At 45.0% G+C, this 576,716-nt stretch overlaps 5 protein-coding genes and 1 pseudogene across 10 annotated transcripts; 4 read left to right on the plus strand and 2 right to left on the minus strand.

The window, feature by feature from the left end:
* The first annotated feature begins 1,248 nt into the window (after window positions 1-1,248).
* Window positions 1,249-162,321, plus strand: SHROOM2 (shroom family member 2). Of its 6 annotated transcripts, none has more exons than XM_031005994.3 (10): window positions 1,249-1,561; window positions 87,691-87,842; window positions 104,994-105,125; window positions 108,363-110,703; window positions 112,187-112,287; window positions 146,147-146,842; window positions 151,126-151,677; window positions 153,178-153,349; window positions 158,618-158,890; window positions 160,643-162,321. In XM_031005994.3, the coding sequence occupies exons 1-10, from the start codon at window positions 1,397-1,399 to the stop codon at window positions 160,907-160,909; spliced, it is 4,851 nt and encodes a 1,616-aa protein (XP_030861854.2). In that variant the 5' UTR covers window positions 1,249-1,396; the 3' UTR covers window positions 160,910-162,321. The 6 variants fall into 6 exon arrangements, with proteins under 6 accessions (XP_030861854.2, XP_055232990.1, XP_055232991.1 ...); XM_055377015.2 differs by having other exon boundaries at window positions 158,621-158,890; XM_055377016.2 differs by lacking the exon at window positions 104,994-105,125.
* LOC101141536 (eukaryotic translation initiation factor 5-like) lies at window positions 32,993-34,223 on the minus strand (annotated as a pseudogene).
* An 18,725-nt stretch (window positions 162,322-181,046) lies between the features above and the next one.
* Window positions 181,047-182,795, plus strand: CLDN34 (claudin 34). Its single transcript, XM_019019129.3, is given in 2 exon segments — window positions 181,047-182,055; window positions 182,058-182,795. Coding segments are annotated over 2 exon segments (642 nt in total). The 5' UTR covers window positions 181,047-181,925; the 3' UTR covers window positions 182,570-182,795.
* A 47,133-nt stretch (window positions 182,796-229,928) lies between these two features.
* Window positions 229,929-359,618, plus strand: WWC3 (WWC family member 3). The gene is made up of 23 exons (XM_004063770.5): window positions 229,929-230,659; window positions 278,349-278,458; window positions 282,220-282,423; window positions 293,712-293,788; window positions 294,638-294,717; window positions 305,697-305,826; window positions 309,131-309,280; window positions 313,487-313,560; window positions 324,793-325,035; window positions 331,424-331,513; window positions 332,197-332,762; window positions 337,733-337,853; window positions 339,395-339,469; window positions 340,154-340,240; window positions 341,244-341,436; window positions 343,118-343,291; window positions 343,687-343,838; window positions 345,086-345,251; window positions 349,580-349,744; window positions 351,770-351,862; window positions 353,827-354,054; window positions 354,526-354,653; window positions 356,552-359,618. The coding sequence occupies exons 1-23, from the start codon at window positions 230,379-230,381 to the stop codon at window positions 356,616-356,618; spliced, it is 3,654 nt and encodes a 1,217-aa protein (XP_004063818.3). The 5' UTR covers window positions 229,929-230,378; the 3' UTR covers window positions 356,619-359,618.
* Window positions 359,619-371,806: 12,188 nt separating this feature from the next.
* On the plus strand, window positions 371,807-454,056 carry CLCN4 (chloride voltage-gated channel 4). Its single transcript, XM_004063771.4, has 13 exons — window positions 371,807-372,260; window positions 373,449-373,711; window positions 401,526-401,680; window positions 404,018-404,117; window positions 411,438-411,625; window positions 414,478-414,600; window positions 422,933-423,139; window positions 423,271-423,351; window positions 424,601-425,146; window positions 428,971-429,157; window positions 430,179-430,577; window positions 437,155-437,371; window positions 449,941-454,056. The coding sequence occupies exons 3-13, from the start codon at window positions 401,537-401,539 to the stop codon at window positions 450,029-450,031; spliced, it is 2,283 nt and encodes a 760-aa protein (XP_004063819.1). The 5' UTR covers window positions 371,807-372,260; window positions 373,449-373,711; window positions 401,526-401,536; the 3' UTR covers window positions 450,032-454,056.
* On the minus strand, window positions 395,581-396,932 carry LOC109024753 (serine/threonine-protein phosphatase 2A 56 kDa regulatory subunit gamma isoform-like). The gene has a single exon (XM_055377018.2). The coding sequence runs from the start codon at window positions 396,843-396,845 to the stop codon at window positions 395,721-395,723; it is 1,125 nt and encodes a 374-aa protein (XP_055232993.1). The 5' UTR covers window positions 396,846-396,932; the 3' UTR covers window positions 395,581-395,720.
* Window positions 454,057-576,716: the final 122,660 nt, after the last annotated feature.

Raw genomic sequence — 576,716 nt, forward strand, 5'->3', positions numbered from 1 at the left:
TGGAAGAACCCAGACCCAGGGACCCTTGACTCTCTGTCCAGTGCTCTCCCGGCCTGTCCTGGATGCGTACTCCAGCATCGTCACCTCTGAAAAGGGCCTGGATGGAGCTGCTTAGAGAAAAGAGGTGTTCACCAGCGTTCAGCTACGTATAGAAACAGCAACGAAAACAGCTTTTTTGCAAAGCATGTAAATACTTATCCATGCAGGTACTTTAGACCAGAGTTTCATGGAAACTGAAACCGAGCAGGAAGAGGTGGCACACATGTTGTCCGCAAACTTTCACCAATCCCAGACCTCCACCTCCCCTTTTCGGGGATGTAAACCTGGGAAACTTGAAGGCCTTGTGGTCCAATCCTAGGCAAGTGGGGACAGCATCTAGACGGAACGGCTTTCTGCGCGGTGGCTGTGGGAGGCCTCTGCGGGAAGGTGGGAAGGCCCTCGCGGAAACGTGGCACGGTCCTTCTGCGCCCGTCTTCCAAGACCCTCCAGAGGCCGGACCCGCGCCCGGCTCAGGCTGCTGGGGGGCGCCCTTCCCGGCTCTCCAAGTCCAGAGTGTGAGTGCGCGCAGGGCAGCGCGGGACGGGCGGTCCCTCTGCCCCGGGGCAGCAGCCACAGCGCGGGCACCAGGGCCTCCCGCGGCGCTTCCGCTCTCACCTGCGTGGCAGCCCGCGGTGCGCGAGAACAAAGTGTGGGCGCCGGCGGGCCGCGCGCCCCGAGACGGAGGAGGCCGGAGACTCCCGCCACGCCACCCCGCGCCCGCCATCTCACCTGCCGCCTCACCTGCCCGGTCCTGGCCTCCAACCGGCGGGCGGGGGCGCCCAGAGCTTCGAAGCACTGCAGAGCTCTGGCGCGGGAGGAAAGGCCCGACCTGGCGCCGGGGCCTCCGCCCCCGTCCTCGCCCGCGCTGGCTCTGCCGGCCCCGGGGCGCGCGCTCCTCGACCCCGACCCCGAACCCGCTGAACGGCGCGCGCGCCTGAGCGCCCCTCCCGGCCCGCTCCCCTCCACCGGGCGAGAGCACCGGGGCGCGCCCCTCCCCAGCTCTCCCCGGTACGAGCGGCCGCGTGGGCCCCTGAGCGCGCACCTGACCCCGCCCCTCACCCTTCGGGCCGCGGGCTGGACCTCTGGACGCGCTCCCCGTGACCGGCCCCGCGGTACTAGCTCCCGAACGCGCCCGCCCCGCCCCCCGTCGGCCCCGCCCCCTCCCCGCCAGCCCCGGCCCCGGCCCCGGCCCCGCCCCCTCCCCGCCAGGCCTCCGGGCTCCCTCCGCCGCCGGGCCGGCACTTTCTTTCCAAGTTACGGCGCAAGTTCTGCGGTGCTCGCAGCCTCCCTTGCGATCCCACGGCCGGGACTGCCCGGCGTGCATGGGCGCGGGCCAGGGACGCTGAGCGGTCGCGCCATGGAGGGCGCCGAGCCCCGCGCGCGGCCCGAGCGCCTGGCCGAGGCCGAGACGCGGGCGGCCGACGGCGGGCGCCTGGTGGAGGTGCAGCTGAGCGGCGGCGCCCCGTGGGGCTTCACCCTGAAGGGCGGCCGCGAGCACGGCGAGCCGCTGGTCATCACCAAGGTAAGGCGGCCGCGGGGCGCGGGCGCTGACAGCCCGGAGCTGGCCGCGCTGCGGGGCGCGTCGGGGTAGGGGCGCGGGAGGGGCGGTAGGCTCGCGCCCCGGGGTCTGGCGCGCGCGTCTGCTGGGGTCACCTGCCGGGCCTGGGCGCCGGGACCGGCGTGGGCGTGTGATCCTGGCGGTTCCCCGCGCCTCGCAGAGTTTAAATGGCTCCTGCCCGGAGTCCCTTTCCCCTCCCCCTCCCTCCTCCGGGCAGGGGCCTGGCCGGGTCCTCTGGCACTCCCGGGCCCGCCAGCGGCGGCCTGCACCTGCGGGGCTGCCTGGAGGCCAGGGAAGGAACGTGTCCCCGAGCCGTCCCCACCTATGTTTGCCTCTCTGGGGTCCCTGGTTCGGCACCCCTTGGACCGGTGCCTGTGATCACTACGAAATCCAGAGTAGCAGCTGTCGCCAGCGCAACTTCTCGATTCCCTTCAGCCCATCGATGTTTACTGACTTTCGGCTTCCAGTCCCAGATCCACTGCGCACTGGATACCTGCGTAAACTTAGAGAAACCTGAAAGCCTGCTTCCTAAGAGCAGAACCCGAGTTCTAATAATAAGAAAGAAATTCCAGATGTATCTCATCAGGAATGTTGTGTGTGTGTGTGTGGTTTGCTTTAGAACATTGAATTTTATTGTCTCAAAACAAAATCCATCTGGAAACTTACCAGTTGAACCTGTATGAACTTGTAAAAGCAAACACATAAACAACAGTCCAGTCACCCTGTGTTCTAGTTAAAAGTGTGTAGTGGTCATTTTCTCTGGGAAGGGTTGAGTCGGACCTTTCGTGTCGACGAAGTTCCTTTTAAAATGTAAAGATTCTTGGCGACTAGAAGCATTTGAAGATAATTTACTGGTTTTCTCGGCTTTCCTGCCTCTCCACAGCAGGAAGAAATTAAGTGATTCCTAACCCGCCGCACTGGTAATCAGTTTGGGAAGTGGGATGGCTTTGTTGTTCAAATAGCAAATGAGACACCAGCGTCTTCCATTCTATATTTTCTGTCGCTTTTATGATTACAAAACTTTGTGGAGGGATTTGGAGAAGCCTTGTTTAGCTTTGCACTAAATTTTTGTTGAACTCAGGAAAGAGGTTGCCATTGTTATAAACCTTTTATCACACTGGCTTCTTTGGAAACATGGTGGACAGTCATAAAGTGTGTATACTCTGCCCAGCCAGAACACTCCTCTTTTTTTTTTCTTTTATTTCTTTTCTTTCTTTCTTTCTTCTTTTTTTTTTTTTTTTTTTTTGAGACAGGGTCTTGTTCTGTCAGCCTCCTGAGTAGCTGGGACCACAGATGTGCGCCACCATGCCTGGTTAATTTTTTAAAATTTTTTGTAGAAACGGGGAGTTTCACCATTTTGCCCAGGCTGGTCTCGAACTCCTCTGCCTCCCAAAGTCCTGGCATTACAGGCATGAGCCACTGCACTTGGCTCAGAATGTGGATTAATCCAAGCTTTGAATCTTCCTCTCCCAAAAGCTGCTGAAAAGTCACTGGGGCTCATTAAAAAATAGCTCTTCTAATCGTTTTTTTTTTCCACTTGTAATTAAATAGTTAAATATTAGAGCCCTGGAATACTGTACAACTCACTTGCTATTTAGCAGACTCTGATTTGGGGATAGCTTGCATTAAGGTAAGAGCGCACCTTCTCTTTATGATAATGAGGGTATCATTTGAAAGCCTCATGGGAGTGCGTGTAGTAGAACTGGGAGGGGTGTCAAGAACAAGGCTGGTTCGGTCCTGGTCTTCAGATGGAATTTTATCAGCCCATTTTATAGATGAAACAGCTGTGGCCCAGGCAGGGCAAATGGTGTATCCTGAGGTCACAAACTGTTGAGTCCTGGGAAAGGCCCTAAGAATCAGACTCTGGCCCCGGTGTTCAAGCCTGCTGCTCCCCTTCAGTCAGTGCCATCTGCTTGGGTCTGGGATCTCCTGCAATGCCATATTGAATACCTTCGTCACATTGGTTAGGTGAGGGTTTGCCAGCCTTGGCATTGGGGACTTTGTGAGCTGAATCTCTTTGCTGTGGGGCTGCCCTGTGCTTTGGACGATGCTCAGCAGCTTCCCCAGCCTCTACCTGCTTGATGCTACTGTCACCTCTCTCCAGGTGTGATGACAAAAATGTCTCCAGACATTGCCAGATGTCCTCTGGGGGCAAAATTAGCCTGGTTTTGAATCTCTTTTGTTAGATTAACCATATATCACCTTTGCTCTTAAAGGATTCTTGCTCTTAAAACTTGTTTCTTTTTGAAGATACCGGCCTTTAGGGTGGTGTGTTTAGAGGCCCCTGGCATTGCCAGTGTTTGCATGGAGAGCTGTTTTCCTCCCACGCATTGGCCCTGAGAATAGGCTTTATTTACATAGTCAAACTCAAACAAATACTTGCTTCATCTGCATTTTTTTAGCTGGAGAAAGGAAATTGAAGCAGGAACTCCCAAGTGCTGTGTTTTATGGGCATCCAGAGTGGCTGTTCAGAATCAGGACTGACTACTCTCTGGGTCTAGTTTGAAGCTAAAGGGATACCAACTTCAGAGGAGTAGCATTCTTGGAATTTGGGGTGCATGCATGAAGCCCAGCAGAACCTCCGCTGACAGATGGCGACAGGATTCATCACTCCTCAGTACGTTTCTGCTGATATCTGCCTTGAAATTTTGCTACAGTTGGTGGAAAAAAATGCACTCAAACCCATATTTCCATGCTGTTGTTAGAGAGGGGGCAGGAATAACGTCCATGCTGTAGGAATCTACGTAACGGAAGTAGAGATGGTGGATATATGTGATCCTGGTGGGTTTTTTGCATGTTTCTGTTCCCATCCATTCAACCAGTGGAAGTCTTCAGTGGGGGGAGGGGAGGGGACTGATTTCTAAAATGTCACTAGAGTGGCTTGAATTCCACAAAGCTGTTTGGGGGATTCATGAGGAAGCGTTAAATACACCAGCTGGGTGTCAGCAGCCCCCTGTGGCCTCAGGAATGTTTGTTAAGGGAGGGAAGGAATGAAGCCCCAGCCTCTCCTGTTCACTATTTCTTAGAGTCCGCTCCCTCCCCCAAAAAGAATGCCAGAAGCCTTAGCCCGAAGCTCCAAAGAAGACAGTAACTTGGGCCTGGCCTAGCCCCAAGGGCAGCTCCTTTGGGAACCCATTGATTTTCGGGTTGCCATTGGGCACCAGAGCTGTTGTGTGCGACAAGACTGCTGTGGTCTGGGACGCTTGGAGGTCCCCCCACCTGACTCACCCACCCCAGGGCTTCAGACTCTGAGAACATTTCTCTGGATTGGAGACAGAGCTTTGAAATGTCCTTTCCAGTGTGAATGCCAAAGACGGAATCAGGGCATATTTTGGGGGGCGTGCAGCCAGGTGGCAAGTGTCTTATGTAAAGTGTTAGCTGAGTCCTTGATTGCAGAGGGCACAGGGCTGAGACTGGTGGTTGGTGATGGGCAGGAGTGGAGGCCCCGCGCCTCTGATGTACCTTACTTATTGGTTTGGAAAGGGGTCTCCGCTTTATGGGCCATGCCAAGTCACCTCGTGACCCGAGGACCGGGGATATCAGAGTGACCACCCTGGTTGGGATCAGTTCTTGTCTCATATGCCTTTATATTGGCTCCCAAGAGCCAACCAAGCTCTTTGTGAAATATCAGTAAACGTTTTGAAAAAGAGGGACCTGATGAATTCAGCAGTGGGTCAGGAGCGGGTGACTCTCAACTTTGTGGCTGCTGGTGGATTTTTGTGCCCAGATGCAGTGTGCGGTCAACATCTGCACGAGGGAGTGCTGCTGCTTCTCCAGGTGTCTGAGAAACAGTGGGTGAGGGCTTGGATCTCCCTTGCCTCTGCCATCTCTAAGTGATGTCCGAGTTGTAAAGCTTTACTCACTTTTTGATGCCAGCTACCGTGTTTTCTTCAGCTATTAGGATAAGTGTCATTATAAAGATCCATCTGTGTTTAAGAATTAATAGTAAGGTTAAAAACCAAGATGTGAGCTTTCTTTCCTGTGCTGAAAGACCCTTTCAGTTGGTAGGCCCACCTTGCCAACTGGCTTTCAAATCTATCTTTATTACCTTTTCCCAGCCTGTGAATTAATGTGACCCTGCTGAATTCTCATCCTTGTTCTCCAGCGATGTTTTGGGCGAGAGTGTGGAGTCAGGCAGTGAGCCTCAAGTCCTATTCCAGGGTCTGGGAGCTGGAGGCTTTGAGGGTCAGCTCTGGGAGGATTCTTCCTCTCTTAGACATTAACTCAGCTTGACTCACGCCTATGAATCCAGAGCCTTCTGCGATTATGAGAAGCTGTAAACATAAGCTATGCATCTCACTTCTGTACCAGGGTGCGTTCGGTCTTCATGGCTCAGTTATGAGTATTTCTTAACATGTCGTAACATTTATCTTTTGAAAAAAAAAAAAAGAAAACTAGTTTGCCCAAGAGCTAAAGGTAGAATAGTATGATAATGAAAGGCTCAGAACAAGTAGCAGTTTTCACCTTGTCGTAATGAGCTGGGGGTTTCTTAATCTACCTTTGTAATTCATGGTCAAAAAAACTGGCTTGCCACTTGGGAAGGGCTGGTTTTTCTCTTTGGAAAGCATTTTGGAGTTGTCTGTCCCCTTGCCAGAGTTGTTTTGTATCAGCATGCAAATAAACCTGGATTTGTGGCCAAGTTCTTAAGAGCAGAGGAGAAAAGCTGGGGCTCTGTGGAACTTTTCTTCTTGCACACCGGGTGCAGCGGGAACATTCTACACGATAATGTTAGAATGTAAAAGCTGAATGGACTTTTTATTCAGGTCTTCTTTTACTTTCAAGCACTGTAGTCAGGAGTGGGGCAATTCATGAAGGATAAATTCTGCAGGTTTCTGCAAGCCCTCTTCCTACACATGCAAGCCGAAAACTTTAACCCACATGAAGGATTTTGAAAGAGTTCTGGGTTGCCTGTTGCTCTTTTAGGCCTTTTAAAAAATATCACCAGTGCCGGGCACGGTGGCTCACGCCTGTAATCCCAGCACTTTGGGAGGCCGAGGCGGGCGAATCACCTGAGGTCGGGAGTTCAGGACCAGCCTGACCAACATGGAGAAACCCTGTCTCTACTAAAAATACAAAAAATTAGCCGGGTGTGGTGGTGCATGCCTGTAATTCCAGCTACTCGGTAGGCTCCCGGGAGGCAGAGGTTGTGGTGAGCCGGAGATGGTGCCACTGCCCTGGGCAACAGGAGCAAAACTCCATCTCAAATAGAATAGAATAGAATAGAAAAGAAAGAAAAAAAGAAAAGAAAATCTCACCAGTATCTGATACAGAGAGGGTGTATTCTGGAGGAATTGTTGTCCTTTACCTTGTGTGATGCAGTATTTGGGCTGTCCTGTAGTAGAGCCAGCCTGTTCCCATTATGGGTGTGAATGTTCCAGCTTCTCTTTAGGGGAACATGTCTTAGAAGGATAATACTATATCATTAAAAAGAAAAAATTGGACAAACCTCATTTGGTTGAACCTCAGAACTAGGATGTTCTGAATTGCAAAGCAAAGGTAACATTTTTTTCCCCAGATAAGGAGCCCCTGGGCTGTTTTTTTGTGTTTTTTGTTGTTGTTGTTTTTTTAAATCCTCAGCGTATTAAGTTGCAGGCAATGAGGGCTGCTTCTCTTGGATGGAAAGGGAAGAAAAACAGCATCTTGGCTTGGCTAGGAAGGGCTGGGATTATCTTTCTTTTGGCAAAAGGTGACTTTCAGATCAAAGGCAAATTGTCGAGGTCAACAAGAACCCAGGCAGGGTAGACTCTGTGTCCTTGAAAGGTAACACTTCTTACTCATAGAAGGGAAGGGGCAAGCATGATAGCGTATTTTTTTTTTTTTAAGACAGATTCTTGCTCTGTCTCCCACACTGGAGTGCAGTGGCATGATCTTGGCTCACTGCAACCTCCGCCTCTGGGGTTCAAGCAATCCTCCCACCTCAGCATGGGGTTACAGGCACACACCACCACGCCCCGCTAATTTTTGTATTTTTAGTAGAGACAGGGTTTCACCATGGTAGCCAGGCTGGTCTCTAACTCCTGACCTCAAGTGAACCGCCCGCCTTGGCCTCCCAAAGTGCTGGGATTATAGGCATGAGCCACCGTGACAGGCTAGGAGTGTCAGTGTATCTTTTATGAGGTTTTATTTTATCAAAGTGGCTCTTGCACAGTATGAATTATCAAGTAGTTCTTCAAGGGTGCTTATATGCTACTGGTCATTTGGCCTGACTACTGATCACTTCCCCCTCCCTAGAGACAACTCTCAAAACGTCTTAGCCGATTTCTTTTGGTATTTCTGTCCATATCCCTAAATGATGGCTTATATTGTATATTGCTGCAACTTTTGTTTATTAGCTTGTTCTTCCCAATGTAGGATATTAGGATGTAGCCTTTTTTCCACTCTTTTTTTTTTTTGAAAGTCTCGTCCTGCCACTCAGGCCAGAGTGCAATGGCATGATCTCGGCTCACTGCAACCTCCACCTCTGGGGTTCAAGCGATCCTCCCACCTCACCCTCCCAAGTAGCTGGGATTACAGGCTCGAGCCACCATGCCCAGCTAATTTTTATATTTTTAGTAGAGATGGGGTTTCGCCATGATGGCCAGGCTGGTCTCAAACTCTTGGCCTCAAGTGATCTGTCCGCCTCAGCCTCCCAAAGTGCTGAGATTACAGGCATGAGCCACTGTGCCTGGCCCTTATTTCCACTCTTTTCCAATGCTCACCTACCCTCCCCCAACTACTCAGGCACAATTCTTGGCCCTTCATACCCCTAATGTAATTACATCATAATTTTTTGGTGTGGGGCCATCCTGTGAATTGTAGGATCTTGAGCAGCATACCTAGCCTCTTCCTTTCTTTTTTTTTTTTAGACAGGGTCTTGCTCAAGCTGGAGTGCAGTGTCATGATCACAGCTCACTGCAGCCTCCATCTCCTGGACTCAAGTGATCCTTCCCCCTCAGCCTCCTGAGTAGCTGTGACTACAGGTGCATGCCACTATGCCCAGCTAATTTTTGTATTTTTTGTAGAGATGGGGTTTCACCGTATTGCTTGGGTTGATCCTGAACTCATGGCCTCAAGTGATCCTCCCACCTTGGCCTCCCAAAATGTTGAGATTACAGGCGTGAGCAACTAAGGCTGTCCTCTTCCCCGCTCTGAGGAGCATGGGGTTAACAATATTCAGTGTTTATTTTGGTTGCTATTGCTATCACTGCTGAGTCTGGGGGTACATACTGTGGAGTCCTGATAAGTTAGCATCAATGAAGAAGGGACCCCAGGGTGGGGGAGAACAATTGTTCTGAGAAACTGCTAACCACAAACAACTCTATTTGCGTGTAGCTTCTCCAGCATGATCCTATAAAACTTCCCTCCAGCCCCTGCCTGTTTGCAGACAACCCCTTCTCTGCTGTGTTGCCCGTTGCTCCCTTGCAACATACTTTTTCTCTAATAAACTAGTCTTCTCTTCTCTTCTCTTTTCTTTTTTCTGAGATGTAGTTTCCCTCTTCTTGCCCAGGCTGGAGTGCAATGGCGAGATCTCGGCTCACTGCAACCTCCGCCTCCCAGGCTCAAGTGATTCTTCTGCCTCAGCCTCCTGAGTAGCTGGGATTACAGGCGCCTGCCACTACGCCTGGTTAATTTTGTATTTTTAGTAGAGATGGGGTTTCTCCATGTTGGTCAGGCTGGTCTCAAACTCCCGACCTTGGGTGATCCGCCCGCTTCAGCCTCCCAAAGTGCTGGGGATTACAGACATGAGCCACCGCGCCCAGCCATAAACTAGTTTTTCTTTAACTGACTACTGTCTCAGTAAATTCTTTTACTGCCCGTGACTCTGGCCCCGGCCAGTGTACCCACAACACAAGTTTCTGCAGTCACTAGGGTTCAGGATAGTTTTCTTTGCTTAATTTTCAGTGCACTTATCCTTGATTCATCCCTCAAACCCTCCCCAGTGATGAAATATCTCTTAATATATTCAGACACACCGGGGGTCATCTTTTGAGATCTTCTCTGTCTGAAAACAGCATGATTTTTATCTTGACAGTAAATTGTTTGGGCGTAGTCCTGAATGGAGACAGTTCTCCTACAGCACTCTGAAGGTGGTGTCCACTCTGCTGTTGTGCAGTATTGCTGGAGGGAGATCAGACGTTTTTGTTTCTTGATCTTTTGTACTAGGTCTACTTTTTCCCTCTCATTTTTCTTTTTCTTTCTTTCTTTTTTTTTTTTTTTGAAGAGACAGGGTCTTGCTGTGTTGCTCTGGCTGGAGAGCAGTGGCTATTCACAGGCATGGTTATAGCCACACTACAGCCTTGAACTCCTGTGCTTAACTGACCCTCCCATCTCAGCCTCCCAAGTAGTTGGGTTTACAGGTGTGTACCACTATGCCCAGCTCTCTTATTTTGCATTTCTTTGTATTTTTGTTCTTCCTGGAAGATTTTATTCAACATCATCTTCTAATCTTTCCATTAAGTTTTAAAAGTATGTCCTCATTTTTCCCCAAGATTCTAAACTTTTAAAATTTGTTTCTCAAATGTTCCTTTTTCATACCATACTGATCTTGTTTCATGATTCTTCCATATCTGTGACAGTATTAAACTGGTCTCTAAAAATGTCCTCTTTTTGCATAGATTGTTTCTGAGCTCTGCTTTTGTTGTTTGTTTTGGCTGCTTTCTTCCCTGTTAGAGGTTTTCTTCAAATGTCTAGTGCTCCTTGGCCGTCTGCTGGTATTGAAGGTTGGGTTCCCCAAAATGCTGTTTGGACACTCCGTGCATGGGGGTGAGTGATCAGGTGAAGCTGTTTCCCGGGTATTCCTCTAAGGCTGTATCTTTCTCTCTTTTTTTTTTTTTTGGAGGGGCAGGGAGGCGGCCATGTTTTTGTCAGATACTTTTTTTCTACTTAATAAACTTCTGGTGTAGTGCAGGTTGAAAAGTAATGGGAAGTCTGCCAGTTGAGGGGATCTCTGCTTTGCTCAGCTGGGCGAGGGTGATCATCTCTGCCCCCCAACTCTGGCTGTAGTGGTTCCAGTTTGGAGGGAAGGTTACCACTAGGCAGAGGAGGCAGTGCTTGCTTGCTTGCATCCGGAGCTGGATCTTGCTCTCAGTTCCTAACCGTTTCTAATCGGTAATCCTCTGTCTGCCCAACTAGAATCATGCCTATTTTATTGTGGTATCATGGGGATTAAATGAGGCAACACATAAAGCTATCTCTAGTAAATTCAAATTCCCCCTCACTTCTCTTCCTCACTTTCCCTACTCAATCCTGATTCATTAAGAATTTGGAACTTTGGGAGGCCAAGGTGGGAGGATTGCTTGAGCCCAGGAAGTCAAGACAAGCATGGGCAACAAAATGAGACCCCATCTCTACAACAAATACAAAAATTAGCCAGGCAAGGTGGTATGTACCTCCAGTCCCAGCTACTTGGGAGGCTGAGGTGGGAGGATCGCTTTGAGCCAAGGAGGTTGAGGGTGCAGTGAGCCAAGATCACACCACTGCACTCCAGCCTGGGCGACAGTGAGACTCTGTCTCAAAATCAAAAAATAAATAAAAAATAAAAATAAAATAAAAGATACATCTAATGCCCAGCATCAGTACATTTCCTATGTTATTTGTAGCCCACCAGAAGTGATTCTTTCCTCTCCTCTACCAAAAAACTTTTTTCCAAAATAATAGTGTTTCTTATTTTTATAATATTAATAAAGGGAGTAGCTCTTTCAGATCAATGTGGTATTCAGAGTAGGGTTTTTATTTGTTTTTTTGTTTGTTTTGATATGGGGTCTCGTTCTGTCATTCAGGCTGGAGTGCGGTGGTGTGATCACGGTTCACTGCAACCTCAGTCACCTGGGCTCAAGCAGTCTTCCCACCTCAGCCCCCCAGGTATTAGGACTACAGGCACATGCCGCCTCACCTGGCTAATTTTTTGTATTTTCTGTAGAGGTAGGGTTTCGCCATATTGCCCAGGGTGGTCTCGAACTCTTGGGCTCAAGTGATCTACCCACCATGGCTACCCAAAGTGCTGAGATTACTGACGTGAGCCACTGTTCCTGGGCCAGAGTAGGGTGTTAAAAAAGTAGTTTTGGGAAGTGGCAATAGTGGGAAAGATGAAGATTCAGTATCCCTGTGACAAGACTATTTCTTCACTCTTTCAATCTTTGGAGTAGAAAATCTGTTAGGGTTTAGAGTGGGACCCACAGGTGTGGCAGAAATGCTGCCTGCCCGAGTCCTTGTTGCCTCCTCCTCTCTGACACTGTTGGGCCACATTTCCCAGCCTCCCTAGCAGTTAGCTGTGGCCTCGTGACACTTCTACCCTGGGGAGTGCAGCTGCAGCCATCCCTGCCATTTTACTTTTCCCCTTCTGGCTGCCTGGAATGAAGATGGCCGCAGGGCAGAGTTCATCAGCTTGGATCCCTGAATGACTGCAGAGGTGGCTGCCCATGCTATGGTCACCATCCATGGTGAGCAAGAAGTAAGCCTCTGCTGTGTTTGGGCCATTCATTGTATGTTTTTTGGATTACTTGCTGTAACAGACTATTCTCACAAATGAAATGCTGGGAGAAATCAGAAGTTTTCCTTCTAGCAAATATACCCAGCTTTAAGAGGCGGAATATACGGTGCTTCTTTTACACCCATGCTGGAAGGAGTGAGGAAAGCATCACTGTGGGTGTCCAATTAGCATGAAGCCTATTCCCTGCACACTTATTATATAAAATGAGACCTCCACGCCCATTGGCTTCTTTCCACCTCCTTACCCTTTTCTCTCAGCTGGTAATTTATTCACCCCCACCCCCCACTTGCTCTTCCTTCTCCTCCCCGGGGATGATTTCCTGGGAGCCCTGGAGCATTAGGGCAGGAGGCCGGGAGAATGCCCAGTCTAGATAATTAGCCCTAGGTGGGGCTGGCCCGAGGCACAGTGGGTGGGGTGGGTGGCCAGCTGCTGTTGGGATGATTTCAGGGATTGGACCTTCCTCCTGGTGATGGTGTCCTTTCTTTAACTGCCTTGGTTAAAATGCAAATGTTGCCTGGGAGGGCTACACATTGTCATCATTAACAGAACTGCCTTCATCAGATTAATTAATTATAGTCCTGTATGGCAGACTTTTTTCCCCCTGGTAGTAGCACCCCAGACACATGAATTAGACCAGCAAAGAGAGGAGAGATAAAGTTGAAAGCCAGATGAAAGCCAAGTAAAACTGGCCTCGGGAGGAAGGTGGAGCTGGCGGAGTGGGAGTGCTGAGGAAAGACCTTGTCTGTTCAGGTTCTGGCCGCCTACAAAGAGGAGTTAGGACAGCCTGTGGAGGAAGGTGGTAGGGAGAGCAGGGGCCCAAGTCCAGCTGAAAACCCTCCCTGGACTTGCAAAACAGGTGAAAGAGATTCTTTACCTATGGCTTGAAGATTCTGAAGCTGACGAAATTCCACATCTATTGGTGTTAATTGTGCATCTGTTTGCAAATTTGTAAACATGGTGATATTTATCTCTGCTAATTGTATAATGCTTTGTACAGTGTCTTTTTTCTTGTTGCACAATTAAAATGAAAAAAATTGAAAATAAAGGAAAAGATTGATCCATAGCCCAAAACATGTAATAATCTTATTTCTGAAAGTACAGCTGTATTGATTTTTCCCCATCTCTGTGGAATTCTTTGCTTTGAACCTCGTAGATCTAATTTTTAATTGCTTGAAAACCCTTAAGAATTACATTGTCAACAATCTTTGGAATCAGATGAAAGGAGTTTAATTTTGTGTATGCCACTTGACGTTTTAAGAAATGGTATGTTTTGTTGTGGAATATATTGAGTTTTATAATTTAGTTTTTCTAGACAGGCATGTTTTTAAAAACCCTAATTTCTGGAAAACGGAGTGTACTTTATATTGGTCAAATATGTCAGTCTTTCAAACAACTATGCTTTTTTGTATGTGCAGCTTTTCTTAACATTTTCATTATGTTTAGATGCCCTGAATCTTGAATTAAAGTTTGGAAAGAAAACATCTGGACTTGAAAAGATAGGCCTGCTGCTGCTTCAATCATATTTATTTTGTGTTGATTTAACGACAGAGCTCTCACATGCTGATGCCATTAGGGTTTGGGACGGAGCCATTTCCACTCCCCCTCCTCATTTTTAGTGGCTGGTGTTTTGGGGACAAGTAATTAAAACTTGTACCACTATTCATGGTTGTGAAATCTCAACACAAAGGTAAAGTTCACATTCTCGGCTGGTTCCTGAGGATGCACCTCCTTGTACCCTGAGGCAGGAACTTGTTTGCTTTTACCGAGAGTTTAATTCTTTTTTTTTTTTGAGATGGAGTCTGGCTCTGTCACTCAGGCTGGAGTGCTGTGGCATGATCTTGGCTCACTGCAACCTTTGCCTCTCCGGTTCAAGCAATTTTCGTGTCTTAACCTCCTGAGTAGCTGGGATTACAGGTGCGCCACCGCACCCGGCTAATTTTTGTATTTTTGGTGGAGATGGGGTTTCGCCGTGTTGGCCAGGCTGGTCTCGAACTCCTGACCTCAGGTGATCTGCCTGCCTCAGCCTCCCAAAGTGCTGGGATTACAGGTGTGAGCCACCACGCCTGGCCTGAGTTTAATTTTTAATTCTTAAATTACCCATTAATTACGATTAAGAATTTTTAATTTTTAAATTACCCATGTTGTAATTGCTTCACTGAAAAAAATGTTCAATTCCTATGAAAACTCTTTATTTCCCCTTCTTTCTATTTTTACAGTGGCTTACACTGGTTCTTTTCCTTTGCCATCTACTAGAAGGTTGGATTTCTTGAAGGTCCTTTTATCTGTCCTCTCTCTCTCATCTAGGTGGTCTCATGTGCTTCCTCGAGATAACGTGCATCTGTTTGCAAATTTGTAAACATGGTGATATATGGTGCCTATAGACAACGCTCATATCTATATGTGCAGCCTCAACTTCTCTTCTTTTTTTAACTTTCAATAACCATTTTACCAAATCAACTTTTCGTCTGAACTCTGAGATGGCCCTTGTGTGTTGCTGAGGCCCTTTAAACTCAGCACAATCCAAATGGGAATCATTCATCTTCCTTTACCTTCTCTAATTCTGAATTTCTGATCTTGATCATCAGTTTATCCCCAAATCTAGAAGTCATCCCTGATGCCTTCCTCCCCTTAACCTCCCACAGCCAGTTGATCACCAATCCTTTGGAGCCTAAATATGGGGTGTGCATTGCTTTCTTCTCATGCCCAGCGTCACTGCCTCCAGTGGTTTGCTCCAGTGACTGCCTGGGCAATCACAGTAGTCTGTAACATGCATACTGCTGCTCACCTCTTCGCATGACAGACTCTTGAGACCTCCAGTAGTGGGTGTGCCAAAACAGTGGTCTACTTCTCATGCTCTTGCTGGAAAAGCCTCAGTAATTCCTCATGGGACACCTTAGCTAGGTATAGAAGGCTTATTTATTTTATGTATTATTATTATTATTATTATTATTATTATTATTATTATTATTTGAGATGGAGTCATTCTCTGTCACCCAGGCTGGGGTGCAGTGGCGTGATCTTGGCTGACTGCAACCTCCGCTTCCCAGGTTCAAGTGATTCTCTTGCCTCAGCCTCCCAAGTAGCTGGGATTACAGGCACCTGCCACCACGCCTGGCAAATTTTTGTATTTTTAGTAGAGATGGGGTTTCACCATGTTGGCCAGGCTGGTCTTGAACTCCTGACCTCAAGTGATCCACCCGCCTCAGCCTCCCAAAGCGCTGAGATTACAGGTGTGAGCCACCATGTCTGGCCACTTTATTTTTATTTTATAGAGATGGGGTTCTCATCTCTGTCACCCACTGGAGTGGGTGGTATGCAGTGGTGTAATGATAAATCACTGTAACCTCAAGCTCCTGAGCACAAGTGATTCTACCCCCAACCCTTGCCTCAGCCTCCCAGATAGCTGGGACTACAGGCATGCGGCACCATGCTCAGTTAATTATTTTTATTTTTTGTAGATACAGAGTCTCACTGTGTTGCCCAGGCTGGTCTTGAACTCTGGCCTCAAGCAATCCTCCCACCTTAGAAGGCTTTTTATGTTTTATCTCCTGCCTATTTTCCACCCTCATTTGCCAGTAGCTCTTCATGTAACACTGTATTAGTCTGTTCTCACGCTGCCAGACATACCTGAGACTGGGTCATTTATAAAGGAAAGACGTTTAATGGACTCACAGTTGCATGTGGCTGGGGAGGCCTCACCACCATGGCAGAAGAACAAGGAAGAGCAGAAGGATGTCTTACATGGCGGCAGGCAAGAGAGAATGAGAGCCATGTGAAAAGGAAAACTCCTTATAAAACCATCAGATCTCATGAGACTTATTCACTACCATGAGAACAGTATGGGGGAAACTGCCCCCATGATTCAATTATCTCCCACCAGGTCCCTCCCATAACATGGGAATTATGGGAGCTATAATTGAAGATGAGATTTGGGTGGGGACACAACCAAACCGTATCCAACACTTTAGCTGAGGATGAAAAGTTCTTCATGCTTTAGCATCTGTCTTTTCCCTGGCCTCATCTTCTGCTGTTACCCACCTTGATCCTTCAGTCCTGCATTGTCTAATATGGTGGCCATTTGTCATATGTGACTGTTGAACAGTTGAAATGTAGCTGGTTCAAATTGAGATATACTGTAAATTAAAATATACACTGGATTTTAGACTTAGTCTGAAACACAAAAGATGTAAAATATTTTAATAATAATTTATTATGTTGGAATTATAATATTTTGACTACATTGGGTTAAGTAACTCAAATATATTATTAAAATTAACCTGGCCAGGCATGGTGGCTCGTGCATGTAATCCTAGCACTTGGGAGGCCAAGGTGGGCCAATCGCTTGAGCCCAGGAATTCGAGACCAGGCTGGACAACATGGTGAAACCCCGTCTCTACAAAAAAAATACAAAAAATTAGCCAGGCGTGGTGACTGGCACCTGTAGTCCAAGCTGCTTGAGAGGCTGAGGTGGGAGGATCACCTGAGCCCAGGAGGTTGAGGCTGCGGTGAGCTGTGATTGTGCCACTACACGCCAGCCTGGGTGACAGAGTAAGAAAGACCCTGTCTCAAAAAATAAAAATTAAAAATTAAAATAAAATTAATTTGACATATTCCTTTTTACTCTTTGAAATGTAGCTCCTAACCAATTTGAAGGTAGATGTGTGGTGCTCTTATTCTGTTGGACAGCTCCGCTTTAGCCTTTTTTTTTTTTCTTTTTTTAAAAGAGATGGGGTCTTAAGCTATGTTGCCCAGGCTGGACTTGAGCTCCTGGGCTCAAGTGATCTTCCCACCTTGGCCTCCTGATGCCGTTGGCACTACAGTCATGCCTCACCATGCCTAGCTCGCTGCAGACTCTTGTTAGGCAAAGTGTGGTTTTTACGTCAGCATATCCGCATCACCTGGGAGCTCGTTAGAACTGCAGAATCTCAGCCCCTGCCCCATACCTGCTGAATCAGAACCCATATTTTAACAACGTGATTCAGTCACATGGTAAAAAGTTTGCTGAGTGCTGCTTTAGAGAATGATTTGCTGGTCTCCCAGCATCCTCTGTTATTTGAGGCTTTGCAGAGGTTCTGAGACATTCACAGTTTTGTGGAAGGCTTTGCTCAGAATACATCACCCAGGCGAAGTGGTCCTAACTGTCCGTCCCCAGTCATGTGGAATGCCCTCGGTGGCCCTCTGTAATCATTGGTCTTGCAGCATCCTCAAGCCTACTTGACCCGGGAGGTCCCTGAGAGTGGGGACTGGCTCTGTTTCATTGCTGGTATCGCAGGCATATTGCCTGGCATGTAATAGATCCTCAAATATTGAAGTCCTTTAAACACAGCTTACACGTAGCCTTGAGATGGGACGAACGACTGCACATTGTTACACTGTTCTGAGCACCGTTAGGTCCTTTGTCCCCTTCCTTTTTATGAGGACCATCTAAGACAAGGTAACTTGGGCTGAGAGTGATCTGTCTGGGTCATGCCGGTCGTACATGGAGTCAGGATCTGAAGTCTCCATCTGGGTGACATCACAGCTGCAGATTTCTTTCTTTCTTTTTTTTTTTTTTTAATGAAACAGCATCTTGCTGTATCACCCAGGCTGGAGTACAGTGGCGTGATCACAGTTCCCTGCAGCCTTGACCTCCTGGGCTCAAGCAATCCTCCCGCCTTAGCCCCCTGAGTAGCTGGGACCACAGGCACACACCACCCCAACTTCTGACTTGTTGTTTTTTTTTGTTTGTTTGTTTGTTTTGTGGAGATGGGGTCTTACTATGTTGCCCAGGTTGGTCTTGAACTCCTGAGCTCAAGCAGTCCTCCTGCCTCAGCCTCCCAAAGTGCTGGGATTGCAGTTCGGAGCCACCACCCCTGGTAGCATCCTAGCTCTTTCTTCCTCTTTACCTCCTTGCTAAACAAGACACTCAAGCCTATCTTACTGTGTAAGCCACATGAGCCATACAAAGACTTAAAAATAATTTTTAAAAAATTTGTAGGCTGAAAAGATTTTAGATTTTTTTTTTCTGAAACAGAAATGCACACAGCAGCCTTGCTTTGCGGTAACCCTTGGTTCCATGGGTATGGGACTGGCTCAGGTGCCAGAGGCTGGGTGGAGAGGCAGGCCTCCATGCTGTCTCTTTGGTGCCTGCCCCCAGGACTCCAGAGAAGGGTGCCCGGCGCTTTTCCCACCCGATGGTGCTCCGTGCCTCCTGTCAGGAAGAAAGCAGAACTGACTGCCACCCATTACCAGATTCAGGAGCCTCCCCTGTCTTCCTGGGAAGGTGGTTTTGATGAGGTACTGATGAACTTGGGCCTGGTTTTTACAAAATGAGCATAGCCATCAGTTGTGACATTGCACACAGCCAACTCTTAGGAGGGGCCGCCATCACAGACCACCTCCGGACACAGAAGTCAGGATTTTAGGCTTTTCTCCTGTGCATGCAGTATACTCCATGGGCATACAAGGGAAAAGCAGTGCTGGTGAGAATCTGCCAGCACTTTTGGGCAGCACGGGTTCTCGACAGGTGTTGTTTTATGTGCGTGTGGTGGATATAAGGACCACCAACCAATCTCAATAACAAATCTAGCTGTTTAAACATCCACAGACATTTTAACGGTCCTAACCTATGGTCACTCACAGTGTCTGGCCTTGGGAAGATGGACTGGGTGGGTTGAGGAAGGCCCACTGGGTTAACTAGATCGTGCCCGGGTTGGGAGGATGGCACGTTAAATTCTGTGGTGTCTGATGTCTCTTTCTGTTAGCTCCCCGTCTTCCTTTGACAACTCCCCAGTGGACGAGGTCTTTGGAGAGGTGGAGGCTGAAGGAGCATGGCTCATGGTGCAGCAGGAGGTGGTGTGTGACTTAACACTCCTTCCCAGGACTCTGAGTCTCAAGCAGGGCAAGGGCTGGGTACAGTCAGCTCTGTGGCCTGCTGTGGCTGATGGGCTGGGGCCCAGAGACAACAGCTTGGATGCAACGGTCTACAAGCCCAGCCTCCCCAGGCTCCTTGTCTCTGGCTCATTTCTGACCCTTTACCTAAGACTTTCAACAATCCTTACATTCCTGGTAGCATCTTAGTAAATCACCCTTTCGCTTAGATATAGGAATTCATTTCCATTGCTTGCAACCAAGAAAACCATAGCCTGAAACAGCCTAGTAGGAAGCCTGCAGACCTGAGATCAGTGGGACCTTAACACTTTGTTGTTTGTGGCCCTCTGGAAACGTGCCATCTGACCCACTGCAAGGAAGAGTCTCTGCTTCAGAAGGTCAGAGGAGAGGCATCCTGAGACTGGCTGTGGTGAGCTGGTGGGTGCAGCTGTCTCCTGCACACTGACCTGGGTGGCTGTCCCCAGACCTCTGAAAATTGGGAGGAACCAGGGTTTCCTTTTACTTTACCCTCACCAGCACTGCCCAGTCTGGAGCCCTGGAGGGTGGAACGTTGTAGGAATGACTCCTGGGCTCTGTAGAACCCCGACTGTATGCCAGCAGCTTTGCATTATGCCGTGAGTTCCTGGGCTCTGGGAACTGCTGTTGTCCCGTGTCACCAAGTCACATGGCATTGGAGTGGTGCAGTCAGAATCCACATAGCGGCCAGGCACAGTGGCTCATATCTGTAATCCCAGCACTTTGGGAGGCTGAGGTGGGTGGATGATTTGAGGTCAGGAGTTCGAGACGAGCTTGCTTGGCCAACATGGTGAGACCCTCATGTCTACTAAAAAAAAAAAAAAATACAAAAGTTAGCCAGGAGTGGTGGTGTGTGCCTGTAATCTCACTCGGGAGGCTGAAGTAGAAGAATTGCTTGAACCTGGGAGACGGAGGTTGCAGTGAGCCGAGATCGCACCACTGCGCTCCAGCCTGGGCAACAGAGCGAGACTCTGTCTCAAAAAATAAAAAATAAAAAAATTAAAGAATCCAAGTAGCATCTGCCAAATCTCCACTGTGCTCCAGGCACTGTTCAACTTTATGTGAACTTCACAGTGGTTCTGTGGGGTAGGTTTATACAGTTGTTATTGGTGCTATGATCTGAATGTTTGTGTCCCCCCAAAATTCCGGTGTTGAAATCCTAACCCACAAGGTGATGGTATTAGGAGGTGGGGGCCGGGTGTGGTGGCTCACACCTGTAATCCCACTTTGTGGGGCTGAGGTGGGCAGATCACTTGAGGTCAGGAGTTTGAGACCAGCCTGGCCAACATGGTGAAACCCTATCTCTACTAAAGATTAAAAAATTAGCTGGGCATGGTGGCAAGCGCCTGTAATCCCAGCTGCTCGGGAGGCTGAGGCAGAATGTAGGGCTGAGACTGGAGTTGGACCTTCTATAGCAGAGGGAAGTCAGGGATGGAGGCCAAGATGGGCTGATTTTCCTGCTGCTGCTAAAAGGAAACCAATTAATGGGAGAAGACTTGAGTTGGGACTTAAGGAGAGTATCTGTTGTGGTTCTCAGGAGTTGGAGTGGAATTGCTTGAACCTGGGAGGCGGAGGTTGCACTGAGCTGAGATCGCGCCGTTACACTCCAGCCTGGGTGACAGAGTGAAACTGTGTCTCAAAAAAAAAAAAAACAAAAACAAGAGGTGGGGTCTTTGGGAGGTGATTAGGAATGGGGTCAGTGCCCTTATAAAAGAGACTCAGGTAGTTCTTCCTCCCTTCCATCCTGTGAGGACACAGAAGGCGCCTCCTGCAAACCAGGAAGTAGGTCCACAGCAGACACTGAATCCGCCATGTCTTGACCTTGGACTCCCAGCCTCCAGAGCTATGAGCAATACATTTCTGCTGTTTTTGAGCCTCCCAGCCTGCGGTGTTTTGTTACAGCATCTTGAACTAAGACAGTTAGTGAGGAGCGTTAGGCTTAGAGAGGTTGAGAAACCTGCCCGTGGTTATGGCAGGGCCAGTCTCTTCACTCGCACAGCAGGCACATCGCTGGGGCCCATGAACATCTTCTAGTTTTCACAAGAAGAAAATGAACTTTTAGGTCCCCAAAAATGTTTCGAGATAACATTTCAATATTTAATGATTTACTATATAATATTAATATATATAAAATAATCAAATACATCAAGTTAAACAGATTAATTGAAATACATTAATGATCTAGATTAAGTGTGTGTGTATATATATATCCTTGTGCCAGCACTGTCATCACATGCAACTTTAATCCTTTTTTTTTTTTTGAGACAGAGTCTCACTCTGTCGCCCAGGCTGGAGTGCAGTGGCACTATCCCGGCTCACTGCAACCTCCACCTCCCGGGTTCAAGCAATTCTCATGCTTCAGACTCCCAAGTAGCTGGGATTACAAGCCTGCGCCACCATACCTGGCTAGTTTTTGTATTTTTAGTCGAGCTGGGCTTTCACCATGTTAGCCAGGCTATTCTCCAACTCCTGGGCTCAAGGTATCCTCCTGCATTGGCCTCCCAAAGTGCTGGGATTACAGGCGTGAGCCACCACGTCTGGCCCAACTTTAATCCTTTTTTATGGAGATGGGGTCTAGGGAAGGCCTGCCGGGCCCTGGGTCGCAGCTGGCAAGTGAAGGGGTTGGGTTCCCACCCATTCTGTCTGGATTCAGGAACCTCATGAAGGTCCCTGCCTCGAGTATGTCTGAGCCTGGATGATCCCTGAGCAGGGTCACAGCCAGCCCCGTCGCCATGCCTAGCGCATAACAGATGCTCAGTAGATGTTTGGTAGGTGCAGGAAAGCCAGCCTGTGAAAGGGCGCTCATCCTTCCTGCATTCAAGCATCAAGCCTGGTATCAGAGCTGGGGTCATTCTGCTGCTTTGTTTCAGGCGTGCGAGTTTGGGGACAAATGTCAGAGTGTCCCCAGGAGCAAGCAGGTTGCACAGGGGGCTGTTTCCATGAGCCTGGGCTGAGGGGACCTGTTGGGAGGCCGGCAGCCCTGGGAGACAGGAACAGGCTTCAGGTGTTTCTAAGGATCAAGGCCTTGGCGTATTGTAAAGACATTACAAAATCAGGCTTCCAGAGGCCTCATAGCAACAGGCGTGTCACATAGCCTGTGCTGTGCCACGGAAATAAAACCCGAGTTCAGGACTGCATGCTGCCTGCTGGTCTAGGCCGTAAAAAAAGCTGTCCATGCCCCAACAAAAAAGTAAAGCAGAGAAATTAGACTCCTGAGATTAAAGTAATTTGCTTTTCTTTCCTGTTTTCCACATTGCTTGTAGCAAGGTGATGCTTTTCTGTGAAAAGGCATTTCTCACTGTCTAAAGGGAGCCCTTCTGTGATCCTCCCTGAGAGCAGCCCTTCTGAGTGTCCTTTCCTGCCCCCCTGGGCTGCCAGGCTCCTGCTGCTAACTTGACTGCTTCTGAAGTCTCTTTTTAAGGTTCAATGTCAAGGGGAGGTCAGAGAGGGGCGTGGTTCAGCAGGAAAAGAGGAAGAGAGCCTGACTCGTGACCGTCCTGGGTGCCAGGCACACCTGAGCACATGCAGCCCCGAGCTTTTGGCCTGGACAAGCCCAGGCCTGGCACCGCAGGGAGAACTGGTCTGTGGATTCAGTCTCCACAGCCTGATTTCCTCCCAGACTTTGCCCCGCTTGGAGCATTCCGATCTCCGGTGTTTGAGGGTTTCATCCAGTAAATACGGTAGTACTTCACCCTCTCAGATTAAAGGTGTGCTGTGCAGCCTGGGAGTTCCTTTACTTGGGGGTGGTAGGGGAGGCTGAAGGAAGCCTTCCTGCACTTCTTTTTTCTTGAGTTTTTTAATTATTAAAAATGGAGACTGTGCGCTGTGGCTCACACCTGTAATCCCAGTGCTTTGGGAGGATCACTGGAGCCCAGGAGTTCGAGACCAGACTGGGCAATATAGTGATACCCTGTCTCTACAAAAAAAAAAAAAAAAAATTAGCCAGGTGTGGTGGTGCATACCTATAGTCCCACCTACTTGGGAGCCTGAGGCTGGAGGATTTTGCTTGAGTCAGAGAGTTGGAGGCTGCAGTGAGCTATCATTACGCCACTGTACTCCAGCCTAGGTGACAGAGTGAGACCCTGTCTCAAAAAAATTTTTTTAAATAAGTGGATATAATGGCTGGGCGCAGTGGTTCACGCCTGTAATCCCAGCACTTTGGGAGGCCAAGGTGGGCGGATCACCTGAGGTCAGGAGTTCGAGACCAGCCTGGCCAACGTGGTGAAACCCGTCTCCACTAAAAATGCAAAAATTAGCCAGGCGTGGTATCAGGCGCCTATAATCCCAGCTACTCGGGAGGCTGAGGCAAGAGAATCGCTTGAACCTGGGAAGCGGAGGTTGCAGTGAGCCAAGTTCACGCCATTGCACTCCAGCCTGGGGGACAAGAGTGAACTTCGTCTCAAAAAATAAAAAATAAAAATAAATGGATGTAATTCACATGTCACAAAATTCGCCATGTTAAATAAAGGGTACAGTTTAGTGGTATTTTTTCTGTATATTCACTGACTTGTGCAATCATCACTTTAATTCCAGAACATTTTTATCACCCCAAAAAAGAATCCCTACATCCATTAGTACTCCCTCCCCATTCCCTCCCTTCCCCCAAATCCCACCCCCACACTGATCTGCTTTCTCTTATTAGTCAGGGTTCTCTAGAGAGACAGAACTAATAGGAAATATATATGAAGAGGAGTTTATTAGGTATTAACTCACATGATCACAACGTCCCACAGTAGGCCATCTGCAAGCTGAGGAGCAAGGAGAGCCAGTCCGAGTCCCAAAACTGAAGAACCTGGAGTCTGATGTTTGAGGCCAGGAAGCATCCAGCACGGGAGAAAGATGTAGGCTGGGAGGCTAGACCAGTCTCTCCTTTTCACGCCTTTTTGTCTGCTTTAGATTAGATGGTGCCCACCAGATTGAGGGCAGATCTGCCTTCCCCAGCCCACTGACTCACATGTTAATCTCTTTTGGCAACACCCTCACAGACACACCCAGGATCAATACTTTGTATTCTTCGATCCAATCAAGTTGACACTCAGTATTAACCATCACAAGTCCACCCCTTGTCAATGTGAGATCATACATAATCTTCAAGTAAAGACAATAGTAAGGTCATAATTATGCCTAACATACAACAACCCTTTGTATAACTAGAAATGCACCAATCCCCAACCCAAATACTATTACATAAAGCTGATAATACTTAAATGCTGATATGAAGTCAGTAAATCTCTTTTTGAGACAGAGTCTCGCTCTGTTGCCCAGGCTGGAGTGCAGTGGCACGATCTCAGCTCACTGCAACCTCTGCCTCCTGGGTTCAAGCGATTCTCCTGCCTCAGCCTCCCGAGTAGCTGGGACTACAGGCATGCGCCACGATGCCAGCCAATTTTTTTTTTTTTTGTATTTTTAGTAGAGACGGGGTTTCACCATGTTTTCCAGGCTGGTCTCGAACTCCTGACCTCAAGTGATCCACCTGCCTTGGCCTCCCAAAGTGCTGGGATTACAGGCATGAGTCACTGCGCCCAGCCTGAAGTCAATAAATCTTATGTCACATGATAAGGGAAAAGAAAAGAAAATAAAGATATTTTCCTAGTACTAGTACAAGTGTATACATGCACAAACATGGTTTTAGCAAAAGGAGGAGGAAATACTCATGACAATTGCAGTCCCCATGTCTGCAGCTGGTCACATGGTCGTAGCTGGTACTGATGACTACCCTCTTCTACTACCCATTCTGTATTCCCTTTGCCTTCAGCAAGCACCTTAGCTGGTGGTGGTTTTTTTTGCCTGGTGGAGTGACCCAAACCTTCATTCCTGAAGGGTCTGGGTCATTTGTAGTCCGGCCTGGATTGAGCTGTTGTAGTGTCCCCTTGACCTTAATCACAGGGCATGGTAATACTAAGAGACGCCCTAATGGGTCTCCTGTATTCCATGCATACTCTTCCCTAGTTCCATTGTGGAGTAGTAGACTGATTTTATCTGATAGTCTGGGTCAGTCACCCCAGCCAACACTGTAACTCCCTTCTTAGCCTGTTGACTTAAAGGTAGGAGGAGCCCAAAGCACCCAGGTGGCAATCTGAACTTCCAGTTTAATGGAATCATTGTTGTGTCTCCTGGTGGCAGCGTTCCTCCCTCTGGAACTAAGACCCCCTAGGCCAGCAGAACGTAATGTTGCAGGAACAGGAAGCAAAAATTTTGCTAGTGGATCACTAGGGGTGATGGTGAGTTATGCCACTTCTACTTCCACCCCTTGATTTCTGGACTCGTGAATCCTGGCTATGGGAGAAACAGTACCATATATTGGGCGCTGATTCAGAGCATACATGGCCTTCTGAAGAACTTTGCCCCAGCCCTGCAAAGTATTGTCACCTAGTTGGCGTTATAATTGTGACTTCAAAAGGCCATTCCACCGTTCTATTAATCCAGCTGCTTCAGCATGAAGGGAAACATGGTAAGACCAGTGAATTCCATGAGCATGAACCCACTGCCACACTTCTTTAGCTATAAAATGAGTGCCTTAGTCAGAGGCAATGCTGTGTGGAATACCATGATGGTGGATAAGGCATTCCGTGAGTCCACGGATGGTAGTCTTGGCAGAAGCATCGTGTGCAGGATAGGCAAACCCATATCTGGAGTAAGTGTCTATTCCAGTGAGGACAACCCTCTGCCCTTGCCATGATGGAAGAGGTCCAGTATAATCAACCTGCCACCAGGTAGCTGGCTGATCACCCCGAGGAATGGTGCCATATCAAGGGCTCAGTGTTGGTCTCTGCTGCTGGCAAATTGGGTACCCAGCAGTGGCCATAGCCAGGTTAGCCTTGGTGAGTGGAAGTCCATGTTGCTGAGTCCATGCGTAACCTCTGTCCCTGCCACCATGGCCACTTTGTTCATGGGCCCATTGGGCGATGACGGGTGGCTGGGAAAAGAGGCTGAGTGGTGTCCACAGAAAGGGTCATCCTATCCAGTTGATTATTAAAATCCTACTCTACTGAGGTCACCTGTTGGTGAGCACTCACATGGGATACAAATATCTTCACAGTTTTTGACCACTCAGAGAGGTCCATCCACATACCTCATCCCCGAATTTCTTTGTCACCAATTTTCCAATCATGCTTCTTCCCATGAATTCAGCCCATGAATCAGTATATAATCACACATCTGGCCATTTCTCTGTCCATGCAAAGTGCACAACCAGGTGCACTGCTCCAAGTTCTGCCCACTGGAAAGATTTCCCTTCACCGCTGTCCTTCAGGGGTGTTGTAGAAAGGGGCTGTAGTGGTGCCACTCTCTATTTTGGGGTGGTGTCTGCATATCATGCAGAACTGTCTGTGAACCAGACCCTAGTCTTCTCTTCCTCTGTCAGCTGATCATAGGGAACTCCCCATGAGGCTATTGGTGCAGGCTGGGGGAGAGAAGACAGGGTGGCAGGAGTGGAGACTATGGGCATTTGAGCCACTTCTTCATGTAACTTACTTGTGCCTTCAGGACCTCCTTGAGCCTGATCCCGTATATACCACTTCCATTTGATGATAGAATGCTGCTGTGCACACCCAGCTTTATGGATAGCTGGGCCAGAAAGCATCCAGTTCATGATAGGTAGTTCAGGTCGCATGGTGACTTGATGACCCATAGTCAAATGTTCAGTTTCTACCAAAGCCCAGTAACAGGCCAAGAGCTTTATCTCAAAAGGAGAGTAGTTGTCTGCAGAAGATGGCAGGGCCTTGCTCCAAAATCCTAGAGGCCTCCACTGTGATTCACTTATGGGGGCCTGCCAAAGGCTCCAAACAGCATCCCTATCTGCCACTCTCACCTCAGGCACCATTGGATCATACGGCCCACGTGGCAGAGCAGCTTGCACAGCAGCCTGGACCTGCAAAGCCTTCTCCAGTTCTGGACCCCATTCAAAACTGGCAGCCTTTCGGGTCACTCGATAAATGGGTTGGAGTAACACACCCAAATGAGGTGTTGCCTCCAAAATCCAAATAGGCCCACTAGGCGTTGTGCTTCTTTCTTGCTTGTAGGAGGGGCCAAATGCAGCAACTTATTCTTCACCTTGGAATATCTTGACAGGCCCCATACCATTGGACCCCGAGAAATTTTACTGAGGTAGAAGGTCCGTGAATTTTAGTCAGATTTATTTCCCATCCTCTGGCACGCAAATGTCTCACCAATAACTCCAGTGTGTTTGCTACTTCTTGTTCACTGGATCCAATTGGTATAATATCATCAATGCAGTGGACCAGTGTGATGTCTTAGGGAAGCGAAAAGCAATCAAGGTCTCTCCGAACAAGATTATGACACAAAGCTGGAGAGGTGATATACCACTGAGGTAGGACAGTAAAGGTATATTGCTGCTGAAGACAAATTGCTTCTGGTGGGCCTTGTGGACAGGAATGGAGAAAAAGGCATTTGCCAAGTCAATGGCTGCATACCAGGTACCAGGAGATGTGTTAGTTTGCTCAAGCAGTGAAACCACATCTGGTACAGCAGCTGCAATTGGAGTCACCACTTGGTTAAGCTTATGATAATCCACTGTCATTCTCCAAGATCCATCTGTCTTCTGCACAGGCCAAATGGAAGAGTTGAACGGGGATGTGGTGGGAATCACCACCCGTGTGTCTTTCAAGTCCTTGATGGTGACACTAATCTCTGCAATCCTTCCGGGGATGTGACATTGTTTTTGATTTACTCTTTTTCTAGGTAGAGGCAGCTCTAATGGCTTCCACTGGGCCTTTCCCACCATAGTAGCCCTCACCCTACCAGTCAGGGAGCCAATGTGGGGGTTCTGCCAGCTGCTGAGTATGTCTATGCCAATTATGCATTCTGGCACTGGGGAAATGACCACAGGATGAGTCTGGGGACCTGAGCTAAGTTGGACCTGAGCTAAAACTCCATTAATTACCGTACCTCCATAAGCCCCTACTTCAACTGGAGGACCACATTGACGTTTTGGCTCCCTTGGAATCAACGTCAGCTCAGAGCCAGTGTCCAGTAGTCCCCAAAATGTCTGATCATTTCCCTTTCCCCAATGCACAGTTACCCTGGTTAAAGTCCAGAGGTCTCATTGGGGAAGGATGGGAGAAAGATTCATCACATAAATTGTTCGTAATGTAGTGGGGTCCTTCCTCAAGGGGACCTGGCCTCCTCTTCATTCAAGGGATTCTGGGTCTGTAAACTGGCTCAAGTCTGGAAATTGATTGAGGGGCTGTGATTCTCTGTTTTTATAATTCAAATTAGTCTTTCGTCCATTCGACCCAGAAGTTTTCTGCTTATATAAATTCAGTAGGAAGGCAATAGGCTTCCTATCGATTTCACTTCTAGGAACACCATGATTAATTAGCCAGTGCCAGAGCTGTACACGAGTCAGACTATTCTGATTGCCGCTTTGCCTCTGCTGTCCATTATGGTAGCTACACACACCTTGCCTTTGACGGTTGAGTGTCATCACTTGGCTCCTGCCACCTCGGGATCCAATTATTCCCATCATATTTAAACTTTGTAGTTGTGTGACTGCAGTTCCCACCATTAGATCTGACATACAGGGAAGAACAATTACAGGGCTCTTCAAAGATGCAGGTGCTGCCCTCACAAATCTATTTCGCAAGGCATTGGTCAAGGGTATGTCTTCTGGACCCTCCCAGCTGGGATGAGTAGGTCTAAAGTGACTAATCCACTCCACCATCCCAGTCTCCCTCAGCCTTTGGATCCCTTCCTCTACATTAAACCAAGGGAGATCAGGCATTTCCAGCTCACTCCCAGTGGGCCATCTTTTAATCCATATTTCAGCTAACCAAGCAAATAAACTCTTAGAACGTTTTTTTAACTCCCCAGCTGCAACATTAAAAGCAGAGTCCCTACTTAGTGGGCCCAAATCAATAAATTCAGCCTGATCCAACTCTATGTTCTTTCCACCATTATCCCATACCCTTAATATCTATTCCCATTCCTGTTCTCCAAGATTTCTGTTTATATCAATTAGAGAACTCAAATGGTTCTTTTCGAGTGTAGCGCACCTCCTCATGGGTCACATTCTCAACCTCACCTCTAGGGGCCTGCTGGGACTTTAGTGATAGGTCTAGAAGCAAACAGGGGTGTTGGGGGTGGCTCCTGAGAAGAATCAACATATTTTGCCTGGCAGTTGCCTCAGGGGAGGCCATCACTGTTGCCTCAGGCAGCACAGGGTTTTATCTCCTCAGACAAAGGTGGAAAGGCTGATGGCAACATGGGTCAGGGAAGGGATGTTGCCATTACAGGGGATGGGAAAGCTCTTCCTTCTGGCAAAAAAGGTTGGTCGGAGTTTACAAACTCAGTGTCCCCAGCTTCATCAGGGTTCTCCCTCACCGTCCCCATTCCAAGTTGCAGGGTCCTATTCTTTTCCAATCAATGCCCTCACTTTAACAGTACACACCTGGCGAGGCTGTGCATGCATCTTTCATTGCAGGTCAGCCCCTCACATGATAAGAGCTTGTGTCTGTTTTTCCACAATTTCAGCTCTTTCTCTACAGGAGATAAGACTCTCACTCAGGGCAATCTTAGCAGATTTGAGGCTCAGTATCTGCTTCTGAAGCTGAGAGACAGAATCCCTGAGTTCATCATTTTCTTTTGTCACTTTGTCCACTGAACTTAGGAGCAACCAACCAGCTTCATTATATTCCTTGGTTCTCCACATATGGTCAAAGGTATTATGTATAGAGTCACTAAACTCCTTGCCTCTCATGAGCAGTGAATCAGGAGTGTCAAATGCATTTATTTTGCATAACTCTCTAAATGGTTTATGCCAAGGACTATCAGTGTTCTCCATACTATGAGAAGTAGAGTCCTTAGCATTTTGGAGTCTAATCATATTAAGCAGGCAACTCCAGAAACCCCAAAACCAACAAAAGAACTCCATCCTTAATATTCTGTTCCTCTAGAACCACTCTTTGTACCAAAATCTGTATTAGGGTTCTCTAGAGTGGCAGAACTAATAGGATAGATATACATATTATATGTGTGTGTGTATATATATAATATCTCCTATATATATCTCATATGTATATATCATATATAGAGAGATCCATTCTATATATATATATATCCTATATCTATATCTATATCTATAAAGGGGAGTTTATTAAGTATTAATTCCCGCAATCACAACGTCCCACAGTAGGCCATCTGCAAGCTGAGGAGCAAGGAGAGCCAGTCCGAGTCCCAAAACTGAAGAACTTGGAGTCTGATGTTCGAGGGCAGAAGCATCCAGCACGGGAGAAAGATGTAGGCTGGGAGGCTAGACCAGTCTCTCCTTTTTACGTCTTTCTGTCTGCTTAATATTTGCTGACAGCTGATTAGATTGTGCCCACCAGATTAAGGGTGGATCTGCCTTCCCCAGCCCACTGACTCAAATGTAATCTCTTTTGGCAACACCCTCACAGACACACCCAGGATCAGTAGTTTGTATCCTTCGATCCAGTCAAGTTGACACTCAGTATTAACCATCACAGTTACTATGTACGGATTTGCCTATTCTGGACATTTCATGTCAGTGGGATCGTAGAATATGTGGTCATTTGTGTCCGGTTTATCTCAGTATAATGTTTGGAGATTCATCCATGTTGTAGTGTGTATCAGTCATTCCTTTTCATGTCTGAATGCTATTGTCCTATGGGAATGGACTGCGTTTTGTTCATATCCTTTGATGGACATGTGGGTGGTTCTCCTTTGTGATTCTTGTAAATAATGCTGCTGTGTGGACAAGTTTTCAATTCTCCTGAGTATTTTCCTTGTGTTTTGAGCTTTTTAACCTCAGCGCCCCAGGCATAGCGCTTGTGATTTCCTGAGCACAGGGGTGGCGCATCTCTGATGAATCAAAAGAATAGGATTGGTCATTTTGGCTTCACGGCTGTTGAAGCAAAATTAAAACTCACAATTTTCAAAGGTCATAGGATTTTTGTCCTGACCCCGGTGGGTGTGGGCCCCTGCAGGGCTCCGACAGAGGTGGTCAGCATGTCTGCTGAGCCTTCAGGAAGACATGCCTGGTCACCGGCATCCTGGTGGTCCTTGTGGTGGCAGTTCGTGGTTAGCTCAGCCTTACCCCCTGCTGCTGCTGCTGCTGCTGCTGCTGCTGCTTTCTGAGCAGGAGCATGGGAGTCTTTCACCCTCCCTGCGAAGTGGACATGGGGTTGATTCTGGGGTTCAGACAGTAAGCAGGGTCCCTGTAGCCCAAGGGTGATAGTGCTCGGGACAGTGTCCCCCCCTTAGACATGAGCTGCTCTCTTGTCATTTCCCACTCCTTCACTTCCCAGCAACAACACAGCTTCGGACCAAAATCAAAACCTTCACCTCTTCATCATTTCTGGTTATATTTCAGAAACCCCTGCTATAGGGGGATCCCTCAATAAACTTAAATTTTCCAGATTTAGGGGACATTGGCAGTATCTTCATCATAACATTGTAGGGTTTGTAAGGTTTTCTGTTGAATATTTTTCTTTTTCTTTTTTTTAAGAGACGTTGTCCTGCTCTGTTGCCCAAGCTGGAGTGCAGTGGTGTGACCTTGCCTCGCTGCAGCCTTCAATTCCTGGGCTCAAGTGATCCTCCCGCCTCAGCTTCCTGAGTAGGTGGGACTACAGGCACCCGTCACCCATGCCCAGCTAATTTCTGTATTTTTTGTAGAGACAGGATTTCACGATGTTGGCCAGGCTGGTCTCAAACCCCTGACCTCAAGTGATCCACCCACCTTGGCCTCCCAAAGTGCTGAGATTATAGGTGTGAGCCACCACACCCAACCTCCCTCTAACTTTTTTGTTTTTTTTTTCAGTATGTCTAAACATTTTGGAATTGTAATTTAAATCATAAGGGCAAAAGCTGAAAATTAATGCTTAGGTTTACTAGTAAGTGCACCCTTCCCTGTTTCCCCCAAATAAAATCAGTTTATTTTTTAATTGTACCCCAAAGCAAGTTCTCTCAGTACGAAGCAACTACTGCGTACACACAAAATGGTTGTTAATGTAATAACTTCCCTGGCTCACCCAACGTGCAGTGCACACGACTTCAAAGACTACAATTTAGGGCAAGTATACATGAAATGAGAAAGCAACTCTCCAAGTTTCAAAACCTGCTGTTAAATTATTTCTAGGACACTCAGGTCATATTTACTTCTCAGTAGGATGTTGCACTGTCATTTGGTTATCAGTCTACCTCGCAGTGTACATTACCAGATGCCAACTGGAGGGACTAGAGATAAAACTTACGTAGTACTATTTCTTAATGGGCTGAATAAGGTAATTACAAATAAGTTTGCCTTACATCCTGTCGAAGACCTCTTTACAGCCTCAGCACCTAACAATATCTAGCAGGCTCCAAGAATGCTCATCAGGTGAAACGATGATGTAGCATTTGAAAATGGAGCCAGATATGTAATCCCAGCACTTTGGGAGGCCGAGGCGGGCGGATCACGAGGTCAGGAGATCGAGACCATCCTGGCTAACACGGTGAAACCCCGTCTCTACTAAAAATACAAAAAAAAAATTAGCCGGGCGTGGTAGTGGGCGCCTGTAGTCCCAGCTACTCGGGAGGCTGAGGCAGGAGAATGGCGTGAACCCGGGAGGTGGAACTTGCAGTGAGCCGAGATCGCGCCACTGCACTCCAGCCTGGGCGACAAAGCAAGACTCCGTCTCAAAAAAAAAAAAAAAAAAAAAAAAAAAAAAAAGAAAATGGAGCCAGATACTTCAGCTTAAGTCATTCAGAGCCAAATATCTGAAGAATGGCCAAAATCAAATCTTTATTTTTATAACTGTATAAATGTGATCCAAATGTGTCCACCACCAGTTTTTCAAAAAGAAACATGCTATAAATAAGAAAACTACATCTGCTCACTGATGTGTGTATGGACTCCCTGGATGTCTCATTGAGCTTAACTACAGACCACTCACAGTAATGGATTTTTAGTGTATAGTGTAGCTTGATGTTAAGCCGTTTTAGCTTTTGCGCATACATGTTGTGCTGGCTGATAACGGAGAAGAATTTGCAGCATTACACTGTTAAGCTAGGTTGTATCCATCCCATTAAATGGCATCAATATCAATGTCATCATCCTTGTTGTTGGACTTTACAGTTTCAACTTTAGGTACACTGGCAGTCTTCTAATACACCACCTCAATGTTCTCATCTTCTTCACCACCAGAAGATTCTTCCTCTGCCTCCTTCATTTTATAAATGGTTCTGCTTTGACACGAATCTCTTTGGCAAGTTCTTTTGAGACATGTTTCTTAAAGGCCTTTTTCCGACCAGCTGATGACGACCTCTTCTTCTAAAAAATCTACGTCATACATCTCCTTCAAGATATTTGGAATCTTAGAGATAAGCTGAGCTTGGTGCATTGCTACCCCACACGTAAAGCCATGAAGAAGGTACCATTGAGCTTTTTTGTTGTTGTGACAAAATCATAAGAAATGGTGCCTGTATTTCTTATGTGTTCTCTAATCTCCTCTTTAAAAAGAACTTCAGTCAGAACAAGAGGGCCCATGGCTTTAACATCCAGTCCTTCTGCTTCAGTAACAATTTCTTTGTCACGTAAATCAATGATACCCTCTTCTTTCTTTTTCTTCACAAAATCAAACAGGATGTTGGCCCGCTCCTCAACTGTTTTTTCCAAATCATCATGGAGTGTCAGAACTTTTGCATGATCACTGATTTCACCCATTCTGCACCTTTGAGCTTCCTCAGTTGTATCTTCCCCCCAGTCATCCTCCTCTTCTTCCACTGTATGTGGAGGAGGGCTAATTTCTTTGGTGGTGGTGTCTCACTGCTGGATACGGAGCCATTTTCCTTGTCTTTGCCCTTTATATTTTTCTTTTCCTTTTCTTTCTTTCCTATACCACTGTCACTATTCTCAGGTAGGTTTTTGAGAATGAATATGCAGAGTTTATGATGTGTGTCAAGCATGCCTCGATAGCCACAGGCTTTATAAGAATTACCTATTGTTTGCTGCTTTGGCTTGACATGCATATCTGTTTCAGGATTCTCACATTCAGGACAGAGAACAAATTTTTTAATGAATCCATCCAATATGTCTTGCAGCTTATTGGCCTCCTGAGATCCATTCACAATGTAACAATGTATCCCACCAAAATATTTGGTGGGATACCTTGGAGGCCAATTAAGCGCCTTTGCAGTGTCAGTCATGTTGACTATAACTGTCTTGATTCCATTTCCTTTGCGCTCAACCTTGGCAATCAGACAGGGCATCTTGTAGTAGAACTGGTCTGACACGCTGGGGTTGACGTTGACAGACATTTTGGCTTACTGGTGGCTTCATCAATAAGATGAAGAGATCTTTGATTGCAGCTTTTTTATATCTTCTGTCTGGAGAAGAAGGGATGACATAAACAACTGCAAAAGTTCTCCGTCTCTAACGTAAAAACATTTTCGCCACTGAGGCTGTAAGCGTCTTGCTTGTATGCTATGTTTCCCCAATACAGGTACTAATGGCTCCACAACAGCTCTTCTGGTGAAGGCCTCCCTGCTCTCCCAGGCTTGAAAAGCACTGTCCTTCATCTTGCTGTCACCTTGCTCCTAGCAGGCATCACGTCGAGTCGAGTCCACCCTGCCAGTTTATCTTTTTTTTTTTGAAAGGGAGTCTCGCTCTGTTGCCCAGGCTGGAGTGCAGTGGCGTGATCTTGGCTCACTGCAACTTCCGCCTCCTGGGTTCAAGCGATTCTCCTGCCTCAGCCTCCTGAGTAGCTGGGACTACAGGCACCTGCCACCACACCCAGCTAATTTTTTTAATTTTTATTTTTAGTAGAGACGGGGTTTCACTATGTTGTCCAGGCTGGTCTTGAACTCCTGACCTCAAGTGATCTAACTGCCTAGGCCTCCCAAAGTGTTGGGATTACAGGCGTGAGCCACCGTGCCTGGCTCCCTCCAGCTTTAAAATTTTTTTTTTTTTCAGATTATGTTTTTCGAGCTTCAAGATTTATTTTATTGCAGTATTTTTTTTTTTTTTTTTGTAAATATGAAGAGTTGTCCAGTAGAGTCTCATCATACATCGACTGAAGCTGGCACCATCCTATGGCCCACAGAGGCTTCTGTAACTGGGTCTTCAACATGTGGCCCTCCCTCCATCCTTTCCCACCCTCTTTGCTCCAGCCACACCCAGCTTCCAGCTTCTAGAAGCAGCCTGCATTCCTCCCCCACCCTTTTTTAAATAGACAGAGTCTTGCTCTGTCACCCAGGCTGGAGTGCAGTGGTACAATCATAGCTCACTGCAGTCTTGAATTCCCGGGCTTAAGCAATCGTCCCACCTCAGCCCTCCCAAGTAGCTGGGACTACAGGTGCACCACCGTGCCCTGCTAATTAAAAAGTTTTTTTTTAGAGATGAGTTCTCACCATGTTGCCCAGGCTGGTCTCAAACTCCTGGGCTCAAGTGATCCTCCTGCCTTGGTCTCCCAAATTGCTAGGATTACTGGTGTGTGCCACTGTACCTGGCCTTCCTTTTTCTTTTGAAAAAATCCTTAGGTTTTAATAAAATTCCACGTCCTCCATTCTCTGAAATCTGTATGAAGTACCAGAAGTCTCAATTTGACAATAGACATGGTCAGGATATTTCTAATGTTTGGATGATCCTCTGCAAACTAGAGGCCAGCAGACTTCTGTAAAGGGCCAGAGAGTAAATATTTTTGGCTCTGTGGGCCAAATTACTCCTCTGTGCTGTATAGCATGAACGCTGCTGTAGACAGTATGTAAATGAAAGGATTGTGTGCCAATAAATCTTTATTTACAAAAGCAGGCATTGAGCAGTAATTGGCATCCTGGCTGGGGCTTGCTGCCCTTGGTAAGCAGTGGTTTTCAAAGTGTGGTTCCCAGACCAGCAGCATCAGTATCCCCTGGGAACTTGGTAGGGATGAAAATTCTTGGACCCCACTCTAGACCTACTGAACCCCATACCAGAAGTTAGGAATCATCTGGGTGATGCTAATGCTGGCTCCACACAGCAGAGCAGTTCTCTGTACAACTGCTCTACAGAGATGTGGCCTGTCTGCCATTTGCATTCTAATTAGCATGTGCAAAACCTCGGAATCACAGTTGCTGGGACCCAGGGACCTGAATTTTAACAACTGGCTCAGATGGTTTTATACACACTGAAATCAGAACCAGTTTCTAAAGCAGCACTTCTCTGAACCAGTAGAGGACGTGGGGGAGGCGTCAGGGAAGTTTTTCAAACTACAGCCTGAGCTTGCTTGGGGTACTTTGCAAGAAGGAGGGGGTAAATGTGGAAAATGGGAGCAGTTGTGGCTTTTTGTTAGCTTATTGTGAACTCTGCCCCTGGTACCTGGTCTGGGAAGGTGGATTTCTTTCTTTTCTCCTACATGTAATGCGTGTTTTGAAACCCAGGAATTTCTGAAATTTTAACCCCTGTTGGTTGTAACAAATATTGCACCCCACCATATTTGCTACCACATTTGCTAACTTTTATTTAGTATTTGAAGTGAAAACGGGTTGAGAAATATACTGTATGATCCATTGGTATCAAATATCTTGAATATGCAAGTGCTTCAAATGCTTGAATATGCAAAGGCAGCAGAATGGTGGTTACCAGGGGCAGAGTGCAGAGGGGAGGGTCTGCCAGCAGGCATGGGGTTTCTGTTGGGGTGATGAAAATGTTCTGGACTTAGAGAGTGGTGGTTGCACAACTCTGTGAATATACTAAAAACCCCTTGATTCTATACTTTAAAGAGGTAAATTTTATCGTATATGAGTTATACTCAAGAAAGCAGTTATTTAAAAAAAGGAAATGGGTCGAGGTGTGTGTTCAGCCTTATTCTTGAATTGTAGAGACCTCACTGAGAGCAGGCTGACCCTGAAGGCCCCTGTTAGAGCCCATCCTGGGGCAGTTCTTCAGTGGCCCTGAATTCATGTCACAGGGATCATCACTAAGCTGTGATTTTTGGTGCTGGATCTGACCCAGGAGCAGACAGGCCTGGGAAAGAGTGTGTGTTGTTTAAGGAGCCTCACCTCTGAGTGGGTGAACCCCGATTGAGGGAGAAACTCACATGGTGTTCCTCCAGGGCATGTAGCTGGAAGGCCTCCTGGGCTGGGGAGCTGGTGGCAGACTGCAGGTTAGGGGAAGAAGGGAGGAGGCTGCAGTGGGGGAGGTGGGCAGGAGCCAGGGCCTTGCTCCAGGGCAGTGGGAGCCATGGAAGACTTTTAAGCAGGGTGTGGTGGCAAAAACCACTTGTGATAGAAGGGCAAATGGGTACAGGAGTTACAGGGAGGAATTAGGAAGCCTTGTGCTACCAGCAGTGATAGAGAAAAGTTAAGGGATGCGAGTGGTACCACCACGGCACAGTATGCGCATCTGGTGCAGGGATGGAGAATCCTGGTGCCTGAACGCACGTGTGCATCTGTGCATGACTGCTTGCCTCTCCCTCCCTCCATCCCATCTGCCTGGGGGAGGCGAGGGCTGAGCAGGGATCAGTCCTGGGAGTCCTGGCTCCTGGATCTGTGCTCAGTGCCAGGCAGGTGGCAGCTCCAGAAAGCTCTGCAGAGGGAATGGCCAAATCTGGTGCAGACCAGCTCCTCTCTGCCCAGGTGTGGCTAGGCTGCTTCAACATGCTTGCTTAGTGCCAGGAGGAGGAGGAGGAGTGCTCAGTGCCTCCGGGCAGGAGCGGTCCTCCCTGGGGCTCTGTCCCTTCTCTGAGGACTCCCAGCAAACACTGGCAGTGGGGGTCTTCAATGCCCTGTCCTAACTGCTTGTGCAGGAAATGAAGCAATTTGTTGGAAAAACTCAATTTTGAGAATAAGAATTCTTCTTCTTCTTCTTCTTTCTTCTTCTTCTTCTTTCTTCTTCTTCTTCTTCTTCTTCTTCTTCTTCTTCTTCTTCTTCTTCTTCTTCTTCTTCTTCTTCTCCTCTTCCTCCTCCTCCTCCTCTTCCTCCTCCTCCTCCTTTTCCTCCTCCTCCTCCTCCTCCTCCTCCTTCTCTTCTTCTTCTTCATATTTTTAGAGACAGGGTCTCACTCTTGCTCAAACTGGAGTACAGTGGCATGATCATTGGTCACTGCAGCCTTAAACTCCCAGGCTTAAGCTATCCTCCTGCCTCAGCCTCCCAAGTAGCTGGGACTAAAGGCTTGTGTCACCATGCCTGGCTAATTTTTCGATTTTTAGTAGAGACAAGGTCTTGCTATGTTGCCCAGGCTGGTGTGGAACTCCTGGCCTCAAGTGATCTTGTCTCTGCCAATTTCATGTTATTCTTAAACGTAAGATTTTATTTGAATGGTCACCATAAATAGATCTTATTTTTGTAGTTTTGTCTTCACTGCATGTAAAATTGTATAGTGTGCTAGGAAAACAGAATCAGGTAGTAGTTACTTCTCCCAGGAAGAGGCAGGATCTATACGAAGTCATTTTTGCTTTTTGCTTTGTTTTTGGTAATAATCATGGAATTATGCTCCAGATTTACATGGAGAAACAACTTTTTTTTTCTTTTCTCTTTTTTCTTTTTTTTTTGAGACAGGGTCTTGCTCGTTTGCCCAGGCTGGAATGCAGTGGCGCAATCACAGCTCACTGCAACCTCCACCTCCCAGGCTCAAGTGATCCTCCCACCTCAGCCTGCTGAGGAGCTGGGGCTGTAGGCATGTACTACCACGCCCAGCTAATTTTAAAATTTTTTGTAGAGACAAGGTTTTGCCATGTTTCCCAGGCTGGTCTCCTGGGCTCAAAGTATCCTCCTGCCTTGGCCTTCCAAAGTGCTGGGATTACAGGCGTGAGCCACTGCAGCGTCCCAAGAAATAACATTTGGGTATGAAGTGAATGAGGCTCGTTTACATTCCAGGTTTTCCCCCAAATCTTTTTAGTTTAAACAACAGCTTAAAAATTAAGGTCGGCTGGGTGCTATGGCTCACGCCTGTAATCCCAGCACTTTGGGAGGCTGGGGCGGGTGGATCACCTGAGGTCAGGAGTTCGAGACCAGCCTGGCCAACATGGAGAAACCTCGCCTCTACTAAAAATACAAAAAAAAAAAAAAAAAAGCTGGGCGTGGTGGCAAATGCCTATAATCCCAGCTACTCAGGAGGCCGAGGCAGGAGAAACTCTTGAACCTGGGAGGCGGAGGTTGCAGTGAGCGGAGATCGCACCATTGCACTCCAGCCTGGGAGACAAGAGCTGAAACTCCGTCTCAAAAATAAATAAATAAATAGAATAAAATACAATAAAAGATCATGGATTTCTAGTAAGAGAAGAGAATATGTAAGCTGGAATGCATAAACCTAGAAATCTTCCATTCCATAGATTTTGCCCCTCTCTTCCTCCCCTCCCCACAAAGAAATAAGTCATTTGGACCAAAGCAATTGCTTAAACTTTTCTTAGCTGGTTTCCAGAGCTCCCTGGGAAGAATGAGGGTGGAAAGCTGGAGGGGCGTTCTGGGTATTGGAATGCAAGCCAGTGGATCTGTAGCCCACTGTGCTTCTGGGAGCCTGACACGACACACAACCGGCACACAACCGTTGTGCCCTTTTGAACTGTGCAGGGTCTTAGCTGGGCTGGGCAGTTTCACATGGCTGTTTTCACCATCAGGACGTTCACTTATGGTTGAGTACCTGGCAAGGGTAGGGAGAGAGAAATGTTCCCCGCCATCTCCTGCGGGACAGGTGGGCGGCCTTCTCCCTGGGAGCCCCATCTCGAGATGGTCTCGGGATTGTGGAGGGGGTGGCAGGGGTGCTGGGTTTGCTTTCATGAAAGAGCAAAGCAGTTTCCCTTCTACTTATCTTGTTTTCAGATGTAGTGGAATAAGCCAGGAAATATTTCTCCTGGATGAAAGGTCATTCTTCTTACATTGGAAGCTTTGGAAAAATCTCCCTAAATATCAAAATACAAAGGTTATGGAATAATATGTGCTTGGAATAGCTTAAGTGGTTAAAAAATTCTCTTTGCAGCTCAATATTAAAGGAAAAATAATAGACTGTTCTTGGACAAAAATGAAAGGGATCACGAAGAATGTGTTTCCAGCCAGCTTCCTGCACTGGGGTTATTGCCCCAGGACTGTCTCCCTAGTAGAGGCCCTGTTTACTATGTTGCTTAGTCCTTGCTTCACAAAAGCAATATTTGAACCAATAATCCCACGACAGCATGACATTTTAACTTGTAAGACTTTGGGTTCTCACAACATGGTGGGAGTCTGTTTTGGTATTTTGTTCTATAAATTCAGTTGGGGCTGACAAAATTACTGAACTGGCATTTTAGAGAAAGTGACATTGTAACTTCCCCTCCTCTTCGCATGTTTACATCCACACTGATAAAGATGCAATCTTGTCTGTAGCTCATTCTCCAGGAACTTGAGTGTCAAGGACAGTCTGCACGGCCCTTGGGAAATGGGCATTCCCTGGCATTTGAGTTGTTAATTGGACGCTGAGTGCTCGAGCTGCATTTATGGTTCCATATGTGGGTGTATGTTTGTGTTTCAGTGAGGAGGATAGTAGCTGCTTCCCTCCCACAGCCTTGTGGACCCTGGCTGCACATTTGAGTTGCCTGTTTGACGCTGTCTGACCCTTTCTTAGCCAGTTTCTGGAGCTCCCTGGGAAGAATGAGGGTGGAAAGCTAGAGGGGAGTCCTGGGTATTGGAATGCAAGCCAGTGGATCTGTAGCCTGCTGTGCTTCTGGGCACCCAACACGACACACAACCGTGTGTGTTCCCACGGAACCTCTGTGTGTGTCTGAAGCCCTCTGGGTGACTCCACCCGTGGTCACAGTTGGGAGCAAGCCTGCCTGGGCCTCTGCCTCCTGCAAATGTGATAGCCCCCACGCAGGGTGGGTGTGTGTGCCTCTCACGGTAGCAACTCCATGGCTTGCCTGAGGTGGGCCAGGTTCTTCGGGTGCTAATGTCTCACCGCCCTGTCCAGTTCTGGTTCTCAGTGAATGTGTTATGCCATCATGACCTTTGTCACTTTCTTCCCCTTGCCTTGTTTTTGCACATTGGAATTTGCAAGCGGGTCTGTGGTCATCCGAAGTTGTGCTCTTCATGCATAACCTGGCCTCCACGCCTCACTCACTGCTGGGCTCAGATGACACAGGTGGGAGACTTCTGAATATTAGAAGTTTATTGGAACATCTAAATTGTATTCTAAATAACCTTTTTTTGACAGGTATCATTTTCCTTTTTTTTAAATCTCTATTTCTAAGAATAACTTTATCTTCAGCTCTTATCCATCATTTAAAAACAATAACAAAAGAGGCTGGATGTGGTGGCTCACTCCTGTAATCCCAGTGCTTTGGGAGGCTGAGGCGAGAGGATCGCTTGAGCTCAGGGGTTCAAGAGCAGTCTGGGCAATATGGCGAGACCCCATCTCTACAAAAAAATACAGAAGATGTAGCTGGGTGTGGTGGTGCACGCCTGTAGTCCTAGGTGCTTGGGAAGCTGAGGTGGGAGGATCACTTGAGCCCAGGGAAGTCAAGGCTGCAGTGAGCCGTGATTGTGCCTCTGCACTCCGTCCAGGGCGACAGAGAGCTACCCTGTCTCCATGAAAAAGAAAAAGAAAAACAATAAGAAAAGAAAAGATTACTATGTACATTCCCATCTTTCAAAGAATGAACAAGATTTGGGAAAATGCACCAAGGCTCAAATGCTTTTGAAAGGTGGACAGTGGTAGAGAATGTTGAGTCTTTGGGCCTCTGGTCAGCTTTTAAGGCCAGGGTGAAAACAGACCCTTGGAAATGTTACTGTGTATTCAGCTAAATAAAAGAAGGGGGATGACTCCATTCCTCCAGTGCAGTGGTGAAACCTTGGCTGTGCATTCAGATCACCTGGGGGAGCTGCGAAGCGCTATTGATGGCCAGGCTGCACCCCAGGCCAGTTAGTCAGGAGATGGAGGGCAGGGGCAGGTATTGGTGATTCTAAAGAACACCAGGAGAGTCCAGTGTAGCCCGGATGGAGGGTTATGGTCTTACATGTTAGCCTTGACATTTTTCTTTTTCTTTTTTTTTTCCTTTTGCTTTTTTTTTTTTTTTTTTTTGAGACAGGGTCTTATTGTGTCACCCAGGCTGGAGTGCAGTGACGTGATCTGGGCTCACTGCAGCCTCAACCACCCAGGTTCAACTGATCTTCCCATCTCAGCCTCCCAGAGTGGTGGGATTACAGGCATGAGCCACCACGCCCAGCTAGCCTTGACTCTTGTTGGCAGGTTAACAGACAGGCACCAAGCATTCTCTGCAAAGCTCACGGTGAACATTGAGTCCCCCCGGCCAGGGGCCTGCCTGAGTTTAATGAGTGGGTGTGTTTTCTGAGCTCGAGGGGGCCGCATTGGTTCTCTTTGGTTTGAGGCAAGGGAGCACGTCAACCTTTGGTCAGGCTCTGGTGGCCAAGGTGTCACACGAAGGGAAAAGGTGTAGTCTGTGCTGAGGCTGGGGCTGAGGGATTTTCAAGCAGAAGGAGCTCCAGGGAGTATGGAATGCACTCTCCTGCCTTGGGGAGCAGGGAGACCAATAGACCCAAGCAGTTCTGGGAAAGTAAGTGGTGCTGCTGTGTGGGGAGGTGGAGCAAGGAGGAGGGAGGAGGCCTTCCTCCGCTGAGAGAATAGGGTCCTTCCGGGTCGGGGTGGTTGAGCTGCATTGTATGGGGTACTAGCGAAGGACCTAGCAGGTGCCAGGCTAAATGCTTTCCAGCAGGGCTTCTCTAAGAGTGCTCTTCCCATCAGCAGCATCAGCTTCCTCTGGGAGCTTGTCCAAAATGCAGAGGCTCAGGTCCTGCCCCAGTCCTGCCCTTTAAGGGCAGGGTTTCACACTGCTATAAAGAATTACCTAAGACTGGGTAATTTATAAAGAGGCTTAATTGACTCACAGTTTCACTTGGCCGGGAAGGCCTCAGGAAACTTACGATCATGGTGGAAGGGGAATACGCACATCTTACGTGGCGGCAGTCGAGAGAGAGCAGGCAAGAGCAGGGAAAACTGCCTTATAAAACCATCAGATCTTGTGAGAACTCACTATCACAAGAACCGCATGGCGGGGGAATGCCCCCATTATCCAATCACCTTCTACCTGGTCCCTCCCTTGACACATGGGGATTATGAGAATTACGATTCAAGATGAGATTTGGGTGGGGACACAGAACCGAACCATATCAAGGGCCTTCTCGAAGGAGGCTTCTGATCATAGGCTGGTGCTTGGGAACTTCAGCCTGATAGACTTTCTCTTATCCATTCCTCATATGTGTTCCAGGGAAGAAGTTATTGTTCTTCTTCTTCTTATTATTGTTGCTTTAGTGACAGAGTATTGCTCTGTCAGAGTAAGCCTTACCCAGGCTGGAGACCAGTGGCATGATGTTAACTCACTGCAACCTCCAACTCTCCCACCTGAGCCTCCCGGGTAGCTGGGACTATAGATGCATGCTACCATTCCCAGTTAATGTTATTTTTTTTTGTAGAGATGGGGTCTCACTATGTTGCCCAGGCTGGTCTCGAATTCCTGGGCTCAAGTGATCCTCCAGCCTAGCCTCCCAAAGTGCTGGGATCACAGGTGTGAGCCACTGTGCCCAGCTTACCTATCTGTCTATATCTGTCTATCTGTCTCTTCATCCACACATACAATTTTACAAATGGCAAAGCAACGATTATTTCTATTTTGAACAGGCAAATGACACCTCAGCAGGGTGTAGCGTAAGGACCATAGCACTATCTTTGAGTTAGTAAACCAGATGCTAATCCTTTGTGTTGATTGACTTTGGATTTAAAACCTTTGAGCACAATTTTCACATATCTGAAGTTGGGAAGGTAATGCTTCCTGGGGTTGTTTGTTGTTTTTGTTTTTGTTTTTTAAACAGATTCTCTTTCTGTTGCCCAGGCTGGAGTATAGTGGCACAATCTTGGCTCACTGCAACCTTCACCTCCCAGGTTCAAGTGATTCTCCTGCCTCAGCCTCCTGAGTAGCTGGGACTACAGGCATGCGCCACCACCCCCGGCTAACTTTTGTATTTTTAGTAGAGGCGGGGTTTCACCATGTTAGCCAGGCTAGTCTCAAACTCCTGACCTCAGGTGATGCACCCACCTCAGCCTCACAAAGTGCTGAGATTACAGGCATGAGCCACCACACCTGGCCCCTGGGGCTGAGTAGCTGTCGCCAGTCTACACATGCTAGCTGTTACCAGCAGCACTAGTCAGAGACCCCACTTTTCCAGTGCCCTTGCAGTAGGTGTGATTGCTTTGTTGGCTAAGAGCTGACCCCAGAGGTTTGTGGTGACAAGGACCAGAGCCATCCTTTGGAGGTGGAGTTCCAATGATGCCCAATCATGATGGGGGCCGCTGTTGATCCGTACACACTCCGATTCCTTTTCAGCCCTTAGGGTGGCAGGGACACATTGAGATTCTAGGGCCAAGAGACTGGGAGCCAGTCCTAGTACAAGGCATTTTTTTAAATATGTGAAAACAAGGATGGTGAATCTGGAAGTTGAGAAATTGCGGTTGCCTAAAGGTGACTCACAAGCGAAGGTATTTCTAAGCCAGAAGAAAGTATGATTCAGATTGAAAACAGAACTCACACCTGCCAGTTGCAGCAGAGTGATCTGAACGTGCTCATTATGACAGTCTAGTTGGGGTAGGTACAAAGCTTATTTATCATGCATGCTTTCAGGATGAGAAAACCAAGGGCTCAGATCTAATACAATATTATTCAGGTTTCAGGTTCAGTTGATGCTTTTAGGAGAGCATTTTGGCCCAGTTTTTTTTATTTTTATTTTTATTTTTTAAGAATCATTAGCTAATGGTTTCAGAAAATACATTAGATTATTTCAGATTCACAGTGGCATGTCTTGGGCTCTGCAAGTCTCCCTCTCTCACACACAGTAAGAAGGTGGCCTTCTGCAGTCCAGGAAGAGACCCCTCACCAGAACCTGATTATGTTGCCATCTTGATCTTGGACTTCCCAGCTCCAGGCTGTGAGAAATACGTTTCTTTCTTTTTGTGTGTGTGCTGGGATTACAGGCATGAGCCACCGCACCTGGCAGAAATACGTATTGTTGCTATTCCCTGCTCCCTTCTGCTCCTGGTAGCCTCCATTCCACTTTCTGGTTCTATGAGTTTAACTGCTTGAATCTCTTTTTGCCATGTACACGGAGCAGGGGGAGTGCTGGCGCCTGGATGGTGGCCTGAATTTTCTTGCTGCCTAGAGTCGCTGATCTGCCACAGCCATCCATCTGGAAAGTGGGGTCAGCTGAATTGGAAGTGGCAACCTGATGAATTTCCGACATAGAGCTTGATAATTCTTGTCCTTCACCCAAAGATTAACCTGGAAGAAAGCAGCTTGTGGCTAAGAAAATTGATCAGTTTAGCTGTTACAGGGTCTCAAATGAACCCCTGGTTTCTTTTTTTTTTTTTTTTTTTGAGACAGAGTTTCACTCTAGTTGCCCAGGCTGGAGTGCAATGGCGCGATCTTGGCTCACCACAACCTCCACCTCTTGGGTTCAAGCGATTCTCCTGCCTCAGCCTCCCGAGTAGCTGGGATTACAGGCATGCACCACCATGCCCGGCTAATATTTTTGTATTTTTTGTATTTTTAGTAGAGACAGGGTTTCTCCATGTTGGTCAGGCTGGTCACGAACTCCTGGACCTCAGGTGATCTGCCCGTCTCGGCCTCCCAAAGTGCTGGGATTACAACCCCTAGTTTCTTAGATAACTATCCAGCCTGTTGGCAAAGGCCAGACGTTAACACCATGTGTTGACTGCATGGGTCTCACGAGAGGCATCTGTGAGTTCTGAGTTTAGGCAGGAGGCGAGAGAAGTCAGATTCTGTTGTGCGTTAGAGGAAGGCTTAAGGTTTGAACCCGTGGAACTACACACAGGAGAGTGGGGAGGGAAACTGAGGAAAACACTGACTTTTGTCAGAAAAGACTGTTTCAGAGGGGAAACCGAAATAGCTGGTTAGTGCCGTAGATGTGGTTTGTCAACATGGCACTATCGACATTTGGGGCTTGATGATTCTTTGCTGTGGGGACTTTTCTGTGGATTGTAGGATATTTAGCAACATCTTGGCATCTGTCTCCAGATGAGGACAACCAAAACTGTTTCTAGACATTGCCAAGTGTCTAGGGGATGGGGACCACAGTCACTGTGTCTTGGTCTGTTCAGGTTTCTGTAACAAAAGACCATAGACCAGTTGACGGTGGCTCACGCCTGTAATCCCAGCACTTCGGGAGGCTGAGGTGGGCGGATCACCTGAGGTCAGGAGTTCAAGACCAGCCTGACCAACATGGAGAAACCCTGTCTCTACTAAAAATACAAAATTAGCCAGGTGTGGTGGCGCATGCCTGTAATCCCAGCTACTTGGGAGGCTGAGGCAGGAGAATCGCTTGAACCTGGGAGGCGGAGGTTACGGTGAGCTGAGATCATGCCGTTGCACTCCAGCCTGGGCAACGAGAGCAAAACTCCATCTCAAAAACAAACAAACAAACAAACAAAAACAACAGACATTTGTTGCTCACAGTTCTGGGGGCTGGAAATCCAAGATCGAGGCGTGGCAGATTCAGTGTCTGGTGAGGGCTTCCTGGTTCACACAGTGCCTTCTTGCTGTATCCATGCATGGTGGAAGGGGCCACAGAGCTCTCTGGGGTCCCTTTAATAGGGGCACTAATCCCATTCATGAGGCTCCACCCTCATGACGTAATCACCTCCCAAAGGCCCCACCTCCTAACACCATCAGCATGAGGATCAGGATTTCAACATATGGATTTTGTGGGTGGGGGGATACATACATTCAGTCTGTAGCACACGCCAGTTAGGAGCCACTGCTATCCGCTGTCAGATTCTCCCTAATGTGTCATCCTTCCCTTGGCCTTAGGGCTGGGACCCCTAGGGAACCTTAGTTAAGGTCTTCGCACCTTCTTCTTTCGTGTGTTCTCTTTGTGCTGAAGTTTGCTTCAGGTGTTTAAGAGAGTCTGGTCCTTGAAGAGGCAGGATGACCTTGGCAAGACCTGGAGGAGCCAGGGGTGCCTGTCCAGAGGCAGGGAGCTCCTTAGGCCTGCACAGTGGGGCTTGGCCAGGGATCCATCCTCAGGACTTGGTTCTGCTATGGGAGGTAACGCCCAACACCTGTGTCTCTCTAGCCCACCGAGCCCCTCTCTCTGCAGCACACCCCTCCTTGCTGGTCTTGCACTTTGTGTTTGTCAGGGAGCATGACTAGGTTGGTGGGGAGTGGAAAGGAAATCTCCAATCCTGAGGGATGCTGTCCCGTGGCCATCTCTTGGTCGAGACTTTTGGAATCGTGTGCTGGCTCCCTCGAAGTAGAATGCATGTGACCATGTGGCACATGCAGGCTTAGTAGTTAGGAAACCGTTTACCCAGTAGGCACATGGGATAGGGAGCGGGCACAGCTAGAGCTGGGAGTGCCCCAGCACACTAGACGAACCAGCTCCGGCTGAGCTCCCCAGCTGACCACTGAGCTCACTTGCAGGTCAGTGTGTCCTGGGGCTTGCTTGTTGAACACTAACATGTGTGCAGGTTGCAGGGGTCAGGGTGGGGGGCAGGCGCACCTCACTATGAGCCGGCTTCTCTGATGGCCCCTGCTTGCTGGTCTACCAGGTGTTCCTCTGGCCAAGGTCAAAACCTCAGATATTTGATATTTCTTGTTTTGTGTATAGGAAGTACTAGAAATCTACTTTGTAATGGGTCAGAGGAAGGGGAAGGACTTATTTGTGTTGGTTTTTGAAGCAGGAAGTGGCCACATGCAAAGGTTTTCCTGTGACCGGGCAGTCACAGAGGGGAGATGAGATGGGAGGAGGAGTTGCCGGCACAATGGAAAGTGCTTTACTTCTACTTAACAAATGTCTTCTCGCGTCCTTGTGGAGAAGGAAAACTGCAGGTGGCCCTGAGACTCTGTTGACTAGGAAATGACACACGGAACAAAACCGCAGCCTCAGAGCAAGCATCCCTGAGCCCCTTCACTGTCTGTGTGTGGGAGCACATTGGTCCTCATTCCGTAACGGGAATCTGCCAGTTGCGGAGCGGGCGTTTTATTACCTGTGACCGCCCCATGTTGAAATGAATACACTTTTTTTCCAGTTTTCTCTCTGGCTCTTGTGTTAGTGTAGTGACCCGCAGTCTCTCCTCTCCAAGGCAGACTTCCACATTTTCCCAAAGTGCTGGAAATTCTCTTCTCCTGGGTCATCATGAAGAAAATGAATCAAAATACTGGGAGATGTTTGCTCTGCAGGTTACTTTTGTTTAAAACTATATTATGAATCACTGTACACATTTTCAGCTACCCCACCCCTGCATCGGACCTCCTAATTAGGGACCTCATAACTAAGCACTTAGTTACTAGGACATTGAGCACTGAAGGACTCCACTGACAATGAAGAGACACACAAGTAGACTCTGTGTGTCTGTGTGTGTGTGTGTGTGTGTGTGTGTGTGTGTGTGTGCGCATGCACGTGCACACATGATAACAGAATTCCAGACAACTCCAGACAGCCAGGACTACTTTGGTTGCAAGTGACAGAAATACAGCCTAGACCATTAGCTTCCGTGGGAGAGGGACTGCATTAACTCCCCAGCTAGAAAGTCTCGAGGGGCTTCAGGCATGCTGGAGGACCCACTGTGTCTCCCTGTCCCACCCGACTGAGATCCGACGGCCTCCTTCCTGCTGGCCTAGTTCTCCAGCACATTTCCCACAGTGGCCACACGTGTCCCTGGGCTTGTGTTCTACAGACCTGCAGCCTCAAAGGAAGGATATGTTCCTCCCTGACAAGCCTCGCCGAGGTTCCCATCTACACTAGTGGTTCGCAATTGGGAGTGACTTTGCTCCCCAGACATTTGGCAATGTCCAGAGGTATTTTTGGTTGTCTTAAGATGGGGGGATGCTACTGGCCTTTGTGGGTGGAGAGCAGGGATGCTGCTCAACATCTGCCAGTGCGCACGATGCCCCCCACAGCAAATGGGGGTCCATCTCAGTGTGGTGGTGGTGCTGAGCCGAGAGCTGCAGCGCTGGACCTGTCACCCTATCCCAGGACCATGGCCCCCAGCATGGGTTGAGTCCCATGCACCAGGAGAGTGCTGGGGAAGCCTGTCAGGAGGAAGTGGTGTCCTCCAGAGGGAGGAATCTGCTGGAAGAAAAGAGAGGCTCAGACACTCCGTGTGGTGTTGCATGTCCTCCAGAATGTTGTGCGCATGGGAAATGCTGTATAGGTGCCTGCAGAACCGAGCCGGCAAGACAGGGAGGCAGAACTCCCTCCAAAATAGGGAGCAGAGCTCGGTGCTCACTGCTTTGCTCAGGTGTTGCCAAGGCAGCTCGTGGAACTTCACCTGGAGGAGGTCAAGGGGAAGCCATGGGCTCATTGCAAAGTAAATTGGTGTTGCTCATCAGTGCTCTTGGCCATTCCTCCCCAGTGCTCTTTCTCCACCTTATTTATTTATTTATTTATTTTCTTTGAGACAACATCTCACAAAAAGTTAAAAAAAAAAAAAAAAAAGAAATAAAAAGAGCATCTCACTGTTGCCCAGGCTGTGGCACAATCACGGTTCACCTTTTACCTTGATCTCCCAGGGTCAAGAGATTCTCCCACTTGGGTTTTCCTTCTCAGGGAGCTGAGCCAGGTAGAGAGGGGTGTTTGCAAGGTGCACTGCCTGTGCCTGCAGGATCTGATTACTGGTGCAGAGCCCATGGTTTAGCTTTGTGCTGGCTTTGTTCTAAAACTTCACCCAGCAGATATCTGCCACTGTGCAGAAACAGGTGGCGCTCCATCAGGAGGTGGTGCTGTCGTGTCCTACCCAAGGTGCCAGTCAGGGGAGTCCCTGTTCATCCTCATTGATTCTGATGTCCAGAATCTTACAGAGAATTTTTTTCTTTATGTAAAGTAGGTTTTATTGTGTTCACCTTGAAAACAACTCACTGATGGGAAAAAACACACTGACAGTGTTGACTGCAAATAGAGTGACCTCGTATCATTTCAAATTGGGAGTCAGGAAACTGGACCTGCAGGGCAGAGAACCTGTGCTTTGCAGTTGCCTGGAGGACCAGAAGTCCACAGGAAGAAAGGGCCAGTTGAATATATGCACGGACAGATGTGTATGGGGCAAATAATTCCCGGGGCTCTGTCTCCCTCTCTTCCCTCCTCCCTGTCCAGCAGTTTTAATGTTTCGAGCCTTGCTGTTCTAAGGAAGGAAGCAAGAGCAGCAGCAGTGTCATCCCCTTGGAAGCGCATTAGAATGCAGGGCAATGGGGAGAAACCATGCGGCCGCACTAGCGTTTAGGAAAACGTTAATTCTTATGCCATCTTACAGGGCCTGGCTACAAAAAGTAAAATGAAGAAGAAAAGCAGCATTAGCATACACCATTGCATACCTCAAAGAAGGGTTGTGTTTTTAGCACCAGCGTGGGCCAGGAGGATTCTGATTTTAGAAAACCAAACTTTTAAGGCTTTGGGAGAGCACCTGCCCTGCCCTAGGGGGGTACTGGGTGCAGAAGCCCAGCACTGCTTTTGCCCGACTTCACTGGCTCTCTTCATGTTTTTTTTTTTTTTTTTTTTTTTTTGGTTGTTTTGAGTCAGGCTCTCGCTCTGTTGCCCAGGCTGGATGGAGTCCAGTGGAACCATCATAGGTCACTGCAGCCTCCAACTCCTGGGCTCAAGTAATCCTCTCATCACTGGAGTAGTTGTGTGCCACCACGCCCGGCTCAGTTTTCTCTTGTTTTTGTTTGGAGGCTGAACACAGAGGTTCCCTGAAGAAAGTTGGTTGGAGCTGGAGTTGTTCTAGAACCTCTCACTGTCAAGTAAAGAACCCCGCTGAGCAGCTGAGCCTGGAAGCTTCTTCGCACCCCTGAGCACCTTTCCTGAGCCACGTACAGCCCACCTGAAGGCATCTGCACACCTGGAGAGCGGGGAGGGGAGGGGCAGCAGACCCGGGCACCAGATCAGCCCTGGCCCAGGCCCAGGCCCAGGCCCAAGGCAGCCGGCTTTGCACGGTGCAGTGGGGAGTGGAAAGGCCCATGTCCCCTCTCCCAGCTCCTCTTTTTAGTGGACAGCTGCCCTTGGGTAAAAGTGGACCATGCTCAGCCTCAGTTTTCTCTCTAAAAAGAGGGGAACCCCTGGCAGCATTGTGTCTGGAGTCTGCAGGGCCTCAGAGAGTGCTGGACACATAGACAGCGCTCAACAGATAGGAACTGGAGGTTTCTAAGAACATTTCTGGGCCTGGTTTAGCATCTTTGCAATGTCTGTGTGCCCTCGCTTCTCTCCCTCTCTAGCTGTCCTTCAGCCTCAGCCTCAGTCTACCCCCCAGCTTCTCTCTCTCTCTCTTTTCTCCCTCTCTACCCCCTCCTTCTCCCTTCTCTCTCTTCCTTTCCCTCCCACTGTTTTTCTTTTACAGCTTTATCGAGATATGTGATTTTCTTTCTTTTTTTTTGTTAAGAGACAGGGTCTCACTATATTGACCACACCGGTCTTGAACTCCTGGCCTGAAGCAATCCTCCCATCTCAACCTCCCAAAGTGCTAGGATTACAGGCGTGAGCCACTGTTGCCGGCCAATTTCTACACTATAAAATTCACCCATTTTAAGTATACAATTCAGTGATTTATAGTGAGTTCAAAGGTGTGCATCCTTCATCATGATTCAATTTTAGATCCTTTCCATCACCCCCAAAAGATTCTTTTTATTCCTTTAAGCCATCCCTTCTGGTTCCCACCACAGCCCCAGGCAACCATGAATCTCCTTTCTGTCTCTGTATTTGCCTCATTTGGACACTCCCTGTACATGGAATCCTGCAGTATGTGGTGTTCTGTGACTGGCTTTTTGACTCCGCATCATATTTTCGGGATTGATCCACATTGCAGGTGGTATCGGTACTCCATTCCCTTCCGGTGCCAAGTGCTGGTCCTTGGTGCAGATTGACCGCATGGTGCTGACCAGTGTGTCAGCTGATGCACGGTCTCATTGCTTTCCCGTGCCACCCTGACAAGAGTGGTTCCCACTTTTGTGGGCACACGGGAGGGGGTCCCGGCTCTGGAAGTGACCAGCTCTGTGGTTTGTGGGGAGGCTGGTCGCATAAGTCCTTAGAACATCAACTGTCACTTGTGAGCAGGGATTGTTAGCATAGGATTGTTCAAAAAATCTAATAAGCCAAATATTTCAAAAACGTGTTTCATGTTGCCTCTCTCTGACCTCAGGAAGTCACTGTCAATTATTGTCGTGTGAGCAAAAATCTCCAGCTTCCTTCAACTGACAGTTCAAGGGATAGAGGCTTCTAGAAGCATGTTCTCCATGTGGTTCTTCTGATGATGAAACGTGTGGTGTACACATGTCCCATCCTGCCCTCCCGACAGGGCGGCATGCAGAAGGAACATAGGGGACCAGCCCTGTTTTGGTGGCGGGGAGGCTCACAGGAGAGTGGGCGCTGGGCTGTGCTCTGAGACCGTTCCTTGTCTTGCTTGGCTTTTCCTTTGGCCAAGTGGAGACAGCACCAGGTGGCCAGACTGTGTTGGGCCTGGTCGTGTGCTTGATCTGCTGTATTGGGGATGTCGCCTCGTACCCCTGTGCCCAGCTCCTTGCGGCTGGGTGGGTCTCCTTCACCCTCCTGTCCTTGCTGGCTCAGTGTTTGTGTGCCTGGCCAATATAATGTGTGGCAGGTTCCTCACATCCTTCTTGGGCCAGGCGGGGTGCCTTTTCTAGGGCACTGCAGCCTCAGATGGTCGTAGCACCTGCCCCCATGTATGGATCAGGCCAATGGGGCATCGGGGTCACCATTAGTCAGCAGAACAGCTGGAATTGGGTGGTCCTGGACACTTCCTTGGGAAGCAAGAGCACTGAGTAAGCTGAAGACTTAAATCAGGAGTTTGTGTGTGTGTGTGTGTGTGTGTGTGTGTGTGTGTGTGGTTTTTTTTTTTTTTTTTTTTTTGAGACGGAGTCTTGCTCTGTCACCCAGGCTGAAGTGCAGTGGCACAATCTCGGCTCACTGCAAGCTCCGTCTCCCGGGTTCACGCCATTCTCCTGTCTCAGCCTCCCGAGTTGCTGGGACTACAGGTGCCCGCCACCACGCCCGGCTAATTTTTTGTATTTTTAGTAGAGGCAGGGTTTCACCATGTTAGCCAGGATGGTCTCGATCTCCTGACCTCGTGATCCACCCGCTTCGGCCTCCCAAAGTGCTGGGATTACAGGCATGAGCCACCGCGCCCGGCCTTAAATCAGGAGTTTTAAGGTCACGAGCTGGCTGGGATTGGGTTGTTGCCAACACCCACAGCAGCTAAAAACTGCTTAAGAAATGCCTGCGTGTGGGACTTGCAGGGAGCCTGGGAATTCACAACCCCTACCATATAGTAGATCAAGCCTTGACTACTAAGGAAGGAGGGGTTATGGTAATCTGCAGGAAAGTATCTCAGTAGTGACGAACTCATCATAGTATGTCGTATAGCCTTTGTTTCTTCTCAAAACTTTTACAGCAAGTTCAGGATGGCTTCATCCAGACACCCGAGTTAAGCAAGCAAGCAAGAAACAAAAAGCCTTAAGAGAAGTTGAAGACAGTGCCCCTTCGTGCCTGAATTTGGCTAGGAAAACATTGGCATGGGAGCGCCACCAAGGGCTGGCACATTCTCTGGGCCACCTTCAGAGGTTTAACTTCTGTGTGAGAGAAACCATCCACTGGGATGCAGCTTTTATGCCACATACTGCCGGATTCCACGTACAGGGATTGTCCAAAAGAGGCAAATCCAGAGACGGAAAGGAGATTCGTGGTTGCCTGGGACTGTGGTGGGAATGGCTTAAGGAATACAAAGGATCTTTTGGGGGTGATGGAAAGGGTCTAAGATTGGACCCTTTCCTTCCCTGTCGCACATGGAAGGAAATCAGAAACCAAGCAAGGGAGCTGGGGGTATGAAAAGAACTGTGTCATTTTCTTGACTGAAATTTCACCAGGTGGCACTGGGTGTTGAGATACATATCACTGAGCAATATCAGGTCACACAATACAGGAGTATTGTTTCTGTCACTTCCGAATTGGTGTGCTTGACCCCAACAGCTATTTTGTATGCATTATGTGGGCAAACCCAAGTGGGTGTTGTTGGGCTTCCATAGCAACGAGGCAGCAGGGCAGAGACGCGTTTTTTTACCATCACCCTCTGTGGTGTGGGTGCATTATGTGTGAGCCATTGGTCATCTTTTCTTGTCACTCACATCTCCCTGGGTCTGGAATCTGACCAGAAAGGAAGCCGCATTTGCTCATCTGACAAGTCCTAAGGTCAGAGAGCTCCCGCCTCCATGAAACTATCACTGTGGGGCAGATGATGAGCAAACCACACACCCGAAACATCACGCATGCGCCCCCTTGCCATCTTCTCCCTCCTGCCTGTGTCCCCAGCCCAAGCACGGAGCTGCTTTCTGTCCCTTTAGGTCACTGTACATTTTCTGGACTTGTATGTAGTTGGAGTCCTGCAGCAGGTGCTCCCTTCCACCTGGCTCCTATCTCTTGGAATAACCATTTTGAGATGTGCCCGTGTTGTCAGATGGATCAAGAGCTCATTGCTTTGCATTGCTGAGTATTAGTGCAGTGTTGGGTAGCAAGTTACATGCTGGTGGCATTTTGTGTTAATATTAGAGGCTAGTTTTTAGAAAACGTTGCAAGGAGAGCCCACAGGGAGAACAAAGAGTGTCCTGTGAAAGCTATCTCTTGACACTGATGGAGAGAAGGGCGCTCAAGACTGTGCAGATGTCTGTTTCCGGTGCCATCGAGCTCTAACTTCAACCTTGACTCTGCTTTCCGAGTTTGGGTAAGACTCGTTTCCTACTCTATTTGAGGTCATCGGAGACCATCACTTTATCATGGATGGGAAAAGTTTTCAGGTGATGAAGGGCTGTGCTGTTGATTTGGAAAGAGGACGCAAGACTGGACACTTACTTTCAGGGTACCATTTCTAGGCCCTCTTGATATTTTAATACGTTTTAAAAATTAAGAGAATGTCTGCATATGTATTAGAGGAAGTCCTGTTACACAGGAAATACTCTAAATTCAACTCACATGCAGTTGGTTCCCATTTTCAATTCTTGGGAATATGTTAGAAAACAAAAATTTTAACCTTGGAGTTAAAATCTGTTGCTATTTTCTTTTCTTTTTCTTTTTGGAGACAGGGTCTATGTCACTAGGCTGGAGTGCAGTGGCATGATCATGGCTCACCTCCTGGGATCAAGCAATTCTCCCACCTCAGCTCCCCAAGTAGCTGGGACTACAGGTGTGCGCCACCACACTGGCTAATTTTTTGTATTTTGTTGTCGAGACGGAGTTTCACCATGTTGCCCAGGCTGATCTTGAACTCTTGGAATCAAGCAATCCATCTGTCTCAGCCTCCGCCAAGTGCTGGGATTACAGGCATGAACTACCTTGCCTGGCCTGCTATTTTCACAGATGCTAAATGAAAACACTCAGAATTCTATGAAATCATTCAGACTATAAAATATTCTTTAGCAATTCAAGCTGCTGTTTATGAGGTGGGCTGTTTACAGTAGGGTAGATGCTTCTAATCTAATGTAGAATTGCAGCTGCAGCATAGAAAGGGAAGAAGAATTGAGAGTACACCAAGATGTTAAATGTTTGTCTTTTGGTTGTGGAATATGGGTGAGCTCCCCCCTCACTTCTTTATACTTTTATATAATATAGAACTCTTGGTTCTTCTGTAGTGAATATTTATTTTTAAGAAAGCAGATAAATGTTGCACATAACTTGCTTTGGAAAACTTTTCCCATTACGGTTACTTGAAGACTGAAAGATTTTTGTTGTTGTTGTTGTTGTTTTTGTTTTTTGAGAGGGAGTCTTGCTGTCATCACCCAGGCTGGGAGTGCAATGGCGCGATCTTGGCTCACTGCAACCTCCACGTCCTGGGTTCAAGCAATTCTCCTGCCTCAGCCTCCCAAGTAACTGGGATTACAGGCATCCGCCACCATGCCCGGTTAATTTTTGTATGTTTGGTAGAGATGGGGTTTCACTGTTTTGGCCAGGCTAGTCTCAAACTCCTGACCTCAGGTGATCCTTCCGCCTCGGCCTCCCAAAGTGCTGGGATTATAGGCATGAGCCACTGCGCCTGGCCATTTTTTTTTTCTATTTTTAAAATCCTTCATATCGTCCATGGCAGTAAATATGGTAAAATAATATGTATGTGAGGATTTTTATAATGCATAAAATATTGTAGAAGATGAGTTCTTGTACATGCTTTTGAATCGTTTCATTTGCCTTCTCTCTTTGGCTTACATAATAAATAATGAAAACTGCAGTTTCTGACTTGGGCTGTCTAACATTCCTAGGAAGGGAAGGAGGAGGCAGGAGGGAGACACTGGAAGAGGTGGTAGAATCACAGTAGCTTTTGTTTTTGCTGCATGCCAGACACAAAATGCGAACTCACGTTATCCAGGCTGATGAGGGCTGCGGGTCAGAACCCACAGCATAGAGGGGCAGTTACAGTTGGAGGCCTTCCCTCATTGCAGGGCGTTCCTTAGCAGACCAATTCGGAATGAGTTATGTGTAAAAATGAGCACAGAATGCTTAATGCAGTGGGCCACAGAATCACATCTGATGTTCAAACATTCTAATGAGGCTAGGTGTGATGGCTCATGCCTGGAATCCCAGCACTTTGGGAGGCCGAGGTGGGAGGATTGCTTGAACCCAGGAGTTCAAGACCAGCCTGGGCAACATAGGGAAACTGTCTCTACAAAAAAATTTAAAAAGAAGCAAACAAAAAAATAATTAGCTGGGTATGGTAGTACATGCCTGTAGTCGCAGCTACTGGGAGGCTGAGGTGGGAGGATCACTTGAGCCTGGGAGTTCCAGGCTGTAGTGAACTATGATGGCGCCACCACACTCTAGCCTGGGTGACAGAGTGAGACTTTGTTTCTAAAATAAAAACATCCTAATGATGTGTGGTGATGCTGTGTTGTATACTGTCTGCATGCTATAGTCATTTGGTAACCTAATTACGATTCTAGGTTGTAAATTTTTCATTTATAACTTCCTGAGATTCATTTCTTTTAATACTCGTTAAGGCAACATAAATTTAGAGAGTTTGGATCATTTTCCTCTTAACTTGTTGTTTTACTTCACAGTTGCTGCATTTAGAAAACTTTTAAAATTTTATTTAAAAAAATAGATAATCCCAAGGTGTTGATATTACAGGTGTGAGCCACTGTGTCTGGCCAGATTCATTTCACTTAAATCCCTGAAGATCCACGTGGGATTCTGACAGATCGCTCTGAGACATCCTCCTGTTGTTTCCTTTTCACCACTGCAGGTCTCCACCTGCCCTGGTGTCCTTGGGAGGAAACCCACCGTGGTAGGGCACACAGCGGCTGACTTGTTCTGGTAAATCATAAGCATGGTGGGCTCCGCAGGTGCCTCCCTCCTTTCTGTCCTTGAGTCTGAAGCCAGCACCTTCTTTGATGGCACAAACGTCTGTGGTTTAGGGTTTTCAAAGGAATTCCCCCTCTTCCTCTCCCACCACAAGAAAGGCTGCTGTGGGGAGCCGGTAGCTTGCAGGCTGGGTTGTCTGGTCGTTTGAATTCCACAAGAAAGCCAACCTAGCTGTCCTGGCTTGGGGTGAGGCGGGAGGGCAGGAGTCCTGGATCTGCCTGTGTCTGTCTGTCCCTGGCTGTCTGCCCCTCCCTCCTCCTTCCCTCCCCTCTTGCTTGGGGTTGGGTGGGGTCTGTCTTAGGGAGAGAAGGAGGGCAGGGAGGGAGAGAGCTGGAATTTGACCCCAAAGCTGTCTGCAGCTTCCCAGGAGCCCTTTTCCCACCCGGTCTGGCTCCTTAGAAAGGCTGGGTGGCTCCTGCATGGCAGGGCCACCTAGTTAAAAACACCGGCTCAGGGGAGAGTGCTGGTCACTCTTGGGGCCAACCAAGATGTTTGCGTTTGTCCTATGCACACAGTACAAAGTTGTTGTTTTTTAAATACTGTTTTAGAGGAGTTTTAGTTCTACAGAGAAATGCAGAGATAGTAAGGAGAACTCTCACCTCCTCCACATTGGGCTTCCCCTTATTGTTTTTTTTTTTCTTCCAATTACCATATATCCCTGCCATCCCCTATTGTTAACATCTCACATCACCATGGTATATTTGTCCAAGCAATGAACCAATATTGCTACATTATTTGTTGTTAACTAAAGCCCAAACTTTGTTCCTATTTCCTTAGTTTCCCAGTTTCCCATTAATGTCCTTTTCTGTCCTGGGATTAACCACATGACTTTTTTTTTTTTTTTTTTTTTTTTTTTTTTTTTAAACTGAGACAAGGCCTCTCTCTGTTTCCCAGGCTGGAGTGCAGTGGCGCGATCATAGCTCACTGTGGCCTCTGCCTCCCGGGTTCTAGGGATCCTCCAGCCTCAGCCTCCTGAGTAGCTGGGATTACAGGTCTGCACCACTACGCCCGGCTAATTGTTTTGTGTTTTTAGTGGAGTTGGGGTTTAACCATGTTGGCCAGGCTGGTCTCGAACTCCTGACCTCAAGTGATCCACCTGCGTCAGCCTCCCAAAGTGCTGGGATTACAGGCGTGAGCCACTGCGCCCGGCCCACATGACATTTAGTCTTCCTGTCACCTTAGGTTCTTCTTGACTGTGACAGTTTTTCAGACCTTCCTTGTTATTGATGACTCTGACCTTTTTGAGGAGTACTGGTCAGGAATTTTGTAGACTGTACCCCTCTTGGGATTCATCTGATGATTTTCTCATGGTAGAATGAGGTTATGGCTTTTTGCAAAGAAGACCACAGACCATTCTCATTACACACGATATGTTTTGTTTTTTAGTTTTGATTTTCTAACTTTTCTTAACTGTAGGAATTAATGAAGATTTTTCCACAATTCCTATGCTTTGGAAAATTTCCTTTGATGATGAAATTTCTTTAGGGAAAAAATTATTTTTCTTCTGAAAGTGTTTTGGCAAAGAAACTTTGTTACTGAAATATTAGTGATCAGAGCTGCTAAGTTATAGCAAATTTGTAGAGGTAATTGTCCCAGACAGGAGGGTCTGCTAAGTATGTCCTGTGGATATGTTATTTATCTTATTCTGTGCTGTTGTGCACACTAAAAATAAATATTTTAGGCTGGGCATGGTGGCTCATGCCTGTAATCCCAACACATTGAGAGGCCAAAGCTGGAGGATCTCTTGAGCCCTGGAATTCAAGACCAGCCCAGGCAACATAGTGAGATGGCATCTCTCCAAGAAATTTAAAAATTAGCCGGGCATGGTGGTGTGCATCTGTGATCCCCTGCTTGGGAGGCTGAGGCAGGAGGATCACTTGAGAGCTTGGGAGGTCGGGGCTGCAGTGAGCCATGATCACACCACTGCACTCCAGCCTGGCCCACAGAGCAAGACCCTGTCTCAAAAAAATAAAAAAATTAAGGCCGGATGCAGTGGCTCATGCCTGTAATCCCAGCACTTTGGGAGGCCAAAGTGGGCAGATCACCTGAGGTCAGGAGTTCGAGACCAGCCTGGACAACATGGTAAAACCCTGTCTCTACTAAAATTACAAAAAAATTAGGTGGGTGTGGTGGCGGGTACCTGTAATCCCAGCTATTCGGGAGGCTGAGGAAGGAGAATGGCTTGAACCCGGGAGGCAAGGGTTGCAGCAAGCTGAGATCATGCCATTGCACTCCAGCCTGGGCAACAAGAGCGAAACTCCATCTCAAAATAAATAAATAAATTAATTAATTAATTAATTTAAAAAATTGTAGATTTCAAAATAGTGTTTGAAAGTTCTTGGCGAATTGGTGTGCTCCTGCGTTCCTCTCAACTCCCACTCTTGCTCAGTTGTCTACCATCACCTCCAATCTCCTGATGTTGGATTTGCAAGTTAAAGTATTTCTCTAGCGTGGGAGTTGGCAAGTGTCTTCTGTTAGGAGCCAGTAAATGTTTTCTGTTTGGGCCACTTGTTCTCTGTGGGACTCCTCAGGGTTGTTGCAGTAGCAGGAAGCAGCCACAGCCGGTGTATACATGAAGGTCGTGGCTGTGTTCCACTAAACCTTTATTCACCAAGCAGGTTGCAGGCCAGGTTTGGCCCAAAGGCTGTAGTTGGCCGACTCTTACTTTATTGCAGAAGTGTATACTGCCAGGACTTTTTTCTTGTTTTTGTTTTGCTTTGTTAGGGAGTCTGGCTCATTTGGCCCATGTTTATGGGGCACTTACTCTGTTGGAAGGCAGCTTACTAAGCGCTGTGTTGCTAAAGAATGTTTTCGAGAGATTTAGACCCACCCAGTAAACCTGAACAAGAAGCCAGCCTGAGCAGTTAGCCGGGGTCACAGTTCTCCATAACTTCTCCCCCTGCTTCCTGCTGGAACAGCTCACTTTGGAAATGGCAGGGGAGTCATTCCAAGCTAGCATCTCCCATCCCACCTTGTCACCCACCCCCACCCACCTTTTTGTTTTTTCTGGAAAACAAATAAAGGCTTTTATTGTATCTACTTGGGCAGGATGAGGGGAGTGGTAGTTCCAGAGACAAAGGACTCAGAGCCAGGACCTGGCCCTCACCTCTGCGCATGCCAGCCCACACTGGCTCCCGTCACCCTCCTTTCTGTCCGTCTCTGCTCCTCTCTGGTCTCACCCCGTCTGCTGCAGACAGTCCCTCTTCATGAGTTGAGAAACATAATTCCTGGCAGCTGCAGTGTCGCAACCCCCTTCTTCTACATTTTGTGGAATGAACACAGCTATGTAACTCACTACCCAGATCAAGAGATGGAACATTCCTATTTATGTTTTAGGAATGTTCTAGCTCCCCAGGGGTGCCCTTGAGCCTCCCCCAACCCCCCAAATATAGGGCTGCCTTGAATGTCCACACTATAGATGAGGTTAGCCTCTATTTGGCCTTTATATAAATAGCATCATCCAGTATGGACTCTTTTGTGTCTAGCTTTTTCAGTCAACATTACTTTTGTGAGATTCATTCATATTGTTTCTGGTGGCAGTTGTAGTTTATTCATTTTTATTGCTGTGAACCTCAGTTTGTTTGGTTTTGGTTTTGGTTTTTGAGACAGGATCTCACTCTGTTGCCCAGGCTGGAATACAGTGGCGCCATCAGGGCTCACTGTAGCCTCAAACTCCTGGGCTCAAGCCATCCTCCTGCCTCAGCCTCCCGAGTAGCTGGGACCACAGGTGCTTGCCACCACGCACAGCTAATTCTTTTATTTATTATTATTATTTTTGAGACGGAGTCTCACTCTGTCACCCAGGCTGGAGTGCAGTGGTGCGATCTCAGCTCACTGCAACCTCCGCCTCCCGGGTTCAAGTGATTCTGCTGCCTCAGCCTCCTGAGTAGCTGGGACTACAGGCACGTGCCACCACACCCAGATAATTTTTTTGTATTTTTAGTAGAGACGGCGTTTCACCATGTTAGCCAGGATGGTCTCAATCTCCTGACCTCGTGATCCGCCTGCCTCAGCCTCTCAAACTGCTGGGATTACAGGCGTGAGCCATCACACCCGGCCAATTATTTTATCTTTTATAGACATGGGGTCTTGATATGTTGCCCAGGCCGCTCTCGAACTCCTGACCTCAGGCATGAGCCACTGCCTCCAGTCTGTGTGTTTTTCTAAAGAATTGTTAGTGGCTAAGGAAGGTTAAGACCTTCCTATAGTCTCTTTCATCTTTCCCCAGAGATGAGCCATTTTGAACATGGATTTGGCATCTGTGCTGCCTCTGAGCCCATGCTTGGCTGATCTGTGGTTGGCGTCTGCCTTCCAGAGAATTCCTTGTTTTCCCACAGTCCCTTTGCAGCTGTTTCATGGAGCACGGGGACGCATGCTGGCTGCTGCCACCAGCTCTGATGGCTATGAAGGTTTGAGACGAGTCTCATAGGTGAAATCTGGGCTCTAAGACAGCCCACCTTTTGAAAGGACAATTCAGCCACCAGAATATCATCTTCAATCTGTTGGTTTTCTCATTTTGGTTTCCAAAAGCCTTTAGCCATCGTTATTATTCCGTGCTTGTCTTGGTGTTAGCTCAGTATCCATGAAACCCGACAAACCTCTTTCTAGAATGAGGCCGGCAAACCAGTCTCGTAATGTTCAACCCCAGTGAAGAGGAACTAAACCTCAAAATTGTTGTACCACAAACTCTACTGGCCTTTTATTGGTGGGGATTTTGTTTTTATTACAAGAGGGGTGACTGCTACAGTGTTGGTGGGGCATTCACTTTAGGGCCTTTCCGGCACCAGGCCGTGCCTGACGGATGAGAATGCCGTGTCATAAACAGTCTTTTGCAATGACTAACCGTGCTGGGTTGGAATGCAATGCACACCAAAGGAAGGTAGGACTTTTACTGGTTGTCACAATAGCTGTGCGAATCCAAATATGGCTGGAAAATGTCAACATACTCTCCAGATTATCAGCTCCGACGAATGTAAGAGACATAGTGTTAGAGGGATGTCTGGATAAGTTGAACTCTAATCAGAGGGAAAAGGGGGTTGGAGGAATAATGAATGAGGGAAACACTTTTATTGGGAGAATAGCTTGCAAAACGGCCAGTTGCATAAAGTGTCCTGTCCTAAGAAGTCCTAGTGTAAGCCTCAGCCAGTCCTAAAATATGAATGATACCTAGGACTTATTTTACGTATTGCTGTTATCCTTACTAGCACTTTTGGAGTCTGCATTCTGGTAATGCCTAAATGCTTGTGCTAAGTTACATGTGGAAACAGCTCTACACAACATTCCCTAGTCTCTTGGACACTTACAGTGTTGGCCAGTCCTTTTCTCGTGATTTTTTCCCTTTGATTTACTCGTGTTGTAACAAAGTTATCACTTTTTTATTGTTTCTCCTTGCTTTCATCCTTTGCATCTGTGGCTGCTCACTTGCTATGCCCAGGGAAGGGGAAGATGGAGAAATAGATTATGGATATGGCACTCCAGGGCCTGTTTACCAACAACCTGAAAAGCTTATATTCTCAGCAGGTCAATACCCCCCATGTCTGAGGGCGAATGTTGTGTGGATTAACAGGCAAAACGTGTTGCATAGATTTGCAGATCCACGTTTACAGATTCCCCACTGTATACCGAGGCCATCGAGGAACCTGAATTTGTGTATCCCTTGTGGCTATTGATATGTTGCTGAAGTCAAGTCAGGTATGTATTGAAAAGCATGTTCTAAGTATCTAAGTATTTAAGTGCTACATGTCTAGAGATAAAACTCTATACGGGGATGTGAGGAGAGGAACTAGGAGGAGACTTTATCATGTGCTGATTTATGCTCTGCCGGTAATGAGCCATGCAGCCCTAAGCATGTTACCTCATATCTCTGGGATGAATAAAGTGTCTGTCCTTTGGCCAATTTTTTAGCTTCCTGAATCAGTTTATCGACAAGATGGGGACATTCAGGTGTATCTGCCAGGGTTAGGGGAAGCTCTCAATAGTAACGTATGCTGAGAACCAGCTGGTGCCCTGCGTGAGTGCAGCGCTCCATGAAGAACATTGTGTTATGAACTGCTGGGATGCCTGGATTCCCTTCCATTCATCCACTTTGTTCACCTAAAGGGCCAGAGCAAACAACCGTCCACTCAGGTAAACATTCCCACCCCAGAGCGACCGTTTGCATCCTCCAGGAGTCAACAGTACAGCTGGACTCACCCGTGAGTCTCCTGGAAGGCACTGTGTCAGAAACCGAGCATGGGAGCACTGGGCAGCATCTCTCCTGCTTCCCTTGGTGTGGCCTATCTGGGAATCTATAGTCTGGAGCATCCCAGGGCGACCTCCTTTGGCAGATGGTGCAGGAGTGCTGCAAGCCCTCCTGGATGCACCCAAGGACCCAGGAAGATGGGAGCGTGGATCTCTGTGCCTCAGCACAGAGGCTGGGAGGAGAGACAGCAGGCGCCGGCTGGCAGGAGCAGTCCATGTGGGAGCTTCTGTGTACTCCCACCTCTGCTTCACCTCCTGTTGATCTCTCCTCCCTCTGCAGCACATTCTGCCCTCCTTCCCCAGACTCTTCCCCACAGTTCGCCCTGAAACAAACCTTTCCATGGGATTGATTTTAGAGGCTGCCCATGTGGGACCAGTGCTGCAGCTTCCCTATGGGGTTGCTGGTGGCCTTGTGGCACTTGCTAAGCTGGGTGGGCGTGGCTAAGAGTTTGAGCAGTAACCAAAGTTTCCTCTCTGCTGAGTGCTCCTGGGGTCCGTCCCTGTGGGGTGATGGCAGGCAGCTTTACACATCGCCTTAGAGCATGTCTTTATTTGCTCCTGGATCAAGAACCTTTTGCCATCAATGTAGGGCTGAGCACCCCCACCACCACACATGCCCTGTCCAGATATCTCGCTCTGGGGTAGAAGGAGGCAGTTGTGGGAAGTAGTTTCCTCATCGCATTAGCTCTGGGTAATTTCAGAGAACTTTGCCAATCTCTTCCCTAGCTTGTAGGTACAATGAAGATAACACCAGCACACAAGATAGGATACTCTTTCTTGAGTTTAAAAGGCATCAAAATAGTTGCATGCAATTTAGCAAGGAATGGATATATTAGATTGTATTTAAGAGAGTGCCTGTTGCTGTACAGTTTTTAACAACAGGTTGAAGCAGAGCAGGTACCTCTCAGATACTGTTTTGGTGGGGAGGATTGGGGACAGTGGTTTCCTGCTGTCACACTGGGGAGAACTGAAGGAGAGAACACTGCTGCACCTGAGCGGAGACTGACACTCTTGACGTGAGCACCCTGAACCTTGGGTGTGTATTGTCCCTCTCATACCTGCTGGGCATCTTGGGGCCAGGCTGGGCTGCGTGGCAGCTCTGTGGGATCATTCCCGTCTGCAGCACCCGGGGGCGCTGCTCATTGTGTAGACCGAAGCCCAGCCAGCGGAGATGCCCACTTGCTGACCTTCTTACATGCCTGCTTTTCTGCTACAAGCTGTCATTTTCTTTTATTGAATGGTTGGCTGTCATTTTCTTTTATTGATTAATTGGTTGGTTGGTTGACAGGCCACATCACTGCAGCTTTGGTATAGTCACTTCTCTAATCTTTCCAAAAAGTCGCTTCAGGTTATGAAGTGAGTTAGCGGCCTGCTCCCTGGTTGCTCCATGAGAGTTCGCCCTCTCCTCACAGTTGTACAGCGGGCCAGCATTGTTGTTTGGCTTCCTGGCTCATATGCCCCTTCTCTGTGGCACCCCATGTCCTTATGAAAATGACCTAAGCCAGGCGTGGTGGTGCACGCCTGTAATCCCAGCACTTTGGGAGGCCAAGGCGAGTGGATCTCTTGAGCTCAGGGAGTTCGTGACCACCCTGGGCAACATAGTGAGATCTCGTCTCTACAAAAAATACAAAAATTAGCCAGGTGCGGTGGCACACAGCTGTAGTCCCAGCTACTCAGGAGGCTGAGGTGGGGGGATCACTTGAGCCCAGGAGGTCAGTGAACCGAGATCGTGCCACTGCACTCCAGCCTGGGCTAGCGGATAAGACTCTGTGTCAAAAAAAAAAAAAAAAAAAAAAACAGAAAAACTTGTACCCTGGTATTGATAAGTCTTAACGGGAGGGCCCCTGCCTCTCACCACAGCCTTCCGGAAGTCAGCCAGATCCCTTTGTTTCCAGCCCCTGGTAGACCAGGGTGGCCTTATGATCCCCTCTTTGTCAGTCTCATCTCTTCCTCTCTCTTTTTTTAGAGACAGAGTGTCACTCTGTCACCCAGACTGGAGTACAGTGGCAGAAACACAGCTCACTGCAGCCTCCACCTCCTGGGCACAAGTGGTCCTCCCACCTCAGCCTTCTGTATAGCTGGGACTGCAGGCACACTCCACCAAGCCTGGCTAACGCTTTTAATTTTTGTAGAGATCGGGTCTTGCTATGTGGCCCAGGCTGGTCTTGAACTCATGACGTCAAGCAGTCCTCCTCCCTTGGCTTCTCTAAGTATTGGGATTATAGGTGTGAGCCACCATGCCTGGCCTCTTTTTTTATTTTGAGATCATTATAGCTTCAGGTGGCAATACAGAGAGATGCCATGGGTCCTGTACCCAGGTTCCCCACGTGGCAACAGTACCTTTTTTGTAATATGATGGTAACAATGTTTCAATCAGGATATTGCTTTTTTTTTTTTTTTTTTTTCCGGATAGTCTCATTCTGTCATCTAGGCTGGAGTGCAGTGGCGTGATCACGGCTGACTGCAGCCTCAACCTCAGCCTCCTGGGCCCAAGCAATCCTCCAACCTCAGCCTCCTGTGTAGCTGGGACCACAGGTGTGCGCCACCACACCTGACAAATTTTTGTATTTTTTTTTTTTTTTTTTGTAGAGATGGGGTGTTGCTGTGTTGCCCAGGCTGGTCTCAAATTCCTGGTCTCCAGTGGTCCTTCTGCCTTGGCCTCCCAAAGTGCTGGGATTTTACAGGTGTGATATTGACATAGAGACCGTCAAGACACAAGACATTTCCATCCCAAGAGGTTCCCTCACATTGCCCCTTTTAACTCCTCTCTTGCTATAAAGATATCAAGTTCAAAACTTTATTATATAGTAAAACTCTGTTAATCAATTGTTGACCGTTTAAACTGGAATTTAACTGAGAGCCAAGGATCTTCCCCAGGTGACTGAAGTCTGATGTATCCCTTCAACTTCTAGTTTTGAATTAACAGGAGTTCAGTGTATTTGGAGAGAGGCCTGTCACTCCTTTGTTCTGTTCCTTTAAAGAGGTATGGTCCAGTAGAGAGGGCACGCTCGTTAAAAGCAGTCTCTCGTGAAGTGGATCAAGATGTGTTGGAATGTAAGGCATGACTGCTAGCTGCTGAGCAATTCACATACTTTGGAGGAGGTTAGTGCCCATGAAAAGGTAGATGTGGTAATCAGAAAAAACTCCAGGCTACCTCCGGGCAACATATTCGGCTAATGCTTTGATTAATTGAAACATTTAATTAACTAGATTTTTTCCCCCTGCTTTGCTTTTAGGAAGGATCCTTCACTTTCTGCCTTGGCAGGGGAGTGGGGACCAAAGATATTACCCTCTGATTCCCAGACCACCTGCAGGTGTTTTCCAGCTGGGATTAGTCTAGCTCGTTGCTGGCTTTTCATGGCACCTGAAGCTTAGTTATTGCCATCACCTTGAAGGTCTGCTCCGAGCTGGGTCTACCAAAGGCTTTCTCTTTCTGTTATGCCTGGTCTCCAGTGGTCCTTCTGCCTTGGCCTCCCAAAGTGCTGGGATTTTACAGGTGTGATATTGACATAGAGACTGTCAAGACGCAAGACATTTCCATCCCAGAGGTTCCCTCACATCGCCCACTTTCCCCCTGGGATACCCAGCACACCTTATTAGTGCAAAGATTTGTATGAATTGCAATTTTAAAGACTGTCGAATTTGACCTGCAATAAAAATGATGATTGTAATTTGTCATGGCAGAATTGTAAAGCTAGAAAAGATCTTTAGGATTGAACTGATCATTTTATGGATAAGGAAACTGAGGCCCAGAAAAGGTCACTGGTTTGCTTCTAATGTGTGTTTCTATCTCTGGGGAGAGCTGGAAACATACCCTCTTTAGCCAGTGGTGCCCAGCCCACTCAAGTTGTTAACAATGGATGGATGTAGACCTACTATGTGCCTCACTCTGCATTCTCCGGTATGCAGTGGAACCAATCTAGAAAAGCCGGCATCTTTACAGCCTTGAGAGTGTGCTTCTCAGTGGGATTGTGGATGGTTTCCTCTTTAATAGGAAAGCCTGTTTTTATATAGATGTATTTCTTGGGTGCTGACAGACCCAGCACCACCAGCTCCTAAGCGAGCCCCAGTGTTTTCTGCTGGGGACAGGATCCAGAAGCATCCCATGGAGGGGTCGGGTACCCCAGATCCACCTGCCAGGACTCCGGGAGAGGCATGTGTGAGCAGCCAATGAGCCCCCAGCTGTGGAGGACTGAGGCTTCCTGATCTCCTTCTGGAACATTCAGTGGCCACACCAGCAGTTCTTTGTGCTCACTTAGTAGCCCATTTCTTGTAGCAGATGGAGGCTACATCAGTTTTGTAGGGCTGTCATAACAAAGTACCTAGCACAAAGCTTAAAGCAACAGGAATGTGTTGTCTCATAGTAAAGAGGCCTGGAGGCCAGAAGTCTGCAATCAGGGTGTCTGCAGAGCCTCTTTCTGAAGGCTCTGGGGGAAGAGCCTTCCTTGCTTTTCCTGCTTCTGTGACTCCAGGCATTCCCTGACTTGCAGATGCATCATGCCAATCTCTGCCTCCATCTCCACATAGTTCTCCCCTGTTTATCTGTGTCCAAATTTCCCTCATCTGTTGTGGACACCGTTATTGGATTAGGGCCCTCCCTAATTCAGGATGACATCGTCATCACCAGTTACACCTCCAGTGATCCTATTTCCAAATAAGGCCACATGTACAGGTTCCAGAGGTGAGGCTTCAACATATCTTTTTGGGAGACATAATTCAGCCCCATAACAAAGGGTAATAAAATGTTTTGAGAGAGAATCTAGGTACAGAAAAGTGCTCACATGGTAGCATAGACATTGATGAATTTTCACACAGCAAATCATACTTGTGACCCCACCCAGATGAAGGAATAGAAGAGACAGTCTTAGAAAATAGATACCAAATTCCATGCCTTATGGAGAAAGCCAAGGCTCGTTAGTCTGGTTTGTGCTTTTAGGGTTAAATCAGGTACGTTGTTGACACTTCAGACCAGGTACACGTAGGGATGTGGGTATTATGCTGCAAATCACAAAGGACAGTTTCACTTTTTAACCCCAGTGGCTTCCTGAGAACTCTATTGTAAAGCGTACTGTTATAAACTAAATTGCATTTTGAATAGGAATAATTAGATTTAAGTTAGAGATTCTGCCAAAAATTGCTTTATCAGATCGGACGTGAGCAGTTACATCATAAAAAGAAGAAATGCCACTCAAACCTGTGATTGCCACTTTAGGAGAGGCTTTGCCTCTTGGGCCATTGCTTCGTGTTCCCATTTTGGGTGCCTTGTCTATAAAGGGGAGGAAGGGGTGTCGGGATGGCTCTCTGGGTTGGATAGCGGGAGGAGACTGCAGCCCACATCTGGTTCCAGCCTCTTGTCACACAGTTGAGGGAGTGGAGCCCAGCTGAGATTGACCTGCTGAAGGCACCTGGATGGGGGGTCATAGTTGCCATCCCTTTATTTTGCATTTTCTCGTGTTTTAAAGCTTTGGTGCCCACCGATTCCAGCCCTGCTGTTCTTGTGAAAGTCACATACACAGAGTGACTGTCACAGCAACTCATTACTCTTCACGGTCCTGAGTTTGCTTTTCTGTAAAATTGAGAAAGAAATAATTGCCTGACCTCTCATCCCATGATTGTTTTTAAGAGTGGGAATCACAGCTTGGGGGGCAGGGAGGTGAGAGCTTCTGCTGTAGTGGTGTGAGCAACACAGGATGGCCATATTTAAATTGGGATTGTACTGTGGAGAGTTATATTAAATTCATAAGATCAGGAGAAACAGAAACACGGGAGTTGGGCCTTATTGCAGACTCCTCCTTGGTGATTTTATTTGGAGTAAATGGCACACGTAATATTAGCATGTCTCATGTCAAAATCACGTCAAAGAATGCCATGGGTGAGTCTGCGGCAGATGTTCAGGGCATCTTTTTAAAGGAGAACCAAAAAATTAAAATTTATTTCCTTTTTAATTGTGGCTGTTTTAAACTTTGTTACTTAAAAAATTACATATGTGTAAGTGGTCCACTCTTTAAAAAAAAAAAAAAAAAAGCATCCTTATTGTTCAACTCCTGGACACAGGGAGGGAAACATCACACACCAGGGCCTGTCGGGGAGTTGGGGGTAGAGGGATAACATTAGGAGAAATACCTAATGTAGGTGACGGGTTGATGGGTGCAGCAAAGCACCATGGCACGTGTATACCTATGTAACAAACCTGCACGTTCTGCACATGTATCCCAGAACTTAAAGTATAGTAAGAAAAAAAAAAAAAAAAGGCATCCTATCATATCTTGGCACCCTCAATGTCAAAATGTGGTGAAAAGGACCTTTGCCCATTGTGTTATGCATTTTAGCTCTGTTCAGAATCTGTCACTGTTACCTACGCTTATTTTGTTTTTAGAATTTGGGGGCAGAAATTTTTTTATCTGTCATGGAAAATAGCTGATGCCCCAATTTTTGAACTTGATAAAAATCCCAAATATTCCCATATTAATCCAGATAGATAGACAGATATTGCATCAGATTTTGTCCCTAAAAGGACTGAGTACAGTACAGGATGTGGAGTGAAACAAGGCTGCTACGGTTTCAGAAACAGCTTTGGAGCTGAGACTTTGCCAAGGAAAGTGGGAACCGCTCTGCCCCAGGAAGAAGCGATGAACCCATCCTTGACTTGCACGACCATCGGGTGTGTCAGCCGCCTTGTCGCCGTGCTCTGCAAACTCTTGCCCACCACGAACTAGGCACACGCTTAACTCAGCGTTGTGGCAGATGGATGACTAATTCGGGTTTTAACTTGGAAAAGCAGAGGTGGGCAGATTCCACCATCCTGGCAGAAGGTTGCATACCCGCCAAAGCGCACTAAAAAGCTTCCTAAGTTACTCGGCTTTAGCTGAGGCTGAGTGCTGCTGTCTCAGAAGAATTAATTACTTTGAATGGGAGTCATTTTTTAAAGACTTAAGAATGTTTCCTTTTTTTTTTTTTTTAAAGCAAAACCGAATGAACTTGGGGGAAATAAATGCTTTGCCTTTGAGAGTTGTCTGCTGGAAAAAGTCAACAAAGGGCTTCTGGGTTTTGTTCAGTGGTGTCTTGATTAGAGTGGCATAAATCTTAAGTACTTTCAGAGGAGGCTTACAAATTAGAGAATAGTTTGGCTGTTTTGGTTTGATTCTAACAAGAGTTCAGCATGGAGAAATAATACCACTGATGAGATGAGGAATGTGTTTAGCATAATAAAAAAACTACCTCCGTGTAGCCCCATTTTTCGGGCAGATGCAATTTGTGTCTTAAAGAAAAACATAAAAACAGCCAGACATTATCATTTTTCTTTGCTTGTTCCTCAGACGCATTAATAGATTATACCCTTCAATCTATTGGGATTGAGATGTTTTATATTTTAATTACACAAGTGAACAAAGTTTTGCTGTTTAGAACTATTCTGTTGGGTGTTGGTTTTTAAGTTATAAACATTAAAGGAAAAATCATCTGGACTTATATAATGATGAGTCTTGAGAAATGTCAGTGTTTTCTGGGAAGAGTTGTTCCATTCTTCTAACTGCCTCACTGGGGATCCTGGACTGGAGCGTTTGCCCCTGGGATGCAGCGCTGGGCACCCCTGCTTCCGGGCAAGTGGCTGTGCTGTTCCTGGCCTCCATGACTCTTCAGGCCTTTCTCTCCCAGTTGCATGGTAGCTGCTGCATCCCCACGCATCCTGTCTTTGTTTAAGACCAGAAGAAAAGGGAAAGGGCGGTACCAGACATTTCTGCCCCTTTGATTGCAGAGACAAAGGCTCTCCTCAAGCCTGCAGCTGACTTCTGCCTTTCCCCCATCCGCTGGGACCGCACATGCCACCCTGCGCTGCAAGGGGGCACGAGGCTGCTCCAGTCTCCATGGTGGATTCAGATATTAAGGAGGGCAGGGCTGATGGCTGCCAGGGATCCCCTGATATTAGTAATGGGGGAGAGAGGAGGACGTCAGTTCCAAAAGGTGCAGTCTTCCTGGAGAACGTGGGACTTGAATGAAGCCCTGATAGAGAAGTCAAATTTGAAGAGGCAGAAAGAGGACACGAAGGTGACATGCTAATGAAGTCAAGGATGAAGAGAAACAGTGAGGGAACGTTGAGAACACCACCTTGGTGTGTAGGGATCCTGCATGACACTGGATTCTAACACAAAAATAATGCGGAAGGAATTGATGTTTATACAGAGTGGGGTGTGAGTTTCCTGCACCAGAGCATGCCAGTTGGTGGTTACACGTTTGACCCTTGGACATGATTTTGAGGGGAGTGGGGATGGCCTCACCTAGTTTTATTTTTTAATTAATAATTTTTTTTTTTTCAGAGACATGGAATCTTGCTCTGTCGCCCTGGCTGGAGTGTAGTGGTGCAGTCACGGCTCACTACATCCTCAAACTCCTGGTCTTAAGTGATCCTCCTGCCTCAGCCTCCAGAGTAGCTGGGACTACAGGTGCACACCACCACACCCTGCTAATGTTTAAAATTTTTTTCTAGAGATAGGGCCTCACCATGTTGCCCAGGCTGGTCTCGAACTCCTGGCCTCAAGTGATCCTCCTGCCTTGGCCTCCCAAAGTGCTGGGATTATAGGCATGAGTCACTGTGTCCACCGTGCTTTCACTTAGTTTTAAAAGCAAAAAGATTGTGAACATTTGCAGACACAGGGAGATTACCCACCCCGCCCCCGAAATTCCAGATTTTCAGCTGCATTAAACACATTGCAAAATTCGTGCATCCTGGCTGCTCATTTCCCCATGAGCAGTCACTACCCCCGACACTGGGTAGTGGCTGCTCCTTTAGAAGGGAAGACCCTGTCCCTTCACCACAATGCCCAGTGCTCGAGGCTGTAGACCCCATCCTGAGGGTGTGTGTTCTATACATGCAGCCCCTCCACTTGCAGCGGCCCATCCCAGCCTCTGCGAGCGCTGGCGTGTGCACTCCAGGGCTTCATGTTTTCCCCGTGTTGGCTTCTTAGGCTCTGCTGCCTAGGCTGTGACAAAGGCATCCCTGAAGAGAGTTGTTCAAAAAAGAAAGATAGCCCTTGTGACGGGTGAGATCATCCATATGTTACCCAATAAAAAGTCAAAGGCTTGAGGGGCCCTTTGAGTTCACTCCAGAGAAAGGTGCAGCAGCCTCGGCTCAGTGCCCCCTAGGCCTCCCTGACGTTGCACGGTGGCAGCATTAGATTATCTCACTGAACAAGCCCCGTCCCTTTGAAATAGCAGTAGGATGGGAATGTCCATTAAAGTAAACAGCTGTGCGTTCTGAGAAGCGGGGACACTTTGTTCTAACGGCCAGCAGTTCCTTTTCCTGTTTCTTGGTTGCCTATCAGTTCTTTCAGATTGCCTTTTCACTTTGAAAATGCAAAATTAAGTAATCCCAGTTATCTCTGTTTAAGCGCGTGCTTCAGTGATGTGATGACTTGCTTTCAAAAGCTCAGTGAGGCCGCGCACGGTGGCTCATGCCTGTAATCCCAGCACTTTGGGAGGCCAAGGCAGGTGGATCACCTGAGGTCAAGAGTTCGAGACCAGCTTGGCCAACATGGTGAAACCCCGTGTCTACTAAAAATACAAAAACAATTAGCCGGGTGTGGTGGTGGGCACCTGTAATCCCAGCTACTTGGGAGGCTGAGGCAGAAAAATCGCTTGAACCCAGGAGGCGGAGGTTGCAGTGAGCTGAGACCGCGCCACTGCACTCCAGCCTGGGTGACAAGAGCAATACTCTGTCTCAAAAACAGATAAAAAAGCTGAGTGAGAAGGGGTGAGGATCTGGGCAGGTCTGCGTTCTGTGTTGGCTGGAAGCCTGCTGGGGGTGCTTTGACTAGACAATTCTTGATACTTCTAAGATGAACTTGAGGCTGGGCGCGGTGGCTCATGCCTATAATCCCAGCATTTTGGCAGGCTGAGGTGGGTGGATCACCTGAGGTCGGGAGTTCAAGACCAGCCTGGCCAACATGGTGAAACCTTGTCTCTACTGAAAATACAAAGATTAGCTGGGCGTGGTGGCAAGCACCTGTAATCTCAGCTACTCAGGAGGCTGAGGCAGGGAGAATTGCTTGAACCTGGGAGATGGAGGTTGCAGTGAGCTGAGATTGCGCCACTGTACTCCAGCCTGAGCAACAGAGCGAGACTCCGTTGATGGACTCGAAAGACCAGGAATATGGTACAGGTTTTGTTTTTTCCTCCTGTAGTGCTAAGATGAAAGCAGGGCTTTAGACAGAACGTCTCTTATGTTCGATGATTCTTTTTCTCTCTGTTCATCCTCTCCAGAACATTGCCTATTGCATTGCGACCAGCTTTTGTATAGGAAGGGAAGAAACAGATATCATTTGGGTTTTGTCATCAGTGAGATGCTAGTCTTGTTGTGGGATGAGAAGCATAAACTGGTAACTGTCAGCAGGGTTAGGAGCAGATAGTGGCCATGTGCCCCAGGCACTAGGGAGACTGGGAGATGTGCAGAGTCCCTTGGTGGAGACGGTGGGGTTCAAGATGGCGTCCTGAGGGCTGAATGTGGGCGAGCTGGGCAGAGTGTGTGCACAGCAGCGATGGGGGTGCATGGTGTTTCCAGAGGGGACCCAGTAAACAAAGCTCTGCAGGCAAGAAAGACCACTTTCTCTAGGGAGGAAGGACAAAGGGCCTGTTGTTGCGGGTGTGTGATGTTTGGGCAGGGTGGGGATGGTGTCCAGAACAGCAAGGCTTGTTTTACATGGTGGTGAGTAGGACTTGATTAAATGCAGTGCCTCCCTCCCTCCCCCCACCTGATCAAACTGCTCTTTTGCGTTGCTGCTAGAGGCGAGAGAGATGATTTGCGTGAGGAAGACGGCTGCCTGTTTCCTGCCGTGGTAAATGGGTTTTACAGGGCAGGAGGTTAAAGCGTGACTTTAGAGGTGCCATGGTTTTGTTTTACTGTTCCACATGAGCCACGGGTGACCATTTCTAATACGTTATCCTCTCTCTGGAATATTGGTGGTTCTCCCCTGGGGGCAATTTTGTCCTCCAGGAGACATGTGGTAACATCTGGAAGCATTTGAATTGGTCACAACTTGGGGCAGGAGGGTGCCACTGGCTTCTAGTGGGTAGAGGCCAGGGATGCTGCTGAGTCCCCTGCAATACCCAGGGCAGCCCTCACGGCAAAGAATGATCCGGCCCCAAATGTCAATAGTGCTGAGGTGCAGGAGCGTGGTTTGGAGTGTCCTATTGTTTATCCATGTTTTATCTATTGGACATTTGGGTAAAATAGCCCATTTGTAGCTCTTACAGATGGTCCTGGTATGCACATTCTTCTGTGGGTCTTTTGGTTAACATACATGCACATCACTGAGTCACTCGGTCTGTTTTCCCAGTCGTGTCAATTTTTTTTTTTTGAGACAGGGTCTCACTCTGTCACCCAGGCTGCAGTGCAGTGGCGTGATTTTGGCTCACTGCAACCTCTACCTCCTGGGTTCAAGCGATTCTCTTGCCTTAGCCTCCTGAGTAGCTGGGATTATAGGCATGTGCCACCATGCCTAGCTAATTTTTGTATTTTTAGTAGAGATGGGGTTTCACCATGTTGCCCAAGCTGGTCTTGAACTCCTGACCTCAAGTGATCCGCCCACCTTGGCCTCCCAAAGTGCTGGGATTACAGACATGAGCCACCGTGTCTGGCCACTCATATCAATTTTGGTATTCACCCCGTATTCAGGAGTTGAAGGTGTAGGAAGCAGCGCAAATGGACATTGACAGACGAGTGGATAAAGAGAATGGAGAGTGTACATACAGTGGAATATTGCTCAGCCTCAAAATGGAAGGAAATCCAGTTACCTGTAACCACATGGATGAACCTTGAGTCCATGATGTTAGCTGAAATAAGCCAGTCCTACAAGGGCAGATACTGTATGATTCTACCTATGTGACATATCTGGAATAGTCAAATTCACAGAGGCAGGAATAAAATGCAGGTTGCCAGAGGCAATGGGGGATTGTTCATTGGGTACTGTTGTGGTTTTGCAAGTTCTAGAGGTCTCTTACACAACAGTGCGATTATAGTTAATGCTACTGAACTCCATGCAATTAAAATGGTTAAGAGAATACATTTGATATTATGTTTTTGTTGATGCTGTTGTTGTTAGAGATAGGGTCTCTCTCTGTCCCCCAGGCTGGAGTGCCGTTGTACGATTATAACTCACGGTAGCCTTGAACTCCTGGGCTCAAGTGGTCCTCCTGCCTCAGCCTCCCAGGTAGCTGAGATTACAGGCACGTGCCACTGTGCCTGACTAACTTTAAAAACAAAATCATAGAAACTTGGTTTCATTGTGTTGCCCAGGCTGGTCTCAAAACTCCTAGTCTCAAGTTATCCTCCTCCATTGGCCTCCCAAAGCACTGGGGTTACAGATGTGAGCCACCATGCCCGGCATATATAATGTGTTTTTTAATACCACTTAAGCTCTGATTTCCTCATGTTATGATGAAAACGGATACTTTGTCACTGTCCCTGAGAGTGGAGCAGCATAGCCTAGGTTCCACTGGCAGTTTGGACATGAAGAAATTATAACAACAGCAGAATAAGTTGTAACTGTACTTGTAGCATACTTTAGAGTTTGCAACATATTTTCATAATTGTTTCACTGTTATCCTCCTGGTCATCCTAGGATGTAAGACAGCCAGCTCTTACCACCATTTTTGGGGTGATAAAACCAAGAGTAGGAAGCATTTCTCCAAATTGTGTACTTAAGTGGCAGAGGCAGGTCTTCAGTACCAGATCATTCCTCATCTTTTGAAACGCTCCGTGCCCCCACCCTCTGATGTGATTATTCCCTCCTGTCTGCCACCAGGGGATCCTGTGCATGTCTGTCACTGCACTTGCCTCATGGGATTTGTATCAGCCAGGATCTAGTTAGGAGACGGAAGCCACACAGTAGTTGGAACAGGAGTGCTTCATAGGAAGCGGGATTTCGTGGACTGACCAAATCCCACCATGCCCCCGTGCTTACGGCTTTTCTGTTTACAGAAGCAAGGTTGAACAGTTGCACAGAGATCGTGTACGTGCAAAGCTCAAAATATTTACATTACGGCTCTTTGTGAAAAAGTTTGCTCATCCCTAATGTAAAGAACTATTAACTTGTGGCAGTTTATTGTCTATTATCGATGAATTATTAACTAGTAGCTACTATAGGTAAGGAGAACTCTAAAGAATATGAGAATAGCAGATAGAGGGAGTGGTCACTCCCTCCAGGGCTGGGGCACAGAGTACCTGAGGAAGGAATAAATTTGGAACTATTCTCCCCACCCCCTCCAAAGCTGAGATTCGAATCTCGATGGAGGATGGCTCACTAGGTAGTGGAGAAAGTCGCTGAGGGCCACCGCTGGCTGGAGAGTAGGGAGCCACCCCCGGCATGCCAGTGAAGCTCACTAGGAAACTGGCTGGGGATGTCTGTGGGACTCGGTGGAAAGCTACCAAGGAATTGTCTCTAAAAGTCGCTGGGAAGCTGCCTGCCAGAGCACCAGTGGAACTTGCTAGGAAGCCGCCCTTGGAGCTTAGTGCCACTGTGTGTGCCACATGACTGCCAGGTCCCACTGGAGCAGGCAGGGAGGAAAGCACACTGGAATGATGAAGGCAAGCCCTTTCCACCGCCCATGTGCCTCCACCGCCCTCTGCTGATGGTGCTCACCAGGTGCCAGCACTGGAGAAACGCCCACAGGGTCCTGCTCCGGGATCACCATGTGGGCAGTGAAGGTGCATTTGGGATGCAGAGGCAATGCATTGCTAACTGGCAATGTTGCAACAGGTTGTCTTCAGAGCTGCACTGTAAATTCCTCTGACACACGATGGTGTTGCAGAAATCCTCCCTGAACGTTGCTCTCCATTAACCATCTCTTAGGTGGATCTCGGCCTGTGCTCTGTGGAATTCAGGGCTGACATGATGGTCAGGATTTGGCCAAGTCCTGAGGCCCCAGGACCTTTGCCACATGTGGAGAGGTGGCACACACCTTTGGGCTCTATGCTGCCCTCCCTCCAAGAAGACCGTCACCCCTTGCCACAGAATGTACACTCTTCTTCCGGTCCCGTCCAGTTGGCCTGCATTCTGACGCTGCAGCTCTCACCTGCCCGGGGCACATTCCACCCCTGCCCGTTTCTCCCAGTCCTGGGACAGTCAGCTTGCCTTCCGTTGCTCTGTAGAAATGCTGTGTGCCAACTCAGTCTCCACCACCTCCAGATCTTCACCTCATCTCCCTCCACATTTTTGGGAGCCACATGCCCCCTTTTCACCTAGCCGATCACCCAGCCGTAGGCTTTCTGTCATGACACTCCCTTGGCCTGTGTGTCCGTTAGCATGGCTTTGTCACCTGGTGCAGCCACGTCCTCGTCCTCTCCTCATGCCTCATCCTCGCGCCTCTCTTTGCCATGGGGCCTCGTGCAGTGCAGCCCTCATTTTAGGGAGAGATGAAACAAGGGCTAGACCTTTGTGGACTAAATACCTCCTTGAGCATCTAGTTCCAAAACACACGAGGAGGGTTTTGGTTTATTTTGTTAGTGTTATTTATTATTATTTTTTTTGGGGGGGGGTATATATTTTCTTAAGAGATGAGTGTCTCACTATGTTACCCAGACAGGAGTGCAGTAGCTCTTCACAAGCGTGGGCATAGCACACTGCAGCCTCCAACTCTCAGGCTCAGGTGATTCCACCATAGCCTCCTGAGGAGCTTTTTTGTATTGTATTATCATTTTTCTTGCTTTCTTACTAATTTTATCAACTATGAGGAAAGGAATTTTTTTTTTCCTAATAGAGATTTTGTTGATACTTTGGAAGATCAATATAAAGCTGTTTCAATGTGTATCCTGTTGTTAATGTCCTTACAGAAAATCTAAAGAGCTGTGTCATTGGATTCTTTTCCAGGTACTCCAGCGACTTTCTAGCTGAAAACTTGAAGGCAAATTTTCCTTAAAAGGCCAGGAATTAGGATTTTTTGAAGTCTCAGCACCTTTGGGTGGTGGTTTCCATCTTTAGGAGCACGAGTCTGTCTCCGGGCGAAACTTCAGTGTAGATGCATGTTCTCAGGATATTTCACAACTTGCTGCCTTGCTGGATGGGTCACATTTCCTTCCCCAAGCGCCGGTACCTTCAGATGTTGACGAGCTGTCACATCAGAAGTCACAGTCACTCACCGTTATCAGCAATACTGCATACTCAAGTTTTCAGCCTTTCATAGCACATTAACAGAGCGATTAGGAAAACCGACTGCCACGACCAGAAGACTTTCAGGGTGCATGCCTCTCTGATAGGGGGAGCCAGGATCAAGGAGTCCTTTTCCTTCCGAAACAGTTCTACTAAAAAACAACCCATGGGCTCACACCTATAATACCAACACTTTGGGAGACCAAAGCAGGAGGTCAAGGTAGGATTGCTTGAGGCCTGGAGATTGAGACCAGCCTGAGCAACATGCTGAGACCTCATCTCTACAAAAAATAAAAATAAATAAATAAAAAAATTAGCCAGGTGTGGTGACACGTGCCTGTAGTCCCACCTTCTTGGGAGGCTGAGGCAGGAGGATCGCTTGAGCCTGGGAGTTCGAGGCTGCAGTGAGCTGTGATCGCACCACTGCACTCCAGCCTGTGCAACAGAGCAAGACCCAGTCTCAAAAACAAAAAGCAAACCTATGAGTATAAGTAATTTAAGCTGCTCAAGACATATTAAAGGCCTGACCATGACTGCAAATTGCCAGTCAGTATGCTTTGTGCTGTAGGATATGAAAACTGTCCACCCAGCCTGGCACCCAAGACAGTCAAAGCCTCTCATAAAATATATACCAAAAAACAACTAGCAAATGATTTCACCTCTTTTAAAAAAAGCATTTATGCTTAAAACATGGAATTAGGTGGGATTCTCTCCTTAAAAATGTTTACAGAACTACTAAAAAACTTGCATTTACAAAACAGTTGCTGAAAGTATTCCCCTGGCATATATGGGAAGGGAGACAGGGGCCGCTGAGCAGTGTATGATAGTAATCAGGTTTCTTTCCCTCCTGCTTCCTGGGAGCCTGGACTCTACTTGCATTTAGACTCCGCTTCCTGCAGGTCAATCTTCAGGTTCCTGCTGAGCCACTTCAGCCCATTTGCCCTTTGCTCCCCCTTTTCTCTTTTGTGCTTTTTTTCCCTAAGGATTTATCCTTTCCTGCTGCCTTTTTTTTTTTTTTTTTGAGTTGGAGTCTTGCTGTGTTGCCCAGGCTGGAGTGCAGTGGCTCCATCTCGGCTCACTGCAAGCTCTGCCTCCCAGGTTCACACTATTCTCCTGTCTCAGCCTCCCGAGTAGCTGGGACTACAGGCGCCCGCCACCACACCTGGATAATTTTTTGTATTTTTAGTAGAGACGGGATTTCACCATGTTAGCCAGGATGGTCTCGATCTCCTGACCTCATGATTCGCCCACCTCACCCTCCCAAAGTGCTGAGATTACAAGCGTGAGCCACCGCGCCTGGCCTCCTGCTGCCTTTTTGGGCTTCATTTCCACTTCTGCAGAAGCAGGTTGAGCCGACAGCCTGGCGGACCTCTGGGCTGTGCCTTGGCCACCCCTGGGGCTGACCTGACCTTCCCCTTGGGCATCTTGGCGGTGCCTGGTGCCTGCTGCCCAAAAGCCTTATGAATCTGGGTGCGCCGCAACTCCCTTCCCTGCCCTGGCCTCTGGGACCACAGCAGGGGCCAGGAATTTTTTTTTTTTTTTTAAGTCTCAACACATTTGGGTGGGGATTTCCATCTTCTAGGGGCTTCCCTGTTATCGGAGCACAAGTCTGTCTCACAGAGAACCTTCAGTGTGGACAAGGTGTTCTCATTTATTTCCCAGCGTGTCTCTTTCCTGGATGAGTCAGGTTTCCTTTCTGAAGACGCCGAGCTCAATAAATTAAGCAGACTGAGAGGTAACTTCAGTGCTTGTCCTCATCATGCAGATATTTTATCTCTGGAAAGCGAAGCATTGTTGAGGTGGTCAGAATTGATCAATTGCAGGTGTGACTCATAGCCCTTGAAATATGATATTGGACTTAAAAAAAAAACTGCTTTTTCTCCTCTCATTTTGATTTCTGGTCACTGTGATTTTCCAAATCCCTCAAGCTGAAAACCCTGCTGCAGGTGACATGTCCAGATCTTCCTTCCCAGCCTCTGGAGATGGTGCATTACTCCCGTGATTTTTCTCTGCCTCTTTCCCCAGGAGTTCTGCAGAGATGTAGGGGTAGTGCCCATCAGGGTCGTTGTCCTTGTCGTTTTATTCTTATTGCCAAGTAAATTCATTTGTGTGTGACTATAAGACGAGTCTTCCAGAAGCAGCTGCTGTAGTGATGAGTTCACTCCTCCACTGCCATGGCTGCCTTCGCTGGGCCCCCACTGCCTGCAGGACAGCGTCCAGATTCCCATTCCAGGGCGGGGTCCTCGTCTTCCCCCACATCGGCCCTATCTTCAGACACTCCCCTGCACACACACTCATGCCTCAGGCCTCCTGCCTCCATGCCCTTCTTCACGGGGAAGCCTCTGCGGAAGGCCTTCCCAGCCTTTTCTAGTTGCCGTTTCTATTTGGAGGCCTTCTTATCTCCACCCAAGACAGAGGGTCACATCCCCCTCATGCTGCCACTGCAGGGACCCCATTCTTTTCAGCGTGAGCCTGCTCCCCCGCTGCACTCAGGATGCCCTTGCCCTCGTGGGACTTCATTTGGATTGTCTCTTCAACGAAGTATCAACAACTTTGTTCCATAAAAGACTTTGATTAACTGTTTTTTTCCTGCTGTTCCTAGAGAAAACATTTCCATGAGAACAATGACGCATTCTGCACGTTAGGAGACGTTGAACTCTAATCGGGGCCATAAGAGTGAGTTTCCATACAGAATATCAGTTAATAACTAAAACAACAGTATTTGCCCGGGTGTGTGGACTTGGTGCTTTGGGTCTGTGAGTGCCCATAGCATGGCACCTGGGCCGGCATCGTCGTGGGTCGGGGATGATTGACTTCCTAGCTTTTTGTTGAGGGACTTTTTGAGGTTAGAGCAAGTGAGAGCAAAGATTTTTCCTAAGTACCACAGGACAGAACTTCCTCATTTGTGGCTCTGGCACTCCACAGACATTAAGCGGCTGTCACTAATCGGTGCAGTGCCAAGTGCTTCCTTACCTTGTAGACCTGGGACTGTGACAAAATGAGCATCATTGTGATGCTATCACGCATGCGGCACCTTCCCTAAGGTGCCTAATTAAGCCTAATTAATTCTACTGAACTTGAGAAGTTCAATGGGGCAAAGAGAATAGAATGGAGGTTTTCAAAGCTGCTGCTGCTTTTCTGACTACTTTTCCCCATAGCACCATGAACATGTAGAGGTACTTTATCTGGACAAGGAAGCCAGGGGAAAAAATGAAGACTTTTATCTCCCAAACCAAAACACATTTTTGCTGGGAAATGTAGGTGGAGTGTGGTGGGGGAAGGCTGATGGATGCTGTGGAATGCGTCCTTCATATCTAGAGGGGAAGCTTTAGGAATCCTTGCAGATGAGAAGAAACAGCATCATGTTGTCCTTTGCAGTGAAGTCAGAGCAACTGACAGCGCTTTCTGAGAGTCTTTCAGGACTTGTGGGAATGAGACACATTCCCACCGAAAACCCCACCCGGTCACCACTGAGTCAGACACAGAACTGTGTCGCCCTGAAGAAGTGCTGCTTCAAAAGCTGTCCCAAGACCCTGCAAGCCATTAGTCTTTATGGTTTTGCCTAAAGATTTTCCTGTGATACTTAAATTCAAACATGTCATTGTGGAGAGAAGGACACAACTTCATTTATTTTTATTTTATTTATTTATTTATTTTTTTAGATGAAGTCTCACGCTGTCGCCCAGGCTGGAGTGCAGTGGCGCGATCTCAGCCCACTGCAACCTCCACCTTCCGGGTTCAAGCGACTCTCCTGACTCAGTCTCCTGGGTAGCTGGGATTACGGGAGCGTGCCACCAAGCCCAGCCAATTTTTGTATTTTTAGTAGAGATGGTGTTTCACCATCTTGGTCAGGTTGGTCTCGAACTCCTGACCTCGTGATCCACCCACCTCAGCCTCGCAAAGTGCTAGGATTACAAGCGTGAGCCACCGTGCCCGGCCTTTTATTTTTATTTTTTTGAGACAGGGTCTCGCTCTGTCACCCAGGCTAGAGTGGGGTGGCATGATAACGGCTCACTGCAGCCTCAACCTTCTGGGCTCAAGTGATCCTGCTGCCTTAGCTTCCCAAGTACCTGGGTGCCTCCTGAGTAGCTGGGTGCCACCATATCTGGCCAATTTTTTACCCTTTTTTTTTTTTTTTTTTTTGTAGAGACAGGATTTCTTTTGTTATATTACCCAGGCTAGTCTCGAACTCCTGGAATCAAGCAATCCTTCCACCTTGGCCTCCCAAAGTGGTGGGATTCCAGGCATGAGCCACTGCTCTCAGCCCTAGACACAATTTTAAAGTTCACTATATATCACTCTTATACTGGGTCAAAATAGTTTCCTTGATTTTATTTTAATTTTTTTAATTTTAATTTTTCAAGACAGAGTCTCACTTTGTCGCCCAGGCTGGAGTGCAGTGGCATGATATTGGCTCACTGTAACCTCCACCTCTCAGGAGCAAGCAATTCTCATGCCTCAGCTTCCCAAGTAGCTGGGATTACAGGCATGCGCCACCATGCCCAGCTGGTTTTTGTTTGTATTTTTAGTAGAGACAGGGTTTCACCATGTTGGCCAGGCTGGTCTTGAACTCCTGACCTCAGGTAATCCGCCTGCCTTGGCCTCCCAAAGTGCTGGGATTACAGGCATGGGCCACCGCACCCAGCCCCTTGTTTTTAGATATTGAGGAATGCATAACTTTTTATTATGGTAAAATATACATAATATGAAACTTATCTTCTTAATAATTTTCAAGTGTACTGTTCAGTGATGTGTTAAGTACATTTACATTGTTGTCCAACCATCACCACTGTCCATTTTCAGAACTTGTCATCTTCCCACACTGAACCTCTCTGCCTATTAAAACACTAACTTGCCATTCCCTCCTCTCCCCAGCCCCTGGTAATCACCATTCCACTTTCTCTGTCTATCCTTTTGATGACTCAGGTACCTCAATTCAATCGTATAGTGTTTCTCCATTTTTGACTGGTTTATTTCACTTAGCATAATGTCCTCAAGGTTCATCCATGTTGTTGCCTGTGTCAGAGTTTCTCTCCTTTTTTAAGGCTGAATAATATTCACATTATATGTGTATGTATATGCCATATTTTATTTATCCATTCACCTGTTGATTGACATTTGGGTTGTTTTCACCTAGAACTCATAATTGTTTAAAGGCAAAAACAAAATAAGGCTCTGTCCTTTGAAATTTATTTTTTATTGTTGTTGTTGTTTAATGCAAATTTATGAATAAAGTATCAAGGTTTTTTGTTTTAATTTTTGTGAGTACGCAGTAGGTGTATCGATGTCCTTAGAAATTTGTGATGATAGAATTATACTTTGTAAATGTGCATTTTTGCTCATGTTTGTAACCCCAGCACTTTGCGAGGCCAAGGCAAGTGGATGGCTTGAGCTCAGGAGTTAGAGACCAGCTTGAGCAACATAGGGAGACCCCCATCTCTACAAAAAAAATAAAAAATAAAAATTAGCTGGGTGTGGTGGTGCATGCCTGTAGTACCAGCTATTCGGGAGACTGAGATGGGAGAATTGCTTGAGACCGGGAGGTGCAGGCTGTGGTGGGCCGTGATCACGCCATTACACTCCAGCTTGGATGACAGAATGCGACCCTGTCTCCAAAAACACAGTGCATTTTTGGACACTTCAAAATACAGGCTCAATTAGTTTTCTAAGCAGTTACTTCATCAGCATGTGACTGGTATTATTATTCTCATAATTCTGTTACTTTAGTCAATATTTTTATGCTTTACTTTACTATGTAAAATGTTGGATTCTTCCCCTTAGTAATTGTCTATGCTTTTCTTCAGACTCATTAAAGGTATAAATTAAATTCTGAGTTTTACACCATGTTTCCTTTGGCAGTGGAATTAAAATTGGGAAAAATCATCTATATTCGTAGAGATTAATGGTGAAGTCTCTTAAATTAGATACATGTCTATAAATAGATATTAATTGTTTTCTTTTGCTGCTTTACTCTGGAGCAAATTTTCCAAAATTGTAACATGAAGTACAGTTTAGAGGAGAAACATCTACTATCAGAATGTACTTAAAGAGGCCAATCTTTTCACCTCTTTGTAGTAAATTGGATGTTTACATTGTCATGAGGGTATCTCTCTTGGAAGAAAGAAATTATTCTTTATTCTGAGGTCAGTTATAGACAGTTTCAGCTAAAAATTATGAGGAACTGATTTGTTATGTCTAAAACTTTGAGTTGAGTTTTTGATATTTGACTTGTTTTGTATATTCGTGACTATAATTAATAGCATCTGTATGGCAGGTAAGCTATGTTATCCATTGTGAATGCAAGGAAACGAGGAAAAAGAGACCAGAAGTCTTAGGGTCCAGAGTTGGCAGCCGTGGATATAACACGTGGATAGAAAAAAACTTCTGCGGTCTTTCAACAAGGTGGAATTCCCGACAGGCAAGAAAAGCCACTAAAGACCCGAAGTCTCCAAAACAAAAGACCAGCTCCAGGATGCCAAGATCTTCCTTGGAATCCCTGGACCCCCAGATGTCTGTAACTTGCCTCCTTATACACACCTCATTTTTACTGTCTTTCCCACCCTGCCTGGATACTCTTATTTGGTTCAGGGGGGAATAGAAATAAGCAAAGTCAGCCACATCAACACTTAGGCTTTCTAGCATCGAAATACATATGTGCGGGGGTCATTTCAGCCACAGCACTTAGCAGTGACCTAGAGAAACAGATAGCGCCCTTCATCTCTGATCCATCCTCCTGAGGCACAGCCCTGGAAGAAGCCTTTCCTCTGTGCAGAAACCTGGGGGGAGGGTTGCTCCAGATCCCCAGCCTCCTGGCCGGCCCCTTGGTCTCCCTCTTGGGGTATGTCGAAACCCAGTCTCCCCCAGGTATCGCCTGCCTTTTGCTATCCCTTGGCTGTGTGTGCAACCTTAGTGGGTGGAAGCTTATTTACAGTCTGTAAAGACATCAGGATAAAATCGTCTAGAACTTTTGAAACCAGTTGGTGACTGAGAAAATTGCTGCATATTTTTGTTAGGAGTGGTTTTTAAATTTTGTTTATGGTATTGACTAGCAGTGAATAATTGCTTTATTCACAAAAGTTCACTTGTCCTCAGATCTAGGTGGAGATTTCAGGAAAATATGCAGCTTCAGAATTGAGGCATTGTAAGTTACTTAGCACCTAGCTTCTCCTGACCCCCCACCCCAAGAAGTAAGCTTGAATCCAAAACACTTAGCTTTTCAACTGCCAGAAGAATGGACGGCATTAGCTTCAGGCTCACTCTTGGAAGTTGTTCTTGGGTTAGCCATGACATGCAGCTGGCTAGCAGTGAATTCAAAGGCTGTATGCTGATGTGCTTGTAACCAGTGATTTCTTCTCACTGGTTTTCCTAGCAGTTTATAAAGCTTTTTGGTGTAAAACAGAGTTGGCAAACCATTTTTGGAACAAGCCCAGTAGTAAATATTTTTGGCTTTGTGGGCCAAGCGACTCAATTCTGCCCTGTAGCAATATGTAAACCAATGGGTGTGACTGTATTACACTAAAACTTTGGGGGGTGGGAGGGCGAAAGAAAGCTGGCTGGATTGGCTCACTGGCCACAGTGTACCAGAAAATGGACAGATTAACTGGAATGAATTGCTGTTGAGTTCCACTTTACTGTATAGGAAAATCTAGGTTAATAAAAGTTACAGAATGTAGGCCGCGCACGGTGGCTCATGCCTCTAATCCCAGCACTCTGGGAGGCCGAGGCGGGTGGATCACGAGGTCAGAGGAGTTCAAGACCAGCCTGGCCAATGGGGTGAAACCCTGTCTCTACTAAAAATACAAAAATTAGCCGGACGTGGTAGCGTGTGCCTGTAATCCCAGCTACTCAGGAGGCTGAGGCAGGAGAATTGCTTGAACCGGGAGACAGAGGTTGCAGTAAGCCGAGATCGCACCACTGCACTGCAGCCTGGGTGACAGAGCGAGACTCTGTCTCAAAAAAAAGAAAAAAGGGAAAAAAAGCTGTAGAATGGATGGCATTCAAGCTGTTACGGAATCAGTCAATACACATTGGGAGGATACTGTGTTTAGCACTGAGTAGTGAATATCTTAACATACACAACATGGTATAATAATCGGATTAGGGCTATGACAAAAAACAGATACGTGTTAGCAAGGATATGGAGAAATTGGAACCTTCATACACTGATGGTGGGAATGTAAAATGGTACAGCTGCTGTAGAAAACAGCCTGGAAGCTCCTCAGGTTGTTAAATGTAGTTATCATAGGGCGCAGCAGTTCCACTTTATAATAGCCAAAAGTAGACACTGATGAATAGATAAAATGCGGTCTGTCCATACAAGTGAATGTTACTCAACCATAAAAAGAAATGAAGTACTGCTGCATGCTGCAACGTAGATAAACTTAGAAAGCATCGTGCTAAGTGAGAGAAGCCAGACCCAAGAGGCCACATATTGTATGACTCCATTTATGTGAACTGTCTAGGACAGGCAAATTCATGGACACAGAAAGTACATTTGTGGTTGCCAGAGGCTGGAGGGATTGGAAACTGAGTAGTAATGAGCACAAGGTTTCTTTCGGGGTTAGGGGAAATGCCCTAATATTGATGGTGGTGATGGTTGTACAACTCTGAAAATACTAAAAGCCATGCTTTATTTGAGCGAATATATGGTATTTGAATTATACTTCTATAAAGCTGTTACAAAAACAGTCTAGTTCCAGGATTAATGTATGAGAAATAATAAGTAATTTAAAATGGTCGAAAATTATTGTCTGGTTAAAGGAAATCTAGAAAATGAAGCAGTATCTTCAGGTCCCCTGTTTTCCATTGTGTGTGTTCTCGAGCTTTCCCATTCCCTGGATAAACAGGAGTCGTGTCCAGGGAAGGCAGGCCAGGGTGAGGGGTGTAGTGCATCCCTGATCCCCCGAGTGGTAATAAGGTCAGCCCGCAGGGCCCATTCCCGCCAAGTGTGAGGTATGTCTGCTATGTTCCGAGGACCTGCTCTGCCTCAGGAATTGCTGCTCGTGGAAGGCTCATGGAACATGCTTCTCTGTTACAGATTGAAGAGGGCAGTAAAGCCGCAGCGGTCGACAAGTTACTGGCTGGAGATGAGATCGTCGGCATCAATGACATTGGTCTCTCAGGGTTTAGACAGGAAGCAATTTGCCTGGTGAAGGGGTCCCATAAGACCCTGAAGCTGGTCGTCAAAAGGTAAGATCTGAGCTTCCTCCCACATTTACCACGACACACAGGAGTGAGTGGAACATCAAAGTGGGAAGCCAGTTGTCCTGCCCACATCACTGCAGAGATCTTGATTGGGACGTGCACTTAGAGTTATATGTCTCGGCCAAGCATGGGCCCGGCATCAAGAGTCTGAACGGTTCCTAATTTTATTACGACTGATTTTTATAAATTTTAATGTATTAAGTGGATTTGAATACTCGTATCTTTCCTTTGGCAATATGTAAATTATTTTCTTGGCAGGCAGAAAACTGTGCCTATGCTCCCAGTGAGGTGACATGTTGTTGCCTGTCTTGTACACAAGGTGGCAGGCCACTGCGCTTTCTGTTTTCATGCTAGAGAGTGACTGTCACAAAGATGCCAGCCACCAAGGGTTTAGAGCACTGTGCTGAGGTCTGGAGGGAGGGTCTGGAGGGAGCTGTCTATCTATTCCTGTATATTACGTGTCAGTTGGAGCTTGGATGGTTTTAAGAGGTTAGAAAGTGAACTTGGGGACATGATGCTTTTATATACAGGAACTAAAGCAATACTCCCAGGTACCACAAGAGTGTTGGTGATGTGTCGCTTTCAAAGAGAAATAACTCTCCACCTTGGTTTTAAAGTTGGCTTATTAACAGGCAAGTGCTTACACATCCCTTTTGACAAAATTAGCATGTTCTTTTGAAGGCTGGCTGTAAATTTTAATTAATTGATCCACATTTATTTCCATTTTTAGTACAGACATAAAGATATCTTCCTTGTTTTGAAAAAAAAATTTTTTTTCAAGTCTGGTCAAGTGAAGTGTAGTGTGCGTGGAGAGGAACAAAGAAATCTGTAACTGGTTGTGACTAATTATTTGTAAACACCGCTGCATTCAAACCAGCCAAGACAAATTCCGAAAGGCTTTTTTGAAGTGGGGGTGGGTGGAGGTGCCAAAACAGTATCCAAAGAAAAGGTTCAGAAATGAGGAAGGGCCAGACGTGGTGGCTCACACCTGTAATCCCAGCACTTTGGGAAGCCGAGGCAGGAGGATCACTTGAGCCCAGGAGTTCAATCGAGACCAGCCTGGGCAACATAGTGAGACCCCATCTCTCTCTCAAAAAAAATTTTTTTTAATTAGCTGGGCATGATGATGCACACCTGTGGTCCCAGTTACTTGAGAGGTTGATATGGGAGGATTCTTTGAGCCTGGGAGATCGAGGCTACAACGAGCCATGATTGTGCCACTGTATTCCAGGCTGGGTGACAGAGCAAGACCCTGTCTCAAAAAAAAAAAAAAAGGGAGGAAGGAAAAACATTTTTTGCCTCATGAATTTAGCAAAGTCAATTGTAAGTGGTACATGCTATTCCTGAGCACCCTTTTAACAACTCTTTGTAGATCAGAAAGTAAAATCTCAGAATGGTGGTTTCTGAGCCATTGGGGAGGGTGGGGCACGAGAGGCACCATGACACTGGTTCTTCTGTGATCACCGTCTTAACCCTCCTATAGCAGCACGTTTGTTCTTACACGATTCACTTAACTTAGTGGAATGCCGGTGGTGGTGAGGGAAGCTTGTTCTGCAGAGGTAAGACGAGGAGTTATAAATTGGCTCTGGGGGTCATCATCCCGCTGCCAAGGCTGACTGCAACTCCCTTTTCTTTTGTCTCCTGTACTGTCTCGTTCTGGGCTCCCAGAGACCCCAAAAACACTGGGCTGTGCTTGCGGTCTTACTGTCTGTCTCTTCTTTGATGGAGACACCAGCTTAGTCAGCATAGCTGGCCAACTTTGTATCACCAGGGCATAGATATGCGTAGAAATTCCTAGCATGGAAGTTCTTGAGTCGGAAGGTGTGTCCATTGTGAATGTTCAGAGACATTTCTGAGTTTCTCAGACCCTTTCACATCATCTCTAGCATAGGATATTTGTAGTTTGTTTGTTTGTATTCTCTGAATGTGATAGGTGAAATATGGTTTTCTATTTACATTTGCATTTCTGTAGTTACGGGAGTGAAGTCAGGTATCATTCCATATGTTTAGAAGCAAGGTAGATGTGATTCTTTTTTTGAGCTAGAAGTACATATTTAGTGATAAAGATAGACAGTCTAAAATCTGTTCAAAGGAAAGCCATGCCACAGGAGAACTGGTTGGTGGGAGGAGAGAGCGAAGCCTCAGGGCATCTGCTGGCTGGTAGGTACTTAAAAGACTCTTGGGAAAAGGGATTAAACTTTTGCCCTGAAGGATATCCAGGAGCCACTGTGTAGAATCCCCATTTTGTGTTCTGCAGACCCGCTTTCCTTTAAATGAGAGATGTGGACAAAATGATAATGTGGTTTAAATAGAATTTTATTTAAGTAGTATGTGTAACGAGATATAAAGCAGCGGAGTTTATTTACACATTTTTATTTCCCGACACACTTTCAATAACTGTGTTAGGAAAAAACCCACAAGCTGTTTTTCCTCTGCTCTCACAGAACACTCAACACAGAAGACTTCTGTGACCAAATGTGCATAGAACTTCTAATACTCCAACTACCTTTATGTGGTTTTCATTACTACAAAAGCACCAATGGGTGCTTTCAAAAGTGTTCTTCTTAAAGCCAGAACACGTATTCTTCTCTATCTAAATTTAAATCTCTATTTAAATCTCCCCGCCCTCCTCTTTCTCCATTCCTAGGCAACCACTAATCTGCCTTCTGTCTCTATGGATTAGGTAGCATTTTCTAGCATTTTATGTAGAGCTCCAGGATGGAGCATGTACCCTTACAAGTGGCTAGTTCATGAAAAGAACTCTGCAGGTAGTTCATAGATTGAGACACCAACATATTCATATTCTATATTGCTCTGCTTAAAAGCATGATCAAATGGTAAACTAGCTTGCCCAAGCCTTGTTTGACTTGTTGCAATTGTCTGCCCCCATCTGCAAAAATGTGATGAGGGAAAGAGGTACATACATCTCTGTGTAAAGCACAGGAATCCGTGGTTTTTTGTTTGTTAGAGACAGGTTCCTGCTCTTTTGCCTAGGCTGGAGTGCAGTGGTGCAATCATAGCTCACTGCAGCCTCGAACTCTTGGGCTCAAGCGATCTTCCCAAAGTGCTGGAATTACAGGCGTGAGCCGTTGCACCTGGCCTCTCCATGGTTTTTTAAACATGATTTGAATAGTGGTTCACGGATAAACTCCCCTCCCTGTAGTGACAGCTGCTACACGTCTTATTTTGTAGGCTCATTTTATCTTTGTGTGTGTGGGGACCAGGGGACCAGGCAGCCAGGATAGGATTGCGATGGGCCACTTTCACAAAGCGGTGGCATCTTGTTTCACAGGCATGGGCAACGCGGACCTTGTGGTCGTTGAGAAGCTGGTGCTGGGAAAGCGATGCGGGAGGAGACAGGCGGATCACTATCTCCGCAAATGAGGGCCAGCGCTTCCTCTCGCCCAGGGCAGTGGGAGCTGGAGACAAAGAACTTGTAACAATCAGCCCTACCAAGTGCATGTATGTTCTTCCTTGTGAGGTCCAGGTGGCATCCACGGCCCGAGATGTCAGGGGAGGGGTGCTGCCCAGGAGTCAGATCTGTCGGTTAGGTCAGGAGGAGAGGCTGAGGCTGGCAGTTTTGCTTTTCTCTTTCTTCCCAGGCGGTTTGTTGTTCTGTCTCTGCTTGGCCAGGGGAGTGCTCCTTGCAGGAAAGTTCAGGGCAGACATGTAGCCTTTTATTATGTGTATGTGTGTGTCCAGTTTTTTTCCACTGCACTGTTTTCCTAGGTGCCCAGGCCCACCCCTGGAGAGTCCTGGGCAGGTCTTGAATGGATTCCAGGGCTCTGGAATCTTCACACAGAGCCACAGGCTATTTCGCTGGGCGTTAGCAGCGGATCTACCGCTTGCTGGCCTTAAGCACAAGTTCTTGGGAAGGTTAAGGCCAGAAACTGGGTGACCCTTTGGCATTTTCCTCATTAACTTAGCCCAGTTGGGTTAGTGCAAAAGGGAGGTCTGCCTGATGACCTCAAGCTGCTCTGGAGGAGAGGAAGCAGGGTTGGGAGGGTGGGGAAGGACCGAGAAGGGGACGGCGGCTCCTAGCTTAGCTGGGCTCATCCTATCCACTCGGTGCAAGGGACCGTGGCTGTTGCCTGTTGCTGTCTTCTCTCTGAAATCTGCATTAACAGCTCTGGGGACAGAGTCATCCGTTTTTCTCCCTTCAGAGGCAAATGGCTGTTAAGTTCAGCTTCTAAAAAGCACCTGTAATTTCAAACACCCTAGGGAAAATTTCTTTTAAATATCACATCATAAATTATTTTCTAAAGCTTTGCAATTACCCTTTTGGCTTTTTCCCCAAATATGCATTATAATATTAGTTTTGTTTACAGCAAATCCACCTGCCACCTTGTCACGGACTCCACTCTGGGCAGTTTCTCTTGAACCGGTCATGTGTTGCGAGTCATTTTGTGGGGGCCAAATCATGGATAGGGTTGATTCATGTCACTTCCTGCCTCTTTGCTGGCAGCCCTAAACCCTCTTGTGAATCTAATTACATCCACTAAGCTTGCATTCAGGAGCAGCTTAGCAGCAGAGGGAAGGGTTTTCTGCATCAGGCTGCAAGGGTTTGCGAGACCATGTGGTGTGGTCCTGCATTTGAAGAGAAGAGGCTGCATGTCGAGGGACAGCACTCATGTTTGCTAGGAGCTGGTTTCTTACAACATGCGTCCCATCTTGGGCATTGCTAAGGTGCCCTGACTGCTGCTCCTAGCCCGCATTGTGCTGTGCCCCCCTCTGCTGCTGGCTCCTTGGAGCTGTCCTGGAACAGGTGGCCCTGCAGCCCTAAGGTTGATTAGCACAGATGTTCCGGGAGCTGCTACTCGCAACGGTGGCAGCAGTAAGGGGCCGCCTAAGACGTCAGCAGGTTTACACCCCCACCCCACTCCCCCAGCACCCCACCCCCTCCAGAACTACTCCTGAGGCAGAAATGGTGCGTGGTCAGATGGAGGGCATGCTCCTTAGTGGGGACACTGGAGGACGTCAGGTGAAACCCATGCCTTCGAGGCTGTCTGATGTCTTTGTCTGTGATTCAGGAGTGGGTATTTCTATTCTGTGAGCATTTGGGGGCTAATGGCTGTTTGCTACTGTGCTTATTTTCTTGTTAAAACAAAGGAGACCCTGACTGGTTTAGGCTATTTTCCATTATTGTTTTTATTTCATTTATTTATTTTATTATGAGTGAAGGAAAGAAACGAGAGAGGGAGGGAGGGAGGATGGGAGGAAGGAAGGATGAAATCTTGCTCTGTTGCCCAGGCTGGAGTGCGGTGGCTACTGACAGGCACAATCATAGCTCACTGCAGCCTCAAACTCCTGGGCTCAAGTGATCCTCTTGCCTCAGCCTACTGAGTAGCTGGGACTACAGGTGCATGCCACCATGCCCAGCTTATTGTTTTTATTTTTTTTTATTTAATTTTATTTTTTCTTCTTTTTTTGAGACAGAGTCTCCTTCTGTTTCTGGAGTGCAGTGGCAAGATCTCTGCTCATTGCAACCTTTGCCGCCTGGGTTCAAGCGATTCTCGTGCCTCAGCCTCCCCAGTAGCTGGGACTACAGGCGTGTGCTACCACACCTGGCTAATTTTTGTATTTTTAGTAGGGATGGGGTTGCGCCATGTTGGCCAGGCTGGTGTTGAACTCCTGGCCTCAAGAGATCTGCCCCACTTGGCCTGCCAAAGTGCTGGGATTACAGGCGTGAGCCACTGCACCCGGCCAGCTTATTGTTTTTATTAAGTAAAATCAGGAGAAAAAAGAAAACCACATAGATCAGAATTGTTTTATTTTGGGGAAAGTTACTTCTGTTGGGGTTTTGCCTTAGTGTGTGGTTTAGGTAGTTTAATCAGATGAATCAATGTTTGCAAATAGTGATGGTTTCTAATATAGTAAGACTTACAGAGAATGTTTAGCTTATTTTTGTGTTGTTTTGGGGTCTCTGGAGGACCTGTATGTGCTATGCAGTGGGATCCACACTGTACAGGTTAAGTTTATTTTGAGGTTCGAGGAATTGAGAAGTTAGCATTAGCATTAACAATGAAGTTTAAATGACCTTTATTTTTTTATCGGTTCCACAAATGACGTAGACTTTTATTTTTTAAAACGGAGCAGCTGTAATGAGATCCGCCAAATTGAAAGCCCTGAGCTTTAGGAGAAAAGGTTGATCTACACTGGTTGAATTCCCAGTTTGCTACTGGCTTGGAAAGAAGAGTGTTCTGGTGAGATTTTGAGAGCAGACCCTGGGAATGTCCTCTCTTGAGACTTGAGGGCGCAGGGATCTGGGGACAGGTCTTGGTGTCTGTCATCTGGGAGGTAGTGTCCTGCGAGAGGCAGCAGCCCAGCAGACACCAAGGGCCCCTGGGATCACGTGCTGACCTCTTAGTGGGCTTGGCAGGGCAGGAGGCCCACATGTGGCTTCTGTCCAGTGTGCCACTCGCCCTTGCAGTCACCCCTAAAGGACAGGTAGATGAGGCCTTTGCAGGTCGAGACGTCCCCAGAGGCTCTGTCTGTCCCACATGGAGCACACTGAGCGGGTCCCCTCTCTGTCCATCCCGTCCTTGGCTGTGGTGGCACTGGCACGCTGTGGCATGCTCTGCCCTGCACTGGCCGCTTTGTCCAGATGGAGACAAACGTGCTTTCAGTGTGTTGCCAAGGGGCAGGGAGAGGTGATATTGGCAGAGCCATGAGCGATGGCTGCCCGGCAGGTCATAAAGGCGGAGTAAATGTCACCTCTTCTTAGAACTGTCACCTCAAGCCCGGTTACCACTAACACCCATTGGTTCCAAGGTGGGAGAGTCTGGGGGAAGAAATGAAGTACCCGGCACAGCCTTGGCCCTTTCTACAAAGTGAGGGGCATACCTTATCTGTAACAAAAGCCTGTTTTTTTTTTTTGTTGTTTGTTTGTTTTAATGTCACTTGCTAATTTATTCACACAAAGAAAATGCTCCATAATGAAAACAACTTCATCCCATGTCTCCCTCCCACCCACACACACTCAAACCCCTCCTGTCCCCAACTGCAAGATGCGTTCCTACGTCTTGGCTATCTGAAGGTACTTTTAGAACCAAATCCTCATAAAAACCATTTAGAATAGTTGCCTGATAACTTGGTTTTATTGCTGAAGAAAGCCTGTTTGTGGCAGTTAGAGTCCAAAGGCCTTTGGAATGGAATGGAGTGGCATGTTTAAGGAGAGTGCTCAGAAGGCTTTGCTGAATGGTAGTCATGACAGCATTGATGGGGATGTGAAGTGGGCTGATTAAATAACTCGAGTAGTTCCGATGTCCAGACCATGTTTTGGTAAGGTAGCCAGCGTCATGGACAGGGCAGGTAGCAACAGTTCTCTGCACCACGGAGGGTAGTTGTACCATTTACTCTGCTGGTTGTGGGTGTGCTTGCCTTTAATAGTACGGAAAGCAAGGTCATTGGTCTGCAGTTGTAGTAAATGACAAAAAAGAGGAAGGAATCAGATCTTTCTTCAGTGATTTCACTACTTTGATTTGCCAGCTATGACATGGTGGTTTATTAAATGTAAAGACACAGAGGAAAATTCTCTGGCTCAATGCCCTTGCAAAGAAAAGGATGCCTGCCACCCTCTCGGTGAGATGATAAGTGATCAAATAAGGGAAGATTTTTATCAGCCACTCGGCATATGTCGATCCCATGTGAGTGGACGTCTGGCTTACCATAGTGACCACATGTGCAGTGGTATTTAATAGTTCTCTGAATGCGTATAGGATCTGTAAAAAGTTTGGAATAAAAGCACAAGCTTCCTTTGGAGAAATGTGATTTAGTTGTAATAGCATTTCACTACTGCCACATTCAGTTCACCTGTGGTGGTAGTGCCTGTAACTTTGCATTCAGAGGAATTCGTGGACCTTCCTCCCCCTGCCTCCCCGATTTTGCCACTGAGTTTCATCTCTTTTCATGGTCCGGGCTCAATGTTTCTTTGCTGTGCTGTGACTGTAAAGTCTCTTTTATTGGTTACTTTCCCTAAACCTCGTATCTCTTCTCTATACCTTGCTTTTTGTTTTTCTATGAAGAATATCTTCTTAACTCTTCTAGTACCTTGAGTAACCATGGGCTCTGGGAAGGGAATTTGAGGACAAATTGAGTAAAAATACAGTAAATTATTATGGGCTTTATGTAATGAGCAGAACATCAGAAAGGGCTAGGTGGGGATATTGTTTGCTGAGATCTAGTGGGCAGAATTCCACAAAGGGCTAGGGGAGATTGTTTCTTGAAATCTCTTTCCTTTCCCTTTGCATCTATTTACATGGCTAGAGCGCTTTATACATAGCATAGCATTTAGAGAACAGCAGTCTGCAATCCCTCGTTGCTTTTTTTTTTTTTTTTTTTGGTATGGCTGTTGCCATGTGTATACTGATATGTTGACTCAAGAAGTTAAACTTTTTGTGTCTTTTTTCTTATATCCGTGGTGTTCATCCTTAGGGCTATATAAAACGAGTCATATTAATGACTGCACACTTGAATGTGCTGAGTTTCTTTGCCAACAAATTCATTCTGTTGAAACATAGCCAGGAAATTGTGTGGGTGCCCTTTTTAAAACATCAAGCTGAATGAAATGATGATTTGACACTCGGGGCATATATATGGTTGAACACAAGTGGTTTGGACACTGGGACAGCGATCGTCTTTTTTTTTTTTTTTTCCTTTTCTTTCCAACAGTAATGGGTTTATAGAAATGAACATTACAAAGGTTAATGGGAAAAACAAGTCATTCGGGTCTGCTCCACTCCTCTGTTCTGTGCCGCCCGGTTCTGCCTGTGGCTTCTGTGGCATTCCTCCGCAGTCTTTTCTGCCATCGGACCCAGGTTGAACACCAGAGGTGGAGGCCAGAGGCGGGGCACGCTCTTGCTAGGGGTGAGGCAGGCAGACTGGCCGGGTGGAGAGCAACTCTGGGGCTCTCACGCCACGTGAATGCTGCTGCTGGGCCCTGGCGTTTGCTTACAATGAGGCTCTGATGTCTCAGTTTCAGCTACTTAGGTCATTTGGGAATTTTTATCTTGCCTCAGTTCTCTTCATGTTTAAAAGCAGGAACTACTTGCCTCTTATCTCCTAGGACCATAGACTTTATCAGACATGATGTCACCATTCACGCAGGCATTGCCGCACCACTGCCTGGGAAAAGACACTGCATATAAATCTTCCCACAGTGCCTTTAGGGGGGACTTTTCTTATAGAAAATACATGCAGAGTTAACCATTTCTAGAGTGCTCTGGCGTACTTGTATACATTCATGTGATGTATGTGAGAAGCACTCCCACCACGTGCTTAAAATCATTCCTTTAGGTCCCGTCTTCCAGGAGCTTGCAGCTGAGTGGGCTGAAGAGCTCTCACAAGTGCGGACTCAGAGAGGAAGGAAGGGTGGAAGTTGATCCAGGAAAGTCTTTGCTGAGGACAGGCCAGCAGAGCGATCCTTTGTAGCTGAGCCAGTTTTGAGAGGCAGATATAAACGTCTGCCAGCCATACTAGGTGCTCCAAAGCTGGAAGCCATAGCTGGAAGTTCTAGTGAGAACAGTAGAGGGGGAGGCTTGGGAGAGGGAGGTGGAAACGTAGGATGGGGCCAGCACCCAGCGGCTCACACACAGCTGCTCAGGTGGTGCAGACACTCCTGGCCCACTGCAGCCCAGACTTCCTTGGTCTTGCGGAAATGAGAATTTGCTTTATCTGCCAAGACCCTAGATGCTACAGATGCTGCCGGCACAGGGAGCATGCTCTGAGAACCCCTGGACTAGACCACAGAGAACCTAGGAGCATGGACTTCCTTTTGTGGAAACTGGGAGCAGCTGATGGTTCTAGAGTGAGGGCAAGACCTGGCCAGGGCTGTGTTGCATGCAGGGAGACTGATCTGGCAGGAGGTGCAGGCAGACTGGGAGAGGAAGAAGCCTTCCGGAGGATTGGCAGGAAAAGGAAGGAAGCAGAGTCAGAGCTGGGGTTCATTTGATGTTTGCAGAGAGGTGGTTTTTGTTTAAAGGATTAGAAGAGTGTGAGCAATTGCCAGGTAAATTCCCTTCTCCCCAGACCCTGGGGTCTGACATCAGGAAGCTTGTCACAGTCCCTGAGGCCCCCAGACTGTTTCCAGGGCTTCCCATCCTGGCCCGGTATCTGCAAGGCCTTTCCAACTGCAGACTCTTCTTTCAAACCCTGCTCTTCCTTATCTCCAAGAAGCCCTTAGAAACTATTATTTATCTGTTTTCCCACAAAACGTTCCTCAGCTCCCAGTGTAGGCCAAAAGCCCCCCACGTATGTAATACCACCAACACCCCCCGCCCCCCATCGCAGTTTCCAGGCAGGGGGACCAGGTGGGCCTGTGTTTCAGACCGTAGGCTCCCAGCAGGCCAAGGCGCCTCCCCTCCCAGACCCTGCCTTGGCCTCCAGCCAGTGCTCTTACTGTGCACTTAGTTAGCTGGGGGCACGAAACACAAACTATTTGTCTTGGGAGGAGGTGCTTCTTTGCTTTCTTCTAAAAGGTTAGGAAAATAACCCAACACTCGTGATTTTTTTTTCTTTTCTTCTTTTTTTTTTTTTTTTTAGTTTGAGGGAAGGGAAGGAATTCTGCTCTTTGTGAATAATAAAGATTTCATTGAAGCAGTTCTTGTAATAATTCCTTTTAAAAATAAAACAGGATATTTGATATCTAATCTGTTCTTTCCTTTTTTTTAGAGATGGAGCCTTGCTCTGTCACCCAGGCAGAAGAACAGTGGTGCAATAATAGCTCGCTGCAGCCTTGAACTCCTGGGCTCAAACATACAGCTGTTGTTCTTAATGTTCAATGACATCCTAGCATTTTTTTTATATTTGTGTTCTAAACCCTGTCCTTTAAAAAAAAAAAAACCCAAAACACTACCTAGCATATAAAATTACTCTAAAAAATTGAAGTAAGTTTCAATGAAGTTTGGTATACAATCTGTGGGAAGGGATTTCAGGGGAACCCACCATTAGAATGAATAGTTCCATCTGGAGTACCAGAAAACTCGGTATTGTCAATACCATGGTGTTTTGTTATATAAAAGGAATAGTATGCATTGACTAAACATTATGTTTTGGAAGAATGATAATGGCCTGGGCTGGGTGTGGTGGCTCATGCCTGTAATCCCAGCACTTTGGGAGGCCGAGGTGGGAGGACTGCTTGAGCCCAGGAGTTCAAGACCTGCCTGGGTGACATGATGAGACTTCATCTCTTTAAAAAATTTTTGAATTAAATAAATAAAATTTTTAAATGATAATGGCTTGGGAGAATGATCACAAAACCAGGCAGACTGGGGAAAGAAAGGCACTCGTCAAGTCTGCGGGATGAAAGGGAATACACAGAAACATGTCTGTCCTGCACATGAGACCCGCGGTTCTAGGGGCAAGGTGGTTTAAAGCGTTTAAAGAGTGCGTGGCTTGTGCAGGAGGAAACACCACAGCCTTCAGTCTACTCAAGTCCTTCTGGGAGCCCTTGAAACTCAGCCAGAGGGACCGGGAGTGTAGGCGGGCTCTAGGTGGCGCCAGAGCACTCTGTCCCCAACTCCACGGGTCTGTGATTGAGCGACCAGCATGTAGGGGCTGAAGGTCCTCCCCACCATCTCCTTATCAACACCAATCCAGCTGTTGCAGAGGTGCCAACAAACAGAAACCACTCTGACCCCGGCTTGATCCCCAAATACATTCATTATGCACCAGGAAATTCAGAAGACTTGAGAAAAAAAGCATATATATTAGTAAATTTTCACTGTCCACAGTAACCAAGATATCTTCAGTTAAAGCAGAAAGAGTATAACTCTTTTCACTGTGTGTCTTCATTTGCTTATTTAAAAAATTATCCCTAGGCCAGGTACAGGGGCTCACGCCTGTAATCCCAGCACTTTGAAAGACCGAGGCAGGCAGATTTCTTGAGCCCAGGAGTGTGAGACCAGCCTGGGCAACATAACGATACCCCATCTCTCATTATACAGAAAGTTAGCTGGGCGTGGTGGTGTGTGTCTGTGGTCCCAGCTACTCAAGAGGCTGAGGCGGGAGGATCACTTGAGCCCAGGAGGTCGAGGCTGCAGTGAGCCATGATTGCGTCACTGTACTCCAGCCTGGGTGGCAGAGGGAGAGCCTGTCAAAAAAAAAAAAAAAAAAAAAAGCCACAATTCGTATAAGAACTGCTGACTATGTCATATGTAAGAACACATATATCTATATATCATCTTTTTAAAAAGGAGCTTCTGGGTTTGTTTTCATTTTTTCATTGCCTCATACAGCATTGCTCATTCTCTTCAGACAGTTTGGAAAGAGTGTGTGACTTGTGCAGGGATAAACCAGGTGAGATGCATTTTCTGAAGGCATGGAAGTCTCACTTCCAGGCAGGTTCCCTGCCTGCCTCCGACAACTCCCACCCAAGCTGCCTTCTGCACATGCATTCCCGTCCATGGGGAGCCCTCTTCCATGCCATCAGCCTCTCTGGCTGTGACGCCCCTGTTCGGACTGTCCTATCTTCCTCTTTCCCTGGCCTGCATTTTGACCTCAACCCTGTATCTTTTTGTCCCCGCCGATGGACACATCCACAGGGATGTCCCATAGCTATGGGAGATGCACAATATACAGTTTGGGTTTTTGTTGTTGTTGATAATTATGGTAAAATACACATAAAATTTACCATCCTAACCATTGTAATGTTCAGTAGCATTAAGTGTATTCACATCATACAACCAATCTCCAGAAACTTGTTTCATCTTGCAAAACAGAGGCTCTATATGCATTAAACAGCAACTTCTCAGTCTCCCCTCCCCCACCCTCTGGCAACCACCATTCTACTTTCTGCATTCATGATTTTGACGAATCAGGTACCTCATATAAGTTGAATCATACAGTATTTGTCCTTTTGTAACTGTCTAATGTCACATAGCATACCGTCCCCAAGGTTCTTCCATGTTGTAGCATATGTCAAAATTTCCTTTTTATTGACAAGTAATATTCCATTGTATGGATAGACCACATTTTGTTTGTCCATTCTTCCACCCATGGAACAGTATATGTTTTGACTAAATGGCCAGCTGTTAAAGTCTGTATTAGATATAAGCTGAGTATCATCATTATAGAATAAACTTCTAAGGTAAAAGTAAATCTGAAATGATATTATTATTACAATTTTGTTTTAAAACATAATGTTCCGATTTCAACAGAATGATTTTGGTCCAGGAACGGGATTGTTTAGCCTTCTCAGCTGCTAGAAGGCTTCTGTGGTCACTGCCTTATTCATTTGCAACACTGAATTAATTCTTATTTTAGCCTGAGGCCAGTGGAAGGTTGAGATGTATTTTGGGTTTTTTGGCTAACTGCTGGTTTAGGTTAATGTTACCACCAAGCTGCTGTCTCCCCAATGTAACTGACCAAGCTAAAGGGCTAATTTCTCTTCATGCTTGGATTTAAGGAATCGGTGCATGGGGATGATTCATTTTATTTGAAACAGTTCTGCAAACTGAAGCTTTGTGTGCCTGGGGAGGAAGATACTCCCTGGATATTTTCAGAAGCAGATTTAAGGCCGAGCATGGTGGCGCATGCCTGTAATCTCAGTGCTTTCGGAGGCTGAGGCAGGAGAGTTGCTTGAGGCCAGGAGTTTGAGACCAGCCTGGGCAACATAGCAAGACCTCATCTCTACAAAAAATAAAAAATAAAAATTAGTATATTTTTAAAAGCAGATTTAAGATGATTACTCTCCATTTTGATCATCTTTGCTGCATGAAAAGTGGCCCCAAAATTAGTGGTGTCAAACAGAATTTCTAGTTGTAAAATTGAGCACAAAGCAATTGGCCTATACGGAGGTACTCAGAAGCATGCTATGTGTTAGGGCTGGCTATTTCAAGATTTAAAAATATGCTCTAGAAAATCTCTAAAAGGTAGTTATCTGCACATGATGGAAGGGTTGGGGAGGGAGGTGGTGTAAACAGTCACTGTGCTAGGGTTGCAGGCAGCAGACAGTCGCAGGGGGGTAGCAGCATTCCTGCCATGCAGATGAGATGGGGTTACTACATCTCTAAGGCAGTGCTCCAGCTGCAGGGCTGCAGATGTTCCATATCTGTGCTGCCCATGCAGTAGCCACTACCCACATGTGGCCATTGAGCACTCGCAACGTGGCCAGAATGACCAAGGAACTGAACTTTGGATTTTGTCACTTTGAATAAATTAACCACTTATGAATAAGGATAAGTGACTTCCCTCCTCCCTCTTGACTCGTCAGTGGCTACACCCGGGATTGATGTGCATCTGTCCAGGGCCAAAGCTAGGAATAGAGGCAGGGCACAGCTGCGACTCACTCTCTCCCTTCCCCCATGACAGGGGCCTTCCGCGGGGCTGGCTTGAGCAGCAGCAGATGCCCAGAAGCTTTGGGGCTTGGTTCTGGCTGCTGGCTGGGTTCCTCAGTCTTTCCTCAGTCTTTTTCCACGTTGCCTCTGCAGGGGCCATACGTGCAAATGACTTCCTTCTCTCCTGTGTCTGGTGCGTGGGGCCAGGAGGTTGGGCGACAGCTGGGGCTGCCTGGTGTCGCTTTCCATACGGCCTTATCCACGTGGCTCACTTGGGCTTCCTCATGCCATGGCATGGCACGGTCACTGGATTCCTCATAATCTGTCACACGTATATATTTTTTAAAAGACAGGGTCTTGCTCTGTCCCCCAGGCTGGAGTGCAGTAGCGCAAACACGGCTCACTACAGCCTCAACCTCCTGGGCTCAAATCATCCTCCCACCTCATTCTCCCTAGTAGCTGCGACCACAGATGCGCGCCACCACACCTGGCTGATTTTTAAATTTTGTGCAGAGATGGGGTCTTGCTATGCTACCCAGGCTGATCTCAAACTCCTGGCCGAAAGCAATCCTCCCACGGCAGTCTCTCAAAGTGCTGGGATTACAGGTGTGAGCCACAGCACCCGGCCATTTGCATGCATACTTTGTGAGAACAAAATCTGTTGCTAATATTCGTATATGTGCTTGCTAATGATAGTTTATCTGGGAGAACTTTTATTGTACCCATGGAGAACTGCTGACCCTCTAAACCAGCTAGTAGCCCAGTTATTCCCGAAGCAGGGTTGAACTAGCGTCGTCTTGAGTGTCAGACGTTTTCTTTTCCTAGCCTTCTCTTTTTCTCCCCTTTCCTCCAGTTTCAGTCAGTCTAGTTTATTTTCTTCATTAATTAACTATAAAGGAAGATGAAAGAAGTTGTGGATGTCATAGCACAGAGAAAGCCAGCTGAAAATGAAATTCACATGGCCAGAACCTTCCTTACGAGGATTTTGAGAAATTCCATGAGGTACAGTCTGGGTTTTACAATTGCTTTCCTTCCATGGGGTGCTGAATTTGTCTTTTATACTTTCTCTTTGGTTCCTGGGAAACTGTCATAAAGTCAGCATGTTCCACATTTTGCCACCCGTATACTTTTCCTCGTTAAAATGATCTGAGTCATCGAAAGGTTTGTGTTATACATGCTTTTCAGTTTTATTTTGTAAAATGTTCTTTATTGCATAATATTCTTTAATGTTTTTGCCTGCTGGGAAAAACATCTGATCTCCACAAAGTATTTAAAGAGGCCCACTTGAGCTCGTTCTCCATTCTTGATTGGGTTATCAGCTGTCAGTTCTGTCCCAAATTAGAGAAATGTAAAGCTGGCTTCCTACCATGAGGCTGGAGAAGTGAGCTCGGGAGGAGGATCTCACGCCCGGCAGTGTTCCCCTGGAGGCCCTATTGCATTACTGACATCCATCGGGATTTCTAACCAGACACACCTCATCACATCTGGGCAGATGTGGCCAAGACACTAAGAAGCCACACATGGGATGGTGGGGACTGTGGTGGGGGAGCCCAGGAAAGCTCCTCCATATTCAGGAGCCCTGGCTGAAGGGACTTTAGCCTTTTGGTGTGGGTTGTCATGACTCCCTGGGGGGATCTTTGGTTGACTAAGAGGCTCAGGGGAAGATGCGGCTACTAGTCTTAGTTAACCAGAAGGTGGCTGTCTTTACTTTGTTACCTAGGTAAATAGACACAGATAAGCTGTCTGAACTCTGTGTGACCCAGCCGCCTGGGGGACCCGTATACCTTTTCTCCAGCAAAAGATAGGAGATGCTGTTTGTGTTCATATTGGGGTAGGGAGAGGGCAACATTTGCTTACTTATTTATTTAGAATAAATGTTCTTTATTTATTTTTACATTTGTAAGATTTTAAATTGACAAGTTAACAGTTGTCCATATTTATAGAGGAACACATTTTAGAGATAAGGGCTGGCCGAGTGTGGTGGCTCACACCTGTAATCCCAGTACTTTGGGAGGCCAAGGTGAGTGGATCACTTGAGGTCAGGAGTTCAAGACCAGCCTGGCCAACATGGTAAAACCTGGTCTCTGCTAAAAATACAGAAATTAGCTGGACTTGGTGGTGAGTGCCTGTAATCCCAGCTACTTGGGAGGCTAAGGTAGGAGAATCGCTTGAACCTGGGAGGCCCAGGTTGCAGTGAGCCAAGATCATGCCATTGCACTCCAGCCTAGGCAACAAAGTGAGACTCTGTCTCAAAAATAAAATAAAAATAAAGATAAGGGCTGCTGCACATCTAGAGCCTGTGATTCCCACTCTGCGATAGGGCAAATGGGTGGTGAACAGAAATCTAAAAAGAAGGTGTGGGTTTGGATTCAGCGGGCAACCCCTGAACATGGTGCCGTGCACCTGCCTGAGTTGCTGTGACCAGTGTCAGTCTCTGCACTGTTTGGCACAAGCGTGCGTGCTGTGCGCATTCCCTGAACCCCCTACACTGTTTGGCTCGAGCGCGCACGCGCTGCTTGCGGTCCCCAAGCCCCCTGCACTGTTTGGCACGAGCACGCGTGCGCTGCGTGCGGTCCTCAAGCCCCCTGCACTGTTTGGCACGAGAGTGCACGTGCTGTGTGTGGTCTCCAAGTCCCCTGCACTGTTCGTTTGGCACAAGCGCGCATGTGCTGTGTGCAGTCCCGAGCCCCCTGCACTGTTTGGCACAAGCGCATGTGCGCTGTGTGCGGTCCTCAAGCCCCCTGCACTGTTTGGCACGAGCGTGTGCCCTGTGTGCGGTCCCCAAGCCCCCTGCACTGTTTGGCACGAGGGTGAGCGCTGTGTGCATTCCCTGACCCCCCGCCTCCCCTGCGTTCTTTTCTAGGAGGAGCGAGCTGGGCTGGAGGCCTCACTCCTGGCATGCCACCAAGTTCTCTGACAGCCACCCTGAGCTAGCGGCCTCCCCATTCACCTCCACCAGCGGCTGTCCTTCCTGGTCCGGCCGACACCACGCGAGGTAGGCACCCATTCCCGTCCAGGATGCCAGGTTTGTTCAGCCTTCTGCAGGGAGGGCACTCCTGACTGCAGAATGATTTTGATGTTTCTGATGAGACTGGGCCACCGACACATAATCACAGTTGGAGGGCTCTGAATTTTTGACTGAACCGGCAAGCGTGTGACACAAAATGAAATGGCAAGACAAGGCATGAGCAAGAAGGGGAGCATAGGACTTGGGTTTCAGCCAAGCTTCTTTGGGATTGGCCAGGTGGGATGCCAGGCAGTAGGGTTCTGAGCCGGTGGGGTGGCATCCACGGCACCCCTCTCCTTTCCAGGGTTTTACACATGGACTGGAAGGCAGGAGATATATATGGGGTGGCAGGTGTATCTTGTAAAAGCTCCCAAGAGGTTCTTTAAGCTTTGGTAGCCTCTCCTCAACCCTCTTGGAGTTAGTGGCAGTATCCTCACTAGTCTCCTGTTAAGAGGATGGCGGTAACAGCAGATAGTCTGCTTTTGGTGTGCGTGTGTGGATGTCTCCCTGCTTGTGTGAGTGTGTGTGTGTATCTGTGTGTGTTTACGGGTGTCTGTGGGGGGGGGTGTGAGTGTGCATGTGTATTTCTACACATTTGTGTGTGTGTGTCTTTGTATGTGTATGAGTGTTCATGTGTCTGTGTTCGTGTGTGCCTGTATGTGTGCATGTGCATCTGTTTGCATGTGCATGTGTGTGCGCATGTGTGTGCACATGTATATGTGTATGTGAGTGTGTATCAGTGAGCATGTTTGGTGTGTGTGTGTGTGTGTGCGCGCGTGCGCAGGTATGCGTCTCTGTTTGGAGCTAATGTAACCACTCAGTTTTTGGCTGTTACTAAATACTGGTCTTGGCTGGGCGCAATGGTTCATGTCTGTAATCCCAACACTTTGGGAAGCTAAGGTGGGAAGATTGTTTGAGTTCAAGACCATCCGGGACAACACAGCAAGACCCCATCTCTATTAAAAATAAAAGAAAATTAGCTGGGCATTGTGTGCACACCTGTAGTCCCAGCTACTCAGGAGACTGAGGCAGTAGGATCACTGAAGCCCAGGAGTTCGAGGCTGCAGTGAGCTATGATTGCAGCACCACACTCCAGTCTGGGCAACAGAGCAAGACCTCGTCTCTTAAAAAAAAAAAAAAAAAAGAAAGAAAAAAAAATACTGGTCTGTAAAATTGCAAGGTAAAGATTTATATGACACGAAGGAAAGACAACTGAAATATAACATTACCCCTAAAGTGACAAAAGATGATGGTATTTAGAGCCCAGTGTATTTTTTGGGGGGAAAAATCCCAAAAAACACAAAAAACCACAGATTCTCAACTGAGTAGTAACACTTAAGTGAACAGTGGGCCTTTTATTTTATTCCTGAAGTGACTTAAGGTGATGAGATCTCCATTAAGCCCATTTGGCAGTCTCTTGATGAAAGAAACATGCACACTGCCCACATCTGTGTGGAAACAGTGCTCAGAGTTCTCTAGATCTGCTTGGACTTGGGATCTCACAGAAAAATCTCTTCCAGAATACTGGTGGGTAGTCGGGAGCATGCCCCGGGTTTGAGGATACATGGTCTGTTCTTATAGAAGATGGTGGGAAACCCAAACAGTCCTCTCCCTCCCATAGATGACAGCCAGTTGTTCTCCAGTGTTCTGTCCTGGTCACACGGTTCTCTCATCCTCACTCTCCCCTAACCTAGTGGAGCCACAGCTTCTTCCTGTTGAAGGGTGAACATCTCAGCTTTGTTGAGCTTTAAAGAAAGCACTTAACATCCTGGATAAATAGTTTCACCATTGAGAGCTCTCAGTCACACACAGTTATTACCTTACAGAGGAATGTCTCAACTCACCATTAATTTCATCCTCTTAGACGCCATCCTGTTTAGCAGCCTGTGTTTTTTGGTGTGAGTGTCAATAACTCTGTAGGGTATAACCAGTTAGCTGAAAGCTGAACACAGCAGTGTGTGATATTATTGTTATTATTATCTTTGAAACAGGGTTTTACTCCATTGCCCAGGCTGGAGTGCAGTGGCGCAGTCACAGCTCACTGCAGCCTCAACCTCCCAGGCTCAAGCCATCTTCCCACCTCAGCCTCCCAAGTAGCTGGGACTACAGGCATGCACCACCACATCCAGCTCATTTTTTTAAAAGTTTTTGTAGAGATGGGGGTCTCACTATGTTGCTAAGTAAGGCTGGTCTCAAACTCCTGGCCTCAAGTGATCCTCCAGCCTCAAGTGATCCTCCTGCCTTGCCTCTCAAAGCACTGGGATTTCAGGTGTGAGCCACCAAACCTGGTCTGTAACAGGCTAGCTAGTAAATGCTTTTGGCTTTGCAGGCCGCACTTCTCTGTTGCAGTTACTCAGCTCTTTCATTATAGCACAAGAGCAGCCACAGACAATACGCAGACACATGGGCACAGTTGGGTTCCAGTAAAGCTTCATGTATGAACTGAAATTTGAATGTCATATCATTTTCACAGGTGAAATAGGAGAAATAGTATGCCTCTTCTCCCACCATAAAACATATAAAAACCATTTGGGCTGGGTGCGGTGGCTCATATCTGTAATCCCAGCACTTTGGGAGGCCGAGGCGGGCAGATCACTTGAGGTCAGGAATTCGAGACCAGCCTGGCCAACGTGGTGAAACCCCGTCTCTACTAAAAATACAAAAAAATTAGCCGGGCACAGTGGCAGGCACCTATAATCCCAGCTACTCGGGAGGCTGAGGCAGGAGAATCGCTTGAACCCAGGAGGCGAAGGTTGCAGTGAGCTGAGATCACGCCTCTGCACTCCAGCCTAGGCGACAGAGTGAGACTGTCTCAAAAAAAAAAAAAAAAAAAACCAAAATCAACAACAACAACAACCTGAGTTGTGGTGTGGCCACCCCTGCGCTTAACTGTTGATTGACCATAGACGTGTAAATGCAGACGTTGCCTGCCAACGATCCGGGCATCAGGCTAAGAATGTGCGCTAGGGTTGCAAGGCATCTGTTTGGTAAAAAGGCATGTAACAGGGAGGACACAGTCTTTTCAGCCTGTGCCCAGTTTCTCCGTGTCTCTACTAAAATCCAGATGTGCTGAGCTGCAACCTCAGCCTCAGCAACTTCACCCTGGGAAGTTACTGTTTGGCATTTTGGTATTTCCACAGAGGGCCAGCTGCGTCCACCACCTTGCCCTTTGCCATTGCTGTTGCTAAAGCACACCATGCCTTGTCCTTCTTCTCATTCTTGCAGTTCTTCCTCCCACGACCTGTCCAGTTCCTGGGAGCAGACGAACCTACAGCGCACCTTAGATCACTTCAGCTCCCTGGGGAGCGTTGACAGCCTGGACCACCCCTCCGGTCGCCTCTCGGTGGCCAAGTCCAACAGCAGCATCGACCACCTGGGCAGCCACAGCAAGCGCGACTCGGCCTACGGCTCCTTCTCCACCAGCTCTAGCACTCCTGACCACACCTTGTCCAAAGCCGACACGTCCTCTGCAGAGAACATCCTCTACACTGTGGGCCTCTGGGAGGCTCCCAGGCAGGGTGGCCGGCAGGCCCAGGCCGCAGGCGACACTCAGGGCTCGGAGGAGAAGCTCAGGTGTTTCCCGCCCAGGGTCCCCGGTGACAGCGGCAAAGGCCCCAGGCCAGAGTACAATGCCGAGCCTAAGCTGGCTGCCCCTGGGAGGTCCAATTTTGGGCCAGTCTGGTATGTTCCCGATAAGAAGAAAGTACCATCATCCCCACCTCCTCCCCCTCCCCCTCTCCGCAGTGACAGCTTTGCTGCCACCAAGAGCCAAGAGAAGGCCCAGGGCCCTGTGTTCTCAGAGGCGGCTGCGGCACAGCACTTTGCGGCCCTGGCCCAGGCTCAGCCTCGTGGTGACCGGAGACCAGAGCTCACCGATCGGCCTTGGAGGTCAGCACACCCGGGGAGCCTCGGGAAGGGATCGGGAGGCCCGGGCTGCCCACAGGAGGCCCACGCAGACGGCAGCTGGCCACCCTCCAAGGATGGAGCTTCCAGTAGGCTGCAGGCCTCTCTGTCCAGCTCAGACGTGCGCTTCCTTCAGTCTCCTCATAGCGGCCGACACCCTCCCCTGTACAGCGACCACAGCCCCCTCTGTGCTGACAGCCTTGGGCAGGAGCCAGGGGCTGCCAGCTTCCAGAACGACAGCCCTCCTCAGGTGAGGGGGCTCAGCAGCTGTGACCAGAATCTGGGGAGCGGCTGGCAGGGTCCCCGGCCCTGTGTGCAGGGAGACCTGCAAGCAGCACAGCTCTGGGCGGGATGCTGGCCTTCTGACACGGCCCTTGGAGCCCTCGAGAGTCTTCCCCCACCCACGGTGGGCCAGAGCCCACGCCATCACCTACCTCAGCCTGAGGGTCCTCCGGATGCCCGCGAGACAGGACGGTGTTACCCGCTGGACACAGGGGCCAAGGGCTGCTCCATGGGAGCCCAGGAGCCTCCCAGGGCCAGCCGTGCAGAAAAAGCCAGCCAGAGGCTGGCAGCCAGCATCACGTGGGCAGATGGGGAGAGCAGCAGGATCTGCCCGCAGGAGACGCCCCTGTTGCACTCCCTGACCCAGGAGGGGAGGCGCCGGCCTGAGAGCAGTCCAGAGGACAGCGCCACCAGACCGCCACCGTTCGACGCCCACGTGGGCAAGCCCACCCGAAGAAGCGACCGCTTTGCCACCACCCTGCGGAATGAGATCCAGATGCATAGAGCCAAGCTGCAGAAGAGCCGGAGCACAGTGGCTCTGACTGCAGCAGGGGAGGCGGAGGATGTCACCGGCCGCTGGAGGGCCGGGTTGGGAGGTGGCACCCAGGAAGGACCCCTCGCTGGCACCTATAAAGACCACCTGAAAGAGGCCCAAGCCCGGGTCCTGAGGGCCACATCCTTCAAGCGCCGCGACTTGGACCCCAACCCAGGAGACCTATACCCGGAGTCACTGGAACACCGGATGGGGGATCCAGACGCTGTCCCCCACTTCTGGGAGGCAGGCCTGGCCCAGCCACCCTCATCTACAAGTGGCGGGCCCCACCCGCCCCGCATCGGAGGCCGGAGACGGTTCACAGCTGAGCAGAAATTGAAGTCCTACTCGGAACCCGAGAAGATGAACGAGGTGGGCCTCACGAGGGGCTACAGTCCTCACCAGCACCCCAGGACATCTGAGGATACTGTGGGCACGTTTGCTGACAGGTGGAAGTTTTTTGAGGAAACAAGCAAACCTGTTCCCCAGAGGCCTGCCCAGAAGCAAGCTCTTCACGGAATCCCGAGAGACAAGCCAGAGAGGCCGCGGACAGCGGGCCGCACATGTGAGGGCACGGAGCCCTGGTCGCGCACCACCTCCCTTGGGGACAGCCTCAACGCTCACAGCGCAGCGGAGAAGGCAGGGACTTCAGACCCACCGCGGAGGCTCGGCACCTTTGCAGAGTATCAGGCCTCTTGGAAGGAACAGAGGAAACCTCTGGAGGCCAGGAGCTCTGGGCGCTGCCACTCAGCGGATGACATCCTGGATGTGAGCCTGGACCCACAGGAGAGGCCGCAGCACGTTCATGGGAGGTCCCGGTCTTCACCGTCCACAGACCACTACAAGCAGGTAAGCATGGAGCCACAGCCCCCTTGACCATCATCTTAACCCAAGGACAGGACACACCCAGAATGCAGTGGCTGACGCCAGGGCTACTCAGCTCCAGCTGTGCGAGCATTTACCTTTTCCAGATCTCCTAGTGTCCTCTGTGTTAGAGGTATTTGGGAACAAAGTTGACACGTCAACTTCAAGGCAGTTTAAACTGCCATATTCCCGAAAACCCACATTTTTCATTCCCGTTCTCGTTGCCACAATCTCTGGCTTTAACTGAGTTTCCCCTTAAGTAGCTTGCTCCTACCTTCATACTCAGCAAAGAACTTGGAGGGAGAAACTATGGAAAATGATAACTAACGCCTCTAACATGGAAATGTGTGGTTTATGTAAAAGCTTAAAATGACATACAGTAGCCACTTTTCAAACACTGATGGATGACCTTTAATATTTATAGTATTTGGGTTTTTTTAGTATTCTGTTTTTTATTTGCAAGTATTTTCAAGGATTGCTCTGGGACAAAATGTATTTAAAACACATTAAGTGATTGCACTTTATTAAGGTGAGAGTTTTGATGGTGAGAGTTAATGTCCAGCTTTCTAGACAACTGCATATTTCTTAGCCCTGCTTCAAAGTTAACAGTCTCTTTCTCTCTTGCACCTACCCCCTTTGAAAGCTTTTTCTCCCTATTACATCTGCACTTGCACATCTCAAAGAAAAAAAAGTTCCACAATGATAGATGCAGTTTCTTTTTAAAAGAATCCAGGGTGGGTGCGGTGGTGCATTTGCTGTTCTAGCACTTTGGAAGACCGAGGAAGGATGATCACTTGAGGCCAGGAGTTCCAGACCAGTCTGGGCAACAAAGCAAGACCTTATCTCTACAAAAAAAAAAGAAAAAAAACTTAGACAGGTGTGGCGGTGCCCAAGGAGGTTCAGGTTGCGGCGAACTGTGTTCTCACCACTATACTCCAGCCTGGGCAAAAGAGCAAGACCCTGTCTCAAAAAAAAAAAAGAACCACGAGTAATTTAATACAAGATACCTAATAAGTGCATGGAAAGAAGGCTGCTGGTTTGCTCTGTGGTGTCCCAGCCCTGAAAATCCACACAGATGCTGTGAGTGTTTATTTCCACTGTTGGATACCCTGGCTTGTGGCTATTCAGCATGACCTCTGAGAATTCCATGCTTGCTCTGTCAGGAGCAAAGAATCCCAGGCTCTGAGGAGTACTAGAGCTTGAGGCTTCACCGCTGTAATTTGTGACCAGCTGTATTTTATTTTATTTCTTTTGGCCAATTGTGCCACACGGTTTTACAGGCTTCACGTAGGAGTTGTTTCCTGCCCAGAACAGAAGTGGACGCGGGGTCTTAGTTCAGTCATCTCAATGAAATGCTTTGTAGAACTGCCCTGGCAAGGCAAACCCACAAATGAGGGCTTTCATAATCACAGATGTCCTGAGGAAGGCAGCTTGAGGACTTGGTGTCTCATTATGTTGCCCTTTGCAGGAAGCTTCTGTCGAACTGCGAAGGCAGGCAGGGGACCCCGGCGAGCCCAGAGAAGAGCTTCCCTCCGCAGTCCGGGCCGAGGAGGGACAGTCCACGCCGAGGTGGGTGAAATTTGGATTCAGAGTTACTGAAGAGGCGTCTGAGGGTGGGCTTCTGTACGGTGGGTGGGTGCTTGGTTAACATGGCTAGACGTCTGGCTTTTGCCAAACCCAAAGCGGCTGAAATCCGGCGTGATTTCTAGCATCCCTGATGTACTGGAGGTCTGGGCAGAGCCTGTGCACCCTGCAGCCCTGCCTGGAGACACATCCCAGGGCGGGGAGGCCTTCTTACACGGCGGTGACATTTTTTGGTTCTTAAAATGGCTACTGTGTTTTCCGCACGGTGAGACTGCTTATGGAGACATAATGAGAAGTCCAGTTGAACATACTGGAGCTGCATGCTTTGCACAGAGCGCCTTATGGAAGGGCAGCTTTAGCTATCTAGCACACAGCTGTGTGCCTAGCCGTGGCCTGGAAATCAGAGTTGCCTCTAAGGATTGTTAGTAAGAAAGGAACAGGGCAGGCCTTCCTAAATTGGACCTAGTTAATGAGTTAATTTTGAGCTTTAAAATAGAAATCGAGTTAGTCAACTCCCAAAGAGAGGTTTCAAGCATCTGCAGGAACTGTGGCAGCAGCAGGAGATTAGAGCGTTTTGTGCCGTAATTCCAGAATGTGCGCCGTAGCCGCTTAGTTGAGACAAGGACAGGGTTAGATTAAATACATAGTATAATCTGGGCTGGGTGTGGTGGTTCACACCTGTATTCCCAGCACTTTGGGAGGCTGAGGCAGGTGAATCGCTTGAACCCAGGAGTTCAAGACCAGCTTGGGTAACATGGTGAGATCCCATCTCTACTAAAAATAGAAAAAAAAAAAAATTAGCCAGGTGTGGTGGCAGATGCCTGTAGTCCCAGCTACCCTGGAGGCTGAGCTACTCATTCAAGCACGAGAATCGCTTGAACCTGGGAAGTGGACGTTGCAGTGAATGGGGATCACACCACTGCACTCCAGCCTGGGCAACAGAGCGAGACCCTGTCTCAAAAAAAAAAAAAATAGTATAATCTTCCCCTTCATCACACGAGGAGGGCAGGCGGAGAGTGTGCGTCTCTGCAGAAGATGTGGTGCAATCTTGTTTCAAAAAGGCGGATGGAGGGATGGAAGTAAATGCACGACAGGGTCCCCGGGTGTGGATTTTTCTGTCGCCTTGAGAATGTTGTGTGATTGCCATGACATTCACATTAAACACTGACCTCAAAACTCAAGGTTCTGTTGCAGAAATTACCAATTTAAAAGTTTGCTTTCAAGAGCCTCATGTAATGGGGTTTTATTTCATTTGGCCTTAAACAGAGCTGTTAGCCTTCTACAAGGGGATCAAATATTTATGTGACTCTGCAACGACAGGATTGATATTGTGTGTGTGCTTGTGTAGGAAGTCTCTGCAGTTACTTAACAGACTCTGAGGCTGAAACCAAGAATGCGTGGGTCAGAAAGGCCGACGAATAATCCACCTACAGAATTTAGCTGTGTCTGAGAAGCACAATTAGAGCTTTATGACTGTGGATTCCAAGTAGGTCACGTGCCGAGCACCAGCTGCAGTCTGTTTTCCAAGCCAGCTCCCAGGCCGTTGAGGCTGGCCGTGCGGTGCATCGTGGGCAGTGTTCGATGGGCTCTGCACATGCGGGCCTTGCGCTGCCCGATGCCGCGAGTGTATCATCTGTGCAGAGGGCACCCGTGCTGGTGAGAGTGTATAGCTCTGCTGTGCATGGAGGGGGTCGCCCTGAACAGCTGTCACGTGCAGGCTGTGTGTGAGTGAGTGAATGGCACTGTCGGTACTGAAAGGGTCGAGAGGAAGCGGGGCCCCCTGCTTCATTCATCAAGGCCATGTCTCCCAGCAGACTGCATAACCACTCCAAAGAAATTAGTTCCAGAAACTCTCTGCTTTTGAGCTACCAACCCAGCAATTTTCAGAATTGTTGGGTGCGGTTTTTTTTTGAGTGGTGAGGCGCGATGAAATTCGAGAATATGTAGCTTGAAAAGTTGTTTTCAACTTTTTTCAGAGACTCTTTAATTTCTGAAGGACCAGCAAGAAAGAATACACTTGAAAAATTTCAATGGAGAATAATAGAAGTCAAAGTTCAGGCAAGGGATTGTTCTTTGCCCACCAAAAAGAAAATCTAGAATACAAAGGTTTGAAGATACCCAATGTTTTGCATAAGTTTAAAATAACGTAAACATGCCTGTGTAAATCATATGAAGTGCTGCTCTGATAATCGATGCATAACAAAAAGTATGTATTGTTGTATTCTGTTTGGATAACAAAAGAATGTTGAGATAGGAATTATTTTTTGTTGTTGTTGCTCATGTGAACCGAATAGAGATAACATTTTTTGTGAAGTTCAAGATCCTATGTTAATATAAAGACAAGTAGGACAGATTGAAGTGATGATACTTTTTTTTTAAGTTACATGATGCTTCAGAAGCTCAGAGGAGATAGAGCAAAGTGATTTCTGGCTGGGTTATGGGAGAAACAGGTGGCGTTTGAGCTAAAATAGAACTGAACCTGAGGGAGCAGACCCAGCACGTTTGCTTCCCTCCAGCTCTTCTGTCCTGAACAGCCCACCGCCCCCCAGCCCCCACCCCCACTGCCATCAGAGGCTTCACCTCAGAGCCACAAGCTCAGGCATCATAGCCAGCTGGAGCCTGCTTTGGGGAAATGCTCTCTCCTGCTGACTTGGGGCCCCTTGAATGCTGCGTCTGTTTCCTAGTGTGGCCATAACAAACTCCCCAAGACTGGGGGGCTCAAACAACAGAAGTGGATTCTCCCACAGTCCTAGAGGCTGGAAGTTCCAGAGCAAGGTGTGAGCAGGGCTGGTTCCTCCTGGGGCCTCTCTCCTAGGCTTGTGGATGCCGTCTTATCCCTGTGTCCTCACAAGGTCGTCGCTCTGCACATTTTTGTATCATTTCTTCTTATAAGGACCCCAGTCCTATTGGATCAGAGCCCTCCCCAATGGCCCTAATTACCTAATTTTACCTTAATTACTTCTTCTAAGGCCCTGTCTTCCAATACAGTCACATTCTGAGATACTAAGAGTTATGGCTTCAGCACATTGATTTTGTGGGGCACAGTTCAGTCCCTAACACTGGGAGAAATGTCCCTGCTTCTCCATTCTACCTTTATAGTAACCACTTCTACCTGCTGTCAGCTCTCTCAGGAAGTGTCATCCTACCCTTGAGCTGATCAGGCTTTACGTTCATGACAGATGTAAAAGCCTTTAAGATGAAGGGAAGAGGGAGCTGTCACCCTGTGGGTGGCACAGAAGAGGGGCATTTGGCAAAACCTGACTGGAAGGCTTTTTGAGAAACCTGTCTGGAGGGTTCCTTGGCACCATGCAACTGAAGGCTGACAGCTGTGCACACCTTCTGGTTCAGTCAATCCATCTTTAAGAGTTTACCTTGAAAGTGGACATCCACTGCCCCATGAATGCGCTAACCTCTTCAGACTGGGATGGTTGGGCAGGGGGACAGTGACTCTTAAACTCACATCACGGATGTATTTGTACACCTTCACTATTCCTTGCTGTCTGCTGGGCTGGACTGTTGGCTCCTGGAAGACGGGATTTTACTTTTTCATTTCTCAGTACCCTGTACCTGACATAATTCCTGCACAGATTACGTGCTCAACAAATGGTTGGATGGATGGAGGGACGGTGGATGGACAGATGGGTGGATGAGTAGACAGATGGATGGACCAGTCCTCAGGTAGATAGTTGGAGGGTGGGGAGGGTGGGTGGATGAGTAGTTGGATGGATGGAAGGGTAAGTGGATAGATGGATGGATGGATGCATGGATGGATACATGGATGAGATGTAGGGATGCATGGATGGATAGATGGATGAATGGAAGAGTAAGTGGATGGATGGATAGATGGGTATGTGGATGGATGCAGAGGTGGATGGATGGATGGATGGGAGGGTAAGTGGTTGGATGGACGAATGGAAAAGTAAGTGGGTGGGTGGGTGGGTGGGAGGATGGATGGATAAGTAGATGGATGGATGAAAGGGAGGGTGAGTGGGTGGATAGATGGATGGATAGATGGGAGGGCAAGTGGATGGATGGATACATGGGTGCATGGATGGATGGAGGCATGGGAAGGTGGATGGATGAGTGAATGGGAAGATAGAAGGATGGGTAGGTGGATGTATAAGCAGATGGATTGGTGGCTGAATGGATAAATACCAGGCTGACCTTCCTTGAGTTAGTCTTTCTTGATTGTGGTGAATAATCTTTCCATATTGGTACACTGTGTGTCCTAACATTTTATTTAGAATTTTAGTTTACACACTAGTAAGTGAAATGGCCTTTATTTATCCTTCTGCACTAGCATGGCATTTGGAATCAAGAAGACATAAACATCTCAAAATAAATTTGGTAGCAGAGATTTGTTTTTGGTATGAGATTTTAGACCTTGTAGGAAAGTTTAGAGGTACCACATTTGTTCGTTGCTCCTCAATTTCGAGAGGCCTTGGGTGAGGACTGTGTTCTGGGTGGCTCCAGAGACTGGCACTGAAATGAGATCTGGGGGCGGCCCTCTGGAGCTGTGGGTGCTGGCAGTGTCTTCCTTCTGTGCCTTCTTGCAGCCACTTCCGCCCCCGCCTGCAGGAGCCACTGCCAAGCACTGATGAGCTGGCACTGACCTCAGGCTTGTATTTTGTTGGGACAGATGGGAGGGGAGGCAAAGAATGAGAGTATATCCTAAATCCCAATACCAGCTGCAAAATTAAATGCATACGAAATAGAGCTCTTTAGGGAAAAATTTGCTTTCATATAATATTTATAAACAAGCTAAATGAACCTGAGGGTCATCTTCCTGGATGTTTTCCCTGAGAGGTGACTTGGTGTACAGAGATTCATGTGAAGACCAATTTTCCATTTACAAAACAAGCTCCTTCATGTAGATTTCAGAATAAGTAACAGAGATTTATCATCCAAGCTCTCCCCCTCATTTGTCACTTTAGGGCAGATGTTTGCTTTCCCTGGCCTTCAATTAGCTCAGGGCAATTGAAGCTTTCCATTCTGAGCTGCTGTGCTAGGTAATTATGAAGACTGTGCTGGATCGGGTCAGGATAAAAAGGTGAAACTTGATCTTGGAATTTTGTCGGGGCAGAGCCCAGCATTCTGCATAGCTTTGTACAGTGTAGTACTGCATGCTGAGCAGAAAGGTTCTTGTGCAGGGAGTACTGGCGGATGTAACACCCTCACCCCAGAAGGGATAAATGGTAGCTGTAGGAGAGAGACTGTGGCATGGGTCTAGCGGGCTTCTCTTTATGTCTTTTTTTGATGTTGTTTTTTGAGACAGGGTCTCGCCCTGTCACCCAGGCTGGAGTGCAGTAGTGCGACCTCTGCTCACTGCAGCCTCCACCTCCTGGGCTCAAGTGATCCTCCCACCTCAGCCTCTGGAGTAGCTGGGACTATAGGTGCACACCACTATGCCAGCTAATGTTTGTATTTTTTTTGTAAAGATGAGGTCTCACCGTGTTGCCCAAGCTGGTCTTTGAACTCCTGGGCTCGAGCGATCCACCCATCTCAGCCTCCCAAAGTGCTGAGATTACAGGTGTGAGCCACCATACCTGGCCTTGTTTTTATGCCTTACTTTGCAACTACAATTTCCCCTTATATTTATACCCATGGGGACTTTAAGAAACCCAGAACCAAGACAGGCGGCCACCCGTTTGTTTACTTTTTGGTTTGGTCGCGTGATTCTACATTATTTAGAAGGAATAGCTTTCAGGTGATAGTTTATGGTTACAGGATTTCGGCTAAGGAGGAGAAGCGAGAGCAGGGAGGCAGATCCACAAAGCCCTCGTGTGGAGGGAGAAGCGTGCAAAAGGAGGGTGAAAGTGACCAACGCCCCAAGATGCCAGAGCTGAGGGAAGCCAGAGGGAAATGCAGAGGAAAATTTAACTCAGGCATCTTAGTTCTAGATGGGGCAGGTAAGCAGTCTTCTACAAACAGAATTTGTGTCATTGAGCAGGGCACAGTGGCACATGTCTCTAATCCCAGCACTTTGGGAGTCTGAGGCAGGAGGATCACTTGAGTCCAGGAGTTCGAGACCAGCTGGGGCAACCTAGCAATACTCCATCTCTACAAAAAATACAACAGTTGCTGCCCCGTGGTTGGGTGCCAACATACATAGCTGTACTCGCACAGGATCCTTGATCCCTCGTGTGACTCCTAGGCTGTGGCCTGACACTTGCCTTTCCAGAAGAATCCAGCCCTGTGGAAAGCTGCCCCTTTGTTTCCCAGCAGCCCCATCCCTGGAGCCCCCAGCGGCCTCTCTTGGGGGAGAGACTCCCGTAGCGCGTGCTGACGTGGCAGCCCTGCTCCGCTCTGTCTCTACTCTGGCCTCCTTTCTTGTTAGCTGGCTGCGTTCTTCAAAGCTCTCAGCCTCTGGGCTGACCTTGGCTGCGTTCGCATGTTACGGGATCCTTTGGGGCTTTCACCTTTCTCCAGAGAGCTACCTGGAAACATAGATGTCCATTCTCCCCTTTAGCTTCTTCCAGCCTCCATTCCTCTTGGCTGTGTCCTAGTCCAGTCCCCCACCCAGATTGGGCTGAGGTGACACAGACATCCACCCAGAAGGCTGTACAGATTGATAACCGATTGATTCATTCAAAGGGTCTTGCTCTGTCACCCAGGCTGGAGTGCAGTGGCACAGTCATGGCTCACTGCAGCCTCAACCTCCAAGCTCAAGCGATCCTCCCGAGTAGCTGGGATCACAGGCATGTGCCAGCACACCTAGCTAATTAAAAAAACAAAAAAAAATTTTTGTAGACAAGGCCTTGCCATGTTGCTCAGGCTGGCCTCAAACTCCTGGCCTCAAGTGATCCTCTTGCCCCAGCCTCTCAGAGTGCTGGGATCACAAGGGTGAGCCACCACACCACACCCAGCCAATGTGTTCATTTTTAAAGTTTGACTTAAGAGTCCCATAGATTCAGTGTCTTATGTGGCTGTTAGGTCCTTGCAGTTAGTCTCAGAAATCGATTTAGCTCATCTGTTTTCTGAAGGCCCACACATTTGAAATAAAAAAGGAAATAGTTCTGAGTCACCTCCTTCTCAATATAAATAGAAAATGCATTCAAATATTCCCACAAGTTTTGTGTCTTTTAAATCTGCACAAACCCAAAGAATTCCTAGAGGAGGCCGCCAGAGCTAGCAGCACGTGTCAGGTCTGCATCCCACCGGGCCAGCTGAGCAACCCACTTCAGGCCCCTGCATACCACACAGCTCACCACCGCCTCCAACGCCAGGAGAGTCCAGAAGGCCAGAGGGCGAGGGAGGACTGACGCGTGGGCGGTGACGGCGCGGGAGCCAGTGATGTATTTCTGCTTTGGGCTTTCTCACACGTGGCACTTGGAGCACATCCTTGGGAACATGTCTGTCCTCTTTGCCAGTTTAAATTTTTGTGTGTTCGTTTCCATACTAGCTCTTAGAATCAAAATCAAGTGTTGTGGATGGTGTGCAAGACCATGGCTGTGTATGTGTGTGTGGGAGTCTCATTGACCACAGTGCTGACACAGTTTCCCTTGGTGGAAGTAAAGAGTAAGTTCAGGACTCCCCTGTAAATGATGTGCTCCCCATGGATGAGGGACAGGAAGAACATCAGGGTACCGTGCCAGCAGAGCTCTGTGCCCTGTTAGTCGAAACAAAAGTGATGGCTGAGATGAGTCCTTCTGTGGCACCCAGGAAACTTTGATAGCTGGGCCAAGAAGCAGCGGCACTGCAGTGCCCTGGGCCGCGAGCCTCGTGGTTCATGCTCAGCAAAGCCACATCACCTGTCATATAGACCTGACATCAGCTTTACAGTTTTGCTTGCATATAACTTGCAAATTTCGTTTTGTGTTTTATAGCCTAAGAACCATTAAAATAAGGAAACAGATTTTATATAGAGACATTTAACAGTCTAATAAAAAAAATAAAACCACATATTGTGTGATGCCATTTATATAAAATGTCCAGAAGAGGCACATCCGTAGATAGAAAGTAGATTAGTGGCTGCCAGGGGTTAAGGGGGGAGAAGTGAGGGAGAGACTGTTCATGGGCATGGGGTTTCTTTCTGGAGTAATGAAAATCCTCTAGAATCTGATAGTGGTGATGGTGACTGCTGTGACTATACTAAAAACTACTGAACTGTGCTGTTTCAAAGGGCACATTTTATGATATATTTTATCTCAGTCTTTAAAATAAAACTCAACACTGGGAATCCATAAGAAAACTTTTTTTAATTTAAAATGGGTCTGTCACGCCGGGCGTGGTGGCTCACGCCTGTAATCCCAGCACTCTGGGAGGCCAAGGCGGGTGGATCACCTGAGGTCAGGAGTTTGAGACCAGCCTGGCCAACATGGTGAAACCCTGTCTCTACTAAAATGTTAGCCAGGTGTGGTGGCAGTCACCTGTAATCCCAGCTACTCAGGAGGCTGAGGCAGGAGAATCACTTGAACCTGGGAGGCGGAGGTTGCAGTGAGCCAAGATCGTGCCATTGCACTGCAGCCTGGGCAACAAGAGTGAAACTGTCTCAAAAAAATTAAAATAAATAAATAAATAAAATGGGTCTGTGCATTAAGTGGCTGTAGTTCAGAGATTGACGAAGTTTGCGGAAGATAAGATGATAAATATGTTTGGCTCAGAGGAACATAGTGTCCCTGCTGCGACCACTCAGCTCTGCCGTGATAGCGCAAAAGCAGCCACACGGTGACCAGGTTGCCCTCCCTGCAGGCCTGCTAAGAGGACTCTGGCTAGATTCCAGCCCTTGCTGGTCCCCCTGGCGTTGGGGCAGGGGGGAGGCGGGCAGCATCCCTACTGTCCCACCGGACCCAGCAGCCACAGGGGCCTTTCACTTCTCCACATTCCTTCCTGCCCTGCCCTAAAGCAGGAAGCAAGACAAGGAAACCTCTGAGTCAGGTATGTGGATGTCCTCTGCAGAACTCGCCTGGTCCCTTCCTTCAAGTCATTTGTTTCTTTCTGTGAGTCAGCCCTGCCTCCTGTTTACCAGGCACAGGTAGTTTTACCTGTGGCTCCCTGAGCAGAACTGGAGTCGGTGTAACACAGGCTGTGTCTCTGAATAGAAAGTCTCCACACTGCCGTGCCGCTCTCTACTCTGTGTTTGCCCACTGTGTGCACCAGAGCTCCCTCCCGGCTCCCCTTCTCCTAAGCAAATCCCATACACCTGCATCCCATCCTTCCTCAGATCACTTCCAGAATCGTCTGCAGAGTTTGGGTTTCATGGTTTGTGAGACACTCTCAAGCAGCTCACCCAAATCGGGTGGTGTCAGATGGTAAAGGGTTGAGGGATCTAGGTCGGGGTCACTTGGAAACAAGTTCCTGGGGGAGCAGAGCAACTTTCTTCTCTACTTGGAAGAATATGATAAAGCACCCCTAGACTCACTGGTTTTGAGTTCTAGGAAAGCAGATATTGATGACTCAACAGAGGAAAGGATTGTGTAAACATTGCTTTAGTCAGGGGTTAGCAAACTATGGTCCGCAGGCCAACTCTGGCCCCCTGTCTGTTTTTTTAAATAAAGTTTTATTGGCATGCAGCCACATCCATTTGCTCATAGGCGGCCTGTGGCTGCTTCCTCTCTATAATGGCAGAGAGTTGAGTCATTGCAACAGATCGGATGGCTCCTAGAGCTGAAAATACCTGCCATCTGGTCCTTTACACAAAGGTTTGCTTGCCAACCATGTTGGGCTTAGTGGAGGGGTGTAAGGAATGGTCTTACATGAGTGTGCTTCCAGCACAGGGAGCATGGAACCCAGTGGCAGTCTGTCTGGATGTTTTCAAAGAGGCTTCTTTGTAATAGTTCATGATTATCTTGCAACATGATATCCATCTCCCCATCCCTAGTGTGGTTAACTTGGGGAAGTTTGCTTTGTCCAAGTAGAGGGGGCTGTGGCTTGTTCACAGCCCAAGAATGCAGGAGCACACAGGATGCTGTAGCATCAGCTTTTCTGACTTGTTAGTGATAGCCTGGGTTAGGGAAGGTTGTCCTTGGACCACATGGGCTGGGCATGCCCCTCAATTCATGGAAAGTGACTCAGAAAAGTTCAAGGTTTCACCAAGGCTAAGAGGTGAGGAGGAAGTTCTTTCAGAACATAAGGGTACTAGGGTGGTGATTTCATTCTGTTCTTTTTTTATGTGTGGACTTTTTCAAGGGCACAAATGTTTTGTGTCAATTAAAAGCAGATTTGTATGCATTTTGTTACAATGATTATGATTTTAAAGTCTTAATAGTATTATACTATACAATCTACAAAAAGATTTGAGCATCTTATAAGCCCTGATAATTATGCCTCGCTCTAAGAAACATGGGTATCTGGAAAGCCACATTATAAACTTTAATATTATAAATGTGCTTTCTGTTTAGAAGGAATTCTTGGAGAGTCTCCTTTAAGAGTGGATTCCTAGGCCAGGCACAGGGGCTCATGCCTATAATCACAGCACTTTGGGAGGCTGAGAGGATTGCTTGAGCCCAGGAGTTCAATACCAGCCTGGGCAACATAGTGAGACCCCATCTCTACAAAAAAAATTTAGCTGGGCATGGTGGTGCACCTGTAGTCCCAGTTATTTGGGAGGCTGGGTTGGGAGGATCGCTTGAGCCCGGGAGGTCAAGGCTGCAGTGAGCTATGATGGTGCCACTGCACTTCAGCCTGGGTGACAGTGAGACCCTCTCTCCAAAATAAATAAATAAATAAATAAATAACAAAAATAAAAAAACAGGATTCCTAGAGCACAGTCAGCATGCAGATCTTGTTTTCTAAGGCTTTTCTCCAATAAAAGGAACCAGGGCTCCTCAGAGGAATGACTGAGTCTAGGGTTGGAGCAGGGACTGTACAAGATGAGCCTGGAGTATCTTATAGTGCCAGAAAATAAGCGCTCAAATACACCCATAAGTAAACCCAGCGGTGACAACAGTGTGGGTATGTCATAGGGACACAGGAGCCAACAGTGACCAAAGGCAGAACAAATTAAGCAGCAAAATTAAGTAGTAGTGGATTATAATCCAATATATAAAATGAATCCACAGCCCAGACTGATACGCAGGATGGTTGAATAAATTAACAAATGAAGAATAGAGAAATCTGCTGTGCAGAAAATTGCAAATACTTTATGTAGCTACTGTGCCCTTAAGGAGGTGGAGCATAGCTCCCCCGCTCAGTGTGGGCTGCCAACAGTAAGCTCCCTCCAAAGAGTACAGTGTGGCAAAGGGGACCGAGGAGAGGAACGTCACAGTGGAGAAACTGGTGTATACCAACTTCACCAGGCTATCAGGGTCAACGTTGACAGGTAAGTCACGTTGACAGCATGCCCCTTGATATCATAGGATAACAGTGGCACTTCACTTCCATGGTCTCTCTCCCAGAAGTCCCAGGCTAATCATAAAAACACATCAGACAGTTCCCAATTGAGAGACATGCTGCAAAATGCTGGAACAGACCTCTTCAAAACTATTAAGGTCATCAAAAACAAGGAAAGCCTGAGAAACTATCATAGCCTATTCAGGCTGCTATAATAAAATACCTAAGATTATATGATTTATAAACAGCAGAAATGTATTTGTCACAGTTCTGGAGGCTGGGAAGTCTAAGATCGAGGCACTGGCAGATTCGGTGTCTGGTGAAGGTGCTTTCTGGCTCACAAATGGCTGTCTCTCTGCTGCGTCCTCACATGATGGAAGGGGAGAGGGAGCTCTCAGGCGTCCCTTTTATAAGGGCACTAATCCCATTCGCAAGAGCTCCATCCTTATGACCTCATCACCTCCCAGAGGCCCCACCTCCTAACACCATCACCTGGGGGTTAGGTTTCAACATAGGAATTTGGGGGTGGGGGGACACAAGTGTTCAGTCTAAAGCTATAGCACCCTCACAGCAAGAGGAGTCTGAAGAAGCAGGCCTGAGTATGATGCAGTACCTGGATGAGGTTCAAAGACAGAAGGAGAACATTGAATAAACAGAAAATTTGAATAAAGTGTGACCTTTAGTTAATATTAATGTACCAATATTGATTCATTAACTATGACAAACACATCCCATAGTAAGTCAGGTGTTAATAATAGGGGGAAGTGGGTAGAGGGCATATGGGAGCTCTCGCCTGGCTGTTGCAATTTTTTAGTAAATCTAAACCCATTCTAAAATGAGATGCTGGCCAGGCGCAATGGGTCATGCTTGTAATCCAAGCACTTTGGGAGGTTGAGGCAGGAGGATTGCTTGAAGCCAGGAGTTTGAGACCAGCCTGGGCAACATAGCAAGACCCTGGGCATGTGCAGTGGCTCACGCCTGTAATCCCAGCACTTTGGGAGGCTGAGGCGGGTGTATCACTTGAGGTCAGGAGTTCGAGACCAGCCTGACCAACATGGTGAAACCCCGTCTCTAATAAAAATACAAAAATTAGCTGGGCATGGTGGCGTGCACCTGTAATCTCAGCTACTCGGGAGGCTGAGGCAGGTGAATTGCTTGAACCCAGGAGGCGGAGGTTGCAGTGAGCTGAGATGGTGCCACTGTGCTTTTGCCTGGGTGACAGAGTGAGACTCCATCTCAAAAAAAAAAAAAAGTATAATGAAATATTTATTTTTTACAAATTTTTATGTAGAGACCAGGTCTTGCCATGTTGCCCAGGCTGGTCTCCAAGTCCTGGGCTCAAGCAATCCTCCCGCCTCGGCCTCCCAAAAGTGCTGGGGTTATAGGCGTGAGCCACCACACCCAGCCCTATAATAAAATATTTAATCAGCCATCAGCTGATTGCTGTTCCGTGTGTGGCCTGGCAGTATGTGTTGAGCATTTGAGAAAAGGTGATGGCCCGGGGTGAATGGCACCCTCTCTTAGAGACAGTAACATGTACTTGGTAAAGTAATACGTGAAGATGAAAAGTACTGGAAAGAACACGGGCTTCGGAGTTGAAGACACAGGCTGGAATCCTCATTCTGCCTCTCAGTGTAAGTGTGTCAGGTCCCCCAAGCTTGCTGACCTCACGGCCCTGGATCATGGGGATGTGCAGAGCAACCTTGCTCGCAGGCTTATTTACATGCTTAAGGGATATAACATTAATGAATCAGCACAGTGCCTAAGGTCAAGTGTCGATATGGGGGAAAAAAATCTAAAATAGCAGTGATACAGTATAGGCTGCAAAGCAGCATATGTTATTTGGAGAAATGAGCAAGAGTTGGAAGTAATTGCTATGAATGTAGAAGAGGGTGACAGGAACAGGTTGGAAAGAGAAACTCCGTCCTGGTGGCTAAGCCCAGGATGTGGGAGGGTGGGATAGGGCTGTGAGGCGCAGCGGCTGGCGACGCTGCTTCCTGGAGGGGCTGTGGTGCTGAGGTCTGGGGCTGCATTAGGAGGGAGGTGGGGCTCAGGGACTTTAAATACAGATCATTGTGAAATGGTTAATTGGGAAAGTCAGGTCCAGCCTGCCTTTGTCTTCCCTGAGTGCCTTGCACACACTCAAACTTCCGGAAACGCTTGTTAGTTGCTTGATGGGTTACATTCCTGATGAGTGTGTAATCAACCCAAGAATATATGGACATAGAATAGGCTGTTGAATGTTTTCTTTTGCCTCCTTATGGTTGTGGAGTTGAACTGTGTGTCACATATGTTATAGGATTATCTAGCATCACTTAATAGAGAAAGCTGTAACATCAGTGCAGTGGGCTTTCTATATTTCCCCGTTAAAATATAAGAAGTGCTGGGCACAGTGGCTCACACCTATAATCCCAGCACTTTGGGAGGCTGAGGCAGGAAGATCACTTGAGCCCAGGAGTTGGAGGCTACAGTGAGCCATGATCATACCACTGCACTCCAGCCTGGGAGACAGAGCAAGATCCTTTCTCCAAACACACACACACACACACACACACATAAAGGAAGACTGCCCCCCAAGCCTTTTGGGGTTTTAAATTACAAGACACACACACATACACACACACACACACACATATAAAGGAAGACTGCCCCCCAAGCCTTTGGGGTTTTAAATTACAGACTTTTGGGGTTTAAGCACTGAGGTGTTGGGAATGTTCCCCACTGAGGCAAGGAGTTGCTGATGAAGTGATGGGAAATGCAAGCGGAGCCTTGAGCCGTGGAGGTGAAGGTTGACGGAGCCTGCGTGAGCTTGCCCATCAACAAGACAGCAGGCACAGACAGGCCAGCTGTTGTGAGCTTGGCTTTAGGACTCCATTCAGTAGGCAGGAGGAGAGCTGCAGCAGAGGCGGGCTGTGGGTCCCTGAAGCACATCGCTGCCTTCACAGCTGGGCGAGCTCTCATCCAGCACGGTAAGCAGAGCCGGGTAAGGGACCTCTGCGTTTGCTCTCGGGGCACTTCATCCCAGATGGGACCGGTTTCAGGACGCCTGTGCCATTTGTTAGGGGTTTGTAGTTCCCAGTGGCTCTTTTGTTCTGCTATCTTGAAGGGCAGGTTGCTTGTCAGCTCACAATGCTGTGGGTAAGGTCTGGTGAGGTCGGCGAATGTGTTCTCATTGTTTATTCTTCTGCCTGAAGATGAGAAATAATGCAAATCAGAGTGCAGATTCCGGCTCGAGCTCCACAGGCGTGCACGTATGTGCAAGAGCATGCTCGCCGGTGCTGCATGTCCTCGTGGATGCATGCAATTTTTGCAGCTTTGGGATTCACGGTTAGCTGAAAGCACATTGGAACTGGAAGGCGGTGCTCTTAACACCGTGTTCTAGGCTGGAAGCCGTAGAGCCATCATCTGCTCTGATGGGACTGCAGCCCTTGGTATGTGGGACCCTTGCTCCATGTGAGTTCTGCAGATGGGTTCCCCGAGGGAGCTGGCTGGAGGACGCCAGCATCGCATGAAGACCTGCCTGCCTCGTTTGCCTTTTGTTTTTCAGTAGCAGTAAGAAACAGGCATTCTCACTACTCAGGCATTGAATGCGGACATTGAGAAAAAATGGTGAGTCAGCTACATCCTCAAGAAAAAAAAAGCAGCGAAATCAGGTGTGCATGTTTAGTCATGAGAAATGTTCCCTGAGTGCATTTGCATATAGCCTGCTAATTGCAGTGAGATAATTTAAATAGAGAAAATGGAATCACCATGGTTCTTAGCATTTTCCAGTTCTTTTATTTTGCTCTTTGGTGTGATTGTGACAGTTTAAGGGTTTTACTATACATGTGCTTTTTTCCCCCCTTTTATGTTGTGATAAAAGAAAGAGATGATTAGTTTTGGCTATATTTCTAAATGGTTGGAATGCCTTTGCTTTACTAAAGGAGGCTTTTGTGTGTGCAGAGGGTCGATGGCATTTTCACAGGGAAATTGATGCATAAATGTGTTTGCACACACAGGCTCTCTCTTTGGTCTGCATTTACTGACTCACAAGAGTAGGTGTCATTTTGAAATGCATGTTTTTAGCGGTTGTGCTAGTTGAAAGGTAAAAAGGCAAGGGAGTTTGAAGAAAGGTTTTTGGAAATCTACCTGGTAGCACTTACAAGTAAACAGCCTACTGCCTCGTAGATGGTCTTAAGATTTATAAGATGAATGGAAAATAATATTTTAATGTATCATATAAAAAAGCTGAAGATTTGGTACCAAGTTGATGAATGGTTGGCATATTTCTTTTTATTACAGAAGAGAACCTTTGAGGTCATACTCTACAAGTATTTCATATTATTTTATTGCAGAAAAACATTGCATGGGTGGTAGAGGCACATTTCTTTCTTTTGTCACACATAGTGGCAAAAACATTTTATACTTTGTCCCTTTCTGTTTCTCCGCCTCCACCCGCGCCCACCCCCCTGCCCCCCTGCCCCTCCCACCCCGATCACCACCAACCCAAACCAACACCATACCTCTTAAGGAAAAAAATTGCAGGGGAATTCTCATCTACAGAGGCATGAACAACACACACAAAAGTGGTTTTTTATAGAGTGCTAGGAATAACCATACACGTTGGTGTCAAGCATATAGGCTGCAGAAGGCTCTATTGCCCAGCCAGAGGGACAAATGACCCTGGTGAATGCACGCTGACTGCTGCTTGTTTTGCATGGGCTGGCTGCTCTTCCAGAGTCCGCCTTTGGATTTTGGAGGTTGAGGAAGGAAGGGAATATTTTATGTGGCCTTTGGAATACATTTACTTTACACTACCTTTAATTTTTTACCTCTCATATGCATTAAATTTTTAAGAAGACCAGGGTAGGGGAGCAGTGGGAAGAAGCTGATGTCTTGTATCCACCCATCTTTCCCCTGTCCTCGGGCACTGATTTCCAGCTGGCTTTTCCTAGAGCAAGTGAGACAGTTGGGTCATTTCTGGAAGGCTTGTAGACATCCTTGGATGTCTGAAGAGGTCCTAGAGTTATTTACTTATTTACCTTTAAAACATATTTGCAGACACCTTATTTAAAATTCCTGAAAGTTCACAGTGCCTCTTCATATGTATACCTTGGGTCCTACTATGCGGTTACCATCTTGATTTTATAATAAAGCAAACTGGGGGCGGGGTGACTAGATTCTCACAACCAGTTAGTGAAGAGCCTTCATGGGGCAGCATGGCTGATTTTCAGTCTGGTGGGCTCCTGCGGACTAATGGGTCGAGGTCCTCCAGGTAAGGCTGAATGTAGAACTGGCCCAAGAATTCCTAGTTATTCTCTTAGTAACTTTCACATCCCTTATCCAGTTTGCTGCCAGTGCAGTGAGAAGGAATTTCAGTTTGGACTTCTGGGAGTGAGGTACAGAAACCCGTTAATCAGGCAGAGGCAGCATGTGTGCTCCTCAGCCTGCGTTGGTGTGGCTTGTGAAGCCACCTAAGCATTCTGACCCTCCATTTCTTCATCCATAAAACAAGGAACACAGATTAAATTATTTCTTATTTAAAAATTATTTATTTTTTATTTTTACCATTACCTTGATCTTGAAGTTTAAATTATTTCCCAGGTCCCTTCCAGCTGTAGTCATTTTTGGTTCTTAGGGAGAGAAGCCAGGGACTCAAATTTCCCTTCAGTCATATTTCCAGCTCTGTGGGGTGATTTGTGGCTGCACTGTTTTGCTCATTTGCCGTCATTATTTCCAGGAACAAAAGCATATGAATATATATGAGACACACGCACAGGGGTAATAGCTTCGATATCCATTTACAAATAAAATCAGCTCTGTCAGCAAACTCAATTTTCTGTCAACAGGGCTTTGTTGATGGGAATGCCCTTGACAGCTAAGCCTACTTCGGTCTTCTTGTGGTAATGCCTCATAAAGCCACTCACTGCCAAGGTGCTCTTGGGTATAACTTGCATAAAATTTGTTATAAAATTATTCTGTTAAAAAAAATCTAGCTGGCGGACCCTTAAATGTACTTGGAGGCCATTAAGAGTGGAAAAGCTAGAAATTCTAGGAAAATTTTCACCATTTATACACGTGTGTGTGTATACACATATACATACCCATACACATATGTGTACTACACACATTTTCTATAGTAATTATGCATATAAAGTTAATGTCATGTACAACAAATATCTGAAGTCTATTGGATAAACAATCCATTTCTGATTCTGGTTCAGCTGAGTTAGAAGATAGGCAGGCAATGATCTGAGATGGAAGGTTTCCACAGTTTGGGGTCACGTGCAATTGTGATAGGAGGAAGATTGAGATTTTCTCTTAATTTATGAAGCTGATATGCTATTCTAACTAGTTTTTAATATATCTTACCACAGGGCCACCCAAAATTCAAAATTACTCCTGATTTTGTAAGCTTCACATATGTTTTTGAGAATGAGGTTTTATACTAATCTGGGATTACAGCTTTCTAGGCTGTGATATACAGTTTTTATTAACATTTCCTATTTTAAAAATCAATTTTGCTAATTAGAACCTTTTTATTAAGAACATATAGAAGTTCTGGGAAGCAGAGTGAGGATATTAACAAATCACCCTCAATCCTATCACCCAGAGTCTCCACTGTGGAACATGGAAGTATATCTGCTTTGAAGTCCTTGCAAATATGTTTTTACACATGCAATTATATTACACATACTGTATGTAAGCTGCCTTTTTCTGTAACTTGTATGTGTATGGTGCATGACATTCTAAAATCTAACAACCCTGTAGCCATACTGTGGACATTTAGGGCTGCTGTTGGTGTTTGACAGTTGTAAATAATACCGCAGCAGATATCTGTAGTGAAATACTTGTGCTCTTCCACGTTGATTTCCTTCGGATAAAATTCTGGGCATGGAGTTGCTAGGCAGGCATTAGAAAATATCACCACATTGCCCTCCAAAAAGTGTATGCTTACTATTTACACTCTAGGGGCACCGATCGCCCAGGACAGTTCTACTTCTCCCAAAACTTTGTCAATATTAGACATTTTAAAAATTCTGTGGTTTGATAGGCAAAAAAGTTATTTCATTTTTAACTTGCATTTCTTCAGGGACTAGAAAAGTCAGGCTTTTTTGGTGCACTGACTAGCCATTTGTGTTTTTTCTTTTGTACATTACTCTTCAGCGCGTGTTCATTTTCCTACTGAAGATGAGCCCTTTCTTGATTATTGTCATTTAGGTTGCAGATAACATCCCTGCCGTGTGCTGTGTGCCTTCCAGATGTTAGTGGGTGGTTACAGTTCGACTTTTTTGACATACAAGTGTGTTGAATTTTAGTGTTGTCGCCCTTGCACCTGGAGCCTCTGTGTGGCCAGTTCTGCCTTTTGGTGGCTACTGGCTTCTGGTAGTTGTGCATTGCCATTACTGGTCTCTTGTTACCATGTGTGCCGCAGAAGGTGTAGCCACCAGGAGCTCTGTCAGCATGAATTCCCTAGGAGGTGTAGACATCCATCTCGGAAGGCTGGTAGGAAAATTGTCTCTGTGGAAAAATTAAGAAGTGCCCAGCTTTCCGACAACCCTAACTTATCGTAGTTCCCATCTTTTGCTCTGGTTGACAGGAAACTCGTGGTCCTATTGGAAGCACAACCGTAGGACCTCTGTACATTCTCGGGTCCGGTCTGCTCTTTGCATAAGGGTGCTTGCCCCTGCTTGTGCCCTTCTGCTTTTTGTTTACATTTGCTCTCACTGTGATGTTTTTATGTTCATTTTGATACTCAAGTTGTGTGTTTGTTCTCCTGCGTGAGACACTTCTAAACATTTCATCATTTAGGGTATACATAGATCAAAGTAAGTAGGGACCACATAAACATATGTAGAAACACGTTCTGAACACCAAAGAGCTTCTCGTTCACCAGTTAATATTGTGGTTCTTTGTTGTTGTTGTTGTTGTTGTTGTTGTTGTTGTTGTTGTTGTTGTTTTTTGAGATGGAGTCTCGCTCTGTCACCCAGGCTGGAGTGCAGTGGCGCAATCTCAGTTCACTGCAACCTCTGCCTTCTGGGTTCAGCCAGTTCTCCTGCCTTAGCCTCCCAAGTAGCTGGGATTACAAGCATGCGCCACCACGCCCAGCTAATTTTTTTTTGTATTTTTAGTAGAGACAGGGGTTCACCATATTGGCCAGGCTGGTCTCGAACTCCTGACCTTGTGATCCACCTGCCTTGGCCTCCCAAAGTGCTGGGATTATAGGCGTGAGCCACCACACCTGGCCAATATTGTTATTACAGTCACTGTTTTATGGAAAAACCTAGTGACCTCATATCGTTCTTACTGGGCAAGTGAGCCTAACACAATCTGTTTCTATAGTAATTGTGGAAATGTGACGTTACAGTGGAAGAGGAGAGTTGGGACATGGCTATGGAGTGGAGCTGGGGCTGTCCACCTCTCACTTAGTATGGAATCCTCTCCTAGGCCCTTCAGCTCCAGCACACTAGAAGTCTAAGGGGTTTTGTTTGTCTGTTTGCCCCTATGTTTTAATCACCGCTAGGATCAGAAGAACTGCAGTCTCTGTGGACAGGTCTTCAGGTGACATCAGTGTGTTATCTCCCTGGTTAGCAATTAGCATTCCCGAGGTCGGGTGCTGTGCTGCATGCAAAGTTGAATCAGGCACAGACAGAACCTTCCTTGAAGGAGTTTGTCCTCTCTTAATAGTGAAGATAATATAGAAATTGTCCTAGCCAGTTTACACTCCTAAAACAAATTACCATAGACTAGGAGGCTTAAACAACAGACTTTTATTGCTCACAGTTCTTCTGGAGGCTGGTAGTCCAACGTCAAGGTGCTGGCCTGTGGATTCCTGGTTCACAGATGGCACTTTCTACCTGTGTCCTCACATGAGGGAGAGCAGAGAGAGGAAGCAAGCTCTCTCGCATATCTTTTCTTTTTTTGAGACAGGGTCTGGTTCTGTCACTCCAGGCTAGAGTGCAGTGGTGCAATCACAGCTCACTGCAGCCTCAGACTCCCAAACTCCTAGGCTCAAGCAATCTTCCCACCTCAGCCTCCTGAGTAACTGGGACTTTAGGCATGTACCACCATGCCTGGCTAATTTTGTTTGTTTTTGTAGAGATGGAGTCTCATTATGTTGGCCAGGAGGGTCTCAAACTCCAGGCCTCAAGCAGTCCTCCCACCTTGGCCTCCCAAAGTGCTGGGATTACACGCTTCAGCCACGATGCTATCCTTGAGTGCTTCTTATGAGGGTACTCATCCATTCATGAGGGCTTCACCCTCCTGACTGCATCACCTTCCAAAGGCTCCACCTCTTCATCCTATCCCATTGGGGCTAGGATTTCAACTTACGGATTTGGGAGGCAGGGCACAGGCATTTAGACCGCAACATAAATGTGAATGGCTGAGGAGCATGGGATTCAGAAGGCCCGAGCACATCAGGCTGCCTGCTTTGCTTTCTGCTCCTTTCTTCTCTCTTCCCTCCTCCCTTCCTTTGTTTCTTTGTTCCTTCTTTCCTGTTGACTCAGTGAGCTTTTGCTGCAATCTGCTTTGTGCCAGGCATTGTGTTGGACCTGGAATACAGAGGTAGATGAGGCAGGAGTGAGCACAGTCGTTTCAGCTAGGAGGAGAGATACTAAATGGAAATACCACAGAATGGTGAAGTGTAGTCTAGGAATCAACAGGTAGAGATTCAGTACTGTGCAAGTTCAGAGAAGAAAGGCATATCTGTGTCAATGGGTCCAGGAAATGTTTCATGGAGGAGGTTGCTTTTTTTTTTTTTTTTTTTTTTTTTTTGAGATGAAGTCTTGCTCTGTTGCCAGTCTGGAGTGCAGTGGCATGATATCAGCTCACTGCAACCTCTGCCTCCTGGGTTCAAGTGATTCTCCTGCCTTAGCCTCCTGAGTAGCTGGGACTACAGGCACCCACCACCATGCCCAGCTAATTTTTCTGTTTTTAGTAGAGACAGGGTTTCACCATGTTGGGCAGGATGGTCTTGATCTCCTGACCTCGTGATCTGCCCCCCTCAGCCTCCCAAACTGCTGGGATTACAGGCGTGAACCTACCGCACCCGGCCCCGCATTTCACTGGATCTTCAGAACAGGAATGGCTTCCTTGGGGAGGGTCCCAAAAAGTGCAAATCAAAACAGAGATTTGGGAACCACCAGGCATGCATAGGTAGAGCAGGGCATCTCAACTCACTGCAACTCATCAGAGAGTACATCTCAACCCACTACAGCTCATCAGACAGTACATCTTAACTCACTACAACTCATCAGACAGACATCTCAAATCACTACAGCTCATCACAGAGTACAACTCAACTCAGTACAACTCATCAGACAGACATCTCAAATCACTACAGCTCATCAGACAGACAAATCACTACAGCTCATCAGACAGACATCTCAACTCACTATAACTCAGACAGGCAGACATCTCAACTCACTACAACTCATCAGACATCTCAACTTACTATAACTCAGACAGACATCTCAACTCACTACAACTCATCAGACATCTCAACTTCACTACAGTTCATCAGACAGACATCTCAAATCACTACAACTCATCAGACATCTCAACTCGCTACAACTCATCAGACAGACATCTCAAATCACTACAGCTCCTCAGACAGTATATCTCAACTCACCACAACTCATCAGACAGACATCTCAGCTCACTACAACTCATCAGACAGTACCTCTCAAGTCACTGAGTTTTATGGTCTGTGACTGATACCCCGATAGAGTTGTGGAGGTGAAAAGAATACAGATGAAAGTGTTTGGTAATATGAACACCTCCTAGATCCATCCTAGATGTCTAGAAATTCACATACACATTTGTGGCTCAGAAGAGCATGTAGGTGTAGGGAACAAGGTGTAAGGTAAACTCAAATTCATACATTGCTTGTTACCTCTGCCCAGACCTTAGTAGCTTTAAGCTTTTGTCAATAATAGATCATACCTAATAAATATTACACAACCCAGATGCTTCTAAAACTATTATTGAGGTAAATGAAAATGTCTGCCACAGTAAGATAGTATTTATCACAGAGATTCAGATATGATTTTTTTTCTCTTTTAACCTAAAGAAATATAGTAATAAAAAAAAAAGTCAGCTAATATGCTATAAGCAATTGTTGGGAATCTTGGCATGAAATCCAGTTAGGGTACTGATTGTGCCCATATCAGATTTTTAGAAGCAGATAGCCTGATGTGTTTATGAGTTTTATTTGTGGTCTGCTTCCTCCTCAAAATTTCCTGTGTATACATTGAAAACAAAAAGCCAGCCACAGATAACTTGATCATTATAGCATAAAGAGTAGAATAATTGCGTTAGCTACCTTGCTGCATAACAAATCGTCCACCAATTTGGTGGCTTGAACACCACTAAACATTTATTATCTCATACACTTTCTGAGGGTTAGGGAGGAGATTAGCTGGGTTAATGTGGCTCAGCATCTCCTGAGATTGCAGTCAACACGTGAGCCAGGACAGCCGTCTTCCAAAGGCTTGCTTGGAGCTAGAGGATCTGCTTCCAAGAGGGCACCCATATGTCTGTTGGCAGGAGGCCTCAGTTCCTCCCCACATGGATCTCCGTATAGGGCTGCTTGAGTGTCCTCACAACATGGTGGTTGGCTTCCCCGCTGTGAGTTATCCTCAGGAGAGAGGAAGGAGGAAGTTGCAATGCCTGTGTGATCTGGTCTCAGAAGTCACACATCGGCACTTCTGCCATACATTTTTAAACCAATTTATTGAGGTATAATTGACATATAAAAGGCTGTGCATATTTAATGTATACAACTTGATGAATTTGGAGATAAGTATCTATAAGCCTGTGAAATCATCACCACAATCAGTGCCTTAAATGGATCCATCACCTCCAAAAGTTTTCTCCCACCCTGTCAACCCTCTTTTTTGTTGTTGTCATTGATAAGATCTACCCCCTTAGCAAATTTGTAAATGTACAATACAGAATTATTAACTACAGACGCTGCGCTGTGCGGTAGGTCTCTGGGACTGATTCATCTTGCGTAATTGAAACTTTGTGCCCTCTCACCAATACCTCTCTGTTTCCCCTTCCCCCATCCCCTAACAACCACCATTCATTCTATTTGAAAGTTTAAAATTCTACATGTAAGTGGGACCATGTAGCACTTGTCTTTCTGTGCCTGGCTTGTCTCACTTAGCATAATGTCCTGTAGGCTCATCCATGTTGTCACAAATGGCAAGATTTCCCTCCTTTTTAAGTCTTTTCTATTCCACTATATGCACGCATCACCTTTTCTTTATTCACTCATCTGTCAATGTCTGCTTAGGTGGCTTCCATGCCTTGGCATTCACAATATAAATAGTTCACACAAGTGAACTATTCACAATAGTTCATGTCGTAGTGAACATGTGAATTCTGCCATATTTTGCTTGTTCAAAAGGAGTCAGAGTCCAGCCTACTTCTAACAAGCTCCACTTGTTTGAAGGAAGGAGTTTCAAAGGAATTGTTGGGACTTCTTTGTTTGTTTGTTTTTTAGAAATGAGGTCTCTGTTGCCCAGGCTGGCATGCAGTGACATAGTCATGGCTCACTGCATCGTTGAATTCCTGGATTCAAGTGATCCTCCTGCCTCAGCTTTCCGAGTAGCTGGGACTACAGTTGCATGCCACCATACTTGGATAATTTTTTTAAAAACTTTTCTTTCGGTACCAGATCTTGCTATGTTGCCCAGGCTGCTCTCAAACTCCTGGCCTCAAGTGACCCTGCTGCCTAGGCAACCCAAGTTGCTGGGACTCCAGGCATGAGCCACTGTGCCTGGCTGATTTTGATAACTTTATACACCTCATAATCAAAACAGTAAGTTCCAGAAAGCTCCTTTGTACTCTTTCCAATGAAACCCTGCCCCACAACCATCCCTCCCTGATGTGTGACCCTAGTGAGTGTTGCCTCTTCTTGAGTTTCATGTAAACTGGACCCTACTTGTGCGTTCTTTGGCGGTTGACCCTTCATTCAGGGTCGTGCCCCTGGGACCCATTCTCATTGCTGTGTCTCGGTAGTTTTTCTAAATTACTGGCTAGTGTTCCCTTCTGTGAATACAGCACCACTGGTTGATCCACTCACCAGTAGGTGGGCAGTGTTTGGCCAACATGAATGAGGGCTTGTGTTGTTTCTCTTGGGTGAGAGAGTTGTTTCTCTGGGAGCGGTGGACTGGCTGGGTCGCAGGGCAGGTGTGTGAGAGTCTCCTTCCTCACACAGTTTCACTAGGACTCAGAGGCCATGGTCTTTTCTCTCCTGTGAAGGGCTTGAGACTTTCTGGAATTGAGTTCATGTAGCTGTCCTCAGCTTTTGATAAGGGACGTGTGTGTGTTCCAGTAACACTTCGTTTACAAAACCAGGAGGCAGTGGAGAGTTGGCCCTTGGTTTCTAGTTTGCAAACTCCTGGTCTAGAAGGTAAGACAGATATTAATTTTTGAAACCCACATGTCTGTAATTGCTCATTTTGAAAGCACTGTGAAGAGAACACTAAGGGAGAGGGGATGGGAAGACTTTTTACATGTGTGTGGGGAGCCTGATGAATTTGTAAAACCTATGATTTTATAACTTTTCTGGCCTCGTTTTAGTTGCTACCGTGAGCAGTAGTCCATATGTGAACCAGAGTGGACCTCCACAAGCTGCCTTTTGAAGTTGTTACAGTTAGCAGAGACGAACTGGCCCAGGGTTCAAGAAGCCTTTCTGGCTGGAGGAATGTGGATCAGTCCCTCCAGGCCTGGAAGGGGGTGGGGGGCAGTGCACTCAATCTTACCATTTTCACAGATGAGAGTAATTTCATTTGAGAGGGGTATGCCAAGGCAGCGATGAAAACTTCAGGAATAGCTTTGAATATCTAAAGGAAGTGGGTAGGAAAGTGGGAGGTTGGGAGTTCCGGAGGGAGAGTTCCTGTAAAGCAGAGATTCCCAGGGCTGGCTCAACATCCACATTGCCTGGAGGGCTTTCCCTGAAACACAGGCTTGCAGGCATGCCAGCCCTTGCTATTTCCCACCTCTGCCCAGGCCTGGCCCTCATCAAGGCGGGAGAGCCCAGCTCCCAGGGCTCACGCTCTGGAACCAAGAATGAGGCTCTCCAGGCACAGAGACAATAGAGGCCTGGAACAGATCCTCAAAATGTGTGTGCTGAAGACATACTCAGGGTCCAATACTTGAGGGGCCATCTCACATTATCATCTCCAAATCTAGGCAGGTTCTGTTATTGGGCATTAACCCCTGGAGAAATCAGTGCCTGTAACTATGATTTGGATCATCTGTGCTTTGGATTTCTCTTTTAATCTTCTCTGTCTCCTCCCATTCTTAACCACAAGTGATTGATCAGCCTCTCTAATTCAACTTCATTACTCTTTGCCATCCAAGTCCCTGCAAGCACAAATAAAACCCAAAGGAAGCAGCAGACCTTTTTATCCATCTGTGAAGACACTGAAGAAACACTAAATTCATCTGACTTTCTAGAATAATTGCTTTCCCCACATGGCACTAGAATCCTGGCATACAGGGAGCAGCTTCAGCAGAGACACGGCAGTAGAGAAATGACTGACTTAAGGATGGTTCAGGGCTGTTGTCCTCCCTGAAGGTGGTTCCAACAGGACACAAAAGTTGCGGCAGAGCCTGTGAGAACAGCTGTGTCCTTTGTCGTCACTAGCTGGTCTGTCTGTTCATTGGACAATTTCAGTTTTTATGACTGAAAGCTGGGCATGCAAAGGACAACCAAACAGCCTCTAGCCTGCTGATGCTCACAGTCTGGAAAGTCCTATGGTAAATCAGTATTTCTTTTTTGGTTTTCAGAGACAGTCTCACTCTGTTACCCAGGCTAGAGTGCAGTGGCATGATCATAGCTCACTGCAGCCTCCAACTCCTGGGCTCAAGCAATCCTCCCGCTTCAGCCTCCTGAGTAGCTGGGACTAAAGGTGCACACCACCATGCCTGGCTGGTTTTTCAATTTTTTGTAGAGACAGGGTCTTGCTGTGTTGCCCAGGCTGGTCTCTAACTCCTTGCTTCGGGCAGTCCTCCTGCCTTGGCCTCCCTAGGTGTTGGGATTGCAGGCACGAGGCACCACACCCAGGCTTTTTTCATTTGTTTTTAGAGACAGGGTCTCCCTCTGTCACCCAGGCTGGAGTGCAGTGGTGTGATCATGGCTCACTGCAACCTTGAACTCCCAGGGTCAAGCAATTCTCTCACCTCAGCCTCCTGAGTAGTTGGGACTGCAGGTATGCATCACCATACCTGGCTAATTTTTAAATTTTTTTTTTATTTTTATTTTTTGTAGAGACTGGGTCTTGCTATGTTGTTCAGAGTGGTCTTGAATTCCTCCCACCTCGGCCTCCCACAGCACTGGGATTATAGGTGTGAGCCACTGTGCTCAGCCTGGCAAATTGGTATGTCTAAGGAGAGAGTGTTTGGTGCCATTGTTCCCAGGTGTTCACACTGTTTAAAATGTTTCTAATACATCTCAGCATTGATAGGTTGGTTGCTTGGTTGGTTTCTTGCCTCTTTTGGGCTCCATCGCCTTCCCCACTGTCTCCTTTTTCCACCTCATCTGGCCTTTATGGAGTGCTGTGTTGGCAAAAGAGCTTTCCACCTGTGCCTCCCCAAGGGTGTGTGTCTGTAAGAGCTGCCCAGGGCCTGGGAAGGACAGTGGAGACACCAGGGACTCGTTCGGGAGACTTGTGCTCAGAATGGCATGGGTGTGCCAGCTCTTAGCTGCCTGACCCGCATTCTGAGGCCTGGTGGCGCCATGGTTCTTCAGCGTGTGAACACCTGCCTGGCAGCGTCTGATACACCTCACCAGGCTGAAGGGCAGATCAGCTACCTGTGATTCCTCATAAAAATTCTATGCTTTACAGAATCCCTTCTATTTATGCCCACAACCAATGGAGGAGTGCTTTCTAGATGATAACCTCAAACTGTCAGTGTTGAGCTTGAGTTGATGTTTGAGTTACTGAGTGTTCCATGTTCCATGCTCATGGAAACCTGGCTCTGTTTGGAAGCAGCAATGCTGGGCCCTACCCCAGTTGTCCCATGAGATAATTGTGCTCTGTGCACACAGTTCCGGTCCCAGACCCTGGCTTTGTAGCATACATTTTCAAGGAGGACTCTTGGGCCACCACAGGTACTGCCCTATCCATTGCTATTTTTGATGGTATGCTTGTGTATAATACGTTTGTATATGGCATAAGTTAGCAGAATATGTAAATGAAAGGAGGAAACACCTCAATGTCATTATCCACGGGAAGTGTGTTCACTCTGTCTCTTCATTGTAAAAATGAGGCAGTGCCGTTGCCCAGAGCTCTCTTGGCACCTTTTATACCCCTCACCGGCTGGCTTGGTCAGCTGCAGGGGTGCCCTTCCCATCTCATTGGCTGGGTGTGTTGCATGGTGTTATGCTTTGGGAAGAAGGTTGTATGGTGCTGGTGTCACGGAGGCCTGTGTCCAGGTCTGCCCCATCACAGACTGACCCTTTGGTCTTAGGTGCTCAGCAGGTGCCTGGCTCGTAGGAAGCCCACGCAACTCCATCTCCCACACCAGGGCCTTTATCTGCTGCTAGCTCACCGCCATCCTATGCGATGTGGCCTGTGATCAGCTTGTACAGGAGAGGCAGCTTTCTGGGGTGTAGTTGCCTGCCTGACGTCACATAGCTGGCACGTGATGGATCCCGATTGGATGTGTCTGCCCGGGGAAACCTCAAGTCACAGGCAGCTAGCACAGCTCAAGCATCCCTAATCAGAAGGTCTGAAATCTTAAATGCTTCAAAGTTCAAAACTTTTTGAGCACCAACATGATGCCATAAAGGAAAAATTCCACAGCTGATCTCGTGGGATGTGTCGCAGTGAGAATGCAGGTAGAGACTGGGCAAGCTGCTGCTGTTTGCTGTTGCTGGCGCCTCACAGCTGAGGCGGGTGTTCTGGTGCCATTGCCGTGCTGCTTACTTACCCTGGACACATTCCTCTCTCACTATATTGATGGTATATCGTGCTTTTCACTGTTGAGTGCTTATATATCAGTATAGGAAAATTATTGCTTGTTGGCAGCATATAAATTCAGAGTCCGGAATGACGGAGATGCCAGACAACCACAGATTGTACACATGGGTGGCAGAGAGACTGACACTTTTGCTTTATGATGGTTCGGTGGATACAAACTTTGTTTCGTGCACAAAATTATTAAGCATATTGTATAAAATTACCTTCAGGCTATCTATATAAAGTGTATATGAAGCAAAATGAGTGTCAGGTTTAGACTTGAGTCCCACCCCTGAGATGTCTCATTATGTATGTGTAAATATTCCAAAATCCAAAAACGTGTGAAATCCAAAACACTTCTGGTCCCAAGCATTTCGGAAGAGAGATGTTTAACCTGTACTTTAGAAAGCACTCAGGCGCTGGAGTTCATCGCGGGCAGCATTTCAGCAGCACCTGTGTTGTGTGTCTGCAAATCAGAATGCATCCCTATCCCATCATTGACACCAAAAGTAGTTATGATGCCTGTGGCAGTGGCTCATGCCTATACTCCCAGCACTTTGGGAGGCCAAGGCAAAAGGATCACTTGAGCCCAGGAGTTTGAGGCCAGCATGGGCAACATGGTGAACCCCATCTCTACAAAATAATTTAAAAACTAGCCAGGCCATAGTGGCATACACCTGTGGTCCCAGCTAGTCAGGAGACTAAGGCAGGAGGGTCACTTGAGCCTGGGAGGTCGAGGCTACAGTGACCCGTGATCACGCTGCTGCACTCCAGCCTGGGCAAAACAGCAAGACCCTATCTCTGTCTCCAAAAAAAAAAAAAAAAAAAAAAGTAGGTGAGGAGGACCCTGTGGTGTGTGTTCCTTAAGTCATCTGCAAGATTCAGAAATTTTCCCATCCTCCTTGCTAAAGATAATTGTTAACCCTATTCAGAAAACAGTGGTGGATTATTGATTACAGAGCAGTTCAAAACTGTTTAGTTGTGTTGGGAACATTCACACACAAGGTCCTTTCATGGAGAACTTAACCATGGTGTCTTGAAAAAAATGCAGCTTCTCACCTTTTAAAATTCCGCACAAAAAAGTGAAAGTGATTGAAAGCAACAAGTGCATTTACATTGTGTTCAAGTGAGGGCATAACATGATGCATGTAATAAATATTTGCTTGCAAGGCCCTGAAGGAAATAGCCCAGATCCCTGCCCTCTGTAGAGGTGCTTTCAGCCCAGGGAGGAGCGTGGAGGCAGGTGAGCAATGGGATGATTTGAGAGAGTCCCCTTGCTGGGGCGTGACCTGGAGGTGGGGTGATGTCAGGGCAGGACTGGGAGAGCTGAGGGCTGTGTGAGAAGGAACCAGCCATGCTGAGGGCTGTGTGGAGGCAGGAGCAGTGCAAGGAGACCTTGCATTCAGACATGGGGCTGGCTGTCTCATCGTGGAAGCAAAAATAGAGTAATGCCAGCAGGATCTCTAGAGTGTTTGTTTTTTCCTAACAGTGGTTTCGATCCTGTCATAGCATGCTGGGTGACTGAGTACACTAATGGTGGCCCTTCCTGCAGGTTTGTCCCCTTCATATAAGTTCTGTTTGGCTTTGAGGTGCTGTTTTAGAGCCTCATGCTCCGTCTCCTTCAGTGGTGGCCAGCCCAGGGAGAATGGCAGGGCCGTGGGCTCCATGTCACAGATCTCTGAAGCCACTGCTGCTTGGAGCCTGCCGGCCCTCTCCTCTCTGGGAACTGTGCAAGCAGCTGTCTCCTTGGGAACGTGGCATTAGCATGTTTTGAATGAGAATGAACACCAACCAAGGCTGAATATCAATTGGATCCTAGAGTGCAGCTGCCTTTGAAATGTTCCTTTGTGTGGCCGAACTTCCTGCTGCAGTTGATTCCTGGAGCGAAGCCACAAAGTCTTAAGTCATCTTAGTGCCTTGCTTGCTCTATCTCTGGATCTTGCTGTCACCATTTATTTTATCCTTAGAAGTATGGCAAAGAGAAGTACATACATATATGCAGAGACACATGTCTACACACAGGCACAACAGAGACACACGTACCTACACATGCATACAACATATACAACCCGGGCACACACTCACAACATACATCTCCACACAGGCACAACACAGGCACACATACCCACACACGCATACAACGCACAACACAGGCACACACATACAACATACATGGACACAGAGACATGCATCTACACACATACACAACCCAGGTGTACACATACAACATACATCTACACAGAGACACATGTGTACATTCAGACACAACCCAGACTCATACATCTACACATGCAAACAACCAGACATACACATACAACATACATCTATACAGAGATATACATCTACACACATACACGGCCCAGGCACACACACAGTGTACATATAGACAGATAGACATTTATACACATACAACATGCATCTACACACACAACATAGACACAACATCTACACATAGATCTGTACACATACACACCAGATGCATACAACATACAGACATGCATGTAACACATAGACATGCATGTGTGTGCAAGGACAACATAGACCACTCACACACACAACCTCAGAGCTGCCTCTTGGGACCAGTTAGAAACAAAAGTTGGAATATGACCCCAGCAAGTCCCCAATCCCCATTTTTGGTCCTTTTCTTCATTTGTGTTGTTGACCCTGATGGCCCAGATTCTTATCAACTGCGACAATAAAAACCAATTAGTGATTTTATAGTTTGACTTTGCAAGGTGGGGGTGGGGGGCAAACTTGGTCCAGACATTGCTGTGCTGCTGCAGGTCTGAATGAAGTGCAGTGTTGGGATGGAGCGCCCCGTGCTGCACTTCTGGCGTGGGAAGTGACGATGCAGCACACACCACTCCCCTGAGAACAGAGCACCCAGCTCCTGTAGTTTGGCCCTCTAGGAAGATGGGAAGGAGCCTGTGGGCACCTTCTGATTAGGAGAGAAGCCAGGAGCCAGCCTGCCGTCTACTTTCTCAGTGGGTCTTTTGCTCCATGTCATTGTTCACTTCTCACAGGGCCTTTGCTCCCTGCAGGTGAGTTCTCTTTCGTTTATGGGTGGATCTGGGAGCACTTCTGCAGAAGGCATTTTGCAAATAGAGTTCCTTTTTAATCAGTGGGTGACCAAAGGCACTTGGATTTTAGCAATAAATTATAGTTCATTTAATTATCTGTTTCTATGATGTGGTGATGTGATATGGTTTGGCTGTGTCCCCACCCAAATCTCAACTTGAATTGTATTTCTGAGAATTCCCACGTGTTGTGGGAGGGACCCAGGGGGAAGTAATTTAATCATGGGGGCTGGTCTTTCCCCTGCTATTCTCGTGATAGCAAATAAGTCTCACAAGACCTGATGGGTTTATCAGGGGTTTCCGCTTTTGCTTCCTCCGTTTTCTCTTGCCACTGCCATGTAAGAAGTGCCTTTCACCTCCCACCATGATTCTGAGGCCTCCCCAGCCATGTGGAACTCTAAGTCCAATTAAACCTCACTTTGTTCCCAGTTGCAGGTATGTCTTTATCAGCAGCGTGAAAATGAACTAATACCTGGCGCTTTTAAATAACAGGTACTAGGTGCTTTCAAGTGGGTCTATGGGTGATAGATTTCAGGAGTTTTAAAAGGGAAAAAAAGTTCAAGTGTACCTCAACTCTTTGGCATGAAATGAATTATTGAACACTGAAATATTGAGGCTGGGCGCAGTGACTCACACCTGTAATCCCAGCACTTGGGAGGCCAAGGCAGGTGGATCCCTTGAGTCCAGGAGTTTGAGACCAGCCTGGGCAACATGGTGAAACCCTATCTCTACAAAAATACAAAAATTAGCTGGGTGTGGTGGTGCACACCTGTGGTCCCAGCTGCTAGGGAGGTTGAGGTGGGAGGATCACCTGCCAAGGAAGTGGAGGCTGCAGTGAGCCCAGATTGTGCACTCCAGCCTGGACAACAGAGTAAGACCCTGTCTCAAAAAAAAAAGAAAGAAAGAAAGAAATATCGAAATGAAATGGAATATTGAATTCTGAACCATTGAATATTGAAATGCAATGTGGGGGAGACATCTGACCTGTGAGAGCACTTCCCAGAATGCAAATCAGTTTGGCAGTATTTTAATGTCATTCTGTGTTTTATAACCAGACAGATGTATTGTTCTCTAACCCATGCATAGCTGTGTTCAAGTTTTGTTTTGTTTTGTTTTGTTTTTTTGAGACGGAGTCTTGCTTTGTCACCCAGGCTGGAGTGCGGTGGTATGATCTCAGCTCACTGCAACCTCCACCTCCCAGGTTCAAGCAATTCTCGTGCCTCAGCCTTCCGAGTAGCTGGGATTACAGGTACACGCCACCATGCCCGGCTAATTTTTGCATTTTTAGTAGAGATGGGGCTTCACCATGTTGGCCAGGCTGGTCTCGAACTCCTGACCTCAAGTGATCCACCCGCCTCGGCCTCTCAAAGTGCTGGGATTACAGATGTGAGCCACTGTGCCCAGCCATTCAAGTTATTTTGATAACACTTCAAGCTAGGAGTTTCTGTTAGTGTCTGCCTGATGCACATGAGAAATCTGACTTCTTTGAGTGGGGTTGCTGTTGTCTGAAGCTGAGGTTGAGCTATTTGGTTACAGATTGTTTTCTAAGCCTGTGCTGTGTCTTCAGCCTCCTCTAAGCTGAGAGCAGAGGAGGCTGCCCTCTCAACACTTTGGGACCAGACCTCCCAACACTTTGGGAGGCCGAGGCAGGCGGATCGCTTGAGGACAGGAGTTCAAGACCAGCCTGACCAACATGGTGAAACCCCATCTCTACTAAAAATAGGAAAATTAGCCGGGCGTGGTGGCGCATGCCTGTAGTTCTAGCTACTCCTCAGACAGGCAAGAGGATCACTTGAACCCAGGAGTTTAAGACCAGCCTGGGCAGCACAGTGAGACCCCATCTCTACTAAAATTTTAAAAGTTAGCCAGGCATGGTGGTGGGCATCTATAGTCTCAGCTACTTGGGAAGCTGAGGTGGTAGGATTGCTTGAGTCCAGGAGTTCGAGGCTGCAGCATGCTATGATCACACTGTACTCCAGCCTGGGTGACAGAGCGAGACCCCAACTCTTTAAAAGAGCCTTTGTTGGTCTTAATTTTCATAATACAATACTGATTTTCAAGATTTTATTAAAGAATTGATTTGCAGCTCATCTTAGAAAGGTTTACCCCTTTGTATATGGCAATTTCCCTTAAGCCACATAAAAATACTGTGACTTGAAGTAAATATTTCTGAATCTAGCCATATGTGAGCATTTCCACAAACATTAATGTTGTTTCTAAAGTTTTTGTTCATTTATTCCTGCAAAAACAAATGCAATTTGTGTGTGTATGTGTGTCTGTGTGTGATGTGTGCACCTGTGTCTTGAATGCTTCATGTTCCCTTGTGGGACATGCTAGTCGACAGCCTCATGTTGTCCGAGGTGTATCACGACTCCCCACCTTGCATGAGGAGTTGCGGTGGCGACAGGTGTGGGAAAGTGCATATGGATTTAACTCCTGAAAGTGGCTTAAGGGGATTGTGAAGATCCAGGTCCAGTCCCTTGTGGTGGGAAGGTGTTACTGGAATCGTTGATTAATTTGTACTTGTTCTTCCTCTAGACAAGCAGATGCCCAGTGTCAGGAAGGCAGCCCAGGATCACAGCAGCACCCACCGAGTCAGAAGGCACCGAACCCACCCGCATTCTCTGAACTATCTCACTGCCGGGGAGCCCCAGAGCTGCCCCGGGAGGGCCGGGGCCGAGCAGGAACCCTACCTCGAGATTATAGATACTCGGAGGAGAGCACCCCAGCAGACTTGGGACCCCGAGCCCAGAGCCCTGGCTCACCCCTGCATGCTCGAGGACAAGACTCGTGGCCAGTGATCTCAGCCCTGCTCTCCAAGAAGCCAGCCCCACAGAGGCCACCGCCGCCCAAGCGCGAGCCCAGGAGATATAGGGCCACAGACGGCGTACCTGCTGACGCCCCCCTGGCTGTCCTCGGCAGGCCCTTCCCAACGCCATCCCCTGCGTCCCTGGATGTGTATGTGGCCCGCCTGTCCCTCTCCCACAGCCCCTCTGTGTTCAGCAGTGCCCAGCCCCAGGACACCCCGAAGGCTACTGTCTGTGAGCGAGGAAGCCAGCATGTGAGCGGGGACGCATCACGTCCTCTGCCAGAAGCACTGCTCCCTCCCAAGCAGCAGCACCTGCGTCTGCAGACGGCCACCATGGAGACCTCGCGCTCCCCCTCGCCCCAGTTCGCCCCCCAGAAACTGACGGACAAACCTCCCCTGCTCATCCAGGATGAGGATTCAACCAGGTACTGTCCTGCAACGGTGTTCCCTCCCCATGAGGCTCCTAATGTGGGACGCGGGTTCTCAGTGGGTCTTTCTAGGGAGTCACCTGGGCACCTTGCTTTAGCTCAAGGCGTTGGACTTAAAGTCAGTACTGGGGAATAACTGTGTGGACAGAAAGTGAAGCTTCAGTGGTGGTTGGATTTTTATCTCATTGGGGGGCTGCTGTTTCCTGCAGGGAACAGGGGTAGATGTGAATAGGTGATACATCTTCCCCTTCCTCCAAGCCAGATGCATTTATATCTGCATAACCCACAGGCATCTGCAGGGTAGAGGTCTGTTTTTTTTTGTCGTTGTTGTTGTTTTAATGCAGTCAATATTTGTGATTGGAATCGAGTTTAACCTAAGCATGCGACCTTTAGGTGAAATTGGTATTTTTCATGGTGTCCAGTATTTTCTTACTCCTTTTTTTCCAGATTTTTTTTTAATGTTAGAAAGCTAAGCTGGTATATACCTTTTGTTAAAGCAGAAGAATACTCATTCACATTTCATGGTGCTATCATCAGGATTTCAGGCATGGAATTATTGCGTCCATTGAGATGCTGACGAATGTTAGGCAGGAACTTGACCTTTCAAGAGCGCTAGGCCCAGCATGGTGGCTCACGCCTGTAATCCCAACACGTCGAGAGTTCAAGGCAGGTGGATCGCTTGAGCTGAAGGAGTTCGAGGCTAGCCCAGGCAACATGGCAAAACCTTGTCTCTACTAAAACTACAAAAAATTAGCCAGGTGTGGTGGTGCATGCCTATAGTCCCAGCTTCCCAGGGAGGAGGCTGAAGTGGGAGGATCACCTGAGCCTGGAGGTCAAGGCTGCAGTAAGCCAGGATGGCACCACTGCACTCCAGCCTGGGCGACAGAGTGAGACCCTGTGCAAAAAAGAGCACCGGCTGTTTAGCTTTATTCACACACAAATATCACCTCCTTGAGTGCCTTGAAGGACTGAGAAACGGAAGAAGGGGAGAATTTCTGTCTCGTTCTCTGGAGCAGTGGCTCTCAACCTAGGAGGTGGAGTGTGATTTTGGCCCCCAGGGGACATTGGGCAATGTCTGGAGACAGTTTTTGTTGTCCTAAGTGGGATGGGAGTGGGGGGTGCTCTCTGCATCTAGTGGTGGAGCCCAGGGAGGCCACTCAGGGTCTGCAGTGTGTGGGCGGCCCCCACAGAGCATTGTCCGACTGCAGATGCCAGCTGCTCTTAGGCTGGGAACCCTGCTGTAGAGCCGCATGCCCAGCACAGGACCCACCGTCACCTGTGCTGTGTAAATGTGGGGCAAAGAAAACCAAGTCGATGAATGCAGGTCCTCAGTCACACCAGGTGTGGCGGGTGGCTGCCGTCCTGGACGGACAGATAACAGGTATTCCCATCGCCACAGAAAATTCTGTGGGACCTCACTGCTCTAGAGTCTCAAGTAATTTTTTTTCTTAGCTTCTAAATAACTCAGCAGAGAAAGGACATGACTGATACTGATCCTGTATCTCCAGCCGAGGCATTGTAACCACAGTTTTCTCTGTGGGCCAAAACTGGGCTTTGCATCATTTAAAATGTATCTAAAGATCATTCAGATACCCTTTCAATTGGTAACATTGTAAGGTTCTGAAAGGAAAGTGTCTTACTCCTTTCAGGCTGCTATAATGAGATCTCATAGACTGCACGGCTCATTAACAGGAGAAATGTGTGAGTTGATGAGGGCTGGTCGCTGGAAGGTCCGACCCACTGTGTTCTGTCCTTATTTTGAAGTCAAGGCTCGTGAAACTGTTCTCATGTGGAAGTCAAGACCGTTTTTAAGAAGAGAGACCATTCTGTTAAAAAATGATCAGGAATAGATGCTTTGTTGGAAAGTGTATGTGAACCTGTGGGAGATATAAGATTTGTTTTTTTTCTTTCCTGGTACTGTATTTTATATTATTATCATTATTATTCCCTGTCGCCCAGGCTGGAGTGCAGTGTTGCGATCTTGACTTTTGGGTTCAAGTGATTCTGCTGCCTCAGCCTCCCGAGTAGCTGGGATTACAGGCACCTGCCACCACACCAGGCTGATTTTTGTATTTTTAGTAGAGACGGGCTTTCACCATGTTGGCCAGGCTGGTCTCAAACTCCTGACCTCAGGTGATCTGTCTGCTTCAGCCTCCCAAAGAGCTGGGATTACAGGGGCAAGCCACTGGGCCCAGCCTCTTTCCCAATATTTTAAAACCTGTGAAGGGAGATTTGTTTATGTTGTTAAATTTGTTTCTATTGTGCGCATCAAATTTCTGCGCAAAAGGGGGAGGATACCAATACAGGCTGATGTGAAAGTCAGTAATAGGCAAGCAGAGCTTCTCCCGGGAGCGGGGGGGGGGCGGGGGTGAAGGGAGTGCAGAGGGTTCTGCGTTTGCTGGTGCTTGGATAAGGTGGCCGGGTTTTCCTCCTTCTATTATTATTATTATTATTGTTGTTGTTGTTTTGTTGTTGTTGTTGTTGTTGTTATTATTATTATTATTATTATGTTTTTAACAGAGAGGTGGGGAGGTCTCACTATGTTACCTAGGCTGGTCTCAAACTCCTGGGCCCAAGCAGTCCTCCCACCTTAGCCTCCCACAGTGCTGGGATTCCAGGTGTGAGCCACTGTGCCTAGCCAGGGTTTTCCTTCATAAGTCTGACCTATCTAAATGGTATTTTCCACAGTTAGACTTTGTAAATTGTCTTCATGAGGAAGCAGTTGTGAGGTGTCTGTGAGTCCCTAGATAAAACACATCAGATGTTACTGAACCCTACTGGAGAGAGGGAGGAAAATACACAGTTAGTTCATCTCAGCCTGAGCACCACTCCCTTGATAGGGAAAGAGCCCTCCTGCATTCCCAGTCACCAGTGAAAGAGGGAAAAACAGAATTAAATTTAGAGCATCATGGCTGCCCTCCTGCTGTGGAAAATTGGATTCATTTGTGTAACGTCATAGGGGCAGTTTTGGGTTGACTTTATTAGAAACACATCCTAATTTGGGGTTGTGGAGTTTGGCCTGTTTCTTTTTGCTTCCCTCCTGACCACCAGCATATGGGGCTGCTTCTCCAGTGCTCTGAAAAGCTCTTGGCTGAGATGGCCCTGGTCAGCGTGGTCTAGCACGGTGCCGCTGAGAGCAGCAGGTGCAGGGCTGCCCCAGACAAGGGACTGTGGCATTGCTGGGCCTGTTCCTCCTGTTCTCTCTCCCCCAGTCTCCCAGGTATGCTTTAGGTGCCTCTCTAGTCCCTTTCATCCAGAAACTTTTTTTTTTTTTTTTGAGATGGAGTCTTGCTCTGTTGCCCAGGCTAGAGTACAGTGGTGTGATCTCAGCTCACTGCAACTTCTGCTTCCCAGGTTCAAGCGATTCTCACGCTTCAGCCTCCCGAGTAGGTGGGATTACAGGTGCGCACCACCACACCCGGCTAATTTTTGTATTTTTAGTAGAGACAGAGTTTCGCCATGTTAGCCAGGCGGGTCTCGAACTCCTGACCACAAGTGATCCACCCGCCTAGGCCTTCCAAAGTGCTGGGATTACAGGCATGACCCACCACACCTGGCTGAAACTTTTTTTAAAAAAAGCAAAACTGTGCCCTTTGGAAGTAATACAGAACCGATGACTCGCTGCTTACTGCGAGATCGTATCTCACTGGTGTGCAAATCTGTGCAACGCTAGCTTGAAGCACAGTGGGCGGGGGGTACAAGGACAGTGTGGGGTGGGCTGCCCTGCACATGGCACAGGAGCTTCTCCCAAGTGGGGTGGTGGGGGGCTTTGGCCTGACTCCAAGCACGGCCACTCCGGAGATGAGCCCTCCCCAGGCCCTGAAAACTACGCAGGAACCCGCGGGCCTGCACCAACCTAAGGACAGATGGGAATCCTGGAAAATGCCCATCCACTGCAGGCTTCCCCTACAAAAGAACATTTAACCCAACAGGGCTTGTTAAAGTTTGCATTATCATCTGCGGAATGACAAATGGTATTAAATAGTACTCACAGCCCCCCACAAACCCCTGGAGGACACCTCGGGATGCCTCAGGGGTGGCATTGGCGGTTTGAGCATAGAAAGGATGCTGTGGTTGGAAGGCGGAGGTAGGAGTCAGAGGGAGCTTCTTGAGGCCTCTGCCTCATCCAGGATGTGGGATCATGGAGGCTCCTTCGAGTTGGGTGGCTGGCTAGTGCCTTTGAGTCAGGTTCCCATCCAGAGGGGAGGGCAGGGGACGCGTCAATCAGGGTCTGTGGCTGGAGCATGCTTTGCGATTTCAGCAGACTGTTCATCTTCCAGAATTGAGCGGGTGATGGACAACAACACCACGGTGAAGATGGTGCCCATCAAGATCGTGCACTCGGAGAGCCAGCCAGAGAAGGAGAGCCGCCAGAGCCTGGCGTGCCCCGCCGAGCCACCTGCCCTGCCCCACGGGCTGGAGAAAGACCAGATCAAGACGCTGAGCACGTCGGAGCAGTTCTACTCCCGCTTCTGCCTGTACACGCGGCAGGGTGCTGAGCCCGAGGCCCCACATAGGGCCCAGCCGGCTGAGCCCCAGCCCCTGGGCACCCAGGTGCCCCCCGAGAAAGACCGCTGCGCCTCCCCTCCAGGGCTCAGCTACGTGAAGGCCAAAGAGAAGACTGTGGAAGACCTGAAGTCGGAGGAGCTGGCCAGGGAGATCGTGGGGAAGGATAAGTCCCTGGCCGACATCCTGGATCCCAGTGTGAAGATCAAAACCACTATGGACTTGATGGAAGGCATCTTCCCCAAAGACGAGCACCTCCTGGAAGAAGCCCAGCAACGGAGGAAGCTGCTCCCCAAAATCCCCTCTCCTAGAAGCACAGAGGAGAGGTGAGTAGGCGTGGCCTCCCAGCTTGGGCGTGACTCTGCCTGGCATCTCTTAGGCTTGTAAAGGGAAAGGGGGCTGCCTCTCTGTTTTCATGCGTGCTTTTGGGGAAGACAGGTTTTCATAAGGGCTCCTCTATGCTTAGCACTTTTTGGCTTTTTTGTGAGCCTCCGGAAAGAGAAATGGAGGGTTAACGGCTTTGGGCCTGACATGAAAATACACACTGCAGACCACCAAGCTGCCTTGGCCTGAGGCCAGCAGGATTTCTCATGATGCCCACAGGTCTCCTTTCTCGTAAGACAGCTGTTCTCAGTGGGGGCTGTCTACCCTGGGGGACAGTTGGCAATGTCACTGTGGGGAGGGGTGCTCCGAGCATCTGGCGGGTGGAGCCCAGGAACACTGCTCAACATCTACAGTGCACAGGAGGGCCCCCTGCAACAGAGAGTCATCCAGCCCCCACGTGTCCCTAGTGCCAACATGAGAATGAAGGCTTAGATTGAATATGTATGTGTTTCTTTATGATGAAATGTTTTTTTAAAACTTTATTTGAAATTTTTTTACATCTGCATTTAAAAAATTTATTATAATTTGGCCAGGCGCAGTGGTGCACACCTGTAATCCCAGCACTTTGGGAGACCGAGGTAGGCAGATCAGTTAAGCCCATGAATTCAATACCAGCCTGGGCAACATGGCAAAACCCAGTCTCTACAAAAAGTACAAAAAATTAGCCAGGCGTGGTGGTAGACACCTGTAGTCCCAGCTACTCGAGAGGCTGAGGTGGGAGGATCACTTGAGCCCAGGAGTTGGAGGCTGCAGTGAGCTATGATGGTGCCACTGCACTCCAGTGTGGGTGACAGAGTAAGACCCCATCTCTTGAAATAGAAATGAAAAAAAATTACGACAATTTACACCTGCCTGAACAAATGTATTTTAATTGGTTTTGTAAGTAGCACTTTCAGCGTATCTCCTTCAGCCACTTGACCACAAAGGCATGCGTGGTGGCATCTTCCCTGCTGCTGACATATGTTCTGCCAGCACAGCGTCATTCATGGGTAGGAAGGTGGAGTGGGTGTGACACACTGCCAAGGAGGAGCAGCTAGACCAAGTGGACCCAGGCAGGAGGGCGCCGACAGGGCTGCTGGGAGGAAGGGAGAAGGGTTGGTGTTTGTAGATAGCGTCACACATGTCCTTGTCCTCATCAACCCAGGCTCCTGGTAGAGATCATCTGTGCTCTCACCTCTGTAGCAGAGATTCTTAGATATTCCTGCTTATTTGAGTTTTTGCCCTTTTTAAAAACTACGTTTCATACACTTACGAGTATCCATTTGACAGGGTTGATTGTTTTTAGTTTTAACCTTGTTACCTACTTACTTTTTCCCCTTTGGCTGTCTCATCTCCCTGGCTGGTGTCCTTTCGTGTTGATTTGTCACAACCCAGGGGGTGGGGCAGAGGGGCTGTTTGCGTGCACAGTCCCAGCTCATTGAAGTTCCCACACCTTTACCCAGGAAAGAGGAGGCCAGCATGCCTGCGGCCGTGTCCCTGGCCACCAATTCTACCTACTACAGCACGTCAGCCCCCAAGGCGGAGCTGCTGATCAAGATGAAGGACCTGCAGGAGCAGCAGGAGCACGAAGAGGATTCGGGAAGCGACTTGGACCACGACCTGTCGGTGAAGAAGGTAGGAGAGTCCATTCCAAATGACAGCGTGCGCGTGTCCAGTCAGGGGCAGGCATCCGGATCACACCATCCTGCCCCAGCGCAGACCCTGCACCACGTGTCCCGGGGCGTTTGTGTTCAGCTTTCACTCAGGACAGTGGAATTTGAGGTGATATTAGTGAAGCCCTCTGTTGTTAGTTCTATGTTCTAATCTTGAGCCATTCCACAAACGTCTCTTTGCTGTTTCAATAGGATCCAATGTCAAATTAGTTTAGTCACCATTCTCTTTCATTTTATCTTACTTATTTATTTTTGAGACAGGGTCTTGCTCTGTCGTGCAGGCTGGAGTGCAATGGTGCAATCATGGCCCACCGCAGCCTTGACCTCCTGGCCTCAAGCGATCCCCCTGCCTCAGATAAAGGAAAATTATTTTCAAATTAGAAAGTGGTAACTTTTTTTTTGAGATAGAGTCTCCCTCTGTCACCCAGGCTGGAGTGCAGTGGCACACTCTCAGCTCACTGCAACCTCTGCCTCCCGGGTTCAAGCAATTCTCCGACCTCAGCCCCTCGAGTAGCTGGGATTACAGGCACCTGCCACCAAGCCTTGCTAATTTTTGTATTTTTAGTAGAGATGGGGTTTCACCATGTTGGCCAGGCCGGTCTCGAACCTCAAGCGATCCACCCACCGCAGCCTCCCAAAGTGCTGGGATTACAGGCATGAGCCACCGCTTCCGGGCTACAAGGTGGTAACTTTTTGGTTCAAGGTATTAAAAAGAGAAATGAAAATTAAGGGTTTAGGCCTTGGGGCTTTTACGGGCCCTCCATCTGGCACACGGTACCATTCGCTTCATTCTGGTTGCACATTCCTCTTTTAAAAAATAATAAAGAATCCAAAACATGTTCGGTTTTTCCACACAGAACCAGGAAAATCATACTATCTGGACCATTTGAATTTGGGCCACACCCTAGGTTTAGAGAACTGCATTCTTTGCTCGCATGCCTTTGTTTTTCATGATATAATGAATTTCAGAAGCGGCATGCCTTGATTCCGCCGCCCTCATCTGTGGGGCACTCTGTCCACCTGCTTTGGGAGGCTGGAGATGCTGGGAAGCCGTCTCACCAGAAGTGTGGCTCTGGAACTGAGTGAGTCACTGTGGGCTGGAAGTTGGCCTCACTTTAGTTCAGCAAGTGTGAGTTGGGCACCTGCACCAGAAGCACATGCTGTACATCCCAGCTCTCTATGGTGCTGATGACTCAGCGGTCCTGTTTTCCTGCTTGATTTGACAAAGCGGCCGCTGCTGCATTACGTTTTCTCCCTGCTTTCCCGCAGCCACACACTTATGATGTCGCACATTCCTGCAACGCGTGCACAGGCGGAGGCGTGTTCAGGGAGGAAGCGAGCATAGCGCAGATGGGGACTTAGCAGGCCACCTGCTCTGTAGCTGCTTCAGGGGAACATGAGACCCTAATTCCGTAGGCTTCCAACATTCCCAGGGCGACCACAGTTGTCCCAGTCACAGCATTGCTAGGTGGTCATAGAGCTGAGAGCCAAATCAGGGAACCCTCTGTTTTAGGAGAAGACTAAGGACAGAGTTGAGAGAGTGGAAGCCCCAGGCAGGGATGCAGCAGGGGGCTCTGGTGGCTGGTAGAGAAGCATCACGCAGAGATGACAAGATATGGTTTTATACTTGGGGCAGCTCAGAAGGACTCTGCCCAGAAAAGAGGGCACCATGTTGAGTTGAACCAGATAGCTGATTGGTTTAAGTTTAGAATCTTTGAGAATTATGGCTTTTCCCTGGAACCAGGAGGTGAGTGCAGGGCCCAGACAGAATAGACCTTGTTTCCCCTATAGAAGGGAACAAAAGGTGGAGGAAGGGAATGAATGGCCCAGGGCTCATTCTTAGTGGAGGGATGAGAGTGGCTGTGTGCCTGGTCTCTACTGTTGCAGGCTCTTACCTGAGCCTCCTGGAAAGCCACGCGCTGCAAGAAATAGCAGATGGGCCTGCCAGACAGTATGGACCACAGTGGTGAGCCCTTCAGCACCCTGGGTGGTGTGGACAGCCACTGATCTGTGCACTGTCCCAGGCCAGGTCTTGTCTCAGAAATCTTTGAAAGCCAACGGCTGTTCTTTATACAATGGCCCTTTAACAAAGGGGAAATGGTTTCAATAAAAATTTGCATATGACATGTAAAAGAACCAATAAAGAAATCTGGACTCCTTCCAGAGAGCCCAGTTTCAAATTAGCTCAGCTGAGGTAGGTTTTGAGGGCACATGTTCATGCACCAGTATAAAATCTACATTTCCGTAATTGCTGAAGAATAATGGCACTGAAAATTTCCTGAGCGGCCGGGCACGGTGGCTCACGCTTGTAATCCCAGCACTTTCGGAGGCCAAGGTGGGCGGATCACGAGGTCAGGAGATCGAGGCCATCCTGGCTAACATGGTGAAACCCCGTCTCTACTAAAAATACAAAAAATTAGCCAGGCGTGGTGGCGGGCGCCTGTAGTCCCAGCTACTCGGGAGGCTGAGGCAGGAGAATGGCGTGAACCTGGGAGGCGGAGCTTGCAGTGAGCCGAGATAGCGCCACTGCACTCCAGCCTGGGCGACAGAGCAGAGACTCTGTCTCAAAAAAAAAAAAAAATTCCTGAGCAGCCCTGGCGGGCGTCCTTCCTTATCCACAGTTCCCTGCGTTGCTTGCAGTCTTCCTTCAGGCTAGCATTGGTATCAGGAATTTGGGAAGTTCTTCATGCCTGTTTCCTGTTTTGTGCTTTTCCCTCAAGTGATGAATATCTAAAATTTGGCCACATTCTCAGCTGTGAGATTCTCAACTTAAACAGTCTCTCCAGATAGGTAGTGAGTAGGAAAAGGCACAAACCACTTTTCCTCTGCTCTCACACCACAGCAACCAACACAGAAGACTTCGGTGACCACATGTGTGAGGGGGGTTTCCCACACACCCAGCGAGCAGTCACTTCTGCAGCAGACACCAGCTGGGTGGCCTCTGATTCAGTTCAGATGTGACACTGTCAAATTGGAGGTAGCGTCTCATCCCACGGGTTGAGGGCTCAGTCCCCAAGACTGCACCCCCCACACACACCAGTTGCAAGTCTGAGTCTCAGGGACTTCTGACCAACCACCTTCAAGTTGGGGTTCCCATGACCCCCTCTTTAGTTTCCATTACTTTGCTAGAGTGGCTCACAGAACTCAGGGAAACATTTACATCTATGATAAAGAATGTTACAAAGGATACAGATGAAGAGATGTGTAGGGCGAGGCATGGGGAAAGGGGTGCGGAAGAGCTTCCATGCCCTCCCTGGGTGCTCCACCCTCCAGGAACCTTCTTGTCTTCACCTGTCAGGAAGTCTCCAGCCCCGTCTTCTTGGGCCTTTTATGGAGCCTTCATTGGATAGGCCTGATAGAAATCTGTGTAGAAATGTGATTGGACAAAAAGACTACAATCCAATCCTAACAGACCGAGGAGAAAGCCACAAGGTCTGCCTGTTGAGATTCTTGTTGGCCTCTCTGTGTAGCGTTCCTTCCCCCTAGGTGTGCCGCAGGACCCTTCAGGAATATGGGGATCTTAAGACCTGCATTCATTCAAGGCGGTGGAGGATTTCTTTATGGAAAGGTTGGGGAAGATTAGATCTTGCTTTGGGCAGGTAAAAGTTTAAGACCAGCCTGGGCAACATGGAGAGACCCCATCTCTACAAAAATAAAAAAATTATCTGGGTGTGGTGGTGCATGCCTATAGTCCTAGCTGCTTAGGAGACTGAGGTGGGAGGATTGGTTGAGCCCAGGAGGTCACTGCTGCAGTGAGTGGTGATCATGCCACTGCACTCCAGCCTGGGCAACAGAGTGAGACCCTGTCTCAAAAAATAAAATAAAAATAAAATAAAATAAATGCATCCATGTGAGGGAAAGACCTCACGCAATCAGGAAATAGGCTGCCTCGTATCTGGCACATGTTTCTCCTGCTGTGGGGTTGACTTTTACTGCCTAATACTCATCTGGCTGGTCATTTTACCCATAGATTATGGAATCAGGGCACGACCACTTGAAGCCAGGAGTTCGAGGCTGTAGTGCACTATGATCGTGTCTGTGAGTAGCCACTGCACTGCAGCTTGGGCAACATAGCAAGACCGCTTCTCTAAACAAGTAGAAAAAATGTCATCATTTAGAAGGCTGGTGGGAAAGCGCATAGAGTGTTAGTGTCTAATAGTTACGCAGTTTCAGTTGGGGAAGATGAAAGAGTTCTAGAGACGGATGGTGGTGACAGGTGCATCGCAGCATGAATGTACCACACACCACAGAACTATGCTCTGAAAAGTGGTCAAGATGGCAAGCTTTATGTTATATATATTTTACTACAATTTTGAAAACAGTCATCTGTTTGCATTTTGGTCAAGTTGAAATCAGTAGGTTACAGTAAAAGACTGTTAAGTTCATTCGTATCCCTTTATTGGTCTTAATTTTTATATGCTAGTATTAGCAATTAAAATTTTTTTTTCTTTTTTTTTTTTGTCTTTAGCAATTAAAATTTTAATTGCTAGGCCAGGCCCGGTGGCTCACACCTGTAATCCCAGCACTTTGGGAGGCCAAGGTAGGTGGATCACCTGAGGTCAGGAGTTCAAGACCAGCTTGGCCAACATGGTGAAACCCCATCTCTACTAAAAATACAAAAATTAGCCAAGTGTGGTGGCGCACGCCTGTAATCCCAGCTACTCAGGAGGCTGAGGCACGAGAATTGCTTGAACCCGGGAGGCCATTGCACTCCAGCCTGGGCAACAGAGCAAGACCCTGTCTCAAAAATAAAAATTAAATAAATAAAAATAATTGCTAGTGACAATAATTATATGTACAGGACACATAACTAATCACGGAATTTGGTGCTGGACATAAGACTCACTACTTTCTCTCTATGTGAATCTTTAAATTAGAAAATTCCAAAGGACAGAATACATAGGTCTGTGACTCCTTCCAAAGATATGGGTTGAAACTGCATCTACCATGACGAGCATCGGGGCCACAACTCCGACGTTCTCTAATAGGGCATGAACAGAACGAGAACAGGTTTATTTTATTTTTAAATGCCAATAGTGCTATTAGGAGTCATTCTTCTTTCCCTTAGTCGTATAAATCCCCTATTATTTGGTGATGCGAAAGTGAGCTTTCACGCAGGTCAGCTGCACCTTTCACGTAGGTGCGCCAAGGTGGCAGTGAGCAGTGTGGCCGGGGTGGGGGCCGGCCTAACCAGGGTCTCTGTGTTCCCTTGCCATCCCATGCCCAACAGCAGGAGCTCATCGAGAGCATCAGCCGCAAGCTGCAGGTGCTCCGGGAGGCCCGCGAGAGCCTGCTGGAGGACGTGCAGGCCAACACCGTGCTGGGGGCCGAGGTGGAGGCCATCGTGAAAGGTGTCTGCAAGCCCAGTGAGTTTGACAAGTTCCGGATGTTCATTGGAGACCTGGACAAAGTGGTGAACCTCCTGCTGTCACTGTCAGGCCGCCTGGCCCGGGTGGAGAATGCCCTCAATAATTTGGACGACGGCGCTTCTCCCGGTGATCGGGTAAATGCAGATACGTCTGACTTGGAAATGGGGGGTGATCTCGTGGGAAGGCTGTTTTTCAAGTGTCATGAAAGTGAGCTCCTTGGAGCCTAGCATAGCTTCCACATGGCCTGTCCACCTCCTCCTGCAGGCCTTGTCGAGACAGTGCACGCTCTATACCCTCTCCTTCCTTTTATATTTCTTTAGTTGTTTGTTTGTTTGTTTGAGACAGGGTCTCATTCTGTTGCCCAGGCTGGAGTGCAGTGGTGCGATCTCAGCTCACTGCAGCCTCTGCCTCCCGAGGTTCAAGAGATTCTCCCACCTCAGCTTCCCGGGTAGCTGAGCTCCCAGGTGCATGCCACCATGCCCGGCTAATTTTTGTATTTTTTTGGTAGAGACGGGATTTCACTATGTTGGCCAGGCTGGTCTGGAACTCCTGAGCTCAAGTGATCCGCCTACCTCAGCCTCCCAAAGAAGTGCTGGGATTACAAGTGTGAGCAACTGTGCCTGGCCTCCTTCCTTTTAATTGAGGGGAAAAGGTGCTTATCAGATGCAGGGAGTTGAACCGTCATTGGACTGCAGGGCTGCGGGATCTTCTCAAAGAACTGTTACCTCTTTTTGACATCTTTTTAGATATTCCTATTGACTCTTACTGATAATTGTCTCTTCTTAGAAAAATCACGTTGTTGTTGTTTTTACTTTTCTTTTACCATGTATAAGTCCGTAACAGACATGCCTGCCTGCTGACGATCGTGAGTACTCAATGATAGCTATTTTCTTGTGGTGGTTGTAGCTGCGATTTAACAAGAGGGCATATATCAGTCTAGAAGGAACCAGACAGTGCGTCTAACTTCAAGGCGTTTCTCAGTGGGTCTGTCTTTTCGTCCTTTCACATATGAACCAAGAGAAATAATAGCTGCCTCGTTGGCTTTTACCTCATAGGCCAAATATCAGTAAAACAGCTAGTTTTGTTTGCACAGAACAGGCCTTCAGAATGTTCATCTGTATCATGAATAAAACATCTTAACCTCTCTCAGAAGGGGAGCAGAAGAAGCACCCCTCCCCTTTCTCCAGGTGAGGGTGATTTGGGCCACGCAGAACGCTGTCCTGGCGCTGGGCTTGGAGACGGTGCCCTTCTGCACTCAGCTGAGTGCTTAGTAACTGTGTCGTGGAACTAGCTAGGTCAGGGTGGCACCGTGCCCGAGGGGGCTGCTGGCCGACACCCGTGCACAGCACTGCGTCTTCTCCACCCTCAGGCTTCCTTGTGCGCAGATATGCTCTGCAGGCTCGAGGGCTTCTCCTCCTCCTGCCAGGAGCATTTAGCAAGCCTGCCCTGAATTCCTCTCAAGTCCTCCCATGTGGCCAGCTGTCCCACGGTGTTCCCATGGAGCGGACCTTGACACCAAGAGGGCCCCGCAGTCCTTTGCCCTTTGCAGCATCTCAGAATTGTGTCATTGTGAGTCCCTTGGTGACTCTTCTGCTCACCATTCAAGGCAGGTGGGAGAGAGTCAGGCTCAGACAGCAAGAGGAAACCCAGAGAGGCCTGTGGGCGGCCTCTGGGCCCCTCAGGCTGGCCCGCTGCAACCATGAGACACATGCCCCCAGGCCCTGGGCCCTGGGTTTGTCTGTGTGGACCCCATCGGATCTCTGGTGGCATCAGGGTTTCCATCGATAAGTTGTGGGACCAGCCCACAAGTTGCCAGTGTCTTCAAGGGTTGGCCAGTGCCCCGGCTTTCATCCTGGTCCTCAACAGGCTTGTTTGTCTGTCAACAGCAATCACTGCTTGAGAAGCAGAGAGTCCTGATCCAGCAGCACGAGGACGCCAAGGAGCTCAAGGAGAACCTGGACCGCCGCGAGCACATCGTCTTTGACATTTTGGCCAACTATCTGAGCGAGGAGAGCCTCGCGGACTATGAGCACTTCGTGAAGATGAAGTCGGCCCTCATCATCGAGCAGCGGGAGCTGGAAGATAAAATCCACCTTGGTGAAGAGCAGCTGAAGTGCTTATTCGACAGCCTTCAGCCCGAAAGGGGCAAATAAGAGACCAGTCCCCGGTGGAGGAGGGGCACGGGGCCTCCGAGCTCCAGCTCCGTTCCCAAGGATACTTGCGAAGACCCCACCTGTGTTCATGCCCTGGAAAGAGACTTCTCCCATAGCAAAGAGGCTGTTATAAAAGCAATAACTTTTGTGTTTGTGTGGGATGATTTATTTAATTTTTTAGTTTCCCTTTTGATTGCTGAGAGCCATTTTCCTTTACACATAACTACACCTGACACCAGGCTCTGCTGGATGTGAGTTTCCACTGCATGGGCTGTGGGCTGGGCCTGTGGTGCATGCCAAGTGGTCACTGTCAGTGGGAAACCCGTTGTTCCTCCCGTCTTCAGATGCTGAGCCAACTGCTTGGACAGCAGCCAGCGCGTCATGACATGCATGAGAGGGGGACCCTGGTGCTCATCTTCTCTTGTGATTCATCCAGGCATGGGCTGCCAGGTTTTGTCCCTGCTCGTTCAACAGTGTGAGCATTTGTCTCTGTTACCTAATGATGTTCTCTGACCCAGGAGAAATCATCATCATGATGATGATAATTTATTAACTTTTTGGAAAGGTGAATAGTTTCCTAATGGTTAAAAACCAACTGTGAAAGGAACAACCTGTGTGGTTGGGTTCACTCATTCTCAGATTAAATTGCCACTTAAAGAAATAACGTGCATGCTTTAAAAAACACAGTCACGCACCAAGCAGGCAAATAGCTTTAGTCCTTCTCACCTAACATCACAGTTGTTCTGCAAAGTAAAATGTTTTGGTTAAGAGCGTGTCCAGTGGTAATGTACTTGTTAGCTGTTTCTCAAGACCAACAGAAGATGTTTTCAGTTACTTTCCCCCCATGTCTTTGTATGCATATGATTGTCCATGATAATTGGCTACTTTTCCATTGTTTCCTCCTTAAATCGTTTAGCATGGCATGAGGGCCACATTCCATGTACGGGGACTCTTCAGAGGTCCCGTGGACTACACAACTCCTGAGCTGGATCTTTTTCTGCCATGAAGTTTAAAGATTCTATGCCCATTTCCTTGATTGAAATGGCAGGATTCTAAAGAGAGCCTGGTTTGTTAAAAGAAAACACTGTCATGCTGTCAGTTCCCAACTGACAAGTCACAGACTGGGAGAAAATATTTGCAAATCGTGTATGTGACAAAAGGTTTGTGTCCAGGATGTACAAAGAACTCTCAAACCGGATAGTAAGACAACAAACAGCCCAAGTGAAAAGCAGGCAAAAGACTTGAATAGACACTTCACCAAAGAGCATACACGCGTGGCAAACAAGCACACGAAAAGACGTTCAGCCACCGATGGCTTGGTTATAATTTATAACTTACTTATTTTTATCTAATAATTGTAGATTCAGTGTATTTCTTCAAAAAATGTTTAATTAAATGCATGTTAATGGTGAGTGAATCCCTTGGGTGACTTCGTGTTTAGGTCGTATTAGGGCATTTGTTGGATCAACGGATCATTTTAACCCTGACTTCCCCTTATTCCCATAAAAGAAGTTTTCCAGTGGAATGGAGATTTCATTTTGTCAGCAGCAGTGACCACAGCCTTACCAAAGCAGACGCGTGCGCGTGCACAGACGCACACACACAGATGTCTTAAAAGACTAGAATCCACACTTCCTGAGCCAGAGGGGCCGTGTTGACGGTAATGCATTCTCTATAGAGCCAAGTCCAAACTGGCAAGCTCAATGATGCAGGCAATAAACCGCCTTTTTGGCAGCCTACCAATGCCAAAAGGATAAATGTCTTTCCAAAAGTGTGTATTCCTGTTAAATTAAGCTCTTGCTAACTTGAAAAATCCCTTTTCTGCCAGCGAAGCTTCCTCCTCCCCTCCAGCTGGTAGTCACTTGCTGTGAATGCTGGTCAGTCTGAAAAGGTGAAGCTGGCTGTGCACTTACCCCCATCTTTCTCCCTCGGGGAGACGACCCAAGGAATTTCAGAGTATTTTGTTTGGCAGAGCTTTTACTTGTTATTCTTTGCCCTCAAATACAGTATTGTGGTCATTTTGATGATATGTGTGTAAAATGTGAATAATCCAATTTGTGTCTGTACTCAGCCTTTTGATGTCTTTTTAGGACTTTCTCTTCTACACAGCAATACATAGTGCTCGAGTATCCTTGTAGCAAAGCACATAGAGCCAGCTGTCCTGTCAGTTCCCCTGTTTGCCTCTGAAACGTCTGGTTAGTGGGGACCCGAAGATTCTAGTGAGTCAACATCCATAACTCTGTATCTAGTTGTATTATTCATAGAAAATCAATCTGGTGCTAATGGTTGGCCCTGGTGTTCTTGGGTGGCAGCTGCTCCTTCGCCCTCTTGTAGCGTGGCTGTGGAGGGCTCTGCCTATGGGGGGTGGCCTATGGCTTGTGTCCTTCAGTCCACCACAGCAAATGTGTGTAGATTTCATGCTCGACACTTACCACTCACCTATCAACAGATCATCCTGCTTGACTGTAACAAAATAAATAGTGTCTCTTCAAGTGAATGGAGCATGTCTTTGATTTACCTACTTTACAGCTTCTGTAAAAAAAGAATGTCCTCACCATATGTCAGATTCTTAAGCCATCTGAGTAAACCGTGGGATTGATTATATGTGTGTAATTTATTTACACTAGTCGGTTTGTAGTGAGGAAACAGGGACCAGGTCGCATCACTTAGCTGGTGCCCCAGTAATGCTGTGTAACTATAAAATGTCAGCAATAATCTGTGCAACAAAGTATTGACTTAGCTCATGAATTTGTAGATGAGCTAATTCGGGCTGGGCTCTGTGCTGTGTGCCTCTCCTCTTCCTCATGGGACCAGCCGTGTGGCTGGATGTGTTCATGGCAGGGGCACAAGACAACACACCCTGTCACAAAGGGGCTTCTCCTGGCTTTGTCCTGTCATACCTGCTAACCTTCTTCTGGCAAAGCACATCTCCTGGCTAACCCCGGCACCAAAGGGTGTGGAACAGGCTCCACCTTTTAGTGGAGGAACCATAAATTCACATGGCAGAGTGTGGACACAGGGAGGGATGAAGAACTGGGGCTGTCCATGGGCTCCATCTCGCCTGCCTCTTCATGTCTACTGATAATGGAGTGGCACCAAAGTGGCTGGCACCACGGAGTCAAGTTGCCTGGAGCAAAGCCACCTCTGTCACTTCTAGTTGTGTGGCCACAGCAAGTAACCCAGCCTCTGTGAGCCCCAGCTCCTCTCTCGTAATTGGAGATGGGCTGCTGTAAGGTCAGGTGAGTTGATAAATGTTGGTGTGCTTAGACGCCATGCTTGGTTCACAGCACGGCTGCATAAGCTGTGAATACGGCTCTTATCCTGTTGTGCACCTGGAGGAAACACTGTCCCTGTAGTCAGAATAGATCCGCCCGCCAGAACCACCCGAGAGATAGATAACGGTTGATTTCTTTTATTTGGTAGGATTAGAAGTGTTTCTGCTAGGGAGCAGATTTGTGAGACCTGAAGGTTAGGCAGTCAGGGTTATGGGAAAACACTTGGAAAAAAAGACGCAGCCTTTCTCTGTCTGTCACCCAGGCTGGAGTGCTGTGGTGCGATCATGACTCACTGCAGCCTCCAACTCCAGGGCTCAGGTGATCCTCCCACCTCAGCCTCCCAAGTAGCTGGGACTATAGGCACACTCTCTACCACATCTGGCTAATTTTTTATTTTTGCAGAGACAGCATCTTGCTATGTTCCCCAGGCTGGCCTCAAACCCCTGGCCTCAAGCCATGCTCCTGTCTTGGCCTCCCAAAGTGCTGGGATTACAGGTATAAGTCACTGAAGCCCAGGGATGGGTTTATATGTGTTTTCTTGTGTTTGTTTAAACTCCCTTTCTGTCTATGATTGTCAGATTTTTTTTTTTTTTTTGGAGATGGAGTCTCGCTCTGTCGCCCGGGCTGGAGTACGGTGGCGTGATCTCAGCTTACTGCAACCTTCACCTCCCTGGTTCAAGCGATTCTTGTGCCTCAGTCTCCCAAGTAGCTGGGATTACAAGTGCCCACCATTATGCTCAGCTAATTTTTGTATTTTTAATAGAGATGGGGTTTCACCATGTTGGCCAGGCTGGTCTTGAACTCCTGACCTCAAGTGATCCACCCACCTTGACCTTCCAAAGTACTGGGATTACAGGCGTGAACCACTGCGCCTGGCCTTATGATGGTCATTTCTTAATTTGTATGTTTAATCTCTTGTTAAACTTTGGGCTGTAAATTAGAGCAGGTTCTGTGATTCGTTCTAATGTTTTCTAATAGTCAAAAAGTGGAAACAGCTCCGATGTTCATCAGTAGGAGAATAAATAATGATAGTCTACTATGTACAATAGAATACTGCTCAGAAATACAAAGGCATGAATTACTGAAACACACAAAATACAAGGATGCATCTAAGAAACACTGTGCCAAGTGGGAGACGGCTGAGGTAAGAAGAGTGCCTGCTGCAAGACTTCGTTTATGTGAAGTTCTAGAATGGGCCAAATTGTCTGTGGTAGAAAATATCAAAGTCATAGTTGTCTCCAGAGGTGGGGGGGTGGGGGTGCACAGGGTACTTGGGGTGAAGTTCATGTTCTGCAAATGGATAGGGGCATGGGTTACACAGGTGTTGGCTTTTGTCAGAATCCAGCCATCATGTACTTAAGATTTGTGCATTTTACGAGAGAAGGAAAAAATAAATATTGAACTGCACTCCATGCTATGTGGGCTGATGTGTTTAGGGAGGAATATACTGATGTCTGCAATTTGCTTTGAAATGCGTAAAAAATAAGATGGGTGAATGGGTGGGGAGAGATGAATAAGTGTATTGATATGTGATAGGCACAGTAAAACACTAATGGCAGAAAGTTGGTGGTGAGTATACAGGTGTTTACTGTAAAATCCTTTCAACTTTGCTGTTTGAAAATGTTCTTAATCACACACTGGGAGAAAATAGGCATCTCACCCAACACAGCCTTCCTAAGAGCCTTCCAGATGATCTGTCTGCTCTTAGGTGTTCACAGAAAAGATGCAAAAGCCATTTCCTGGGCATATAGTTCACTTATTCTCTTGTTGATGTATTCATACAGATATAGTTATTAATATTCTTTCTCTGTTTACCAGAAAATTATAATATGGTATATTTGTTTGTTCTTGCATTGCTGCAAAAAACTACCTGAGACTGGGTAATCCATAAAGAAAAGAGGTTTAATTGGCTCACAGTTCCACAGGCTGTACGGGAAGCATGGCTGGGGAGGCCTCAGGAAACTTACAGTTATAGCAGAAGGTGAAGAAGGAGTCCCGTCTCACTAGGTTGGAGCAGGAGGGAGAGAGAGAAGGGGGAGGTGCTACACACTTTTAAACAACCAGATCTCATGAGAACTATCATGACAACAGCAAGAAGGAAATCCATTCCCATGATTGAGTCACCTCCCACCAGGCCCCTCCTCCAACACTGGGGGTTACAATTCAACATGAGAATTGGGCAGTGACACAAATCCAAACCATATCATTCTGCCCCTGGTCCCTCCCAAATCATGTCCTTCTCACAATGCAAAGTACAATCGTCCCTTCTCAACAGTTCCCCAGTGTTAACTCATTCCAGCATTAATTCTAAAGTCCACAGTCCAGAGTCTCATCTGAGAGAAGGCAAGTCCCTTCCACCAATGAGCCTGTAAAATAAAAAACAAGTTACCTCCAACATTCAGTGGGGGTACAGGTATTGGATAAATAATCCCAATCCAAAATGAAGAAATCTGCCAAAACAAAGGGGCTACAGGCCCCATGCAAGTCTGAAACCCAACAGGGCAGTCATTAAATCTTAAAGCTCCAAAATAATCTCCTTTGACTCCATGTCTCACATCCATGCCATAGTGATGCAAGAGGTGGGTTCCCAAGGCCTTGGGTAGCTCTGCCCCTGTGGCTCTGCAGGGCTCAACTCTCATGGCTGCTCTCAAGGGCTGGCGTTGAGTGCCCGTGGCGTTTCTAGGTGCATGGTGCAAGCTGCCAGTGGATCTACCATTCTGGGGTCTGGAGGACAGTGGCCTTCTTCACAGCTCCACTAGGCAGTGCCCCACTGGGGACTCTGTTGGGGGGCTCCAACCCTACATTTTCCCTGTGCACTACCCTAGCAGAGGTTCTCCATGAGGGCTCTGCCCCTGCAGCAGACTTCTGCCTCGATTTCCAGGCCTTTCCATACATCCCCTGAAATCTAGGCAGCAGCTCCCAAGCCTCAACTCTTGCCCACTGCACACCTGCAGGCTTAACACCACATGGAAGCTGTCAAGGCTTATGGCTACCACCCTCTGGAGCAGCGGCCTGAGACATATCTGGGGCCCTTTTAGCCAACGCTGGAGCTAGAGCAGCTGGGACACAGGGAGCAGTGTCCTGAGAATATGTAGGGCAGCAGGAGCCCTGGGCCTGGCCCACAAAACCATTTTTCCCTCCTAGGTCCCTGGGCCAATAATGGGAGGGGCTGCCGTGAAGGTCTCTGAAATGCCTTGGATGGATTTTCCCCATTGTCATGGCTATTAACATTCAGTTCCTCTTATGCAAATTTCTGCAGCCAGCTTGAATTCTCCGCAGAAAATTAGTTTTTCTTTTTTACCACATGGTCAGGATGCAAATTTTCTAAACTTTTATGCTCTGCTTCCCTTTTAAATATAAGTTCCAGTTTCAGATCATCTCTTTGCCCATGCATAGGACCATATGCTGTTACAAGCAGCCAGGTTACACCTTGAACACTTTGCTGCTTAGAAATTTCTTCTGCCAGATACCCTAAATCATTTCTCTCAAGTTCAATGTTCCACAGATCTCTAGGGCAGGAGCATAATGCCTCCAACTTCTTCGCTAGCACATAACAAAAGTGACCTTTGCTTCAGTTCCCAATAAGTTCTTCATCTCCATCTGAGACAACCTCAGCCTGGACTTCATAATCTGTATCACTATTGGCATTTTGCTCACAACAATTTACAAGTCTCTAGGAAGTACCAACCTTTCCCTCATTTTCCTGTCTTCCAAGCCCTCCAAACTGTTCCAGCCTCTGCCTGTTACTCAGTTCCAAAGCTGCTTCCACATTGTCAGGTATCTGACCCCAGGAATGGGGTATTGATATAATTCTGTATTAATTCATTCTTGCATTCCTATAAAGAACTACCAGAGACTGGGTTATTTATGAAGAATAGAGGTCTAATTGGCTAACAGTTCTGCTGGCTGTACAGGAAGCATGGCTGGGGAGGCCTCGGGAAACTTACAATCATGGCAGAAGGCAAAGGGGAAGCCCGCATGTCTTACATGGCCAGAGAAGGAGGAAGAAAAGAGAAGGGGTAGGTGCTACACACTTTTAAACAACCATATCTCATGAGAATTCACTATTATGAGAACAGCAAGGGAGAAATCCACCCCCATGATCCAATCACCTCCCACCAGGCCCCTCTTCCAACATTGGAGATAACAATTCAACATGAGATTTGGGTGGGGACACAAATCCAAACCATATCATACAGTGTGCATGAAGGACTTCAAAGGGATGTTAAAACATTTATTTTTTATACATGTGCATCAGGCAAACAGGAAGTTTTTTACAAATCCCTGTACATACTCTTGCCCCTTAAAACACTGTTTGACGTGTGGTGTCATCCAAGTTTCATGACAGGGTTCGAAGTTAATATAATCGCTGCTTGCTTTGCTGAGTTGCTTTGACATATCTGGATATCATCTTTCTGTGTGTAGAGTGTATACCAACACATCAAACAAACGTGTGTAGTGTATACCAACAAACATCAAATGTTTGTTGAGGGTATCCTCAAAGCCCTGTGCTCTTTGAGTGTTGGATCTTTGCTCTGAAGGCAGGAAAGGGAGTGCTGAGACAGCAAAGGTGACTGGAATGCCAGGAGCCTCGTCTGGCTCGGAAGACGCCCCCAAGGGCAAGCAGCATCCTTGATGTGGTGAGCTGAAAGCCAGCTCTCCCTAAAGATCTGTGGCCCCCTGGATGGATGAGTTCCCTTGGCGTCTTGCTATACTATTTTTGTGATCCATTTCAGTCAAAGATGTGTGAAAAGCATTTTATAAGTTGTAACGTGCCCTACTGTCAGTAAACCTCATACCATCAATTTTATAAAGCTCTTTTAGTGAGACCAGCCTTGCAGCAATTGCTCTATATTTAGGAAAGCAAAGATGGATATTACAAACCACAAAACTGCCCCGTTCAAGAGTTTTTTACCTACATGATAATTTTGCCTTCTCCCTGTGTTCTCTCTTTTCATAGGATTTCACCTACATATCTGTGCATGTGTGTGTGTGTGTGTGTATTTTTTTTTTTTTTGAGACAGGACCTCACTCTATTGCCCAGGCTGGAGTGCAGTGGCAGAGTCACAGCTCACTGCAGCCTCGATCTCTCTGGGTTCAGGCAGTCCTCCCGTCTCTGCCTCCCAAGTAGCTGTGACTACAGGCGTGCATCCCTCACCTGGTTAATTTTTTCTATTTTTTTGTAGAGATGGAGTTTCATTATGTTGTCCAGACGGGTTTCGAACTCCTGGGTTCAAACGACCCTCCCAAAGTACTGGGATTACAGGTGTGAGCCACCCTGCCAAGCCTACATATTAATTTTGGTTTTGAAAAGGAAAGTTAAGCGAATGAGAACTGGGTGTCGAAAGGATCCAGAGCTTAAGATGTGCACATCGAGATCCCCAGCCTGGTGGTGGAGACTCCATCGTAAGCCTGGAGTGTTTCTCCACTGACTTGACACAAGTACATCCAGCTGCCCTATCTCAATAGCGAGTTGATTTAGAGCAAACACGTCCTGTGAAGGGATTTTTAGACACTTTTGCTCTATTACAGCTCATTATGTAGGCATTTAAAAAGAGCTCAAGAATATGTAGGAAAAAATGTTGCTAAAAATTCTTTGTTTTCTATGGCATTTCCTAAGTTCTAAACTTTAAACTTTTTCTTCAGAGAGGAATTTATTTTTATACCAGTGACACTTGATTACTCAACTGGATACACTTAAACACCTAAACATTCTACCGGAAGACTGACGTCCTTGTTCATATCCAATCATATATAAATACTGGCCTATGAACAAAACTGGGGAGATGTGTTACCCTTTTTTTGTTTGTTTTTTATTTTTTTAATGTAATCATTATTATTGTTGTTATTATTATTATTATTATTATTTTTGAGGTGGAGTCTTGCTCTGTCACCCGGACTGGAGTGCAATGGCGCGATCTTGGCTCACTGCAACCTCCGCCTCCCAGGTTCAAGTGATTCTCCTGCCTCAGCCTCCTGAGTAGCTGGGATTACAGGCACGTGCCACCACGCCCAGCTAATTTTTGTATTTTTAGTAGAAACGGGGTTTCACCGTGTTAGCCAGGATGGTCTCAATCTCCTGACCTTGTGATCTGCCCACCTCGGCCTCCCAAAGTGCTGGGATTATAGGTGTGAGCCACCGCGCCCGGCCCTATTTATTTATTTTTTGTGGCCCATTCTAATCAAAGGAAGAAGAAAAAAAAGAATACAGCATGCAGGGAGAGTTTCAAATACGAAAAACCCTGAGTGTGAATATTTTGTTTACATTATTCTGCTTGTGCAGAATTTTCAGTCTTAAACTAAGCTATCACCTGTAGAACAGATATTTGGAATTAGAGTACTTTTTAAACTATTACTGGCATGAGCCTTTCTTCTTAAATTGATTCAAAGGACTCAAACTATTAGCAAATATTACATGTTGTCTTAATCCGTTCAGGCTTCTATAACAAAGTACCATAGACTGAGTGAATCATAAACAACACAGAAATTGATTTCTCACAGTTCTGGAGGCTGGAAATCCAAGATCAGGGTGCCCCTGTGGTCAGGTTCTGGTGAGAACCGGGTTGCTGGCCTGGTTGTATCCTCACATGGTGGAAAGAGAGCAAAGTAGCTCTCAGGCCTCTTCTTATAAGGGCGCTAATCCCATTCATGGGGAGTTCTGCCCCCATGACCTGGTTACCTCCCAAAGATCCCACCTCCTAATACCAGCACACTGGGGTTAGGATTTCAACATCTAGTTAGGGGATAAGGGGGGCAAACATTCAGTCCATAACAGTTGTCAACTTTTTAGCATATATAAGAAAAGCATGTTCAATTTTTTTTTTTCTTATTTTTGAGAAGGAGTTTTGCTCTTGTTGCCCAGGCTAGAGTACAATGGCACGATCTTGGCTCACTCCAACCTCCGCCTCCCGGGTTCAAGTGATTCTCCTGCCTCAGCCTCCCGAGTAGCTGGGATTACAGGCATGTGCCACCAGGCCCGGCTAATTTTGTATTTTTAGTAGAGATGGGGCTTCACCATGTTGGCCAGGCTGGTCTCGAACTCCTGACCTCAGGTGATCCGCCCACCTCGGCCTCCCAAAGTGCTGGGATTACAGGCGTGAGCCACTGCACCTGGCTTCTTCAATGTTTTTCTAAGTTTTATTGAAAAAGAAACCAAAATGGTATTTATGAATTAGAAGGGAGAGATGTAGATCTTAATGTATATGACAGCTATAACCTAAAGGTTGCAAGGAAAAGGACACACCTAGTGGTAAAGTTGCTACATTCCTCTGGAAGTAATGAAATATTAATTCTGAATAGGCTATGGGCCGGGCACAGTTGCTCATGCCTGTGATCCCAGCACTCTGGGAGGCTGAGGCAGGAGGATCGCTTGAGCCCAGGAGTTCAAGACCATCCTGGCAGCATGGTGAAACCCCATCTCTACTAAAAATACAAAAAAAATCAGCCAGGCGTGGTGACCTGCACCTGTAGTCTCAGCTACTGGGGAGGCTGAGGTGGGAAGATCACTTGAGCACAGGAGGCAGAGGTTGCAGTGAGCTGAGATTGTGCCACTGCACTCCAGCCTGGGCGGCAGAACCACACCCTGTCATAAATAAATAAATAAATAAATAAATAAATAAATAAATAAATAAATAGTTTTTTCAAAATAGGCTATGAAATGCCTGTGTATTGTCATCCCTAGAACAACCACTTAAAAACTGTACAAAGAGATTCAGACAACTCAATAGATAACTTTTGACCTTGCTCAGACAGCCCAAAAGAGGGCAGTAGAAGGGAAGCCGCAGCAACAACAACCAGAAGAAACAAAACAAATATTAAAATAGCAGACCTGCCTGGGCGCGGGGGCACACGCCTGGAATCCCAGCACTTTGGGAGGCCGAGGTGACAGGATCGCTTCAGCCCAGGAGTTCAAGACCAGCCTGGAAGACATAGGGAGACCCCGTCTCTACAAAAAAAAAAAAAATTACCTGGGTGTAGTGAAATGTGCCAGTGTTCCCAGCTACTAGGGAGACTGAGGCAGGAGGATCACTTGAGCCCAGGAATTGGAGGCTGCAATGAGCCATGATCACACTACTACACTCCAACCTGAGCGACAGAGTAGACCCTGTCTCAAAAAAGAAAAATAAATTCTCCAAATACTGTAAAAAAAAAAAAAAAAAAAAAAAGGAAGTGGCTATTTCTGCTCTCCACATGAAAATCTGTTATATGACAACACTTGGAGTTCATCAAACACTTGGAGCCCAGTGGGAGCAAGACTGTACAGCTACCTCCCTCCAAGTTCAGATTGGCCCTCCTGCCTTCTGCCACAGAAGGGGACTGGTGGTCTGGTGATTATGGGGGGCGGCGGTGAAGGGGGTAATTGGGGGCATCGGATATAGATTCTCAGGCACTATTCCTACTGACAGTCCCCCGTACTTCCCCCACCGACACCCACCTCCCTGCAGAAGCACCTGGTACCACAAAGAGTCTTGCTCCCAGCAGGTCTGCATCTCAGCCTTCTGGTCTACCCAGCCAGTTGGCATTTGTCTACCACCTTTCCTGCTACCAGGATCTTTTTGGTAAATCATCTGCTGTGTTCTCTGAGGGTTAATGCCTCTTTTAAGCTGTTTCTGTCATTTTAGTGGGCTTTGAGGAGAGGGTGTAGTTAAATGCATGTGTGCACTGCTTTTTTTTTTTTTTTAAGATAACCAATAGTGCAGAAAAGCACATAAACTTGTCACATTGTAGGACACTGAAGAACAAAAGAGATCACATAGAATTCCCCAGCCAGTCAGGAGTCTGAGACCAGCCTGGCCAACATGGTGAAACCCGTCTCTACTAAACATACAAAAAATTAGCTGGACGTGGAGGCGGGCGCCTGTAATCCCAGCTACTCGGGAGGCTGAGGCAGGAGAATCGCTTGAACCCGGGAGGTGGAGGTTGCAGTGAGCCGAGATTGCACCACTGCACTCCAGCCTGGGCAACAAGAGCAAAACTCTCTCAAAAATAAAAAATAAAAGAATTCTCCAGCCAGACATAGGCAGTGTGTTAGTGTCCTATTGGTGCTGTAACAAATTACCACAAACTTAGCGGTTTAAAATGCCACATTTACGCATTACAGTTGTGAAGGTCAGAAGTCTGTAATCTGTCATGCCAAGCTAAAGTCAAGGTGTGAGCAGGGCTGTGTTCCTTTCTGGAAGCTCCAGGGAGAATTGGTTTCTTGCCTGTCTGGTATCTGGAGGCCACCCCATTTCTGGTCTCACGACCCCTTCCTCCATCCGCAAAGCCAGCAGTCTAGCATCTTCCGGTCTCTCCCTGACCCTCCTTCTATCATCTCATTTCCCTCCCTGACCCTCTTGCCTCCCTCACACAAGAACCCTTGTGATGACACTAGCCCACCTGGATAAGCCGGGATCATCTCCCCACAGCAGGATCCTCGATTCCATCACAGCTGCAAAGCCTGTTTTGCCATGGAAGGCAACATAGCCACGTACCCTCTTCCTTCCTTCCCGCCCTCCCTCCTTCCCACCTTCCTCCCTTCCTTCCTTCCCCCATTCCTCCCCTCACTCTCTCCTTCCCTCCGTCTTTCTCTCCCTCTTTCCCTTCCTCCCTCCCTCCATTCTTTTCCTCCCTCCCTGTCTCCTTTTTCCTTTTGCTTTTTTTAAGGAAACACGATTATATAGTAATATTTTTGAAATCTGCTTTTTACTTAGCAGTATTGGGAACGTTTTCCTTAATTATTCTTCAACATAGTATTGAATTTTGGTGTGATATCCCATTATAAGGATATAAAATGGTTTACTGAACGGTTCTCTAAGTGTGGTTTTAGGATTTTGCCTTTTTGTCCCAGTTGTAACCTCAGTTACAGAGTTCATTGGGTGTGCTTTGCACTTAGATCTTTGCACACATCTCTGCTCATTTGCTCAGAATAAATTCCTTCTTATGGAAACCCTGTAAGCAAAGGAGTCCAGTGGGATTTTGACTTCCGTGTAACGTTTAGTCCTACATACTGGGTAGCTGGCATCGTTTGCCTTTTGGCAGCCTCATTTCTTACACAGGTTCCATTTGAAGCTGTCCCCAGTCTTAGCAGGTCAGTTTCACACACTCCACATCTTCCACTTGTCTTACCTCCCTAAACTGTTCCAACAAGCCTGTAATTCAAGACTTAGCTAGAAAAAGGTCATTTCCCATGAACTAACAGTGTCTTTCCCAGCTGGCGCGGTGGCTCGCTCCTGTAATCCCAACATTTTGGGAGGGTGAGACAGGCAGATCGCCCGAGTCCAGGAGTTGAAGACCAGCTTGGACAACAAAGCGAGACTCCATCTCTACAAAAAATACAAAAATTAACCAGGCATGGTAGTGTTTGCCTGTGGTCCCAGCTACTTGAGAGGCTGAGGAGGGAGGATCTCTTGAGCCCAGGAGGTTGACTGAGGCTGCAGTGAGTTGTAGTTTTGCCACTGTACTCCAGCCTGGGGGAGAGTGAGACCTTGTCTCAAAAAAATAAAATTAAAATTAGTGGTGTCTTTCCTAATACATGGGTTGTCAGTGGCCTTCACAACTCAATCTCATCCAGGTGGGTGCCACTTCTGCTAACACCTGTACTTATATATTACCACTGCTTAAAAAAAAATGTTGGCCAGGCACAGTGGCTCACGCCTATAATTCCAGCACTTTGGGAGGCCGAGGTGGACGGATCACGAGGTCAGGAGTTCGAGACCAGCCTGGCCAACAGTGAAACCCCATCTCTACTAAAAATATGAAAAAATTAGCTGGGCGTGGTGGCAGGTGCCTGTAATTCCATCTACTCAGGAGGCTGAGGCAGGAGAATCGCTTGGACCCAGGAGCCGGAGGTTGCGGTGAGCCGAGATCACGCCATTGCACTCCATGTTGGGTGACAAGAGTGAAACTCCGTCTTAAAAAAAAAAAAAGCATTACCTGCAGGTGATATGAGTTAGACACCAGTTCTAGGGCTGGTGAGGAGAGAGAAATTAGGAGCCCATACAAATGTTGGAGTGGACCCTGCAGGTGTATTAGCAAACATACCTACCCTCCAAAGGCTGACAGAGCAAAAGAGGCTACATGATGAAGCAAATGAAGCAACTAAAGGGTGGTGGCTGCAGTGACCTCAGGACCTAGGACTGACACCTGGATGAGCAGGGTGACTGGTGGAATGTGGGAACAGAACAGAACATTGAGGGAGGGCCTCAGAACTGGAAACCATGGCTACCGTGTTGATGAGAACTCCCAGCCGCCTGGACCAAGAAGCCGGTGCTGAAGAACTAGGCAGGACGTCCGAGAGGAGCTGTGTCCATGTCGGCCCCGCTGGCCAGGTGAGCTGACTGCCCTCCCCTCAAGCCACTGGTTCACGCGAAGACCACGTCGCTAGGTAGCGGAGGTTCATTCCTTCTTTATTGTGTATTTATTTTTTTATTGTGGTAAAGTATATGTAACATAAAATTGACCATTTTAGCCATTTAAGTGTACAGTTCAATGGCAGTAAGTACATGTAATTGTTGGGTAACTGTCACCACTGTCCACCTCCAGAACTTTTTATCTTCCCCAAATGAAACTCTGTCCCTGTGAAACATGAACTCCCCTTTACTTCCCGCCAGCCCCTGGCAACCACCACCTACTTTCTGTCTATGAATTTGACTCTCTATTACAGGTACCTCCCATATGGGTAGCCAGACAGTATTTGTCGTTTTGTGACTGGCTTCTTTCACTCAGTGTAATGTCTTTGAGGTTCGTTTGTGTGGTAGCCTGTGTCAGAACTTCGTTTTTGAGACTGTGGATAGAAATCGTATTTCTGGTGTCGGTATAGACCACATTTGGCTTCCATTGTCTGTGGGTGGGCACTTGGGTTGTTTCCACGTTTGGTTACTGTGAATAATGTTGCTATGAACATGGGTGTAGAAATATGTCTTTGAGTCCCTGCTGTCACATCTTTTTGAGTATATACCCAGAAATGGAATTGCTGGATCACATAGCAATTCTTTTTTTTTTTTTTTTTCTAAGAGGAAATCTCCCTCTGTCACCCAGGCTGGAGTGCAGTGGTGTAATCTCGGCTCACTGCAACCTCCGCCTCTCGGGTTCAAGCAATTCTTGTGCCTCAGCCTCCCGAGTAGCTGGGACTACAGGCGCCCACCACCACACCCAGCTAATTTTTTTTTTTTCTACTAGAGACAGGATTTCACCATGTCAGCCAGGCTGGTCTCGAACTCCTCACCTCAGGTGATCTGATCCACCGCCTCAGCCTCCCAAAGTGCTGGCATTACAGGCGTGATCCACCACTCATGGCCCCCTGGATCACATGACAATTCTTTGTTCAGTTTAGTTTTGTTGTTGTTGTTGTTGTTGTTGTTGTTTTGAGACGGAGTCTTGCTCTGTCGCCCAGGCTGGAGTGCAGTGGTGCAATCTCGGCTCACTGCAACCTTCACCTCCTGGGTTCAAGTGATTCTCCTGCCTCAGCCTCCTGAGTAGCTGGGACTACAGGTGCACACCACCATGCCCAGCTAATTTTTGTATTTTTAGTAGACACAGGGTTTCACCATGTTGACCAGGCTGGTCTCGAACTCCTGACCTCAGGTGATCCACCCACCTCGGCGTCCCAAAGTGCTGGGATTACAAGCATGAGCCACACACCAGGCGCTTTTTTTCTTTTTTGTGAGACAGGGTCTCGCTCTGTTGCCCAGGCTGGAGTGCAGTGAGATCATGGCTCACTGCAACCTCGAACTCCCAGGCTCAGGTGATCCTCCCACCTCAGCCTCCTCCCAGGTAGCTGGGACTATAGGTGTGCACTACCAAGCCTGGCTAATTTTTGTAGAGATGGGGTTTCACTATGTTGCCCAGACTGGACTTAAACTCCTGGGCTCAAGCAATCCTCCCACCTCAGCCTCCCAAAGTGCTGGGATTAAAGGTGTGAGCCACTGTGCCTGGATGATTTTCCTACCTTTTTAAGGCTGAATAATATTCCATGGTATGGATAGATCACGTGTTGCTTATCCATTCATCTGTCAATGGACACTTGAGTGGCTTCTGCCTTTTGGCTACTGTGAATGAGCTGCTATGAACATGGGTGTGCCAATAACTGGTCCAGACCCTGCTTTCACTTCTTTTGGGTATATGCCCAGAAGGTGAATTGCTTTATCAGGTGGTATCTGTTTTTTTACTTTTTTAAGGAATTGCCATACTGTTTTCCACAGCATCTGCACCATTTTACATTCCCATCAACAATGTACTAAGGATCCCATTTCTCCACATCCTTGCCAACACTTGTTATTTTGTTTCTTTAAAATAGTAGCTGGCTGGGTGTGATGACTCACGCCTGTAATCCCACTACTTTGGGGCCGAGGAGGGTGGATCACCTGAGGTCAGGAGTTCAAGACCAGCCTGGCCAACATGGCGAAACCCTGTCTCTACTAAAAATACAAAAAAAATTAGCTGGGCGTGGTGGCACATGCCTGTAATCCCAGCTACTCGGGAGGCTAACGCAGGAGACTCGCTGGAACCCAGGAAGGCTTGCAGTGAGCGGAGATCACACACCACTGCACTCCAGCCTTGGGCAACAGAGCAAGACTCTGTCTCAAAAAAAATTTTTATATTTATAGGCCGGGCGCGGTGGCTCACGCTTGTAATCCCAGCACTTTGGGAGGCCGAGGCGGGCGGATCACGAGGTCAGGAGATCGAGACCATCCTGGCTAACACGGTGAAACCCCGTCTCTACTAAAAATACAAAAAAATTAGCCGGGCATGATGGCGGGCGCCTGTAGTCTCAGCTACTCGGGAGGCTGAGGCAGGAGAATGGCGTGAACCCGGGAGGCGGAGCTTGCAGTGAGCCGAGATTGCGCCACTGCACTCCCGCCTGGGCCACAGAGCGAGACTTCGCCTCAAAAAAAAAATTTTTATATTTATAGTGAGTATATGTTCTTACACTAAGGACGGTAAATAAAGTAGGAATCAGGAGGCCTTCACAGGACTGGGGTTAATCAAAAGTCAACACTGCTGGATTAGCATCCAAGATGGAGTCACTTTTGTCTCCACACAGGGCTGGTCCTGTGTCTGCATCTTCTCTGAAGAGCCATCTCGAAATATGCTGAAAAAGGATATCTCTTTTGTGTATGAACCTGTTTGATACCTAGCGAAGCCTACGGACCTTTTTCCAGAAAGGATGCAAAAACAAGGTGCCCAGGATTACACTTATTTTGAAATGCAGTTATTGAGCCAGGCACAGTGGTTCATGCCTATAATCCTAGCACTTTGGGAGGCCGAGGTGGGAGGATCACTTGAACCCAGGAGTTCGAGACCAGCCTGGGCAACATAACAAGACTCCCATCTCTACAAAAAAAATACAAAAAGAAATTAGCTGAGTGTAGTGGGACACGCCTGTGGTCCCAGCTACTTGGGAGGCTGAGGTGGGAGGATGGTTTTTGCCCAGCAGGTTGAGGCTGATTGAGCTATGATCACTTCACTGCACTCCAATCTGGGAGACAGAGACCCTCTCTCTAATAATAATAATCATCATTTGTTCAAGAATATCTTGCCAAAAAGAATGATTGCTATAAATGTGGCATCTGCCAGGAATGTTCCAGCCGTTAGGAGGGATTTGTGACATCAGCCTGGAACAACCTCTGACCCATCCCTCCCCAGCATGCCTCCCCGATAAAGTTCAGACCCTCAATGTTCTCCAGCAACTCTTTCTTTCCTTCCTCCCTCCCTCCCTCCCTCCTGCCCTTCCATTTCTCTCTCCCTCCCTCCCCTCTTCCTTCCTTCCTTCCTTCCACTCACAATGTCTATTTTATCCCATCTTTATTCATCACTTAAAAATGAGTGTCTCTTTCCAGAGTGGATCTTCCTTGGGAAGTCGGGGAGAGGTATGTGAGCTACTCCTCTCTACCCTTCCCAGCACCCAGGAGAGCCTTTCAAAGTTTTCTGCATATACATATGGGTGTCTTTTAAAAACAAAACTGGGGGCATACAACTACACACACACACACACACACACACACACACACACACAAACACAAACACACACAAGGAGACACACACACACACACAGGGAGACACACACAAATACACAACAGAAACACAAGGAGACACACAAACACAGGGAGACACACACAAATACACAACAGAAACACAAGGAGACACACACAAACACACACAAGGAGACAGACAAATACACAACACACGCAAACACAAACACACAAGGAGACACACAAACGCATATATATATAAAACAACATGTATATTTATACATTCTTTTGCATCCTTTTCCCACTTAGCAAACAGTGACAATTTCCTGTCACTAAAATGCTTTTGAAGACTTCATTGTAAATGGTTGAATAGTATGCTATATCACCTGGAATTATGAAATGTACTTAAGCATCCGTATTGCTTCACATATTACTTGTCTCCAGATTTCTCTTATTCCTAGTGTCAACAACACCCCTGGTGAGCATCAGTGCCCAGACACTTTGATCCCACTTCTCTGATTTGTCCACTAGAATTGGTTCCAAGAAATGGGAGATTGGGTCAGGAGACAGCCATGTTTTTATTATTCTTTATAATAATTTTTTTTTTAGGCGGAGTCTGGCTCTGTTGCCCAGGCTGGAATGCAGTGGCGCTATCTCTGCTTACTGCAGCCTACAACTCCCGAGTTCAAGCAATTCTCCTGCCTCAGCCTCCCGAGTAGCTGCGACTACAGGCGTGCGCCACCATGCCCGGCTAATTTTTGTATTTTTAGCAGAGATGGGGTTTCACCATGTTGGCCAAGCCGGGCTCAAACTCCTGACCTCAAGAGATCTGCCCTATTCGGCCTCCCAAAGTGCTGGGATTACAGGTGTGAGCCACCATGCCTGGCCTTACTCTTGATAATAATTAATTAATACACTTTTATGTTTGTGTCTCTGTATGCTCACCATTTTTTCCAATTAAAAAAGTAATAGACCTTAAGACATGAAAAGAGAAATCACCAGTAATCCTAATATTTAGATGCATCTCGTTTTGTCTTCCCAGCATATTTTATGATAGGCAAAAATAAGATGATACTACTATAGATACTAACGAGTTTGTTATCTGCATTTTTAGATTCAACCCACCATGGACATTTTCCCACGTTACTAAATCTTTTTCTACTTTACTATCTGCAAAGTATTATAATAAATGATTGGCTTCATTTTAACATATACTAGGTAGTAAAGTGTATTTATGTACTCAAACTAATGAATCTTCCATTGCTTGACAACTTTTTTATTGGAGACATGGTCTTGCTATGCTGCCCAGGCTGGTCTCAAACTCCTGGGCTCAAGCAAGTTTCCCGAGACAACTGTTTTGTGAAATATTTTTTATTGTTTTCTTATTTTAAATAATCATGCTTATTGCAGAAATATTTGAAAATACTGAACAGCCAGGCACCTTTAAAAAATTACAATCTGAGTGTCATAAATGGACACAACATTGCGTGAAAGAAACCAGTCACACAAAAGCATTGACCGTATGATCCCCATTTTGAAAAACAGGCAAAATAGAAGTAAGATGTGTGGGGATGCATGCTGAGATGACAAAACTATGAAAGCAAGCAAGGAAGTGGGAATATTGTGTATCTGAAATGAAATGCTGGCTCCATGGGTGTTCACCCCACCATCATTCATTGAGCTGCACACTTGTGTGCTTTTCTATATGTGTGTGACCCTTCACAATCCAAATAGCTTGGAAAAAACTCAGAATCTCTCAAACCCAGTTAAAAATGTCTCCTAATAGCTTAGGATATAGATTTTCAGTTCGATTTGTATCTATGATTATATTGTACATATTATTTTGAAACGTGTAATTTGTATTTGAAATATTACGGACACCTCCCTTTTGGTCACACAGAATGTCAACTAGAATGGCTGTCATGAAAAACATTAAAAATACCAAATGTTGGAGAAAATATGAAGAAACTGGAACCTCCATCATTGCTGGTGGGAATATAAAATGGTGCAGCCACGTGGGAAAACAGTTGAGCAATTTATAAAAAGTTAAATGCGCACTTAACATATGAACCACCAATTTCACTCCTAGGCATCTACACCAGATAAACAAGGACATATGCCCATACAAACTTTTATATTCAAGTGTTCATGACAGCATTATTTATAATGGCCAAAACATGGCACCAACCCAAGTGTCCAAAAGCTGATGAATGAACAAACTGTGGTCTACCCACACAATGGAACACCATTCAGCAATGAAAAGGGACAACTTTCTCATACCTGCTGCAACATGGATGACCCTTGGAAACGTGCCATGTGAAAAGAGCCACACAAAACTCTTATACCTTGTATGATTCCATTTGTATTGTCAATGTTGGCATATAGCTCCATCGCGTGGACATAGCATAAATTCCTTCACCAAGCCCTATTGTTGGACTTGACGTTGTTCCCCGGTTTCCAATATTACAAGCAATGCTGTGAGGACCATCTTTGTGGCTACATATTTGTGGCCGACCTTATTCATTCTTTGCACCAATGCCCAGAAGTGGAACTGCCAGTCTGAAGGTGTGTGCATTTTAAAGCTTTCGGGAAATATCGCGGAGCGGCCCTGCACAAAGTTTGCTCAGACTGCACTCCCACCAGCCGATCTACAGGGTCTAGGGTCTCCTTTCTCCAATACAACACCTCCCTCTTGGCGCTACTCACCCATGGGAGGCTGTCCCAGGTCCCAGGGTCCCCCCACTCACCATGCTCTGTATCTGTTTGTAGTTTCCTGGGTGTGCTGCCACCATGGTCTGGTTCTGCAACAGTGCCGACTGCCAATTTTCAGTCTTCGCCCTTACCACCATAGGATGGATCCTCTCCTCTACGTCCATGGGCCTCGTGGAGTGGCGAATATGGTACATGAAAGACACCTCACTCTACCCCCTGGAATCGCCTGCGTGGGAATATTTAGAGTCTGCATTTACCGGCATCGCACCAACAGCACCACAACCAAATTTTGTTACCGATACAGCTACCAGGACACCTTTCTCCCTTTTGAAATTTCCATGGCTCAATGCTTCCTACTGACTGCCAGCATTTTCGGATTCTTCGGGAGAGCCTTTAACATGTTTGCACTTAGAAACATGTCCATGAGAATGTTTGAGGAGGACACCTACAATTCATTCGTTGTTTCAGGAATTCTCAACATTGCTGCTGGTGTCTTTAACTTAATTGCTGTGCTCCAGAACTATGATGCCGTCATAAACTCACAGGGGATCACCTTCCCGCCATCTCTCCAAATGCCCTTCAAGCCAGATGTGCAGGAAGTTGGCACTGCCATTCAAGTGGCAGGGATAGGTGTCTTGCCGATGCTGTTAACTGGGATGTTTTCTCTATTTTACAAATGTCCCCTGTATGGCCAAGTGCATCCTGGTATTTCAGAAATGTGAATTTCCTGGTTGCATTGGCTTTGCAAATCTAAGATTTCTGGGAGTTTATGGAAAATGTTATTAGCATGCTCTACCAAATATTTCCAACGACTCAAGACCATGGCATGGGTACTTTGGGACAGAAGGTGGCCAACGGCCTCCTTCTGTTATCTTGTGTATCTGAATGTGGCTCACTGATTTGTTGGTTGAATTGAGAACTTTTATTTAAAAGTCTTCCCACCTGCCAGTTGGTCTTATTGCATCTGAATTTTAATTATTGTTGGCTAAAGCAAATAATCAACCCTGTAAACTAAGAGTAGGGAAATAAGAGTTTCTGAGTACATTAACTTCTCACATTTCCCTCTTAAACTTTTGCTACAAACAATCATAGGCCAGGCATGGTGACTTACGCCTGTAATCCCAGCATTTTGGGAGGCCGAAGTGGGAGGATCACTTGAGGCCAGGAGTTCAAGACCAGCCTGGGCAGCATAGCAAGACCTGGTCTCTACAAGAAAAAAAAAAAATAGCTGGGTGTGGTGGTGCCTGGCTGTGATTCTAGTTACTTGGGAGGCTGAAGTGGGAGGATCACTTGAGCCCAGGAGTTGGAAGCTCCAGTGAGACGTGATGGCACCACTGCACTCCAGCCTGGGCCATATAACAAGACCCTGTCTCTTTAAAAAAAACTCCAATAAACAAAAAGCCAAGAATGGACCTTATTTTCTATGTCATGGTAATAACATCTCCCTACCATATAAAGTTTTCTAAAATGTGCAAAAGTAGAGAGGATAGCATAAGGAATCTCCACACACCCATTGCCAGATTCCACAGTTACTGAGATTAGGGCACTTCTGCTTTCTCTTTCCATTCTTTTACCTTTCTAATCTATGTTTCTTTTTCCTAAGTTTTTTTTTTTTTTTTTTTTTTGAGACAGAGTCTTGCTCTGTCGCCTGGACTTGAGTGCGGTGGCGTGATTTTAGCTCACTGCAACCTCTGCCTCCCAGGTTCAAGCGATTCTCCTGCCTCAGCCTCCCGAACAGCTGGGATTACAGGCACCCGCCACCAAGCCTGGCTAATTTTTGTATTTTTACAAATATTGGGGTTTCACCATGTTGGCCAGGCTGGTCTCAAACTCCTGGCCTCAAGTGATCCGCCTGCCTCGGCCTCCCAAAGTGCTGAGATTACAGGTGTGAGCCACTGCGCCCGGCCTCTTTTTCCTAAGTATTCTAAAGCAAACCCCAGACACCATGTCCCAGACACCATGTCCCTTCATCTCCATATAGTCTTAAAAAGTGGACACTTCTCACATAACCATATATGTAAAAAAGCTGAGCAGTTATTCCTCATTATGAAATAGTCAGAATGTTTAGATGCCTTAAAAATAATTCTGTAGTTTTATTTGTCCCACACAAATTGCTCACTCTGCCTCTGAAGTGTCCATCTAAAACACTCCCCCAGTGCACGTGCGTGCACACACACACACACACACACACACAGAGCAACCCATCTGCCTTTTTTTTTTTTTTTCCTGAGGCAGGGTCTTACTCTGTCACCCAGGTTGGAATGCAGTGGCATGATCAAGGATTGGTGCAGCCTTGACCTCCAGGCTCTGGTGAGCCTCCCACCTCAACCTCCAAAGTAGATGGGACTACAAGCGTGCACCACCATGCCCGCCTAATTTTTTGTATTTTTATAAAGATGAGGTCTTGCCATGTTGCCCAGGCAGGTCTTGAACTCCTGGGCTCAAGCGATCCTCTTGCCTCAGCCTCCCAAGCACTGAGATTACATGTGAGAACCACCGTGCCTGACCTCATGTGCCTTTTTAATAAATGATTTTGATTTGCTGAAGAAAGTGGATTAATTTAACTCGTTACCTCTAGAGGCTTGATTAGAGTCCTGGTCAGTTCTCAGGAAGAGTATTTCATAGGTGGTACCACGTACTTCCTGCTGACTGCACTATGCCAGGGGTACATGGTCATTATCCCTTTCAGTGATGCTAACATTGATCAGTGGATCCATGAAGGGAACGCCTGATCCCTTTTGTAAGTTGCTTCATAAAACTTCCACCCAACCCTAATGGTTTCATCTATTGATGGTCCTTGTTTGAATAAATTATCGCACTGAGGATTGCGAGTGGTGACCTTTCCTTTCTTCCATCCCTCCCCCTCCCTCTCTCCCTCGTTCCCTTCCTTCCCTTCTTCCCTCTCTCCCTTCCTTCCTTCCCTCCTTTCCTCCTTTCCTCTTTTCATTCTCCCCCTCCCTCCTTCCCTCCTTCTCTTTTTCTCTTCCTCTCTCCCCCCTCCCTCTGTTCCTCCTTCATTCCATCCCTCCCTCCCTCCCCTCCTCTCCCTCCCCTCCTCTCCCTCCCTTTTTCCTCCTTCTCTTTCTCCCTTCTTCCCTCCTTCTCTTCTTCCATCCTTCTCTTCTTCCCTCCTTCCCTAATTCTTTCCTTCTGTTTCTCTTTCCCTCCTTCCCTCTCTCCATCTCTCCCTCCTTCCCTCCTTCCCTCCTTCTCTCCCTCCCTCCTTCCTTCCTTCTGTTCTTTCCCTCCCCTCTTCCCTCCTTCTCGGCCTCCCTCATTCCCTCCTTTTCTCCTTCCCTCCCTCCCTCCTCTCCTCCTTCTCTCCCTCCCTACTTCCCTCCCTCCCTTCTTCCTACAGGAATCTCTGTCGCCCAGGTTAGATTGCAGTGGTAGGATCATGGGTCACCGTAATCTCACACTCTTGAGCTCAAGCAACCCTCCCGCCTTAGCCTTCCGAGTAGCTGGGACAGCAGGTGTGTGCCACCATGCCCAGCTAATTTCTAATAAGTTTTTATAGAGATGGGATCTCACTATGTTGCCCAGGCTGGTCTCCCACTCCTGTCCTCAAGCAATCCTCCTGTCTCGACCTCCCAAAGCTGCAAGTGGTGACTTTCTAATGTGAACATTCTAGCCAGATATATCAGCTGGGATGCTTTTGTGTGAGGGTCTATGGTTCCAGCTACTTGGGAGGCTGAGGTGGGAGATTCTCTTGAGCCCAAGAGTTGGAGAGCAGCCTCGGCGAGACCCCATCTCTAAAAAAAAAAATAAAAAGTTTTCCCTCATCAACTATGGCTATTTGGTTACTCTAAAATTCAGTGCACACCCAAAAAAAGGGAGAGTAAATGCTTTGTTCTTTTCTCCAATTGTTGATTTCTAGAGTGAAAAAGGAGAATTAGGGTTGACCAATGTATTGGTTGTTTTTACTGTTTCTGTTTTTTTTTTCTTTTTTTGAGACAGGGTCTCAATGTCGCCCAGCTGGAGTGCAGTGGTGCAATCTCAGCTCACCGCAACCTCCACCTCCCAAGCTCAAGTGATCCTCCAACCTCAACCTGGAGAGTAGCTGGGACTACAGGTGCACGCCACCATGCCAAGCTAGATTTTGTATTTTGTAGAGATGGCATTTCACCATGTTGCCCAGGCTGGTCTCGAACTCCTGAGCTCAAGCTATCTGCCTGCCTCGGCCTGAACTCATGAAATTGTTTCTGTGTTTTTATTTTGGAAATTTTCAAGTGCATTACAAAGTAGAGAGGCTACGGCCTCAGCCTCAATCATTATCAATATCTGACCAGCCGTGTTTCAGCCCTACCCTTACTCCCTGTCCTGTCTCCACCACGGATGATTTTAAATAAATCCCTGGCAATATGTTATTGTATCCACAAATACTTCTATATGTATCAAAGATACAGACCTCTTACTGTTTTGTTTTTTTTTTGGAGTCTCACTCTGTCGCCAGGCTGGAGTGCAGTGGCGTGATCTCTGCTCACTGCAACCTCCACCTCTCGAGTTCAAGTGATTCTCCTGCCTCAGCCTCCCGAGTGACTGGGATTACAGGCGCGTGCCACCATGCCCAGCTAATTTTTTGTATTTTTAGTGGAGACGGGGTTTCACCGTATTGGCCAGGATGGTCGCGATCTCCTGACCCGGCCTCCCAAAGTGCTGGGATTACAGGCATGAGCCACCGTGCCCAGTCCTCTTATTCTCTTTAACATAACCACATTGCCACAATCACACCAAAAAGTTAACTTCTTTTTTAAACTCGTTTTTATATTTTAAATGAAAAAATATATGTAAACAAATTGAGATGGGTGTCTCACTATATTGCACAGGCTGGTCTCGAAGTTTTGGGCTCGAGCAATCTGCCCACCTCGGCCTCCCAAAGTGCTAGGATTACAGGCATGAGCCACCATGCCTGGCCAGTCATTTATTAATATATTCAAATACGCAGTCAGTGTTCACATTTCCCTAGTTATCTCATAAATGTTTGTAACAGTAACCTGTGGGTTTTTATATGTTCCATATGTTTCACTCAATTGCATTCATCCTTCCTTTTTATGATCAAATTGTCCCATCTTTGGCAGTAGAACCATGGTGACATGTGTGTCCTTTGACATGTCCCCATTGGTTTTTTTTTTTTTAAGATTAAAAAAGCCTCTTTATTCAGGACAATCCTAACATTACTATTTACCTCAAGCAACTCTTCACTTTATCAATAAAATTCACTCTACAAAATAATTTTCCTAAAGAACAAAATGGTAAAGAGAAGGACATATCAACAATACTATTTACTACATTCATCAAGTGATAAAGAGAGAGATATTGAAATTAAAGCATATTTATTTACTTATTTACTCTACATCTAATTACCTTTTATACCAGTGGTTTGTAACTTCACGGAAATTCTCCCAGAAGAATGTCCATACACACAAATTATGCACAGGTTCTCAAAACTCTCTTGGAACCTAATCTTGGATTTCATTTTCAAAATAAGTGACAATTTTCAAAAATTATTTTTTCTTTTTTTCTTTTTTTTTTTTTTTGAGATGGAGTCTCCCTCTGTCACCCAGGCTGGAGGGCAGTGGCACGATCTCGGCTCACTGCAACCTCTGCCTCCCAGGTTTAAGCAATTCTCCTGTCTCAGCCTCCTGAGTAGCTGGGATTACAGGTGCGCACCACCACACACAGCTAATTTTTGTATTTTTAGTAGAGACAGGGTTTCACCATATTGGTTAGGCTGATCTTGAACTCCTGACCTCAGGTGATCCACCTGCCTCAGCGTCCCAAAGTGCTGGGATTACAGGTGTAAGCCACCACACCCAGCCCCCAAAATTATGTTTTTCATGTACAGTCTAGAAATTCCCTCATCTCATAATCTTCAGCTTCTTTTTCTTTTTTTTGAGACAGAGTTTCGCCCTGTCGCCAAGGCTAGAGCTCAGTGGCGCAATCTCGGCTCACTGCAAGCTCCGCCTCCCGGGTTCACACCATTCTCCTGCCTCAGCCTCCCAATCTTCAGCTTATTTTTTAAACAAATTAACTTTACCAGTTAAAAACCTTCCTAGAATATTAATGAGCACAGATATATTATGCTGAAACCCGTTTTATTAAACAGCTTTGAGTATTGGTTTCTACATTTAAGGTTTAAGAAAAAATAGGAAGTTTAATAAAATTGAATTGATACTGAAGTCATTTTCCATTCTTTCAAGAAACATGACTAAAAAGTATGTTAATATCTTAAAAGGGAAGGATTTTACTGCAGAAACGCTATCCCAGGAGCACAGCAAACTCTACACGCATGAAGATCATGTAGCAGTTTCATGAATGGCACTCCCATATCTGCATGGTGGCAGTGATGTAGTTCCCATTCCACTTTTTTGTCTTGTTATTGAAATATTTAAATAATATTTTAATAACATTTTCTTGAAATATAATTCACAGACTGTAAAATTCACCCTTTAATGTGTCTAATTCAGTACTTTTTAATGTATTCACAGAGTTGTACAACCATCACTACTGTCTAATTGCAGAACATTTTCACCCCAAAAAGGAAGCCCATGCCCTTTAGCAGTCCCCATTAGCCTTTGAGGCTTTTTCACCCCTCCACAAGATTTCCAGGTGTATCTTGTATATGTCAGGCACAAGACCTTGAATCAGCTATGCAGTTCCTTTAGTGAGCCCTGCAGATGAAGACAGGGATTTAGAAACCACAATTTGGGCACTGTTGGTGCTTATTCACTCAGTTGTCATTACATTTAGGTCTTTGTAATGAACAGAACCAGGATATATAACTTTTTTTTTTTTTGAGACAGAGTCTCACTCTGTCGCCAAGCTGGCATGCAGTGGCGTGATCTCGGCTCACTGCAACCGTGCAACCACTGCCTCTCAGGTTCAAGCAATTCTCATGCCCCAGCCTCCCAAGTAGCAGGGACCATAGGTGTGTGCCACCATGCCTAGCTAATTTTTGTATTTTTAGTAGAGATGAGGTTTCACCATGTTGACCAGGCTGGTCTCAACTCTTGGCCTCAAGAGATCCGCCAGCCTTGGCTTCCTAAAGTGCTGAGATTACAGGCGTGAGCCACCATGCCTGGCCTGTAATGATTTTCTTTTTATGGTTATGTCACTAATTTGATAAATAGTTAAATTTATTCATTTTGGTTTGTTTTCTAGTTTTGATATCAGTAGTTTTGTCTTTTTGACATAATTTTCTATGGGATTAACTTTGTGACATAGTTTCCATTTTGAATATGTGGAATATTTACATAATTTTCAAAGTCAAAAATATAACCATATTTATTCAGAAAAATCTGAATAAACTTATGTTTCTGTGTCTATTATATTCTCTCTCACCATAGGTAACTTTTACATTTCTGGTTCATTTTCCAGTTTTTTGGGTTTTTTCTTTTCTTTTTTTTTTTTTTTTGCAGATAGAAGGGTGTGTGTTTATTCCATTTCTTACAAAATACTATCATAATATATATATTTTTTGACACCTTGCTTTTTCACCTGACAATAAATTCCTGGAGATTGCTCTGTATCAATGTGTAGAGATTTTCTCATTGTTTTTATGGCTGCATAGTATTCCATTGTGTGGATATACCCTAGTTTGTTCAACCAGTTATGTATGTGCATGTGTGTGTGTCTGTGTATATAACTTTGTGCATACATCTTTTTGCATTTTGCTGGTGTATCTTTGGGACAGATTCCTAGGGCTACTGGATTAAAGGGTAAGCAAATCTGTAATTTTAAAAACGTATTGCAAATTTTTTCACTATAAAAGTGACCCATTTTGCACTCCTATGAGCAATCTATGAGAATGTCGGCTTCCTCACAGCCTTGTCAAAAGGATATATTGTAAAACTTTTGAATTTTTTTCAACATAGTAGGTGAGAAATGGTATCTCAGCATCATTTTTAATGTGTATTTCTGGGCGGGGTGGGGGGGGAGTTGTTTTGTTTTTCAGAAATGAGGTCTCACTATTGCCCAGGCTGGTCTCAAACTCCTGGGCTCAAGCAATCCTTTTGCCTCGGCCTCCCAGAGTGCTGGGATTACAGGTGTGAGGCACCACACTCAGCCATGTATTTCTTTTATTAGTGAGGTTGAACATTTTTTGAAATGTTTTAGGTCTTTTTTTTTTTTTAATGTTCTCTGTCAGTTATCTATTGCTGTGTAACAAATTAACCTAGCACTTAATGGCTTAAAGCAACACCCAATTATTATCTCACAGCTTCTATGGATCAGGAGTTGAGGCACAGCTTCTGCTTCACATTGTCTCACATAGCTGCCTTCAAAATGCCAAGCTGCTCTGTGGTCTCATCTGAAGGCTCAGAGGGGGAGAATCCACTCCATTGCTTGCACACATTGTTACTGGCAGGATTTATTCACTTAGTTCCTCGCAAGCGATGGAACAGATTCTTGTTTCTTGCCATACAGGGATCTCCATAGAACTTCTCCCAGCATGGCAGCTGGCTTCACCAGAGCAGTAAGAGAGATGGCCGGAGAGAGTGCTGGCAAGGAGGAGAGTACTAATAAGAAGGAAGGGACAGGGTCTCACTGTGTCATGGGTCACTGCAGCCTCAATCTCCTAGCGCTCAAGCAATCCTCCCAGCTCAGCCTCCCAAAGAGCTGAGACTACAGGCCCATAGAACCATGCCCAGCTAATTAAAAAAAATTTTTTTGTGTGTGGGAACAGGGTCTCACTTTGTTGTCCATACTGGTCTTGAGCTCCTGGGCTCAAGCAATTCTGCCTCAGCTTCCCAAAGTGCTGGGATTACAGGCATGAGCCACTACACCTGGCCCACAGTCATTTTGTAACCTAACCACAGAAGTCATCTCCCATCATTCTTGCTGCTTTCTATTCATTAGAAGTGAGTGGCTAAACCAGCCTGCACTCGATGAGAAGGAATGAAGGATGTGAATGTGAGGAAGGTGAGGACCTCTGAGGGCCATGTCACAAGCTGCCTGCTACAATACCTACTCATGTTTCCAACCCATTCCTCTATTGAGTTGTTGGTATGCTTGATTTTTAAGAGCTCTTAATATATTATAGAGCCCTTTGTGCTCTCAGTTACAAATACTTTTCTTAATTTATCTTTTGTTTTGCACTTTGTTTATGGATCTTTTGTTATGCAGATTTAAGTGGGGTGGGGGGGCGGGTAAAGGTTACTTACTGTAAAATTTACCAATCTTTATTTTATTGCTTCTGGTATTTGAGTCATAGTTTAAGTGTACAGTTGGCCCTCCATATCGGTGGGTTCCCCATCCATGCATGCAACCAACCATGGATCAAAAATATTTGAGGATGGATGTGGTGGTTCTTGCCTGTAATCCCAGCACTTTGGAAGGCCAAGGCGGGCAGGTCACTTGAGGCCAGGAATTCGAGACCAGCCTGGCCAACATGGTGAAAGCTCATCTCTACTAAAAATACAAAAATTAGCTGGGCATGGTGGCACACACCTATAATCCCAGCTGCTCGGGAGAATGAGGCAGGAGAATCCCTTGAACCTGGGAGGCAGAGGTTGTGGTGAACTGAGATCACACCACTGTACTCTAGCCTGGGTAACAGAGTGAAACTCTGTCTCCAAAAAACAAAAATTGAAAAATAATTGCATCTATACTAAACATGTATAGACTTATTTTTCTTGTCATTATTTCCTGAAAAATACATTATAACAACTATTTACATAGCATTTACATTATATTAGGTATTATAAGTAATCTAGAGATGGTTTCATCTATACAGGAGGATGTGCGTAAGTTATATGTAAATATTACACCATTTTACATCAGGGATTTGACATCTGCAGATTTTGGTATCCAGGGGAGGTCCTGGAACAAATCCCCTACGGATACTGAGGGGTGACTGTTTTTTCCACTCTCATGTGATAAAGGTATTTCTTCATTTCTTTTCCCCCATTACTTGAATGGTTTTGTTTTTACTGTATTCATTTGGAATTTGTCTTGACATACAGGATAAATCTTCTTTTTTTTTTTTTTTTTTTTGACACAGTCCCACTCTGTCACCCAGGCTGGAGTGCAGTGGCGCAATCTCAGCTCACTGCAACCTCTCTCTCCCAGGTTCAAATGATTCTCCTGCCTCAGCCTCCCAAGTACCTGGGACTACAGGCGTGCACCACCATGCCTGGCTAATTTTTATGTTTTTGGTAGAGATAGGGTTTTGCCTTGTTGGCCAGGCTGGCCTCAAACTCCTAGCCTCAGGTGATCCACCCACCTCGGCCTCCCAAAGTGCTAGGATTACAGATGTGAGCCACTGAGATTCTATCTTCTTCATACACTAAATTTCCATAGATATTGGGCTAATTTCTGGACATTCTGTTTGACTCCTTTAGCGCTCTTTGTATATTCATGTACCCATAGTACAGTGTTTTAAGTTTTAGAGACTGTGTTAGGGTTCTCCAGAGAGACAGAACCAATAAAAGATATACATACCAACAGATATGTGGGAAGAGATTTATTAGGGGGATTGGCTCACATGGTTATACAGGCCGTCTGCAAGCTGGAGACCTTGGGATGTCAGTAGCGTGACTGCCCAAGATCAGAAGCTTCAGAACTAGGTTAAGCTGTAACTCTCAGTCCAAGACCAAAGGCTGATATAAGTGGGGTGGGGTGCTGATGTAAATCTCGGAGTCCGAAGGCCAGAAAACCTGCAGCTCTGATGTTTAAGGGCAGGGGAAGAAGGGTGTCCCACACAGGAGAGACAGAAGGAGAGAGACAGAGACAGAGAGACACAGAAACAATTTGTTTTTCCTCTGTCTTTTTTGTTCTATTTGGGGCCCCAGCTGATTGGATGGTACCTGCCCACATAGATCTTTCCTACCCAATCTGCTGACTCACACGCCAGTCTCTCTGGAAGCATCTTCAAAGACACTCAGAAATAATGCTTTACCAACTCTCTATGTATTCCTCAGTGCAGTTGAGTTGACACCTAAAATTAGCTATCACAGAGACTTATTTTAAAATAATATGTATGTTATTTGGTATCTTATTCCTGCTCCACCCCTAGGATTTTCTTAATTATTTCTGCTTATTTTTCCATATAAATTTTGTAATCAACTTGTCTTGCTCCAGTCTGGGGGGAAAATCTCTTAATGTTTTTATTAGGATCATGTCAAGTGTATATGTTAACTTAGGGATAATTTACTCATTTATAATATTGAGTCTCCTTATTGGAGAGCGCGGTACATCTGGTACATGGTACATAGTATATCTTTTCCTTTGTTCAAGTTCAGTTTTGCATTTTGAGGAATGTTTAGAGCAGTTTTATTTGCATTGGGTTGTTTCCAGTATGGTGCAATTATGAATAAAGCTACTATGTACATTTGCATTTAGGTTTATGCATGAATGCAAGTTTCCATTTCTCTTGGTTAGGTATCTTAGAGTAGGATTGCTGGGGGGTATGTTAAATCTAATTCATTCTTAGACTTTTAACCCATGCAGAGTGATACTTTTTCCATTCAGCGTTTATAGTTGTCAGGGAAGCATTAAATATTTCTTCTCTTTTGTTGTACTAATACAACAAATAGTTTTGTTTTGTAACTTGTATTAGGAGCGTAGGTCTTGTTTATACAAATTTAGGTAACTGCTCCCGGGGTCCCACTCAGCAAGTATGACTTTCATGAACTGTGGAATGCCTTTTTCTTCCAAACTTGAAGGGTGGTTTAACTAGCTCCCAGGGTAACTTCTAAGGCCCTTAGTTGATTACAATCCAAAGTCATACTTAAGGCCAATTCAGGGGACAGATAACTTTAGCTCATTCACTCGCTGATGAATTCCTTCACCAAGCATTAATGTCTTTCACATGAGAGATGCCACCAAGATCTGTGGCATAACATATAAGAGACACACACCATCTACTGTGCATCTTGATTGCCCACAGCTCTTGTTTGAACACAGGTGTTTAAAAGGCCTCAATCAGGCTGGGCACCGGTGGCTCATGCCTGTAATCCTAGCCCTTTTGGAGACTGAGACAGGTGGATTGCCTGAGCTCAGGAGTTCAAGACCAGCCTGGGCAACATGGCGAAACCCCGTCTCTACTAAAAATATGAAAAATTAGCTGGGCATGGTGGTGGGCACCTGTAATCCCAGCTACTGGGGAGGCTGAGGCAGGAGAATCACTTGAACCCAGGAGGCAGAGGCTGCAGTGAGCCGAGATCATGCCACTGCACTCCAGCCTAGGCGACAGAAAAAAAAAAAGAAAAAGAAAATAAAAGAAATATACCATGTGTGCAGGTGCTCTCTGCTCTGACACAGAAGTGCTCCCTGAGATAAGCCCTCCAAAAGTTCTGGGATTACAGGCATAAGCCACTGCACCCGGCCTCCAACATGAATTTTCTAAGGACAATCTAGCTAATTAGATTTCTACTTTTCCTTAGTTTACCTGCTACTTAGCTTGATTGGCATTGTAGGTAGAAAGAGCTGAAAGGCATTCTGGGATGTGAGTGGCTGCCCCACTGGGAAGAAACAAGAAGGCCCAGCCCCGGTAGAACAAGGACTGGGAGGTGTGGCTGAGGTCACAAAGGTTGGCTTCTGTTGAGCTAGCATAGTTCTGTGGGCTCACTCTCTTTACCGCACAAACCAGGCCTGCAACTGGGCCAGAAAAGGAGCCCCAGGGAAGAAGCCAGGGCAAGAAGCTCAGTCACTGCTATAGGGAGGCAAGATGAAGGCCATGAAATGGGCCTCCATGGCTGCCGGGCTGATTCCAGACCTTACTGGCAATGCATAGAGCTGCCACTCAGAGTCTCCCCATACTGGAACTCATTTCCCATTTCAGAGCAGCAGCCCTTGCTCTTCCTTGAGAACCGTGACCCTTCATACCCTTGGCGGGAATTGGTATGAACATCACCCTCAGATCCGAAGCCATATGCATTAGGCTGTTCTTGCATTGCTACAAAGAAAATACCTGAGACTGGGTAGTTTATAAAGAAAAGAGGTTTAATTGGCTCATGGTTCTGCAGGCTGTACAGGAAAAATGGTGTCGGCATTTGCTTGGCTTCTGGGGAGGCCTCAGGGAGGTTTTATTCACAGCGGAAGGTGAAGGAGGAGCAGGCAGCTCACATGGTGAAAGCAGGAGCAAGCGAGAAAAAGAGTGTGGCGTGGGGGGCGGTGCACACACTTTTAAACCACCGGATCATGTGTGAACTCAGAGCGACAGCTCACTCATCACCAAGGGGACGGCCCAAACGGCCCAAGCCATTCACAAGGGATCTGCCCCCATGATCTGAACTCCTCCCACCAGGCCCCACCTCCAATATTGGGGATTACATTTCCATAGGAGATTTGGGCAGGAACAAATATTCAAACTATATCACCAACTAAATATAGCTGGAGTTTTCAGTAAGTCTGAGTTGGGAATTTGCATTTCTGGCAAGTCTCCGGTGAATGCTGACACTCTTGGTGCAGGGACCAGCTGCTGGGAAACATTCCTAACTAGCGTCTTCCTCCTTCTACCTAAAGCTCACTCATTTTGAACACGTGGATGAATTATTAGTAATTTAAAAATTAACTCATCAGTGATTACTTTGCTATAAATATTTTATTTCAAGACTGCTACAAAGAAGGCATTATATTCTTGCTCCTTCCCATGTCTTAGTGTTCTGACAGCACTGGTTGTTTTCAATATCACCTCTTTACCTCCCACATTAATGACAGCATGTCAACATTTTCAAGCACGGGACAAACTGACTTCTCATAGGGTGTGATATTTGATTTTCAAGTGGGAAAATTGAGCATAAATTCACTCCTTCAAGGGAACTTTTTTTTTCTGAGACAGTGTCTGTCACTCAGGCTGGAGTGCAGTGGTGCAATCCTGGTTCACTGCAACCTCTGCCCCCTGGGCTTAAGCAATCCTCCCACCTCAGCCTCCAGAGGAGCTGGGACCACAGGCGCACACCACAACGTCTGGCTAATTTTTTATATTGTTGCCCAGGCTGGTCTCGAACTCCTGAGCTTAAGCCTTGGCCTCCCAAAGTGCTGAGATTACAGGCCTTGTGGCACCTGGCCTCAAAGAAACTTTTTAATTGACACTTAATAGCAAGCAACAACAGATTACAATTAGGCCAGTCTGTGGCAGGAAAAACAAAGAAAGGGGAGGGGAGAGAAAGAAACTCAATTTCTGGAAGACAAGCAAAACAATTGCTTGTCTCCATTCTGCATTGGAAACATTCTCCATTGGAAACAGGGAGAGCAAACCAACAGTACTTGCTAATAGATTTGATGACGGGGGAGGGTAGAGGAAAGTATATCAGATCTTGTTTTCTTTTTTAAGAGACAATGAAGCAGAAGATATAAAAAGAAAAACAAGTTTTTTTGTTCCTTGTTCTGTTCTCGTAATTATTTTTGCAAGTTTTGTAAGTTCCTGTTTTTCCCTTCTGTGTGGCATGGCAAGGTCACAAGATATGTTTTAAGTTGCAAGGCCTGTCACTGTTTAACAAACTGCCTTTGTTCTGCTTCTGCAAGCTTGCTTGCCTGCCCTACAGGTTTTGTGCTATCAAACTGGCCAACCCCCTTCTGGATGCATGTATAAAAGTGAAGCCCTGTCTTTGTTCAGGGCTCAGCCTTTGGATGTTAATCTGCTGGGCCGGTGCGCACCTAATAAATCCTCCTGTCTCACCCATTGGTCTCTACTGTCCCTTAATTCCTGCAGTAACAAGGTCTCACTTTGTTGCCCAAGCTGGAGTGCAGTGGCACAGTAATAGCTCACTGCACCCTCTACCTTGAGGGCCCAAGCATCCTCCCACCTCAGCCTCTGGAGTAGCTCGGGCTACAGCGTACACCACCACAGCTGGCTGATTTTTTGGTTTTTTGTAGAGACAGGGTTTCCCTTTGTTGCCCAGGCTGGTCCTGAACTGCTGGGCTAAAGTGGTCCTCCTGCCTCAGCCTCCCAAAGTGCTGGGATTACAGGCGTGAGCCACTGCACCTGGCTGGAAACACTCTTAAAAAAGCTTGAGGTGGCCGGGCACGGTGGCTCACACCTGTAATCCCAGCACTTTGGGAGGCCAAGGCGGGCAGATCATGAGGTCAGGAGATCAAGACCATCCTGGCTAACATGGTGAAACCCCATCTGTACTAGAAATACAAAAAATAAGCTGGGCGTGGTGGCGGGCACCTGTAGTCACAGCTACTCAGGAGGCTGAGGCAGGAGAATGGCAAGAACCCAGGAGGCAGAGCTTGCAGTGAGCCGAGATTGCACCGCTGCACTCCAGCCTGGGCGACAGAGGGAGACCCCATCTCAACAAAAAAAAAAAAAAAAAAGTTTGAGGTTAGTGGTCCATTTTTATTTCTATTTTATTTTTTAATTGACAAATAATAATTGTACATATTCTTGGGGTGCATAGTGATATGTCAATACATAGAATGTACAGCAATCAGATCAGGGTAAGTAGTGTATCCGTAATCTCAAACATTTATCATTTGTTTGTGTTGAAAACATTCAGTATCCTCCTTTTAGCTATATATTTATAATTTTAATTTTATTTTCTAATTATTTTATTTATTTATTTATTTTAGAGACAGTGTCTCACTGTCGCCCAGGCTGAGTGCTGTGGCACAATCACAATTCATAGCAGCCTCAAATTCCTGGGCACATGTAATCCTCCTGCCTCAGTCTCTTGAATTCAGCTATTCAAAACTATTTATTATTTTTAACTCTAGTCATCTAACAGTTGGTATAGAACACTAGAATTTATTTCTCCAATCTAGCTGTCATTTTGTATCCTTTAATGAAATTTAAATGGAAAGTTAGAGAAAACCAACTCAAACTAGCTTAAAAAATAAATCAGGCTGTCCAAGTAGTAGTTTCAGAAACAGGTGGTTCCACAGATCTGATATACTTTCCTGTACCCTCCCCCCATCATCAAATCTATTAGCAAATACTGTTGGTTTTCTCTCCGTCAGGTAGCTTGGACCCATCCACTTCACCTAGCAAACCAAGCTTCCATCATTTCTCAGCAGAAAACCAAAATGAGATGGTTTCTCCACTTTCACTGTTGCCTTTCTGACTGGTCCATTTTTAAACAAATTCTACTTTACCAAAAGTCACTTTTCTTGAAAAGTCCGGGTATGAAGGAAAAGGTGTTGGTTTTGCAGCCAGTGTGTTGGCATAAAGCTGTGTGGTGATCAAAAGAAGGCCTCCAGTGGAAAGGAGAAATTCACCCATCCAGCTGCTGGACATGGCATTGCCGTATCCCCCCCGGGCTTGTTGGGTGGGAACTCTGAGCTTTAGAACCTCCACACGGTAATATGGGCAACATAGGACATGGACACTCAAGTAGTGAGTCCGGCCAGAAAAACCAGAGCTCCCCCAGCAATGTTGACACTTCTCTCCCAAGAACTTCCTCCTCGGCCCCAGCATCTCAGCCACATCAGTCCCAGGATGACCACCACAAGCCCAAGAGAACCCACAGCCCCGGCCACGCACGTGAGGACACGAGCCACCTGGAGTTTGGCAGCCAGGTTCTTTGGGCTGGCATACACTGGCACCTGTGTCTCGAGTCACACATGCTTCCCAAAGGCCCAGCATGTACTTCTCACTCTCGAGTAAACCCGAGAAGAAAGTCGGCCACTGAGGCATGCACTGGCAGGCCACTGAGGCATGCCAGGGAACAGACGCGGCCAGCCACAGAGGCCAAGAGCCCCACATTTTGAACCAGCCAGATCGCCCTGCTTTTCATCCTGCTCTCCAGGCCCAAGTTATTCTGGGGAAACTGTCTCTCAGTCACAACAGGACTGGCTCGTTAGATTGACATCTTGACGGATTCGCCGCAGTTTGTGCCAGCTGGTCTGCAACCATTAGTTCAGTCCTTTGTCAACCAACCAGAATGCAGCTGCTTATTAAATCGGGTTACTTGGTAACTGGGCTGCTATTGTTCACCCTTAACTAACGCAGATGAATACCTACCATCAAAATAGGCCCAATAGAAAACCTGCTGCCAATACAGAGCCAGGTGGGAGAACCAGCAGATTGACACAGGTATGCAGGCTTGGGAGAATTCTTGCTGGTTATAAAAGGCATACATTTTAGCAATTTTATTTCCAAAAGGTAAACAGTTTGGGATACGGAGTTATTAGACATTAGAGTCATCTATCACGGTTTGTTTTTTTTTTCCTTTTCTTTTTTTCTTTGAGACAGAGTCTCGCTCTGTCACCCAGGCTGGATTGCAGTGGTGCCATCTCGGCTCACTGCAATCTCTGCCTCCTGGGTTCAAGCAACTCTCCCTGCCTCAGCCTCCCGAATAGCTTGGATTACAGGCACACACCACCACAACCGGCTACTTTTTGTATTTTTAATAGAGATTGGGTTCAGCCATGTTGGCCAGGCTGGTCTTGAACTTCTGACCTCAGGTGATCTGCCTGCCTCGGCCTCCCAAAGTGCTGGGATTACAGGCATGAGCCACTGCGCCTGGCCTGATCAAGTTTTTAAAAAGAGTATTTCTTCACTTTTAATTATTTTAAATTCTCTTTAGTATTGTCTCTTCCAGGGTTTGGTATCTGTATCTGGTTCCATCATTCCTAAACCTACCTTCACAGAAAACATCTAATTAATTACCCACACCTTCCATTAAAACCAGAGATTGGGATCATTTTGAATTAGAAGAGACAGACCCTTATGATCCCACAATTGTGTTCCTTGGTTTTTATCCAAATGAGCTGAAAATTCATGTCCACAGAAAAACTTGCGCACAGATGATTATAGCAGCTTTACTCATAATTGCCAAAACTTGGAAGTAACAAAGATGTGCTTTGGTAGATGAGTGGATAAACAATGTGATACATTAAGACAATTGGATATTTTTCGGCACAAAAAGAAATGAGCTATCAAGTCATGACAAGACATGGAGGAACCCTAAATGCATATTTCCCAGTGAAAGAAGCCCATCTGAAAGGCTACGGACGGTAAGATTTCAACCGTATGACCCTCTGGAAACGGCAAAACTATGGAGACAGTAAAACAATCAGTGGTTGCCAGGGGCTAGGGAAGAAGGAAAGATGAAGAGTGGGATTGCAGAGGATTTTTAGGGCAGTGAAACTATCTGTATGCTACCATAATGACGAACACATATCATTGTACGTTTGTCCAAATCCATAGAATATACAACACCAAGGATGAACCCTAATGTCAACTATGGATTCTGGTGATGATGACATGTTGATGAAAGTGCCCTGAGGGATTGTTCACAGACCTACACCAGGAAAAGAAGTTTCTGCTCATGAATGCCACTCTGGCTCTCAACCTGTGCATGAGTGAGATCCCCACAGACAGGAGCTCACAGTTCTCTTTCTGCCCCCATTAACCTGGAAGGAATCTGGCCTCAAGAGGTGGGCAAGATTGGATCAGGCACCAGAGGCCTTGGCAGTCATTCTTGTCAAGCAGCCTTGCCAAGCTGGAGGCAGAGGCTGGTGACAGGTGGGACAGCAATTCCAAGGAGAGGTGGTGATGGCCCAAATCAGGGGCATGGCAGAGCCGTGGGGAGAGAGGAGGAGAGATGGAGGGGCAGCAGTGCCGGGATGTGGGGGTTACTGGGAAACAGAAGACAAGCAAATGCGGAGACCGGAGGGGACACCTGCACTTCTCCGTTGGGCAACTTCCCGTGCTCACGGAGGCCTCTCATGTTGTTCGTAAGCTACTGAGGCAGTGTGTGACGAGATGCTGAAACCTTGGCTGGTAAATGCACTTCAGGCCTTCAACTTCCTGGCTACTACAGCCGAGGTGGGGTTTGGGTAGCTGTGAGTAAGCCAGATGCGATGGACCGTGTAGTGATAGAGTCCTCACTGAAAGGTCCAGAAGAAATCCCGTAAGGTCATCAAACCCAGGCTCTGAATGGAGTTCCACTAGGACACAGTGGGCCCATGGATGGTAACTGTCACATCCACAAGGCTATTCCTTGTGGCACAATCTTCGTCATAGGATCATTGAAACAGCTGAACTTGATGGGAAGAAATCGGGAAACAGCTTTTGTTTTCCTACCACTACCTTGCAAACACGATGTGGATGAACCTTGAAAACACGATGTCGAGTGAAAAAAGTCAGACACAAAAGGCCACAAATTGTACAATTCCATTTATATGAAATGTCCAGAGTAGAGAAATTCATAGAAACAAAGTAGATGAATGGTAGGCAGGGGCTGGGAAGAGGGGAATGGGGAGTGACTGCTAATGGGCACAGGGGTCCTTTTAGGAGGGACAAAAATGTTCTGAAATTGATGGTGACAATGGTTGCACAACCTTGTGAATGTACTAAAAACCATTGAATTGTATGCTTTACATAGGCGAATTGTACAGTATGTGGATTATACCTCAGTAAAATTGGTATATATATATAAAGAGAGAAAGAGCGAGAGAGTTCCACATTAATTTCTGATAAGCACCCTTTGTAAACTAAAAAAACAAAAGACACTTCATTCAATGCTGTCTATCTTAAATGAACACTTAAATATATCTTTAACGATGAAGGATTAGTACAGTTTTTTCTAACCTTGGAGTGGTGGGGGCCATTTCAGGATCGCCTGTGGGGCCTTGTTCAAATCCACCCTCCCCCCAGCAAAGCACCCCCTTCACTGACCCTGGTCTTCCCATACTTGTGAATCACTACATTAGAAGAATTCCCTGAAAATAGGGAACCAGACTTGAAAACTTGTCATTACCAAGGTCACGTAAGATTGCTCTGGAAGTTCCTTTTTTTTTTTTTTTTTTTGAGACGGAGTCTCAGTCTGTTGCCCAGGCTAGAATGCAATGGCATGATCTTGGCTCACTGCAGCCTCTGTCTCCCAGGTTCAAGCGATTCTCCTGCCTCAGCCTCCTGAGTAGCTGGGATTACAGGCGTACACCACCACGCCCAGCTAGATTGTTCTGGAAGTTCTAGCCAGGGTGATGTAAGTCAGGAGACAGAGAAAAGAGGTATAATTATCCTAGAAGGGTGTGTGAATCTTTGTTCAGCTAAGTTGACCCTATACCTAAAAAAAGTCCAAGAAAAGTTATTATACTACAACAGAAAGTTCAATTATATAGCTGGATACTAAATACACAAACATCAACAATCTTTTCGTGTTCCTACACAATGAGCCAGTTTGAAATTAGAATTGAAACAGAGTACTTTCACACAAAAAAGCAACAAACTCCCAAATATCTAGCAATAAGCTTAATATGAAATGTGCAAGACCCTGTATGTTGCAAACTGCTCAACCTTAGTAAGAGCCAAAAGAAGCCATGGAGACATGTCCCCAGTCCCAGATGGGGAAATTAAATTTTGCAAAGTTGTTCCACCTTCTGAGATTAATTTGTTGGCTTAATGTGATGCTAAGCAAAATGTTTATGAAAATCGGCAAATGAAAAAAATGAGCAAAACCTGCATGTATTAAGATTGTTACAGTTTATTAAGTGTAAAGTTTATATCCAAAGAAAACCAGTGTAAACACATATTAATCTCTAGTTAGTGGCATACTTGCTGAAAACTTAGGGGGATGTGTACTGATGTCTGCAATTTACTATGAAATGTATCAAAGAATAAGATGGATTGATGGATGGATAGAGGGATGAACAAATGAATAGATACATGAAAAAGACTATAGTAATCTGCCTCTTATCAGAGCAGAAAAATGAATAAAAAGAAAAAGGAAAATACAGTAGAATGTTAATGAGAGAATCTAGGTGGTATTTGAGTTGTTCGCTAAAATTTTTTCAACCTTGTTTAATATGGGAAGGTTTTTGGCTGGACACAGTGGCTCACGCCTGTAATCCCAACACTTTGGGAGGCTGAGGCAGGAGGATCGATTGAGCCCAGGAGTTCAAGACCAGCCTGGGCAACATAAGGAGACCTTGTTTCTACTAAAAATTTTTACAAAAATTAGTTGGATGTGGTGTTGCGTGCCTGTGGTCCCAAATACTCAAGAAGCTGAGGGAGGAGGGTCTATTGAGCCCCGGAGTTAACGGCTGCAAGGAGCTATGATCACACCACTTCACTCCAGCCTGCGTGAAAAAGTGAGACCCTGTCTCAAAAAAAAAAAAAAAAAAAAAAAAGTTCATAATAAAATGGGAAAAATACAGAGCAAAGAACAACAAAAACCAAAATGCATATAAAAGAAGATTCCATCTTGAAAAATATGAGCTGGATAAAGATGGGGTGGAAATGGGCTAAAATGTTAACTATGATGAAATTATAGGTGATTTTTATTTACTTTTTCATACTCCATGCATTGATGGAGCTTTTTCTTTCTTTTTAAAAACAATATCCAAGTACTACTTTTATTTTAATTTTTTTAAACAGGATCTCACTCTGTCACCCAGGCTGGAGTGCAGTGGTGTGATCTCGGCTCACTACAGCCTCAGCCTCCCGAGTAGCTGAGACTACAGTCATGTGCCACCATGCCCGGCTAATAGTTTATTTTTTTTTTGCAGAGATGGGGGGGGGTCTCACTTTGTTGTCCATGCTGGTCTCGAACTCCTGCTTAAGAGACCTTCCTGCCTTGGCCTCCCAAAGTGTTGGAATTACAGGTGTGAGCCATTGTCCCTGGATCAGGAGTTGCTTCTTATGGACGAGCAAAGAAAGTAGTTTCTTAAGACACAGTCTCCTCCTGGTGAAGATGTTGTGAACATTATTGAAATGACAACAAAAGATTAGAATATTCCATAAACTTAGTTGATAAATTAGTGGGATTCTTCCATTTCTCCACCAGATGACAGCATAAGCACGTCAAAATAGCAAAAATTGTCTCAGAGCACAGTGTTTGGTCTGACATTGAACATTACTGCTGTTAATTGACTAGGTGTTTATTTTGACATGTTACTTGCACAAAGGATTAGAATATTATGTCAACCTAGTTGATAAACCAGTAACAGGGTTTGAAAAGATTGACTCCACTTTTGAAAGAAGTTCTAATGTGGGTAAAATGCTATCAAAAAGCATCACATGCTACAGAGAAATCTTTTGTGAAAGGTAGAGCCAATTGATGCAGCAAACTTCCTTGCTGTTATTTTAAGAAATTGCCGTAGCCAACCCAGCCTTCAGCAATCACCACCCTGATCAGTCAGCAGCCAGCAACATAAAGGCAAGACCCTCCACCAGCAAAATGATTACAACTCACTAAATGCTCACATGATCCTTAACATTTTTTAGCAATAAAGTATTTTTTGTTTTTTGAGACTAGGTCTCACTCTCGCCCAGACTCCTGGAGTTCAGTGGCACTATCACGGCTCACTGAAGCCTCAACCACCCGGGCTCAAGCGATCCTCCCACCTCAGCCTCCAGAATAGTTGGGACTACAGGTGTGCACCACCACGCCTGGCTAATTTTTGTATTTTTAGTAGAGATGGGGTATTGCCATGTTGTCCAGGCTGGTCTTGAATTCCTGAGCTCAAGCAATCCTCCCGCCTAGGCCTCCCAAAGTGGCGGGATCACAGGCATGAGCCACCTCGCCCGGCCTGCAATATAGTAATTTTAATTTAGGATACTACATTATTTTTAGGCATAATACTATTGCACACTTAAGACTACAATATAGAGTAAACATAACGTTTATATGCATTGGAAAACCAAAAAAATTATGCGACTCAGGTTATAGAGATATTTGCATTATTTTGGTGGTCTGGAACTGAACCTGCAATATATCCAAGGTATGTCTGTGTGTGTGTGTGTGTGTGTGTGTGTGTGTGTGTGTGTGTGTGTGTGTTTGTGTGTGATGTTCATGGCAACATTTATTTTTAATAGTAAGAAAGGAAAAGAACTGGCCAGGCATGGTGGCTCTCGCCTGTAATCCTAGCACTTTGGGAGGCCAAGGCAAGTGGATCACCTGAGGCCAGGAGTTCGAGACCAGCCTGAGCAACGTGGAGAAACCCCATTTCTACTAAAATTGCAAAATTAGCCGGATGTGGTGATGGATGCCTGTAATCCCAGCTACTTGGGAGGCTGAGGCAGAAGAATTGCTTGAACCCCGGAGATGGAGGTTGCGGTGAGCCTGAGATGGAGCCATTGCACTCTAGCCTGGGCAACAAGAGCAAAACTGTGTCTCAAAAAAAAAAAAAAAAAAAGAAAAGAAAAGAAATTAAAGCAACCAAGATATCTGAATATCTGAACAGGGTCAAAGGGTCAAACTACTAGATATTTGTATAAATAAAGAAACTTGATTTTAGGTAAACAAAGCAAGAATCAAGTATAAGAACCATGTCCAAGATTAGCACCTAAATAGCAGAAAAGCTGACTTTATACTGAGAGAACTATTATACCCTGATTTGTGTATCTCTCCTACCTAGGAACTCAGAATCTTGAGTCAATGGTAAAGTGAAATTATGGGTAATTTTTTCTTTCTTTGTACTTTTATGGATTCTTTGTTCTATATTGAGCATGTATTAATTTTTAATAAAAGTTATAAATAATGAACACATCTGGATTTTATAAATTACTCTACATTCATAAAGCATTCTTCTGCAAGGTGGCAGCATAAGCTCTTCAGAGTACAGTATTTGTCCTGAAATTGAACACTATTGCTGTTCATTGCTCAGTTGTTTGTTTTGACATGTTACTTGCACAAGCAAATTATTCATTATATTGTTAATTTTTATGAAAGAATTACTATATATTTATTGCAAAGTTGGTATACAGAATAGGATAAAACTCTAAATCACCTGTTGTGGCACTACTCAGGTATAGCCAAGATTAACACTCTGAAATTATCTTCATGTTCACAGATGTGTGCTGGAAACAGGAAGTGACATGTTTTTAAAGCAAAATGTGCCACCCCATACAATTGTTTGCTTTTTAAAATTAAAAAAAAAAATGTTTGTGGCCGGGCACGGTGGCTCATGCCTGTAATCCCAACACTTTGGGAGGCCGAGGTGGGCAGATCACCTTAGGTCAGAAGTTCGAGACCAGCCTGGCCAACATGGTGAAACCCCGTCTCTACTAAAAATTCAAAAATTAGGCGGGCATGGTGGCAGGCACCTGTAATCCCAGCTACTTGGGAGGCTGAGGCAGGAGAATCACTTGAACCCGGGAGGCAGAGGTTGCAGTGAGCCGAGATTGTGCCATTGCACTCTGGCCTGGGTGACAGAGCAAGACTGTCTCAAAAAATAAATAAGTAAATAATAAATAAACAATGATTGCGAGTACATAGTAGGTGTATATAGTAGGAAACTACTGAAGAAGTTTGAAGCTAGCAGAGGCTAGTTCATGAAGCTTAAGGAAAGAAGCCGTCTCCATAACATAAAAGTGCAGGGTGCAGCAGCAAGTGCTCCAGAAGACCTAGCTGAGACCACGGATGAAGGTGGCCACACTCAACAACACATTTTCAATGTAGACGAATGGGCTTATATTGGAAGAAGATGCTACTAGGACTTTCATACCTAGAGAGGCTTCACAGCTTCAAAGGACAGGCTGCCTCTTGTCAGGGGCTAATGCAGCTGGTGACTTTAAATTGAAGCCAACACTCATTTGCCGTTCCAAAAATCCTAAGGCCCTTAAGAATGATGCTAAATCTACTCTGCCTGTGCTCTAGAAATGGAACAAAGCCCGGATGACAGCACGTCTGTCTAGAGCATGGTTTACTGGTTTACCGAGTGTTTTAAGCCCACTGTTGAGAAGTACCGCTCAGAAAAAAGATTCCTTTTCAAATACTACTACCCATTGACAAGGCACCTGGTCACCCAAGAGCTCTGAGGGAGAGCTCCAGGGAGATTCACATTGTTTTCAGGCCTGCGAGCACAACATGCATTCTGCAGCCCATGGCTCCACGGATCATCTCCCCTTTTAAGTCTTTTTGTTGAAGAAGTCCATTTCATAAAGCTATAGCCGGCATAGAGAGCGATTCCTCTGATGCATCTGGGCCAATCCAACGGAAAGGACTCACTGTTCCAGATGCCACTCGGAACAGTCGTGGGTTTTCGTGGAGACAGCTGAGCCCGCGGAAGGAGGCAGCTGGGACAGGGCCCCGCGGCACCGCAGCGCTGTGAGAGCAGAGCGGCTCTGACTGCGCCCGCGGCTGCAGAGCTACCGGCCTGGGGCCCTTCCTCCCGGAGGCGGGGGTGGCGGCCCAGGGGCAGTGGGCGCTGAGCGAGCTTTGGTGCAGCCTGGAAGTCTATGGTAGGGGCGTCCTCGTGGGCGCGTGGTACCAGCTTCCCTGTGCCCTGGGGAATCCGATTCTCTGCACTCCCCTTCAGCTCGGCCTGCTTCTGCACGTTCTGGGGACGATGGTCTTGCCATAGACCCCGGGAGCCAGATCCACTCTCATAGGACATGGAGCCCCGGGGCGTGAATGCCAAAGGCTACCCAGCCCGGCTTCCATCCGTGATTTCAGCTAGGTCTTCTGGAGAACTTGCTGCGATCTCTCCGTCAGCACTTTTATGTTATGGAGACGGCTTCTTTCCTTAAACTTCATGAACTAGCCTCTGCTAGTTTCAAACTTCTTCTGTACTTTCCTACTATATACACCTACTATGTACCCACGAACTTTATTTATTTATTCATTTATTTGACAGGGATGAATGGAAGTGGAGGAAATGAAGTTACCACTTGTAGGCAGCCCCTAGGCCCAGGGGCTGGGAGTGGGCGGCCCTGGCGGGGTCCAGTTCTGTGTCCTCCAGCAGAGGTTGGCCCTAGACTCGGCCGGGGCAGTCCGGGGAAGCCAGGGAGCCAGGCTGTCCTGGCTGAGCCCTGCTGCCGCCTCAGCGGTGGCCGGGAGAACAGGCTGCTCACTACCATCAGCCTGCACCAGCCACCCATCGCCTCTTTTCCGCACACAACCAGCCCCCGGGACAACCAGACACCACCGGACCGACTGGCTGCAGCTGGCGTTTCTGGGCCCGCTGAGTTGATTCAGGGCTCAAGGTTCCTCCTGTGTTGAGCCGGGGGGGTTTCCTGCCGGGACAGGGGTGCTTGTGTCCGCCACCTCCCGGGCTCACACAGCAGAGAGCATCACGGGGACGTCCTCTTGGGCGCAGGATACCAGCTTCACTGTGCCCTGGAGAATCCGATTCTCTGCACCCACCTCAGCTCGCCCCGCTTCTGCATGTTCTTTGTACTTTTATGGAGTCTCTGAAAGTTCTATACTGCGCATGTATTAATTTTTAATAATAAAAATTACAAATAACACATTTGGATTTTATAAATTACGTTGCAGTCATAAAGCATGCTTTCCGCCAGGTGACAGCATAAGCCCATCAAATAGTTTGAGAGTACAATATTTGGCCTGAAATTGAACACTACTGCTGTTAATTGCTCAGTTGTTTATTTTGACATGTTACTTGCACAAGCGTTATTCGTTATATTGGTTTTTTTTTTTTGAAAGAATGACTATAGATTTATTGTAAAATTGGTATACAGAATAGGAGGAAAAAAGTCACCTGTGGTGGCACTACTCAGGTATAGCCAAGGTTAAGGATCTGACTTTTATCTATTTATCTTTATGTTTATCTTTATGTCGGGAAAGAGAAAAACAACACTTTTTTTTTTTTTTGAGGCAGAGTCTCACTCTGTCGCCCAGGCTGGAGTGCAGTGGCACGATCTCGGCCCACTGCAAGCTCCGCCTCCTGGGTTCACGCCATTCTCCTGCCTCAGCCTCCCGAGTAGCTGGGACTACAGGCGCCCGCCAACACGCCCGGCTAATTTTTTGTATTTTTTTAGTAGAGACAGGGTTTCACCGTGTTAGCCAGGATGGTCTCGATCTCCTGACCTTGTGATCCGCCTGCCTCGGCCTCCCAAAGTGCTGGGATTACAGGCATGAGCCACCACGCCTGGCCAACAACACTGTTTTTTAAAAAATGTGTCCCCCTCCATACAATTGGTTTTAAAATATTTTTTATTTTTGTGGGTATATAGTAGGTGTATATATTTATGGGGTACAAGAGATATTTTGATACAGGCATGCAATGCATGATAATCACATTGTGGTAAAGGGGGAATCCATCCCCTCAAGCATTTATCATTTCTTTATGTTACAAGCAATCTAATTATATTCCTTTCGTGTTTTTTTGTTTGTTTGTTTTTGTTTTTGTTTTTTGAGACGGAGTCTCTCTCTGCCACCCAGGCTGGAGTGCAGTGGCAGACAGATCTCGGCTCACTGCAAGCTCCACCTCCCCGGTTCAAGCGATTCTCCTGCCTCAGTCTCCCGAGCAGCTGGGACTACAGGCGCACACCACCACACCCAGCTAATTTTTATATTTTTAGTAGAGGTGGGGTTTCACCATATTGGCCAGGCTGGTCTCAAACTCCTGACCTCATGATCCACCCTCCTCGGCCTCCCAAAGTGCTGGGATTACAGGTGTGAGCCACCGCGCTCGGCCTCTTTTAGTTATTTTTAACCTACAATACATTATTGTTGACTGTAGTCACCCTGTTGTGCTATTGAATACTGGATCTTATTCATTCTATTAATAATTATAGTTTTGTACCCGTTAACCATCCCACTCCCCACCCACTACCCTTGCCAGGCTCTGGTAACCATCCTTCTACTCTCTATGACCATGAGTTCAATTGTTTTGATTTTTATCTCCCACAAATAAGTGAGAACATTCAAAGTCTGTCTTTCTGTACCTGGCTTATTTCACTTAACAACAATTGTTTTCTAATCTATCCTTTCACATTGAATGTATCTTGAGCATTTTTCCAGTATCCCTAAATTCTTTGATATGGTGATTTCTAAAGGGTGCACTGTATTCCATCCTGTTGATGCACTGTGACTTGTTGCACTGATTTAAATTAGTCATTTAGGCTGTTTTAACTGTCCTTAAATTAGAAAAGACTTCCCATATACAAAATATACAGAGAAGAGGCTAGGTGCCTATATACTCACAAAAATAAAAAAATATTTAAAAACCAGTTGCATGGAGGGGGACAAATTTTTTTTAAAAAGTGTTGTTGGCTGGGCGTGGTGGCTCACACCTGTAATCCCAACACTTTGGGAGGCCGAGGTGGGCGGATCACAAGGTCAGGAGATCGAGACCATCCTGGCCAACATGGTGAAACCCTGTCTCTACTAAAAAAAAAAAAAAAAATTAGCTGGGTGTGGTGGCACGTGCCTGTAATCCCAGCTACTAAGGAGGCTGAGGCAGGAGAATTGCTTGAACCAGGGAGTTGGAGGTTGCAGTGAGCCGAGATCGTGCCATTGCACTCCAGCCTGGTGACAGAGCGAGACTCCATCTCTCTCTCTCTCCATATATATATATATATATATGAGAATATTACAGCCACCCAATGAATCACTATTCCATTTTAATATGTGTTAATTTGTTGCCATGTTTGCTTCAGACATTTTTAAGAAATAATAGTTTACAGGTAGAGTTGAATGGTTCCTCTATCCAGTTGATTCCTATCCTTCCATCCCACATGTAACCTCTAATCCGAAGGTTGTGTTTATCCTCCCTATCCCTGATCACAGACTTTAACTACAAAAGAATGTTTCCTAAACAATACAGTATTGTTCTGAGTTTTAAAGTTTCACACATACTCACAAGAGCATATCCTTTATTCACTTAACATTATGATTTAGAGGTTTACCTATGTTGACTTAGACCTAGCTAATTTTTGCTGTCCTACTATATAATTTATAAATATAATATACTTTACTAACACATTCTCCTATTGACAAACACTTGGTTGTTTCCAATCATTGGGAATCAATGAGCTTGGGATGGGGCAGGTGCGGACTAGCGCCACCAGGGGGCGCGCGGAGAGCAGGATTGAATGGAGACCTGCGGCGTTTGGCACTCCTAGCGGAGGAATGGCTGAGCCTCTGCAGTTTCCAGGATACTGCCAAATCGCATTCCATAATGCCTCGGATTTCAGTTCTGCCAGTAGCGAATGAGATCCCATTTCCTCACATTCTCGCCACTACTGTGGGGTATGAGACTCGGCTTTGGCCTCTCTGAGGTCAAGCATCTTTTTATGCTTATTGGCTAGCAAGGTTTTGTCTTTGTGAATTTCCTACCCAGAGCCTTTGCTTCTCATCCCGTTAGGTTTGTCTTTTTCCCATTGATTTGTAGTTTTTAAAAATATATTCTTAATCCAGAGAGGATCTCTACAGCAAGCACGTAGCACGTGCAAACTGAGTAATTTAAGGTGAGTTTAATAAAGGGGCTGTGTGGGGCCCTCCCTATCCACCGATTCCATATCCCCAGATTCAATCAACCAGGGATTGAAAAAATTCAAACAAAAGTTCCAAAAAATGTTTCATTGGTTTGTTGTTGTTGTGGTGGTGGCGGTGGTGGTGGTGCTGTTGATGAGGTCTCAGCATGTTGCCCAAGCTGGTCTTGAACTCCTGGCCTCAAGCAATCCTCCTGCCTCCTGCCTCACCCTCCTGCGGTCCACAATGTTCCACTGTGGCTGATGTGTACTATGTAGTTAGACCTCAGACGGTTGCATCTGTGCTGAACATACACGGACCTTTTCTTGTCATTATTCCCCAAACGATACAGTACAACAACTATTTACATCGCATCTACATTGTATTAAATAGTATACATAATCTAGAGATGATTTAAAGTGTACAGCGGATGTGCCTAGCTTATATGCAAATATTACACCATTTCATATCATGGACTTGAGCATCCTTGGATTTGGGGATCTGTGGGGCATCCAGGAACCCATCTCCCACCACCCTGTGGATACAGAGAGATGGACGACTATATTTCTAAAAGCAGGAGCAGGTTGGGGGCAACCAACGAGGGCTGTTTCAGTACGAATGGCTGGCAACAGTGGGCGACATCTCAGCACCCCAGGCCTGAAATGGTAAACAAAAGCGTTGGGTGACCATTCTCCCTAGATGTCTCAACATTCCCACAGAGTCTGGTTGCTGGGAGCAAAGGGCCCTGAGAAGCTCTGGTCAGTGCTGATTGGAGAGCCACCAGCCTTGGGAGCTGCAGATAGCATCTAGTAAAGATAGAGATCGTCTCCCTCTGCAGAGGCATTCCCACATCCTAAAGCCTTCTCTGTCCCCTCCCAGGAGATAAGGGCTTACCTGCCAGCGTTACAGCCCGAGAGAGCTTTTCCCTCAGCCCCTGGGCAGCGAGTGACATTCCAGGTCATGTCTATGGAGGGGAGGATGGCAGGTCATGAAGTCACCTCAAGGAAAGCTCCAGCTCCCAATTCAGGGCTCCCCTCCTGCGGCACAACCTGCACAGCTGCAGGCGAACACCTGGCCCTCTGCGTGGCCCATGGGAATCGGGATGGTGGGGACCAACCCAGGAGCTTGCAGAGCTACTGCTTTCTGCTGTGAAGAACACACAGTCTGTGTCTCTGAACCGAGCCCTGCGATCTTTGGTCAGATGTGTGCATGGAACCAGCACAGGCTACCTCGTTCCCTGGCAAGAGGGGACAATCTCAGCCCTTTCGCAGTGTCTGACTTCATAGGAATGCGCAGAAGGGGAAGTGAACTGTGCTAACAGGAGCCACACTGCAGTGGAGGCAGGCAGCCAGCTCTGGGCTGTGTTCTGAGGCCAGCGTTTCCATGATGCCAAAGAGAACGGGGGTTTCCAGGGACTGGGGGAGGGCGAAATGGAGAGACGTGCGTCAAGGGGTGCAAACTTTCAGTTTCACCAGATGAATACATTCCAGAGATGTCATGTATTGCACAGTGACTATAGGTGACAATATTGCACTGTGTACTTGAAATTTGCTAACAGGGTAGATCCTAAGTGTTCTCACCACAAAGAAAAAAACATAACTATGGGACGGGGTGGATATTTAATTAGCTTGATTGTGGGAATTATTTCACAATGTACACATATATCAAATCATCAAGTTATACAACTAAGATATAAACATAAAATTTGTTTCTAATTTAAAAATTGTATAGTAATTTCCCCACATAACAGGGCATAGTGGCTCACGCCCGCAATCCCTGCACTTTGGGAGGCTGAGGTGGGAAGATGGCTTGAGCCCAGGAGTTTGAGACCAGACAGGGCAACATAGCAACACTCCGTCTGTACAAAAAATAAGAAAATTAGCTGGGCATGGTGGCGCACATCTGTAGTCCCAGCTACTATGGAGGCTGATGCAGGAGGATTGGTCTAGACTGGGAGATTGAGGCTGCAGTGAACCATGATCACACTACTGTACTCCAGCCTGTGCAACAGAGCAAGACCCTGTCTCGAATAAAACAAAACAAAAGGAAACAAAAAAAACCCCAAATCCCCCATACTTACTTTGTTTGCTTGCATTTAGATTTTGATCCATCTAGAGTTTATTTAGTTGAGACGTGAGTTTGGGATCTGTATGAGATAGAGTGAAAGCTAGCCTGTTTTAGAAAGGAGATTCATAAAATTCAGTGACTTGGCCGGGTGTGGTTGCTCACACCTGTAATCCTGGCACTTCAGTAGGCCGAGGCAGGTGGATCACCTGAGGTCAGGGATTCGAGGCCAGCCCGGCCAACATGGTGAAACCCTGTCCCTACTAAAAATACAAAAATTAGCTGCGCATGGTGGCACATGCCTGTAATCCCAGCTACTCGGGATGCTGAGGCAGGAGAATCGCTTGAACCTGGGAGGTGGAAGTTGCAGTGAGCCAAGATCACACCACTGCACTCCAGCCTGGGTGACAGAGTGAGACTCCATCTCAAAAAATAACAATAATAATAATAATTCAGTGACTTAAACTACAAATCTCACCAAGTGACCAAGGTAGACACTCGAGATCACTGGGTGACTTGGTTCCAAAGAGTCATTTGGGGATTCGGGTTTCCTCTTGTTTCCGGTCCACCCCCTAGGATGTTGTCCTTGTCTCTAGCTTGATGGTGGGCTGCCTCCATCTGTGGGTAGCAGCAAGTGGCAAGAGGAAAGAGAGCATGGAGGACACACACCTCTAGGATGTCTTAAGTCCTGGGCCAGAATCCATACCTCTTACTTCTACCCACACTCCATGGACAACTTTAACATTATAGCCACCCCCAACCACAAATGGGGCCACCAAATGTATCCATGTGTCCTGCAAGAAGGGGAGAATGGATTCCAGTGATGATGGATACCAGTCCCTGCCAGAGAATTCAGCACAGATTTTCTCCAGGTGGCTGCAGCAGAGTTGCTCAATGGTTGTTTTTTTTTTTTTTTTTTTGAGACAGAGTCTGGCTTTGTCGCCCAGGCTGGAGTGCAGTGGCGCGATCTCGGCTCACTGTAACCTCTGCCTCCTGGGTTCAAGCAACTGTCCTGCCTCAGCCTCCCAAGTAGCTGGGATTACAGGCACCTACCACCATGCCCACTAATTTTTGTATTTTTAGTAGAGATGGGGTTTCACCATGTTGGCCAGGATGGTCTCCATCTCTTGACCTCATGATCTGCCCGCCTCGGCCTCCCAAAGAGCTGGGATTACAGGCGTGAGCCACCACACCCAGCCAGGTCAATGTTATTGATTGAATCGTGCCATTTTCCCCACACATTCGCACCCCCACTTTATCATGTGCTAATTTCTTATGCTGTGTACTCATTTCAGTCCACTTCTTCATTAGCCTATCTGCTTACTAATGCTTCAGTCATGCGCTTTTTCAATTATGCCAGCTTTACAGTGTCTTTCAGTATCAAACAGACCAAGTCCTGCCTTTTCCACTTAGTCTTCTTTTTTGCAATGTTTTCAGACTCTTTCACTGTGTTTTCCATTTTTAAGATAGCTTATCTATTGGTAAAAATATATTGTTATACTATTTGGGATTTTATAAAATTAGTAGATTAATTTGGTGATTTCCTATTCAAGCTCTTCCCTCTGGTCAAGATTTCCTTTGAGTCTTCTAGTAGTGCCTTAAGTTGTTGTTGTTGTTTTTAAATATAGATTTTGCCTATTTATTAAGTTCTTTTTTTTTTTTTTTTTTTTGAGACAGAGTCTTGCTTTGTCACCCAGGCTGGAGTACAGTGGTGCAATCTCGGCTCACTGCAACCTCAACCTCCCGGGTTCAAGTGATTCTCCTGCCTCAGCCTCCCGAGTAGCTGGGATTACAGGCACCTGTCATCACGCCCGGCTAATTTTTGTATTTTTAGTAGAGATGGGGTTTTGCCATGTTGTCCTGGCTAGTCTTGAACTCCTGACCTCAAGTGATCTGCCTGCCTCAGCCTCCCAAAGTCCTGGGATTACACTTGACTTGAGCCACTGCACCCGGCCTGTTTCTTAAGTTCTTAAACATTAGTTTATCTGGTTATAGAGTTTTAAATTATCAGGTGTTTTCTTTCAGCTGGTGGAAGATATTATTCGTTGCATTCCTGCTTCTTTTGTTACTGGTGTGATTCTTATTATCAAATGACTTCATTTTCCTTTGTAGGTGATTCTTTCCCCTCTCTTCTTGTTAAATTTTTCTCTTTTGTGTTTTGAAGTTTTAATATGACACGTACAGGTGTGGATTTGTTTTTGTTTATCTACTCTGAGAATTCATGTCTCATCAACTCCAAAAGAATTTAAAATAACTGGTTACTACAACCAAGTTTTAGTATTTAAGTTTTATTATCTTAATTTCTCAGGCTACTAATTCTCAAGTAGATTACGTTTGTTTCTGCCAGATACTCCAGGGACTGGACTGGGGCCCGTTTTTCCACTAATTTCTCATCTGGAATTTCCATGCCACAAGGATGGTGTGCATTCACACTCCACAACTCCGTGCATGGACTTGAGATTCTGTTTTCTTCTAAGATTGTTTTCCATTCCCTCCCTTGGAGTATCTACAAGAAACAAGCTTCCTTGGCCAGGCACAGTGGCTCACACCTGTAATCCCAGCACTTTGGGAGGCTGAGGAGGGCGGATCACCAGAGGTCAGGAGTTCGAGACCAGCCTGGCCAATGTGGTGAAACCTCGTCTCTACTAAAAATACAAAAATTAGCCGGGCATGGTGACGGGTGCCTGTAATCCCAGATACTCGGGAGGCTGAGGCAGGAGAATTGCTTGAACTGGGGAGGCGGAGGTTGCAGTGAGCCAAGATGGCGCCAGTGCACCCCAGCCTCGGTGACACAGCAAGACTCCATCTCCAAAAAAAAGCTTCCTTGCTACTTCCCTGGGAGGATGAGAAGTTTGTCTACTCCTCCCTTTCATGAAGGAGGTGGTCAGTCCATGTCCCAGCTTTATGCAGGAGTCTCAGTTCCGCCTAGCTTCCTGTCTTATGGGGTCAACATCATGTCTTTTACTTTCGTGCTGGAATGAAAACCTCAGCCCTTAACGGTGAGTGTCTAAGTAGGGATACAACCCCCTTCTGACTGAGGAAAGGGATTTTTCTTCCTAGCTTGTCTGCGTATTTGATATTGGTATTCTATTTTATACAGCATGCCTATGTGTTTGGAGAAATATGGAGGGTAGGGGATGTATTACCCAATCTGCCCAGTTGCCAGAACTGCAAGTTGGAGTCTGTTTCCAATTTTTCAATACTATAAATAATGCTATGATGAATATCCTTGCCCATTAATGTTTATGCACATCTCTGGTTATTTTCCTTGGATAAATGCCTAGGAATGGTCAAAGAGTATGAACATTTGTAAGGTGTTTGATATATATGTGAGGCCCCATTGCCAGCCCCCAAAAACACACCACTTCACATTCCCTGGAATTCCTGCTTTCCGGTGCCCTTGCCAACATTTGGAACCTTTAAAAAAAAAATCACCATTTAGTTAGATTTAAAAAATACTATGAAAAAAAGCATAGTGTGAAGACAAAATTTTTATGTTTATAACTAGTTAGAAAAAAATCAAGAGTTGGGCACAGTGGCATGCGCCTGTAGTCCCAGCTACTCAGGAGGCTGAGGTGGGAGAATCACTTGAGTCCAGGAGTTTATGGCCAGCCTGGGCAACCATAAATAGTGAGATGCTGTCTCAAAAAAGACAGAGAGAGGTGGGACACGGTGGCTCACGCCTGTAATCCCAGCACTTTTGGAGGCCGAGGTGGGCAGATCACGAGGTCAGGAGATCAAGACCATTCTGGCTAACACGGTGAAACCCCGTCTCTACTAAAAAATACAAAAAAAAAAAAAAAAAATCTGGGCGTGGTGGCGGACGCCTGTAGTCCCAGCTACTCGGGAGGCTGAGGTAGGAGAATGGTGTGAACCTGGGAGGTGGAGCTTGCAGTGAGCCAAGATTGCGCCACTGCACTCCAGCCTGGGCGACAGAGCGAGGCTCCACCTCAAAACAAAACAAAACAAACAAACAAAGGTGAAAAGAAAAGAGGGAGGAAGGAAGGAAGGCAGGCAGGTGGGCAGGTGGGCACGGTGGCTCATACCTATAATCCCAGCACTTTGGGAGGCTGAGGCAGGAGGGTCATGAGGTCAGGAGTTCAAGACCAGCCTTGCCAAGATGTGAAACCCTGTCTCTACTAAAAAATCCAAAAAATTAACCGGGTGTGGTGGTGGGCGCCTGTAATCCCAGCTACTCAGGAGGCTGAGGCAGAGAATTGCTTGAACCCGGGAAGTGGAGGTTGTAGTGAGCCAAGATCACGCCACTGCACTTCAGCCTGGGCGACAGAGCGAGACTCCGTTTCAAAAACATACACACACACACACACACACGCACACACCCATAAAATAAGGCTGTGTGTAGTGGCTTACACCTGTAATCCAAAAACTGTGGGAGGCCGAAGTGGGAGGACTGCTTGAGCCCAGGAGTTCAAAATCAGCTTGGATGACAAAGTGAGATCCTGTCTCTACAAAAAATTAGCCAGGCATGATGGCACGTGCCTGTGATCCCAGCTACATGGGAGGCTGAGGTGGGATGACAGCTTCATCCCAGGAGGTTGAGGCTGCAGTGAGCCATGTTTGTGCCACTGCACTCCAGCCTAGGCGACAGAATAAGACCCCGTCTCAAAAATAGAATAAAAATAAAAATAAATAAATGCTGCTGTGCACTCTGTTGAGCATAAAACTCAAGCAACACATCACTGAAACAGTGATTACTGTTACCTGAACTTTTGTCCAGATTGATGCTTCTTTTTATTAGCCCCACCCATTTCTCTCCTTCTTCATCAATGCTTCTTAAACTTAATGTGCATGGGAATCACCTGAGGAGCTTGTTAAAGAGCAGGTTCTGATTCTGAGGAGCTTGTTAAAGAGCAGATTCTGATTCTGTAGGTCCAGGGTGTGGCCTGAGAATATCCCCCGCATTTTTTTTTTTTTTTTTTTTTTGAGACTGAGTCTCGCTTTGCCGCCAGGCTGGAGTGCAGTGACACGATCTTGGCTCACTGCAACCTCTGCATCCCAGGTTCAAGCAATTCTCCTGCCTCAGCCTCCCAAGTAGCTGGGACTACAGGTGCGTGCCACCATGCCCAGCTAATTTTTGTATTTTTAGTAGAGACAGGGTTTCACCATGTTGGCCAGGATGGTCTCGATCTCTTGACCTCGTGATCTGCCTGCCTCGGCCTCCCAAAGTGCTGGGATTACAGATGTGAGCCACTGCACCTGGCCGAGAATCCCCATTTTTAATGAGGATGCTGATGGTTCTGCTCTGTGGACCACAGAGAATGGTTGACTCATTTTGTTGTTGGCCACAATCAGACCACAGTGGAATTCACCCAGTCAGAGCTCGGTAACTTCCAAAGCACATATGGCTGCAAACAGCATTATTAGGACCTTCTATCAACACTTCTAGCTAAAGTGACAGAGTTAAACTGATCCTTTATAAGGAGCTTAAATCAGTTGGTTAGTGATGAAATAGCTTATTGAGATGACAACCAAATCACACACAAATACACAGACACACACACACAAATCTATAAATGGGAGAGAATGTAAAACAAGGGCAGAAAGTTAGATTCAGATTGTGCAAAAATGAAAACACAAGCCCCTTAGCAGGAAGGCAACTCGCATCATATCAGATCTTATCAGCTTCAAGCAGACTCTGGAGAGGTGAGCAAGCTTTCTGAGTTAGGGTGGAATTTATCTGGTAAATAATATGGTATTTCAATATGGTTTGCCATTATTGACATAGGATTGCAAAGATAAGTTTGTAATTTTTTTACACGAGCACATTCATTTGGACATTGTATGACCTTTCGGAAGTGTTGATCATAGCCTTCAAGAGTGTTGTGTGTGCACAAAAAGGGATTTATTCAGGTTTACAAATTTCACAGTCAATTTATTTGAGTTACGAGTTCTAATGCCTAGTTTTCCTTTAACCTTCTAAGTTCAGTCTAGAAATCTTATTATTCTCTTTTCTTTTTAAATTCTATTTTAAGTCCAGCAAATAATAGCAACCACTTTTAAGAGGCCTTTGGAAAATACTTGACCCTATTTACAAATTTAAACACCTTCATGCATTTTAAAATATATTTAAAACTTGTAACAGACTACACTCAATTCCCTTCTTAATTACTTCAGTTGTCTCAATAAACAAATACATTCCCAAGTTTACAAATAACTCTTTTAAATTTAATGAATTAAATTGACATGGTGAAACTTAAGTTCTCTTAAAATGTTCCAACACTGTATATAATTTAGTTTTCATGAGCCTCCAGTCAGTGACAAGAAAAAAAATAGTTTTCAACTAAGATCACAAGATTACTCAATTATACATTTTACAGTGATTTCCAAAGCTTAGAAATTCTTTTAAACTTTATGAATACATGGAACATCAAATACGCACAGATTCTTTCTGCATTCTGAATATGAATCCTACAGTTTTGATTCTCTTAAGAGTTTCTGTACTTTCCCTAAATCCTCCTGGAGCTGAAAGATTCACCCTCTTACAGCCGACCGTTACCATCCTAGTGACTGAGCCGGTATACACACCCAAGATTTGGGCTGGACCCTGACTAAATTCTTGTCAATGACCCTAATGGGGTACTTGAACCCTACTCATAATTGCTATGTCCCTGATGACATAATTTACGGGAGGTGCTCTCGAGGCTCCTAACCCTTAGTTTTAAGTCACACACGTTATTGATTCTTCTACATACACCTGGACATTTGTAGGCTGACAGCATAGATCACTTGAGATTTTGTATTTATCTGGTTCTTAAGATGTGTATTTTTCCCTCCAGCTCTAAAGACCTTTGCGCTTAAAGGAATCCTAAGATAGATAGATAAATGTCCTTTCTATTTGCTAATGAAGGCCTTTGGAATCTGTGGAATCTTTCTAGAGGCTTTAATCAGATTTGGGTTTTGGGGAAGGATTTTCTTGTAGGTGGTGGTGTTTTCTTCCCTAAAGGCACAGCATGTCTGGTGTCTCTCTTTTTGTGATGACAGCAGGAAGATATCTTTTTATGAATACTCCAAATAATATTCAGTTTTGGATACCTCAAAAAATGGCCTTGTCTGAGCCGTGGTCACCGATTTTGAGGTCATTTATTGACAAGAAGGTGTGATGTTAGCGATTAACAAGATAATCCTTTATTCATTTAAGAAATATATCTGGATTACCTGCTCTTTGCAGATAGACGGTGGAGAATGAAACATGGCTCTTTTCCTTCTGTTGCTTCTTGCCCAGGATTTCTCAGCCTTGGTGCTATTGACGTTTTAGGCTGGTAAGTCTTTGTTGTCCAGTGCCTTGAATGAGGTTTAGCAGCCTACAATCAGTGTCCTCTACCCACTAGATGCCAGCAGCACCGCCTCTTCCCTCTCCATAGTCTTGACAATCAAAAATATCTCAGATATTGCCAAATGTCTCTGGGGGGCAAAATCACCTCGTTGAGAACCACTGTTCTAGTCGAGTAGGGGAGAAGAGATATTAACAAGTAAGCACAAATACAAATTCAGTAGGGGTTATTGGCTCATGCCTGTAATCCCAGCACTTTTGGAGGCCGAGGCGGGCAGATCACCTGAGGTCAGGAGTTTGAGACCAGCCTGGCCAACATGGTGCAACCCCGTCTCTACTAAAACTACAAAAATTAGCTGGGCGTGGTGGCGGGTGCCTATAATCCCAGCTACTTGGGAGGCTGAGGTGGGAGAATCGCTTGAACCCAGGAGGTGGAGTTTGCAGTGAGCCGAGATTGCACCATTGCATTCCAGCCCGGGTAACAGAGCAAAAACTCTGTCAAAAAAAAAAAAAAAAAAAAAAGAGAGACATGATGTGCTACTGTGAGAAATCCTGGTGTCTTAGTCTGTTCTGTCTATAATAAAGTACCATAGAGTGGGTCTGGCCATCTTTCTTTTTTGTGATGTTAGCAGCCAGTGATGCTCAAAGCTGAGATCTAGTCAATCCTTGTAAGTTCTATTTGTTCATTCTAATTCTAATTTCATCACTCCTTTAGGATTATCTGGAATGCTTCTATAAAGAGCCTCTTTGCTCATCTGCAAGTTGGATAGCCAGGGATCCAAGGTAAATCTGAACTTTGGGCAACTCATGGCCAATGTGGGCATTTGTGGTTTGCCTCTGGTCTACACTGGATATGGCTGCTACAGTTTACGGCATGTACTTGAGAGGTCCAGCATGTCATGCCTGGGGCTCCTGGGTTTGGTGGGATCTCTGGGGGCTTTCATGGCAGGCTTCTGTTTCCTGTGATTTCCCAGCACTGATTGGGACCCTGTGAACAGAGTTCTATAGACTCTGTTCCCTACTGAAGCAGCAGCAGGAGCCTGGGGGCAAGGTTCCAGGCATGTTAGTTTCCTAGCGCCACTGTAACAAAGGACCACAAACTGATGGCTTAAACCTACACAAATGGATTCTCTCACAGTTCTGGAGGCCAGAAGCCTGGAATGCAGGTGTGAGGCAGGGCCACTCTCTCTCCAAAGGCTCCAGGGTAGAATCTGTTCCATGCCTTTCTCCCAGCTTCTGGTGCTTGCCAGAAATCCTTGGCATTCGTTGGCTTGTGGCCTCATTACTCCAATCTCTGCCTCCATTTTTACATGACCCTGGTGTCTGCGTTCCTTCTGCCCTCCCTTATGATATGACACCAGTCATATTAGATTAAAGGCCCACCCTACTCCAGTATGACCTCATCTTAAGTAACCGCATCTACAAATACCCGATTTCCAAATAAAGCCACATCCACATGTACCCAGGGCTAGGCCCTCAGCGTATCCTTTTTTGGGTGGGGGAGCACAATTCAACCCCCAGCACCAGGGACCCAAGAGAGTCAAGAGCAGTGGAGGTTCTTCCTGCCAACAGGGTCATGCTGACCTCGGGGAAGTAACTGGGCTGGCAGAGAAGGCTTGGGCAGCAAGTAGTTTGATTTGCAGGGACAGAGTCCCTTTCCCAAAAACAATCTCCTCTGCTGTCACTGAAAATTGTTGTTTCTTTGGAATTTTCAAAGGTCACCTGACTAGAAGTGAAAGGTATGGACAGAGCCGGCTTCAAAGGCTGCTGCCTGTGCAATTGTACAGGGTACTGTGCTCCAAAGGGCTTGTGCTTATTGTAGTGGTCCACTGTTACCATCTGGAAATTCTTGAGATTTTTTTTTTTTTGGAACAAGGGGTCCTGCATTTTCATTTTTCACTGCAAAACGTAGAGCACAAACTATGTAGCTGACCCTGGGTTGGGACATCAGGCAGCGGAGACGCATAGTAAACTAAGGCAAAAATCAAGCTCTGTTACAGTGTGGTTGGCCTGCAGCTGGCTTCTTCTCCATTTCTCCTTCTGGGCCAGGGAAGTTGAACTGTATATTACTGTGCAAGCCTAAAGCTGAGTCACAAACAGATCCAGGCTCTTCAATGTGCTTATCATGCAGAGCAAGTGTGAAAGTGGCTTGTGATTACACTTTGCTCAGGGATTGCCATAGGGCTTGGCACCTCTTAAATGATAAATAAACCCCTCTTGATTATGAGGTGAAGTAAGGCAAATACTATCCAGATGGCTCTGTGAATCGATATTGTAAAGTAAGTTTTTGTAGATGCCTACACCCCCACACCATCCTCTTCCATGGGGTGTGATATGATGCTTCTTAAACTAACAGCCCTGGGGTGGACATTTCAATGAGTTCCCCCGTGATGCTGCCACTGCTGGTCCACGAGCCACACTGTGAGCAGAAAGAGTCCTAGAAACAGGCCAGGTGCAGTGGCCCACGCCTGGAATCCCAGCACATTGGGAGGCCAAGGTGGGCAGATCTCTTGAGTCCAGGAGTTTGAGACCAGCCTGGGCAACATAGTGAGACCCCATTTCTACAAAAAGTTAAAATATTAGCCGAGCATGGTGGCTTGTGCCTGTGGTCTCAGCTACTCTGGAAGCTGAGCAGGGAGGATTGCTTGAGCCCGGGAGATTGAGGCTGCAGTGAGCCATGTTTGTGTCACTGCACTCCAGCCTAGGTGACAAAGTGAGACACTACCTGAAAAAAAAAAAAAAGAGAGAGAAAGAAAGAAAGAAAGAGTCATAGAAACAAAGAACAACTAGTTACAAAGTCAGGAGGTGTGATGGTTAATTTCATGTGTCAACTTGACTGGGCCACTGGGCCATGGGGTGCCCAGATATTTGGTCAAACATTACTCTGGTTGTGTGTGTGTAAGGGTGTTTCTGGATGACATCCACATTTGAATTGTAGACTGAGGGAGGTAGACTGCCTTCTCAGTGTCGGTGGGCCTTGCCCAATCAGTTGAAGGCCTGGCTGGACCACAAAGGCTGGGTAGGAGGGTGCTCTTGCTGTGTGACTGCTTGAGCTGGAATGTTGGGCTTTTCCTGCCTCTGGACTCAAACTGAAACATTGGCTCCTCTTGGATCTCAAGCCTGCTCACTTTCAGACTGGAACTGACACCATCAGCTCTCCTGGTTTTCAGGTTGTCAGACTTGGACTGGAACTGTGCCATCATCAGCTCTCCAGCTTGCCAACTGCAGATCCTGGGATTTGTCAGCCTCCATAATTCCATGAGCCAATTCTTTATGATAAATATCTCTCTCTGTCTGCCTCTTTCTCTCTCTCTCTCTCTCTCTCTCTCTCTCTCTCTCTGTGTGTGTGTGTGTGTGTGTGAGAGAGAGAGAGAGAGAGAGTTTGGATATATATATTGGAGCTATTTTTCTATACATCCCTGATGAATACAGGAGGTCAGATGGGATAGCTGGGCTTTAGTCTTAGGGCTGATGCATTTTAGCACGGGCCAGGTCATACCGGGCTAGTTACTTACATTCTCTGAGCCTTGTTTTCCCACTATAAAGCTTGGGCAGTATAAATGTTCTCATAAATTACACATTTGAGCCCAGGAGTTTGAGACAAGCCTGGGCAACATAGTGAGACTCCTTTTCTACAAATATATATATAAACCGGGTGTGGTGGTGCATGCCCGTAGTCCCAGCTACTCAGGAGACTGAGGTGGGAGAATCACTTGAGCCTGGGAGTTGGAGGCTGCAGAGAGCCGTGATCGCAGCACTGCACTCCAGCCTGGATAACAGAGTGAGGCCCTGTCTCAAAAAAATAATAACAATAAATTATACATATCTCATAGGGTTTTTTTGACCTCAGCACTGGTGTCATTTGGGGCAGATCATTCTCTGGTGCTGGGCTGTTGTGGGCACTGCAGGATGTGTGGCAGCATCTCTGGCCTTACCCACTAAATGCCAGGAGCCCCAGTCTCCCAGTTGTGCCAAGCAAACATGTCTCCAGGCATTGCCAAATGTCCCCTGGGGGACACCATCACCCGCCCCCCCAGTTGAGTCACTGATTATATAACAATCATCTTGGTTACCTGTGTCCAGAAACGGTTCCATTCATGTTACAAGAGAGGCTAATTTTAATGCTAGTGTCACCAAATGAAAAATAAAGATTGCCCATTTCTGAGTGAGATAAATTTTCCTTCTTGTCTCTGCAAGCCTGAGACTTCTGAGCCTGGCTCATAAAGCAGAGGTCTGTAGTTTTAAGGATCTGTTTTTCCAAATACACAGGGGACCAGAGCTCTAATCCTAAATAAGAGAGAAGCCAGCCAGGAGGAAGCATCTTGTAGTGTGCTGGCTCACGGCTGCTGCCTCTTCCTAAAATTATGGTGTGCTTAGAATACATTTTGAATTGGCCCCTTCACATTTTGTTGAACAGAACCCATGGGAAGGGGAGGAAAATAAGTAAAAGTGTAAGGCTGGAAGAGGAGACCTGGAGACGAAGGAAGTGAGTGGCTCTGAGTTTTCTAAGTTTGGGAGAGAAATTGGTCTACATTTTAAAAAAATCTGAATTTTAATCACCCAGGCACAAATGCAATGTGCCTAAAGCATGACAGCCATTCACTGATTCCAAGGATGATGTTGTTTTGTGATGCGCACCCAGACATGGGAATTAAGCGCTAAAATGAACCAAACGCAGACTGGCAGGTTTATCCACACAGTGGACGCTTTGGGAATACCCTGCCTGTCTTTGGAGTGGAAGATTAGGACATGAGAAAAACCTGAATTTTCAAAATGGACGCATCTACACAAATCAAGGAAGTCCCAGTTGAGAAAAGTGCCCCCCGTCCACACATGAAGTCTAAACAGTGACTTTTTTGAATACAAGTCAAATAAGTGTCTAAAGTTTACGTCTTTACATAAAGCCATGAAACAAAACACCAAGAAATAACCTCACCCTGTCCCCATTCCAACTCCTGAGCCCGGGGAGGGTCCCCTTAGGGATCTTTGCAATTTACCCTTCCTTTGATGCCCCTAAACCAGGAAGACAGGAATGAACAAGAACAACATCTAATCTCCTCCAGTGCTTGTGGATTTGCATTATTTAAATATATGAGAAACACCCATAATTGAGTAATTATTCCAGCATTTAAAGAATGCCAAACAATGAACCATTTCTTCTTCAGACCTAATCCGGCCCATTTCCGTTTTCCTCTTAGCACAATGTGTAGAATTACCCAATGTGTCGCTTCCTAGAACACTTGATTGTTTATACAAGGTAGGCAAGACTTCTCTGGCGGTGTTTATTTTTCTCATTTTACACTTGATGATTGTAGCCTTCACAGATTTTCCTTTTCTAGACACTTATCAAGTACTGAATGTGTATAGATCCAATTTTGCACTTTCCTTTTTACAAATAAAGCTTATCCTTTAGGCGAGGGCTGGGGAGAGAAGGCAGAATCTGATAGTAAAAATCTTCAGACTCTGTCCTTGTTGGAGTTACTCCTTAACCATCATTTTAAGGAAAGTATTCTGCAAGTTAGAGATCAGTGCATTGTAACAGCTTCAGAAAGGGGATTTCCCAGAGGGTCTGGGAGGAGAACAAAAGCATTTGCATCTCCTTTCCCCAGAGACTAAGTGGATTTTTCCTGAGCTGCTTTTCCATGTGAAGTCTTGGTGGGAGGATGGAGCACTACACAATGTTCGTGCTTTTGCTGTTGGCCCGGCTGTGGTTTTAATGCGGAGGAAATAAAGAATGTAGAATTGTGCATTCAGTTAGGACTCAAGACTCCTTCACCCTGCAGTGTTTTGTGTGTGCGTGTGGTTTTTAGTCCGATATGGAAAGCCCCACTTGACTGTAAGAAAGACAGGCCTTATTCTAACAATTCACACACACACACACACGCACACACACACGCACACACACACAAAGAGAGAGAGAGAGAGACAGAGAGAGAGAGAGAGATCCCAATTTATGGCAAAGCTGGGAAGTCAAGAGTCCCTTCACACCCCTACCAATTTCTCTTCCTTTCCATCTCCATTCACAAGTCTTTAGGGACCATCAGCAAACGCCTGGGGCTAACATTGCACACAAGTGGAAAAGGACTAATGGTGTAATAAAGAGGTCTTGGTCACCCCAAGCGCTGGCCTCTTCCTCTCTGGTTCAGCTCCTTTTAGGAAGACAAATGCAGTAGCCCCACTTCTGTTCTCTCAGGCAGAGAGCGTCCAGAGGCAGTGGCTGGGCATGTGGATGAAGTTTTCTCAGTGAGGGTCTCCAATCTCTCTTCTCTGGCATGCTGTGTCACACTTCTTTCGCCTCTATTAATGTGCAAATGACAGTAGGAATGCCTCTAGATGTTTTGGTGATTAAATGAGCTCATATTTGCTAAGTGCTTAGATGACAGCAAGTGTGCAGGAGCCTATCTTAGGTCAGGCTCTTTAGAAAGGGTGCCTGAGATGGGGGTTCTTGAGTGAGCGGCTGATTGGAGGCATGCTTACACGAGTAAGGGAGGTGGGACCGGGCAGGGGAGGAGCTGGCAAAGCTATGATTTCCAGAGAAGTACAGCCTCAGCCTGATCCCATGGGGAGCTCTGGGGTGTCAAGGGCATTCGAGTTTGTCCCACCAAGGCAAGGAAACTGGACGGTCAGCTCCTGGGGCTGGGTGTAATCTCTCAGACATCTCTGTTAGTGAAGGGTCATCTTCACAATACTCCAAAAGAAGGGAGCCCGCCCCAGCATCTGCTATACAAGTAAACAATTTCATGACAGCAGCTCCATGTGCCAAGGGGCAAGAGCTCAGAACTTGGGAATCTGAACATCTGAGCCTCAGTTTCCTCATCTGAGGCACCTTCCCTTTGGTCTCACAAAGCCTCCCACGAGTCCCCAAATTGAGGTTGGCACCCTGGCTTCATTTGTGGACAAGTGACAATTGTATTACAAGGGCCTATTTCTATGTTTAGTCCCCAAGGGAGTGCAAGCTGAAGCACAGACTATCCTCTTCCCTGCAGCATGCCTACACGCAGCACAGTGTCTGCGCGTGGGAGGTCCACTATTTGCTGCCCGCCTGAACGGGTAGAAATCTTTCACCTTCAGTGAAGACTCCTCGGCGCTGGCCTCTTTGAGCTCCTAATTGGATGCAGTTTCCCCCACTCCTTGCTCTACCTGATGCTTTTTTCATCTTGCCTTTCCTTCTGAGTCCTTTGATAGGTGGTGTATGTGTTCTCCTCTTTCCACCCGCTCTCTGCAGAAGTCGGTTTCACTCCAATATGCCCCAGCCCCATTCAAAGTACTTTCGAGTGATAGATTTGTGTCCAGATTTGTGAGATTCTAAAAGGACCAGGTGACAGGGAGGGTGGAAATGCAGCTTCAGAACGGCCATGTTGGGTGGTAAGGTAAGAAGGCAGTGGCAGCCCCGCTGGCCATAAATCATGCCAATCGGAAGGGAAGATGTCAGAGCAGGGACACTCAGCACTTGGGGCATTCCCTGGCACATGCGACATCACAAAATATGTGCTTTTTTGACCCTCCCACTCTTTCCCTTGGACATGTAATAATCACACATGTTTAAAAGGACTCATGCGGTGGAATTTCTGACATAGAACATTCAGGTAGGGGTAGATAGATACTTGGGGAGCAAGAAAGTTTCTGTGTTGTAGTAGGAGGAGGGAGAGGAAAGACCTTCCTTGGATAGTTTTTTGGACGTCGCTATACCTTCACAACTTCACATTCTTCTTCTTCTTCTTCTTCTTTTTTTTTTTTTTTTTTTTGAGACAGGGTCTCTGTTCCATCGCCCAGCCTGGAGTGCAATCGTGCAAACACGGCTCACTGCAGCCTCGACCTCCCTGGCTCAAGTGATCCTCCCACCTCAGCCTCCCAAAGTGTTGGGATTAAAGGTGTGAGCCACCGAGCCCGGCCCCACATTCTTCTAATTTTTGTTGTTGTTGTTGAGATGGAGTCTCACTCTGTCGTCCAGGCTGGAGTGCAGTGGCGCGATCTCGGCTCACTGCAACCTCCCAGGTTCAAGCAATTCTCCTGCCTCAGCCTCCCGAGTAGCTGGGATTACAGGCGTGCGCCACCATGCCCGGCTAATTTTTGTATTTTTAGTAGAGACGGGTATTTCACCATGCTGGCCAGGCTCGTCTCGAACTCCTGACCTCGTGATCCGCCCGCCTGGGCCTCCCAAAGTGCTAGGATTATAAGCGTGAGCCACCGTGCCCGGCCCATTCTTCTTTTTTAAAACAACCTTTCTCCTCATAAAAGTAATATTACCATTTTACAAAAAATTGGAAGGCAAATCATTTTTTTTTTTTTTTTTTGAGACGGAGTCTCACTCTGTCGCCCAGGCTGGAGTGCAGTGGCGCGATCTCGGCTCACTGCAAGCTCCGCCTCCTGGGTTCACGCCATTCTCCTGCCTCAGCCTCCGGAGTAGCTGGGACTACAGGCGCTCGCCACCACGCCCGGCTAATTTTTAGTATTTTTAGTAGAGACGGGGTTTCACCGTGTTAGCCAGGATGGTCTCGATCTCCTGACCTCGTGATCCACCCGCCTCGGCCTCCCAAAGTGCTGGGATTACAGGCGTGAGCCACCGCGCCCGGCCGGCAAATCATTTTTAAAAATCCCGCCAAAGGAATGCAAACTCTTGTGAGCATTTCGGGACATTTTCCTCCAGTCTCTTCCCCTGTGTATCTGGATTTCAATCAGGCTCTACCAGATATTTTTGTATCACTGTAACTGTTTAAAAATCTCCCTGATACTGTCCTGCATTTCCTGGCATAACGTGCTGCGGCTGTGGGTCTGGGGCACGAAGTAGGTGGGGGATTTAGAGCAAGACACAGCCCCAACTCTGGAGCTTCAGCTTCCCCAGCTGGGAGCCAGTGAAACAGAAGTTCCCGTCTAGGCTGAAAGTTTTAGGAGTTGACCCGGCTTCCTCCCCAGCAATGGTCTACTTGGGTCTCCGCTCAAACGATCAGACCCCACAAACCGGATGAAGCGCTCAGGGAAGGTCAAGGAACTCCCGCCTAGTGTGGGCACCCAGGTTAGCCATTCTAGGGCTGTCCTGGCGGGGACGCGAAGTGGCAACCTGCCCAGCTGCCCGCTTCCAGAGGCGTCCTCCCTGCGCCGCCCGAGGACCGGCCGCGGGCTCCCCCAGCTCCTCAGCTCCCTCGGCCCCGCCTTCAGGGGCTTTTCCCACCTTCGCGGGACCAGACGGGTTGTGTGTGAGACCGAGGGCGCAGCCTCCCGCCAAGTGCGCAGAGGGTCTCTCCAGACAGCCAGAGCTCAGGAGCGGGTGAAGGGAGGGCACTGCCCGCTCTCTCGGGAATTGTTTGCGCCCGAGGAGTCACCCCAGGCAGGCCGCGCCCGCAGTCCGGGTAGGGCGTCGTCCTCCCCGCCCGCCTTCCTCTACGCGGGGGCCCGGGGGCGGACTGACGCGGCGGCGCCCATCCTGGCCTCCATGCGGTTTCCCGAGGCCGGAGGAAGGTGGTGGAGCGGGAGGGAGAGAGGGAGGAGCGCGCGGAGAGGGAGGACGGCGGAGGGGGAGGAGCAAGCGGAGGGGTGGGGGTGGGGTCGAGGAGCCGAGCGCCGAGGAGGACCCCGAGGGAGACTGGGGGCGGAGCAGCCGGCGACGGAGAGGCGCGGAGGACGCGGGGCCGGGGGAGGCGGAGCAGCGGGAGTGGGTGGAGAAGCAGAGGCGGCGGGAGGAGCGGGAGCCTCCGTGGGAGATTCGGGAGGAGCAGCCGGCGTGGGAGGAGCCGCGGGGCCTGGGTGAGAACGGGGCGGGACGGCCGAAGGCGGGGCCTGCGAACGCCCCGCCCCTGCTCGCCCGGGCCGCGCCGAGGAACGAAGATGGCCGGGCGCGCCGCGGGAACGGAGGGGCGGCCGGCAGCGGCGGCAGCGGCGGCGGCGGCTCCTGGGCTGTGACTTCGCGCGCGGCGGCCACCCGGGCGACCTGAACGGAGTGGGCGGCGCGGGCAGCGGCTTGCTAGGGCGGGCGGGCGGACGCCGGTGCACGGGCGCCGGGCGGAGGATGCGCCAGGAGCGGCGGGCGGCTCCCCGCGGCCGCCCCCGCGCCCCGGGCGCCGGGCCTTAGTGCTGGCGGAGGAGGCGGCGCGCGCGGGGCGGCCGGGCGGCGGCGGGGCCCGCGCCGTCATGCCTTGGCTGAGCGGCGGCCGGCGGCGACGGCGGGGACAGCCGCGCGAGGCCCCGCGGGAGCCGCCGCCGTCCGCGCAGCCCCAGCGGGAACCGCCGCCGCCGGCGCCCCCCGCCGCAGTCCCCACGCCCCCAGCTCCCTCCGCGCCGCCGCCGCGGGCCCGGGAGAGCGCCGAGCTGCCGCTGCCCGCCGGCTGGGAGGAGGCGCGAGACTACGACGGCCGCGTCTTTTACATTGACCACAACACGCGCCAGACGTCGTGGATCGACCCCCGCGACCGGTAAGCGGGCCGGCTGGGGGCGCCAGACCCGGCGCGGGCGCTACGACCCGGGCCGCCGGCCGGCGCCACCGCGGATGCGCTGGGGACACGCCCCGCCCAGCGCGGGGCCGCCGAGAGCCCCCGGGCCCGGGCAGAGCTCGGAGCGCCTCCATCCCCGGAACCAGGGGACTCCCTGGAGTGCTCCGGTCCAGGCTACGATCGAGGCGCCCCCATCCCTTGGGCCCAGAGAGAGGATCGGAGACACCAGGAGGCCCTCGGGGCTGGGTGAAGATCTTTGGTTCCGGGGGTCCGGGAGAGGATCCACCCTCCCAATACCCCGACTCCCAGGGCTCTGACCAAGAATGGAGGTGCCCCTTCTCCAGGCCTCGAGCCCTCTGAGCGCCGAGGCCGGCCGCCTACAGGTCCCCCGCCGCTGGGCGGACCCTCTCATTCGGTTCCCTCACGTCACCCGCTGTCCGGCGCCTGGGAACTGGGCTCCTGGAATTTCCTCTCCTGGGGCTGACAGATGGCCCTCTTTTCCTTTCTCTGCGGCAGCCTCGCCCATCCCGGTCCCGGGCGTCTGCGGCCCACTGCCCCGGCCCTCGTTCTGCAGGTGTCCCCAGCCCCGCGGTGGCGAGATGAGCTGTCACCTTGGATCACAAACGTGCGCCCCAGCTTTGGGGTGCGGGTTCCCTGTCTGGCGGGTTCAGGCTGGTTTCCATCCAAAACCTGATGTCAGACGGGCCCTTGAGGGATTCCCAACCCTTTTGGAGTTGGAGAAGTCTGTTCCCAAACTCTAGTTGCTCTTTAGCGCCTTAAAACTGGTGAGTTAAAACTGTTTGAAATAGCCTTCTGTACTGCAGCCAGAATGCAATATGATTAGTCCCATATGCTTTTGGAATAAACGAAAAACAAGAATTGTATTTTAAGTTTCCTTTTTGTGAAAGATATGCATGGGGTACAAAGCTGTCTTATTCACGTATAAAAACCCAATCAAGTAAAAACTGATTCTTGTAAAAGCACTACCAGATTTCATTTAATTCATTTCATGTAACGAAGCTCTTCCTTAACTTTTTGCTCGATTGTCTACGGGTTTCGATTGTTCAACTGCTTTTACAGAGATGTATTTTGTGTGGAATTGGGATTTCTGTGGACATCAAGTGTTTCCACAGGTTATCTGATGTCTTGTCCTCTCTAGAGCAACTCTCCTTCCAGGGCCTGAGTGCCAAAAAGGAAACACCACAGGCTTCCCAGTGATTTGAAGACTTGCAAAGGCCCAGTGTGGTGACATTGTGCCTGCTTCCTCCTACCTGCACAGGGAAGGCGGCCTGCATGGCACTGGCGTCTGAAAATAAACTTGTGAGGAGAGAAGCTGCTGAATTGTTTGAAGATTTCTCTGAGTTCAAGCAGGGGAAAACAAAAGAAAGCAAAACAAACGTGATTCCCTAACATTCTCGCTAAACATTGCAAACCTCTGGGCTCATAAACCTATATCAATCCTAGTACAATTTTATGGGTTAAAAAGATGCCTAGTTATTTTGAAAATCAGGTGAGATCATGTTATAATTTTAACCAAAGGCTAGAGCCCCAGCTGTTTGATCAACCCTTGGATGGTTCTGGAATTGGTAGAACTGCTTGGAATGCAGTGCCCTTTTATACCATATGTATGTTAAAAACCCAAACAACTGGAAAATGAACTAATTAAAATAGTGTTTTGCTTAGAAAAGGCTAAGGCTCACTTTCCAAGGGTAATATAAAACAGTTGTGGTTATATTGGAGTGGAGATTCATGCTGAAAGGTATCAATGTGAGGATTTTCTTTTTAATGGTGTAACCTGTGACAAACGTGAATGGACCATACAGAAATCAGCTTGGAGAATCTTGTTTTCCATGTATTTCAGACACATTTCCTATATTCCTTTTTTCCAGAAATTGATTTGTTACTTTTCAGACAATCACTTAAAGGTTTTTAAAAAGTCTCCGTTCTGATGCTAAAATTGTCAATTGAGTGAACAAAAGTGGATATTTTACCTTTTTTTTGTAAAGTAAAAACGTGTGTGCTTTTATGAGACGTTGTTTTTATAGTGAGTGAAAATTCAGCAGGGGACAGCTTGAACTTCAGCTCCCATAATACCTTGCCCGAAATATGTATGGAATGTTCAGCAAGCCACAAACATTTAAGTGGAGTCGGCTGAAGGCTGTAATAGTCATTCTTCTTCCTCTTTCAAAACAGAACCTGGCCGAGTTTTATAGGTGGCGGGTTACCCTTTAAAGTTGTAATTAACTTTTATTATATGGGAAGAACTGCCTGTCAGAGGGCAGTGTTTTCTCCATGCGCATCTGACAGTTAAAACCCTTTTTGAGTTGCGTTTGAGTCACACAGGAAAATGGTATTCAAGAAATACGAGGACTTTCACCAAACAGCTTCCACATAGACACCTGACAGGAGAAAGGCAAATACATAATAGCTTTTTTTTTCTCTTTAAGAAAATGAAATTGTGGTGGAATAAATGAATGTAGTAGGTTAAGTGAAAATTGTTGTTGACTTTAAACATAATTTCATATAAACTTTAGTAAAAACTGTATAGCATAAAATATGGTCCAAGGGTTGTAAACAAAATCTCTTCTCGAGTTTTATAGTAATTCCATTCAGTGTTGTGTTTAACATTTGATAGTGCTGGCTCAGAGCATGTTGGTGAAATTATTGTAACTCTGCTTTTTAAAGTTACAACAAAGAAGATATAAGGAGACGTCTTTACGGATGTGGCTACAGATGTATACACAATCTCAATATTTTAAAAACAATTTTTTAGTTTGATTATAAGCCTACCTTCGGTTGGCTGGGCGTGGTTGCTTATGCCTGTAATCCCAGCACTTTGGGAGGCTGAGGTGGGTGGATCACTTGAGGTCAGTTCAAGACCAGCCTGGCCAACGTGGTGAAACCCTGTCTCTACTAAAAACACAAAAATTAGCCGGACGTAGTGGTGTGCGCCTGTAGTCTTAGCTACTTGGGAGGCTGAGGCAGCAGAATCACTTGAACCCTGGAGGTGGAGGTTGCAGTGAGCCGAGATTGCGCCACTGCACTTCAGCCTGGGTGACAGAGAGAGACTCTGTCTCAAAAAACAAACGAAAAAACCTACCTTCAGTTTAAATTCACTATTTCTATAGATTGATACTGTACATATAATTTTCATAGTTAGTTTACTGGGAATCATACCCGAGAACTTGGTTAAAAACTACAAAGTTAGGCCAGGCGTGGTGGTTCATGCCTGTAATCCCAGCACTTTGGGAGGCCCAGGTGGCAAGATTGCTTGAGTCCAGGAGTTCGAGACGAACCTGGGCAACATAGGGAGACTCTGTCTCTACAAACAAATAATTACGTGGGCGGGGTAGCGTGCGCCTATAGTCCCAGCTACTCAGGAGGCTGAAATGGGAGGATTGCCTGAGCTGGGGAGATCCAGGCTGCAGTGAGCCGTGGTCATGCCACTGCATTCCAGCCTGGGTGACAGAGTGAGACCTTGTCTCAAAAAACAAAACAAAACCCCACACCAAAAAAAAAAAGAAACGAAAAAACAAACTACAAAGTTAACTTATTTCTATGGCTGGTAGTTTCCTTACATGAGTCTTGTGTGGTTTACATTAGTGGCACACTAATATATTAACTGAATATATTAACTCAGAATACCTTGACCACCTTATGAAAAGGTATTTACCATTGGGCAGAAAATATGGGAAGAACATTTTTGCCCCCTTTGTAAAGATTAACTGTCTTTGACAGTTGTGTTTACATGTGTGTCTTGCAGGGTCATTTGGGTATTAACCTATAGATGGACTGATTGTTTGAAACCTCATGTTCCATTTCCTGTAGCTCAGGTGGAGTTGTACGGTGCTGGAAATGCCAGCTCTGGGCAGCTTAAGTATGGTGGACGATATCATATTTGAGATCAAAGTATAAATAATCATGCTGATGGCGGAAGAGCAAGATCATGTCATGGCATAAGCTTTTGGGGACCCATTTGTTCACCAGATGGGATTTGACCTGTGCTTCATGGAGGAATTCTGTGGTATCTTAAAAGTCTTCTGAAGATGCTTTTGCTTTAAGAGGAAAACAATCCATAGCTCTGGAATTTGCTAGGTTGGATCCCCATTTAACAGCCAAATAACATCATTGCTACCTTCTTGGAACCTTTATTTAGTTATTCAGTATTAACTAATAGGAGGTTTACTATATTCATCCCACAGAGTCTATTTTTGGACTATATAAACTGTCCTGGTTGAGCTTTCTGATAAACAGGTAATGATTTCTCCCTTTTTCTTTTTTTAAGGTTATAGATAGTGTTTGTATGAACATGGGGGAGCATCTTGTTTTTAAGGCTGTAAGGGGTCAGTCCCTGGAAGAAGCGGCTCTTGCTTCCATTTAGATCATCAATCCTCATTTTTTGGTCTAACATTTTTTGGTCTTTTCCTTTCCTTCCATTTATTTATTTATTTATTTATTTATTTATTTATTTATTTATTTAAGAAAAGTGAAAGGAAAAGTAATTCATTTCCAAAAATAGCTCCTGGATGTTTGGAAATCTCCAAGTTTCCTTCTCCTTCCTTTCACTCTGATTTGGGAAGTGGAAATAACACGTATCACCATCTCTAGTTAGGTTCTACTTCAGGAGCCCATGGGTCAGGAACATGTTCATGGTCATCTGGTGAGCCTACGGTAGGCTTGACTTCCATTCCAGATCCTTTTGCTAATGGTGTCTATCTTTCCCATAAATTCAATAAAACAAATCTGATGGAATAAAAGCAAAGTTAAACTCTACTGAGTTCAGTTATCCCTGTTTAAATCTAATAAAGTGAAGAAATATTTGTGGAGAGTCTTGGCCTTCTGTGTGCAGGGACAGTATGTGGAAACCAAGCTGGTCTGGGAGGTGGCACACAGACACATAAAATGAAGATAACAATAGTTGCAAGGCATCCCAGGATTGATTCAATTTCTCGGATAATGATCACTTCAGAGAAAAGGTGGGCTCACTTGAGCCTGGGGTTGTCTTTTTCCTTGCCCATCCTTCTGGGTGAGGGGTTCTAGTGCTTTTCCAGCAGTAGAAAAGCAAGATCATCTATAGGATGATCCACTCAGTCCATCTATAGGGTAATACCCACACAACCCTGCAAGACGCACACATAAACATAACTGTTAAAGACAGTGAATCTTTACAAAAGAGGCAAAAGTGTTCTTCCTATGTTTTCTGCCCAATGGTAAATACCTTTTCTTTTCTTTTTTTTTTTTTAAATGGAGTCTCACTCTTGCCCAGGCTGGAGTACAGTGGTGCGATCTCGGCTTACTGCAACCTCCCCTTCTTGGGTTCAGGCAATTCTCCTGCCTCAGCCTTCCAAGTAGCTGGGATTACAGGCGTGTACCACCACACCTGGCTAGTTTTTGTATTTTTAGTAGAAACAGGGTTTCACCATGTTGGCCAGGCTGGTTTTGAACTCCTGACCTCAGGTGATCCACCTGAGGTGAGGCCCGCCTCAGCCTCCCAAAGTGCTGGGATTACAGGCGAGAGCCACCACGTCCAGCCAGTAAATACCTTTTCATAAAGTGGTCAAGGTACTCTGAGTTAATATATTCAGTTAATGTATTAGTGTGCCACTAATGTAAACCACACAAGACTCATGCAGGGAAACTACCAGCCATAGAAATGATAAGTTAACTTTGTAGTTTGGTTTTTGTTTTTTTTGGTGTGGGATTTTTCTTTCTTTTTTTGAAAAAAAAGCAAGATCTGGGCAAGATAAGGGGAACAGGAGAAAAGTGCTGGCCTTGAGGAAGTGCTGGGTGTGTTCGGAATAAATGAGGGAATGAGTCAACTCGACTGACCCAGAGCTGTCATGTAAGGGAGGTAAGACTCAGGCCAGAGCATGTAGCTCAGAGTCCCACAGCTTTGGGGCTGGAAGAGCTAGGATCATCTTGTTCAAATTCCTTTTTCTACTTGACAGCCACAGCCAATGGGTATGTTCTGCCGGCTGCTAGAAGGGCAAGGGACTTGAGCTGGGTCTTCTGACCCCCGTTTGGGTGCTCTTTCCAGAATTCCACCCAGCTGCCCAATCCACACAATTTTTAAGCATCCCGCCTCTGTTCATTCATTCATTCATTTATTCATTCATTCAACAACTGTTTATTGCACAATTTCTGAGTCTAAGGCACTCTTCCAGGGTTTGGGACTCCAGTGTTGAGCAACACCAGACAGGCTGCCGTGGGGCTTACCTTGTGCTCGTGTCCTTTTCCACGAGGCCTCACCATTGCTGTTCCTGCCTGCTGGTTTCTCCCTGCGGGGATCCCTTGGCTCTGTGATTGTGACAGATACATGCGGAATGCACTAGGCTTTTGCATGGATGTTTTCTTTCTTTTTTCCTGTATCAGCTTTTTCAGGTTGAATTGCATGAATGTTTTCATCGAAAGCCCATGATGGCTGCATGAGGTGTAGGCGATCATGTGATAAAACTGAGGCCAGGGGAGATTGACTTAGTAGCCTCACTTCCTATAGCCAGTGAGATCAACATCTGTTCGACTTTGGAGTTGAGCCAGATCCCCTGCCTGTTCTTGACTGTGCCTTGGCTAGGTAACTGTGGCTAGGTAACTGTGCATGCCCCTTGCACTTTGCTATACTCATTAGTTATTTTGATCTTGCATTCATTATTGTTTGATATTTAATCCTTCCTGTGGTATAGTGGCCCCTCAAAGATGTCCACGTTGTAGTCCCTGAAGCCTGTTAATAAGTAACCTTCCATGGCAAAAGAGACTTTGCAGATGTGATTAAGTTAAGGATCTTGAGACAGGGAGATGATCCTGGATTATGTGGGTGGGCCCGATGTCATCATAGGCATCCTTACTAGAGGGAGGGAGGAGGGTGAGGTCAGAGTCAGAGATGGAGATGTAACAACGGAAGCAGAGGTTGGAGTCAAGTGGCCATGAGCCAAGGAATGCAGGCGGTCTCTAGAAGCTGGAAAAGACAAGGAAATGGACTGTTCCCTAGAGCCTGCAGATGGAACGCAGACCTGCTGACACCTTGATTTTTGCCAAGAGAAACTGATTTTGGACTTCTGACCTCCAGAACTGTAAGATAATAAATTTGTGTTGTTTTAAGCCACTCGGTTTGTGGCAATTTGTTACAGCATCGGTTTGTGGCAATTTGTTACAGCATCGGTAGGAAACTAACACCCCCACATGCATTGTTATCTCAGTGAGAATGGAAGCATCTGGTCAGCTTGGTGTCTGCATAACAAACACGGCAGCAGCTGACATTTATTACATGCTTAGGCAGGTACTGTGCGAAGCATTTTACATCTTTTTTCTCTCCCTGGCTTCTCACAATACCCCCAGAGGGTCCTCGTTTCTTGTGCAAACATGGAGAGTCACTCACATTGGGACTTGCATCAGATGTGCTGTACCAAAAACATATTTGATGAGCTAGCTAAATGTGGGGATGGGGAGAGGTAGGCTTTCTGAGAGAAGAGGCCAGTTGGAAACTAGTGGAGGTTTTCTCAGGTGGTCACAAGCCTGAGCTAGAGCGATCAGGGGCACTCGGGCTAGAAAAGGCAGGGATTGTGTCAGAGACATTGTGAAGGAAACATGGTGTAGAGGACTTAGCTAATGCTTGAATGAAGGCAAGTGAAATCAGGAGGGCTGCTGAGGAATCTTACTGGCACCTAAGGAGGAGCCGGGACTCACTGGGGCCAACCGAAAATCCTTCTATTAACCCCACTCAGAAGCTTTCATTGGTGGTGGTGGTTTTGTGTGTTCAGTAACTCCGTTACGTAGAGAAACATGTTAAGTTGTTCAAGTTACTGTATTGCTGATGGGCAGTGTCCTAAAAGGTGTCCAAGAAAGTGTTATTTTTGTTTTATTTTATTTTTGGAGACAGGGTCTTGCTCCGTTGCCCAGGCTGTGCAGTGCAGTGGCATGATTATAGCTCACTATAGCCTCCAGCTCCTGGGCTCAAGCAATCCTGAACGTGTTACTTTAGACCAGGGTTTCTCAACGCTGGTCTAAAGTAACCCTGGAGGTGGGGTAATTCCTTGTTGTTAGGGCTGTCATATGTAGCATATGACGTTTAGCAGCGTCCCTGGTCTGTTACCACTAGATTGAGATATTAGTAGCAAACTCCCCACCCTCAGGTGTCTCGAAGATGTCTCGAAAATGTCTCCAGATATTACCAAATGGCCCCCGGGGCGGGCAGTATCCCTTGGCTGAGAACTGTCTGAGCTACCTCCATCCACCTGGTTACAATGCTTCATCTTTAGCTGCTGAATTTGTTTCAAGCCTGTTGTCAGTTCCTGAGATACTATGCAACAGAGACCTGATTTCTGTGTTTCCATGAACAAATTTCAAACATATTTATGTGAAAAACCCTGAACCAGTATATGAAACTGGGAACATATTATTACTATGAGTGTATTCTTCAATTCTTAGAATACTCTCAATTGATAGGCATTTACTGACTGTCAAGAGTATACATATATGCAGTGAAACAGAAGAAAATGCATCTGTTCACACTGGTGTTCTGCAGCAACCTGGAGAGCTGGCCTGGCCTTTTGAATGTGTGTGTGTGTATGTGTGTGCGCGTTTGTGTGTGGAGGGAGAGATCAGGCTGCCTAAGATGCTCCGAGCCATTCAGTGCCCCGAGCCATTCGGTTCTCCCTTTGGTTCGGAGGAAGGAGGGGTGAGAGGAGTGGAGTGCTTCTGCCTTTGCTCAGAAATTCTGCAAATACAGAGCAAGGGCATCTCGAAAGGCCACTTATGGAGCTGTGGGATCTCCAGCATTTTTCATCTGGAGGGTTCTCTTTTCATTTCTTTAAAACTGAAGGGACTGAGAGAGAGCATGGGGAGGAGGGAGGGTTGTTGATGTTGAGAATGAACGGGGGAGATGGCTGCACCAAGCCTGGGATCACCAGCCCCACAGTGGCAGTGGGTGGATCTTTGAGGCAGGCGGAGGTGCCCCAAGTAGCTCCTCTGCCCGAGGCTCCGTGCTCCAGGAAAGAGGGCATCTACCAGCTTGGGTGTGGTGTTTCCAGGAGGCCTGGAGCTCGGCCAGGAGACCACATAGTCACTGCAGGAGACTTGTTCTTTCTGCCACTTAGAGCTCTGTCCTGTGGACAGGTGCCTGTCCCCAGCATGGGGGAGGCCTTGGAGTATGGGGTCAACTAGATTTACCTTAAACATTATTTCCATTTTTAAAAAATTGAGATACTATAAAATTTACCTTGGGCACGGTGGCTCATGCCTGTAATCCTAGCACTTTGGGAGGCTGAGGCGGGCGGATCACTTGAGGTCAGGAGTTTGCAACCAGCCTGGCCAACGTGGTGAAACCCTGTGCCTACTAAGAAAACAAGAAAAATTAGCTGGGCGTGGTGGTGGGCACCTGTAACCCCAGCTATTCGGAAGGCTGAGGCAGGAGAATCACTTGAACCCGGGAGGTGGAGGCTGCAGTGAGCTGAGATCGCACCACTGCACTCCAGCCTGGGTGACAAGAGTGAAGCTCCATCTCAAAAAAATAAAAAATAAATAAAAATAAATAAAAGTGTACAATTTAGTGGGTTTTGTTATATTCACTAGATTGTGCAACCGTCACCCCTATGTAGTTCTGAATACTCCATAAAGAAACGCCGTGTTCATTAGCAGTCAGCCCCCATACCCCCAGCCCCTGGCAACCGCTAATCTGCTTTTCATCCCTATAGATTTGCCTATTCCGGACATTTCACAGGGACCTCCCTGTATATTTCTTTGCAACTTCCTATGAATCTGTAATTATTCCAAAATAAAAAGTGAAAAAGAGATTGAGAATGAAGGAACCAAGCAGAGATCTAGTTATTTATAATTTAAAAATAAATTTAAATAATCTCATTTAGATTTTATTGTGTTTTGTCTATATAGTACTTAGCATATAGTAGGTCCTCAATAAATGTTTGCTGAATGAAATTATGCATGTAGAGACAGGTTTTATTGATTTATAATGATCATTTTGTATTGCTGTATTTCACTGACTTTTCCTCATGTACACTAGTCTGATGTTCTCAAGAGCAGTCCCTCCTTGTAAGCTGTCAGAGCACCCATTTTATTGGGGTGGCCACACCTTCTCTCGGCTCTGGGGTTATGACCTTGTCTGTACTTCCTGGTGATGTCCTGATTGCCCTAAGCCAGTGGGTCTCAACTGAGGATTCCCTCTTCCTTCTCCCTACACCCAGGGCATTCGGAAACATTTGGAGAGATTTTTTGATTGTTACACCTGGGGGTAGGTTCTGCTGGCATCCAGTGGGTAGAGGTCAAGGATGGTGCTGAACATCCTACAATGCACAGGATCGACCCCACCACAGCAATGAATGATCCAGCCCCTAATATCAATAGTGCCTGAGATTGCTCTAAGCCAATCATACAGCATCCGGGCCTGCAATTGGCTGAGGCAGGAGCACATGACTCAGACCTGGTCAATGAGCTGTGAGGGGAGGTATGAGACAGGCATGGTTGGGGAGAAGGCTCCTTGTCCCCATAGACCTACATGGAAGGAACTTCTGCTAATTGATGCTCTGTCTCCATGGAAACCTGGAGGTGGGCAGCCACACTGATGCCCCCAAAACTAGGAGGGAGCTGGCTGAGAAGCTGAGGGTGGTGGAGTGGAAAGTCTGTCTTTGATGAGGTGGGTGGATGGGTGAATTAAGCTTTGGTAGCTGTCTGCCTTCAGTACCTTTTCTTACGCGAAACGTGGTAACAGCATCATCTTTTCCTTTAGAGCCAGTCGAATTAGAATTTCTGTTATTTGCAGCCAGCTAAGGCATTCTCACTCATGTGTTTTCTGTTCCTTGCCGCCCCATAGTTTTCATGATTGGCATAAGATGAGAGGTTTAGACTGCCACTGAGCTGCTGTCCCCTCACTTATTAAATATTCCTGTCTTTTTCACTCTGATATTTATGATTATATAAGTACTAAAATTATAATGGTCGCTATGTGCAGTTATTTTCTCTGTAGTTTTGTTTTTCATGTTTGCCTTAGGAGATAGTTCTAGGCATGGAATGAATAAAACCCAATTTTTTTGTTAATTTGTTTGTTTTAATATATTTTTATTTTGGAATATTTTAGAGTTACAGAAAAGTTGCAAAGATTAGATGGTTTCCCTGTTGTTAACATCTAATATCACCATAGTATATTCTGTGGTGATGTTTCTTTGTCAAACCTAAGAAGCTAGCCTTGATAACATTACTATTAACCAAACTCTAGACATTTGAATTTTACCATTTTTTCCAGTAATGTTCTTTTTCAGTTCCAGTGGTTTTTTAGAACTATTAAACTCTTGATATTTGTATGGTTCAACCTAATATTTCTAAGTTTGTCCTTCATCTTTGTTTGGTGAGTATTCTTTTGTGCAGTTGACAGCCTTGTTAGATTTGCTCCAAGGCTTCATGGTAGAGTGCAGGGATTCTAAAGGATTTTGGAATCATGGACCCTGGGAAATCTGACATCAGGTAGGGATTCTGCATTCAGAAAAAGGTACCAGCACACAGAAGCTTGCATATGCTTTCAGGAGGATTAGAGCTCTCTGGAAACCCAGCTGTGGTTCCCAGAATAATGGAGGCTTGGTTTGAAATGAGCAGACACCCCCAGAGATGTCTGCCATGCACTCACTCTGTATTGTTGAATGAATGCACGCTCACATATTCACCATCACTAGCGTAGGTGTATCATAAAGGATTAATTCAACAGTGATTCAGGGAGAACCTTCCGTGCTTTCTCCACTTCTTCCCCTCCCTCATATCCAACCCAGCTTTAGACTGTGGTGTGCAGCCACTGGATACACAAGTACTAGATAGGTTTCACATGAAAAGGGGAGCTATGGATGAACCTCAAAAATGTGACACTAAGTGAAGGAAGCAGATGTGGACACAACATAATTATATGATTTGATTTTTGCAGTGTCCAGAGAAGGCAAATCCATGGAGATCGAAAGTGGATTAGTGGTTGCCTGGGGCTGGGGGTGAAGAGTGTGGTGACTGCAGTTGGGCACAAGGGATGTCTTTGGGGTGATGGAAATGTACTGAAATTGGTTTGTGTGTTGCATAAGTCAGTAAATTTATAAAAAACATTGAATCTTACATGTAAAATGGGAGAGTTTATGATATGCAGATTATACCTCAATAAAGTTGTTTACAAACATTGTTTTGTTTTTTTGCTTGTTTTTAGACGGAGTCTCACTCTGTCACCCAGGCTGGAGTGCAGTGGCATGGTCTTGGCTCACTGCAGCTTCTGCCTTCCGGGTTCGAGCGATTCTTCTGTCTCAGCCTCCCGAGTAGCTGGAACTACAGGCGCATGCCACCATGCCTGGCTAATTTTTGTATTTTTAGTAGAGACGGAGTTTCACCATGTTGGGCAGGCTGGTCTCGAACTCCTGACCTCAAATGATCTGCCTGCCTCAGCCTCCCAAAGTGCTGGGATCACAGACATGAGCCATTGCACCTGGGCGTTTACAAACAATTTTTAAAGCAAATCTGTTTTTAAATTCAGGTGGTTACCTTGATTTGGTAGTTGGAGAAACCAGACTATGTAGATTAGACTTGGCAGCCTCTAACCATGCAAAAAGCTTTTTTGGGCTTCTCGAAATGTCCATACAATTGCCAGGGAAACTTGCCAAGAAGCCACATGTTAACGTTGCCCAGGAGTCTTGCCAACTGTAAGGGGAGGATACCACCATGTAATAACCCGGTAATCATTACTAAATTAAAAATATAGTGGGTTTTTCACTAAGGCAACTAACTTTTTCATTGAGGCATTTATCTCATAGGGTGACTCATTAGTACCACTATTTGTTTTATAAAGTTGAGTGATATCTGGTTACCTGGCAGTATTTGGAGTCAAGTGAATTTTGTGAATAAATGACCAATTGATACTTGGCCTTTAAATATTAACATTTTTTCTTTCACACGTTTATTTCAATGTTTAATATTAGAAGTGTTTAGGAGTCTTTATTTAGAAGTTTGGTGATGTTTTTGTGACCAGAAATAGGCTGTAGGAATTTAACTCTAGTTAATACCAATTAGCCTGTGGTCAAATTGGTTTCCTTATGTGTTGTTTCACTTGAAGTTATAGTTTCCATGGATCTATTGAAAACGTTAGTGAGGACTTACTACTTACTGTACCACTAACTGCAGGGACTACCTAGGTGTGGGTAGCCCTGATTTCAGACATGGACAGCTTTGAGTCTGACTCGGGACTGCTATTTGCTGTGTCTCCTAAGGCAGGTTATTTGGGCTCTCTGAGCCTCAGTTTCCTCTTCCATAAAATGGGGGCAAAGCATTTGCCCTCTGGGTTGTTTTGAAGACTCTAAGATTAGGTAAGGATCTTAGGTGAGTGTCTGCTGCAGAACAGGCACTCACATGTTCTTTGTCCTTGTGGTCATATTACATACTCCTTCAGCTTTGGGATACCTCAGCATATTTAGTCTTCTGCTTATCAAAATTCCCTCCCTTAGCTGGGTGCAGTGGCTCATGCCTGTAATCCCAGCACTTTGGGAGGCTGAGGCGGGTGGATCACTTGAGCCCAGGAGTTTGAGACCAGCCTGGGCAACATGGCAAAACCCTGTCTCTACAAAAAATACAAACAATAGCTGAGCATGTCCCTGAAGACCCAGCTACTTGGGAGGCTGAGGTGAGAGGATTGCTTGAGTTTGGGAAGTAGTGGCTCCAGTGAGCCAAGATCGTGCCACTGCACTCCAGCCTGGACAGTAGAGTGACACCCTGTCTCGAAAAAATAAATAAATCAATAAAATAAAAAAAAAATCCCTCTCTCCATGATTCCACTTCTGCTTCTGAGTTGCCTCCTTATTTTCCTTGTAGTTGGGTAGCACTGGAGGCTCAGCAGTGTAAAGACAAGGGCTCAGAGTTTATGATAACTGTTTTTCCTCGCTAAGCGACTGTTCTTTGCATTCTCATGATTTTGTGGCTGGGGAAGCGAAGTTGCTGGAAGTGAAATGTTACTAAAGAGAGGTAACAGATTAGAGGAGAGCCATTGAGATTTTTCTGTCAAGGGCCAGATAGTAAATATCTCAGGCTTTGAAAGCCATAGGATTCTCTCTTTCTCTCTCTTTTTTTTTTTTTTAAAACCCGTAGGACTTGTGAATGAAGGCCACGAAGATTCTGTTGCAACTGCCTGACCCTGCTGCTATAGTGCAGAAGCAGCCATAGACAATACAGAAACAAACAGGCCTGGCTGTGTTCCAATAAAACTTTATTTACAAAGACAGGAGGCAGGCTGGAATTGACCCATGTGCAGTTTACCACCCCATGATTGATGTCATTTGTCATTCTTTTTTTTTTTTTTTTTTTTTTTTTTTTTGAGACTGAGTCTCACCCTGTCGCCCAGGCTGGAGTGCAGTGGTGCGATCTTGGCTCATTGCAACCTCCGCCTCCCGGGTTCAAGCGATTCTCCTGCCTCAGCCTCCCAAGCAGCTGGGATTACAGGTGCACGCCACCACGCCAGGCTAATTTTTTGTATCTTTAGTAGAGACGGGGTTTCACCATGTTGGCCAGGCTGGTCTCGAACTCCTGACCTCATGATTTGCCCACCTCGGCCTCCCAAAGTGCTGGAATTACAGGCGTGAGCCACTGTGCCTGGCCGATGTCATTCTCGTTTACTAATACAGCCTTGCACCGAAATGATGGACTGCGTATACAGTGGTCGTCCCTTAACATTGTGATGCCATATTTTTACTGTACTTTTTTTATGTTTAGCTATGTTTAGACACACAAATACTATTGTGTTACTGTATTGCCTATAGTATTCAGTACAGATTTGTATCCTAGGAGCACTAGACTCTACTGCATAGCCTAGGTGTGTAGTAGGCTGTGCCAGCTAGGTTTGTGTAAGCCCACTGTGTGATGTTTGTACAGTGACAGCATTGGCTGACAATGCGTTTCTCAGAACATATCCTCATCATCAAGCAATGCATGACTGTACAGCCAATGCTTTTGTGTCAGACACTTTCATTATCGTTGCATTAGCTTGGCCACAAATCTGAAAATACTCTGAGTGTGTATAGAATTATACTGATTTCTAGGTGTGATGTCATAGTATTCTGGAACTTGGAAATTGTAGCACTCAGTGATGCTAGAGACTTAAAAAAATTCACATTATATGATTAGACTTTGTTTCATAGCTAGCAGTCACTTAATACTGGACAGATGTTAAGAATAGAAGTTGGCTGGGTGTCGTGGCTCATGCCTGTAATCCCAGCACTTTGGGAGGCTGAGGCGGGAGGATTGCTTGAACCCAGGAATTTGAGACCAGCCTGGGCTACATAGGGAGACCCTATCTCTACAAAATATTAAAAACTATCTGGGCGTGGTGGCACATGCCTGTAGTCCCAGCTACTCGGGAGGATTGGTTGACCCAGGAGTTTGAGGCTGTGGTGGGCTATGATCGCCATTGTACTCCAGCCTGGGTGACAGAGCAATACCTTGTCTCAAAAAAAAAAAAAAAAAAAAAAAAAAAGAATTGGACAAGTTGATTCAAGATCAAGATCTTCAGCCACGTCTCAGCACCCTCGTACAAAACCTGGGAGGCAGTTGTCATATGTGTACCGACAGCTTTTGGATGTATATTTAAATGTGCAGATGAACTTACTTTTGGAACAAAATGAAGTTTGCCCAAATTTCTGTGCTGTTTGGGTCTCGGATGGAAACTCTCAGAGCTCAGAGTCAAGGGTGGCATGGGTAGCTTGTCCATGTGGATGCCTGGGAAAGTCCTTGCTTTTGTGGGGTCACGGACCAGTGGTGGGAGATGGGAAAGTGGGTGAAGCTGGTTAGAAAGAGGCAGCAGAAGACAGTGAACAGTTCATACAGAGTTGGCTTCAGTGTATTGCTGGCAGCATGTGCCCAAGGCTGTAAAAGATCTTCCCATCCTTAGGTTCACAAATGCCACTAAAATAGTGGTAACTCTCAGGCAGGTGTGACTGTGCCCATTGGGACATTTGCACTGTCTGGAGACATTTTTTGCTGTCCCCACTTGGGGGGGATGGGGTGTGTTCTGCTGGCACCTAGCGGGTGGAGCCCAGGGGTGTCGTCCACACCTGCCGTGCAGGGTGGCCCCCCCATAGAGAGTGAGCTGCCCTGAGTCAGCAGAGCTGGGGCTCTGGCTCACACCTGCTCCAGGCCTCCAGCAGCGAGCTGTTCTCGTTGGCCCTTGCCCCTGTGGGGCTTCCGCTGCAGTGGTGGCAAATAGCAATCACTGAGTGTGTCACCACATTACAAGGTGCAAACTGGCAGTGTGAGGTTGGTGGGACTGTGTGGCTGGGTGGGTGACCGTTTTGTGGAGAGCGGCTGGAGAGGCCTTATTTTTCAGGTGCCTGCGGGAGGGGAGGAGGGAACCTGAGGTGTCTAGGGTCAGAGGCTTTCAGGGAGAAGGAGCTACAGGTGCTAAGACGAGAGCAATGGGCCAGGAGGAGGATGATGGGGTGAGGCGGCGGTGGCAGCACCTCATGAGCCACTGCAGGGACTCCGGGTGTGACTCAGCAATTCTGTTGGGAGCTATTCTGTTGGGAGACTTAACATTTCATTGAGGTCGCTCTGACTGCTGTGGGGGACTAGGAGGGCAGGAGCTGAAGCAAGGAGACTGGTTTAGGAGATGGCAGCTGCCCCCAGGGCTGAGCAGTGGTGGCTCAGGCCAAGGAGGAGGCAGTGGGGTGGCTTCCTGAGGACCTGGACCCTGCGATTTGGTCCTCTGTCTGCTTCACCCCAGCTCCTGAGACCCTCCCTCAGAATCCTTGCTGGCTTGAGGAGTAAAGGGTTCTGCCAAAGTGGATATCAAGGCTGTCATGGGTGGATCAGCAGAGGAGCTGGGGTTTTTTCCCAGACTGCTTCTCAGTTTTGCTGCTGGGGCTATAAGGAATTCTGTGGAACAGGAAGTGTGCAGGGCATGCATGATGTGCCTGTTATTTTAGCAGTGGGGCTGTGTCCTAAAAGACAGCGTCTTTGGCCGGGCGCGGTGGCTCATGCCTGTAATCCCAGCACTTTTGGAGGCTGAGGCAGGCAGATCACCTGAGATCAGAAGTTCGAGACCAGACTGGCCAACATGGTGAAACCCCATCTCTACTAAAAATACAAAAATTAGCTGGATATGGTGGTGCACACCTGTAATCCCAGCACTTTTGGAGGCTGAGGCAGGCAGATCACCTGAGATCAGGAGTTTGAGACCAGACTGGCCAACATGGTGAAACCCCATCTCTACTAAAAATACAACAATTAGCTGGATATGGTGGTGCACACCTGTAATCCCAGCTACTCGGGAGGCTGAGGCAGGAGAATCGCTTGAACCCGGGAGGCAGAGGTTGCAGTGAGCCGAGATCATGCCACTGCACTCCAGCCTGGGTGACAGAGTGAGACTCCGTCTCAAAGAATATTCATATGTGCTTTTGGAATGCCTGTGTAATACTTTAATCAGTTTAGAAACTGATATTTTATTATTATTTAAAAAAAAGAAGTAGTGATCGTTTGCTTTGTAATGGCTGGGGTGGTGGGGATCTAAAATGGTAGGGCTTGAAGTCCATGGTGGCCAACTCTACAGCGCTTTTAACACTTTTCCCCCAGGGGAACATTGTACGTTTTCTTCAGGAGCACTGTGACACTGTTTGGTTTGCCGTAGATAATACTGATTCAAAAGGCATTCCAGATACATCGTTCTGTGATTGACCTGGCCGGGTTAACCCAAGATTGTCACCTTGTTATTCTCAATATTAAAAGCCAAGGCTCTGAAAACCACCCCACTGAACACATATCATAAACCTCCAAAATGTCACCATGGACGTGGCATATTGACAAAAATGTCAAGGATTACCAAGAATAGCTTCTTGCATTCACATGTAGTTACAGGCGAAGGACAGAGTAGCTCTTGCATTTAAAATGCGACTGCAGTGGCCAGAACCAATAATTCCTGTTTGAACAACTCCCGGCCCTCAGCTTTACCTCAAGGCTTTAGATAGACTTACTTTCAATTTTTAAAAAGGAACACATGTCCTTATTATGCTTTAGAATTACTAATAGAGATAATTCTCTTTGTTGTGCTATTTGCTACTCAGCTCCTTTTAAAAGATAGATGACACTGAAGTTTTACGTAAACACATGACTGATAAAATACTTGTTTTTCCTGAGTCATTGTCAGTGTCTCAGCTCTAAACCTAGTGCCAGCTCAGTAAATATTTGATGGAATCCAAAGTCTGCATTTTCTTAAGGTGGGCCAGTTTTTCTCTTGTTACATAAAGTAGAGAAACATATCACCTTCTTCCCATTTATTTAGGAGGGGTTAGTAGCCCTTCTCTCATCTGTTGGGGTGGTCATCCCTTTTCTGCATCAGTGAAAATAACACCCTATCATTTCACTTCAAGCACAAATGCTACTTTTGTCTCATTTTTGGAGTTATAAAACCATGTGGATTAATCCCAACCAGGTGGTGGGGAGCCAAAGCTAAGCTGTTTCTTTCACCTCTGACCCACGCGATTAGTTTGTGGAAGAACGCTCTCCAAACCCATAGGAAGTTCACAGACAGCTTGGATTCCTCGGAGGGTCTTCAGTATCGATTGTGTAGCAGAAAAAGCAAGCATGCCTCTGGGTCTTTCCTCTCTTCTCCATAGTCTTTTTTATGTCTAACTGGTGTTGGGTTGCTTTACCTCTCCACCCAGAGTTAAAGAAAGGGAGTATCTTGGCATGTTCCAAACTCCTGAAATAAACGAAAATCAGGAAATTTTCCATGAAGCAAACCAATGACATAATGGTACCTCAAGCACAGGAGTTACTGGAATTGGTTTTGTGAAGTGGTTGGCCGGTAATGTTTGCAAAGCTGGGAGGTGTAAGAAGTGGTTGGGTTTTTTTTCTCACCAAAAAGACAGCCCTACATTAAAGTTATAGTTCTCATATTAATGAATGGGTTTTAAAGAAACTGATGTTCTTCAGTTCTTTTTTTCCTCCCATGACTTGCTGTGAAAGTAAAGATGAAACAGAAGTATGACTGTTAGGCCATGAATCTGTTACTAATTAGGTCTTATGCTTACTGGGATCAAAAGATGGGATCAAAGTAAGAACTCTCCAGAAGCAAGAAAAAGAAGGTGCTGGGAAAAGGTGTTAATTGCAGCATAGTTTGTTTATAAATGAGCAAATGAATTGTATGTACAGCGATCCTTCATAGTAACTACCTCTACTCCAGTGGAGTTGTTTAATAAAACAATGTCTTACCATCTCTGACCACTGTTACTCACACCTGATTTCTGGAATGCCTATAAGAACTCTCGACGGTGAAAAGAATCGGAACATGATAGGCTTGAAGCCACAGGCATCATTTCTATTTTGAGGTCGGTCTTACTCCTTAGATTTCCCACACGAATAAAAAACATTGGCCCATCTGCAGTCATGTGGCTGAGTCCTTCCTGCTGAATAACATCTCTAACCACAGATGGTAGCCAGCTCCAGGTTAGATTGTTCTTTCTTTTGTTGAGCTGCCCATGGCTCCAACTGAAGTTTACCTGCCCAATCTGGTCTTGTTGGTACTCCTAAGAGCCCATTCATATTTGCCCTTATTTGGTGTTCTTAATGAGCACACAGTGGTCTGCTGATTTGTGACCACCACTCTGTGGTTTGTTTGAAGACTATGCAGACTAAACTGTGTCCATCATTCTGGGGGCATGATTATGAATCCACTCACTGTTCTGGTTATGTTGCTCTTGAGTGCCTCATATCTGTGATGTAGCCATTACCTTCATTTTCTGAATGTCGCACATCTACTTACATTGTTTTAAAATGCACATTTTCTTTTCTAGGAAGAGGGAGCAGGCAGAAATGTTATACACTTTATCCATGATGAGTGTAGCAGCAGGTGAAACCCTGAGGTGTTGGCCACAGAAGTGCTTATATATATATCTCATATATATATGAGATATATATATTTGAGACAGAGTCTGGCTATGTCACCCAGGCTGGAGTGCAGTGGCACGATCTTGGCTCACTGCAACCTCCGCTCCCAGGTCCCAGTGATTCTCATGCCCCAGCCTCCTGAGTACTTGGGATTACAGGCATGAGTGACCACGCCCGGCTAATTTTTTGTATTTTTAGTAGAGATGGGGTTTCGCTATGTTGCCCAGGCTGGTCTTGAGCTCCTGGCCTCAAATGATCTGCCTACCTCAGCCTCCCAAAGTGCTGGGATTACAGGCATGAGCCACTCCACCCGGCCCCCACTTTTATATTGAAGGTTGTGTATACATGTATACAGTATCCTAACCTGGTGCTTTTCAATCCTAGCTGCATGTTAGATTAACCTGGGAGCTATATATTTGCATTTGTGCCATCCTAGGAGGTTCTGATCAGCAGGGCCCAGGAAGCCCCCTGACGTCCATCTTTCCTCCATTAAAAAAATCAAGGTAAAATTAACATGACATAAAATTAAACATGGTGAAACCCCATCTCTACTAAACACAAAAATTAGCCGGGCTTGGTGGCACGTGCCTGTAGTCCCAGCTACTCAGGAGGCTGAGGTGGGAGAGTCACTTGAACCTGGGAGGCAGAGGTTGTAGTGAGCCACGATCTCACCACTGCACTCCAGCCTGGGTGACAGAGTCAGACACCCTGTCTCCGAAAAAAAAAAAAAAAGGAATATGAAATTAAACATTAAACACTAACTATTTTAAAGTGTACAATTCAGTGGCATTTGGTATTGTCACAGTGTTGTGCAACCACTACCTTTATCTAGTTCCAAGACATTTTCATCACCCCAAAAGAAGACTGTGTACCCATTAAGCCATCGCTGCCCATTTCTCCTTATCCCCAGCCTCAGCTGCCCATTTCTCCTTATCCCCACCCTCAGGCAGTCACTCACTATTCTACTTTCTGTCTTTATGGATTTGCCTATTCATGCCGGAAATCTAAGGAGCAAGATCGATCTCAAGATAGAAATGATACCTGTGGCTTCAAGCCTATGATGTTCCAGTTCTGTTTATTGTAGAGAGTTCTGTTCTTACAGGTATTTCAGAAATCAGGCATTAATAATAGTGATCAGAGGTGGCGAGACATTGTTTTATTAAACAATTAATAGAATTATAGAATATATGCCCTTCTGTGGCTTCTTTCACTTAGCGCAATGTTTTCAAGATTCATCCATGTTATATTGTAACGTGTCAAATATTTCATTACTTTTTTTTTTTTTTCTTGAGACAGAGTCTCACTCTGTCACCCAGGCTGGAGTGTAGTGGTGTAAATCACAGCTCACTGCAGCCTTGACCTCCCAGGCTCAAGCAATCTTCTCACCTCAGCCTCCTGAGTAGCTGAGACTACAGTTCCATGCCACCACTGTTGGCTAAACTTCATTCCATTTTATGGCCAAGTAATATTTCATCGTATGGCTAGGCTACGTTTACATTTTGTTTATCCGTTCATCATTTGGTGGACATTTAGGTTGTTTCCCTCCTTTTGGCTATTGTCAAGTGCTACTATGAAATACAGGTAGAAGTATTTGTGTCCCTGTTTTCAGTTTTTTAGGGTATATACCTAGGCGTTGGATTGCTGGGTCATATGGTAATTCTATGTGTAAGTTTCTGAGGAACTGCCAGGCTGTTTTCTAGAGTGGCTGCACCTTTTCTTGTTTTTGTTTTTTGTTTTTTTTTTGAGATGGAGTCTCGCTCTTGCCCAGGCTGGAGTGCAGTGGCGCGATCTCGGCTCACTGCAAGCTCTGCCTCCCGGGTTCACACCATTCTCTTGCCTTAGCCTCTCGAGTAGCTGGGACTACAGGCGCCTGCCACCACGCCCAGCTAATTTTTTGTATTTTTAGTAGAGACGGGGTTTCACTGTGTTAGCCAGGATGGTATCCATCTCTTGACCTCGTAATCTGCCCACCTTGGCCTCCCAAAGTGCTGGGATTACAGGTGTGAGCCACCACGCCCGGCTGTGGCTGCACTGTTTTACTTTCCCACTGGCAAAAGTATAGGAGGGTTCCAGCTTTTCCATGTCCTTGCCAACACTTGTTATTTTGCATGGTTTTTTTTTTTTTTTGGCTTTTTTAAAAATGGCTAACCTCGTAGGTGTGAAGTGGCATATCATTGTGGTTTTTTAATGTGCATTTCCCAATGACTGATGATGTTGGGCATCTGTTCATGTGCTGTTGGCCATTTGTATATCTTTTTATTTTGAAAAATATCTATTCAAGTCCCATGCCCATTTGAAAATTAGTTTATCTTTTTGTTTCTGAGTTTTAAGAGTTCTTTATATATTCAGACTAGAATATATAAATGTGACGAGAACATGACTAGATACCTATCACATAAATGAATTTCTTTCTTTTTTTTTTTTTTTTGAGACGGAGTCTCACTCTGTCACCCAGGCTGGAGTGCAGTGGTGCGATCTGGGCTCACTGCAAGCTCCGCCTCCTGGGTTCACGCCGTTCTCCTGCCTCAGCCTCCTGAGTAGCTGGGCCTACAGGTGCCCGCCACCACGCCTGGCTAATTTTTTGTATTTTTAGTAGAGACGGGGTTTCACCGTGTTAGCCAGGATGGTCTTGATCTCCTGACCTCGTGATCCGCCCGCCTCAGCCTCCCAAAGTGGTGGGATTACAGGCGTGAGCCACCGCGCCCAGCACATAAATGAATTTCAAGTGGCATCCTTTTTTGAAAAGTGCTCCCAGTGGGTTCCATTAGCAACCAGGCTCAAGAACGGGACCAGCGATTCATTCCTTGGGGCTTCTTACAACACACCTGGGAAGCTTTCTTAAACATAGCCCCTGTCCCTGAAGCCACTCAGGTGATTCTGATAATACATCCCCACCCCAAAGGGAACAAACATGAAACTAATACATGGCAAAGCAGTTGTTAAGGTAACCGGTGACCTGACTGAACAGGTGACATCAAAAAGAGAATCCTATGTTCAAAGGGAAATTTTGAAAAAAGAAAAAAAAAAAGAGAATCCAGTGGCTCTGTAGAGAATCAGCTGCCATCAGCTTCCTGCTCCCCGTTCCTGGAATGCCCTTGCAGAGCATTTGTGAAATGTGCAGTAGGCTGCCCTTTGTCCTGATGGCTCATGTGACAGGGTGGCCCAGCCCCTCGAGGTGCCATCAAGACTTGTCATGTTGTCAGACCTCTCAGGAGGTGACACTTTGTCCACCTGAAGGGCACCCTGGCATTCATGCGTAAGCCCTTGAGCGGTGCAATGCTTAGTTCTGTGGGGACTCGTCTGGTCGGGAGAGCACTCTCAGTACTTGTTTGAAATGTCCCTTTAATCGTGGCAGTGTGGCATATTGAGGTTTTCTACCATGAAGAACAGTATCTTTAGCCTGCTTTGCCCCCACCCAAAGTACCCTTAATTCCAAAGGATGGCTGAGGGCTGGGCTCAAAACTGAGAAAGTGGGATGGTTCCGGGGCTGTTGGTGGAGCTTTCTAATGAAAGAAGTTCTCCATCTGATAGGAAGCTGAGCATGGGGGCAGGAGAGAGAGGGTCCCCAGGGTTTTCTGCCCCACAGGAATCTCTTATGAGGAAACCCCATCCATGGATCTGGGATCCACCCTGGTGGTTCCCTTGTTGCTTCTGGGTCCATAGGGGCGGGAGAGCCTACCGTATTCCACGTGAGTCGCTCTTCCTTCCTGTCACGTTCTGCACCAGTCCACAACCTGGACCCTCTTTCCCCACCCTTGTCTCCTGCTGGTCTAAAATGAGTTACTTATGTACAAATGTTGGGAAGAACATAGGGATTCCTGAGACCAGATATTGATATGTGGGAAAAGAGAAGAAAAAATAGCGCTTCAAAGGGCTTCAGTTCCATATAAATGCATGTGTTTTGTTAAATTCCATGTCAGGGCAAAAGCTTTTTTATTTTTATTTATTTATTTATTTATTTTTTAGCAAAACATTTTTTTGCTGTGCATTTTCTATAGGATTATCTTATGTACATCATATTCATTGTTACAGAGAAGAAGGCAAAGGAAGATCTGTTTCAGTCTCTTCGTCAGCCATACATGTCATACATTAGCACATGCTCTGTATACCAGTTTTAAAGATTGATTACCATCGCCTCCCTCCAAAAAAGGAGAGGCTGGGTCTGGTGTAATTGTTGCATTTTACTGTTTACTCCATGCAGAAGCACATCACGGTGAAATGTACTTAGTTTATGTATTTGGCTGGCATTTTTCTTTTCTCTCTTCTCTGCCAGACTTTATCCTGTCAGGGGTTGCCCTCAGTTACCCTGTTTCTCAGAGCTTTTCCTGCACTTGGCAAATGGCAGTGCCCAGTCTTCCACAGCTGGGTGGATGAGTAATTATTTGATGACAGTTCTGAAGATACTTTCATCATTCAAGGTGGAATTCCTAGTTTGAAAAACAGATGCTGGTGAAAATTACTCATCATGTGCCCTCCATATATGGTTCCTGTTTACAGTATAGGAAAAAACAAACAATAAAGGCTTCACCCCAAGTCAACAAGATATGTGGGCATTTTCCTCACACACCAAGCAATTCTCCAGTGGATACCAACTGGCATCCTCTAATTCAACTCACTTCTGATACCGTCTACCTAGAGTTAGAGTCAGATCCCACAGGTTAAGTTCCACAAGACTGCCACCCACTTCAAATGCCAGTCACAAGTAGTAGACTGTCACCCCTACTTCTGACTGACCAGCTATGAATCAGGATCTCCACAGCCCCCTCCTTGGTTTTGATTAATTTGTGAGGACTGCTTACAAAGCTCAGGGAGACACGTTCCCCAGTTTATTGCGTGAGTAAAAAGTATGATAAAGGTTACAGATGAACAGCCAGATGAAGAAACACACAGAAGGCTCCTGAGCACAGGAGCTTCTGTCCCTATGGAGTTGGGATGCACATGGATGCGTCTGCCAACCCGGAAGCTCTCTGAACCCGGCACTTTAAAGGGATTTTTGTGGAGGTTTCATCACGTGGGCATGATTGATTATTAACTCAGTCTCCGCCTTTCTCCCTCTCTCCAAGCCTCCAATCATGGCTTGGTCTTTCTGGTGCCCAGCCCCCATCCAGGAGCCCACCAAGAATCACCTAATTAAAAAAGACCTCCCATCACTCAGGAAATCCCAAGGGATTAGGAGCTCTGTGTCAGGATTCCAGGGTCAAAGACGAAATATCAGAACAAAAGATGTACCTAGCACCCCTATTGCTCAGGAAATTCCAAGGGTTTTAGGAGCTGTGTGCCAGGACCCTGGGGCAGAAGCAAATATATTTCTTCATTTACCACAATATCACACTTCTGAGCCTGCTCACCTGGAATCTTCCTTGTCCATTTAGCTGCCAGGCACGCGGGGGACAGATGGATATTTACCTGTGAGCATCAGTCATACAAGTGGTTCTAAACCTGGGCTTCCAGTTCGAATGTAGCATTTCAGAAATACTGCTGCCTGTGTTCCACCACAGACCAGTTAAGTCCCCATCGAAATGGCCCCTGGCCAGGGTGGAGATTCACCGGCTATGGGACTCCATCTTGCTCACAATAACCAGTGAATGTTTGTTGATGATTTCAACCCCTTAATGACCTTGGAAACTAGAAATGGGGTTTGTAAAGGGGAAAGAGGTGGAATAGCTATAAATGCCACTGTATTATTTTTATGGAATGGGAGTGGGAGTGGGGCGTGGGTAGTGAGGCTGGAGCTAAGGTTTGATGTTCTGCTGACCATAAAATAATTTGTATTTGTGTCGAGTAGCTTTCTCCTCTCAGCTCCCATAGCTGTGTCCCTGCCTTTGAGTGAATCTGTTGTGTAGTGGTAATTTGTTATGTATTTGGTCCCCCGGTGAGCTGAATTCCTTGAGGTTAACTCCTGGCACTGAGCATCTCAAATAGCTTTCCTGCAGTGAATATTTAAACAAATGAATAGCACTTTGCAGTTTTTTCATAGTGCTTTTCCTAGGGTGCGGTCCCCAAGCCCTCTCATCCTTAGCCAAGATTACATGCCCGAGGCTTGTGAGCATCATTTAGACCAAGCTTCATGCATGCCTTGCCTGGCAGGAGCTCTCTGTACATACCATCTGTTTGCCAGGAAGACTGCCCACCTCTGTGCCTTGGCATGGTCATTACAGACAAATGCCCACTGGGGTTGGGCCTACAACCAGATGGCAAGCTGTCAGAGGGGTAACAGGGAGTGGTGGAGACTGTGGTGAACTAGCGAGCAGCCCCTTCTAAAGGGATGGCTCTAGTCAGCTTTAGCCAGTTACCGTCTTTGGGCACTGTAATCCCTATGTGCCAACCCTTCTGATATTCTTTTTTTAATTTAAAACAATTTAAAGAAGTTGGGGTCTCCCTATGTTGCCCAGACTGGTCTCGAACTTCTGGGCTCAAGTGATCCTCCTGCCTTGGCGTCCCACAGTGCTGGAGGGAGCCACTGTACCTGTCCCCTTCTGATTTTCAAGGGAGTTAGACATTCTGGGTTTTGAAATGAAATCTGAGTTTTAATGTTGGCAGCCCGTTGAGGTTTTGGTAGAGCACCCCAGGGCCAACACAGCAAACCAGGCAGAACACTTCTGCAGTGCAGGTGGCCCTGGGCAGCCTTGGAGTCATGTGGTTCCAGCTCTCGCCACCTGGCTTGCCCCTCTCTAAGGCAGAGAGGAGCAGAACTCAAAAAAAGTTCAGTGATGGCTGCACTTGTCCTTAGGGATCATGGGACGAGGAGGCTATGTTAGATTCTGGGTAAAAGCTTCCTTTTAAAAAATGGCTTTTAGTTTTGTACACACACCACAATTCCACCCACTCCCCTACTGACAATTACAGCTGTGTTGGGGTGTCTTCTCTAGTCTTTTTTCTTTTTGTAAAGAAAGAAACGAAAATGTGATTATATATCAAGTAATTTTTTTTTTTTTTTTGAGACCGAGTCTTACTCTGTCACCCAGTCTGGAGTACGGTAGCGCAATTTCAGCTCACTGCAACCTTCGCCTCCCAGGCTGAAAGTGACCCTCCCATCTTAGCCTCCTGAGTAGCTGGGATCACAGATGTACGCCACCATGCCTGGCTAATTTTTGTAGAGATGAAGTTTCGCCATGTCGCCCAGGCTGGTCTTGAATGCCTGAGCTCAAGCAGTCTGCCTGCCTCGACCTCCCAAAGTGTTGGGATTACAGGCATGAGCCACCGTGCCCGGACTTCAAATAATTTTATAGCCACCGTTTCTCCTAACGATTTAGCCAAAGTACTCCCAAGTTATTACAGTGTCTTATTTAGCATATTTTGAAAATTATCCCAGGTAGACCTCACCAACACAGGAGTTCTGGTTTTGTGTTTTTTTTTTTTTTTTTTTTTTTTTTTTCTCCATCCACAGCACCTAACGAGAGCCTCACGTGTAGCCAGGTATTCAAGGACTAACTCTCGATGATTGTTGCTATGCAGTAGTTTGTTGGATCACATCCTGAGCATTGGACATTGGCTTGTCTCTTTTTTTTTCTGCTATTATAAGTAGCACTGTGATGTACCTGTTTATATGTGAAGCTCCTCACGTATTTTAGAGAATGATCATAGGTGATACTATTAGCACTTGGGGCTGGATAATTGTTTTTGTAGGGGCCGCCCTGAGCATTGGAGGATATTGAGCAGCATCCCTGGCCACCACCCACCCGATGCCAGGAACTCTTCTCTTCTGTAGTTAGTTATAACAAACAAAGGTATCTCCAGACATTGTCAAGTATCCCCCGGAGGCAAAATGGCCCCTAGTTGAGAATCCCTGCGCTAGTGCAATTGGTGGACTGTGAAGGGTGCCAAAGTCTTATAAGATCTTAGACCTTAAAGTATATGCCGCTTGGGAAAAATACTCTAGTGAACGGTTGTCCACTGCCTCTGCCTGCTCCTTTGTTTCTGCCACACTCCTTCCCCTGAGGGCACCGGGTTCTCCCACTGTTTTTGACACTGGAGCCGGGCTGTCTGTCTGTGTGTGGTTGGGCTGCCGTAAGAGTACCACAGGCTGGGGGCTTCAGTGACATGCATTTGTTTTCTTGTGGTTCTGGAGGCTGGAAGTCCCAGATCCAGTTCCATCTTGGTTGGTTGGTTTCTGGTGTGGACTCTTTCTGGCTTGCAGATGGCCACCTGCTCACTATGTTCTCTCAAAAGTGGATGGGGGCCGGGGGGGGGGGGGTGCGGCGCGGAGAGAGAGAGAGAGGGGGAAGAGAGAGAGAGAGCGAGCGAGTGCACTTGGGTGTCTCCGCTTTTTATAAGTGCACCAGCCCTATGGGATTAGGGCCCTCCACTCATATGGCCTCATTTAACCTTTATCACCCCTTAACAGGCCTTATCTACAAATGCTTTGGGGTTCGGGTTTCAACATGAATTTTGAGGGTACCCAGTTCAGTCCATAGCATTCCATCCCTGGCCCCCCAAAACGCACATCCTTCTCGCATACAAAATATATTCATTCCATCCCAACAGCCCCAAAAGTCTTAACTCATTCCAGCGTCAACTCTAAAGTCCAAAGCCTCATCCAGATCTCGTCTAAATCCGGTATGGGTGAGACTTGAGGTATGATTCATCCTGGGGCAAAATTTCTTTCCAGCCGTGAACCTGTAAAACCAGACATGTGTGCTTCCAAAATACAATGGTGGGGCAGCTATAGGACAGACATTCCTGTTCCAAAGGGGAGAAGTAGGAAAGAAAGCAGGTCCCAAGCCAGTACAAAACCTAGCAAGACAAATTCCATGAGATCTTAAGTCTCCAGAATAATCCTCTGGCTAGATGCCCCACTTTCCAGGCCCACTGGGGTGGCAGCATCACCCTCACAGCTCTGTTGGGTGCCCTTCTTTGACTGTGTGAGGCCCCCACCCTCTGAAACTGAGGACGAAACGGCCTTGTCCCCTAGCCCTGTGTGGGAGTGGCAGCCCGGATGGTCTTTGAATTGCCTTTGGGGTGATTCTTTGATTTTCTTGAAGAATAGTCTGTGTTCTCATCTGAATATATCTATGGTCGCATCCTATAGAATCCAAGAAATCCAACAGCCTTGTTTCATTCCCTTCCAGTTTCTCTGTCCTTGTAGTTCAAACTGGCAGTGTCTCTGCTGGTGTAAGCCCATCTTTCTTCCTGGCTTCTGCTAAGATGGCTGATTAACATCACGGGTAACCTCTCTATGGAGTGACTGTCCAGCCACACCCTTGGCGTTTTCTCCAGAACAAGCTCCCTCATTTTTGCATCCATCTACCCATCCCTCCTTCCCTCCGTCCCCCCATCGCTTTGTCCAGTCAGCCATCCCTGCCTCCATTCATCCCTGCTTCCATTCATCCTTTAGTCCATCCTTCCATCCCTCCCTCCATCCTTTCTCCCTCTATCCCCCAACTCATGTATTCATCTGAGCATAGCGTACTCCAGGATCCCAGCCAGGTCCTGGGAGACAGGACCTCTATGATCCTTGACTTTGTGGTGTGCAGAGTCTGGTGGGGGCATCTGGAGACACTTGCCCTTCAGTGAAAATTCAGAGCTAAGCAGCATCTTGGGATCAGGGTTGCCTGGGCTTGTGGTGAGGCTGCCTCTCCAGGGAAAGGCGACTGTGGATGCCTGGAGTGAGAAGACTGAGTTAAGGTCATTTCTGAGTGTAGAGCACTGGACTAGTTTTTGCAAGATGCAAAAACAAAGGGCCTTTGCCCTTGCAGCCTTGTTCTCTGAGATTGGGTTTCTGGACCATCATGTGTGAAAGCCAGGTGAGTATGGCCCTTTAGCCTCCCTTGGTTTCTGGACTTGGCAGTCACCCCTTCCTTCTGACGTGCCCCCTCTGCCATCACAAAGCCGACCTCGGGCACGCGAAGTTTGCGTCAGCAAAAGGAACTCACTGTGGAGTCCTGATAAGCAATGTTCCAGCGATATGGGTGGCCAGGCAGTTCTGAACATAATTAAGCAGGCCTGATTTACCTGACAGTTCTCTTGGATGACAGTGCTGAACCCTCAGCTGCTGGCTCAGTTTTGGGGATGTGCATGGACAAGTTTGAGAGAGCAAATGTAGTTCAGAAAAATGGCAGCTTACTTGTTCTCAGTGTTGCTTTCAGTCTTGGAGACATCTGGGTGTTGTGCTTTTGTTTTGACTGGCCAGCTGTCCTGCCCAGCCGAAGCTCAGCTCTGCCTAGCCAGGGCTCGAGGTGGGGCTTCTATTCCTGCCTCATGGTCACGTGCATCAGCTAAGAGAAGGAGCTCGGGGCACAGCCACAGACCTCCGAGTTTGTGTGGCTGAAGGCTGGTTCTGCAGGCTTCCTAGTGGTGGTGTAAAGATTGGAGGAACCTTTGCAGACGGCCCAGTGTGTGTCCTCCGAGGGGCTCACTCTTGCCCAGCACACACAGTCAGCCTCAGGTGGACTTGGCCTAGCGTGTGTGAGCCAGGCCGAGAATGCACTGCTTCCCTGAGGCCGCAGGCACATTTCAGTGGTGGTACTGGAGAGGCTCAGTGTGGATGATAATAGCCTTCCGGATGCTCAAGGATCCAGAAATTTCTGCCAGAGTGGCAGGGGCATATGGTGACATACACTGGCTTGGTTCCATGTAGTATAGAGTTTGGAATAATTGTTTTTATGTGGAGTATTTCCTGTGCTCCTGCAGGTAAAGAACTTTACTTCTTTTCTCTTCTAAAGGAGAATTTGGGGCTCCCTACTAAGCTGCCTCAGGTGGTTGCTGATAGGTCTGGCCTCTGCATGTTTTGGATCAAGTGTTGTTGCCCACAGTCCTGCTTTGAGGATTCTGTTGTTGTTGTTGTTAATGATTCTTGTGAGCCAATATTGAGCAAAATGACAGAGTCCTCCATCAGTGCCTGTTCTTTTATTTTATATTTGTGTATTTATTTGTTTTTTGAGACGGAGTTTTGCTCTTGTCACCCAGGCTGCAGTGCAATGGTGCGATCTCGGCTCACTGTAACCTCTGCCTCCCAAGTTCAAGTGATCCTCCTGCGTCAGCCTCCTGAGTAGCTGGGATTACAGACACCCGACACCACACCCAGTTAATTTTTATATTTTTAGTAGAGACAGGGTTTCACCATGTTGGCCAGGCTGGTCTCGAACTCGTGACCTCAGGTGATCCACCTGCCTCAGCCTCCCAAAGTGCTGGGATTACAGGCGTGAGCCACTGTGCCTGGCCAGTGCCTGTTATTTTAGAGGGGGCTTCCTATATCCTCAGGACGTCTCGAGTCCAGCTCAGGAACACCTGGACTTCCCCACCTGTTCATTTGACATACCTGTGTGTCAGGCCCCTGCTAGGAGTCTGTGATAAAGGCAACAGGGACCCCAGTCCTGCCTTCTTGAAGGGGAGCCTAGCATGGTAGAAATCTTCACACTCATCATAAGTTACCACTTTAATGGGCACGCGTTAATGCAGAGACACTGCAGAAGATGTCACACTCCATGTTTTCCTGATGCCGCTTAACAGGGAAACCATCAAGGTCACGGAAACGGGCAGAAATGGTTACAAAGTGAGCTCTGGCATTGCTGTCCCTCTTGCGACGGTATGGAGCGGAGACGATGGCCAAGCTCCCAGTCAGTGGCCTCCTTGTGGAGTCAAGAAGGACTGTCCTGGCCCAGTGCTTGCTCAGGCCCCCTTGTTCCTGCCTTGCTCAGACAGCGGGCTCCCTTTTGCCCACACCTCAGCCTCCCTCCCCGCTGTTCCCTGCAGCCTCTTTCGACAAAGCAGATCTGCTGATGACAGGCCCTGCTTCACTTTCCAGTGGCGTCCTGCCATCTGCAGAACCCATCTCCTTATCAGGGTGGCCCAGGCTTTCTTCAGGAGGCTTCCTTTCACCACACCCACCCTCACCCAACCTAGGGCAGATCCCAGTCCATCTGGGACTTGCCCATCATGGCTCCAGCGTCCCTCATTCCTCCCCTCCCCAGGCAGGTTAGAAGAGGCCTTGCTGCTCCTGTTGGGCCTTGAACCCAGTGCTTCTAAAACCCACCCATCCCCACGAGCTGCGCTTGTTTGCCTGGGTGGCTCTTCCCCTGTGCCTGGAGCTTTGGGAACAGGGTTCCTGAAACTGGAGTTCCCAGACTGGTAGCATTTTGTGTATCTTTGAGGCAGCATCTTGGGTGTACATGCAGGCACATCTTTCCAGGCAGGACATCGATGGCTTGTCTCAGATTCCCAAAGAGATCCAAGACTTAAAAAGAACCACTGCCTGGGGCGGCTGCTGTCCTCTGCATCCTTTCCTGGCACATAATTAATATGCGCAGGCTGGATGACTGGAGGTCACAGATGCTTGGCATTTCCCCCCGTGCTTTTGTTCATGGATTCAGTTGGTGATACACGCAGCGATGCATCTATAAATAGTGGAATTCTCATGCCCCAAAGAAAACGAGTTAAGTGACTGCTGAAAGTTGTTGTTGTTGTTTTTTTTTTTTCCTTTGGGGTGTGGGGTGTTAATTAATGCCAAAAAAGGCAGGTGATAAAATCCTTTTGTTCTTACTCTTAGAATCCTGATGCAGGACTTTCTGCAGCTGGGCTCCAATACAAACCAGAGTGGGGAGGGGACTTGATCTTGGCAGTATTGGAAAAGCTTTAATTGATACTATAGAGCCCAAAGGACTGACATCTTTACCCCTGTGTGCCGCTTGTCGTCTGAACGGATGGCCGAGACGCATCCTGGGTCGCCTTCCCTGTGATGCCATTTCTAAAGAATGTTATTGTTCAGCCCCTTCGCTCTCCTTGGCCAGTGTAGTTTTCCTTGCCCAATTCGGTTGAATTTACTTCTTCCGTCCATTGTTACTATTTGTTTCTTTATTTCCCAAATCCTTCCTTAAAACTTCTCCTTTTTAATTTTAAAATATCTCTTCCTGTTGTATTCAGTAGTAAATTAAGGACCAAAATATTGTAATACTGTATTTTATTTTGAAAGGACTGTGTTAAGACTCCCATCTAAAATTTTGGCAATATTAAAAGTAAAAGGCTGATCGTTTGCTTCTCTAACTATACTCTCACCAGAGTAATCATCGTTAGAAATTTGTCAAGAGGGTAAAGGAGATAAGAAATTATTTAAAAGCGGAATACGGTTCACATTACACTTATTCCTATAAAGAGCTCTTGGAACCCTTGAAGTTTGCTTGGAATCGGTTCTCTGAGTTCCGTGTGGAAGTGCAGGGAGCTGGCTGCCTCTGGCGTGGCTTCCAAGTCCTTGACTGCCCTTGCCCACATCCTGGTCTCACCACTTCTCAGGTGTGTGTCCCTGAGCTCAGCTTCCTCCTAGGTAACATGGGATGGTGATAGTGGACCCACCTCCTCACACTATCGTGATGATTAAGTGTTTGGTTGAGCACAGTGCTGGGCTTTGCTGTGTGGCTGCAGTGTTAGTTTGCACACCTGGCACCGTCCCGTGCAGTGGCCCTGCACATTCAGTGCTCCAGTATTTGCATGATGTATCTATGTATACATATGTCCTGCAGCTTTGCCTGTCCAAGTACTGTGGACGGTTACCAAAAATAAGGAGCCTATTTTAATTACATACACAACCAGAAGAAAAATTAATGACATGTACATACTGTACTGCCCCTAGGAAGTATGACGTGCTTTAATATTTTCTTTTTAAAATAAAATACTGCCAGGGACCTACTCACTCAATTTCACTGCTCACTGATAGGTTGTGACTATAATGTGAGAGCCCTGATATAGAGAGTAATGGGATGAATGAACACAAAGGATTGGAAGTAATTAGTTTCGGGAATGTTTCAACATGTGTCCAGATGGAAGATATTCTGGAACATCCACCGGCCATGACTTGGAATTTACACATAAAAATCTCCAGATGCATCTAACAGCTTCAAGTGAGTGAGATGACAGCGAAGCTAGTGATAGCATCCAAGTCTTGTGTTTTTTTCTTCTCCCAAGTATTTCATGTGACTTGGAATCCTTAAATTCTTTTTTCCCCACTGTAAATGAAGTATTCAATAAGAATGTCAGTGTGTGTGTGTATTTTAAAAACAGCTTTAGTGAGGTGTAATTTCCATATCATAAAATGCACGCATTTTAGTACAGTCCTATGAATTTTAGTCAGTTATACAGCTGTGTGACTGTCATCACAATTAGGTTGTAGAACACACCCATTGTCCCCTGCTGTCCCCAGTCCCACTTGCCTGACTACCACTGCCTGGTTTCTCTTAGGGAAAGGCATGTTTCAGAAGTCAGACTCCTGGATGGTATCATTTCTCTGCCCTCCTTGATGAGGGAACTGCAGTGGCCTGGAGTTCTTCCTGGTTTCTGGGCCATCATGCCTGAAAGCCTGGTCTGGAGCCAGTGAGGAGGACCCATTTGGGTCCACGGGAGGGGGCTGGGTACTGAGGGCTGGTCTGTGCGTGCGTGGGGTGGGTCTAGGGATTTGTAAGCAGCTGTAGAATGAAGGCTCAGAGCTGACTTGGGAGTCCCCTAATGAGGTCCTCTAGCCTGCATTGGCTCCCCCTGTTAGTGCTTTGCAGCCACGATGCCATTCTTAATGCGACAAGCCCGAGTTTCCGATCACTCTGGTAAACAGCTCCCGAGCACCTGTTCTGCCCAGTCCCTGAAGAGGAAGCCATGCATCTGTCACACTGCAGCCCATTCTCCCTCTGATCCAGTCTCTCCAGCTTCCAATCTGCACACCTACTCATGAGCATTTCCTGTCCAGACCAGTACCATGTACAATCAGCTCTAGAGCTGCCACAGACAACCTGTTTTGGGTGGCAGACTCCATTCAGCATTGATCAAGTAATTCCGACTCATCCTGTATACACAGTGGAGCACCTCCTGGGCAAGCCCTGGAGCCCCGTGGGGGTCAGGTCAGCATTGGAAGGGATGCCAGCCTTGCCCTGAAGGAACTAGTACTCGGGGAGATGCAATGTTTATTAATGACCGCATTCTACTTAGAGTTTTAAGAACTGCCACAGAAGAGATCAAGTGCTGAGGCTGGCCAAAGAAAGGCCAGCTTGCTTCTGGCTGGGCTGGGCTGGGTCTGGACCTGAGGAATCTGGGCCACATCTTAGAAGAAGCATTAGCATTTGAACAGGAAAGGGGCGGGGTGAGGGGAAACTTGGCAAAGGGAAAGAACAATCCAGGTTTGGGGATAGCAGTTCCCATGGGTTACTGGGAATGTGGATGGATATGAGGGGGTTGGAGGGAAGCCAGGAGTTCCCTGTATGCGGTTTTGTGGTCTTAGAAGTGTGGTTCCTTCAAAATCCCCACTAGTGGCTTGTGGAGGATGGCAACTCAGGCCAGGTCTTTCTTAAGTGATGCACCTGTGCACCTGTGATCATTTGCAGACTCAAATTACTGTAGAATTTAGATGAGAGTGTGACGTTGTGATATCCAGTGCAGTAGCCACAGCCACACGCAAATGAGCACTTGAATCGGGTCAGTCCTAAAATGAAATGGGCTTAACCTGTAAAACACACCGGGTTTCAAAGACTCCATTGAAATAAAGAATGAAAAGCATTCCATTTGTAATTTTTGTAGTCATTACGTGTAAAAATGATAGTATTTGCAGTATAGTGGGTTAAATAAAACATGTTTTAAAATTCATTTCGCCTGTTTCTTTTTACTCTTTTAAGAAGTTTTGCATTAATATGTGGGCTCTCATTCTGATTCCATAGGACAGTGCTGCCCCAGAGAATTCTTTGTACCAGCTGGGCTAAAGTCTGTCTCTATTTTATTTACTGTAAATTGTATCCCTAGAGCTTATATATGGAGGTGAACAAAGTGTTTTCACATCAGCTCAGGAGTGTGCTCTTGATAGGCTTGTTGAGAAATTCCTTTTCTCTGTTATTCTGTCTCAGAGGGACCCTTGCTGGGGGGCACTCAGATGATGGCTGCGGTTGGGCGCCCCTCTGGGTTTGGTTTCCTTTGGGTGGTAGACTCGAATTTTGGCCTCAGGTCAGCTTGCTTTTAGATTATGTTCCTTTCATACAGTATTATGCTGCTAAATCAGAATAATAGCGACATTCTTCCAGTCTTTAGAGGAAAAAAATAAAATGGAAGGAAAACAGGCATTACTGGAGAATGTAATACATTCCAGAAACCTTGATAATAGTCTCAGGCCTTCTGCCTCATCACCTTATAGTAAAACGGAGGAAATGGAGGCACAGTGAGACTGAGTCATTTGCCTATGCTCAACCTCTAGGAAGTACTTAAAGTATAGTTTCCTCAGTTTGAAGTTTTTCTCCCTTAAAGTTTTAAATAATTGTTCCCATCTATGTCTGTGATTCAATAAAATATGTACCGAGGGACCTTAGATGTATTCAGTCATTACTGGGTGGCATTTTTCAGGTGTTTGGACTTCCATTGCACCGATGCCTGAACATGCCTGAGAACCGGTAGGATCACTGGGGCTGCAGAGCCCCAGGGGTTTGCTGGTTTTCTTGAATACCTCCTGGACTGATTTTCTTAGAACAGTTTATTCTTTGCTGGAGGATAGAACATCTTGCTAAGATCTTGTCTCTTTATCTTCTCTGGACACTCCCTTTCTGGTGGGCAGACCCACATTCAGGAAACCAGATTGTAGATCAGAAGGTGGCATGGTCAGTGCAAACTCAGAACAAAAGGCCTAGGGGAGGTACTCAGGGATGTTGCATCAAGCTCTGGTAGTCTGATGAAAGTCACCTTCCTTCCAAGGATAGATCTGTCTAAAAAAAGAGCTGTCCGAGTGAGGAATGACCCTGTAGTGCTCTGGCCTCCCGAATCCTGCATTTCTTATAATCTAGGCCTTGTGATCTCAGTCAAGTTAAAATGCCCTTCTGTCCCCTTCCAGTTCTTTCTTAAGTGTTAATTGGCTCCAAACTGGTTTTTCTATGGTATCAGTTCCTGAAATTGGCCGGATTAATTTATCATGCACTTTAATGAAGGACTCTTGTGTTTGAGGGCTTTAGCTTAGAAAGGTGAATCCTTTCTTCCAAGGAACTCACAGACTGTTAGGGGAGGTAGCCTGTCAAATGATGACCATGCTATAAAGCAAGAAGCACTGTCCGTAATGGAAATGTGGGCAGTGGTCTTTCTTACCCCTGCCCCGCAGGACTCCATAGTGGGGAAGGACAAACCCGTTCTCTCCAAAACATGTCTATACTTGGCTAACTTTTTTGTGAATCACTAAAGATGCTCATGTCATCAAATGAGATGAAATATTCAGACTTTTCACAAATTCTGATTATTTCCTTCCTTTGTCCAGATCTCCAAGTGGGTTAGCCAGCTAACTATACTAACAGCTCCAAAGTCTTATTGCTTAGCGGAATAGAAGTTTCTCACTCATGTCAGTTTAGTATTGGTTGGGGCGTGGAGGGTGGACCCAGGCTGCTTCTGTGGTGTGGCTTGCCCATTTTTTGAGGCTTTGCTGTCCTCCAGTGGGTTCTTTGCTTTGGGCCCACAGGCAAGGGAAGAGAGAAGGCATGGGGAATCCTGCCAGAAGCTTCTGGGACAAGCCTTGGAAGGGGTGTACATGGCTTCTGCCCACATTCCATTGTCTAGAGCCCAGTCACATGGTGCCACCCAGCTGCAAGGGAGAGAGACTGTGAAGTGTGATTTCTCTGTGGGCCCAAGAGGAAGAGGAAGCAGGGGTTTGGTGGATATGTAGCACTGTTGCTGCTCCATTGCTTTGGGTAACAAATACCGACTCATAGGAGGCAGCCTTTAAGTATTGGCTTCACTGATGCGGTAGTACCGTTTCATTGTGACAATTAAAAGATGCATCTGGCATATTTCTCACTGGGGTTTTATGACCTGAGTGATATCCCTGCTGGGATATCAGTAACACTGACCTTCAAACTCAGGCGAGTTGGCTGTGAACAGGCTCCCCCAGCTCTCTCAGGCTGGCTGGCCCATTGCTTCACTGTGAAAAGCTATGCCCTGGAGAACATGCTGGCACCTGGCTTTTCAGGTGGACGTTCAGGAAGATGTAGGTGCCAATGAGGGGAATTCTGTCCTGGGAGGCTCATGGCAAGGTAGAAAAGTCTCAGTGAGATGGACATGGTTGAGGGCTAGAGGACAGTGCTACACCTTGTCACCACTGAAGCAGTGAGACAGATCTTGGTGGTGTGCTCTTCGTGTTTCAGATTGAAGACTCTGAGGCTGGCGGTCTTCTGTCAATGCAGCTTTGCACTCCTCAGGCACAGGGGTTTACCTGCATCTGATTCTCTGTGGTCATTCCCCACCTCCCCCGCAAAAAAACACCTACGGACATCCATGGTCAAGTGTCTTACGGATTTACTGCCATTCATAAAGCCTCTAAACATCCCTTTTTTCCTTGAAATACATTTGAGAAGCTGTTTGCTTTTTATATTAGTCTGGGAATTTGTCCATTAATTATGATAGTTTTGTGTTAGAGACAATAAAAAGACTGACAATGTATAAATTTTTTTTTTTGATTCTCAAGAGGACTTAACATTTCCACACGGAAATTACAAATGTTATTTAAGAATGATTAGTTCCGAGGCTCTATCACTAACAATCGGGACACTCACACTATATTAATACATGGTTGCAATGTTTAGATTGAGTTCTAGGTGTAATTACTCATTGCCCTACATTCTAGACTTATAGAATTGGACTTGAAGACAAGAGCCAGTTCAATTCCTATGCATATTCTAAATAAATACCTTGGGCAAAAACACAGATTTTAAATGATTATTCCAAATGGCTTTTCAGGATTAGTGTGACAGGTTTGTGGCACATTCACTACTATTTTAAACTTTGACAGAGGAACGAAGAGTCTCTCTAAAAGAACTTCTGAGCTTCGTTTTTTTGGGGTGATCAACATCCCTGGGAATCTGATGAATGCCATGTACTGTGCTTATCAATTTTTCTTTCTAATTTCAGGGACCTCAGGGACCCGTTCTCTGCTACGGGAGAGCCGTGGCTCTGAGTGTAAATGCTTGCCACCAAAAGCTTGGAGAAGCAACTAGCACAGCAAACAGGGTCAAATTCACCACATAAGTAACCACAAGCGGGCTGGTGTCCAAGTTCCGGCGGGCTTTGAAACTCACTGTGAGCCAGGTAGCTTAGAAAAGGTGGAGGAAGTCATTAGGATTTCCTGAGGATTGGGTTGGAACTGAAACCGAGATTAATAGTGTCCTCTCTGAAGAGCATTTTAACAAACGTGAATTGGAAATATAAAGATCTTCTTGTTCCCTGAGACTGGAAGGTGTAGCACAAGCGCCAGAGCATTGCCCTGGCCTCCTTTTGATGGAGAGAATGTGTGAGAGATCAGCAGCGCTCATCCCTTCTCACTGTTCCACCTTCTGCTACCCACCTGTAGTTTCCTACAGTTTGGTCCAGGGAAGGTGTGGGCTTCGGGGCATGGGTCTGCCACCGACTGCCTTGCTCGCCCTCTCTGGCCCTGCAGTCTCCCCAGCTGCTGTCTTGTGGTCAGCAGAATAATGGCTTCCAAGATGTGCACGTCGCTAAGCCCTGGAACCTGTGAATATGTTGACATGCATGGCAAAAGGGACTTTGCAGCTGTGATGACTTTAAGGATCCTGCCCAGGGAAGATGATCCTGGATGATCTGGGCAGGCCCAGTGTCATCACAAGGGTCCTTATAAGTGGAAGAAGGAGACAGAATAGAGAGAACCAGAAAGATGGCATCCTGAGAAAGACTCATCTGGCCATGCTGCCTTTGAGAATGGAGGAAGGAAGGGGCTACTAGCCAAGGACTACAGGAGGCCTGTAGGAGGTGGAAAGGGTACAGGAACAGATTCTCCCCAGAACCTCCAGAAGGAACGCAGGTCCCTGGACCCATTTTAGACTTCTAATGTTGAGAACTGTAAGGGAATCCATTTGTGTTGTTTAAAGCTACATGGCCCAGGTGCCATCTCTCAAGGGACCCAGCAGGATACAGTAGGCGAAAAGGGAACAAAAGAAGCTGGGCTGTGCCTTCTTTCTTCTCTCCCCTCTCTGGCCCTGGAATGACCAACAGTGTGTATTCGTGTGCTCTGCTGAACCAAGAAATGTGGTTTGTGAAGGGCAGGATCTGCATCTGGCAGCTCTCTGGGTGGTGGCTGAGGGCAGAGAAAGCGAGTGACTCTGGGGTTGATGCTGTTGTGGGGGTGGGATGAAGAGACAGTGGCAGCGGGCCCAGGAAGTCCCCCACCTTCCAAAAGCGCTGTCAAACCTCCGCTGTCTCCCTACCAGCTTGTTCCCTGAAGGTCAGCCCGCTTAGGCCATGTGGATTCATCTGGAGCCTGGGGCTGAATGCATTAAACTTATCCCCAGAGGGTGGTGAAAAAGACCACTTCTTTCTTGGCAGGTGAGAGTGTGAGGCGATGGGAGAGCGCTTTGGCAACATCTCTCAAATATTTACTGTCAGCTCCTCTCTCTTACTTACAGTAAAGAGCAGAAAGCTGGGACGTACCTAAGTGGATGACCCAGGGTGCCTGGTAAATAAGTGACGCCGACAGAGCTAAAAGACGTGAGGCAATACCCAACTGAAATGCAATAAGTTTATGACATTGTATCTAGTATGATATGAGCTATGGAAAAAATGTAGGACAAGGAAGAGAGAAAAAGAAGCTAAAATGTGAATCCAAGGCTTCTGGATCTTGAGTGGTTATATTCCATGTAGACATTATGGTCTGAATTTTTGCATCAAATTTAAGATGTAGGGGTAAAACTTCATATCCTTTGACCTTGAAATTTAATTCTGAGAATTTTTTCAAAGAATAATTATAAGTACGGCTTATGAGCTTTATAGACACAGATATTCCTTCTATCATTAATATAAAATTGAGATATATTTCACATGTGCCATAATGGTCACCATTTCAAAGTGTACAGTTCAGTGGTTTTTAGTATATTCCCAAGGTTGTACAACCATCACCCTATCTAATTCCAGAACATTTTCTTCCCACTAAAAGGAAACCCTGTGCTCGTTAACAGTCACTCCCATTCCCTCTTTCCCCCAGCCCCTGGTCACCACCGATCCACTTTCTGTCTCTCTGGGTTTGCCTATTCTGGACATTTCCTTTAGATGGAACCTCACAATGTGTGGCCTCTGTGTCTGGCCTCTTTCACCCAGCACATTAACTTCAGGGTTCATCTGTGTTGTAGCATGTATCAATACAGTTGACCCTTAAACAACATGGGTTTGAACTGCATGGGTCCACTTATTCTCCTGCCTCTGTCACCCCCGAATCGGCAAGACCAACCATTCCACGTCCATGCCGGCCTACTCAGTATGAAGACTAAGATGAAGAGCTTTATGATGATCTACTTCCACTTAATGAATAGTAAATATATTTTCTCTTCCTTGTGATTTTCTTAATAAATTTTCTTTATCTTATTTTATTGTAAGAATATGGTGTATAATGTCAAAATATGTGTTAATCAACTGTTTATGTAATCAGTAAGATTTCTGGTCAGTAGTAGGCTGTTAGTGATTAAGTTTTTGGAGAGTGAAAAGTTATACATGGATTTTGAAAGTTCGTGGGGGTCAGTGCCCCAACACTTGCGTCTATTCCTGCATTCCTTTTTATGTCTGAATACTATTCCATCGTATGGCTAGACCATGTTTTATTTATCCATTCAGCAGTTGATGGCTGTTAGCTGTTTCCACCTTTTGGCTATTATGAATAATGCTGCTATGAACATTCATGTACAAGTTTTTGTGTGAACGTATGTTTTCATTTATCTTGTGTATATACTTAGAAGTAGAATTGCCACATCATATGGTTCTAACTCTATGTTTAAGTGTTTGGGAAATTGCTGAACTATTTCCCAAGCATGAGTGGCTCTCATGCATATTTATATTAGTGAAAATTTGGAAATAATGTAGATGTCAATAGTAGGAGAGTGCTTAGGTAAATTCCATTAATCCCTTTAGTGAAGGATTTGTACAAATGCAAGTTATTTATTCAGCAGGAATTATTGAACACCAGCTTCATGCCCTGTCTTGGACCAAATCAAAGGTGATTGAGATGGGGTAATTGTTCTCAAGGAGCTTGAGCTATTCAGCTATTCCATGTGATGTTTACAAATAATTTATGACAAGGGGGACAGAATTTTTACGCTATAGGAGTAGGCTAGCTCAAGTAAGTTTTGGAAAGCCTCAAGGTACAAATTAAGTAGAAAAGGTAGGATAGATAATTGCACATACTGTGTGATCATGAGTACGTCAGAAAATACCAGATAAAAACAACTCATCAAAAAAAGGTGGAGAAAAACATACTAATATAGGAATAGTGGTTGCCTTTGTGTGGCGGTGTCAATGGACATTTCTCTCCCATTTAAGTGTCTCCTAAATTTTTTGTGATGGAAACAAAAATTCCCCCAGTCTGTCTGTGGAGACTGGGAAGGATTGGGTGGGGGAGAATCTAGCATCAAGTTTTTGGGGAGATGAGAACTCCAGAACCTGAGATGGCATCCCTGTGGGTGAAGACAGAACCTCAGAGGAAATACTAGTGTGTGCGCGCTGCTATCCTGCACCCCATCTTCCTCCCTTTTTCAGCCACCTCTCTCCTTTTGATATCCCCTGCCCATCTGTGGCCCTACTTGGACACCAGTAATGCCCCACTGGGTAGTTAATAAGGACGCTTTTTACGATTCTCAGAAAAAAAAATTGGTCTTTAAAGTTATTAAAAGGCTTAGTGATGTTTTTAAGAAGACACAATTGAATTGCTAATCTATTTGCTCAAATTCTATTATCTAATGTTATTTCCATGTATTAAAAAGGATTCTAAGGTCAGAAATGAGAAGCTGCCCTAGCCAGCTGATCTACTGGCCCTGACTATTTCAGAATACTCTACTTTGGGACTGCTGTCAATGTTGGGAACCCCATCACAGTTGAAACTGACTAGAACTGGGGGTGGGGGAGTACCATACTCAGAGAAACAGGGATCTTAGAACAAAGTGCTTTTTCTCTTTAGCTCTACCTTTATTTTCAATTGTCTTCTCAGCATTTTAACTAGTAAAATCAAATATGATGAAAATCAGTTGGGGCGTGGTGGCTCATGCCTGTAATCCCAGCAGTTTGGGAGGTCAAGGTGGGAGGATCACTTGAGCCCAGGAGTGTGAGACTAGCCTGAGCAACATAGTGAGACTCTGTCTCTACCAAAAAAAAAAAAAAAAGAAAGAAAAATAGCTGGGTGTGGTGGCACTTGCTTGTGGTCCCAGCTACTCAGGAGGCTGAGGTGGGGGGATCGCTTGAGCCTGGGAGGTTGAGGCTGCAGTGAGCTGTGATTGTGCCATGCACTCCAGCCTGGGCGACAGAGTGAGACCCTGTCTCTGCAGAAAACAAAATGACATTTACAAAAATAGAAAATATTCCCCCTGGTGACACTTTAACCACAAGATTAGAAGCCCTACATCTTTGGTAGGTGTGAAAATAGCTTGGAGAATTAAAATTAGGCATAAATAAATTCCTGATGTCTTTGAGAGTTTAAGTCATTGGATGATGCTGTAATAGAGGAGAATCTGGGAGATGTTGAGGCGTCAGGTTCTTTTTCATTTGAAGCTAAATGGCCTCAATCGGGTGGTTTGAGCTCTCCTGTTTTGTTTGTAGATTTCCTGTCTCCTTCCACTTGGTAATAGACCACTGATTTCTCTATGCTCCTCCTTGTGATAGTGTGCCGCTTTCCACTTTTAATTTTTCTCTTCTGTTTTATTGTGAGGGGAGTAAACTGCAGTATTGCCATTCCCCTGCTTTCGCATACATGTGAATGAGCATGGGAAAGCTGAAAGACTTTAGTGCGTTTGGGGAAGGGGATAGATAGCCCAGGGCTCCTTTCCTGAAGAACCGAAAATATTTGAACAGCTCCAATTCTGCTTTATATTTTACACGTAGTCCTTGACATATTTCTGACTCTTTTTCACCTGCATTAAATTTCTTTTTGGATTCAACTTATCCTGTGGCTATCTAAGGGTTTAGCCTTTCCACATACCCAGCAATTTCTACTTTCCTCTTAACTGTATACAGTTCATACAGTGCCTATGCCAGCACTAGCATTTTCATTTTTTCTATCCTTTTATTTTGATAAAATAGTACAAACAAAATGCATTAAACCAGATGTAAGCCTGGCTGCTTTGAGGCCCACAAAGCTGGTTCCTCCGTCTTTGGCCCAACTTGGCTCTACCGTGAGATAGTTCTGTGTCTCTATCAATGACTGTAAACCGTGCAATAAAATGTAAAAATTGCCCATGTGATGTGGACAGACGTGAAGATGCTCTGCGAACTGAACTTTTTCCCATGCGAAGGTCTGGATTCTGGATTCCTTGGGAAATACTGAGAAGTGTGAATCTGGCATTGAGGGTCAGTTTAAGGGTGTGTTGGAAATTGCAGGTACGGATATGTGGAGTCACCATGGCCTTGGCTTCTGAGAGAGGACATGAAGGACTCTTAGGAGTAAAGCTGATGTGCTTTAGGATCATTCTCAGCTTCAAAAGCTTCTTTTCCCTCCAAGATCCCTGCTGGAGTCTGGTTGAGTGAGGAGACTAAACAGCTAACCTTCATTTATGTGGAGGATGTGTACAAATGTCAGAAACATGACGAGCGGTGTTTTGTGCCCAGTGACTGAGAATGGATGTGGCTCCCAGGCAGTGGAGACCATGGGTGTTTGGCGGTGATGATTTGTATAGGGTCAAGCTGGCCTTTGCAGGGCTGATGGGATTGGGGTACTAGAGGAGAAGAGGAAGCCACTCCACAGGTCCAGGAAAGACCGAGAACAGATTGCTTAGACTGGAATGAGTGTGATGTTTTGGAAGGCGGGTAAACAAACTCATTTGCCTGGAAAAGAGATTGTGTGTGTGTTGGGGAGGGGGTGGGGGGTGCAGAAGGGCGGTGGTAGGGAGTTGAAGCAGAAAGAGCCAGAAGCTTTGTATGGGCTTGGCTTGGGGAGGACTTTTCACACCAGCCCAGGAGGTTTTCTCTGGCAAACTCAATGCTGTGAATTTCTTCTTTTTTTCTTTTTTTGAGGATGGAGTCTTGCTCTGTCACCCAGGCTGGAGTGCAGTGGCACAACCTCGCCTCACTGCAACCTTTGCCTCCCGGGTTCAAGCAATTCTTATGTCTCAGCCTCTCGAGTAGCTGGGACTGCAGGTGCACGCCACCACACCCAGCTAATTTTTGTGTATTTTTAGTAGAGACTGGGTTTTGCCATGTTGGCCAGGCTGGTCTTCAACTCCTGACCTCAGGTGATCTGCCCGCCTTGGCCTCCCGAAGTGCTGGGTTTACAGGTGTGAGCCACCACGCCCAGCTCAATGCTGTGCATTTCTGCATGGAGAGCCACTGTGCTTGGGGAAGAGTCTTTGGACATCAGTGTCTCCCTCCAAGTGGGAGGATGATCATTGGCAGGATGAGGGATCATGGGATTGTCCAGGATGAAGCCGACCACCTCGCTGAGGGTGCTGATTGTCCCCAGATGAGGCTGAGATCGCTCCTGAGTGGCCTCGGCCTCATCCTGACATGCAGGAACCATGCTTTTTAGCCAGCAAGAGCCAGAAAACACTCCTTGCTGAAAAGTTACCACCAAAAAACGCCAGTTTTCCACACCTCCAGATACTTCCCCTCTGACGATGAAAGAGGAGCCAAGATTTATTCGGCTCTCCTTTTGCTGATCTAAGTGCAGTGGTGTTTACAACTAATTGATCACAACCAATTACAGATTTCTTTGTTTCTTCTCCTCTCCCACTGCTTCACTTGACCAGCCTTTTTAAAAAAAGATGTGATCAAATAGATTCTGGAACTGAATAACTCCTCTGAAGTGATTTATTTATGACTGAAGTAATGTTACTCACCAACAACTTTCTTGGGAGAAAAGCATCATTTGATATTGGTAAAGTTTAGAGTATTCATGATAGATAGGATATGCTATACAAGAGAAAACTATGAAATCCCTGGCCCATAAATATTTTGGAATGATAATTAGGAAAATACATCTAGACATTCTCAATGCTGTTATTGAAAATCGTGCCAGAATTTGGCTCTGCAGTGCTATAAGGATGGGTTTCTCAACTATATTTGTTTACTTTGTCTATTTTTGGAAATAGGATCTTGTCTTGTCACCTAGGCTAGAGTGCAAGTGGTGCAGTCATGGCTCACTGCAGCCTCGAACTTCTGGGCTCAAGCAATCCTCCCACCTCAGCCTCCCGAGTATCTGGGACTAAGGCATGGGCCTAGCTAATTTTTTTTTATTTTTGGTAGAGATGGAGTCTCACTGTGTTACTCAGGCTGGTCTTGAACTCCTGGGCTCAAGCAGTCCTCCCACCTTGGCCTCCCAAGTGCTGGGATTACAGGTGTGAGCCACTGCACCTGGCCAGTATTTGTTGATTAAATGAGATCGTGTATGTAAATGTGCTTAGAATGTACCTGTGCATGGGCATTTTTCTCTAGAGGCTTATTTGTGAATATCATTACGTTAGACTAGCAGCAATTTGCTCAGAACTCAGTTTGTGTTAAAGTAGGATTTTTTTTTTGCTGTGGTTGGGTCCCATTCAGTATGCAAATCATGCACAACAGTCTGCTGTTACCTGCTTGACTGGGACCCTCGATACGGCATTACGTTCCTGACTGGTAAAGGCATTGTGCTGCAGACATCAGTTCCAGGATGGGACAAACTACATACAGTAGGCTCATCTTGTGATGTGATTTTTTGAGTGAGTCGTGTTTGGGAGGATATATATGGCATATTTCACCTTCTGTATATTTCTGTTTTTATATTGTTTCTAACTTCTTAAAACCATGTGTTTAAAATGAAGATTAAAACTAGTGTTGTTCTGATGGTGTTTATCAATTTCTGAATGCCCCTGGGGAGAGACAACCTTGTTGTCAAACCAGTTTGGGGAAATCACGTGTTCAGAATTCATACTGGTCTCATGGGGCTTGGCTGTGGTTGTGTCACTTTCTCAGGTCTAGGGACAGAAGAAGTGGGAGGATTGACTTGGTGAAATGTAGGTGATCGGATTCCCATGCATAGCAGTCAGTGTGCATTTATAGAGACAGCCCAAGAGATAGCTGCCCAGACTCAGACAATTATAGGTGTGTCTCGTTTTATATGACAGCTGCAGTCCTAACACTGTCTTGTCAATCAATGTGATCATGGGGGATCGGGGAGGGGGGAGGTCTACTTTTAAAAATCCATCTGAAAACTCTTTACTTTATCTCTCTTGTCAAGCCCAAATTTCCTCAATCAGATTTTCTTCAGGGAGAGATGCCTGTAGACAAAGTGCTTTTGTTGTTTTTCTCCAGAAAAATAAAAAAGGACTCTGAAATTTCTGATTCCTACTGTATAAGAAATACAGGAAGTATTTAGTGGGGGGGAGGGGGTGGGTATCATTGTATTGTTACCTTGCTTGGCTCTTTGCATTCGGCCAATGGTTGATGTTTATTAAACTCATGACCAGTGGTAGATGAAAATATTGCAAATGCATTTTATATAGATTTAAGCCAATGTTCATGTGTAATGTATGGAAACTGAAAGTTGTGGGGGGAACATTTCTCAGGGAATGAGAACAGAGCATAGGTGCTCTCTGATTTTTCTGGAAGAGCTACATTCCATTGTCGTCACCTCATTAAACATACTGCTTGGAAGAAGATGCTTGCTTTACCTGTTTTGTTAGTAACCGAGTATCTCTTTTTGCTCATATTTAAAGTTGCACTTTGAGATAGTAATGCTTCTGATTGCGAGTGTACTAATACAGTTATTTAGGCAAAGCTGGTGAATTAATTTTCCAACCAAATATTTGGAGCAAAAGCAGTCAATTAGATAAGATAAAGCAAACTTATACAAAACTGACCTGACTTTCAAATTTGTTTTCATAATTTTATTTTGCAGGATAACAAAGCCATTGACCTTTGCCGATTGTGTTGGGGACGAACTTCCTTTAGGATGGGAAACCGTATATGATAAACAAATTGGAGTTTATTACATGGACCACATAAATAGTAAGTAGTGTGCAAAATCTGTGACATTATATCAAAGATGCCAAAAACTTTTTGTAGAGTGTAACAATCATTACCTTCCAATGCAGCATTAAATTGGGTTTTATAAATGTAATCCGAAGTTTCCATTAGCTCAGTTCTTCACAAAGTGAAGCAGTTCTGTAGCTGTACCTTGCTTGTGTCCTGCTAGGGACTGCATATAATATGTTTAATGGAGGGTTTTAATAACTTATTACAAGGAATAAATTTCCCAGGCAGTCTGGAAATAGAAATACCTCTCATAATGAAAAAATTATTTGTTGCAGAGTGGAACTGACAAGTTATTGGAATAAGTGCCCAAGTGATTATGTTCACTTCATTTCGTCTTATACATTTAACTTTAGCTTTCATACACCAAACCTTTTTGATCTCTGTGTGTGTGTGTGTGTGTGTGTGTGGAGGGAGGAAATGGTATAGAGACCATAGCAAAAACAATGGGTCTTTGACCATGCCAGCCTCCTTTGTAGAACTGTCTAGAGCAGTGGTTCTCATCCTGGGTGATTTTATTCCTCAGGGACACTTGGCATTGTCTGGAAGCATCTTCAGTGGCTGTGCCTGGGAGAGGTGCTGCTGGCATTCAGTGGGTGTAGACCAGGGATGCTGCTAAACACCCTACAATGCACAGGACAGCCCCCCCCACCAGATAATGAGGCGACCCCAAATGTCAATGGTGCCAGGATATAGGAACCCTGTTCTAGATCTGTTCTTTGCCTCTTAATCTTGGCTGTCTCTTCGTCAGCTTTCTTCGATGCGGTCCCAGCTGGGAATCCATTTTTCACTCTCTCTCATTTTCATTCTGGCTTCCCTCAGTGGTTCTGTCATTGTCATTTTACTACCAGGATATGAAGCATGGCTTCCCCTTGGCTTACTTTCTGTTCTTTGGTTGGTGAAGTGCGGGGCGGCTGCAGGGTCTGAAGGTGCATGGTGCCCCCCACCTGAGTGATTTTGAGGCACTTTTCTAGTCCAGTCCCATGACTCCTCATGTCCCCACTGTGCAGTCAACCCAGATTGGTGTCTTCAGGGCTGATTCCTACATTGTCAGTTGCTGGCACCCAAGATCTGAGTCCCCCATCTCAGATCTCGGGGCAGTGGGGTTTTTGGTGCCTGGCACTCGTCCTTGGGCATGATTGCAGCTCTTATCCAGAGATTGAGCAGTGGTGATTGGAGACAGGGGACACCTACCGTTATGGCCCTGCTGCCCTCCCAGGCAGGTCCGGGTGGCAGGAGGACTTCTAGGTGGACCCACTGCTTTTTGGACAGGGCAAGTACCTGGCAGAAGAGAAGCTGAGAGGCCCCAGTGGCTCTCTGCCAGCCTGGCACTTCACGGCTGTGTGTGTTTGGGTAAATGTGGCCTTTTGAGCTAGGCTTCCCAGCTGATAGTCTAAGCGGCAGCTGGTAACACGTAAGAGCTGCTCACTTCAGAGGGCCACCATGCTGTGGACCTGGGCAGATGCCTGTGGCTTTGTTAACACGCTTCGTCCTTCCCAGGGCTTGGTGGTACGGATGCCCCACGCCCACTGAATCTCATCTCTGAGACAAGAGCAGGACTCTGATTTTGCATTTGTTTTGGTTTGTAAATCTCCTCCTGTGAGCTTTTATGGCTTGGAGAGGCTTTCTAGGAGGGGCTTTCTAGGATGGTGTGAAAAGGGGTGAGCAAAGGATATTGACAGGAGAGCAGACAGGGAGGGCATTTCCAAGGAGAACTTATCTGGAAACATTCTAGCAAGCACACCTTTGTGTGTGTGTGTGTGTGTGTGTGTGTGTGTGTGTGTGTGTGTGTGTGTGTGTGGCAAAACAGACATAATGTAAAATTTACCATTTTAACCATTTTGAGGTGTACTTCACAGAACATAAAACAAACCATTTTTAAAGTGAATAGTTTGGTAGCATTTGGTGCATTTGCAGTCTTGCGCAGCCATCACCTCTATCTTGTTCCAGAACATTTTCCTCACCCCAAAGGGAAATCTCATCTCCATTAAGCAGTCATTCCCCATTCCCCTTCCCCTATGCCCTGGTGACCCCTAGTCTGCTTTCGGTCTCTGTGGAGTCTCCTGTTCTGGGTATTTCATAGACATGGAATCAGATGCTATGTGGCCTTTTGTGCCCGGCATCTTTCACTTAGCTGTTTTTTGAGTTTCTTCCATGTCATAGCGAGCATCAGAACTTTATTCCTTTTTATGGAATTTTATTCCTTTGTATATGGTTTATACAAACCACTCTGTTGTAAGCACTAAGTGAAAGGTCCCGAGAGTATAAAGGTGACTGAGGCTGTGCCCCTGCCATCTAGAGGCCATAGTTTAGATGGGAAACAGAAAAGATATAAAAACACTCATGTGCTCAGTGTTAAGGGGGAAGAAGGGCAGCCCGCGTAAGCAGGGGAGAGACACATGTGCCTAGAGGATCAGAGAAGGCTTCAGAAAAAAAGGTGCCTTTGCAGCGTGCCTGGGAAGACGGCAGGCCTTCCTGTGACAGAAGAGGTCTGAGTCAGCATGGCAAAGGCACCAGGGGGCCAGCCAAACATATTTGGGGACTTCGCAGAAGTTCAGTCTGTGTAGAGAATGTTTTTGGGGAAAAGGACGGAAAATAGAGATGAAGCTGAAAAGTGAGTTTTGGGACTCCTGTATCAGGCTAAGGAGATTGGACTTTGTGCTTTCAAAGAGGTTTCTGTGTGAAAGCATTGCATCCCAGTTAGGAAGGTCACTTTGGAGAGTACCCTGAGGATGGGTTTTGGTGGGATGAGACCAGAAGGCCCAGAGAGTCTGACTGAAGTAAGGAGAGACAGAGACAAGGGCGTGTCGCCAGTGATGATCATATCCAGGGGAAGGAACCTCCAGTTCTTCATAACCCACCGAATGTTTCAGGAGGAAGAGGAGTGGGATTCTTTGAGGATGAGTCCCAGGTTGCACTCCCAGGCTGGCTCTGCAGTTAGATCCAGATGACGCGGCTCCCCATAAGGGGAAGACAGGAGATTGCGGAAGACAGGAGAAGCAGGCGTGTGCTGTGTGATGTTTCGTTTGGTTTTGCTCTTGGTGGTGAAAGGTGGTGTGGAGAATGAGGGCTGCTTTGGATGAATGGCTGGGAATGACTTTGGGTCCATCCATGTGGAGGTGCATCCAGGAGGCAGGGGGGAATGAAAGTTTGGAGCCAGGGAGAGAGGCTGGAGCTGGAGTTAGGCACAGGCCCTTGGAGAGCTGGACAGGGAGGAAGCAGGAGTGCACATGAGGGAAGCTATGGTGGGAGGAGACAAGGAAGTCGGCGAGGAATGGGAAAAGACTACACGGCCTGGTCTGGAAAATGAAAGGAGAAGGGGGCTAGCCAGGCCAGGGGCACAGAAGAGTTTCCATCATCTCACACAGAAGGAGTCAATGAGGAGAAGGTCATAAATAGCAATTAGTGTCACAGTTCTGAGCTCATGTGGGTTCATCTCCTCCCATGCTTATTTAAAGTATGATCTTTGTTGGTAAAAACATTGTCTTGTATTGTCTGTCTTCCCTCCTCCAATGGACTGTTTCATATCTGTAGAGTTTCCTTCTCATCTGCACTGTGGATATAAAAATGGAAACTGTTCCACATTTTGGAAAGGTTCGTGATATAAAATCTTCCATAATATGCATCCTGGTAACTAATTAATTTTCACATTGATGAGTGACATCACTGCATGACTGTTGGTCAACCTAAGGATTTTACTTTTAAGTCACTTATGTTTTTACCTTTTTAAATTTCAGAACTTACCCAGATTGAGGATCCAAGAGAGCAGTGGAGGCGAGAGCAAGAGCGCATGTTGAAGGAATATTTAATTGTCGCTCAGGAGGCTCTCAATGCCAAGAAAGAAATCTACCAGATTAAGCAGCAGCGGTTCGAGCTGGCCCAGGAGGAATACCAGCAGCTGCACAAAATGTGTGAGGATGACAGCCGCTCGTACGCCAGCTGTGAGTTGACTTATCTCCTGTTAAAAGCCATTGTGACTTTAAAAGCCATCACTCTGCTAGGTTACCTGCAAACACTGAACCTTCCCTGGGCAAGATAGCTTCATAAAGGTTCTAATCGCATACTGTTAGGTCATCAGTATTTGGCACTGAAATCAGGTGGGCACCTGGCAGCCACTCCTGTAGCAAGGATTTATCAAATGCTTACTTTGTGCCCAGACACTGGGTTATGGTTGGTGGTGACTAAGAAAGGAAAAGTCTCTGCCCTTGAGCTCACATTCAGGTGGGGAAGGTAAAAAATAAACAAGAAAACAAAATTTCAGGTAGGGATGTGTACCAGCTGCCTGTCTCATGCATGTCAGTTTTGAAGAGGGCTTCCCTCAGAAATCTCTGCAGTTAACACTGCTTGTCTGGGATGATCTCTTGGGAAATCCATACAGTGGCTTCATTCATTCTGAGTGGGAAGACTCAGGAGACCTCAGCCATGTCAAGCCCCCTGTCTCTTTGTAGAGTTCTCCTCTTGGGCTGTAGGCTTTAGTAGGCAGTACAGGGAAGGAGGAGGAACACCATAGAACCCAGAGAATCGGAGGACTCTCCTTCTGCCCCTCAGGTGAGATGACCATGTACAGCTTGCTGTTCTCTAAAGGGACCTCTCTCTAGTTTTGGAGGCTGCCAGAGTGGGGGGCTTCATTTCATTAGTACTCAGCAAGTGCTTGGTGTTGAAGAAACCAGGTCCACTCTCAGAACCCAAAGCATTTTGCTGTGGACACGGTCAGTCACCACATGAGCCAGTTCCTTCCCAGCAGACTGTCACCCTCAACAGACCCCAACAGATGTGCATGACTGTGACTGGCCTGGGCACTCGTGAGCTTGGAAAGAATGGATGAAAGTTGGTACCACTGGGTTGAATTTTATAAAAACCTGTCTGTTTGAGACTTGGGGCCTTTCCTGTGATATTAATGCCATATTGTCATGGCAGATATTAGATACACAGCCATAGCTTTATTCTGTGTTGCAAGTCAGAATGGAGGTAAGGCTAAGGGGCCACACGTTTTGTGCTCTGTTTTATTGCAGCAACTGTTGACGGGGCAGAAGCCTTAGAAGCTATGGCCAGGAGTGGGGTATTCCCTCTGCAATAGGAATTGAAGATATTTCTATTATCGTGTGTCTTGAGGGAAACAGGGAACTCAGTTTTACTGATGTGTTGCTTCCAAGCCATCTTATCTCCATCTCTGCAGATAGTGGCACATACCTGGTTGGTTTTTTTGAGGGCTTTGTTTTGTTTTTAACTTTCCATCAGAATGTGATAGGTCAGCTATGTGTGGAGTTTTAGAGGCTGGTTTCTTATCTTCACAGTTATCTTTTCTTGGAATGTCTTTCTCTGATTTTGGTATGAGGGTAATACACTGGCCTCATAGAATGAATTGGGAAATGTTCCTTCCTCTTCTGTTTTCTCAAAGAGTTTGTGTAGGATTGGTATTAGTGCTTTCTTAACTATTTCATAGAATTCACCAAAAGAGCCACCTGGACCTGGAGTTCTTTGTGGAATGTTTTTAACTACAAATCCAATACTTTTAATAGAGAGGTATCCAGATTTTTTGTTTCTTCTTGAATCAGTTTTGGCATTTGTGTGTTTCAGAGAATTGTCTTATTTCATCTAATCTAAAAGTCAGCAAACTTTTCTTTGAAGAGTTAGATAGTAAACATTTTAAACTTTGTGGACCATATGATCTCAGTGGCAACGATTCTACCCTGTGGTTATATTGCAAAAGCATTCAGAAACAACATGTAGACAGATGTGCCTGGCTATGTTCCAATAGAAGTATCAAAACAGGTAGCAACCTAGATTTGGCCCACAGGGAGTTTGCTGCCCAGTGATCTAAGCTGTCAAGTCTATGAAGTTGTTTGTAGAATTCCCTTATTAGCCTTTTAATGTCTGTAGGCTTTGAAGTGATGTCCTCTCTTTAATTGCTGATATTAATAATTTGTGTCTTCTTAATCAGTATAGCTAAACTTTTATTGATTTTTATCTATCTTTACAATACACTGGCTTTTGCCCTGTTCTCCCATTTCTTGTCTATCTTACTGGTTTTTCTTCTTTATTATTTCTTTCCTTCTACTTAGTTTGGCTTTAATTTGTTCTTCCTTTTCTAGCTTCCTAAAGTGGAAATTTAGATCACTGGTTTTAGATCTTTCTTACTTCCTCATATAGCCATTAAAGGTAAGGATTCTCCTCTAAGTACTACTTTAACTGCATCTCATAAATTTTGATATGCTGTATTTTCTTTCAGTTCAAAATAATTTCTCCTTTTTTTTTTTGGTGGTTTTTGACCCATGGGTTGTTTAGAAGTAAGTCAGCAGGACTTTTTAAAGATGTCATGTTGTTGTTGATTTCTAACTTAGTTCCATTGTGGTCAGAGACTATGTAACATTTCAGTCTTTTGAAATCTATTGAGATTACTTTTATGGCCTAGAATACTGGTTTTTTTTTTTTTTTTTGAGATGGAGTCTTGCTCTGTCGCCCAGGCTGGAGTGCAGTGGCACGATCTTGGCTCACTGGCTCACTGCAACCTCCACCTCCCGGGTTCAAGCGATTCTTCTGCCTAAGCCTCCTGAGGAGTTGGGACTACAGGTGTCTGCCACCATGCCCAGATAATTTTTGTATTTTTAGTAGACATGGGATTTTGCCATGTTGGCCAGGCTGGTGTGGAACTCCTGACCTCAGGTGATCCACCTGCCTCGGCCTCCCAAAGTGCTGGGATTATAGGTGTGAGCCACTGTGCCTGGCCAGTCTTTTTGATGACCAGAAGCCCATGGGCTTGGTGCCTTGATGTCTCCCTAGCTGAAGCATTGGCCTATAACCTGTTCTGAGATTATATAGTTAGCAATTCTAAACATTTCAGAAAGCTGCTTGGTAGAAGTTGGGTTGAATGGTATAAAATTGCCGTTTTTGTATCTAGAAAAGGGCTGAATATTGGCTATTCTTATAATCCAACCTAATAGTGTGTTTCTTTCCAGCAGTCTTTGGGTACCTTATCTTTTACATAATTGCGTTTGGTTAGGTCTCCAAAGAGGCTCTCAAATCAGTCTTTCAAAGAATGAAATGGAAGAAATACATATCAGAAAAACTTGGCAGGATGTTTCTTGCCAGTGATTGAAAAGAAAAATTGAGACCAGGTACAGTGGCTTACGCCTGTAATTCCAACACTTTGGGAGGCCGAGGCAGGAGGATCACTTGAGACCGGGAATTCAAAACCAGCCTGGGCAACCTAGCAGGACCCTGTCTCTATTAAAAAAGAAAGAAAGAAAAACTGAGTCTAGAGAAAGTGTGTGTTATGTACTGGCTACTACCAGTGCAGCCAGGATGTCAGCTGCAGTGACTGTGGGGACCCTGGACTGAATGCCCTCAATGATGCAGACATTAGAATGTCCTGTCTGATTCCACACCCTCTCTGAGGGGCAGTGAACGGGGAATCCCAATGCAGTGCCAAGCTGTAGGTTAAGAGTATTCAGTACTTCAGCATCCTGAGTTGCTGAGGATCCTGCAGGATCAGGTTTTGTATTTCCATGGGCTTTTCGCTTCTTTGATGTTTGGGCAAATAGGGAATTCTACTCAATTACATTTCTTTTTGTGCCCTATGGGATTTTATTAATGCCCGTTTAAAAAGATACACTCAAGAGGCTCTTTTTGAAGTGTTATCTGTTCCTTCAGTAGAGGAAGCTGATGACTCTGTTGTTGACTTGAGGTTCTAAGGTGCTCACCAGATTCCATTTCCTGACCTGCTGGATGTCTCTGTGTGGATACGATCTCTTCCTCCACTTGTGTAGGTTGCCTTCGAGGCCAAAAGTGGGCCTGCCTGTTTTCGTGAAAGGGCTGGAGATGCCAGTGGGTCTTCCTGGGGCCTGTCAGCTCATCAGGGAAAAAGCCAACTCTGAATGGAATCTAGGAGTTGATCCAAGTGTTTTATCAACTTGCTGCTGTCCCTAGGGCTCCCACCAAGCTCTCTCAATCTGCCATTTAACCCGAACTACCAGGTACGACAAGGAAAACCCTGCTAGAATGGACTCAGATGAATTCTTTCTGGCCACAGGATAAAGTCCAATGCAGGGATTTTGTTGGCTTGACCATGATCTAACAGATGGCTTCTACAGCCATGCCAGAGGGCCTGGGCCCATGTTGGGAGCTGCTGGTGGCAGTTTCCATAGCACACATTGGCTGTGTAGCCACACGGGTCTCACTGCCCAGATTTCCCTCAGTGCCAGTCATCTAAAGCAGGAGGCGTCTCCTTTTTCTGATACTGTGAACAGAATAACATCTGGACTTAATTCCCACTTCTTTCTTCGTGGGTAATGACTTGAAGTGAAAGGAACCGATATCCAATGAGCTGGTGTTTTCTGTGCATTGTTATGATCACAGTGTTGTCAAGCACGTGCTGTTTTCTTTATTGTTCACATGAGAAACTGAATATCAGGGAGGCGAAATTATTTCTTCAGGATTACATACCCAGCAGATGGTAGAAGTTGGATTTAAGCCCAGATCTGTTTGTGTTGGTGGCCTTCAGTGCTCTGTACAGTTTCCTAGACATGGAAGAGGCCACTCAGAACAGCTGATGGTGTTTGTGGAACCCCTCCCTCATCCAACTTTCAGGTTATCTGAAAATAAAGACTAGTTATAAATTGATAAGTTGTCCGGAAATTTTGCAGCAATAAAGGGGGCAAGTGGAAGGCAGAGCACTTTCTAGATCTTGACTTTTCCATGGCCCATGTAAGATCACTAAACTGTTCATTTATTTTTCGACAGCTGTTAGCACCTGCTGTTGATATATACTAAATGGCGGGAACATGTTTTTTTTGTTGTTTGTTTGTTTTGTTTTGTTTTGTTTTTCGAGACGGAGTCTCGCTCTGTCCCCAAGCTGGAGTGCAGTGGCGCGATCTTGGCTCACTGCAGCCTCTGTGTCCCGGGTTAAAGCGATTCTCCTGCCTCAGCCTCCTGAGCAACTGGGACTACTGGCGCATGCCACCATGCCCAGCTAATTTTTGTATTTTTAGTAACAGGGTTTCACCGTGTTGGCCAGGATGGTCCCTATCTCTTGACCTCATGATCTGCCTGCCTCAGCCTCCCAAAGTGCTGGGATTACAGGCGTGAGCCACTGGGCCCAGCCGGGAACACGTTTTATTCCTAATGGTTGCTTGTTGGGAAAGATGAGGCAATAATGTGTGAACAGAGGAATTAACTGGAACAGCCATTTCTAATGTGGGAGCAGAAGGTAGGGAGGAGAAGTGCATCTCACCTATACCCCTCACACATTTCCCTCGAGCTATGGAAATCACCAGAAGAAAACTTCATGCATTGGAGAGGAAAGATTTTGTGTCAGTATTGGGCCATCTGGTATCTAAGAACATCCATGCCTTGACCTGAAAGCAAATTCAGATATTTGGCTGGATGTTTTGCACACTTGTCTGCATGAGAGTAGGAACCCAACCCTGCTTGATTTCAATGAGCTTCTGAGCTAGCTGCCTGGTGATGCCCAGGCCTCATTTATGCTTCATAGAACACTGGGGTGAAACTGCTCAACAATGGACTCATTCTCTCTGAGACACACCTGCTACTTTTTCTACAGCTCCATTTTGTAGAGTTTTCTTCTACTTTCTTTATTGCAACATGTTCTTCTATTTGCCTGCCTTTTAACACTGAATACGTTCATTATCTCAGACACATTTTTTCCTGGAGTTATTCCTTTATTCTTCCTGAGAAACTCTAGCCCCAGGCACATTCAGATGAACTATATATGACCATTTGCAGGATCTTTTAGAAGAAATTCTTGCATGGGGTAGGATAATAGTCTAAACCTCAGGTCTGCAAACTATGTCAAGCCTGTGGGCTGGATCCTATCCACTGTGGGTGTTTGTAAATAAAGTTTTATTGGAACACAGCCATGTCCATTTAGTAACCTATTGTCTGTAGCAGCTACAATGGCAGAATTGAGTATTTGAGACAGATTGTATGGCCCACAAAGTCAAAAATATTTAGTGTCTGGCCCATTAGAGAAAAAGTTTGCTAATTCCTGGTCTATACCCATAGTTCTCAGACCTGGCTGCAAGCTAGAATCTTTAAAAACTCGCTGCTTGGACCTCACCCCAAGAGATTTTGATAGAACTGGCCTTGGGTGGGACCAGGCTTTTTTTTTTTAAGCTTCCTAGGTGTTGAAATCCACTGGGCTAGACAGAGTGTGAATGGCCCTTGTAGCAGCAGGAATATGACTTTGTTTACTATCCTAGTTCCTAGGAGTTACTCAAAGTCTACATTGAAAGTCTTTCTGGGTGGCTAGGAAAGAGGCAGCGTTATCTCTGGTGAGAAAGTGCTGATCCACCCTGAGTTCTTGGATTAGGTGGTGGTGAAGCTTGACCTTATCAGCCATCAGTCTTGCCAGCATTCCTTCTGAGGCTCCAAGCCTGTCTCACAATGACTCTTCCATTGGTGCTCTCTCGGTTTTTTGTTGTTGTTGTTGTTGTTGCTGTTGAGACAGGATCTTGCTCTGTTGCCCAGGCTGGAGTGTGGTAGCGTGATCTTGGCTCACTGCAGCCTCAACCTCCCAGGCTCAGGCGATTCTCCTACCTCAGCCTCTTGAGTAGCTGAAACTCCAGATGTGCGCCACCATACCTAGCTAATTTTGGTACTTTTTGTAGAGATGGGGTTTTACCATGTTGCCCAGGCTGGTCTCAGATTCCTGGACTCAAGAGATCTGCCCGCCTCCACCTCCCAAAGTGCTGGGATTACAGATGTGAGCCAACGCACCCGGCCTCATTGGGGCTCTCGCTGTTGAAGGATTTCTCATTTGCTGTCTTGGTTAGGAACAGGGCTACAGGCAATCCATTCCAATTCAACCTTTTGTTTTCCTTCACACACGCATGTTGGAGCAGGCAGGAGAAAAAAGGATCATGGAGCATTTTTCCCGTGTATTAGTCAGCAAGCCAGATTTTGAAGGTTGCAGCAAAGCACATGTGTTTCCTGAGAAATAATCCCCTAGTCTGTCCTGGAGGGAGAATTCCTGGTTAGGATTTGGTGGCATCTTGGGTTACTTCTGTAGATCACCCCCAGGTGGCCTTACTTGATTGTTTTTGGTCTTTTGCTTATATTGCCTTAAAAAAAACCCATCCTGCCCGCTTTGTTGGCGCCTTGCGTATTTCTCCATGTGCCTCTCTGGTAGATAGTACCTGTCAACCTGGAACCTGTCAGGGCTTGTCGGCCTTTTGCCCAGAGTCATTCTTGGCTCCCTTGAGCAACTCCTGACAGTGCTGATCCCTGGAGGCCTACACCTGGTCCTAAGGAGCAACCTGCTCCAGAGGATGTCTTTGAAGAAGGACTGCTGGTCTTTTAAAGCATGTCTTGTCTCTGGGGTGACCTTAGGTACCCATAGCTCAGAAGACGCCTGTACATAAGAGAGACAAAGACAAACAGACTCATGGACACACACATTTCCCCTTTCAGTAATGTGTCAAACTGAAATCCAGAGTTAAGTACTGGGGTTTGCAGCATTTTGAGTCCTAAATACACAGGTCAAGTTCACCTGTTGGGTGGTGGGCACTGGGGAGCTGGAGGACCGTTTCTTCTTCTGGGAAAGCTAGCCCAATTAAAGGATCTTTGGCAGCTGACCCACCGGAGCCCAGATTCTAGACATGAAGCCCTCTGTGAATGATGGCATAATGTATTATAGATCAAGTCACTACAAACTCAGTCTTTTAATCTATAAAATGGGCAAGGACACATAAGTATCATTTCACCTTCACAAAGATTTTATGAGAATAGATTAAATAAATGTGAAAGGCACCCTGTAATAGCAAGGTATAATAATTTACATTGCTGTGGTCCAGCTAGGCTATAACCTTGTTATTGTATTATCTGAGGCAATGTTATATGCCTGAGCAGACTCCATATGCTATTTAATAGCTCTGCCCACTTAACTCTTCAAGAGAGAAGAAAGCTTCAGAGGTGAAAGTCTGGTCTTTAGCATAAACCTCGAGATTGGAGACATGTCTTAATAGAGGAAGATACTCCGTTTATAAATGTTGTGGAAGGCCGGGCACGGTGGCTCACTCCTGTAATCCCAGCACTTTGGGAGGCTGAGGCGGGTGGATCACTTGAGGTCTGGAGTTCCAGACCAGTCTGGCCAACGTGGCAAAACCCCATCTCTACTAAAAATACAAAAAATTAGCCGGGTGTGGTGGCGGCGCCTGTAATCCCAGCTACTTGGGAGGCTGAGGCAGGAGAATCGCTTGAACCCAGGAGGTGGAGGCTGCAGTGAGCTGAGATCACACCACTGTGCTCTGGCTTGGGTGACAGAGTGAGACCCTGTCTCCAAAAGAAAAGAAGTGTTGTGTAGTACACGCTGTTATGAGGTCTGGAGTCCTGATCTGTTCTTGGACTCTGTAAATGGTTCTAGTAGTCTTATTGGCAGATCTGAGGAACTGAGAATTTTATTTATAAATTGAATTACATTATTAAAAGTTACGCCAGTGTTCACAACCATCCTTAGTATTTGAAGATAAAATGTATTCACTGTGTTAGTTACTTGAGTAGACTTTTCCCTTATCCCAGTCCTGGAATTTTATAATTTTATAGAGACCATAGCAAAAGTAACATGAATGGGATCCATATAATTACAAGGTATTCTGTCACTTATGATGGTTTCAGCTGCAGCAGAGAAGACTAATTCTCATGGGCCTAGACAATAAGAAAATTCATTGTCACATAGCAGAGTCCTCTGGAGGTGGGGTGGGATTCCCCATAGGTGGATTCAGTGACTCAGTGGAGTCATTGGTTTGTCAGTTTCCCCCTCTAGGAGTGGATACATGCTGAGTCTCTTGGGGAGAGGTAGCTACCCAACACTTCCGGGGTTCTGGTACTTAGGAAGGAGAAATGGGGGAAGGTTGCTGTGTAGATGTCCAACAGTATCCAAGACACCTCCCCTGCGTATTTCAAGTCTCTTTGCTAATTTTGCTTATGAAACTGCATAGACAGAGAAAGATTGGTACAGATTTTTTTTTTTTTTTTTTTTTTGAGACAGAGTCTTGCTCTGTCGCCAGGCTGGAGTGCAGTGGCATGATCGCGGCTCACTGCAACCTCCGCCTCCTGGGTTCAAGCAATCCTCCTGCCTCAGCCTCCTTGAGTAGCTGGGATTACAGGCACCTGCCACCACACCCAGCTAATTTTTGTAATTTTAGTAGAGATGGGGTTTCACCATTTTGGCCAGGATGGTCTCGATCTCTTGACCTCGTAATCCGCCCGGCTCGGCCTCCCAAAGTGCTGGAATTAGAGGCGTGAGCCACGGCGCCTGACTGGTACTAATGTTTAGCATTGCAGTGAACTTTGTTGAACTTTGGTGGTAGGCTTACTTTCTACCCTTAATGGGAAAGATCCCAGGTGATAACTCTTGGGCTTGTGTTCCTCCCACTGCAAGTTGACAAGTTGACACATGTGTTGTAGTGTTGTAAGCCAGGATTCAGCAAGCCCTAACCTCATAGCCTCATTTGCATATTATCTCTATCCGAAGTGAAAGAAGGCCTTTAAGCTCAGATCTGGGAAACTTAAAGTCCCAGGAGTTTAATATGGAGATGTTTTCTATAAGTTATTTCTGCCTTTTAAGGACATTGTTGGAGATGTTGCTTTCATTACTGATTTTAAATGAAACCAAAGAGTCAGGCAAGATGGAAGATGCAGGATTTGGAAATAGGCAGTCTTGTCTAAGAAAGAATTGTTTGTAAAATATTTTACTCCATGTCTTTGAGAGATCATGAGTCTAAGAAAATTGGAGATAAAGTTGGCAAACATTTAGCTCTTCCAGTTGTTTATTTCCAGTAGATTCTGTTGTTTGAAATTCTGACTGAATGGGACTTAAATAGTAGATTTTCCATAGAACTGTTATTAAAATAGGAGATCCAACTGCTCAAATGAACTTTGGATGTGGTTCTAATTGAGGTTTGAAGTAATTGTGCTGTTGAAGCTACTCAATGGTGTTGAGCCATCCTTTGCAGTACATAGTCCACAAATGATTTTGAATTGGTTTCTCGTTGTTGGCACCTGAGTTATCTGAATGACAGCCAGCCTTTGATTCTCAGATCAAAGGCGTTAAAGAAAGGACTCCGTCCCTGCAGATGTGTCTTCTGAGCAGGTGATGTTAATGACAATACTGGGAGGCAGAGGGCACCAGAGTGGGGTGGTTCACAGATGAAGACAGACCAGCATTCCACTAGCTAAGCAGGAGAAGGGAAGCCATGCAGCAGTGGTATAGAGCCCATGGCTTCAGAAACCTAAAGAAAGGAGGCAGAAGCATCAAGAAAAAGCACCGCAGAGCGGTGGATGGGGTGGTAGAAATTAGGAATAGCCACTCGCTGCTCCAGCTTCCGTAACACTGGAAAAAGCTTGCAGCTCTCTGTGTGCACAGAAATTTGCTGACTGTGCCTAGCGTGTAAACAGCTCTGTGGCTCTTACTCATCCCTAGGTATTGGTTACTCACGATAATGATGCCATGTCTGTAAAAAGACTTTAAATCATATACACTGCACTGTTTAGGAAAGCATTGAGGTATGTGATGTCTTTTAGCTAAACATTCATCAAAACAAGTTATTAGAGTAAAAGCATGAGTGCCTCACTTCAGTTTCTGGGACAAACAACTTGGGGGCCCATCTTTTTTCTCAAGCCTGCCAGATCCTGACGTATTACTAGAAATCTTTTTTATTTTACAAATTTCTAATGTTTTTTTCCTTTCTTGTGTCAAAAATTGTTCATCTGGAGAATATAAGTGTGAAGAAAATAAAAATAAAATCATTTTTAATGCAGCCATTGAGAATAACTGCAGTTAACTTTTTGGTTCTATCTTTCCAGTGAAGTCTGTGTGTGTGTGTTTTAAAAGAAAGTAAAAGTAGGTTCATACTGCAAGTACTATTCACGTATTAAGTACAGTTTCCTATGTCATAATCACACCTCTTCCCCCCCACCCCGCCCCCCCACTGTGTCTATATGGTGTTTAACTGTGGTAGTTTTATAGTAGAACTAAACAGAGTTTTGATTGACCTACAGCCATGTATTTTATTATATGGGATCCTATAGAAAGTCCTGATGCAAATATCAAACATCAGGAAGATTTGAGGATGTTAAATGTCAATTCTTTAGGAGCCAGTGACCACTTGTAAATCAGAGATTTAGAGTCCTTTAATGCAGTAAATCAGAAGTTCCTTGTGTGTATGTATTTTGAAGGATCCATTATAAAATAAAATATTTTCTTTCTATTTAGCATTCTCTGGATATTCAACAAATACAAAGTATGACCCACACCAAATTAAAGCAGAAATAGCAAGTCGTCGGGATAGGGTGAGTAAAACCGCTGTTTTTACAACCAGGTGGATGGAAGCCTGGGGCCTTACAGCCTAGGCCGCTGGTGTTCTACTCTGGTTGACTCCTCCTGGAGGGATCGCTAGCAGTGTTAGACTGGAGGAGTTCTGAGGGTTCTGATGCTTTTCCCTGGTGACCCCTGAATTATCTATGTGCTACCATGTTTCGTCTCTTCAGACCCTTGTCTTGGTTGTCTGGGAAGGGGAACACTTTTGTTGCATTTGGGACAAAGCACAAGAAACATCTTGGCAATGAAGCCTGCTCCTCTCTTGGTGTGTCATTCCCTGAATCAGGGTGTATCTTTTAGTGCAGTGGCTCTCAAATTTTAGCACAGCTAAGAAAAATACCTGGGAGCTTGTTCAAAGTGCGAGCTTCCAGGCCTAGCCCCTGAGTTTTGACGTGGGCCTGGAGCGAGTCCCAGAATCTGTTTAAAGAAGGACTCCAGGAGCCATTGAGTTTCAGGTAGTCAGAGAGCTCGCTTCTGGACACAAAGTTTCATGTGCGGGGTCTGAGAGGAGTGGGTAGAAGGAAAGATGAAGAATGTGTTACAAAAGTTGCCAGTTGTAATGTGGAAACCTTGAAAATGCAAATAGTTGCTGGTTCCCCACTTGGGTAAGAGTCTGTCAACAATCTGGGATTTTTGTATCTAAGCACAGCAGGTCTTCTAGAAAGGCTGCTTCTTATGCATGTGAATGGAAGTTTATAGTGAGAATAGATGATCTTATGAACTGCAAGCTGAGTAGAAACTCAGATGACAGTGCTAATAACAACTGTAGAAATCATTCTGCACAGCTGGTTTTTGGGAAAAAAAATGTGATTTGTCTTTAGCTTTCCAGATTAAAACGAGAGCTGACCCAGATGAAGCAGGAACTGCAGTACAAAGAAAAGGGGGTGGAGACCCTGCAAGAGTGAGTTGCCTGGACACTTGTCCCAAAGCTTCATGCCCTTCACTTTCATGCCTTTATTTATGCTCATGATTTTCCAATGCTAACTTCAGAATCTCTCTTTTCCTTGAAGATATTTCGTTGCTTTAAATGGAAATACTTGGGAAACAAGACCTTTATTTTTATGTTTATGCACGTTTACTATAGCTGTGCAAGACACTCATGGCTAGTTACATTTAAATTTGACTTTTTCTTAGTTTTAGTCTTTTAAATTTTTTGTTCTAAAATTGACATTTAAAGTAAAAGAAAATTAAAAGTTTAGTTTCCCAGTCTCAGTAGTCACATCAGAAGTACTCAGTAGTGACATGTGGCTAGTGCAGGTTTTCTCCACCACTTAGCACTAGTGGGATTTGGGGCTGGATCATTCTTGTCTTGGGGGGACTATCCTATGCACTGTAGAATTGTCTTGTCTTGGCCAGGCCTGGTGGCTCACGCCTGTAATCCCAACACTTTGGGAGGCCAAGGCGCGCAGATCACCTGAGGTCAGGAGTTCAAGAGCAGCCTGGCCAACACGGTGAAACCCCATCTCTACTAAAAATACAAACATTAGCCAGGCGTGGTGGTGCATGCCTGTAATCCCAGCTACTCGGGAGGCTGAGGCACAAGAATCGCTTGGCGGGCACCTGTCATCCCAGCTATTCGGGAGGCTGAGGCAGGGAGAATCGCTTGAACCTGGGAGGCCGAAGTTGCAGTGAGCCGAGATTGCGCCATTGCACTCCAGCTTGGGCGACAGAGCGAGACTGTCTCTCAAAAACAAACAAACAAACAAAAACACAAAGAATGTTGTCTTTACTCTTTACCCGCTAGATGCCAGTAGCACCTTCCACCTGTATTGTGACAACCAATATTGTTTCTAGACATTGCCAAGTGTCCCCTAAAGAACACATTTGCTCCCAGTTGAGAACCACCGTGCTGGTGGCTACTGTATTGAACACCACAGGTGACAGATTTCCATCATCACGGAAAGCTCCTTTGGATATTCCAGTCTGTAGGTCTTCCTCCTGTTCTCATTTTTACAATAAGAACTTTATCCCTACTAAGAGATTGGGGATGAATTGTTTACAATTAGTGAGCTGTATCAAGTCTGCAGGTTTCATGAACTAAAGGTGGTGTTTGAGAAATGGCGCTGGTGTGGGTCTGAAGGTTTGCTGAGCCATTCTCTCCATTCACTGGCTTTCCTTGCTGAACTTGCACATGTACCTCACGCCTTCTGCACCTACTTTTCTCATCTGCAAATGGTGATTGTTTTAGGCAGCTCGGGCTGCTATGACAAATACCATAGACTGGGTGACTTGAACAGCAGATATTTGTTTCTCACAGTTCTGGAGGCTGGAGGTCCAATATTTGGTTCCTGGTGAGGGCCCGATTCCTGATATGCAGATGACCATCTTGTCGCAGTTTCCTCTCATGGCTAAGAGAGCAAAAACTCTGTTCTCTCTTCCTTTTCCTAATCCCATCATGGGGTCCCACCCTGTGACCTCATCTAACCCTAATCACCTCCCAAAGGCCCCACCTTCAAATGCCATCACATTAGAGGGTAAGGCTGCAACATAAGAATTTGGAGGACACACAAACACACAGTCCATAACAGCAATCACTGTGCTCAGTTATACTGAGGACAGCACCAGCACCTGGTACATGCCCAGCCCGAAACAATTAGCCCAACTCTGTGTGGTTACTGTTACTGACGCAGGTGGGCACCATGTTGCCGTCTTTCATCCTGCATGCAGACGCATGAGGTGACACACGTGACTGCAGCACTGCTCTTTATGGGGAGGTAATAAAGGAATGTGAGGTACAGATGTAATTATCTACCATTACCCAGCTATGTGTTTGTGTGCATTTTGGATCTACAGTCAGAGCTTCCTTTTATTAACCCTAGTTAGTATTAGTACAGCTTCTTCTTTAGTTTTTTTTTTTTTTTTTTTTTTTTTAAGACAGAGTCTTGCTCTCGTCGCCCAGGCTGGAGTGCAGTGGTGTGATCTTGGCTCACTGCAACCTCCCCCTCCCAGGTTCAAGTGATTCTCGTGCCTCAGTCTCCCCAGTAACTGGGATTGCAGGTGCCCGCCACCACGCCTGGCTAATTTTTGTATTTTAGTAGAGATGGGGTTTTGCCACATTTGCCAGGCTGGTTTCCAACTCCTGACCTCAGGCGATCTGCCCGCCTCGGCCTCCCAGAGTGCTGGGATTACAGGCATGAGCCACCGTGCCCGGCCTCTTCTTTAGTTTTGTCTTAAGCAAATCAAGCTTCTTTTCCAACTAACCGGCTGCTGGTTTTGTCATTCATGTGGTGCATAGGCCAGAGTGCTTTCCAAATGCACCGACGTGTGTTTTGTCCTTTTAGCCCCCAGCTCCAGCCAGCCTCCAGATACTCCAACACCTCCTCAGATGCGACTGTGTGTGCTGTGGCAGTGTCATCCTGTGTCACTTTGGCTAAGGTGGTGGATAAAGAATAAGCAGAAACAAATCATTTGATTTGTGACAGGTCACCAAAAGTTATTAGGACTACCTAGTTGGATTTGAGGTGAATTTTCTACCTTCATTAGGCCACACTGTAGCTGTCTCTCATTGCGATACAGTGTCTGTGGACAATATGTAGTTTTTTTGTTTTTGTTTTTTTTTTTTTTTGAGATGGGGAGTCTTTGTCACCCAGGCTGGAGTGCAGTGGTGCAATCTTGGCTCGCTGTAACCTCCATTTCCTGGGTTCAAGCAGTTCTCCTGTCTTAGCCTCCCAAGTAGCTGGGATTACAGGCACACGCCACCATGCCCAGCTAATTTTTATATTTTTAGTAGAGACCGGGTTTCACCATGTTGGTCAGGCTGGTCTCGAACTCCTGACCTCAGGTGATCCGCCTGCCTCAGCCTCCCAAAGTGCTGGGATTACAGGCATGAGCCACCACGCCCGGCCCAGTATGTGGTTTTAATGTTAGTCATTGTGTGTGCCGGAGGTTGCAGTTAATGTCATTCTCATTTGCAGCTCTGAGGAAGGTGACTGGGGTTCAGGAAGAGTCTGAGTTTGCTCAGGATCCCTGAGCATCAGCAGGGAGCCACGTCTGGCACTTCCCTCATGGCCATGGTTTCTGTAGTGGGTTGCTGGGCTCAGCGCCCGTTGCTTTGCCTTGCCTCCATCGTTCTGGTGAACTCCATTTCCTTATTTGAAGACAAAGGCCATATAGCAGTGTCAGCTGTAGACGGACTGATTTAGAAACTAAAACGTACTGCTGACTGAGAAAACCCCCTTCTCCTTAGCATGGCTAGGATGTGAATTCATCTTTTGTAGTTGCAGTGGTTTCAAGAATAGGAAAAGGCAGCCTCTGTTTCCCTAGGGGCATTAGACAGAGAAGCAGGAGCCAGAATAACTAGAATTTTAACTTCACACCTGCGGCCAAAACGGAGCGCAAGTTGTGCTCCTGGAAGAGAGGCGGGCCAGTGCTGTTTGGATTGTCTTTCTGCTTTCATTATCAAGATCCCACGCTTGGGAACAGCAATTGTAAACTTGCCACTTGCCAAGGGGAGGCTCCTCCTGCCTGCCTGAGCCAAGGGGAGGCTCCTTCTCCTTGCCAGAGCTCATGAGAATACCCGCCCTCCCCCTGGAGGCCAAGGAGTGGCCTGGGGAAGGCTCTGGACCTGGCCTTGGTCCTGAGGGGACCACCCCACCTCATGCCTGACCAGGGGCAAGTCAGCTTTCAGGAGGGAGCTGCCCAGAGCTGTTGTTTAATGGGCACGTTGCCTTGGCTCTGTCTGACGCTGCGTTGTTACTGTGCATGTTTACTTTATTCTGGGACAGACACAGCCTCACAGGAAGAAGAGAAAACACAGGCACCCGTGCCACTCTTAAAATATTTTTGTAAGTGAAAGATAATCTGGTAGCCTTTCTCTGAGTTCCACAGCTTATGAGATGAAAACAGCCTCATTATTTTTCTGGTATTGAACATTGGGTGTTTATGTTTGGATCGAATCATGCAAATGTGTATTTTTTTAATTGAGAAATTTTGGAAGGCCTTTTCAAGCATTGAAAATGTGATTACCTCATCTCTACTGGGAAATCCTGACTATACGTACAGATAGCACGTGAGCTGTTATACCTAAACATGAAGCATCTCTGATTTTATCACCAACATTGCTTAAGGCAGTGGCCTGAGATTTTCCTCCAGAAAATTTCCTGCTGTTCTTGCTTCCCAGAATATCCAATGTATTCTTTTCCAGAGCACCTCACTAGGAGTTTGGCTGCTTATAACATTTTAAGCTTGTCTTGTTTATCTTGGTGAATTTCCTGGCTAGCAAGGAAATTCATCATTACACTTGGGTCCAAGTAAGGAAAAAAGAACCTTTTGTATTTTACTTTAAATCTATATATGTTGTTGATTGTTGTAGAGAGGAATTGGCCACAGATATGTTCGCTGGGTTAATGATAGAATATGTACACAGATGTGTGTTTTATATGTATCTATGTGAAGTGTACACATGTAAGCTTTTAATGATGGAAAATATCAAACACAAAAGCAGAGAGAATAGTATACTGAAACCCTCCTGTACCCCTCACCCCATTTAACCTGCACAATTGCCAATCTTGTTTTGGTGGTGACCCCACCCCATCTGCTAAGCTCTCACGGCCTTATTGAAGCAAATGCCAGAATCCCATTTAATCCATAAATATGTCTCCTAAAGTTATGGACTCCTTTTGAAAATAACTCTAATCCCTGTACCCCATTTACTAGGCATCTTGTGTCCAGTGAGCTCTTGCATTTCTTCAGGTGTTTGGGTCCAGTTTGGGCCACAGAGTGCCTTTGGTTGATGTGTCTCTTACGTCTTTTCTTTTCTACTCTCCCTCCTTTTTTTCCCCTGACAGCTTATTTGTTGGAGAAAGTAATTTGGTTGTCCTATAGAATTTCCCTAATGTTGGGTTTTGCTGCTGAAATTCACATGATGTCATTGAACGTGTTCCTCTGTCCCTTGTTATTTATGCAAATGGGCGTAATAGTTTGAGAGGCTTGATCTGATTCAAGTTGGATTTCTTTTCTTTTTTTAGTAAGAATGTTTTTAGGTGGTGGTGTTACTTCCATCAGGAGGCACCACTCTGTGCTTGTTTCTTTTTGTGGTGTGAAGATGATCAGTAGGTTCTGGCCTTGTTAGCCCAATGCTTTGATTTATATTAATAACATTTCTCGTCAGCTTTTTACCTAAGTTGTGGATGTGTATCTTCCAGGATAAGTTCCTGAAAGCGGGCTTGGTAGGTTAAAGGGTGAATGTATTTGTTGTATTATAGGTTGTATTTCTTATCTGAAATGCTTAGGACCAGAAGTGTTTTGAATTTCAGGTTTTTTTTTTTTCTTTTGGTTTTGGAATATTTGCATTATACTTACTGGTTCAGTATCCCTCATCCAAAAATCTGAAACCTGAAATGCTTCACTGGTCATTTGCTTTGAGTGTCATGTCAACGCTTAAAAAGTTTCAGATTTTGAAGCACTTTGGATTTCAGATTTTCAGATTAGGGATACTCAGCTTGTATTAGATATGGCCAAATTCCTTTGCTGAGGGGTTGCACCGTTTTGCCTTCCTACCACTAACATATGAGTGTTCTCGTTTCCTGTGACTTTGCCAACAGGATGTGTTGATAAGCATTTGCATTTTTGCCAGTCCCATAGGTGAGAGATAGTATCTCAGTGTAGTTTCAATTTGCATTTTTCTTGAGGCCTTTTATAAAAGTCTTCAGAAAATAGGAGCACCATTTACAATGACTAATTAAAGTTTACAGAAAAATTGAGCTTTTCCAGTGAAAGATCCCCTGGACTCTGTTGCCCTAAAGTTTCTGAAACGTTTTGGAAAAATTACCTTACTGTAACTTACTACTAGTGTCCAGAGGCAAAGGGAAGACTCAGGACCAGGACATGTGCAATGTTTCCCAACTGGGTGACGTGTGTGAACGGACCAAGTGCACCAATAGATGTGGGCAAATTCCCCTCTCCAGCTCCTGCCTGGAGCTCTAGAATGTACCTTGTGTTATATATATATATATATATTTTTTTTTTGAGACGGAGTCTCACTCTGTGGCCCAGGCTGGAGTGCAGTGGCACGATCTTGGCTCACTGCAACCTCCGCCTCCCGGGTTCAAGTGATTCTCATGCCTCAGCCTCCTGAGTAGCTAGGACTACAGGTGCACACCACCATGCCCAGCTAATTTTTATACTTTTTTAGTAGAGACGGGGTTTCACCATGTTGCCCAGGCTGGTCTCGAACTTCTGGACTCAAGCCATCTGCCCGTCTCGGCCTCCCACAGTGTTGGGATTACAGGCGTGAGCCACTGCACCCGGCCCCTTATGTTAGATTCTGAGTGGTCCTGCAGCTGGGAAGCTCATTTAACATTGCCCTTCCCTGAGTTTCCTGCTCGTGTTATTGGAGCCTTTTCCTGCCATGATACCTATAATGTCCCTGAGCACTGGCTTGGTGGCAGAAGATGCTTTTGGGGAACACTGCCTGGCCACCTTGTCCATGGTGTGCTGTTTCTACACCCGGCCTCTGATCCTTCTCACAGCTTCCACCACCACGGCTCTGGGCCAAGCACTAATGTGAGTCTCCATCCTCACACAGTAGCCACGGGGTTCTTCCACAGCTAGTGCTCTCCTTGTGGTCCTTCCGTGGCTCTCTCTCACCTACAACACAAGCCAGACTCTACATAGACTGGCCCCCGGCCCTGCCTCATTTACCTCTAGTTTCACCTTTGAAAGGGATGTCCTGCCTTTACCGTGGGTACTTGGAGCTCCCTCTGCCTGGAATGCTCTTTCCCCCAGATTCTCACATGCCTGCTCCCCCACTTCCGTGGGCCTTTGCTTAGTGACATCTCAAGAGATCCTGGCTTAACCATACATCTAAAGATGTACTCTGTCACACTCTATCCCCAAACTCTGCTTCATTTTTTTTTTGAAAACATTTGTGACTGCCTGACCTAAGGATGTACTTTTCATTGTCTGTCTCCTTGGCTCGAATCGTGCTGCACGAAGACAAGGACTTGGCTTTGTTCGCCGCTTCATCCTGAGGACCCAGCCAGTTCTCAGCACAGGGTGGGGCTTGGGAGTGAATGCAGATTGCCCGGGTGCTGGGGGGAGTGGCTGAGGTTGCTGTTCCTGCCCGCTAGTAGCCATCACAGGGTCCACTTCTTTCTCGGACACTGGGACACTCTGAGTGAGGGCAGATGTTTCCTTGGCCAAAACTTTTGTCCCTGGGCTAGAGGACCTCAGAGAGGCCTCTAGACATTGTCCAGTCACCTTCTTGCCAACTGTCCTCTAGCACAGCATTCTCTTCTGCATTTTGTGTGATACTGTTTTGGCCTGGGTTTTAAGAAGTCCCATTATCACTGCTATTCAAATCACAGAAAGGGATGCTCACCAGATGTTCCACTAACTAGTTTCCATGAGGTACATTCTTAGCCACTAGGTGAGCCTCTGCTTCAAGACTTTTGATTTCTTGATTAACTTCCCAAATGGGGTGAAACCCATTTGTCTCCTTAAATATGAGCCACTACATCCTTCTAAGCATGCAATACCAGAATGAAGCATTACTACATATTAGAATTAGCATTTTCTGTCTGAAGGGATTTAGTAGTTTCAAGAAAGGGTGGGATTGTTCAGTTAGAACAGGCTTAAAGTAACGATCTCCCATTAGCATAGCACCTAAGGAACAGCCCACGCGAAAACCTCGGCAATGCTCAGATAACAGCGAAACGTACAGAAATGGGCTGGAAACAAAAAGAGCATTGTTCCTGGTTGTGGGACAGGTCTGGTGTTCCACACAGGTCTTGCTGTTGATAGAAAGCCGCCGGAAGCTTTCTGAGGTTCACCCAAGGCCCTCTGCCAGAGCTGCTGATAGAAAATGTAGAAGTTGTAACAAACCTTTCCATTCTTCTGGGTTGTAATCTGTGGTATTAACACAGAATATCTTTAGAGGGCTGGCAGCTCTTTCCTTCAAGATGTGGGGTTAAGAAGTTATGTGGTTTTACTCTTATTTTTACTAGTGCAGTTCTCTTGACATCTTAAATTGAACAACCAATATGGAAATTTTAGGGTGGCAGGAGATAGAGGTTGACAATAAACATCTCTAAAATGCCTTTTCCATTGTGCTAGGTTCCTCATCTGAAGCTGTATCTTCTTCTTTTCTCTCCAACCCATTTCTTTCAAAAGCACACCATAAAGAGCACCAGTTTACTTTGGGATGACATTTGACTGGTTATATGGGTGGCCTTCAGGTTTGACACAATGGGCATTTAGAGGCCTTGACTTTGAATATATTGCGAACCTGGTGATGGAGCAGACAAGTCCTGGTGTGGGGGGCCTTGGCTGTGAACTTCACTTTGCCTGTTACTGGCTGTGTGACCCTCAGCAAATCACTTAACGTCCCTGAAGCTGAATGCAAAATGTAGAGGGTGCAAAAGTAAAGACTGTGAGTCTGTGCACTGAATTTTGATTTCATACTGCATAATAACTTATGTCCTTGTTTAGTCTCCTTGAGCAGTTACCACTTTTCTATCATTTTATTTGTGATGTATGGTAAAGGCACTGTCTTGCACTCTTAATTAAAATTAAGACCAGAATAAGGCAGTTCTTTGGCAGTCACAGATCTTATGATTTTTTAAATGAACTGGAATACATCAATATTTTTAAAAAATACCAAATCATTGAGCACATCATCTACATTGGACCAAAGTTTTTTAGGGAAGTTTTAGAGAGAGAGAGTGTGCTCTCAAATAAATGAATTTTGCAGAAGTAAAAGAAGACATTTACTGTCCTTTGAATTTTTGTTGGATGAAAATGGATCACAATTGAAAAAATTGAGGTATTGTGAAGCTATGACAGCTAAGAAAGTATAAGGTAGCCCTTCCATGAATATCCCAGTGAGTTACGAGCAGTGAGTGAGAAGGCCAGCCATTTTGATGGAAGTGGGGCTGGTTTTGAGGGACAAACAAAAGAGTTTTGAAAATGTACAATGGGTTTATATGCCTACTGTCACCATTCTTGCTATTGGCTCCCACATTTTAGTAGCCACCAACTGGCCTGCTGGGACTGTGCTAGGAACTTTTTCTATTTTATTGCCAAATCTCCCGAGGACCCTCAGGTGATGTAGACTGTTAAAGTTTACCACCTTGATCATTTGGATGAACTGTTTCGTGAAAGAAGGGATTTAATGAGAGCAGAATAAAAAGAAAAAATATGCCCACAGCTCAAACTTTAGTTCATGCTCATTTATTTTAACTTTTGGCATGGAACACTCTATAGTTAAAGATATATGTACCTTTTAATAAAGATGTATAAATAAAGACTTCTGCTTTGTAGGAACAGACAAGGCAATGTGTATTTGAGAAACCTACAAGTCTGTAACAGCCATTATGGAAGTGCCTGCAGGGTCAGGACACGCTGGCATTTAGGAGTGTCATTATTCACCATGCACGGTGTGCCTCTATCTGCTCTCCTCGGGGCAGAACTCAGGACTAGTGTTTATAAATATTTTATTTGTAGCTGATGGCAATCACAGCAATGCTGCTGAGCCCCAGAGCCCTATTCAAAGGGAGTCAATGGCTTCCTGCTTGTGTTGTTTGCCCTCTTCCTAGGCCATGGATGCTGATAGCTCAGGTTGACTCTGGTGCCGAGTTTTGCTTGAGTTGTGACATATTTGGCAAGGAATTTGTTAATGATAATAAAATACCAGAGTTGGCAAGTTATTTACTTTTTCTCCCATGAGTAAGGAGATTCTGTGTTATCCTGATAATAACAGTCACCGCAAACACCATATGCCAGGCCTCCTGCCAAGCAAGCTCTTACCTTGCATTTTCTCATTAAATCTCATGCCCATCCCATGGGAGAAGTATTTTTAGTGTCCCCATTTGAGACAGGAAGAAACAGGTGGAAAGAGGGGAAGTGACTCACCCAGGTCCCACAGCCAGTGAGTGGCAGAGCTGGGTGCCACTCGCACCCACCAGCATGCCAGAGGTTCCTGTGAGCGGTAAGCAAGGGAGTTGGGGCTGGCAGTTAATGATCCAGGTTTTCAGGATAACATGGAGGGAAATATTAGAACCAGAACCTGTGAACTGGGAGACTCGGAACCTGAAAGAAGCCAGTTGCTTTCCAGAGAAGGAATTCATTCCACTCTGGACCAAAGTTTCTCAAGTTCCTTAGCCTTAGGGCTTCCCATGCTGGAGCCTCAGGTGTATGGGGATGTGACAAAGGACATGCTCCAGAGGCCACCTCCCTTTGAAGGCAGAACCGAGTCTTGTTTTGTTCTGTGCTCTGCGTCCAGCCCCAGACCCAGGCCTGGTGTGCACAGGAGCTGGCTGGGAGGATGGAAGCTTGGAGGAAAGGTGGGAGGAAGGAGGGAGGGAGGGACGTTGCCCTTTTCCCTGGATGAGTGTTTGGATTGAAGGAAAGAATTGAGGACTTGGTAGGAGAAAGAGTGAGTAATAAATTAGAACCAGAATGAAATCAGAGTTATAGGAGACAGAAAAGGTTTCCAGCTTTTGTACAAAGCACCATTATCGAAAGCTCACTACTTCTTGCTGTGTCCCATATATTCTCCCTGTACACAGATCTCATTCATATGTTTATTTAACAAAGATTTTGACCACTAACCTGGAGATAAACAAAACATGTCCTCTTTTCAGAGAGAGGAATTTATAGTCTCGGGAAATTACTCAAGCAAGCAATCTTGTTGTGCAATCATTAGCGGAGGATGTGGGCATCCCGTCTCGGACGTCTTCACCTGCCCAGGGTGCTCCTGAGCAAAGGGTGTTGTATCGACCAGAAGGAGGGACGCTTCCATGGGGTCTTTCTTTTTCTTAGCCAAAACATTACTTTAACTGTTTCCACCTTTCTATGAAGCTTTTGGGTTTTCGTAGTTGTATCTTTAATGGAATGCTAGGATCTCATGTGAAATGACATTGATTTTTCTGTTTTAACTAGGATTGATCGGAAGATGTCAAGTACTCACACCAGCTACAAACTGGATGAGGCACAGGCTATCATGAGTGAGCTCCGGACCATCAAGAAGGCCATTTGCACAGGCGAGAAGGAGAGGCGGGACCTGATGCATGTAAGCTGCCTGCCTGCTCATGTGTTTTATTTTAAGATGTTTTTAATATACTTATGTATTACATGTTATGTAGTTATTGTGTATATAACATATGTGTATATAATACACACACATGCATTTTAATATACTTATGTATTACATGTTATATAGTTATTGTATATATAACATATATGTGTATATAATACACACACACACACACATGCATACATACATACGCACCCCCCACTGTATTTAAGTATGTATATAGTCATCCCTCTGTATCCTTGGGGGATTGGTTCCAAGACACACCCCCATCCCTCAGGATACCAAAATCATTGGATGGTCAAGTCCCTTATATAAAATGGTGTAGTATTTGCATATAACCTGCACAATCCTCCTGTATACTTTTCTTTTTTTTTTTGGAGACAGGATCTCTGTCACCTAGGCTTGAGTACAATAGCACAAAAATGGCTCACTGTAGCCTTGACCTCCCAAGCTCAAGCCATCTTTTCACCTCAGCCTCTAGAGTAGCTGGGACCACAGGTGCGCACCATCATGCCTGGCTAATTTTTATATTTTTAGTAGAGACAGGGTCTCGCCGTGTTGGCCATGCTGGTCTCAAACTCCTGGCCTCGAGCGATCCTCCCGTCTCGGCCTCCCAAAGTGCTGGGATTACAGGCATGAGCCACTCTGATCGCTGCCTCCATGGTCACATGACTGTCTCTGTGTCTGAATTTCCTGTTCCTGTAAGGACACCAGCCATTGGATAACGACCCACCCTAATCCAGTATGACCTCATCTTAACTAGATTACATCTGTAAAGACTATTTCCAAATAAGGTCACACTCACAGGTTCCTGGGGTTAGGACTTGAACATATCTCCTGGGGGAACATAATTCAACCCACAGCAATGGGTGATACATTTATATTGTTCAATAATCAAGATAATTCCAAAGGTCTATGATAAGAAGTCTCGCTATCGCCCCATCCTCCTACTGCCCCTGACTACCTTTATTACCTTCTTGCCTACCCTTCCAGCATTCATGTGGGCACACAAAAAGAGAATACGTGTTTAGCCGCCCTCATGCAAAGCCAGGACTGTGATACTGTTCCGCACTAGCTTCCTCACTTAACAGCAATATCCCCTACCTTTCCCCATATCTGTGCACAAGGAGCTGCTTCTTTCCTTGAGATGGCTGCATAGTATTTTACTATGTGGGTGTATTTGTATTATACATAGCTGGGATCATTGTAGCTTTATACTGCTTTATGTTTTTTTCCCCTTGAGCTTTTGTAGTTTCTGTTATTTTTAGAAAAAGTTGAACTTTTGCAAATGCAAAAAGCTGCCTCCATGGTGGGAAACTCAAGCAAGACATCTGAGTGGCTGGCCCTAGTGCTGCACATGGTGGCCTCAGAGAGGCCAAGGCAGGGGAGCTCTGCTTGACCTCATGACGTAAAGTGCTGGAATTCATTCAGTGCTTTTGGTTACAGCTTTTATTTTTCATCTGCTACCCTAAGTGAGCACCTACTGCCTGCTGGCATGTGTCTAGATTCTGTAGAGTATAAGACCCACAGGACAGAACAAGCAAAGCTCAAACTCATAGGCAAAATGAGACAGATGCACAAAAAAACTACCCTGCCTGGGTAGTGCCTTCTAAGGTCAAGGCCATGAGGGACTTGCGGAGAGTCCTCATGGTGCTTGTTAAGATGCAGATTACCAGGCCCCACCCTAGACTCACTGAATTAGAATCTCTGGAGGTAGGGCCTAGGAATCTATTTTCAGATGACCTCTCCAGGTTGTGATAAGTAAATGGTTAATTGTTAGATTTTTTTTTTTTTGGCACACAGGTAGCACTGAGAACAGCTACCATTTATTGAGGTCTCTGCTCAGCTGACATCAAACAAGATGCCCCATGTTTGTTACCCATCATCAACACCGCAGGCTGAACCATGTGGTGTTCCATGGTGGAGACACAGAGGCTTTACGCCATGAGGCCAAGCAGGGCTGCCTGCCCCGGCCTCTCTGAGGCCACCGTGTGCAGCACCAGGGCCAGCCACTCATTTGCCTTGCTTGAGTTCCCACTGTGGAGGCAACAGATAGAATTTCTGGAAGAAGCTTCAGGCCCGAGCACCTTCTTTGACGTCTCCATAGCCTCTCAAACTCTGAGAAGCTCCAGGAAGAGGCACAGGCAGAGTCCTCTTCTATCCAGGTTAAATAAGTTGTTTTGCCTTTCTTATGTGAACTTAACAGTATTGGCCCCTCCCAAGAAGGCCTTATCTCAATCTCAAGCCAGTTTTGTGAGTTCTACTGCACTTGGGCATTTTTGGTTCTGGTGTCTGTAGTAAAATTTGCTGAAAGTGAATATATTCAGAAGTCTAAAAGAAATGGTCAAAAATCTGATTTCTGGCTGGGTGCAGTGGCTCATGCTTATAATCTCAGCACTTTGCGGGGCTGAGGCAGGAGGATAGCTTGAGCCCAGAACTTTGAGAAAAGCCCAGGCAACATAGTGAGACCTGGTCTCTACAAAAACAAACAAACAAACAAAAGTTTAGCTGGGTGTGGTGGCGTACCTGTAGTCCCAAGTACTCAGGAAGCTGAGGTCGGAAGATCACCTGAGCCAAGGAGGTCGAGGCTACAGTGAGCTGTGATTGTGCCACTGCACTCCAGCCTGAGTGATAGAGTGAGACCCTCTCTCAAAAAAAAAAAAAAAAAAAAAAATCAGAATTCTGATTTCTGCTTAAAACTGCCACACAGAGAGATTTCATGTGCCAGAATGCATACTTACTCTAATTTTTGGCAAACCAACATACATATGAGATTACTTTTGACCATGTAGAATTATGACTGAGAAATGAGGTTTATAAAAATACGTAAGCTAAAACAGCAACTCAAAGAACTGAAAAAGAAATACGTAAGCATTGTCTGGGAGCTGTTTTCCCCTTCCCTGTTTTTCCTCTGTAACAATCTCAAGGCGGCATTCATCTCTGTCAGGCTCATTTACATTTTCGATAGAAATACTTATTTTTTTCTTTAGGAAACATGAAGATTTAAGAACCAGTAAAAATGGTACCATAATTGTCCTCTATTTTATTCACATGCTGCCAGGGGGACTTAGTTGCGATGTGATTTAAATGACTAAGAATTTTATTAGAGGTGCCTGTGATGAAGGGCATTTATGTGAAATCTAACGAGCATGGGGCTGAGGTGGGGCAACTGTTCAGTAATAAATAAAGCAGCAGACCTAAAACAAATGAGAGGACCACTTCTGGAGGGAAGAGACACATCACCATCTCCGTTCAAAGAGCTTGTCTCATTCTGTTCCAGAGCCTGGCCAAGCTGACCGATAGCTTCAAGAACAGCTGCTCTGTTACCGACTCTCTAGTGGACTTCCCTCACCATGCAGGCGTGCCTGGCGATGCTGGTCTACCCCAGCAGTTCTGCGATGCCGGCTCCCAGACTGATATCATCGGGGAGGTATATGCACGCCCAGGGGGAGAAATGCACCAGGAGAGGGGAGGGCTGCTTCAGTGTTGCCATCACTGGTTTGGTGTAATTTTCCATGTTCACTTAAGAAATGCCTTCACTTTTGTGCCATTAAGTTTGAAGAAAAAGTATTGTGTCTCACATCCAGCTGTGTGATACAATTGAATTGCTTATTACTGCTGCCCTTATGATTTGGACTCTTATAAATGACATACTCCTTGTGAGAGTTGAGTTTCACTGTTCTTTTGACAGACATATCACTTTTTAGAGCATGAGTCCCCACGCTTTTTCTGTGAAGGGCCAGATAGTAAATATAGTCACTATTTTAGGCTTTGCAGGTAGTTCTGCTGGAACTGCCCCACCCTGTCATTGTAGTGTACATGCAGCCATAACAGAGATGCCTTGCAAGCATGTAAGGTTGGGGCCTCGAGCTGCTCAAACGTTCACTTACGGAACAGCCAGTGGGCTGGATTTGGCCCCAGGGCCATAGTTACTGATTCCTGCCTTAGACCACTGATTTCCAAAGGCTTTATAGCTGTGCCACCTTGGGTGTTACTTTATTGCTGTTTCTTACTCTTCTAAAAGAATGTCAGGAAATTGAACTAAAAGTCATTTTTGTTTGAGACTTGGAAGAATGTCATAATGCCTCCTTTGTTAATTAGCGAAGCCTTGAGTTAGCCACAAAAACAAAGTTGGGAAAATCACCATTTGAAGCAGGATGGTGGATATTCAAAGACGCTAGTATTGTAATATCATTGAGTGAAGCTTGACATTAATTTGTTACCAAATGGAAAAACAGTTTAAAGAGCTTCTTTTTTTTTTTAAGGATTATTAAGTAAAGATGAGGTATCAATGGAATGCACAGTGCCACCCCTCCCCCGAAATTAAATAAATAAAAGGAAAGCAACAAAAGGAGGAAAAAACAATTGATGGAAAACTCTGGGTTTTAAATAATTAGCTAATTAATATTTTGAAATCTTGGCAACTAGTGCCTCTTCGAGTGGAGTATAATGTAGGAAATCACGGCCCTTTATGTCTTGGGTGTCCTGGAACAGTCCTATTTTCAAATTTGCCCACGTTGTTCCAAACGTACACTTGGCCGTTTTTGACTAGGCATCTTCTTTGGATGAAAGAATATGGTCGCCATCTGTAACACACAGAGGAGAATCTGTAATTCAAAAATGTTTGGCATTTTTGCGTAAAGATTTTGGAGCGAGGGAAGGAAACAAGTGTAAGACTCATTGAATTCATGAATAATTCATTGCTGCTTATTGTAAGGTTAGAATTAGAATTTAGTTTGAGAGAAACAGTTAAGATAGAAGGTTCTCCAGTGATTTAGGTCAACCCTTCTAAAAATGTGAGGTGAGGAGTGGTGGCTGGTTATGCTACTTGAGCAGTCACTGCTCGTTGTTGATAAGCTCCTGCAGTTTACTGGGGCTGACCCTAGGTCAGCAATCTCATAGCTGTTATCTCAGTTTAAGTAGTTGTTCCCATCCTGTGTAATGTGCAGGAGACCGAGATGCCAGGTTACCTAAGGTCTTGTAGCTGAGGAGAGGCAGGTGTGGTTTTGAAACATTTCTCATCCCTAAACCCCTATACTTTCTAAGAAACCACATCGTGTTATAGAAAAATAGATCAAAAGGCTATGACTGTATTAGCTAACCATTGCTGCATAACAGATTTCCCCAAAACCTAGCCTCTTACAACAACACTCCTTTATTATCTCATGCTTGATGTGGTCCAGGAGACTGGGCTGGGTCTTCTGCTCCAGGGTCTCTCAGGAACCTGCAATCAAGGTGTCAGCCAGGGCTGTGGTCTCATCCAAAAGCTCACCTGGGGGAGGAGCCACTCTTAAGCTCATGTGATTGTTGGCAGGATTCAGTTCCTCACAGGTTGCTGGACTGAGGGCTTCAGTTCCTTGCTACATGGGCCGCTCCAGCACGGCAGCCTGCTTTATCAAAGTGTACCAGCTGAGAGAGTCTGCTAGCAAGATGGAAGTCACAGTCTTTTGTAACCTATTCACAGAAATGACTTCCCATCACCTTTGTTCTGTTCTATTGGTTAGAGTCAAGTTATAGACCCAGTTTATTCTCGGAGGGAGGGAATTTCACACGGGGAGAATCCCAGGAGGTGTTGGTCATTAGGGGCCTTCTTTGAAGTCTGCCTACCTCACTTTGTGCTCGTGTTGAGTCTGTTTTGTGGGGTGGATATTGCTGTATGTCAGATGTGCTTTTTGAGACTGGAGATTTGCAGCCACAGGGTTGCACACGCTGTAGCGCTGCATAGGAACTCTGAAGCAGGAGTCTCTTGGATCCATTTGGCTGTCTTTTCTTTTCACTAAAATGTCCATTTAATTCTCAAAGAAGAGTACAGAAACAAAGCTTAGAGAGAGGTGCATACAGCTTTGAGAAGAGGTTTGAGAGATGATGTTTACTGATCTTGATGAGTTGATTGCAGGGTCACTAATAAAGAGGGGACTGAAATGGCAAGTAGCTCATCTCCACTGTGGACAGCTTTTGGAGCTGTGGCACTGCCACTTAAATATATTTATACTGAGGAAGCTGGAGAGGAGCATTGGATGAGGCCGTTTAAACATGTATAATTGTGGCCAGGCACAGTGGCTCATGCTTGTAATCCTAGCACTTTGGGAGGCTGAGGTGGCCAGATTGCTTGAGCCCATGAGTTGAAGACCAGTCTGGGCAACATGGCTGGGCAACCACCTGGGCGTGGTGGCTCATGCCTGTAGTCCCAGCTACTCGGGAGGCTGAGGCAGGAGGATCGCTTGAGCCCAAGGGGTTGAGGCTGCAGTGAGCTGTGATTGTGCCACTGCACTCTAGTCTGAGCAATAGTGCGAGACCCTGTCTCAAAAAAAGAAACCATGAACAATTGTCATTCTGGTTGGAGAATGCTCAGTCCCTTGTAAGGCACTTTTTCATCTTGCCATTCAAGGCAATAAATTTGCAAAGACGTTTTTCATCAACATAGATCAAAACTCGTGTCGATAAATTCACTGCTAATCATTCAAGTTGAATATTTTCAGATACTTGTTGATGGGAAGTTATTTCAAAAACGTAAAGACTTGGTGGCCATAATATGTGATCTAGTAAGGTCAGATCAACAGATGGAGCTGATTTATTGAAACTGGAGTTGTGTGAATATTTGCAGGAATGAGGAATTAACCAAAATGTACTACAGTTACTTCCTGTACATGTCTTTTTTTGTTTTGTGTAGGATTTTATTGTCATCAATGTAACTGGTACAAAAATATTTAAGTACATCTACTCGTCACAGAGCACCGCATTTAGGCTAACTCTATATTGGTACTCCCCGAGCTCTGGCTTTTTGAGACCTTGCTTGCTTTCCTTTTGCCCTTGGTTCTTTTTTTTTTTTTTTTTTTTGAGACGGAGTCTTGCTCTGTCGCCCAGGCTGGAGTGCAGTGGCTCAATCTCGGCCCACTGCAAGCTCCGCCTCCTGCGTTCATGCCATTCTCCTGCCTCAGCCTCCCGAGTAGCTGGGACTACAGGCGCCTGCCACTACGTCCGGCTAATTTTTTTGTATTTTTAGTAGAGACGGGGTTTCACCGTGTTAGCCAGGATGGTCTCGATCTCCTGACCTCGTCATCCGCCCGCCTCAGACTCCCAAAGTGCTGGGATTACAGGCGTGAGCCACCACGCCCGGCTTGCCCTTGGTTCTTTAACACACCTCGTGGCATCAGAAGGCGTCCACCAGCCCATCCCTCACACAGCTAGTCCAGCTTCCTCAGACCGTGGGGCTTCTGAGTAGAACATCATTATTTTACGTTTACTGAGGAATTAGAGAATGTACTGCACAAAATGGGGTGACTGGTTTTTGCCTTTGTATCAACTTTTACTAAGTAATTTCCTACTTCTTTTAAAACCTAATTTGTGGTTGTTGTTTGGAATTACAGAATAGATAGATATGCTGCTGCTGTAAAAAAAACAAAAAACCCTACCAGTTTAGGCAAGCAAGAGTCTTCCCTTCCCCCTCCCCCCTCCCCAGCCAGGGGTGGCCGCAAAGGGTTATTCAGTGTTTCCTTCCAGACCTTGCACAGATTGAAAGTGAAAGAGATGAAGAATATTTGTCATTGCTGCCGAAAGTTGAAGTGAAGTTGCTGTTTTGGAAATATGTTTTTAATATGCGTTTCCTTTCTTTTTTTCTCTCTTCTGTTCCGGAAAGTTTGTCTTTGATGATAAAACAAGACTTGTAGACCGAGTCAGACTTAATTGGCAATATGAAGAAGCCAGAAAGAGGTAAGAAGCACTTTTTTCCAACCTCACCTTCTGCTTACTTACTTACTCTCTCCTGTGGAAGGAAGCGTGGCATAGTTCCTGTGTGTGATTGGTCACGTCTCGTCGGAGAACAGCGTTTGATAGAATACCAAGTCAAGGATCTTCATTTACGTGTAGCTTAATACATACATATGACAACATTTCAAGTGCATTTAAAATGTGAAATTTGCAATATTACAAACAGTTATACAGACGTGATTCCATAAGAATAGAAACTTTTTTGGCTTCATCATCCCCGGTAGTTCAGAACCTCTACCCCTCCTTCCCTTCCCTCCTTCCAATAGACGAGCATCAGTTCCAGAGGGTATCATAAGTGAAACCACTTGATCTTTTATATGTGTGGCTTCTAACTCCATAAGCTAATGGGCAAAGCCATGTATCTTGGTTATAAGACATTCAATAAGCATTAGGTCAACAGGTGAGCAGTACCTAATTGATTTCATTCCATTTATGTTGTCCTGTGTCGTAAACCATTGGCCTCCTGCAAATTGCAGCTTGACCCACTTTGTGCACTTGTGTTTCTCTTTCCTCACTTCCCTCCCTCCCTTCCAGTCTTCATCCTCTGACATGGACAAAGCTGAGAGGCTTCCGGACCCTCGCATGGCATAGTATTTTAGGGTGCCACGTGTCTCCTCACCTGCGCAGGGCTCCCGTTTTCAATATTCTTCTTCTCTCTGACTTTTGTATTCTCTTTTTAGAGACTTTCTCTAGTTTGTGCCTTCTGGAAAGAGTCTTAAAGCCAAATTATTTCCAAATAAGTGCTTCAGAAGAGTATCAAGCATATCTTTTTTAAAAAGTTACTTGAGTCACAAATGAAATATTATCATGGGGGGCGGGGAGAGCAGAATAGCAGAATGTCGGGTGGGGTGAGGGAGTTCTTTCTGGAAGCTAAACAGTTAGGCCTGCTCAGCACACTGTACCATTCATGGATGTCTGGAAAGCTACTTTGTTGGCTTTTTAAAAAATGTAAAAATAGCAACAAAAGCACATCATATGATTCAGTGCTCCAGGGCCAACTTAAACGGACATGGGCCTTCTGTTTTCTAGGAGGTTTTCTAACCAGTGCCTCTTGGCTTTTTAGGATGGACTCGTGGTGGGCTTTAAATTTCCCCACAGAACAGTGCCAAGTTCATTTGGCAATACCGGTTGTCTGTGTGGTGATCCTTCATTATCATGCATATTCCTTCTCTGTAGCCTGCCAGAGTTTGTGAGGAGCGATTGTCTCTTCTGAGTATTCGTCTGCTCTTGCCTGTTTCTGGTGAAACTGCGGAGTGTGGGTGCTGGAATTTGCTGTGCTGGATTAAACGCAGCAAATAGATTGTTGCTACACTTAGGAACATGATTGTTACGTGTTTGGTTGTGACATTTACCAAACACAGCAAGTGATTTCTTTGTTTTCTAGAGATGGTGCCAGTATATGGTGAGTAACCTTCTAAATGTTGGGATAATACATTTGGGTGAAAAGTCGAGTATTTAAGAAAATTATTCAAGGGGCAGGCATGGTACTTCATCAGTTCTTTTGAATAAAATACCATATTATTTCAAGATGGCCAGAACCTTGTTAGGAAACGCACCACAGCTACAGAGGAAGGTCCACCTTCCACTGACAGTAGCAGCATGTCAGAAGTGCCTCTGTGGGCTGTGTTGGAGCATTTAAAAATCAGAGATTTCTTTTAAACTCCACTTGGGTGGGCCTGCACAGGTGCTGCCTGTCCTTTTCCCACTAGCATAGTGGGGCTCCACACAGGGAGCAAGGCCTTCACCCTCCAGGAGACCTCCAGCAGTGTCTGCAGACGTGTTTAGGTGTCCCAACTCTAGGGCAGGGGCCAGGGAGGCTGCTTGACATCCTGTTGTGCACAGGATGGCCCCCGCAGCAAAGACTTACCCGGCTCAGCATGGCCGCAGTGCCAAGGTCCAGAAACCTCGCCCTGGGGCTTCTTCCTGTCTTGCTCCTGAATCTTCACGATGCATGGACAACAAGGGGCCTACATGAGCAGGTCGCCTGCTGACTCACAGGCATCAGCCTGCTCCCCACTCACCCTGCTCCAGCCAATCGGCCCCTCGATGTTCCTCAGATGTGCAAACACGCCTGCACTGAGCAGCCCCTCGGGCCTCCCACCGGGCCTCAGTCCCACCGAGCCAACTCCTGACCTAGCATCTGCAGCTGGCAGAATGATGGTCCGTCAAGGTGTCTGCATCCTGATCTCCACAGCCTGTGAAGATGTGGCTTTCCATGGCAAAAGGGACTTCGTGGATGTAATTAAATTAGGGATCCTGAGATGATGGGGAAATGAGCCTATATGATCCAGGTGGGCTCAGTGTCATCACAAGGGTCCTCATAAGAGAAGAGACAGGACGGTCAGCAGTAGAGAAGGAGATGTGAGGTTGGAATCAGAGATCAGAATAGTGTGGGGCCAGGAGCCAAGGAGCACGGGCAGCCCCTAGAAGCTGGAAGGTGCAAAGAAACAGATTTTCCCCTGGAACCTCCAGAAAGAACGCAGCCCTGTAGACCCATTTTCGACTTCTGCCCTCTAGAACTGTAAGGGAATAATAGGTGTTGCTTTAAGCCATTAAGCTTGTGGTAATTTGGGGCAGAAAAGAGCAAACTCATACAGTGCCCTTGGCCTGTTCTGTCTTCTCTGTTTGGAATGGGGTGGCTTTTCTCCAAATTGTCACATGACCTCTCCTTTTGATCACCTTGTTAAGAGAGGTTTCCTTGACCATCCTGAATAAAACCTCACCACCCTGTCCTCACCCCGGTCCCCCGATTGGCTGAGCAAACGTTATTACCTAACCAGTGTTTACTTTTCTTACTGCCTGTCTCTCCCTGTGAAAACGTAAATAACCCTCATGAGTGCAGGGATTGTAGGTCATTGCTGTAAGCCCAGCAGCTACGTACTTGGTGAATATTTATTGAATGAGTAAATGAGGGTCCCGTGTGGTTGCATTTGCTATTTGGCCTTTGCCCCTGGGATGGGGCAAGCCAGGGCAGTCCCGGGGCCAGGTCAGCTCCAGGCCAACTGCTCTGCTCCTGGGTCCCTTCCTCAAACCTCCATCCAGGTGTGAGCCTTGGGGTCTCTCGCCTTGACTTGAGAAGGGAAAGGGCTTCAAGACATGGGTGCCTTTAGGGATCTAAGGTAGGCAAGGAACTGTCTCTCCCTTTCAAGGACTCTGTTCAAGGTGTGATACGTCAACACACCCAGCTAGACTAACAGTTCTGGGCCTTCATGGACGTTGAAAAGGGCTAGTAGCCTTTGAACTCCATAATTAATCCTCTCCTTGGGGGTTGGAGAAAATGGCATTGGAGTTGGGTCCTGAAGGAGTGCTGGGATTCCAGTCACCGTCCATTGGGGATGGGCTTTCTCAGGTAAGAGTGGGGGTCAGGAGTGGGGGTAAGGTGTCACTCTGCAGCAGCTGGACTGGCCTGGAATTGCAGAGCAAAGGCCAGCCAGGCTGGAATGGAGGATGCATGAGCAGGGAGGCAGGCCACGGCATGGGGGCCACGATGCCCTGAAGAGGGGTCAGAATTGCTGGGCATGCTGGGACGTTTGAGTTGGAAAGATTAAGTGTGAGCCATTCAGATGGTGGTATGTGGAGGAGGGCCATTGAGGAACCCAGATGGCATAGAGATGAAGTCACCGAGCAGCTGGGCTCACCTTGGGAGATGGAACACAGGGAGAAAAGAGGAGATGCCAGGACTGAGCCTGAGGAAGTCCAATCAAAGGCCTGGCGAGGACGAGACTGGCCAGAGGGGTGTAGTAAAAGGTCCGAGAGGGGATGGCTGGGGCTGGAGGAAACAAGAAGAGGAAGTACACCTGAGAAGACACTTATGTCCACGGGCCCAGTGGCTGTGAAGGAACGAAAAGGGAGTGGTACCGTTGGCCGACAGGCAGGCCTCTGCTTCCCAAGCCCAGCCTGAGGTGTCCTTAGTCCACAGTGCATGGGAAAAAGGAGGGCCAGCGGCAGGTGTTCCTAAAGCCAACTCGCTGCTTTCCAGTCAAAGAAGCCTCTCATTCTCAGAGATACATACATACGTACATACATACGTACATACATACATACATATAAATATATATAATTAATATATGTTTTACATATATTTAATACATATTTATTATATATTTTTATATATTATATTTATAATACGTGTTTAATATACATTTTTTCATATATATTTTTTTCTGTTAAAACATCTTTCTCTTAATTAACTAATGATGGTCATTGATGTGAATTGGTTTTTTCCAAAAGTCTTTACTTGGCAAAATAACAAGCTGGCAGTCCTAAATTGTTGCCGTCAGCACATCCCCTTTCTTAAATTGGACTGGCCTGGGGGAAGTGTGACAGAGATGGTGCTCTCCCTGGAATTAAAGGAGGAGGATGACCCTAAACAGGGTTTCCAGAGGCTCACAGTAAAGTGGAGGGTCATTTGAAAGGCAGATCTTGGTTTTGACCATGAGTTTGGTGTTTTCAGTGGACTTGAAGCTGCTTAGAAACATCCATGAAGTGTTCTTGTCGGTGGAGTCCGCAGTGGAGATTGCAGTTCGCTGAGTCATTGATTGCAGCTCCCTCCGGGCTCTCGTTCCCAGATGCGGCGGTGCACGTCTCCAGTCCCCTTGGTGTGATTGTTTCTGCCTCCAGTCATTCCACATTGGTTACTGTAGCTAAGGCTTGACCAGTAAGTGCATGCCTGCCATGTGAACTACTCAGCTGTAGGTCACATAACCCTTAGCAGCCTGGGCAAGGCCCTAGACTTTACATACCTTGTAGCGTTGTCAGGATAGTCTTGGCTCCCCTCTGCCCCATCCCTGTAGACAGACTGAAGGCTAGGAAGGGTTGATGTTATCAGGTCTCCCCAGCACCAGATGAGCGATTTCATTACAATGGTGTTTTCCGAGTGTTCTGATGGACTGCCTCTAAGTGAGGCACGAGAGTAGAACGATATAGACTTGGGGAGAGAGCAGTGGCAAGTGGTTCTCTGGCAAGAACTCAACATTAACATTCCAGGAGCCAGGTGCTGAGTACCACAGGCAAAGCATGGTGGCTTTGAGGTCCCGTCCATGGTCTCTTCCTCGGCCCCCTTGATCAGGCTGGGAGATAATGTCTCTGATATCCCTGTGAGCGTCCCTGGAGAAGTGGTGTGCCATGAGCAGGAAGGCATCATGTACCCCCATCAACCCACCAAAGCATGAAAAAGAACACGTTGCTCTTAGTGGCAGTGTTAGCAAAGAATAATGCGTTCTTCCCTGCTCCCTCATTCCAAGCCTAAGGGACATCATGTGCCCTTTCCTCTTGCCCAGGTGAACTTCTATTAGATTAGTGCCACAATTCAGCGTCGTCTTTTCGTTCTGCTCCTTCGCCCTTGGACATTAATCTCCCAGCTCTCATTCCTGAAATCATTTCACCCTGCAAGCTTACCTTCCCTACTGTATTAGGTTCTGCAGAGAAACAGAACCAACAAGAGTAGGGGTAGGGAAGAGAAGGGAGAGAGATTATTTTATTATAGGAATTGGCTCACGCAATTATGGAGGCCAGGAAGTCCCACCATCTGCAAGCCGGAGACCCAGGAAAGCCAGTGGTCTCATTCAGTTCAAGTCTGAAGGCCTGAGAACTGGGGGTGGGGTGGGGTGTGGAGTGGGGTGGGTGGGTGGTCATAGTGTAAGTCCCAGAGTCTGAAGGCCTGAGAACCAGGAGCTTTGGTGTCTGAGGGCAGAAGGTGGATGTCCCAGCTCAAGAAGACAGACAGAATTCACCCTTCCTCCACCCTTTTGCTCTATTCAGTCCCTCAATGAATTGGATGGTGTCCACCCACATTGGTGAGGGTGGATCTTCTTTGCTCAGTCCACTGATTCAAATGCTTAACTCTTCCAGAAATTCCTTCCCAGACACACTCAGAGATAATGTTTTTACCAGCTATCTGGGCAAGCTTTAGCCCAGGCAAGTTGACACACAAAGTAAACCATCATGTATATCCTCTGCAGAACCTCCTGTGCTTTGCCACTTCTGAACAGTGGAGGATTTTATGCCTTAGGCATTTTGGAGGTCTTTCCTTGCACATATATATTTGAGATTATTTTTAAGATGTGGGAAATTGTCAAAAATGCCGAATTGTGGACAATGAGGGATTTCATATATATATATATACATTCAGATTTTTTTTCTTTCCTTTTTTTTTTTTTTTTGAAGACAGGGTCTCGCTCTGTCACCCAGGCTGGAGTGCTGGAGTGCTGGAGTACAGTGGCGTGATCTTGACTCACTACAACCTCCGCCTCCTGGGTTTAAGCGATTCTTGTGTCTCAGCCTCCTGAGTAGCTGGGATTACAGGCACGTGCCACCATGCCTGGCTAATTTTTGTATTTTTAGTAGAGACGGGGTTTCACCATGTTGGCCAAGGCTGGTCTCGAACTCCTGACCTCAAGTGATCCACCCACCTCAGCCTTCCAAAGTACTGGGATTACAGGTGTGAGCCACCCCACTCAGCTGGATTTCATATATATTCAGATTTAAAGGAAGTTTGTGGAAGTGGAACTCATAATTCTGAGTGGTGGTGTGATTTCTAGAGAATTCTCTGGCCAAACGACCACTATCATGATGACTAGTTTTGTGTTTTTAACTGTGGGTCCTGTGAAGCGTACCAAAAGGACTGCTTGCACCTTGCCTCAGGAACGCCTCTTCGGATTCCCAAGGCAGACCTAATGATAGGAATATTCACACTGTTGATTTTAAAATTTCAGAAATTTTTAAAGTGAAGTTGAAAGAGCAAGTCTTCTTGAAGCAATCCCGATGACGCAGATGGCTCCTTATTTTTAACTTAAGGGCGCTTGTTCCAGAACTGTGCACAAACTGTAGCTGTTACCATAGAAACACTCTCAGTCCAGATAGGAACAAAACATTCGGTCCATCCAGTTTCTCTGCCTCTTAGTTTTTGTTGCCAGGATCAGTCCTGCTGTTCATCAGTTGTCGAGGATCAGTGTAGTGTTATGATTCCAGTTGAATTTGATCAATCACTTGGATTTTTTCATTTCTCAAATGACTTCCTATCTGGGTTTTAGGGGTGGGGCACAGTTGTGAGAAATAAGGAAAAGCATCTTTGCCACTGTGGCTCTGTCTTCCCTATTCTGGTCAACACGAAGAAGCCTGTAGACTCACTGCTTTTTATTTGATGAAGTTGCTCTCTGAAGATCTGTCTGTTGCAAAGGGAGAAGATGTCAGGGCTGGGAAGCTGAGGACGGGGTGAGATATTGGTGTATTAGTAGACCTTTCTTATCCCACATATTCTACATTCAGACTTCTCAAACTTCTGACATAAAGAGTTGAGTAGAATGGACGCTGGTTTAGTTCAATCAGCTGAAGTGATTTCATTGTCCATCTGACTTACATCTCAGCTGTTTTCTTTAACCTTTGCTTTTTATTTAAATGGGTATTTACAACAAGAAAACTAAGAGAAAATGTAAGGAGTATCGAACCTGTAGCCGTAATTGCAATCTGAAGGTATGAGGCTCTAAGCTGACCCCGCGTCCTGGAATGTGCCATTGGGATCCCTCACGACTCATCACCATGGGATAGGACCGTGGGCTGTCCAGAGTTCTGCTTGCTATTCCAGAAAGCAGCAGGATTTTAGGAACATGAGAAATGATATTGTAGACTGCAGATTTTTGGTATAAATTCAAATAATTAGGGATTATTCTTGATATGCCTCAGAACTTTTTATTATTGAAAGTGCATTGTTTTCCTATAAAAATGCAAATCGTATTTAAGATTTTCATGTGAATTGTGAGAGTCTAAATAGTTTCTGCAGCATAAATGCATGGTTTAATGGTGCCTGGGTTGTAACAGAAAAGTGGGCAAAAATCATAAGGGAAAAATGATTCATATTTTATGTCTGTCTACATTAGACCTGCTCAGGGAATAGAATTTGGGAAACACATAATAAATAAGAAACCTGCATGCTTGATTGAACATTTGCTTTCTTCACTATCAGGACACGGGGACATATATTTTAAGGCTTTTAAAGGCATTTAGGAGAGATTTTATATAGGCCATAAAATGCATTACCCCTCAAAAATAAAAATCACTGAAGAATATAGTTGGCTCACAGAAAAAAAAAATCCTCTCTAATTTTAAGCTGCTATTAGTTCTCTTTACAAAAAACTCGGGAAAGTTATTTTGTTTTGCAAACTTTAACCATGACCTTGCTTTACTTCCATGTATTTAATTTCACTGAAATGATATTTCAAAGAAAAGCCTTTCTGGAAATTGTTTTTCCTTTAATACCCAAAATTGGAACAACAGCACTCACAGGAGCGAGGCTCCAACCAGTGGATCAGCTGTTTGGCGTGGATGTAGAAGAAGGTGCATTGAAACTCAGTACATCTGTGTTTAGCCTTAGGCAGGAAGTCTGTTTCTTCAAGTAAACCTAACGTACTAAAGATACTCCCTGCAGATGGCTCGTTTCCGGCCCACGGCAAGGTAGACAAGTCATACGGTTTTAAAGGCAAAGCCGTCTTGTCTGTCTCATGGGGACATAAGAACAATCGATTGTTGAAGGAATCCTAGTGCTTTTGGCTTCCAGTACAGACAGACAGACAGATGTGCCTCTCTCGACCTTGCTGAAGCAGGCCCCAAATGTTCACACCTAGAACATGGGGACAAAGAAAGAAATTGAACTTTCCAATATGTTCCAGTTTCTTCTAGATTCATATATAGCTCTGAAATGAAGATGAGATTGTTTGCATTGTTGCATTGTTTTGAAATTTTATTATTAAACCCCACAATTGGAAGGCACAGAAATGTTTGCCTAGCGTTCAGCACAGCCCAAACATTTCCAGATGGGTTGCAAGAAGTCAACTTCATCCAGATTTTGTTTCTGCTGGAGAGGTCGTCCCTTGCCGTTTGTCCTTGCATATTTTTCCTGCCAGCTGTGGGAAGTGACAGGACATGGTTTAATTTGGGCTGCTGTTCTGTTTCTTTATGCCTGCAGCAGACAGGTCTTTTGAAACTCACCCTTTGCCTCTCCTCCCTCCTATAATTCATTTTTTTCCTCATTCTTTGTTTTCTGACAGTGCATATTACTTGAGATTTTCCTGGAAAGGTTGTGATTATCTGGAATTGGATCTTCCGCCACCTTCAACAGCTTGAATCCTTGTAGGCTAGCAGCTAACCTAGAGCTGGCAGACTCAAATGGAATCTTGATCTCTTCATATTTAAGGCTCAGAAAACTCAAAAGGAGTGTTCTGTAAAATACTTCTGTTTATATTATATGTATGATAATTAGTATGAGTATAAAATGGTCGGGCAAAATTTAGCTGGGCTCAGACTTTCCTGTGGATCAGATAAATGGAAATGAAAAAAAGTATGAGGACACAGATTTGCTGATTGTTCTTCATCTTTTATATTTATTTCTTAACTTGTCTTGGTCTACTGTAGAATGTTCCAGAAATGTCATTGGGTATAATGTCTGATTTAGCACTGACTTATTTGTGGGTTTGCTTGGAGTGTATTTTCCTTGGGCTTTGGATATATGACTGCCATAAATTTTAATTACACTAATTAGACGTAGGTGGATGCTTAAGCCCAGTTGGAGTCCTAGCCCTGTTCAGCTGCCTCTGTCATTAGTTTTTCTGGTGACATGGTTTGGCACCATCTTCCAACACGTTTTCCAGACATTAGTTTTAAGTTAGAAAATAACTTGTCTAATAAAGCTACTGACATTCAACTAGTGTCTTTACCTTGTTGAAGTGGACTTGAGTAAAATGCATACATTTAAACTGTAACTTGTGTACCCGTTTCTTTCCTTAACTGTGGGCTTTCAGATTCGTTTGGTGGCTAGAGAGGGAGTCATGTCCGATCCTCATGAGTCCATGTGCTCGTGTCTAGTTTAGGTGGAGCCTGACTTGGCACAAGGCTGGGTGGCAGGTTTTAACATGTGTGGCAATGCCAGTCAATTGGGGATATCCACATGGCTCATAGTGTAGAGAAGGCTTCTGAGGTCTAGACCCAGCAGGTGGGAAGCCAGCCTTGGTTAGTGCCGTGGACCGCGGGCACAGGAGGAGGCAGTCTCAGGAGAACCTCCGCCCTGCATCTCCCTCGGAGGATATAGGGCCACGTGTGCCTGCCACTTCCCTGTTCTCACAGCTCTTTGTGATCTCAGAGAAGCCTTTGGATTTTGTTTTTGGGCGAGTATGCCAAACTATGTCCTCCACAGCATGGGGTTCAGGTTGAGTTTGCCATTCCTAGTTTCTCCCTAGAACATATCCCTGATCTTTAACCCTACTTAAAGGGCTTAAAACATTCTATTCTTACTTTTAAAGGATGCTTTAAAAATACAGGCCACATCTGTTTCACTTAATCTGCATTCAACAGCACCTCATGACACAAAAAGTAATGCAGTCTGTTTGCCAAGCAAGCACTTGGAAATTTCGAGGCATGGAAACTGATAGGAGCCTCTGTTTTTCCACCTTGAGGATTGTTGCGCTTTGCATCCACCCAGATCATCTCTCACCAGCATCCATGCTCACAGGGCTGCCTCTCTTCCTCTCACATATTTGCAGGCGTGTTTGTTCACTGTTCAATGCACTCAGCTTTTGTCGAGTGCCCACTTGCTCTCTGCAAGGTGTTTTGAATTCATGTATGGCCAGGGGCTCTGGTGCAGGAAGGAGCACACAGAACCAGAACACGCGGAGCATGGGGCTTCGAAGGTCTTTCCTTCAGGACGCCAGATGATGAGTGCATTTCTCCTTTGTTATTTTGCTAAAGCGGCTGACAGTGGTTAGACACAGCTGAGGAGGCGGGAGGCCGGCAGCACTTCTGGGGGTCCAGCATTGCTGTTTAGCTACAGAAGAAACAAGCAGACTCCCTCCTGCTCTGGGACAGTTTCATGTAGGAAACCAGGAGTCTGAGCCGCCGAGTATGGGCATGTTGAGGGCTGCTGGCCTTTTTGTCAGTTCTTTGGAACAGGCACGATGGGGTTATTTTCATCTCGAATCTCAGGCTAAGGGAGCTTCAGGAAAAGACTTCTGCACCATTTTTTAGGACATTGTTTCCATATCCTTTTAAGTGTAAGGGTCACTTGGTGCAATCATTTCACTACTTATTTGGCAAAAGGAGTTTACAGAATCAGTGTGAGACGTGGAGAAGGTGTGAAGACGGCGTTTTCAGTCCGCTGATGTCCTTGTTTCCTCCCCGTCTCTCTTGCAGAGTCGCCAACATCCAGCAGCAGCTGGCCCGGCTTGACAATGAGTCCTGGCCAAGCACGGCCGAGGCTGACAGGGACCGGCTGCAGCTCATCAAGGAGAAGGAGGCCCTGCTGCAGGAGCTTCAGCTCATCATTGCACAGCGCCGCTCCGCGGGAGATGTGGCCCGGCTGGAGGAGGAGCGGGAGCGCCTGGAGGAGGAGCTGCGGCGTGCACGGGCCACCTCCGCACAGGGCGCCACGGAGAGGTGGGTCAGCGGGGACACGACCTCCAGCGGAAAGCCTGCTGGAAAAACTCCACGGGGTGGCTTGTGTGTGGCTGGAGGGTGTTCCTGATGATCGCTCAGAGGCTCTCCTGCCTGGATGTTCCCTGGCCTAGGAGGGGCATGCGGTGGGGGGCACTGCCTTCTGCTCCCTGGGTCTCTGGAGCCTCTGCTCCGAAGCAGGAGGTGATTGACAAGGGGGAAGGAGTGAGGGAAGATGGGTGACCTCCACCTCCGCCCACGCCCCACCCTTCCCGAAGTTGGTGCTTGGTGCTTTCACCTGCCTTTGTGGGACAGTGCCCTGAGCAGGCTGTGGTCCCGCTCCGGCCCGGGCAGCTCTGTTGCATGGGGGAAGAATTCCCTGTTCCTGACGTGGTGAGCATGGTGGGTATCCACCTACTGCTTTCCTCTCCGACTTTGATTTCTAGCCAGGAGAGCCTGCTCTTCTCTGGCATTGGGAAGCTGGCCACCTGTCGTGCGTCTGTCCTGAGGCTCCTTCACCACGCAGGACATGCAAAGCCAGCATAGTGGCTTTGGTATTCGGTGGCACTGAGTCGTTCAGCCTTTCCTCGTGTGCCATGTGTCCTGGTTTCCATTTGCTGTGTGAGACTGCAGATTGTGTCAAAGGCTGGGCCTGCCTTCCACACTTAACAGCAGTTTCTCTGTGGCTATCAGCTGGGCTTTTGGAGAGCAGCCCCTCCCCCACGTGTTAAAGTCTTGCCCCCTTGAGCTCACATGAGCAGCTAGCTCCACAGAGACTCTAATAGATGCTTGGATGATTCGATCTGTTCAGATGCTCTTACTCCTACTGTTTCACGATGGTTGTATTGTTGGGCGTCCTTTATGCTTGGATGTTCATGGGTCATCTTCATAGGAGACAAGTCTGTGGCTTGGCACGAGGCGCTCACAGCAGCCTCAGGGAAGCGGTGGTGTTTGTAGAGTTGAGCTCAGAGTCCTAGGCAGGTGAATTTCATTTTGCCTGAGATGGTGGCATGCCCTGTCACCTCACCCGGAATCAACCGCGAGGAGAATCTGAATGTGAAAGAGCTCTTGCACGGCTGCGTTTGTTTTCAGCTAAACATTTCCTTCTGTTCCACCCCTGGTATTCTTGTATGTGTGTTCTGCATAGGAGGGCCTGGGAGTTCCTGTTGCTTCTCTGTGAAGCGGGGAGGACTTGGCCCCACAAATGTCGCCTGCATCTCAGGGCCCCACACCCACGCTCCTTTGACTGTGGCTGCTGTCACCATATGGAAATCCAGCACAGACGAGTGCTGTGGCCCCTGAGTACAAGTCTGCAGCCCTCCATGGAGCCAGTGTTAGCCCTGATGCCTGGGTTCAAGGGCGGGGACAGCAAAGCCGGACCAGCTTTGACTCACATGGGGGTCTCTTGTGAGACCAGCCCAGGTGCTGAGTCCTGGGACTCAGAGCCCTCGACCAGGACCTAATCGCCCCAAGCGTGTTTCCTGAATCTGCTGCTAAATGACCTTGGCCGGAAAAGCACATCCACACGTGCTGAGCACTTGCACGCACATCGCATGGGGGTGGGGCTCTTGTAGCTCTGGGCTTTCTGTGCCGGTACACGCAGGGCCCATTTCTCCACGCCACCTCCCTTCATTGGAGGGGTGTTTGCAGTTTGCAAGTATGAGGCCACATGGTAGGAGGCTTCCCCCAGCACAGGCTGGCAGCATTAGGAGACCCGGCGTGGGCCAGGTGCAGAGAGAGAGTGAGGTTGGTGCCTTAAGGCTGAGCCATGCCAGCTGTAGAGCTGGGCCCAGTCTGCCTGTCTCACCTGCAGTGTCATCAGCAGCAAATGGGAGGCGTTTGCCGGGCTGGGGGTGTCATCCGGGGGAGAAAGAGAGAGATGCGCACCTCCTTCAGGCCTCCCGCCCCGGCAGATGATACGTGCGGCGGCCTCCCAGCTGCTCAGAGCCAGCATCTCTGGAGGGAGCTGGTGCACGTCTCCTGGGCTGAGGGAGCAGGCTTGAGGTGAAGGACACATACCCTAGATAGTCTCTCGGATGGCTCGTGTCAACGCTTGCGACATCCTTTGCTATTTTAGCTTGCTCATGTTAGTGTGTGGCAGGCATTTATACAAGATGCTGATGTTCAACAGAGAACCCCACGGCTCTATTACAAGATGCCTGCCATCCTGAGAAATTCTCTTTCCAAGGATGACTGCTTTTATTATAGGGGTGATTATAAAATGAAAGATCTATCAAAAAGGAAAAATTTGGTTCTGCTGAACCTGAAGTCATGTTTTCCTTTTTCATAATTTAATGACATCTTTACAATAAAGTACTTTATGTAAAGTAAATAAAGACAGTAAATTAGACTTTATATTTTCTTAATCTGTTAGCTTACTTTTCTACTCCTTTTCATAGCAGTGGTAAATATTCTTTGAAGTTCGTTTCCTTTGAATTGGAGACACAAGGCTATGTGCTTTAGGAGTTGGGCCCTGGCCAGTTTTCTGCCAGGAAACTGTATCCCCTTTTCTTTTTGTTGAAAAAATAAGTACAGAAGTCAGGCAAATGTCTAAGACTCTTATTTTAGCAGTTTATGTTCCAGCCAGTTTTTAGATGTCTCAGTTATTGCCAGCGTGGCCCGTGTTTGGTAAGGAAGTTACATTTTTAGTCATCTGCAACTTTCAGAATAACCAGCATAAAATTAGACTGCAAATGTGGGCAGTCATGGGCACTTGTGTGTGATCTTGTATCCAGATGCGCTGTCTCTTGCGTGCTCCGAAATGCACCTGTTTGTATAATGACAAATGTGTTGTATTGGATAGAAGGGGGGAATTTGATCTAAAACTTTTTTCACTACAGATAAAACAATCTGAAAATAAGTCATGACTAAAGACAGTCTAAAACCGAGCCGTACATATGAATGTATCTATATGTCATATGTGTGAAAACAGAGCTGGAATGCGCCGACGGATTTAGCGATGGGTTGGAAATTCTACCCTGGTCACTCAAGAGTGGAGCCAGTTTTCAGTAGGAACTCAATTTAGATTCTATTAATTTGGGATTTGAGCTAATAGAATTCAGGTTGGGTTAGAATTTCTGAAAAGCATTAAGAAAAAAGTTAGTAGCCTTGGACCGGGCTTGGGTAAATTCCCTACAACAAATTGCTTCCTGGAGGTGGTCACTGTTTGCCACTGGATACGCTCTGCTGGTGTCGTCTCTGCCCCTGGAGTCCTCTGTGACTTAATAGTGTCCCGGTGCTTGTGAGAGTGGGTTCCAAGTTACAGCTCCAAAGCCCAATGAGGGATGTATTTTGAACTCACTTTTAAACTCCCTTTGAAAACTCTCGGCTCTCTATCTTCTGAAAAAGATGGGGTTTTTGAGGATATCGCCCTTGATAAGCGTCAGATAGGATGTGAGTATCACAGAAAATTGGGGAAATGTTTTTCAGTAGTAAAGGAAATGCCTGTTTATTGGTAATGTGCCTTGGCTTTAGGGTCAATCCAGCCTGACCGAACTTTGAGCTTGCGTAGCAGAGGCAAGCTACTTTATATGAGTTTCTTCATCTGTAAAGCAGGGATAGTATCCAAAGACCAGTAAGGAATGAGGCAGTGCATACAAAGCAGTGTGCCTTTCTATAAGCCCCTCAGTGGAACTTTTTTTTTTTGAGATGGAGTCTCGCTCTGTCGCCCAGGCTGGAGTGCAGTGGCGCGATCTCGGCTCACTGCAAGCTCCGACTCCCGACTCCCGGGTTCATGCCATTCTCCTGCCTCAGCCTCCCGAGTAGCTGGGACTACAGGTGCCCACCACCACACCCGGCTAATTTTTTGTATTTTTAGTAGAGACGGGGTTTCACCGTGTTAACCAGGATGGTCTCGATCTCCTGACCTCGTGATCCGCCCGCCTCGGGCTCCCAAAGTGCTGGGATTACAGGCGTGAGCCACTGCGCCTGGCCCCAGAATTGCTTTTTAAACGTTACTTTCATTTGTACAAGCTATCAAAACATTTTCCTTAAAAATTAAAATATCATAGGTAAGTGGAATCTTAGAACATTCTACTCAAGAGTTTATTACAGCTGTTCTCAAACATTTTGGTCTCAGAACCTCCTTCCAATGTTAAAATGCTGAGGATCCCAAACAGCTTTTGTTTGTGTTGGTTTTTTTAAAGTTCTTTTTTCTAACTGTTTTGTTTTGTTTTTCATTTTTCCCCACCCAGGGACCTATCAGTGTTTATGTGGATTTTTATCTGTCAGTATTTGCTAATTTAGAAGTTAGCACTGGGAAATTTTTTAAATATTTATTTATTAAAGATAACAATAGGCCGGGCACAGTGGCTCATGCGTGTAATCCCAGCACTTTGGGAGGCCAAGGCAGGAGGATTACTTTAGTTCAGGAGTTCGAGACCAGCCTAGGCAACATGACAAAACCTCATCTTTACAAAAAATACAAAAGTTAGCTGGGTGTGGTGGCACATGCCTGTGGTCCCAGCTACTTGGGAGCCTGAGGTGGGAGGATGGCTTGAGCCCGGGAGGTGGAGGTTGCAGTGAGCTCTGATTGCACCACTGCACTCCAGCCTGCACAACAGAGCAAGGCCCCATCTCAATAAATAAAAAAAGACAATAAAAACCCTATTATGTGTTAATATTAGTAACATTTTTATGACTGATAACTTTTTTGAAACAAAAAACTAGAGTGAGAAGAGTGGTATTATTTGCCCTTGCTATCCATCTCTTTAGCATCTGGCTTGCTAGAAGGCAGCTGCTTTGGCCATTGGTGCATTCGGCCTGTTGAGATAGGGTCATTTTGAGTGAACACGTGAAGACCATCTAGCTGCTTACTGATATGCCATTGGGAAGGAGGGGACCTCATAGGACCCCTGAAGGAGTTTTGGGGATCCGCAGGGGTCTTTGGATCATGCTTTGGAAACCATTGGTTTCAATATATGATATTGAACTTGAAAGTGGGTTGTGTCGTGGCTCCATTTAGGACGATGCTTGTTACTCTCTTGCCAGCTGACCTCTGCATGGCACCATTTGGAATTTTGTTTGCATCAAGGGAAACAAAGGCTCATCAGAATTTATGGCATGTGGTTGAAACTTGTAAACAAACTCAGACTACTTTGTCTTCCTTATCCTAAGTTGGTGGCGCATCTGTTTCCTTTATGGGTGATAGCAGCTCTTTGTCAATCACGTGTCATCTGCCGTACATTATTTTATCTATGCAGCATCAGTTCCCTGAGCTGGAGATTGTGGACTCCATTTTTACAGGTAATGAAACTAAGGGTTCAGAGAGGGTGAGACATTTGCCTAAGGCCACACAGCTTGTGAGTGACTGGCCAGGTGGGATTCTCTGAATCCCAGGCTGCTGTCGGACACTGTGTCTGGTTTCCTCTCACTCCCACCTAGCCAAGCTCTTCAAACCCCTTCAGCATGTCCCCTTCCCTGTTGGTGGAAAGAGGAAGGTATTAAAGGGGCCTACTGTGGCCACACGTCACAGTGTCATTTCCATTTGTAAACCAGGAGTGTTTCCTTCTAGAGGCAAACATATTTATTCATGGAGTTGTCCAACAACTGTGTATTGAGTGCCTATCCACGATAGGCTCGATTCTAGGCGGTGGGCTTACTGCAGTAGGAACAAATTTTATTCTACAAAATTACTAAGTAGAAAAAAGTAGAAGGAAGGAAAACAAAAATACCTCCAACCCCATGGCCTGGAGATGGCAACGGCTGCTGTTTTGTTTCATTTGCTTCTAATGTTTTAACTGTATAGATCTTAGAATTATATTTGTTCTTGTCTAGAAGGTGGCCTAGTATGAGGGAATCTGATTTGTTCCAAGGAATTTCAACAGATGACTGCGTGCTCTGCGTTTGAGCTCATCTGCTAGTTATCTGTCCTTCTGCTCACTTACCACTCCTCCCATCCATCCAAGCAGCCATCCCCAGCCACCCACCCAGCCAGCCATCTAGCCACCCACCCAGCCACCCATCCAGCCACCCATCCAGCCACCCACCCAGCTACCTACCCAGCTACCTACCCAGCCAGCCATCCACCAACCCAGCCACCCATCCAGCCACCCACCCAGCCACCCATCCAGCCACCCAGCCACCCATCCAGCCACCCACCCACACATTGACCCATCCCTGTGCCCACTCCTCTTCTCACGCATCCCCTCCCCCGTGCACTGTGCCTGGCACTTCCACAGAGTAGCAGGCACTGCTCAGGGTGCCAGGGATGTATTTTTCAAACGGGACAAAAGCAGTCTCTGTGATCTTGGCCCTTGTGACCTGGGTGCTTTTAGAATGGGTGGTGATTGCAACCTAATTCAGCTGGAGGGAATTGATAGTGGAATGTCTTGTTATGAAAATATTCTCCCTGTCTTTGAAATGTACTAATCGACTGTCTTCTTACCTACAGGATTCTGCTTCAGGAAAAAAGAAATTGTCTACTTATGCAGCTGGAAGAAGCCACCCGCTTAACATCCTACCTCCAGTCCCAGTTAAAAAGGTAGGTTACTTTCAAAGAGAAAACTGTACTTGTTCGTCATGTTCCAATGACTGGTACATGAACTCGTTTCTTGTAGCTTATTTTTCTCCTACTGGAGCTTGACCTGAAATGTTGTTAACACAGAATGGATACATTCTATTTTTAACATGCTACTACTGTATGACTCAAGGAATATGGAGAGAACCACATTTGGCTTCAGGGTAAATAAGAGGCCTGAAGTCAGATGTATTCAAGGATTTTGTAACCTAATTAACAGTTTCAGAAGTGTACATCTATACACGTGCGCATTTTTATTTTGGGTTTTTTTAAAAGCATATGAATTTTTTAAGCTAGTAAGATTTGGCTGCTCAAGAATGGCCCTGCGCACATTCTTCAGCCCTTACCATATGGTAGAGTGCAATGTCAAGGGCCTCAGATGGGTCATTTTCTCAGATATTCGTCCTAACAATGCCCGAGGTGGGAACTGTTCTCACCCCAGCCCCAGTGAGCCCGTGGGAGCCCAGAGGGGGTGAATGGCTTGACCAAGTGTACCTGGCTAGTATGTGTTCCAGCCAGGACTGGGACTGGGACTTGGGCACGGGTCTCTGCTGTTGCCCACTGCTCTCTGCCACCGTTTCCGTGCTCACAGGGTGAGCAGGGGTGGCTGCCTTGCCATCTCAGATGGCCATGCTGTCTCATTTCAGCCTGTGTGCCAGCACCCTGACGGTGTCCTCGGGGAGCAGCCGCGGGTCCCTAGCCTCCAGCCGCGGGTCTCTGGCCTCCAGCCGGGGCTCCCTGAGCTCGGTCAGCTTCACGGACATCTACGGCCTCCCGCAGTACGAGAAGCCCGACGCTGAGGGCAGCCAGCTTCTACGCTTCGACCTCATTCCCTTCGACTCTCTGGGGCGAGATGCTCCCTTTTCAGAGCCCCCAGGCCCCTCGGGCTTCCACAAGCAGAGGCGGTCCCTGGACACGCCCCAGTCCCTGGCGTCGCTGTCCTCCCGCTCCTCGCTGTCCTCGCTGTCGCCCCCAAGCTCGCCCCTGGACACGCCCTTCCTCCCTGCCTCGCGGGACTCGCCGCTGGCGCAGCTGGCGGACAGCTGTGAGGGGCCAGGCCTGGGCGCCCTGGACAGACTGCGGGCACACGCCTCGGCTTTGGGGGACGAAGACTTACCAGGCATGGCGGCCCTTCAGCCACATGTGGTCCCCGGGGACGGGGAAGGGCCGCATGAGCGAGGACCCCCACCAGCCAGCGCTCCCGTGGGTGGAAGTAAGTGCAGATGCGGCCTCCTGCGGGGCGAGGGTTACCTGCAGGGCGGAAACTGTGGGGTCCAGAGTGAGGACGGCTGGCTTTCCAGGTCCATGGTGAGCTTTACATTTAGGAATATTGATGTGATTGGGAAGAGCACACACCTGCTCTTTCTGATCTGTGTTGGGGAAAGATCATTGAAATTGACAAAGTTGTCTTTCCTAGGTATTTGGCTTGTTTTCAAAAAATACTTAATTGTTGAAAACTAGGGTAAGAACTACACAGGCTTCCACATTCGGAGGCTGCTGGAGATGGATTAGGGCCTTCATGACCTTTGCAGCGTGCGTGCTGAGATGGAACCATCAGTGTGTGCCCGCCTGAGACCATTATGCCAACAGGCGTCTGGCTGTAGCTAGTGGAAATCTCGACTTCTTTTGTTGCTTTGACATCTCTTTATCTTTTATAGTTTACATAGTTTTCAAGAACATAAGTCTATCAAATGTGGAAGTGAAAATAATTGTGTAATTTCAAAAGACATGCCTGTAAGTATCGGTCATTTCTACTGATTTGGTTTCTCTGGTGATTCTTCAAATGGAAAAACACGGAGCTCCGTGGAGCCTCATCCATTCAGTTGGTGTTGGTTCAGCTCCTCCGCGGAGCTGGGGTCTTTCAGCTTGTAGCCTGCTTGGAAGACCAAACTGCTATTGAAGGGGGAATATTGACCCCATGTGCTTTTCTCAGCCACCCATGGCAACTTTATCTTCCTTTGGTTTTAAAGAGGATCAAGAACAAGGTCTCCCGTTCCTGAAGTTCAGCCCATTTAATTGACTTTTATTTGCACAGCAAAAATGTTTTAAATGTTCCATTTAGGCAAACACTAGATAATTTGTGCAGCATAGTGGATCTCAGCCAGGGGTGTTTTTGCATCCTGCCCCTGGGGAACACTTGGCAATGTCTGGAAACATTTTTGGTTGTCACAACTAGGGGATGGGAGATGCTCCTGGCATCTGGCGAGTGTAGGCCAGGGATGCTGCTAAGCACCCTACCATGCACAGGGCAGCACCCCCTCCCCCTCGAGAATGGTCCAGCCCCAAATGTCAAGAGGGCTGAGGCTGAGAAACCCTAGTCACGTACTATGGAGTATTTATGTGGCAAGGGGTAGAAATAAAACTAGAGAGCAGAACCAGTGTAGTGTAGTGGAAACAGCTTCAAACTAGCAGCTGGGAGACCAGGCTTTTGTTCCCTGCCCTGTCCACTTCTAGCTGTGTGACCTTGAACACATACCTGGACTGAGTCTCACCTTTTCCACCCTTGAATGCAGTGATCTTTGTGACCCCTTCCATTCACCACCATTCTGTTACCCAAGAGATGGATTGGTAGATCAATAGATAGGTTGATCACTCTATAAAATAGTAGTCTGTTGGCACTTATGTGCGTAACCAGAGGCCATCATGTTCTGAGACTGCCCCAGGACTTTTTGGCGTCTCTATTTTGGTGTCTGCCCCTGTGTTTGCAAACACACTTTGGTATCCCCAGATACATTGTTTCTGAAGTCCATATGTGCAGATATCCTTCATTAGCTTTGTTCCTCTTTATAACCACAGGTTGATTGCTCCATGTTTATTCCGTTCAGTCAAAAAAGAAATATCCAATTAGGACTTCTTTCTTAGTCTCCCTCCTCTCTCCCACCACCTTCTCCTTAAGGGATTGAGATTCCAGAATGTCAGTCTAGTTAGGCATAAAATCTGCACAAGGCCCAAGGGCCACTTTGGGTCAGAGGAGAGACAGAGTGGGAGGGAGAAGCGCTGACTTAATTTCACATCCTGATTTCTTTATTTTTTCCTTTGCTTTCCGTGGCAGATGCTATAGTGGTTGAAACTTCTTGGACTGAGAAGTATTTGCTTACGTGTGTAGACACTGCCATCTCGTGGTAGAGTCATATGTCATTCGTGATTATTTCTTGTGTTACACTGCCATCTTGTGGCGGATTCATATATGACATTGGTGATGAATTCTTGTATGGCACTGCCATCTGGTGGCGGATTCTTATATGACACCGCCGATAAATTCCTGAGTGACACTGCCATCTGGTGGTAGATTCTTATATGACATCGGTGGTGGATTCTTGCGTGACACTGCCGCCTAGCGGTAGCTTTTTCTGATACTGCCATCTGGTGGTGGTTTTATATGTTACGTATATTACATTGTTTCAAGGACACATATATGTTATGTTGTTCTAAGGACACGTTTATTTGTATCCTTAGAAACTTGAAATAGTTGATCCTGCTGGGTGTCCCCAGAGGGCCGGGTCGGGTAGCCAGCTTCAGGCATGGACACGGGGGCTCCTCGCCTCCCCTGCCCCATCATGTATCAGCTGTGCTGGGAACATTGCAGTCTAAGTTTGGCCCCCAGCAAGTCTTAGTAAGACAAAATTTTTGTAAGATAAAAATCAGAGTTGTCCAAACTTGCAAACCAGCCTCTGAATGATTTTTTCCTTGTGTTTTCAATCAATCGGAGGAAACAGAAGGCAGGTCAGAGGAGTGGGGCAATACACTGTGATCTTTCATACTATTTACGTTTTTGTTACAGTTTTGTCTTCCCTGGATTTTAAAAGTCAAATGTGTTATGATTATGAAATACTTAGCTATTTTCATCTACCCATTAATATTTGCTAATCAAAACCCGTAAAAATCTTGACTTTGCTCATATTGATGTTTTTATGGTATTGATATTCCGTTTACTGTTGTTGGCTTAAATTCTGCAGTGTTTTCACTTTGTGCTTTTTTTTGTTTTTTATCTCTTCTCATGCGGCTCGACAGAAGTGCTCACTGTAAGTGGCCTTGGGAGTCCCCTTGCTCAGTGTTGTTGCTCAGGCCCCAGGCATACGTTTGTGCTATAGATGGATGTGTTCAGGATGGCTGGGGTGTGGCCAACGACGGTTATCTTATAGCTGTGCTTCAACACAAGTTAGCAATTGGCCTTATTGTTATCTCATTGTTAATATTCAAGCTGTTTAAGAACTTTCCTAGAAGCTTTCACTGTTCATTCCCTGTATGTGTTTGTTTCTGGAATGTAATGGCGTTCATTGCTGTCATATGCCACCTGGCAGCTTTGCTATGCTGTGGTTTTCACTATATTTTCTTCCTTTTTACCAAGCAATGTTCACGTCCTTGGCTCTTAGTGTCTGTCTGTCTTGAATGATGAAAAGGGAGTAAAGAGATTTTCACATGAACATGGGGAAGATTTGACCCTTGTCTCCCTGGCACTGCTCCTGAGGGTCCACCTCTGTGCCTTGAAGCCCCAGGGCAGGTGTCCGGGGTGTGGAGCGTGGAGTCTGTGCTTTTTCTCAGCTGGGGCAGTTGCCGATGGGACTTCCTCCTGGCAGTTCCTACTTCCACCCACCCTGTGGGTCCAGTGACTCAGCCTGGGCTTCGAGGATTGGCTCCTTCGTTTCTTTCCTCTCTGCATTGACTTCTATGGCAATGATGAGAGAGAAACGTGGCCAGACTTGCGCCTTGGGCTGGGGTGGTTGCAGGTGCTTAGGCTCGTTACCTGGTGCTGTTTCCCTGCAGGCATCTACAGCTGAGTCTGGGGACCACGTGTGTCAAGGCTGGAAATGCAAATGGTAGTGGTGGTTTCCTTTGCTGGGGGTTGATGCAGTGGTTGGGGGGGCTTCCATTTGCAGTTGAGGGCCAGGTGTTTGGGTCCTTCCATGTGGCAGGGATGAAGAGGAGAGCTGGCGTCTGGAGTCATGATCTGTCTGAGAGGCAGTGCCTCCGGCCACCCTAGGATGGAGGCTGGCTTCCAGCCCTGGCTGATGGGGGAGAAGCAGCGAATTCTCCAGATGTGGTATGGCAGACCTTTGGAAGATTCACTCGGTCTCCACTTAACCTCGCGAGGCCAAAGGCCACAGTCCCATGTGTTCTGCGTGCTGTTGAACGTGTTTGTGTTTCATTGGCGTGGATGATAATTTGGTTGAAAGGAGAGATGGTCACCAGTGGACTCAGTTTAGGAAGGCACAAAGGTCAACCCTTTCCGTTTCTAGAACTTAGCCAAAGAAAAGTGCGGAGATGGAAGCGGGAGCTGGCTTTGAGTGACGGTGGAGTGCCCAGCTGGGGCTTCCAATTTGATTCCGTGTTCCAGCCGAGTGTGCCCCTCCACAAAACAGACTCCTGGGCTCACAGTTGCATTTAGCGCGGGAAGATGACATACACGTTTGTATTGGTTTTGTTAAAAGGAACTTATTGCTATGAGGAAATGGGTAGAAACGGCTGATGAAATGTTAAAAGGAAACATTTCAATGGCTATTTTTGGCTCTTGAATAAAATAGACGTGAAAGATAAAAATAAGCATAGCAGGAATAGCAGCGTGCTAACCCAGAAGGGCGGCTGGAAGGCTCCTGCCTGCGGTCACTGAGACAGCCAGGCTTGAGCCCCAGCTTCCTCCCCTGGGGCCGCAGGCCTCCCAGGTGGTGTTTTCAGAGAATGAGTGTGGGTTCAACTGTGTCCTCTGCTTTGAAGGTTGCTAAACTTTTCTAGGGTTTATTTGGGTAATTAAAATGTTTTTTTCCTGAGTATAAAAGCAGTATTTGTTGTACAAAACATGGGAAATACCTGACAGCATAAAGAAGGCAGTGAAAACCATGACCTCTTGGTGAGCGCCGCTGCTGTTCCCATCGGGCTAATGCTGCTTTCCTGTCTCGTGGGTGTGCGCGGCTTTCAGAAAGTGCCATTTGAGGGGCTTCTCATCGTCATCTTATGTTCTGTGTGTTCATTAAGGGGGTGGAAATAGATTTATGAATCCAAGAGGTAGCAGAAGTTCATTTCTTCAATTTTCCCATATGAAAAACAACTAGAGCACAGCATGTCTCCGTGTGTGTGTGTCCCAGCGAGTCTCTGGAACACTCAGTGACGAAGTGTGTGCTCCAGCGTCAAGGACCCTGGTCCCTGGTGCTGTTATTTCCTGACCCTGTGTGTGTCCCTTACTTGCAGCAGTGACTCTTCGAGAAGACAGTGCCAAGAGGTTGGAGAGGAGGGCACGCCGCATCTCCGCGTGTCTGTCGGATTATTCGCTAGCCAGCGACAGTGGGGTGTTTGAACCTCTAACCAAAAGGTCTGAAGCTAGTCTTACTATTTCCTTCTCCCTACGCAGAATCACCTGTGTTACTGGCAATCACAAAAAGATTCCATACTGAAACTTTCGTACATTGACACTTTGTTTATTTTTCCAGGGGTAGGATATTTTTCTAGCTTCTTTCACCTTTGGGTGATTGGGTTTTAGAAAGAAGTCTTTCTCCCTAGCCCTGGGGGCCTAAGGCTTGAGTCTGATGGAGCTCAAAAAGGAGAATCAATGTGTGGGAGAGCCCTGCTTTTCTGGAAAGGACATTCATTCATTAGAGATGAATTTCCTCCCTCCCTCCCTTCCTTGTTTTCGTAGCTATAGGAATGGTTTCACAATGACACAGCACCTTTTGGAATTCCATGCTTTATTTTGATCGGGCATCTTTGATGTCATTATTTCTTCATACAATTTAAGTCTCCGGTATCTAGAAGACAGTTCACTTAAAGTTAATTTTTGAACATTTCCCCAAGTATCACATGTGGTTTTGAAAGGCGTGCAAGGTTACTTTCTTCTTTTATTTATTTATTTATTTTTTGTTTGTTTGTTTGTTTGAGACAGGCTCTCGCTGTCGCCCAGGCTGGAGTGCAGTGGTGCAATCATAGCTCACTGCAGCCTCAAACTCCTGGGCTCAAGCAGTTCTCCCACCTCAGCCCCACAGATATCTGGGATTATAGCACACACCACCGTGCCTGGCTAATTTTTGTATTTTTAGTAGAGATGGGGTTTCATCATGTTGCCCAGGCTGGTCTTGAACTCCTGGGCTTAAGCGATCGGCCCGCCTCTGCCCCCCAAAGTGTTGGGATTATAGATCTACTCCACCATACTTGGCTAATTTTGTTTGTATTTTTAATAGAGATAGGGTTTCACCATGTTGGCCAGACTGGTCTCGAACTCCTGGCTTCAAGTGATCCACCCACCTCAGCCTCCCAAAGTGCTGGGATTACAGGCATGAGCCATCGTGCCCAGCCACAAAGTCTATTTTCCTAAAACAGGAACAACATAAAAAAGAAATAGGCTGGGTGTGGCGGCTCACACCTGTAATCCCAGCACTTTGGGAGGCTGAGGTGGGCTGATCACCTGAGGTCAGGAGTTCGAGACCAGCCTGGCCAACATGGTGAAACCCTGTCTCTACTAAAAAATACAAAAATTAGCTGGGCATTGTGGTGGGTGCCTGTCATCCCAGCTACTGGGGAAGCTGAGGCAGGAGAATCGCTTGAGCCCAGGAGGTGGAGGTTGCAGTGAGCCGAGATTGCACCAGTGCACTCCAGCCTGGGCAACAGAGCCAGACTCTATCTCAGAAACAAAACAAAATAAAACAACAACAAAAATACCCAGCAGTTTGTAGGCAGGTACCCAGTAAGATGCCTCATGGATTCTGGGGGCCCGCCCTGTTCCTTCAGACACATGATGACCTCATTGACTTAATGTCACAACTTAACAAAGCCCTCTCTCAGCACGAGGGAGCTCCTGCAGAATCTGCAGCGACCGGTTCCCTCAGGAATGAAGTTGGTTGCATTTACCCCTGTGTTCAGGAACGAAGATGCTGAGGAGCCTGCCTACGGAGACACGGCCAGTAACGGAGATCCCCAGATCCACGTGGGACTCCTGTGAGTACAGACCCTACCCTGTTTCCCCTGGGGCTGGGCTGGAGACTGGGCCCAACCCGTGGCTCCCACCTGCACACACAGGGCTGGAGGGACCCTTGTTACCCGAGGTCTCAGGTGAGGGGACAGAGGTGGCAGGAAGGAGTGACAGGGAAAAGTGGCTCCACTGTTGTCTTCCAACATGGAGATTCACAGCTGGGAGCCGCCACTTCCTGGAGCTGGGGACTCCGGCAGGCAAAGTGCGGCTCTCAGGGACAGTTGCGCCCATGTCTGCCAGGAGTTGGTTCTGCTCACTGCAGCACAGGTAGCGGGCTCCCTCCCTCACCGTCAAGGAAGTAATCCACTGGTTGGCAGGACAACAATTTTTGGTTTCTAATTACAGTGTCAATAAAGGCAGTGACTGTGAGGTGCCCTTGAGGAAGACAGGGTGTTTGGGTCCCAGCCATTTCCTTTGCTCACTCTCGTCACTTCAGTCCAGGGCTCCGCCACCCGGCACGGTTGGCATTTGGTCATTCTTTGTTACGGGGACTGTGCTATACCTGGGCTTTACCCACTAGGTGCAGATGTCTCCTGCAGATAGGGTGGGGCAGAATCCCAGGCAGTGGATGGCCACTGCTGCAGTTGAGTCAGAAGGATGGTTTTACTGGGGGGGCACCTGCCGTCCATGACTCGTGTCTGGTTTCCTAGGCGCGACAGCAGCAGCGAGTGTCTCCTCGTGCACGTGCTGCAGCTGAAGAACCCGGCGGGGCTGGCGGTGAAGGAAGACTGCAAAGTGTAAGCCAGGCCCCAGGGCAGTGGCCAGCCGGCCACATGGCTGAGGACGGAAAAGACAGTTTGGGAGCCTGAATTTCCAGGAAAGCACCAGGGAGTGTGTGTCTGAAGTGTAAAGTCTTCAAAAGAGTCTAGTGAATGATTTGAGGCCGGTGAAGGTGCCGGTGCTGGTGGCAAGCTAGTGTGTGCCGTGTTGGCGTGGAGGAAGCACTTGCCTGTGCCGTACAGGACTGCATCCTCCTGGCCCGGGGATGGGGTTGCTGATGTCGTCGTGCTCTGCTCTGTGATCTTGAGAGACCTCTGGCTGGGACCAGGGCGTCCTTGACTGAGTGGGGAGGAGGAAATAGGCATTTGGAGCAGCTGGTGACTTTGGCCTCGATCGTGGGAGCACTGCCTCTCTGAGGTCCGTGGCCCCAGATGGGGGCCTGATGGAGGGTCCCACTTACCCAAGCAGGTGACCATGCCTGTAATGGTCCGTTCAAGTCGCAGGGTGGGGCCCCTTTGGTGAGTCTTCTAAAGGCCTCAGGATCCCTGAGTGTGAGCAGCTGGGGGCTCGGCTGGGGTTCGGCCACCCCAGTGACCTCTGCAGTGCTCACAGATGGCTCAGCCCCTCCCATGTGCCAGACTTGGGGCAGGGAGGGTGGGAAATACGGGCTACCCCATGGGTGATGGGCAGAGAAAGCAGTGGGGGAGGCATGCAGAAAAACCAGAGGGGCGATTCCCAAAAAGATGGGGAGCAGCAGGGCCTGGAAGCGTCCGCTGCTTCAGTCCTGGCTTGGAAGTCATCCTCCTTGTGGGTGACTTCCCCCATCCCTGGGGTACATCGGTCTATGCTTAGTTGAGAAAGGAACTTTTTGCAAAGGACTCTGAGACTGTAGCCACAGCTGCCCAAAGGGGGCTGCACGTGGGGGGTCTGTGCGCGTCGTGTAGGTCGCGCCTGCTCTGGGACTGCGCCATCTGTGAGCGCCGCCTGCACGCACTCTTCCCTCCCCCATTCTGTTTGCAGCCACATCCGAGTCTATTTGCCCCCACTGGACTCGGGCACGCCCAACACTTACTGCTCCAAGGCTCTGGAGTTCCAAGTGCCGCTGGTGTTTAACGAAGTGTTCAGAATCCCCGTGCATTCCAGCGCGTTGACACTGAAGTCACTTCAGTTATACGTGTGTTCAGTGACTCCGCAGCTGCAGGAAGAACTGCTGGTATGGCGCCAGGCTCCGCCCGCCCCGTCCTCCTTCCTTCCTTCGTGTTTCAGTCAGCCGGTCTTTTTTTTTGTGTATCTTTCTTTCCCTTCTTCCTCTTGTACTCTTTTGTGATACCTTCTTAGGTTTTGTATGTCTTTGCCTTTTGGCCTCCCTCTCTCTCTTCTGCCTCCATCTCTGGTTCCCTCCCTCCTTTCCCCTCTGCCATCCTCCCTTTCTCCCGTGGTGGGTTGCTTGGAAGTTGTGATCTTCTTCAGTGTTTCTGTGGCTGGAAATACAAACAGGGATGATCCAATCAGTGATGTTGTCAAGCACCTTGTCCTCTAAATGTGTCCTCTCAAATAGTACTCACAACCCTGTGGGATGCCTTTGCGTCAGCCCCACTTCAGTCCAGGGAACAAAGTAGGGTTGACAGATTTAGCAAATAGAAATAAGAGACAGTCAGCTAAATTCGAATTTCAAATAAATTATGGATGCTCTTTAAAGTATAAGTATTTCCCATGCGGTGTTTAAGACTCACAGGGAAACCCTGTGTTGTTTATTTGAAGTGCAGATTCACCTGGGTGCCCTGCACGTTACCTGGCAACCCTGGGGCGAGGCCTCAGGAGAATCCGCAGTTTGTCCTCAGTATCCCAGCCATCCAGGGCCCATGCCAGGGTTGGAAGCCAGGGTGGATTCCTTCCATGGCCGGAGTGTTCTGTCTTGGTTCTGTCCTCTCAGCGGCACAATTAGGGCATGTAGAGTTCAGCAGTCGTTTCTTATTTCAGAAATTCCTGAGCGAATCTGCCTCATCACGGCAGTAGAGCTGTGAGCCTGGCCCAGCACTCCAGGTTGCCCATTCTTTTGCCCTTTCTGATCCCTTCCCAGCACTTTCTGATTGGGCGGAACAGGCAACCAGGGAGCCACCCATTAGACTCCTCTGCAGTTGCTTTCATTGTGCTGCAGTCCTTTAAGTAGGATTGAAATCTTTTATGTCTTGTTTGGTTAAGATTGAAGGGTAGCCTGGGCACAGTGCCTCATGCCTGTAATCCTAGCACTTTGGGAGGCCAAGGCGGGTGGATCACCTGAGCTCAGGAGTTTGAGACCAGCCTGGCCAACATAGCGAAACCCCATCTCTACTAAAAATACAAAAATTAGCTGGGTGTGGTGGCGCACACTTGTAATCCCAGCTACTCGGGAGGCTGAGGCGAGGGAATCTCTCGAACTAGGGAGGGAGATGGAGGTTGTGGTGAGCTGAGATCGCACCACTGCACTCCAGCCTGGGCAATGGAGCAACACTCCATCACACACACACGCACACGCACACGCACACACGCACACACACACAAAGATTGAAGGGTGAACTGGATTTTTTTGAGACAGGGTCTCACTCTGTTGCCCAGGCTGGAATGCAGTGGTATGATTTTGGCTCACCACAGCCTTCTGAGTAGCTGGGACCACAGTTGTACATCATCATGCCCGGCTGATTTTTAAATGTTTTGTAGAGGCAGAGTCTTGCTCTGTTGCCCAGGCTGGTCTCGAACTCCTGGGCTCAAGCAATCCTCCCACCTCGGCCTCCCAAAATCCTGGGATTACAGGCATGAGCCACCTGCCTTGCCTGAACTGGATATTTTAAAGGACTCTAGTCATCATGGCGAAATCATTCAGTGCCTGTTCTGGCATTTCTTTAATACTCCTGCAGGGCATTGCTCAGATTAACCTGGCTGACTATGACAGTTTGAGTGAGATGCAGCTGCGCTGGCATTCCGTCCAGGTGTTCACCAGCTCTGAACCATCGAGGACGCGGGAGGCTGGGTGTGCAGGAGAGAGCTCCGCCCGGGACCCTGCACACACCATCTCCATCTCCGGCAAGACGGTACTTGGCCCTGCTCTAAGGAGCTGATCACTGCTGCCTTCGTGACCCTGAGACTGGCTTTATCTTGGGGAAGTCATTTCTTAGAAGTGTCTTTGTAGACGTAAGTCAGTATAGTGGGGTAAAGGAGTAGAGTTTCCATATGGCCATTGCATGCGAATGTTTTTTTAATGCAAATGTGTTCATGGTCATGGGTGGTACACTGGCTACTTTTAAATATGAGCCCTCAGAGCTGCAGGAGAAGGCCACATGAATGCCTCCACCACAGACCTAGGTAGGGTGAGGTTCTTCTCACGGAAGGGCAGCAGAGTGGCCTCCTACCTGTGCCATGTGGACACCTGCCGTGTGCGCAGGGTCTGCTGGCCTGAGCTGTCCTCACGCACCCCCTCTTCCTGCAGGATGCGGTGACGGTGCTCCTGGCCAGAACCACGGCACAGCTGCAGGCGGTGGAGAGGGAACTGGCCGAGGAGCGGGCCAAGCTGGAGTACACGGAGGAGGAGGTCCTGGAGATGGAGCGCAAGGAGGAGCAGGCCGAGGCCATATCTGAGCGGTAAGGGCTAGCTCAGCGGGCAGGCTCCGGCTCATGCCCTCCCTGGAAAGGAGCATGGGTGCCCTGTGGTCAGAAGGCTCGTGAAAACTGTCGGGGGGGAGCACATTTTCTCTGGGGAGACAGCCAGTGTGCCAGGCAGCGTGGCTGTCTCTGAGGTGCACTTGCTTTCCTCAGCCATGCCTCCATAGAAGGTGCTGGGCAATCCTTAGGCACCACTGCCTAGAAGTCGATTCTGGTGGAAATTGAGTGCTGGTGTGGACGAGGGCAGCTCCCCGAACTCTCTCTCCTGACTCTAACGTGTGCTTTTCACCTTTTCCTTCTGTCTGTCCTGGAGTTTCTTGTCGAGAGCGGGGCTGTTGAAGCACTGCCCTCTCCCAGGATTGGATAGAGTAAGGTCCCTTGAAGTTGTTGGATTTTTTTCTTTTTTAACACCTGTATTGAGATATAATCTACCTCCCATGCAGTTCACCCGTTTAAAGTGCACAGTTAGGTGGTTTTTAGGACGGAATGGGCACAGTCAATTTTACAGCATTTTATTTTCATCACACACTCTCTGCCTGTCCCTAGCCAAATGCGCTCCCAGGTTCTCCTCTGATTCCCTGCAACTACAAATCTGCCCTCTGTGTCTATGGACTTGCCGGTCTGGACACTTCCTACAAATGGGGTCATGCAGCATCCCTTTCTGCTTCACCTGAAGCAGCCTATTGGTGAATCCTTGGCCCCGTGGAGACCTGCATGCGATAGATGAATGATTCTGGTGAATGGGCGCCCCTGGTGCCCTGGCTTGCGTTCATCGTCTCTGGAGGTGCTGTACATATTGCTGTACTTCCGCATTTTTCCATAAAGTGCGCCATCTTTCCAGGGCTTCCTGCTGCTTCCCAGTGGCTTTCCCTGAGTTTAGTTTACAGAGGAATTTATTTTGGGGAGCGATAGTGCATGCAGAGGGGAAGGTGTTGTGTTCAGGGATGGACAGGAGTTGGGAGGGGTTTGGGGCTGAGTGGTGCAGTTTTCTGGGATCTTCAGTGGCTGCCATTGGTGACAGAGAAAGCCCCTCTTAAGTACAGTCCTTCAAGAGCCATCTTCCCTGGAAAACAGAAGCGCCCTTTTACTTTATGAGAGATGCAACAGTCTTCAGTCATTGGAAAGAAATAGGTTGTATTGCATTACCTCTACTACTGTGCTCTAAGAGTAGCATGAAATACATCCCGTTTGGTGACCATTTGGGCTTCTGCAATGTCCGCCTTCAGGAGTTGGCAAGCGGACTCGGTGGATAGCGGCTGTAGCAACTGCACCCAGACCAGCCCTCCGTACCCAGAGCCCTGTTGCATGGGTATCGACTCCATCCTGGGCCACCCATTTGCTGCTCAGGCAGGGCCTTACAGCCCCGAGAAATTTCAGCCCTCACCTCTTAAGGTAAGTAGAAAACATAGGAGATTTTCCGGAGCCCCTCACCCCAAATATTTTGCCATACGTACCAGGTATACTGCCCTGGAAGGACAGGCTGTGTGCCCCCAAATTCTTCGTGAGAAGTGTGAGGGGATGGGGGAAGATGCACCAAAGGCAAGCAGAGCCGGGGCTCCTGGGGAGGAGAGCCACGTGGCTGACCTGCACACACACACGCAGTGGCCTGGGAGTTGTGGTGTAAAATGGGCACTGCTGTTGGATTTGGGGCCACAGCTAAGGCTGGGTTTACTGTGAGCCGAGGAAAAGAAGTGAATGGCCTGAGATGTGTAAAGGGCTTGAATAGGCACCGCTGATCCATTCCCACCTTCAGAGACAAAGAGGCTCTGGAGGGTTTGTGAGTCCCATAGGTTTCGGACATTTGTAGTTCCTCTTCCCCTTTTGTGAAATGTAGAATAGTGCTGTCCTTTTGCCCCTTCTGCTCATCTGCTCCTAGCTGTACTGTCACCCTGTCTTTAGGGGAGAAGTCTCATGTTTATAGTGCCTGTGAGGTCAGGGAAGGCACTGTCAATGCTGTTTTGAAACTTTGTTTCCCTGCTGTTAAGCTCACAAAAGTATTTTATCACCCTCATGCCCCTGCCCTCACCCAGAAGCACAAAGTGAAACCTGCCCCCGGCAGCTTCCCAAGCTGTGACCCACAGCAGGTTCCTAGTTGTTGTTTTGGACCAGGCTGCTGGTCATGGCCCTTGTCCAACTTTCTGAGATCTCAAAAAGCAGCAGCCCAAGCCAGGGCGAGTGGCCGTGGGAGGGTTATTTGGTGTTTCCCCTTCCCTCAACTTTTAGTTTTGAAAAAGTGAAATCTGCAGTAAAGTTGCTAGAATAATGCAACAAATACCCGTACACCTCACCTGGATCCCACAGTTGTTAGTTCTTCACCACATTTGCATTCTCCCTTTCTGTATGGGCATCAGAGATACAACAAAGTTGGTATAGCGGGTGAGTAGAAAAAAACAAAAAAGAACACAAACTCCCACCCTCTAGAGGGAGGTGCCAAAGGAGACATTGCTATCATACGTTCATGTCACAGAGAGCAAGGCGGCTTCTGGAGAATGCAATGGCAGGGAAGCGGGCAAACACTTGTAGAGAGGTTTGCAGTTTTAGAAAGGGTTCACATTTAGAAATGTAAATTTATATTTACATTTTACAAACGTCAGGATGATAAAAGGGTGCAACTGCTATGGAAAACATTATGGTGGTTCTTCAAAGCATTAAAAATAGAACCACCACAGGATCCCGCAGTCCCGCTTCTGGGTATATATATATATATATCTGGGTGTATATCCAGAAGGATTGAAAGGATCTTGAAGAAATATGTGCACACCCTTGTTCATAGCAGCAGCATTATTCACAGTAGCCAAAAGGTGGAAGCAACTAAAGTGTCCATCATGGATGAGTGGATAAAGAAAGCGTGGCCTATCCATGCAATAGAATATTATTCAACGTTAAAATGGAAGGAAATTCTGTCACGCTGCAACATGGATGAGCTTTGAGGACTCATGCTGAGTGAATAAGCAAGTGTGAATATTTATTTGGTCTTCAACTCTTTGAGTTGCATGTTACCTGGCATGCAACTTCTAAAATCCTTAGAATCTGAAAATCTGTCGCCCAGGCTGGAGCGCAGTGGTGCCATCTCGGCTCACTGCAAGCTCCGCCTCCCAGGTTCATGCCATTCTCCTGCCTCAGCCTGAAAAAAATCTTTTTATATGCTAATGAGTTACTGGTGGCTGGCTAAGAGAATAGAAAAGCACAAAAAGACAAATACCATCGTGAGGTTCCTGGAGTAGTCGAATTCACAGGGGCGGAAAATAGAATGGTGGCTGCCAGGAGCTTGGATGGGGTGCAGGGATGTGTTACAGAACGGAACTGGGGTCCATTCGCCCGGTGCAGTAAAACCAGGTGTCTGTACGAAGGTGTTTTGCACCGGTAGAAAGAGGGCATTTATTTGCAGGTGCCAAGCAAGGAGATTTGGGCAGCTCACACTTAAGACTCAGCCTCCCCATGCCTTGCAGGGAAGGGTTTTTAAAGACAGAGGTAAATTTCAGGAAAGCGGAAGTCACAGGCAAAATCCTAAACCAATCCATGGAGGTTACACATTGCTTTTAGCCTAGAAGGATAGGATATCTTAATGTGGGGGCTTACAGGACGTAGATGGATTCAAAGATTTTCTGATTGCAATTGGTTCAGGAGGCAAAGCTTTGTCTAAAAATTTGGGGTCAGCAGAAAAGATAGTTAGCTCTGACTTGTAGGTGTGATTCCCTCCAGACCCCTCAGGAAGAGATTCAGAATAAAGAGCAAGGGTCAGAGTGCAGTCCTCAGCTCCCCCTTATCTGAGATCTGTGCCAGCGGGTCCCTTTGGTGGGGGTCTGGGTTTCCGAAAGACAGTCGGGGACATGTGTTAAGATGTCTTTGGTTTCTTTTTTTCTTTTCTTTTTTTTTGAGATGGAGTCTCGCTCTGTCGCCCAGGCTGCAGTGCAGTGGCGTGATCTCAGCTCACTGCAACCTCTGCCTCTCGGGTTCAAGCAATTCTCATGGCTCAGCCTCCCAAGTAGCTGGGATTACAGGCACCCACCACCATGCCCAGCTGAATTTTTATTTATTTATTTATTTATTTTTAAGTAGAGACGGGGTTTCATCACGTTGGCCAGGCTGGTCTCCAACTCCTGGCCTCAAGTGATCCACCTGCCTTGGCCTCCTAAAGTGCTGGGATTACGGGCGTGAGCCACCGCACCTGACCAAGATGTCTTTAGTTTCTCTAGGGAACCAAACATCTCCAGACTCTAACTTCCTTGGCTATTGTTTTAGGCTACTATTACCTTCTTGCTTATCAGGTTACTTACTTACCTCTTAGGTATAACGAGGTACCTGGAATTTCCCTTGAAAGAAATTGATTTTCCTTTATTTCCATGCTCGGGAGGTCTGCAGGCCTCTAAAACGGGGTCTCTGCTCTATCTCAGGAGTGGGAATGGGGAGTTGTTGTTTAGTGGAGAGGACAGAGTTTCAGATTTACAAGGTAAAGAAGTTCTGGAGATCTGTTGCCCATCAGTGTGAATGGACACCACTGAACTGTGCCTGTACAAATGGTTAATATGGTAAATTTTGTTGCGTGTTTTTTTCCCACGATATTTTAAAAAACAGGGCCCTGAAGGGCCTCACTGAGAAGGCAGTGTTTGAGTAGAGGTCGTCAAGGAAGGGAGCTCAGAGCTTTGTGCAGAAGCATGGGCAGGTGTGGGAGCAGCTGGTGTGTGTTGTGGGGCGGTGCTGAGGACGAAGGGAGTGTGTTGTGGGGCCCCCTCAGGACCCTGCCTTTTCTCTGAGGGCATGAGAAACTGGTGGGTTTTGAGCCCAGTGGCAACATGATGTGACTGTAGCTTTTTCGTTAGTGCTTTCTAAAATTTATTGAGTTGAAGTTCACATAAAGGGAAGCATTTTAAAGTGTATGCATCAGTGGCATTTGGTCCACAGTATTGCTCACCCGCACCTCTATCTAGTTTCATGACGTTTCAATCACCCCAGAGTAAAACCCGTCCCCATTGAGCAGTCACTCCTATTCCCCTCCCCCTAGCCACCTGCAGCCACCAAAATCTTTCTAGCTGTGTGGATTTACCTCTTCCGGATGTTTCCAGAAGTGGAATCATATACTATGTGGCCTTTGCCGCATGGCTTCTTTCACTCAGCACGATATTTTCAAGGTTTATTTACATTTTAGCGTGTATAAACACTCCATTGGTTTTTATGGCTGAATGCTATTCCCTTGTGTGGATAAGACCACATTTTGTTGATCCATTGATCTGTCAATGGACATTTGGGGTGTTTCCACCTTTGGCCAGTTTTCCTGGGATGTCCCTGGTTGCTGTGTTGAGAATAGATCGAAGGGCAGAGAGGTGTGGAATTGGGAAGACTGGTGAGGCACCTACTGCACTCATCCAGGTATGAGATAATGGCGACTCAGGTGAAAGGTTGCTGACAAGTGCTCAAAACTCCCTTGATCTTGAACACAGAGCCAGCAGGGATCGCTCTTGGACCAGATATGTGGTGTGCAAAAGAGATCGGAAGTCCGGGATGGCCCTAACGTTCTTTGCATGAACAAATGGAAAGTTGAGATCCCTGTGAGAGGAGGGGCCAGGGTGGGGTTGGGGAGATATCAGCCTTTCCATTGTGGACGTGCCACATGTGAAACGCCAGCTAAACCCCAAGTGGAGAAGTGAAAGACATGGTTGTTCCCATAAGTTTATTGCTCACATTATGAAAGAAGCCATGGTCATGAGCGAACCACTCCCTAGGTTGATAAGGAAACCAACACGGAAGATCTCTTTCTGGAAGAAGCAGCCAGCCTCCTGAAGGAGCGGCCCAGCCGCCGGGCCCGAGGGTCACCTTTTGTTCGGAGTGGCACGATTGTCCGTTCCCAGACCTTCTCGCCTGGAGCACGAAGCCAGTATGTTTGCAGAGTAAGTTGGAATTCCTTCGTCACCTGTCTGGAATGTTTTGTCTTCCATCCCCTTTGTGATTTTTTTTTTCTGCTGTTCATACTGAAAGGCATATGTATGTGCACCAATAATACCAATCCATGAACTATGAACTTTATAGGTATACGGTGATGACATTGGTGTTGTGATCCTACCATGCTTATCTGATTCTGGATTTGTTCAGGATTCAAATTCATCCCTTCCCCCAGTTTTCAGTGTTGTGTATGTATTGACCTGTGGGGCAGGAAGCAGGGCAAATCATTTCTACCTCAGCCTAAGGAACAAGTGGAAGCAGGGGCCCTCTTGAATGGGTTGAGCTGGAGGAGCCGGGAACCTGAGTGGCTTGGAGCCCTGTGGGGCAGCCAGGTGTCTGGGCCAGAGGGTGGATGGTCCTGGCAAAGGGGCAGTGGGTTCTCACTCACCCACATGTAAATTCCCAACCTGTGGATGAGTGGGAGGCGCTCAGCGGTTCTCAGCCATGGCTGTGCCTTGCAGTCAAATCATGTCGGGGGATTCAACAGATCCTGGTACCCACATAGCACCCCAGAGATTTGCCATTGGTCACAGGTAAGGCCTGGGCATCAGAACTTCCAGAAGCACCCAGATGGTTCTAGCGTGTCACACAAGGCTGAGAACCCCAAGGTGGGTAGAGGGAAGATGCGAGCCAGTGTGGTCAATGAAGGTAGGACAGAGTGATAGTGCCAGCATGGACTTGTACAGAAAGGGCTTTTAAGGATGATGGCTCATGACACAGTGACCTGGAGGGGCCATTTGGTTGAGAACCATGACCCTTCCTGCACCTCTGAATTGGGGCTGTTGAAGAAGGCATCTGCCCTGGAGGTGCTCGCTCCATGAGGGCAGAGCCAAGGCAGATCTTCGGAGAGGGAAGGGCCTCAGACCCTCAAAGGAGATGTGGCAAACACTGTGGGAGGGGGCCTAGGTGGCCAAAACAGCCTCTCAGCCATGTTGGTGAGACCCGCTGCTGTTCTCCCATTGGTCTGAAGTGTCCCTGCTGGCAGCTGCCCCAGGTGGTGCCGCGTCCGGTCCGGGCCCTCCCACCCGTCACACGTCAGCCCCGTGGAGGCTGATGCTCAAGCGCTTGGCTGGACGTTCTAGATGGAAGGCCACGTTCACTGCCCTCCTTGTTCCAGGCTCCTGCTGAGCCACCAACGTGTCGGCTGGCGGGGCTACTTATTGAGGCGGGGAGGGTGCAAGCAGGTAGTGTTTTGCTTACTCAGAGGAAATGCTCTGTGTGCCTGCGTAACAGCTGCACTTACTGGCGATGCTTCTGGATGCTTTGCTGTTCTGTATGTTTGTATGAACGCCGTGCAGGTATGCTGCCAGGCCGCTGCACTTCCTGAATAGGTTTACTGGCGTGGAAAATAAGGCCACGAAGGCAGGGATGTTGGATTTCACACAGATTCACACTGATCCTGAGGTGAGACCCTGCCACCAAAATGAAGGCTGTAATGACTTGGCTCCCATAAAGATGACATTCTTTACTTTCCTGTTTAAAAGCACACCCTGTCCTTTGATGGGCACAGCTGCAGTTGGCAATGCTGGCTTGTCCTACTACCAGAAGTGAGTCTCTTTTTTGGAAGTCACTTTCTCCGGCTATTGCCAAAGCCACAAATACAGCACGTGAGAAAGACTGAGGAAAAGTGAACCGTGCTGAGGGCAGCGCTAGCCTTCATGGGGGCTGTACAGGGCACAAAATGGTGTTGGTATCGATCACACAGAGATTTTGTTGGCTCAGTTAGCCTGGAAACTGGGGGAGGGTTTCGTTTGCTTTGTTTTTGTTTTGTTTTGTTTTGTTTTTTTCATTTTAGCAGAAACTCTTGTTTAAATTGAAACCCAAAGACCTGCTACAAGCACCAATAATCATAAGTGCACTCGAGGGCCTGTGAAGAGGATGAAAATAATCCATTCTGAGACTCTGAGTACACACACACAATGAACTGTGCATTGCTGAGAAATTGTTTCTGAACATCATTCTTTTTTGTGCAGCTTTATCGTAGTGACAGCGACAGTTCAACGCTGCCCCGGAAGTCCCCCTTTGTCCGAAATACTTTGGAAAGACGAACCCTTCGCTATAAGCAGGTATGTGCCCTGTAAACAAATATGGAATCTGTGCTTGCCCTGCGAGTGATTTTACAAGCCTTAAAAAGGTAATATTTAAGGTCATGTAAATGAAAAGGTAGTATTTCTATTTCTTGTTTAGTTAACAGATGTAATGTCATAATGTTGCTAATATTTCTTAAGATAGTATCATGATTTCAGATAATCTGTGATCTTTACATTCTTCAGTATAATAAATAACCATTTTTATATAATAGGCTGTTTTCTCTTTTTTTGACAGGAGAGTATATATAGTTGAGAAAAGTTGAGTTTTTCAACATACTGCTTTTCTGGGCAGGGATCGTTTGAAAAAAAAATATATATATATATATATATATATATATTTTGTGTGTGTGTGTGTGTGTGTGTGTGTGTGTAGAGAGGAAGAGAGACAGACACACAAAAAACCCCCAATTTCCATGTGGCAGTTGTGCTCCACCACATACAAGAGTGGCTGCTGACTGGGAAGAATAAGAAAGTTTATAATTTGGGCCGGGCGTGGTGGCTCACGCCTATAATCCCAACACTTTGGGAGGCTGAGGCGGGCGGATCACCTGAGGTCAGGAGTTCGAGACCAGCCTGTCCAAAATGGTGAAACCCCGTCTCTACTAAAATTATGAAAATTAGCCAGACATGGCAGCACGTGCCTGTAATCTCAGCTACTCAGAAGGCTGAGGCAGGAGAATTGCATGAACCCGGGAGGCAGAGGTTGCAGTGAGCTTAGATCACGCCACTGCACTCCAGCCTGGGAGACAGAGCAAGACTCCGTCTCAAAAAAAAAAAAAAAGTGCATAATTTGGCTTCAGAAGTGTCTCTCAGCAGCACCACTGCTGGCATTTCAGACAGGCTCATTCTTTGCTGTGGGGGCTGCCCCGTGCACTTTAGGATGTTGAGCAGTGTCCCTGGGCTCCACCCACCAGATGCTAGTAACACCCCATCACATACACAGCAGTTGTGACACTCAAAATGTCCACAGACATTGCCAGCTGTCCTCCCGGGGGCCAGATTCTCCTGGTTGAGAACCATGAAGCTCTGCTGGGAATTCAGCAGTGCTTTTAAAGAATTTATATTTGTTAAGTTACAACGCATATTTGCATTTAAATTCTGTGTATGTGCAAAATAGTGTTGTGCGTGTAAAAAGCATACCGTGACTCAGGCCACTGACCCATGGTGATTGGCGAATGGATTTGTAGTTTTGCTGCGGTGACTGCTGTCTCAGGGTTCTGTTTCCCATTGGATGGGAAGTACTGCTCTCAGTTCCGCAGACAAGAGTCTTTTCCCTGTCAGGGCTTTCCTGAGCATAGGTATGTTTGCTTACTTGAGGCTTATATGGGGAGGGAAGCTTCGGACAGCTTGCATGTGTGTGTCTGCGTGTTTGCGTGGGAGTGTGTATACTATTTTTTAAACAACAAGCACTCGTGGTTTATAACATACTTTCTTTCCCCTTGTACAGTGGATCATTAAGATTTTTCCATGTCCATATATTTTTTTCAACTTGTTACAATGGCTACATTTTATACTGGCCTTGTAATTTATTTAACGTTTCCTGCTGTTACAGACTTACTTTTTTTTTCTGTCATAAACCTTAATTGGACCACTTTTGCGTGTCAACAGTTATGCCTTTCAGATGCAAGTTTGCTGTAGACATATATATATTCTCGAATGGCCCTTCAGAAAGATTGTTCCATTTTTGATCCTGCCAGCCCCGTATAAGAGCATCTGTTGCTGCACACTTCTGCCAATACATAGGTCATCATTAAAGAAAAACAATTTGCTGTTACTAACCTTGATACTGAACTAGAGATTTACATTCCTCTTGCCCACATCTGTGTTTTTTAACCTTGGGCGTGCTTAGAGAAATACGTGTGCCTGACCTGTCTCCTATTAATTGTGGAAGAACCTTCTAGAAGGCCTGAGTGAGGGCTCACAGCTGGCGTCTCTTGCAGTCATGCAGGTCTTCCCTGGCTGAGCTCATGGCCCGCACCTCCCTGGACTTGGAGCTGGATCTCCAGGCGTCGAGAACACGGCAGAGGCAGCTGAATGAGGAGCTCTGCGCCCTCCGTGAGCTGCGGCAGCGGTTGGAGGACGCCCAGCTCCGTGGCCAGACTGACCTCCCACCCTGGGTGCTTCGGGACGAGCGGCTCCGTGGCCTGCTGCGGGAGGCTGAGCGGCAGGTGGGGGTCCCCTGTGGCCAGCTCCCGCCTGCACCTCACTGCTCCCTGCTACAGGCTCTGAAGGGAGCCTCCCAGACACGGAGGTGGTCCCTGAAGTACCCCACTACTGGGCTCTTGGAGCCCCTTCTCCCTCTGTGGGCTGCGAGGGTGGCGTCTGTGTGGCTTCTGTGTACATCTGGAGGCTGCGGGTGCTGGAGGAGGGGTCACGGGCCCTCCCCACCTTGTCGGGGGAACATTCTGGGTCCTCAGTCGCTAGGCCTGACTCCAGCCACCCCCTGGCCTCTGTCTCCTGGGAGGAATTCCTTGGGGGGAGTGTGGGTGAGGTGGGCCTTACTCCCTCCTGTCACCACTCACTGACTGTGGTTGGTTCTTCTGGGCTCCAGGGCTGGCAGTGAACTTACTCATTCTTCCTTAAAAAAAAAAAAAAAAAATCAATAAAATCGTCTTGTTGGTCCAATGTTGCTGTTCCAGACAAGACAGACCAAACTTGACTACCGTCATGAGCAGGCGGCTGAGAAGATGCTGAAGAAGGCCTCCAAGGAGATCTACCAGCTGCGTGGGCAGAGCCACAAAGAGCCCATCCAAGTGCAGACCTTTAGGTATGGCGGAGGCGTGGCAAGGCCGGCCCCTCGGCCCTGCTTCCTCCTTACTGTCGTGCCTTTGGCATGGTAAAAAAAGTACAGTGAGTCTGTTTTTGTTTTTCTTCTGAGACAGAGTCTCACTCTGTCACCTAGGCTGGAGTGCAGTGGTGCGATCTTGTCTTACTGCACCCTCTGCCCCCTGGGCTCAAGCAAGTCTCATGCCTCAACCTCCCGAGTAGCTGGGATTACAGATGTGCACTACTATACCCGGCTAATTTTTAAATGTTAGTAGAATGGGTTTTGCCATGTTTCCCAGGCTGATCTCAAACTCCTGACCTCAAATGATCCACCTGCCTCAGCCTCCCAAAGTGTTGAGATTACAGGCGTGAGCCCCTGCGTCTGGCCCTGTGAGTCTGTAAAATCCATGGGAAGTTGAGAACAAAACAGAAATCCACTGCAGCCAGTAGTGTATTTTCATGTTTTTATCCTGATCTTTTTTTCCTACAGTTTTTTTTCATGCCACTTGTAATCATAATGCGGGTTCAGTTTTGCATTTAGCATTTTTTAAATTAAAATATTCCATATTGCTATATAATGTGCTATCTTGTTTGACTGTAATGTCTCATCTAATAGTTTACTCAGCCACTATATTTTATAACATGCTGCTCGTCTTCAAATGTTTGCTATTGTAAATAACAGTGATATACATACACATACATATATGTCCCCCCACCCCCAGACAGGGTCTCACTCTGTCAGCCAGGCTGGAGTGTGGTGGCTCAGTCATGGCTTATTACAGCCTTGACCTCCCAGGGTCAAGTGATCCTCCCACCTCACCCTCCCAGGTAGCTGGGACTGTAGGCACATGCCACCATGCCCTGCTCATTTTTGTAGAGATGGGGTCTCACTGTGTTGCCCAGGCTGATCTCGAACTCCTGAGCTCGAGTGATCCACCTGCCTCAGCTGCCCAAAGTTCTGGGATTACAGGCATGAGTCCCTGCACCCGACCACCTTTGCTTTTTCAATTAACTTTTGATTAAGGCAAAATGTATCTGCAGGAAAGCTGCGTATCATACACACATGGTCCAGTGAATTGTTACAAACTCGTCCTAAGAATTGATCATTATCAGTGCCCCCAGATCCCACACTAGAGTAACCACCACCTTGAATTCTAATAGTATAGATTGGTTTTGTCTGTTTTTGTTTTTGCTGAGGGGATTTTTACAGATGTATCAGTATTCTTTTGTGTCTGTAAAAAAAATTAAGTTGAAATTCACATAACATAAAATGACCCATTTTAAAGTGAACAGTTCAGCCTTTGGCGCATTCACAGTGTTGCACAACCACCCCCTCTGTCTAGTTCCAGAACATTTTTACCACCCCAAAAGTAAACCCTATACCCATTAAGCAGTCACTCCCCGTTCTCCCTCCCCTAGCTCTGTCTCTAGGGATGTGCCTTTCTGCCTGTTTCATAGGAATGGGATCATATCTTACGTCGACTTTTGCATCTGGCTTCTTTCCCGCAGCCGAGGGTTTTTGAGGTTCATCCATGTTGTAGCCTATGTGTCAGTGTGTCCTTCCTTGTTAAGGGCGAATAAAATGTGTCTTTTAGCCCTAATTTTTGTATACATTTAATATTCACATAGTTTTCACTTTTTCATTCATTTGTTAATACGACAGGTATTTCCTGAGCACCTAATATACACCAGGCACTGTTCTAGGTACTGGAGATGAAGAAACCCCTGCCCTTACGGTTCTTCATAATTAACATTTGGAGACTCTATACAAGCACATGTGTTGTTGGGGACTTAAATTCAGTTTGTTGTATGAATAAGAAAAGCCATGATTGATATGAGAGCCACCAGCTTTCCGTGTCTTCATATCAGCTTCTGACCTGTAATTGTCTCCGGTCCCAGGGAGAAGATAGCATTCTTCACAAGGCCAAGGATCAACATACCTCCTCTCCCAGCCGACGACGTCTGATGGAGTGCATTGTGCACATGAAGTATTTATCCACCTGTTTTATTTTCATGAAGTACTTAGACTAGCTGAATTTGTCTTTAAAATATTTGTGCAAAGCTATTAATATACACATTTTGTAAAAAAAAAAACACGTATATCTATACATATATATTTTATAATAGTGACGGCAACAGGGCTTGGTTTTTCCTTGTTGTGAAATCGACATCTCTGAAGACAGGTTATTTTATAAAAGATCAACTATCATGTTAAGAATGTACAGTTTTTATGCTGTTTTATTTGACTTAAAGGCTGGAAGACAGAAACGAAGTGAGTTCAGGCAAATTCACTGTATTGTAATTTATTTATAGTACTTTTTTTTCCTTGAAGGAAAATACTGACTTTAAGATGTATTTTAAGACTGAAATTTTGTTCTTTAGTACTTTTCATGCAGTAGAACGGAACTTGGGGCTGGTTTTGTTTTTGACACCTGAAATGCGAACACTATGTGCTAAATTTGTCACCGTATCATATGTGCATTTACCATGTATATTGTACACATTCACTCCCTTGATGTCATGTTGAAATGTCCCCTGCAGTGGTTCAATCGTGACTCGGAAGCATGTGTGTGTTGCAGAGGTCAGTCTCTGGCGTGGGCCGCACGCCAACCGCTCATTTCTGTGTTGCCTTTGGAAGCATCTTTCTGTGCTCAGCGTCAGTCTGAAGCAGGCGCCAGGGCCTCTGGTGTACGGGGCTTCAGCCTGCTTGCTTGTGGTGGCTGTCTGTGGGGCTTCAGCCTGACTGTCTGTGGTGGCTGTCCATGCTGCCCGCCTCCCCCCACCCCGCCCTGTCCGACTGTAACAGACCAGGAGGATGGCGGAGGAACTCCTGCCACGCCACTGTGTCATGAAGGAAAGTGAAAGGGAACGAGGAAGTAGGAATGCCCACGCTCGTTGACTCCGTGGGTGAATACAGCAGTTAGGACATACACACCATCACCTTTGAAAGTGCTTGTTTGGGGGAGGGAAGGACATACGGGTAACTAGAACTACCCAGCGAGTCGTCCAGAGGAGAGGATCAGGTTTGAGTCAGGAGGCTCCCTGTACTGGAGTCGTCCCACTATTCTTCAAGAAATCTTAGAACTAGCTTGTGAGGAAAAACATTTTTTAATGTAATAAAAATATGCCATTATTCTTTGAAATGCCAAATGATATAAATATTTTGCCTAATACATATTTATTGTAGATGAAATGCACTCTTCTCGATGAGGCCTCGATTTGAATCAATGGGGTGGGCCACAGGAAATGTCAGAGGAACCAGAACTCAGAACTCTTCCTCCTGGACCTTTCTTCCCTTCCCTTGGAGATATATCCCTTTGAATCAGGCCTCTCTCTTCTCATCAGTCTGTAGCTTCCCCCCTTGTATAACCTGCTTTCCTTTTTACATTTATTAAAAGCGGATTTTGTAAAAGCATTTCATTGACACGCGACCTATTACAGACAATGGAATTCGTCAGTGGTGGTAAGACTGAAATCCTGATGCTTTTCACACTTCTTGTCTCTTGCTATGTATTTCTGCCTCTAGCCTTGCATGTTTTGCCTTTTTTTTTTTTTTCTTTCTTTTTGGCCAATTCCTTTTTATATGTGCCCACAACAGAGGTGGGGAGACACGGAGCACCCTGGGTCCTTCCCAGCACTGCTGGGCAGGCCCCGTCTCCAGGCCCCAGCTGTTGAAACTTTGAAGGGCAACAAACAACCATCCACACTGCCGGACCCTAGGCTGTTCAGGGAGGCAGCTCATTTCCACCTCGGCCCCAGGACACCCAGCCTGTGTCCCACAAGGATCTCTCTAAATGGGAGGGATTGAGGCTACTTTTCTGCCAAGCCCTATTAAGTAGTAATGTGGGGAAACCCACTGTGTCAGTGCAGGAAGCCCTAGACAAATGTTTTCAAATAAATTTCACTGCCCAGCCTGCACAGATTTCCATTTGAAGTACTTCCCATCCACCCTGACACCCAAAGGGGTTTTTTTGTTTTGTTTTGTTTTGTTTTGTTTTGTTTTTGAGACAGGGTCTTGCTTTGTTGCCCAGGCTGGAGTGCAGTGACGTGGTCATAGCTCACTGCAGCCTCAACCTCCTGGGCTCAAGTGACCCTCCTGCCTCAGCCTCCCAAAGTTCTGAGATGATAGGCATGAGCCATTGTGCCTAGCCTATTTTGATTTTCTTCTTAGAGTCAAGGTCTTGCTCTGTTGCCCAGGCTGATCTTGGACTTGCGAGCCACCATGCCTGGCTGGGTTTTTTAAAAATAGAATCTCACTGATAGCCCGCAAGAAACAGATGCAGCGCCTGCTTCCGTATCAGTCCAAGGAGCCCTCGTGTTTGCCACCTTTCCTTTGAACCTCCCCCTGCCTCCCTGCCTGTGTCCGCTTTTGCAGCTCAATGCAGCCATGACAAGGAAAGAAAAGACAAAGGAAGGCCAGAGAGCCGGGCAGTTCTGTGCAGGTGCAGATGCAGGCAGTGGAGGTGGCCTGAGCAGGCAGAAGGACACCAAGCGCCCTATGTTGCTTGTCATTCATGACGTGGTCTTGGAGCTTCTGACTAGTTCAGACTGCCACGCCAACCCCAGAAAATACCCCACATGCCAGAAAAGTGAAGTCCTAGGTGTTTCCATCTATGTTTCAATCTGTCCATCTACCAGGCCTCGCGATAAAAACAAAACAAAACAAAAAAACGCTGCCAGGTTTTAGAAGCAGTTCTGGTCTCAAAACCATCAGGATCCTGCCACCAGGGTTCTTTTGAGATAGTACCACATGTAAAAGGGAATTTGGCTTTCACTTCATCTAATCACTGAATTGTCAGGCTTTGATTGATAATTGTAGAAATAAGTAGCCTTCTGTTGTGGGAATAAGTTATAATCAGTATTCATCTCTTTGTTTTTTGTCACTCTTTTCTCTCTAATTGTGTCATTTGTACTGTTTGAAAAATATTTCTTCTATAAAATTAAACTAACCTGCCTTAAGAACAAAGTGGAAATGTGTGGCTTTATGGAAAAAGAATGTTTAATTATGGAAGCTTAAATATATAAAAATGTGTGTTTTTAAGCATAAAAATAGAGGTATAAAATCAGAGAAAATAGCTGAACGCAGCCCTCACCCAGCTTCAACACGATCATTCACGGCTGCCCTCTCCTTTACCGTCCAGCCCACCTCCTCCTCTTAGAATTTGAAGCAAAGCCCATATAGCTTATCACTTCATCTTTAAATATTTCAATATGTATTGCTAAAAGAGAAAAACATAATAACCTTATCACATCTTAGCATTTAATAATTCCTTACTGTTACTAAATAGCCAAGGTTTTCTCTTCCATTTATCTTGTGTCATTCTTTAACTCTTTGAAGAGAATCTAAACATGATTCACTTATTGGGTTTTTTTTTGTCTGTGTTTTTCTTTTTTGGTAATAGCTTTTCTTGATATATAATTCACATGCCATACAATTCACCCATTTAATATGTATAATTCAGTGGTTTTAGTATATTCAGAGTCGTGCAAATATCACAATTTTTAGAACGTTTTCATCACCCCCCAAAAAAGCCTTCAGACTCATTAGCAGTTGCTCCCCAATCCTCTGAGACCCCAGCAACCACTGATCTCTCTGTCTCTACACATTTGCACGTTCTGAACATTTCATATCAATGACATAACATGTGGCCTTTGTGTCTGGGTTCATTCACTTAGCATAATGCTTTCAAGGTTCATCCATGTTGTAGTGTGTGTTGAGACTTCATTCTTTTTTATGGCTGAATCATCTTCCATTGCATGGACAGGCCACATTTTCTACATTTATCAGTTGATGGACACTTTGCTTCCACTTTTTGGCCATTATGGATAATGCTGCTATGGACTTTCACATTTAAGCTTTTCTGTGGATATATGTTTTCATTTCTCTTAGATCTATACCTAAAAGTGGAATCACTGGGTTACATGGTAACTCCATATTTAACTCTTTGAGGACTTGCCAGACTGTTTGCAAAGCAGCTGTGCCATTTCCCATTCCTACCGGCAGTTGCTCCACATCCTGGCCAACACTTGTTATGTCCTTTTGCTTATAGCTATCTTAGTGGATGCCAAGTGGTATCTCATTGTAGTTATGTCTGGCTTTTTTTTGAGATGGAGTCTTGCTGTGTTGTCTAGCCTGCAGTGCAGTGGCGTGGTCTCGACTCACTGCAGCCTCCGCCTCCCGGGTTCAAGTGATTCTCCTGCCTCAGCCTCTGGAGTAGATGGGATTACAGGTGTGTGCCACCATGCTCAGCTAATTTTTGTGTTTTTGGTAGAGACAGAGTTTTACCATGTTGGCCAGGCTGGTCTCGAACTCCTGACCTCAAGTGATCTGCCTGCCTTGGCCTCCCAAAGTGCTGGGATTACAGGCGTGAGCCACCACGCCCCACAGAGTCAGATTTTTATTCTTGCCTCTACCCTATTTTTTCCCCCTCTCCTTACAGGTAACCATTGAAAAGAGATTACTGTTTTTCCTTGCATTGTTATTTTAAAATATAAGCAGGTATATAAATATGTAAGTGTGTACATACAAATATATACATGTGTGCATATACACATATACACATGACTACACAAATATGAACACATCTATATTTGTATTTTTCTCTCCTTGGGCAAATGGTAGCAGAAAAACATACTTTTCTTCACCTGGCTTTTTTCACTTAAAAGTATATCCCAGCCAGTGGTGGTGGTGCACACCTGTAGTCCCGGCTACTTGGGAGGCTGAGGTGGGAGGATCCTTTGACACCAGCAGTTCAGGAGTAGCCTGGACGATGTAGTGAAACTGCATTTCTTTAAAAAAAGAAAAATAGATATATCCCAGAGACCACCAAAGTCTGTATTGGCTGTTATAACAATTTACCACGAGCTTGGTAGCTTAACAAAAATTTATTTCACGGTTCTCAAGGCCAAAAGTGCTAAATCAAAGTGTCACCAGGGCTACACTCTCTTCAAAGGCCCTAGGGGAGGATCCTTCCCGCCTCTTCCGGCTCTTGCTGCTGCTGACAATCCTTGGCTTGTGCAAGAAACATGACTCCAGTCTTGGCCCCATCGTGACATCACCGTTCTCTCTGCGTTTCTCCCTGTCTTCTCTCTATTACAAGAACATCTGCCATTGGATTTAGGGCCTACCCGGTTAATCCAGGATGATCTCATCTCCAGGTCTTTAATTACCTCCGCAAAGACTCTTTGCAAATAAGGTCACGTTCCCAAGTTCCAGGTAGACATATCTTTAGGGCCACCATTCAATCCACTTTGATCTGTCCTCTGCATCCCCCCCGCTCCAAATTCACATCCAACCCACAAGCAAAATACATTGACCCCAAACCCATATCCCCCAAAGTGGTACGTATAAGTGTTCTTTTCATTTTACCTTTGCACACAACATTAGTGGATGTACCATTGTTTATTCAACCATCTTCTGGTTGTTTCTAGTCATACTATTAAAAATAATTCAACAGGCCGGGCGCGGTGGCTCATGCCTGTAATCCCAGCACTTTGGGAGGCCCAGGCGGGCAGATCATGAGATCAGGAGTTTGAGACCAGCCTGACCAACATGGTAAAACCCCATCTCTACTAAAAATACAAAAATTAGCTGGGCATGGTGGCGTGCACCTGTAATCCCAGCTACTCAGGAGGCTGAGGCAGGAGAATCGCTTGAACCTGGGAGGCGGAGGTGGCAGTGAGCCGAGATCGTGCCATTGCACTCCAGCCTGGGCGACAGAGCGAGACTCTGTCTCAAAAAATAATAATTCAACAATGAAAGTCTTCTGCAGACATCTTTTCACATTTTTGCCAGGGTTTCTTTTTTTATTTTATTGATAGAAACGGTATTGCCATGTTGCCCATACTGGTCTCCAACTCCTGGTCTCAAGCTATCCTCCTGCCTCGATCTCCCAAAGTGTTGGGATTTCAGGTGTGAGCCACCCTGCCCGGCCTTTGCCAGGGTTTTCGTGAGATACATCCCAAGAAGTGGGATCTCTGGGTCAACGGTAATGCATGTGGCATGTTGCTGGGTGTTGCTGCATTTTTCTCACAGGGACTTTGCCATTTTGTATTCTCAATAGCAATGTATGAGACAGTTCCCTCACAACCTCAGCAATAGAATGGTGTCACATTTGTGAGTCTTTGCCAGTTGCAGAGGTGAGAAAACATCTCAGCACAATCAAAATTTGTGCTTATGAGCAAAGCTGCTTTAATTATAGAGGCTTGTTGGTAAGTTTTAATATCAGTTAGGGCTAGCCCTCCTTCCTTTCTTCTTTCTCAGGGCTTTCCTGGATATTCTTGCTTATTTGTTCTTTCAAATGAATTTTACAATTATCTTGTCTAGCTCCAGGGAAAAAAATTATGAATCTACTGGAATTGCATTAAACGTACAAATTTGGGAGAACCGCAATCTTTATGATGTTGAATCCTCTTATCCAAGAGTGTATTTCCATTTGTCCAAGACTAATTTTGTGCCTTTCAGGAATGCTTTATAGTTTTGCTCGTATGTATTTTGGATATTTCTTCATGAGTTTTTGTCTATTTTGTTTTCTGTCTTTGTCTGCATAAAGACAGAAAATAACAATAAGATAAATACACATACATGCAAGGCTATTTACCTTTTTTCAGACTTTGGTGGAAAAACTAGTGTTTCCCCATTAAATAAGATGTTCAGGCCGAGTGTGGTGTCTCATGCCTGTATCCCAGCATTTTGAGAAGCTGAGGTGGGAGGACCGCTTGAGCCCAGGAGTTCAAGACCAGCATGGGCAACATAGCAAGACCCCGTTTCTACAAAAAAAAGTACAAAAAGTTAGCTGGGCATGGTGGCATGTGCCTGTGGTCCCAGCTACACAGGAGGCTGAGGTGGGAGAATTGCTTGAGCCCCAGAGGTCAAGGCTGCAGTGAGCCGTGTTCATGCCATTGCACTCCAGCCTGGGTGACAGAGTGAGACCCTGTCTTGAAGAAAAAAAGTGGCCGGGGCGGTGGCTCACGCCTGTAATCCCAGCACTTTGGGAGGCCGAGGTGGGCAGATCACGAGGTCAGGAGTTCGAGACCAGCCTGGCCAACACAGTGAAACCCCATCTCTACTAAAAATACAAAAATTAGCTGGGCATGGTGGCATGCGCCTGCAGTCCCAGCTACTCGGGAGGCTGAGGCAGAAGAATCACTTGAACCCGGTAGGCGGAGGTTGCAGTGAACCGAGACTGCACCACTGTACTCCAGCCTGGGTGACACAGTGAGAATCTGTCTCAAAAAACACAAACGAAAAACACAGGTTGTGGCTTGTGGTTCTGACCGACTGGCTATACATTGGGGATTCCCATGACCCCCTCCTCAAGTTCACTGACATGCTAGAGTGGTCCCACAACTCACGGAAACATGTTTAGCCATTTGTTATAAAGGATATTACCAAAGATACAGATGTACAGCCTGATGGAAGCGATGTGGAGGGTATGGAAGGCAAGGCATGGAGCTTCCATGCCCTTCCCTAGGCACCACCCTCCAGGAACCTCTGTGTATTCAGCTATCTGGAAGCCCACGGAAAACCCTGTCCTTTTGTGGGTTTTTGTTTGTTTGTTACTGAATTTTTGTTTTTATTATACTTTAAGTTCTAGGGTACATGTGCACAATGTGCAGGTTTGTTACATATGTATACATGTGCCATGTTGGTGTGCTGCACCCATTAATTCGTCATTTACATTAGATATATCTCCTAATGCTATCCCTCCGCCAGCCCCCCACCCCACAACAGTCCCCGGAGTGTGATGTTCCCCACCCTGTGTCCATGTGTTCTCATTGTTCAATTCCCACCTATGAGTGAGAACATGCGGTGTTTGGTTTTTATGGAGGTTCCACTGCATAGGCATGATTGATTACATCATTGACCACTGGTGATAAACTCAAGCTTCAGCCCCTCTCCCCTCCCCAGAGGTCAAGGAGGTGGGGTTAAAAGTCCCAAATCTGTTATCTTGCCTTGGTCTTTCTGGTGACTGGTGACCAGCCCCTATCCTGAGGCTACCTAGGGCCCTCAGCTACCATCATCTCATTCGCATACAAAAGACACTCATTACTCTGGATGTCTCAAAACAAACAAAAAAACCTTTTAGCCTGGGAATGGTGGCTCACACCTGTAATCCCAGCAGTTTGGGAGGCCAAGGCAGGTGGATCACCTGAGATCGGGAGTTTGAGACCAGCCTGACCAACATGGTGAAACCCTGTCTCTATTAAAATACAAAAATGTAGCCGGGCGTGGTGGCGGCACCTGTAATCCCAGCTACCTGGGAGGCTGAGGCAGGAGAATCACTTGAACCCTGGAGATGGAGGTTGCAGTGAGCTGAAATCATGCCACTGCACTCCAGCTTGGGCAACAGAGTGAAACTCTGTCTCAAAAACAAACAAACAAAAGTCAAAAATAGCTTTGAGCAATGCTACTGTGGCCAAATTTTACTTGTTGCAGCTGCTGTAGCAGAAAGAAGGCCTTTCCCTCCTGGCTACCGATGGGCACTCCCTGTCTTCTCTCTGGTCCACTCTTCTACAGTCCCCAACTTGAGCTAACTCCCACTTGTCCTTGGATAGCTTAACCATGACTTTCTCAAGGAGGCCGGAAGTGGTCTGAAGAAATTTGGCCCCTCTGCTTTATGTACGTGTATGAGTTCACTAGGGCTGCCGTAACCAAGTCCCACAGACTGGGTGGCTTCGACAACAGACATTGATTTTCTCACTGGAGGCTGGAAGTTCAAGATGAAGGCACTGGCAGGCTGGTTTCCCGAGGCCTCTCCCCTCAGCTTGCTACCTCCTCACGTGGTCATCACTCTGCATGCATGACCCTGGGGTCTCCTTTTTTTTTTTTATAGGGACACCAGTCAGATGGGACTAGGGCCCCACCCTAGCGGCCTGATGTTAAAACATAACCACTTCTTTAAAGAACTTATCTCCAAATATAGTCACATTCTGAGGTACTGGGGAGTTGAGACTTCAACATATGAATTTGGGAGTACATAATTCAACTGCTAGCGGTATTTTTCCACATCACTCAACACTTCTCTCATTAGGGATTCCCCACTCTTGATTGGGAAGACCTGTTTCATGACTGTCTTCCCCATGGACTGTAAGAGGGACTCAGCAGAGGGACACAGTCACTCCCGAGCGTGGCTGACCCTCCGGCCTTGCATTCTGCCTGGTGCAGACGGAGGGCTCCGTAAACAGGAATCGGATGAATCAATGAGCCAAGGCTCTGTTCGTTTCCAACGGCTGCTGTACTTATGGCTTAAAACAACACATATTCATCCTTTTCCTTTTCTGGAGGGTAGAAGTCTAAACTGGGTGTGAATGGGCTAAAATCAAGTGCCAGCAGGGCTGTGTTCCTTCCACAGGCTAGTGGAGAGATTCTGTTTCCGGGCCTCTTCCAGCTTCTAGAGGCCACTTGCATTTGTTCGCTTATGGCCCTATCCTCCATCTTCAAGGCCAGCAGTGTAGCAGCTTCAAATCTCCCTCTCTGATCTCTGCTTCCATTGCCAATCTTCTCTGACTCTGACCCTCCTGCCTCCCTTTTATAAGGACCCTTGTGACGACACTGGGCCCACTGGGGCCACCCAGGATCATCTCCCCACGATCTTAGGATCCCTAATCTAATCACATCTGCAAAATCTCTTTTGTCATGCAAGGCAACATCTTCACAGGTCCTGGGAATAAGGGGGTGAACATCTTTGGGGAGGTCATTCTCCAGCCCACCCTAGAAGCACTGAGCTTTGAAGGGCCGGTTCCTGTATTCAGTATGTATGTACTCTGGCATGCATCTCAAGTTTTGCTTTGGAACAAGTGATCAGACGCTCCCCTCTTAGAAGATTTCCAGGCTCCTGGTGAAGTCCAAAGGCAGAGGCTGCACATTCAGTGGCATTTGGAAGCATCTTGTCTGAGACCTGTGGCTAGAGGCACACGGCCTTCTGGAATCTGTGCCTTTCCATCGTTCCCACTAACAGACGCTCTGGCCAGATTGCTGTTTCTACCCTGCAATTACAGGCAGAATCCCATGAGTAATAAACACAAATTGTTTTATTGCAATGGAATTCGTTTAAAAGAAATACTTTACTGCATCATCCAATAGAATTATCTGCAATGATGGAATTGTTTTATATCTGCGCTAAAATACCGTAGTGACAAGCCACATGTAGCTCTTGAGCATCTGACATGTGGCTAGTGTGACTGAGGGACTGAATTTGAACTTTTAAGTTAAATTCATTTTCATGTAAATAGCAAGCGTGTCTAGTGGCTACCATAGAGCAGTGCAATTCTAGAAAAATCCCATTTCCAACCCAAGGCACCTGGACAAGGAGCAGCTTTTCTCAGAGGCCAGGTCCTGGGTGAGAAAAGCTGTTCACTGTCCAGGTGCAATAAGATAACTGACTTCTGTCTGTGTGTGGTGGAGATGCTGTCCAATGATGGCTGTCGTGCATCAGTTTCCAGCTCCCCATTCAGTAGTTCGAAGCAAGCCATGGCAGGATAATTTACACCATGAGAATCAGCACAAGCTACAAATCAAGCCTCCCTCCCCATGCCCCACCCTTGGAGAGCTGGGTTATTTAACGATGACTGACGTGCCACTGTGCATATGCCTACTGGAGGAGACAGGCCTACTGAATTGCCTTGGCAAAATCTGAGTCTCCTGGCACTCACAGAGAAAAAGGAGACAGTGGCAGCTCCACAGTTCTTATCATCAGAGAGGAAAAGCACCATATGGTTTTTTAAGGGATGGCAACACTTCTCTTAGCCCTTAGAGCTACATGGGCTCTTTTCTCAGGCTTCCCAGCACAGACAATGTCCTTGACAACAACTCCACTCCACTGCAAAAGCAGAGGGATTTCAAAGCTGTTGTTTGTCACGTCAGTCAAGGCCGTCACTTTGGATCGATGTCAGGGCAATGGGGTCTGAGTTTGCAGCTTTTGGATGTCTGCTGAGATCTGTGAACACAGCCCAGAATGCCTAGAAAAGGCTGGATTGCATATTCTTATATTCCATGTCACTTACTTATTCCCCAAATCTTTTAGGATGCTGGCCATGTGCATAGCCCCCAGCTAGGTATGGAAGCAACTCATTCATTCATTCATTCATTGGAGACGGTGTATTCAGGTGTAAAGGAGTTCAGGATACAAAGATAGATGAAATAGGGTCTTCACCTCCAGGTTTTATAAGATCCCCCATTTATAGAATAATTTACCAGATACTCAGGGCTGGAATTTGGAGGAGGTGAGGGAGGCACTTACCTTGGGTGCAAAATGTAAGAGGGCACCACAAAAATCAGTAATCAAGATAATACACTGGCCAGGCACGGTGGCTCACGCCTGTAATCCCAGCACTTTGGGAGGCTGAGGTGGGTGGATCACCTGAGGTCAGGAGTTTGAGACCAGCCTGGCCAACATGGCAAAACCCCGTCTCTACTAAAAATACAAAAATTAGCCAGGTGTGGTGGTAGGCACCTGTAATCCCAGCTACTCAGGAGGCTGAGGCAGGAGAATTGTTTGAACCTGGGAGATGGAGGTTGCAGCGAGGCAAGATCATGCCACTGCACTCCAGCCTGGGCGACAAGAGCAAAACTCCATCTCAAAAAAAAAAAAAAAATATATATATATATATATATGTATATATATATACACACAAACACATATATGTACATATATATGTACATATATAATTTATAAAATCAAAATTAGTGCAGAAAATTACAATGTACAAGATATGAACATTTTAAATAAAGACAGGCTGTTGTGGTTTGTTTCACTCCCCTTCAGTGTTGGGCAAGGGAGCATAGTCAATTCCAATCAGCGAGGGGTTACTTGGCCAGGAGGTATCTGAAGGGGAGGTTTATGTGGGTGCAAATAAATTGGGCCACGGGGAGCATTATACATAGTTTCTGTGCGTGTGTGTTTCGGTTGTAGGGTCTTTACTGACTTTTTTCACTTGGTTCAAAATACAAGAGGGTATCTTGATCACTGTATTTAGGGGCACACAGCTTTTCTTGTGTCTCAAATTCTAATAATAAGGCACTGCTTGTGCTCTTTCCAGATCTCTCACTTAAGTCTCACTCAGCTACAAGTGGTGGATACTATTACTCTTCCTCCTCCTTGTTTTACAGAAGGGAAAAGTGGGGCTTGCAGAAGCTTGGCAAAATAGCACAGGCAGTAATACTGCAATACAGCCATGTAATACTTCAAGATGGTGTATGATTAAAGCGGTTGGCTGAGAACATTTGGGAAAATTTTAGTTCCAGTGTAACAAACTGTATCCCAGAGACAGTGCTATATGCTGGGCTTTCAAAGAACAGGTAAATGCAGCTCCCCTCTGTCCTTCCAGGAGCTCAGGAGCTCAGGGGTTAATGCGAGTAAATAATTTGGGTCTAAGCTGGTGAGTGCTGTCCAGAGGGTCCCAGGAAGCTGTGGCTCCAAGAAGGGTGGAGGGGATGGTCAGAGGCGCCTGGGGAAGAAGCTGGGGTCCTGGCCAGAGAAGACCTAGCCTGACCCCAGGGTGCTCCAGCCTCCATCAGAACAGGAGGCTGATGTCAGGGCTGTCTCTGAGCCTGTCTGCAAAATGGGTGCACAGCAGATCTGCCCTACTCCTGTTAACCAGCTGCTGCGAGAATCAGATGACATGCTGCAGAGGAAGGCACTCTACAGGGTGCATGTGCTGAGGCGGGCGGATCAGTTGAGATCAGGAGTTCGAGACCATCCTGGGCAACATAGTGAAACCCCATCTCTACTAAAAATACAAAAATTAGCCAGGTGTGGTGGTGGGCGCTTGTAATCCCACCTACTCAGGAGACTGAGGCACAAGAAACGCTTGAACCCGGGAGGCGGAGGTTGTAGTGAGTTGAGATTGCGCCACTGTAGCCTGGGCGACAGAGCAAGACTGTCTCAAAAAAATATATATGTATAATATATAATATATATACAAACACACACATATATATATATGGGGGCTTGGACACAAAGAGGCAATAGGGTCCTCACCTCTGGGTTTTGTAAAACCCACCATTTATAGAATAATTGAATAGTGAGTTTTAACAATTTAGTGGTGGGAAAATGTCTGTTTTAAAAATATACAGTGCATCCAAATCTATGAAAATTTCCCATCCACCTCTGTGCCCAGCCACACAGTTTTCCTCCCTAGAGATAACACCCTTAGCAGTTCCCGATGTCTCTTTTCAGAGGTGGTTTGTGGTGCACACACAGGTGGGCAATGACACGTCCCACATGCTGGGAGTACTACCTTTAAGGGATTTATAATGAAGAGAGCTTCCAGCACATCATACAATGGGGAACTCTTGAAAATGGCTGGGAAATGGAACATCTTGGGCATCAAATTATACTCCATCAGTAATTCAAACCAGGGTTTCTCGACTTCAGCACTATTGTACTGACATTTTGGGCCGAAATGTTCATTGTCCCGGGAGGTAGGAGTGGGGAGGGAGCTGTCCTGTGCACTGTAGCATGTTCAGCAGCAGCCCTGGCCTCTACCCACTCAATGCCAGGAGCACACGGCTCCTCCCACTTCAGTTGTGGCTGCCAAAAATGTCCCCTGGGGGAAAGGGAGCAACATCACCCCATTAAGAACCACTGTTCTAAACCTTGTATGACATCTGTAGAAAACTGGCAGATAAGAGAAAAAATGTAGAAGATTCAAAGGGATAGGAAAGAGAAATCTGTGAAGACAATGGAAAGAGCCTGTAGTCCCAGTTACTTGGGAGGCTGAGGCAGGAGGATTGCTTGAGCTCAGGAATTTGAGGTTGCAGTGAGCCATGATCGTGCCACTGCACTCCAGCCTGGGAGACAGGGTGAGACCCTGTCTCGAATGAACAAAAAACTCAAAGGTTATTATTCCGTAACTATTGAAAGAGTCTTTTCATAAAGGATGGTAATAACCAGCTTTCTATCTCCACACAGAGCAAAGTAAAAAGAAGTAGGTTTAAATGGAAGAGAAATTAAAACTGGACATACAGATGGTTAAATATTAACAACGGCCCCTGAATGGCACTTTCTTTCCTAAAGATCTTCATGAGCAGAATAATCTAGGATGGCTAGGAATTGTTCCCTCGGGACTTTGTGGTTAAGAATTCAGGATCTTCAAGTAATGAAATCTGCATTAAAAAATTAGCCAAAACTGTTTATTCCATAATCATGTCTATATGGTGCTTTTAAGAAAACAATTTTTTCTTGCTATAAAAGCAATACATATTCACTGTGGAAAAATTAGACAATATCTCTAAGCTTAAAAGAAGAAAAATTTAAAACACCCTTAATCCCACTAACCAGTGAGATACCATGTTTGATACTTTAGTGAATTCATTTCCTAATAGTTTTCTGTGTTTGCAAAGGTATATGTGTAGATATAAATATATTACACCTACATAGAAACGACGGATCACTCAGCACATAATGCTTTGAAGCTTCCATTTTTTCTCCATTTAATCCACTGCAAATGTCTTTTTACATCCGTGTGTACCACCATAGTAGTTTTAATTCTTCCACTGCACAGATGTCTTATAATTTAAAACATCCCCTGTTTTTGGAGATTTAACTTGTTTCCAGTGCTTTGAGATCATAAGTAATATTGCCGCAAACTTTCCCTAGTCAGGGGTTTGCACACCGTTCTTCCCCCCACCCCCACTCCCCACACCCCAGGACAAATTCTTGGATATCAAGTTGCTGGAGCACATGATACCAACAGCTGTAGGGCCTGGAGTAATTGGCGAAACTGTGTATTTGTAAGGCATTTGGTAGGAAAAATGCTAAACAGACCACCAGAAAGATTGCTCAACTTACATTCCCATGGGTGGTATTGATTTTTGCTTTTTTTGGTTTTGTTTTTTAATCTTGGCTAAAATGACAATTTGAAAGGCGAGGGTGGAAGGTGTTCAGACAGCTCTCTCATTCTGTTGAGAATTGCTTGGCCCAGTTCTGGGCCTTGTCTGAATTGCCGGTTTGCTGCAATGTTTTTTACAATTGAGCAATCACCTAGAAAAAAGAGAAGGTGAAACTAACCTACTGCAAAAAAACTGCTCCAGGATGAAGAAGGTTGCCTGTATTTCGTCATTTCAGCCAATCACCTAGAAAAAAGAGAAGGTGAAACTAACCTACTGCAAAGAAACTGCTCCAGGATGAAGAAGGTTGCCTGTATTTCGTCATTTCAGCCAAGCCGGAACACGGAGCAAGGCTGTCTGCACCATGCTACCATCCTCTTCAGGCTGCAGGGCATTTTATATACCCACCACCTCCCATTGATGCTGGAAAATCCGGTCACAGAATTCCGTGCAGCCCAGCCCCTGAGGGTGGGGCGTCCTGTCTCCGGGACGCCGGGTTTTCTCTGGACACGAATGCTCCCGGGGTAGGAGGCGAATGACACTGGCACGGCGGGGCTCCGGAGCCAAGAGGTGACCAGGCTGGCTGGGCAGGGCTGAGTGGCTGGGCCGAGCACGTGATGCTCCCAGCCGGCCTCCGGGGCCCTCTGGGCTGAAATCGACATTTGCCTCTGGCAGGAAAATGAGCTTGTCAGTTTCTGCCTCCATTAGACCCTCAACCCAAAGGAGCAGGAGATTTCGGTAGCGTTTTAACTTTATCTCAAAATCTGAAAGCGGAAGGTAAGCTGCTTATCACTCAGAAAAACAAATTTGAGAGGAGTGACCTAGTAAACTACACTGCGACTTTGTTGATTTTTAAAATCTGGTGTTGAAAATAATTGATCGCTGTGAGAGTCAAGGGCTGTATTTATCCCCAAATTAGAGATTAACCTTCTGAACAGAAATTTGGTTAATTTGGAGGGAATCATGGTATAAGGGCCAGGGTTAAATATAGAAGGACACGAAAGCTGATGGAATAAACTGCAAGTAAACTTAACTCTAACCTGCTTGTAAAACAATCTATTTCATGTCTCTTTCAGGGCTGTGAGCAAAGGGAATGTTAAAATTGTGATTTTTAACTCAAGTGAAAGTAAATGAATCTATTTGCAATTGGAATACAAATAAAAGCAGTCTTTGCTTTTGTCCTTTTACATTTCAAAAACGCTTGTGTATTTTGGCAAAAGAAAAGTTTATATGTGCACTGCTTAAGTTTGAAATACGCTATTTCAAATTTACAGAATTATCACAGTTGTAATTTTCTAAAGTCTTTCTAGGCAAGGCTGTTTCAGTTGTGAATGAGAAATGTTGACATTGTACATATTTTCTGTGATAGTAAAATGACTCACTTCTTCAGAATGTGATAAAGATTAGAAAATGTGAAATAATGAGTTATTGTGAATTAACTCATGTCTCAGAGATTAAATGCCTTGCCAGAAGATGTAAGAAAACGGAGACACAAATACAACCATGCTCACGTAACAGTGCTTTATTTTAAATCATCACATATTTAAGTAAGTAGTAGAAATACGTGGTGTCACCATTTTTTCCTTTGGCAAATACAAATTAATATTGGAATGCAGCTATTCAGAGTAATTAAAGCATTATTCATCCGTGCAATTAGTATAATGTTCCATAATGAATTGCTTTGAACTAAAGTGTTTGGTATAATAGTCGATATACGGCTTGAAACATAGAAACTCTAGGCAAAGTATGTCCATGCTATATTTTGTGTCATTTTGATTTGCACAAAATGTTTATTTCTCCACTGCATTTGATAAATACTAGTTTTAAAATAAAACATGAAATTGTATTTCCTTTCACTGTAATCCCCTTATTGCTAATTCTTTTGAAATCCTATTACTCGCTTGGAGCCTGTAATAATTTGGATTTCTCCTCCTGTGTGTTGTTTTTCATAATTCTTCGCGAAAGGCCAGGCAAACTGCACACATCAAGCGAAACGCCTGAGGGGCGGCCAGCGCGAGGGTTTCTGGCCATCGACCCTCACCTCCCGGGACTTCCAGGGTCTTCCCCCCACCCCGCGCACACCTCCCTGCCTCGCCCCGAAGGCGTCACGTGGCAGCGTGGGGCCCGCCTCCTGGTGATGTCACGGCGCTCGCAGCCGTCGCGCTGAAGAAAGGATGCTCGAGGATGCTGTCCAGGTGGGCGGCCGCGGGCGCGATGCGGCACTGCAGGTAAGGGGCGCGCGGCGCCTGGATGCCCTCCCCGGCGCCCCCGGCAGCGCGGACGCTGCAGGTGGAGCCCGGCCCGCGGGCCTGCAGCCCGGCTGCGCCCCCAGAAACCCAAAGTGGGGCCTCTGGCTGCTGCGGCGCCTGCTGCCCACAGCTGCCTGCTGCAGCTGCATGCACCCGGCCGGGGATGGCCCGTGGCAGGCCCACGCGTGACTTGGGTCTTGGCGTGCCCGCCCCGAGAAAGCGGGCAGGGGCCAGACAGAAAGACGGGGGAGGGAAAAAACCGCCCCGGCGGGGGAACAAAATCTGAAGTGACCACACTGCATGCATTCTAAGTAGACAGAGGGGCTTTTAAGAGGTAACTATCAAGTGTTTTCCTAGTGTCATTCTGCTTCTTAAATAATGACATGTTTACTAATTACAGGCCTTTGTCCTCAGTAATTAGCCTCATTTCTTTCAAAGCAAAAGCGGGCTGGGGAGTGGAAACTTCTTGGTTAGCAATTTAAGAGCCAGATATGCAATCTAAATTGCTTTGCATTATTTTGCAAGGTTCCAGCAATTACAGGGCATACGTCAGAAATGTATTTTTTTTTTCCTTCCAGGTGTTTTAAGTAGATTAAAAAAGAACGGTATCCAATACAATAAAAATAAATTGCAGCTTCCAAAGATAACATGTGAGTGTAAGAGACAGCTACATCTCTAAGAACCAAATGATCTTTAGCAGAGAGTGGGGGTGGAGATAACACCAAAACCTAAGAATTCCCAGAGTTCTTTTTAATTCTCTCGCTGATAATTCGCTTGCTGAATGGAGGGGCTTGATGACTCAGCGCCAGATGGAGGGGGGTCAGGTGACTTCAGTTCTAGCATGACAGTGGGTGGGGGATTTTAATGGACTGTTTCTAGAGCGTTTACATGCCTTTCTCGGGGTCAGGAAGAAACTACAGCCAGGACGTGTGGGGGCACCCTTAGGGGGAGAATGTGGCATTTTTTTCCCCTCTAAAACCTGACCCTTCTGGAAGCTTTGTTGTCACTAAACTGTATTGGAACTCACATCATGAATAATTTGACCAACCAGCAACGTTGGGGAGCCTGTAAAGCAATGCTATTTCCATCAATAATTGAAGGAGGCATTTCTTTCAGAATTTGGGACACCTAGGTGTGTTGCTGCAGTAATTTAGTAACTTGTTTATTGCAGTTTTCTTCCTTTGGTTCAGTTTGGTTACACAAATTAAGATCCCCGGGTCCCCGCCCTCCCTTCTCCCCCAGCCCAACCCTAGATAGAGCAAAGCAGATGATAGAGGTGGATCTAATAGAGACCTAGATTCCACTTTTGGCTTTGTGACTGTGCAGCCTTGGATATGTCATTTAGTGTCTTTGGGCCTCGACTATCTCGTCCTCAAAGTAACAAAGGGATTTAGGTCAGGGTGTCTCAACCTTGGCACTAGTGGCATTTGGGGCCAGATAACTCCTTGTGGTGAGGCTGTCCTGTGCATTGTAGGATGTTTAGCAGAATCTCCGACCTCCACCTACTAGATGCTAGTAGCACTTCCCCCTCCCAGCCCCCAGTTGTGACAATCAAAAATGTTGCCAGACATTGCCAAATGTCCCTTGAGGGCTCCCTTGCCTCCTGTTGAGAACCACTGATTGAGATGATCTCGAAATATTCTTCTTCGGGCTCCGAGAATTCATTTTCTTATGATTGGTTTGATGCCAAGCCCTTGATCAGAAATCTGATTCCCTTTCTTAATATCACATATATTGGAAAACACAATGTGAAGGCGTTTTTATGCTGTGAATTTCCAGAAATAGCTTCTGTGAAAAGGGGAGGAGCTGTTTGTATGCCATTTGTAGCTGGGAGGCTAGCTTGGCAGAAAGGAGAGTGTTAGGGAAAGAGGAAAAAAACAGAGCACTAGATGAACGTGTGTTGAAACCTGCCGGGGCTTCGTGCTCAGCAGACCTGGAGCACATCCCTGGGCATAGTCTAACCCTGGGTTAGACCTAACAGCTGAGAGTCCATTTCCTTGTCTGCAAAAATGAGAATAACAGTGTCCACTCGGAGGTGTTGTGAGGATGAAACGACACGACATCTGGTGCTGGTGGGGGACGTGGTGAGGACGAGAGGGTGGTAATGTCTATGCAGCTAGGAGGAGGCAAACACAAACGGCCCACACCACCAGCGACACAGACACTCGCTTGGGCAGACATGGTCGCATGCTTTAAGCTTCAGTCCAGGACTAAAGATCTGGCTTTGACACCTAGGAGGGTGACCGTGGCTGCATCACTTCACCCCGCAGAGCTGCTGTCGGATCTGCAAAGTGGGGCCAACTGTACTTGCTGACTCTGCTTCCTTGGCTGTTGGGGAGGGACGGATGGAAGTGAGAGGGTCTGCAGGCTGGGAAACTCCCAAGAGACAGGAAGCGGGGGTGGCAGCAGCGTAGCAAGGGGGGGACATGTTTACTATGTGTGTGTATGTGGTGGTGGTGGGGTGTTAGAATGGCCAGAAAACATTTCCTTGTGCCCCAGGCTTTGGACTTTGATGTGTCCCTCCCCTGGGTTCCCTTTACATTGCCATCAGCTTGCTCTCTCTCTCTCTCTCTGTCTGTCTCATCTTTCCTGGCACCATGAAAATGGTCTCCTGGGGGAGATAGGAAAGCCCTGGTGGGGGAGGTTGGCCTTCGGTGAGGAAGACCCACTGTGCAGAGGGCTAGGGTGAGAGCAGCTGGCTCCATCCACTCCCCACGCCACTGTCCTCACAGGCTTCAGTCCACGGACATCCCAGGGCAGGCCTGTCACGCTCCTGTGTGCCTCCGGTGGGCTTGGTGCTCTGTATGAGCCATCTGGCCTTGTCTCTTCAACAAGGTAATATCATGAAAGAAATTTTTAAAAAAGGGAGGTGGGGTATTCTCCATCAAACGAGACTTAAGAGACGGAATAGCCAAATATCACTTGTGGCCCTCGATTGGATTCGGCCCAAACAAACGTGTAACAGGCATTTTGGGGATGCCTGGAGATGCTTTGATGTGACTGGCTATTAGGTGACACTAGGAGACTGCTGCTGCTTTGATTAGATGTGACAGTCTGTGATGTGGTCGGCAGCCCCTCGGACAGATGCAGTGATCCCCACCCCTGGCAGCTGCAACTTGGCATCACCCTCTCCCCTGGGGTTTGGTCTGGACCAAGTAATGAACTTCCAATGAATACGTCTAGCAAGGGGTAGGGGAGTGGCACTTCCACCATGAGGGTGTAAAGGGGCTTCTGCCTGGGGTGTGTTTTCTCTCTTGGGTTGCTTACACTGAAGCTGCCATGTTGTGATCAGCCCTACAAAAGGGTCCATCTGCCGTGGTGAGGACCCGAGGTCCATTCCAACAGCCTGAGAAGAACTGAGACCCGCTGACGGTGTGAGGGTGTGAGCGGGCTTGGAGGCAGACCCTTCAGGCCCAGTTGAGTCTTTTTTTTTTTTTTTTTTTTTGAGACAGAGTCTCGGTCTGTCACCCAGGCTGCAGTGCAGTGGTAGCGATCTCAGCTCACTGCAACCTCTGCCTCCTGGGTTCAAGCGATTGTCATGCTTCAGCCTCCCTAGTAGCTAGGAATACAGGGACACGCCACCACGGCTGGCTAATTTTTGTATTTTTAGTAGAGATGGGATTTTGCCATGTTGGACAGGCTGGTCTCGAACTCCTGACCTCAGGTGATCCGCCCACCTTGGCCTCCCAAAGTGCTGGGATTACAGGCATGAGCCACCACGCCCGGCCACAGTTGAGTCTTGAGATGCTTGTAGCCCTGTGAGACACCTTGAGCTGAGGCACCAGCTAAGCCACTCCAGGTTTCCTGACACAGAAACAGTGACATGATACATGTTTGTGTCCTGCTGCTATGCTTTGGGATAATTTGTTAGGCAGCAATAGATAGCTAATACATGTGTTTATGTAGAAAACTCTTATTGTTTAGAGATGTATACTAAAGTGTTTAGAGATGAAGTGTCATGGTAGCAATCATTTACTTTTTTTCTTTTTTTGATGTTTTTTTGAGATCTCTTTAATGTATGACTTAATAGGAGACAGATGAATTCTCATACTTGGTTCTACATTCAATCTGTTTCAATATCACATGTCATGTAGCCTCTGGAAAATTCCATTGTATGCTCATGAGAGAATGAACTTAGAAAATGGCAAATAACAATGTCAGAATATTGTGAAATGTTTTTGACATCATGGACTCCCTTAAAGGGTCTTGGGGAGCCCAAGGAGTCCCCAGATGACACTTTGAAAATCAGGCTTCAAGATCAATAATTTACTTTTAAATGGTTCAGTTAAATGAAGAGAGAGAAAGAGATAAAGCAGATAGAGCCAAATGTGAACAACTGTTCAGTCTGATTGGTGTTATTCACTGGATTCTTCTGGATGATGTTCTGTGTAATTGAAAATGTTCATAATAAAAAATTAAGAAAAAAGAAAAGAAATGTAAACCCTTAGGCACACTGGGGATTCTGACTGAATAGGTCTGGGGGTGAAGCCCAGGGCTTAACCTGTACTCCAGGTGCCCCCATCACATGGGCCAGAGGCCCCAGCCACTTTGCCCCAGAGGTCCTCGCCTTACCTGCCTCCTCTCCACCTGTCAGCCTTGCAGTAGCAGACCAAAGGGGTTTAGTGTGATGACGCATCTCTTCTACCAACCTGGGGGAAGAGGTGTGTGGGGACAGTCCCCCCTCCTATCCCTTCCCCCATACATACTTTCCCTTGGTAACAAGACCTTTGTTTAACCACATTTTCAGTGGGTGGCTTTTTTATGTGCAGGAATTTTTTTTTTGTGATAAGTATTTTTTTAAATGACTTTCATTTCTTTTCTTTCTTTTTTTTTTTTTTTTGAGATGGAATCTCTCTTTGTTGCCCAGGCCGGAGTGCAGTGGCTTGATCTCGGCTCACTGCAACCTTCATCTCCCAGGTTCAAGCGATTCTCCTGCCTCAGCCTCCTTGTAGCTGAGATTACAGGCACGCACCACCACGCCTGGCTAATTTTTGTATTTTTAGTAGAGACGAGTTTCACCATGTTATCCAGGCTGGTCTTGAACTCCTGACCTCAGGTGATGGGCCCGCCTCGGCCTCCCAAAGTGCTGGGATTATAGGCTTGAGCCACTGCTCCTGGCCCCTTAATTACTTCTTCATTCAGCAAATATTCCTTGGGTCTGTGCGTCTAGGCCAGGGTTTCTCAACCTTGACACGATGGACGTTAGGGTCCAGATGATTCATTTTTATGGGGGGCTGTTCTGGGCAATGTAGGGTATTGAGCCGCATCCCTGGCCACCATCCACTAGATGCCAGTGGCACCCTGTCTCCCAGTTGTAATAACAAAAAATGTCTCTAGACATGGCCAAATGTCCCCTGGGGGTCAGTATTGCCCCCAGTTGGTTGAGTCCTACAAGTCTAGGCAGTGGGATACATGGTAGGACCAAATGGACAAGGTTTCTGCCCTCACGGGACTGATTTGAGCTGAGGGAAGAGGAAGTAGCTGTTGGATAGGCTGTGTGTTGAGTGAAAGGATGGACAGCAAAGGATGCACAGCACTGGACTCCAAACGCTGGTTGGGGAGGGCAAGAAGGCCTCTCTGAGGGGTCGCACTTGAGCAGAGATCCGAATGGAGAGAGAGCCACTTGAGCACAGTGGGCTGAGTGCTCAGGGCTGAGGGAACAGCCAGTGCAAAGGCCCTGAGGCAGGGCAGGACAGGAAGCGTTTGCGGAAAGCAGGGAGATTGGCGTGTGCAAAGAAGAGCTACCCAGAGAGTAGGGGTGGGGACAGGTGCTCAGAGGGGCGCAGGGGGCAGGCCATCCTGGAACTGGCAGTCGTGGTGTCAACCCTGGATTGTCCTCAGTGTGATGGAAAGCCACTGGATGCTCCTGTGTCGGGGAGTGACATGTTGAGACTGGGTTAAAAGGACTGGCTGCTGTCAGGAGCAGAGTCAGAGGTGGGTGAGAAAGAAAGCAGGGCGGCCAGCAAGGAGGCTAGGAGGCGAGGCTGGAGGCCAGATGGGGAGTGGCCAGGGTGACCAGGTGAGTTGGACTGAGGAGCTAACCTCTTTAGCAGCAATGTTGTCCCAGGTGCCAGAGTGGGCCCTTGGTGATCAAAGAAGCCTGGCGTGGGAGGGTAGTGTGAACTACAGGGCAGGACATGGAGGCTGCAGACGTGTCCTCATGCACCCGGCTCAGTCGCAGCATCACCTTTGATGGACGGTGGCTCCCAGGGACAGCAGAGGAAATGGCCATGCACATTCCCACATGACACCTGAAAAGCTCTCTTTCCCGCTTCTTGTCGTGGCTGAAGTCTCCCAAGCTGTCAGGCTGCCGGTGGCTCCGGTGATTCTGGCTACACAGCTTGCTTGCTGTCCTCAGGCCCAGCACATTTGTTCCTGCCACTGAGTCTCTGAATTGGCTGTTCTCTGTGGCTGGAGGGTCAACCCCCACACTTGTTCCCTTGTTGCCTTCTCCAAGTGGCCCTGGTCGCCCTGCACCGCCTGTCACGTGCGCTTCTGTGGGATGCAGTGGCCTGCAATCAGGGGTTCATGGAAACCCCTGCCTGCTGGCTTGCCATCTTCACACTGTTCTTGACGTGGTCCTGCCCTGCCCCAGGGCCTTTGCACTGGCTATTCCCTCAGCCCTGAGCACTCAGCCCCCTCGTATTCAACAGAGAGCCTGCTGTTGGCTGGGTTGAAAGTAGATGTGAGACCGGAGCCTTCCTTACAGAGGGGACTTGAACCCCTCTTGAAGCTGCAGAAGAGGAGAGTCCTGGAAGGCTGGGGTCAGGCCCTTGACCTGCCCTGGGGACGACACATGGGAACAGCAGGGTCATGAAGGACAGGCTGTGGGTGGGCGCTCCCCCTGAGGGTGGTGTTCCCCTCTTTCCATCTGAGGCAGTTGGGGCGCCCAGGATGGGTTTGGGGTTTGCTGATGTGAGAGCTACCCCAACGCTGTGTTTCCTTATGGGGGAGGCTGCTCCTGGTCCTGGGTGCTGGGCCTGCGGCTCCTGTCTGTGGCTGCGGCTCCCCTGAGCCTTGCCCGCAGTTTCGCGATGCTTCCCGATGGGATGAGTGTGTCCTCCTATCTCTTGGCTCTTTGCTTCCCTTCTGGGTTGATTTGGCTAAATATGAAAGTTATTTTTCGCCCTCCACTCTAACCCTTGGAGGTGCTGGTTGGGTGAAAAGGCCTTTGTGGTTAGCAGATAGCCGGGAGATTGTTCCTCTTAGCTTAGTCACGCCTCGCACCAGCTCGCCTTTTACCTCAAACATGGAATTGGCTCAAATGTCAGCCCGTGTGTTGGTCAGAGTGGCCTGCCTCTCTTCACCATGGCGTCCCGGGACACCAGGAACAGCATATGAACGCGGTTTTGGGTGCCTTCCGGCATTTAGGCTTTACACACTTGCCAGTCACGAGTGGCTCCTGAAATTTTCTTTTTATCCATGAGGGGGTGTGAACCTTGGATAAGCAGAAAATAGGTTGTTGTGGAGAAAACCTGTCAGAAAATGGTGAAGGGAAGGCCAAGCTGTGGAGGTGCCAGAAGAGGGAGGGATTTCCCACCTGCACTGTCTTCAGCAGCTGTGATGGCTTGAACTGTGTCCCCAACAAATTCATAGATTCAAGTCCTAACCTTCAGTACTTCAAGACGTGACCTTATTTGGAGATAGGGCCTTGACAGAGGTCATCAGGGTGAAACGAAGGCATCAGCAGCGCGCGTCCCTTCATCTCAGACTTCTGGCCTCCGGAACTGGGAGAAAACCCTCTTCTGTTATCTGAGCCACCCAGTCCGTGGTGCTTGGTTACGACAGCCCTAGCAAGCACGGGCAGCAGCATTTTTTTGTGGGTGCATGAGAGCGCGACCCAGGGGCCTTTAATTAAGCTATTCTCACACGGTGTAGGAGAAACGTGGCCCCCAGTGCCCTCTCCATGGAGGCACGTGGCTCTGGGTCCTGAGGTGGCAGAGGCCTGCCTGCTGTTGTGGAGAAAGGCCCCTGGGACCTGGGCTGGATCCAGCTGCCCCCTCACTGTGTGTGAGGCTTAACCTCTGTGCCGCAGTTTGCTTATCTGTAACGTGGGCCTGAGGGAGGCGGTGCTTCATACACGGGGGAAGTGCTTAGAATGAAGCCAGGTACACAGAGCCCTGTACAAAGGCGTTGTGACTATTATTATGGGAAGAAGTCTCTGGGGAAATTCCAAACCCTTGGCTCTTGGCACCAGCAACACAGACACCTCACCGCCCAGCCCTCCTGTCCCTGGGATGGGGGTGTGAGAACACTGAGGCCATTGTGTCACCCGAGGCCACATGTGGTTGGCCTCATCCTGTTTCCAACACGTGGGCTGGGTTTCAACGTGGAACGAATGGCTGCATGGCCCTGGGTCCATAGGAAGCCTGCCATGGTCACACAGCAGCTGCCTAGTCCTATGGAAGCCAGACTGTGATTGAAGGAACACAGAGAGTGCTGGGGGCAGGGCCGGGGCCGGGGAGGAAGTGGGAGGAGGAAAAAGGAAGTGTCTCCGCTGGTTCGAGGCAGAATTTTGAAACAGGCACAGTTTCTTTCTGAACATCCTTTTGCTCTGAGCTTCCCCCTGTTTGAAACTCCTTGGTCGTGTGGGCCTCCACCCCTCACTGGGGGCCACCACCTGGCTCCCGTCACTGTCAGTGCCTTCCTGTCTTCTCCCCTCTGGTGTTTGGACGGTTAGCTAGAAGGGGTGGAATGAGTCCTGGCCACCTCATCATCCTAAAGGTGTCCGCATTTTAAAAGCAAGACTCAAAATGATTACAAATGAAATTGAAATTCCTGGGGTTTCAGGCAAGGTGGAATAAGGCAGTGAAAAGCTTTTGTATTGGAGCCAGCCTCCAAGATGGGCCTCGACCATCCTACCTCCAGGTGTTCATGCTCATGTGTGGTCCCCTCCCATATGGAACCATTCAGGGCTGACCTGTGTCACCAATAGGATACCGTGGAAGCGACAGTGTGTGACTTCCAAAGCTAGGTCATTAGAGACCCTCCTGGTTCTCTTGGACCACCCCCTCTAGAGAAAGCCAACTGCCATGTCATGGGGACATTCAAGCCATCCTGTGGGGATGCCGGCGAGCAAGTTGGTTGCTATGTGAGGGAGCCCCCGTCCAACTTTCAGATGACGGCAGCCCTGGCTGACATCCTGACCACAACCTCCTGAGAGACGCTGAGCCAGAAAGACCCAGCCACACTGCTCCCCACTTCCTGACACATAGAAACTGTGTGAATGGTCAGTGTAAATGGTAATTAGTGATGCAGCATCAGATAACTGAAATGACTAGTAATGGTCCAAAGCTTTCTTGGAGGGGAGGCCCAGTGCTGGTCTCTCCTTGGGTCAGCTCCCCAGGCTCCGGCCATAGCTGCCTTCGTTTTGCCCCTTCTGAAGCTCCACTTTTCTCTGATCATTCCATATTTGTTCATGGTATTTTCTCTCTCTTTCCTTCCTGGGTTGGAGAGGAGAGGAGCTTCATGCAAAGTTTAGGTCTATTGATGATAAATTAGGGCATATTGAGGATGAGTTTGGATATATAGATTTTTAGTAAATGGGCAACGGTCTGTATTTGATGAAAATGTATATCCTGTGTATCTCTTTATAGCCTGGAGGCTTCAGTAAAATATTCCCCAAATGCCAGTGGGGTTTGGCTGTCTCGGCGTTACTTTGGGCATTCGGCGTTTGCAGATGCGGGATGTCATTTTTGATGCGAGCAGCCCCCTTTTCCTCCAGCACCAGAGAAACACGCCGCAGCCTGTAATGCAATGTGGAGCCCGTGTCCTCTGCCCGCTGCACAGGGGATTTGCCAACTCCAGCGCCTTTGCTTTGTCAGGGCTTTCAGACTTCTGACCTCAATTATTTCAGTGGGAGGTCATTTTTGCAAGAGAGGATGCAATGGGTGTTTGAAAAGAGAAAGTATTTCACGGGCACTTCAAAGAAGTGTTGCAAGCATGCCAATGAAAAACCTCACTTTTGTAAAGTGAAGCAGTGAGATTTAATTCCAGCTGATGGCTTGTTTGGGTTGCCTTTGGTCAACTTTTAATTGAAATCCATGTGCAGAAAAGTGCACAAAGGGTAAGCGTGCAGCTTGATGAATTGTCACAAGGTGAACACACCTGGGTAACAGTGCCCAGATCCAGAAATGGAACATGACCAGTTCCCAGAAGCCACCCTCATGTCCCCTTCCAAGGGTAACTGCTATCCTGAATAACACCACTGGTTCCTTCTGCTTGTTTGGAACTTTATAGGGATGGAATCTCGGATCCCTTTGTGTCTGCTTTTCTTTGTGTCTTTCTTTTACTTGACATTAGGCTTGTGAGCTTCATTCTTATTATGGGATGGAGTGGTACCTCTTTCCTCCTCATAGCCCTGTATAGCCTAATAGCTTTCTTTGTATGTAAAGTGTCTCTTTTCTCTCACTGCTTTTAAGAGATCCTCTTTTTCACTTGTTTAACAGTTCGATTATGCTATGCCTTGGTGTAGTTTTCTTCATTTTTTTGTGTGTGCTTGGGGTTTGTTGAGCTTCTTCTATCTATGGGATTATATAGTCTAATAGTTTAAATCTTTGTGTAAACAAGATTTCCTATATTGAATGTTCTGGTCAGTGTATCTACATTTATTTCCGAGAAACTTCTTGAGAGAGCTTAAAGGGATTTTTAAGGCAGTTTCCCTCTCAAGCTGTCACCTTCTCCACTTGGATAAAAACAGTGAAGGATTTGTCTTGTTGGGCTGATAAGAAACCGTCAGCTTGTGGTGCTTTTAGCCTCTGTTATGGGTCCAGAGTCCACTCCCTCGGGCTCCATTGATTCTGTGTGGAATGCCTGTGGCTGGATATCAGGAGGACGCCTGTTTTTGTCAGCCCAACTCTTTTCATGAGTGAAAAGTAACAAGGGAAACAAGATGAATTCAGAAAAACAAACAAACAAACAAACAAAAAAACCAGTAAGGAAAGGCAAGGTATGCCCTTCAGACAGGCATTGCTACAAATTATTATCATGTCTTTAAAAAAATATTTTCTGTTTTTCTTTTTAAAAATTTTTAATTTGCTACAAATTATAAAACTGGTGGGTGATGGTGGACGTTTCAAAACCACTCACGTGTGACATGGCAGTGACTTCAGGCTGGCCTACATAGCCTTTTGTTCTCTGTACATGTACAGATAAAAATCTTTCTTGATTCTTTTTTTTTCTTTTTCTTTTTCTTTTTTTTTTTTTTGAGATAGAGTCTCGCTCTGTTGTCCAGGCTGGAGTGCAGTGGTGTTATCTTGGCTCACTGCAAGCTCTGCCTCCTGGATTCAAGCGATTCTCCTGCCTCAGCCTCCTAAGTAGCTGGGATTACAGGCGTGCACCACCATGCCTGGCTAGTTTTGTATTTTTAGTAGAGATGGGGTTTCACCATGTTGGCCAGGCTGGTCTTGAACTCCTGACCTCAGGTGGTCCACCTGCCTCGGCCTCCCAAAGTGCTGGGATTACAGGCATGAGCCACCACGCCCGGCCTCTTATCTTGATTCTTGAGCATGTCTATGCAGTGATGTCCAAAGCATTCAATAGCTGACTACTTGATAGAGTTTTATATCTATTGATGGATATAGTATTAATAACACTCCCTGTAGAACAGAGGTAGTATGTGTGCCTGGCTAAGCTTTTTGTGGCTTAGTGGACACTGTTTCTATATAGCAACATTCAGCAAACACTTCATTTTATGCAGGTCCAGATAGTAAATAGAGATGAGTAACATAGGCCTTTGCCCTCAAGGAGCTCACAGCCAAATATGGGAGGAAGCATGTTTGTAAATAATCACTTGAACGAAATGCAGTTTCTAAATAAGATTGATGTTAAAAATGTTAATATAAACAATATTAGAATTTTAGTGATTAAAACACAATGGCAAGGGTGCAGGTCATGAAATGAGTGGAAAATAGGAAGGGAACAAAAGGTTATACTAGGCCAGTGGCTCTTAATGTGCAGCCCTTGGATCAGCTGCAGCAGCCTCCCTTGGAAGCTTGTTAGAAATGCAGATTCCCCGGCCCCATCCAAGCCTTGCCGGATCTGAAACTCTGAGGGTGGGACCTGACAGTCTGGGTTTCCCCAGCCCTCCTGGTAATGCTGATGCACATTCAAGCTGAAGAACCACTGGTTTAGACGGTGATAAGCCACCAGGGTTCTGTTGGGAAGCCTAGGACAGGCCATTTTAGTGCCCACGTTGTCCCCTAATTGCCAGAAGCCTCAGCACAGCTTGGACCCTTTTGTTAGGGGACTGATGTATGTCGGCAATCAATAACGTATATTAGGGAGTTTTTCTGAATTTTTTTTGAGACAGAGTCTCGCTGTGTCACCCAGGCTGGAGTGCAGTGGCGCGATCTCGGCTCACTGCAACCTCCGCCTCCCGGGTTCATGAGATTCTCTTGCCTCAGCCTCCAGAGTAGCTGCTGGGATTACAGGTGCCCACCACCATGCTTGGCTAATTTTTGTATTTTTAGTAGAGACGGAGTTTTACCATGTTGGTCAGGCTGGTCTCGAGCTCCTGACCTCAGGTGATCCACCCACCTCGGCCTCTCAAAGTGCTGGGGTTACAGGTGTGAGCCACCGCATCCGGCTCTGAATTCTTAAATGAAGGGAAAGTTTTACTTTGCCCAACTAGTACAGCTTACTACTTTATTTCTTTTATGGATTGTGTTTTTGATGTCATTTCTAATAACTGTTTGCCTAGCCCTAGGTTTTGCCCATTTGTGTAGGAGAGGTAAAGATCCCTCACATGGGTTTACACAGACAAGGGCATAACTGGCTGAAGAAATATAAAATGCCATGTGATGCTGCCTTCGTTTGGGTCCTTGCAGAAGTGGAACTTGAAATTAGGTTTCTGGTGCAAGTTGATTTGGGAGGGGAGTGGGGAAGTGAGACTAGGAAAGGAAGGCAGCCATTAGGGCCGGGCTGTTAATGTCACGCAATGGGCGACTGGAGCTTAATTCCACACTTTGGAAACTCTAGGAAATGGTGCTCGCTGTGTCATGGGCCTCCAAGATCACCTCTGGGTCCAGTGATTTCCTAGGAGGGCTCATAAAACTTGACACATGTCATATGCATGGCTATGATTTAGTAAAGCAAGAGGACACAGAGAAAAATCAACAAAGGGAAAAGGCTTATGGGGTGAAGTCTGGAGAAAAGCAGGCATGTGCTTCCAAGAGTCCTCTCCCAGTGGGGTCACACAGAACATGCCTACTCCTGCCCATGGTGAGTTGAGACAACATGTATGAAATGTCCACCAGGGAAGGTCCTTAGAGACTCAGCGCCTGGGATTTGTATTGGGGGCTGCTCACATAGGCACCCTCTGCCTAGCACACATCAAAATTCCAGACTCCCAGAGAGAAAGCAGGCATTCAGCATAGATCACAGTATTTGGACAAAGAGTTTAGGCACAGTGAGCCACTCTTACCAGCTCTGGGAATGGTGGGAACCCTCCCAAAATACAAATTCCCAGATGCCAGCCAAGGGCCAACCTTGCAAACAGGCCTTTCTAAGGAGAGCAGTCTCAGGTCTGCTATATTACGTGTTTTCTGCACAGGTACAAAGCACATGCCTTGAAATAATCTCATTCAAGGGACAAGGGAGTAGGACATTTGAAGATGTCTGGTTTTCTCCAGACTTTTCCCCGCAAGCCTTTTCCCTCGGGAGTCAGTTCTTGAGAGTCATCAATTAATACCTATTCCCAATAATGCACTTCAGGCATGCCATGTGAGCAGAGCCACCTTCTGTGGGTCTCAAAACAATGACAGTGACCTTAGACTAAGCGATATGGTTGGAAATTAGCTAGAGCTTACTGGAAGGTTTTGAGTGTTATGAGTGGGGCGCTGGCAGCATCAGATACAGTAGTTATTCTAGAAATTGGATGGGGACAACAGAGCCATGTGTATAGGGTGGTTCACATGCCTGGGGTCGTGTGGCAGTATTGTAACTGTGAATGAAGAGACCGAGGTCAAGGCTTCGCTCTAACCTCCTTAGGTAGATGCTTCCTTCCTGTGTCTGCTCATTGGAGGAATGGGAAAGTGTGTGTGTTTGTGTGTGTGTGTGTGTGAGAGAGAGAGGGCATGCGTGTGTGTGTGTGTGAGCATTGTGTGTGTGTGTGTGAGAGAGAGAGAGAGAGAGGGCATGCGTGTGTGTGTGTGAGCATTGTGGGGGCAGAAAATCCTGGTACATTTGCTGTATTTTAAACTTCCACTTCTAATCTTTCAGTTCTGAGCAGCATGAATAGGCAGATAAACAAATGTTTGCTGTAGCCTCAAACATTCATGCCAGAACATTTTTTCCCTCCTTCCACACAAGTAAATTAAGAGAACAGTGGTCTGTTGTATAATTTGAAGATGGCTATTAATTTGTGTTGGATTGCATTTCTTAAGCATGTTATGTTATTCGAGGAGCAGGAGACCCTGGAGGAGGCGCTTGTGGGGAAGCTTTGAAGCTGGAGCAGGAAGGAGTAAAATGACACAGTCTGATGACGATCACGGTAATGCAGGCCTTGCAGCCTGGCGACATTCTTCAAAGGCAACTAACTGCAAGACTGCCCTCTTCCCCTCCCCTCTCAGACATCTCCAAGACCCTGCCAACCGCCAGATGAAACCAATCTTCCTAGAGCCTCGTGTGGTGGTCTCAGGCATCGCTTGGGAGTGCCTTAGAAATTCGGCGTCTCAAATGCAGTCTTGGGCCACACCCCAGCTCTCCAGGATCAGAATCTGCCGTTTAATAAGACCCTAAGGGATGCATGGCTCATCCAAGTCGGAGTCAGATCTCACCCGAGGCCGCACATTGGCAGCATCTGGGGAGCTTTTAAAAATGCTGATGCCTGGGCGCTGCCTCAGGGACCCCGGTTTAATGACTCTGGGCGGGGCCTGCTCCTTGGGCTTTCTGAATGCTCCCACGTGGTTCGGCTGCGCACCCCGGGCTGGGAACCGTGGGGTTCCCTGGCAGTACCCTTCTGGAATTCTCCTTCCCCAGCCTCCCAGGCACGTGACTGCTTAATCTCCTCCCTCTGTGGCTCTTTCTTTGTCCTCTGCTCCTGGCTCCCCGATTTCTGAAGGCAGCCCGGTCTCTTTTCTTTCTTTGTTACCTCGTGGCCATTCTCCAAAGTGCCTCTGCGGGGGCGGGAGCTTGTGAGAAATTCGAGCCTCAGCCATGCCCCAGACCTGCTGAATCAGCACCTGCAGTTTAACCAGAAGCCCAGGGGATGCGCATGTGCATTGTCATATGAGAAGCGCTGGTCTAGGTGACGTAAGCTGGGAAAGAAACCCAGGGAATCTGCTGGAATGTAGGGAGCCTGGGCTCAGGAACTGGAAGGCGTCTGTCTGGGTCTCTGGCTTGTTTGTTCTCTAGCTGTCTCAACTTGCCACTTTGGTCATTTGGGGCTAGATCATTCTTCTCTGTGTGGGTCGTCCTGTGCATTTAGGACGTTGGGCAGCATCTCTGGCTTTTACCCACTTCATGCCATAGCAATCCCCCTCCCCAGAGGTGATAACCAAGAATGTCTCCAGGCATTGTCAAGCATCCCCTGGGGGCAGAATGGTCTCTAGGGGACACTTTGGTGTCTGCCTCTGGCCTCATTCCCTCCCACCATACACCCTTGGTAGGGTTGGTGGCTCCAAGTTAGCCACTACCGTGGAAAGAGAGACTTCCTTTCTCCTCCTCGTCCGTGTGTGCGGCCCTGCATGGGTCCCACGCTCATCCCCATAGCCGGTCATTGTGCCTGGTGGTCGGAGCACTGTCATTGGCCAGATTGGGTTCTGTGCCACATCCGGGGCCAGGGGCCAGCTTTGTTAGCAATTGAAGGAGACTGGGAGAGTTCTGAGTGAGGCACAAATGGCTATTTTGGACCACTCTAGCAGCCCTTTACGGACCCAAGTCCTCTGCTGACCCTTCACCCAATAACAAGCTCATTTAGCAAATATCTGTTATGTGGCAACGAACAGCTGGGCCCTGTTCCAGGGCGGGCATTTTATAAACAGTCTTCAGGACCATCCTAGGAGGTGGTCTTGTTAGCCCATATTGCAGGTGAGCAGACTGCAGCTCAGCAGGGCTGGTGACACCCATGGCAACCTGCGGAGCCCAGTTGCTCCCTAATTCCCCTCACCCTGTGCCCTGCTGTCAGCTCTACCTTTCTGTCACCCCCTTGAGCTCTTCCTCCCCTCCAGGCTGCCCTACACTGCCATATAGCTGGACGAATTGTAAAAGGAACACTGTGTCATCATGCCTCTGCTCAAGTCAGGAAAGACTGTTGCTGCTGTCATCTTTTGTCCCCTCCCCAGTCCCCTCACCTCCCTGCCCCTCAGAATACTCTCCTGACTTCTATTGTGTTTACATCTCTACTTTTCATTGTAGATTTACCAAAGAATTCTGGTTCCTGAGCTTTGTTAATTTACTTCTGCCCGTTTTTGAACATGATGTAAACGGGATCACACAGAGTATTTGGATGCATCCGGATTCTTTTGCTCTGTATTCTGTGTTTACTCATTGCAAGCATACTTTGGGAAGTGCTTGAGTCAAAGGGTGGGTAGATGAGAAGGCACTGAAGGTGACAGAGGAACGGCTGTGGGTCAGAGAGGGAATTACCTTGGCATTACTTGGGCAGAGCTGGAGCGGTGGGCTATGCAGTTAGGAGGTTGCGGTGACCTGGGTAGGAGCTCCAGCTTAGGGTCTGAAGGCCGTGGGGAGGATGGCAGGTGAGGCCTGGTAGGCTTGGGAGGGTTGTCCTGCCTTCTCTTTCTGACGAGGTAGGAGTTACAGGTTGGAGGAGATGGAAAAAGGGGGAAGCATTCCTCATACAGGCTTGTTGGACCAGCAGGAGCTGAACCAGCAGTCGTCTTGGGTTGCAGTGAAACCCCCTCTGAGACTAGGGGCTCCCAGCACCAAGGAACTGGCAGCCAGCAGCCACTGAGGCCAGCACCTCTCGTAATCCACAAGGTTGGAAGAAAAGCAGCTCGGTAAAGGCTGCTTGTGATGAGTCACTGGGGCTCCTGGAAAATCTGTAAGAAATGAAGCTTTTGAGATGTTTATTTTTAGCTGCCGTCTGACCATGGCCTGTCTCTGAACTTGATGTTCTTGGGCCCTCTCCTCTGGCTGTCTGTTCTAGAATTTCTGTTGTGTCCTATGCTTTTCATGGTGTCATGTGAACACTACAGGTAATTGTGATGATCTTGAACACTTTGTTAGCGCTATGATATGATCATATTTTTATTCATGAGCCGAGGCACCCGGAATCTTGAAGCATTCGGATCACTGATTACTTGGAGAAACTTTTCTGATTGTAGGATCTCACAGAAACCTCTCTCTCTCTCCCTCCCTCCCTCTCTCTCTCTCTCTCTCTCCCTCCCTCCCTCTCTCTCTCTCTCTCCCCCTCCCTCCGTCTCCCCCCGTCTCTCTCTCTCTCTGTGTGTGTGTGTGTGTAATAGGAACTCATCTTTATTTTCCCAAAGCTTTAAGGTTGAAATGTTGATAGTGACATCCTTTAGTTGCATTGTTGGGTTTCTGGAAACTCATTCCTTCCCTTAAATAATCCTAAGGGGAATGACTGTGGCCACTTGTCTTTATATTATACTTGTCCCCGTGGGTCACGATTATTTGTTTGCTGGGTTTTGTTGGGAGGTGAGGGCCGCAAATGTGCTGGTAGCTCTGGTGCCTTGGACAGCGGCCTGGCAGGTAGCAGATGCCCAATAAACACCCATGGTGTAAAGCAGGGGCCGGCAAATCACAGCCTGCAGGCCAGATCCAGCCCGTTCCTGTTTTTGTAAATAAAGTGTTGTCAGCAGGCAGCCACATCCCTTCATTTCCATATTGTCCGTGGCTGCTCTGCTGTACAATGTCACAGTCCAGTAATCGCAATGGAGACTATATGGCATATGGCCCGCGAGGCTGAAAAGATTTCCCACCTGGACCTTTCTCAGAAACATTTGCAAACTCCTATCAGTTAAGTTACTACGAGGAAACAGGAAGGAGCAAGGGGCAGGAACAGCTTGTGGGAGAGGCTCATGAGAGCCGGAGGTGGTTTTAGTAGCAGTTTCTACCCTGCCCACGCTGGCAGGGGACCCTGCCGGGACTTGCCTCTAGGGTGGCCTTCCTTGCTTGTTGGAGACTCTTAATCTTTTAATCTGAGTTATGACTTTCCGTTCCATCTGTCCAAGTCATCTGGGGATTAGCTAATAGAGCAAGTTGGCAAATAATCTGACATGGTCTGATTTGGGAGGGGAATACTGGCATAAACATTGGCAGGTACTGTGGCACCTGGCCACTGCTGGGCAGAGGACAGAGGGAACAGGTGGAAGGGCTTCAACCACAGCGTTTTATGGGCGGTGTAAATACTGATGGCAGCACAAAGTGTAATGGCTCCAGATGGGAAATCACCCAAGTGTCACCCGCAGTAGAATGGATAACTACATTGGGGCTGATTCCTCAGTCAAATACTGTGAAACAGGAGTCGGCCAAGTTCGTGATCCTGTGGGCCAACTCCAGCTCACTGCCTGCTTTCGTACAGCTTATGAGCTAAGAATGGTTTTTGCATTTTTATATGGTTGAGAAAAAACCAAAAGAATAATATTTTGCCACACATGAAGATGATATGGAATTCATATTTCAGTGTCCGCGAATAAAGTTTTATTGAAACACAGCACCAGGCATTGATGTGTCTATGGTCTCTGGCTGCTTTCCAATGACAGCGGTGGAACTGAGTCGTCTGGACAGAGACTGCATGGCCCAGAAATCTTCAAATATTTACTCTCTGGCCCTTCACAGAAAAAGTTTGGTGGCCCCTATTACAGGGCAAAGAGAATGAACAGATAGTTACACTGAACAACATGGGTAGATCTTGCAACATAATATAGAATGAAAGAAGCTGGAAACAAGATTTCATTTCTTTAAAGTTCAGAAGCAGGCAACAGTAATCTATAGTGTGAGGGTTGGGATAGTGGTTACCCTTTGGGGTGGGTCAGGGACTAGTGGGGGCTTGAAGTGGTGTCTAGGGGCTGGTCATGTTTCGTCCCATGATCTGAGCGCTCCATACATGGGTGAGTTCCCTTTGTGAAAATGTGTGGAGCTGTTCATCTATGATTTTTGCATTTTACGAATACATGTTTACTTCAATAAAAAGCTTACTCAAGAAAAGTGATTTCAGTCTGGTAGCTCCTCAGAAGGTTAAACAGAGTTCCCATCTGACCCAGCAATCCACTCCTGGGCATATATGCAAGAGAAATGAAAACATATGTCCATGCAAAGACTTGTACACAGATGTTCCTAACAGCCTTATTCATAATAGCCCAAAAGTAGAAACAACCCAAATGGCCGTCAGCTGATGAGTGGATAAACAAAATGTGATACAGCCACACAATGGAATCTTATTCAGCAATAAATAAAAAGGGGTGAAGCACTGATACGCACCACAGCCTGGATGAACCTTGAAAACATTATGCTAGGTGGAAGAAGCCAGATGCAAGAGGCCACATACTGCATGATTCCACTTATATGAAATGTCCAGAATAGGCAAACGCATAGGATGGAAAGTACACTAGTGGCTGCCTAGGCTGGGAGAAGGAAGTGATTGCTAATAGGTAGGGGGTCATTTTTAGGGGGATGAAAATGTTCTGGAATTGGATAGTGGTGGTGATTGGACAGCCTTGTGAATTTCCTGTAAACCACTGAATTGTACACTTTAAAAGAGTACATCTTATGGTATGTGAATTACCTCTTTAAAAATGCTGTAAGAGATTGCTGCTACAGACCTGTGTGTATCTGTACAAGTCAGAAGGAAAAGGTCTCAAGGTGACAGCCACCTCATCCATTCTTCCTGCTACTCCTCCAAATGCAGATATCTTTAAAGTTGACAGGCAGGGGGAATGCCTGACTTCCCCCAGGTAATCCAGACTCTTCCTCTAGATCCAAGCCAGTTTAGTAGCACAGAGCAGTTTCTAGAGTGTAGCTAACATGGGCATGTTAATTTTGCTACTTTTGTTTACTAAAACTGCAGTTCTCAGAAAAACAGGATAAACTAAAAGATCCTAGATAACTTGTTTCCTGGACTTTTCCTGTGATTATGCCTGACTTCACCCCCATTTTCCTGATGTCTGTTTTCCTTTGGTCTGATTGGAGAGGAATGGGAATCTATGTAGTAGCCACTGGGGCCCATTCCCATAGCTGAGCCTGGGCCGTCGGCTCCTTGCTGGTTCCTCCAAGACTTCATTGCTTCACAGCCAATGAAATGGAGCAGTAAAAAACAAACAAAAAACAACAAAAACAAAACAAAACAAAACAAAAACATTAAAAAAGACGTCACTGCTTACCTGTAGGTTGCTTTTTATATATAGTTCTCAATCTCTTCTGAATTAAACTTCTTGGTCCCCACTTCTAGATGTTAAGGGCCATAATGGTTGCAAATATTGTGATAACTTTTGAGAGGATCCCTTTTGAGGGTGCGAGATGACTACCCAGAGGATGTCAAGGTTTTCATTTCGCTGACACTGAAGAGTGTATTTCTTAGGATTTTCTGCTCTGTAATGACAGACAATCACAGCTAGCAGTGAAGACAGCGCTGAACTTTCTGTAAAGTCCCAGGCCTAAACATTATCTGTGGCAGAGACAAACAGTTTTAATTAATGACAAAAGGTTTGCTTGTCCCTGCGAGGGTGAAAGGGGCTGGTGCTAAGTTTCGTTCCCTGTGCTACGTACTGGGCTGAAGGGGCAGGGGAGGGAGCATCCCAGGGTCCTGGCTTTTGAGAGAGGGGCAGAGAGGGTCAGCTGTGGTCACACACCCATACTTGGGAGTCGTACAAGTCTCTTGGTTAGTGGTCTTGCCACTTTGAATAGAGGTATTTCAGATTTGAAAGAAAACAGTCTAAACAGTCTCCTCAAAGTAAATGCTTTGAGGAGTTTTTAGGAAAAGCTATTTCGAATGTCAGGCATAGATTCATGTTTTAATGGCCTCACTGATTCTTGGTAAGTGGAATCCCCCAGAAGGTCCCCCAGAAGCTCAGTTGGACCACCACAATCTCCCTGAGCAGAACTGGAGTCCATCAGGTCCCCTCTATCAGCTACAGACAGCAGAGGAGTGAGCAGATCAACCTCAGAAACAAGGCGACATGCAGGGGGATAAGGAAGGGGTGTTTTCATGAAACATGATTTTCATTTTAACAAACATTTATGAAGCGCTAACCACATGCCAGGCACAAATTGCTTTAGAAATGTCAGCTCATTCCGTCTTCTTCACAGCACCCTGAGGCAGGTAGTGCTGCAATTCCTACTTCATAGATGGGGGAGACTGAGGCACAGTAAGAAAGGTCCAACAACTTGCTTAAGGTCACACGGGTGGTAAGTGGCAGAGCTGAGATCTGAACTCATGCAGCGCTGTTCTGGAGTCTGTGTTTTAACCAGTATGCGTGTGATGCTGCCTCTCTTGTGATGAACATCAGAATATAGAGGGACAAAGTACAATATTGAAGATCCAAATATCTCATACTGCCAATTTGTTTTAAAATACATCTACGAAGAAAACATACCAACAGGTTATGGGAGTTATCAAGGGCATGATGATGGGTAATCCTTATTTTTTTTCTTGATAGTTTTCTGTATTTGTCAAGAAGTTTTGTAAGTTGGGTGGTTGGTTGTGTGTTTTAAAAAAATAGCCACAATAATATCTCTGACTTCGGAATGCTCATCTAGAACTTTGCCATTTCCTCATCAAGAGGTAGAGTCTACTTTCTCTCTCCTTGAACCTGGGTGGGATTTTGTGACTGCCTCAATGAACAGCAAGTGGTAAAAGGGACGGTACCTGACTTCTGAGGCTGAGCCACGCAAGGTGATACAGCTTCTGCCGGGTCTCTCTCTCTCTCTTTTTTTTTTTTTTTTCAAAGTTTAAAAGTACTTTTTATTGCAGACATTTTCATATACAACGTTAGTGAAATCGAGACCCCCCCATGGTGAAGACATATATTCCTATCTTATAAAAACATTCAAGTAACCCTGGGCGTTTTCATGTTACTCTCTTTTTTAGTACCTGGGGATTGGCTTTGGCTAGATTTTCTATTTTAACCCATGCTTCTTCCCGTTCTTTCATTTTTAGCTTCTCTTTTAGTTTCTCTGCTTTGAACTGTTGTGTACAGTCATCAAATAGCTTTTGGTTCATCTCCATGAAGAGCTTCAGGGCGTTGTATATCAAGCCATGTATTGTCTTGTTCCAATGGGTCTTTGAGTTGCGGTACAAGGAAGGAAACATGATGGGCAGAATCTTCGCTGCGTTGTCACTGATTAAACTCATGATGTATTCATTATTCCAGTAATAGAGAGCTCGCTCTGCCACCTGGAAGTGTGGGCTGGAGACACATTTGGCCAACTGCCGGAAGAGGGGTTCCATGATCTTCACAAATTCTGATGGTTCAATGACATCTAAAATCTCTTCTAATTCGTTTAAGAACATTACTTCTTTTGGACTGTGAGTCTTTGGCCAGTATTTGAAAAGTGCCATCACCACTGGTTCCGTGAGGGTGCTGTCCTTTTCTAAAAACTGCACTACACAGTATGCCAGCTGGGGATGGTAGACACTCAGAGATTTCACTTTGTGCAAAGGTAGTAACACCTTCAATAAGAAAATCTTGTGCTCTTCTTTTAGTGGTAAGGCAAATCCATTAATTATACTTCCCAATATTTCCAGTAACTCTGCTATGCCATTATGATGCTCTGTTTCATAAATAAACCTATAAAATATATTATTTATCTGTTTTCTGATGTAAGCTCTCAAGCCTAGGAATTTCCCATAGATTCTGTGAAGGGTGGTTTTAAGAAAATCTCTCTCCCGAGGATCTTCACTGTCAAAGAGCTCTAAAAGCTGCAATACAAACTTCTGATCAATATATTTCTTCGCTATATTAGGTTGGAAATCTGGAGACTCTAAAAATCTTAAGAAAAATTCATAAACAAGCTGTAGATGAGGCCAGGCTGCTTCTAACGTTGGTTCATCTTCCTCTGGGTCAAATTCCGCTCCCGTAGGATTGGAGGAAGGTGGTAATGTTCGAAACATGTTAACTGCAAACATATGGACTACTTCTGGGTAAATAGGCTCTGTGATCACATTCCGATTATGGGTGATATATTCTACCATTTCACTTAAAGCAGCTCGTTTTACTTCCTTCCACTTTAGGTCACTTAGTGGATCAGAAACGAAGTCAAAGAGGACGCAACACTGACGTAAAAGGTGTCTCTCTTAACACACTTGCTTTGGGGCCCAGAGCCTCTGGGTAGGATATACTGCCACCCGGCCGGGTGCAGTGGCTCACGCCTGTAATCCCAGCACTTTGGGATGCCGAGGTGGGCGGATCACCTGAGGTCGGGAGTTTGAAACCAGCCTGACCAACATGGAGAAACACTATCTCTACTAAAAATACAAAATTAGCTGGGCGTGGTGGCGCATGCCTGTAATCCCAGCTACTTGGGAGGCTGAGGCAGGAGAATAGCTTGAACCCAGGAGGCGGAGGTTGCGGTGAGCTGATATTGTGCCATTGCACTCCAGCCTGGGCAACAAGAGTGAAACTCCATCTCAAAAAAAAAAAAAAAAAAAGAAAGAAAGAAAAGAAAAGAAATACTGCCATCCAAAGTCACATGCTGAAGAGACCACATGGGGATGCCACATGGAAAGAGAGAGAGGCCTGGGAACCCCAGCTGTTCTAGTCTCCAACTGTTGAGTCTCTTGGCCCAGGCACCAGATGTGTGAGTGAACAAGCCTTCGGATGATGCCAGCTCCAGCCCCTGTCTGACCAAGACCTTGTGAAAGACCCTGGGTGAGGATGGTCTTGCTGAGTCCAGTGAGACCCCAGTACCAGGATAGATAAAGATATGATGGGCTGCATGCAGTGGCTCACACCTGTAATCCCAGCATTTTGGGAGGCTGAGGTAGGAGGATTGTTTGAGCCCAGGAGTTTGAGACCAGCCTGGGCAACATAGTGAGACCCCATCTTTACAGATAATAAAAAAAATTAGCCAGTGTGGTGGCATGCATCTGTGGTCCCATCTTCTCAAGAGCCTGAGGCAGGAGGATCGCTTGAGTCTGGGAGGTTGAGGCTGTGTTGAGCTGTGATTGTGCCACTGCACTCTAGCGTGGGTGACAGAGTGAGACCCTGAAAAAAAAAGAAAGAAAGAAAAAGAAAAGAAAGAAAAGAAAAGAAAGAATCCTTTGGAATGGCTAAAGAGGATGCCCCAACTGTGTCTGGGGAAATTAATGCAAGTTCCACAGATAGGGTGAAACAGAACAGGGTTCTGCAGTGTGAATAGGAGCTTTCAAGGCAGAGGAGAAGGTTCAAGGTAGAAGAGAAAAGCGCATTCAAAGATACGGGTTTCTACCTGACATTTTTGGTTAAACATGGATAACCATGATTCACCTAGGGTAGCATTTTTATATTCAGCCAAGCCTTGATTCTACTTAGAATCTGTCCTTCTAGATCTTGATCTAGGTGATTTCCTGCTTTCTTTCATCTTCTAGAACCTGTTATGTTATTGCTAATACCCAACCATAAAAAGTCCAGGTTTCCTTCGAGTGTTACAGATCCCTGTTCTGAGAGCGAGCTGACCCATTCAGAGTCACTTTTAACATCAGAGCTGTAAATGACATCATTAATACTATTGTATTAATACATGCTTGTCTTCATTGGGTCCTGGGTGAAGTGAGTTTTACTGGACAGGATCTGCTGTTGAAGAACTTGAGCCTGATTCCTTGGGGTCTTCACGCTTGGAGACCAAACCTACTGATACTTTCTTGCCTTGAGGCATTGGTTGCAAGATATAGGTGTCCTGCATTTCTTCCACAGTTCCTTTGGAGGCAAATAATGGTTGTGTAGGAGAGATGTTCTCTTGTCAGGCAGGATACTTCCAGCCTGAACTGAGGCAAATTCCACTCCACCCTCTCACTATTGGTACTGTCATGTATGGCTGCTCCAGTCCTCCCCAGAGTTGGTCTGCATTGCTCCAGCTAACTTCACCTGTCTTCCTTCCTTCAGAGCTCAAGTTCATTCTACCTATTAACCCATAATTATCATGCTGCTGAATAACAACTCCTTCAAAGGACTCAGTGGCTTAAAACAACAACCATTCATTATTTTCACAAGTCCCAGCACTTTGGGAGGCTGCATGGTTGGATGGGGCCAAAGTTGGCTGATCTTGGCTGGACTCACACATAAATCTGTGGTCGGCTGGACCTAGATGATTTTTTCCCGCTTTGAGATGGAGTCTCGCTCTGTCGCCCATGCTGGAGTGCGGTGGCGCAATCTTGGCTCACTGCAACCTCCACCTCCCAGGTTCAAGTGATTCTCCTGCCTCAGCCTCCTGAGTAGCTGGGACTATAGGCGCCTGCCACCACACCTGGCTAATTTTTGTATTTTTAGTGGAGACGGGGTTTCACCATGTTGGCCAAGCTGGTCTTGAACTCCTGACCTCAGGTGATCCACCCGCCTTGGCCTCCCAAAGTGCTGGGATTACAGGCGTGAGCCATCGGGCCTGGCCCCTAGATGATCTTTTAACCCCAACCTCACAATAGACACCACCACCTCCTTCTGGGTCCCCAGGGAAGTCCTCTGAGGCTCTGCAGATCAGAGCCTGTTTATTTTCCTCAGGACCACTGCATGTTCTGTCAAAGTTTAAAGATATGATTGTTCTCTACAGTGATTTTTTGCTTCAAGCATTATTGCCTGAAGTAGTTGTTTGACTAGAGATGTAGTTAAATTTTAGGTAGTATCAACTCCTTTTGAATAGACTGTCCAAGTCCCTGCGATTCTATCTGCTGGTTGGGTTTTTCTGACAAGGGCTCTCTTGGAGGGTCAACAGCCTGTCGTCTTGTTTTTCCCATCAGAGATTTTCTTTCCCACATATATTAAGAGGTTATTTTCATGTTGTTTTTGTATACATGAGAATGAAATCTTTGCTTTCTAATTTTACTCTCTTCCTCATATCATTGGTTGCTACTGACTTATGCGATGTGATTCTTCCCTGGGCACTCATCAGGGGGTATTGTTTTCAACTTGGCATGGCTCAAACCTCAAACTTTTAAAGTTTTAAAGCAGCCAAGTTGCACTGATGATCAATAAATCAATCACTGTGACCACTTTATTGCTTGTAAGGTGATTACCCTACTTTGCCCATAGTGACTCTTCAATTTGATTAAAATACAGTTTCACTGGGTAGTGGTTGAGTCCTCTAGATATATAAATACGTGAGAGAAGCCTGCACTCAAATGTTTTTATAACCACCCTTCACATTTTTAACCATCTATGCCAGCACTTTTGTGGTCCTCATCCTATAATTCAAATTTCCATGCTCTTTGCCAAAGTAATTCTTATTTATGCATATTCCAACCTCTTGTCTCTGTAAGAGTGTATTCTTTTTTCTGCTAACTGGTGGTGAGCCTTGGTCCCACTGCAAAGCATTTTCTACAGCTGAAATGAGCTCCTGTGCAATCTGTAAATCAGGCTCTGATGGTGGGAGAATATGGGAGATGGTGTTGGTTCACTCGCGATTGTTTTCCAGGTGAGGGGAGCTGGAATAGTGGGAGTGGAATTATTATCTTGGATAGGAAAGGAAGACACATTCAACTGTGCTACTGCCCTGGCAGCAGGAGCCCTTTTGACTGCATTTTAAAACATTAAAAATGAGCATCTGTCCTGGAGCTCCTTGCCCAGGGCAGCGTGCCACCAGCTTCTCATGGCTCTTGGCTCGCGGCAGGTTGTCCCACCTCCCTTGTCCAGCTCCAGGGTGGCCCCACTCACACAGAGGGCTCCTGCCATCTGCAGATTGCCTGGGCTCCCACCAACTCATTAAAGTCTTGCCAGCATTTTCGCTGTGCCATTGGAGTACATTTTGAATATCCATGATGACAATCACATAGGCTGCCTGCCTGAGTGGTCCACTTTGTCTCCCATAGGAACCAATTATTGGTTTGATTACCATTATTTTCATTTAAACCCTATTTGCCCCTCCAGCCCTGTCATTTGGACACCTTGCTTTTGCAGAATGTGAGGTTTTCCAGGAATGTATATAATTAATTAATCCTCATTTGCAGATTCCATATTTGCAAATTTGCCTGCTGGCTAAAATGTATGTGTAGCCCCCAGATCAATACTCATGGAGCTTTTGAGGTTGTTCATAGATATGTGTGTGTGTAGAGCGACAAAAAGTGCCAGCAGCGCCCGTTCCTTGCTGAGGTCTGAGAAGGCGATGCTCTGCCTTCCTACTTCCACTCTCCTCCTGTCAACAAGGGTCCTTTTCGTGTTCTATTTAGTGCCATGTTTTTCACAGTTTTGTGCTTTTTTTGTTGGTAATTTTGCTGTTTAAAATGGCCCTGCAATGCAGTGCTGGGAAGCTGTCTGGTGTTCCTGAGTGTAAGAGGGCTGTGACATGTTTTATGGAGAAGCCTTGTTCAGGCATGAGTGATAGTGCTGCTGGCTGTGAGGTCAATGTTAATAACTCAACAATATCTATTAGAGTGTCTTTAAACAGAAGTATATAAACAAGGTACATCTTGATTGATGAAAATGTGACCAAAGATTTTGCAGGAACTTAACCCTGTATTCTCTTGGGAACAGTAGTTCGGTATTCAGTAATTCAGTGTTTGCGGTGACTTTATAGAGCATAACCTCCACGAATAATGAGAATTGACTGTGTATATATTTCATTACAGCACAGATGCCTATGCTGAAATAATTTTTCTTATATAAGAAAATAGGGCACATGGACTATTCTTCTTCCATGGCCATGGCATGTCCTGCTCATGTCTTTAACGACCGGTTTTCTTGCCCAGGTGTAATTAGCATGGTCAATGCGGGAGCGATGAGTGGCTCTGGAAACCTGATGGATTTCCTCGATGAGCCGTTCCCTGATGTGGGGACGTATGAGGACTTCCACACCATCGACTGGCTAAGGGAAAAGTCACGGGACACCGACAGACACAGGAAGGTAGGTGGCATTCCGAAAGGACACACTGCAAATAGCTAAGCCATGTTTTCATTCAAAAGTTACTGAGTTGGGGCTTAGGTCCACGTACGTGTCATGTGCTGGGTTAGGGTCTAAAGAAGAAAAGAGCCAGTGGGAGGAGCAGATATATTGGCAGATCATTGTACTAGCAGGAGCTTTGGGCAGGACGTTCTGTCATATGGAGGGATTGTGGTGTGGAGGAGAGGGAGGGGACTTTGCAGGTGCTATTTCTGCAACCTGTTTTCTCATCCATGAGGATGGGAGTGATTATGCCTGAAAAGGAAATGAGATTATGTGTATATGAAAGCACATATGACAGTGCCTGGTGTCTAGTTGGCAATCAGTATATATTTTAATGGACCACAATGGTTATCTGTCAAGTGCTGTGGGATCATTTAGGTTCGGTTAGGGAAGGGTTTTTCAGCAAGGGTAACATTTCAGTTGGGTCTTGAAAGATGACTAAGATTTTGCTAGGCAGAGGAACGGTGAGGATTCTAAACATCAGGAATGCCCCCCTTTTTTAAGTCACAGAGGCATGAAAGAATCTGATGTATCTGGGCAATTCAGGGAGCTCCGAGGATCTGGTGGAGGATTCCTGCAGGGGGAGGGATAGGGATGAGTGTGGAAATGGAGGCAGCAGGGCCACGTGGGGAACGGCCATGCTGGTGGTGGAGAGGAGTTTGTATTTCATGCTGAAAGCCACAGAAGACAATAAAGATGCGCTGCAAAGGGAGAAACAGGAAGCTTGGAAATGAGTCCAGGAGACTGAAGGCAGTGATGTGTAGGTGGAGAGAGGGGATCAGGATCAAGAGGTATTTTGAGGCACCACGGATGGGATTCAGGGGAGGTGCTGGGGCCAGGAGGGGAGTGGGGTCACAGAACACCAGGCTGTGGCCTGATGAGGATGATGCCTTTGATGCCTAGAGGAAGCAAGGGGGGACTGGCAGACTGCGGAGGAGGCCAGTGAGTTCTGTGTAGATGCGTTGGTTTGAGCTGCGCTGCGGACGGGTGATCACAGGTGGCGAGAACTCTGTGGTTCAATGGTGAGGGAAGGGCCGGGAGGAGAATGAGGTCCCTGTGTGCAAGTGGAGGCTGAAGCTTTAGAAACAGCCACGGTGGCCTGGATGTGCAGAGACAGAAGGGAAGAGGTAGTCAAATCCCCAGGCAGTGCCCAGAGTTACCAGGTCCAGGGGAGGCAGATGGGGAGCCTGTGACAAGAGGGTCCCCGCCAAGAGCAGTCCCCTGTGAATGGAGAGGGTGTTGTGTAGGGGCCTGCTCACAAGGTCACCCTCTATGGAGAGGTCAGGTAGGAGGCGAGCCAGCGGCATGGGGGCTGGCGGTGAGGGGAGAGCTGCTTCAGACGAGGGTGAGGAGTGACATGGACAGTGTGACCATGTCACATCGCCTCACGAGGGCTGGCACGAAAGGAGGAGGGGAATGTGCAGGGAGCCAGGCTCAGTCATGAAGATGTTGCAGCCTCTTGGCTCTGGAGTGCAGGAATGTGGGGTCGAGGCAGGGTTCCCTCTAGAGCACAGCTCAGCAGACTGCATCCTGCGGGCCAAAGCCAGCTGGCACCTTGTTTTAGAAATAAAGTTTTATTGGAACTCAGCCATGCCCATCCATTTCCATATTTTTATGACTCCTTTTGTGCTACAGTGGCAGGGTTGAGGAGTTGCAACGGAGACCATCCGGCCCGCAAAGCCCAAAATATTTACTCTCTGGTCCTTTACGGAAAACATTTGCCCACCACTGCTCTAAAAGGCCGTGAGGGAATGATGAGCTCAGAGGAGCATACGATTCTGTTAGCACAGGGAGGTGTGTATAGGTAGTCCATCTGCTGTGGGAGACGTGATCTGTGCCAGCTAATTCTAAGTTCGTGCTGCTAAAATTTAACCTTGAAAACAAAAGGAGGAGATGAAGTCTGTGTGAAGAGGCTTTTTAATGAAACTTAGCAATGTAAGTTAAGATAGTAACTCATATTCAGAATGGAGACACCGAACCAATGTCCCCCTTCAGCATAGCTTTTAAATCATCAAAGATCAAATCACATTTAGTATGTTTTTTAATTAAGTGAATTCTTTGAGTGTGTGCTCGAATTCTTTGGAGACTTTTGTGGCATCTTTATAGCTCTGTGAACTAGAAAGCTCATCGTACCGTTGCGGCACATAACTGAAAGAATCACATCAGTGGGAATTTAGCTGCTTGATGACATTCATTTTATTTTCTTAATTACCCTGTTTCCCGAGGAAACAGTTTCAAGGAAAAAAGCATGAATTAGAAAATGCATTCAGATCAGTTGCTGTATCTGCTTTGTTCTAGATCACCAGCAAGAGCAAGGAGTCCATATGGGAGTTCATCAAGAGCCTGCTGGATGCCTGGTCGGGATGGGTGGTGATGCTGCTCATCGGCCTGCTGGCGGGTATGTGGATGGGCATGCGGCACTCCCGTGGGAAGCTGCAGAGGCCGAAACCTCAAAACACGAACCCTCTGGGAGATTTGGAATATGGCGCATGTCGCTTTTACCCCTGTGGGAGGGATTTATTACTTGAAATATCTAAGGGCAAAATGCATGGCTGTATATTTAACCTAAAATCCATCATCAATAAGGCATGCCCAAGGCATGAGCTCAGGCACAGGCTTCTGAAGAGCTGTGACGATAGAGCTGGTAGCCTTTCCACACAGAGCAGAGTTTTCTTACTATACCGGATTTGACTGAAAACACACATTTTTTTTGGAAACAGTCTTGTTCCGTTGCCCAGGCTGGAGGGCAGTGGAATGATGCCAGTTCACTGCAGCCTCCACCTCCCGGGGTTGAGCAATCCTCCCACCTCAGCCTCCTGAGTAGCCAGGACCACAGGCATGCGCCACTATGCTCAGCTAATTTTTGTTATTTTTTCATAGAGATGGGGTCTCGCTGTGTTGCTCAGGCTGGTCTCAAACTCCTGGGCTCAAGCCATCCCATCCTCCTGCCTCAGCCAAAGTGTTGGGATTACAGGTGTGAGCCACTGAGCCCAGCCAAGCACACATTTTATATTCGGTTATTCTTGATTATGTAGATGGCAACAAAATCAGGGACTGTTTTATCTTCAATAACAAAGTGTCATATGAGATTGCCTTTTGCTACTACTGGTAGGCTCTGGGATGAACTGGAAACATCCTGCAACAGTCAGCACCATGCTAGACACCCATGGGAGCTGAGGCAGGCCCAGGGGCCTCCATCATCCTGACCCTCAGGAACTCTGCATCTTTCCTTTTTAGAATCCCAACACCATGTTTGCGAGCAGTAGATGTTTCCAGAGTAAATGGATGCTATCTGGAGGGGAAACACGTCTTTTTAATATCAAACGCACCAGCCCTTCCTGGAAATAGTTTCCTGAAACTTATGTCCTTTTAGGAGATTGTGAAGGTTAATGTCTAAGAATAAAAAATTTGGCATGACGAAGAGCTTTCCTTAATAAAAATCCCCTGCATATAACAACATAATAGTTATGGTTAGAGAACAGATCAGGGAATTGACTAGAACACAGGCAGAATATATGTAGTAAGTGGTCTAAGAAGGACAGAACACAAATGGGGCACAGATAGAGTTTTGTGATTCCAGGGGCTTTCAGTTTCCAGGTGATCTTGATTTATTCCCTAGCTCATCGGAGGAGGGGCTTGGTTGCCAGGGAAGGGCTCTACCTCCCTCACCTGCCTCAGCATCCCATAAAGAGCTAAGAGGAATGCTCAGAGGGGGAGTCCTTTCCTACTAGTCACAGATGCTGTCTGTCCATTTCTCCAAGCCCGTCCTTCCTTTACCAGTGGCATTTCCCGTCACGTACTGGCAGCAGCCAGGGCAGGAAATTAGACTTCATTGTCACAAGGGATTGGACGACCAATTTTGCTTGACTGCTTCTATGAAGGCCTTTGAAGGTGGGCCAGGTGGGAGTTTGCTATGAATTTTGATGTCCTTATTTAGAGTAGATTGATAAAACCTTATAGTGTGTCATTTTTCTTGGCTCGTAGGAAGGAGAAATAAATAGGGTAAATGAAGAAACTCAGAACAGGAATAGATGTTCTGATAATGGCACAGCTTAGATTTATTGACTGACCTAGGAGCCCAACTGGGCTGACTTTAATCTGATTTTGACCAGCTGGCTTTATTATCCACTTGATTTCCATCAGCTCTTTCACGAGGGGGAATTAAAAACAATATGCTGCTGCCCCGGCTTCACTTAAACAGTATCTCTGGAGAGGACCTCTAGCTTGAATACAGCCTGCCCCTCCACTCTGTGATTGTAATGTGCAGCCAGGGGTGAGCACCGCTGGCCAAAGGAGAGCCCATGGGCACGTCAGCAGGGGAACACATGGGAGGGTGAGAATGGGGTGATGCTGAAAATGAAGGGACTACAGTGTTCTTTTGATTTGGATGCACTTTGAAGGGACAGCCAGAAAGCCACGTCCCACTCACTTCCCCCTTCCTCGCTGGACTAACAGTGGAGAGGACCTGGGGTCTCACTGCCTGGCCGGCTGTCCCCTCAGTGGCTGTTGTCTTCGGACTCCCCTCATGGGTAGGCCCACGGCATCTCCGCAGGTGCTTATCAGAAGTCACCGCTGGGTGTCACTGTTGGACCACGAAAGAAAGCTGAGACCTGCTGAAGCGCAGTCAGAACCAGAATCAGCAAGGAAGATTGGGTGTGCAGTAGGGGGGTTGTGAATGAATGAATAATGATGAAACTTGGGGTGATCATCCTGTTTGCCTCTGGATATCTGCAGGACCCTCCCATCTTCTTCACCTTCTTCTTCAAATACTGCACGATGTCACTTATATGTGGAGTCTAAAAAAATAAAACCAGCGTCATAGAAACAGAGTAGAAAGGTGGCTGCTAGAGGGAGGGGTGGGGACAGGATGGGGAAAGAGATGTTGATCAGAGGGTGTAAGTTTCAGTTAGACTGGAGGAATAAGCTTTAGTGAGCGGTCGCATTGCATGGTGACCACAATTAATGATCATGTATTGTATATTTCAAAATTGCTAAAAGAGTAGACTTTAATAATCTCACCACAAAAATGAACTGGGGAGGTGATTCGGTTGGTGCGAAGGTAATTGTGGTTTTTGCCATTAAAATAACGGCATGATCGGATCTTTAATTAGCTCGATCAAGTCTTTCTATAATGTATACATAGATCAAAACATGACATTGATATACACAATTATTATGTGTCAGTTTTAAAAAGTTAAAAAATCAAGATAATGAGCTCTTTGCCTTTGTTTTTCCTGTGGAAAAACAAAGAACTATGGATAGTTCTAAATTTGACATTACCGGACCCTGTGGAAAGACCTCATGAAATACTAAATATTATGGTTCTTGCGTGCTGTTGCTAGGGGGCAGTGTTTACTTAGCTGATTCTGCAAACTAGCGTTAAGCGGAACCAAGCTTGCATCCAGGATTTCATGATCTAGAGAAAATACTTTGAGCATGTAGGATTTCTCTTCACTGGGTTTCAGTTTCCAACTTTAAATCAGGAAATAGTTTTCACCATTCCACAAGGTATATGTACTTCAAAACATCATGTTGTATATGATTACAACATACAATCTTATGTGTCCATTTTAAAATGAAAGAATAAATCAGGAAATAGCTAATGATACCTCTAACTTAATTAGACTAATTATATATATTTGTATATTTGGAATCAAGTCTTTCATTACTGAATTGCATGTTTAAAAATTTCAAACTTGTCTGATATTTAAAAATTAAAAAACAATAAAATTACATCCCTCTCTCTCTAAGCCTCACCTCCCTCACCTGCTCTATGGATGTATATATGTATGTATGTAAAGCTTTATTGAAATATAACTCACATTCCATACAATTCACCCATTTAAAGTATACAATTCAATGGTTTTTAATGTATCACAGAGTTGTACAACCATCACCATGGTCGATTTTAGAATAATTTTATCATCCCCAAAAGAATCATTATACCCTTTAGCTATCAAGCCCCTGCTCCCCAACCATCCCCCTTCCAGCCCTAGGCCACTGTTAACCTGCTTTCTGTCTCTATGGATTTGCCTATTCTGGGCATTTCATATAAATGGAATCATACAATATATGGTCTTTGTGATTAACTTATTCTACTCAGCATAATATGTTCAAAGTTTGTCCATGTTGTAGCACGTGTCAGTACTTCATTCCTTTTCACTACCAAGTACAATTCTATTGTATGGATAGACCACACGTTGTTTATCCACTTATCCATTGATGGATATTTGAGTTCTTTCTACTTTGTGACTATTTTGAAGAATGCTGCTATGAACATTTTTGTACAAGTGTTTGTGTGCATGGATGTTTTCATTTCTCTTGGGTATATGCCTAGGAATAGAATTGGTAGAATTGGTTTTTTTGAGACAGGGTCTGGTTCTGGCGCGATCATGGTTCGTTACAGACCGGCTTGAGCAATCTGCCTGCCTCAGCCTCCTGAGTAGCTGGGACTATAGGCGCGTGCCACCATATCTGGTTAATTTTTTTTTTTTTTTTTTTTTTTTTTTGTAGAGACAGGATCTTGTCATGCTGTTCAGGCTGGTCCTGAACTCCCGGCCTCAAACGATTTGTCCACCTCGGCCTTCCAAAGTGCTGGGACTACTGGCATAAGCCACTGCGCCTGGCCCTTATACTTTTTAACAGAGCCTTTAATATACTTATTTTCTCCTGTCCCAGGTACAGTTACACAAAGGCAGGGGCTTGGGTCTACTCTTTTCACTGCTGTATTCCCAACACATGGATGAGTAACTGGCATGTAGTAGGTACATGTTCAATAACTATCCCTTGAATGAATGAATGGACCTGAGTTTTCTGATTTTTTCATTCATTTATTTATTGCAATATTTTATTCAACATGGATATATAGTGCCAACTATGCACCTGACATGGATATAACAATGGACAAGACAGATAGGGTCCTTGCCCACTTAGAGTGGACACAGGGTCTGGATGCCAGGCCTGACCCCCCACTGTGGTATGAAAACCAAACAATGAAACCTTTTTTACCCACCACTTATAGACTAGTGGAAGTACACACACACACACACACTCACGCACGCACACACACACACACAGAGGGAGAAAAAGAGAAAGAGAGCTAATTGTGATATCAGGATGCGAGAGGTGTGGTGATGGGGAAGGACAGGCAGCCACAGGAATGCCAGGGAAGTACACCTAACCCAGGCTTAGGAAATCAGGAAAGACTTCCCAGAGGAGGTGATATAAATGCTGGAATCTGGATGATAAGTAGGAGTCTGATGGGAGGGGAGGGCAGTGCTTGCTGAGATGGTGCAGGTAGGAGAGCGTGGCACATTCCAGGAACATGGAGTGGGCAGGGTGTGGGGAGTTAGTGAGGGAAAGACATGAAGCTGGAGAGATCTGAGGGGCCAGCTGTCAGGGTGGGTGACCTGTTGAGGATTTGGGTGTTCTCCCAAGAATAATGGGTAACCATGGCAGGGCTTTCCACAGGGGAGTGGCACGGGTCAGTCTGGCATTTCCTGGAAAGCCTATTTGACCACAGTGTGGAGAGGCCATGAATGGGGCAGGACTGAGGCTGGAGACCAGAGAGGAAGCTCCTGCAGCAGTCCAGCCAGCAATGACTTCAACACGGTGATCTGAAAGACAGCCCGAGTGGGGATGGGGGTAACTGCAGTGATTCAAGAGAGATTTCAGAGGTGGAGCTGCTGGGATATGGGGATTGCCTGGAAGGGGGTTGCTTTCCCAGATTTCTAGTTTGCACAGTAGTGTGCCTGGATGGTGGGTTCCTCTCCCAGTTGGGACAAAGCTGAGGCTAGGAGGAGGATGCTTTAGTTCGGTGTTGGATGGCGGTGGACTGAAGTGGAGATATCTAGTAGACCCAAGAAGGCAAATAGACTTGTGTCCTTTGACAATGCCCATTCATTGGCTTTGACTGCCTGGGGCTTTGCTACAAAGATTTGGGAGGGTAGGTCCACAAGTGTGTGTCATGATTGATTAGTGATGTCTGTCATGGGTATGTCAAAAGAATTGTGAAGGGGAATCCAATAGAGTGTGCTATTATTGATTGGTGATGTCTGCTGTGGGCATTGGAAGCTGACGGCTGGGCTATGTAGTGATTGGCTCTGTAATAGCCAGTGGGCTCTATGTGCTTGGAAAAGCATAGCTTGAGATGTACATTTATACCTAATGGTAAATAGTAGGATATGAATAAGGTTGCCAGGGTTGAGAGCATAGTATAAAAAGAGAAAAGGGTTTAGGGTCAAGCTTTGAGGAAATGGCCTTTTAGAAGTTGGGTGGAGGAGTCAGAAAGATCAGAGGAGTCAGAGCAAACCAGAGAGTGAGGAGGAAAGCAGGAGAGCATGATGTGGAAGCCAAGGGAAGAGGTGTTTCTAGAAGGGTGGAGTGGTCAACAGAGTCAGATGAAGCTGAGAGCTCTGGAACTGGGGTCAGCAAACTTTTTCTGCAAGAGGCCAGAGAGTAAATATTTTCAGGTTTGTGGCCCATGTGGTTTCTGTCTCAGCTGTTCAGTTCTGCCACTGTAGCATGAAGGCAGCCACAGAGTGCATGTAATTGAATGGTGTAGCTGTGCTCCAATAAAACTTTATTTACAAAAACAGGCTGTGGGCCAGATTTGGCCCATGGGCTGTAGTTTGTGGATCCTGTTCTAGAGGAATGAGCTACGGCCATTGCCTTAGCTGTATGGGAATCTCCTGGTAGATTGAGGGGATGGACTGGGCCAAGGGAAGGAAAGAGATTGGATGGTGACTAGAGGGGAAAGTGGAAACAGGGAGGGGTTTTTTTAATGTTTAAATGCTGATGGCAAGGAGAGGAAGAGGTTGAAGATATAGGAGAAGGAAAGGGGAATGGGAAGAACGAGGCCCCATGGAGGAAGGAGATGTAGAGCTGAGGTGGGCGGTGTCCGATGCAACACCAGGAGAAGAGAAGGGAGGGGTGAGTGCTGATGCCAGGTGTGGATGCTTTCGGTGAGGATGTGGATGCAGAACCGATCCTGTAATAATGATGCAGTGAAAAGGCTGAAAAATGAAGATGCTTGAAAGCATTCTCTGCCTTTGTGAGAGATGAGAATGCATTATTCTGGAAAGAGACCCAAGGCCGCCTTTTGTGATCCATTCAGCTGCACATTCCATTTTCTCCCATTTCTATTGGCTTTTAAAATACTTATTTAGTTTTATAGACCCATAATTCTTTATAATTTAAATAATGCAGAGAGTTTTAATAAACAGGATTTTCCCGAGTTTGGTTCTCATTTGGTGGCAAAACCTTACTCATTTATGATGTGAGGCCGTCGTAGTTGTTATGAGTCCATTTTATCTGAATTATCATGTTTCCCTGAGAAATATTAATGTGTGTGATTCTAGGATCCTGCCCCAGAAGCCACTGAGAGAGTTCTGTCTTTTACACTATAAATACCCAATGTCAAAAACTTGGAAAGGGAAAAATTGCAAAAGTTGCTTGTCTCTCCTACCCAGTTCAAGCTACTGAGCCCTTTGTATTTCTCATTGGGCTTGTGCTGCCTTGCCCATAACATAAATGTTCAAGTGCTGCAAGTTTAATGAAAGAAGCTTCCTATGTAAGTGACAGCCCCATTGCAAGTTTATTGCCTGCTCTGGAATCTGGGCCATCATTGCTGATGTGCCCCTGTCTGGCTGCCGTGTTGGTCTCATTCTTGTTGCATCATGGGGCGATTCCTCTTAGTGGCTCGTGTTACTTCTTCCAGGCACCTTGGCTGGGGTCATCGATCTCGCCGTGGACTGGATGACGGACCTGAAGGAGGGGGTCTGCCTGTCTGCCTTCTGGTATAGCCATGAGCAGTGTTGCTGGACTTCTAACGAGACCACTTTTGAGGACAGAGACAAGTGTCCCCTGTGGCAGAAATGGTCGGAGCTGCTGGTGAATCAGTCAGAGGTGGGTATTTGGGCAGGGTCCTGGCTGGGGACCCCTGCCGTTCCATGCGTGCTTGCGAATGCTGCTGGGAGATTTGTGAATGTCTGTGATTTCACCTTCAAGTGCCTGCTCTGAAGTTCGTGGCTTAACACTAGGATGACGGGCTTTTTCCAGCTCTAATGCTACCACTCAAACTTCACTTGCAAAACCCTTCCCCACTGTTTCATGTGCACAATGCATATATATACACACACACACACATACACTTTAAGCCTCATATTTGGCTTTATCTTGTTATATTTGGCTTTATTTTTTCTTACCGAAGGTGGTTTGCTGATCATGCTGAAGAAATAAGGTTGACTTTGATATCTTCTAATTGAGAAGAACATAACTTTTTAAGTTATCCTTTAAAAAAAACAGCTTTAGTGAGATAAATTCACAGTTCACATTGTTCACCCGTTTAAAGTGTACAATTTAATGCTTGTAGTATATTCAGTTTTGCAGCCGTTACCACAATCTAATTTTAGAACATGTTCGTCATCCTTTCCAAAACTCTGTCTCCATTAGCAGTCACTCCCATGTCCCCCAACCTGCCAGCTCTGAGCAACCACTAATCTACCTTTTGTTTCTCTAGATTTGCCTCTTCTGGATGTTTCATGTAAATGAAATCATACAATGTGTGGACTTTGTGTCTGGCTTCTTCCACCTAGCATCATGTTTCCAGATTTCTTTCTATTGTAGCATGAACCATTACTTCATTTTTTTATGGCCGAATAATATTCTATTGTATGAATGGACCACATTTTATTTATCCATTTGTTGGTTGCTTTTGCTTTTTGGCTATGATGAATGATGTTGCTATGAACATTTCTGTACAGGTTTTTGTGAAGACATATGTTTCATTTCTCTCAAGTATATATCTGGGAATGGAGTTGCTGGGTCAGATGGTTACTCTATGTTTAACCTTTTGAGCAGCTGCCAGACTGTTTTCCAAAGTGGCTGTACCATTTTACATTCCCGCCAGCAGTGTATGAGACTTCCAATTTGTCCACCTTCCTGTCAGCACTTGTTATTATCTGTTTTTGATTATAGCCATCCTAGTGGTTATGAAGTGGCATCTCATTGTGCTTTCAGTCATCTTCCATTGCATTTTATGACCACATTATAGAGGATGTTCTGGGCCTTCTATAAAGAGAATGCCCTAGGGACAGGAGATAATAGTGGTGAACCACAGACCCATAGCATTTAGAGCTTCAGATCTTTATTAAAATCTTAGTTCAGGAAAGAGTTAACTTCTAACCCATTTCAGTGGTTACCACCATGACTATGAGTTATTAAAGGATCAGAAAGCCACGTGAGGAGGAACCAGGTTGTCAGGCTTCACATTAGGGGTAATGTGAGGATCTCTCAAGCTAGAACTAATCTTGCAAGATATAAGTAATCTATTTATACATCTCCTCCCTTCCCCACCTTTTTTTTTTTTTTTTTTTGCCTGACTGACTTACCACAGCTGAAGACATTTGGAATGCACTTTGCCATTTTTGCTAAACCTCTTTCTCAGTGGAATTGAAAATTAATTCCTTCAAATCTCAGAAGTAGACAGGGATCTTGAAATCTCACACGTTCTCAGTGCTCTCCATTACTTCCAAAAAGAAATTCTCTACTTGGGTTGATGGGAGCGGGCAGACAGGATTGGCTGTGCGCCATATTTTTATTCTTCTCTCCTACTTGCAATGTGTGTTTTGGGGAAATACAGCCATCCATCTTTTCAGCTGCTTTTAAGATTTATACTTTGATTCAAAGAATTACCTTTAGTAAGAGTGAGAGTTATTTTTAGCCTCCAAAAAAGTACATATTTAAGTGGGTAAAAGGTATTTCTTAGTCTGATTTCTCACCGCATAGGGTGTGAATATATGTGCTTGTAAAGGCCAGAGCGGTCTCCTGGAACGTGTTTTTGCATTTAATAGGCACACATGTGGCTGTCCATGGCCTGACTTGTAGGTGACCTCTCTTTTCTGCCCCCTTTACTTAAGTAATCCAGATGGTGGCAAGAAGCTGAGGTCTAGAGAGTGTGGTCTGTACCCAGCAGACCAGGCCTTTCACGCATAGGACCCCAGACTGTGTGTTTGGTTCAGAAAACCTTCTCCATACATCAGATAATTTGGAATAAATGGTTCAATGAATTATTCTGAAAGTGATCACGTTTTTCTTCTCTGATAGCGCCTCTCAAATGTTAGTGCGCATAGAACCTCCTGGAGGGCTTGTTAAAACACATTTACCTGGTCCCCAGCCGGGAGTGTCTGGTGTCTGGTTCAGCAGTTCTCGGGTGAGGCCTGAGAGTCTGCATGTCTCATAAGCCGCTGATGTGGCTGGACCATGGACCCCACCCTGAGCAGCAGTATTCTAAAATACAGGTGCGACCCGTATTCATTGGCAGTGCGGGTGCTTGCTGTGGTTGGGCGTGGCCTTAATGAAAGCTAAGAGAGACCAAGCCACCACAGACAAGACAAAACTAATCTGCCAGGGTCTCGGAGGCAGGATTTTCTGCATCACACCTTTGATTAACTCTATGCAAGTGGTGATTAAAACCAAGCATCATCCACGGTTTCCATTACTGCTGAGCCTTCCCTGTGTAGAAGGCGCGTGTAAACAGCTCCCAGAGAAACACCCGCTGCTCTGTTTGTGTGTACTGACTGTAGCAATAGCAACAGCTGATAAACCTACGCTGGCCTTTTGGTTTATACAGGACTGGGACAAAACCTGCCCAATCCCGTCAAAGCTTTTGTTGTCAAGACAGATGGGGAGGGGTTGAGTCTGTTGCTCAGGTCAGCTGTGGCTAATGTTTCCTTTTTTGTTTTGTGTCTGTTGTCTAGGGTGCCAGTGCTTACATTCTGAATTACTTAATGTACATCCTATGGGCGCTGCTGTTTGCATTTTTGGCTGTCTCCCTGGTGCGTGTATTTGCACCATATGCCTGTGGCTCTGGCATACCAGAGGTGAGTTCTGGCTGATTTTTTTGGTACCAATAATAAGAATAGCAAATTCTTCTGTAGCACTGTCGTGCCAAGCACAGTTCCAAGCGTTTTACTTCTACTAACTCATTAAGCTTCTCAATAAGACTATGACGTAGGTACTATTATTCTGCATTTGATTGTTGACAAAACTAAAGCACAGAGAGGTTAAGTAACTTGCCCCAGGTAACCAAACTGGTAAGCTGTGAGTTGAACCCGGTGTTCTGACTTCAGGATTTACACACTGTCTTCAAGATTTCTGTGCTATTGCTTCTCAGATGATAAAAGCCTTGTCTTTGTAAACCAGGCATAACTCTTAAAGCCTGTGGAATCAGAGTTCATTAACCACACACATAAACACGCTGTAATAACTCATCAGTGCATCTGTGATGTAATGTGAGAGACGATAGTGGAGGTTTGTTGCTGTGAAAGTTCACTGATGATGAAATCTCTCTTGCTATGTTTTGCTCTTCTGGTGGCAAGCTAATAGCAATCTTTTAAAAACCTGAATTCTGCCTTTAATACATGTACTGTGAATGTACCCCCGTGAATTTCGAGTTCTTATAAATAGTTTTCAGCACTTTCATGTAACCGAAGTATGAGGGAAGTGACCTCACTGATTAAGAGGAGTGCCTGAGACCAAACTTGAAACCTATGAGGACCTACTGGGCAGAATCATGATAATTGAGCTGATTCCCGAAAAGCCCAGATGGTGGAAATTTTAGCCAGAAGTAATTTTAAAAGTTCTGGTATTATCACTGTAATCCATGCAGTTCAGTTCTCCTTTGGGTTGATGCCTTAGCGATGCACACAGGCAGTGGGCTAGAGAGTTTGAAGATGCAGTTGTGGGCTGAGTATGGCAGTAAATCCACACCCTTTGGGAGGACCCTGCAGCCCTGATGGTGGTCCAGGCAGTTTGCAGAAAGGGCTGAAGTCATGAAAGGACAATCAGAGGCAAAATTCAACATGGTCTTTTTTCAGGAAAGATAGAAAAAAGAAGTCTTAATATGTCATGCTGAATTTTTGATGGTTGATGTTAACATATTGCTTCAGGAACCTGAAAAATAAGCTGTATTACCAACCTATTTTCTCAGCGCAGCCAGTTCTGCTATAATGCAACATACGCATTCCTAAAAATCACCATGCCATGCAAAATCACACAACAGAAACCACAGGGCTTTATGGCGAACATGAATTAGGGGCACAATACGCAAAACTTCATCACTGACACATATGACAAAAAGAGGAACCTAGTAAAAACAGGAGCACAGTTGTATACATTAAGTGGCTAAGAAATATGTAAATACCACAATAAATATGTCACTTCCTGCAAAGAACTTGAAGTTTGCTTGTGGAAGTGGGTGTCGCAAGGGCTGCAACTTACGCGTTGCTGTGAAGGGCATAGGGAAGGTTATCTGAAGTTGTAGGTGAAGTTGAGACAGCAGGCATAGATGGGTGTGGCACCCTGGCATATGTGTGAACCGGTAGATGTTTGACTCGTGTATTTTGTGTTTTCCTGCATGACTGGGTGCAATTTTCTGCATTTACCTGGTATTTCTCCTGGAGGAAATGTGCATAAATAGACATAAAATTTGCGTTATGCTCAAATTCCTCCCTAACATGAGTGGCATTGGAACAAATTTGCATTTTCTTTTTTTCTTTTTCCTTTTCTTTTTCTTTCTTTCTTTTTTTTTTTGAGACTGAGTCTCACTCTGTTGCCCAGGCTGGAGTGCAGTGGCACAATCTCGGCTCAGTGCAACCTCCGTTTCCCAGGTTCAAGCGATTCTCATGCCTCAGCCCCCCAAGTAGCTGGGGTTGCGGATGTGTACCACCATGCCTGGCTAATTTTTTTTTTGGTTTTTATTTTTAAGTAGAGACGGGGTTTCACCATGTTGGCCTAGCCTCATGTGATCCATCCGCCTCGGCCTCCTAAAGTGTTGGGATTACAGGCGTGAGCCACCACGCCTGGCCTTCTTGTTTTATTATTGTTTTATATAGAGACGAGGTCTCACTCTATTGCCCGGGCTGGTCTCAAATTCCTGGGCTCAAGTGATCCTCCCACCTCAGCCTCCTGTGGAGCTGGGACTGCAGGCATGTGCCACCATGCCCAACTAATTTTTGTATTTTTTTGTAGGTTTTTGCCATGTTGCCCAGGCTGGTCTTGAAATCCTGGGCTCAAGCAATCCTCCCGCCTTGGCCTCCCAAAGTGCTAGGATTACAGGTGTGAGCCACAGTGCTTGAGGCAAATTTGCATTTTCCAACCAAGTGTCGTAGCAGAGCTGACTGTATTTTATTTGATGTCTAAAACATCTCAGTTTGTGATCCCACTGCCCAACAGTGGGCATTTTTGACTCAAGCATTTTGCAAATAAGGAGATGGCCGATGGGGAATTGGTGGAAAATAGAAGCAGTAAGAGGCACACTGGGTAGTCCCATCTCTCCCTTCCAAGAACTGTAGATGTGTGGCTCAGCTGGTGTCCTTATAGACAGGGAGTTCGAATATGAGTTCTATCTTTGAAGGGCTGGCTGGACTTTGTCATCATCTAAATTGGGCATTTTATTGGTGATAGCTGAACTCAGAAGGAGTAAAATACTGAGTTGAAGATTTGTTTCTTTTCTTTCCTTTTTTTTGACAAGGTCTCACTCTGTTGCCCAGGCTGGAGTGCAGTGGCATGATCACAGCTCACTGCAGCTTTGAACTCCCAGTTTCAGGCAGTCCTCCTGCCTCAGCCTCCCGAGTAGCTGAGACTATAGGTGTGCATCATCATACCTGGCTAATTTTTGTACTTTTTGTAAAGGTGGGGTTTCGCCATGTTGCCCAGACTGGTCTCTAACTCCTGGGCTTAAGTGATTCGCCTGCCTTGGCCTCCCAAAGTGCTGGGATTACAGGCGTGAGCCGCTGTACCTAGCTGAGCATTTGTTTCTTATGTGACAAAAGTACAAGGGATACATAGACATGGATGAAATTAAAAAATGTGATGTTAAGTGAAAAAGCAAGTTTTACAAGGATAAAGTATGATTGATAGAACGTCTATAAACAGCTAAAATGAAAAAACGTATGTGCTAAAACTATAGAGAAAGGGGAAGAAATGGTAGGAAGTGGTGAGGGGAAGGAGGAAGGTTCCACTGGGGAGGCAAACACGAGGTAGCCACTCTTCTGTTTCTTAAACTTGGTAGTGGGCACATGGGTACTCATTTTTATTAATATTCTTTTAGCTCTATATAAGTGTGTGATGGATTCATTTCTCTATTTCCTAAATAGTTCATAACAATCTTTTAAAGAACTTTCAGGAACCAAATGGAGGTTTGACCCAGCAGTAGCAAAGTCTTCATGTTACTATAGTAGAGCTGGAAATTCTTAACATAAGGATACAGTATTTTTCCCAGTTCTTGGAGGAGAGGGGCAGAGTAAAAAGTAAATGTAAATAAATAATTCATGGGTAAAAAGAATCTCCTCCCAGTCAACACCCAACTAAATATGGAAACTGACTTCAGTTGAGACATGAAGCTGTTCTTCATTCATTCCAGCAAAGATATTGACTGAACTATTTGGAAAACATGTTTATCATTGTCTGAGGTGATCTGCTATAAGCTGCTATATGGCACACTGTGTAAGAATGAACTTTGAATGTGATGCACTTATGTATATTTAAAAAATTGCTCATCCTCCCTAGCATTTGTTTCTAAAACATTTTGATTACTTAGAGTGAAAAATTCCTTTGGAAACATTTTTAAAAATGCAAATTTAGGCCAGGTACGGGGGCTCATGCCTGTAATCCCAGCTACTTAGGAGGCTGAGGTGGGAGGATTGCTTGAGGCCAGGAGTTCGAGGCTGCAGTAAGCTATGATTGCACCACTGCACTCCAGCCCGGATAACAGAGCAAGACCTTGTTTCTAAAACAGAAAAAAGAAGCAAATTTAAAGAAGGTTTTTTTTTTAACGTAATAAATGCTCTCTATAAAAGTTCTGTAAAGCACATTTAAAGGTGAATACTTGCCTGTAATCCCAGCACTTTGAGAGGACAAGGTGGGAAGATTGCTTGAGCCCAGGAGTTCAAGACCAGCCTGGGCAATGTAGTGAGACCTCATCTCTACAAAAAAATGAAAATAAGCGGCAGAGTGTGGTGGCTCACACCTGTAATCCCAGCACTTTGGGAGGCTGAGCTGGGTGGATCACTTGAGGCCAGAAATTTGAGACCAGCCTGGCCAACATGGCAAAACCCCGTCTCTACTAAAAATACAAAAATTAGCCGGCGTGGTGGCACGTGCCAGTAATCCCAGCTACTTGGGAGGTTGAGGCACGAGAATCGCTTGAACCTGGGAGATAGAGGTTGCAGTGAGCTGAGATCACACCACTGCACTCCAGTCTGGGTGACAGAGCAAGATTCTGTCTCATAAAAAAAAAAAAATAGCCAGGTTTGGTGGTGCACTCCTGTAGTCCCAGCTACTCTGGAGACTGAGGTGAGAGGATCACTTGAGCCCAGGAAATTGAGAATGCAGTGAGCTGTGATTGTGCCACTGTACTCCAGCCTGGGTGACAGAGCCAGACCCTGCCTCAAAAAAAAAAAAAAAAAAAAGAGTGAATACTCAGCTTTTGTTGCACGTGGGACTTGAGAGAGAACTGGGTAAGGGTGTCCTCTTTCTACTTGCTTCCTTTTGTCAGTAGAACCACTGTCATGTCAACTATATGAGAAATCATACCCTCTCAGAACTTACTCTGTGTTGATGTTTCAGTTTATTAAAAAACATAAAACATAAACACTCTTACAAATATTTATTTATCGGAAAGAGTTCTGGTTTTCAGGTTAACACCACCAAGTCACAAATCCGCTGCAGTACATCTCATTAAAGCCCTGCTCGCTTCAGTCTCTATGAATTCAAATTAAAGCAAATGATTGGATTTTGCCATCTACTGGGAATGAATTTATCTTCTTTAGTCCCTAATTTGATCATGAGAATTTTATAAAATCATGTTAGAGAATTACAAAATACCTATTACATTGTTCAATTCACCACATGTCATGGCTGGCAAAGGCTCAGGTAATTTAGATGCTTGTAATTTTCTAAATGGTATTACGCTTTTAAACTATACCCTTGGGTCCAAATCCACATTAACTAACTGACAAAAAATTATAGATAATTTTATTCGAGGCAACACAAAAGGGCAGAATTGTGGCAGGCGTAATAAAACATCCCTTAAATAAAGGGATCTGAGATCCCAGAGCACGGGCTCAATTAAGCTAACTACCACTAGTTAAGGACGGGTCTAACCACCACTAGTTTGTCTGCCACGAGTTCAAGGCTAGTTCAGGAAACACCATCTGACTGTATAGCTAGGAGACCTTGCACATGTTCTGTAGGAAGGAGCTCACTGAGTCCTTCAGGAACATACACACTCTTGGATGAGCTCACTTCATGACCCTCCCCAAATCGCCCAAGGTGACATGATGCTTAGTAGAAGGACCTGGTGAAAGAACAAAGAGTGTTTCAGGGCTGTCCCTTAAATACTGTATTGAGGAATAAGGAATCTCTGTGCTGCTCTTTTCAGGAATCAAGCAGTGCTCTCCACCTGGGCTGCATTTTAGAGTCACCTACGGAGGCTGTAAAAGTCCTCATACCCTGGATGCACCTCAGACCAATTATATCAAATCTCTGGGGTGAGAGCCAGTCAGCAGTGTTTTCTAATTCCCCAGGTGACTCTGATGAGTGCCACGGGTTGAGAACGACTGTAGTAGCTATTTGAGAAACTGATTACTTGGCAGAGCAATGCCCACAAGGAGGTGTTTTGAAGTTACATAAATAACACTGACAAGAGATAACCTTGTCCCATTATGTATTACATAATGGGAAAACCAGAAATTGACCACAGATGTCATTGACTGATTCACTTGGTGTCTAATTAATCTGTGATTACAGGCTTGTAAGTTGCTAACCCGGCAGTAAACATTCACTCCATTTCAGCCAATTGGGGGACGGGTTGGAGGTAGAAAAGTTGTTTGATCATTGATGATGCTTCTATATCTAAGAGAATGCCATTTTGGCAGGGGAGAGGCCCTTGGTGTATGAAGTTAATCACTGAGATAGGCACCCAGTTGAATTCTAAAAGCATTAGGCAAAGACTCAAGTGAACGTTTAGGAGGAAAGCCATTATTTGGTATTTATAAAATGCAGCAGGTCTGGAAATGGAGCAAGATAACACTCCCTATAGTCAAAGTCCTTTACAATAAAAGAGGGTAGGATTTGATAGAAGAGAAGGGGTCATGATGGATTCAAACATCTTTACATCCCCCAAACATATATCTTTGGAATGTTGAGCGTCTTCTTCATTTTCTACCGTTGTATTAAGAATATTTTCAAACATACAGAAAAGTTGAAAGAATTGGACAGGAAAAATTCATTAATTCATCGCCTCCAGCAGGGGTTGGCAAACTTTTCCTATAAAAGAAAGAGAGTCAATATATTAGGCCTTAGAGGCCAATGGGCAAGATGGAGCAACTATTCTCACCAGAAAGCTAGTAGTCTTTTTTTTTTTTTTTTTTTTTTTACATACTACTTTTAAAAATGTTAAAACTACACTCAGCTCGTGGGTCATACAAAAATAGGTAGTGGGCCAGATGTGGACCACAGTCTATAGTTTGTCAACCCCTGATCTAAAGTTCAACTGTCATTTTGCTCTTGTAGGGGCAAACACCTTTTTAGGGGTTTGTGGCTGGGCCTGCGAATTAAATTGACATATAAGACAATGTGCACATGTACCCTAAAACTTAAAGTATAATAAAAATAAATAAATAAATAAATACATAAGCCAAAAAAAAAAAAAGACAGATCAAGAGGAGAAAAGCATACATGTTTATTTAATGAATTTTACATGACGTGGGAGCCTTCATAAGGAGTGAAGACCCAAAGATGAAGTTAGGGTTGAATACTTATGTGCTGAATTGGACGAGTAGTAATCTATGAAAGTGTGATGAGGCAGAGGAGCCTGGGCTGGGGGGTTAGCTGGGTGAAGTGGCCAGGAGGATGAGGGTTAGTCTAACAAGGCTGGTTCGTGCAGATTTCCCTCAGCCTCAACTTCCCGTCTTTGATGATAAGAATGATGCTTCCTTCTAGTATCGGAAGGGCATCTTTCACATGGGAATTTCATCTCCAGCTTTTAAGAAACAAAATGGGCCAGTTGCGGTGGCTCATGCCTGTAATCCCAGCACTTTGGGAGGCCAAGGCGGGCGGATCACAAGGTCAGGAGATCGAGACCATCCTGGCTAACACGGTGAAACCCTATCTCTACTAAAAGTACAAAAAATTAGCCGGGCATGATGGCGGGTGCCTGTAGTCCCAGCTACTCAGGAGGCTGAGGCAGGAGAATGGCGTGAACCCAGGAGGCAGAGCTTACAGTGAGCTGAGACCGCACCACTACACTCCAGCCTGGCCAACAGTGCAAGACTCCATCTCAAAAAAAAAAAAAAAAAAAAAGGAAAAAGAAACAGAATGGTCGGGTGATCTTCTTGCACCTGCTGTTTTTCAAGAGCCTTTAACCCAAAATAGTCAGTTTGCCAGAGTGGCATATTCCTTTTTTTTTTTTTTTTGAAACAGGATCTTGCTCTGTCACCCAGGCTACAGTGTAGTGGCACGATCACGGCTCACTGCAGCCTTGACCTTCTGGGCTCAAGTGATTCTCCTACCTCAGCCTCCCAAGTAGCTAGGACTACAGGTGCATGCCATCATGCCAAGCTAATTTTAATTTCTTTTTTTTTGTTTGTTTTTGCAGAGATGGGGTCTCTCTATGTTGCCCAGGCTGGTTTTGAACTCCTGGGCTCAAGCGATCCTCCCACCTTGGCCTCCCAAAGTGCTGGGATTACAGGTGTGAGCCACTGTGCCCAGCCTGGGGTAGCATATTCTTAACTACTTCACTCTCCTTGCCTTGTCACATAGCCAGCCAGCTCTCCATCTCTTAATCTAGGATATATTTCAGAGTCAAAAGTTAACAGTTAACATCAATAGGTACATGTCTCTTCTCAACATAACAAAAGGTAATGTGAACAGGATAAAATGCCATAAATCAAGTGAGACCTTGTTAATGATTTATTCAGTCCTCTTTAGGATCTTTTGGTACTCTAGGACTCCTTACGATTTACCATGCATTGAGTTTTTAATATTTCAGTTAATATAAAATTATAGTTAAATCAAAAATGAAAATGGTTTCTGTTCCATGCTGTTGAGTGAATCTAAACTTTGAACATGTCTCTCAGAGGAATTATAGCTCTTTTCCTAGCCATGGATTGAAGGAGTTCATTCCCTCTTGTTCTCCATCCTCTGTTTCAGATAAAGACCATTTTGAGCGGCTTTATCATCAGGGGCTACTTGGGGAAGTGGACCCTGCTAATCAAGACAGTCACGCTGGTGCTGGTAGTGTCCTCCGGTCTGAGCCTTGGGAAGGAAGGGCCGCTAGTGCACGTGGCTTGTTGCTGTGGCAACTTCTTCAGCAGCCTTTTCTCCAAGTACAGCAAGAATGAGGGCAAGAGGCGGGAGGTGAGCCAGCTCAGCTTCCATCTGCAGCGAAACTTTCTTCTCAAAACCCCCTCCTGCTGTCTGACCTGCAGGTTTGCACGTTTGTTTTCATGGAAGGCCTTGAAGCTTATGTAGAACTATTTGTTTTGTAGGTGCTTTCAGCTGCAGCGGCTGCTGGAGTCTCTGTTGCCTTTGGTGCACCAATTGGAGGCGTGCTTTTCAGTCTGGAAGAGGTGAGAATGGGCAGCTGAGGGAATTCGTGATTTTGAGCAGCAAGGCCCGTTGAGGGTTAGAATCAAAGAAGTATTGGATAAGATTCCGGCAGTTAATTAAGGAGCCACAATTTCCACTGTTTTTTTGTTTTTGTTTTTTTTGAGACTGAGTCTCACTCTGTCACCCAGGCTGCAGTGCAATGGCGCGATCTTAGCTCACTACAACCTCCGTTTCCCAGGTTGAAGCAATTCTCCTGTCCCAGCCTCCTGAGTAGCTGGGACTATGGGTGCACACCACCACACCTGGCTCATTTTTGTGTTTTTAGTAGAGATGGGGGTTTCACCATATTGGTCAGGCTGGTCTTGAACTCCTGACCTCAGGTGATCCACCTGCCTCAGCCTCCCAAAGTACTGGGATTACAGGCGTGAGCCACAATACCCGGCCACCACCGATAAATTCCTGTTTTCAAGTATTGTTTCAAAAATTGCCAAGGTGATTTTTTTTTAAAAGATTTACAGTGTCCTCCCTCTCATAACCAACTTAATTAAGCATTTTTGATTTTGGTAACCCAAATGGGTTATTCCAGGGGTTGGCAAACGTTTCTGTAAAAGGCCAGGTAGTAAATGTTTTTGGTTTTGTGGGCCATACAATTTCTGTTGTAGCTGTTCAGCTCTGTTGTCATAGCATGAAAGCAGCTGTGAACAATACGTACACAAATGGGCATGTCTGCATTTCCATAGATGTTTCCTTATGGGCACTGAAATTTGAATTTTATGGTTTTCACATGTCACAAAATATTGTTCTTCTTTTGAATATTTCAAATCTAAGATTTTTTCGCCTTTTTCAATCAATTAAAAATGTAAAAACCATTCTTAACTCATGTGCCATACAAATGCATTCACTGGGCTGCACGTGACTTGCAGCCCAGAGTTTTCCAAACCCTGATCTACTCTGTTTTCTGTAGAATCCAATCCAGAGGTTTATTTGCTTCTAGGGGAGTCTCTGTGCCATGAACAGAATTATGATTAAATACTTTTCTCTTAAAAATATAGCCCAAACCCACCTTGATTAGTGTCCATTCCACTTCTAGACATGGTTAGATTCCTCTAGGTATCTTTGCTGATGCGTTTTGGTCACATTAAGTCCAGGCTCATGGAATGAGTGTGTCCACTCTTGGACTTAGAGTGTGACTTGCCTGCCAACCAGAGGGCTTGGCTCTGAGCAGCACTTTCTCCGGCCAGTCTTTAATTTTCCACTTTTTCATCTCAGGTCAGTTACTACTTTCCCCTGAAGACCTTGTGGAGGTCATTTTTTGCAGCCCTGGTGGCGGCCTTTACGCTGAGATCCATCAATCCCTTTGGGAATAGCCGTCTTGTTCTCTTTTATGTGGAATATCACACGCCCTGGTACATGGCTGAACTCTTCCCCTTCATCCTGCTTGGGGTCTTCGGGGGCTTGTGGGGAACCCTCTTCATCCGCTGCAACATCGCCTGGTGCAGGAGGCGCAAGACCACCAGGCTGGGGAAGTACCCGGTGCTGGAGGTCATTGTGGTGACCGCCATCACTGCCATCATTGCCTACCCCAATCCCTACACACGCCAGAGCACCAGCGAGCTCATTTCTGAGCTGTTCAATGACTGTGGAGCCCTTGAGTCTTCCCAGCTCTGTGACTACATCAATGACCCCAACATGACTCGGCCTGTGGATGACATTCCAGACCGGCCGGCTGGTGTCGGTGTTTACACGGCCATGTGGCAGCTGGCCCTGGCACTGATCTTCAAAATCGTCGTTACCATATTTACCTTTGGCATGAAGGTAAGTGAAAGGGAAGGAAGATGGGGTGGGGACCCATGTCCTTCTGGGGACAGCACCCTACTCTCTAAAATAAAATTGCGGTGGGAGAAAAAGGGGAACTGGCCTTTCTTGAATGTTCTCATGTGCCAGGCACTTGACATTCCTTTAATCAATAGGAAATAACTTCTAATAAACAATAAGCTTATGAAATAGAGATTTTAATCCCATTTTACAACTGAGGAAACTAAGGCTCTGAGATCTTAAGTGGCTTGATCAGACCCACAGCTTATGGGAGACAGAGCTAGGCATCAAACCCACTTCGCACATTCCCAGAACAGGTGGTGGTGACCACAGGTTTCCTGCCGCTGGCCAGGTGGTGCCAGGTGGTGGAAAAAGCCCAGGTTTGGCTCAGTTTGGCTCACTAAACATGCATTGAGTATCAGCTGTATCTTAGGCATTGTGCTAAGTCTGAGGGATACAGAACCCAAACAGAAAGCTGCCCTTGCAGAGCACACAGCTCTGGGAGAAAGAGATGCAGACCTGGAGTTCTGACATTGTGATGAGCACCACGCTGGTATGACGGGAGCACAGAGTGAATGTGTCCCCCGTCTGGGTAGGGCTGGGCATGACAGGGGCTCTTTGCACACATCCTCTTTGAAGAACAGAGCTGTGGATGACAGCACATGCTTTCCTTTCCTCCTCCCTCCCTCCCTCCCTCCTTCCCTTCTCTTCCCTCCCCTTCCCTTCCCTTTTCCCTTTTCCCTTTCCCCCTTCCCTTCCCTTCCTTTCGTCTTGTTCCCAGGCTGGAATACAGTGGCATGATCACAGCTCACTGCAGCCTCAACCTCCTGGGCTCAAATGATCCTCCATGTCAGCCTCCCAAGTAGCTGGGATCATAGGCGTGAACCACCACACTTGGTGATTTTTAAAAATTTTTTGTACAGATGAGGCTCTTGCTGTGTTGCCCTGGCTGGTCCCAAACTTCCAGGCTCCAGTGATCCTCCTGCCTCAGCCTCCCAAAGTGCTGGGATCATAGGCATGAGCCACCACACCACACCCAACAGCACATGCCTTCATTACTCTTGTTCCTAAAGCCAGAGAAGAGACAGCTGGTTTCCTCTTTCATTGTGTTAAAATCATTTGTTAAAATCATTATGTTAAAATACTTTAAAAGCCCCTCCTAAAGAACTTTCTTTTATGGAACCTGGGATTTTGTTATTATAGCTTTTTTTTTTTTTGAAATGAGGTAAAACCCATAAAACATAAATGATCATTTTAAAGTATACAATTCAGTGGCATTACATACATTCACAATATTGTGCAATTAACACCTGTATTTAGCTTTAGAACATTTTCATCCCCCAAACGGAAATCCCATCTCCATTAGCAGTCACTCCCCATTTTTCCCTCCTGCAGCCCCGGCAACCACTAATCTGTCTCTAGATTTGCCTATTTTGGACACTTCATATAAATGATATCATATAATATGTGGCCTTTGGTGACTGGCTTTTTTCGTTTAGTGCCATGTTTTCAAGGTTCATTCACATTGTAGCATGTGTCACTACTTCATTTTTATGGCTGAATAGTATTCCATTCTATGGAGATGCCACATTTTGTTTGTCCACTCATCCTTTGATGGACATTTGTGTTGTTTCCACCTTTTGGCTATTATGAATAATGCTATCATTACTTACTTAAAGAAACTTTTATTAGAGTATATCGTTCATATAGAGAAGTGTACACAGCTTGATGGAGTTTCATAAAACACACACACACACCTGTGTAACCAGCACCCAGGACCAGAAGCAGAACATTATCCACCTCCCAGAGCCCCCTTTTGTGTTCCGTTACTATTGCTTTCTGTGTGGCATTTCTATGAATTGTCTTTTAATTTTATTTATTTTTATTAAAAATATAAAATAGAGACCAAGCTCCCTATGTTTCCCAGGCTGGTCTTAAACCCCTGAGCTCCAGTGATCCTCCTGCTTTGGCCTCCCAAAGTGCTAGGATTATACACATGTGCCATTGTGCCCTGCCTGAATTGTCTTTTTTTTTTTTTTTTTTTGGAGACAGGGTCTCACTCTGTTGTCCAGGCTGGAGTGCAGTGGCACAATCATGGGTCACTGCAGCCTCGACCTTCTGGGCTCAAGTGATCCTCCTGCCTCAGCCCACTGGGACTACAGACACGTGCCACCATGCCCAGCTGATTTTTGTATTTTTTGTAGAGATGGGGTCTTGCCATGTTGACCAGGCTGGTCTGGAACTCCTGGGCTCAAGTGATCCGCCTGTCTTGGCCTCCCAAAGTGTTAGAATTACAGGAGTGAGCCATCACGCCCAGCCTGAATTGTCTTTTTTTTTTTTTTTTAAATTTAATGGTCGGGCATGGTGGCTCATGCCTGTAATCCAAGCACTTTGGGAGGCCAAGGTGGGTGGATCACTTGAGGTCAGGAGTTCAAGACCAGCCTGGCTAATATAGTGAAACCCCATTTCTTCTAAAAATACAAAAATTAGCTGGGCATGGTGACACACGCCTGTGGTCCCAGCTACTCGGGAGGCTGAGGCATAAGAATCACTTGAACGCAGGAGGCAGAGGCTGCAGTGAGCCGAGATCATGCCACTGCACACGGGCCTGGGCGACAGAGCGAGATTCCGTCTCAAAAAAAAAAAAAAAAAAAAAATTCTAAGAAGTTGTTTACTTGAGTGTGTCATAGTGGTCAAATACAAACCTGAATTTGGGCCTTAAGAACAAGGATGAGTAGGCCTTATTAAACAGCTGGCTGTCTCTGATCTGTCATCTCCTAGCAAAGGGATTTGTTTTCATGTCTCAGGAAGGTGGTAACATTTTATGATGCTTGCTGAGAAAAGTCTCCTTTGATGTTACAGGGATATAAATGATGTGGAATAAGGGGAAGCTCAGAAAGGAACGATTTCCTAAGGAGTATTCTGACTCTAGAAATCACACCCAAGGATCCAAACTTCACTTGAATTAGGTTAAAGTTCTGCTTCTATCCTCAGATGGGTAACCACCTGGGGCTGGCTGGCATCATTGCAGCTGCTGCCCATGGTCAGTGGTCACGTGTCATTTCAGCGAACACAGGGAGTCAGGCTTGTTCTATAGTACATGTGTGGTCATTAGATAAACTAAAATGTATCTTCATCCAGCAGGGTAGAGAACACGCTGGTACCAAGATCTTTTAGTTTACATTCTATTTCTTTGCTGCCCCTACCCTGGCTTGAAAATATTCAGAATACTTATTAGAAAATGTACTTCATTGGGAAGAGGGAATTGCCTCCCTCGTCTCTCTCTGACAGGTATTCAGCCACCACCTACTAGAGAGGGCAGGGAGCCATTGAAGTGCTTTCTGGAAGATCCAGGGTGGCTGCAATGATGGACTTAGCTTCTTTATTTTACCTGGGAGCAGTCGCAGGCCCTTCTTTTCCATTTTCATGCTGTGGCTTGACATTTAATTTTAAAAGCCATTCTGAATGACATGGCAAGGGGAGAGAGAAAGTGGTGTCTCAAGTGACAGATGCTCACTTTGAATGTTATTTGCAGTGGGGCTTATCATTCTTTAATCCACAGCAGGCAAACCCAGCCAGCTTTTGAAGGAGAGGGAATCAAAGTATAAGATTGCATTCTCTCTGAGTTGCAGTAGATATGACTGACTAGGCAGGTCAAATTATTTGTCCCACCTTTCCCCAGCTGACCTATTTTGCAGAGTTGCACCTCCTCTGAAGACTGAAGCTAAATGCAAGCCCGTCGAGGGGGAATGTGTTTCTTGGGGGTTGTGAAGCCGGAACTTGGTCTTTTTCCCTCATGTTGCTTTTCTCTGTGTCTCCTCAAGATCCCGTCGGGCCTCTTCATCCCCAGCATGGCTGTGGGCGCGATAGCAGGCAGGATGGTGGGAATTGGCGTGGAGCAGCTGGCCTACCATCACCATGACTGGATCATCTTCAGGAACTGGTGCAGACCCGGTGCAGACTGTGTCACGCCAGGGCTGTACGCAATGGTGGGAGCTGCGGCCTGCCTCGGTACGACCATGGGTGGGGCAGGGAGGGGGACCGGGGAACTAATCTGGCTTAGAGGACTGCCAAGAAGGAAGACATGGACTTGAACATTTTCTTTACTCAGGATAGGCTGGGTTGTGTGGCTATAACAAGTAAACCCCTAAATCACAATGGCTTAACGCACCAAGGCTATGTCTCACTCACTGTGCACACACACACACACACACACAGATGTCCTCAACTTATGATGGGGTTAACATCCTGATAAATGCATCATAAACTGAAAATATTATAAGTTGAAAATGCATTGAATACACCTAACCTACCAAACGTTGTAGCTTAGCTTAGCCTACCTTAAACATGTTCAGAACACTTACATTTGCCTACATCTGGGCACAATCATCTAACACAAAGCCTATTTTATAATGAAGTTGAATATCTCTTGTAATTTATTGAATATTGTACTGGAAGTGAGAAACAGATGGTTGCCTGTGTACTTGAGGCATGGTTTCTACTGAATGCATGTTGCTTTTGTACCACGGAAAGTTGAAAAATTGTAAGTTAAACCATCGTAAGTCAGGGATTGTCTGTAAATAAAAATCTTGGTTTAGCAGAAGGCTCTTCTCCACCTAATCATTCAGGGGCACAAAGGTGGGTCTGCCCTGTCTATAGTCCTTAAGAATTTCTGTGATATTCTGTTTATGGGGTTCTTGAAGAGCACCATGCTTGCTTAGTCAGAAGCTTGCAGAGCCCATGTAGGATCCACTCACCAAAAAGCTTGTGTGGGCCACGGTGAATAGACAACCCAGGATCCCTCACTGGAGCAGAGGCCCCAGTGAGATGCAACTTCAGGCTCCCCAACGCAAAGCCACATTTGACAGGGCCTGGCCTGGGTTCCAGAGGCCCAGTGTAGGAAGCATGTAGGAGAGTCTGCTTGGAACAGGTGTGAGGGGAATTTACAGCCTGTCTGTCATTTTCCCCAAATCATGCTTCCATGAGCTGCCCGGCTTGCACTTTGGAATCTTACTCCTCCCCTCTGTTGCAGGTGGAGTTACCAGGATGACGGTGTCATTGGTGGTCATCATGTTTGAATTAACGGGGGGTCTGGAGTACATCGTGCCCCTGATGGCGGCAGCTGTGACCAGCAAGTGGGTAGCTGATGCATTTGGGAAAGAAGGCATCTACGAGGCCCACATCCACTTAAATGGGTACCCTTTCCTTGACGTGAAGGACGAGTTTACTCACCGCACACTGGCCACCGACGTCATGCGGCCCCGGCGGGGAGAGCCGCCACTGTCGGTGCTCACCCAGGACAGCATGACTGTCGAGGACGTGGAGACGCTCATCAAGGAGACCGACTACAACGGCTTCCCCGTGGTGGTCTCCAGAGATTCCGAGCGCCTCATTGGATTTGCCCAGAGGAGGGAACTGATTCTCGCAATAAGTGAGTAAAGAGAGGGAAGCTCACATTTTACCAAGAGCCGAATGGCATCCTTTGTACCCCTAACATTATCCAAGATTTTTGAGGTGATGTGCATTAAGCCAGGGGCTCTCAAGCTTTCACATGTCTCTGGGTCACCCAGGGGTCTGGCTCAAAAGCAGATTCTGATTGAGCAGGTCTTGGGTGGGACCCGATACTACATCCCTCACAAGTTCCCCATTAACGCCGATATTGCTGGTCCCCATGTCACACTGTAAGGAAAAAGGCTTTAAACCCATGTCTTGGGTAGACATTCTTGGTTGCAAAGTGACTGCATGTTTGCAAGCAGCCCCCCGGCCCTCCTCCGCTGCTGCCTTTCAGCAATTGTTGGCTAAAGCTGAGAAGGAAGAGAGGCGACAGCCTGGAGTGGCCCGGGCTGAGCTGTCTCAGAGACTTTCAGGTGTACCAACCATCCGGCTGAGATCATGAGTTCTCTGCCCCAGACACCCCTTGCCACCACACAAGTCTTTTGCTTCACTTTGTGATATGATGTCAGATTCCACAGTTAGAGGCCCTTGTGGGTAAATGTGCAGACATCGCTGAAACCAATTGCGTGAGATTATTTTCCTCTTGTGTTTGAATGACAATCAGCTGCACTGAGGGGCAGGCTGTTGAGTTGGGGGAGGGGAGTATGGGATGATGCCCAGGCCAGGGTGTCCCAACGACAGGTGGATCAGAGAAGCAAGCCCATGGGCCCCATCAGCCGAGGGATGGCTCCAACAGAAGGGTAAACAGGAGGTAGGAGAATTCCTAAGACAGAGGGGCCTAGGGCTGCGGGCTGAGGGCCAGAGGTCTGGTTGTGAGTTGCTGGGACCCCAGGCAAGGAGAAGCTGTGAGCCTTGGAGGGGTAGAGTCCTGCTGGGCCTCAAGGTGGCAGGGGCAAGGACCAGCATAGCACATCCACGGGCACGCTCACCATCCTTGCTCTGTGATCTGTACAACATTCCAGCATCTCATGATAGACCAGGGCCCATGGCGTGGCTCCCATGTGCACACAACAGTTTTACTATATATATTCTAGAGTATTCTTGAAGCTTGTCAATGGGACTTTCCCTGGTCTGATGTTGGAATGGCCCACTGTTAATACATTTCCACCAGGCAACTGCTTACTTCTCTCCCTGTCCTTTGTTTCCTGTTTCCAAGGCACCTCCCTTAAACCTCTTCCCAGTGTTACATAGCTTTAAAATATCTTTAAGGCATCTTCATCAAAGGCTTTATAACAATAAGTTGAGATAAGCTATCCTCTCCCATTTTAGCTTGACACTCAAACATTTTTACCTCCCCCAAAGTAAAAATTGATTTTGTATTTTAGACACCGTAGCAAGTTTGTGCTTAAGTGTTCGGCGATGCTTCTCCTTATTATAGGTCCTGTTGCTTAACGGGTAGGTAGGTGCCTTTGTGTAAATATTGCCTTATAAATAATGAGGTTTTTTTAAGGTTAAGTAGGATTGGGTTTGTTTAAAAATACTGTAATCAGCAGCCTTTAAAAATTTTTTCATTCCCTAGGATCTTTTAAGCAAAGGTTGAAATTTAAAAACTAAGGTAATAAATGTCACAGAATCTATTATCTATTGTATAGCTCCAGGCACACCTGCTAAGAGGCAGCTTACTAATTTTGCTGAAACCCATTACTGTAATCAAGTGGGAAGCAGTAATTGTCATCAACCAGTTAGAGAAGAAATTTAAGCTTACCAACCAAGTACTCTTCTCGAAGCTATGTTTGGAATGTCTGAAGAGGCACCACACGGTGTAAATACTACCTATATGCTTTCAATCAGACCGATAATAATATAGAAGGTGCTATTTACATGGTTTGTGCAGAGGGAAGGAGTGTTTTGCTCTGAGGAATCAGAAAAGCTGTTTTTCTGGCCTGTGGAAATAGAAGAGCCCCTGTACTCTGGTGGAGAAATACAGGTGCATGACCTGTATTTGAGGAATCTTGTGCCATTTTATGAGTACAGAAATATGACAGCATTTAGCTAGACACTATCCCATGCCAATTTCACTTCCTAGAGGAATTGGGAGCAAAGATTATAGACAGATCCAAGATAGTATGGATCAGAAAAAGAAAGGTAAGTGAGGTAAATAAGGATTTTTCTTGCATATCATGTTTAAAAATTGTAGCAACTGCTCACATGAAGCTGACAATGTATTGTTATGTTTTGGAATGCCAAAGCATGGCGTTAGCTTTGTTAGAGAGCACTTCGTTAGCACCACCTAGGCAACGTGACTCTCTTCACCATCATATACTAGCACACGGGGCTGTATGCGACTCTTGCTCAAGTTCCTGGGAAATGGGACTTTACCTCTCATTGCTCTGCAAATATGAGGACTCGCCTGTACTTAGCAGGGCTCAGGTACTTCTTGTCTTGAGTTCTGCAGTTAAGTAGAGGTTCAAAGAGGACTCAGCGGGGAGTCGCAGAGATGATTAAACGGTGGAAAGTTAGAGTTTCAGGGAAGAGTTAAGGAAACTCTCAGGTATTTTTGGTCTGGTGGATGATTTATTAGGCTGGTACAAAAGTAGTTGCGGTTTTTGCCGTTAGTTTCAATGGCAAGAACCGCAATTACTTTTGCACCAACCTAATGATTCTCCAGCATGTGGAAGACGCTTAGTTGCAGAAAGGGGTCTACATCCAGCACTGAACAAGAAGCTAAGTGTCAGGTCTGTCAGACAAGGGAGAAAGAGGTTTCTGCCCGGGAGGGCTGTTAGTTACTGGACTAGGTCATGGAGAATAGTGGTGTCATCTACACCTTTCCGTTGGGGATGTGTGTGTATGTATATATATACACACACATACATACACACATAGAGGGACTTCTCCATGCTTTAGTAGACAGACAATAACTTGTAAAACAATCTGCTTTTTCTTCTATATAATCTTTACTTTTTTATCATATCATCTTTGTACTACTTCTGTGGTTGCTTTCAATTTTCCATTTTAACCTATCTCATTAATTATATCTGTCTTATGGATGCATTTAAAAAATTTTTTTTGAGACAGGGTCTCGCTGTTTCACCCAGGCTGGAGTGCAGTGGCGCGATCATAGCTCACTGCAGCCTCTACCCACTGGGCTCAAGCAGTCTTCCTGCTTCAGCCTCCGGAGAAGCTACGACTACAGGCTTGCACCACCATGCCTGGCTAAGCATTTTTAATTAACAGGATGATAGACTGTTACCTCCCTAAAAACACAGTTCAAGTGGGAGTACTCCTCCTCAGCACTGCTGACATTTGGGGCTTGATGATTCTCTGTGCTGGGGCTGTCTTGTGCACTCTTGGGTGTTGAGCAGCATCCCAGGGCTCCACCCACTGGATGTCAGCAGCACTTGCCCTCTCCTATTGTGATAACCAAAAATGTCTTTAGACATTGCCAAATGTCCCCTGAGGGTGGAGGCAGAATTGCTCCCAGTTGAGAACCATTGCTTTAAAGCCACTCAATAGCCTAATGAATATGTGATTATTTCCAATTTTGAAAAATTTCTTGGCCTATCACATAGTTTGTGAAATTTCTCTTACCCGTACTTTATTATTTACTATCTCTACATCTGGCATATGAACATATTGCTTCTAGGAAATGGAATGTTGAGTAACCTTAGCAGGTGCTCATAAAATATACATTCCTTCTTTTTTTTTTTTTTTTTTTTGACTAAGTCTTGCTCTGTTTCCCAGGCTGGAGTGCAGTGACGACATCTTGGCTCACCCCAGCCTCCACCTCCCAGATTCAAGCAATTCTCCTGCCTCAGCCTCCCAAGTAGATGGGACTACAGGCGCATGCCACCAGGCATGGCTAATTTTTGTATTTTTAGTAGGGACGGAGTTTCACCATGTTGGTCAGGCTGGTCTCGAACTCCTGATCTTAAGTGATCCGCCCACCTCAGCCTCCCAAAGTGCTGGGATTACAGGCATGAGCCACTGTGCCTGGCCTAAAATGTACATTCTTTTTTAAGAGCTGTGGCCACTGAGACTCATTCTAGTAGAATATATGACAAACCTCCTACATTAAAGACAGTTTTAAAAACAGTTTAACTATTTTTAAAACATTTAAAAATGAAGTTTATTACATTTTTTCAAAATGAAAGTAATACACACTCCAAATATTGGGGAAATCAGAAGAAAAAGGAAACATTTAAAAAGCCACCTACATTCTTATCACCAAAGAAGTCTTGATTGATATTTAGTGCATTTCCTTTTTGTCTTTTAGGTCTTTTAAAAAGATGCATTTTCGGTTGTATTGTTTTGGTTTCTTTTTCAACACAGACTCCCAAGTGTTCCTAGGGTCTGTGGGTCTCTTTTCTTGTAGCACTGGCTCATCCCCTGGGTGAGGAGTTAGTTGGTTTATCCTTTCACACAAGAAATATTTCTTAAGTGTCCACCATGTGCTGATACCATCCTAGAAGCTCAGAGTCCAGGGATGACAGCACACTGCCTCTGCCCTCTGTGAACTTACATGCAGGCATTTTGGTGTCTGATGATTTCTGGTCCAAACTGAGAGTAGATGTTTCACCCTAGTAGAGAATTGCAAAGAGCTTTCTTGCTGGTTCTTCTTCCATTCACAGGCTTTTGCCTGTTCCTAGCACCTCTACCCACAAAGTTTGAAGTGTCCTGTAAGTCTGTAATAGAGTTCCAAAGTGGCCTAGCAGAACCTTTCTGAGGAGAGTGGCAGTTGCCACTGTGGGAATAGCAAGGTGCATAGCTCAGGCTTCTGGCTCTGACCCTAGCTGATGCCTATATTTTTGCTTGGCAGTAAATACCTTGTGTGCTTTCCTTCCTGATGCCTCCTATGTGAGATAGGTTCAGTTTTATGTGGCAGGCAGAACCAGATACACTGACATTTAGTAGACCTACTCATCCGTTCATTCATATGTGCATTTGGCAAATATCTGTTTTGTGTGTACTGTGTGTTAGGCATTGTCCAGGCACTGGGAGTGCACTGGTGAGCAAGAGTTCATTGAGCTAGTGGCTGTTAGAATCAGGGCTTCTAACCCAATCAGTAGGTTCAAAGGAGATATAAGCATGTTATTTATTTTATTGTAGCAAGTGGATCGACCATTTATTAAATTGTATTTGGTTTTAGAAGGGGTTCAGCAAATCCATGTCATCAACTCTTGATTGGGGTTTGCAACTTGATCCAATCCTGACATTCACTCAGTGGTTGAAATTGATGGAAATCCTGTTAGTGGGACTTTAAGAGAATCGGCTGGTCTGTGGAAATGAGCAAATAAGTATGTGTTGCCAGTTGCCTCCCTGCCTTAGTGGGTAAGGACAGAATCATCTTGGTTTAGGAGAGAAGTACGTAGTATATATCGAACAGTCTACATTTGAAAACACGTTGTACCTCAGAGTCGTCTGGTATTTGTGGCAGAATCATACCCCATTTGATGTAACTTGATTTAACCTGACCCATGTAATGTGAAGGCATTTGCCCAGCAGGCCGTCTGTTCCTCTTTTAAACAGAGACCCTTTTTCAGACTCAGCCTGACCCCAAATGCTGCCAGTTTTCCATTAGAGTACTCTATTGCACTAAATGGCCTTAGAGGAGGCAGTTAGAATTTTATTTTTGAAAGAACAATATAGGTGAATAGTAGTCTTTGAGAAGGTAAGAAGTGTATTATGGGAACCAGGATCCATTTTAAAGCAAGCCTTGCTGTACATTTTCCCTAACCTTTTCCCATGAACCAAAAGAAAGATTAAAATTCCAACAGAAGGAAAATCGCCTTGGAGAAATATCTTGAGACCGATGGATTTATTTCATGTGTGACTTAAAATAGCCTGGGTTTCTAGCACCACGTTAAGCTGTATTTCTAATGAGTTCCTGTTACCCTACTTTTCTTCAGCTTTCTTTCACATGGCTTTTTCTATAGACAGAAATAGGCTAATTGCTACCATAACAGTTTTACTGTCTTTCTTTGAGAGATCCACAAAATGGTCCATTTTTAAGACAGGAGATCCGAAGGGTTGAGGGGGGATGCAGCTTTTCTGGGGTTGTTTCTTTGGACCCAAGGGTCGTGTTTGGGATTGAGCTGCATTTCTGGGCTGTGAGCCTGGGCTGGCCGTATTGGTTTCTTGTTCCTCCCAGGATTCATAATGCCATTTGGGCCAGTTATAAGTTAGTTCGTAAAAAGAAAAACAATGTATTAAGGTCATCGGGCAGCTAAGTAAGTTTCTTGTCACCTCAAACTCCAGCCCATGATGAGGTGAAGGAGCGTAAGGAAAGCCAGAGTGGAGGGCCCTGGGCTGTTTGGGGTGCCCGGAGTCTGGGGTGAAGCAGTGAATGTCCCCAAAGGGGCCATCTGGGTCAGGCCCATCTTGCCAGACTTTGGCAACAAATGATCCGGTCACAGCAGGGGACCCTCACACAGCATTAGCTGCAGAGAGATGCCAATTCCACAGATGTTTGGCTAAAGCCCCCTATTAAGAATGTGTGGTTCATCCTCCAAACCCCTTTTCTGTGGGATTCTAGATGGTGTGTGTGAGTGTGGGGTGGGGAGTTGCTCAGCAAGGGGTTTTTGTGTGGCTCATTATTCCTGCTCACCCCATTCTAGAGAACGCCAGACAGAGGCAGGAGGGCATTGTGAGCAATTCCATCATGTACTTCACGGAGGAACCCCCCGAGCTGCCGGCCAACAGCCCACATCCCCTGAAGCTGCGGCGCATCCTGAACCTCAGCCCGTTTACAGTCACAGACCACACTCCGATGGAAACGGTGGTGGATATCTTCCGGAAACTGGGGCTTCGGCAGTGCCTGGTGACGCGGAGCGGGTGAGTAGCCGGACATCTGGCCAGAATGACCTAGGGAGAAAAAGATGAGTGAGACATGGTCTCAGCCCTGAAGAATGTGGAGGGCCACGGGGTGGAACAGTCCTTGACAGAGAATGGCAGTAAGCTGTGGTGAATGTGTTGAGGAGGAAATGTACAGGGAGCTTGGGACTGAGGGCTGGGCAGCGGTACAGCCAGAGAAGGGGGCGGTCCAGGCTGGACTGCTGCCTGGGCTGAGGGAGGTTGAGTAAAAAGGGGTGGAGCCACAGGAGAAGGGCTTGGTGTTGCTTTTCTACCACCCCATGTGACACTTGGCTTAGGGAGGAGGTTCTGCTATAACGTGATGTATGCGGTCCTCAAAATCACAGCACTACGCAAAAAGTGATCCATGCAAACCACAGGACTTGTGGGAAAAATGGGGTTAGGTACACAACAGTCAAAAACTTCATCAGTGATATATGACATAAAAGAGGTGGAAGCCTAATAAGAATGGTAGTACCGAGCCAGGTGCAGTGAGTGGCTCGTGCCTGTAATCTCAGCACTTCGGGAGGCTGAGGTGGAGGATCACTTGAGCCCAGGAGTTCGAGACCAGCCTGGGTCGCAAGACCCTATCTCTACAGATAAATTTTTATAAAATCAGCCAAGTGTGCCCATACTCCCAGCTACTTGGGAGGCTGAGACAGGAGCATCACTTGAGCCCAGGCTTCCAAGGCTGCAGTGGCCCAGGATTGCACCACTGCACTCCAGCCTCAGCAGCAGAATGAGACCCTGTCTTGTAAAAAGAATAGTGGTAGTACCATGTTACACATTAGTTAAATGGTTAAGAAATACAGGGATACAACAGAAATATGTCACTTCATCCTAAAAAGGCCTGAAGTTGGCTGTGGGGTGGGTTTCACAAGCTCTGCCACTTATGAATTACCCGGGAAGGGGTGGAAGGAGGGGAACCTGAACTAAAGGGGAAGTGGTCACAGCAGGTGTGGATGGGCATGGCTCTTCACGCATGCATGAACTGAGGTCGCTTGTGGATGTTTGGGGGCCGGGCATGTGCATTTTGTGTATGCCGATCCCACTGGGTTCAGCTGGGTACAGTTTTCTGCATTTGCCTAGAGCTTCTCATGGATGAAATCACACATAAGCAAAGGTAAAATTCATATTATGCTCAGATTGTTCCTGATATATCAATTTGTTTGAAACAACTTTGTTTTCGAAACAAACATGATTGGAGAATGGAGAGATTTGATGTCCCCATGGCATTGTCCCTGCTGCCACTTTTGTGTTGTCACAAATCAGGAAACCAACAATGCAATCGTCCACTGTAGTAGCACCAGAGGAGCAGTTCCTTAAAGGCCATTCCTTGGCCTCTGAGTGTCCCAAGTTCCATGGTGTCAGAAGCTTGTGTAAGGGAAGGGGTCGGCTTGGTCAGGGTAGCCTGGAACCTAGGGTTATCTGCCCATTTTATTCCTTTATGGGCTGGGAGTAGGAGGCGGGGAATGGGTTCTGGAGACATTGGTACCTAATAAAGTTTAGGCCTTTATAGACTCCAGAGGCTCAACTATCTAATATAGCTTATATTTCCAGAGCCAGCACACTCTAGTTTAACACAGCAGTTCTCAACTGGGATGATTTTACCTCCCAGAGACATTGGGCAATGTCTGGAGACAATTTGGGGTGTCATGACTGGAGGGAGGGATGCTATTGGCATCTAGTGAGTAGAGGTCAGGGGCGCTGCTAAACATCCTACAGTGAACAGGACAGCTCCACAACAAAACATCTGGCCCAAAATGTCACTAGTCGTGCAGTTGAGTGACCTTGGACTGGATGTCCCTGTATAGCCAAATGAGCAATCCTATTCATTCCACTTTCTTCCTGCTGTCCTGGTAGCAAGCACACAGGGGGACAGGCTTTGCAATTTGCAGATTTACCCAGAGAACTCCTGGCCAGCAGAGTGAGCATCCTCCTTAGCTCTGACTACAGACAGAGCAGTGTCTTGCATGTGGGAGGTGCAATCAATAGGGAAAAATAAATGAGTCCTTGTGTTTGACAAGGCTAGGGATCATTTCTGCTGATGAATTTTAAAGGAGCTCAAGTGGTTTTTCAAACTTGAGTGTGGATCAAAATACCCTGGAGGATTAAACCTCCAGGTTAAATCCAGATTTCTGGGCCCTGCCACAGAGGTGCTGATCCCTGGAAGTCTAGGATGAGGCCCAAGAATATTCTTTCCTAACAAGCTCCCAGGTGATGCTGCAACTGCCGGTCTGGGGACCCCACCTTGAGAACGACTGAAGTCGATTTATGCACTTGAGTTTCCAGTACTCTTGGTATAAATACCACTGTGATTGCCCATGCTGTCCCAAGTGTGTAGCAGTTTCTCCTTTCCTTTAAAACAATAATCCAATGTCAATTATCGTTGGAATTTCAGCTCAGGCAGGAAACTCTGCCCTTAATGCCCGCTCACACCTCATAGAGCCCCATGAGGTCTTCCTGTGAAGATCTGGGTGCTGAAATTGGCTCTGAATGTGCTTCAAGAAAGCAAAATCGCACTCTCTCTCACTCTACATCTTTTACACAAACACAGATGCTGCTGCGTTAGTGCTGGCAAGGGATGCTTGTCTGCGGGGCCTTTCATCTCCTTGGGCTTCTTGCCAGGGCAGGCAGGTCTCTGGCCAGCTCTCATGTTTGATGTGCTCGCCCACCCTGTACCTTCCCTGCTCGGGATGGCCACGAGCCTGAGCTCCACCGCTGGCCTGGATCACCTGCAGCATTTCTCAGGCTTGGGGTTCAAGGGGCATCATAAAACTGGACCAGGAATCAGAATGGCGCAATCTAGGAAGCCTCCAGTTGCTAAGAGTGAATTTGGGTGAGATTTTCCCTATGAAAGTTCTAGAAAGGAAAAGTGAGTAAGGGAGATGGTGTCAGATTTTCCCCAAGCCCTGCTAGGTGGTCCACAGGGGCCTGGACAGGGTAGCTTTCGCAGAAGAGCCCAGCTGCTCGAATTTGAATTATGTCCTTGGTCATAGATCTGGCCATTTATAATTCGCTGAATTCGCTTCAACTGCTACTCAAAGGGGCTGGAAGTTCAAACACTTGATTTAAATCAAATAGGACATTTCATGCCACTAACGAAGCCTGCTGGATTTGATGTTACCTCCTTCTGGGTTGATGTTCAGCTTTCTTCTTTTGTGATAATTACCATTGCAGGCCAGGGCACAATTTATGCACGAACCCAAGGCAGCTCCTGAATTCATATTTCCCTAGTGCTGTTATAATCAACTTAACTTTTAGACATTACAGTCACAGAGCTTTAAAAGGAGGTTTTCAGAACTGCAAATGCTTGATCTTTTGATACCGTCTCCAGGGTGAAGACAAGGAAACAAAAACCAGGATTTGTAGATATGGGAGGGTTCCGTGTGTGTGTGTGTGTGTGTATGTGAGTGTGTGTGTGTTATAGTTATCATCACTTTGCAAACACTAACAAGTCTTATTTTTTTCAAAGCAACATTGGTTTAATCAACATTATATTGAGCATCTATTTTAGCTGGGAACTGTAGGGGGCACAAAAAGTGTTTAAAAAAAAAAAGCCAAGGAGCTTGTTATCTACTAAAGAACATGGACATAATCCAGTTTAAGTGGTGCTACCCAAGGCAGGTGCTCTGGGGGGACTGTTCTGTTTTTTTTTTTTTAATTTAATTTAATTTAAAGTTCTGGGATACATGTGCAGGAAGTGCAGTCTTGCTACATAGGTAAACGTGTGCCATGGTGGTTTCCTGCACCTACCAACCCATCACCTAGGTAGGTAGCCCCATATGCATTAGCTATTTATCCTGATGCTCTCCCTCCCCACGTCCACGACAGGCCCCAGTATGTGCTGTTCCTCTCCCTGTGTCCATGTGTTCTCATTGTTCAGCTCCCACTTATAAGTGAGAACATACAGTGTTTGGTTTTCTGTTCCTGTATTATTTTGCTGAGGATAATGGCTTCCAGCTCCATCCATGTCCCTGCAAAGGACATGATCTCATTCCTTTTTATGGCTGCATCGTATTCCATGGTATATATGTGCCACATTTTCTTTATCCAGTCTATCACTGATGAGCATTTGGGTTGGTTCCATGTCTTTGCTATTGTGAATGGTGCTGCGGCGAACATACGTGTGCATATATCTTTATAATAGAATGATTTATATTCCTTTGGGTATATACTCAGTAATGGGATTGCTGGGTCAAATGGTATTTCTGGTTCTAGGTCTTTGGGGAATCGCCACACTGTCCTCCATAATGGTTGAACTAATTTACATTCCCACCAACAGTGTAAAAGCGTTCCTGTTTCTCCACACTCTTGCTCCACACCAGCATCTGTTGTTTCTTGACTTTAATAATTGCCATTCTGACTGATGTGAGATGGCATCTCATTGTGGGTTTGATTTGCATTTCCCTAATGATCAGTGATGTGGAGGTTTTTCTCATATGTTTGTTGGCTATATAAATGTCTTCTTTTGAGAAGTGTCTGTTCATGTCCTTTGCCCACTTTTTGATGGGGTTGTTTTTTTCTTGTAAATTTGTTTAAGTTCCTTGTAGATTCTGCATATCAGACCTCTGTCAGATGGATAGATTGCAAAATTTCTCCCATTCTGTAGGTTTTCTGTTCACTCTGATGATAGTTTCTTTTGCTGTGCAGAAGCTCTTTAGTTTAATTAGATCCCATTTGTCAACTTTTGCTTTTGTTGCAATTGCTTTTGAGGTTTTCGTTATGAAATCTTTGCCCGTGACTATGTCCTGAATGGTATTGCCTAGATTTTTTTTCTAGGCTTTTTATCGTTTTGGGTTTTACATTTAAATCTTTAATCTATCTTGAGTTAATTTTTGTGTAAGGTATAAGGAAGGGGTTCAGTTTCAATTTTCTGCATATAGCTAACCAATTCTCCCAGCATCATTTATTAAATAGGGAGTCCTTTCCCCATTGATTGTTAGCTTTGTCAAAGATCACGTGGTTGTAGATATGTGGTCTTATTTTTGAGATCTCTATTCTGTTCCATTGGTCTATGTACCAGTACTGTACTGTTTTGGATACTGTGGCCATGTAGTATAGTTTGAAGTTGGGTAGCATGATGCCTCCAGCTTTGTTCTTTTTGCTTAGGATTTTCTAGGCTATATGGACTCTCCACCTCAAAACAACAGAATATACATTCTTCTTGGCGCCACATGACACTTACTCTAAAATCAATCACATAATTGGAAGTGAAACACTCCTCAGCAAATGCAAAACAACTGAAATCATAACAAGCGGTCTCTCAGACCACAGTGCAACCAGATTAGAACTCAAGATTAAGAAACTCACTCAAAACCACACAACTACATGGAAATTGAACAACCTGCTCCTGAATGACTCCTGGGTAAATAATAAAATTAAGGCAGAACTCAAGAAATTCTTTGAAACCAATGAGAACAAAGAGACAACATACCAGAATCTCTTGGACACAGCTACAGCAGTGTTAAGAGGGAAATTTATAGCACTAAATGCCCATATCAAAAAGCTAGAAAGATCTCAAGTCAACACCCTAACATCGTAACTAAAAGAGCTAGAGAACCAAGAGCAGACAAACCCCAAAGCTAGCAGAAGACAAGAAATAAGCAAGATCAGAGCAGAACTGAAGGAGATAGAGATACAAAAAACCCTTCGAAAAATCAACAAACCCAACAAATCCAGGAGTTGTTTTTTTGAAAAAATTAATAAAATAGACTGCTAGCTAGAGTAATAAAGAAAAGAGAGAAGAATCGAATAGACACAACAAAAAATGATACAGGGGATATCATCACTGACCCCACAGGAATACAAACAACCATCAGAGAATACTGTATCACCTCTATGTAAATAAACTAGAAAATCTAGAAGAAATAGATAGATTCCTGGATGCATACACCCTCCCAAGACTGAACCAGGAAGAAGTTGAACCCCTGAATAGACCAAGTTCTGAAATTGAGGCAGTAATAAATAGCCTACCAACCAAAAAAATCCCAGGACCAGACAGATTTACAGCTGAATTCTTTGTACCAGAGGTACAAAGAGGAACTGGTACCATTTCTTCAGAAACTATTCCAAACAATTGAAAAGGAGGGTCTCCTCCCTAACTCATTTTATGAGGCCAGCATCATCCTGATACCAAAACCTGGCAGAGATACAACAAAAAAAGAAAACTTCAGGCCAATATCCCTAATGAACATTGATGCAAAAATCCTCAATTAAAAAAATAATGGCAAACTGAACCCGGCAGCATATCAAAAGGCTTATTCACCACGATCAAGTCAGCTTCATCCCTGGGGTGCAAGGCTGATTCAACATACACAAATCAATAAACGTAATTCATCACACAAGCAGAATGAAAGACAAAAACCACATGATTATCTCAATAGATGCAGAAAAGGCCTTCGATAAAAATAACATCCCTTCATGTTAAAAACTCTCAATAAACTAGGTATTGATGGAACATACCTCAAAATAATAAGAGCCATTTATGACAAACCCACAGCCAATATCATACTGAGTGGGCAAAACCTGGAAGCATTCCCCTTGAAAACCAGCACAAAACAAAGATGCTCTCTCTCACCATTCCTATTTAACATATTGTACAATTCACCCATTTAAAATGCATGATTCAGTGGTTTTTAGTAGAAAATGGGTTGTGCATTAATCACCACAATTTTAGATCATTTTCATCACCCCAAAAAGAAACCCCACACCCCTTAGCTGTTACCTCCTATACCACAGTCCTTGGCAACCACTACTCTATTTTCTGTCTCTGTGGACTGGCCTATTCTGGACATTTCATGTCAATACAGTCACACACTATGTGGCCTTTTGTATTTGGCTTCTTTCACTGAGCATCATGTTTTCAAGGTTCGTCCACACTGAAGATGTGTCTGTACTTCTTTCCTTGTTAGGGCTGAATCATCTTGCATTGTGTGGATAGACCACGTTTTGCTGATCAATTCATTAGTTGATGGACATTTGGTTTCCCTTTTTTTCTTTTTTTAAATTATTTTTAATTTTTGTGGGTACATAGGAGTATATATTTATGGGTATATGGTATATTTTGATACAGGCATGTAATGCATAATAATCATATCAGGGTAAATGGGGTCTCCCATCACCTCAAGCGTTTATCCTTTGGGTTACAAACATTCCAATTCTTTTAGTTATTTTTAAATGTACAGTTAAATTATTGATTGTAGTCACCCTGTTGCACTATGAAATACTAGATTGTATTCATTCTTTTAAACTATTTTTTGTACCCATTAACCATCCTCCATCCCCTCCTCCCCCCTCCCCCATTCCCCTTAGTTTTCAAATGAGGAGGTGAGACTCTAAGAAGCAAAACACTGCTCAAGGTTAAAGGGAATTGGTTGCAGAGCCAGTCCCATCTGGATTCTTCCAGGTCTCCTATCTCCTGAGGCACAATCAGCTGCCAGGTACCGGGAGGACCTTTGATGGAGAACCCTGCCAGCCGACCCTGACCCTTGAGGACATCAATCCCCTCCGTACAGCACCCTCTGGGACCAATGACAGTGGGGAGTAGACCTGGGCGTGATGGGAAGATATGTGGCAGCATCCTTAAGTATCCAGATTCCTGGAATGGCTGCATTTTGGGATACCTGTTGAGTAAAATACAGAGGATATGGGGCCAGGTAATGGGATTCCTGTGTCCCATGCTGACGGTGTATTATAGATTCACCCACAGAGGTCTATTTGTGTCTGAAAGCTTCTGGCTGGGAGTAATAGTGAAAGTGTTTAAGAGCTGGTGCCAGATAATGAACTGATTTGTTATGAATTGTGGGGAGTTCACTGCAGTTCTATAAGGTATGAGGTTGTCAGGGGACATCCCAGGGTGTCTAGCTCAGTGGCTGTAAACCAACTGGTGTAGAACTATTTTAGTACTTTTTAATCTGGATGGTGGTTCTCAACCAGGGGCTATCTTGTCCTCCCTCCACAGGAGACATTTGGCATTGTCTGGAGACATTTTGGTTGCCATAATGGGGGATGGGGATGCTGCTGCATCTAGTGGGTAGAGGCCCAGGATGCTGCTGTATGTTCTACAGTGCACAGAATGGCCTATCTGCAACAAATAATTAGCCAACCTAAATGTCACTAGTGCCAAGGTGGAGAAACCCTGCGTAAAGCCTTCCCAGGTGGAGGGCTGGATGGGTGGAAGGAGTCCTATTGGCCCAGCTTGCATTTTGCTGCTACCGCATGGGAGGGGGCCTCACTGGGGATTCCTATCTGCCTGTAAATAGAGGCCCTTCCCAGTAACAAAGCCGCCTTTCCTAGCTGTCACTGCTTTCTTGAAATTAATTAGAATTATCAGAGCTAGAACAAAATTTACCTGACTCTGGGAAGAAACCTTGTTTAAAAACATTTATTTAAATTTTTGTGGGTACATAGTAGATGTGTATATTTATGGAACACATGAGATTTTTAAAAAATATATATATATTTTTATTATACTTTAAGTTCTAGGGTACATGTGCACAACGTGCAGGTTTGTTACATATGTATACATGTGCCATGTTGGTGTGCTGCACCCATTAACTCATCATTTACATTAGGTATATCTCCTAATGCTATCCCTCCCCTGTCCCCCCACCCCACTACAGGCCCCGGTGTGTGATGTTCCCCTTCCTGTGTCCATGTGTTCTCATTGTTCAATTCCCACCTATGAGTGAGAACATGCGGTGTTTGGTTTTTTGTCCTTGTGATAGTTTGCTGAGAATGATGGTTTCCAGCTTCATCCATGTCCCTACAAAGGACATGAACTCATCGTTTTTTATGGCTGCATAGTATTCCATAGTGTATATGTGCCACATTTTCTTAATCCAGTCTATCATTGTTGGACATTTGGGTTGGTTCCAAGTCTTTGCTATTGTGAATAGTGCCGCAATAAACATACATGTGCATGTGTCTTTATAGCAGCATGATTTATATTCCTTTGGGTATGAAACACATGAGATGTTTTGATACTGGCATGCAATGCATAATAATCACATCGTAGAGAATGGGGCATCCATCCCCTCAAGCATTTACCCTTTGTGTTACAAACTATCCAACTGTACTCTTTTCATACACCTGTTTGCTATTTGTTTGTCTTCTTTTGAGAAATGTCTATCCAAATATTTTGCCCGTTTTTTTGATCAGATTATTAGATTTTTCCCTATAGAGTTATTTGAGCTCCTTATATATTCTGCTTATTAATCCCTTGTCAGATGGGTAGTTTGCTAGTGTTTTCTCCCATTCTGTGGGTTGTCTCTTCACTTTGTTGATTGGGAAACCTTTATTTCTTATGTGGGCCTCTGGCTCTGACATGCCTCAAGTCTGGAGACCTGGACTGCTCTTCTCAGCAGCAATACATGGCTGCCAAAGCAAAAGGGCAGCTCTAATGAGACTGGGGCCCACTAAAGCTTTTGCAACCGTAGAAGCAGGGTGATTTTGTGAAGTATTGGGTAACAGTGCCCTTGAGAAAATGTGTATCTCTGGTTGATTGATTGCAATGGGCCCTCATTATGACAGTTGAGCCTGAAGCAACTAAAACAAATCAGGATGGAAAGAAATGGTTTCAGGCTCTGCCAGCTGGACCCAGCAACCTTCCTGTGTGAGGAGACCGGAGCCCTTGTTGGGCCTTGAATCTGTCAACTGTGTTCATACTCACAGATGGGTTTTCCCAGGAGAACTCAGCATCTCACTGCAAAGAAGAGTGCTAACATTTGTTTCCTTTAGGTAGGTCTTGTTTCAGGATTATAACAACATTTAGGTTTACAGAACAATTGAGCAAAATATGCAGAGTTCCCATATATCCCCTTCACCCCCCTCAGTTTCCCCTGTTGTCAATATCTTGCATTACTGTTGTATTTGTTGTAATTGATGAACCAATATCAATACATTATTATTAACTAACATCCATAGTTTAGAGTGTACTCTGTGTCATATATTTCTGTGGATTTTGACAAATATATAATATCATGTATCCACCATTACAGGATGATACAGAGTAGTTTCACTGCCCTAAAAATCCCCTGTGCTCTGCCTATTTATCCCTCTCTTCCACCCACCAAACCCTGACAACCACTGATCTTTTTACTGTCTCCATAGTTTAGCCTTTTCCAGAATGTTGCATATTATGTAGTTGGAATCATTCAGTATGTAGCCTTTTCAGACTGGCTTCTTTCACTCAGCAATACACATTTTGATTTTCCTCCACGTCTTTTCATGACTTGATAGCACTTTTGTTTTTATTGCTGAAGAATATCCATTGTCTGGATATGCCATGGTTCAGTTTATCCAGTCACCTACTAAAGAAAATGTTGGTTGCTTCCAGGTTTTGGCAATTATGAATGAAGCAGACGTCTTCTAAGACATTTTCTTTACATAACTACCAAACCATGATGATGTAAAATTAACAGTAACTCAATATATCATCCAATATCCAGTTGATATTCATTCAAATATCAACTCAGAATTCCATCAAGGTTTGTGCATTGCATTCTTTTGCCTTTTTAGTCTCTTGTCTAGAACAGTTTCCTGCCTTGTTGTTGTTTTTTTAATGACAGAGATTTTTAAACATAATTCCAAATTTTATTTTAGATACAGGAGATACATGTGCAGGTTTGTTACTTGCAAAGATTTCCTTTGAAGAGTCCAGACCAGTAGTCTCACATTCTGGGTCTGATTACTTCCTCATGATTCAGTTTGGCATAAGTCGTTTTTGGCAGCATTCCAACATAGGTAACGCTATGGAGTCTGCTTTTCTGATTTTGTTGATGATAAGCTCCATTGCTCGGATGAGGTGGTGATGGCCAGAACCCTCCATTGTAAAGTGACATTTTTCTCTTTGTTCATAATCTGTAGGAAAGTACTTTGAGACCATGTGAATTTTCTGTTTTCCAGCAACCATTCGCCCAATGATTTTGGTATCCATTGACAATTATTGCCTAAGCTAATTATTACATTGGGGGTTGCAAAGTATTAATTATCAAATTCTGTCCTGCCTCCTACGTTTATCAAGTATTCCTCCCCATTTAAGAAAAACAATCACTGTAGGGTCATGATATATTCTTTTAATGTTTTTGTAATTCATATTGTCATTATTCTGTTTGCTTAGCATGCTCTTTCACTATTTTCCTCTCTCCTAAAGATGTTGCCATGAGATGGAGGGGAAGGGGTCTTATTTGCTGTCTCTCTCAGTGTGATAGATAGGGAAACCAACACAAGAAACGGATACCTTTTCCAAGACTGTTTAAGGTCCAGTGTTGTCAGAGCCAAAAAAGTCAGAATTCTGGCCTGACAGTTTGAATAATCAGTGTCTGTTTCACCAGGTGTAACTGATTTGAATACTGCTTAGAATACTTACATCCCCTCTTCATATTCACTAAGAGATAAATTTGACTAATTTTGCCTTAATTAAATAAATGACAGTATATTACAATTAGGTTTTCTGATTTCTTTTGTATATTATCATATTACACAGAGTAGAAACCCATTATTTTAATAGCTATAAAGTATTTTAATGCAAGACTACCAGAGTTTGCTTCTGCATACCCCTTTTTTGGGGGGTACAATGGAGATACAGTGAGTAGTGTTTTGCAAACTTATGTGGGAATGGAGCTTCTTTTTTTCCAAAGAAGTTGTTCACTTCTCCTTCTCTCAGACCTTTCATTTTACCCAAGGGGCATGATGTGTTCCTGCAGGTGGTCATTTAGTAAAATAATGAAACAAGGCTTGTTATGAATGGTTGTGCAAATGTGCACTGTATAATCCAGAGGGCACAATTTCTACTGCAGTGTTTGTGAGCAGTGCTCCTTGGCACTGTGTGATATACAGTCTTGGTGGTCCCATACAATGGACTCTGGGAAGTGGCATTCTTTTTGTAAGTCGAAAGCAATGGAATTTTGGAAGAGAAGGCAATTTACATATATAGTCAGAGATAAATGTCAACTTTATCCTCCCAGTAAGAATTACAAATAGAATCACTTTTTATCTTGTACTTAAAATTTCTTATACTTAAAATACCTTACACTTGGCATTCCTGTGGTGTGGTCAAGTTTTGACAATGCCTTTCATAAACTCTTTTAAAATTGATTATAGTCTTGAAATTTAAGAGGATATAGTAGTCATCGTAGGTTTACTGCCGTAATAAACAAGCTTGCAATCTCTGTGGCCTAATGCAATAAAGGTTTATTTTTCTCACATGTTACATCCAGTGTGGATTGCAGGTGGGCTCTGGACCTAGGTGTTTGAATCTGGTGGCTCCTAAGTCAATCCTCAGAGCCCTTCACTGGCTCCTGTGCCTCTGGCTGCCAGATGAGAAGAGAGAGTGGGGGGAAATGCACAGGAGACCTGGGAGCAGCATCTGTCACTTCCACCCACAGGCATTGGCCAGTGCTCCCTCCATTGGCTCTGCCTAACCACAAGGGAGGCTGGGAAATGTTGTCTGTCTCTGTGTCCACATGGAAAAGGCCCTGGGGTTTAGGGAGAGGGATGAGTCGTCATTTCAAGGCTGACCTCTTTTCTCTATTTTGTTTCTTCTCCAGGAGACTTCTTGGCATCATCACAAAAAAGGATGTTCTGAGACATATGGCCCAGATGGCAAACCAGGACCCCGAATCCATCATGTTTAATTAGCAACAAGGTGGCAATTATTTTCAGAAAAACACTGACTGTGTCATTTAAAAAGAAATAAATGATATGTTATTATCCCAATGAAAGATCATGCATTGGGGACAGCAGAAACAAAAGCTTTGTTGGAAAGGCGGGGAAGAAGGATGAAACCTTTAAAAACAAAAACAAAAACATCAATGAGTAGGCATTTTATAGCTTTAACCCCGTATGAGTTTCAAGCTGTGTTTCCTAATGAGTTTGCTACTGCTGTGGGGGCATGTGGGTGGGTAAATGATGTAAATGATGTGATCTGTACAAGTATGTGGAGCATGAATGCTGACTCAAGAAACTTTTACTCCTTCTGCTCAAGGCTGATGTTTGTAACTTATGAACACACGTGAAGTGTTGAGCCCAAAAGACAAAGGGGTATCGGCATGTCAGCGTCCTTATTTATTGGTTCTTGAAGTTTGCTGCTATGTTATTGAATCATACTAAAGACATTTGCACTTACTTTGTTGAAAAAGAAAAAGAAATTAAATTTGAACACAGTGAAAGCTCCAAGTATGCCAGTGGGTCCGCTCACGACCGTCCTGTTTCTTGCTCCTGTTCTCAGCCTGTTATCTGGCTTATCCATCAGTTTCTGAACCAACATCAGGGGCACCTGCCATGATGAGTGTGAAGAAATCATTTCTCTATGCAAGACTGGCATCCTGGGACTGCACGATGAACTATCGGAGCATATAGTACTGTGGTGTGTCTCCTCCCATACAAAGGGACACATCCTTATTTTGAGGGTATACTCACCCGATCATTGATTTGCATCCCCATGGCATTTGCTTCATTTATTTATTGCTTTTGCCCATGCATTCTATATTGATCAGCTCAGCACTTCCATGGGCCATAGCCGGTATGCCCCCAGCCTGCCATAAGCGTGCTTTCATTTTCAAGTAGCATATGCAAGAGTCCAAACAGGCTACCCAATGTTACTACTTATTTTTCCTCTCAGGTCTTATCAGATACGGCTGTGGAGAGGATGAGGCATACGCATTGTCAGTTGGAATCCCTCCAAATGGATTGCAAGAGAAATACTAAATTGATTCTAAATCTGTTCCATTATCTTCTCTGTAGGATGCAAAATGTCCAGTTTTAATGTATAAGCATGCACTTCATACTAGCAATCACAGCACAGGAGGACAGCATTAAATTTTATATAGCCAATTTGGGCACTGGGCATCTTTGTATTTGAACTTAACGACACATTTACTCTTTTAGTCAGGATTTCGGTCTTTTCTGTGGGAAGGAATTAAGCTATGTATTAGGTCCACCATATGATCTGTGTAAGTAAGATTATCCCACTTGCCCTTTCTCTTTAGTCTTTGTCCCTTCCTTTTCACTAAGTGCCCCTCATCCTTTTCAATCTCATTGTCACTGGATAGTGCTGCATCACTTAGGTGTGCATTTGGCTGCAAATAACAGAAAACCCAGCAAACACTGAAGGGCTGGATAAGAACCCTGAGAGGGGGTACTCCAGGACTGTCTCCATAACATCATTGGGATCCCCATCCCGTTGCTATTTCTTTTTCACCATTTTTACCTTTTGTCCTCTGGCTTATTGCCTCAGAGTTGCAAGATGGTTCCTGAACTGTCAGGTATCATGTCTGCTTTCTAAGTGGGAAGAGGAAGGGAGAGGCAAGCAACTAGGTACAATGTCTATCAGGAAAGCAAAGCTTCCCCAGAGACGCTCAGCTTGTATCCATTGACTGGAAGTCTGTCACGTGGCTCCCCCTAGCCGCACACTAGTGTGGGAAGGAAAATATTGAGCTAGGCACATTACTCTCTGAATGAAATTCATATTATCTTATTAAGGAAGAGTGTTGGTCTTCAGGAGGGGAAGTTTGCTTTATTGGATGCCATCATCGTGTCCTTGTCATTGCCCTTCCGGTTTTCATTCTTGCTAAACCCCTGTGAATGTTCTTCTAACCTTCCTGTTCCCCACCCCTTTTCTCAGATTTGACCTAGAATTCCCAGCCCAAATCCATAATTTCTTAGCTCTAATAAGAATTTTCATGTTGGACAAAAACCTAGCTACAAATGGGTTTCTATGAAACTTCTAATTAATGTGCAAAATATATATTTTCTCCAGGTTAAGAAATTTTAAGTCAGATCATGCTGACACAATAAGAAAATTTGTTTGTGTGATTCATTGACCTCTTCCTTCCAAAATAACATCAAGTAGCCACCTCAGTGTGACAATATCCAGTCAATAGTAGAGAATTTAATCCTTTGTCCTATAAAAGAATAAAATTCATTGTCGTATTTATAGCACGTAAGCCTTGAGTAACAGGTCTTAATGTTAGTGTTGGTGTTGTGGTTTCTGCGGAACGTTTACAAGTGAAGTTGGATTCTCCTGGGCTTTAAATCCAAAAAGTCTTAATGACCGCTTCATGTAGTTCCCCTCTTATTCCCCTGTGGTCTCCTCAGAGCCAGCGTGTGCTGGGAAAGAGTATTAGTCATAGCCTGGCTTTATAGAATCCGGGAGGTCCTTTTAGCTGAAACAAGTGGCTTCAAAAGGGAACATGAAACAGTGAAAAGATAGCCAAAGGTCAGTGAAACTACAGCATTTCTTTCTAATCTGGCTGAGGCCATGGCGGGGAATGAGGGGAAAATATGCTTCCGGGCCAAGGTCACCGAGGGGGATCTTGGGATTTGTGTCCTCCCCGGTGCTTAGAGATACCTGCAAATTCATGGCAAACAGTTGGAAGAGTTACTTGACTGAAACAACCCAATCTTACTTTCTTTCATAAGTTGAACCTCTGATTTATTGTGGGGTTCAGGCTCTCCTCAATAGAAGGCCAGAGTTGGACAGGTGGACTAAGGTCAAGGATGAGGAGTCTGCAGTGGGGACTACCACAGCAAACTGCCTTCCTTCCGTGGAGTCCTAACTCAGCCATGTGGTCCACTCACCCAGGGGCCTGGGAGCTCAGACAAACCCCATGGGGAACATGCTGCCATGCTCTGTCTTTCTTGTAAACATAGTTGGGTAGGGATCCCAAGGGTATTTGCTCTCTCCAAATGCAGAACTTCCATCCACTTTATCTGGTGATCTGATGAACAGCATGGGGACGTGGAGGTGAAATAAGCATCTTTCAGAATAAGGTTTTTTTTTTTTTCCTCTTCCAGAACCAAAGGCTTTAGACATTTGTAGAACTTTCTGGATTCCTTCTGAATCGGGTTTTAACATAAAAAACCATCAACACATCACGGGAAAGGAGCTCTTTCATGATATACATCACATGTTTCTTGCTCTCACTGAGGAAATGTGTTGTACAAAAGCACCAAATAAGGGCACCCTGGAAGTGACATGTGTGTTTCTTCTAAGTCGTTTTTAGTGCATCCCCTGGGATTGCAGATTCTCATTTGGCTTTTAGGGAAAGGCAGAATGTGCTAGAAGTCGAAGTCATTCAATATTCAGTGCTTACTGTTACTTTGAACCAGGTAATCTCAGTTCTTTATTCAGTCCTTCCCAAAGACCTTACAAAGGAGATGTGTAAATTGATAGATTTTGAGCCTAATAAGTGACAGAAATGGAAAATTTTAGAGCAGTTTGTTTCACTTAGGTGAGAACTGATTACTTTAAATTACCAACATGTGCAAATTCTACTTAGTATTCATTATTAGATGCTGAGCTGGAAAAGATGAGAAACCCAAGGAGAACTATTGAATTACCACATAATTGTAATATTATGCTTTAATTTTGTATGGGCAGTGTTCTATCAGACTAAGCTTCTAGCCTTTGAAATGATTTACATGAGGAGAGAGCCTGTATATCTGACTTGGGAAACATTAAGCAGACCCTGTTTTCACCGGCGCTGTAATAACTATTTATTTGCTATCCTAGAGGTGCTGGGAATGAGCCTACGTGCGACTTTGATGAGATATATTCACATTTGGTATTGGAACGACCACATAGCAACGTGTTGGTTTTTTTTTTATTGTAACACTCTGTGTAAACATTGACACCTTATTAAATATTAAATGTTTGAACTCTATTTTTAAAAATAAAACAAGCACAGAGTCTGCAACAAACATGTAAATGGAAGAGATACTGATTTCACAGTGTGTTTCTACGCAGTAGAACCTCTGGAAACCTGGTCCCCATGACTTGGTAGAACTATCCAGTAAAGTTAAAGACCCATTTTAAGATGGGCACACAGATTGTGAAGTCCATTTAGTCAGCTTTAAAATTCCTTGTTCTCGGCTGGGTGGGCGGTGACCAAATGAAAATTCAGACTGAGGCTATCAGTTTCCAAGGATTGGGTAGGAACACTGTCCTCAGGCCATCTGTGTTTGCCTTGTGTGAAGGCTGGGGAGTACGGCTTGGGTAATGGTCTAACATTCATTCATTCTTTCATCCTTTCTTTGAGGAGCAAATTTTCTCTTTATTACTTTGGGAACCACAAGGGTTGAATTATGTCTTTTCCCACAGGTATTTTTTTTTTTTGTGAAAACTTTCTACTTTACAGAAAATTTGAAAGAAAGAAAAGAAAGGAACAAAGGATGCCCACAGATCCTTGACCTAGAAGAGGTGCTATTTAATATGGGTGGTTAGAGGAGTCCCCACTGGTTAGGGGAGGGGACCAGCTGGGGGTACAGCTGGGGAAAGGGTATCCTCAGCAGAGGGGACAGCAAGTGCAAATGTTCTGAGGTGGAAATGGGCCTAGCCTGCTGGGGGCCCACCAGGGGTGGATAGCTGCAGCCTTGGGATGGGAGTGGGGGTATTTGAAGTTGGGTTTGTTTTCCCTTTGGGAGGAGGGTAGACACAGCAGATGCTTCAGGGTCTTGAAGGACCAGGTAAAGTCCTGGAATTCAGAGGAGTGACATGATTTGACTTGTGTTGTCCACAAACCATTCTGGCTGTTGGACAGCAAGACTGGAAGCCAGGGCTCTGGTTAGGAGTCTATTGCAGATATGCCAGGTGCGGTGGCTCATGCCTGTAATCCCAGCACTTTGGGAGGCCAAGGCAGGCAGATCACTTGAGGTCAGGAGTTTGAGACGAGCCTGGCCAACATGGCGAAACCCTGTCTCTACTAAAAAAATACAAAAACAAGCCAGGTGTGGTGGTAGGCGCCTGTAATCCCAGCTACTCGGGAGGCTGAGGCAGAAGAATCGCTTGAACCTGGGAGGCAGAGGTTACAGTGAGCTGAGATCATGCCACTGCACTCCAGCCTGGGCAACAGAGCGAGACTCCATTTAAAAAAAAAAAAGGGTCTATTGCAAATAGGTGAGTGATGATGGGGGCTTGCCCCAGAAAAATTCTTGAATTCCAGTTATACAGTTGCCCCTCAGTATCTGTGGGGGATTGCTTTCAGGACCCCCCATAGATTCCAAAATCCATGACGCTTAAGCCCCTTATATAAAATGTTGTATTATTTGCATATGGCCCACGCACATCCTCCTGTCTGCTTTAAACATTCTCTAGATTACTTAGAATACCTAGTTCAATGTAGTGCTATGTAAATAGTTGTTACACTGCATTGTCTATGGAATAGTGAGAAGAAAAAAGTCTGTACATGTTCAGTACAGATGCAACCATCCATTTTTTTTCCTGAATATTTTCAATCCACAGTTGAATCCACAGATGCAGAATCCATGGATACAGAGGGCAAACTGTATTTCCAAGGTAGAGCCAACAGATTTGCTGATGGACTGGATATAAAATGGTACAACCAAGTTGCCATTTACTGAGATGGGCTAGACTAGGTGAGGAGCTCCCTTTTGGAAATGCTACATGAGAGATGTCTCTTAGACATTCAGGTTTGGAGCTCAGCGGAATCATTAAGGTTTGAGATATAAATCAAGCCATTGGCATATCGGTGGCATTTAAAGCCATGCCTGGAAACTTTTGTGGTCTCATGATATCCTAAAAGCAAACAGGATAATCTTTTTTTTTTTTTTTTTTTTTTTGAGATGGAGTCTCACCGTGTCGCCCAGGCTGGAGTGTGGTGGCATGATCTTGGCTCACTGCAGTCTCCGCCTCCTGGGTTCAAGCAATTCTCCTGTCTCATCCTCCTTAGTAACTAGGATTACAGCTGCACACCATCATGCCCGGCTAATTTTCCATATTTTTGGTAGAGACAGGGTTTCACCATGTTGGCCAGGCTGGTCTCGAATTTCTGACCTCAAGTGATTCACCTGCCTCGGCCTCCCAAAGGGCTGGGATTACAGGCATGAGTCAGTGCACCCAGCCAGAATATTCTTCCAACAGAATTTCAATATTGAGTTTTCAGGGAGTCACACCAATGTCACAGGCCGATAGGACTGCACTTGAGTTCCGGCTCCATTGAGTCCTGGCTCCGTGTGCCATTGTCAAAGGGACTGAACTTCTCTGAGCCTGGGTTTCCTCATCTCTGTAGAGTGAGCTACTGCTCTTGCCACAGCAGCATGGCTGTGAGAATTAAATGAGGTAATTGCTGTACAGTACTTGGCATGGAATATGACCAGGCAAATGGTAGACATTATCATCTAAAGCTCAGTAGCTTTAGTTGGAAATACTTCAATTAATTGTGTGTTGTTAAAGGACATATAACACTTTAGTTTAATTATAAGGCCACAGAAAGTAAACACAGATCAGACTAGCCAAATGCTTTTTTCCCAGTCCCTGCAGTCATTTTTCCAAAAAACAAAACAAAACAAAGCAACAACTCAGATCTCTTAAGGGATATATTTAGAAAAAAAAAATCTGTCTCCAAATTAATGGGAAATTATAGAAAGGAAGCTACTTGGTAGAAAATTCCATTTCTCTGTACCTTTATATTGGCTTGAAGAGCAGAAAAGCATCAGTATGCATGGATACTGAACTATGTATTGATTACTTTGAAATTTGGAGCAAGAATTCATGGAACACAAGAAAGTGTATAGCTTGCTTATTTTCAGGCAACCTAAAACTCAATACCCTCTGCACTTCCAGACAAAGAAAAATCTCTCCAGCATGGTGTTAATGTAGAAATGAGTCTGTTAGTAAAACTCATGAAAGAACAGCGTTTTGTGGGCCTTGGACATTTCCGGTCACCATGATGTTGTTAAAAACCAGAGGGGGAGAATGAACAAATAGAATTTGTCTGAAAAGTGACAGCCCATCAGTTTTAATTCTGGAGGCTTAGCTAGAGCTAACCAGGATGGCCTTGCAAATAAAAGTCTGGGTCATGCATGGGTTTCCTGGGCTTTCATGGGTTGAGAAAGGACTAGAAACATCCATCTCCATCAATTTCCATCAGGACCAGTGTGCTTCAGCTGAGCACGGGGTGCCTGGACTGCCCATTGTTAAAGCTCTTCCCCAGTTCATTGGTGGTCAATTGGCCAGAAAGAAGCTACCATATGTGAAGGCAGATAGGGAGCATCTATTTCTGGCTGTTCCTCAACATTGCATTTCATTAAAGACATGTTTTTTCTTTCTGAATGAGCAATAAGCAGAGAGCACCTTGTGGGGATTTCCAAACCCCTTTAGTCAGGGCTTGGCTCACAGAACGAAGGGAGCAATTGATGTGTGATTCCAGCGCTTGTTATGGAACACATATTTCAAAGATGAAACAGCCTTCCTCAATCCAAACAGACTCTCTCAGAGAAATTGAAAACACATCCATAAATTCTCGTCCCACAGGCTCCTAACAGGTTGGATCCAGGGGATGCTCGCTGGTTGAACATTCCTTCCTTCTGCAGAACTCCAGGATCATTTCACACACACTCACTCTCTCAGGGCTTCCACCTGTTTCCAGTTGATACGAACCCAAGTGGAAATTGGGGCGGGCTAGCTCCCTTTTGATGAAACAGGTTTCCTTTTCTGACATTTCTCAAACTTTAGCCTCTCCCCAGAAAGACATTTCTAGGAATGGCTGCTGAGTGGTTTACATGCTCAGCAAGGAACTTTCTCCAGGGAGTGGCCAAGCCAAGTTGCTCCATGGGGCAGGAGTCTCCACTGGTTATTAAAGAGCTAGGGAGAGGCCGGGTGTGGTGGCTCATGCCTGTAATCTCAGTGCTTTGGTAGGCTGTGGTGGTTGAGGATTGCTTGAGGCTAGGAGTTCAAGACCAGCTTGGGCAACACAGACCCCCATCTCTACAAAAAAATTTTAAAAAATTAGCCAGGTGTGGTGGTGAGCACTGGTAGTCCTAGCTACTTGAGAGGCTGAGGTGAAAGGATCGCTTGAGCCCAGGAGTTTGAGGCTGCAGCGAGCTATGATTGCACCACTGCACTCCAGCCTGGGCAACAGAGCGAGACTCTGTCTCAGAAAAAAAAAAATGCTGGGGAGAAAGAGCAGGACGGCATTCAGTGGAGATGATTTCCCAAAGTGCCTCCAGGGTACAGTGTCTGCAGGATGCTGCCAGGTGCCAGAGGAAGGGTGGATCTGTGGTTAACTAAGTTGGTGGCTAGAGCGTGAGGGTCCATGAAGTCTTTTTTAAGTTTCTTTTGAGAATTTCTAGTTGAGTGACTGGGAGAACCGACTTAACTTTAACGCACTGCAGCCACATCATCTGAAAGCAGTGACTTGCTAATCAGAGTGTGATCTAGGGAGTACCTGTGCCTGTATGACTGGAGTAAGTGCCACTTAGCAATGCAGAATTGCAAGCCCCATCCAGGTCTGCTGAGTCAGGCAGAATTAACCCCAGGTGATTTGTGTGCAGAGTACAATTTACGACGTGCTGCCTTGCGTGACCAGGTGATCTGAGTTTACTTCTAGCGCTAAGACCCAACTTTCTCTAAGATTATCTTACTTCCAAAGGAAAAAGGAGTGATGACTGCAGTGATTGGGCCACTGAAGGAGCCTGTCCAGAGAAACAAGGTAGGGAGAAGCTTGGCATAAGAGCTCTAAGCCCTATTTCTCAGTCCCCAGACTTTCCCAGTTACAGCTATCCTCCTACGTGATGCCCCATCTCAGAGATTCTCAGCCTCAGCACTAGTGACATTTGGGGCTGTCCTGTGCACTATACAATGGCGAGCAGCATTCTTGGCCTCTCCCCACTAGATGCCATCGCACCCCTCACCTAGTTATGACTCCAAAAACGTCTCCAGACGTTGCCAAGTGTCCTGGGTTGGGGGAGGTATGCAGATCTCCCTCATCCCCTCCCCTAATTGTATAGAAGGGAGCACTGTGATTTACAAAGCATGGGAAAAGGGATCACCCTTTGGTGTCATTTTGCTGGTTTTTTCCTAACGCTGGATGAAAATTGCTAGTGTAAGGCAAAGACTGATGGGGACTCCCATCCTGCTTCGACAAGTCCCCATGGCTGGGGAAGAGTTCCCTCAGCCTTTAAGCAGAAAACAGCAATTTAGTGGGGAGAGGGTGCATTTCCTTCTTTCTGAGAACTTAATGGTGAGCCCATGAAGAATGCAGTCATCTTACCTGGACATAAGTCTCACGCCAATTGGTAATTTCAAAGCGATTGGCTTACTTTCAACTGTCTGTGTGACCACCTGTTGTCCTTCTCAGTTGCCTCCCACACTCAGACCATGCATGCAAGCATGTCGATGAAATCGCTCTTTGCTGGGTACATCTCATTAGAAAGATTCCTAGTTGCTTTTTTGAGTCAACTTGAACATTTTTGTGTCTTTCTTTGAAACTTAGAGGAGTGGTTGGCCAACTATAGCACGTGGCCAAATGCAGCCTGCCACCTGTTTTTGCAGATAAAGTTGATTGGCACACAGCCATGTGCAGCCGTTTACATATTGTCTATGGCTGCTTTTTATGTTTGTTTGTTTTAGTCTATAACTGTTTTTGTGATACAATGGTGGAGTTAAATAATTGCAACAGAGACCATCTGGCCTACAAAGCCCAAAATATTTACTATCAGGTCCTTGACAGAAAAAGTTTGCTGGCTCCTGGCTTAGAGTAAATTGGGGTCACCAAACCATTGGATAGTCACCAAGAGTAATTTAACTTTCTTAGACTATATGTAAAATATAAAGAAATGCTTTAAATACAGAATCAAGGAGAGATGCGTGTGTCAGTGGAATAAGATGGATTTGTTAAAATGATTTTCCATCCTTCAAGTTTCTCCAACAGCTTAACTTGTGCCAGAAATATCTGTCCTGACTTAGATATTAACTGAGATGTTTATGGCCTCTGTCAGAATTTAAATATGTTTTCTGTAACAGAAAATGACACTTAACACTTGAATAGCACTGTGTCATTTATGAAGGGATTTTAATATTTATTTGTGTTTGTCTCAATGGTCCTGTGTGGGAAAAATTATACCTATTATTTAGAAGACAAAACTGAGGTTCAGAAGAATCACCTGTGGAGATTTTGCAACATACTGATGCACCGGAGCCATGCCCTGAGATTCTGATTAAGTCCATCTTGGGTGGGGTCTTCCATCAACGTTATAAAAGGTCACCAGGTGATTCTAATGTGAGATTGAGAACCTCTGGGCTCCAGGGATTTGCTCAAGTTAATATACCTAGGAGGTAGTCTTGTTGGAGGAAGCTCAAACTTGGTCTTCGTGACTTCAAGTCTAGGAACATTTTCCTACAATATAACAACCCATCTTGGCTCAGGGTCTAACCCAGTGGTTCTCAAAGTATGGTCCTTGTACCAGAAGCATGAGGATCACCCAGCAATCTATTAGAAATGCAAGTTATCTGTCCTACTCTGGACCTGGTAAATCTGAAAGTCTGGGGATGGGGCCTACTCCTCTGTGTTTTACCAAACCCTCTAGCCGGTTTAGAGGCAGCTCCAGTTTGAGAACCACTGGTTTAATGTGCTGGGAAAGAGGATAGATAAATTTTAATGGAAGTAAGGGGCTAAAACTGGAAAAACACCACACACACACACACACACACAGAAAACCAGGCCTTGCCTCTGGGAAATTGGCTCTGGCTGGGGAGGGGCAGAATGAACACAAGAAGTTATAAGAAAAGTGAAAATCTGTGCACATCTGGGGAAATATGAAGGTACCCGGATGGCAGAAAAAGCAAAAGGATCTCACCAGCCCTGAATTGAGCCTCTGCGGACTTCATCTTCCTCTTAGGCAGCCATGAAGGTGTTGAGAGTTTCTGCATCCCTTTGCTGTGCTGGCAGGTCAGAGGGTTTTTTTGTTACTGTTTCATTTCATTTTTTGTTTTCAAAGTTTTGGGTTTTTCTGAATCAAGCACTTGGTTGAGATGAACATTCTTGTGTGATTAAATGAGCCCCCTTCTGCTTGGAGCCAAAGCCACATTCCTTGCTTCGGTTTTATCCCAGGTGCTCCTTTTTAATTGCATTTTGTATTCCACTGTGCAGCCACCCCCTTCCCGGAGAGGGCTGGCCCCCTAATCACTACAGTGCTGTTACCACTGCAGCTGGGACTTCAAAGTCCCCAGAAGTCACATTGTAACGTGAGCTCCAAATCGTCTCTGAGATGAACACAGAGAGGCATCATCAGTCAAAACTCATCAAGGGGAAGGGATACCTCTGTGTGGCATGTGGGTGACGGAATTCAGCCTCACCCTCAGTCCCTCTCAGAGCCTCCCCCTCCACAGCATTGCCATTCCCAATCTGAAAACCACACCAACATATACATAATTCAAGGCTGTGCACTGATCGCCCAGAGTGAGGGGACAGACATGTATGCCCGGGAAAGAATGTTTGTTTCAAGCAAACGTTCACAGCACCAGCTGCCAATGGGGGAAGACGGGCAGCGGGGGCTCCCGTAGACAGTCATGGGAAAGTACAAATGATGATTACAGGCTCCGAAAAGGAGCTGCTATTGGGGGAAATCACAGCATCTGATTTGGGTTTTGCTTTTATAATTACTGGACTCAGAGAATGTAACTGCAAAGCACATGCTGTTTCCAAAATGGGTGGGACCATGTGAGCTCATGACGGCTTCAAATCTGCACTTTGACATTCAAGTTTCACTCCAGGAGTTAACAAGAGCAGGCCCTGCTTTACATAGTAGCTTCATTTGAAGTTCCAAAGCTCAGTCCCTGGAAGCAGATGGGGTAACTTGTGATTCTATTTTATTTCTTTATCCTGGAGCCAATATAGAATATTGATTTCTAATGTGGGAATTCTGAAAAGGGAAAAACTAGGGTTGACATTTTTTTGGGGGTCAAACCTATGAGTTTCTCAAGGCCGAAGAGCTGTGTCTCCATTATCTTTCTTCAGTGTCAGTTCTCATATGTCGTATATTGATGATAAACAATATAATGTATGCTTTTGAACAATGGATAAATGCTGAAAGCCTGTTCTTTAGCTGTGACCTTTTAGAATAAATCAGGAAAATAACCGTGGCAGAGTTTTCTGGAGACATGGAGCATTTCCCCAAAAGAGACCTATCTGCCATTGTGTGAAATGTCACATAAAACACTAGGTGTCAAAAGAAAACAGTAATCGGCTTGGTGTTTCATGGCCTGAGAGAAGCTGCTTAGTTCAGACGCCCTGAGCTTCCAAAGAATGAATATAAAAGTGTAATCTGAAGACACTGTGTGCCCTGGTGTATCTTTGATCAAACTGAACCTGCGAAGAAGTGTGGCAGACTCTAAAAGCTGTGGTGACTAACCGCTCAGGAAACCCATGCCGGTGACTTTACTGAACATGTCACATCAAAGGGGAAAAGTGCCCCACTGACTGGAAAGTTCTTTTGGTATTCAATGTTGAGAGAGAATAGAAATGAGATAAAATTTCAGTATTTCTGGATTTGGTTAATAGATTCTGTCTCTTTTCCAAATATAAGAACTTTAAGTGATTCTGTTGACTTAGTAGAAAAATATCCAAAGGGTATATCTAATAACGAGGTCTAAGGGGAATGAAAATATAAAACTATAGATAAGAGAGAGTATCGTAATCTTTAGAGAAGTAGTTCAAAAAATTTTTTCAGCTGTGACATCCAGGATGATGTCCAGACACTGTGACGGGTAGACCCTGGCTTTGTAGGCACATCCCAGGACACTATCTGCAACTTGACTCTCAGGGAGCTAAGAATATGCCACCCCAAAATACGCTGCTCTGGCATATTGACTATTTTTAATTAAAGGAACTTAACAACAGAAAAAGCAGGTGCAAGAAGTTCACTCTGATCATTTTGTTTCTTAAAAGCAGATTAAATTCTCATGTGAAAGACATCCTTCTTACACAAAAAGAAATAACAATCTTATCAAGGATGGGAAGTTGAAACAGAATTCCATGCAGACCTTGTTACAATAACTCTTATCTTTTTAGCCTCCCCACATAATGTAGTTGCTTTTTTCACAACTTAACTATTCCCTGTCTGATTCAGTATGTAAGTGACTGACTTGTAACTGCTTCTTTGGGCCTTCATAACCTTATGAGGGCTCCTGTGCTACGTAAAACTTGGCATTAAATGAATCTGTATGCTTTTCTCCTGTTGAGCTGTCTTATTGCAATTTAATAATCGGGCCCAGCAGGGACCCTAGCTGCTCTGGGCCAGAGGGCCAAGCTCTCTTATTTTCTCTCTCCTCCCTTCTGAGGGCCTGGCTCCATTCCACCACTCCTTCTATGCTTGAGATAGAAAATGCCATTTCCCTCCAGTCTGTGCCAGCCAAAGTGTCCCCAGTCACCTTGGATTCTCACATTCTTCAGAGGGAAGCAACTACAAGTTAAATCAGTCCCTGTTTGCTAAAACCCATCACTTCTTATGAGTTGTGTTGATGGGGCCATTCATTAAAACTTCAGCATCACTCATTTGGGGCAAGAGAGCTGGGAGGGGCAGGTCGAAAACTGTGTCTTGCCAAAGGAACATTTCTTTAGCTGGTATCTGATTTAGGATCATAACACCTCTGGCCACCATTTTTTATAGAGGTGAAGCCAGGTGTAAATGATCTATTGAAGGGCTTTAACTTTGGCATAAGATGGTTTTGAATCCAGGCTCTGTTACTTCCTAGCTGTGTAACCCTGGGCAAATCGTTTAACCTCTCTAAGCTTTGATTTTCTCATCTATAAAATATGGTAATTCGTCTACCCATACAAACTTGTTGGGCACAGCAGATGGCAGAGCATGAATGCCCAAAAATGTGATTGTAGCAGAGACAGCTGATGCTCACCAAATCTGTGTTCTCCTTTTCTTCGTGGGTCCATAGCTGGACTGTATTTCCCAGCTCCCCGTGCAGTTAGGTGTGGTCAATACTGGTTCTAGCCAATGGAATGTAAGCAGGAGTGAAGCCTGGAGAGCCCATGAGCAATCCCCTGCAGTCTTCCTCTCTGCTGGTCTGGAATGGAGATGACCCAGCATGACCTTGGAAGCCATGTGTTGAAGATGGCAGCTCTGCTGTCAGCCTGGGTCTCTTAATAACTGTGGAAGAGGACTTCCCAGTGACTTCTTTACCTGCCCAGTACTGTCATGTGAATAAGAAACAAAGCTCTGTGGTATTGAGCCATTTTCCACTTTGGGGTCAGTCTGATAAAGCAGATAGTGTACCCAGACTATGCAGTTATTACCACTATAAATTGCTAGAATGCTGGGTAGTGGCGTGATGAGGCTAGCTTGTACCAGCTCTCAAGAGCTGATGGTTACATTTGCAGGCGTTTTATGGGCCAATTGATGTCACATTCCTACCTTGAAATCAGCCATGGTGGAAATGTTTACACCACAGAAATTGGCAAATACTGTAAACCAGTCTTTCCTCCTCTCCCTCACTGGAGCATTTACTAGCACACTACTGACTAAGAATATATCTTTTTCCTCTTTGCCTTATCCCAAAGCCTCATAACCTAGTGCATTACATATTTGAAAAACTCACAAAGTGTTTGTGGCTACGACTCAAGACCAGGCTTGAATAAATTGAAAGAGGAGACATTGTGAAAGGACGAAAGCTAATACTTAGGGTTAGACAGGGCATATGGTGAAGCGGGAAGAACAGTCTAATCTTTGCCTTTCTGAAATAGGAATATCTGGGGCTAAGGATACATTTTAGTGTGTTGGGTCTCTTTGTGATTCAGGCCTTTAACCTCTTTCATCTCCCCTGTCTGGACTGGTTGTCACTGCTCCATCAGCAAGTGGATGTCTTCCAAAGTACAGTGATTCTCCCCTCACTCCCAAGCACTCCATAATGACAGGCACTGGAGAAAGTGTTTTATCCCCTTCATGTTCCTCTAAGGGAGGCTGCAGCCAGTACAGAGGGGGCTGTCTCAGTCTGGGTTCCCCTAACAGCAGAATCCCCTGTCTCGGGGTATTCAAGTGCAAGTCATTTATTTGGAAGGTGATGCCAGGAAACAGCATGGCAGAGTGGGGAAGAGGTGAAACGGAGAAGGAAAGGCAACCAACAAAGCGTGCTTTCTTCAGCAAATTGCTGCTGCTGTTGGCTGCTGGAGATAGTTTAGAACATGTGTCTCAGAGTTATCACTGCAGAAAGGAAGAAGGGTACTAAGGTATTTATTAGCTCTCTTGAGTCAATGTGGCGCCATCTGCCTAAGATGCTCATAACCTGTCCAGACAACCAGACTGTCTCTGTTCTTTCATTACCTAGCCCCTGAGAATCTCCTTACTCCACCAAGACTTCCTTGCTTCACCACAGGTGAGCTGACTCCTTTATTCAGACCTCTCAGTATGGATGTCACGAGTATTCTGTTAGCTGCCCTTGGCCCTGACTCTCATAATATATTCACCCTGACCTCTGTATGCCTTCAGTGCCCTTCAGTGCATTCATGGATAAGAAGAATGCTTTGAATCACAATCTCAAAAATGACATAACTGGAGTGTTCTTCTCTTATGATCCAACATGATTCTGACCATCCTGGATTAGATATACATTTCACCAGGATTTCTGCACTGTGGTAGACACAAAAATCACCCCCAAGGATGTTTACATCCTAATCCCTGGAACCTGTGAATATGTTACCCTACATGGCAAAAGGACTTTCCAGATGTGATGAAGTTAAGGAGCTTGAGACTGGGAGGTGATCCTGGGTGGAACAAATGGGCCAATGTGATCATGAGGATCCTTAGAAGAAAGAGGCGGGAGGGTCCAAGTCAGAGGAGGAGATGTAACAATGGAAATAGACTAGAGTGATGTGGAGCCATGAGCCAAGAAATGTGGGAAGCTTCTAAAAGCTAGAAAAAGCGAGGAACAGATTTCTCCTCTAAAGTCCCAAGAAAGAATGCAGTTGTACCAACACCTTGGTATTTTTTTTTTGAAAAAAAAATTTTTTTAATTTTATTATTATTATACTTTTAGGGTACATGTGCACAACGTGCAGGTTTGTTACATATGTATACGTGTGCCATGCTGGTGTGCTGCACCCATTAACTCGTCATTTAGCATTAGGTATATCTCCTAATGCTATCCCTCCCCCCTCCCCCCACCCCACAACAGTCCCCGGTGTGTGATGTTCCCCTTCCTGTGTCCATGTGTTCTCATTGTTCAATTCCCACCTGTGAGTGAGAACATGCAGTGTTTGGTTTTTTGTCCTTGTGATAGTTTGCTGAGAATGATGGTTTCCAGTTTCATCCATGTCCCTACAAAGGACATGAACTCATCATTTTTTATGGCTGCATAGTATTCCATGGTGTATATGTGCCACATTTTCTTAATCCAGTCTATCGTTGTTGGACATTTAGGTTGATTCCAAGTCTTTGCTGTTGTGAATAGTGCCGCTATAAACATACATGTGCATGTGTCTTTATAGCAGCATGATTTCTAATCCTTTGGGTATATACCCAGTAATGGGATGGCTGGGTCAAATGGTATTTCTAGTTCTAGATCCCTCAGGAATCGCCACACTGACTTCCACAAGGGTTGAACTAGTTTACAGTCCCACCAACAGTGTAAAAATGTTCCTATTTCTCCACATCCTCTCCAGCACCTGTTGTTTCCTGAATTCTTAATGATCGCCATTCTAACTGGTGTGAGATGGTATCTCATTGTGGTTTTGATTTGCATTTCTCTGATGTCCAGTGATGATGAGCATTTTTTCATGTGTTTTCTGGATGCATAAATGTCTTCTTTTGAGAAGTGTCTGTTCATATCCTTGGCCCACTTTTTGATGGGGTTGTTTGTTTTTTTCTTGTAAATTTGTTGGAGTTCATTGTAGATTCTGGATATTAGCCCTTTGTCAGATGAGTAGGTTGCAAAAATGTTCTCCCATTCTGTAGGTTACCTGTTCACTCTGATGGTAGTTTCTTTTACTGTGCAGAAGCTCTTTAGTTTAATTAGATCCCATTTGTCAATTTTGTCTTTTGTTGCCATTGCTTTTGGTGTTGTAGACATGAAGTCCTTGCCCATGCCTATGTCCTGAATAGTATTGCCTAGGTTTTCTTCTAGGGTTTTTATGGTTTTAGGTCTAACATTTAAGTCTTTAATCCATGTTGAATTAATTTTTGTATAAGGTGTAAGGAAGGGATCCAGTTTCAGCTTTCTACATATGGCTAGCCAGTTTTCCCAGCACTATTTATTAAATAGGGAATCCTTTCCCCATTGCTTGTTTTTGTCAGGTTTGTCAAAGATCAGATAGTTGTAGATAAGTGGCATTATTTCTGAGGGCTCTGTTCTGTTCCATTGGTCCATATCTCTGTTTTGTTACCAGTACCATGCTGTTTTGGTTACTGTAGCCTTGTAGTATAGTTTGAAGTCAGGTAGTGTGATGCCTCCAGCTTTGTTCTTTTGGCTTAGGATTGACTTGTGGGCTCTTTTTTGGTTCCATATGAACTTTAAAGTAGTTTTTTCCAATTCTGTGAGGAAAGGCATTGGTAGCTTGATGGGGATGGCATTGAATCTACAAATTACCTTGGGCAGTATGGCCATTTTCATGATATTGATTCTTCCTACCCATGAGCACGGAATATTCTTCCATTTGTTTGTATCCTCTTTTATTTCCTTGAGCAGTGGTTTGTAGTTCTCCTTGAAGAGGTCCTTCACATCCCTTGTAAGTTGGATTCCTAGGTATTTTATTTTCTTTGAAGCAGTTGTGAATGGGAGTTCACTCATGATTTGGCTCTCTGTTTGTCTGTTATTGGTGTATAAGAATACTTGTGATTTTTGTACATTGATTTTGTATCCTGAGACTTTGCTGAAGTTGCTTATCAGCTTGAGATTTTGGGCTGAGACAATGGGGTTTTCTAGATACACAGTCATGTCATCTGCAAAGAGGGACAATTTGACTTCCTCTTTTCCTAATTGAATACCCTTTATTTCCTTCTCCTGCCTGACTGCCCTGGCCAGAACTTCCAACACTATGTTGAATAGGAGTGGTGAGAGAGGTCATCCCTGTCTTGTGCCAGTTTTCAAAGGGAATGCTTCCAGGTTTTGCCCATTCAGTATGATATTGGCTGTGGGTTTGTCATAGATAGCTCTTATTATTTTGAGATACATCCCATCAATACCTAATTTATTGAGAGTTTTTAGCATGAAGCATTGTTGAATTTTGTCAAAGGCCTTTTCTGCATCTATTGAGATAATCATGTGGTTTTTGTCATTGGTTCTGTTTATATGCTGGATTACATTTATTGATTTGCGTTTGTTGAAGCAGCCTTGCATCCCAGGGATGAAGCCCACTTGATCATAGTGGATAAGCTTTTTGATGTGCTGCTGGATTCGGTTTGCCAGTATTTTATTGAGGATTTTTGCATCAGTGTTCATCAAGGATATTGGTCTAAAATTCTCTTTTTTTGTTGTGTCTCTGCCAGGCTTTGGTATCAGGATGATGCTGGCCTCATAAAATGAGTTAGGGAGGATTCCCTCTTTTTCTATTGATTGGAATAGTTTCAGAGGGAATGGTACCAGCTCCTCTTTGTACCTCTGGTAGAATTCGGCTGTGAATCCATCTGGTCCTGGACTTTTTTTGGTTGGTAAGCTATTAATTATTGCCTCAATTTCAGATCCTGTTATTGGTCTATTCAGAGATTCAACTTTTTCCTGGTTTAGTCTTGGGAGGATGTATGTGTCGAGGAATTTATCCATTTCTTCTAGGTTTTCTAGTTTATTTGCATAGAGGTGTTTATAGTATTCTCTGATGGTAGTTTGTATTTCTGTGGGATCAGTGGTGATATCCCCTTTATCATTTTTAATTGTGTCTATTTGATTCTTCTCTCTTTTCTTCTTTATTAGTCTTGCTAGTGGTCTATCAGTTTTGTTGATCTTTTCAAAAACACCTTGGTTTTTAACTCATAAGATCCATTCAGACTTCTGCCTTCTGGAACTATGAGATAATAAATCTTTGATGTTTTAAGCCACTAAATTTGTGGTAATTTGTTACAGCAGTGATACGAAACTAATACAACCACTACTCACATTTTTAAAAATGACATATTTTTGACTTGTGTTTTGGAGATCCAATGTCATTGTGATGTTTAGCTGTCCTTTTTGCTTTCAGAAATCAGCTTTGTGGACTACTGTAACCAAATCAAGGTCAGAGTTGGCTACTCTCTGAGGCTTTCTGTCATGAATCTGCTGGCGGCCTCTCAGGGCAGAGACCCTGACCTCGCATGTAGGTAGGTTATCTATTGCTGGGAGTGAGATCTGTGTTGATGGCATTTGCTGATTGTAGTTCAGTTATTTCTGGATTAACTTCTGCTTTTGATTACCCACACTATTTTTTTGTGTGGCTAATCCTTTATCCAAATAATCAAAAATTCAATGCCCAAACATGCTCCATTTTGGGGCACTTGGAATCCAAAGGTTTTGTAGCTCTGCTCCTCTGGTAGTGCCTTCAAAGCATAAATCTTTAATGTTCTCACTAGGTTGGTTGGCTAATTCATGAATGTTCTTCATTCTGGGTAATAATAGCAAATATTTCCTGAACACTTTACTATGTCAGTCAAACTCTAGGCTGAGCCTGTTTGATGTTCATTACATTTTGAATACTCACTCTAAGCTGAGCACACCATGGCTACCCCCATTTTACAGATGAGAACATGAGGGCTGGAAAGGTTTTGTGGCTTGAGCATGCTCACACAGCTAGTGCAAGGCAGAGCTCTGCTCTGAAGCCAGGCAGCCTGATTCTCAAGCTCACACTTCTACCCAGCAACAGCACTGCTACACTCCTTTTGGAAGTGGCCCAAATTCACTTCCAGAAACAGAGGTAAAGTTAACATCTTGCTTTAACTGGTAGTGGAAGAGGCCAAGAGTCAGGAGGCAAAAGCAGTGCCTTTGTTGCACTTTCTCCGTGACACACGCTTGTGTGACAGGAGGGACTCCCAGTGCGTGTGATGGTCACTAGTTTCTATTTCTAGGACATTGGTCTCACCTCCTACCTCACAAAAAAGTGAAGACAATCATTCTCTTAATGTTTTGTGATCAAAATGGATTAAAAAGTGTTCCCGCTGTGTCTAGTGGTGGTTTACGGAGAACGTCTGTGTCAACAAAATGTCTGAATCAACAAAAAAGAAAGTTCCTAGTCGTTTCTGCATTTCAACTCCCTCAGTTTGGTTGCATTTCCCATTTGCCTCACACGTCAATGGTATTCACCTACTGTTCAATTTGTAGGATGGCTGGGCAGCCTTCACAGAGCTCCAGAATTCCTTCCTTTCAGATTGGAGGGCATAGTGCTCACACAGTGGTTCTCAATCAGGAGCGATTTTGTTCCTCAGGGGACATTTGGCAATATCTGGAGACATTTTTGATTGTCACAACTGGGGTAGGACGCGACTGGTATCTAGTAGGTTGTATTAGTTTCCTGATGTTGTTGTATGTATCAAACTACCACAAACTTGGTGGCTTAAAATAACAGAAATTTATTATCTCACAATTCTGGAGGCCAGAAATCTGAAAAGAAGATATCAGCAGGGTTGGTCCCTTCTGGAGACTCTGAGGGAGAATCCTTTCTGTGCCTCTCTCCTAGGTCTGGCTGGTCACTCGTGGTCATTGACATTCCATGGCTTATAGCAGCAGCACTCCAGTCTCTGTCTCTGACTTCACACGGCCTTCCCCTCTGTGTCTTTGCATCTCAAATCATCCTCTCATTTCTCTCACATGGACACCTGTCATTGGATTTAGGACCCACCCTAAATCCAGCATAATCTCATCCTGAGGTCCTTAACTTGATGACATCTGCAAAGACATGCTATTTCCAAATAAGGTTACATTCACAGGTACTGGGGTTTAGGTCTTGGACGTATCTTTTCAGAGGACACTATTCAATCTGCTACATGAGTAGAGGCCAGGGAGGCTGAGATACATCTGACAGCACAGGACAGCCCTCTCACAAAGAGGCTGAGAAACTCTGCTCGAGTGAGAAATTTGATTGCCACAGAGAATACCTTTCCCTGTACTTCAAGCCCTTCAGCCAGCTGTTGTGTGCAGTGTGACCCAGTGCGGGCAATGCAGTCAGATGCCAGCTATTACCTCCTTTTTTTTCAAGTGTGAACAATCATTTCCAATGAGTGGAGGCCATTTGTGCCCAGTAGGTGGCATTCAAATACCCCACATAACCAAGCCTGGTGTGCAGATGACACAACAGGTAAGAAATGAATGCAACTTGCAGAAGTTTGTGGATTCAGTTATGTAAATCTATAGTTTGTATCTTTCTCTTAAATGCATGTTACGAACCTCTGATTTCCCAACATAGGCCTTCAGGGCTTTCTCCTTCTCCAGCCTCCTCCTCACCTTAATGATTACTCTATTTGGATCCAGTGTTTTATGGGAATTTATACCAGGGGTCCTGAACTTTTCCTGCAAAGAGCCAGATAGTAAATATTTTGGGTTTTGCAGGCCAAAAGGCAAAACTGAGAATACCATGTGAATTCTGAGATAACAAGAGAGAGAAGTCCTGTGGCTCCCTGCCCCATTTGATTAGGGTGGCTGGTCCTGGATGGCAGGCAGCTTTCTGCCCAGGTGCCATCTACTGCAGACTTTCTCTAGGGGAAAAGTGACCACCCTTTGAATCTGAACCATAGGCTCTGGGAGGAAGGGGGAGGGCCTGGAGCTGGGGAAGGATCGCTACCATGATCTGTTTCACTCGCTGCCCTGGTGACATTCTGGTGCACCCTTCTCTCCTTTTGGAGAACTGGGCCATCTGAACTTGGGCAGCTGACTGAAGGGTCCTGGACTGCTTGATGCCCAGCAGTTGCCCACAGCAGAGACCTCACTGTGTAGGTGGTGTCCAGTGTGGGCCCTGATCAGTGCCACTGGCCTGGGAGGCAGGTTGTGGGAACAGAGGGGGAAATAGGGGGCAGAGGGTGATGCTCTGGCTGGTCTCCCCACTAACAGTGGCAGCTTGCTCCAGCAAGGTCTGTGGGCCACACAAACCCAGGTGGTGGGATGGATTTGGCTCATGGGCCATAATTTGCCAGCCTCTGGTTTGATTGTATGGCAGATACTCAATTAGTCCTTTTCAGCTTGAGAAACTGTATAACTCATTTGCAAATGTTGCAAATGAGTCGAAATGATGTTGAAAGCAGTAAGAACCATTTGACACCTCTGTGCTAAGCTAGTCCATAGGTTTTTTTTTTTAATTTACAGATTAATACGTCAAGGCTTAGAAAAATGGGCACTGCCAAGCTTCTCTTTGCAAATTAACATGCGGGCCAAAGAGATATCCAGGATCAGGGAGCTGAAACGAATGTTTTTGCCCTTTGCATCTTGAAGTTTAGCTCCTCTACTCCTCCACACCCCCAACCATCTTACTGGAGTACACAATCCTGCAAAATGCAAGCACCAGGGATCCGATTCTATTTATTCTTGTGATACATAGTTCAGTTTTGGCAAACTAATGTTTCGGGAACAGTGACCAATGAATTTGTCTTGTCTTTTATGATATAATCTTCAAAGACAAATATTAGAAGCAGTATGTTTAGAAAGAATTAGAAGAGCAGTGAACTCCAACATCCAAAGTTTCAAATGTCGTGACTGTGTGCTGCCTATGCTAACTGTCTGGCATTTGCAATATGGATGCTTTGCTTAAGACAAAATGCTTTCCTAGTCAAAGCCCCAGAAAATTGTCTGCTATCACAGTATTGACTGCTGTCTGTCAGCAAGTATTTTCTCCTTGCTTAGAAACTTCATCAAAATGCCTTCTCAAAAATCAGCTGTCACCTCCCCTTCTATTCAGCTAATCTCACACTGTATCCTCCTTGGGATGCACACTTACTAATCCTCTTGAAGCCAAGTTAGACCAGGTTTGTGGGACGTCAGCTCTTGTCCTCTCCCTTTGGAAATCCCTCCTGATGCAATTTGAGCTGAAGACATTTCCAGAGTCCTTCATTGTGCGCAAATTCCAAATGAAATAGATTTCAGGTCTGTCGCTCTGCCATGGAAGTAATCAATAGCCACCAGAAACGGATATTTTTAATGAAGAAATGGAAAATCTAGGATAACAAATGAGAGATTTGAGTCTAGGAGAGGGCAGAAAGTGAGTTTTAGGCTCCGAAACCATGTTCCTGCCTCAGTCAAAAATAGCCTTTAGTGATCTGATTGGCACTGACAAAAGAGCTATCTCAGAGGGAAGATTCATGCCTATCTTGTGGCTGAAGATGCTGAAATGGCTCACTTGTACCTCCAGATCCAGATTCTTGCCAATGCCCAGACAGACGGTGGTCCCTGCTTGAGGAAAGGAGCACTCAGTGTGGGTCCTGCTACCTCCTGAATCCTTTTCCACCTTCTGTGGCACCTGCTATTTTGCTGCTGAGGTTTCTTCTGGGCCTATATGACAGCCTGTAATTTTGAGGTAAGTGACAATGAGCAATGCCCTCCTCCTACCCATAAATATGGGCCTGCAGGGCTCCAGCCTTGGCCTTCTCATCTGTACAAGCTCTGTCTGCTACCTTAGCCAGGGTCTTGGTTTTGACCATCCCTCCCCAGTCTCTGACCTTGGTCTATCTCCAGAACTCCAGATTGGCTTTTTTAACTTCCTGTTTGGATGCAGCTGAAGATCCCTCAGGCACTTCAAACTCAGTGTGCCATTTACAAGAGACACACTTTAGATTCAAAGCCACCGAAAGGTTGAAAGATTTCATATCTGGAGGCGATTTGGCATCTCCAAGGAGATTTGGCATCCCCATACCTGTGGGATGAGATGGATGAGGAGGAGTCAATTATGATACTTCATCCTACTAGAGCTAACTGGGAGGGTAGAGGCATGTTGGAAAGGTAGAAGTGGTGGTGGACCGTCATGGAGGTATGATGGTGACTTAGAAGAGGAAAATGGAGTTGTGTTGATAAGTTCTTTTTTGGTTGCAAATCACAAAGACTTAAATTAGCTTAAACACACACACACACACTCCAAACCACCCCTCCCCTGACACACACACCAAAGGGAGGAAAAACTTTATAACTTTGTTGGCTCAAGGAACTGGGAAGTCCAAAGAAGTGGTTTGAAGAACAGCTGGATCCAGGTATTCAAACAGTGCTGTCATAGACTGGGTTCCCCCGTCAAGGAGGCTGAGACAAAGGCTCGTGTGAGGGTAGTTTATTTGGGAGCAGCATGGGAAAGGGAATGCAAGAGACCTAAGAGAAGGATGCAAAAATGAGTTGGCTGGCACCATGGGAAACTGGAGCTCAACGCCATATGGGATCTTCAGGAGAGCCTTATAGAACCCATCTCAGGACTGCCCTTCTTGGAGACAAAGGGGGAAGCATTTATTCATCAGCTCTGTCCCTCATTCATCAAGTGCGGCCCCCTGGGTATTGATACCCCTCATATGGATGGGTTGCACAGGTGAGTGCTGAGCCAGTTCCACAGGTGTCTTATGAGAGAGAAGCTACAGAGTAGAAAATGAACTCATTGCAGTCTCAGAGGAGTCTCAGGGTGGAAAACACTGTCAGGTTGCACCTGCATGAGGCTGGTCAAAGCCTACATGGAACTGGTGTCAGTAGCAGTGGGTGGAGTCAGGGCAGAGGCCAAGAGGATTTGAAGTGGCCCATAGGTGTCTTATCCGTAACCAGCAGGTCTCTATTTTCTTGTCTCTTTTTCCATCTCTTGATTCTGCTTGCCTCAGCCTGATTCTTAGAAAGGTATATCCACATGGTGACAAGACATCCCCAAGAAGCTCCAAGTTATATGGTCCTTAGAGTTACTGCAGAGAAAGAGACCTTGGCCACCCCATGCCTAATGTTCAAAATTGATTTGGATTGACCTATCCTGGGGTATGTGCTCAGTCTGTGGGAAAGCAAGGGGGTCTTAACTCCTTGCCCTGTTAGAATTACATGAATTTGAGAGTGGAGCTACTTCCCAATGGAAGGGTGGCTGGTCACGGCAGGCGTGAAAATGTGATGCTTAGATCCTTTCTCAAGCTTCAAGAAAAAATCTTGCTGCTAAGCTTTGAGGAGTGTATTTCATTCGCTCTATTAGCTTTAGAGCCAAGGACATGCACTTCTTAGAGCAGTCGCTGGCCAAGGACTGAACAAGACAATAAAGGCTCTAGCCATTTCTGCCCAATGTGAGACTCCTCTAAGGGTAATCTTTACTCTAGAGCTCCCTGTTGGGTTGATGGAGAAGTTGCCAGGTCAACATCACAGTCTGGAAGCTTCCTCTGCCCAATTCTTCCTCAGGTGTTACTCTCCAATATACATGTTGCATTTCTAACTCCATCTCTGTGCGTGCTTCTTGGCGAACCCAGCTGACACACGGGCAGAAGAAGAAATAACCAGTGTTCTCTCAAGGAATAAGATAACTTGGAAGATGAAGGGAGGAGGAATGAGAAAATCCCAAGTTTTGAGTGGGTACAGCAAAAGGCTTCCAATACCCTCTTCTTTGGCACTTCTCCTCGGAACCACTTCCAAAAATGGCCTATGTACAGCACTGAAAATGGCCCTGGAAATAAAAGGCAGACCTGACACTTGAAATCTAGGCCTTCAGGTTTTGATATCATACCAGCTGCAGGGCTTGCACTGCACTGTTGTAAGACAGTGGGCTGCATATAGACAGGGAGATAAATACAGACAGTACATGCTCTCAGGGCAAACCATGTGTGGTCAAGCCTGCTTCTCCTTGCAGAGGCATTGACTCTGCATAGAACCTCATGTAGAATCACATAGATTCCAAAAACCACTTTCTATACGAGTTGCCTTCTGCCAACAGGCACATGAGGGAAGAGAATGGAGCTCCTTTGTGTGTAGGTTGGCCCTGCTAAGTTGCTGAAATTCAAGGTCTAAGGAAGAGTCAAGAAACATGTTAACCTAGACTCAAATGTTCTCATTTCTCTGAGACTACTCTGTCTAATGTGTCTCCAAACACCTGGTTTGTGCATCACTGGCCTTGGGTTTACAAATTGGAGTGAGTTTTATAGGAAGGTGGCACATAAAATTATAGGTCTATAAACGGCCATAGTAAGTCATCCAAGTAAAAGGCTTAAATTCCAAGTCATATGGTATGAAGAAACTGAGCTGAAATTCTGTTATTTTCACTGGCAGGAAAACAAAAATGCACAAAATTCTTATTCTTCTGAGTGTACAGGAATCAGAATGCATTCCCATGGTGACTTCTTGTGCCCTACATGCAAGGGAGCAAAACAGAAGTTCTAGTTCACCAATCTGACTTCTAATCTCTGAGATTTGATGTGAATACAAATAATGGTTTTCTGTGGTACCTTCAGAGTATGCATCACTGGCTGTGTCATAAAATTTTTCTTGTGGTCCTAAGGGAGAAATTTAAGGCAAACGCTATTAGGATCATTTTTGTAGCTGGACAGATTTAACAAGCAAAAGGTTATGCGATTGCTACTTTGTAGTTGAAGGAATTGGGTTCTTTCTGTGCCCGTTCCTGTTAAATCACAAATGACAACAAAGGTGAATGACTTTAGTTTATGTAAGTTGTATTGATCTTGGTAAGATCCAGCATTATACCAGCATCATCTTAGAGAGGCAGGTCTGGAAAGTGATTATCAACTGTTCAATTATGTTACATTCTTAAGCAAGGTGATTTTTAAAAAAATTTGTTTTTCATTCTGGGGTACATGTGTGAGATGTACAGGTTTGTTACATAGGTAAATGTGTGCCATGGTGGTTTGCTGCACCTATCAACCCATCACCTAGGTATTAAGCTCACCATGTATTAGCTATTTTTCCTAATGCTCTCCTTCCTCACTACCCCACCCTGCAACCGGCCCCAGTGTGTGTTGTTCCCCTCCCTGTGTCCATGTGTTCTCATTGTTCAGCCCCCACTTATAAGTCAACATCCCTTCATGTTAAAAACTCTCAATAAACTAGGTATTGAAGGAAAATACCTCAAAATAATAAGAACCATTAATGACAAACCCACAGCCAATATCATACTGAATGGACAAAAGCTGGAAGCATTCCCCTTGAAAACCGGCATAAGACAAGGATGCCCTCTCTCACCACTCCTATTCAACACAGTATTGGAAGTTCTGCCCAGGGCAATCAGGCAAGAGAAAGAAATGTATTCAAATAGAAAGAGAGGAAGTCAAATTTTCTCTGTTTGCAGATGACATGATGCTATATCTAGAAACCCCCATTGTATCAGCCCAAAAGCTTGTTAAACTCATAAGCAACTTCAGCAAAGTCTCAGGATACAAAATCAATGTGCAGAAGTCACAAGCATTTCTATACACCAACAACAGGCATGCAGAGAACCAAATCATGAATGTATTTATTTCTTTAGAAGTAGAATTTCCCCTTGGCTGTGAGAGAGTGCAGGTGCATTCAGGGAAGAAGTCTTTACTGGTGCAGTCAGAGAGATGGGAGTTGAGATGAGGCAGTGAACTGACTGTTCAGGCAGCGGAGGAGATGTTGCTAGATTTTGGGTTTTCAAGAACAGAAATCCAAGTTGAATGATCTCATCAGACATATTGGGCTGTTGGGAATCGACTCAAGCTAGTCAAACACCTAAAAGACTAAGGGATAACACAGGACACAAATGCAAGCACTACCTGTATGTGGCTGGGGCATTTGTGCCAACCACTCTGAAGCTTTCTCTCCTGGTGTCCAGGCATCCAGGGAATGGGCTTAGAGATGAGAAGACTGGGTGGGTAGCAAGAAATTAGAATTGAGGCTGGTGGATGGTCCCAAGGATTTCTCAGTTCAGGTCATGGCGACTCTGGTAAATCATACAACTCTCTCAATAGTATTTATCTCTAAGGAATAAGAGTTTTCATATTAGTCAGATTCAGCAGCTGCCTCTTTCCTGGATAGACATTTTCCCGATCTTCAGATAGATTAGTATATCCCACATATTAAAAATAGCCTTTTTAAAAAAGAAATAAGTAACAACATGGAATAGTTTATAATCACTTTCCAGACCTATCTCTCTAGGATAATGCTGGTGTAATTCTGGATTTTACCAAGATCAGGGATAACTTCCTCTCCTTGATAGTCCTGACTATCTCATTGGTTTTTGAAAGTTTTGGGATGGGCATTTCAAAATACCAAGAGATAAGCAAACACAAGAGGAGTTTTTTTTTTATAATTTATTCCATTTTTCCTATGAGATAGTATCAAGTAAAAATCACATATGAATGAAATTGGGTTTTTAAGTCCTCTATTGGTGAGATTTTTCTTTATCTTTCAAATGTTGGAGCTGGGGGTGCCATTCCAAGATGGGGGTGCAGGCAAATGGAGGTGTGCCAGTAGCCAAGCTTGGCTGGCACATGGCTTTGTTTCACCTGGGGCAGAAATGATGGCAATTGGTGATATCTGTTGTACATAACTCTCATCATGGGAAGCACTGAAGGACAGGCTTTCTCTCTCTTTTCTCTAATAACATCATTAACATAGCAAATTATAATTTTGGAACAGGGGAAGTTTTATCTCAGTAATTTTATACTTCTATTTCCAGTTTTTTTCCTTTCTGCAGCATGTCTTAATTATATTTTGGGTTGAAACAAGAGTCTTGTAGCACCTTGCGATAATGACAAAAGTGTCAGTTTAGGAATCCTTTCTTTCCAAGAACAAGGAAAAATGGACATACTGTCAGTGACCTGACCTAGAGCCCCATGCCTGTTAATCTCTAGATTAGCCAATGATTTTCCAGAGCAATACATTGTTCATGGAGTTCTGGATATCTCCCAGACTCTTTTGTCACCCATTTACACACACACACACACACACACACACACACACACACACACACAGTCCTGACTTCCTAGTTTCATTCATGATATGTGAATGCTGCCTGTTTAATTTTCTGAAAGTAGTCTTATTTCCTTTATAAGGCAAAAGTGGTTAATATTCGTCAAGTTTACAATATGTTCCCCTAAATTTCCCAGCTTCCTTTGAAGTTAAGAGGAGGTCATCTGACAACTTCTACTGAATGAATTCTGTGAAGAAATGGCATATGTTATGTATGGGCCAAAGAAGTGTAGAACTAGTGTGCCTCTTCCATCTTTCTTTTTCAACCATGGCAACCTGGGAATTCACATATTGAGATGGCAGTTTCACCAGATGGAGGAGGTTTGGATCCCTGAGTCACCAGATGGAGGCAAGCTCTGGCCAACTTGCATTGGAGTTCATGTAAGTAAGAAATAAACTTCTGTTGTGCTAAGCCTTTGAGATTTTTGTTACTGCAACATAGACAATCTTATGCTAACTGAACCTTATTTCCACACTCCTATAAAAATACAGTCTTCTCTATGAACTGATTACAGATATGAAAGATTTGGAGATCTCAGACTCAAATATCTGAAGTATCAGAATAGGCTAGGTGGAGAAACATTCTGGCCAGCTTCCTTTAGGACTCAAACTAAACAAGTAAGCAAAAACAAAAGCAAATACAAACCCAAGTTTTCTGCTCAAATAATCTCCTCTTCCAAACTACTCAGGATCCTAGAAATTATGTGGTTTGTCAATGCAGAACTGAAGAACACTATTGCACTATCTCTTCAGGAATGTTAAGTTATTTACAAAATGGGTCAGAGTTGGCCTGAAGGTGTTAAAGAGTGTCCTTGGTGGGGTAGGGATGGAGGGCTCTATGGAAAATTGTGCATTCTCCAAAGTTTTCTGTATTCCTGTCCTTTACCTTCTGGCATTCGTTCTATAGGTAATGGGCTAGACTTGATTATCTGATAGGCAGACTATGCACACACACACATACACACACACACACACACACACACACAAATCATTCTGGGGGGAATTAAATATTTTGAAAAAACAAACCAACAGTCATGAGAAAAATCAGGACTTTGTCGGACTTCCTTATATTTTGGGGATAGGGCTCAGTATTGGTTTTATTTAGGCTGACATTAAGAAAGGGGGTTAGATGTGGATGAAATTTCTGTAATATCTTTCAGAGCTTAAGGGCTCTAAAGCTCTTCATAGGAGCCTGCTCAGATATTTCTTCAGAGTTGTATCTTCTATCCCATTCTTCTCAAATGGCTGATAATAAGCATTAAATACAAATTAAGCATTGTTTAGAAATAACAGAGGGTGTTTACATTTTAGAAAGGTAGGGATGGGTTGGTAAGAGTTTGCGGCAGAGTCTAACTAGTTGATTACCAAACTGATTTTCTTTTTTTCTGGGACATACAACTTGACTACATTTCCCAGAATTCCTTACAGTTAAGTAGAGAATGCGTTGTACACCATCTCCAGGCCTGGTCCATCAATAGTCTCCATGTGATTCTCTATATCTTTCTCTTTCCTTGAGGGATGACCTAATGCAGAGCATCTAGTGGAGGAGGCCCCAGGGATTTAGAGCCATGTAGATGGGAGGGAGCCTGGGTCTTTGAATGATTGTGTGGACCAGAGTCTACCTGATAGCCTGCATTAAACTGATATGTATGAGAAAAAAACTACTGAGAGTTGGGAGTTGTTTGCTGCAGTGGTTAAGCTACCCTGACTAATACAGACCTCTTAGCTAATCATAGTTTATTCTTTCCTAAGAAATGTGCACTGTATGAAGCAGTTTTTTAGGTGCACTAAACACCTCTGCTAAAGCTCCAGGGTTTGAGGGTTACTACAGACGGTTATCTGTGGAGAATTTTCAGATGCGTCCTTCCAAAAGTGGTATTGATTATTCCTCTTTCCTGACAACATGGTAACAAATTTTTACCTCTCTTATGTAACCTGTCACACAATATTTAAATTATTGTTAATGGTGTAACTTGACAACCTTATGCAAAAAGGGGGATTTATTTCATACTAGGAAGTGGTCTCCAAAGATGGCCGCCACCAATTCCTGTCTTCCATGTATGTGCATGTGGCTCCACCAACCAAGGAACAGTCTATTTCCTCTCCCCTGGAATCTAGACTGGCCTAATGACTTGCTTTGACCAACAGAATATGGAGAATATGACATTCTGGGACTTCTGAGCACAAGCCTTAAGTGGAGTGGCTGCTTTGACAGCATCCCTCTACAAGATAGCTGACATTTAAGAATTCTGACTATCCTGAGACTACCACACTGTGAGAAAGCCCAAACCAACCACGTGGAGTGCCCACGTGGGGAAGCACTTAGACACCAGATGTGAGTACAGTCTTCCCTTTTTTTTTTTTTTGAGACAGAGTCTTGTTCCATTGCCCAGGCTGGAGTGCAGTGGTGTAATCTTGGCTCACTGTAACCTCCATCTCCTGCGTTTAAGCAATTCTCCGGCCTCAGCCTCCTGAGTAGCTGGGATTACAGGCATGTGCTACCATGCCCAGATAATTTTTGTATTTTTAGTAGAGACAGGGTTTCACCATGTTGGCCAGGCTGGTCTCCAAACTCCTGACCTCAAATGATCCACCCACTTCGGCCTCCCAAAGTGCTGGGATTACAGGCATGAGCCACCTGAATGAAGCGAGCAGCCATGAGTGAAGCTTTTTTGAACCTTCTTACCCAGCCCAGACACCAGCTGAATACAGCTGAGTGGGTGGCTCTAGTCAAGGCAGAATAGATCAAAAGAACCATCCAGCTGAGTCAACTTACAGAATCATGAGAAAAATAAATTGTTGCTAGTTTAAGCCACTACATTTTGGAGTGGTTATACAGCAACAGATAACTGAAACAGGAGGGATTCTAGGTGTGAGGTTTTGATTGATTAGGAAAAGAATTGTAGTTTCCCTTGGGATTATTCATTGTTGTCTTTTAAGTCATGAAGGCAGAAACGTGGCTTTCAAAGAGGTCTGAGAAAGGCCATTGTGCTTGGATGACTGCAGTGGCCACCTTCCCATGCTTATGCTTGGCCCGGGTGAATATTTGTTCAACAAAAGTTTTATTATTATTATTTTTAGATGGTGTCTTGCTCTGTTGCCCAGGCTAGAGTGCAATGGCACAATCTCAGCTCACTGCAACCTCCGTCTCCCAGGTTCAAGCAATTCTCCTGCCTCAGCCTCCTGAGTAGCTGGGATTACAGGCACCTGCCACCACTCCCAGCTAATTTTTGTATTTTTAGTAGAGATGGCATTTCGCCATGTTGGCCAGGCTGATCCAACAAAAGTTTTTTGAGTGAAAGTGATTATTCATTTACCTCTCATTTTCGATCTTAGTAGGGGAATGATCATATGTTGCCTGGGCACAGAACAGTGCCTCAATAAGGGAGCGGGCTTTAAAGGTTTATTGACTAAAGTTAATGCTGGGTATGGTGGGGGAGACCTCATCCTTTGAGGGAATGAGTAAGTCATGAGGAGCCCTCGGCTTACCCCAAATGTCTCACGTAAAGGTCACCTAAATGTCTCACCTAAAGGAAGTGGCTAGATGAAGAAAGCTTCGGTGCACCTCAAGAGTTGCAGTAAATCAATAAATATACCACTATGCAATGCAAAAGGGAATTCAGTTGCCACTCAATAGAAAGAGAAAGAAATTCCTTATCATTAGACCAGAAACCATTATCTGAGGATAAAGATCAATCAAATTGCATTTGAAACACTCTTTGTATTGCTCTTAGAAAGTGTTCTTTTCTTGAGAAATGATTTAGCACTCAGTATCGACAACATGATAACCCCTGAGAACAAATAGCAGAGATGGCTCTGCACTAGGAAAAGCAAATGTGAAATGGAGCATACCTGGACAGAAATAAACCCGGTGGAGACAAAATATGCAAGGGCTGTTACTTATCTGTTTTGGCCCACATTCTGGGTATAGCTATTTTGATTTCATTAGCCAGGTAGAGGTAATTCATGTATCAATTTATGACATAGCCAGAGGAGTTCTTTAACTTGGAACTTTGTGAAAATAAAAGGATCAGCTGACAAGAGATGAATCATGCTTTGGAAAGAGAACTATATCCATTTAAATATTAAGTTGAATAAATCTTTAGTACAAACTTTAAAGAATATACTGCAGGGTTCTGTTATAACTTCCAGTTACTCCTTTTTAAGTAGCTGATAAGAATTTTTAGTTTGTTTGACCAAGGGACCCAGGGTGTTGAATTCAGGATTTGCTTATCATCCATCCAGCCATTCACTCATCTCCTGTCTATCTATTTATCCATTTGTCCATTTATATGAACATTTGCTATTTTCCTGGTGCTGTGTGTGCTGTGCCATTGGTGATATTAACAAGCTGGTAATACAGAGTGTGACAGATGGTTTTCATGTGGGAGCCCACTGTAGCATCACTTTGCTACTCTTCTGACTGAACTCCAAACTGTTTTTGACCCAGTCCATTTCATACCAAGCATGGAAACTTTCTTGTTTGAAGACCCAGTCTATCATTTGTAGAATCCTATTGGTTTTTTGTTTGTTTGTTTTGCTTTTACAATTGACCAAAGTTTGCTTGAAACATGAAACCTTTAACACTGTGTTGTTAAGGTGTTTGATACCTCTGATATGCTCAAATACTGGAAGCTTGTTTCGCTCCTTAATTTGATATAACCTGATGTTAAACGAGACATTTCTTGTTTCCCATTTCAACTGAGGCCTCAACACTTGAGAATACGTCGCAAGTCTCCACGTTCTAGGGAGAGGGGTTGGGGTTAGGCCATCTGTGCTGTCGTAAAGAAATACCTGAGACTGGGTAATTTATAAAGAAAAGAGATTTAATTGGCTCACGGTTCTGTAGGCTGTACAGAAAGCATGGCACTGGCATCTGCTGGGCTTCTGATGAGGCCTCAGGGTACTTTTACTCATCATGTGTTAACGTGGCATTTGAGGAAACAAGAAAGAGAGGAGGAGGAGCCAGCCTCCCTTAAACAACCAACTCTCATGTGAACTAACTCAGCGAGAACTCACTCATAACCAAGGGGATGGCACTAAGCTATTCATGAGGGACCCAACCCCATGACCCAAACACCTCCCACCAAGCCCCACCTGGAACATTAGAGATTCGGAGGGAACAAGCATCTAAAACATATCAGAGGTAGATCATGTATGTAGGATAAGGTGAGAGATTATATTTGTCCAGGGGCCTTTAGCCTATCACTCACCTCAAAGGTGTGTGAGGTCAGCTGAGGGTTGATTGAAGAAACTCGAGGCTGTATGGGAAGTGTTGGTAGAAACACATTATCCAGTTATAGCCATGGGACCAGAGGAGAGCTTAGAGTGAAAGTCCATAGAAAATCTGGCCAAATGACCCTCAGAGTTTGAAGGACACACAGACTAATGTCTGACACCTGCCTGGACATGTCTAAAGTCTGGAGGTTGGCAACTTCTGTGAGGACAAAGAGGAGAGAGAGGGTTGCCACAGGGGCGGCTTGAGGTTTGAACGTTCATCCTGGCAAAGAGGCCGACTTCCAAGGGGTATACTGGGTACTCAAGAAGGGACCCCTCTCAAGAATACTGCTTGCGGCCCGGTGCGATGGTTCATGCCTGTAACCCTAGCACTTTGGGAGGCCGAGGCGGGCGGATCACTGGAGGTCAGGAGTTTGAGACCAGCCTGGCCAACATGGTGAAACCCTGTCTCCACTAAAAATACAAAAATTAGCTGGGCATGGTGGGGCACGCCTCTGTAGTCCCAGCTACTACTCAGGAGGCTGAGGCAGGAGAATCACTTGAACCCAGGAGGCAGAAGTTGCAGTGAGCCGAGACTGCACCACTGCACTCCAGCCTGGGCAACCGAGTGAGACTCCATCTTAAAAAAAAAATACTGCTTACTGCTTGCCTGGGAGAGATGGTCCAGGTAGAAGGAACCTGCAAGGGGCAATAACCAGGAGTACAGGTGACAAGTGGCCTCTGGAGACTGCATTCTTGAAGCAGAGGAGAGAGAAGTGGGAAGTTCCCAAAGGAGGGTGGGTGTTATGGTCTGAATGTGTCCCCCACAATTTATATGTTGAAACTTAGTCACCAATGCAATAGTATTAAGAGGTGGGACCTTTAGGAGGTGATTAAGTTATGAGGGTGGAGACCTCACAGATGAGATTAGCACCTTATAAAAGAGTTTGAGGGGATCAGTCTGTTCCTTCTGTCCCTTTGGCCACATGACGACAAGATTCATCCCGTCTGTAGGAAGCAACGTTTAAGGTGCCATCTGGCAAGCAGAGACCAGACCCTCACCGAACACCAAACCTGCTGGCACCTTAATTTTGGACTTTTCAGTCTCCAGAACTGTAAGAAATACATTTCTGTTCTTTACCAATGATCCAGTCTCAGGTATTTTGTTATAGCAGCCTGAATGAACTAAGACAGTGGGTCACTGAAAAACACAACAAAGCATTCTGCAAGACAGAGTCAGCTTTTGTGCATCTGTGACACCACCAGATTACAAGCACAGAGTCAAGTAAGGCCTTTTCCCCCTTCAGCTCTGCTCCTAGCCTCTTTGGAGTAGCTAGAGGCAGCATAATGAGTAGGGGACTAGGAGTAGAAGAATAAAGTGGAATTAGAGGAGGGTAGTTTTGCTTTTAGGCTATACTGGGCTCCTGGATCTGCAGATTCACTGGTGGAAACACATAAAGTTGTTTCTCAGCTTGGCTACCAAATGCAGCTCATTCAATATATTGGGCACATCAGGGATGGTTTTTATGATCCTATTACTCTTTGTCTTAATTTGAGTGCTCTGCTAGCCTCTGTCTGCTGGCTTCTTTGCTGCAATTGGTATTTAATGTGCAGTAGGGACAGGAGATGTATGTAAAGTTCCTTTCATTGGAGAGAGTGGGCTGAATTCTGTGTTAGAAATGGATTTTAACTATTGGGTGTCATGACATACCCTCTGGCATCCTTCAATATCCTTTCCTGAGCAAGATAGGTGACAGGTTGCTTTTCTTTAGCCATTTCATGGCCAACATTTAGGAGGCTTCATGGCCTTTAAGAAAGGCCAGGATATCTGATATCTTATAAATGAAAAGATTGAGAGGAAACTGGATTATGTGTGGAATCTCATAGTGGAAACCAAGGCAATAATGATAAAGACTCAAGCTAAGGTTGTCGCAGGGTGGAAAAATAATTGGGGATGGATTTGGGGAGGCAGCCTCCCATTTCACTTAGTGCCAGTACTACCCATCTCCTGACCACATCTCTGTCCTTGGAACCATCCTGAACTATTAATACTTCCATATAACTTCATATTCTATTGTGTCAAAAAGATTTGATTTACACCTGAAATGCATCTCAAATCTTCCTCCTTATTTCTAGTTTCCACTGTTTCTGATGAACTTCACTACTGTTTGCCCTTCCTTTCCAAATAGTTTCCTAACAGGGCACTCTGCTTCCTGCTTGTTTCTTCAGGCCACACTCTGCATTGGAGCTAATCCTTCTAAGAATCTTTCTAAAACATCAGAACTGAAGATTGTGGCCTGAGCAAAAGTATTTGTGCCCACTGTGTTAGGCAGAATGTCTCCCTTCCCCCATACCTATGCCTTAATCCCTGAAACCTGTGAGTATGTTACATTACATGCCAAAAGGAACTTTGCAGACATAATTAATGTTATGGACCTTAAACTAGGGAGAGTATTCCGTATTATCCAGGTGGGTCCAATCTAATCATGAGTCCTTGAAAGCAGACAACTTTCCTAGGCTAGATAGAGGTGGGGAGATGTGGCAGAAGAAGAAATTGGAGAGATTCAAAGCTTAAGAGGGACTTAACTCAGGGTTGTAGGAGAAGGAAAGCACTAGAAGGAATGTGGGCAACAGTTAAAACAGGACCCTGAGCCAACAGCCCACAAGGAAATGAGGACCTTTGTCCTACACCCATAAGGACCTTAACTTGGCCAACAACCTGAATAAGCTCAGAAGCAGATTCATCCTCAGAGCCTTCAGAAAGGAATGCAGCCCTGCCACATCTTGGCTTTGGTCTTGTGAGACCCTAAGCTGAAGACTTGTTGGGCTACATTGTGCCAAAGCTTCTGACATGCAGAACTATAAGCTAATAAATACTTGGAATTATAAGCCACTAAATTTGTGGCTATTTGTTACAGCAGCAATAGAAAGCTAATACACCTACTCATCTTGACCAAAGGGGATAAACAGAGAAGGATTGGGAGGTTGGGGGGTGCTTATCAAAGGAGGAACTATTTCAACAAATATCTGGGAGCTCTAAAGCAGAACATGCAAAGCCAGTTGGCAGACGAAAGAGAACAGAGGTGCTACATCCCAGACTCTCCTGTGAAAGTTGCAATGGAGGTGGGAGTCAAATTGTGTCTCACAAATCTGAAGCGACTTTTGGGCTCAAGCATGCAGGTAAAAGAGTGGGAGCAAGAAGTGAGGTTCAAATAAAGGAGACTCACTGAAGCAGAACCTCTCACCTTCACTTGGCCGAAGCAGCCTGGTTAGTACTTACATCCGGGTGCAACAATGAAAATTCTCTAAAGAAAGTGAGCTCACCATCTCACAGTATCTATGGCTCATCCAGCGGGTGTTCATGCCATGATCATTACAAGGGGCATCACAAGTGGGGTCCAGCAGGCAGCAGAGAGTGTAATTGGGCAAAATGTTCATCTTCCAGAGTAGGGTGTCAATATCTATCCCGTCTAGTTGATAAGACAACAGAGGATGAGCTTGTCCTCATTTCCCTCCAGCCCTTAAACCTCCACCGGAACCCTAGCCCAGGAGCTTAGTGCTGTTCTCAGTTGGAATGTCACCTTTCTGACATTTTTCGATGAGCTATTATTTAGAGTTTTGGTGAGAAATCACAGAACAACTAAAAACAAGAGATTGCTTCCAGGGGCAAGACTGAGGCGGGGGCAGGTAGCAGCAGGGCTAAAGACACTGCTTTTCATTTCGTAAGTCCTTCTCACTATTTGACTTTTCATCGTTTAAAATTATTACATTGATGAAAAAGATCAAGTTACCACAGAGCTTGTCTGTATCATTTTCGTTTTAAAAATCCCACAGTCCTCACCACCAAACCTGGGAGCTTCAGTCTCATGGGTCTGTTACCTTGGTGCAGAATGATTTTCTGTTTTCTTTGCTTAGGAAAACCAGATGGAGTTCTTATAGACCAGGTCAACTGTCATCACCCCTATGAAGCTCTCCATGACCCTTGGCACTTAATTAGACTTGTTCACGTAGTACAGTTTCCACATTTGCATGTACATTTCCATTGCTATTCTGTGAGTTTCTTGAAATATATGGCAGTGTCTATTTCATAGTTGAATCCCCATTCTCTGACACAGTGTTGAGTGTTAGGAGAGGCACAATAATCCTTTGCAAACAAGTAGTTGAATATTGCCCTTTGTGACTTTTCCTATCTTATTTTATTTTAATTACAATTTTACCTCCGTCTGATCCTGACATTTAAGCTCTGGTGTCTCTTGATCTGAGGGGGCTTTGAAGTTCATTTTAACCAGATTTCGCCTGAGGAAATATATTTCAGCAATGGAGGACTTCGTTACCCCATGTGACTTGCCCCAGGCCCCTAATCCCTCTGGAGATAGTACTAGTTCTTCATGAACACAAACAAGGAATTTTAATGCACACTCGACCGGAAGGCTTTATCAACCTTTGTCCTTTTACTTGCCAAAATAACAGAGCATTTACTGTAGGAAATAAAATTTTAAAAGCTTGCAAAATTAAAAAATAGATTATGACTTGTGCTAAAGTCTTCATTTCCATATAAGATCGAAAATTAATAAATGCACATATTCAATTTTTCATTCTTCTACCTCACAAAAGTGTTGAGGCAGCCTGCAAGAAATCGGAACTATCTCTGAGACATTATGATGACCAGTGTGAAAGAACAAGGACTTAGCAATAGAGAATCATCCACCACAAGCTTTATTCCAGTTGTATGTTCTCATTGTGCATTTAAAATGTGCCTCCATATTCAAAAAATTAATTCACTTCTAATTTTTCTGGACTCTACTTATTGCATAAAGTGAGACACACCTGTAGACAATAAAAAGGGAAACAGACTCTCTTTGCTGACCAGGCAATCAAAAACGTGTTCAGTGGAAACCACAAGAAAGAAAAAACCTGCTTGCTTTCTGGGTGGGAAAATAATGAGTCATATACTTGTGATAAATAGAATTATCAATTCATAAATTCCAAGTAATAGGTTTTCACTTGTCAGGGACGAATGACCCATTCTTTTGCTTATGGGAAATAGCACTACCCAGTTCCTAGTATGTGCAGCTGCCACCTTAGATGTTGGCATCTGCTGGTCTTTCACTACGTCTAATGAATGAATTCTGCTTATTTTGATGCTGCCTCCAAACGGAAGGAATAGTAACACCTTATACCAACAGCTGTGGAGGTCGATGTCTTCTTTTTCACGGGAGGAATGGGCTCTAAATACATTCTCTTTTTTGGCAAACTTTGTTCATGATAAGCCGCCAGTAGCCTGATAACAGACTGCCTGACCTTCTCAAAATAGAAAAGGTCATCACAGCCTGGGTATCCCAAAGCTGAGCTAGGCACAGCCTTTCACAATTAGAAAGGTAGGTCTTTTTCTCTCTCCATTCTCTCTGTAGGATATGAACCATGTCCCAGGTCACTGTTTGAGGCCTCAGCTTCAGAGATGAAAATACTTAGTGGTGGTGGGTCCACTGATTACTCATCCAAGGAGTTTATTTCGGCCCTTAGAATACATGAAAGTTTGTCATACGAAATTTCTTTGCCTATATTTTCCATAGGAAATGAATGATCAAACAGACAAATGTGATATCATAAAATTCATGCACCTTAAAAAAAGAAACCTATGTACATAGATTCTTAGCTAATACTTGTTATAAGTAACTTTCTTTGTGCCTGTATAACCTACAAGCTCATTCTTTCAGTCACTCTTTCTGTGCTGATTAATGTTTTCAGCTCATGAACCATGTGCATTTCCCCTACCTCCTGTTTCCTGTATATTGACATCCCCGTACAGATATTGGACATGCTAGCTCCACGTTTCATCTCCAGCCTGGAACTTCCATTACAGTAAATCCTCACTTAACATTGTCGATAGGTTCTTGGAAAGTGCGACTTTACCTGAAATGACATACAACAGCAGGTCCTTGACTAACGTCGTTTTCTTCAATGTTGTTTAGTTATAACATTGATGAGAAAAAAAAATTGGTTTCATTATACTAACCTGGTGTGGGAATTGGTGTGCTAGCTATGTCTTTTAGACAAACATAGACCTGGAAAGTCTTTATCTAGAAGGCTGGACAGGACTTTAAGTGTGAAATCTAGAGAGGTGATGAATAGGAGCGAACTGGCAGGAGACCAGAGTTCTAATTCTTACTCTAGTAATTGCTAAATTTGTGACCTTGGACAATTGACTTAAAACTATCTAGCCTCTACTTCTTCCTCCATAAAAGAAAAGGATTGGCTCAGTGTTCCCAATGAGCCCATCAGTTCTAGTGCAGGTCTCTAGACCTGCACTTATCTATAGTCACCTAAACTAGAGGGTCTAATTCTCTGGAACTTTGCAGTTTTGACTCATGGTTACCGCCTCTGTTTTTGTTTGTTTGTTTTGTTTTGTCTTTTGAGACAGGGTCTCACTCTGTCGCCCAGGCTGGAGTGCAGTGGTGTGATTATGGCTCACTGCATCCTCAACTTGCTGGGCTCGGGTGATCTTCCCACCTCATCCTCTCAAGTAGCTGGGACTATGGGCGTGCACCACTATGCCCAGCTAATTTTTTGTATTTTTGAAAAATAGAAACGGGGTTTTGCCATGTTCCCCAGGCTGGCCTCGAAGTTTTGGGCTTAAGGAATCCTCCTGCCTTGGCCTCCCAAGGTGTTGAGATTACAGATGTGAGCCACCGCATCAGGCTTGTTGCTACCTCATATTTATTTCACAAAATTAGTCATTCCTAATGAACTTCAGATTTGTGCCAAATCTCTATCCCATCTCTATTTTTATTTTCTAAATACGTTTCTTCTGATTGACTCATTTTTTAAAGCTTAATATTGAATCATTTCATTACAATAAAGGGATACATGGGTTAGTATTTATGGTAGCAGAAATAACTATAGTGGGAAAAAAAAAACCTAACCATTACCCAGGGGCAGTAACCCAGAATTATTGCTGCAAAGGCTCAAACAAGTAGACCCTCTAGTCTGGGTGATCACTTGTTAATGCAAATCCAGAAACCATTTCAGCAACACTGTCCTTCAAAAATTAAGGAGAAATATAAATATTTCCAGATGAACTGTGAGAATTCATTGATAGCTGGCCTAAACTACAAGAAATGATAATAGGAGTTCTTTACACTGAAGGGAAATGACACTAGATTACAACTTGGATCTTTAAGAAAGAATGAAGATCAGTTCCCAGTGTGTTAGCTGATGTTGCAGCTATTTCTTTTAGACAGATATAGGGCTAGAATGTGGCACAGGGAGCAATGTCTTGGACACTATGATGTTGTGTAAGGCAGTCAGCAGCTGTATTGAGGTGCTTTTCTACAATGTTGATTTTTCCCAGAGACCGTATCTAGAACAGCAACCTAAATGCAACCTAAACTAGAGTCGCCATCCAATTTTCCATGTCTATCTGTCTTTTACCCATCACAATGCAGAGCTTAGTGGAGATGGATAGGAATTCCCATCCTGCATCTTTCAAGTCTCCAATGGTGCTTCCAATCAGTACGATTGCCCTGGGCTTGTGGTGTTGGTCATAATTGCCTTTCTTGCTATGGAGGGAGGACTCTGGAATCTTCCACTTCCCTTCCTACCATAGGTTGGGAGCAAAGTTGGCATTTTGCCTGTTGCCAAGCATACACTCAGGATTTGGGATAATTAAGCTCAGGGTGGGCTTGGGGTTCCACTGAGCTTGCCATTATGTTGGCACAGATCAAATTCTGTTTAACTTCTTATCCCCATTAAGCCCCACCTCTGACTAATGGGCAACAGAAACACTCTGGTTACCTAGAAATCACTTTTGGCTCAGCATCCAGAAGGGGTTCAAAAGCTGGCCACCAAAGGAAAAATATCCCGAACATCTGCTGCTTTCCTTAATATTACATTCTCATTTATCTCTTCAATGATTATTTTCCTTGTCAGGTATTTAGGTCTTACCCCCTACTCTGAGAGCTCTTCATGAGAAGACCCATGTACTTTTTGAATATATTGTGTAACCCTGGATCAGACTTTTACAGAAGCCTCACACATACCTACGATCGAAGCTGCATAGAGAGTTGAGGTTTCATCTGATGATTCAAATCCAATGCCACTACCTTTGACCATTATTCTAAGTGAAGTAACTCAGGAATGGAAAACTAAACATCATATATTCTCACTTATCAGTGGGAGCTAAGCTATGAGGACGCAAAGGCATAAGAATGATACAATGGACTTTGGAGACTCAGAGGAAAGGGTGGGAAAGGGTGAGGGATAAAAGACTACACATTGGACACAGTAAACACTGGTTGGGTGATGGGTGCACCAAAATCTCAGAAATCATCAGTAAAGAACTTATTCATGTAACCAAACACCACCTGTTCCCCCAAAAACCTATTGAAATTTTTAAAATCCTTAAAAAATCCAATGCCTCCACCTTTACAAAGTTGGGTGATATGAATAGTATTTTACATTGTTGTAGCAGGAACCCAAACCGCCCCTGGGATGATGTCTATCTACTCAGAGTTCTCTAAAATGAACTTTTGCTGACAACCCATCTCCTGGGTGAAACGTAAAAAGAATACAATGACTGTTCTCATTGTCTTTTGGTGGCATTTATAAAGCCCCCACCTGTGGGAGCTTAGTACTAAATGTCATACAAAGCAATGTCAAAAGGCACAGACCCTATTCTCTAAGGGTTATAATTGAAAATGGACCTCTGCATTGACCCTGTTGGCCATGCTAGATGCTGTCTCCAAAAAGTTTCTCTCTGGTCCATGACTCTTAGTGGTAATGCCATTTACACATGGGAAGGAACCAGTCTTTCTTCTTCCACAAAGCCCTGAGCTTCTGTGATTTTAGCTCCAGCAAAAAGATCTCTAGAGGAATAGGCTGGTGGATGACACACCCTGAATCTGTTCACCCTGACCGAGTTGCTTCTTCCCTCTGGGATTCTCTTACCTGATTTCTATACCCACTACCATCCTGCTTTCCTTGGGAAAAAAAATGCTAGCTCACTGTGGACATCCGTCCCTTCCTTGGTTCTGATTGACAGAGATGAGAAAGGCTTTACTTTGAATATATTTAATTGTAATAAAGAGATAAGAGAAAAACCAGAATTGCAATTCAGAAAGACTTGACTAACTCCCAAAAGAGCTAAAATTATGTGAAGACAAAAATACATGTATGATAACAACACAGCTTAGCAAGACTAGCTAACTCCTGTATAACCATTGCCTTCCATACCTTGTCTTTTGTTATCCATAACAAGCTCCTTTCAATCATACCTGAGTTTATACTAATGAGATGACTTACAGGGCAGGAGGGCTAAACAGCTTTGGGATGAGGCTAGTTGACAGAAAAGCTAACCACATGACTAGAGAGTTAGAACTCTCTGCTGCATCCCCAACCCCTGGTTGGGGAAGAGGATCTGGAGATTCAATTCAATCACCAATAGCCAATGAGTGTGTCAATAGTGCTTACATGAAACCTCAGTAAAAACTGGACAATGAGGTTTGGGGGAACTTCCTGGTCGGTGAATATATCAATGTACTGGGAGGGTGGCATGCCTCATCTTTCTGGGAACAGAGGCTTCTGTGCTCAGGGTCCTTCCAGACCTCGCTCAATATACCTCTTTACCTGGCTGTTTGTACCTTTTATAATAAACTGTTGTAACTATAGCACTTTCCTGAGTTGTGTGAGTCATCTTAGCGAATTGTCAAACCCACATGGGGAGCGAGTCATGGGAACTCCTGAATTTGTAATTGGCTGGGCAGAAGTGCAGGGAGCCTGGTGACCCCATTTGTGGCTGGCATCTGAAGTGAGAGCAGTCATGTGGGACTGAGCTCTTTACCTGTGGGGTCTATGCTAACTCCAGATAGTTAGTGTCTGCATTGAATTAAATGGTGGGAAACCCAGTTAGTGCTGGAGAATTGATTGTTGTAAAAATGACATAGTCGTTGACAGGACCATTGGGACGTTCAAAATGAAATCTTTTTCTTTTGGTGAAAGCCTAACTGTGGTTACTCATACACCAAAGGTATAGCAAGCCTTTAACGAAGATCGTCAAACTGGATGGAACACTTAGAAAACTGTAGGATATTGACTGGGTGCAGTGGCTCATGCCTGTAATCTTAGCACTTTGGGAGGCAGAGGTGGGTGAATCGCTTGAGCTCAGGAGTTGAAGAACAGCCTGGGCAGCATGGCAAAACCCTGGCTCAAAAAAAAAAATTAGCTTGGCGTGGTGGCACGTGCCTGTAGTCCCACTTCAGCTACTTGGGAGCTACTGTAGTCCTCAGCCTCAACTACTCATGAGACTGAAGTGGGAGGATCGCTTGAGTCTGGGAGGTCGAAGTTGCACTGAGCCATGACTGTGCCACTGTACTCAGGCCTGGGTGACAGAGTGAGACCCTGTCTCAAAAGAGAAAAAAGGGGAAGCTTGTAGGATATTGATAGAGTATCATTATGTCATTGAATTTGATGCATAATTGTACATACATAGACAGAAACATTAGTTCTTCTGATTTCACAGATGAACCAATTGTTGCAACAACGGATTAAAATGGATTAATTCCCTGGTGGGGTACATCCTGTAAATCTATCACAAAAAGGTTCTGTGGCAAAATAATATTCCGTTTTCCTTAAAATATCTTAAATATTCAGACAAATTGGTAAGCATGGCCACTTTTGAATGTGGCAGTGTTGTTACAGAAATAAAAGAAATAGTTGTGGGTGGCGGGGGAGAAAGGTACCCTTCCCTTTGGTGGGTGTTCTCTGAGGGAGAACATCTTCAGGCCCAGAGGACTGTGGTCTGCATGTAACCTGCAGCATGTTGCACATCTCAATGAGATACAAGTTTCTAACACAGGACTCTATCAGGGGCTGGTTTTGGCCCCTGTGGTCTGGGGACTCTTGACTGAGGTAAGAAGGCTGCTATTATTTCTGGTGTATTGGTTTCCTACCACTGCTGTAACAGATCACCACAAACTTAGTGGCATGAAACAACACAAATCCATTATCTTATAGTTTTGGAGGTCAGAAGTCTGAAAATGGGACTAAACAGGACTAAAAGCAAGGCGTCGGCAGACCTGGTTCCTTCTGGAGGCTGTAGAGGACAATCTATTGTCTTTTCCAGCTTCCTTGGCTCATGGCCCTCTTCTAGCCAGAAAAGGCATTGCTCCAAACTCTCCATCATCACATCTCCTCTTACTCTCCTGCTCTGCTTTCCTGGTATAAGGACCCTTGTGATCATATTGGGTCGCCCAGATAATAAGGATAATTTCCACATCTCAAGATCCTTAAGTAAGTCACATCTGTAATCCCATTTGCCATCTGTATTAGTCAGGGGTTTCTAGGGAAACAGAATTAGTAGAGAGAGAGAGAGAGAAAGAGAGAGAGAGAGAGAGTGTGTGTGTGTGTGTATGAAGATTTATATATTATATATGTATATGTATTATATTGGCTCATGAAATTATGGAGATTGAGAAGTCCCATGATGTGCTATCTGCAAGTTGGAGAACCAGGAAAGCTGATGGTGTAACTCAGCCCAAGTCGAAAGGTCTGAGAACCAGGAGCTCTAATGTCCAAGGGCAAGAGAAAATGGACCAGAGTTCCATCATGAACTCTCATCCATCACATAGTACCCAGTTCAAGATGAGAGTGAAAGAATTTGCCCTTTCTCCACCTTTTTGTTCAATTTGGGCCCTCAACAGTGTATTCCTTCCTTCTTTTCCTTCCTTTATTCCCCTCACTTCCCTCCTTCCTTTTCTCCTCCTCCTCCTTTCTCTCTTTTCCTCGTCTTTTTTCTTCCCTTCTTTCCTTCCTTCTCTTGTCTTTTCTCCCTCCCTCCCTCCTTCCCTCCTTCCTTTTCATAAACATTCAGTGAGTGCCCTTAAAAGTCTTCAGTCCAGCCATCCCAAATCAGTGCAAATATTTTAGAATAGTTAACTCTTCAAGCTGGGACAATGAAAAGTCAGGCAAAGTCAGTGTTGTCAACTTTACCCTTTTGTAACATGACCAAGTGGCAGGGGATGAGCTGGGCTAAGAATCTGACATCCTGAAAGAGTACTTATCCCTCCACCCACAGCTCTTTGTCTTTGAACCTTTACTCACCTCTTTCTGTACTGGTTAGAATGGGATAGTAATATTATTTTTTAGGGTGGTTGTTAGGGAACAATGTAAAATTCTTAGTAAAAGATGCTTGTTTTTTGCCTCAGGCAAAATCTAACCAAGACCTCCCCTTAAACACTGAGAAGACAGAGTAAAGGGTAAAAGTGACTATAAGGGGGTAAGTGTGGCTTTATTTTGTCATTATACTTGACCCCCTGGAAGTACCAAGATGGCCTGGCATGAAGAGGTACTAGCACTGCCAGGCCCTTTCTAGCAATTACAGGCCTGGTGTTTGTGAGCTCCAACTGGCCCCACACAGATGGCTGCTTGGCATCTGCTGTGAATGTGCACACAGGCTTTTAGTGACACACCCTGTTCGATCTGTGTTTGGAATATGATTTCTGTCGCCAGTCTGTCTGCATGGTACTATGTGACTTTATGAAAAGCAAAATGAAAACTCCCATTGCTTGAAAAATCACCACCCAGAAATAGCGTTTTTTTTCTGACAGATTAGCTAGAAAAAGGTTTGGTATTAAAGAGAAATAATATGAATAGGACCGTTGGACCCTGTAATATCAGCGGCCGCCATCCTCAATAGCAGTGACATTTGAGGAGGCTCTGCTGTTTGATCTTTTTTCTTCCAGCTTATATTGACTTTTAAAGTCCACCCTACATCTGAAAATGCCAATGGCAAGAAAATGTGACATTAACCTGAAGGTTATAAAATTGAAAGCAGTTCATTAAAAAAAAAATGGGGGGGGGGATGCATTTCTTGTGTTTTCTTGAGATTGTCTTCTGAAAAGATGAAGTTTAGATATTGTATAGAGGTGTGCAAAGCACTTATGGATTTCAGGTGAAGGAAATAGTCAGGTTGATTAATAACCCTGCCTCATGAGTGGCAAAAAGGCAAGCTGTATATATCATCCGAGTCACCTGTTTAATAGCTTTCTAAGGGGGGGGGGTGGGGCTTGTTAAAAATGTAGATCTAGGTCTCTGTCCTTGAGGGTTACAACTCAGTGGGCCTGGGATTGGGCTTGGGAAATTGTATTTTTAAAGCTCGCTGGTGGTTCTGTAGTTTAGCTAGATTTAATACATACTAGACCACACAAGGACATGTGATCCCCTGGGACAAAGCTAAATATTTTTGGCCAAATATCGTTGATTGGCAGTTAAACTGGATCAAGAAGGCAGTGAGTTTTTGGAGAAAAGTTAGTGATTCCAGAGAAAAGAAAGCAGCTAGCAATTCTTGAATACTTATTATGGGTCAGTTACTGTTCTAAGTGCTTTACAGAGATTAATCCTCAGCATTTGTTTACTTGTTTGTTTACTTATTTCTAGCAAATAAGGAAACCGATACTTAAAAAGCTTCTACAACTTGCCAAAGTCACAGTGACAAGTGTTGGAATGATGGTTTGACCCCAAGTGTGTATAACTCCACAGTTCAAAGTCCAAGGGAAAAAGAAAGAAGTTGCTCCCCTCCCAAAATATATACAATTTTGCTTTGGAAGGAGTTAGATTTATTTACACAAAACTTCTGCAAGGGACTGACAAAAGGACATAAAATTAGTTTGAGTTGCCATTAAAATTCTTATTATGTTTGGGAGGATGAATCTTCTTATCTGTGGTCCAGACAAAGAAGCTTACTTGTAGGGAAAAATTATAATCAGATATTAAACATCTGTGTGATTGATTTTGTTTGGTTGACACCAAAGGCCAGTGTATTTATTTATTTGGGTATAGCTTTACATGTAATAAATTGATGTTTTAAATATAATACTAGCTGTATAATTTTATTTTGCTTTGTTAGCTTATGCTAGCCCAGTAAAATCTGACAACTGAACAAAAGACTCTCCTTGGGGTGATAGTTTAATTGTCATAAAAATGTCATATAGATTAAGGGGACAGCTGAGCCCTTATAGTTTCTCAGGGACTAGAGAAATCATTAAGAAATGCATATGTTATTTCCAAGGTAAAATACTGGCCGAGTCCTGCCATAATGTTTTTTTTTAATGTGAATTTGCCAAACATAAAGCCATGAATTTTCCTAATTCTCAGAAATCATCTTCCAAAAGGCCTACATGTGGCTGCATTGCCTCCTAGATTCTATCCCAGCAGAAAGCACCTCCCTCCATGGATGTACTTCTCCTGGGCAAGTCCTTGTCATGGTTCCAGCTCCCTCCAGGCTGCCCCAGCTCCTGGGCTCTGGCTGTACCACCTCCTAACTTTGATCCTCCAGTCCTAAAGAAGGAATGACTTTCTACTAAAGCTCAGACCTTGTCTTAGTCTGTTTTGCATGGCTATAAAGGAATACCCGAGGCTGGGTAATTTATAAAGAGGTTTATTTGGCTCACAGATCTGCAGGCAGTTCTGCAAGAAGTGGCGACAGCATCAGCTTCTGGTAAGGACCTCAGGAAGCTTCCATTCATGGCAGAAGAGGAAGGGGAGCAGGCATCACATGGTGAGACAGGAGGAAAGAGTGAGGGGGGAGGTAGGTGCCAGGCTCCTTTTAGCAACCAGATCTTGGAGGAACTAATAGAGCAAGAACTCACTCATCACCATGAGGACAGCACCAAGCCATTCATGAGGGATCCGCTCCCATGACCCCCAATAACTTCCACCAGGCCCCACCTCTAACATCGAGGATCAAATTTCAACATGAGATTTGGATGGGACAAACATCCAAACCATATCAGACCCATTCCCCAACCTTCCTTGCTCTGCTCTGACCCCTACAGACTACATTTCCCAGGCTCCCCTGCCCACTGGCTTCCAGTTAGTTTCAACCAATGGGAAACCAGGTTAGACACTGGAGGGTGGGAGAAATGCCAGGGTAATTCTCTTCTTTCTTCTGCTTCAGTTTCTTGTGTTCTTTTGACTTTAGTATGGTAGAGATATCCCCAAATACCAGTTGCCTCTGCAGGATGTTCCCTGATTTGCTTTCTTGTCCTCCTCCTCCCTTTAATTTCCAAAATCTTGAAAGAGCTAATGTTTGACTGTTTTTCCTTCCTTACCAGCCACACTGCCAGATAATACTCTTATTGAATGTGCACTGAGCAGAATTCTCACCAACCTCCTTGTCACCCAACTCTAGGATATTTCCTCAGATTTCCAAAGTGTCCCACAATGTCAACTATCTTCTCCTTCCTAAAATTTCTCCTTTGGTTTCTCCTGATTCTCCTGTATCTGTGATAATTCCTCTATGGTAGTGGGTCTTCATTTACTGCTTCAGGTTGTCTCTGGAGCACTGAACACTTCTCTAAACATTCTGCAATGCAGAATGCATCTCACACTCGTTTTCTTTAAAACTGAGTCTACTGGCTCATGAGGACAGCTGATTGGTCTAACTTAGTCTCTGCTGAAACCCAGCACCAGATAGAGAAGGCATTCAGTAAATATTTTGTTGAATGAATTAATGAAATGGTTATATATGCATAAGATTATGAGAATGTTCATGCAGTAATAAATATACAGTGCTTAGCAAAAAGACAGGTGGCCATGGAATGTACACCTTTGAGAATTTTTAAGTTAAAATCTAATGACTTGAATGTTTATGGTTTAACATTTAGAACATTAAAAATTTTAATATATTGTTAAACGTTTCCCATTTATGATGTGCCTAATTACTTGTGTAAAAAGATTTAAACTCAACAGGCTCTTTGCAAATTCTGCCTTCCTTCCAATAACTTACTTTTCGTTTCTAACATCTGCTCCCAGTGACTTAGTCTCTCATCACGGGTCTGCTAGCCTTTTCTTCACCACCTGGCTCCAACTGTCCGTCTCTTCATATGGCTTCTAGTCAAATACTTGCTTATGTCCTGGCACTCTCAGACATACACGTGTGCACCTACATTTCAGACTCATAGCCTTCTGTTCAGAAGCCATGCATATGGCAGGCAGATATCCTTTTCATCAGGATCACGTTCAATGCCATTGTTGCATAAAGTTCAGTGGATGATGCCCTGGTTTCCTGGTCACTGATATCGGCCTCTCCATTTTAATGAAATCACGTTCAGCCAAGTTAGAATTCTCTTTAGCAGTTGGGGTCAAGGGGAATCAGAATTAAAGAAAATGCTCAGGTAATTCTTCAACTCCTATACCTTAAGCAGTAGAATAAATGCCTTCACTAAATTCTTAGCTTATTAAGTGCCTGGAGTAACAATTTGCATTGTGTTTCTCAATAATAATCACAAACATCATAATAACTGATAATGTTTATTCTGGACATCCTGGGGCAGGCCCTCCCTTGACCTAGCCCTGTGAGGGAGAAAAAAGGAAAAACTGGCTGTATTCCTCCTCCCACTCTCTCTTTTCTTGGCTTTTGGCATTCCATTTTTTAAAATAATTTTCAGTTTTATAGCTTTTCATTTTGGAATAGTTTAAAACTTACACGAAGTTGCAAAAATAGTGCAGAGAGTTCCTGTGTACCCTTCACTCAACTTTCCACAATTATAATATCTTACATAAAGATAGTGCATTGACAAGACCAGGAAATTAACACTGGTACTAATAATGCATTCATGTGTGTGTGTGTGTGTGTGTGTGTGTATTTCTATGAAATTTCATCCCGTGTAGATTCAAGTGACCATCACAATCAGAATACACAACAGAATTGTTGGAACAGAATTGTTCCATCACCACAAGGAAACTCCTTCATGTTACCCTTTAATAGTCACACTCTCCTTGCAACTCTAACTCTTTGCCACTGCCTATCTGTTCTCCCTCACTATAATTTTGTATATAACAACTTCAAGGTGGTTATATAAGTGGAATCATGTATGTGACCTTTTGTGATTAGCTTTTACACTCAGCATACCCTTGAGATCTATCCAAGTTGTGTGCATCAATAGTTTGTTACGTTTTTCATCCTTTATTAAAAGAGACTTTCTTGAAGAGTGCCCTAACTGCAGCGTTCTGATTTCAGCCAATTGTTGCTCATTTCTTCAACATGTAATGAATGGGTAGAGTCCTGTTTATGCAAGGTCAGCTATGGGGCAACATGGAATCTAGGAGGCTTGTCTTTGTAAAAACCTTCTGGTTTTGGTCAACCTTTCACTTTTCACCCAAAGTGTATAGTCTCCCTTCAGCACCTCACCTTTTCTTACCGTTGGTTTCCTGCTATCTCGCTATCTCTTAGCCCCTGAGATTAGAGTCCGTGAAAAGGACTTAGGTGCAGGTTTTTTGAGAGGTGACTGCAGGAAGCAGGAGTGAGAGAGGAGGGAGAGGGAGGAAATGAGGGTGGATAAACTAATAGAGAGTACATTAATTAGGGGGTTACAGCTGTGCAAAACTGGGGCTTGGTTCCACCAGGGACTCAGAAGGAACCGTATAGAACATGTTTCAGAATTGCTGCTCTGGAGTATGGGAGGGGGAGGCATGTACTTACTAACTCCCATCCCTTCTTAGTTAAAGGTTGTTCCAAGCACATTGACCTTTGGCACTTCTAGGCCGTGCCCGCACAGTGACCTCCTGGTTCTGCAGAGAAAACTTGGAGCAAACCAAATGGAGAGACCTAGTGTGAGGCTGAGATGAGAGCCCAGCAGTATGCTTGGGAGCTGGCCACCACCAAGTCACAAAAGTCAGATCAGGGCTGAGGAAATGTATCCAATGTCCTCGGATGGCAAGAGCTCTCACTATCTGACAAGTCAACTCCTTTGCTTTGTGTGAGGGTAACTGGTCCTGATTTCCACATTCTTGGACAGCCAGCCCAGGATCTCTCAAGAGGTTCTCTTTTTGCTTACACAGTTAACTGACTCTCCTGCTTTCTAGAGTTGTGCATGCAACTTACATTGTCAGGTGAACGTGATAACCACTACACTACGGAAACCATGCAACTTACTTTGAAGGCTTATACTTATTTGAATGAATTTTATCTATGTAATTAAATTAATCCAGATCTGTTTTTAACCCTGAGTAACTTCAAATAATTTAAATAATTATATATTTTTAAAACAAGTTCAGTCCTTAGAGTTCTGAATCACTCCTTCTTTCTCACTCGAGAACTCCAAGTTCTACTCCTTAGACTCTAGCTCATTCTGCATTCTAAGAGGGATCCCTGTACTGATCCCAATGTCTTACCCAAGTTCCCAAACTCTTATTTTACTACAAGATTCTTTCAGCTTTTTGCATATGCTACCTTGTGTTACTTCTTATGGTTTATGTGTTTATCTGCCTCCTCCATTAACCTCCGTGATGTCAGCCTTGGAGTTTTAATCTCTTTGTATCCTGGTCTACTAGCACAGAACTCGACATATAGTTAGGGTCAATAAATGTTTGCAGCTGATGTTGGAGATGGTGGCAGCAGTTCAACTGTACAGGAGGTTTCCCGCTTAGCCCTTCAGGGATATAAGAGTGGGTCCTAATTTCGTTCTGGTGGAGCAGTTTTAGGCGGGGCTGCTGCCTGGCAATGTGAGATGTGGGAGATTACAATCAGTCATGCCCGTGTGTCCAGCCTGGCTTGCCTCTGGTGGCTGGGAAGCTGGGTCATGTGGCTTTGGGGACAAATGTGTTGTCAGTGAAAGGGAGGCAGAATGATATATAGAAAACAGCAGGGGTATGGAAGCCAATTTTGATCTTAGATAAGTGACTTTATGGAAGTTGCATTAGCAGTCTTACACTGGGAAAACCTAACTAGCTCACGGGGTTGGTGTGAAGCAGGAATGACTAAGGAGAGAAAGGCAGGTCCTGTTGTAGCCAGGGGTCCTTGCTTCTCCTAGGCTTCATTTGTGGCCCTGTTGATAGGCATCTTCTAGACATCCACCTGGCCATCTGGCTATTATGCTTTCCATGTTTGTTTCTTTTTATAAAAATGTTATTAAAAATGGACTAGCCCACTGTTTCAGTAATCTCTTGCTGTGTAACACACTAGCCCAAACCTTAGAACCTTGAAACAGTAACAATTTATTATTTCTCACCATTTCGTGGGTCAGGAATTTGGTCAGGGCTCAGATGGATGTCTCTTCTGTTCCATGTGTATCAGCTAGGGTCATTTATTTGGTTGTATCACCTGGCGGTGGCCTGGGCCAGAACATCCAAGAAAGGTTTGCTTATATTTTGGGGGCCACAGTCTTCCTCCACTAGGTCAATTAGTCTCTCTCTCTCTCTCTCCATCTCTCTCTCTTTCTCCTTTAATTTCTTTGTCTCTATATAGGTAGTTTGGTTTTCCTTGAAACATGGTGTAAGGGGTTTGGCTCTTTCTAATCTGGGCAGTGAGACTTCTAACATGGTGGCTTATTTTCAGGAGAAAGGTGGAAATGAAAACTGTCAGTATTAAGTCCTGGGCTCAGAAGTCCCACAACATGTCTTCCACCACATGCCAAAACAAAGCACAAGTCCAGCCCAGATTCGAGGGAAGGGGAAATAGACTCATCTCTCACTGGGAGGTGTGGCAGGCACATCTGGGGTGGGAAGAACCATTGGGAGCCCTCTCTGGAGACTAGTTAGCCCATGCATCTAATTAGTCCAGTTAGCAGGGGTGGGCTTGACTCAACAGAGGGTAACACCAGACTGTCCAGGGAACTGCGGTGTGGCCTGGCTTCACAGAGCTACCTGCCATTTTCTGGAGAATTTTGAGTCAAAAACAGAGAGAGAGAGAAAGGGAGAAAGAAATAGAACAAAGCTGAAAAAGAGAGGATCTGTGAGGGAGAGTAGGAGCCACGAGAAGCCACAAGCAAGATGGAGGCATGGGGCCACAGACATGCAGGGAAAGGGGGAGATTCTGGGAGAGATAGATCATGATGCATGTGAGGCAGAGAGAGAGTTCTAGTCCCTAAAACTGACTGGAGGCTTTCAGATTCCAGGGTTAATTCCAATCAGCCCATGTGTATTATACCCCTTTTTACCTGAGATAACCAAGTATGTTTCTTTTCTTTATTTCAGACAAAATGATTCAAGAAATGAATTTCACAGTACCACATCTGCCACCTCCTGATTTCTGGTAGGTTACTTCTGTGGTTCAATTTTCCTATCTGCAAATGAGAATAATTTTACCCATGTCATATGGTTGTTTTGCATATTAAATGACTTATATTACAAGGATTAATATATGTGCAAGCCCCTGGAACAATGCCTGGCATGTGGTAAGCACTAGATTAGTAATTTGTTAAATAAAAAATAAGGTAATGTTTAGAAGTCTTGGGTTGAGAGAACATATGAAGATTCTGCTTTGGAAAGCAAATAAAAGTTTATAGGGGAAAATACATGATTTTCTTCTGCAATCAAGGTAAATCAGTCCTATCATGCTGTTATTGAGTGTCACTGAACTAAAAACATGCATCCTGAAAAATCTGGAGCCAAGGTGTCTACCAGGGTAGACGAAACTATGGACATAGTAAATCACAGAGACTGAGGAGTCTTGATCCTTATCAGGAATGCAGAGCTTCTTTGAGCTTGCTATGCTCTTTTTCCATCCTTTTTCTTCTTGCTCATTTCTCCCCTTCCCAAGATAACCCAATTTATAGAATTGCCTCAATATGTGCCGGTTGACATGACATTCTGAGTGGTGGAGAGTGCCAGAGAGACCCAGTTGTAACCTGTTGATTTATGGTCAGCCCGCTCCACTGTTACTTTCTGATTTAACATCAAAAGAATGGATTATGAATGCAATCATGCTGGGCAAACAAATATACTGTTGCAAATGACTTTGCAGAATTTTTTAAATTCTGTCCATGTATAAAATGAGCTAAAAGTGGCTCTTGGTGTAATCATTCAAATACCTTCGGACTGTTGCACCATATGTTTCCTACATTTTCTTTTATCATATGTGATTGTATATTATAATACACAGCAATTCCAAAGGCGAACCAGATGGCTGTGTGTTTCTTAGTTCAGGATTCTCAGGCAGAAGGGAAGAGGGAATCTGGGGCTATGTTTGGTTCTGATGAAACTGACAGGCTACCCGAAGTGATAATCAGAGGTATTTAAGGAAGGCTCCCATTTACGATAAAGAGTTTAAGTGCTCAATCACGTCTGAATGTGTCTTTAATGGGCATATCTTTAAAAAACTGATTTAATGTATTCCTTTACATCTGCTCAAGTTGAATACGTGGAGACAAGCAATATTTTAAACTAGTTATTTTTTTAAAAAATACACGTTTCAGAAAAAGCAAATAATTTCTTGGAAAGACAGTTCAAAATATGGCCACTCTTCGGCTCTTGCTTCCTTATTGTTTAGGCTGCTAGACAATTATTTGCTGAATAAAAAAAGAGTGGGCTAAGTCAGCAAGAAGGAAGCAGGGAGAGAGGTTGACTAGTTTTCTGAATGCAATTGATGGGTTCTTGCACAAGTTGCTCATGTTGTGCCTTCAGCTTCACAGGGGTGAAAACATTTTGTCCTTAAGATTGAGATGGGACAATCACAATTATGTGCAGTAGCCACACAAATTGCACAATATATGTTTCTTGTCTAATTTGCTCTGCAACAGTGTAAAACCAGATGAAAATTTCAAAATGAAAAACAAAAATAAACACAATCTATGAACACATTGGTGGACTAAACTGATGGTGCTCTAGTCAGGTGATATCTGCATGCCAGCCGTAGGTATACCTGCCCATCCCAACATGTGTTCATATTGAAATGTATGCAGTGAAGAATTTTGAAAATTGAAAATTTGAAAACTCTTGAAAATTGATGATGGTCTCAGTACTCCGGGGGTGAAATACAGATGTGAAAAAAAAAGCATAAAACTCTTCAAAAAAAAAATTATATTGCTGGGAATTAGAAGAGCTAGGATTTGAACACCAGACTCTGGCAACAAGGGCTGTTAACGTGCTCTGTGCAGAGACCCCGCTCTCTTCTCACCACCCTTCAATGTCAGAGGTTGCTGGAATTCCTTCCACAGCCCATTTTGTTTCTTGCTCTGCTCCCCGTTTTGGAGATCTCAACCATACTCCTGCTTCCTCTACCACCTGGGTTGTTTGCATTCTCTCTCCTAGGACTCCCTCTGATACTCCAAACTGATCCACCCAGTCTCTTCCAGAAAGCTCCATCTCCAGTCCCATATACACATCCAACTCAAAATGACCCAAACTGGACTCAGCCTTGCCCACTGTTTCCCCTTGAATGTCTTTCTTTGCTGATGGCCTTGTTATTTGTTTCATGCTACAAGAATATTTTTTCAAAAGTAGAATTCTGATCATGGTGTGTTTGTTGCCTTAGTTAAATTCCTCAGGAGAGTCCCATGATGTTCAAACATCACAGCAGGGCCAAGGAGACCCCTCATCATCTCCTGCATACTTGTCTTTCCTTTATTCTCTCCATAGGGATCTGGTGAGCTAGTTGACTTCTTTGCAGTTCCTCAAATATAGCTTACATATTCACATTTATTTTCACATTTCCTCAAGAGAGAAGTTCCTTTCTTTCTTTTCTCCTCTAGTCATTTGTTAAGAACCTTGCATGTCCTGGCATTTTTTATCCCCTTGTTCCAGGTTGTGAGCTCTCATGTCCAGTTGGCAGCACCAGGTGAAGTTGCAACAAGGGAATCATATCCCCACATGAAGAACACACAGAGACTGATCCTCCTTTGCTCTCACTGGGAGGAAGGTGGGTGGTGAGGTGGGGTTGGGGAGGCAGGGGAAGGGGAGTGTCAGCAGAACAGCAGGTAGCAGGGGATAGTGACCAGGTTGGGGAACCAGCAATGGGGCAGGGGCTCTGAGGCTCCATGGACAGAAGAATGGAGGAAGGATCAAGGGGCAGGGAGTGATTTATTTGCCACAGCGCTGTGACCAACCACACCACCCAGCCCTTTCCCTACTTTTTTAAGGTCAACATTTGGTGAGGGCCTTAATGAGCCTGGATTCTGTGCCAAGTACTTCCCTGGAACTGCTCCGTTTAATTTTCACAACAATCCTAGGAGTTAGATACTCATATTAGTCCTATATTTGCTAATTTATTTATTTTTGAGATATAATTCACATTCTATAAAAAATCACCATTTTAAACTGTACAATTCAGTGTTTTTTAGTATATTCACAAGATTGTCCAACCATCACCACTACCTAATTCTAGAATACTTTTATCACCCTCCACCCAAAAACCTCCATATCCATTAGCAGTCACTCCCCCAGCCCCTGGCAGCCACGGATCTACTTTTTGTCTCTATAATTCTAGACATATGTATAAATGGAATTACATGATATATAGTCTTTTGTGTCTGGCTTCTTTCACTTAGCATAATGTTTTTGTGGTTCATGTATGTTGTAGCCTGTGTTGGGTACTTTATTTCTTTTAATGTCTAAATAATATTCTAACATATGGATAGACCACATTTTGTTTATGCATTCATCCCTTGATGGACATTGGAGTTGTTTCCACCTTTTGGCTATTGTGAATAGAGCTGCTATGAGCCCTATTTTGTAGGCAAAGAGGCTGAGGCTCAGAGAGTGTCTCAGTCAGTTCAGGCTGCTGCAACAGAATACCATAGACTGGGTGGATTAAACAATAGGAATGTATTTCTCAAAGTTCTGGAGGCTGAAAAGTTCAAGATCAAACTGCCGACAGATCTGGTGCCTGGTGAGGGCTCACTTCGTGGATTGTAGATGATTGCCTTCTGGTTGTGTCCTCACATGGCAGAGAGCACTGAGTGGAAGCAAGCTCTCTGGGGACTCTAACAGGGCACTAATCCCATTCATGGGGGCTCCACCCTCATGACCTCATCTAGTCATAATCACCTCCCAAAGGCCCTACCTCCTAATACCATTACAGTGGGGGCTTGGGCTTCAACATATGAATTTGGCAGCGGGGGGTGGGGGGACAAAAACATTCAATCCATAACAGATATTGATTAAAACACAATAATTAAAAGCATTGCTTTTTGAAACAAACAGACCTAGATTCAAAACTTAGCTTCTTCACTTCCTAGCCTGTGACTTTAGACGCATTATTCATCTTCTTTAACTTCTATAGTCAATATAAAGACAGTAACGTCACTTGAGCATTTAGGTTGGCATGAATACTCTTTATAGTTCACATAAAGGAGTGCTTTCCTCATATTAGGACTTTCATGAAGAGTAATGATGGGACCCTCTGCACTTGGCCCTTCATAGGTGCCCAATAACTAATTTTGAATGAACAAATGAATACAAATCATGATTTGAATTCGGATTTGGTCATTTATCAACTATGTGACCTTGAACAAGTTACTCATCTGCAAAATTGGGGGATAGTAGTTGTTGTAGTTGTACTAGGTGAAATTAAGCACAAGATCTAGTAGAATTCCCAGAACATGATAAAGGCTCAGTAAATATCAGTTCTTTTCCTTCATCCAACTTAGTATTTCCTCTTTTATTACAATGCAACATACAGCTTAACCCCACAACTAGGCTTTCAACTGTACATTTATAGTTACCAATAAATTTTCACTTTTGACTTAATAATATTTCTCTTCTATATTATTAGGGAAAGAAAAGTATGGCATTAAGGATATAATTTGGGAGCTCCTGATTTGAATAAACACACAATGTGTTTATGAAACACTTTTACTTTCAGCTGAATCTTTATTTTTAGCATTTTTGTTAAGGCAAACTTCGCTAAAGTCAATAATATAAAATTCAGGGCATCAAAACATTCCACTTTTGCAGAAAAGCCCAAATGTAAATTGATTATCTGGTGTTCTCAAGGTCTCTGCTTAGTGAGAGAGGCCAAATCTTAATGGAAAAGTCACTACCATGGGCTCCGTTCATTTGGCAAGGAATGAAAAGTAAGTCAGGGGTCGGGGCAGGGTGAAGGAAAATGTCTTTGAAAGAACTCATCAGATGTCACTCAGGGATTATTAATTTACTGAAAAGTCTACCTTTGGCCTGGGGATTTACTAAAGTTAGAATGTGCTGGATGTTTCCTTTGAACTCTGCATCCAGGCATCCAGAGGAATGCTGGCTCACTTCTGTGCTGCGACCCCACAAACCTGGCCTGTGTTATCAGCCAGCTCTGGCCTGTTGCAGGTTTTTTTCTACACCTGATGATGATGACATGATTCTGCTCAGACTCTTCAGTAATGTCAGGGTCTCAAAGATGAGGGGAAAAGAAAAAAACGATGGCCTTCATGGTGTTTTGGTATTCTGCTGCTGTTACTGGATCATTAGAGTTCTTAAGTCCAAGGAGATGAATGCTACAAAAACCATTTAGCACCTGGTGAGAAATGAGACATGCAGTGTGGGAAGAGGGTGAGAGGGTGTTACGGCAGATTACTTAGCAACAATATAATATAGTAGGAAATTTTCACCACCATGTGCTACTAGCTTTGATAAATCTCATACTGGTTTGCCCATCTTTTCTATTCTCCAGCAAATGGTTTATAGGTATATTTTTATGCTAGGCTAGTTTAAAGTGTCAATTGGTTTGCATTTATCCACTTAAGCACTTTAAGAGATTGTAGCAAATTCAGAGAGACAGAAAGGAGAATGGTGGTTGCCTGGCTTTGGGACAGGCAGAATGGGGATTCGTTGTTTAATGGTTATAGAGTTTCAGTTTTATAAAATGAAAAGAGTTCTGGAGATGGATGATGGTGATAGTTGCACAACAATGTAAATGTACTAAGTGCTACTGAACTCTACACTTAAAAATGATTAAGATGAGAAATTCTATGTTATGTGTATTTTACCACAATTGAAAATAATTTTTAAAGTTATGCTGCCAATCCTAAAGCTATTAAAAATGTTAAGTTCAAAAGCACCAGTTTGGGAATGAAGTGCATTGCTCGGATGCTATTTATTATATTTCTGCCACCTATATCATTTTAAAACACAAGTTACATAAGAATGCATGTACTTTCCTTTGCAATCATATAATTATACTTGTGTGAAAAGTGAATGCAGGATTTTTACATTGATGGAAGATTGGTAAAATTTTTATTGGATATTCATACCAGAGATCTCTAGTTGGTACAACTAGCCAAAAAATTTTTAGTGGATTCCACAGAAAATTAATTTATCTGATCAGCTGAAAATAAATTTAGCAGAATGTGCTATGACACAGTCATTATTCTTGATGGCACAGCTGGTCACCTTTAGCCCTTGATGTTTCAACAAACCATTTAGAGAAGACCTAAGGAAAGTGGTTCTCAAGTGTAGCCCTAGACCACAGCATCAGCATCAGCATCACTTGGGAACTTGCTAGAAACAGCGTTGTTTTTTGTTTGTTTGTTCGAGACAGTCTTACTCTGTCACCCAGGCAGGAGTGCAGTGGCACGATCTTGGCCCACTGCAACCTCCACCTCCTGGGTTCAAGCAATTCTTGTCAGCCTCCCGAGTAGCTGGGATTACAGGCATGCGCCACGACGGCCGGCTAATTTTTGTATTTTTAGTAGAGACGAGGTTTCACAATGTTGGCCAGGCTGATCTCAAACTCCTGACCTCAAGTGATCCGCCCACCTTGGCCTCCCAAAGTGCTGGGATTACAGGCATGAGCCACCGTGCCTGACCTAGAAACACAAATTCTTGAGGTCCATCCCAGACCTTCTAAATCAGAAACTCTGGGGATGGGGCCCAGAAATCTGTGTTTTAACAAGCCTGCCAAGTGTTTCTGGTGCATGCTGAAGTTTGATAATCAGTTATCTAAGAAAAGAGTAGGAAATCTATAGCGATCTAAGTTTTTTCTTCTGATGCCTTATGGTGAGATTAAAAAGACATCTGCACCAAGCTTGCAGAATGAGAGTTGGTAGACAGAGAAAACCCAAAATAACTGAAAAACCATTAATCTTTGAAATGGTATGTCAGAACCGAACATGATAAAATGATACCATGTTGTAGGAAAAATCTTACAATTCTGATCCTAGAGTGATTCAGAAGAATCTTTAATCCAGAGTGCAAAGAAGATCCAGAACAAAACTTAGATGTTTTTACTGAAGAGGAAAGTAGTGTTAAGTGTAGGAATAATTAAATATTATTGTGGTTAATCTAAAAAGATTTTAGGCCTTGCTAAGGCAGTTGAAGGGTGATTTTCAGGTACTATTACTTGGGTGCAGTTGTGATGTATGCCCCCCTTCTAAAGGAGAGTTGCAAATGGTTTAGTTTTTTGGTGGGGCCAGTCCCAGATCCTAGTCCAAAATACTGAATGGTTGAGGTCTTAAGAATAATTACAAAGAATTAAGGAGCACCAACCACACTCTCAGCCTTGACCCACCAGAAGGATGATAACGATTAGAGGGCATTTCTGAGTAAGGTTAGAACATGGTATATTGTTAACATGAAACTCAAGACACCAGGGTTTCCAACATGGCTAAGGTACACTATGTACTTAGGCTTTCATTATATTCTCTCTAGTACCTTCTATATAAAGTTAAACTAACACAAAATCACCTTATCAAGCCCTTCCTGGCCCCAGGGTTCAATGTATCTCCTTGCCCTGTAGTCTCCCAGTGTTTCACATATATGTTTGTCTTTGCACCTTAGTAAATGGCCAAATTTTGTTCATAAATCTGAATCACTCCTGAGAGACTTAAACCCTTCAAGACTAGGAAATTCTAGTCTGTCAGCATCCAGGTTTGCATCTAACACACTAAAAGGCTTCAATAAATGTTGTTGAAAGAAAAGAGTTGATTAGGTTTGGCTCTGTGTCCCCACCCAAATCTCATGTTGAATTGTAATCCCCAATGTTGGGGGAGAGACCTGGTGGGAGGTGATTGGATCATGGGGATGGATTTTCCCTTTTCTTTTCTCATGATAGTGAGTGAGTTCTCATGAGATCTGGTTGTTTGAAAGTGGGTAGCACTTCCCCCTTCGATCTCTTTCTTCCTCCTTCTCTCACTATGTAAGACATGCTTGTTTCCCCTTTGCCTTCTGCCATGATTGTAAATTGTAAATTTCCTGAGGCCTCCCCAGAAGCAGATGCCTGTGCAGCCTGAAGAACCATGAGTCTATCGAACCTCTTTTCTTTATAAATTACCCAGTCTCAGGTATGTCTTTATAGCAGTGTGAGAATGGACAGGAGTGAATGCATACAGACTAAAGACTGAGATTAGGGATTAGGATTTTAGAGAAACTGTATGGGGTAATGAGTTTTCATGATGTAAAATAATTTTTAAAAACTTAGATACTGTGTAGTAGAAATCTTTTGGGAGTTTGTGTAGGTCATAAACTATACTCTCCCTTTAAGAACTGTCCAGAAGAATGCAAACATCCATCACGGCTGTGTCCCCAGCATACAGTCCAGTAGACACTTAATGTGTATTTGTTGAAAGATTGGATCTGTGGATGATCCTCTAGAAAGCCTTGATTATGACATGTTACCATGCCCACTGTGGCTAAAATGGATTAGATCAGGATTGTACACATGACCCAAACTGAGCCAATGAGATTCTCTTCTGAGAACTTAAATTGGCACTGAAAGACAGTTAGTTGGAGTCTGAGTGTTCTTGAAATGATAACATTTAAGTGGATGATCTTTAAGGTTAGATGCCACATGAAGAAGCAGAAAAAGCCAGTCAATGGGTATGCACTGTATGCACACATGCAAATGTGCATGCATGCACACATGCATACACACGCACACAGCCTTTTAAAATTTTGTTTTACCTCCTTTCTGGTTCTTGTTCCCATTCCCTCCCTGAGGTCCAACTTAATTTCTCCCCTTGGTTCTATGAGACACCCTGCAAATACCCCTTCTGCCTAAACCAGCTCAGTTGATTTTTGCTGCACGCGACCTTGCTGCATGCAACCAAAAACTATTAACAAATATACTATCACAATAATTCATTTTCCTTCCTTAGACACTTCAACATTTGTAAGATTTAAAAATCACCCCAGTAAATACTTGTGTTAATTTGAATTGATTTCTATTTCCTTGGACTTCAGCTATTTTGAAATGCCTACTTGGCCTCCTTCCATCTTTTGAAAAGCAAAGCAAAACAGAAAGAACCACAAGCCACTAGCTGATGTGCACTCTTAAGGTCTGTGTATAAATTATGACTTTGAAACACTTGGAATCTTCCTGGGGAACCATTTCCCAGCAGGGGAAGAAAAACTAACAAGTTTCAGAAGTAAACTGGAAATATTACTCATTGCTATGGAAAAGTGCAGCTTTGTAGTAACCAAAGAAGTAAAAACAAATGAATTATCTTTAATGGCAGGATACATAGTAGTCAAGAATGGGGACCTGGGACCAGATGACCTGTTTATATGTTACAATCCCCCAACTGGAGGGTACACATTGTAAAACTAGTGTCTAGTGTCTGGTTCTTCTCTTTGCCCCCCTTTGCTCTCAGAGGAGGGTATCACTTTAGAAGGTATTCCTTAGATGTTTTTTGAACAAAGACTGAATGATGAAAGAAAGGATAGTGATTAAGTTTGGAGATCAGACTCAGGGAAACTGCCTGGTTCCAGCACTCCTATCTGTGTGACCTCGGGTGTGTTACTTAACTTGTCCTTGTCTTGGTTTCTATAACTCTAAAATGAGGATGGTAGTAGAGCTTTTTTTACAGTGCTGGTGAGAGTATTAAATGAGTGAATTTATGCAAAACATAGAATTCAATGCCTGCAAAGGAGAAGGCAGGCAGTAAATGTTTTAAATCATTATGTTAAGATAATAGCTTTTCACTGTTGTATTTCCTCTGCTTTTAAATTTTATAAAAATGTTGGAAGGAAGAGAATTAGGGACATTTGGCCTGTAAAATAAAGATATTAAAGAAATATATCCCTGTGTAAGGTACAGTAAAAATGTATTTACTTGTTCCCCCCCAAAAATGAAATTTTAAGGGAGAATATCAATATAAACATGACGTGCAACACAAAATTTTAGACCTTAAAAACATCTAAACTTAAAAAGCTCGTGGGATGGGCCACATAAGAGGTAAGTTTGGGTGCAAATACTAGATCCTCCATTTTACAGCCAGAAAGCTTGATGAGTTTCTTTGGCTCAGGGGGATCAGCTCAGGTTGGACTCGTCCTGGTAGTTGTAGTGGGAGGTATCGTTCTGGTGTCAAATCAACCAGGGTCCTCTCCTCATGCTTCACTCTTGCCATGCATGGTGCAAATCTAAGGATCACTCCCTACCTTCCCCATGAGTCCCTGAATAATGTGCCAGGAAATACTGCTTTTTGTGGTCCTCCTCCTCATCATCAAACAATTGAATTATTCCATCTTGAATTGATTCTTCATCTTACATTACTTTCAGTCCTTTTTACTGCAGATATTTATGTATTTGTGGCTCCTTGGGCAACTTGTCTCAGTGTAAATGGGCTCCTTTATCTCTGTTAGGGTCGCCCTTTACTCCATATGTCATCTTTTGAATGTCTTTCCGAGGATTTGACTGGGAATGCTCATTCTGTTGGCGCAAACACATGGTTATATGATGACAAGGAGACAGGGCTGACTGGCAAGATGATTATAATGACTGTTACTGTCTAGTCTGGGAAGGCGGGCTCATCAGGACAGTGTGCTAATAAAAGTAAGATTGTAGGTTTAGAACCCACATCAGCCAGATTGTTCTACTCTGTTCTACTTGTTCTTTTCCAAACTTTGGCCTTCCCAATGCCAATTATGTGTTTTTTGTTTTGTTTTGTTTTGTTTGTTTTTTAGATAACAATAGGTTAGGTGGGAGAGTGTGGATGAATCAGGGACAGTCTTTCCATCTGCTGCACAAATAAACCAGACATGCTAGCACCATATTCCCATGCAGAGGGTGCAGCATTGTGACAACACAGGATTAGTTCAGTGTGGATGGTAAAGGTGGTAAAGGCATGTATACTCTATCGCATCCTCCTTCTATGTGGTACTGCCAAGAGCTACAATTCCAGACTCTCTTGCAGCTACAGTCCAGGTATGCCTTATGTTCCACTAATCAGATGTACTCATGAGAAATTTAGAAGGCAGGAATGAGGTAATGCTGGCTTCTGCTCTTTGCCATAGTTGGCAAAACTAGTTGTGGACACGTTGATGTTTTCTGTTTCTGGATTACTGAAGATCCCAGCATGCAGGTTGACAGGCAGGGCACAAGACATTCCTTTTGTTTTGTTTTCTTTTCTTTTCATTTTGGTTCAGACGTAGCATGAATGCTGTAGCCCCTGGAGCCAACAGTTCCAGAGGTGACTTCTTGATCTCCATCTTCCTGATTAAGAAAGGAGAGGCAGTGTGCCACTGGACTAGCTCTGCAGTGCATCCCAGAGTTGGCTCCTGCTTTTTTTTTTTTTTTTTTTGAGACAGAGTCTCCTTCTGTTGCCCAGGTTGGAGTGCAGTGGCATGACCTCGGTTCACTGCAACCTCTGTCTCCCAGGTTCAAGCAATTCTCCTGCCTCAGCCTCCTGAGTAGCTGGGATTACAGGCACCTACCACCATGCCCGGCTAATTTTTTGTATTTTTAGTAGAGATGAGGTTTCACCATGTTAGCCAGGTTGGTTTCCAACTCCTGGCCTCAAGTGATCCACCCACCTCGGCCTCCCAAAATGCTAGGATTACAGGCATGAGCCACCGCGCCTGGCCCCAAAGCCTGCTCTTGAGGTACAAGGACCCTGCTTGTGCTCCATGGACACAATGTAAACAGAAGTTACCAGCACACAGTAGTTTCCCAAGCAGTTGCTCTACATACAAATGTTAGTAAATGCTTAACTAATTCAACATATGTTTATGGGACTCCTAATGCTGAGAGGCTGCTTAGCTGGTTCTGGAATCCATTTTATCATTATGCACTTTTTGACTTCGATTTTGGCTTCCTCATTTGTAAAATGAGGAACAGTAATTTCACCCACCTTATAGGATTGTATGAAAAGGTAAAGAAAATGATGCATGCAGAGGACCAGCTATGGCCCCTGGCTTGGAGGAAGTACTCAATAATGTTACTTATTGATATGGTATTTATTTTGTGTTAGGTGCTAGAACACAAAAATAAACACAGCAGACTTGGTCTCTGACCTGGTGGAGCTTACAGTGGATGGGGGGAAGGCAGACATTCAAGTAAGGCTAAAAGTGCAATAATTACCGTGATAGAGGAGTACATGATATTGGGGGGCATACAGCAAGGACATCAAAACGAGCCTAGAGGAGAGATGGTGGGAGGAGGAGGGGCAGAAAGGTGGGGTCTGATATAGTTTGCTGAAAAAGTTGGTCAAGAGCTACCTTGCTTAGAGCTCTTGCCAATGGCCAAATTGCCTAGTGGCCAATTTATCAAAGTTTATAAGTTTACTAAACACTTATCTTAAGAATATTTTAGGGAAAGAAAAATAACTTTCTGTTTTCAACCCTCACAAATTCTTAGTGGGAATGGACCCTTGTAACATAAGACAGAATAACAAGAGAAAAACAGAAGTTTAACATTCATATTTCGTATATACATGGAAGACATTCAGAGAACGCGTAGTTCTCAAAGAGGCTTTGAGTTTCAGCTTATGTTGCATCTTCAACAAAGAACAAAAATTTTCAGAGAAGTGACAAGACAAAGGAGAAAAGAACTTTGAGTCTCTAGGGACAGCAACTTGTGGCTAGGCAAATAACTGGCAGATAAAGTCTACTTAGGAAAGTTTGTTGGTGTAGATTCCTCTGGTACCATCTTCAGGCTGATAAGGGTCTAGAGTTGTCTTTAGTGGTTAACACTTGTTCTTCCTGGTAGAAAGGGGACAAGATACCTTTGTCTTTATAAATATATGTATTTCTTTTAGGCAAATAAAATAACTTCCCTGCATCTGCTGCTTCTTGCTTGCTTTCACTCAACAATCTTGTATATTTTGGGGTGGCATTTTCTTGTCTCCTAGAAAATTCTCCTTGAATCTTAGTCAACTGATGTATTTTCCATAGACACAATAACTTGCTAAAAGTTCTGAGTTTTTGGGCAGTTTCAACTTCATGAAGATATTTTTCATTAATGTTCCTATTTGTGAAAACCATGTTAATGAAGTTATTTATTAAATATATTAATAATTATAAGGATTTTATATTTTGAATTTATTGAATATATTCTTGAATATATTCTAACGCATATTTATTCAATATTTTTACTTACTATGGTTAAGAATACTATAATTCCAAGAATACAACATTTATTTTCATTGATCATATTAAAGAAAACTATTCCTTAAAGGGAGATTTTAGCCAATGAGTAATTTTGGCAAATTCAATCAATTGGTCATTTGGTAAATTAAAAATTTTGCAAATTGATCCTTCAGTTAATTGGCTTTAAACAAACTGGTCATCTGGTATATGGTGTATTTGGCTAATTGGACATGACTTCTTTCAAATTCTATTCATGTGTGGTCACTATGCATCTGTTCTTCAATTTATGTATAGACAGTAAAACATGAGGTTGTGTTGCCTCCTTGTCTCCCAGTAGTAAATTCACAGGATGTTATACAGAATAGATAATTGGAAGAGAGAATTGGCCAATGAAAATGAAAGTGTGGCAAAGAAATGAAACATGATGACATTGGAAATGACATTGGAATCAAACATAAAAGGAGTTAACAACAGAAATAGCTGACTGTGGGAACACCAATACTTCTACCATTAGAGAGCCTGTAGACCTGCAACTAGAGGAATTTAGTGAAGGGAAACTTATGGATGTAAATGAGGAATGTGGTTGAGACAAGAAGAATGAAGATGCCCCAGAGGAAGAAATGCCAACAAAACAAAAAAAACTTCACCCTAAAGGAATTCACAGAGACAATTCATGATGTTGAAGATACAAAGGATAAAATGTTAAAAGTGGATTCAAAGTTAGAAAAGGATATGACAATTTTCCCAGGCAAGGTACTTTGTATTGTAGGTTACATAATGGTGTTTTACAAATAAATAAAACACTTTAATTTTCTATGTTTTAAATTACAGTGTACTAAATATTAGCTTCAGTATTTCTCATTTCCTTATGCATTTGTAACTGACATTAAGAGAGTTTTAAAGCTTTTTAATTAGTATTTGTATACATTTAAAGGGTACAAGTACAACTTTGTTACTTGAATATATCTTGTGGTGGTGAAGTCTGAGCTTTTAGTGTAACCATCATCCAAATAATGTATATTGTATCCATTAATTTCTCAAAAATCAGTAGTATTCCTATACAACAACATCCAAGCTGACAGCCAAATCAGGAACACAATCCCATTCACAATTGCCACAAAAAGAATAAAATACCTAGCAGTACAGTTAACCAGGGAGGTGAAAGATCTCTACAATGAAAATTACAAAACGCTGCTCAAAGAAATCAGAGATGGCAGAAACAAATGGAAAAACATACTGTGCTCATGAATAGGAAGAATCAATATTGTGAAAATGGCCATACTACTGGAAGCAATGTACAGATTCAACACTATTCTTACTTATTTATTTATTTATTTATTTATTTATTTTTTTAGACAGAGTCTCGCTCTGTCACCCAGGCTGGAGTGCAGTGGCACAATCTCGGCTTACTGCAAGCTCTGCCTCCTGGGTTCACGCCATTCTCCTGCCTCAGCCTCCCGAGTAGCTGGGACTACAGGTGCCCACCACCATGCCCGGCTAATTTTTTGTATTTTTAGTAGAGACGGGGTTTCACCATGTTAGCCAGGATGGTCTCGATCTCCTGACCTCGTGATCCACCAGCCTCAGCCTCCCAAAATGCTGGGATTACAGGCGTGAGCCACTGTGCCCAGCCTATACTACCATTGACATTCTTCACAGAGCTAGAAAAAAAACTATTTTAAAATTCATATGGAACCAAAAAAGAGCCCAAATAGCCAAGGTGACCCTAAGCAAAAAGAATAAAGCTGGAGGCGTCACGTTACCTGACTTTAAGCTATACTACAGGGCTACAGTAATCAAAACAGCATGGTACTAGTACAAAAACAGACACATAGACCAATGGAACAGAATAGAGAGCTCAGAAATAATGCCACACACCTACAACCATCTGATCTTCAACAAAGCTAACAAAAACGAGCAATGGTGAAAGGACTCCATATTCGCTAAATGGTGCTGAGTTAGCTGGATAGCCATATGCAGAAGATTGAAATTGAACTCCTTCCTTACACTATATAAAGAAATCAACTTAAGATTGATTAAAGACTTATATGTAAAACTCCAAACTATAAAAACCCTGGAAGATAACTTGGGCCATTCTGGACATAGGAACTGGCAAAGATTTCATGATGAAGACACCAAAAGCAATTGCGACAGAAGCAAAAAGTGACAAATGGTATCTAATTGAACTAAAGAGCTTCTGCACAGCCAAAGAAACTATCAGCAGAGTAAGCAGAAAACCTAAAGAATGGGAGAAAATATTTGCAAACTATGCATCTGACAAAGGTCTAATATCCAGAATCTATAAGGAACTTAAATTTACAAGTAAAAACCAAACAACCCCATTAAAAAGTGGGCAAGGACATGAACAGACAGTTTTCAAAAGAAGACATATATGTGACCAACAAGCATATTAAAAAATGCTCAACATCACTAATCATTAGAGAAATACAAATCAAAACCACTATGAAATACCATCTTACACTAGTCAGAAGGGCCATTATAAAAAAGTCAAAAAAAATAACACATGTTGATGAGGTTGCAGAGAAAAGGAAATGCTTATACACTGTTGGTGGGAGTGTAAATTAGTTCAACCATTGTGGAAAGCAGTGTGGCATTCCTCAAAGAACTGAAAACAGAACTACCATTTGACCCAGCAATCTCATTACTGAGTATATTCCCAAGGGTGTATAAATTTTTCTACCATAAAGACACATGCACACTCATGTTCATTGTAGCAGTATTCACAATAGCAAATCAACCTAAATGCCCATCAACAGTAGACTGGATAAGAAAATGTGGTACAAATACACCATGGAATACTATGCGGCCATAAAGAAGAATGAGATCGTGTCCTTTGCAGGAACATGGATGGAGCTGTAGGCTATTATCCTGAACGAACTAATGCAGGAACAGAAAAACAAATACCTAATGTTCTTACTTATAAGTGGGAGCTAAATAATGAGAACCAATGGGCACAAAGAGGAAAACAACAGACATTGGGGCCCACTTGAGAAAGGAGGGTGGGAGGAGGGAGAGGATCAGGAAAAATAACCATTGGCTACTATGCTTAGTACTTGGGTGATGAAATTATCTGTTCACCAAACTCCTGTGACATCAGTTTACCTATATGTTAATAACAAACCAGCACATGCACCCCTGAACCTAAAATAAAAGTTTATTTAAAAAGTAATTTCTCATCCCTTACCTCACTCCCACTCTCCCACTCTCCCACTCTCCCACCCTTCCAAGTCTCTAATGTCTATCATTCCACACTCTGTCCATGTGCACACATTACTTAGCTCCCACTTATAAGTTAGAACATGCAGTATTTGTTTGTCTGTTTCTGAGTTGTTTCACTTAAGATTTTCTGTTTCTGAGTTGTTTCACTTAAGATAATGGCCTCCAGTTCCTTCCATGTTGCTGCAAAAAACATGATTGCATTCTTTTTGTGGCTGACTAGTATTACATTGTGTATATATATCACAATTTTTTTTAAATTGTATTATTATACTTTAAGTTTTAGGGTACATGTGCACAACGTGCAGGTTTGTTACATATGTATACATGTGCCATGTTGGGGTGCTGTACCCATTAACTTGTCATTTACATTAGGTATATCTCCTAATGCTATCCCTCCCCCCTCCCCCCACCCCACAACAGTCCCCAGAGTGTGATGTTCCCCTTCCTGTGTCCATGTGTTCTCATTGTTCATTTCCCACCTATGAGTGAGAACATGCGGTGTTTGGTTTTTTGTCCTTGTGATAGTTTGCTGAGAATGATGGTTTCCAGCTTCATCCATGTCCCTACAAAGGACATGAACTCATCCTTTTTCATGGCTGCATAGTATTCCATGGTGTATATGTGCCACATTTTCTTAATCCAGTCTATCGTTGTTGGACATTTAGATTGGTTCCAAGTCTTTGCTATTGTGAATAGTGCCGCAATAAACATACGTGTGCATGTGTCTTTATAACAGCATGATTTCTAATCCTTTGGGTATATACCCAGTAATGGGATGGCTGGGTCAAATGGTATTTCTAGTTCTAGATCCCTCAGGAATCGCCACACTGACTTCCACAATGGTTGAACTAGTTTACAGTCCCACAAACAGTGTAAAAGTGTTCCTATTTCTCCACATCCTCTCCAGCACCTGTTGTTTCCTGACTTTTGAATGATTGCCATTCTAACTGGTGTGAGATGGCATCTCATTGTGGTTTTGATTTGCATTTCTCTGATGGCCAGTGATGATGAGCATTTTTTCATGTGTTTTTTGGCTGCATAAATGTCTTCTTTTGAGAAGTGTCTGTTCATATCCTTGGCCCACTTTTTGATGGGGTTGTTTGTTTTTTTCTTGTAAATTTGTTGGAGTTCATTGTAGATTCTGGATATTAGCCCTTTGTCAGATGAGTAGGTTGCAAAAATGTTCTCCCATTCTGTAGGTTGCCTGTTCACTCTGATGGTAGTTTCTTTTGCTGTGCAGAAGCTCTTTAGTTTAATTAGATCCCATTTGTCAATTTTGGCTTTTGTTGCCATTGCTTTTGGTGTTTTAGATATGAAGTCCTTGCCCATGCCTATGTCCTGAATAGTATTGCCTAGGTTTTCTTCTAGGGTTTTTATGGTTTTAGGTCTAACATTTAAGTCTTTAATCCATGTTGAATTAATTTTTATATAAGGTGTAAGGAAGGGATCCAGTTTCAGCTTTCTACATATGGCTAGCCAGTTTTCCCAGCACCATTTATTAAATAGGGAATCCTTTCCCCATTGCTTGTTTTTGTCAGGTTTGTCAAAGATCAGATAGTTGTAGATAAGTGGCATTATTTCTGAGGGCTCTGTTCTGTTCCATTGGTCTATATCTCTGTTTTGGTACCAGTACCATGCTGTTTTGGTTACTGTAGCCTTGTAGTATAGTTTGAAGTCAGGTAGCGTGATGCCTCCAGCTTTATTCTTTTGGCTTAGGATTGACTTGCGGGCTCTTTTTTGGTTGCATATGAACTTTAAAGTAGTTGTTTCCAATTCTGTGAAGAAAGTCATTGGTAGCTTGATGGGGATGGCATTGAATCTATAAATTACCTTGGGCAGTATGGCCATTTTCATGATATTGATTCTTCCTACCCATGAGCATGGAATGTTCTTCCATTTGTTTGTATCCTGTTTTATTTCATTGAGCAGTGGTTTGTAGTTCTCCTTGAAGAGGTCCTTCACATCCCTTGTAAGTTGGATTCCTAGGTATTTTATTTTCTTTGAAGCAGTTGTGAATGGGAGTCCACTCATGATTTGGCTCTCTGTTTGTCTGTTATTGGTGTATAAGAATGCTTGTGATTTTTGTACATTGATTTTGTATCCTGAGACTTTGCTGAAGTTGCTTATCAGCTTGAGATTTTGGGCTGAGACAATGGGGTTTTCTAGATATACAGTCATGTCATCTGCAAAGAGGGACAATTTGACTTCCTCTTTTCCTAATTGAATACCCTTTATTTCCTTCTCCTGCCTGACTGCCCTGGCCAGAACTTCCAACACTATGTTGAATAGGAGTGGTGAGAGAGGTCATCCCTGTCTTGTGCCAGTTTTCAAAGGGAATGCTTCCAGTTTTTGCCCATTCAGTGTGATATTGGCTGTGGGTTTGTCATAGATATCTTTTATTATTTTGAGATACATCCCATTGATACCTAATTTATTGAGAGTTTTTAGCATGAAGTGTTGTTGAATTTTGTCAAAGGCCTTTTCTGCATCTATTGAGATAATCATGTGGTTTTTGTCTTTGGTACATTTTCGTTATTCAATCGTCTGCTGGATACTTAGGTTGCATCCATATCTTTGCTATTGTGAATAGTGCTGCAATAAACATACCCATGCAAAATCACTATATTTTGATATAATTATTTCTTTTTCTTTGGGTAGATACTCAGTAGTGGGATTGGTGGATAAAACGGTAGTACTATTTTTCGTCATTTGAGAAATCTTCATACTGTTTTCCATAGAGGTTGTACTAATTTACATTCCCACCAGAGTGTATAACAGTTCCATTTTCTCTGCATCCTTATCAACATCTATTATTTTTTGACTTTTTAGAAATAGCCATTTTGACTGGTGTAAGATGATATCTGATTGTGGTTTTGTCATTTCTCTCATGATTAGTGATGTTGAGCATTTTTTCATCTGCTTCTTGGCCATTTGTATTTCTTCTTTTGAAATATGTCTATTCATGTCCTTTGCCTACTTAAATGGGATTGTTTTGGGCTTTTTTTTTTTTTTTGAGATGGAGTCTTGCTCTGTCACCCAGGCTGGAGTGCAGTGGCACCATCTCAGCTCACTGCAACCTGTGCCTCCTGGGTTCAAGTGATTCTCCTGCCTCAGCCTCCCAGGTAGCTGGGATTACAGGCGCGTGCCACCACGCCCAGCTAATTTTTTGTATTTTTAGTACAGACAGGGTTTCACCATGTTAGCCAGGATGGTCTCGATCTCCTGACCTCATGATCCACCTGCCTCGGCCTCCAAAGTGCTGGGATTATAGGCATGAGCGACCGCACCCGGCCTATTTGGGGCTTTTTATAATTGTTGAGTTCCTTGTAAATTTTGGATATTAGTTTCCTGTTGGATGCATAATTGCAGATATTTTTTCCCATGCTGCAGGTTGTCTTTTCACTCTGTTCATTCTTTCTTTTGCTGTGCAGAAGCTTTTTATTTAAATTAATCCCATTTGTCTATTTTTGGTTTTGTTGGTTGTACTTTTGAGGTCTTAGTCATCAGTTCTTTCCCTAGACCAATGTCCAGGGGAGTTTTCCCTAGGTTTTCTTTTAGCATTTTTTTTCATAATTTCAGATCTTACATTTAAGCCTTTAATCCACCTTGAGTTGGTTTTTGTATGTGGTAAGAGATAGGGGTCCAGTTTTGTTTTTCTGCATATGGCAATTCAATTTTCCCAGCGCCATTTATTGGAAAGGGTGTCCTCTACCTTGTGTATATTTTTGTTGACTTTGTCAAAGATCAGTTGGCTGTAGGTATGTAGCTTTATTTCTGAGTCTTTAATATTTTGATGTAAAGTTTATAATTTCCAGCATAATCATAATTTTCCCTGTTGATTGTTAAGATCACTTTGCGCAGTTTCAGCTTGCAAGGTCACTTTTACAGTCCTGAGCTACTGTGCGAAGGATGACTTCCTGCACTTAAAATTAGGCAGAAGAGGAATAAAACCTAGGTCTTTTGTTTTTCTTGCATTCTGTTTGATGTTCCCACTTCAGAATATACATAAAATTCAAGCATTTTGCATTATAAGTTCTGACTTCTGGGAAATTGCAGTGCAGTGAAATGGACACCATTTCTCTCCTTTCTCTGGCAGTCAATTCAACTAAAACAGGTGGTGAGGAACAGAGTATTGTACTCATGAAACATGAGAGAGAATTTTGATGACATCTGGAAGAATGTTATCTAATGCTAATGCTGATTTTCTTGTGTGCTTCATGATTGCCCGTTGGTGGAGCGGAGCAGTACTCTTAATACCGTCAAGAACAATTTTCTCCTTGAGTAATCTTGTCTAAAAGTATTCTCCCTGATTAGTTATTTTTCATCATTATTAGAATTTAAGTACTGTATTTAAGTCAGACTTATACAATCTGGGATGTAACCTTTAGTTGTCATTGTAAAAAGATAAACAGACACGAAACTCTTATACACCTGATTAAATGAAAGGAAACCAAGAATAAGAGATATTTATACAAAGATATTAATATGAATATTTGCATGCATGCTGCATAACCCACCAAGCTGGTTCTACAATAGAATGCACTAAAATATTCTATATTTTATGACAGTGTCTCTTAACTAAATGAAATTATTTCTATTAACTATTTGAAAGTATGTTGGTTAGCTATAAAATTGCACTAGTGGTTCTCAGGGATTTTTCTCTCTAAACATCCCCAAAGTTGGGGCACTGTTGTGTCAATAACAAGGCTCCCAACATCAGTGTGGCTTTCACTCGAAGAGGTGACCCTCCTAATGAGTTGTCCCCCCTCCCCTCACCACATGCATGCTATAGTTGGGTCACTGATCTGGAGCATGCAAGAGTTGATAAAATTCCAGCATCCTTCAAATTTGAAGACTTGGAGTCCATGTTGCAGCTTACCTCTGCTTAACCTCTAATGTGCATTTAACCTTGAGCTCTGTATTTCCTCCTCTGAAATGCCTCTGCCCTGGGTTTTCTAATAGATTAAATAAAATAATTCACACACACATGCTTTTAGCTGTTAATTGGAGATATGTTTTGTGTGAGATATATCTTTCTACCAAAATGGCTACCTGTCTAAAACTTTCCATTAGGATTTGCAAGATTGGGTTAAACCATTGATTAACTGTCTTATGTTAAGCACAAATTCCCTAGAAGATTGCATTCATCCTCAAAGTAAATTTATTTTTAATATTATTTAACAATGTCCTGAGGAAATGGGACAGATAAAAAGTCAATTTAGTGTTGGAGAAGGAAATAATACATGTAAAATATAGGGGTATGTTGCAGGAAAATTTTCCCTGAGCCGACGTCATTAATTTGTAGCCTATGTCACTTTCCTCAGCACATCCAAATGGTTCGTCTGAACTAAGCACTTTAAGACTTGGCTCTTACAAATCCAGTAAATAATACTATTCATTGGTGTGGGAACAAATTACAGAAGCAGAGTTGATTTGATGAGCCAGCCATGGTGTCTCCTAATCCTGATCCCAGAGTGGACATGTAACATTGTATCTGTATAATGTGGATGATACCAGTTGGGAGATAATTCTCCATGACTACTTTCATTTTTCTACATGGTTCAAGTTTTCTAAGCAAAGGCCTTGGAAACTAGAGCTATTGTTTCCCTAAAGTTCGAGCCATTGGCCTACACATTCAGGGTGGTGAAGCTAGAGACCTTCCCCTACCCCATAATGGGTGAGATTGCTTAATGAGTCATCTTTCTCCCTTTTTGGAGGGGAGGATGGGCAGAAGTGCCAGCAGGAGATAGATATCAGCTTCAGGTCTCCTAATTGTTGGGTTACAGGTAACATGTGGTGTTCATTCCATTGCCCCATGGGAATTAGGGCTTGGGGAACTGGTGCTAAGATTACTCTGGCTGTTTTTGTCCTAGTTAATAGATTGTCTGTTCTCTAATCCAGAAAGCCTCTTGCCTCCCATCAGAACAAGCCAGATAAGATCTCAGACTCTTCCGTTTCTGACTTAATATGTACTGAGTGGAGTTGTTATGGGTGTTTGATCATATAGGCATGGAGGAGCTAAAAGTTTTAGTTTCCTCTTACCTTTCCCAATGATAAACTAATAGGAGCTAACCATTGTTATGTTTTATTATGGGGCAGACATCGTGTTAAGTATTTTCCATGCACTTTCTTATTTAATTCTCAAAACAACATTAGGAGGCAAGTAAACCACTATGCAGATTTTTTTTTTTTTTAAGATGAGGACACTAAGGCTCAGAGAGTTGAATTAACTTGTTCAGAGCCACAAGGGCTTGTCAGTGGCAAAGCAGGAATTCAACTCAGTCCCTGAGAAAGCAGCATCTAAATCCCTAACCACTTAACACTTTCATGCTCCTGGGATGCAATCTCTGATTTTCCTATAGATTTGTAGAACATGACCCTGTAAACATAAGGTTACAAAAGAACCATTTGAGCCATTTGATGCTACCTTATTTAATAATTTATATGCTCTTGTGCACATGGGTATTTCCTTATTTAGAGTCTAATCTATGAAGTTAATGGGGGTGAAACTACATCAGAGTTGCCATCTGCCAGCCTCCCTACTGCAGTATGACATTAACATGGTAATGGCTGATTCCCAATAGGGAGTCTGTTAAAAATTATCCAGGGCCTTTGCAAAGCCGCCAGCACTCCTGACTGACCATTGTGATCTTGGAAATCTACTTATTCCAACAAAATATTATAATAAGCCCTCTACATTTGAGGATTAGGAAAAACTGTTTCAAATGGCTTAGTTAAAAGCTGAGAGGGATAGAGAAAGGGAGAGAAAGAGGGATAAGGAAAGAAAACAAAAGAAAAAAGAACATGGGCAGGGAGTGGGAGGGAGTAGCAAGAAAGGAAAGAGGGGGAGGAAGCTGATGGAGCAAGGTAACAGGGCTGGTCAAAGTTGGTATTGATTGAGGATTTAAGGAAATGGACCAGGGGACAGCAAATTAGAAATACATAATGCATAGAGAATCCACCTTCTGGACCAGTCCTAGATCTAAGATCCCACAGAAAGCCTGGAATCCACAAGTTTACTTTTAGTGCTAGAAAAGTTTTCATGAAACTCTGCAGAAAGGCCTGGGAAATTTTCTTTTAGGATCACGTCTACCCTAAAGAAATCAGCAAGGTGTTTTCCATAGCCCGAGGTAGGACTTCTAGACTCCTGATTTTCCAGATTATTCTTCTGTCAAATAACGCCAATATAGAGAGAAAATTAGAGGGGGAAAATACTACTATTAGGGAAAGAAAAGTAGGTAGAAAGTTCTTGAAAAATAGCCAAAGCAAAGAAAGACACCGTGAGTGATTGGGAGTTATAGGGAACTTTTAAAATTTGAGGTTCAAAAAAAAATACTACCTGAAAAAGAAAGTAGCTCCTCCTCTTCCTCCTCCTCCTCCCCCTCCTCTCCTCCTCCTCCTCCTTCTGTCCTCCTCCCCCTCCCTCTCCTTCTCTTTCTCTTTCTCCTTCTCTTCTTCCTTCTTTCTTTCTTTCTTCTCCCTCTTCTTCTCTTTCTTTCTTCTTCCTCCTCCTTTTTTGCATTTCCATATTGCCTTGGAGATCAGGAACAGTAGGGAGCTGCTAGACCAAGTTCTCTATCTCTCTGAGACCTTACAAGTTTTGAGGGAATCCGCTCTGTCAAATAGCTCACCTGAATTGCAAACGAGATTTTGCAGATGATTATAGACATCTAAAACTCCAGGTTGTATTTACATGGGATCTTTGTTTTAAGAAACATTAATCTGCATATGTAACAAAATAGACTAAGGCTGTGTTTGTGTTTGCTACACATTTCTCCAATACATCATCACAGTTTCCAAACTGTCAAGGTACAGATGGGTAACAAACTTCCTACCCTTGTCCAAAAGGAGAACTATGAGACATCTCAATTTATGTTTCTAGGGCTTTCAGTGAGAAATGCTGGGTCACATCAGATTTCTTCAATGTATTCATTTCCTACTGCAGCTGTAACAAAATACCACAAACTTAGTGGCTTAATGTAATACAAATTTATCTTATAGTTCTGGATGTCAGAAGTCTAAAATAGATCCACAGGGCTGCATTTCTTCTAAGATTCTAGGGGAGAATTTGTTTCTTTGCCTTTTCCAGCTTCTGGAGGTTGCCCACATTTCTTGGCTCATAACCCCTTCCTTCATCTTCAAAGCCAGCAGTGTAGCAACGTCTCTCCTCTGGAACTCCGCTTGTATCATTATATTCTCTCTCTCTCTCTCTCTCTCTCTCTCTCTCCCTCTCCCTCTTTCTCTCTTTCTTCACCCCTCTCTCTAATAAGAACCCCATGTGATTATATTGAACTCACTTGAATAATTCAGGATAATCCTCTCATCTCAAAACCCTTAACTCAATCACATTTGTAAAGTCTCTTTTACCATGTCAGGTAACATAGTCACAGATTCGGGGGATTAGGGTATGAACATCTGTGGAGTCATTATTCAGCTTATCGAATGCAGTCTTACATGAGGGTGACATGTTAAAATGCAAGTTATATGAATACATTTTCCATTAAAAAACATATATGTATTAATATTTTATATATTTGATGTAAAAATATATATTCTCTTTAGCACTTATTATAGCTGTTTTAATGTCATTTGAGTTTTGGTTCTCCAGCTGAAAGGCATGGAATATGTAGTCCAGAAAACAGAGGTGCTGCTATATTTTTCTTATTTCTTGACTTGTAATTTATTAGCTAAGAAATTCTTCACAGGCCACATGCCTGGATAAAAGAATAGTAGCAGGGTCCTTAGTTCTCAATATCGATCTATAGGTATCTAGATATTGACATACAGATATTCAAATATTGATGTACAGATGTAGGCTTTGTTCTAAATATTGACATACATCTAGATATTGACATACAGAGATTTCAATAACAGTAAAAATACAGCACCTATCTATAATTGATCACCAATTCTGCTTGGAATTGGACTGGGTATTTTTCACACATTATCTCATTTATTTTTATTGTTGTTATTTTTTGAGACAGAGTCTCACTCTATCACCCAGGCTGGAGTGCAGTGGTGGGATCTCTGCTCACTGCAACCTCTGCCTCCTGGGTTCAATCAATTCTTGTGCCTCAGTCTCCTGGGTAGCTGGGATTACAGGAGTGAGCCACCATACCTAGCTAAGTTTTGTAGAGTCTTTACTAGAGACAGAGTTTCACAATGTTGGCCAGGCTGGTCTTGAACTCCTGACCGCAGGTGATCTGCCCACCTCAGCCTCCCAAAGTGCTGGGATTACAGGTGTGAGCCACTGCACCTGGCTCATTTATTATTTACCAGAATTATCTGAGGCCAGTATACATACCTTGATTTTACATATGGGGCAACTGAGGATAAGAAAGAATAAGTAACTTGCTCAAAGTAAAAAACTGATTGTAGTTAGTTGCAATCTCAAGAGAAAGACCTACTGTTCTTTCAGAAAGGGGAATGTGGAAGACCCCTCCCCAGTCATATGCAGACACAAATTCATGTTCTTTAATTTGGCTGATGAGTTTTTTAGGGCACAGGCAAGATCTCTGAATGGGAGTCAACCAGTTGCATTTTGAAAATATGAAGCATCTGGGTCAGGCACAGTGGCTCACGCCTGTGATTCCAGCACTTTGGGAGGCCGAGGCAGGCGGATCGCTTGAACCCGGGAGTTTGAGGCCAGCCTGGGCAATGTGGCAAAACCCCATCTCTACAAAAAATACAAAATTAGCTGGATGTGGTGGCACATGCATGTAGTCCCAACTATTTGGAAGGCTGAGGTGGGAGGATCACCTGAGCCTGGAAAGTTGAGGTTGCAGTGAGCTGAAATTGCACCACTGCACTCCAACCTGGGTGACAGAGTAAGACCCTGTCAAGAAGAAGGAGAAGGAGATCTGTATGAACATTAGATACTTCAAACATAGTTCATCTTTGTTACTCCCCAGTCTTCCCTCCTCCCCTCTTCATTTTATTTTAGTTTTATTATTTTATTTTATTTTTGAGTTGCCTCAGTTCTTGTAGTTGAAATGGCTTGACGGTCATTACTGTTGTGTGAATTTGCTGTTTGATTTGATTGTTTCCTCAGTTCTCACAAATGATGGTAACCTCTCCTTGTTGCCTTCCTCTTTTTTTTAAGCTACTGAAAAAAGCTCTCTCCCTGAACATCACGCCACTGGCCAGATTAAACATATTGATATGAAAGAAATAACTTGAAGGCCACACCACTTGAGTGAGAGTAAACAGTGGTGAGTGGGGGCTCCACTGGTTAGCCTCAGGGGCTGAGTTGATGGTCTTTGGTATTATTCAACTCAAATCCAAGGGATCATCAATAATGATGACGATAAAATAGCCTCAATAATAGGGTAGAAAATTGATAGAGACCTTTTGGATGAGTGGCTTTCAAAGCCCCAGGAAAATTAACTGATAGTCCCTAGGGGAGTGCCTCCTACGGAGAGCAATTCTGAAAGAAATTTGCAGACTTCTATTTAGACTGGCTGCCTGGGGAGGAAGGGAAGGAGCAATGAGAGGCAGGAGAGGGAAGGTGGAGAGGTGAAGTAGGGGTGATACTTCAAAGGGAAATCCTTAGGTTTCAAATCAACATTCCAAAGTTATCACAAACAGGTTTGCGTGTTTGCAAAAGAGTCTTCCTTCCTGGAGCTTCCTTCAAGTGCACCCTTGTTTGACCTTCTGCATATTTGTACATTTTCTCTAATTTCATTTAAAATATAATCCAAGGTGGGTTAAGAGAGTCCACACATCATTCCCCTTTCACTTCCAGAGAGCAGCTCTTAGTCCAAGTCATCAAGAGAGCTGAGGCCCTGTGATCTGTCCTATTGCCTTTGTCTGGAGACCAGGCCAAAAACTTGTAATGAATATTCAAATACTAATTTATGTTCTTGTTTATCTTGTACAAAAACACAAAACAGTGCATCCTTCTAGGTTCTTTTCCTGACATTGTAGAGAAGTGAAAAGAACATTGGACTTGGAGTCGAAAGATGTGGGTCCACCACTTGACACTCTACTTATTAGTCATGGGACCTCTCTGAACCTCAGTGTTCTCATTTATAAAACGGGGAAAATAATGTCTATCAGGAAATATTATTATGAAAATCAAAAGCAATTGTGCTTGTGAAGGCTTTTGACAAATTATTTAGTACAATGCAGATATAAGTATTTATTGTTGCATCAGAAAGGAACCAGGCAGTTTTGGAGACTTACAAAATTTAAAGGAACTAGCGTGGAGAAAGTCCCTGAGATAACAAAGAACCACAAATATATAGGGAACAATAGGAAACCATAAATTGTTTTAGAGCTTTAAAGAACCTTAGGAACATCCCTCAAGTTACAGATAAGGAGTTTGAGGCACTACATTTTACCAGGTCCAACACTTCGTAGGTCTAGAAGTCAGGTCTTCTATTTCCCAATTCAATGCTTGTTCTGTAGTAAAACAGAGTTCCAAAGGATTAATAAAGGGCCCCTTAGGCTGTCCTTTTCAAAATGTCTACACATGGCCATATATGCAAACCCCCAAATAAACAACTGTTTGAAGTAAAACCTTGGAAAAAGAAAAGAACTAAAGGTTATACACTCAGAGTGCATTCCTAACAAATGGCAATCAATAGATTAGCTCATTAAGCAAATTTTACTTGCACCATAGCTTTAATTATGGCACTATGTTGAAATTGTATAACCTCCTATGAAGCACACAAGAAAATAATCATTAGCATTAGATAACATTCTTACAGGAGACACAGTTCTTAAAGGACTCACAAACTAAGGAGTTTGTGATGTGAGTTTGTGAGTAATGAAAAGAGAAGAGACATATACTTCAATTACACAAAGTTCTGAAGCTTGGTTGTGTATAGGTTGGATAAGGGAGGGATGCTTTCTTGAGGGGCTGTGGGAAAAGCAACATGGTGGAGATAGTATTTAAGAAGGTCTTGGAGGACAGACAGGGCTTTCATGATTGGAGTTGAGTGGTAGCAGTGGTCCATCTGTTCAGGAGGAAGAGTTGCCTGGCTGGGGAAGACAAGCAGAGTGGCTGGGCTGGATCACTGGGTTTTTATTGGGGTGTTCTGGGAGAAAAGAAAAATAAATATGACAAATGAAAGCATATTCCATAAAGCATTCCTGATGTGTGAACCACATCTAAAATAATTTCTATCATAACTATTCATATTTGCTATTATGAAGTCAAAGTCCTCTGGTAAATGTGTACTGTGAATGTAATGGACTGTGGCAGCCACAGATTTTGAGCACTTGGCATGTTTGCCCATCTTCCTTTTTTCTGGATCCTTTACATATCTCCTCTCTTCTGTATGATGCTAGTGGGGCTCTTTGTCACTCAAAGGGGAAGTAACATACACCAAGTTTGACCAGCCATGGTACATTACACTAGACATGGTGATTGGTTCAGAGAGGAGCATGGGGACCACACTGGACCAATCAGAGTCATTTTCAACCAGAAGTCTTAGGAATGAGCAGCGTTTGCCCTTGAGTTTGCTAGAACAGGAGGAGGTAAATCTTGACTGGCATGTGGGAGTTACAAAGACTCTCTCCTTCAACAAAATTTAGTTAGGCTCCTCTGAGCCCTCTTCTCAACTAAACCTTGACCTTGGGCTTTTGTGCCTATTCTGTCCTTGGCTGGGCCTGCATTGCCCAATCTTAGCAAGAATTCTACTAAGTCAGTTTGGCAAGAATCCCTCCACCTTTGATATCTAATCATCCTTGGTATCTGAACAAGTTCTTTAACCCCCACCATTGATGTATAAGTCCTTGATCTGCCTTTAGCAAGAATCCTGTTAGCTTGGTTTAGCAAGTGTCTCCCTACCTTTGATGTCTTTTCTAAGTAATTTTCCATTCACTCACCTCCTCACCCTGCTCCTTGGCTATAAATCTCTACTTATCCTTGTTTACTGGAGTTGAGTCCAATCTCTCTATCCTATTACAATAGAGTTGACCCTTACTGCAATAATCTTGAATAAAATCTTCCTTGCCATTTTAACAAGTGTAGTGATAAATTTTTTCTTTAACAGAGTGTAGGTCCCCTCAGTTCCCCCACTTTCTTTCTGTGTCCTGGCTGAAAATCAGAGTGCCTTGACTGCTCTGTGACCCAGGCAGCTGCAGGTTTTTCCCATAGGCTTGAACTCACACTGGGGCCTTGAAAATTCCCAGGCACAGGTGTGTGATGTTCCCCTTCCTGTGTCCAAGTGTTCTCATTGTTCAATTCCCACCTATGAGTGAGAACATTCAATTCCCACCTATGAGTGAGAACGTTCAATTCCCACCTATGAGTGAGAACAATGTGGTGTTTGTTTTTTTGTCCCTGCGATAGCTTGCTGAGAATGATGGTTTCCAGCTTCATCCTAATGTAAATGACGAGTTAATGGGTGCAGCACACCAACATGGCACATATGTGACAAACCTGCACATTGTGCACATGTACCCTAGAACTTAAAGTATAATAAAAAAAAAGAAATTGACCGTGACATCATCACATATATCTGTTGTATTTAAATTTCAAGATTTCATCTATAAATGGATTAAACAGTATACTTAAAAAAAAAAAAAAAAAGAAAATTCCCAGGCACAGATAAAGGTATCTAGGCTGTTTCCCAAAACACTGAAAGAAACTGGCCCTGGCCCTGAGCCAAATTCCTTAAACCCTGACCCCCTCACTGCCAACCTACCCACATAGAACATCCTTTTTACCCCGCTGTCCATCATGAGGATATGCTGCAGCACTCTGTATGCAAGTTCCCCTAATGAATGCTTTGGGTGGCTCACCCTGGCATTTAGTGCTTTTTCTTTGGAATTCCAACCAGCCCCATCTCAGGATGGTTTGGGGCACTCCCTGTGGGAACTCCCCTGACACTGCTTTTGGGGCGATCCAGTGCATTCAGCAGATGAAACACAGGGGCTAACAGAACTCAGCAGTGCTGAAAGATGGGGAGGCAGGGAAATGACCACATTTGAGACCCTGTGCCCAAAAGCCAGATGCATCTAGGACTTTCTAGTTACGTGAGCCACTTGTCTCCTTTTTAATTAGCCTAGATAATATTGGGTTTCTTTCACTTGTCATTGAAAAAGTTTCAATAAATGTAACAAATTTTCATTGCTCCAGGAAACTAGACACAGAAAATTGGCCAAGGTAGTATCAAAGACAGAAATCCAAGAATGTCCAGATTTCCTCAGGCTCTCCTCCAATGGCATTGGGAATAACAGTTGGTATTTCTTATGAGTATTTTGTTCTTCCAAAAAATTAACATTTTAAAAATATTTGTTGGAAGACAGATACTGAGCTACATGGTTTTACATAGGCCACTTTATTTAATCCTGCCTTTCACAGAAGTCCTTATTTTACCTAATACATAGATAAGGCACTGAAGTCCAATGTGCTTTAATGCACATTGGACTGTGTGCCTTCAAATTCAAACCATGGTTCTTTCCTCCACACTTCTCTAAATATCCTTTGACAAGGAATTTTTTTACTTTGTTTCTTTTTTCCCTTTGTTAAAAATTGGAGTGAAAATTTACAATTGCAGCCATTCTACATTGTTTCTTGATTAGTTTCTTCAAACTCATGCAAATATGATAGAAGAGAATGAAACAATCTTAAATTTATCATACTTGATTTCTGTCCTTCCTTTAGTAACAATAAAATATATACCTAATAAAGTGAAAGGAGGCCTTAATGGGCAGAGACATTATATACTCCCTGGAAAGCTCTATGATGTTCCTAGGATTTTACTGCTTGATTGCATTGAAGTGAGAGCCCAAAGTGTAGACATTTGCACAGCACAGGGACAACATTCCACAGCCCTCTCGTGAAAGCACTTTTACTAACTTTCAAACTGGACAAGCAAAGTTTCTGTTTTATGAGGGTTTTCTTTAGCCAATAACTGTTGTGAATCTCTTTGAATCCTAAAGGCGTTAAGTTTCACAATTGGATACCAAAATTATGTTCCCAATCTTAAATCTGAATAAAGTTACTTACTTTTTAAAATTTTTTATTTTAATTAATTGATTAATATTTTTGAGAAAGTGTCTTACTGTGTTGCCCAGACTGGTCTCAAACTCCTGGGCTCAAGTGATCCTCCTGCCTCAGTCTTCTGAGTAGCTGGGACTACAGGCACAGGCCACCATGCCCAGCACTTTTTTTTTTTTAATTATACTTTAAGTTTTAGGGTACATGTGCACAACGTGCAAGTTAGTTACATATGTATACATGTGCCATGTTGGTGTGCTATACCCGTTAACTCGTCATTTAACATTAGGTATATCCAGCACTTACTTTTAATCTATCTGTATTTTAAAAACTATGTGTATCTAATTCATTTTTTCTTTGAGCCAATGTATCTTTAAAAATAATTTTCATATATTTCCTCTAGAAGAAAAAATCCAGATTCATATTTGTTACCTTATAAGAAAGCCATGCTCTTCATAAGTAATGTCTACACAAAAAGCACTATCTGGCATTGTTATTAGCATTGCCAGATAGTTTGTTTGATTTGGGACTGTGAGTGACACATTGTTTAGATAGTTGCATAGCTTGTTAAACTTCTGATGAGGTCTTCCAGTTCATTCTAGAGGGGTCAAACACAGCATTTTGCATAGTGCCCTGCAAAGCTTATACACTCAATAAATGAACCATTATAACCCAGTCTATTGTGGCTTTGGATTTCTCACTTTCAGTTGGAGCAGGAAACAGGATAGAGAAAAGGTGAATGACAAAGAGATACATCATAGAGACTTACACTGTGATTATGGTCTTACAGTATAATTTCAAGTACATAGTATCACAAAATCTGGCAACATTAACTCATCTGTGGCATTGAGTGGGTTATTATTTACAATTGTTTCTCTTTTCTTGAAAAACAAATCAATACAAATCAAAACAATCCTGCCCATTGCAGGCTTTTGCAAACATGAATATTTTCCAGTAATAATATAGTGTTAAAGTTTCAAATCATGGAAATATAATATTCAAAATGGTTTACATCTCTCCTTTCCCCATCCTTCCCCTCTACCCCCATTTCATCCTTTACAAAATTAAAAAAAAACATAAAAGCATATGTCAAGCATGTTTCAGTATGTGTCAATTTTAGGGACAAACCCAGGGTCCATTAATCACTTCAATATGCAGTTCCAACATGAAACAAGAACCAAATTCCATCTCTCCCTTTTAAAAATAGACGATTTTTAGAGCAGTTTTAGTTTCACAGTGGAAATTGAGCAGAAGATACACAGAGTTCCCATTTAACTTTTGCCCCCACACATGTATAGCTTCCCCAACTAGCAACATCCCCCACTAGAGTGGAACATTTGTTACAGTGGATAAATCTACACTGACACATCGTTATCACCTAAAGTCCATATATAGTTTACATTAGGGTTCATTCTTTGTGTTGTATATTCTATGGATTTTGACAAATGTATAATGACATGTATCCACGATTATAGTATCATACAGAATAGTTTCACTGCCCTAAAAATCCTCTGTGCTCTGCATATTCATTTCCTCTCTCCTGCCCCTGGCTGATTTTTTTTTTTTTTTTTTTACTGTCTCCATAGTTTTGCCTTTTCCACAGTGTCATACAGTTGGAGCAAATTCCCCTTTAAAGTAACTCAGACCATCAATATTAAATACATTGTTTATGAATATCTGTAAAACCAAAAATCCTTTATGTTTCTCTGCTCCCTAGTGTTATAATCATATACTGGATAGGTCAACCACTTTGGGGGAGTTAAATCTTGAACTCTTACTTCTGCTTCCAAAATTGAGACATAATTAGTTTATAAATGAATGCCTAGGTCAGGAATGTAAGTTTTTTTAATAAGAGAAAAATCAATTAATGTTGTTAATGACAAGAAATATCATGTAATCATGTCAATAGATGCCTAAAAGGCATTTAATAAAATTCAATATTCATGATTTTAAAATCTTGATAAACAAGGAATAGAAGAAAACTTCTTTAATGTTTCAAGAAGAATATTTACAAATAAATTACATCAAATTTCACACTTAATGATGACATATTAAATGTATTCCTTTAAAAATCATGTGTACGAGAAGAAGTTCTTACTGTCAGTAGTTCTATTCATCATTATATTATTATAGGAATTGGAAAGAAAGAAAAAAGAACTCTCATTATTCATAGATAATATGATTATGTGGAAAACTGCAGATCATTTGCAAATAAAGTTTTACAATTGCTGAATACAAAATAAGCACATGAAATTAACTGTTTCTTTTTACCATAACACAGAAGATAGAAGAAAAGGAACAATTATAATAGCATCATAATTTTAAAGTATTTAGGAATGATTTCCACAGAGCTTTATGGAAATAATTACAAAGCTTTACTGAATATCATTAAAGAACATTAATAAAATGGAGTATCACACAATATCCATAGATGTGAACACTTAATTATCTCTTGCTGCAGAACCAATTACCCCAAACTTAGTGTTTAAAACAACAAGCATTTATTAACTCACAGTTTCTGCAGGTCAAGCATTCAGGAGAAGCTTAGTTATATGGTTCTGTTCATGGTCTTTTGTGAGGTTGCAATCAAGATGTCAGCTGAGGATGTAGTGACCTGAAAGCTTGACTGGGGTTAGTGGATCTACTTCCAAGCTCACTTACACTGCTGTCTGCAAGAGACTTCAGTTCCTGACTGGCTGTTGACTGGAGGCATCAGTTCCTCAAAACATAGGTCTTTCCATATGGCAATTTGACAGTTGGCTTCCTCCAGAATCGATGATCCAAAAGAGAAAGTCTCAAAGTCATACATCATCATTTATGCTTTTTCTAACTGTTAGAAACAAGTCACTAAGTCAAGCTCACACTCAATGGGAGGAGAATTAGTCTCCATCCTTTAAAGGAGATGTCAAAGAGTTTTTGGACATATTTTAAACTACCACAACACTCAATATTATAAAGATAGCAGTTGTCTACCAATTTATCCATAGATTCAATGACTCTCAATAAAAAGCTTAATGGATATAGTCTAAAACTTGACAAACTGATCGTTTATATAGAAGCACAAATGGTCAAGAATAGCCCATACGGTCTTGTCCGAAGAAGAATGTGATGGGAGAACTTGCCTTTCTAGAAATTCAGAGTATTCTATAGCTCTAATAATTAAGACTGTGACATAGTGCGTAGAGATAAAGAAGTTGATTAGGTTAACACAAGATACAGAGCCACACATCTGGAAATCTGATTTCTGGAACAGGTAGCATTGAAAATCAATAGGGAAAAGGGCACTTTTCAATAAATGATTTGGTGACAATTTTTTATCCATATGTAAAAAGTTACATACAAGTTGCTTGTAAATCGATGATAAATCTAAATGAAAAAAGCAGACTATAAGACTTGTAGAATGTAATATAGGAAAATAATTTCTTTTTTTAAGAGTAAGGCATGAATATCTTTTATTTGTATACTCAAAATCTAGCACAGGGAGGGCAGAGATAAGAACATCTCTACATTGTGTCACATTGAAAAGGTATTATTCATGATCATACAAGAAAAGGTAAAGACAATTTGACATCCATGCTTTCAGTATTTTTGTTCTTCCTTGTGGTTCTATACCTTTTAGTGAGATCTCTAAGAACTCCAGGATGAAATTTAAGATTTGTTTGTTTTAACAATCAGGAACAGTCAAAGAGATCTATTTTTCTCTAATACTAAGTGGGTGATTAAGAGTTGTAGAATAAAGAGTGGGTTTTGAAAAGTTCTACACGTTATGAATAGGTAAAACTTTAAAATAGAAATTTCTCAATTACACATCTCAGAAGGTAGGATCCGCTTAGGTCCTTAAAGGACATGTGGATTTCTTAAATAAGACATAAAATGTACAAATGATTAAGGAGAAGATTGATAAATATGGCTCCTTTTATTAATAAATTAAGAACTTTTATTTACCAAAAAACATCATAGACTTCCACTTTAAGCCATACTAATTTTCAAACTGGGCAAGCAAGGTTTCTGTTTTATGAGGATTTTCTTTCACCAAAAAATATGTTGATGCAATGCAACTGCAATCAATTTGCTTTCTCACCTTAAGCAACTACAAAACTGGACAAAATATAGGAAAACAACTATTTTTATCCATTGGACAATAGGTGTAAACTTGCAATCCATAAAAAGAAGAGAAATAAACAAGGTGGGTTCTATGATTGCTCTGGCTTTCTACCTGGAGTCACTTTCTGGAATATCACACAGTATTGGGGAACTCAAGTAGATCATGGCAGTCTCTATAAATTGAGGAAACAGAGATCAGAGTTCAGGAAGATTGGGCAGCTAAAATTTGCAGAGCAGAGTACTGGAGAGGAGAGAACTTGCAGAGACAGAGCTCTAGAAATATCCATGGACTCCTTGAAGTTTTGGCTCAACTGCATACACGTAGGATGAGATTCCATAAGAACCACTACTAGAGAGTGGTAAGCTGCACAATTCTCAGAGTTCACATGGGGCTGACCAACCTGAGTGGAGAGACCTCACAAAACACGTGGGCATTCAGTAGAGACCTAAAAGTGCAGAGCATGTGGCTGAGACCTCTTCTTAGTAGTAGATAAAAACTGGCCCTAGACAAACCTAAACCCACCATAACAAAATTTAAAACCAAGCCTCAAAAGCATCGAACAGATTAACATATAATCACATGCTAAATAAAAACTCAACATTCTTTAAAAGAAGACAACAAAATCTGGAAAACAATGTAAAACTCATAATGTCTGGGATCTATTACAAAATTACAAAAAATGCAAATAACATTTAAATATGACCCATAATCAGGCAAAAACTCAGTTCATAGATACAAGCCCCAAAATGACGGAGATGATGTAATAAGCAGAAGACAATGACTTTAAAACATAGTTATCATAAATATGGTGAGCAATTTCATAATGAACATAATGAGGAGAAAAATGGAAGATATAACAAGAACAAAATTGAACTTCCGTAGATGAGAAATATGATTTCAAAATTCTCTTGAACAGCTTAATAGCAGGTTAGACACTGCAGAGGAAAATATCAGAGAACCTGAAGACATAGCAATAAAACCATTCAAACTACAGCACACAGAGGAAAAAGGGCTGAAAAAAGAAAATGGAACTTCAGTGACCGGTGGGACAATATTAAATAGTCTAGCATATGGACAGTTGGAGTCCCAGAAAGAGAGGGAGGCAGGAAAAATACTGGAAGAAATAATGTCCCCAAATTTTCTGTATTTAATGAAAACTATATATTCAAAGAATCTCAACAAAACCCAACCAGGGGAAACACAAAGGAAATCATATCAACGCATATCATAATCAACTTTCTGAAAACCAGTAATAAAGAAAAAATTAAAGAAGCAGATAGGGCAAAAAGACATGTTATATATAGGAAACGTTGTAAGAATAACTGCTGACCTCTCAACAGAAACAATAGAAGCCAGAAGAAAAGGCACATCTTACAGGGCTTAAAGAAAAATTGGTCAATCTAGAATTCTATATTAATGAAAATATACTTCAAAAAAAGTGAAATGATAATCTTTCAGACAAACAAAAGCTGAGAGAATTTGTTGCCAGCAAGTCTGTCCTTCAAGAAATCTTAAAGGATGTTCTTCAGGCTGAAGAAAAATAATACCAGATGGAAATGTGGATCTACACAAAAGAATGAACAGCACAGGGTGTGGTGAATATTTGTGTAAATACAAAATATGCTTTCTCCTTTGAAAAAAAAAAAACCACAGTTCTGTAACAGATAATTGACCGTTTAAAGAAAAAAAAAGTAATGTATTGCAAGTCAAGTTGTCTCCTACTTAGAAATAAAATGTATGGCAGCATCAGCACAAGAACAGGAAGGGGGACCCAGAAGGCTCCTGTCTGAATGTTGGCACACTATCTGTGAAGTGTCTTGATGGTATTTAAAGTGGAGTGGGACAAGTGAAAGATGCATATTACAAACCCAAGAGTAACCACTAAAAAACTAAAAGAGGAATGACTAATAAGCTCACTGTGGAGATAAAGTGAGGCAGGAAAAGAAAAAAAAAATAACAAATTGAGACAAATAGAAAATAAATAGAAATCTAGTTAGATTTAAACCCAACCATATTTATGATCCCATTAAGTGAAATGGTCTAAATATTCCAATTAAAAGGCAGAGATTGCCAGACTAGATAAGAGATGCACTTTAAATATATTATAAAAACAGGATTTTAACATGAAAGGTGCAAAAGCTGCCACATAGTGTGTGAAATAAAAACCCAAAATTTGGGAGAAGATACTTGCACCTCAAGTAATTGAAGAAGGATTATTATCCAGTGTATAAAAATAACTCCTATAAATGAATAAGAAAGAGGTAAATAATCCAATAGAAACAAAAGAGAAAAGATTTATGGAAGAACTTCACAGAAGAAAAACCAACCAACATACGAACATATGCCAACTGTATCATAATCGGGAAGTACAAATTAATCTAGGACAGAACAATTTTAATTTAATATATACGAGATTTTAAGAAGTGGAGCAATAATGCACTTCTGCACTGTTGGTGGTGCTGTAAATTTGATCATTTTCTTGGGAAAATATGTTTGCATTATCTCAAAAACTTGAAGATACACATGCTCTATGACTCAGAAGTTCCATCCTAAAGTACAATCCCTTGAGAGATTCTTGGGCTTGTATATCAAGAGACATGAACATGAATTAAAAAGCAGTATATTTATAACAGCAAAAAAACTGGTTGCAACCTAAACATCCATCAACATTGCACAGATAAAGTTGCAATATATTCACACAATAGGAGACTATACTACAGTAAAAATTAATAAACTAAAACTACACTCAACAGCATACATGAATTTTAGGAACATAGTACTAACAAAAGTAAATTGTAGAATCATACATTAGGATGATTGTGTTTAATTTTCAAAAAATTCCTCTCATACATGACTCATACAATTATGGGAGGAATGTGTAGAAGGAAAAATTATTCAATTCACAAAAGAGAACCAGCAGGATGGCAAAGCTGCTTCAAAGACCATTTGAGGAACAGAGATTTATGTAGTCACGAGAAGGCTGAAATGCATTTGCAAAGTTAAGAGACAAACCTGGTTATATCCCACAGGGCAATAAAATAATAACCTTTGGGGTTATCTTCTCTACCCAGCAGAAATACATTTCATCTATACTGGGAAAAAAATGTGCAAGTCAACATGTAACTTTCCAGAGTCTGGGCCCTGGTCAATAGTAGATAAAGAGAATTATAGTCATCTAGAGAATTTAATGCTCCTTGGTTAGCCTGTTGGGTAATGTTCCAGTATGGCATTGAAAGGACACGAGGTCAGTTGTAAGTTGTGTGTATATTTTTCTTAACAATTAAGTTTATAAGAATTTCAAAAAACTTAAAACCAAACAATATTTTTACAAATACAGGTGATAAAAACTACAAGCAAGAAATGAGAAACACAAAATTCAGAATAGGATTTACCTCTAGAGCAGTGGTTCTCAACTAGGAGTGATTTTGGTTCCTGTGGACATTTGGCAATGTCTGGTTACTACTGGGGGAGAGGGTGCTACTGACATCTAGTGGGTAGAAGCCAGGGACGACGCTGATGAACATTTGACAATGCACAGGACAGCCCGTACAGCAAAGAATTATCTGGTCTCAAAGATTAGTAGTGCTGAGGTTAAGAAACCTCGAGAAAGGGAGTGAATTTGGGGTGAGGCACATAGGGAACAAAATAATGGTAACATTCATTTTCTGAAATTGATTCAGTGATGCAAACACATGAATATATTTTGAAATGATTTTAAAAACATGTAGTTTTTTAAAATTTCTACTCAATAATTAATAAACACAATAAAGAAAATGGGACTGGGTGAGGTGGCTCACGCCTGTAATCTCAGCACTTTGGGAGGCCAACGTGGGAGGACTGCTTGAGCCCAGAAGTTTGAGACTAGCCTGGACAACATAGAGAGACCCCATCTCCACAAAAAATACAAAAATTAGCAAGGTGTGGTGGCACATGCCTGTAGTCCCAGCTACTCGGTAGGCTGAGGTGAGAGGATTGCTTGAGCCCAGGAGGTCAAGGCTGTAGTGAGCTTTGTTCACGCCATTGCACTTCGGCTTGGGTGACAGAGTAAGAACCTGTCTCAAATAAATAAGAAGAAAATGTTGGGTCAACAGAACTTTGGACTTCTTGGACATGCAGGTTGGGGATGAACTTTCTGTTTTGAGCAATTGGATAAATGATGGTACCATTTAAGGCTACACTTTTTTTTCCTAAAAGAAAAGCCTGCTCAGAACCTATTTCTAGACACTTAGCATTTTATTGAGATGGAAAAACAGCTCTTCACAATTAGAAATATTGTGAAGATGACCGTAAATGCAGACTGCATTTGTGAACTATGACAAACCTACTAACTTTGAGATTTGTGAGTCAATGCCGTTTTAAATCCTGCTGGCCATGAGTCACTGTTTCACCTTCTCTTGGGGAGAGTCAAAAGAGTAAATCCAGCAGTGAGGCCCAGACCTTTTAGCACTGGAAACATCAAATGAGCAGAGGCCCCCAAGATGTCACAGCTCAGGTGCCCGTTAGCTGGCTTCAGTGCCCTCCCGGAGCTAGCTGGCAGCATGAGTCAGCGTCAACTAGAAGATGGAGGCAGGTGAAAGCAATTCCCAGTAAGCCCAAAGCCCAGACCAATCAGATTCTCCAGGGGGTGGGCCTAGGGCATTTCTAGCTTCATTCTGAACTCCCACGTAAGTTCGTGGTTACCCTGGGCTTTAAATGAATGAAAATCAAGTTTTCTGTGATTACAAACAAATGCTGTATTTGGTGCCACAGGTGCAGAGAGCTGAAGGTCTGCTATGTGTATCTTATACTGGAATGAACCGGAGGAGACAGAATGAGATATGGAATTTAGGGAAACGTGATCTTTTTTACTTTTGGATTATGCTCTGATTTTCCTCTTAACCATGTAGTTGAATTTTCACACATGATAACAATAATTTTCCTTGCAGCAGATGGGGCCTTTTATGAAAGGGGTTTGCACCTTATTTTATCTTTCATATGTCTAAAAATTATACGTAAAAACCCCAAATGTGAGCAGCTCACATAAACTCTGCCAACCCTTTGTGTTTTTAAACAGCCAACCCGGAGGCAGTGGGACTAGTCAAGTCTTAAAAATGTGTAATGACCCTCATTACAGAAATTTGAAATGCTGTCCAATCTCAACCCAAATTTTTTTTGGGGAAAAAGTCTGCCCAATGCTAGGTTTGGGCACAGCAGGATGATATGCTGTGAGTCCAAACGCCAAGCCAACAGCTGCTCAACGAAGGTAGAGCTCGCTCAGGGTTCATGCCATTTAAAACATGTGCCATATTTGAAAATGGGATCCCTACCTGAGTACACTCCCCTGGTAAAGATAACAGCTGTGGCCTTCATCTAATAGGATTGTTTTCCTGGATTTCAGCAGAGTTTTGAAAGTCTAAATATATAGAAGATGAAAAAGAGGGAAAGATCCCTTTCAGAAGTAGCCATCATGCTTGGGAAAATTCTTGGGTCACAGAATGGCAGAGACTGAAGAGTTTTCTACCCTGAATTTGAAGGACAGGAATGTATGTAATGAAAGACTGGGTATTAAAATAATTCTGTCCCACCCGTTAAGTCCCCGTGTGATCCTGAAATTTTCTCCTCCTTGCTCTTGATCCACTTTCCTATTTTGTGAGATAAGTGTTTCAGACCTGTAATCTCTGGGGTCCCTCCCATCTGTAGCACTCCATGATTCTAACAGCTAATGAAGTTTCATCTGCCAGAATATTCTTTCTTCTCCCACTTTGCTTGCGTTTTAGGGTTCATATGAAGCTATAAAAATTGTATCTATAAGGCTTACTGCCTATAAATTTTGCTGTTAGCCCAATGTGTGTGAAGTAGCTCAAATGAATTTTGGCAAATTTTGGTGTGGGTCGTTGGACCTCAGAGATGGGAAGTGGTGATGGAAATGGAAGAAATGAAGGGAGATTTAGCCCCTTCTTTGGGTTTGTTTAAAGGCCAGTCAGTGCACAGAGAAAATGATGGATGAATAGGACAGACCTTACCCAGACTTCACAGAGAAAGACAAGACTGGGCGTGTACTTGGTGCTGGGCAGAGGACAGCAAAACCACTCCATGAATGTCTGATTTGTGGGAAGCGAGCATGGCTGAAATTTATCATTGTCCAGTTGTATTGCTTATCTATTGCTGTGTTTGTGTCTCGTGGCATGGCTTAACTGGGTCCACTGCAAGGCTGTATCAGAGTGGTGGCCAGGGAGGTCGGGGCCTCCCAGGTGCAGGTGGGGGCTCTTCCCAGCTCATTCAGGTTGTTGGCAGCATGCAGTTCCCAGCAAGTTGCTGAGCTGAGGGCCCCAGTTTCTCCCAGGCCGATGGCCACTTAGCCACATGGTTCTGTCCACAGGCAGCTCACAACATGGCAGCTTGCTTTTTCAAAGCCAGCAAAGAGAGAGGGAGATGCCAAGGAGACGGGCACTCTGTCAGGTACAGGTAATCATGTCTCTCCTATCACCTTTGCCATAATGAATCTAACCACTCTATAAGAGGCAAGTTGCAAGTCCTACCTACACTCAATCAGAGGGAGTTACACAAGAGCATGGACACTGGGGCCGAGGCAGGGGGGAACGGGGAGCCACACTAGAGCCCATCTGCCACACCAGCTACTCCCAGGGTGGTCCCTGATAATTAATTATGTAATCAAGCCACTAATCCACTAAACAGACATCCACTGGGCATTTATCATAGATTGGCCCTGTGCTGGGTGCTAGAGCACACAAAGAAAAAGAGCCATGGTCCCTGTTGCAGGAGTACCCAGATGAGGGGGGATGCCAGCTTCCTCCCACACTTCAGTTCTGCTGTTCTGTGGGTGACTGCGGTGACATTGCAGCTGCAGCTGTGCTGAGCCTGTGTTTGGCACTCTCCTCCACTCGGGACTGCTAGGCTGGCTGGGAGCTCCTCAGCCTTCAGAGTGTGCTTTCTCAATGGCCTCCAAAGCTCGCAGCTCCTCCTTTTGGTCACCTGTGGCCGGGCTGCCCCTGCTCGGCCCTGACTCACTTCCCAGGAGCCAGAGGGCCCTCCCCGGAGTCCATCCAGCCCCTTCTCAGAGCTTTTTTTCCAGAACCTCTGCTGGTGTGGTAGGTCAGGCTGCGGGGTGGGGATGCTGCATGTTCCTCAAGGTTTCTCTAGACCCAATCCATCCACCTTTGCAAGTAATTCACACCCCTTCTCAGAAGATGTGGAATCTGAGATGATTCACGTGAGGGTGATTTTGAGGAAAAACCTATAGGTCAGGGGAGACATGGTACTAGGTTGTGGGGACTAGTGAGGGTGCGGCATCAAACCAAGCCCCATGGAGGGAAGCTCTGGAGACAGAGGAGTTATATTCAGGGCAAGGGACCTGGGGACATTAATTAATTGCCCCATTTCACATATTGCTCTAACACTGTATTTAAATTTCCCCTTAGTATGAGTTCTAACTTAGTCTTTAGAATTTAGATTGAGAACAGTTTTGTCAGTCTCATCACTATTGACATTTGGGGCCGAATCATTCTCTGTGGTGAGGGTCATCCTGGGCACTGCAGGATGTTTGGCAGCATCCCTGGGATCCACAAACTAGATGTAAGGAGCACCTCCTTCTAGTTGTGACAACCAAAAATGTTTCCAGAGATTGCCAAATGTCCCCGCGGGGGCTGGGGGTGGGGACAAAATTGCCTCTGGTTGAGGACCACTGCTTTAGACTGAAAACCCTGCTAAACCTGGACTCTGTGTTTCTTGCATGGCACTGCAAGTGATCAGGAAGGGGCAAGCATTGCAGTTTTCCCGTCTCCACTATTGAACTAGAAACTTCTTGAGTGTACACCTTGTCTGCCTCAAATAGTGCCCATACTGGTTGCAAAAAAGGTAAAAAAAATTAAAGGAAACCCCTTCCTATCAAATACAATGTTAATCAGAATCATGTAGTCGGTGATATTATACATCTAGATGCCTTAGATGCTTGTTGTTGAGTACCAGTTTCTGCAGCAAAAGAGAGAAGGCTCCACCCCACACAAGTCTCCACTGGGTACTAAAAGCAAAGAGTCCACCGCCTGTCTCCAGAAATAGTAAATGATGAGATCTTGAAGGAAGAGAATCGACTACCTATTTATTCACAACCTGAAACAATATGAATTGAAAGATAAGCCAGATGGAGACTTTTTCAACTCCTGTCTATAAACATTATCATTTTTACTGTGGTTGCTCTCCCTCTTCCCATCGTGTATACCCTCTGCAAATAGAAAAAGGAGAGGTGGAAACTTCTCCCTCCCTCCCTTCCTTTCTTCCTCTTCCTCTTCACCCCCCCCCCCCCACACACTTCTTCCTTTTCCTTTGATTCTGTTTTGCTGAATTATATGTTTAAATTTTTGCCCATAGAATGAATGCTAAGGTCACAGATTGGTTCAGGAAACTAAAACAGAATGAAACTTTACCCACTGGATGAAGGTGGGTGGTGGGCAGGAAGCCACTATTAGTGAAATACCTGTGTGATAGAATTGACTTAGTCAGTTTCAGCCCCGACAAACCAACCCCTCAAATGCATCCAAGAAGTGATGAATTTTCATTAGAAGCTTTTGGGAATGGTAGTGGAGATTCATTAACGTAACTCTTAGTTCTATTATCTTTTTGAATGCTTCCCCGGATTTCAGAATAACTATAAAAGAAAATGAAGGCATGAAAGAGGCAAAACAGTTTCAGAGTCCTGTGTAATCCCCTCAGTAACATCACTAGGGAAAGGGTATGCAGGCAACATGAAGAATGGGCCACATTTACGTTCCATGGCTATCTGGGCTCAGGTGTCTCCACATCCAGGTTCTCAGAGCATCCAGTTCCCCTTGGGGCACAGATCTGGGTTTCCTCTCCCCTGTGTTTCACATGTTGTGCTTCTTCCTTTTACATATCTTTAGTAGCCACCTGTGAAAAAGATGTCAGAGGAGTTTATTTACATATTTCCAAATCATTCCCAGCAAGGACTTCCTCTGCCTCTACCCAGGAAATGGAGTTTGCTGAATTTTTCACTTTTCAAATTTGACTCTGTGGATTACAAACATTAGTGTTGCTTTAGTTTCTCTTGCTAGAAAATACAGAATCTGTTTCTTTCTGTAAATTGTGTTTACAAAATGTTTTAGAATTTCTGACTAAGCGAAACTAAATTGTGAAAAGATCAGTTTCCGAAGTGTTTCACTTGGCTTTGAACTAGATGTTAGTGCATCATGTATTTATTCCTGCAGAAAGTCTTTGAAATTTTTTATTTGAAAAGTCCTTTGAAAAAAATTGTTAAGGTTCTGATATAAGTCAGGCATCATACCCAACACCGTGAGCTCACAGATGTGTACAACAGTGCCCTTGCCCTGTGGTATTTTGTCTTCTACTGGGGGAGTCAGAAATATAAATATCCTTTAGAATTATAAGGAGCTTGAAGGCAGGGACTAGCGCCTAAGAGCTCAATCAATGCCTGTTAAGTATCACTAGAATGAGCTTAAAAATCAGGCTTGAATTATAAAAAAAAAAAAAGCCAAATATAATGAAACTGCCAAAATAACCATAGAAAGTTTAGAAAATAAACCTTGATGAAACATAAAGGAGATAAAAAGATGGAAGACAGGAATGTTGAAAACTCTCAGATATTCACTTCATCAAGGCACAGAATTGGACCTCATGTAAGTTTTAGCTCCTGCTGAAAGTTCTGTTGGCATCCCTAGTTGAAGGCTGAATTATCTGAATTATGATCCTGGTCATCTTCACTGATCAAAAGAAAAGCCAGTTTTTCATTTGGAATAGATTAGTAGCCTCAAACATGAATTGATTGGAACACCACAGTCAATAACGCAGTGACTGCGTTCACAATGACAACCATTTAGTGCCCTCGTGAAAGTAATAAGGATTTGTTTCCACCACCTATCAGCCTGACTCGGCAGTGAACCCAACCCTAAATTAACTATTCCTCTCATAAAACGAAATGCCAGTGTCTCCCTCTCTGCTGTTTTGGTTGTATATCCTTAGTCTTTTGTCACTTGATGAAATTACTGTAGTATTCATGGCTAGCATGCGGAACATCACAGTTTTTGCAGTTCTTATTTCTAGAACCTTGTCTTTCCCACAACTTTAATAAGGCCCAACATTTGTATTCTTTTTAGCATATCTTCTTGGATACACTCAAAAAAGGCAGCGCAGTGTATTTAGAGACTCGAGTCCCTAACTTTGCAAGCAAATAGAAACCATTTTCTTAAAGATCAAGAAAAGTGAATCCCTATTCTTTTTTTTCTTTCTTGGAAGTTACATTTTATAAATGGTTTAGCCAGATGCGCTTTAAATTAATAGCACACTTGTGAAAAGTCTTTTCCGTGGAAGCAGATTTCATCACCACCAAATGTCACTAGAGTTTCTTTTTTCCTGAAGTCTGCATAACCTAATTTGTGAAGAGTCAGTTTTGGAGGTGCAGGGTGGGGTGGAATGGCATATGCTTTGCCCTGGGCCTGGCTCAGGGCTGGCATTAGAGAGCATTCTTCCTCATGTCAAGCTGGTACTGGAGAATCCAGACTGGATACCAAGTCAAACTTGCATTGTCGCGTGCTGTGACCTCAAGTTGATTCTGGAAGGGTGCTTTTTACTTCATGTTCAAGCTCCTTTAGTCTCATTTCTGGACATCCAGTTGTACTTGTCTCTTCCAGGCAATCTTTAAGGTAAACACCTGGTGTTTTATTTGAAGAGCTACAACCTGAGCCCTCTTAATCGGTCTCTGCATTTGGGCTTGCAGCTGGAAAGCATGTTCACTCATGCTGCATTTTTACCATACAGGAAATCCTCCAGGGGATGCTGGGTACATGTGATATCTTTGAAGTACCACCAGCAATTTTCTCTTTCCTACTTTTCCTCTGTGTTTTGTTACATTATTTTAATTGATGTATTTTGTCTGATGTATTGTATTAAGAGAGCTTGAAGGATGATGTGTTTAGCACACAGTGTCTATTATGATTAAGTTTCTTTGCAGGAATCACAACACCTACATTATGACTCTGCTCACTACCCCTGGAGCTGGGTTACAACGATGCAAAAAACAATGCTTTACCATGCAGGAAAATCACTCAGACACCCCATATCTCATGTTCCTGCTCCAGAGCTGGAAATTTATAACTCGAATTTGTTTCAGATTTTAAAACTCCATTATTTAAGGCATGTATTTCCTCCCTTTATGAGTCCTGTATGTCTAGGCAAGCCTTTGATGATACAAATTTCTGTGCACATTCATATACAAATGTAGTTTGTGAGTGAAATCAGACTTATTGTTTATTGACAGAAGGGCTCCATCGTGCTAATACAACTGACTTAATTAGCATGTAATTTAAGTCCAACAAAGGTAGAGACAAATATCAATCCTGCTAATGTGCATTTCTATGTCAGTTTAAATTTCATTTAATGGTAAGTCCTTGAAACTTAAAAACACTGATATTTTCCTTTCTTCTTTATAGCTGCATCATGCTTGGAAATAAGAAATGTCCAAAGACAATAGCAGGATTCTCTCTGCCTTGTAACTTGCTTCAGAGAAGAAAAATGAGAAAGATCCCCTTACTTGGCCAATAATATTTAAGTCCAACCAATTCACAAGGTCTCTGGAAGGAATCTTAAGAATGAAAACACAACATTTATTTAAAACCACCAGGTTGCCAGGTGTGGTGGCTCACGCCTGTAATCCCAGCACTTTGGGAGGCTGAGGCAGGTGGATCACTTGAGGTCAGGAGTTTGAGACCAGCCTGGCCAACATGGTGAAACCCCGTCTTCACTAAAAATACAAAAATTAGCCAGGCGTGGTAGCATGTGCCTGTAATCCTAGCTACCCTGGAGGCTGAGGCAGGAGAATCGCTTGAACCTGGCAGGCGGAGGTTGCAGTGAACCGAGATTGCACCACTGCACTCCAGCCTGGGTGACAGAACAGACTCCATCTCAAAAAATAAAATAATAAATACAACCACCAGATTTTCTTGTCTCATATGTACATACTGGAATACTATTCAGCCCTAAAAAGAATGAGATCCTGTCATTTGCAGCAACATGGATGGAACTGGAGATCACTATGTTAAGTGAAATAAGCCAGGCACAGAAAGACAAACATTACATGTTCCCACTCATCTGTGGGAACTAAAAGAATGGATCTCATGGAGGTAGAGAGTAGAATCGTGATTACTAGAGGTTAGGAAAGGAAGAGGGGAGAGAGGATTAAAAGAAGTTGGTTAAGGGGTATGAAAATACAGTTAGATAGAAGGAAGAAGTTCTAGTATTTGGTAGCACAGTAGGGAAATTATAGTTAACAATAATTTATTGTATGTTTCAAAATAGCTGGAAGACAAGATTTATAATGCTCCCAACACAAAGGAAAAGATAAATGTTTGAAGGATGGATATCCCAATTACCCTGATTTGATCATTACACATTGTATACAGGTTTCAAAATACTACAGGTGCTCACAAAATATGTACAACTATTATATATTAATATTTTAAAAACCACCAATTTTTTTACTTGAGGGAGAACAGCAAAGAGGCACAGCCTCAAATACTATTTTAGAAATAATGCCTGCAGAAGTGGATAAAAATAATTATGTATTTTCTAGCCATTTTGAGTCTTTCTTTTGGAATTTCTGAGTTGCTTTTTATTGTACAAGTGAGACATTGCTCTTAAAAAAACTTCCTCCTTCACATTTTTTCCTTTGATATTTAAATTGTGCTTAAATGAACCTAGAAACATACATTTCTCCATAAAAGCTCCAAATAATGAATTTGTGATGATCTTCTCTCTGCTTAAGTGGTCAGGGAAGCTCTGACCTTTGAAAAGGTGGAATAGTGTTTTGTGTGTTAAGTGAAGCACAAGCAAGAGACTCAATAAGCCAATTTATGTTTGATTTGATCTCAAGCATGTCAGAGTTGATTTATCCAACCCAGATGACAGTGGGAAAGAGGCAGAGAATTGCTGAGATTGAAACAAATAAGAGTTGTTTTCACGCTGAATAGTGCCTACAAAATCCATAAAGAATTCTTAGATATATTTTCAGTGTAATGAATGAGATTCGGGAATTCAGTGCCATAGGTTGACATGAATTATAGTTTGGACTACACAGCACAAAAGGTTCTGGAATTCACAAGATAAATGTTTTATGTTTACTGAGCTCAAAATGGCTACTTCCTAGTTTATGTTCTAATAATAGGTACATCTAACTCCATCTTTTAGGATTTTAAATCTACACATTTAAGAGGAATACTAGTCCTGTGAGAAAACTTAAAAGTTGCTCGATTTACAACTTAATTTTTTATTACTCTTGTTTTAAAATAAATTTTATTGTGTATATTTAAGATATACAGCATGATGTTATGGAATACATAGATAATAAAAAGATTAGTACAGTGAAGCAAATAAACATATCTATCAAATCACATCGTTGCCTTTTTTCGTTTTTATTTTTGTGGCAAGAGCAGCTAAAATCTCATTTCTTATGAATCCCAAATTCAGTATAATTTTATGCCATGTAGTCCTCAGGTGGTGTGTTAGATCTCCAGATTTGTTCATCCTACGTACCTGCTCCTTCGTATCCTCTGACCTCCATCTCCCTATTCCCACCCCTGGTTAACTCCTGATTTACAGCTATCAAAAAGAATCCTCTGCTGCATTATTTACTATAAAACCTAAGTCCACTTAGGATCTGATGAGTCATTTGGTGCCTTTTTTGACTGGGGACCCTTCTCTGCAGCCCAGAATGAATCATCTCTTGGGCCCCACGGGTCCTCACAGCCCCTCACTTCACGGCTGCCTCAGCCTACCCTTCTGCTTAGGTGTCGGGAAGCAGGACCATTCCATGGACATCTGAGAACATAAACTGCCAAAGCTGTTGGTTGTAGGTCTGAGTGTGTCCAGGAACTGTCACAAGAGCAAAATAAGGAATCTCACAGAGTCAGAGTTACTGGTGGAGACAGGGTTTGCAGGAAGGAAGCCAATGCTAGTTTTGTTGTTGCTGGCAGCCCCTTTCCTTCATCTGCCCTCTGCTGCTTCATTGACCCTGGCAACTTGTCCAGGATGCTATGATTGAGAGATGGTGCCACAGAGGGTCTGAATCAATAGCTTCTCAAGCATGCTGGTTATTTTTTTATCAGTAAGTTTGTCTCTGTTCAAAACTATTGTAAAGCTGAAGTGCTTTTGTTCTGCTAAAGAGATACAAGTCTATTCCTGATTTCACCAAGGACAATTCAATTTTTCAATAATTTTAATGAAGACTTTGGTTTATTGAAAGATACTTATTAAATAACTGAAAGATTAGCTTTTATTATAACTTTCTGCCTGGTTCTACAACCAACGGATTAGTTGAAATGAGGCTGAATTATCTTATCTTCTTTTTCCAGGGGAATTTGGAGTCAAGGAAAGGCTCATTTCTGCAGGGGTATGGTGGAGAAAATGCAGGGAATAATTGGTTCCATTCATTTTTAAATTCCTTATAAGACCATGCGGAATTAATTTATATTCAAAGAGAATTGAACAAAGCCTAAGAGAAAGCCATTATGTTTTCACAGACTTTTTTCTTGGGGAGGAGCTAACTTTTTTTTTTTTAATTATTATTATACTTTAAGTTCTAGGGTACACGTGCACAACGTGCAGGTTTGTTACATATGTATACGTGTGCCATGTTGGGGTGCTGCACCCATTAACTCGTCACTTACATTAGGAATATCTCCTAATGCTATTCCCTCCCCCCACCCCACAACAGTCCCCGGTGTGTGATGTTCCCCTTCCTGTGTCCATGTGTTCTCATTGTTCAATTCCCACCTGTGAGTGAGAACATGCGGTGTTTGGTTTTTTGTCCTTGTGATAGTTTGCTGAGAATGATGGTTTCCAGCTTCATCCATGTCCCTACAAAGGACATGAACTCATCATTTTTTATGGCTGCATAGTATTCCATGGTGTATATGTGCCACATTTTCTTAATCCAGTCTATCATTGTTGGACATTTGGGTTGGTTCCAAGTCTTTGCTATTGTGAATAGTGCCACAATAAACATACGTGTGCATGTGTCTTTATAGCAGCATGATTTCTAATCCTTTGGGTATATACCCAGTAATGGGATGGCTGGGTCAAATGGTATTTCTAGTTCTAGATCCCTGAGGAATCGCCACACTGACTTCCACAAGGGTTGAACTAGTTTACAGTCCCACCAACAGTGTAAAAGCGTTCCTATTTCTCCACAGCCTCTCCAGCACCTGTTGTTTCCTGACTTTATAATGATTGCCATTCTAACTGGTGTGAGGTGGTATCTCATTGTGGTTTTGATTTGCATTTCTCTGATGGCCAGTGATGATGAGCATTTTTTCATGTGTTTTTTGGCTGCATAAATGTCTTCTTTTGAGAAGTGTCTGTTTATATCCTTTGCCCAGTTTTTGATGGGGTTGTTTGTTTTTTTCTTGTAAATTTGTTGGAGTTCAGTTGTAGATTCTGGATATTAGCCCTTTGTCAGATGAGTAGGTTGCAAAAATGTTCTCCCATTCTGTAGGTTGCCTGTTCACTCTGATGGTAGTTTCTTTTGCTGTGCAGAAGCTCTTTAGTTTAATTAGATCCCATTTGTCAATTTTGGCTTTTGTTGCCATTGCTTTTGGTGTTTTAGATATGAAGTCCTTGCCCATGGCTATGTCCTGAATGGTATTGCCTAGGTTTTCTTCTAGGGTTTTTATGGTTTTAGGTCTAACATTTAAGTCTTTAATCCATGTTGAATTAATTTTTGTATAAGGTGTAAGGAAGGGATCCAGTTTCAGCTTTCTACATATGGCTAGCCAGTTTTCCCAGCACCATTTATTAAATAGGGAATCCTTTCCCCATTGCTTGTTTTTGTCAGGTTTGTCAAAGATCAGATAGTTGTAGATGTGTGGTATTATTTCTGAGGGCTCTGTTCTGTTCCATTGGTCTATATCTCTGTTTTGGTACCAGTACCATGCTGTTTTGGTTACTGTAGCCTTGTACTCTTTAGCAGTGATGGGCAGACTTTTTCATAGAAAGTTCATTTGTCAGAATTTCATATATCACACAGGAATCTCCAAGCCTAGTGAGAAAGCTCACCATCTCAGAACTCACATATTTTGTCTTATGAATGCAACTCATACAAACATGTGTATATATGTGATGTTCAAGTACATTTAGGTCCATGGTTCTCAATTGTGACTGTGTATCAGAATCACTTCTAGGAATGATTGAGTTTGAATAGGATTGGTTATGCTTCAATAACAAATGGTACCCAAATCTCATGTCTTACTACAACAAAGACTTAGTTCTTCCTCACAATGTGGATTTACTGTGGGTTACCTGTGGCTCTTCTCCATCTCATGTTCACTGTGACACCAAGGTGACAGAGTAGCCTCTAGCTGGAGCATTGCTGGTTGTCATGGCATGGAGAAGAGAAGAGTCTGGCTGATTGCTAATTGACTCTCACCACCGCTGCTCAGTTTCATTGGCCAGGGCAAGTTACAGGGTGCAGCTTAATGGTGGGGCTGAGAAGTCTGATTCTCCACTCCCACCCCCGCCCACTAGCAGCAGTGAATCTTTGTGAATAAAATGCCTTGGTTGACTTCTTACTAAGTAGGAATCTTGGGATGGGACCTGGGGAATGGTATTTTTAAAATTTATCTGGCAAGTATGATGAGTAGGCAAGGTGGGGAAACACTAACTTACATGAGAAAAGTCTACATTAGGTCATTGCAGGGATCATTATCAGTTTTTTATTTGTTATCAAAAATATCAGATTGTGTATATTTTATTTTTATATATTATTAAATAATTAGGAGAATTAGGGGTTTTGCAAGGTTTTTTTTAAAGTTTCAAGTATCTTTTTCTGATAAGACACTCTTAATTTATAAGTATAAAATAATTGAACATTGACATTTGCTTAATGGAACATTATGATTTATTTGAAGATAAGAACACCCTCTGGTGATAAAGTATGAAATATCCACAGGTAACGGATGGGATCAGTATATGAGTAAAACAATTCTAATCCATGAAGGTTCTGCCTAGGCAGCCATTTGGCCTTGCCCTCTGACTGTCTGTTTGGGCTCAGTGCTAACTTTGTAGTGACATTTGCATCACCTGTGTGGGTGAAGTAACTCAACTGTGCTTGCTCATGTGTTTGTAGCTATTGAGTGTTAGGTATTGTGAGCTAATTGTCCACAGATTAATTCCGTTTGGATACTCATTGCAGACATACAACCATAGGAGCCACACTAGTACAATGGAAGGAACCCTGGATTCAAGTTAAAATGTACTTCCTGGATCAGTCCTAAATACCCATAACACTTTATTGGGCTGTCTCTTATGACAGGCTTCTCTTTTGCTCTGTATATTAGATGTTTATGCACACAAATATTACACCATACAGTGGATATGGGGGTGCACTCTCCAATATCCATTTTACCCCATTCCATTGTGTAGGAGCTATTTGGTTGGCAGCATCAACTCCACTCCAAGCTTCAATGTGAGGGCTCTACTGGCATAAACCAATCCTAACCCCATGGCTTCCATGATTGATATAGGTAACTCATACCTAAGTCAATCAGATCATGGCAATCCCTAGCTACAGAGATTCATTCTGGAGCTGTCCCATCAGAATGAAGCTGAAACTACTTTTGCTGATATTCCAGGAACTCGCCCCCCACCCCCTGCCTTGTGTAGTGTGGGGTACATCTATGAAACCTGGAATTCTATCACCATTTTCCCAACATGCTAGAAATGAGCCTTAGGATAACGTTGACCCTGCAGAAAGCAGAGTGAAGGGGCTGAAAGAAACTAGGCACCATGATTGAGCCACCCTGGAGCTTCTACTACCTCTGGAATTTACAGAAAGTTGTTGATAAATCCCCTTTATTGCTTAAGCCAGTTTGAGGTGCTTTTTCTGTCACTTGTTACTGTTACCAGAAGAGGCCTGAAGACATACACTGTTAGCTCCTTGAGCACAAGCTACAAGGTTTTGATCTGTTTTTTGGTCCTATGTTTAACACAGACCTACTATGTGTCTTTGTACTAAGTAGGTCTTTATTGAATAACTAAATCCCAAATCATGGTCTTATATGGCACTAAAGATTAATTTATTGCATATGTAAATAGTATAGAATTGTGAGTGTTTTCCACCATTCACCTGAATCACATATGCTTGGTTTGTGGTGTGGCTGAGAGCCAAAAGAGCTGCTCAGCGACTCCAGAAGAGTCTCCCAGGAATAGACTGTTGCCTATTTTCTGTCGCCAGCCACTCCTCTTTGAAAATGGTTTATTGGATTCTGATGTACATGAACTGCTCAGTAACTCCAGCAACTCTCCCAAGAATAGATGGTGGCCCGTGCTGTTGGATCCATTACTGGACACCACTTTTTTGAGGATGGTTGGTTGAATTGTGGTGAAAATGAGTTGTCAATGTGTCCTGAAGCATGTTTGCCCCACCTACTTGGTGAACTTGGTGATTTGAGAGGATCAGAACTTTCTTTCACAGCTTTGTCAGCTTCAGAAACATTGGCCTTTTGCTTGTGGTTCCAAAGCAAACATGAAGGTGCTCTGTTAACTTTCTTCTGCTAATTGCACATACCTGGAGCCAGTGGATGCCGAGACTGGCACTTGTTCACCTGTCTTCTTATTTTGCTACAAGACAATAGGTGTGAGGAGCAGTAATTAGTCCTTAAATCACATACATCAGGCAGTTTTTGGACCTGAAGCTTTTGGTGGGGGAGGAGGGAAGGTAGGGAGAAGGATTGGAAAGGCCCTTAGGCAATATTGACTCTGGGCCCTTAATCTGATAAATCCCTAAACTATTACCCAGAAAAATGAAATATTTTTCCCCAAATGACTATAGAGCTAATACTTCTAGAGCTTATGCTCACACGTGTTCTCATTCTTTAGCTACTCCCTTTAGGAAATGCCATATACTGAGAGCACTTCAACCCAAGGGCACTATTGTTCCTTATCTGAACTACTGTAATGCGCTCCTAACCTCTGGCCCCATGTCTACCATGCTGTCCCTATTTTTATACCGGAGTCTGAGGGAGCCCAATACGCCTTCCTTTGAAAGTCTTTTCCTGGTGCTAGCATCCTGAACACTATAGCCAACCCATGTAGCCCATCCTGGCCCAATTAGTTGATCAAGCTTTTCTTTTTTTCTGAGACTAATTAGATCCCATGGGTTCAAACACCAAGATAAGGGGTGCTCTCCACTTCTATGTACTATTTCTCATTTTTTTCTGTCATCCCATTTAATGGTGAGGTCAGTCATTCTCAAATAATCACTTAGCTCTCCTCAAAGTCCCAAGTTATTGATATGATTATAAATATCCTTATATTTATAAAATACCAAACATAGATATCTTGGCCTGATGAATCTGACTGATTTTTATAACAGGATAATTGGAGCCCAGAGAGCTCATGGAGAATAAACAAAATGTGGCTTTATCTAAGCTTATGTCTGTTTGTGAACATTCATGTTCCATGTAGTATAAACCAACACTTCCCAACATGGGATGACGTTAGGAGTCTGGAGACATTTTTTATTGTCATACTATGTAGGAGGTGCTAGTGTCATCTAGTAGGATGTAAGAGGCCAGGGTTGCTGTTAAACATCTTACAAGGTAGAGGGTCACCACCCACAACAAAGAATTGTCTAGCTCAAAATGTCAACAGTGCCGAGGTTCATAAACCTTGGTGTAAACCATCTGATTTTTATGTTAGCAGGCTGTAGCATAGTATATAAGCAGTTATTTTCTTTTCATGGTGTTATCAATGTGAATAAATGGATTCTTTCATTTCAGTCAACTTATTTGGCAGGAAATACAAGTCTACGTGCTAGTAGGAGGAGAGAAATATAGAAAAAGTAGAGTGAAGATAAAATTTATAATTTATAGAAGATGAAAATAATCATTGAATTATGGACCTTGCAATCACTCCTCAATGGAAATTAAAGCAATCAGTTGTTCCAAGAAGCTGTTTCTGGAGGATAAAGGGAGAACACTGTCAACAGCATTGGGCTCATGATTTTTAACTTATCTGAAGCACAGAATGGCCACAAGCAAGTGTATCCTCAAAATCGACGAAAAAAAATCTTCAAGTTAAATGCACCATAGCTGAAAAATAAGAGCATTATGTAGGAAAATATCTTTGTGATATTTTTATTTTTGAAGCTCCTGTAAGACTTCTATATGCAGTAATCATAACCTCTATTTGAGGGCTTCCTGAACACAGCAACTCGTAGCTGTGCTCTAGATATTTCTGGAGGTACTTTTATGGGTTAGAAAAAGAGAAAAATGTGACTGAACACAGACAAGCAGAAAGAACATGGGAGAGTAGTGGAATGAAAGGGCAAAGACTGGGAAGATGGCTGGACAGAAAGAAACAGAGATGTTATTGCTAGACTGTGCAGGTGACAGAAGTGTGGGATTGTCCCAAGATCCCAAGATGACTCCCTTAGGGGAAGTGAACAGGAGGGGATGACGGCACTGAAGAGAGGCCATGAAGCAGACAGTAGGAAAGTGGGAGACCTGGCAGCCTGGGGAGGCATTCGTCATCTTGCAGGACACTGAAGGCTTCTGTAGCTCAGACAACAACAGGCATGCCACCCATAAGGCGCCCTTACAGCTGAAACCAATGTGGCTTTGTTAGTGTCAGAAAGCTGTGCTTTCAGGAGTTCCTAAAGAAGGCATGGGGAGTGGGAGAAGCCTGAAGTGGACAGGACTGGAGTCCTTGCTCTCATGCAGGACTCCAGTTGAAGGACATGAGTTATGAGCACTGTGAACACAAGTGACTTAGTGCAGCTGATCAGCATACTGACACTTTCAGAAATACTCAGCTCTTTCTTTTTCCCTTTTTGTCATTTGTATCTCTTCTTTTGTAATATGATAATTTTTGAGTTTAACTTTGAAGGTCCTCATTTTAAAGCCATGTAAAACTTCTTTATTCCTAGTAGAGGTTTTTGGCACGTGACAGGTATTGAGTGAAGGAAAGCCCATCATTATCTATTAACTTCTAATTGGGAATTAATTCATCACCTTAGAGCACACTTCATAATCAGACTGGGGATTCATGAGTATTGGAAGAGAGTTTCTTTCAGTGAAGCCAGCATATAAAACGTACCAGGTACTTAAGATGAAAAACTAAATCAGAGTGGTCTCTGCCCTCCAGAATCTAGCAGTAGTCACAGATTTTGAACAATATTTGCAGTGTCAAGCAAATAAACTTAACATTCTAATTTTGTCCATTGCCTTCCAGAGAATCAAGACGTGTTGGAATTTCTAATTGTGTTGAAGAGCAAATATAAGCAAAACTTAAAATAAGGCTGGGGTGTGTGAATAGGCCTGGAGGCTTTGCGTTTCTCATAGCATTTGCTGCAACTCTTGTGATGTGATAAAATATTTTGTGTCTTCAAACATCCTCGCACCATGAATCAGTGTGTAAATTGGAACAGGCTTTAGGGAGGACAATTTGGCATAGGTATCAGAAGTTTTAAAAGCATTCTTATCATGGCGTGAACCTAGGAGGCGGCGCTTGCAGTGAGCCGAGATCGCGCCACTGCACTCCAGCCTGGGCAACGGAGCGAGACTCTTGTCTCAAAAAAAAAAAAAAAAAAAAAAAAAAAAGCGTTCTTATCATTTGAAACACTGATTGCTCATCTAGGAATTCAGGCCAAAGAAACAAATATGTACATGCACAAAGCTATATCATCAAAGAATGTCACTGAAGCACTGAAAATTTGGAAGACACAATTCAAAGGTCTAGAAAATAGGCTAAATTGGATAAATAAATTATGGAACCTCATTAGATGAAATGCCAGGTCATAAAAACAAACAAACGTGCTTTCAAAGATTATTTAATGATATGGGGCACTTTTCATGATACTTTCAGTGAAGCCATAGCTTATAAAATGGTACACTCAGTAAGTTCTAGTTTTTGTGTAAAAATCAGAGGCCACAACATATGCACAAATGAGTGATTACTGGTGCTTCTCTGCAGGTGATAGAATGTTTCTTTTTTTGTACTTTCATATATTCTGCAATTTTTTCATTAACATGAGTTAATTAGATAATTAGAAAAAATTCTTTCAAAACTCACCTTTGCCTGTTCACTTTTGTTATAAGATTCACAAGTTAGAAAAGTCTCCTGTCCATTTTAGAGGCCATGGGATAAGGTAAAGAATTCTATGAGAACATCATTTACTGTATCAACAGCTCAGCAACATAGGTACTATCATTATCTCTATTTTACAGATGAGGATGTTTAACTTAGAGAACGTAAGTAATTTTACCATCACACATAGCAAAAAAGGGGGCAGAGTTGGGACTCCAAGCTGGGTCTACAGAGCCAGGTATACAATACCTAACTCATACTCTACTTCACAAAGTGAGTTTTTAAATATGGGCAGACCTTGTCTTAATGCACTTTGGTTTATCACATTTTGCAAATGATGGGCCTTTTTTGTTAATTTTTTTGTTTTTTTTTGTTTTTATTTTTTTACAAATTGAAGGTTTGTGGCAACCTTGCGTCCTTCAAGTCTATCAGCACCATTTTTCCAATAGTATGCGCTTACTTTATGTCTCTGTGTCACATTTTGGTAATTCTTACAATGTTTCAAACTTTTTCACTGTTATTATATCTATTTTGGTGATCTATGATCAGTCTCTTTGATGTTACTATTATAACTGTTGTGTCACACAGGACAGCAAATTTTTTAATGTTGTGTGTTCTAACTGCTCCACCAAGCAGCCATTTTCTTATCTTTCTCCTTCTCCTTGGGCCTCCCTATTACCTGAGACACAACAATATTGAAATCAGGCCGATTAATAACCCTAAAATGGCCTCTGAGTGTTCAAGTGAAAGGAAGAATCACATGTCCCTTACTTTAAATCAAAAGCTAGAAATGATTACGCTTAGTAAGGAAAGTATGTCAAAAGCCAAGATAGGCCAAAAACTAGGCCTCTTGTGCCAGTTAACCAAGCTGAAAATAAAAAAACAAAAAACAAAAAAACAAAAAAACTACTTCAGGGACAATTAAAAGTGCTACTCCAGCAAATACATGAATAAGAAAGCAAAACAGCCCTATTGCTGATGTGGAGATAGTTTGAATGGTTTGGATAGAAGATCAAACCAGCCACAACATTCCCTTAAGCCAAAGCCTAATCCTGAACAAGACCTTAACTCACTTCAATTCTATAAAGGTTGAGAGAGGTAGCAAGCTGCAGAAGAAAAGTTCGAAGCTAGGAGGGGTTGGTTTGTGAGGTTTAAGGAAAGAAGCCATCTCCATAACATAAAAGTGCAAGGTGAGGCAGCAAGTGCTGATGGAGAAGCTGCAGCGAGTTATCTGAAAGACCTTGCTAAGATCACTGATGAAAGTGGCTACACTACAACAGATTTTCAATGTAGATGAAATGGGCTTATATTGGAAGAAGATGCTATCTAGGACTTTCATAGCTAGAGAGGATGCCTGGCTTCATAGCTAGAGTCAATGCCTGGCTTCAAAGAATAGGCTGACTCTCTTGTTAGAGTCTAATGCAGCTGGTGACTTTAAGTTGAAACCAATGCTCATTTATCATTCTGAAAATCTTAGGGCCCTTAAGAATGATGCTAAATCTACTCTGTCTGTGCTCTGTAAATGGAACAAAAAGCCTGAATGACAGTACATCTGTTTAGAGCATAGTTTACTGAATATTTTAAGCCTACTTTTGAGAACTACTGCTCAGAAAAAAGATTCCTTTTGAAATATTACTGCCCATTGGCAATGCACCTGGTCACCCAAGAGATCTATAAAGAAATTAATGTTGTTTTCATGCTTGCTAACACAATGTGAATTCTCCAGCCCATGGATCAAGGAGTCATTTCAAACTTAAAGTCTTATCATTTAAGAAATATATTTCATAAGGCTATAGCTGCCATAGATAGTGATTCCTCCAATGGATCTGAGCAAAGTTGATGGAAAGTCTTTTGGAAAGGATTCACCATTCTAGATGCCATTAAGAACATTTGTGATTAATGGAAAGAGGTCAAAATATCCGTATTAACACGAATTTGGAAAAAGTTGATTCCAGCCCTCATGGATGACTTTGAGGGGCTCAAGACTTCAGTGGAGGAAGTAATTGCAGATGTGGTAGAAATAGCAAAAAACTAGAATTGGAAGTGGAGCCTGAAGATGTGACTGAATTGGTGCAATCTCGTGATCAAACTTCCGTGTATGAGGACTTTCTTCTTATGGATGAGCAAAGAAAGTGATTTCTTGAGATGGAAACTATTCCTGGTGAAGATGCTATGAAAATTGTGAAAATGACAACAAAGGATTTAAAATATTACAAAAACTTAGTTGCCAAAGTCTTGGCAGGGTTTAAGAAGACTGACTTCAATTTTGAAAAAAGTTTTACTGTGGATAAAATGCTATCAAATAATATTGGATGCAGAGAAATATTTTGTAAAAGGAAGAGACAATCAATGTGGCGAACTTTATTGTCTTATTTTAATAAATTGCCTCAGACACCACAACCTTCAGCAACCACCATCCTGAGTAGTCAGCAGCCATCAGTATGCAGGCAAGACCCTCCACCAGCAAAAAGATTACAACTCACTAAAGGCTCAAACGTTAGCATTTTTTAGCAATAAAGTAGTTTTAATTAAAGTATGTTTTTTTTAGACATAATGCTGTTGCACACTTAACAGACTACAGTATAGTACAAACATAATTTTTATATGCACTGAGAAACCAAAAAATTTGTGTGACTCCTTGCTTCATTGTGGTGGTTTGGAGCTGAACCCACAATGTCTCTGAGGAATGCCTGTATGAACTTTCTAATCCCAATGAACATGGTATGTGTCTTAATAAATGCAGTGAAAGAATATTAACCATGAAAACAAGCTCTTGAGTTTGAAGACAAGCCTTCACAAGTCAGTTAATCCAGCCCTGCAGTGAAACACACAATCCATCTTGCTGCCCGAAGTTGTTTCTGTGCAATATGAAAAGTGGAACTAGAAATTTTGGTTGTCTGCTATTTAGTATAGAGTGTTTTGTGCTCTGTGATGGTTCAGAAGTTTCCTGCTTTGGTCCTGTCAACTTACCCAGGCTGGCAAAACTAGCTTTCTGCCAACTGATGTGATGTTGACTAGATTTGTAGCTGAAAAAACCCTTGAAACCTTTCTACATCTTCTCAAGGCCCATTGCAACAAATGCTACTTATTAAAAATTTGCTAAAGATAAGGCTGTAGAAAACCACCAATTTTTATATTGCACAAAACAAAGGATCAAGGTGGAGTCTTTGAAGACATTATAAAACTGCTGCCTAATATTCATGCATAGAGCTGCTGTTGTTTGTGAAAATTTTAAAAATAAAAATGTAGCACAACTAAAAGGAAAATTTCATAAATAGCTACACCAAAACCTAGGCTTAACAAAAAAAAAAACAACAAAACAAAACAAAAAACACATTTTCTTCCAACACAGCCAAATATGGCTTTTTTTTTTTTTTTTTTTTTTTGATACAGAGTCTCGCTCTGTCACCCAGGCTAGAGTGCTGTGGCACGATCTCAGCTCACTGCAACCTCTGCCTCCTTGGTTCAAGTGATTCTCATGCCTCAGCCTCCCGAACAGCCGGGATTACAAGCATGTGCCATCATGCCTGACTAATTTTTATGTTTTTAGTAGAGAGGGGGTTTCACCGTGTTGCCCAGGTTGGTCTCGAACTCCTGGCCTCAAGTAATCCACCTTCCTCGACCTCCAAAAGTGCTGGGATTACAGGAATGAGCCACCACACCCGGCCCAAATATGGTGATTTTTATATGCCATATTTGAATGTGGAGGTTTTTAGAATGGAAACTAAAGATATGGCTTTCAAAGGAAAGCCTCCTGGCCCAGCAGGTATTAACACTTTATTTATGGGATTTTTGCCTAATCTCCTCCACGAGCCAAACGGCAAAGTGTTTTTTGTCTCCTGTCTCTGAATAATATGCAAACCCCCTTTTTATTTCCTTTTTTGTGGTTTGTTTATAGTAAACTCTACAACTGGTAACAATTTCTCCCCATCCCTGTGACCATTACCAGCATCTGAATACATACACATGAGCGCTAACTGGAGTCCAACTGGGTTCCCCAATAAACAGACCGCAAGACAAGGGTTTGGGAGCAAGTTTTATTTGGGAGGTGGCCTCAAGATGCTGGTGGGGTGAGGGGAAGTGAGATAGAGAAGGGAAGGCAAAGCATTGTTGAATATAGTGTTCGATATCAAGTAGATTATCACTGTGATAAACTGGTTTAATTCTGCTGGGCACCCCAAAAATCTGGATAAAGCGTGTGCTTCAGAGTCATCCCATCTCAAGAATGAGGGAGCTGAGGTATTGATACTCCAACTCCCATCAGTCATTGATTGAGGGTAGTTCTTAAAGGATATAAATTCCCAGATTGCCCCAATTGTTATTGCTGCCCCAATAGCAACACTATCACTGGCAGCCAGAGAATGTGCTCAGGCAAAAAGCAATGCAGGTGCTGGCTGTTGGGGGTTGGCTGGCATGTGCTGATGTAATAGGAGTGAGGGGATATGAGTGGGACACTGACAGACAGCTTCTGCTACAGACTCTTTGATCAAATTAGTATTTGGATCCAAAATATATTTTCTCCCACTGCTCTCTGAAGCTAGGAAGCATACCTAGAAAATTTGGGAGGCTATTTAAAAAAGGGTAAAGTGGTAGTGTCACATTTGACAGTAATTTTTTTCCTCTAGAAATGTTGAGGAGAGGCATATCCTATGACTGATCAATTCTCTCCTAGCCTAAAGAAAGTGTCCCATATGTGCACACAGAGACAAGTACCAAATTTTTATTGCAGCATTTTTTGCAATGGGGAATAAATGGAAACAACCATATGTCCTGTAATAGAAAAAGTTAAATGCAAAATGGAAGGTGTTGAATGATGGATCCAGCATATCATGTATATCATGTTTAAAGCATGCAAAACATTATTATATATTGTTTATGCATATCTACACATGTTGTAAAAGCACAAGGCATTAATAAGAGTGATCAATGCCAAATTCTGAAAGGCAGTTACCTCTCAGGAGGAAGGGAAGCAGATGGGATGAGGAAAGAGAGACACAGGGACCTTGAACTGCATCCAAAATTATTTATTTTTTAGAACAATTATTTGGAGCAAATATGGCAAAAGTTTTAAATGTGACAATTTTTTGGTGGGTTGATGGATGATGTTCTTTAGAACATGCTCTGTACTTTTCTGTATGTCTGAAACATCTCATACTAAAACAGGAAAAAGTAAAAACACAAAAATATAGGTTTTTTAGCATTTATATTTTTGCCTTTTTTTTTTGAAGACAAAATTAGGTAACAGAGTGATGGAATTTGGACTTTTCCCTGCAATGGAATTGAAGTCTGAATTTTGAGCTTTGTGGTTTCAATTTTGAATTTTCTAGTTTTAAGTTTGAATTCTAATGTTGTGCATACTGTGTGATTGTATTCACTTACAACCTAATTATTTCCTTTCCCTCTCTGGGTTTTTGAACCAAGAAATGGAGCTGGTTCAGCAAGATGTCCGGGACTGCTATCTAGTAGTGTGTTTCTAGTCGAAGCTGTCAGTCAGTAGCACCAAACATAAAACACAGGGCCCAGGCAAGAGAAGGAGAGAGAATTGCTGCTTTTGAAGACTTTGATTCTGGAATTTTGTATGTTTGAGTGTACACCAAATTCCTGTCAAAACACAACCATCTGTGACATTCCAAATTTCTGGGTGAAAAGCAATAAAACAAAGAGCCAGTGGATTTGTTATTAGTCACGTGACCAGGTCAGGAGGTAGATCACATGGATGATAAATCAGCACTAGCTTACCCAGTCTTTCTTGGACAGCCTGGCTTCCAGATTTCTCCATACTCCCTCTCTGCTTGGGGTGAGAGCAGCCTTAGGCAAAACCAAGAAGAAAGCAAAGTTTGTCATCCTTGGCTTGCCCTCTTCAGCACTTCTGTGTAAGGTCAGCCACAAGCTGACAAACCCTTTTAAAAAATCGACAGTATATCACATGGTTTCAAATGCAAAACGTACAAAAGGGTGTACAATGAGAAGTCTCCCTTTCACCTTCCTTCTTCAAGTACCCAGGTCCCCAACCTAGAGGCAGTCAACATTGATGGAATATTTTATGTACCATTCCAAAAATATGTTAAGGCTATACAAATGAATATATGAATGTGTATTTAAAAAAAAAACAGAGAATAATATGTGCATGGTTCAATAACTTATGTTTTTCCACTGATTATATATCATGGATATTGCATCATACAAGTATATTAAAACTTTCTCGTTCGTAAATATAATGTATAATATTATATCGTATGGATGTACTGTAAATTATTTAAATAGTTCCTTCCTAATAGGCATGTAAGTTATTTCAAATATTTGGCTATTACAAGTAATGTTGCCATGAATAAGATTCACATGTGCTAGTATTTGTAGAGTATTCGTAGAATACATTCTCAAAAATAGAATTTCTGGGTCAAAAGGTATATGTATTTACAATTGTGACAGAAATGGCTGGATTGCTCCATAAAAGTGGAACCATTTTATATCCCCACCAGCAATGTGTGGGAGCACTTGTTTTCCCAGGTCTCATCAACAGCCTATTATCAAACTTGTTTTTATATTTGCTGAATTAATACATGAGAAATGGTATCTCAATGTGCATTTAATTTGCATTTCTCTTATTACCTTTTCATTTATTGAAAGTCATTTTTGACGTGGGAAATCTGCTTTCAAGGGTACTAGAAGTTCTAAAAAGCCCTGTTGGTGTAACACATCCAGATTTTGGATAAATTATAACATTGTTTTTTAATGCAATTTCTGGTCTGCAGTAAAGGGAAATAAAATTATGAAGGCAAACTGGTAATAATAATAATAACGATGAAAACAACAAGAGTGATGAGATCAGGGAAGTGGGCAGGAAGCAAACAGAAGTTTTAGAGTTATCTTGGGCATGAATGCCACTATTATGGTGGGGAGGGCTGGGTGGGAGGAGAAAATTGAATAGCAAACCACAGGCTTCTTGAAAATGAGGGTGTTGGCTCAGAGACTCCTGCATTGAGCCAGGCCCCTGGGGACAGGTTTTGGGTTAAAAATAACATTAATGATAATATTAATAGAGATAATGACAATAATGACTATAATGAGGTCTGCCTTGTTAATCTGCAACCACAGACTTGGTATCACTTAGATTCTGGTGTTCAAACTTATACTAGTCCTAAATGTGGATAAATTAAAGTAGTTTCAGATTAGTAGCTCCTAAGAGTTTATCAGAGGTAAATACAAATATTTGCTAAAGGAAATAACAATTATGAGCTCATGATAAAAAAAATTACTAAATACATAAGGCAACAAGCCAATATGAGTGAGTCAGCAAAACAATAACTAGAAGTTGTTGACCTCTAGGACTGAAGATGTTAGAATTAACAGATAAAGACTATGCAAGGGCTTTATGTCTATAAAAATGTTTAAAGATGGAATAACAATGAGCAAGGAGCAGGAGATAATTAAAAAAAATACCTAGGCAGATTTTAAAAATAACCAAATCAAACTCTTAGGAATAAAAAATCATTGAAATTGAAAACTGCATATGTATACATAGGTAGTAAAACTATAAAGAAAAGTAATGAAGAGATTGAAAGATATGTCAGGGAAGTGGTTCATATAGTGAGGAAAGAGCAAGAGTGTGAATGAGTAGTGATAGGTGGAGATTTCTGAGTACTTATAATGTCTTAATTCTTGACCTGGGTGGAGGTTGTGCAGATGTTTGATTTATGGTTACTTAATTTGCAGAATGTTATCTTTCAGAAACTTTTCTTCATATATGTTGTATTTCACAATAAAAATGATTAAAGTAAATGATGTATGTTTTAAACAGCATCCACATAGGTGAAGAAATAATTAATGAAATTAAATAAAGACATAAAGAAATCACCCAGAATGAAGCAATGGGTGACAAGGAGCTGGAAAATATGAGAGATTGAAGAGACAGGGAAGATAGAGAAGGTCTAATGTACATCTAATTGAAGTTCCATAAGGAGAGAACAGAGGAGAGGAAATATTTGTACAGATACTGGCTGAGATTAACCAGAACTGGTGAAAATCATGAACTCACAGATGGAGGAAACACCATGTATACCAAGAATGAGAAATAAAAAGAAATCTGCACATAGACATATAGTTGTAAAGCTGCAGCTGATGAGAAAAGACATTTTCCTCAAAGGAATGGGAGTCAGATGATGGGGAATATCTTTTAAAAAGTTGCCAGAAAACAACTCTCAACCTAGAATTGTGTTCTCAGCAAAAGTATACTTCTAGAACTACTGAGAATTATTGGAACTTCTAAAGGGTTTGTTTTAGGATGAACAATAATAAATTCAGAAGAAATGTTTGAGATGCAAGAACAAATGGTGATTATATAAACTTTAAAAATTATACATATGCTTATAAAAGCATATGGAAATATAAATGAACATTATCCTTATAAATTAACAATACATTGATAAAAATATTATCTAAAAAATCTTCAGAAAAGTAGTGCGGCAAGTGGGAAGAAATGATTCGAGTGCTAAGGTCTTTGAATTTGTTAAGAAAAGAGTTTAGATATTTATTAATTTTATACTTTGTTTAGTATGCCTGGTATATTTTTAAGGCTTTAACGTCTAAGCCAGTAGAAGAGAAAATAAAATAAATCAAACAACCTATAAAAGCCCCAAATACCTACAACTCAATGGAATCAAAAGATAGCAAAAAAAAAAAAAAAAAAAAAAAAACAAAGAAAAAGATCAGATAAACATAAACTGAAGAAACAAACAGTGTAAGAACAGATTGTAAAAGCAAGGTACCCATCTAAAACATAAGAATACAGAAAGAAAAAGAATGGAGAACAATTTTCAAGCCAAATGACAATTCACAAAAAGCTAGAGCATATTAATAACTGATACTAATATCAGAAAAAGATACTATTACAAAATGTATAATCAAAGAGGGTATATATGAAATGACAAAAGGTTTAATAAGAGATGTATAACAGTTCTAAACTTACATATACGTAGTAAAATAGTTTGAGTTTTGTTTCATACTTTGAAAGCTCTTTGACATTCTCAGACCTCAAAAATTACCTTGTGGTTTCTTCTAGTACTTTTATTTTTTAAATATATGTATAATGTAACCATGAAAGTATACATACATATTTCATTTATTTATCTGATACTCATCCTTGTATGATGGATGAGTTATGGAAACTTTTGTATTTTTATTTTTCCCTGATTTTTAACCTGTTACACCATGCCCAATTTATCAACTAATTCATAGCTTTTTCATTGATTTGAGATGTCAATTTTATCAGATACTGAAATCCCTGGATATATCTGGGTCTGAACTTTCTATTTTGGCTCACTTATCTTTTTATATTTCCATACTCCACCCTGTTGAAAGTGCTGTGGTTTTATTTTTATTTTTTCATTTAGAGATGTTTTCTTTATTATTTATGGATTTATTTTATTTATGCATTTCAGATAACAAAGAATTATTGCCATCTAATTAATTCAATGCATCTGGGTAGTTGTAATCAATGGTCACTAACATAGCATAAGGACAGACATTATGACCATCCTAATTGATGTCTACAACACCACTTGTCAATTACTCTCACCATAAAAATGAAAAATGAAAATGAATCTTATCAAGCCACTGCATCCAACTATTAATTTCTTAAAAATACAGGGGACAGAAGAATATGTTAATAGATAAAGCAGAGATGCATTTAACAAAACAAGTGTTGTGGTTTTATAATATGTCCTAGGGCTGGTCTTCCTTTATTTTTCTATTTTTTTTTCCAAGAAGTTTTCTGGCTATTTTTTTCTCATTTAGTTTTCCATATCAGCTTTAGCTCTTCTATTTAAAAAATATTGACATTTTCATTGGGGATGTTGTGTACTTTTGGTTTAATTCAGGGCAACCTGACTTCTTTAGTCTTCCATTCAACAACTATTCATTATACACTTACTATGTGTCTGTGATGTTCTGAGTGGAGAGATAGAGCAGAGAACAAAACAGCCAAAAAAAAATGTGCTGCTCCTGAGGACTTTACATTTTAGGTGGGCAAAAGGCAATAAACAAGAAAAATGAAGGACAAATATATAGTATGTTAGGTGGTAATAGGTGTTAAGGAGAAAATTGAAGCCAAGACTGGTCATTAGGAGTTGGGGGGTGGGGGTGGGGTGGGAATTGGCTGTAATTTTAAGAAAAGTGGCCAGAGGAGACCTCAGTATGAAGGTCCACTGGAGAAAGATCTGAAGGATTGAGGGAGCAGGCCATGTGGATATTTGGAAAGAGAATTCCAGGCAGAGAGAGCAGCTAGTGCAAAGGTCTGGAGCCCTTGTACCTCTGGAGTATCCAACTGACAACAAGGAGGCAGTGTGGCTGGAGCAGAACGAACAAGACCAAGTGTGGTGGAGATGATGCAGAGAGGTAACAGGAGCTGGAGCATTCAGAGACTGGTAGGCTATTCTAAGGACTCTGGGGCTTATTATGAATGAGATAGAAGGCTTTGTTGGGAGGGGCTTAAGGAGAGAACTGATATGATCTGACTTTGGCTCTAAAGGATCCTTTGGCTGCCATTTTGGGAATATTATAGAAGGAAAGGGAGACAAGGAGGTGTGGGTGGAGGAGTGGGCAGGCCTATTAGAAGGCTATGAATACAATCTAGCCACAAGATGATGGTGGTATGTTTCAGGACAATAGTAGCAACAGAAGTGAGGGAAAAGTGGTCAGGCTGTGTATATGAGAATTGACCAAATTGGCTGATGAATTGAAAGCAGGGTGTGAAAGACAGAGAGGAGTCAAACATAACTAAGATTTTTAGTCTAAACAACTGCGTTAATAGAGCTGCCATTTACTGAGATGGGAAAGATCATAGAAGAGAGATGATTTGCGTTGAAGGATCAGAAATTTGTTTTGGATATGTAAAGTCTGACTTGCCTATTACAAACAAGTGGTACTGTCTTGTTAGCAGTTGAATAGAAGATTCCAGAGCCCAGGGAGATATACATTTGGTGGTTAGCAGCATATAAATGCTGTTTAAAGACATGAGACTCAATGAGGTCAACAAGTTAGTGAATGTAGATAGAAGAGGTATTAGGACTAAGCCCTGGGATGCTCCAAAGTTAAGAGGTAGGGATGGGGTTAAGGAGGAACACAGAAGACTTGGAAGTTGCAAACAGTGCAGTCAAGGTAAGAGGTAACAATGTTGTGGTTTGTTGGAAGTCAAGTGAAGAAAGTGTTTCGTGGAGGAAGAAGTGGTCAGCCATGTTGAATACTGCTGATAGGTCAAGTTAAACAAGTACTGAGGTTTGATCATTGGATTTAGCAAAGTGGTGATCAAGGGTGATCTTGCAGAGGAGTAAGATCATGGAAGGGCTTAATTGGAATAGGTTTAAGAGAGAATGTAAGGAGACTCTAGGACAGATCTTCGAGGTAGCTGCCGGTGACAGTTATCTGACAAACTTATCCCTCTGATGCAGTCCCAATTCCCATGTGACTTAGGAAAGGATGACCCTCTCTAATTTAAGAGGTAAATCCTGATTCGTCTAAATTAGTAGCTCTCAATCAGGGATGATTCTGCTCCCCAGGGGACATTGGGCAATGTCTGAAGACATTTGGGGTTGTCACAACTGGGGTGTGTGTGTGCACGCACGCATGCATGTACACACTATTGGCATCTAGCGGGTGGAGATCAGGGATGCTGCTAAACATCCTATAATGCAAAGGCATCCCTTCACCACAAAGAATTATCTAGCCCAAAATGTCAATAGTGCTGAGGCTAGAAACCCTGGTCTAAATTAGTCATTGTGGTTACATTTTCCTTGCTAGTGATTAATCTAAGTATTGATATGACTCAGTTTGGCCAATGAAATAAGAAGAACTCTGCTGAGGAGTTTCTGAGAATTATTCCTTAGCTCTTAGAGATATAAGGAATAAATGGTGCCTCTTCTTTGGATAGAGACAGTCAAATTGGATATCATGCTTGAACCACAGTAACCTTCCTGCTACCTGTCTAAAGACAAAGCAACACCTGGGAATGGCAGAGTTTCTGGTACTTTCAAACCAAAGTATCTGAACTAAAAAGACTGCTTTAGATAACATAGGAAGGTTATTTGAGTCACATCTCTTAGACAGGAATTTAATAGCCAGGTTATCTATTTAAAATCTGCCATAAGGAAGGAAGTTATATCATATTTTTGAGAATGTGTTAAGAGTGACTTACTACTGTATGCAAAGACTCAAGTTTCATGGTTCAAGTGCCTACTTGAACATCACTACTGCTGTCCCCTCAAATTAGAATTGAAATTTCTTTTTAACTCTCCAGTATTACCTAGTACAGTGCTGGGGAGGTAGTTGATACATATTTACTCATTAGAAGTTAGACAACTTATCTGGATTGGTTATTTTAAAACTTTTGCAATTAATAGTTGGGTAGAGCTAATCAATTATCTAAAGCTAGGGAGACAAAATAGGAAACATAACTATAATAGAGATGGAGTATAGTCAGGGTACTCAGTTCCAGATAACAGACTATACTTCCATAGTAGCAGACAGAGATTTATCACAGGCAGTGGTGTTCTGGTAAATGTTTATCAGCTCTCAAAAAATTCCTGATTTAGGCTGGGCAAGATGGCTCACTCTGTAATCCCAACACTTTGGGAGGCCGAGGTGGGTGGATCACTTGAGGCCAGGAGTTTGAGACCAGCCTGGTCAACATGGTGAGACCCTGTCTCTACTAAAAATACAAAAAATAAGTGGGTGTGGTGGTGTATGCCTATAGTCCTGGCTACTCTGGAAGCTGAGGCAGGAGAATCGCTTGAACCCAGGAGGTGGAGGTTATAGTGAGTCAAGATTTTGCCATTGCACTCCAGCCTGGGTGACAGAGTGAGACTCTGTCTCAAAAAAAATCCTGATTTGTAGCATTTTCCAGTTTTCATGGTGTAAATATACTTATTTCATGGCAGATTTCAGGCTACCAATATTATGTCACTGATAAGGAATTAGAAAGAGATGCACACAATCGGCTTTCATAAGCTGGTGTGAGTCCGCTCCAGCAAATCACTGATTACAGGGTATTAGTTAGCTCTCAGAATCTAGAGGACCAGGGATGCTTTAGCTACATAGACAGGTGTAATACAAGGAGACAGGGACCACTGATCCAGCAGTGTTCTAGAAGAAATTTCCACCCTTCCGTCATAGCCTGTTCATCAGTACCCATGTTGCTAAGGTTCAAATGGAGTAACTTCCTAGAAGTTAGCCAACAAGAACCAAAAGTTTCCACCAAACAATTTTAATATCCTACACATGTCAATCAAATCACGTTTCTTTTTGCTACCTTCCAAAATCTTGGGCTAATCGATCTGTTTGGCAGAATCCTGGGTCCCATGCAAAATGCAAAGAATCTGAAAAAATATTCAAGTTTCCAGCCTCTTTATTACAGAAAATCATGCTGAAAGTCAAATGGAATGAGCATTGGAGAGATGATTTTCAGTACCTCCTTTGTATAGTAAGAAATGGTGATGCAGGGTAGGCAAGCCCCAAATTGGGGCTTAGCCTAGGAGGGTTCTTGGTTTTGCTCAGGAAAGAATCCAAGAGTGAGTGAGCTGGTGGTAGAAGAAAACAATTTTATTGAGGCGGCAGTGTTACAGCTCCATGACTGCTCCTGCAGAGCAGGGCTGCCCCATGGGCAGTGTGCTGAGACTAGCAGCTCTGCAGTCATATTTATATCCACTTTTAATTACATGCAAATTAAAGGGCAGATTATGCAGACATTTCTAGAAAAAGGGTGGCGACTCCTGAGTCATTGTGTCATTGCCATGGAAAGGGGTAGTAACTTTCGGGTGTTGCCATGGCAATGGTAAACTGACATGGCACACTGGTGGGCATGTCTTATGGAAAGGTATTTCTGCCCCCTCCCTGTTTTAGCTAGTCCTCAATTTGGTCCAGTGTCCAATTCCCACCTCCAGAGTCGAGTCTTACCTCCTACCTCAATGAGAGGAGGCAAATCAGAATAATAAAGGAAAAGCAGATGCTAACAAGCTGAAAACTAGCCCAGCGTGTGTGTGTGTGTGTGTGTGTGTGTGTGTGTGTGTGTGTGTCTGTGTGTGTGTGTGTGTGTGTGTGTGTGTGTGTAGGGGTGGTATTTAAAATGTAAGCAACTTTAAACCAATTTAGTAATTGTCAGATATAAATATATCCTACAAAAGAATTGCAACGTGACCAGGAAAATTTTGGGCACTTTATACAAATAATTATGTGTGAACAGGAACAAACTATGGCATGCGAGTTAGGAAAGGATGAGGAGAGTAGAGAGGGAGATGCCAATTCATCTCAAAAATGGGTCAGTTGGTCTAGTGACCAATTTGACTACTGGTGTAATCACTTCAAATGTATATTTTCATTGATGTGTATTGATTACTGTAGGGGATATGTATCATAGCTGTGGTTACCCATGATCTTTTTAAGAGCATTTCTGTACTTGGGGAAATTCACAGGTCATGAGTCCTCAGCAGAACAACCTATTGTTTCTGGCTGCCTAGGACTGAGGGTTGTCCTGGGATATGGTACTTTAATATTGCTAAAACTAGGCAAGTCCTGGCCAAATTGGGATGAGTTGGTCACCCTAGATTTTGCCTCCTAGGTGTAGAATCAGAGCTCAAATTTCCAAGCTCTTTTGCTGCTAGGATGTGGCATGTAACCAAGTCTCTGCTGTTTAGAATCAAAAAGCTACCCCAGCCCTCAGTTCAAAGCTGAGCTAGGAAGGAAAGACACTGCAGTGAGCTTCCATGTTGCCAGCAGGGATAGCAGTCCAGCTGGCTGCCTTTCAGGGACGGGAGCAGTGGCTGCAAGTTAGAGTCCCTGATGCAGAAGAGCTGGAGGCTAGAAGCGCTATCATTTGTAATCAGGCTGAGGACCTGGCACCTGGGGCTTGCTAGTGGCAGCAGTAAGGCAGAAGCGGCTTCTCCCCCCGCCCCCAAATCAGGCTAATTTGCTGCATGGTTTTGGCATTTTTCCTGGAAGTGATGCCTTGGATTTATTTCTCCAGCCCTACCAATGATTCTGGAGCTACTGAATATCTTTCAGTAGCTTAAACTTGTCAGAGAATGGATTCCATTGTTTGCCAGTCAGAATCCTGACCAATAACATAAAATTGGAGTATTTCATATATGGATGATGG

Source organism: Gorilla gorilla, chromosome X, assembly GCF_029281585.2.
Source record: "Gorilla gorilla gorilla isolate KB3781 chromosome X, NHGRI_mGorGor1-v2.1_pri, whole genome shotgun sequence".
NCBI lineage: Eukaryota > Metazoa > Chordata > Mammalia > Primates > Hominidae > Gorilla > Gorilla gorilla.

Coding starts and splice junctions, on each gene's coding strand:
- SHROOM2 (XM_031005994.3), top strand. CDS start 1,397: ATGGAGGGCGCCGAGCCCCGCGCGCGGCCCGAGCGCCTGGCCGAGGCC. Junction 112,288..146,146: donor GAGGGACAGTCCACGCCGAG/GTGGGTGAAATT, acceptor TTCTTCCTCTAG/ACAAGCAGATGCCCAGTGTC. Junction 146,843..151,125: donor CAGGATGAGGATTCAACCAG/GTACTGTCCTGC, acceptor TTCATCTTCCAG/AATTGAGCGGGTGATGGACA.
- WWC3 (XM_004063770.5), top strand. CDS start 230,379: ATGCCTTGGCTGAGCGGCGGCCGGCGGCGACGGCGGGGACAGCCGCGC. Junction 313,561..324,792: donor TATGAAGAAGCCAGAAAGAG/GTAAGAAGCACT, acceptor TCTCTCTTGCAG/AGTCGCCAACATCCAGCAGC. Junction 354,654..356,551: donor ATCCAAGTGCAGACCTTTAG/GTATGGCGGAGG, acceptor CTCCGGTCCCAG/GGAGAAGATAGCATTCTTCA.
- LOC109024753 (XM_055377018.2), bottom strand. CDS start 396,845: ATGGTAGAATATATCACCCATAATCGGAATGTGATCACAGAGCCTATT.
- CLCN4 (XM_004063771.4), top strand. CDS start 401,537: ATGGTCAATGCGGGAGCGATGAGTGGCTCTGGAAACCTGATGGATTTC. Junction 411,626..414,477: donor TGCTGGTGAATCAGTCAGAG/GTGGGTATTTGG, acceptor TCTGTTGTCTAG/GGTGCCAGTGCTTACATTCT. Junction 414,601..422,932: donor GTGGCTCTGGCATACCAGAG/GTGAGTTCTGGC, acceptor CCTCTGTTTCAG/ATAAAGACCATTTTGAGCGG.